We start from the raw sequence: 546375 nt of genomic DNA, 5'->3' as shown, positions 1-546375 counted from the left end.
AATTAGGTTATCGCTAGAGGCTTACACTGGGACTGCAAAGGAACACAATCTTAAAAAAAAAGCTTCAACTCTAGAAGTAGCAGGAAGATGCTGCTCGTAAGTCCCTTCTATAAGGGACATCTTAATCCTCCTGGTTGAATTTCTGTATGTTGTTTGCGCTACTGTTGTTGCAAGAAGTACGCTTTATGGAGAGCTGGGACTTTGACATCTGCCATCAAACTCTCGGGAGTAACGCAAGGCTGCTGAGGGAACTTTTGGGAGGCAGGCAAAGGGAATACTCCTTAAACTCAAAGTCCTGTTTGTAATTGCTGCTTGTACATCCCTTTTGCTAGGGGAAAGCGTAAAACTGGGGATATGTAGAAACATCATCTTGGATAAGTAATAACGTAGAATGGTTGGCAGTTGCATCATTTTAAATCTTGGCATTTAAATAAGTGTGACAAAGGGCTTAGGTGAAATACACACTTCCATAAGCAGACAAAGCAAAACTGAAGGGCTACAGCAGCATATGTTTAGGCTACAGGTACAACACTTATGGAAGTGACAAATATAATTTCCTTTGTAAGAAGAGCTATTCGTTTGCAAACTTCCACAATTAAAATTACACTTTTACCTACATACAATGAATTGCATTCATCGTATGCACTTCTTGTATTAAGCTGAAACATTTCTTATCCAGAGATTGACTTAGCAGTTTTTTCCCCATGACAGCTCTATTAGCTATGTCAAATACCTATGAACTTTAGTCCTACTAGACTTAAAAGCATGCAAAAAAAAATGTACTTGGATGAGACTGCTATATGAGAAATTTGAATTTGAGTCCCTGATAATAGTCCCTTTAATTTTATCTTATTAGTGTTACACTGACCCAGTACAATCATGCTTCAAACATACTGTTCAGTCATAGCTTACCACACTAGCCTGGCTCATTTTCAAAGAGGCTTCCCATGAGGTCATCTGACTTTTCTTGGTTTATTACAACATGTTATAATAATATGTTTGTTTTATTAAAACACGTCTGCTGTAAAATACACAAGGCCTACAAAGAGACACGACCAGGGCTAATACAATTAGCCGATGATAAATGCCACAGCTTGTATCCTATGCATAGTTTTGCCAGTGGTCAAAAGATTTTAATGAGTCTATCCAATTTAGCTGCTCTGCATGGTCCTAGCCTTTCTATAATTTCTCCAGTCAATAGTTCATACTACAACTACCTGGTGACAAATGATGACTTTTCTTTTTCCTAACCAGTTTCATTTATTTTGTTTGTTGTTCCAAGTCACACAAGAGAAAGTTAAAATTTTCGTTTTCCAGGAACTTTTTCACTCTTTAATGTCAGCATTTGACCTACTCTACAGCAACGTACACTAAGTCAACTAAGATGCAACCAACCTTCCTCACTCTGTACGCCTATCTCAAATTACAAACGGCGAATGTGCGCATCTAAGCCACGCTGAAGGTGGCTACTCCAATCTCTTCCCAAAGGCTGGGGAAGTCTCAAAGCCATTGGCTATGCCACTGTTGCCCCATGAACACTACCAGCAGAATTAAAACATAAATTGTTATATGAAGCAGCTTGTCAGAGACTAGGGTCCTTTAATCCCTTTCTTTTTGTACTAGCACACTGACAGAGCAACAAATTGTGTTTGGAAGACATCTGATGAGAAGGAATAATGCCATGATTAGAAAGGCAAAGAGCAGGAAAAAATCCTGGAGGAGTCGAGCAAGTGACTAAAAATTTCTTGTATGTTTAACCCCCAGTTATGCACAGCTAGATTATCTAGGTGGTAGCCTACTAGTGTTATGAATGAAGACAGCCCAAAACTGCCAGGGGAGACACAGCGCTGTGGAATGAGGCCAAACTAGTCCCAGGCTAGACTTGGTCTGGAAACAGCGCACTTGTGCAGTGGAATAAGCTTCGCAGAGCTAAGCTCATTTCATGCAGTCAGTCCCTGCATTTCTAAACTGAAACAGAGGTGCAGCAGTTCTGCCTTGACCACTCACGAATGGGGAGGAACTGGTTGGGCGTGTGATCATGAACGGTAGCCTTGACTGCCTTGACCAAGGATCGGCAGAGTTCAAGATGCTCCGAGGGAGTGAGGCAGATGAGCAGCAGAGTACAGTCCTGGGCCGCAGGAGAGCAGATTTCCTTTTATTCAGGGAACAGGTAGGTGAGATCCCATGGGAAGCAAAGGAGTTCAGGAAAGCTGGCAAGGGGTCTTTAAGGACAACCTCCTCCAAGCACAAAGACAGACCCTCCTGATACTGGGGAAAACAAGCAGATGCATCAGGAGATTGGTGTGGCAAACAGTGCTCCAGTGCAAAACGGTGTACCGGAGGTGCAAGCAGGGGTAGGCTGCGAAGGAGGAATGCAGCAGCATTGCTGAGGCAGGCAGGGATGGTGTTAGGAAAATCAAAGCTCATCCCGAGTGGGAACTGGCCTGGGACAGCAAGGACAGCAATAGTAGCAAAAGGGGGAACAAGGAAAACATGGCAGGGGGCTGAGCGGGGCAGGTGACCTTGTGACAGCGGACACAGACGAGGCGGAGGTGCTCAATGCCCTCTTGGCCCCAGGCTTCATCAGGAAGGTCCCCCAGCCCTCTGCGCTTGGGTAAAGGAGAAAAACGATCAGCAGCGAATGAGGATCAAGCCCAGGGTTAGCTGAGCAAACTCAACCCGTGCGAGTCCACGGGAGCAGGCTGCGCCTGAGGAGGCTGAGACAGCCGGCTGCAGTCACAGCAGGGCTCCGCCGTCTTCGGGAGGGATCGGGGGAGGGTCCTGACGACTGGAGAAAAGCAAACGTTGCCTCTGCCTTCGAAAAAGGCCAAAAGGACGAGCGGGGAGCTGCAAGGCAGTCATCCTGCCGCGGCCCCCGGGAAAACCACGGCGCCCGCCGGCCAGCCCGGCCCGGCCCCCCGCCGGCTCCGCCCCGCGCCCCGGGCTCCGGAAGGCGACGGCGCGCAGGCGCGGGGCGGCACGTGGCGGCGGAGCCATGGCGGGCGGCGAGCAGCGGCTGGAGCGCGCCCAGGTACCGCGCGGCGCGGCGCGGGGCGGGGGGCAGCGCGGCGCGGGCCGGGCCGGGCGTGACCGGCGGGTTGGTGCCGCCCTAGGTGCGGAAGGCGGTGCAGGCCCTGCTGGCGTTCGCGCGGAGCCGGGCCGAGGCGGCGGCGCGGCTGCTGGGCGAGGGCGAGAGCGTGTTCCTGGTGGTGACGGTGTGGAAGATCCCGCGGGCCGAGCGCCTCATCAAGGTGTAAGAGAGCGGGGGCGGGGGGGGGGGGGCGGCCGGCCGTGCGCCGCCGCTCGGGGAGCGGCTCGGCCCCCGCTCAGCCGCCCCCGCACTGCTGTTGCAGGCCGCTGCCGCACGGCGCCCGGCCCGACGGTGCCGAGGTGTGCCTGTTCACCAGGGACGAGCCGGACTTGTCTGCGGAGCAGACTGAAAACATGTACAAGAAACTGCTGATCCGGAGCGGGGTCACGAGCGTGAGCCAGGTAAGAGCTGCCGCGCAGCGCAGCACCGCCCTGGCTCCCCTCTTGCGCCGACCAAAGGGGAAACCGCGGGGGAGGGGGAGGTTGGTCTGTTTGATATATATGGTTCTGTATTAACAACATCTGGTCAGATTTTTCTGACAGTTCAAACTGTATTTTTTTTCTAAACGTCAGAATTTACTTTCTTCAATTCAGAACTGAGTCTTTAATAGATGTATTTGCTAAATAAAATGGTACGCTACTCAGTGTGAATAAACTAACAGTTTAAAAAATTCACAGCGTGAAACGATGTGAGTCCTTGGCTGCTCCATTGCATTGTTTCTGCTACTAGCAATAACGCTGGAAAAGTCTTGTTGTTGTTATATTTACTTCATTTAGATGTTACCATGTGCTCTAGTTCTGTTTGGTGATGTGCAGTTACTATGCAAAAGATCCATATTGTTTGACTCTTAAATAAAAAGGACGTTATCCTTCTTCTATTGGTTGTCTTCAGTGTTCAAAAATAGAGAAGACAAAATAACGTATCTTGATAGACTAGCAATTATGCAAGTTAGTTCCAGGTAGTTTTAAGAAGAATTCTAGGCCGTTTTCAGCAGCTGGGACTAAACTGTTGCTCACATTGCAGATCATCTCATACAAAACTCTCAGAAAAGAGTATAAACCATTTGAAGCAAAACGTCGTCTCCTGAACAGATTTGATCTCTTTCTGTCTGATGACCGAATCAGAAGACTCTTGCCCTCACATCTAGGAAAACACTTCTATCGAAGTAAAAAGTAGGTCTTTAACTTCTGTGTAGCTGCTCTGCAGTATCTTATAAAAGTGATTCTTCTTTGTAAAGTGTGTTCTCTCCCCCCCCCCCCCCCCCCCCCCCCCCCATTTCTTCTTTAGGGCACCTTTGTCTGTGAACCTGAAAGCCAGCAATCTTGCTAAGGAACTGCACAAACATATCCAGGGAACTGTACTCCCAGTTACCAACAAAGGTTGCTGTTAGTAAGTATAAGTCGATTAATACTTCACTTGGACTACTGTACCTTAACTGTACGAATTTAAAGCGAGTTATTTATTTTTATTCCATTAATACATATTATAAAAGAGGTTAAGGGTCACCATTCTAGATATGGGTGCTTTTGAATCATAACATCTCTAAAGAAATTAGTGATTTTACTTGATAAGAAGTCTTACTGTAGGGTATTACTTTGTTATCTCTTTTTCCTGATAGTTAAAGAATTTCTAGGCAATTGTCACTATCAAACTGTATTTCCAGTCTTAGAAATATTCTGTTAAACTAGATTAAAAACTACTTCCTAAATATTCTGTTCTTCTAAGACTTTTGCTTTGTTTGTGGATAACACCATCTAAATCTGCAGTATTGCTGAGTGATACAAGGTAGAAGTCACATATCCAAATACAGAAAGGTTAACGTAATAGAGGTAAATCCTTTCAGACTTATTACAAAAGATTTCTGCAATAGCAAGCTATCCATTAAATTAAGATAATTGCAGATAAGTAGGTTTTTTATTTCTGGGTATGCCTTAAAACAAGTATATCGATCAGAAGTAAGTGTGTGTGTGTATGTGTGTGTGTGTGTGTATATATATATATATTTTTTTCTTTTTAACCCATATATAAATATTACTCTTCTCTCCTTTCAGTACAGCACGTATAGGTCACACTGGAATGAAAGCTGACGAGATATTAGAAAATGTCATAGCTGCAGCTGAGGTGATTGCCAAGAAGTTACCAAAGGTACTGCTGACTGATTTCACTTAATCATGAATTGCCTTGGCTTCAGCTTTGTTATTTTTATATAAAATATTTTTTTGTTGTTGCAGAACTGGAAGAATGTAAAAATTCTTCACCTCAAAACAGCTAAATCAGTTGCTCTTCCGATTTATACCGCACAAATCTCCAACTTGGATGAGCTTGACAAAGAGCCATCTGTCAATAAACAGGAAGAACAGGTAACATTTCTTCAAACTAGCCATAAAACCCTACGGAACCACTTGTTCTTTGGGTACTTCTTATGCTCTATAGTATCTAATATGTTGGTTTTGAACATATTGGCAGTGGATCCCTGGCATCTATGGCTACAAATGGATTAGGAACTCCTGACTTTGGACACTTGTAATACTCAGTATCAGGGAATCATGCAAATTCCTTGAGAGGTTATAAAGCAAACTGGAAATAGAATGGTAGCAGGCCATTCTGTGAGTTACAAGTTTCTACTCTTTTAACTGTAGGGATCTGAGATTTCTTCTCATAATGTTTTGCTTGAATTTAATGTTTATTCATATTTCCCATCTGAAAATACATTCATTAATATATGCACACGTGGAGACTGCCTCCATTACTCCTCAGCTAATCAGTGGCATTTGAATAATTCACAGGCTCAAACGTTTACATCTTATTTTGGTGTTTCTTCACCTACTTTTCTTTAAAAAGAAATAGATAAATATCAGTATTCCTTTACACAAGGTTTTGTTTATGATGTTTCTGTGCCCAAAACAAATTGGGAGCATATGTGTTCAACCTAAAGGCTGTAATCTTGACATTACTGCTGTGGTATTTATAACGAACTCTTCTCACTCTGCCAGTAATGCATTTTTTTTTGTGCGTTTTACGTATGGTTGACCAGTCAGGTCTATAAAACAACAATATTTACACTGACGTTGCTAGAACGTCTTAGTTTTACCCATACTAAAACATCGCTATATATTTAGAAGTACTGTGAGTATTTGTCTGAAATAAACTTGCAATTAATTCTAGAAGGAAAAGAAAAGAAGGGAAAAGAAACCGAAGAAAGCAGGTAAAAAACTGTCTTCAAGTGAAGTTGCTGTGACAACTGAAATGAATGCTACTGCTGCTAACCAGGAGCTAGAGATGAAAGAAAAAGCAGAAGTAGTCCAAGAACCGGATGATGATGACGATGGAGAAATTCCGCAACTAGTGCCTATTCAGAAAACAACTGGCCTAGCTGAGCTGAAGGTAATTATTTATTAATATTGAGAAACTCACATTTCAGTTAAAATTAGAGTTTCTGAACCAGTTAAATTCATCATTCTTTAGAGAACAGTATGTTTCAACATACTTGAAGTGAAATGGATTTTTTTTTTTCTAAAATATCATGAAAGCAAGGATTAAGTACATGTGGGACGATACCTTGGGGACTTTTCTGTTAACCCCTCTTACACACAAAGGAAGTCGGTACTTATTGTCCCTTACTTCTGAACAGTGGCAGTTTCGTCTATCTAAAATGACAGGTCTGAAGTCAGAAGAAGGAGAAATGATTGAGAAACAGCTTGATACTTAATTAAATTATATATTTCATTTTTAAATTAAAAACTACTTGTAAAAATTAATTCTGAAGTATTTTAATATATCATCTCTTGCCTAGAGTGCAAAACTTGAAGAAAAGAATAACACATTCTGTAGCATAGTAGCATGCAGTATTAATAATTACAAGATATAAACAGAGCCAGCAGCTTGTGTGAAATATTGTACAGTTGCATTATCATCAATATTGGAGATAATGTGGATCATGTGACTAACATGCTTGCCAAACAACCAGACTGATCGCATTCACATGTTTAACAACATCCTAGCGGAAAGAAAATGGATGAATAAAACAGTAACATTTCTAGATTCAGTTTAGTTCATGACTGGAGCATATCCTTGTGCCCACTGTGCCCATTCAGGGACGTCCAGCCTACAGCTATAACTATGTGCAGCCCACCAAGAAAATTCATAGAGCTTGCTTCAAGCTGTTCTCATGTGATAGGCCTAGGTTAGTTTGTGTGATGAGATGTGAATGCCAGAGCCCTGGGATAGATACAGCTGGAGTTGGATTTTATGAATTGTTCTGTTGACAAAAGCCTGCTCTCATGGGGGCCTCTCGGGAATGTGTGTCAGTCTCTAGGGAGTATTGGGCCTAGTGCATAGATAGAGTGCAGTCAGTTTATATCTTTACAGATTGGCTCTACTTAAAGTCCAGCTCTGCTGCACCTGGTTAAGTCCAGACACGTGGCAAGAAGGGAACTGCGGTATAAACCTCTGCCAGCAGATTAGCTCAGTGACCTGGCTGGCCAAACATTTGAACATCTGTGCATCAGTTAAATCTATTTACTGTCTTACATTGTTATACACAATGTTGTTGTAACCGTTTCTCATGAACGGTGTCTTAATCCTGCAGTTCCGGCCTGAAATGTGAACACATCATTTGTGCTAGGGAATAGTGCAACTGATGGAAAGTATTTGTCATCTATGATCGTTTTCACTGATTCCTCTTCTTGGAAAAACAGTAAAGATGTTTCTTAGGTGGACGGCTAATGGCTTTTTTTGTCTCTTAAATACAGAAAATGGAACCAAATCAGAGTCCAGAAAAAGGTGACAAGCTGGGCAAGACAACTAAAACACGCCTTGGTAAGAGAAAAAAAAATCTACCTCGGGAGACTCCAAAAACGAAACATAAAGTTACTGAAGAGCGAGCAGACTTGCAGATATCTCCAAAACAAAAAAAAGTCAAGCAGTTCAGCATGCCAAAGGAGGCAATAAAGGAAAAAGAGCTGAAAAAGACTCCCCAGAAGCCTGAAGCAAAGTCTTTTGCAGCACCTAAAGCTGGCAAACTAGTACAGTCAGCCAAGAAATCTTCCAAAACACCACAATAAACACCCAAGAAAAAATGCACAGCCCACACTCAGCCTGAATGTTGTCTACTGCAACATTTTATATAGTCAGTCAATGTTGTCTTTTTTTTTTTTTAGGAAGCAAATACATTCATGAAATAATGTACATTCTTAAGAAAATCTGATCTAGGAGCTTTTTCACTGAGACCTGTAATGATTCATTTGTTTCCTTCTAATGGAGGAGTTGGAACAAATAAACACACTAACGTGGTTGGTTGTATTTCTTAACTTTTACCTTTTCCTAGTCTAAAATAAAAGCACCTAAGAATTTAAGTGTCAAAGGGCAGAGGGGGGAGTGTTTCCTATTAAAGCTGAGAAATGATGCACAGGTGACATCTTTCCTTCAGCATAACTTGGCACTAGAACAAACAGGCTAAAGCAAGTACCAGGTGCAGTCAATTTAGCTTACAATTTACAATGTTAAATCTGAAATAGCTGCTATCAGTTTTCTTGAATTGTTAAAAATAATGAGAGTAGGACGAGATTTATCCTATTGGTGGATTGGATTTATCCTATCCTATCCTTAATTTTATTCCAGGTATGTAAGTCAACAGCTTGACTACAAGCAAAGATTTATGTATTTTTTAGCTATTTTTACTTTGGTGTTTGTCTACAGATTAAAAGTATGGACAATTTAGTAGATTTGGATGCTTCTTGAAAATAAAAACTATTTTTAAACTGTCCGTTCTTGAATTCAGAGCCATGGCTCTGAGAGGGGGTAAAACGTGTTAGTATAGATTTTCTTGCACTGCAGCTTTTTTTTTTTTTTTTTTTTTTAAATTGGAATGACAAGTGGTCTCTTTTTTCAGCATTGGATAGTACAAGAAATGGGTTTTGTTTTCCTTTTTTCTTCCATCTCTGCTTTTGCGCAAGTATTCAAGAACCATACATGCTACTATCGGCAAGCATATTTTTCCCTTCTGTTCAAGCACAATGCAGTTTCAGTAGCTTGAACAGTTCCAAGCAGTACGCTTTCTGCTAAGTTTATTTTCACCTTGTGCTGAGTTCCTCTGTGACTCAGAGCCCCCTTCTCTATCAGCTGATCTCTACTGTTACTCATTCATCCATCCACTTGACCAGTTAAACTGTTTTGCTTTCTCTTGTATGATGTCTGTGCAGTTTGCCCCCAACATCCACTCTTTTCAGTCTGTCTGCTCTACTGTAGACTTCTTTTTATTTTCTTCACAATAACTATTCTAACTTGAAATTTATTTTTTGATATGACTACCGTTTTGAATTGTTCTCTTCCTTGTTCTCTTTTCACATAGCACCATGCAAGATAAATAATGCAGCTCTGCCTTAACCAATTCTCCCATCTTCCTGTGAATAGAGACATCTATTCTTCCTTAGAAGTGGAATAAAATAATAAAAAACTTCCACACATTCTTGTGTATATCTATGGAGTACTTTTCAGTTGTCTGATGTTCTTCTCCATTTCAGCTTCTGTTGCTCTAATGAAACTTCTCAACAAGATCCAGTGATCTAACACTAACAAATGATAACTTAAACCTTTTCCTGGCTTCCCCTTTCAGGAGGTCTGATAGCTGAATGTAAAATTTGTCTTCCTTCAGCTTCTATGGCAAGGAGTTTTTTTCTGTATCTTTATATACAGATTCTGCAACAGTATCCTTCATAGAATGCTATTTTATTCAATACTTTAGGTAATTTCAATCTGCAAATGTAAGTTTGCTTCTATGGTTAAAAATGTACAAACATACCCTCTACTTTAAACAAATCTTTCAGTGCAAACTAAAGCTTACACCTTCTTTTGGGGACATGTGACTTTTTGATGGATGTTCAGCTATATGGTCAAGCTCAGCTGCAGAATGGCTATGTTCGTATTTCAGATTTTTCCCTGCTACGTTTCCTCTTTTCACTTTTGGACATGGCCTTTAGCTTGCCTATTGTCTAAGACCACAATTCACGTGACCTCTTCTCTAGGACCTCACTTCCAAATTGTCTGTATTTCGTAGAGCTCGTGCGGCAGCTGAGCTGCCCAAGGACTCCCTTGTTCACTCTGCTCCAGTCATTTATGCTGAAGTCATTTATGATTTTAGCCAATGCAGTCCAACCCATTTAAAATACAAACATGAATTTACTAAACTGCAATTTTGACTATATCCTCTTCAAACCCTTGGGCTTGTCCTTCCTTTCCTATCCTACCAAATAAGGTTTCTTTACTTTGCAAGACCTGTCACTATTTCTATCCTTTTTTAGTATTTCTCATGTACTGTTAAAACGTTGGCTTTCTGTTTGGTGAGTCCGTTATATTAAATGGCAGCTTCCTGGGATTTGTCTATGCTGTCCATAACGCTTCAGAGAAAGGCAGAACTATATCTCTTTTCCCTGAACCTCAAAGGACAAAAGTTATCTTGCAAATAAAGTCAAGTTCATTAATACTGTCTCTGATCTTTGCATTCACTTGACTCATTTTTTGAAGCTACAGAATCACTGACAGAGACTATATTTGTTATCTGTTTCCACATCTAGGGGAGTAAGGTTCTGGTATAAGATAAGGGTTCCTGAACAGCACTGTAATACAAATAATAACAAACTGATTCTAATACACTTATTCTTATAAAATATTCTGAGTTTGAACACTATCTTAATATACCAAAAAAATCACAAATGCATTTACATGTAATGTTTCTTTAGCTACATTTTCATATTTTAAGTTTAGTTCTTAAGTATTCTATTATCAGAATACAACAGATACGGTTCTTATCAGTTTAAATATTTTCTAATTGTTAAACTTCAGCTATATGCTGGCTATAGAACTGAATAGTAACTTGTTAGAAGGTCAGATTGAAACAGCAGTTTAGGGAAATACCATGCAAACTATATCAAGCCCCTGTTTGTAGGCTGGGATGCAACTTAAAGCGTTCTTTACCATATATATCTCTCTAGCTCCTTCCTCCTCGTAGTCAACTATTCTTAATAACACATTTTTCAGGAAGAATGACAAGTAAAATATAAATATTTATTAATTAAAAGTGATTTTTATAATCTATTACAGTAAAAAGAGGACTCATTCCAGTAACTGGGAGAATCTGTTTAGCATGGTTTTTTTACTGCAATTTCTTGTATACTTTTTTCCTTTTCTAAAAGGATTTAAAAGTTAAAGCTGGTATGGATGAAAGCAATATATTGTGCTTGTTAGCTGATGTATGTTTTCACGTATGATAAGCAGAATGCAGTGTTCTTGTTTAAAGTCATTCACTGCAAACGTATCTTGTTAAGTAATATTTTAGCAACTATATTATAGTGACATCTTCCTTTGCCTTTTACTTACTTGCTTTGGATTGTGCTTTAAACTCAGTATGGTGTATTTTGTTTGATGAAACGAGAAAGACCGTTCCTCTGTGTTACTGAGACTTAGTAGACACAGAAACAACTTAGTGACAAAAATACCCAAAGATAAACTAATCTTGTAACTTCTGGGGAAGTTTATGCAAGTTAAGCTTATTTTAGTCACTCTCTGGGTTTTCAAAAATGTATTTTTATTTTATGAAAAGGACAGTATTAGCAGAACTGATGCAGATTTTTACTGATGACAGTAGGTATGTCTATCCTTTTAACATCTGAATTGTTGTTTGCAAATCCTCTGGGAACACAGATGCACATGTTAAGTGCTTAGCAAAATTAGAATCTCTGCAGATTCTTAAAGTGTTAGTATAATACAAATAACGGTCTTAGAAGTCATATTTGGTAAAAAAACATTCGAGAAAAGAGCAGCAGCCTCACTACAACTTTCTTGGGGTCTATGGTTTGGAGGATATTTATCTACTGTTTCCAGCAGTTGGCACAACAGTGTGTCCTAATGTTACAGAGATTATCCTTTTCTCCATTTCTTGGACGTATGTCTTTGCCTAAAGAAAGCTTCTTGTTGATCTGAAAGAACTCTTCTGACTGTATCCATGAGACATTGACAAACGTGGCTAGAAAAGGCAGTACTGCTGAATGTTGGTTGGAGCACTTAGATAAACTCTTTTAATTTTGAATATATCAGTGAAGGAAGTAACTTTCCTAAATTATTTTCAATTCTCCCTTCCTTTGGGACGTGGCCTGAACACTGAACCAAGATTCAGGAATATGGATGGAATGCGTTATTATTTATAAGCAGAGAGAAATCCAAGAGTATATATATTCCTATAAATGTGAAAATTAAGATCGTTCTTAAAAAAAAAAAAAATAGAAGAAAATAAATCATAGTCTATGCTCTCTATCTATGGAAGGAAACTAATCCCAAATCTGTTGGGGTTTTTTGATAGAAAAAACCTTCTCTGAAGCTAGTGTATTAGCCTGTTTACTTGTATCTTTGTAGGCTTTGTTATTCTTTATGACATCAAACAAGATATCCTTACCTTCACTTACAGGACCTGTTTCTGCTGCCTGAATAGTTGAGGGTATCTCTGCAAGCTGGTCACAATACAGTTGTTTCCTCCATCTGAAAAACACCAAAAGTTATATGGATTTAGCAGTGTGCAAGCTACGTGAATCAGTCCCACAGAGGCATAAAAAACATACACCGCAGAACTGAGAAATTATATATTTGAAATTTTACAAAATAAGCAAACTCCTCTTTTCAATATGATTTATTTCAGGCCCTCCTCAGAGTGAGAATAAAAGGCAGATTGTGATGTAAAACCCTAACGATAAAAACCTTTCCTAACAAAATTCTACTCAAATTCAGATAGAAAAGAGATCATAAACAAAAATGAGATTAGCCAACAGTCTGTAACCAGCCTAATTTGCTGAGTTCTGAAAAACCTATCCCATTTCCTATTTAGGACATCCTATACCAACAGATTTGCTGCCTACAAAGTACCAGAGCTAAATAAAAGGTGGTAAAAGAAACTCTAGAGAACATGAAAAGATTCTGCTTGATAGATGGTGTCAACTGTCTGTAATCCATGACCTCCCATTCCAGTCTGCCATAATCTTCTTTAATCAAGAAAAAGCAAGTTTGACTCAATAATCCCTGTTAGTTCCCTGCAGACGGAAGATACCGTCTTGACCAAAAGTAATCCTATCGCTTTCTAGTCCGGGCTGTGTATATTCCCTAATAGCGGACTAAGAGTGGATGCAGAACTCACCTTCTTACTGCAAGCATGTTCTTGTTCTAATCATTCATGCTAAAATAAAATGCTTCTTAATTTGTAGATGAGCAGAAAATTATAAAATGACGATCATAAAGTCTGTGTCAGTAATTGGTAGAGAAACATACTAGCTTGCAGGGACTGGAAAAAAAACACCCTTCACATTAGAAAAACTAACAGGAGCTGCCTTGGAACATAATGTATAATTCTCTGGCAGCTTGAGCCAGTCCATGCCAGGACTGCAGTAGTCTTGCCTCTTCTTTCATACCAGCACTGGAATTCACACAGCTAGGTGGTTAGACATGTGATCCAGCTACAAGCAAACCCATGGGGGGAAGAAATATAAGAGAAATTGCTACAGCCAAATTTGTTCTTTTTATGTTGCAGAGTACCCAGGACTCTGACAGTTAAATAAATAAGATATGGCATTACTGAGGTGATTTTCTTCTTCCTTTACTCAGTGTACTCTTTAGCTAAAAATTATTGAGAACTAAGAAAATCAATGGGAAATAATTTCACATAAGTACTGCAGATCTTCACATAGAGCCATTTGCAGTAGTCAGTCACTCCTGCTTAGAAGCAGCAAATTACCATTAATGTTACAGGGAGTTGCATTTCCCACTTTTTCAACAAACTATATACATTGAAGATCAGCGCTGAATGATGAAGGAGTTAAATTCATTTTGTTTATTCAGGAAACTATTTCTTATTAATGTTTTTCTTGCTTGTTTAAGAGAGCAGGGAAATCTTGTCAGTTTGCTAATCAAGAAAGGAGGAAATAAGAACTAACATTCATTCCAAATAAGTTGAAGCTATGCCTACTGCTGATGTGTTACAGAATCAAATCAGGTGTAAAACACAGTTGTTTTCATTTTGCTAATTCCAGCTGGCCATCTGTAAGGACCAAACTACCACTTTACTTCCTTAATATAACTGCGGATAAAACAAAGGAGAGAGTTTTCTGCGTGCTCTTTGTCAGTGGCAAGTAAGATGGAAAACACCTCCCCAAGGGCTGAGCTGTTTTAACTCTACAAGACACGTTAGTGAGTATCAAGTTCAGTCTTTAATGAACAGCTAGCATGCAATAGTCAAGTCTGAGCCTATGTAAGGACATTTCTGGGAATAGGCATCAAGAGACTAAAATAATCAGGTATGTTCGTGTGTAAATACTAATAGATATTTATAGACCAAGCATTTTTGTTCCTGTAATTCTTGTTCTGTTTTGACTGACTTTACAAATAGAATATGAAGAGTTTAATAGGCATCTGAATAATTATTTAAGGTACTGTATCTTTGACCTTACAATTTTTTTTCTTCTTTTAAAAAATGAAGGGGATGGCTAGGAGGAGCTAACTTAAACTGTGTTCATGGAACAGCTAGCAGAACTGAGTCTTGTAATAAAGCTATAGTACCATAAGTTCTCTTGGGAGTCTCACAATTCTGAATTTAAAATGGGGACTTCAGTTACATTCTTACATAAAATAATACTTTCAGTTGTACTATTGGCCCTTAACTAAATCTTTTTTTAACAGCAATGAATTCCTTCTGTTTACTATTTTCTTAATAAAGAGTAAGTATCTTCCAAAAATAAGGAGTGTCAAGGTGTATCTAAGCTCTTGAAGCATTTCAACAAATAGAACTGGTGTTTTCTTTAGAACACTTACGTCTCCTTGAAGAAAATCCTTTATGGAAATTAGGTAATAAGTGAAACATTTTTGGCTGTCATATGAACTGAAATTTACTTTATAAATACTGGAAGCGTAGCAGCCTCATGGAGGGTAGAAGGGAAGAGGAAGTCATCAAAATATCAGCATCTCCCCCCCCTTTTTTTAGTGAATGAAATGAACCATGTAACCTGTTTTGTTGTTGATATTTACTATCAAAGAAATAAACTCTTAATTTAGCTCAAGGACAAGCTTCTGCAAGGAGTCTTCTTTCTTATTTGAAAGTTTTAATAAAGATACTACTGAAATATTTCCTGTATTATCGCACAAAGCGGTTGTTCTGACTGGATCTGATTCAGCATTTCCCATTTGCTCTCCACGTTAGTTTTAGAGGGGGCATTAACCTGTGTACTAAACAGGGATAAACCAGAGTTAGGAAGGAAACGTTTCAAGACTGCCAGAGATGTTAGAAATTAAAACTAAACTGACTTTGTTTATTATTCTACTGAAGCCAAACTGCATTCTTTCCCCACAATTAGCCCTTAACTTTATCATCACTGAGAAGAATAACTGCTAATAAGAAAGTAAAGAGCTGAATATTATCAAAGAAAAATCTTTGCAGGAGGTATGCTGAGAGAAGACAGAAATTAGATCTTTGGGGACCTAGGCTTGGTGCACATAATAAGAATACCACAGGGCTAGAACTTTTTTTTTTTAATAACTCTTCCCAAATAATTTAAGACCACTAATATTGACTTCCTTAAAATTCCTTCAATGCTATCTTTTCTGTTGCAATTAGATCTGACTTTTCACCCCAACAATTAAACAAAATGGTCATGGCTATTTCTTCTAGGGTTGTATATGAGTTCCTACTGCTGCCAGGATCCTAACATTAGCTGGACTTCCTAAGTCATCCTGAGTCTAATGGACTAGAAATAATAAGAATTACACAAGCATATGAATGTCACTTGGAAACTGGTACATTTCCTTCTTTCCCTTATGCTTTTGACAGGTCAGAAGTTAGATGTTACTTAACACCGTAGTGTGAAGCAGAAATGGAACTGCATAATCATGGGTCTTTCACTGAAGCTAGGTTTAAACCTTAAAATCTGAAAGATCAATGAAATAATCAGACAATAGCAGAATAGACTTTTTTGCACTATAAGTGATTTTTAAGATAGAAGTGGTCTTATGGGTTGTTACTGCAAGTATCAAAGTGAAAGATAAATTATTGTTGAAGTAATTAGTGGGTTTTTTCTTTCTTTCAGAGGACTTCAGCTTGTGAATTCATAGGGGCGCCTTTTGTGGAATAATGTCTGTAATACAGGCAGTCCCTAATGAGGAAGTGGCTTCACCTAGTCTTGATTTTCCATCCTCTGTGAGAATAGAGATAAATGAACCGAATCCTGTGACCAGCATTGAGAGTCCATGGTGCTACTACAGTAAACCAGTTACACTCATTGTCCTTGGGGGCATGCTCATCGTCAGCGGCATCGTGATTGGCACTCTCCACTTCACCAAATACGCGGAAGTCCCATATGCTCTTGGGCCTGTCTGTCTGTCCATTGGCCTGATGTTCCTCGTTACGGGGATCGTGTGGATGCCCATCATTAACCAAACCGTCAGGTATAAAGGGCTCCTGAGGGCACGTGCAAGAAAACATACGGCTGCATACAGCTCTTGTGCCTGAGGACTTAAGTGTTAAAAGGCAGAAAGTTATGTACCACTGGGTTGATTTCCACAAGAACGGACTGAAGTGAAGTATGTATCTTGCCTTTTATATAGCTGTTTTACTTGCTGGATTTTTCATCTTTATACTTGTGTTTTCAACCAGCTTCCTTGTCAACGCGTTGTGACCACTTAAGCCACCCTCTTCAATAAGGTAGTTAAAGCTACCCTGTGTGACCTTGCAGAAGCACATTATAGTTGTCCAACACCCCTCTGCTGTCGGCTAGTAGCTGTTTTGACCGTTGGCTGGAGCGCTACAGTCGCTTTGGGGGGGTGGAGGGGGACTGGACGCCGGCAAACTGAGGCAAAAACCTTACCTCGCTTCGTCACTTGACACCTCCTCGGCGGGACACGGTCCTGCCAGGTCCGGCGGCGCCTCCGCACGCCAAAAGGGCCCCGCCGCGCTGCCGCCCGCCCCTGTGGTGCGGGGGGAGTCGCCGCCATCTGCGCCAGCGGCCCTGACGCGGCAGCAGCGGGGCCGGGGCCGGTCGGCGACGCCTCGCCGAAGGCGCGAGGCCCCGAGCGGCCTCGAGGAAGGGGGCGGCCGCGGGGCGGGCAGGGCAGGGCAAGGCAAGGCAAGCCCGAAGGTGGCGCCCGCCCTTCACCTCAGCGGCGGGAGAGGGCGGGAACGGCCCCGCCAGGCACCTGCGCCGCGGGCGGGGCCCCGGCGGGGCGGGGCCGCTCAGGTGCGGCGCTGCGCGCGCGTCCGCCGCCGCCGCCCCCCTCCCCTCAGGTGCGGCCGGCGGCGCCGCGGCTGCTGCCCGCCCGCGGCGATGGCGGCCCCCGGCGGGCTGGGCCGCTGCGTGGCCGCCTTCTGGCTGGCGCTGGCCTTCGACGCGCTGGGCCTGGCGGTGCTGCTGGCGGGGGTGTTCGCCGACGTCTTCTTCTCCGACCTGCTCATCTACGGGGGCGGCATCGGCATCTTCCTGAGCCTCGTCTGGTGGGTGTTCTGGTACGCGGGCAACCTGGAGGTGCCGCCGGAGGAGCTGCGCGACGACGTGGGGCTGGCGCCGCCCAAGGGCAGCCTGCTGCGCGGGCTGGTGCAGGGGCTCAGCCTGCGGCTCTCCTCCGCCTTCGCGGGGCCGCGCTCCCGGGCCGCCGCCGCCGCCGTCGCCGCCGTGGAGCTGCAGCCGGCTGGAGCCGGGGCCGGGGCCGCCGCCGCCAGGTGACGGGGGGACGGGACGGGACGGGACGGGGAGGGGTCGGTAGCGGGGCCACGGGGAAAACCCGTGGGTTTTGCCTAAAACCTGGCAGAAAAACCTCTCTCTCACCTGCCATTAACGATAGCTCTGTGCGTTAAACCATGCACTCACAGTAGGCACGTCTTAAAAAAAAAAAAAAAACAGAAAAAAAACCCAAAAATTTCGTGTCTGGCAGCATTAGAAATCGAGCAAGGGGAAATGCCCTGAGTTTGGTTAGGCCGTTCAGGATCTTCCCGGAGGACCTGGCCTAGCAGTGCGTGAGCCGGAAAGGCCGGGGCGAGTGGAGCGCGTGGGGCGAAGCTGGCGTGGGGGAGCCGGCGAGGACGGGCGTCCTGCCCTTCCAGACCCGTCCGGGCGTCCGCTAGGTGCCGGCGGGGGGTAACGACGTGACCTTTAACCGCTCAGGACACGAGCTCTGGTGGAGAAAGCTGCCTCTCCGGCTACCTGGAGCGCTTATTTCTTGGAGAGCAGAAAAACAGTGAAACGGTGACTTGGTTTTGCTTGGGAACAGCTAGAGCTAGTTGTTTGCAACCCGTAAATGCTCGCGAGGGTTAAACTAGCTCTCTTCGTGAGCATCAGTCCGCTGAGAAAGGCGTGCTGCTATCCCGTGAGCAAAGCAAGAGCGCGAGTCCAACTTCAAAATATCGCTGAAGATCAAAAAGTCTTTGAAGAACATGCCTAGGGTGTTCATTAATGTATTTATTTAGGGAGATGAGCATGCTGAATGCCTTGAAAAAGGCAAGGGAAAGAAAAACATGCTTGCCATTCACTATATGAAATGTTCTGAAGGAACTATAAAACCTATTTCGCTCCAACTGTCTGATAGTCCAGGACACTGAACATCTTGCAGGTCTGGGTCACTGTGTACAAGGTCAGCCTTTTCTGATGTTCCTTGAAACTACGTCTTGAAGTGGTTGGTGGCTCACAGGAAAGTTCTTGTGAAAATTGTCATAGATTTTTTTTGGTGAAAGTCACAGAACTTTCTTGAGAGGAAATTCTAACAGTAAGGAGATACTATACAGGTAACTATTGCTTAATGGAAAATCTGTTAGAGGAGGAAAAGGAGCAACAGGAAAATAGCTTTAAAAGATTAGTTACTATCATTTAGTTTCCAGTTGCTGTTAGCGTTAATAATAAAGCTGGCCGTTTATGAAGAGCCATTCTCCTCCCGTACCTCTTTTTTGCTGAAATGGGTTTGGAATTGTCAAATTAAGTTCCATATTTTCAGGATAGGAAAGACATTTGTAAATGGCTATGCCTAACTTCCTTCATCTTAAGGTTATGGCAATTATAGAAAACAAATAGATAAGGTTCTATCTGTAGATAGTCCTACTTTCAATACAAATATTCAATACAGGTGTGTATTTTGCTGCAATAAACTCCTACTACTAGTGAAAACTGTCCTTTTTTTAAATCTTTCAAATCTTGCTCGTTACTGATTTCATTTATAAATAACATTTGTGGTTTATTATTTCCTACAGAAATTGCTCTGTAATAAGTTATCGCAAGTAAACAGCATCTGCTACAATAAAGAGGCTTTGCTATAATTGCATTAGCAATTGTAATTCAGAGCAAACAAAAACAGTGTATGAGAGTCCTGTTACAACATGTAACATGAACCATATATATATATATTTTTAAAAAAACCTTCAAGATAAAATAAAAAGTAACAAATGGTTATATTTCCAAAGCTAATTCAGGGTTCTGAAAGAACCTTTGGAAATAAGTTAATTGGAAGTATTTGGTATCTTCTCCTAAATAAGTGCCTGATTTAGAACATCCTTTACTGATAGGCCAAATGTTCTCCCCATCTGGATAAATTTATGGACTCAACGAGCTGGGCTAAACTTGTTTGGACAGATGCTATGTGGAGGAAATCTTTAAATTTTAAGGAACTACAACAGCGCATATAAGCAAACTGCAAATGTTGGAAACATGAACTCTTGCCTTATTAAGAATGCTTGTTCTTCACAGAGATTATTTCTATTTTTTTGTCACTTAGATAATATGATGATTCTTGTCATTACTGATGTTTAAAGTTATTAATGGAATACTGCATGCTGTTCTGCTTTCCTATCTTAAAAAAATGCTATAACTATGATACAAGAAGGGTGAGAAGATTTATCAAGATATGGAATGAATTCTATTAAAGGAACAACAAATAGATTAGGATTCTTGAGCCTAACAAGAGTTGAAGAGTAGGAGATATGCCAGAGGTCTTAATCATAAGTGGCATGGAAAAGGTGAGCAGAGAATGATCATTTTACTACCTCTTCCAAGACAAAGCATGCACCAAAGGAAGAGTCAAAACAACAGAGATAATATTCACATGCTATGCAACTAATACGAAGAATTACTTGATATGGGATAATGTGACTTGATATGGGATAATTCAAAAAGCCAAGAGAAAAAAACAGAAGAGACGCGAAGCTCTTTAGCTCAGGAAGACCCAGGACAGTAGGTGGAAGCGAAGATAATATCCTGAGGAGATACTACTAGCTTGCCATGTCCTTATGCCCTTCTTTAGACGTCCACTCTTGATCACTGTTGGAGACGAGCTACTGACTTGATGGGTCTTTTATTTGACCCCAGCTGGCTGTTAAACTTGTGGAAAAGTACTTTTCAGGCTGACTTCAAATAATAGTTGAGAGTTTTATATGAGTATTTATTCTAAGACTATTTGGAAGTAACTTTTTTTTTTTTAATATATTATCTTCAGGATCTGCTGAAGACACGACTGTTGAAGTTACTGCCTCTAAAAGTGGGGGAAGTGTTGCAAATTGTGGAAAGAGAATAACCCACTTAATGCAATAGGATTCTTTCATTATGGAATAATCTCTGTGACCGTCATGGACTCTGTATAAAACGGACACACAGTCACGTATCTCTGCCAGATGTACCTATTTCAGTGTTGGACTGCATAGTTTTTATTGTATTTTGCAACATTTCAAAACATAAACTAAATCTTTTAAGAAGTGAGAACTAACAAGGAAACAAACCTGATTCATAGAAAAATCACTGCAACATTTAATATAGAAATACTTTTTAATATACCCAGGAATGTTTGGATGAAAAGCTCTTGCACTGTCTTACCAAGGTCTGGAGTTCAAATTCACTGTGAACTTTTATGATGCCAGTGCAATACTTCTATTTGTAAAGTGCTTTAAAAATATCTATGTAAAACTATTGAAGCAAAGTTACAAACGTAGCATAAATTGTTTATAGTGTAAATACACAATTTATTGTGACTCTTAATATATTTCGTCATCTTGGAATAACTTAGAATTTGAAATTTTGTAAGTAACAAGTAAAAATAGTGTTGTTGAGATACCGTTTTTTTTTTTCTTCATAGCAGAAAATGATGTAATATGATCGCTCTAAGAGGAGGCTTTTTAATCCATTGATGTTACAGGAATTATTTTTCTAGTGCTGAAACATTCAGAAATCTATAGATTAACAAATGCTTTGCTTTACAAAAATCTTACCAAATCTACATGCAAACGTAACTGAAATTAGAACTAGCACGTGGGAAAAGATTTATATTACAGCTAAAGACGCGAGAAATCAAACACAGGAAATTCCACTTGAACGTAAGAAAACACTTTGAGTGACTGAACAGTGGAGCAGGTTGCCCAGAGAGGTGGTGGAGTCTCCATCCTTGGAGGTATTCAAACCCGACTGGATGTAGTCCTGGGCAACCTGTTCTAGGTGACCCTGCTTGAGCGGGGGTTGGACCAGACAATCTCCAGGTGGCCCTTCCAGCCCCAATTAGTCTGTGATAATTGTGCCTAAAAATTCTGTGTAGGAGAATTTCCTAATGAGTTCCTCTGTTTCTGAACTAACGCTAAGAGTTTGAACTTACCATTAGCAAATATGGGTAGGTCTTCCACTTCTAATAGACAACTGTTTTTATGCCACACCTAACTGAATATAGAGGTGGATTTAAGGAAAACATTTAGTAGGAAAACAGTGGCTCTACTTCCTTGTGAACTCTTGAAATGTCTTCCGACTTTCTGTTCCAAATAATTTGTAACTTTCTCTTGTACCTTTCTATGCATAGTCAATTTTAAAATGTTTTCCAAATGCTTTCAATCTTTCAACAAGTTTAAATAGATGCTAGACTTGAAGGTCTGTAAAATTTCAATTTCTTCCTTAATAACTGTAGCTTTTATAAGGTATCTAAAGTTGTTTCCTTTTTCTTTTAGAGGAACTGCAATGTGACACCAATATGTTGTTACAATGTGCTGTTTAAATAATCTCCTTCCCTAAAAACCTATAGATCATTGTTTCAGGGCTGTTCACAAGAAACACGTTCATTTACTTGTTCTGAACAGAGGTAACTGCTTGTACTGATCCCCCATAGTTTTGATCTGTGAACTGAATTATGAGATGTAATATTTAGTAAGTGGAATGATGAGTAGCAGCGATAATTTAACCCAAAACTTTTGTGGGTAGCCGTTCTCCTACTTACTGTAGTGATTAATCCCGAATCCAGCATTGGATACCCAGTGATAGTTGTGTAGGATGGTAGATAGAATATTGCCTGTTGTTGCAACCCCACTCAGCAACTGTGAGGGATTCCGATGTTTGCATTTATGAGTAGTCTACTGTGCGTGTCTTAACAGTTAAATATAAGAGTTGACACCTCAGAAAAGAAAGACCCAAGTTAATCATAGAAAAACACTTAAATGTTACTAGTAGGATGTGTCTAAATAACGATAAGATACAACATACTTGCATGGGAGCAATGATAACTATTGTAAGCTATCATACTTTTATTTTTTTTGAAAATGTAAAATAGTTCCTGTTTAATGTGGTCTATTTTTTATTTCCTAAATAAGGAAGACTGCAATAGTAAATAGAAACCAGCAAGTCAAACAATGATTAACTGTTAAACATTAGCATGTATTTAACACTATTTGAGCCTCCCAGGATCCTTATCAGTTGTAGCTCAATGCAGAACGAAGTCCATTCAAAGAACTTGTATCTTGTTTATGGGAGGAAAAAAATTACTTGTTCATTGTTAGGATTGCTTGTACTTCTGTGAACTCTGAATTTTGCATATACTGTGAGAATTCTTTCTAGACTTAAAGGACTGTCCTTACTCTATGTTTAAAAACAGCCAAAATCCGAAAGAACCCAACTCTGGTTACAGAAGTTTGGTTGTACAGGAGTTTTTTTTATACCTGCTTTACGCCTTAAAGCTTAGCTGAAAAATGGCATCCTATATTCCACTTCCTTACATGATAACTAAAGGAAAAAAGCCAAACCCTGATCTTGTAACCATAAATGAGTGAATGTTTGTTAGAATCTTGTATGTGGGCTACATCTGAAGAGACTTTTAATGCAATATATGCTGTTTACTTTCCTTAAACAGAAACATCTTATGAAGGGACAAATTAGTAAAAGTTAATTTATTAGTAAATTCTGCAAAAATCTCTTCTGTTTGATTTTTGTTTGATGGGTGTATTTGGGGGGGAGGCGGGCATTTGGTGGGAGGGAGATATTTATTCCAGTAGCAGTTCGTGTCGAAAGCAATAAGCTGCAGAAGAGAACAAAGGTCAAATAATCTCATGTTGCTGTAGCTGTTTTACATGTATTGGAGCAGGAAGCATTCAGCTGGATTAAAAAAAAAGTTTTGAGCAAATTGAATGTTACTGAAGAACTAGATGGAAAATGCCTGCTTCCTATTCATATTTATCCTGGTTGCTCTGAAAGCTATTGGAGGCTTTCACGTATAATTCTTTTTGAATTATATGTGCTGCTACGACCATTAATAGTATCAGCTGGCGTCTATCAAAAACATGGCCTTTGAAATAGCAGCAGCTAATGATTTTCTCAACAGCAATTTTTATATATACATATTGTTTTGAGAGGAAAAGCAGTTGTTAGCATAGAGATAGAAAAGTCCATAGTTTATTTTATATCATTCTTCAAATGCTGTGCTAGCAGTGTGGTGCTTTAATATAGCCCTAGCTTACAGGAAGAGGATGAAAAAGCCCAGAAAGCTTCTCGAAACTCTCTGCCTGTCCCTTTGCTCTAACAAACGCTTAATTGCTTCCCAAGGTCAAAATTTTTTTTTTTTAACTGAATTTTTCAGCAATCTTTAATCTTGAGTAAAAGGGATCATTTGACAGTTTTTTTTTTCCCTTGTTCTAGGCCGTAGTAGCACAGCTTACGATAAAAAAATAAACTTGGAAAAGTCTGAATTTACTAGCTGGCTGTTGCAATCTTGGTATCGCCAGCATGGGATCTCGATGTGCTTTGGGATGTGGGGACTTGCGACGGATCTGGCCAGTTCTCAGTGCAGCAGCTCGCAGGTCATCTCGTATTTCATGTCTTCAGGTATACACATAAACAAAAAGTCACTTGGCCCCAAATCAGAGATGCAGTTCTGAATGACGGACGGTGACATTGACATGACCTTGGAATTCTCTTTCCCTAGGCAATTCTCAAGTCTAACACTGAGCTTGAGTGTTTACTCGCACTGCTCTTTAATACCTTCCAGCTGTGAGTATTAAATGTCTACGACGGTGTTTACTTACCCGCAGGTATAGAAGGGAAAACCTAAGAAAACGGGGGCAGTAGCGACAGCGTTTTGCCCGGCGGGTATCTCCCCTGTCCGCTCGCCCCGGCCCTGCCGCCCCGCCCCCTCAGTCCGCCCGCACCAGCGATGCCCAGGCCAGAGCAGCAGCGGCCCCTCCAGCCGTGCCGCTCTATGGTGCGAGGGGCGGAGCAGCCGCCCTTTCCGGGGAGGCGAGCGCCCTTTCCGCCCGGGGCCGGCATGGGGCGGCGGCAGCGGCTGGCGGCGTGCGGGGGCCGCGGCGGCCGGCGCCGCCTCCGCCGTTAGCGGGGCGCGAGGCGAGGCGGCGCCGAGGGGCGGCGGCGGCGGGGGCGACGCACGAGGAGGTGCTGCCCCGTCTCCTTCGCGACCCGGGGGGTGGGGGCCGTTGGGACGCGGCCGTTGGTGCCGGGCGCTCGTGCGGCGTCGCCTCTCCTCAGGCGCGGGCCTGTGACCATGCTGGGAGGGGACGAGTTCATCAGCTCCCCGCCGAGGAAGACGGTGCGGTTCGGGGGCACCCTGACGGATATCCTGCTGAAGTACGAGAAGGTGATTATCGCTCTCTTTTCCCCGTCGTGGATCGCGGACGTGCTTGCGCAGCTCTTCGCCGCCTTTCCGTCGCGTGTGTTGCCATCCTGTTAGTTTGCGGCACTTAATTTGGACATGAAGACTTAGTTTGTCTTACACGAGAGGGTGTCTGGTGGCGTAGGAAAAAGAAGGTAGCTGAGTGCTTTGGGCATATGCCAGACTGCGTTGTTCTCTAAGTGAAACAAATTCCCCGACGAGTCTGTCTGAGTGACGCCTTTGATGGCTGCAAAGTCTGACTGATACCAGAGGACGCCAAGTGATCGCAACTGCCTCTATAGGGAGAGGAGCAGAAACGACCTGATAGCTAAAGCTGCCCTTCAGGGAGAGCGTTCTGTTACTTCTGCTTTACTTGAGCTTTCTCAGTTATTTGTGTCGCTGCTAAACAATGTCAGCTTGTTTAGATGTGCTGATGAAGCTTAGGTTTGTATTTTCTGGCACAAGTCCATAAACATCATTTGCTCTTTTTTTTTTTTTCTCTCTCCCCCTACTAGGGTGAAACCAGTGATTTTGAGTTGTTAAAGCATCAACTGTCAGATCCAGACATAAAGGTAAGCGTTTTTGTAGTGAAGGGTCTGATGACCTAAAGCTTAGTTACAGATGTGAGTGTAATCATCGGGCAAGTGATTCTGGTGTTTAAAGCAGTTACTGTTTTATTATTATTAATGGGCTTATTGCAAGTAGATCAGTTTAGAAAAGTGCCTGTCACTTGCCTAAATACTTTCCTTTAAACATTTAGCAGCATTTAACAGCTCTTTGCTTTGTGGGAACTATCAAAATTGAAAGTCCAAACAAAAAGCCAGCAACTGTCTGTTTACACAGAGACATGCATCTTATATGCATGACCTTGATAGGTATTCAAGCGACAAAAATGTCAAAAGCGACATTTACTATTTTTGTGCTCTAGAGTGGGAAACTTTTTGCTTTGTGCCAAGGGCCTGTCGCTCTATGTATGGATTACTTTCGTAGATCAGTCTGTTGTCTTTCCTTCTGACTTTTACAGCCTCTAAGTTACATTAATGTTTACTTCCTTCAGTTCTTATTAAATGTTTAATTAATTAGGCAGTGAGATGCATGTACATTTAGCGTTTGTACCCAGAAGTATTGTTTTAAGAGCTGCTCATTACAGCCATAAGTACCCATCCTGTCTGCCATCTTTGTTTCTTTTTTTTATTAAACCACTAAACTATAAGAAGCATGTTGCAGCAAGTATAATGCCAAATTGAGTTTCTCCTCTTTTTAAAGAGGATGTTGTGTAAAATTAATTGTTTTTAGCAGACTTTTCGGAGACTACAGGCAAAATCAATGTAATATTTCTCTGTAGATCTGCTGCTGTTCCACTATCGCTCTTATTTCAAGACTTGGATGGCCTTTCTGCTTAAACTAAGAGCAACAAGAAAAGAAAAGAGAATTAACATTCTCTGAGCTCCATCTCTTTTAAATATATTCTGTTTAAGTCCGGTTTGCATCCCTTGCCCAGACTTTAAGTTAAATATTTCAGGCAGGCTGTTGCTTTGAAAGATGCTATGCATTTATTCTTGCGTTGAAGAACTTTTATTAGTAGGGAGACAAACTTAGTCTGAGAAATTCTTGTCACATTAACGTGAAAATAATTCCTATTTACAGTCTTAATCTTTGTTTTGTCATTTTAAGGTTATTTTCTAGTAATAGGTCATATTATTTATTGAAATTGTTACTTGTTTTTTTCTGTTTATTTTAAGGATGCCCAGATCATTAATTGGCTACATGAATTCCGAGCTTCTGTTGCATACTTGACCAAAGATCTTGAACAACTGGTCAACATTTTGCTGGTAAATATCTGTTTGCTATATGCAAAGATTAAGAGTTTAGTACTTAAAATATCTCTGTGTTTGACATCTTCATCTTTACTTGCTTTCAGAAGCTGCCGTGGTTGAGAAGAAGCCGAGATGTAGTTGAAGAATATTTAGGTTTTCTTGGCAATCTAGTGTCAGCACAAACTGTCCATCTTAGGCCATGCCTCCGCATGATTGTATCGCAGTTTATTCCCCGTAAGTTACTTTTTTTAATTCTTCTTTACTGGCTTATCAAAATGTCTCTTTCCTAGATTAATTCTATTAGAAAACTAATCCATGCTAGAATTAATCCAATTATCATTTTTTTTCTGTTGATTCCTTTTTTCACTTCAATGACTGAATCGGAACACAGTCCATTTTATGTACCTTAGATTTCAGAACACACATTCTAATGGCTAATACAGTCAGATACCATTTCTGAAAATGTCTTGGAGAGGGGTGAACTGTATTATGTTGTTATAATTGAAAAAACAAATGCTGAGATGAAGATCATGTCAATGTTTTAGAGAACCTTCTGGCTCTATGAATAAAACAGTTGATTGCAATAAGCTGAATAAAAAGTCAATTATAGAAAGTCATGGGGATAATTTTGATGCTTTAGTTCCAATGAAGTCTGTCATCCAGTGTACTTTGATTTGGCATCAGAACTGTTACCTATACGATTTGTATGGTTTTACAATAATAATCTCACTTTTTGCTAGCTCGGATAACTATCAGAGAGGATGATGTGGACATTTCAGATTCTGATGATGATGAAGAAAGTGAGTATAAAGGAAGCATGGGTTGTGTATACTATTGTACTACCTTTAGTAAACAAGTGTAGCGTGCATGTTGGTTCTTTTTTTACTGAATTAATTTAGCTGAGGTAAAACCTCTGTAAAGAAGCAGTACGTTCTTAAATTCCCGAGTCAGAGGATTTATTGAATTTTTTGAAATTCAGTTTCTTGAATCAATGGTGTGGTGACCTCTCTCTCCTTTTACATACTGCTATTGGTACAATATCTGTAGGGATAAGACAAATGCATAGGAGAGCGTTCCCAAGCCTCAGATTGTTTGAAAACTGAAAACAAGGAAATTAGTTCTTTGGTTTCATTTTGTTTACCTAAATAAAAGTAGCTAGTTGTGGGGATCAGGTTGATTTCTATTTAGATTCTTAGATCTTTTGTTGTTTGCCTGCAGTGAGCTCAAACCCGATTGCTAATAGGTAACAAAAATGCTGCATTATTAGTGTGTTTATGGAATAGGCCACAGGATAGCCTTTCAAAAATTTCATGTTTTTAATCTTGCATGCTGGAATAAATTTAATTTCCTTGTGATGAGTGAAGTACAATTCTGGGATTCACTGTGGGTCTGCTTGGATGAACCAAGTCCCCTTCCATGCTGTCAAAAAAAAAAAAAAAGAAAGAAAGAAAGAAATCCCCACTGCATTACTGTACTATTATAGAAGTCTGATTAGTTGTTTGTTGACTGCTGGGAAAAGGAGGCATAATCTTTCAATATATTTTGGCTAGTTTCAGACTCAGATGTAACATCTTCTAACTATTTTTGTATTGTGGACTAAATTTAGGATTTCTATATTTAACATTTAGCGTGAGGGAGTAGAGCATCAGTACCTGGTTTTGGTGGTGGCAGCAGATTCAGAGTTTACTGATTGTGATACTGTGAATTTTGTTCAGAATTACTGTTCACAATAATTTTGGTAGTAAAGCAGTCCAACTTCAAAAAACAGTTTTGGCAAATGTGATTTCCTTGGAAATCTTCAGAATGCTTAGTTGATATGAACTATTTTTGCTTGTCCCTGAATTAGTCCTCTGCATCCAACTTGATAAGAATACTTTTTCTTTTTCTAGACCTTTCTGAAAACTTTAATACGTGCCATAGAGCACTGCAAACTGTAGCAAGATATGTTCCTTCGTAAGTATATAATCTCGTAGTTTTGTATGGCCTTTCCTTGCAGATTTAGAGCTTGTGAACTGATGAATTAATTTTTTTTTGTTTTTTCCTAATATTCAGTAACTGTGGAATGTTGCATCTTACCATTTTGAAGTTTGTATAGATCTCAGTGGCTGAAAATTAATTTTAATTAGTATTAACTAATGTTAATTTTAATGGAAATAGGAAGTGGGCGGAACATCATGTTCATAGCAACCTGTTTGAAGTGGCTCCTAAGTCAACAGCGAAAGTTTGCTGCTCATCATCTGTTCTGCTATACTGCAGAAACAGATTTTGTATAATTAGTTATCTTAAAAATAAAAATTATGAAATAAGCTTATTCCAGTCTTTCTTTACAGAGCTGGAGCTTCAATACTTGCTCTCATGATAACACTTGTAACTTCTTTTTTATTGCAGAACACCACAATTTCTTATGCCAATACTTGTGGAAAACTTTCCTTTCATTAATAAATCGGAAAGAACGCTGGTAAGAACAATAAATGTATCTTTTTGGATTTTGTTTTGTTTTATTTTTTTATGTATAAAAATATTCTCTAGTATGGCAACTGGTTTGGTAATATTGAGCACAGATTTTTGGCTGTATTGTTTTAAGAATCTCCTCTGTGTGAATGCCTTAGAATAACTGCAAGGGAGCATGCATTTTGTCCTGTAGTTCACGGCACCGATGCCCAAATATACATTATATATACATGTATACATGTCTGTGGGCATCTGTTTAGCATGAAGGTTGTCCAAGCATACTTAAGTTCCTTGTGCCTAAGCATTATGATAGTCTTTAATGACATAACTGCATATCTTTTCCACAGGATTGCTTTCTTAATCAATGCACAAGATGGAACTCTTTGACGATGAATCTCAGGGTTGTATAGTAAGGCGATGGTAGGATACCTGTCTCACTTGTTTTAAAAATTGGAAAGTATGTAGCCAATGAACAGGGGATTTGATAAGCAGACAGAAAGCAATGGATGTTACAGCTGAAATCAGTCTGCCAGCAGGGTACATCTCTGCTGTGTTGCTCCTGTGTGGTGAAAAGCAAGCTGGCAGCTTTTCAGAGGTTACTGCTCTTGTGCGATCTTTGTTTTTATGCTTCCCAACTTGTTAACTGGGCACCTGCTTTACGGAAGGGCAGAGCCCTGCCGCAGCAATCTAGGTCGATTGGAGCTGTGTTTTGAACTTACCAGGTTGTGGAAAACCTCAAGATTGTTTGTATTTCTTGCTGGGTTTTTTTGTTTTACGCAAAGAACTTTAAGCATCAGATCCCTGTGAGGCTGATAATAGCTCTTACCAGGTGTTAAGAGAATAATTTGATTTAATTTTTAAAATAGTTCAGTGAGGAGCATGTTGTGAAGAATTTAATAATGGTCTTGAGAGTGAAGTTTGAATGGAGTATAATTAAAATATGATCCATGCATTCTTGTTAAATATTTTCAATTTAAAGAGTCTCATGAATTAGTTCTAGTCATCTTATACTCTAAGTGTGGCAGAGGGCCTGTGGAAAAATCATATGTATTTATGTAATTAAAGGTTGTGGTATAATGCACATTCACGAAGAGACTATGGCATACTTAAATGTGGCGCTTTACCTAATTACCTTTATCTAATATGGCTACTTTAAGCTTGACAGTTTTGCTGTATGCAAGTTGCGGCGCTCTGCTTTGTATCAATGTGTGTATAGGAACGTGCGCACTCACGTAACTTGCTTGTTAACCTCTTTGAGTTATGCGCCGAAGAACTCTGGGAAGACCTATCTGTGGAACTCAGAATTGTTTTTGAATCTGATTGTTACAATAACCTGAAATAGAGATGCATTCAGTCCCATTTTAAGTAGTTCTACTGGATCTGGGTCTAGACATAGTAAGAAATGCGCATGTGGTTTTCATTTTTTTTCTAGAGAAAGTTTAGACATAAACTCCTATGGAAATTAATATTTAACCCTTCTAAGTTTATGCTCATTCTGTCCAAAGATATTTTGAAAAACTAGCGTGGAAATAGTAGATCAAGAGTTAATGGTAACACGGCTTAACAATTGAAAGTTAGTGTTTGGATTACACATTAACTTATTGTAGATTGAATATGGTCTGTTTCCATCTATTTTTAGAACTCCCGCTAAGCAATTAAGAAGCTTATTTTCTAAAAAACCTTTGGCAGAAATGAGACTCCCAGTTAACAGTACTGTTATTCTTTCAAGATATTCTTTTAATTTTGTGTTATAGGAATGTTACGTTCATAACTTGCTGCGAATTACGGTGTACCTTCCAACGCTGAGGCTTGAAATTCTGGAACTTATTGTTGAAAGGCTGTTAAAGCTGGATGTAAGTCTATTCTGCATCACCTTTTAAGGAAGCTTGGTGTTAAAATGCACAAATTTAAACAATAAAGAGAGACTCTTCAGTGTTAAGCTCAACAGAAGTCATGTTCCAGCAGTCCTCATCATCATAAGCTGTGCAAAGTTTACGCTTCGTTGGTAGTCTTATCACGTTGCTACACCTGAGGGTAACAGTATGATGTGTGATGTTACTCGCTGCATGGAAATTCCATGCCAGAATCAAAATAATCTTTTCGTGGTGATCAGTGCTAAGTTGCAGAGAACGTACTTCTCTTTGTATGGTTGATCTATTTTTACTGTTGCCTTGAAATGAAGGGGTTTGTGTTCTTAAAAAGACAGAAGGAGAAGCATTGCAAATGATTAATGCTCTTTATTTTGGAGAACCTCAGCATATATCAGTCTGTTTTGTATAGGGGGAAAGCTTATCTTCTGGAAGTAAAGTTCTGGGCAGTCAGAGTGTGTGTTCACATGTGTGTTACATACATATCAATCCCTTATTAATGTATATTTACTCATGGATAACATCTAGCTAAAAGTTATTGGTATTATGATTTCTTGAGTAATTAATAAAGCAAGGTTTCATATTATTGCCATAGGCTTACAAAACTTAATTTCTTGTTTGCAACTGTAGGTTAGCACTCCACAGCAAGACATTGAAGATGCTGAAGAAACTGCTAATAATTCTGATAGTGAGGAAAAATCTACAGAGGAGGGACTCTTTGACATGGTTGGCTATCTTCTGCTAAAAGCTTTGTTAAAATTGTTATTTTTGAGGCGACTCTGAACTATGAAATGGGATAGCCTAGGAATATATTATAACTTTGTTGTTGCTGGACTATGAACGTATAAAACCCAGATCTTGAAACCTGAGCAGCTGATAAATGGCTAATCTGTTCTCCGGGTGCCGATTTATGTAATATCGAGCATGCAGTCACGCTGTGGAGCAATTTCCTTATGTAAAGACACAAGCAGCTGTATGTAAACCTTATTAACGAATTCACGGTAGTTGGCTTAGCTTACGGAAACTTGCTATGCTAAGCTGTATAGTTAGGTGGTGGTGTTTTTTGGTTTTGTTTGTTTGTTTCAACTTTCAATAGCATATCACTGAACACCAAAATTTTGTTTCGCTGTTCCTCTGATTGCTGTCTTTATGGTATTGTATGTATAAAAGATGCGTGACTGCCATTTTACCTACCAGGAGGAAGATGAAGAAACAAAAGGGAACAAAGTTGCCTCTTCTGGTAGTGAGAGAATGGCCCATCCACTTGCAGAGCGCCTGGACATTTTGATGACCATTCTATTTTCTTATATTAAAGATGTCTGCCATGTAGATGGTAATATCACCTGAGCTATAACTGATTTTTTTTTGTTTTGCTAACAAGTAAGAAAAACACAAGCGGAGATCTTGCTTATGCTGCTGCAAGATGGAGCTCTGACTCTTCAGTGGTCGAGTTCTGCTATCAGCAAGCTGTCGCCCAGATTCTTACCTTTGTCAAGTGTTTATTGGAGGAGGATGCAGAGGTTCATTTATGACTTTAAGGTCTATTCTTCAGTTGCAGGCATTTTGATCATATAAATATGACACTATATCCAAATTGTAACATTACAAGGGTAAATAGAGTTTTGTTTTTCCATTGCACTGCAAAATTTTTTAGCAGATTGGAAATACTTACTGATTAACCATAGTATTTGACCATTTACTTCTACTGTGTTACTTGATTTGAGCATTACAATTATGGTTTCGTTCTACATCATAAGCGCTAGAAGTAGATTAAAACACCAGCCACTCCACTCAGTTGAAAATGCAAAAAAGGCTTTATGTTACAGGAAAAATACTTTGCCTTTTTTGATGGAATAGTGGCTTTTTTTTAAGGTGCTGTACTTTTTAGAAAACACTTTATCTTCTTCACATAATTCAGGTTATGATAATTTATTGCATAGTGTCTCCTTCTGGGTCCTCTAAGTTAACACATTATTGCAAAGTTTGCATGCCTGCCAGTCTTGTACATGTGCATGCACAATGATATTTTCCAACATAACAAACATGAAAAGCCTTAGAACTGCAATCTGGGAAGGTTTTAAATGTCAGATAAGCCCAGAAGTCAGTATGACAGTGTTTCTTTAGATATCAGATATTTATAAAAGATATTTATAAATGTCATTTTCACAGCCTGAGGGCAGGAAAATCCAAACTGTTGTTTTTTTGTTGTTGTTATGTAGGCAAGCTTGATATCAACAAGACAAAAGATTTGTACCGGGATCTGGTTTCTGTTTTTGACAAGCTCATTTTACCAACGCATGCTTCGTGTCACGTACAGTATTTCATGTTTTACATCTGTAGCTTCAAACTGGTGAGTAGACCCTTTTTTAAAATGAAATGTCTTTTGTTATTTCTGATTGCTTCTCTTTGGTTTTCGTACGCAAAATAGTTGCTTTCAGCTGACATTGTAACGTTACCTTCCATTTGTCTGAAAATGGTGCATCAATACTCATTAGTCCCTTTGCTTTCTTTCCGTTTTCTCTTATTACTTTCTACAAGTTTTGCATTATATAGTTGCTCATTCCATGCAGTGCATAACCTACAAATAACTGGAATCTAGGCCAGCTTAAAGGAACTTGGTTAGTACAGCTTATTTACAAGAATCACTTGGACTTTTCAACCTGAAGCACAGTGCTCTATCAAATTCTTTCAGCATCCAAAAACTGTCTTATAGATACTGTGTTAACTCTTTAGTTTGGACATCATATTTACTGTATTCTTCTCCACTTTCCCCTCTCTCTTAAGCAAAATACTGCTGTTTCTAATACCGCATTTAAACAAGAACATCTATACTTTTTGTATAAGAACATCTGAAGATTCGATTAAGCTAACGCCCTGTCTCTTGACAGTGGTGAATAATGGATTTATTGGAAAGAATATCAAAGTGAGGCAAGCGTATTACGATGCTTTGCCAGAATACCCTCTCAGCCTCCACCGATTTGTGGTCCAGTAATTTCCTGAGCCAGAGTGATGTTCTTTTATGGTAACAGCCCATGATGGACACGTTCAAAAGGAAAATACCTCATTGCTTTTTGTACTGATAAGAATTTTTGGTATCCAGAATTTCTGTGGCAAAAAGTTGGACAAGATAACCATTTACTATGTGAAGAATGACTTTTTGTTTCCCTGAGTTCAGCTTCCTGCTATTTTTATTGGATACCCTCTACCTCTTCTGCTACAAGCTTCCTGCTTACCTTTTCCTTAATGCTCTTGATTTTAAAGACCTCTCCTGTGTCTATTCCAGGCTTTCCTAGACTTCAGGTTCCACTTACTTTTTACAACTAAACTAGAGAAAAAGACACAGAAAAGAGTACAGATTTTTAAGTGCTCTTTCCATCGTGTGTAGGAGTAGTTATTTTTTACAGTGATAGTTGGTTTTGGGGGTTCTGGGGTTGGTTGGTTATGGCAGTTGTTGGTACTGAGTATTAGGAATCTATTACTTATAGGGGCATCAACATAACAAGTAATGATTTTCATGTGTCTTGTTTCCAGGGGTTGTCTGAGGCATTTTTAGATCATCTTTGGAAAAAACTGCATGATCCAAACAATCCTTCAGTGATCAGGCAGACTGCTGGGAGTTACATTGGCAGCTTCTTGGCAAGAGCTAAATTTATTCCGGTTGTGTAAGTTGTTTTGATCTATGGGCAGAGCTAAACAATTTATAACGTTTGCCGAGGATTCTGTACAGAGGTGCACTGTTGGTCTTCTGTTTGCATAGCTTTGCCAGTAAGCCTGTATCAGTAGGCTCGTTGGTACTTTCTGCAGTATGGTTTCAGAATTTTCCTGAAGTTTCTGGGGAATTTTGGTATTTATAGGATGTAGGCTAATGTCTCCCGGGATTCAGGACTTGTTATTTAAGGCTTCACTTAACTTACCAGTGCTCAACATTTCTTGTTATGTTGGCTTCTGGCAGAGTCACGGATGCTCAGTATTTCTGATGTTCAGACCCAGATATTCTTACATGAAATGCCGAATGCAGGTGGATTGGACATCTAAGTCAAGTGTTCAAGTATTTTGATGCAGATGAATTCAAATACCTCAACACATGAGTGTTCTTTTATACACGTACCTTCTGTGTTTTTATCTGTTCAAGGTTCAGTGATTTGAATGTTGAACTTAAATAGACGCTGGAATTACTTGTTGGACGTGGGAGGCATCTGCCTCTGTGCTACTCATAGCCCAGGATTTTAAATATTTATTTAATATTTATTTAATATGTAGTTGTTATTTACTGTATGGGTCACACATAAAACATGCATTAGTGGCATCTTGTGCTTTCACTGTGTGGGGTTTTCAAAGCTGATGCATCAAATAATTTTCTGCTGAAACAAAAAAGAAAGCTTGTAACAGAATCTACTTTTTTACAGTGTGATTTTCTTACTGATGGTTTTATAACCTGAGATCTTTGAACACTTGCTAACATCTGTTCTATAACAGTTCACATGCTATTCTTACGCATTGTTTTCTCCATTATAGTACAGTAAAAGCATGCCTGGATCTTCTGGTTAACTGGTTGCACAAATACATAGATAATCAGGATACGGGGACTAATGCTTACTGTGATGTAGCTCTCCATGGGCCTTTTTATTCTACGTGTCAGGCGGTTTTCTATACGCTTATTTTCCGTCATAAGCAGCTTTTGGAAGGAAACTTAAGGAAAGGTGCGTACCTTCATACTGAAGGGAGTTTAAAAGATTTGTTTGAAGGCTTAATGGTTGATATGTCTTGTAATGGTCAATTCAGTCAAGTAACTGATGGCAACTTTATGTTGTTGTATTTTAAATGAAATAAGATGGCTTGTACACATGTTGGGCTACCAAGCTAAGTGACTTTGGCTTTTGCTATTCAAAACAAAGCAAATAAGTCCTCGACCTCAATTTCTAGCCACACTTCCTGAGCATGTTTGAATTCCAGCTGGATTGAACTAGCGTGAGCTTCAATTAGTGACCTGTCAGAGAGCCTATAATGGTTCTGTGCCTCTGTCAGTCCCTGTAACACAGGCATGTAAGTGTAGTGTCCACATTCCTAGGTAACAGTGGTGGTGGAAAGGTCCCTCATACTGTGTGACATGTTGCCATAAATTAGAATAGTTTTTCTGCTGAACAAGCTGTGAACAGCATATAGAATGTGCTTCTGTAGTTTTGCACAGAGTTTTTAGAAATTAAGTTAAGCTTCTATGACATATAATGGGTATTTGTAAATTGTTCTTATTTTGAAGGTCTGTCGTATCTGCAGAGTTTAAATTTTGAGCGCATTGTTATGTGTCAGCTAAACCCTCTGAAGATTTGTATACCCTCTGTCGTTAACTTGTTTGCTGCCATTACCAGGTACCTATTCATTTATTTCAATTTCAACTTAATACAGATTATATGAGAGTGCATATAATAATAGCACAGTAGTCAAAACTCATTTGTCCTTTTTTTTTTTTTTTTAATGTTTCATAACTGTTAGGTATAGTATGAAGTATTAGCCCAAGAGTAGTCCTATGATATTGCTCATATTCGAGGCAGGATAAGTTTATTTCTGGTTCAGATTCAATAAAATATTGCAGTACTAGAAAACTGTTTCGTTGCTTTATAGTGGTGCTAAAGTTGGTAATGTGTAATGGCGCTGACGCTCCTTGGAGTGAAGTTTTCTGAAGGGCTGAAGAAGAGAATAGACTTTAAATACGCTTCTCCTGTTCCGTGAACCCCTAATAACAGTTGCAAAGCAGTAGATAGAAGTGATGTTTGTTAAATATAACACTGTATGTTACTAACATCGGAAATCCTTGCTTTCTGTGCTCTAGGTATGCTTATCTTTTCTTAATTTTTATTACTTTTTTAAAAGGAAATACCAGCTGGTGTTCTGCTACACAATTATTGAGAGGAACAATAGGCAGTTTATACCAGTTGTTAGGAGCGGCACTGGGGGTGACTTTGTGCAGACTTGCACTAACCCACTTGACAGTTTCTTCCCCTTTGATCCATACATGCTCAAAAGGTAAAGTTTAGAAATAATCAACTCATTTCTGCCTTGTAGAAGAGAATGAACTAAAAGTTGTAAGAAACTTTCGGTGTTTCTATGGTATACTCTCTTCCCTGAGTTTAGTACCTTTCACATTGCATATTTTAGCCAGAGATTGTCAGAGGCTTAAATTGAAATTTAACCCCATTATGTTACATATAGATGGAAGAAAGAACAGGACTCGGTTAAGGACTTTCCTGTTAAGGTCCAATTAATATGTTGGTTATATTTTGTGACTTTTCTTTTGGCTTCCCTTGTTTTAAAGAGTCCTTAAAATGTCATAATGTTAGTACGTATTTTGTTGGGATTGTGGTGGTGGTAGTTTCTTGTACCCTGAGTGTAGTACTTTATGATTGGAGACTTCAGCTTATTTAAAGTAACTTGCTTTCTTAATGCATAGTGGTTTATTTGCAGCTTTTCAAATTGTCTAGGTAGCACTTTGGTGCTTTAAATACTTTTTCCTTTAATGTTAGAGAGCCACAACCCATTATGTTATGTCTTTAAAAAAAAAAAAAAAAGGCTCAACAGAACAGAGACCTTCCTTAGAAGAAGCAGAAATACTTAAAAGAAGTGGTGTATCAAATTATCTTCTGTAAATTTGGAATAAAATTATGCATAGTCTAGCTAGTGTAAAATACCCAACTAGGAATTAGGAGATCTAGATTTTGTTGTTTGCAAATCTGATTGTATCTGAACTCTTCAAGTAAAGTTTTAATTTCTACCTGTCAGCCTTTCTGTCAGCAAAATGGAGTTATTTCTTCACAAACACATTATAGGGATTAATTGGAAAGTTTGCCAAGCATTTTATATTGTATTACTAAAACAAAATGTATATGGTAATTACTTGTGACTTTTAGTGAATGCATTAATCCATACTATGCTTTCATTCCTGCTTCAGATCAAAGAAGACCATTGAACCTTTTTATCAGTTTTGGGAAGAATTGAGTGCTGAAGATCTTGAGAACCTGAAAAAACCCATTAAAAGGGTAATCTTTTTCGATCAAAATTTAGTTCCACTTTTGTCAAATCTCTGTCAGCTGCTTCTATCACAGGATTAATTTTTTTTAAAGAGTGTGAGCAGAGTTGATCTTTGTGAGAAACTGTAGTTGAAATTGGTCAGGAAGCTTTAAGGATATTGTTTTTTATTGAGCTGCTGTTATGTAGGCTGGTGAGCTGAGGTGCCAATGTCAGGGGTTAATCTCTAAATGAAGTATAACGAGACACTGATTTTGCTTTTTTCCTCACAAAATCCTGATTATACTACCTGGGAAATCCACTGTGCAGTACCTGTATTTCATAATGACAGTGTATCTAATTCTCCTACCATTTGAATGAGTTATGACAATTGTAACACAGCTTAAGTTTTGCATTGTTTCCTTCTACTGCTCCTATGCGTTCTGTTTACTTTCTCTTGTAGACTGTCAGTCCTATGTCAGCTTTTTGTTGAAATCCTTAGAACTGGGTTTTTTTCTTGACTTCCTCTGATAACACGTAAAAATATTTAATGGTGGTGTAGCTTTGTAGATGTCTTTTGTTATTTGAGAAGTTTATAATCTCTGTAGTAGTTGTTTGATTAGCGGATTTTTATTGCTGCAACGCTGAACAACTTCAGAATTTGTTTAAAAAATATCTTTCTGGGTCTCACCATTCATTACTTGTGTAACATCTTAACCGAGACCAAAGCAGAAAACTCTTAAGGGACTGGAGTTATCTCTCTGCTCTTACTGATCCTTTTAAATTTATGCAGGGTACTTCTGAAGATGAAGATGATGACTTTTTGAAAGGAGAAACTCCTCAGAATGATGGCATGGTTGGAATTGCTCCAAATTCTTATGAGTCAAATACACGGAGCCCAGTGAGCCCCACAGGCTCCCCTCTAGACTGTTATGTGCAATACCCACACTGACCTGGAGAAACAGAAGTGAAAGGGTTGAAATTGTGTGCAATTTTTTGCTCTGCAAAGAGACTTTAACTCAACTTTCGAACTGGCCAATGTTTAAGTAACTGCATTTAAGAAAAAATGTTTCTTAATCAGATTTCTACAGATATGTTATGATGAAATCATATGTTGCTAGAAAAGACTAGTGAATAAATAGGGTGGTATTTTACAAATTTCACATTGAAATGGTTTTTATGACTTCAAGGTTTTTTTATATTTTATTTTCTTGACTTTAAAAGCTTTTGTTTACTAATATTTCTCTACAGAGTTTTGTATATCGAGATGAAATTCTGGTCTATCTTCCTGTTTACTTCTGCAGGACCAGGATTCCATTGTTAGTATTTAAACTGTACTCTGATGGCTAAGTTTTTGAGTTAGTTTCCAAGGAGTGGTATGAGACTGCGATAGGGAAGCCATGAATTCTGTCTGAAGATGATTCTTTTTGCACACATCTCTTAAGCTTTTCCTATCTGTAGAATAGTGTTTGGTAAAGCCATTTGATAGTGGAAAGTGTATTCAGGTGATAAGCATTATCATGGCTTCCACTCTTGCAAGCTGCTGGTTGCTGGAGGTGTTGAAAAGGACAGAGTAGCTGAATGTATGATCTGTAGATAGTTTTCTCTGAGAGGCCTAAAAAGCACTCCCAGAGACGTATTTATGTTCAGACTTTAAAGTTCATATGTGAATGCTGAAAATAGAGGAAAAAAACTCTTCCCTTGTAGAAAGGAAGTGATGATATCGTTGGTATCGTTGTGGTGTTCATGTATCAGTGAGGAGTTGATTTGTGTAGGTGTGTTATCTTTTTTCATGATTGCTGGCTCTTAGATTTGAGGAAAGAATATAAACGGTGGAAAAAATAAATGTTATCTGTATAACATTCAGTTGAAAATGTCATGCATTTGGGGTAAAACTAACAGCTGTGCAACTCCATTCATCTGCCCTTCGTGAGAGTCTGAATTTGTAGGCTTTCAAGACAGTATTTTTATTCAGAGCCAATACAGACTGATGCATATGGTGCGAACCCTACATCTTTGAAACCAATTCTCTTTTATGATACTAGGCATCTTTCTGTGTGTAGTCTAGCTTCTCAAAGTTAGCATGTTTTTTCTGACCGACTATGAAAGTGAGTTTGGGGGCATGATATTGCAAAGTTAATCTGTGAATCTGTTCATCGTTGAATAAACTGGGACTTAGTTTTTAATTTTAGTCCTCTCTTTTGCCATTCCTGAGCTCTAAACAATGAATTCAAGTGGAAAAAAGGGCATTCTCTCCTGGCATGAAAGACCCCTTCTCACATCAACGGCAACGAAAACGTCCTTTGGAAGCTGCATTTTTCTGTGCTGTCACTTTTGTCTTTAGCAGTGTAGCCAGTCGCTTGTAAACCCAGGCTGTATAAAACTTTCCAAATTTCTAGGTCTCATTAAAAGCAAAAAAAAAAAAAATAAAGAAATAAAAAGAAGGTTGGCACACAGTACAACATTAAAAATGAGCAGACAGTGGAGTGTCTTTCCTGAAGTCGCAGTCGGCGTTAGCGCGCTGGAAGTGCCGACTTGCTGACGGCAAACTGGGCGAGGAGCTCCGCGGCCCCCGAAAGGTCTTGCGGCAGCGCCCTGGCGCCTCTAGCGCGCTCGCGGACAGCAGGGTTGGCGGGTGCTGACGCTTTGCTGAAGAGAGGCTTATTCTGTAACAGACACTGATAACACTGAGAGCAAAGCTGATTTAGCGGTGGGAATTGTGTATTTTCCCGTCGGGCCTCATGAGCAGTACCTGTAGCTAGGAGAACAGCTGCTCGGCTCAGGTGTGGGGACCCGCTCCCCGGCTGCGGCGAGCTCCGCTCCTATTAACCTGTTTTTCCTTTATGCGTTGTGGACAACGGGATGAAAATCCCTGGTCTTGCAGGACACGTTTTGTCCCTGGGGCCGCCTGGAAGCTGAGCGGGCAGCGGCTTGTGCCGTGGTTGCCGTTGTTTGGGGGGTGGAGGGGGGCGGTAATGTGGGGATTTTGGCAGGGTCGGTGGCAAAGCGGTTTGCGGTAAGCCCCTCCCCCGGCAGGGAGCGGGGGTTTATGTAACGTTCCAACGAGTCGCGCACGTCACGGGCGCGGGCATGTGCGGGCATGCTCGGTGGCGGAGCCGCTCCCGCGCGCGCCTCAGGGGGCGGGGGGAGGCCCCGGCCCCGGCCCAGCCTGCGCGGCGCCCCCTGCCCGCCTCGGCCGCCCGCTCGGCGCCGCCTCGCTCTCCCGGCGCCCCGCGCGCCTCCCGCCGCCGCCGCCGGAGGAAGAGCGGAGCCCGCCGGCCGCGGGCGCCGCCCGCCCGCCATGCCGCTGCTGATCAACGGCGAGCGCGTCGACCTGGGGCGGCCCACGGCCGACATGCTCCGCGCCTACCCGCACCTGGAGGTGAGGAGGCGGCAGGGCGGGGCGGGGCGGGGCGGGGGGGGGGGAAGAGCTGCCCTGGCCGCCCGCCCGCCCCCAGTGTGTGTGTGGGGGGGGGCGGTTGTGCTTTTCTGTACGAAGTCGGTAAAAACTGTTAGGAGAGTCCGGCTTCGGGAAGGCGTTAGGCTGAGTTTCAGCATGCCAGTGCCGTATTGCTACCGGCAGGCTGTGAGCTGGGGGCTGCAGAGGTTGGGGAGGTGTTTTTCATCGGAGAACGCTTATTTACAGAAGCGAAGTTTTGGCAGAGAATTTGATAAAACTGTGTGCGGTGTTCCTTTTTTTTTTTTTTTTTTTTAAGCCCCAGAGGTGGAAATTCGCTACCGGCCGGTGAGTTGAGCGCAGAGCGCTGCGGCTGGCCGGAGCTGAGGGAGCTGGGTTACCGCCGGCTGAGCAGGCCAGGAAGTAGCCATCTCTTGATAAGTCCTGAGTAAACGTGCTGTGCCAGGAGGAGACTGAAACTTTCCTATTTCAAAAGTTTCAAAGAAGAAGAAACCTGTTCCCTGTCACGATTAAGCATCTGAGGTCAACTCTGCTATTAATTGTCCAGTGTAGTCTCGAGCTCCAGTCGTACTGCCTTTTTCGTACTTACATTTTATCATCTCTAAAGCAGGAAAAAGTGTTTCTTTTGTTCTTTGGGGATTTTTTGTTCATTTTTTTTTTCCTTTTTGCCTGCAGTGACAGGATTTAAAGTGTCAGAAAAATGAAAAGTCCTCAAAATTGAGAACACTCCAAAATATGAACTGTGACTTGTTTTTCTGACTTGGGTCCCTTTGCTTTTCAGAGGTGATGGTTCTCTCAAGTAATGGATCCTGAGAATTCAGCCACTGTAGTCTCTATCGTTTATCTTTAGGAAAAGGCAAAGCTTCTAAGAAGTCAGCCTGCGCAAATTGTGGAACCCAGAGGTCTTCTGTACATCCAGCAGAGAGAATTTGCTGTGACTACCCCTAAAGATGGTACGTAGAAAGGCAAAGATTTTTTTTTTTCCTGCTGAAGCAGTGAGTATGACAGCAAAGTTTTTACTATGTTTCTATCTTTTAAAATAGGTTCTGTTTCCATTCTTGGCTCAGATGATGCAACTACCTGCCATTTGGTTGTACTCCGACACACAGGTACCTTAAAGGATGTTCAGAGCAAAAGCTGTACACTTGAAGTGATGGAATAGGGTCAATATTGGTTTATGCTGCATTAATAAAACGAACTGCAATTATGTTTATATAAACTTGAATCTCGAAAAGCTGCATGATGTATTAATTAAATGCCTTGTTCAGAAGTCTAGTTTATTCAGTGTCAGAAGCTCCATGTTCTGTTTGCTAAATCAGCAGATCACAAACTTAATCTCTAGTGGCCAATGGGCACTATTAGTTCTTGGCCACGTGCATGTCGGAGGTAATGTTTGGCTGTTGGGACAGGGTTTGTGTGCTTCTTCTGAAACAGCTGACTTCCCACTAGGCTGGGAGCTCTCATAGATCTCCAGCGCTACCTGCAGGGTTTGGTAATAGCAGAGGTTCAGTTTGTGGGAGGACCTCTGCTACGTTCCTGGATTTCAGACACTGGAGATGTTGTCTGATCCTGAGTAGGTGGTTATTTGTACTCCTCCACTGGTTCCTGGGTTGTGCAGAGTTTATAATGGGGCACATAAAGAAGTTGCTGCCGCCTTCAGTCGGTCCAGCTTCTGCTGGAGGTTACTTTCCTTGGCGGGGAAAGTGGAAAGGTGGCAGATCTAGTTTTGAGTTACAGCCTGTCATAAGGTGATGTTGTGTTAAATGACAGTGGTGTAACGGCCTCCAGCAACGTAGTTAAGTAACTGCCTTCTCATGCCTTCCTCAGGTAGTGGAGCTACCTGCTTGACACACTGCGATGGATCAGACACAGAAGCTGAGGTGTCACTCATCATGAGTTCAGTAAAATCTCTCTCTAACACCACAGAATATGGCAGGTCAGCTCTCCTCTTTTATTTCTTGTGTACAGTTTTTCACGAGGGTAACTGCAGTGTGTAAGATGGAGAGTTCTCAATATGATCATATGGGGCTCAGACAGAGTGATTGTACAGGAAATCTCTCTTGATCAGGGGCCATATGTGAAATAAAAATTATTTCCTTGGTGATTATTTTGAGGGTATTTTTTAGCAGTGGCTTAAAGTATGGTTCTACTTTGAATAGTGTCTCTGTAAAAATGCTATCGTGAGGTTTCATGTTTACTGTTTCTCAGTGACTTTTATTTCAGATGTGCTTAATATTCCAAACAGATACTTTTGGTTTTGTGTTTTATTTTTCCTCCCAAGCTGTTGGTCTTGTAAACGTCTTTTGGGATCTAAGAATCCATCTGGGATTTGTCTAGCTCCTGCATTAAAAAAAGAAAGAAGCAACCCCCCCTCCCCCCCCCCCAAAACAGAATCTGGTTAACAAGATTCTTCCTGGATGCGCAGGAATCTTTGCATCTGTACTTTGATAACAACAAAAACTCAATTAAATTGGATGAAGTGGCCTCTAAAAGCTCATGATTTGGGTCACCTAGTTTCAAAACACTGAACTATGGCCTGGTTGTGAGGGGGTACATGCTCGCTCTTGCTTTTTTTTCTTGTTTCTGAGACTTGCCCCCCAAAACTGATGTAGTCTCTAGTCATTCTTCTAGAAGTTTGGCCAAAAGGATCACAAACAGGACTGCCTTTACAGAGACACTTCTCAGAGAAGATCCTTGTGATCCAAGGTAGTTGTGAGGAAGCTACTGGAGCAAACTGCTTCACACTTAACTAACCCTTTGCTGGGAATTGAAAGATGATTACTAAGCTCAGGTCCAAACCTGAGATGCTGACCATCGATCGGCGGTACTGCTGGGTTAGACAGAATTGCGTGTGTATAATGCCTCTTAAAATTCTTAATTTGTGCTGTTTCCTGGCATATTCCTGAAGTGTTTGGGAAAGAATTACTGACCATAATTTGCAATATAATACAAATCAATGTGGTGCATGTGACTGTAACAAATTAAGCTTCTGGAATGATTGCTTTGCAGTTTGGGCTGGGGATTATTTTGTAAAGCTATTCACTTTGGGATGTCTTTTTAACTGCTGTTTCCTGTTATTCCATCTCTGTTAGGCTGGAAGTGCACCTAGTTGGAGGTTTCAATGATGATAGGCAGTTATCACAAAAACTTACTAATCAGCTTCTTAGTAAGTTCACATTTTTTCCACTCTCATGTCCAAAAAATAGTTCTGACTGGATTTGGGTAGAGTTTGATTGTAGTCTGAACCTCCTGTCACTTAATGGAAAGAAATCTGGATGCATTTTGGAGGGCGTTTTCTCCACCTGAGAACTTGGTCTGGAGAGGGGTTGGACTTCTGAGGCCGGGACTCAGAAGTCCAGGCTGAGGCTCTGGACTTCTGTGTGTGGGATGGAGGGTATTAATTTGGTAATTTGTTTGTGGCTTATATTTTAGAGTGCAGAATTGGAGTGCAGTCAGCTGAGCTTGATTCCTGGCTCTGCTGCTGAGATGCTGTGTGATTTTGGTCGAGTGTTTTGTTTGTCTTTATCTAAATCTATACATGTGGGTGACTCTGTTAATTACCATTCATTTCATCTCTTACTGTTTGTGATGGAATTGAATTACTCGTTGAAATTGTCTGATGAAAGATGTTATGTCTCTGAAATCTGTATTCTAGAGAAGTGATTGTGGAGCTTTATAAACAAATCGGGAATGTAGGGTATTAGCTTAGTATTAAACACTCTCCAAGTGCGGCGAGGCCTTGGCCGCCACTGGAATTGGGAAGGGGCAGGGGTACATATCAGTATTGGAGAGAGGCGGCAAAGGATGATAAACAAAGGTTGGTGGGGAAGGAAAAGGGAACCACCAGCAAAGGTCCTGAGCTGCACCCTTGTTGTCCTCTCATCTAGTGATTCCTGTTGTGTCTGTTGTATGTTGTGTGAGAGTCTTCCACAGGATAAAGTGTTTTGGTTAATAAGTTCTTTTTTCAACCTTCCAGCTTCCATGCACAAAGTTTAACATTTAAAAGAACAAGGTATTCCTATTAGAATTTTTTTTTAAGGAATTTTTTTCTCTGGTGTATGGGATGATGAGAAGGAGAATTAACCCCGTTTTCATTAAATGTATTTTTGCTCACTATGTATTTAACATTTTATGAAAATACATTTAAATAGGAGATGTTAGGTATGTAGTGAACTAATGAAGAGTTCACATCGTGCCAGAGCTACTTCAAACCGGCATCAAAAAAGAAGTAAGTGGAAGTGGCACAACACTGTATTTTTAGCATGTTTTTGCCATTACAAATGGCTTACTCTTTGTAAACCACCGTTAGGTGTAGTAGCTTCGGCTTTATTTTGTAAAAGTTAGTTTGAAACGCATCTGCAAAATACTCTTTGCTCTGTTGCCTGTTCTAGGAACAGTGCATTAGGTACTTTCTGCCCATCTATTCTGCAGTGCACAGCACTGATAATGCCCCCTCATCTATATACAGCACCTGCTTTGCCACCAGTCAGTTTTATACATTGCTGCTATCGTTGTTGCTGTAGGAGCATTTGATCTCCAACCAGATGATGTTCATTTAGTGACTTTCTGCGTCACAGGTAAGAAAACGTTTCCTTGGTTTTTGAAGTATCTTTAGCCATTGAAATCAAAGTGAAATGCCCTTTGCAGGCACAGCTTTAACTGTTCTGTAAGGAAGAGCAGTTATGATTCCTCTATAATGATTTGTCCATTTTAACTTCTTTCTGCTGGGAGTTTGTGTGTGGTGATGTCAAATAGGCAATGCAGTGGCAATGTGAGGATTCTCTCCTTACCAAGTGCTGCTGAAATTCAGTTGATAGTAGGACTACCTGTGATCGTTACCAGATTATTTCACCTCCTTTGTCCTACGGAAAGAGACTGTATGTCTATGAATATCTTCAGAGGGAACTGAGAAAGGAACCTACTGACTCTTGATGTTAGACCTGCCTCCCTGCAGTTTTGTATGAGTTTGTAGTATGTGAAGCTGCATAAAGGCAGAAATAACTTCCTTATATTGCCTTCAGGTCATGGTATTTGCACCGTCTTTGCACTTAAACACAGCTGGTAACTTGCATCTTTGAAACATGGCATCATAGAAGGTTTGCACTGTGTCCTGTCCCCTCGCCTCCCCCCCCCCCCCCCCAATTAAACTGCTTCCTCATAACGCATGACCAGAGTTGGCCCTAATGTTACTAGATGAAGAGTACTACTCCAAGTCCCAAGCGTGTTGATTCTGGCCTGTCCCTTCTTTTTCCATATCTCATTTAGGAGATGGCTAATTTTGCTAAGTAATAGCACTTGTATAACCTCATTTTTTGAGGTAGATATATACTGAGAGAATAGGAGCTACTTCATACCTTTAGCATATGTCACTCTATTGAGATGGAACCATTACTTCTGTATCCGATTTAATTTTTGTCTTCATGACTTGCAGGCTCAAATTGAAAACTTAAAATGCTTTTCATTTTCAGCCTACAGAAGACTTTCCTCAGGCTTAATTTTTTTCTTTTTTAACGCATCCTCATGTATGCTTATCTTTAATACATACAACAAAATGAATGCCTCTTGGAAAAAAAAATCCAAAATCGTATGGGTTTGTTTTGATGTGGTACTACTTTTTCTTTTCTTTCTTTTTTTTTTTTTAATTTCTTACAGAACTAAATGACAGAGAAGAAAAGGATACTCACTTTCCAATCATTTATGGAATAGGTGAGTTAAATCAAATTCAGTTTTGTGTTTTGTAATTAAGATTGCTTTTCGAATTCTGATAGTAAATGGGCTGCCTTTAATGATTAGTAAAGCAAGTCCTAAAAATTAAGGAGTGCATTTTGAGATGTATGTGGGAATAGACTAAAGTTTTTCTTTTGGTACCACAGACCCACATGCACGCATGCAAGTGTTTGTGTACAAATGCAAACAGATTGATTTTTTTTTTTTTTTCCCTATTTAACTGGCCTTATGATTTTGACCAATGTTGTTACTGCACTAACCTTTGGTTAGAATTCAACCTTCTTTTCACTGTTTATTTTTTTTCTGTTTCTTTTCTAATTACTTTTAGTATCCCTGAAAGTCTTCATCTGGAGTATTAGCATACTGTCAAAACAACACTGAAAAATAAGTAAAAATAGGCTAAGAGGTCTGGATCACTGAGAAATATAAGAATAGTATTTAATAGGTTCTAAAACTTACCATATTGCTTCTCCTTACCTGAAACATAGTAACGGTCGGGTCATGAGCTTTTTAAACAAGTGATGTGGAAGTCAATAGTGTCTGTATTTAAATTTTTCTTATTTTCTGTCAGCTGTGAATGTTAAAACAGCAGAGATTTTCCCTGCAACTTTCCCAGAGAAAGGGCCAGATGAGGATTTGCGTTCAGCCCACATCTTAACCGGAGCGGCAGTGAGTAAAAAACAAAACAAAAAAACCCGCCATATTTTTGGTGGAAGGGAAAACTAGTTAGGGGCAATGAACTGTCAAGTTTGAGGAAAAATACTTTAGTACTGTTCTGTCAGTAACAAAACAGATGAGAAACAGTGGAGTGGAAGCAAAGGATAGCGATGGAGATCAAAACACTTCTGAGCTTTCAACTGTGAAACTAACCCTTGCCTTAGAAGCGCAGAGCTCTCTCGCATGCTGTTACAACTTCAGTAGGATAACTTACTTACGTAAAGAGATTCAGGTCATGGGCATGATCTCAGCAATATCGTCTAATTCTAGGCTTCTCGTTGAGGAAGAAGTTTAATGATGTCTTGAATCCTATAAATTCAGTACTACTATTTTGTCAGAATAACTGGCTTATCCTAATGGAATGGGAATGAAGTCCAGTTGAGCTGGCACTGAGTAGGTCTAGGACAGAAGCTGCAGCTCAGGGCTTTCAGATCAAGTGGATTTGCTCTCTCCTATATAAAGAGTTGTCTAATGTTGATGTTCCCTGCAATCTGCTCTATGTCATTACAGCTGACTAACATTTATGATGCAAAGATGGAACAACTGCATATTGGACCTTATTTTTGGAGGCCTTTCCCACACGTAGACTTCTGGTTGGAACAAGATGATAAACAGATCTTACAGGTAAGTGAATCTGATTTTTTTTTTTTTTAATTTTTCTTTATTGAGTACAAAGAGGGGTATGGTCTGTCAAAACTTTTCTTAGCGTACTCCTGGGGAGGGTGCAAAATAATCTTATTAAAAGGTAGGATAAGTGAGTGAGAACCTTGTATTCCGAATCTTAAACAGCTCTCACTCCTATCTTGTTTTTCAGAACCTTTCCACATCGCCACTGGCCGAGCCACCACACTTTGTTTCCCACATTAGAGCTACATTAACGTTTTTAAAAGAACACCCCTTTCCATCTCATTCCCTATTTCCTGATAGGAAACCTCGCATCTACAAAAAAAATGAAGAAGGGTTGTGGGAACAGGTTTGTTCTGACAAGATCTAACCTGGAGATAAACACCAGCTGTTTTAGGGAAGTGTAGCCTTGCCAGAAGAAAAGTAACTTGGTGGGAAGAAAAAAAAAAATTTCTGGTAAAAATACAGCTTTTCAAAATAAAATATTTTGGCAGAAGCATTTGCCTCTTTCTGCACTACTTACCTGTCTGAATTACTACAACTGCATGAGGTGTCCCTGTTTTACTTTGGTGCTAGCAAGGTCTCCCCAGATCTTGAAATATTTTGAAATCTAGCCTGATAATTAACTTTTATTTGCTGTTTTTAACCATTTTCTCTTCCACAACTAGCTGTTGATATATAGTGATTTTTGGGATTAATTCAAGACAAATGTCTCTCAAAATCCAGAGGGTCAGCCTTAATGAATTATATTAAATCTACAGCTGTCCTGACCAGGCTATCTTCAGTTGGTATATCCAGGCACAGTAAGACACGGGACTGTATGTCACAGTTTTACTAAACAATAGAATTCTTAAATAGTAGGTAAGTTCTGAAAATAAACTTTTTGGAGGAAAAAAAAGTAGTAGTATATTTCCTTTTCATTGTTCTTAAGGTCTAGGGTCAGTCACACCAGTGCCAAGACATTCATGAGCTGTAAGTTGTTCTTTATGATTGCTTAGTAATTTGTCTAGCTTAACATAGTCTTATAATTAGTCCAGTTTTCAAAAAAAATCTGTTTTACATTGAACGGTTGTAAGAGATAGTAGACGTAAGTCTCTCTCTCCAACCCTGTGTTTTATATTTGTATTTGTCCATGCTGGTCAGTAGCATCACCTTGACTCTCAGTGAATCCCCAACTGCTACGTCATCCTCTCCGAGAAAATCACTGCCATTTATAAATGGTGTCTTCGTAGCAGGCATAGCTCAGTATTGTAACATGCCTTCATGGTGGCTGTTTGGTTGTGTTTCTGTTGCTCTAATACAATAATTGGCTTAGCATAGATCAAGAGAGGTAGCAGTGATGAGAAACTGAAGGTTGAAGTCGTTATGCTGATTTTTTTTTTCCCTTTCCTTTTAGAATTTTCCACACAAAGCAAAGAAAAAAAAGTTGCCTACACTTAACATTTACTGAGATCTAGTGAAACTTTCTTCAACAGTAATTTAATTCAAGAGTAGTAATTTGAAGAATCTTTATTGAAACATTCAGGTAGTATCTAAAGAATGAAGCTCATTCCAACAAAACTACTGGTTTAACAATTCCAAATATAAAAACATTAAAAATTAATCCTTATGGTGATAACTTTATCCCCAACAGATTACGCATATTAATATACTTCATTGCACCAAAAGAAACTGATAAGGAAGACCAGTCAACTTCATTGTTTTTGCACTTCTTCTTTATAAAAATTGCACTCTGATTAACATAAATTACCCCAATAGCAAAATTAAGCTTGCTTATACCTTTCCAGCCCCCCAGAATCTAGAAACTGAAAGTCAAGACAGGTGACAGTACAATTTAAAAAAAAAAAAAAAATTTCAGATTAGCCAAGTAAGTCCTGCTATCATTACAGCTATTATGGTGTTGATTTACATATTTTGGAGGGATTAAAACAAAAAAAAAACAACTGCACAACAACAACAGAGCAGGCTACAGGCCTGTTTTCGGTTCTGCAAGGGGTAGGACTTAGGATTTTTCCCAAAAATCAGATGCATTGGAGAAAGCAAGCTTTTCCTAAGATTTCCTTACCAGAAGGGACTATTGCGAGCTCTGAAAACTTGCAGCAAAGTGACCAAGAGGAAGATAATTAATTTAGTGAGGAAAAAAGACAGACTTTTACATGTTAGTTGTTTCTGATTTAGTCAAAGATTAGCTTGTATATTAAACAGTCCTAGAGATGATATGAACTTGTGCTGTAGTGTAAATAACCTATATAATTTTTTTTTTAAATCTGTACAAGTCCTACCATAGGTAAGTTACTATTGTTCAAAAATAAGTGTTGAACCATCACAAATGTATTGTTTTTTTTCCCCAAGCTTTACTAACAAGTATCTTTAAAAATACACAACAGAAAAAAAAGTTCCAGTTACACTATATAACTGTGTTCAATACGATTTGGTTTATAAATGGCGTGCAAAGGAAAAATAATGGTGTACTGATGATTCCTTTCAATGGTAGAAGCAAGAAGCCATTTAGGCATGCAGAGGCACTATTTCTTTCTAAAAGGCTTACAACTCAGTAACTTAGTTCCCCACTGTATCTAGGACCCTAGCTGAATGGGTCAATTCATACAACAGAAAGGAGGGGGAAAAAAAAAAAAAGTTGATGGAAAAGTACTAGTCAGTGACTCATACACAGATAGCCATCCTTAATACTCAGTGCACCACAACTGTTTGGCGATATTCTTTATAAGGGGGGAAAAAAAAGATGCAAAATAGAGCTAGTATGACTAAGTTGATTTTTGCAGTAGAGGTCAAACTGAATTTTAAATATAAAAAAGGTGAATAATTGGCAGCTTTTTTTTTTAAATATATTCACATAAAATAAGATCACTTTACAATTATTTGGTGCAACTGTATGCTTAACCTTATGTATGGCTGATCAATTTCTTAGCAACTATTATGCTTAGAATCATACAGGCGTTATGACTGCCACTTTTTTTTGACAAATGTTTACACGCAGTTAATAAATCTCACTACTACTTTGGTGATACTGACATATATAGGATTAAAGCAACTGTAACAAGTGTATAGTAAGACAAATCTCTGTCCCGTTGGGGGAAAATTTTATATTTGTGCAAAATCCCAGTTAACAAGTTACAGTAGTTGTTACTGTACTAGCGTGTGGCCCTGTTCACATTTTAAATGCATCATTAATACCCTGCCTCCCCCCAGGGCATGTCGTTTCTTTACAAAGTCTTAAAGCCAGAGTGTGGATTTTATCTTTGACTTTCTTGTTCCTCTACCTTAGTGCAGTCATTTAGTGATTTGTCACTTTGAATGGTGTCAGTTTCTTTGTTTGTTGCCTCTGCCACCTCCTTCTGCTGCTCTGTTCTTTCTGTCTCCAAAGGCCCTTGTTCTTGGCCAGGAGAGAGAGTAGGGGGTCTCTGATCCATCTTCTCCAGGTCATCACAGTGGCTGACTGAACTAGTCTCACTAAATGCATCAGAACTTCTTAAAGATCTTTTAAAAATTTTTTGACCTGTAAAAAGAATACATTTGAAGAACACCATTGAAGAATACAGTACTAGAGAAGGCAGCAACTATGAAGTGTAGTACAGACAAGTTAAAAATCTATTTCTTTGCAATTGTAAACATTCTTCAAAATTTATGTGGGTGCTAACTGGCACCCTACACATCAACGCTTGCTTACAATTACAGATAGATATGCAAGTCAGTAGCACCTACTATTTTATCCTGTGTAAAGAGATTCTGTTAAATTTCAGCTGAAAACACATTTTCTGCATGCACAGTGCAATCATTTTATGGTTTAAAAAAAAAAAAGTCACAACACGATCACTGTCCCTCAGGAAAGATTTCTGTTGGGAAACTGATAATCCCAGGCAGAACCAGACAGAAAACAAGAAGTAAGTGGTAAGTTAAAATAATACGGCTTCCCTGCCAGTCAGATCTAAATTAATTACGAATATCACTACAAAGAAAATGCCATATATTTAATACCTTTTCACCCTTGAAACTGCGTATTCTAGTTCCAGATATTACAAAACATGGAAGACCATGCTCGTCTTCCTGTGCACATAACTGGGATTTGTACTGGGGCAGAATGTTGTAGCAATTTTTAAAAATAAAGCTAAGGAGCAGAAACTTACCCGGAAGTCTTTGCTTTGCACGGCTAGACGTAGGAGTTGGCGGTGGAGTAGCGCCTGTCCCTTGGGCTTTGGATACGTATGTAGACTCTGTGGATTCTAGAGAGCCTGTGGGGGGGAAAAAAATAGTGCACAAGTAGTAAATTGAATATAACACCAACCAGTAAGTTTTCTTTTCCTCTGTATTTAAAAGGTACGTAGTAATCTTATTTTTAATACTTCTGTATTTCTAATACATACTTCTGAAACTGCATGTGCCAGCTTTGAGCTAAAACTGCCACTCTAGGGCAGTAGGTTTCTGAGCACCCAGGGACAGGGGAATTCAGACTACAAAAAATGTGAAGTCTCCCCAGCACTCACTCCACAACACTGCTATAATTCAGTATTGCTCCTTCCCCTCCTCCACTGGAGACTTGTCACAGCCTCAGCTCCAAGCTCCACAGCTACTTTGAGTCTAGCTACAACTGGAGTAAGAAATTCCCAAGGGAAACCTTGCTGTTTTCAGTCAAGGAATCAAAAATCCAAAAAGGAGGAAGATTCTAAATGCAACAGAAAGCCCTTTTTCCTGGCTTTTTTTTTTTTTTTTTTTTTACAAACATACACACTTCTAGGTCTGACAGACATTTTTCTGAGTTCAGGAATGTTTTTAAGACTATGCCCCAATTTCTACAACAAAAATTTATGACTTCAGAGAGCATTAGGCTAGTAGATCACTAAGAACGAAGTGGGAGCTATAGGTGGATCTTTTCACATCAACGCCATCGTCAGCTACAGGGGGATCCAGACAGAATAAATATTTTACCATCTTTTACACTGTAAAACATTCCACTCATTACTGTCTCCCACAAAGCCATGTTCATACAAGGCCTCATTTAGTTTTAGCCCATGCTTTTTTTTGAGACACTTCATTATTTCAGCATGCAAACTAGCCCTTAATCAATATGGCAGTAGTGAGATATCTGGATTCAGGAATTCAGGCAGAGAAACAGCACAGCCAAACATCTGAGTGCCACTTTTGCAAGCACTCTCCAAGGGACACACATGCGCAAACATGGAAGCAATGTTCTAAGACTCGAAGGCTTCCTACCCTGCCAGCTTATATATTCAAAAATGTAGCAAAAATCCCAAAGAATATACACTTTTGCAGAGTATGTATCCAAAAGTCAAAAGATTCCTCTCTTAATAAACGGCAGTGTCTAATACGGCTTTTTTAATGTGACTCAGTATGCAAGAACAAAACATAGACTAGGCAAGTGAAGTTAGAAGATTTTCTCAGTGGGTGTTAGAGAAGTGGTAAAGAGGCTGCTCTTCTGCATCCTGGCGGGGGGGGGGGGGGGGGTTGTATCAGCGCAAGCAAGTCTGTTGCAATTTTAGTATAAAACTGGAAACATTTGGAATGGCAGAGTAATATGGCTGCAGATGCACTTAGTCCTACCTGCTGTTAAATTAAACGTTCTTCCCTTTGGTGAGGCTTGGAAAGGAGAAAACCAGTTCAGCACAGAGCCTACTACAGGAATTTGTCGTAACAGGCCCTGCGGAGTACACAATTGAACACTGTCTGGTGAACAACCCCCACAAGTTATTACAAGTTACCTAAATAACTAATTTTTATAGCCTTACCTCTTCCAGAAGTCGTTCTTCATTTGCTTTCTGAAGCTGAAGTTGCGCTTCCTGTATCCCTTTTCTAACAACTTCAGTCATGTTTTCCAATAGCTTATTAAATAACAGAAATGATACATACATTATTTGGACTTGAAACTTCTTTTCAGTTCAGGTTTTGAAGATTTAAACACAGTAGCCAGATATTTTTCTAAATTAACTTTTTAAAAAATATACCTAGAGGACAGAATGTACTTTTTAACAGGGATGGCTCATATTTTTCTATTACTTGGAGAGGAGCCTGTAACCTAAATTCCTCAAAGGTCGACTTAGCACATAAACGTGCCTCAGATGCACTGAAACCGGCTGTGAAGAACTTCTAGAAACCAGACTGTACCGGATCAAGCTAGAAGTGCCGCGGACTGAACCAGCCTCACAGTCTTGTAAGCAAGTCTAAACATGTATGAGCCAGCCTAGCTGCAAGCTCAGCTCAGTTTTTCAAATTTAATATATGACTGCCAATCTGACCCTTGTGGCATAGAGAACATCAGCGACCTCAAATCCTGCAAAGAACAAGTAGCTCATTTGGAGGCTGTAGGGAGAATAAGTGGTGAAAAATAAGAGATCAAAAAACCAAGCCCATGATTTTGTCGCATACAAGACAAATGCCAGTACGTGTAATTTACAGGGGCTTTAACATCACGCAAGCCCTAGATAACAGGCACTTACTCCAAAAAGCAAAAAACGTGGACCACTGTCAGTTAATGAAAACAAGAGGGACAAAGGGGAAGCTGCTCCTTTTCTCTGCGGGCAAGGCAAGACAAGTCAGGAATTCTTGCAAGATAGGCAAGAAACTCCCGTTTCTCTAGAGGTTTGGTTGTTCTCTTCCAAATCTATCACTAACTTGGCAGAGAAGATCATCACAGCAAGCTGAACACCCCAGCTGTACTGGTTACAACGCAGGGGTGCAACAGAGCTGCAGTTAGCATACATGGAAGGACCACTGTGTTCTCCTCTTGCAGGAAGGATGCTTCTGTCCTAGATTTTCTGCCTTTTTAGTGTACTTATTAATATATCCTTAAGGACTTGCTGATTCTGGAGCAGTCTATCACTGATCTAAATGATGAAAGAATATCATTCTTACAGGTTAGTTCTGCTTCTCAATTTTTTTGGTCTGAGGTCCTCCACGACCTTTTTCCTCCCCAGAAGCTTCAGGATTTGAGACTGGCACATTTTCCAAAATTCAGCTCCTGATCTCTCAGCTACAACAGTTACAGAACTGAAGCTCCTCTACAACCAATCCATCTTTCATAATCTCACCCTCAAAACAACATAGGCAGTCAAGAGTGGGTAGAAAACAATCTCCAGAAAACACTGCCAGGAAAAAAAAAAAAAATCATTGCTGAAGCGAACATTCCCATGGGCAGAAATACACAAAGGATTTCTGAAGTTCAGTTTGTTACTTAGGTGAGGAAATTAAACGCCCAGCACTGGCGGTGTGAAAGGGCAGCTATTCGTTCCCGCTGCAGTGCTGCTCAACAGCAGGAGAAGTGCAGGTGATGTAAGAACTCTATTAGATATTAAAAAGTATAGCTATTAAAGAACACACTCTAAATCACGGAAATGCCTGTACAAAAAAGGAGTTACATCAGCATTATTACTTTAATGATTAATTTGTACATCCAGTTTCTAAGCTACTGATTTAGAAATTTCTATGCGTTAGGGCACAGTCTTATCTTGCAGCTGATAGAAACAGTCTCAAACCCACTACGTTTAGCAGTGATGAGAAATAACATCAGCTGATAATCAACACCCCTCCACACTTTTTTTTTGACAGCTTAAGCAATAGTATTAAAATGAGCCTATTTCAGTACTACTGAAGTTTGCCAATAGAATTACTGAAGACAGGAATGCGAACATAGATCAGGACGTCCTCAGAATATCATAATCCTATAACGAAAGCTCTCATTGTGTGGACACAGATTATTACTTCCACAGTAATTAACACTGTTCATTGTTGGCAAGGACAGTTTACAAAGAACAAAAGAGTGTCCTGAAGCCCCTATGAAAAAAAAAGGGATTTATTAATACATACTCGTGAATTTTCTTCAATTTCTCTGCCCGTTGCTGCAATAGTTTCAACTAACTCAGACACGTCCAAATCCTCAGTTACCATGCCGATATAAACACAGTTTTTCTCCCCTCCAAATTCCGGGCCTGTGAACATAAGAGAATTAAGTCTTTGTGAGGTAGAAAGTGCATTCTCACAATAGACACCACGTACGTGCGGGTGTGGGTGGGTGCGCATAGACGCAGAATCTCCCCCCCGCATCCCCTTCAGTAATCAAATGCACTATTGGCATATGTCTAAATTATGCAAACCATAAAAACTTGGTCCTGTGGGTCTTCACAGAGGAAAGAAAACCAACCACATCTAAACAAGAGCAGCAGTGGATATTTTATACAGGCAAGGAGTTATAGAATAAAAAGCAGTGTTAAAAAATGCTTGAAACATGACTTTTGGCATCTACCAATTACTTGGTTTTCACAATTCTAGGGCACTTGGACAACTTCTGAAAGCTGAATAGAAAGGATCAAAGTTGTGAGTAAGCAAAATTAACATTATTATTTTTTTTTTTTTTTACAGCTATCCTGTGGCGTTATACACCAGTGAAAGCGCTGCTATCTATCTATCACAGTCTATCACGCAAAGACTATCACAAAAATCACCCAAAGCTTTTAATCTAGCCACAGAACGCAGCGAACTGGCCAGCAGCTTTTCAATGAGATCTGCTAACTTAGACTCTTGGACACTAACTTAGACCCCTTTCCTGCGGGATGCATATTTTAACATGTTCAGTGCGTTTTAGGTGTGTTCCAGGCAGCACAGCATCGAGACTCACTCTTCATTAGCACTCAGCACCAAAAAGCGCTTTGGCTTTCCTTTTAGATATATGGAGATACTTCCTCTTCCTTTACAAGGGGGAGCACTGAAGCTTTTCTGCTTTCTGACAAGGGAACCCCTTTTGGATTCAGCTTCCACAAATATTTCTGAGACTACTGCACCTAGCTCATGCTGCTGAGCGCAGCTCCTGCTTTACATCACATTTCCCAACTGAAATATTGGCCAAGAGGAGACAGAGTTAGAGATGTTGTTTCTAGAGTAACTATACAGCAGTGTAACTTTACATTATATTACAACAACCTGTATACAAATAACCTGTTGTAAGATAACAAAGCTAGTAAGATGACTCTTAGCTTGAATATACTTTTAATAAAATTGTGTAGTTACCCAAAGAAAAAGACAGATCCGACTCCAGTTCATTCAGTTTTTTCAGTAGTTCTGTGTTAATTTTTTCTAATTCTTTTTCTTGTTTGTCATCGTTCTTCCCATCACTGTGATAGCTGTATCTTCAAGAGCCAGAAGATAGTAATTTCACTTTACAGAACATATGAAAACATATAAGCAGATCTGCACACCTAGCATGTTTCTACAAACTAACGTATTCTATGAAATCAAAAATTGAGAGCAACATGACAGCTTATATTATCAGCATTTCTAAGCAGAGACTGGGGGTGTGTGTTGGGGGGGTGGGATGTCCTGCTGCAAGTTTGACTGAATACAATGGATTTTTAGCTAATATATTGATTATACCCCAACTGTTTTGAATATAGAGAAGCCTTCCCAACAGGCTATATCAAACGATCAGAATAGAAACTTGACTTTTTTGGCAAATGAATGAATCCCATTGAAGTTAAAAAGGCAGGCTACGTTTGCCTAAATACAGTAGGATGCACCTGCATGTTACAATACCATTTAACAGGTCCACGGGCCGCTTCCAGTATTAGAATTGTTGCCTTAATTTTGCAAAAGCAGCTCTTCAGCTTTTTATATTGTTTACTCTTTTTTTTTTTTTTTTTTTTTTTAGGAAAGAAAACAGTTTCTCAAAAGCACTCAAAAGCTTCAACTGGGTGCAAAGAGAGATACTAACCAGCAAACAACCCATCAAAATCATTACTCGAGGGACCATGTATTTCTTTCTGCTAATGCACTTTACCTTACAACACCTAATCCTGGCCAGCTGAGATCTTCAATATACAACAGACCTACTGTTCTTTTCACTTCTTGCTCAAATTCCTCTCTCAGTTGCAGTGTACTTGTCAATACCGGTATCTTCATTTTTAAGCAGTCTACTAACTGATCAACATCTTGTATTTCAGTTCCTAAAACTGAAGAGCTGACGTGTTAGTATGTGATAGATGTGAATGGACATACCAATTATTTGTATTTAATTCACACAACTCTTTGTAAAGAAGCCACTTTACAGGCCAATCCTAATATAATTTACAAGTAGTTTTGAATTATCTTGATCTACATAAGAGTCTTTCCTTCAGTAAGCTATCCAAGGATACGTCAAAATGGTTACAGATTCCTGAAAAATAAGCTAATAAAGAGGAAGAATTTTCTCATGTTACAAACTAATAAAGACTACTCCCTTTTTTGATATGTCAACACCTGGCATCAGAAAAATCTCTCATCCCATAGCCAAACAGATAATGAATTAGGCCCTATTCTGTCCAAGAACTGACAGCATCATGAAGTAATATTGCTCTAAAATTTAATTTTCTATATACGCCACCATCTTCTCACATCAGCATCAAGGTATTTTGACAGCCTAAGCTATTCACCGCACCCAAGTTATCGCAGTTAAAAGGAGGCATCATGCATTAGCTGAGCCCCAGCAAGCTCCTCTCTGCATATGCTAAATCTACACAAAGTATGTATTTGGTGCTAGCTTAAACATCAAGTTTAAGACACTTTCCAGAAAACAGATTTTCTTCCCCCCTACATCAGTAGTTACAGAAACCCCCCAGAGCTTTAGTAAATAATTCTAGTTAATTAATTACTTATACTTGAACACAAGCTCCATTCCAGTGTCCGAACACCTGTGTAAGAGAGGTCATGCATCTTCTCCTTGGGTTAAGCAGCTGAGAGGAGGAAGGGTAAGGATGATTCATCCCTGATATTTCTTTTTATAACTGTCAAAACAAAGAGCTTCTCCCCTTGCTTTTCCTAATGAATTTAAAAATAATCAGTAAAAGTCTGACTCTGCAGATGTAGCGCGGCAGCGTCACGCAGAACTGCTGAGCTACCTCTAAGGCAACTGCTGCCAAGGCATGGCAGAATGCTGAAATTAAGACAAGTTTATTTAAAACAATTTACACTTAAGATAAGAAAAATCCTCACCATGGGAGTAAAGAGCTTCTTGAGAATATCTACTTTTATATCAGGAGATTGCGGTACATTTTTTATAACAAATCCAATTTTTTACAAGTGGCTGAATTAAGTGAACATTACCTGCAGAAGTCATTAACGGGCTGAAACGCACACACGTGCCTTCGTCTTCCAGTTCTACCACATCGACTCCGCTGGCAGGAACCAGCTGTGCCAGCTGCTCTCCTAGCTGAAGGGAATGACACAGTTAAAGAAACGTTTAGAGCACAGACCTCCGGCAGTCACTGATTAAGGTTAGACCGTTCCCACAGTTTAAATGAACCACATGCTAAGCAGTTTTCTCTGTATTTCTCAAAATTCTAGAGTTATTTCTTGCAGCAAAAGTATGCTAGCTTGCTGGTGATAAAACGAATTTGGACATACACGTGAAGTGCTCACAATTTTAGTAAGCTATGAGTGTTACAAGTCAGAAGTTTCTTCAACGCTGTCATCACACAAAGTATGCCATGATTACTACGCAATTAATCCCAAACAGTTATGCGCTCAGTTCTCTGAAAGAGCGCCTCTCTAAAATTGATTGTATTATGATCTGGAAAAGAAAGGCTCTTCATGAATACACAGACATAGTCAATGAGATATCTAGCTGAATAAAAAAAAAGTTCCAGAGTCTCCAAATACACCCGCAAGCCTCTTCCAACCCCAAATTTCTACTATCAAAAGTTTCAAGATTCAATAATAATTCCAGTAATAATTAATTTTTATTTGTAAAATAATCACAAGTGTGAAAACATCTGTGCTTCAGAGCAAATTTGTCTTTTTATCCAAAATGCCCACTAGTCTTTGCAAAGGATAACAAATCAGAAATAACTATCAAGCTAGTTTACTGAAAGGGTTGTAATTACCGATGAATCCCCAGAAACATTCAACACTCTCACTTCTTTTTTCCTAAAGAGAAAAACATCCGTTCTTACCCACTGATTCAAAGTGTCATAAACGTGTCTTTCATTGCTTATTATGGGGTGCTGAATAGTTGAAGCCTGTGCAGCATGTGAGGTTTGATCTGAATCCAAAGACACAAGAATCACAGAAGTGGATTTTTATTTAATTAAGTAAACAAAAGGCAACCTAAAATTTAGATAAAAGACAATTAAATTTCCTAATGTAAGACATCTGAACTATGTATTGGACCTCAAGAAAAATAAAGTGGGATTTTTTTTTAAAGGTATGGTGGACATAACAGATATTAGGAGTAAAAGAGTTAGATACATTAATTTTAAAAACAACTAATAAAATACTTCCCAAAATTTTGAGGTTCAAATACCCCCACAGAAACAGAAAACAGTGTTTTCACAAAAGAAGCATTCTGTAACAGCAGGCTGCAATATTTAATTTGATGTGTCAAGCTACCTTTTTATTAAGTTTTAATTATAGGTTTCTTTTTGAAACTACAAAAAATTAATTCAGGATTATAAAGCTATTATATATACACTTTAAGGGTTACTTAAGGGGTAGGGCATAACTAATTTAATTTATTATATAATTTATTATATAATAAATAATTTAAGGATTTATAAGCCCATTACATACACAAAACATGTGGCAACGGTCAAACATTTTACATGCTTTTAATTCAGGAGGGTGATTTTTTCCTTGGTAAAGTCTTATCAATAAATGCATCAATGTATAGAGCAGTTCAAATTATTTCACTGGACCCAGATGAGTAATCTTGCCTTTTAAGTGTAACCACTACTTAGACTAGCAACAAAACAACCCTTCCACACTCCCAACACAAAAAATCCAAAGACAATCAAAATCAACACTCATAATATGAAGCTTTAGAATTTTCTTAGCAGTCCTTTGCCTCATCCCAGCTGGCTATTTCCCCACGGTCAGAGTGGGGACATACAAACAGCACGACATCTCTGGCATAACTGATGGGACAAAGTCACCTTCCTGGGCCAGCACATCCAGGCAGGGATGTTCTACTCACAGAGCTACATGTGCTGCTGTACCCAGGACAGGTTTTACAGGGCCATTGCTAATGTGCTCTCCTGTTCTTAAAACCATTGCAACATTATGCAATGAAAAACAGAAATATGCAGTTCTTGCACCTAGCCACTAAAATATTAAGAGAAACAGAAAGCCTGAACAAAACTAAGGAAAAAAGTCTTCCCTCATCAGTGTACTCAAACACAGCTTGCTGCGTATGGGAGTCTTTCATCATCCTCTCCCAAGATCAAAATCATATGCAAATCTCTCCACCCAAGGAGGCGGAAAATTACTTGCTATGAAAATCGAAAACACTGCCGCTTATCTAAAAAAAGAAGTTACCATATATATGAGTTCTATCACTAGATTAGAACTTGTATTTACAACCTTTTTTAAAGGCATGTTGCACAAGAAACACGTACTACATAACACTTACCTAATCAAACTAATTTTGGAAATTAGTAGTTTCAAAAGCAAGCAGAGGCTTTCTTCTTCCCCCCTTTTCATAAATTACATACCTCTGTTCGAATGTTCCTGGAAGAACTTGAATACAACCACTGGAGAGCTCAGTTCATCTTCAACCTTAACAAAAAAAAAAAAAAAAAAAGTAGTGTGTGAAAACACATATTTGCACACTGCACATACTCTCCTAAGATTGCTGAGCAAAAGCACATCATTTTGTTTTGACAGCAATAACAATGTTCACACTATCTCAGTATTAGAAGTTAACTCATTAGGAGGGGGACTGTAAACACAGGAAAGTAAATCAGTACTCGGAGCAGAATTGCACTGATTTAAGCTATACGTAACTAAAGCTTGGGTTACGATGAATGTGCTTATGTTTCTCACTTCATAAACATACGGTAGTGAAGAAAGTGTATTTAGCTTTAATTTTTTTCAGAAATTAACATTTAAAGAAAATTCTCCCAGAGATTGCTCCAGAACCACTGGAGAATAGCAAGAAAGTTCTAACAGGTCTAACAAAATCGTAATTGATTCTGCTTTGGGGAGAGGCAGGAGAAATGGACTGGGCAACTCCTGGAGGCAACTTTTGCCAGGTTTCACAATCCTACAAGCACAAGATTTATTCATCTAGGTAGAAGGCAGAAGTGCTACAGCAATTCAAAGTCCCACAGCCTCAAATGATCTTCAAAAAAGAGTTTTTGCAAAAAAAGATTACTGTCACTCAGAGCGATCCACGGAATATTTACTGATGCACAAAACTAAGCTGAATATTTACAAAACATCAAGCACCAGTTAAAACAAGAAAAACCTCGCTGAACAGGACATCTCACAGAAAATTAATTAGAAATGAACATGCAATTTCTAAAACACTATTTCCGCTGTAAAAATCTGAGCTGGGTTAAGTATTTTGTGTACGGATTTCATTGGGTTCACAATATCATCTCCAAAGCAGGGTAAGAGGCAGTCAGAATACATTAGAGAGATTTATGGAAACTAGTTTCATTAACATATTACTGTACAAAGCAGTGTATTAAACTAGACCAACCTCTGGAAACACTTTCTGCCTGTTTTTCTGTCAGCTTGACTGAGTGACAAGAGCATGCAGCAGTGGAACACGTGCAACGTAGCGGCCAGCTGCTGTTGCACTCAACCAAGCTGCACAATTCCATTGAACGCTTCTATTTCTTTCGTTAAGAAGATACCAAGCACCTTCAAAACAACGGCTACGTTTTAGATAATTTTTTTTTATAATTTCTTATGAACCAATGTTATTCTTATCATTTAATAGCCAAGACTAAGCTGTACAATCAAGGTATTAAATGTAAACTGTACCGAAGTTTTAATGAAATCCAGGTTTTTCAAGTTTTCCAGCAACCTTTGGCTCTAAAAGATCATATTAGGGGGAAGAAAAAAAGGGGGGGGGGGGGAAGAGATAAAATACATAGTTTTAGAAGTTGAAAATTATTCTTATAAACATTATATAATCACCACTATCATTTCAATATGTTAACAATTCCCTATGAAATGTCAGTGATTCACCCAGTTCTTATTTATAAATTCAGAATATAATGGAAAAATATTTAATATTTTTAGTGGCTGGCTACAAAGTGCTTTTTGTTAAAATAAAAATCTCAGTTAATTGACTTATAACATCTGCGAAACTTTACCAACTAAGTACAGCACAGTGCGTAGCAGAACCAATAGTTAGTTTTTTCCAGAGCTACCATAGCAACTGGTTATGATAGCTTTCTAAATTATTGTCATTAGAAAATACATTCTTACAAAGCGGTCTAAGACTATTAATAGACTATAATAAAAGCAAAGATCATTCTTAGATGCCACGAAATCTTAATGACTAATGACGTTTCGTCACATTTTTAGGTCTTTCACGCCAACAGCTTCTTCACTAGTCACTGGAGAAACTTTCTGTTTCCCACAAAACAGCCTCTTTGTCGTTCTTCTAATCTTGAAGAAGTGCTGCACATTTAAGACAAAAAACGCTTTGGCGATAACCAGTGCTTTTTTTAACTAGCATATTACACCGGACCTCAACTTTTAACGAATAAGGATTCGACTTCAAAAACAGCACACCTCTGACTATATTTGAAGAACTGCTTTGAAATCCCTTGTCAGGTGTTTATAGTTAATACTCCTTAACAGTAAAATGCCTAGCAGAGTAGGAAAATAAAAAAGCATTCCTCTGAATAGCTTTCAACTAAAATAGTTAATAAGAGGAGTGACGAGGGTGGGGGGGAAGCAAGCTTACAGTTTTGAAAGGACAAAGGTTAAGTATTTCTGATGAAAAAGTAATAAAATATACAATTTAAGAGTTAAAGCACATCCTTCCCTCAAATGTTACTACTCTTTCATAATTTGTTCATAACACAATATGAACTAATATGCTAAGTCATCAATGATTTCATTATTTCCAGGTGAGTCTTCTGCAATACAGCACAATAATTAACGAAATACATTAACAGCTATTATAAAAACGTTCCTAAATACAACTGTGTTCTGTGATAGCCATCTGGATATCACTTGTACTGTCATTGCTACCTAAACTTTGTTGCTACTTGGATATTCAAGCTATTAAATCAGACGACGAAGAGAGTCTTAAGAATACCGCTCGATCCATAATCACAGAAACAAAGTATGGGTAAACAACGTGCCAACAAGCTGCTGCTTACCAGTTGTGAGGCATGCTTTATCCTCTCCACAATCCCATCGTGGCCTAGGTACTGCAAGGAGAGCCACAGTGGCAGGGCACGGAGCTTCTCTACAGGCTGACTTGACGTCAGCCCAGCTGCTAAGGACTAAAAAAGGAAAATAAACAAAAGAATCATGATTAGCTTTTTTCCCCCAATTATCATCCATTCATTCCAATTTTTACCCATTACAGAATGCATCACAATTTAAATAGGGGATTTTTTGCAAAGTATTATTTAGATGCTTTGGAAGAACAAAACACTACACCATGGTCGCAACTGCAGTTGCGAGACCTTGACAATAATGACAGAGAAGTAAAACATACCAAAGAAGGATCCTCATGCCTGTAGAGTGTCACAGCAGGTACAGCTGGGAGACCCAGCCAGGAGCCCAGAGTAAGAGTCATGCTGTCACATTTTGTAGCAGCCTTAAGTTTATTACAAAACAGAATATAAACCATATATATCTTGATTAGATCATGACCTTAAAATCTGGAGCACATCATAAGGTTTCTAGATATAGTAAAACATACCAGTACAGAAGAGGAGACATAACCCAAAGCCAAAGTTGCCAAATTCACGCTAGAAAAATAAAGAGATTTCAACGCTTATTAAATATTTATCAGGAGAGAGCACTTTAACTTTCAGTTTAAATATTTCATGCTGTTGGGTAAAGGGAGGTCATTTTTATTCATATATTTTGTATTACCTACGCAGTAGATGGCTCTGTTTAATATTCTGAGATTGAAAATTCAAAACTAAAAATTAATTTCAACCTAAAAATTTATCAGTCCAACCTTTGGGGAATTCATCTCTCCAAATCCTACCCATAGGTCAGTACCAGTTTTGTACGAGAAATATACAGCACGCAAATATAACACCATGCAATGAAACATCAAGAGAGACAGACTCTACTCCAGCTTCAAAAAAATCTAAGAGCACAGGCGTCTTTATTAACATTGTCTAAGTGGTTCCAATTCCTTTTCCTTTAGGTTTACTCCTCCTTCCAGTTATTTTGCCCACTGCACTTGTAGCAGTCTTCCTGACAAACTTCATTAAAGTGTCATCTCTTCCCATTCCATCCTCCTTTCTCCTTAACAATCACCATCCTGAATTGTCCTGTAAAGTCTTCTTTGATTCATATTCCAAGCTCTTCAAAGCAAGGGCAGATAAAACTACTACCTGAGTAAAAGTAACCTACGCTGAAATAACCACTTCAAGTAGTTACTCCTGTATATGTAAAACAATTTGTATCTTGTACGGTGACAAATTTAACAACGCTCTACTAGCTTGTTAGCTGTAAAGTTGTGCGCTATCCGTTAGTCAGACTTTATGAATATAGTTATATAAAAATAAATCTCAAGTTTCATACCCTTCTACATGGAGCCACATATTGTACTGCTCACAAAGTTCCTTCAGTCGCCCAAGCTTATCTGTGTGCCCTGCTCCTGGGGTCCCTTTGTTGAAAAGGAAAAAAGTCAGTCCGGAAGGATAAGAATGCAAACCAGGACTTTACACGAGAAGAGGATTTCTCATACTGTTGTTGAGAAAAAGTTGCACACAGGAGTAGGAAGGGGGATATTTAAAGAGCCCACTACATCTTGCTCACTGTGGACATATGAACAATTAAAACTCCAGATAAAATTAAAAGATGCCACGTTTTGTTTGACAATATAATTTTAAAATACTTAGAAAATTAAATGTCCTAGGCATTCAAAAATTCAGCAGCCTCAGTTAAGAACTGAAGAGGCTTTTAATACATTCGTTTAAAGTATGACTTCAACTAAAGAAACGGAAACCAAGGTTGTTATCATAGATATTTCGGCAAATCCAAAGCAAGTAACAGTCACGTCATTCATAGTTAAAACAATGTTATTCATGAGCAGTTTTGCTTAATTATCTAGAGGAAAAAATACAGTTTTTAAAGCTAAAATTGATGGCACGCAATAAAAATTCCAAGTGTTAATGTGAAACTAATTTTTAACAGGAGACTTGCACTCATTTAAAAACAAACACCCCTTCCCCAAACCCCATGTTTTAGTCATATTAATACATCAACTGACAAACAGATCTGTAACAGTTTAATCCGGTTTTGAATCAGTTATGTTAACATCCCTCTGGACAGCTAATTACTGCGTGGTCACTAAGATACTCCTTGACACAAAACCACTAAGCCGTGTAAGAAATATATATTTTTATTTTGGGTTTATGCATTCATTAAACGGTGTGCTTTTTTGCTATTGTTTGTTCACAGCACATACCAGCATTGGCCACAAGCAACAAAGGCAGTTTTCCGGATTCAGCATCATCTTTAATCAATCTGTCCAATAAAGCAACATCCTGTTATCAATAAGAAAAAAATATATGTATTTATAAATGCATGTGTCAAACAAAACAGAAGTATTTCTGTTGAACTGGAAAAACATATCAAGAATAGAAAAGGAGGGCATCCTTAACTTTTTAAATCCAATCCCCTGATTAAATTCTTAACATCTTTCTGTTTATGACTTGTAGTTTCTTTTTCCCAAAAACGTCAGATAAAACATTTGTGAGAAATGCAACAAAAACATCATGTACTTTGTAAACACACCCCCTACTATACATATTCTAAACAAGCTCTTGGACTAAAAAGCACTTTATGCAAGACCAAGATTGAAGCTGCTGGCATTTAAGAAGATCTCAACCTAAGATTTGTACAGTTACAACATGGAAAACTCAGAGGTTGAAAACGTGAACACTTTAATAATTCTTGCCTAACAACGTTCTTGACGTTCACTTGATGTTTCACAAAATGTAAGAGGTCTTCAGGAAGGCAAATAAACTTACCATTTGATGTTGAGATCCAAACATAGTGTTACAAGGCACACGGCACATGCAAGAAAGGGGTAACCCTAGCTGCAATAAAAATGATGGAATTTGAACAACTGAGCCATGCTTTAGGATACTCATTGCAAATATTCACAGAAATAAACAGATTAAGCAACAAAACTCAGAAAATAGAAAGCACAGTAATAAAAAGCTGGATATTACATTTTAAAGCAAGTTTCCTGCTAAAATTTATGATCAAATTATTAACGAAGAGAAGAACACAGAAAGATTGGAAAAACAATAGTCAACTGCTGCTTAGCACAGGAAGTGCATACAGTATTTCTAGTAAGAAACCTGTGACCTGTTTAACAGCCCAAATTCATGCCTACTTTCTCAGCCACGCTTCAGTTAACACATGCTATTAACAAATATGTCTTTTTGCCAAATATGTCAGGCTCCACTGGAGGTTCACAGTCACCTTACTACTGACTAGATAGCTGTCTGCCTACTTCAAGCACACTGCTCAGATGGCTGTTCATGCTAGCAGGTCTGAGGTTCTTCCTTTGCTTTGGATGCAAATGCCAGGTAACTCTTTATTAAAATGAAAGGGGGAAAAAGGAAAAAAAACAAAACAAATTCTTTCCTACATTTTAATCTTTAATCTGGAAGATCACTAGAAAACTGAAGTCTGGTTGATCATACTCCTCACTTCAAACAGAGGGTTCAGTAAACTAAGGCAGCTCTAGTCATAGATCAAGCTGTGTTTATCCTTTCATTTAACAGAAGCTGAATCAGTATCCGAATACTCTGATCCGGTCATCTCCTCTACAATATACACATAACTTCTCAAAATCTAAGCTAAAACAGCATCACTTCTAAGTTCAGTGATTACCTGACAAAGGATAGGCTACCTTATAAAGAAAAGGTAAGGCACTACCACTATTAGTAGTTAACTGCTCTACACCCAAAACACTGATTCTTGATAGTATTTCTTCTATTAAGAAATTTCAATTAAAAACCACATGCAGAACAGCTTACAAAACTTTGTACAATTAAATTTCACTACCTTTTTCCTCAAGCCTTTTTTTTGACCAAAACAAGTTCCATAATCTGTGGTACCATTTTCATTCCTCCGCAGCCCCGTTTTAAAAAGTAATGCCACCTCTACGTCCTTCACAGAAATATGCTGAAATAGCAGTGATTACTGGAAGCGTATTGAAATTCTCTCCTCTCACTGTTTCTCAGTCTTCTAGCGTTCGTCACCTGAACAATCAACGCCACTATGAACAGTTAGGATCGCAAGAGGAGCGAGGGAGAGTACAGCCGTCCGCTCACCAACGCTCCTCCTCTGTCCACTAGGGCATCCTTATTTATCCGATTTTCTTCCCATGTACTACCCAAGGGACGTTTCCAGAGCCCTTGGCCACCTTCTTCCTTCATTTATTAATTAAAACAAACAAACAAAAACTTTTACCAAAAGCATAGGCCCGATTTCAAGAAGCTACTTTTTCCTCCGAGAAGCCTATCTAATAAGAAACCTTTGCCAGGAAAGCAAAGTAACGTAACATTAATCTTCAAAATCATTTTTAATCTCCATTACTTGTACCTCCACACTCCTCCAAGGACTTGAAGAATGACGGCGCTAAGAACTTGAGCCTTCACTTCAGGCCATGGTAAGTTTAAATATGCCAGCAGCCCACTGAATGTTAGGTATACAACAGGAAAGTGCCTCAGTACACGGCCTCAATGAACTTACTGAACTCTGTAAGCATTCAGGTAGGTAAATGCTTGGAAACATTAAAAGTTTTAAACATAATTAGGAAAAAACAGCTTTCTTTAAACCAAATTTTTTTTGTTTTGTTTTGGTAATCTTACGAGTACAGTTTATTTCTCCTTAGATCATTTGCCTGTCAAAAATGATCATGCTTTGTCAGTAAGAGTTAAGAGGGACCATTCAAAACAATTTTTGCAATAACTCAGTGTTCGCAAATCTTCCACTCTGGAAAAAGTGCAATGAAATCTAGACACAATTGCCAAATCCACCCTACCTCCTCAAAAAAGAAAAAGGCTAGCAGCTAGTATATGCGCCCATTGCCCTGGAAATGCTCAGAAATTTTCCTTCCCTCCCACCTTACCATTGCTGCAAAATACAGACTGTATATGCAGCCTGAAAGTATTTTTTCCAGATAAGTGTTTTTAATTAAAATGTATGGTCTACTACAGCTACCTGGGTTACTCTCAGTTTGGACTTTAACTGTCTACACTTTGTAATTGTGTTGGGAATGCCAATTAACAAAGCAATACCAATACTGTTTAATATTTTAGCATTACTATCTCGCACATATTTGGCTTGTGTCAAAGCATGGTTTTTCCACCTAAACCAATCTCGGACTTTTACCCCTTCATTGCATTGCTGTTGTTCACATTGCTATTGTTTCTACCCTGAAGAAAAATAAGTACATTTTCAAAATCGCCATGGCAGTTCTGCTTTTCTTAAAATCAAAATAGTACTTTTTTGAGGCCCAGGCTCAGTCTGCATTCTTCACGTTGTCATGCTCTTTATCATAGTGTCTTTCAACAAGGCAGACACATCATCCTCACTCTTAGAAAACATAAATAATAGTGTAAGCTATAAAAATCTATTATGTCCACAGAAAGACAAGGAAGAGAAGAGAATGAAGGGAATCTGCTCAGGAGGAACACTGCCCAGACAACGAGCAAACGTGCGGATGGAACAGGAGTGCTGCAGAGACACCTTGCCTGGGGATACCTGCCTTCAGCTGGCTTAGCAGCACTGGCAAAAAACTGGAAGAAGCTCCACTTCTAACAGATGACCTTCCAAGCAGACACATGGGTGTAAACAAAAACCACCACCGGTCCTAGCCAATTAACAATCAATTAAGAGAGCTGCTAGTATAAAATACCAGTCTCTTCCAGGGAAAGCCTGAATAGATTTTTAAAATCTAAACTTCCAATAGGCAGTATGTAGCCAGACAGGTTCTACTTGCAGCTGAAACCTCAACTAATTCACTTTACCTGATTGCAGAGAGCTTGGCCCAATCCCATTCTAGCTGCAGAACTAATGTATATAACAGGCTGCTTAGTATATAGCACATTAAATCCTTCTACTGTATAATCTTCATAGCGTGTGTGAATAACAAGTCGACAGATTTTTAAGAGACCTTCACGATCATCTTCATGATAATAAGCTGACCCATTTTCATACCTGCAAGAAAAACTGAGTAAATATTGACCAACAAAAACAATATACAGTTTATTTTTTAAAATATCACTGACCATTTAAGGAGATCACAAGAGGGCAAAAGAAGAAGATTAAAAAAAAAATAAAAGATTTTTATTTACCCAGAATAAAGTAGAATAAAAGGAAACTTTGTTGAGACAGGCTGAGATTAACAATGAGGGAAGCCTAGTATATATTTTCATTTCAACTCAGAGATACAGTAAGAAAGAGAACATCTGTGGCCTTAAAAATTTCTTCAAAGGAGTTCAAAGCCTTTGTTTAGTAAGAGCAGGAAAAAATAATTAAAAAGACAAACTCAGTGTTTCATCTGGGTTTCATATATGTTAATTCTGGTTTACTAATTTTAAAGGAGAATGCAACATGGCATTCCTCAATTTCTAAGTTAGGAAAAACGGAATGAGAGAGAAAATATGACAGACGTGGGCAGAAACTTGCAAACTTTGTTGTGAAATCACAAATAAAGATACCTCATAACACCCAAAATTCCCAATGTCACTTCTACTTTAGGGAGTTTGAAAATAAGATTACAATTTAGTAAAATTTGTTCAATATGCTGCAAAGCAGTTCTCCAGAAATATTTATATAACTCATGTGTTTTAAAAAACTATCGTTTTCCCCAGAAATACTCTTCCCAGAAATACTTTTACTGATTTTATGCTATTTTGCCTTCAAATTGAGTTATTAAGCACACTGCTTTGGGGCTGTTGGGAAAGTTTCTGGCCCCCCCCCCCTTTTTTTTTTAATCCTCTAAACATCAAACTCAGATCAGCACGTTAACATTTACAATCAAGAAACAGGAACGATGTAACCAAAGAAGAGAAAAGGAACAATTGTTCTGTATAGGTGGCAATCTGTCAACTGTGATAACTGCAGAAAAGGAAACGGCAACAGCGAAGCTAGTAGATATGCCGATTTATTAAGTGACTTGCAAGCTAGACTTTTCTTTTAGCATTTGTGTGCAACATGTAAACAATAGTCTTGCACAATTTAAGAGTGGAGTCTAGCAACAAATTTAGATAAAGGCCCTGAAGCATATTAGATTATCACTGACTATCCAATGCACAAATACTGCTCAGTATTCCAGGGTTAACTCCAGAATGATGCATGTGCAAACATTTACTTCACCTTTATACAACAGTTGTGTGATCTAACATGGTCACCAGGAAATCTCTCTAGCATAGCTCACAGGCACAGAAAATGTCAAGGAGGAGAAGTGGCCCGCAGCATGGTCCTTGTTCAGTACCGTCTACGGGCCACAAAAATTGGGGGACCACAGTCTGATAGGTATTCATTGTTAATCGAAAAAAAATCACAGCACTATTGGATATTAGATTCAAAACAGAAATATCTCCTTTTATTAGCCACACCACTTGGAACTACCATGTACACGCTCTCTGTATTTGTGTACATCCATCAAAACAGCTGGATTATCTGCAACTTCTCGCAGATTTCATAGTCACACAGTTTCAAAATATCTAAGTCAAAGACAGATAGAGATAATCACTGAATTTACAAAATATATGACAATGAGCTTGTCAATGTAAAAAGCATCCTTTATTATCCGTAATCCTAACAATTACATTTGGGTTAAGTTTAGTTATCTTTTTTTTACTGTTTCATCTTACCTTGTGCTTAAAAACATCCCCCCCTCCCCACCCCAAACAAATAAAACCACCAAGACAAAACCAAAACTCTGACCCTCAGTAGCACTGGCAAGATTTTTTGAAAGATATGGCACCGTGAGAGGGGGAAAAAACATTTTTGCTTTGGGAATAAAAAGGAAATTCTCATCAGTAATCCCTCCCCCCAATGCCCACCTACCTACCCACAAGATTTCCGATCTTCTTCTCCTGTGGGACAGATTAAGATATCTATGTCGACTGATGAAACAGGCATTTATGAGAAATTTCACTCTACTATGAATTGCGATAGAGTTACGTACCATATCTGAAAAACGACACTAGACCCTAGAAGAGCCAATGAAAAGTTAACTGAAGACATCTTTTAAAAATATAAAGTATCACAAAACTCAGCAACATAACGTATGGCTCAAGAAACAAAAATTTAATTAAATATTCAAATACCTGCCTGCAACTGTACTTTGGCCCTTAATTCGGCCATATATTTCTTATTAAGTTATTTTTATGACAAGCATATTACTAACAACTTCCTGCCTTTCAACAGGAGAGGTTTGGCTTTTTGGCTTGTTTGGGTTTTTTTGTTTTTTTTTTTTTTTGTTTTTTTTTTTTAAATAGTGTGATGTATTTAAGACCTTTCAAAGAATCTTTGTAAGTTTATGGCATAATAGTTTATTTTCTGGATATCCTTATTTCAGGTACACGTATTTTTAAATAGTTATCACTACCCAACCATATATAAGTTATTCACAATAACCCACCTGAAGAGCCTGCAGAGCCAGAGAGTAGTGTCAGAAAGGATCCTTGTTGTAAGTTTTCTCAGTCTTTCCCTGTCCAGTACTGATATATAAGCAGCCAAGCTATGTCCCAGTAGAGCCATGTGACCCTGTTCTCCAACATTTTGTAGTCTGCAAGCCAGAACACTGTATCAGAGTAACTGCCAACTAAACACGCACAGGTCATGAACGTTACAGGAATTTTAGGTTAGCCTATTTTCACCGTAGATTGGCAGAACTTGCTGACAAGCAACCTTAAATATTTATCAGAATGAAGTACAGTACAACACAGTGACCATCCTGCTGTTGTGTATTACCATACACATACTAAAATCCCAGGGGAGACAAAGGCACTTGAATTTGATTTGGCCAAGCTACTTTTGATAACCTTTCAGCTTCTTTTTAGCTATTCAAGGGAAATCATAAAGGGAGCTGAAGGTTTTCTCTCATCAGCTAGCATGAGTTAGAACTGAGCACCTTATCTGCACTGGATTTTAATTTGCATTACACACATACCTTCTTTTCTTCATGCAGACAAAGCCCAGGAGACTATTACTACAAGGCTTTCATTAGTGTTTTTTTAGTATTCTATAAACTACTGCAAATTAGTTAGTATTATTTCCATTTGATGCAAAAATGAAAGCCAAGTTTCTTTTCTTTTCCAATCTACAGCGAGGAGGTACTAAACACTTTTTAATTGATCTTCAAAGTTTTATTTATCTCTCACAAAATTCAACCTAAAACCGCCTTCAGAAAGTAAAAAAAAAAAAAAAAAAAAAAAAACCACACATGAGTTGTCACATCAGAAATAATTCCCTAATGCATCATTCTAGTTCACCATATAAAGTAATTAAGTTGCCTTAAAAGTGGTTGCACACCATCTCTACACTTTAAAACACTTATGAATTCTATAATGATCACAAAGTATAACAAAATCGGATACCTTCCACATACAACAATTCAAAGAGGCTTTACCTGTAGGCCTGTGAAGACTCCTCCTCCTCCTCTCCATGCATTAGGTTCTGAACTAACTGAAGTATGCTCACCATATCCTGGCCACTGGCAATCCGGGGGTGACGAAACAAAACCCAAATCAAAACAAGAGGTAAGTACCAGCATCTAACGAAAAGGCCACTTAGAACATTGCCCAGTAAGACACGAAGACACGAACATTGCCCAGACTAGACTCGGTTTTAACCAAACACTGAACACAGCAACAAAAGACATTCTCAGCTCCCCAAAAAACAAACTCATAAAGACAAGGTAGCTGTATCAACCAGTTCAAAACCCTATTAATAAGTAGGGCACTTCAGTAAGTATGAACTCGGGCTCACGGGGGGGGGGGGGGGGAAATCCACTGAAATCTGAGGATTTGGTCTGAAGAGCTTGACTTGACAACATTCAACTGTTTATTACTAGACAGCAAAGTAAGATAGCTGCTAAGCATCCACGTTTCTCTTCACAGGATCCAGCTTCAACTCAAATTGAGCATATCTCTAAAACAACTATCTACAAAGATCAGTTTCTAGCAAATATGAGCTATATTTAGACTTCTCACATGATGCACTCCAACACAATATAAAATGGAAAGGACCCACAACACCTTAACTTGCATATTTCTAACTAAAATTTATAGTAGCGTAAGAACTAATACACCTAAAGTTGAAATTGCTTTTCATTCTTAGAAAAAGCCAATTTAGTGTCTCTGCTTAAAAAAAAAAAAAAAGTTCAGTTTTTGCACACAAGAGTGTCGAAAAGAGACTGTAACATTTTCTTAAGCGTCAGTTTGGACTTATCAGGAACCGCTTGCAGAGCACAGGCTATGATAAATTTAAACTTCAGTTTTCAAACACAGTGATCTGTGTCTGTTGCACAAAAGCTCCATGCAATTTTCCAAACTGCTGTGCTAAACAGGATTTCTTTTATTTTCTTTTTTTCCCCCAAGGTTGTCTACCTCATCCAAAAGGAAATATTAGTCTCAGTTATTAACTTCTTATCTGGATATTTTAATGAATCTTTATTCTGTAGCACGAGTTTATCTGTATCTACCTTATGTCTCAATCACAGCTAAATGCAGCAATGCTTCATTAGCTTGCAGTAGTACAAAATTTCAATTGCAAAGGACAAGTGATCTTTTTTCTCCTAGCATAAATATGGAAATAGTCATAAAAGTAGATTCATACCTGGTAAATGTTCGTGTTTGCATTAATACAGAAGTTGCTTGGAAAGCAAGCATTTACATGTACTTTACAGACTCTAAAAAATAAAAAATAAACAAAAAAATCCCACACCATTAGCTAAAATCACTGTTGCCTACCTGCCTTGGAGTGGTCCAGGAATATCCTTCCGTGTATACCTCTTTTCATTTTCTTCCTCTTTTCTAAATGAAAGAGGCAAGAACAAACTACATATTTAGTTTGTGTTATGTAGCATCAAATAAGTAGTTGACTTTGATTCACAGAAATGCATACTGATATGTTTTGCAACCCATGACTTCACTTAAAACAGTTTTTGATGAATAAAACAAATAAGACCAACATTAAAAATTTAGCTCAGACTGAAATAAAAAGTTCCTAAGCTTTTCTAACTCTAAGAGAAAATGTCAGACTTGGTAAATGGTCTCCTATATGAAGGAAAAGTTAACTTGTATTGCAATAGAACAGCTCTGACATCTGAAAAAGCAGACTCACTGGATTCACTCTGAATACTACAGAACACACACAGAAATGTATACATTTATTTGAAAAATCCCATCATTTGAGAAACAACGGTGATTTGTATAGGTGTAAACTTCAAATGACAATATGACCTCAAGCTACTAGGAAAATGAGTTCTATCTGCTTAATGACAATGACATTAATAACCGTCTCCACAGCACATAAAGCTATTGCTTTTGTGGTTGTTACTCTTTGCGCATACCTTTGATTGTCTTCTAGCATCTTCATTGCTTCATTCAGATTCTTTCCCATCTCTGCTAGAGTAGGGTCAACCATCTTTCAGGAAAAAAAAAAAGATAGCAACTTTTCAGAAAATACTGATAAACCACCTATCTTACTAGTGTCCCCACATCCTTGATAAAAATTCACGCATGAGGCAGATACTTTTTAATTATTCAGTACGTACTCATTTAAAACAGTATTATGTTGTATATCCTGAACTCAGAACACACAAAAACGAAAACATATAACAGAGTATGGAAAACATAATGCTACCTTAAATACAATTTCTTTCAGTGGTAAAATTCATTTAAAAGTTATCCTTTTACTCCATCTGAGAACTCATATTTCCACACTACCAAACATGATCATCTTTTCAGCTGCGTTTCCTCTCTTTGAGGCCAGACTACTCCCTGGCACATTCAGCTCTCTTAGCATACACAGACTCTCATTAAAAAAACAAAACAAAAACTCTAGCCCTTCTGCCATGGTACTAACCGGAAAAAGATACAAGAGGAAAGAGCCAGATCACTGGATAAACACAAGATTTATTCTTAGAAGTTACCTTCTAGAAAAGGAACTGTTAGGGAAGCTAGACATTAAAAATGCCTGCCACCCAGGCTGGTCTTTGAGCGTTCTGATGTAAATTCATAGGAAAATAATTGCATAAACTGGAAGTTTATTCATGTCTTCAGACTGTCAGTTCAACTGAAACGCATTCAAACACATTCAAGTATTAATTTCTATGAGAGATTTAAAAAAGCCAGTATTTCTTAACTGGGGAAAGCAAGATGTTGTTTAGGCTATTCTAGCAAACGTAGAGAGAAGACAGCAGTTTTGCAATACGGAACACAAACATGAACACAACATAGTGTCATTCAGGTTGAACTTTGTCAATAATAACTTTCAAAACAGATGGGAAACCATCTAATCTAAACAATCTTATAAATCTATTTCAAGTACCTTTAAGCCAATTTGTAATCTAAATTTGAGAGATGCCCTTTAACAAGACAAAAGGGAAAAATTGACCTGCAGCTGGCTTAAAGATGACTGACACAGCTTATTTTCAACACTTGCAGCCCTCTAGCTACACAGAATAGGTTTAAAAAAAAAAAAAAAAAAAACTGGCTTCACTGCTGAAGCCAGGCAACAACACATACCTGGTTAAGGAGCCTGTCGGGATGGAAAAGAACTTTAAAAATCATTGAACGTAGCTCCTACGAACCAGCTGACAAATCCAAAGAACAGAAGTAGTTTGTTCAAAGCAAATGCAGTTCTTCGGAAAAAATTGTATTTTAAGAACTTAAAATCAAAAAGCCTGGACCCCAAACCAAAGCATTTAGTAGTTAGCCCTTCAGGTCATTGCTAAGATTCGGGGGGGGGGGGGGGGGGGGGAGGAGAGGATGTTGCTTGTTTTTTAAAAACAAAATCCCCCCAAAGTTCCAGAGTATTTCCACTTACACTAGCCATGCTGCAGGCATACTGTGGCTTGCTTGCTAAGGCAGTTGAGAAATAGTGTTGCCCAAGGTCAGCACATGCTTCCCATCACTGGCAGTCCCAGGGCGTGCACGCAACACAGGCAGGTATGTTTGCTCATGCAGAAGTAGGCACAAAAGCAAATTTAACTGCAGAAGGGAGTGGGATTAATTTAGGTGAGGATTTTAATCAGTCCTCCCAGTGAAAATAGCATAAGGAAAAAAAAAATCAGTTGAGAGTAACCATATGTTCAAAGACTATTTTTTACCAAAATATTTAGAGATTTATCTCATATTATAGCAAGCGGTAGGTGGCTAGAAGAATCAGTAGCCAGGCATGGTCATACTAGATCAAACCAAACCGATAGCTCTGAATTCTGTTGCTTTAGAAGTGATCAGTAACAACTGTTTGGGGGGGGGGGGAGGGAGGGGGGGGAGAAAGAAGTATTTAATAATCTTTTCCCACAATAACTCCCAGCATCTAGCAATCTACAGTTTTCAAATATTCTACGTGAGATTTTTGTGTTCAATAGCTTTTACTGCTTTAAAATCCATAAAACTGTCTAATTGCTTTTTTAACCTATTTATACTTTTGGCTTCTACAAAATACTGTGCCTACAAGGTTCACAACTTATGTATGTATTGTGTGAAAAAACAATACAAATATCCAGAGTTCAAAACCTCATCACGGAGTTTAAACCTCATCACGGAGTATTTGATAGTCAGTATACAGTATATGTAACTAAAAAAAACCCCTAAATATGATCATTGATAATATTTCCATACATTTTCAGTGGTTTCTGCAGGGCTGCACCACACTAAGGAAACTTTGAAATCTTACTTAAAGTCTCCCAAAAGCAAAACTGATTTTTAAAGGGATTAATTGACCAGACATAATTTATTGATTATGGCAGTCTCTATTGCGAGATGGTTACAAAACACAAAATATAGCTAGAAGGCAGTTAATTGCTGAAATCTTTCTCAGCATTAGATGCAAAAGATTCAAACATCTGTTGCAGATGATGCCGTAAGATGCAGCAGCATTACAAAAAAGCCTCTAAGCTGCTTATATTTGTTATTAACACAAAATTCACCTGCTGGAATCACATCAGATATTAAAACTTGCATATGCTTCCCTTGCAACTCACCCAGTTTCACCTTCTAGTAACTACCATGCGTGAATCCCTTCGGCCAATAAGCTGACAGAATAAGGGCATAAAATACAGTTTAAAAGTCATTTTTCTGCCACAGAACGTTACTCTAAGTTTCATAAAGCGCTACGAAATTCAGCAAGTCTTTGAATTCTGATATAGGTTTAATTGGAAAATAAATCCTTTCTGCTTTTTTCCAACTGCTAATTGGATACACTGCAAATTATTTTCTCCCTTGAATCACAGGATGCCAAAAACCCCTATTACTGCTGCATACTGAATTTTATATATATTTTTCCTCCCCTGCTCACATTAGCAGGGGTGTGGAGGTGTAAAGCAGATCAGCTCTCTGCCTATTTTAAAAAGCTAGAAAAATAGGCAGTGGCAAAGTTTCAACGAGCCATTCCATTAAGAAAGGGTTCTGAATACACGTTCAATAACGCGCCATAATAAAAGCAGTACGTTGCTTTGGTTTAGTCTGTTAATAAACTCAAGTGTGCATAAACTCTGAGCAGTAACAAACATTTTTTAAAATAGTTCAAGAACACAAGACGACTAGCGTGTAAGCTTTTGAACACCACCTCTTGAATCACACACAGGTCAACGTACTTTTCTTTGGGCAATTGCATTACATGTAAGTGGTGTCCTGCCTGTACTGGATTTTTCATAAGGATGTAGGACAAAGTATAACCCTCAGCCTGGGAAAATAAGGTTGCCCAAGCAGTGCAATAACCATAAGGATGTAAATATTTGCCATCCAAAGCATTAGTCTTTGTTCCTTCAATGCTTTCTAGCATTTGCTGATTTAGAGGCTACAGAGCATCTTGGTGCTCTTTCTTACGCACTTCTTGAGCATTCTGCTTTTCTTCCACCTTCTCATTTGATGGATTCCTTCATTTGCCACGCGAATAGTTGCCATGCCCACTTGGGAAGGAGAAGCAAAAGCTTCATGGTACAGGAAACAAAGCAAATACAATTTTAAAGCAGGATGCACTAGCACTCTGCCCAAGTTCACGTCCCTTCAAACACGGGCTCTATCCCTGGGATTGCCTGACTCATGTTTTAATGGCCTTCTGCAGCATCCGCATCCTACACACGTGCCATCCCAATAAACTCCTCACTTTCATCTCTTTGGTTCTTTCCCCTAAGTACTGAGGTAACTTATAGAAAAGCTATGGGCCCTCTCTTTGGTTCTCCATCTAGCGCAGCAGAATTGTCATGGCTCTAAATTCTCCTTTATCTTTTGAATTTAATTTCATTAAATATGATTTAATTTATTTTTGCTTTTTCTATATAAGTTTCTGAGATTATTCATTCTGAGATTGTTTAGACCTTCAGTTCTTGAAAAACTGAGGGATAAAGAAACATATGTTTACTTTCTTTTAGGTTGTGTCCGTGTTCCAGGAGGAAACCGCTGAGACAGAAGACTAGATGTCCCTGAATTGTGAACCAGCACTCACTTAACAGACATTATCAGCTCTGATACTTCTCAGACTCCCAATACCAGCAGTAGTTCCAATTTCTATTTAATATTAATAAATAGAGTCAGATATCTATTGATGCCATTGATTTAGAAACCACTGCTAGGGTCTATTGGCTTGTGGAGAAGCAGTAACAATATGGAAAGAGAAAAAGTGAGGGAGGGGAAGGATGAATAAATGTTTTGTTCTCTTATCAGAGAGATTATATTAGGAAGTAAAAGGAATAACATGGACAGACAGAAATGAGTGGAAAAAAATACCATAAATTTGAAGAATCAACCAACTCACTCAAAGTTTGTGTCCCCGCACATTAACAAGAAAGTCAGAACTACAGTTGTTTTTTTAATGTTTTTCCTCTGCCAAAAAGAAACTAAGAACTGCAAACTGGGAAATAACTACAAAAACTGGGACACCATTTGCAGAATTACCTCAGAAACTGAAATTGCCTACACTGCCCTTAGTTTCTGCACTCGTTCCTTCCCTGGGAGTCAAAGGAATAGGCTCTGATCACAGGTAGGTTTCTCTTCCTTTGACTGGTTGAGTTACAAGACACAATGTCCTTTCAAGCTCTAGGGAGGCACCAGCCACCACTTCTTTCTGTTCAGCAACCTGCCACCTCCTGCCTCCTTCAGTCCTCCAAAAAACCTGACATCCACTAGCCTACTTGGACTTTTTTATCATAAATGTTACCTTCAAAACGTACCAATTCAACTTAATAAGGTTAACTTGCAGTAAGTCCGATGTATGTTTACTTCTGAATTGTGTACTTAATATCTTTTTTTTTTTTTTAAAGCACTTTGACCTGAAAACCATTTCTCATTTAAAGGCAGTATGTCTGACCACTGGGTCACTTGGTAATAGTGGAAAGATGAGGTGTCATCTCTAGTTATGATAAGGCTGAAGGTTAATTACAAACTTAGAAATGAGAGTATTACTTCATATACCAATGCTTTTTAATCTTAATTTTGCATTCTCAGTAGGCTATTCCTCAGATGTCAGAAAAAGACAATAGCTAACGGTATACTATCAGTCTGCAAAAGTAAACTCTTATGTGTGCAAAGAGACTCACAAGTGTAGCTCATTAAATATTTCATGAAAAGTCTCATTTTTCCACTACGCTATTTTATTTGCTTAGAAGAAACTTTTACCACCAAAACCAAAAACTGTTCTCAACAGTAAATCAGTCTCAAACAACAATCAGTTCATTCTTCAGCCAAAATAATACTATGTTTGCTCACCAAGGTAAGAAAAGTTATAGACAACAACAACAAAAAGCAGCAGCTTCATGACTGTTAGCCTTGAATGGAAAAGGCATCATATTACCATAAGGCTGTGGCTTAAAGGTATTTGCTCTCTTTATCCTTATCACTTCCCTGACCTGCAGCAGGACTGGCACACAGGTCTGCTGTCACAAGTATTCCGTAAAGTTACCAGGATGTTGGGGTAATTAATGCAGTTACAAGAGGCAAAAGTCAGAGGCTGAATAAGAAATCAGAAGCTTTTTCATGTTTAGGAAAAACAGTGCTGTGGATTCAGCAAGACGCTGCAAAAAAAGAACGTGCCCTATTTTACCAGTGCCAAAGTCATCAATTTGAAACTTAAAACGTTAAAATCCTTCAGAAGATTTGTCACTTACGTCAAAATACAAACAAAGGAAACAAAAAAAAAAAAAAAAGAAATCACAGCTCCATTAGCCAAATTTGTTCTGAAATTAACACAGGCTTCCAAAAGAACTTAAGCCTGGAGCTTAGACAAAACAGATTTCTGGATCTCATTTAAAGTTCATCCTAATTCCAGTCCTTTGCCACTTATGACACACAATATTCACACACCGAGAAAAAGGATATTGTTTATCTGATAAAACAAATAAAATCTACGAAACTAAACTACTAGAATGCTTGTGCGCACACCTGTGTGCCAGATTCCACAAGTTTCCCTCACATCATGCAGTATTTTCAGCTCCCAACAAGCTTCGCATTTAGTAAAAAAAAAAAAAAATCTATTTTTTTTAATTTGCACAAAAATAACGACTGGGGTTGTTTGATATTACTATACATTACAGTTCATAAGATGATTCTATCATTGTCTCTTCTTTATTAAGAAAAATTAATACAAAATTTTGACAAATTTTAATACAAGTTAAAAAGTACTCATCACAGATGTCCCAGTAAGTCACATGTGTAAGCAAATAAAAAGGAGAGAATCCATGGTTCAAATAAAAGACATTTTCAGATGTATTATAATAATGCTTGCACAGGCAGAGAACAAGCAGATGTGCATTCTTTGAGGATAAACATACTCCAACTGGGATGGATTTCAAATTTATTTAGGCAGAAGACTTCTTACATACCAAATAAAGCGTAGCTTTTACTGATATACAACAGTCCTTAACCAAAGACCACTTCAAGAAGACACTAAACGTTGTGGCAAGAAGACAATTATTATATTTTATTATATAGAGGACAACTTTCATCATGCAATGGTGGGGGGGGGGAGCCATGTTAAACAAGAGAGGGAGTAATACAAATAACAACCCTTTATACACATCTATTTATTTGCATATAGAGAAAACCAGACATCTAAGTCTTCACAGGCCCCTCACCACTATAGACTTACTGCTCATACAAACAGCCAAAACATGAACTTTTACTCAGTTAAGACCTTTAGGCATTTAAGCCTTACATGGTGCTTTTATGGCTTATTGTGGTGACCTAGTCAATTAAAGTTTACAAATGTTTTATCAGTGCTACAGGGCAAGCATTTGAGAGAACTCTTGTATTAGTGTGTATTCTTTAAATATTTTTGCAAGTTTTACCATTACTAATTGGCCTCAGGTAGAAAACAGATCATATTATAAACTAGCATATTCAGTTAAGTCTCACTTAACTGATCTAAAATTTTTAGAGCAAGTATCAGTTACTAATTTTTTTTAACACTAGTAGAGACCTTAACCTTTTAAAGCCTACCAAATACTCTTAACACTATACTTTTCATGGGGATTTTACTGTATCAAATTGTTCTGTTACCCAGTCATTAACCACATCAGAAAGACACCTTCTGAATTTCCTTAACGTTCATTTTACTAGAGCCCATCCTATTTAAACTTGTCTCATTGATTCCAAAGATCACAAACACCGATCACGTTGCATATAGCAAATAAGGTGGATGTAAGGCAGACGTATTAACTTCTCTTAAGCACACAAAATAAAACTATATCAAGCATACGCTATGCTTGCAGACCTGCAAAAACGGCGATAAGCTGTATGGAGCAGCCATTCCGTTCTCACTTCTAAAACAGCTCTTCTGAGGCACAGCAGGTGCCATAAAAGCCAGCAGATGTGTGTCAGGTCCTGGATTACTCTACCGGGGTCCGACTGACTCACAGTGACAAAGGCAAAACAAGTCTCGTCCGTAACTTGCGGTATTACAGAATCAATATTGGCTTTGTACAGTACATCGGACAGAAAACAGCAAACAAAGGGCTGAAGACGCCTCCAGTATAACAGGGGAAAAAAGGGCAAGCAGTATTTTCTCCACCTCCTTGCTGAAGCTTAACACTCCCAGGAAATACGCTCCACCTTGTTTTTTGGTTTTTTTAAATAAAGAAAAAAATAATTGTCCCTGCAGCGTTTCCCTCCCGGTTACCTCAGACTTCTCTGGGATGCAGGACGCAGAAAGAGCTCGCACCATTCCCCTCCCCGCCGGGCCGGGCCGGGCCGGGCCCCGGGAAGGGCCCCGCCGCGGCCCAACCGCCCGCCGGCCCCGCGGGCCGCCCGGGGCCCCCCCGCCCCCCCCCGCAGGTGCCCCGCGGCGGCCCCCGCACACCTTCTCCAGAGAGGCGTCCATAGCCGGCGGCGCCGCCGGTGCGCGCCGCTCCCCGCCGGGCGCTTCCGCCTTGGCCCCGGCCGGCTCCACGCTGGCAGCGCTGACGAGCCGCGGGGGGCGGAGGCACGCAACGCGCTCACCTAGGGAACGGCGGCGGCGCCCTCCCAGCTTCCGTAGCCGCTGCCCGGGGGCAGACCAACGCGCGAGGAGCGCGGGCAGGCGGCGGCACCCCACGGGCGGGGGCGGGGCGGGGGAGCAGAATGCGCGTGCTGCCTTCAGCGGGTCGCTCTTCTCCGCGGCCGCCTGCCGCCTCCCCCTCGCTATCTAATGGAAGATTCCTAGAAAGGGGCCGGGAGGCGACAGGTACGGGCGCATGCGCAGTGAGCGCGCCCCCGCCGGGAGGGTGGGCTGCAGCCGGGGAGCGGCGCGGCGTGACCGTGGGACCGCGGGTTCGAGGCTGCCCCGCGGAGGGACGGCCGAAGCCCGCAAAGGACACTCGCCTGTCATACCAGTTTTGTCAGTTCAGCCTACTGATTACAGCGGCCTCTGCATGCTCCCTCCTCTTCAGCGTCCCACGAGAGGATGCTGGTGCCGCCCTGGAAAAACAAGCTGTATCTTGCCCTGCGCTGGCATTAAACACGAGGGAGGTGCCCCGTACCAGGAGCCTGGGCAAGCAGGCCGCCCTTCCCGGACCGCAGAGCGGGGCCCTCCGCGCGGGGTGGCCGGAGCATGGGAACGGGCTCACGCCTGCCCTCGGGCTCCTCGGGGCAAGCTGCCCCGGGCAACCTGATGCCACTCGCGCGTTGCCCCCCGCGATGCCTGTGGCGCGGGTGCCAAGTCCTCCGCACCCCTGCACCGTGCGCAGGTGCGCTCTGGTTGCACCGCGCTACTTGCTGACGTGGGCATCCACAGCAAAGGTTTGCAAACAGCTTTACTGCTACACCCTTTTCAAAAGCATTTATGATAGGAGGGCCTCCTTACGGTAAATTCTGTAAAAAACAATAAAGGTCCCGCTCATAAAGTTGCTAGGATACAGCGTAATAGAGCAAAACCCAATTATTCCTCTTCACGGATTGGGAACGAGGCATAAGAACTCATGGGTCAGTTTTCAGAAGTGTCCAACACCTACAAATCCCATTCGAAGCAGAACGGTGGGCTCAGCTCATTCCAAGGCCAAACACCTTATTCTACAACTGCTGCAAAAATTATTCTTTCATTTTCAGCTTCTGTGGTGCAAACCGGTACGGGACAGAGAATTCAGAAGACATTTTTGCACACACGGTGTAGGAATTTTAAAGTAAGCCTGCAATAAACAATCACAATTACAGATGTTATTCCTGGTCCTGGGCATAGAAAAAGAAAAGAGAAGGACCGGGAATGTGATTTGTAGGATCATGTGGCGAAATTTTATTACATAGATTCTATTTTCCATGGATTTACTTCTGTTTTTTCAAGCTCTTGTGATTTCCTCTATGTATCTCTGCATCTGCGCAGCATTCGAACATTTAAGAAGTCCCAGTAGAGCCAAAGGTATACTGGGAAAGCTCCACTTCCCAGTAACAAAACTTCAGCGCAACTGCTGTAAGCGCAGTTTCGTTTTTGTAACCGCGTCCGCTGCGAGTTACACGTTTTATCTACGCTTTTGTGCGCGTCCAGCGCAGAGCTGGCACGAGCAGCAGCGGTAAGGGCGCAGACTGAAGGGGCGGCCTCCTCCCGCCTGGCGACGGACGGCTCCCCGTGTCCCCGGGGGGCACCGCGCCCGCCGCGGCACCCGGCGGTCCCGGGGCGGGGGGACCCCGCGCGGTACTGCTGCCCCGCAGCAGCTGCACGGCAAACCAGCCAACGTGGGAAAAACACCCGTGACCCGCTCATGTAAGCCAGGAATAATGAAAAAAATAATAAAATAAATAACAAAATATAAATAGCTAAATGCAATAAACACACGTAATGAGAGCACCACAGTAAACAACAATAAGGCAGCAGCGGCCAGCCGAGTTTTCATTCAGTCCTCAGGAAAGCAACGCTGCGGCAGCGCCGCTCGGAGCGGGGAGCCCCCGGCCCCGGAGCCCGAGCGCGCTTCGCGCTGGGGGCCTCCAGCCACGGCCCCGACCCACGACCCACGGGCGGGCCCGTGAGGCGAGGGCGGGAGGCGGGCCCGGGCGGGGCGGCGGCGGCGGGCATGGCGGCGGCGATGCTGCGCGGCGGGGTGCGGCGCTTCCCCTGGCTCTGCAACGTGCTGCTCTACGCGGGGCTCTTCGCGGCGGGCGACGCGGCGCAGCAGCTGTGGCGGCGGCGGCGGCGGCGGCGGCGGCGGGGCGGGGGGCCGGGGCCGGGGCCCGACTGGGCGCAGACGCGGCGGGTGGCGCTGGTGGCCCTCGCCTTCCACGGCAACTTCAGCTACGTGTGGCTGCGGGCGCTGGAGCGGGCGCTGCCCGGCCGCCGCCCGGCCGCCGTGGTCGCCAAGGTGCTCTGCGACCAGCTGCTCGGCGCCCCCGTCGCCGTCCTCGCCTTCTACACGGGTGAGCGAGCGGGTCCCCCCGCGGCGGCGCGGGAAGGAAGCGGGTGCTGGGAGGCGCCGCGCGCGGGGAGGGGGGGACGCCTCGCCTCCAGCGCTCAGGAGCGAGAAGAGACCGAAGAGCCGTAAACGAGCAGAGGGAAATAACTTGGGGGAGATAGCAAGAGGGACTAGCGTAAAGCAAGGCGCTCACTGAATTTAAGCTTCGCGCGGAGCAGGAGCATCCTTGGCACGGTGCTGTGGGGCCGGCGCGCTGTCACCCCGGCAGCGCAGTCGTTCCCTTTACGACTGGAGAGAAGCGGAGCGAAGGAAGAAGTCAAACATCAGACTTTTAGTCTCCGAGTCCTGACGGCCTGTGTCAGAGCGTGCGCAGAGAAGGGTCCGAGGGCCAGAAGGACTGGAAGGACCACACGACGCACAGCGGAGCTGAGATCCCCACACTGGGCAGCCGTAGGACGTGCTGGCGGACTCCCGGTGCGCCGGTTGAGAGATACTGTCAAGTTTGTGGCATGCGAATATCGGGAAGGACAGAAACCTGAGTTGGACTAAGCCACTTTGGGCCCCTGCTTTATTCGCGGATGAGTAGATTGCGATTGTGGGATGACTGGTTACAGTCGTGTCATCTAGCTCCTCTAGTCCTCTAGTCCTCTTCCAGTTAAGGTGGGTGGTCTTTGAAGAACTGCTGCATCTTTTAGAAAGACATGTGCGTAGTCTTAATTCAACACCTTAAGAGTCCCATCAGAGGCCATAGTGTTTAAAAGGGATCACTATTCTGACTTTTAGATATTTGCATTTTATTTCCCGTTTGCATGTGTCTAAAACGTAACTTCAAGTCATGCAGCTTTTGTCTTTGTCGGGCCCTGGCTGTAATGGTGGGAGCCTGCTTTGAGGCTCTGTTTTCCTAGAATCAAGTGGAGCTTGGCTCACATAGATCTTGTTGAAATTTTCAAATGCTGTGTGTGGAGTGTTAAACAAGTAGGTTTTGGAACTGCCCTACTTGTCAGTTCCAGAATTTTATGTAGTCACTTGTGATGGTAAAAAAATGGCATGTTGGTTATGGCCCAAATTCTAAAAAAAAATCAGGTGCCCTTTTCCACTGACATCAGTGGGCTGTGGGCCTCTAAGCTCCATAGAGGATCTGGGCCTCCACTGGCCATTCAGCAACATGCGAAATGCCTTGTCCTGTCTATCTTATGGATGGAAGAGGTTCTCCCCTCATGTCTGTTCCACTATCATACCACTGGTGAATTACGTGGCCTTTTTTGGTCGCCACATATGCAGTATATTCCGGTTGATCTATAGCGTCCACACTGTGAACCAAGTCAACAGATGAGGAGATGCGATTTAACAATATTAAGTAGTCAGAATGGTATTTTCTTGTTGCAATCATTCCAGCTTTTCTTTCCAAGTAATATATTTTGAGAAGAGTTTGGGCTATCACTGGAAAAATTGACATCTTCATTTTTGCAGTTTTCTGATTCTTAAATATCTTGCCACCAGGTATGAGCATCCTTCAGAAGAAAGAGGACATTTTTTCAGACTGTAGAAAGAAATTTTGGAATACATATAAGGTGAGGCAAGCAATTCCCTTATCTCCTAGTTAGGCACAAAATATATATAATTGGATAAAATATTTGAAGTATGAGACCTTCTTCCAACATCCTTCCTCTCTCTTCATGATTTGATTATATGTGGGAAACTTTAGGTACCAGCAGTCATCTGAAGTCAGGGTAATCTGGAGCAGTCACCACTGCCAGATGGGTAAAATGATGCCATTCCAAAAATGTACAATATATATACGTAACACTTGCACCTGGCTCTGTTATGTTAGAATGGGCGCCCTACAATACAACACCGATAATTGTATCGTAAGATTACATTACCGTCTATCTTGAGAAGTACCCACACACCAGTGATTAGTTAGTAATGCCATTGCCAACACTTAACATGAACACCTGTTAAAAACGTTAGAGAGACATCTTTTTTAGGAATCATTTTCAGCCTCTTCTCACGGACAGTTTTCTCACTTACAGAAACACAATCCCCTGTTTTAAGAAGACTTAGATATAAATAGTTGGTTTTAGCTAACATTTCAGTATACACCGGAAAAAATTATCTATATTATCCCAGAGCTGAGCCAATTAAGAATTGTAAAGATTTCCCAGGGCCAAGCAAAAAGACACTTTAGCAGAAAAATACAACAGAATGAGAAACTGTGATGTAATAGGCATTTCTCTTCACATGGTGTAACTACATAGGCAGGATAAAAAGGATTATTTTTATTACTGTAGAGGACGATTCTAAAAACAGTGCCCACTATATCTTATCAAATCGTAAGGCTGCTATTGACCTTATGTTCTTTGAGTAAATTATCAGATGGTTTTTGCAAAAAAACCTTACGTGCGTGAGTAACTAGAAGGAGCATTGCAAGTGTGAAATAAATAGTGTTCAGTGGTATTTTTCATTCATTGCTGAAACAAATGTTCACATATTTAAACATTTGTTCACCCATCTGGTAAATGTGCTTATGTATCTGGTGCCAGGTGACTACAAAAACTTACTGTGCTTAGAGTTTTGTATCTAAAATGAGTTAAAATAATATTTCTGAGAAACTCAGCATAGCAGCTTGTGAAGGTGGTAGCGGTTTATTACTGCAGCCTCTAACTTAAACAGCTTAGTCTACATTTGAACATCTTTTATTAACTTTGTTCAAGTACATTTTAGTCTTTGCTAAGCGTGCTAAGAAAAATGAGTCTTTGTGGTTGAAGTCCGAAAGAGTAACAATGACTCGTTTTCATTTCAGACCGGGCTGATGTACTGGCCTTTCGTGCAGGTGAGTTTCAGAGTAACTCAGTGAGCCTTTCTTTGTCATAAAACCTGATCCTGTACGTTCACGGTGTACCTACCCCAGTGAGAAGCCAGGGGACTTCTCAGTCAGTAGACTTAAGACCTGGCAATGCCTGGAGCACTAACTGCGCTCTCTCTCCTTCCAATGCAGCTGTCAAACTTCATGTTGGTCCCCGTTTACCTGAGAACAGCTTACACTGGGCTCTGTGGCTTTCTCTGGGCTACCTTCATTTGCTTTTCCCAACAGAGTGGAGATGGCACAGCAAAGTCAGCATTTGTGTGGTTCCAAGGAGAGGAGGTCAATGCAGATGAAGAACCATCAGAGAAATAAGAACTTTAGTTCTGAACCCATTCTAACTTGGTAAACCGAGTTTATGAAAGCCAGAAAACTGCACTGCAGCCCCATTGCTGTGTTTAGAATAAACAGTCGTCCCAGCATTTGTTGGTTAGTATAAGCAGTGGAACAGTTTGTCTTTGTGCCCGGTTATTTTTCATAAAAGAGGCCAATTGTATATTGGCACTTAATTATTTTCATGCTGCCAGCCCATCTCCTCTGGGAACGACTGACTGTTACAGGGCAGCGTAAGCATTTGCACATCATGTCAGCCAGCCTCGCTGGGGAGAAATATTAACTGTAATTTAATTTTCAAGCAACTTGTAATTGCTAGAAAAGGGGGAATAGAACATTAAATCATCAGTGGTCATACTTGACAATTGTTATCAGCGCGGGACTGCTTTTGCAGAAGAAAATTTAACAGACTTCTTATCTAAAAAGTGGCATTGCATCTGTATTACTCAGAGGAAAAAAGTACTCTATTTTGTAGGGGCCATTTCTCTGCAGGGACAAACTTGCTTTATTCTGCATTACAATCTATATAGAAAATAAATTACTTCATAGAATGTACATTTTTACATCTCCTAACTTAACTGGGAGAACGACGATAACTTATTTCAGCCAGTGTTCTTTGGGATTCGTTATGATGCTGCATATTCACGCTTGGGGGAAGCATTGGTCGTAAGCAGCTCTCGCAGCAGAACCTAACTAAACCCTGTGCCGTGAGCTGCTGTCATACCTGTATACTGCTTATTCCTGTGTCTCTCAAGGGACAAAGTATTAAAGAGCACATGGAAGCCTTGCCACTTTTCCATTGTTTCATTTAGTCAAGACTTCATTAAGATTTTGAAGAAAAAGAGCATGAGAAAGACAGTAATGTGAATGCCAGAATCCCTCTCAAAACAGTCCAGCTATATATAAGGAATATATAAGGATATATATATATATCTTCCACGTATATATAAGCAACATTTCTTCTTCAAGCGGCTTTTAAACATTCCTATTCATAAGAGACACTGGCTTATAGTAACTACACATAGGAAACTAGGAGGAGGTTAACTAGGCTTCGTTAAACTGAGAGTCAGGTCTGTATGCAGGTGTGCTCATCACTGTTTTTTAAATGTTTACATGTATCTCAGAACAGGAACTGTGCAAATTTCTGTAATTGCAGTAAGTTCAAAGCAGACTAATAAAGGAGCCCTTTATTTATTAGAATGGGATTTTATGCCTTGAGGTTACTAAGCTGTAAGCTTGAAACAGTATGTGATTTAACACGTCTTGACGATAACTGGAAAGGTAAGACTCAACCCTCTTTGTTATATGAATAATAAACCCCTTTGGGGAGTGTCTGAATTCCTCAGTCTTGTCTCAACAGTAAACCAAAGCCTGCTTAGGCTGTAAAAGTGCATTCCTTTTGCGGGCGGCTATACTACTTACTGTATTATTGCTTGCAACTGTTTGTCACTGCAGGAGCCTGCTGCTGCATGGCTTAGACAGGGAAAGGGATCATGCAAGCGCTGCCCAATCTACTCCAGGTAAAATCAACTTGGTTAGCCTAATGCAGAGGTCAAGAGTGGTAGCCCATATGGCTTTGACTGCAGCAGATGGGAAGAGGGTAAATTTTAGAGGCGGGGGGGTGCTGCTTCTACAGCCTGTTTTGCTGGCAGACGGGTGGAGGAGGTAGCGTCCCTCTCACGGATGACAAGTCACTGCAGTTAGTTCATCTTCAGCTGGCACAGGCAGACCTGGAAGAGGGCACCTGACTACAGTCTTAAGGTGGAATTCATTTTAATTGACTTTAGACGTGTAGTGTGGACATCTACAACGTGGATACTCAGTTTCAGCTCTCTCTATTGTTAGTGGGGGTAAATAGGCAGTTTTAGATAGCTGTTGTCGAGTGAGATGAATTATGCACTGTAAGTGCCCATTTCTTCCCATCAATAATACACCCTTGGGCGACTAGCTCCTATGTAGATAGCTTCATTGTAGTTTATTATATTTGGTCTGGTGAATCCCCTGCTTGGTGTCTATTTTAGATGTCCCCGTGGGAGTAATTCTGTGGGTGTTGCTGCTTGGATCCCCCAGTGTGAATTGGGCAGTCTTGAAGCTGGATATCCCAGCTGGACTGAAAATCCACAGAGGACCGAACTGCATTTTATCTGTCTATTTAAAAAAAGAAAAGATGAGTGAATGGATATTTTCAGGCTGCTGTAGCTGCTGAAGTGTTACTGTGTGTATATGTTTAAAGTCCTCAAGATAAAAAGGGAATGTCAGTATTTTTTTTCTGTTAATATTTTTAGAATCAGAATTATGTTCAGAGTCTGTTCTATTCAGTGAGAGTTACATTACCACACAACGTCTTACATTATACTTAAAAGTTTTAGATGAGGTGTGCTAATGATTTTCTTTAACAGCTTTTATTTTTATTTCTGCTTATGCCTTAAGCATTTAATGATTGATATAATTCATTTGGAAAAAGGAGAGTGCTATAGGGGTGTTTTGCTGCATGCTGTAAGCAGAATGCCCTGTTATACTGCAACTCAGTGGGGGGAAAAAAAAATTTCTGCATAGGTATAGGTAGTAAAACCTAAGCCCCAGGAGAATCAAGAATTTGAGTCTGTCCTCATGATCTGTATAATTCTGATGCTTTTATTCAGCAGGAGTATTTAATGAATGGAACATCCATCTTTTATTTTAAAAGGCTTAAAAGCTTATACAAGCTGTGCTTTGTTGCAGTAGGCTTTTCTGACGCTAGCTCTCTGCTTGGGAACTTGAGCTAAATCCTGCCTTGTCTTTTGCTATGGTTTCAGAGTTTGCCTCCCTGTTTCTACCTATTTCTATTATTTGAAGTACATTTCTTTCATGTAATGGGAGCATGAGCTTTTTTATTTTGGTGAACTTTAGATTCTGTATAATCTTTCATCCCCTTTGTTTCTCATCCGTAGTTACGACGTACTTGAAAGCTAAGTAACCCAGGTGCCTTTTCTTATATAAAATCTTTTTTTGTAATTACCCGTGTTGATTGTTGTGAAAATTGTAGGTGCGCATAACACAGCTTCATTGTTCTAATTCTGACACATATATAAACTGGTGCTTGCTTCTACAATGGGAGTTTAATATTCAGTAATAGAGAACATTCATCAGAAAACATGAGCTAGGGTGAGGCTTGTCCTCCTGTCTTTTTTTTCCTTCTCTGCTTCAAAAACAGTAATAGAAAATTGAGTTTTATGACCATATAACAGAATTGCACTGATCTTAATGCCAGATGAACACTGCAGACTTCAATAACCAGAATGATATGAATAGAATTAGACATCAAGTAGGTGCTCAGGAGGGAGGGAACGCTCTGCCAGTAGCCACTGGGAATGTATTCAAGTGACATTTCCATTTCATGGGACCTCACTAAGAGCAAATGGGTTGAGGAGACAAATTCCTATCAGGTACATTGCAGCTTCATGAAGGTTTGCATTGCAGCTCTGAAGATTTAAAATCTGAATTTGGTAAAATGAAAATTTAGAAATGTATTTTTCTATTGCAAATCTTCAGCGTAAATGAACCTCCTGTACTTACTGGTATCTGAAACACATACTTCTAGGCTTGGAAAATTCACCAGAAAGCCTCCATCTTTTTCACACCAGAAACAACCAATCAGGACAAATGCATAAAATAACCAGTTTCATATTGCAGCGAAGGTGAAACTGTCTGACTTTAGTTTGGTACTGTGTCTGATGGGTAACTTCTCTGTGTAGGGTATGACATCTGAAATCTATGCAGCTTCTGCATCTCTGCTCTAAGTGCCAATGCTTTTTGCTAGTGCTGCTGCCTCTACTGCTAGTGCCAGTGCAGTGAAATGTGCAAGAGATATTTGAATATTCTGAAACAGTGAATTTCAAGTTGACTGTATTTTTGAAAAGGCTTAATAAACATTAAATGTTGTTCTTTGGCTCTGTCTTCAACTAATGTATGTATAAACAAATCCATGTCCTTGTGCAAAGTTCCATAGGATCCTCATGAATCACAAACAGCAAAGAACTCGCAAAGGGCTCAATTTGATGTCACGTGAAAAAGAGGTACCTCCCACAGCATAGGCCTTAGCCCAGGAGCAGGGTAAAAGGTAAGCAGGGATTATTCACTACCTTTAGAGGTTAATGACGTACTTCAAGTCATCTGCCACTTCGGAACAAATTCAGAACAGAACTTCCATCTTTAAGGCCACTACCACTGGACTTAATTGCTCTCTTACTAAAAAGAGGTAAAACTTCAGGTTTACTATGTGTTTAGATAATTAATATAATCACAGAAGGTACTGGGAAATGCAGGTAGGAAAAATGTATAAAAGGTTTCAGGAACAGAGATTAGCAGTGGGGTCCTTATTAAAGGACTGCACTCACTGTAGTTTGAGTGTGATATTCTTGGGAAGGAAACCGTCCAGTAGGTTTAAGGCTGAAATAAGTAATGTATTCCACAACTGGAAGAGAGACAACAGCTCCATTCCCTGCTGTAAGTTCTTGTATATTTAGAACGAGGAGGAAGATTTATGGAAAGATTTCAAGTTGAAAAATTCTGTTTCATAGTCTTCATGGCCAACAGGGACAAAAATGATCGTTCAGTCTGAACCTTTGCATAATGTAGGGCAAAGAGCGTTGCCTAGTACTTACTGAATCAAGGCAATAATGTCTCATGAGTCTCATGATACCTTTCAGAAAGGTATCTGAAGGCTTCAAATAACGGAGAATCTGCCACAACCCTAAGAAATTACAACTGACTGTGTATTTTTGTTAAATTTTATCACTGTCTAGCTAATCTTACTCAACCTAGTTTTAGCATTCTGCCAGGATATTGTTATGCCTTTTCTGACTAAAGAGTTGATACGGTAGGAAGAGCCTTCTGTGTGCATGTATTAGTAAACTGTTCAAGTTTTTGTTTATTCCTCAGATAAGCTAAATAGGTTTAGCTCTGCTAGTCCTATGCTAAATCATTCTTGAAACTCTTTTGTGAAGCCTTTATTGCTGTGCAACCTCCACTTTGAAAAGTAGACAGTAATCCTGTAAAAATTAATCCCAATAACAGTTTCACACACGCCTCACAGATAATATTTCTTTCTACTTCTGCTTGGTATTGCTGTGCTTAAGCAGCCAAAGACCGTATGTTCTGTCTTAATTTCAAAATTGCTCTGAGAATTCACGTTTAATTGCCTGTCCACAATGATCAAAGTTACGGGAATCCATTTTAAGCAAGAACAAAGAATGCTGATTACATATCTGTATGATCTTTGCATACGCTATTCAACAGCATCTGCCTTGGCAAACACTACTTTCCCTTTTTTGTTTGCAGTTTATTACTTTAAACTGGCAGTGCCCAAAGGCTTGCACTGTATATCTAGATAGAAAAACAGTGACTTCACTGCGAAGAGCATGGTAAAATGCATCATTCCCCTACATACACCACTAGTAACAAGTACAGCTGTTTGTGCTGAGACATCTCAGCACCAGAGAAGAGTAATGAGTTCCGGAGCATGTTTGGAAAAGACACCGTCAAGGACAGCTCTGCCGTAACAACAGGTACACGAGAGAAGTTCAGAAGCAGAAGGATGGGCCTCTCCATGCGCTGGGTTCCAGGAAAGACAGTTGTCAAGCAGGGCTGTAAGACAACAGGTAAAAAAAGACAGCAGGTCCGAGTCTGCGCTCACCCTCAGCTGATGCTCTTTGTAAGTGAATGTAATGTTTTCTGTCTGCCAAGAGAAAACCTTAAATACAGTTTCTTGGTGCAGTCACTCTCTTCTCCATTTTGCGGTGTAGAAGTCCAGACTGATTGAATCAGAGTCCAAGAAGGAGCATGAATATGTAGCCTAATAGATAGTTCAGTCACCAGGGATATGGGGAGAGTGGAGATATGCTGTTCCCAGTTTCGTTGCTGTACTTTATGCAGTTACAATCAATGTAAGATGCATAAGCACTCAGATGGCTGTGATAAGTACAGTGCCTGGGCCATATGGACTCACAAACCATGCACACAAAGTTCTCCGCCACATGAGCTCCTTTATCTGTGGAGGAAGTGTCAGCTTTGTTCTGAATTGTGTGTCCTTTTATAGGGTATAATTTTGTGGCCGGGTAAAGTAAAACACACTTGTCTGGAATCAGTATATACTATAAGTAAGGTATGCACTAAGTGTGTGCCTATGTAAGAACAAACCCTCACTCTATTTCTTCTTGAGTGATTTGTCAGAAAAGCAGCTTCCCTCTCATTGCACCAATATTCAGAGAAGAATCTACAAGCCTTTTGACTGGAGTTCCCCATTTTCCATCCCTAGTCTTTTCCTTTTTCTTGTTCTGTTCTGACATTGAGAAAGCTACCTCTCAAAGTCTGCCTGCACATGCTGTTCTCAGCCGACCCCGTTGCCACTAACCAGCCCCCAGCCACAGCTCAACGTAAAGCTGCTGCAGAGTTCAGCGAGGAAGCCTGCAGTAGGACTACACACCAACGCCGTTTACAGGGGTTTGCAAAAGGCAGGTTAGAAATCTCTTTTTGAAGTAAAACCATGGTTATTTAACTACTAAGGCTGTTTAGCTACTTCCATATGATGCATCACATGCTTTTACATCCAAAATGTAGCAAAGGTTGTTAGCTGCAGCTGGTCTGCCAGTAAGCCAGTGACACTGAAAGGTGTTGCTCTAGTTGTATGCTTAGCTCATAATCGTCATAATACAGTAATGAATGGTTATGTGCGTGTAATAATTACACCTGATTTTATACGGCAATTACCTATACAGTGCTTTGCTTACTGTTACATATGCAATTCAATAGCGTTTATTGTCTTGTGTATTTGCAAGTCTCCTAAGAGGGCGCAGACCCCTTTACTTCACCATCTAAACGTGCTGAACGCAAGCATCTGTGCTGTGTGGCTGTGGCCACCGTCCCTGACTCCAAAGCCACCAGCACGATAACGACTCACCGGCACAACAGCCGGTTCAGTCATTGCGCTGAAGATGGCTCCGAATGCAAAAAATAAGCCTGTTGCAAGGAAGACTTCCCTACCTGTGGTATTAGTAACGTATCTGACAGATGCTGTAACAGCTTCTTCTGTAAAATTTGTAGCTTAAAAGGAGAGTGAATATAGAAATAGTTTATTAAGAAAAAAACTAAAATGGGATGGAAGAGTTTAGAGACAGAAGTTTCTGAAACCTGTGTTATGGTCACAGCTACAGCCACTGCCCCATGAAAATTGTTTCCTTTCTCTCTACCAGCCATATATGCCCTGTCTTTTTTGTTACTGCATCTCCTCCTGAGTTTATGCTGTCTCTTCTGACCATCTATCCAGAAAATTGCTGAGACAAATCGGAATAAATGGAAGGTCCTGGGCTACCCATTACTAATCTCCCAGGAACTTTTGCAAATAGGCTCAGCACAGGCGCAGGCCCAATTTTCAAACACAGGCACTTAAAAATTTGGCATACCCAAGCACAGGCCATTAACTGTTTTCATCTACAATCATTTATCAGTTCAGCTTCATTTGAAACATGTCTTGGACTAGCCAAAAGTTTTACAAGCTTCATCCACCCTGGATTGTGTTTTGGGAGCTCCATCTTGCAAGGGTCTGTCATGATACTCGGAGCAGACTGGCAGCCCCTGGTCCCCAGCCTTAGGTACCCCCCCTGGAGCAGCACCAGGCCAGGGGCAAGCTCTCGCAGCTCTTCCTCTTGCCACGGACCCCAGCAGCATAAAGCCAGAATCAAATGACAGAGCTTTGCAGACAACATTGAACACACAAGCCACAAGTATGGGGACCACTTCTTAAGCGCTTTTAAGTACTTTTAAGTGCTTTTTTGGAGCAATTAAATGCTCCTTCTACTTAGTATTATCTAAATATTTGCTATCTCAGAGCCTACTTAATTGGACAGATTTCTAAATATGGAATAAGAAAAATAGTAGCCGGACAGTCAGAAGCTGTAGCTCCAGTGCTGCCAGTTAACATTTATCACACACAGACATCAAATCATAAGCAGGAATATGAAGTGATTCAAAAAATAGTAAATTTTCCCTAGAAAAACAATTTCAAGGACACAGAGAACTTTAGCATAGTTCAACTCAGACGAGGTGAAGCATGTCACATCTAGCACATAATTAGCCGCACGTGGTTCACTAACGTTTGCCATTAAATGCTTGTCCTTTGTTTCCATAGTTCTACTAGAAATTCAGCTACAGAGAAATAGTAAGAAGTTAAATACATTGTCATTTTTTTCCGTGTGCATGCTTGATAAAACAGCTAATACTACATTAAAATCAGCGCTACACTCATATTTCATTTGGACGCATTAATTTAAAAATTTCAAAAATCAGAATAAGATGACACTAATAAACATTTAGGTAGAAATATTTATGAACATTCAAATAGTTGGATCACCGGCTTACCTCAGAGTCATGAAATTAAATTCAAGGCACCTCATTCACCTTTTAATAAGCTCTTTGGAATGCCTGCTTGCTTTTAAGCTATAGATGTACTTTTCTATCCTGCCAGGGTAGCAGTGGAAAAGGACCAACATCCTAGCTATTTAGCTGCAGCCAGTGCGAATTATTTATGAAGTTACTTTAGCCTAAAATATATTTTAAAGGAATGGTTAATGTCTGGGGAAGCTGTAAGTCTAAATAAATAAATAAATAAGTAAACAAAGGGCAGTCACTAAAGATTTTTTTTTCTAATCAGAAAAGATTTAGAAAAAAGGAAACAACGTCATAAGGACTCACATTGGCTTATGAATCGAGGCCCTCATTCTGCACAAGCTGTGCTACGGCCGATTCCCCGCACCCCAGCCGAGCCTCAGCCAAGCGCTCACCGGCAGGACCAAGGCTTCCAAGGGCACTTCCATGCTAGCACAGAACTGAAGGTGGAAACAAGCAGGAGGAAAGTATCTTCTGGTTGAAGGATCCTCCTGTAATTGTTAGCTATCCCTTTCCCTGCTATTTTCAATTTAATTAAATAATATTTCATTATAACTGTTTGAAAAGCAAATGAGATTAACTTTTGCCTAATATTGATCATTTAGGGAGAATGACAATACAAATGCCTAAGAAATAGTTAGAAAGACACAAACCTGATTTTCATACTATGATTACTTGAATTCATGATACACCAGGGTCCCATCTACTCAGACAAGCTCATGCTGTGCTACAACACAGGCTGGGGACACTAACACACGAGAACCCTTTTCCCCCTCGACGTACATCTATCTCTATAGACTGGTCATAGCGATTCAGAAAAAGGTGACATATGACGGTACAGGTTTACCACTACAACTCCCAGGACAGCGTGTTGCCCCTATAACCGCTGCTCCAGCCGTAGCCAGAGAGCTGCACAGATCCTCACCGGCAAGGAAGTGTGGGGCTGAGTAAGGCTTTGCCCACTTGCCCCTCCATGTGCCACACCAACAACATGGAGTGGGAATTTTAGCTACAGCAGTTTTAGACAATCCTTAGTCTAGGTTATGATGCATCGGACAAAGCCGAGTCTCTGAAAAAGTCATGAGTTCGCTGAACTTCAAGCGCAGATAATATTCATTCTTGCAGAGATGATTTTACGTGGCTGGTGTCCTACAAGACCACCATCCTGTTCAGGGCTTGCGTAGGTTTGCAGCCCACAGCTGCTCTGCTGCATCGAATCCTACAATGCACAGAGCATCACGAAGTTAAGTGTGTGCCTTCTAAAATGTGTCTGACTATCAGGTTTGCCAGCAGGTATGCATTTGCCTGTAACACTCTATCACAGCCTTTCACCTGCACCAGGACATTTTTGTGCCATGCACATGGCGCTCAGTAGGTGTGATCCTGAGGTGACAGAGAGCACAGTAATGCTACACAGTAACTGTGTGGAGGCTGACGCCCCTAAAGGCTCCTGTGTGTTGCTGGAACAGCTTGGGGGGATGCACAGGGTACCAGGAATAGCTGGGGAAACTGTGGGGATTCGGGACTGCAAAGAACCCTAAGAGTTGAATGCTGAAGATTCAAGAGGCAGGACGATATTTTCACAGGGAAGTAAGATTAACCTTGACATCAAATATCAAAGAATTGTGGTAGATCCTCTGATGTATAAATGTCCTGAATCAAGACTTGGTATTTAGGAAAATATAGGATAGATTCATAGGAGTCTCACAACCTGTGCTATGCTGGCAGTCAGATTACATGAGGACAGTACCCGTTCTGTCCCTATAAGGTATGGGTCTAGGAATTTATGCATACCAAATGGAATAACTACGCATAATCCACTTCATTTCATTTTATTTCATCAGTTGAGTGGCAGGTTTTTATTATAAATAAATGAAAACTCTGGGCAGAATGTTAACACTTGCTCTTATTTTTGAGTTAGAATGACTGTACTGTCTGCCAAGGAACAACAGCCCTGACTCTTACCTTCACTGTAGCCCACCCCAGACCCACGAAGAAGCTTTCAAGAATCCTCCTGGTGTACCAGATGTGCCCACAAAGGCAGGACAGCTTCAAGCTAGATGTCTCAGGTGCTTGGTAAGCTACACGAAAGCAAAGACCATTGCCCCTCAGCTGATTTACAAGCCATGCTGCCATTAGAAATTTTGCCCAAGTAAGGCATGCCCCATATATATAGTGTCATGCCTGTCGTGGGAGATCACTGCTGTATAATGGAGGCCAAAAGAGCAATAGATAGGAGAGTAGATGTGCCAACTGCAGTAGACCAGCTATAGCTCCTGATGGCAGGACCTAATTGAGAAATGGGTAAAGAACTAAGGGAACTCAAGCAGCCGGGGGAGCTGACTGCAAAAGCAAAGTGCAGAAACAGTGCTGTGTGTTTCTGCCAGGCATTATCTTCTGAGCGGTGAGAAGAGACTGGAGTATTTATATTTTCTTCCTTCACAGTGCTTTCAGTAGAAGAAAAGTAACCCTTCTGAGTAGAAGAATGTGTTTATATTGCTGAGGTGCACTGAAGGGCATCATCAGTAGGGGAGAAATTTAATTCCACTTGCAAATGCAGCACTGAAAACGCCCTCATATCACAACAGCAGAAATGTTAATCTTAGCACATTAGCAACATAATTGGTACATACTATGCCCCAGTCTTGCAAAAACTGTGCAAATAAACTCAGCGGGACTGCTCCCACATGCCTGCTCATATGTTTAACTGTCTTCAGGGCTGGGCCCTTAATGGATTTTATGACTTCTTCAAAAAGGCAGGTGAAAACTTTCTAGTTACAATAAATCATCGTATATATTCTTTGCTTTACATAAGGAAACTGTGCATCCCACCTTCTAATTAGTGGGTGTTTTTCTTCCATTCTAACCAATATAGGGCTTAAAATATGTGATCATTTCTAGCCTCCTTCTACCATCTCCTAAACAAAGCACTTCTTTGGTTATAATTACCCAGAGTACTTGAAGGGACGGACTGAAGCTAAATAGGCCCAGATCCACCAGAAATTGGCCCTTCTCCCTAATAAGTCTGTTTCCCTTAGTCCAACTCTCATCCAGATCCCAGATGGGCTCTTGTCTTCCTCCTACGCTCGTGTTCCTCACTTCTACAGTGAGTCAGTCCAGCCCACCCCAGCAGGCAGCTGCACTGTCACCCAAAATCAGCTGTGCACAGTACTGCCACCAGCTTTTCTGCTTGACTCACAGCTCTGTTTGGGCTCCATCTCTAAAGGTCAAAAGCAGCAAAGATGCAGTCAGCAAGAGCTCTTCCAGGAGGCCTGGTAGTCAAATCACAGCAAACCCCTGGGGAGCACAGCTGATAGGGAAAAATTGCAGTGCCCAGAAGACCTTCTAAGATAACGTCCAAGTCATTTTAATTTGGCAGTTGATTCCAATTCTCACACACATACAAATATAACATGGAGAGCCATTTTCAGAGTAACAGTTTTGAAATCGATATTGTCTTTCTCCCAAAATGTAAAGCAAGCCCCCTGCAAAGCAAAACAAAACTGCTCATGAACCTAGTGGCAACGTGCATCAGTCCATTTAGTAAGTATACCACTGAAAATAGTGGTAGTGCTTTTGTAGCTTTGGTGGTTAAAGAGCAAGATAAAGTTTATAGGCAAAGGCATGGGAAAAACGGACAAGCTTTCAGGCACGCAATACACATTCAGCACTGCCAGTACCCCATCACTCCTCATGAACCAGACAGGGAGTCCCAACGTCTAAAACACTGACTTGCTGTGGGGAGCTGGGCAACCGGCCTAACTCCTGCTTCATCTTCTCTACATTAGCAGTAAGGATAGCACTCACAATAAAACGCAATGGGAGTTTACAAGTAAAGGCACTCTGCAACTGTAAAATGCTGTGCAGTGGTTTCATACAAATAAAACCTTTCCTACCACAAATGAAAAGAAAAAATTAATAATGGCAACGATAATTAGTGCCACACTTGTGCTTCCTGCATAGTCACTTCCTTCTCTTCTAATCCCAGGAGGCTGCATGAACAGTGAAGCTGCATGTTTATGAAAAATACATACGGTTATGAGAAACACAAAATCACATCGTTTGTTTGGGTGCTGTCCTCTGGCTTTTGCGAACATGAAGCCAGAACGGGTGTCACACCACTCTGTGCAGGACTTTCAGGAAAGACAAAGGCTGCACGAACTGCACCAGAAACGTGTCTTAGTGCAAAAGCCAAGGGTGCCTGCGGAGCTTACTGGCGCCCCTGCGCTGCTCAGGCCAGGAGATGCGCTCAGTGCTGCCCTCGCCACAACGAGACGAGACAAGCCCGACCTCGGCGCTGTGGCAGCAGCACGCTCACTAACTCTTGCTTGCCTGCGTTGCTGCACCTATTCAACGGGAGTAAATATCCCGGGGGAAGGAAAGGGCAAAGACGAAAACAGCTAGTCGACAGTTCTGAACTGCACGGCAGCATGCCGGGGACCTTTCGAGGCCAGCCTGTCCCTCGGGGCAGAAGGGAGGGATGGGAGCCGGTTATCGTGCGGCTGGCCCACCCTGGAGAGACGAAGCAGCGCGGCTGTGCGGGCGCGGGAAGGCAGGAGCCGGGGGGGAGCCGGCGGGGGGCAGAGCTGGCGGAGAGCGCCGGGGCAGCAGCGGGCGGCGGGCGACTCCCCGCGCCCCGGGGGGGGAGGAGGAGGCGCCGCCGCCGCCGCGCTGTGCCCCGGCCTCGCCCGGCCCCGCGAGCACTGAGCATGTGCGCGCCGGCCCCCTGCCCTCCCCTCCCCTGCGCGGGCTCGGGCTCGGGTCCGTGTCCGCGCAGAGGGGCGGGAGCTCGGCGCCGCCCGCTGCCGCGCGGGCCGGCCGCAGCCGTGCGCTCCCGGCGGCATGGAGTGAGCTGCGGGCTCCGGCGCGGCCCGGCCATGGAGCTGCGGCGCTCCATCTCCGCCAGCGCGGAGGCGGAGAAGCCGCTGAGGCGCTACGGGGCGGTGGAGGAGACGGCGTGGCCGGCCGAGGCGCTGGGCAGAAGTGAGTGCGCGGGGCGGCGGGGGCGGCGGCGGGGGTGCCCCGGGGCGGGGGGCGCGGGCCGGCCGAGCCCTCGCCTTGCCCCGGGGCCGGCTGGCGGCGGAGCAGCCGCTGTCTCCCGCCGACAAAGGCGTTGGGCCGCGGCGCGCCGCGCCGCCGGTGACCGCTTCGCCCTCCGCGGCCGGCGGGGGCCGAGCCGGGTCCGCTCCCGCCGAGGGACGCGGCGCCGGGCGCTCCCGGCCTCCACCTTGCTCGGGGAAGGCGAGCGCTGAGCTGAGGAAGGATGCCGGGGACATGAGCTCCCCGCCGTCGCTTGCGAGGTGGGGTTTAGTGCAAGGCGTTTTATAAATACCGGCAGCCTTCGCTGTACTTGCCGTTGGAAAGGCACAGATGGCAGGCGCGTTCTCCCTCTTGCCCTCCCAGGCGGAGGGTGCAGGAGCGCTGCCCTGCATTCCTTCCCTCAATGGTTGTACGGTATTCAGGAGCTCAGCAAAAGCTCTTTGGGTGCAAGAGCTTTTTTTCTTGAAATCATGATTTGTCAGAAAGCAACAGTTGATGCCTCCTTTCCAAAGTGCTGGTGGAGAGAGTAGTTACAAAGATCAGTAGCTGTCAATTCAAGTTATCCATGGGACTCCGTCTTCTCTAAGGTATCAGTTACTGTTTTATTGGCAGAAGTATCTCATACCAGTTCTCATTTTCAAGTTAACCAGAAAGGCTTTTTTTCCAAGGTTTTTCAAGGAACCTTAGAAAGACATTCACAAAAAGCTCTGTACTGATACAAAGAAAAATGTGTTCTAAGTTTCCACAAGAGTTTGATCAGGCCCCGGGAAGAAAAGCTTTGTGTAATAGGCATAGTGACATCCTCACCGAGGTCGATACTGGGGTTGCTGGTATTCCTGAATCACCATCCATCTTTTGATGTACATCGTGAGGTCTCGCATGGATGCCTTGTGACATCCTGCAGCTTAGCAGCATCCTGGTAGCAGGTTTTAGCCAGTGCTCCTGCTATGTTCAGACTTTTCCAACGCTGCTGTGTTCCTCAGGCTATGTTCTGGAATCATGCTTTACCTCTGGCTTCAGTTTTTCATGCATATGTTATCACATACCATATGCTGGTGACAGAGAGGTGTAAGTCTCCCACTCTGATGGTTCAGCTGCGGTATTGGTTTTGTTGCAGTGCCTGGCATGGGTTCAGGACTGAATAACTACTCACTTTCTGAAATGGAATTGAAGACTGAAATCGCTGTTGACTGAGTTGGTTGGTTCAGCCACATGCAACAGTTTTGCAGGTTCCCTGGCTGCCTTGTGCTGTTCTTGTTCTCATAAATAAGTCTGGTTTTGTTGCAGAGTCAGCTCACAGGCTGAGTGCAGTGCAGAGCTTGTAATAATAACTGGTACCTGGAGGTGACAGAAGGGTTATATGTCTTGCAAGGTTTGGATGAAAGATCGTTTGCTTGGCAGAAGGGAACACTGAGACAGAGGGAGGACTGATCAGCTCAAAAACGTGTGCTCAACATTGAGTTTCCACCTAAATTGCAACTTGACCGGGTACCAGAAGGGGCTATTGGCAGGACTAGAGCCAAGGTGGCGAGGCTTCTGCATCTGGACTCTGCAGCTGAGTTGCCCTTCTATGCACTAGATTTAGTTTAGTGAGAATATTTGTGTGTGTGTGTGTGTGTGTGTGTGTGTGTGTGTATGTATAACAACTTAGATATAGAATAGGAAGTAATCTTGAGACCACCGTTTGTTCTTTAGTCACCTTAAAAATCTACTATAATAAGACTTTGCTGCTTGAATAGTTGATCTGTTTGCTCATAGGCTTCAACTTTCCTGAAATACTGTAGAAATGCTATTTACATTAGTTGTTTTAGATGAGTCCTGCATCTCTTACCTATTTTAATATTAACATTGACTTGTAATTGGGCTTTTGAGTTGATTAAAAATAATAGGTCTTACTATTTGCTTTAAATGCTCCTGCACAACACAGATCCTAAATTTAATGGCGCAGTGACAACAGTCTTTAGAAACTCTGGGAAGAAGCTGGAAAATCATAATTCTCTTTTTTTTCCTAATGTCATCAATTAGCCATTGTTTTAAATATGAAATGCTTAGCATTAACAGAAGCAGGTGCCCGTTACTGCATATGCGTTTGCCTTTTTTACTGTCTTTTGACTGTTCGTTGTGTCTTATCATAACTTAAATCAGGATCTTTTTGGAGGTGGAACTTGTCATGTATTTGTACAACACTCAGCACAGTAGAGTGCCATTCCCTGGCCAATGCCTGTATATTTGACTGTAGTGTAACTAGTCACATCACAGGGGAATGTGCATCCTGATTATGTCCGTTACAGAAATAACATACTGGAAGTTAGGTAGTTTCTATTTGATTTGTTAAATGGAAAGGGTACTCTGTGCTAACATCTAGATCTGTGGTACAAAAAACTTGCTGATTATTGGTCATAACAAAGATGAGTTACTTCACGGCAATGAAGTGTGCTATGGAAATTTATTTTGTGTGATGGCTTCTTTCAGCCAGATCATCTGTAGAATTATGCTGGCTCATAGTAGCTGAGGATCTGAAGCCTTACAATGTGAGGGTGCAATGATCTCCAGTGGGTTCACATGCAAAGTATGAAGCAGATTGTTTTAAGGTGTCCCTTTAACAAGACGCTGAAGGCTCTTTCTTCACATACAGAAGGGAACTTTCTAGGAGTGGAGAATATGGTAAAGATGACTTCTTACCATATACAGAACAACTCATGCATTTTCTAGTGCATGCATGTAAAAGGCAGTCAGGCTTGTGAATGGACAGACTGTAATAATAAAGGGGTTACAGCCTTCTCGGTAAATGATCTTTACAATATAGGCTTGGGGAGCCTGCTCTGAACCAGAGCACTCGAGCATTTTGGTCAGTCCTCATTACCAAGTGCACGGCTTCATTTAGAATCATCTGTCTTGCCACTGGCAGGGACTCATAACGCCCTGGTTAAGTAACTGCGTGCCAAGCCTGGGAAATAGCCACGAGGAAACAAATCAGTTTTCATTGTCCTTTTGAACATCACACTTCTCAGATATATTTCTGCTGTTCTTTTTCTTCCTCTCTCTTTTTCCCTGAGGTCTGGAACTAAATTCAAAATTCAAGGTGAATGCCCCAGTTTCAGTCAGTACAAGCAGGCAGAAATGCTGGAAAGCTGCAAAGGAAGAGTTTTGATGCCATTTAAGCTGGCAAAAGAACTACAGTATTCTGGGATGTGTTTGCTCACTAAATGTCATGAAATTTGCTCGTTGTTTTCATTTGAATGGTGACTCAGTATTGGAGGTGAGCTGCCATACCTGTTGCAAAGACCACCTTTTCAACTGTTCTTGAATCTGAAGTGGAGATTAGGCCAAAAGGGCCCCATTACAGGCCAGTGCTGGAAGACCAAGTTAGAGATTCCCAGCAGATGAGACTCAGTAGTAACATATAGCCATCACAGGCAGCTTCCCTTCCTCCCCTGTCCTGCTGGGAACGTTGTACCACAGATTATACCCAGGCAAGGTGCCATGAGATGGCAATGCACTCCAGTGAAGGTGCACACTGCGGGGATTTTATCCACATAAATTAGACCAATCCTGAGATTGCTCTGGTGTGTTCCAACACCAGAAAGACGGCACTGTTTCCCGTTTCACAGACATCTTTGGCTGATGCGTTTGGAAAGCTTATTTCACTGTATTTGGGTTAGTTTATCTTAAAAACCTTTATAAACTTCTTATTCAGAAAGAGATGCTTGTATGTATTTACATGCTCCACTGCTGAGCAGTGAGAGTGGTTCAAACACTGAAAATATGTGCTATTTAACATTTGCGTTTCTTGGCAGCATAATAAGGTGGCTGTCTCACATCTTTCTGCATCCTTTTTGGTTCAAAACCAGTTTGTTTTAGAAGTGGTGTTCTGCATGGAGATAGTTCCTCTCAGCTTGCAGAAGCTGAAGAACTAAAAAAAACCAACCATAGATGGAAATCACATAGATAGTGACCCTCTAGCTGTGCCTTCTTTGCTTTTTGGTGAGCAAAGTATGAAGTAAAGGCCTTTACAGAAGACGGATCCTCTGGTTACGGGTACTTCCTTTATCTAATCCACTTGGAGCTGCTTGTGTCATCTTTAAGGCCTGATTTCATTAATGGAACAGAAGGGCTTCAGCCTAGAACAGAGTCTAGCTGGTAAGGTTTAATGTTACTTAATAACATTTTGTAATCATTTGAAGGATGTCTGTTGCAATATTAAAAAATCAATCAAGTAGCAACACAGAAACGCATTTGTCTTGCACAGCAAAGCATGCACTGCTAGCGCCCTGTGACGTCTGTCATACTGGTCACTAAAGAGTATTTAGGATGGGTTCATGTTAATCATATGCCTTTAGATATTAGGCAAAAAAGGAGGCAAATGCCAATTTCTTCTTGGATTTTTGTATCAGCTTTTTTAAATTTAGAGGTTTAGCAGCTCTCTGTATATCTAGCACAGATAGATTGACAGCATGTTGGTTCCTGTGAGATACTGAATGTGCTCCTGTGCATTTGTGCTTAGTCCTAAGCGACTATAGAAAAGCTGGCTTATTCAGACTGACAATCAAAGGTGGACACAATTCTGTATGGGTGGAGGGACAGCTGAATGTCCTTGTTCTTCCTCCCATATTGCTTCATGAGAAGGAAGGGTGGCTCGTGTCGCCCCATGGGATGGGGAAGACTCCCAGAACTGTAGCTGGGAAGACGCAATGGTGCTTAGGCCTGTCAAGTCGGAAACTACAGAAATTACAGAGTAATGCTAGCAATTCATGAGTTTTCAGCAAGAGGTGAAGAGATCATGAGCTGGGAATGACAAGGTGCTGAAGTTTACTCCCCAGTTAAATCCAAGGCTACATCAGTTACAGGAGTTTCTATCATTTGGTAGTTAAATTTTCAAACAAACAGCTTTGGGTCTTCTCCCATAGTGTCCCATGCATCCCACAAACATCCACAAAACCACTTCAGTGCTTTGCCTAAAACCTTTTGATTACTGTAACATCTCTCCAAGCAGTCAATAATGTGCTATGGCCCTGCCTATCATGTGATGTTTTCCCACAGTCTCTTCATGTTCCCATTCTGATTTAAAAAATAACGGAGGTTTCAAAGGCACAGATCAAAGTTATAAAGCCTTGCTTCCACTGCTGTCCTTTCATAGTCATGCCCTTGTGTTACTGTTAATTTCCCCAAATTGTTAATTATATCTATTAAAGGTGGTAAGAGAGACAAAACTGATTAAGCTTTTTCAGGGGATCTGCTAGGATAAGTCGGAAAGACACTAACCCCAGGAGATACACAATCAAATTTCTTTTTATAGAAGCAGCAAGTTTGTTGGCTTTATGAAGATCTGAAAACAGGCTTTAAGCAGGGAGAGATGGTAATTAATATTCTTCCCATGTCTCCATTAAAAAAAAAAAAACAAAAACCTGTGTAACGATTTTGAAAAGAGAGTGACCAAGAAATTCAAATATAAACAGTAAAACAATAATGATGGATCCCACTGTAGTAGACATTATTTTTCTGAGCACTCTGTTTTTAGAAAACATTCACCAAAATATTGTAATCATCCACAAAGACAGCTGATTCAAAGCATGAGGCTAGTTCTACATCATTATCTTTGCTTGTTCATAATTGTTAATGTTAACATATATGGTAGTTCAAGAGGAAAGGCAGCTTTTCGTCTCATCTGTGAAACCAAGACAAAACTCTACCCCCTTGCACACTGAAAACTGGTACCCTTTCTGAAAAGGACAGAGCCTTTTTCCTCAAGTCAATAGCAAAACTCACCTGCCTCAGTGGCACTCAGATAGTCTAAAATTCTGTTACACAGCTTAGTGTTTCTACAGATCACTGGTGGTTTTGGCCGGCATTAGAAACTAATTTTTCTGACTTTTTTTTTGCATATCTGCTTTTATTTGTACCAGGCCCTGATCCTTCTCCTTCTAGAAAATATTTCTTAAATACAGAATCTACCACAATAACCTCCACTAGGTCATCCCTGCGCAACCTGTGGGTCACAAGGGAAGGGTGTATTTCAGTTTTGTTTTTCTTCATAGAAAGCCAGGAGAATGATTTACAGAGTGAGACTAATCCAGTTTCTAATATCTCCACATTGTCTCCAATTCCTCCTCCCACAGCTGGGTGCTCCGGGCAGCTGCTGAGATAGACGAAGAAGGAAAAGGGAGAACTGGAAATATTTCAGTGCTGCTGAGTACCTTCCTGCTGGAATATTGGCCAATAACTGAAGGACTGGTGACAATTAGAGCAGCTGCTTTCAGGCGCTGCTTCATTTTGGTCTTCCAGTCTGCAGAGCGCTGTAGCACAGATCTCCGTAGGGAGATACGTTCCTATCTGGTGACGGAAATAAAATCAGTCAATGGGTCACTGATCAGCCCTCACCTCCATCATCTCCCTATCACATTTCATGAGTTTTGCCCTTCCTCCTCTTTTCTGTCTAGCTGTGGCCTATGTGTCTCGTAGGCTTCTCACCAAAAAGTGCAGCAAATTTATTCCCTAATTTGGCCCATGGTTCTGAACCTAATACTTGCTGTTCTCATGAACCAACCTATCTTACAAGGCCCAACTTATTCTACAAAACGTAGACAAATGAGAAGTATGGCAAGCGTTACCACCCCAGCCTGATCAAAGCCAAAGGGCCTGGGCAGGAGGAGTCTGGCTGCTGGATACTATCAGGGCTACCTGGCAAAAAACATGTTGGTTATTATGGGCAGTAATCAAGATCTTATTGCTGCACATCTATTTGCATGTGTTGGCAAAGACATTTCTCTCTGCTGAGATATTCATAAATCAGAGGGTTAATGACTTCCAAATCTCTGTGCCCAACTCTGTGTACAGTGAGGAAATAAACATTTAAAATGTAACTCAGTGCTTATATTCAAACCAGGGCCAACCAATCACTGTTGGATATGTTATAGATGAGGCTCAAGTGTCATATTTGGAACTGCTGCTCACTAATTTTCATATTTTTAAAGGTATTTTACAGAAAAAAAATGCATTAGACCTGGAAAGCAGGGCACTTTGAACTACCCACATCATTCCTGCTACTGCTAGCCTGTGGGATTATAGACTCAGTCTTTGTAATTTTATGTTTCATAACTGATCCCTTCGTCGTATAGCTTATTTTTATCAGAGAAACAACTTGTGAGAATGTGTATGTATGTCTCTGTCTCAAGATAAAGGTGCTTTATAAAACAGGATTAAAAACATGCATTCAGGATCAAGCTCTCACTGCAAAGTACTGTGTATCATGCATGAAGTTTAGAGTTTTCTTAAAGTTACTGAGCACTGTGAAAGTTGAAACTCAGCACCCTGTAATCCTGAATCCCAAAGCACTTTTCCTCTGTAGAGGGATACATTTCATTTTAGTGAAAATCCTGGTAAAATATTCCTAGAGAATCAAGTAAATAATGCCAATTCATTTCTAGGAGACATGTTCTGCTCTCTAACTACATAGAGGGTATAGTATAAATGCATTCACAATTCAAAGACGAAAAATGCCTACTTGGAGGGCAAACTGTATGAAGAATCAGTAGGAGCACCCTTGGATAATTATGTTAGTTGCCCTTCAGGATCAGAAACGAAACATTAATTATCAAAATTTTGTCAGTACGTGTCAGGGCAAAATGTTTGAGAAAATCATTCCAAGAGGATTTTGTTATTGAATGAGGATAAATGATTTCAATGAGACAGGTGGCTTATTGCATAATTCTAGTGAATGCAAACGCTACCAACATGCAAGAGGTAAGGTGTTATTGTAAGAACAGCAGCAGTGTTTAAGGATCTTTTTATTGCCCTGAAGCCCTGCCCCTTCCCCAGCCCTTTATTAATTAGTGATTTCAAATTGTTTGACAGAGACCTTTTATTTTTATACATACATATATATATATATATATATATTTTATATGTATATTTTAAAAAATATATATATATATATATGTAGATAGATAAAATTGGAACAAAAGCTTCTCATCACAAGGTGACTTAATGGATATGTTCCATGTTCCTCTTGGAGAAAAGAACTCCAAAGCCAGAAGAGGAATCAACAGTCAATTCTACCATTTATGCCCTTTACGTGTGGCCAAAGTTGATTTTGGAATAATGCTATAGAAGCCAAATGAGCAAGACAGTGAACTGACCTCCCTGTGAAATGACAAAGATGCGTAACTGACACTTTCTTAGTTACAAAACACAGTCCAAATTTCATTGACATCAGTGGAAACGTTCTCACTGATTTCAGTGAAAGAAAAAGTGGGCTCTGTGCCTACGTCTCCTGGAGTCCTGTTCACACTCTCTTTGGAAAACTCTTTGGGAGGGAATTTGGGGCTGTAACAATATCATGAGGGAACCTAGGGAACTGTGTTGGGCTGTCCTGTGCGTTTAGCCTCCCACCCATTGCCTCTTGCTGGGCAAGCACTGCAGAGTTACTGCTGAAGTAACTGCTGTTGGACAGGCTCTAGGAAAAAAGACTGAGACATTTTCCTTCAGCCTGATACTTGTTTGTAGCAAAGACAGAGTATGTGGGATGAGATGGCATAGGCACAGCCATGGAGTTTTGAAAGCCAGCAAAATCACAGTCTGTTTGTCTCTGCCTTGATATGTATTGCAATTACCAAATTTCTCTCTAATAGTAATTTCTCATACAAGGAGAAGGCGACAGGCAGTGATCCACTCACCTCGGTGGTAGAGTTCAGGACTCTGCTGCACTGCCTTCATTTCCTCGCCTCTGAGACCTGCTCAGCGCTGCTCCACTGCCCATCAGCCCAGTGCTAGCTGTGAGGAAGAATGTATTAGCATATTTAAAGAAGACTGAATCAAAATAAAGTATGTCAAAGCAATTAACTCAGTGAAAACAGAGGTTGGTAGAGAATGACTCCACATCCTCAGATGAAAGGCAAGTGCAAACAGATTTATGTGCCAGCTGTGATCATCGTTATTTTACATGATGCGAATAAATGGGGCCTCGCGCTGTTGCTCCTGGGTATACGCTGAGGAAGAACCAGCTAGTTTTGGCTCTGTGCTGCTAATTCTGTGTTTAAGGAAGGGCTCAGCTTTTGCCTAGGGCTCCCTGGAAGCACTGTGTGCCCCTAAACTTTGGCGAGCAAGACCCTATAGATTCTTCACTGCCTGGCCTCCCCCTTTGCTGCCTGCCGGGCTGTACCCATTGTATGCCAGTGGGCTAAGGAGTAGCAGCACTCATCCCTGGAGAAATCACTAATCTTTTTGCCTATGGAACATGAAACTCCTTTTTTTCTTGGCTTCTGAGAAGGAACTTCTCAATATTTAATTACTTGCTGGAGTGAGAATCTGTTACACGAACCAATTTCTGTAGTTTCTGAAGCAGTTCTCCACAGCAGTATCACTTTGGCCTTTACTGGATTGGACTTGGATGTCTGTAGTATTTATCCAATGGTTTTAAGATTGCCTAAAATTATCCACCAGCTGCTGGGAAGATGTTTAGAGCCCTGTTAGACAACTGTGTTATTAGAGAACCACGTCACAGAGGACAAACAGAGAGAGATAAACAAGCTTTCTGGTATGCGATTGGATAATTTCAAACAAAGGAGAATATTGTGAAGACTTGAAATTTAAAAATGTCAGTGGCTATTTGATATTTTTTTCCCTTGCTACATATGCTGCTGTTTATCAATTGATGCCAGTAGGAGGTCTTACATAAAATGATATATTCCTAAAGGGGTTTTGCAAGATTTTCTAAGACTGAACATTTTGGTGATTTTTTTTTTCCTGAAAGAAAAGAAATTAATGCAGATAGAAAATGTCTTTTTAAAATATCTAAATAAGCTTTTAAAAACTGAACATTAGCTGTAGCTGACGCTGTTACAATATTCGAAACTTAAATGCTGATGCTTTGTGCTAGTGTTACAGGATCAGAAAATGACTCTAGTGAGTAATCAAATGGAAAGCCACAGGCTGTTTCCTTTGACCACTGAGCAAAACGACAGAAGTAAATGAAGAAGTAATTTGCCTTTCTTAATGTTCCCTTTTAATCCTCCATCGTGTAAGTATGGAGCATAAGTTACTTTCCTTGGAACGTGGCTTTAACCTGCTCTTGCTCCTAAATCCACACTATCCTAGATGAGACTCTGCATTGGTTTCAGTGGGAGCTCCGCATTAGGGGAGATACCAACCACAGTAACTAACTATACTAGTTTCTATTTACAGCCTTCTGATAGTGCTGAATCTCATGCAGGGACTGTGGCAGGATTGGGCACAGAAAACCCTTTCCTGAGACTTCCTGACTCCTGGCCGTCTTCCTGAGCTAGATTAAAATAGCTTCTTGCAGATAAAGGTCTAACTCAGCACCACTGAAGAAAACTGACGATGAGGGCTATTAGGTCAGACCTTCAAAGCTGATTTTTCCCTCATTGTTCATGTCTCGTTTTGGATCCACTTTCTCATAGGGAACAGCTATCAGATCAAATACGCTTAGCAAACTTTCCCACTAGGTTGCGTATAGCTGGATATTCTCTCCATTCTCTGAAGGACGAATTGCTGTTTAAAGTGCACAAGGTCATATTTTCAATTCATTAAATGATGGGAAAAAGTGAAAGGGATATGCAAAAACCAGTGGCAGCTACATTGTCAGCATCATGATTTATTTGAATGTAAAGCAGGTTTGCATCTCACATGGATTTATTTTGAAAAACAGAATATTATTTTAAGAAGTTGACCCCTCACCCAGGTATAAAGGCATTAAAGAACAGATACCGGGAACGAGGTACTTTAGGTACTAGGAACATTTGTCTCTTCTGTGCTAGCTTTAAGATAATCAAAGAGATACGAGGAAACATAGCCCTTGTTCTCATGAATCTGGCCTCTAGAGACAAGTAACTGATTCAGTTTGATTTCTGGATTTTTTTTTCTGCCTCTGTGAGATCCTGGAAGCCACTAGAGAAGGGATTAAGGAGCTGGTATTTGAAGCGGTATGAGAGGCACTGAGGTACCTGGCTGAGTGTTCTATTCATATGCTGAGAAATAAACTGATACTAAGGATTGGGACCAGGAGAGAATTATCCTCCAGGTCAGATTGGCAAGGACCACTGGGATCTTTTGCCTTCGGCAGTCTGGACCATGATCCACTTCTTAGGGAGGACTTCTATGGGAGTTCACTGAATCTTGTCTATCTATGATAGAATGTAGGGGGTTGGTAATGCCCCGATCTCTCCTGCTCTTCTTCTGTGTTGCATTAATTGCAGCTTTGCTCTTTAAACTATTTACAGGACCTTGGAAAGTGTTTTGTGATCTTTGATCCTTGTGGGCTACCCACTTATTGCCTGTGATTTTTGGAAAAAGGAATCAGTGACCTACGTGGTCCCTTTTATTTGTGCATTCATAAAGAGATAAAGATGGAGACAACAGTGAGGCCAGGACTACAACTGGGGGAAGAGAGGAATGTTAAGATCAAATCCAAAGCTTAGCTACGTTTTATGGAATTATTTTTCTAGACAACTATGAGATTCAGATGAAGGTGATTGCTAGAGCTCTGGTACTGGCTGCAGCATCATTTTCCACTGCATTAAACTCTTGCCCTTAATACACAGACATGATGCGCTACAATGAAAGAGTGGGCTTAATTCCCCAACTCTCGTTAATGCCTCCTCTCCTTCCTGCAGTTTTCTTTGCCTCGTTTCCTACGTAGGTTCATTCAAAGGAAACAACATGACTCAAACCACAGCACTCCTGCTATGCAAACTGCAGTGACTTGAGGACTGGACAGAGGAGCGTAAAATACTCGGAGCTTGAGTAATCCAAAGTGTGTCTGTTCAGTGGAGGCATAACGCAAGGGTGCTTAAACTGGGATAAATCCCAGCCAAAAGTAGAGAACACATATGAGAGCTCTTTCAGCAGGAATCATAGCCAGGCAAAGCACTCTTTAAAGCATCCTCCTAATGTATTTTGTTGCACTGATTTCATAATTGCTGATGCGGATTTTTTCCTCAGTAATTGATCAGAAATTCTATTGCGTTTACTTTTTATGTAGAACAGACTGGATATAAAATTCCTGAAGAAAATCATATAATTGTTTTAAAATTGTGTGGCTAGTCAAAACACAGCAAATCTAGTGTAACTCTTTCAACTCTGGGAATACATTACACCAATGTGTTGTAAACATAAAAAAACCTGTCCTCTTCTGTGGGTCCTAGACATACATAGGTCTTTTTAACCAAAGAAAACATTGTTCATGTAGCACACTTTCATTCATTCTGCACAAGAGAGAAGAGGCATTGTTTCTTAGAAGTTAAATTATATTTTTCCCCTTTACTGCATGTTTATAACAAGGTGGCCATCCACGGTCCTTCCCAGGAGCAAGATATACAAGGAGCAGGAAACGGAACCCTTCCTCACAGAATATCCCTTTGATTATTCCCCCAGGCTTCCCTATTCTGTTGTGATAGAAAGGAAGAATTTCCCAGCTAGATACCATTTCAGATCTGCTGGAACAGATTATCAGAATTCTCATCCATTTCTAGATACCCAGGGCATTATCAGATGCCAGCTAGTATAAAACGGGTGTTTGCTGGTGAGTCAAGTAAAGAAGAGGCAGCATGGGAGATGGTCATCGTGAGCTGTATTTTTTCCTAACTGGAAAGATCAGTGAGAGTGAGGCTCATCACCAAACTACTTATTCTTCAAGGTGATTACCTTGCATACTGACTCCTGAGGAAATAATTAAAAGATAGATATTCTTTTTTACAAGCAAATTCCCTTTCAAAGATGAGAATATATGTGTGTGTGTGTGTGTGTATATACATATATATATTACATATATATATATATATATATACACACGCATATATATACACACACACACTGAACGTAAAATTGCAAACAAGGTAAATTCATTATTTAATGGTGTAGAATTTACTTAAATCAAACTTCTGTAAGATCTATTATTAAGCTACTAATAGCAACATACATGAACAGTGGTCTGAAACAGATTATAGTGACCATGCTTTGTCTGTTCAGTCTATCTGATAGCACTTTCTGAATAGAGTCTTTTTTTTTTCTGTTTGTTGTTAGAAGTTTTTATACAGCAACAGGGGAGACATAAACGTCTAATAAAATAGGAAAATCTGACTGTAAAGCCAAAGAATAGGATAGGAAGATTACCTGAGGGGAAAGAGGAAGAAAAAAAGGAAGATTGCAATGTAGCTTAAATCATTTTTAAAAAACAACAGATTTCATGCTGCTGGCATCCCAATATTTTAGTGAGTGCCAAGCCTGTTTCCGGCTCTTCTTGAGCTTATGTTTCATTCATATATGGAATTTTCACTCTTAAGAAACACAGAAGGAGGAAGTTCTAATCATTTATAGCTAGACGAAACTATTTCAAGGGTATGCCATTGCTGTTCAAATCAATAATTGGTTAACACTCTACTTATAAACTTCATTTGGAAGTTGTTCATGTGCAGACATGACAGCAGGGGAAGGTCAGTACCAGATGCAATACAATACTGGGAAATTTGCTTTGGAAACATTTTTTTTTTTAAATGTGAAATGTGACTAAAGACTATGTGATAGCTTTGAGCCATCAGTAAGGTCTTTGTCTTCTGTCTGTGTGTTGGAGTGCAGCACCTCAGAGTCTACGCTCTTCCCCATCCTCAAACCACACGGTCGTCCCAGAGCAGGACGGAGCCCGGCCTCAATGCTCTGTGAGTCTCTCCTGTTCCCTTTCCGCAGGCTTTGGACCCTCTCTCTTTCAGGACATTGTGATCACTTGTCTACTGTGACAGAAGAGCCTTCCTAAGACTACTTTATGTTAGTAGTTGGAACTTTTTTGGTGAAAAAGTGTTTTTGAAAACAGTTCACAAACATTTTACTCTTATCTAAGGACTTGCCATCCTACTATGACTTAATCTAGGAAGGATTAATGCCTTTAGATATCCTCTAGTTCCTCTAAACAATTCATCTGCTTTCTACCCCCTCAGCAGAATTATCTTTTAAAAAATCTTTGGCTATCCAAAGCCTTTTCCTACCTAAAAGTGTGGCTTAATAATTTGGACAAGTTTCTCTGAAAACAGACCAATTTTCCAATGCTTTTTCCTCATAACGTTCTCTTATATTAAAACATACATTCACACAGTTAGTGCCCTGATAACCTAGTGAATGTATGGTACTCAAACTTCTGTTGAAACCGTTCTGTAACGAAGGTATGTTGGCATGGGATTCCCAGCTGCCTAGATGGTACAAGGTGACAGCGTTAGAAAAAATCTTTCATACTCTAAGAAGAACATTATGAATAGCTGAATGTTAAGATTCCCATGTAATAAGTCTGTGTTATATTGTAGAGTGTCTGCCTTAGAGAAGATTTCTTAATTATATACTCAGCCTGGCAGTGTGTCCTATTTCAAATGCTGCCCAGAGGACTTCTTGGTACCAAGGTAACGTGTGACCTTGTCGTCTCACACCAGGAAATGAAAGAGAATTCTCCCTGTTTTGCAGAAATGAGCTCTGTGTGGTGATATAACTATTTTGTGCAAAGTTAGGGGACTCTTCATATGAGAAGCCAACTTTCTTCAGAAGGAGGTCTTGGAAAAACAGGTAGTGTTTTAATCTGACTTCTCTTCACAAGGCTGTGTTGTGTTATGGCTGTGGCTGTGTTAAGGAGCAGCTGTTTGTTCAAGAAAGTAAGAGGCTCCCTTTCCATCCCAAAGCTGCTCAAATCTTGGGTCTAAGCTGCTTACAAGTAAGCAGAGGTAATTAGGGATGTATTTCTTCCCCAAACAGGCAGGTGGGGAAGGCTGGAGAATTGGCCTTCCCCGTTACTCTGTCCCTGTTCTCCCGTAATTTACTGCACACCTTCTGAGCAAGGAGGGAGCACAGAGCACACGGGGCCCAAAGCCCTCAGCTGATGCCTCTGTCAGAGTCTGGAGCTGGTTGGAAACCACCCCCTACACCAAAGCTGCTTGTCCTTCCTGACAAAGCTCGTGGGTGGCAGGCTGAGGCAGGCTAGCCACTACTAGTAATGACTTGTTATTCACAAACAAATGAGCTAAATTGCTGGGGTCTCTGCAAGCAGCAGTTACTTTGAGTGCTGAAACAACACCATGCCACATCAGCCAGTTTGGCTCATCTGCAGAGACCCTACATGTATGTATGTATTTATTTACCTGTGGGTAGGGAGAAAGAGAGAAGAGAGAGAAAATGGAAGAGCAGAATATCAGGAGGAACCTTTGGTTTTACGGCTACGGGGATATTGAAGGCTCCCTTCCCTCAGGTTAGGTCAGTAGGAGAACTGCTGATATGAAAAATACCCTGGTACATCTCCTAGAAAGGGGAAGAAAAATGGCCCTCCGTTATTTCAGCTACAGCATGACAAATTAGGTTACTTAGGTTCAGACTGACATGTAATGTGGTCTGGGGGAAATTGCTTTCACAGCTCATCTAAAGTTACCAGCCAAACGTGTGAAAAAACCTGTTCTCAGAGCATCTGGCAGCAAGGAATGTGGTGCTGATACCCAACAAACGAGTTCATTTAGAATTGGAAATAACAGTAGAAGGTCTGGGAAATCTTCTTGCACAATTCAGTTATCGTTCTCTGTTAAATCTGTCATAGTTCTCTGCAGACTTCATTATATGGCCAGCTCTTCTTTAAATCCCAGTCAAAACCACTTAATCCTTCTTTGTATGCAACAGGAATGGCTGGATGAACCCCCGGTTGGTTATTTTTCAAATGGACTATACTGGTCTTGAATGGAGTTTATGGCCCATGGTCACAGAGATGATGATGCCCTTCCAGTGCGCTGTAACTGCTCTGAAAAAAACTCTCCTGTATATGAGCAAGTCCTGTTTGCACTCTGTCGATACCTCTGAGACACCAGCAAAGACACTCTGTGTTGGTAGATTTTAAAAGTCTGATGAGTGACAGGAACTGCCCTGAGATGATGTTAAGCAGGCCAACCTGCCAAATACGGAAACTGGATATTTGAAGACTGTTTCAACTCAGAGATGCAATTTGTATTAAAACAGAAGATTCTGCTTCATTTGAGTGGAGAATCACAAGTGAATCCATGAATAATGTCTCTGGGGTTTCTTAATTGAGTTGAGTTTAAAAAAGATTTCATAAAAAGACATTAATTCCAAGGTCCCCTTGCTGTTTTCGTGATTTTGTTTTCCTCATTTTTATGCATTTGCCCTCTAGCAGGCCAAAGAGATGTGCACTAGCTCGTTATCACTGACCATGATGGAAACTGGCTGGGGCATGCAGATTGCCTAGACGGAGTCTTGGAAGCAGCTTCAAAGCAGCAAGGTTGAACCTTATAATTGGAAGGTCAAAGCCCCTAAGGGTTTTCAGAACTCGGTCTTTGAGTGGCATTAGGGTAATTTATGTTACTAGAAATGCTTGTCCTTGAATTTATTTACATCAGAAGCTCTTCCTGCAAATTTCATTAACATTAAAAAATCTGTGTTTTTGACTTATTAGTGAGGGACTATCAAATCAGGCCTGGGGCTGTTATTTGATTGTTTATGGGAAGACTTTCGTAGGAGATTGTCTTATGTTTTCAAATAAATATTTAGTTTATATTAAATATAAAGTTCTGACTCCTTAGGCCTTTTTTGCTGTGGGTGCTGAAATTCTGTTTTCTGAACTATACGTATATTTTATATTAGCTTTTATACTGCTGCCTGAGGAAGTACTACTGAGGAAAAGTCCTCTCCCTCCCCCTAAAATTGACTGTTTAGGGGAATATCCAGGGCATTGTGAATCACAGATCAAAGACATGGTATACACATGATATAAGACATGATCGTGATACAAGATATGATATAGACATGACATAAGATCTAATCAAGACATGATATAAAAACAGACAGAGTCTCTGTGGTAGAAAAACTACATACAAACCATCATGATGGTGCTACAAAACAGCACCGAATCATATACAGATTTACAGCTAGAAAGAAACAATTCTAGTTACAGATAATTAGCAAATTGTCCTATTGTACTGAGTCAATTCCCTGCATAAGCAAAACCCTTTAGATCCAGGCGGAAGAAGATGAAAGCAGAAATGGTGCATTATCTGGAAGTGATCGTTTAATCATTTGACAGGATGGATCCTTATGACTTTGTATATGGAGAAAGAGTCTGGAATCTTTGGGTGAGCAAAGTCTGGCTGCAGAGGACACTGCACCCCAAAAAGCTAATTCCTTCCACTGAGCAAGTATCAGTGATACCGAACGGAGCTGTTAGTTTATACCACCTGATGATCTAGGCCAGAAACCCAGGTTTACTCCAATTCTGAGGAGCTCGTAGAAAAGGACATGGGGGACCGTAGGCTCAGTAGAAAAAGGATCCTTTCTAAAGCTGGATTCTCAGTTTATCAGACACACAGGCAAACCATTTTTCTGTAACTCTCAGTTTGGAAACAGAACCTACCTTGTGCTGCAGATTCTAAAGGTAAAATATAACTCTAGGCTTCCTGTCTGTAAATAAACTTTTCAAATGCCAGCTACGTGCTGCAGTACCAATGCTGCTCAATGGAGAAGAGCTGGGGCAAAATCCTCCGCAGTGCACCAGGTGGCAAGGGCTGGCCTGAACCAAGGGGTGCGAATGGTAGCAAGCATTGCAGGTGGCATCTCCGTACCAGGCTGCGGCTTCATCATCGGAGAAGGATGAACAGCTACTGAGAAATGTGCTGGTTTTTCAGGCTATCGTTACAAGCTGGAATTAAGTCTTCTATGGCCAAGGCAGAAGTTCTTAATGAGGGAGATTTTTTTTCCTGGGGGAACTGTAACATTAAAGGGTTGCCTAATTACCCACTTAGGAAATTGGAACTGTCGTAAATTGACAGAACACGAAGCCAAGAATAATTGCTACTTATAAATTTCTCAGGGTAACAAACAAGACAATTTAATTGATATTTTTTCAAGAGACAAAAATCTTTATAGATCTTATTTTTACGGAAGTGTGTTGACACATATCTTTATATATGGAACAAGGGCAAAAATGGCCCCTAAAATAGTAAGTTGGAACCATCATTTAACCATAAAACCTCCAGTCAGCAAAATATTGAAGACAATCCTTAATTAGCAATCACTTTTACTGCATGCATGTGTATTTCTGTTTGGAAGTATGAAGTTAAACTAGAAAACTCAAAGCAGGATCTATTTCAGATTCAGATTTTAAACTAGCCTTTCTTCACTGCAGTACTACAATGATCTCTGAAAAACTGCAGCGTAGAAGATGCAAAGCAGCAAAGAATCTCATTTGGGCACTGAGCAGGTACAGGCACTTTCTTACATCAGACTTGAAAGGAGTAATCTTGTGCAAGACTTTGAGTATGATACCATAGAAACCAAAAGGACTTTGAGAGTTAGAGGAAGGAGTTAATATTCAACACTGTGAATCTGGCATTTATATTTCAAGAGAAATCTCAGTGAGACCACAGTATACGAAAGCCTGAAATGGAAAAGAATAGACTGCTGCCAAACAGGCTTTTTGCAAAGGTAAATAATGAAAAAATAAAAGGGCAAAGATTTAAGATAAGTATAAGAAAGTGCCAGATAAGCAATTCAAAGAGAATCTTTTTCTACAAGAAGCTCTTAGATATGGAACAGAGAGGGCAGTGATTCTGGAAGTGCAGTGGGCATTTGCACACAGTGTTTTTTTTATTTTCTCTGCTTATCTAATTTTAAAATTGGGTCATATTCTAGACTGTGAGCGAGACATTATTTTGCAGTGGAAATCTCAGGTTATATATGATTAGACTGTAAATCTAACCATGATGATTTAAAAAGTAGGCATTAATGGTCTGTACAAAATAAATCCAAATTTTATAATTGTGCTATTTTGCTCAGACCACAATAAACTCTGTTTGAACAGAGCCATCTCCAGTCATATCAGATGAATTTAATATGTCTTGGAAGGAGATAATATGGCAGGAAGAATGATCTCTTGTGGCTTTTAGCAATAGTTTTTCTGGTCACCACTTGCTGGTTTAAAGTTTCTTCAAATTTCTGTTGAATTGAACAAAAAGATGAATGCCAGTTTTGTCCTGCCATTTTGCTTTTTTCTGCGATTCATTTTTCTCTCACTGCTTACCAAGTGCTAGCATATCACATCCCAGCTTCACACAATCCATCAGTTTGCTAGTCAGTTTTAGACACAGAATACTGACAGATTTCTGAAAAGCCAAGTCTGAACTTCCAAGACTTTCAAGCTTATTCTTTTCCTTCAAAGGCAAAAAATAGCTGCATGCCTGGGAGGACAAGTTAAAGATGAGACATGTGAAAAAAGAAAAAAAAAATAGGCTGAAGGGAAAGACTCCCATTGACTTCAGTGAGCCTTGGATTAGGAGCAGGGATCTGCAGAGCTAATTGTCTTCACAAGATGAATTCACGCTTTCCTAGCTCCTTGAACCCAGCTGCTCTTTTCCTTACAGACTTTATATGGTGTAGGGCTTTACTGCTAAGATTGCTGCACAGAAGGAAACCCTGGTTTTGGTTTGTTTATTATTTTAGAGTTATTTACATGCTTAATGAATGCTGATCAGAGTATTCAAAGATGGCTCAAATACATATAAATTGTAACAGATTCAAGCTGTGCATAAAACTGTACATACTTATTAGAAGTCATAGTAGCCTGTTATTAGAGAACAGGAAGGAATAATTCTTTATATTAAGGAAACAGATTAGCTCTGACATTCAATGTTTAATACCAGACAAGACTGAGAGGTGGTCAAACGCTGAATGAGACGAGGCAGATGAACAGAGCAAAAGAACTAATCGTATTATCCACATATGACTTCTTCCAAAAGTTCTGGTATTTAATTCAACAAAATTTCAAAACAAAACCTTCCAACATTGGTAAATTTTTAGTGTATCATAAATATGTCTTTTTAAATTGCTCATGCCTTTCTTTGTCTTTACTAGTGCTGTTAACATGTCCACAATCACAAGATTTTCATGTTGATTACAAAAAAAAATCTGTTTCCATAAGCAAAAGCAGCTATCATCCTAAGGGGCAATAGTGATTATTTATTATTCTCTCTAGTTGCAAAATCACAATTTTTTCACTGCAGCTGATGCTATTGCAGTGCTTTTCCTACGGATTCTAACCATTACTGTGAAAGCAAGATTTCCTTTCCTCCCACAAATGGCAAGTTTAAGTGTGTGATAATTCATTTTGATTCTCTCAGAGAGATCTCATGTGTCTCTACAGGTTGTAATACAGGCTTTCTCTATAGACTTCAATATTTCTGATCTCCTGAATGAGGAGTTGCTGAATGGATTGACCCTGAAGCAGTGCACTGGAGAGCTGAGTTGGCCAGTACTCAGTATTTCATTTTTATAGGAAACATAGATGCACCCCCGTTCCCCACAAATGAGAAGTTCCTCCATCTTCTTCTTTTTCTCCTTCCCCAAATGACTGTTCAGAAGCAGGGATATGTGGTGACTGTGACATCCCTGAGATCCTGGCATTTAATCAGTTGTCAGTATGCGTTTCTGGCTCTCTCTTGCCGAGGAGGTTCCCTAGGGCTGCCAGCTTTCACAGCTGCCTGTTGCGAAGCCAAGCTGGAAGGAGAATCAACCAGCCCAGAATTCTGCCCTGAGACATGGAGCATGTGAAAAACCAGCATTAGGAACTTCTAGGTGCCCTGCTGCCTGGCAGAGATACTGGCAGATCTGATGCCCTAGGTTAAGCCAGTATTTCAGGGTGCCAAGATTACCTCCTGTGCACCTGGGAGCTGCACTGCAGTTGAAACTTCTGCTTTCAGGGCTTTCTGGCTCTGCAGGCGGGGAATTCAGCAGCTCCAGACCTGCAAGGCTCGTCTGGATCCCCATGCACTCTGATAGGAAACTAGGCCCTTTGCGCAGACAGGGTTCCCTTTGATCATCGTTAAGAACAAAGCAGAGAACTAAAAATCTTTGGCTTCCTGCCAGAAACAAAATTTAACTCTGGGTTATCACCTCTTGTGTTTGGTGCTATTCATGCAGTGGAAGTAAAGTGACTGTGAGAACACATTAGCACAGAGAATGGCAGTAGAGCATTAGTCTTTTGCTCCTCCAGTAGCAGCCTCTGCACACTACTGGCATCTTTAGAGATTATATTTTTCCCAGTGTTAAAACTGATCAGGTATGTGCGCTCCTGTTGCCCTGATGTAGTCTATTAGCTGGTTACTAAGGCCTGATACAGCCAGCAGCGTTATTACAACTTTTCTAAATTGGCTGTTCTCACTAGTCTTATCTTCAGTGCAAGAGATTCAACAGGAGGACCAATTGACAAGCAGAAGGAAGAGACTGCCTTGACGGAGATGAGGAGAGTGAAGCCTTTTCTAGACTAAAGCACTGAAATGAAGTATGGACTGTACTCTGCAGGATGGGGACTGATTCCTGGGATGTGTGTACAGGGCTGGACCAGCGGGGCCTATATCTCAGAGGCATTGGGACTCACGGGCATTATAGCAATACTCATAACGTTCATGGAAGGAGAGAAGGCGAAACAACGTTTATGTAATGCACTCAGCAGCGGGTGATATGGATGTGTGCTGCTCTCTGAGACAGATGTGCAGCGATCTGGTACAGGTTGCCACAGTCTGTATTTATATATGCAGATGCCTTTGGAAATTCTCCAGAAATCATCAAAAGTAGGCAGTGAGAAACCCTGGTGATGTGAGCCTTTGTCCAAGGTTTGCTGCAGTCATGATGAGTATTTCCACTGATGAGCAAAGGTGGAGGATCAGTGCTGAGTGCAGCAAGGACAGGCTACTCCAAAGGGAAGGTGAGCCCAGTGACACGAGTCACAGTGAGGCGGGCAGGGGCAGTGTCCTCTCCAACAAGGGTGTAGTCCCAAGCTACCAGAGCAAGGTGAGCAGAGCAGATCTGGTGACAATAACCAGGGTCAGCCACAGTCCCAATCTCCAGACAAGTCCCTACTGACAAGGCAGGTCCAAGGTCATGTGGGAGCAAGTCCAGGCCCTAGGCAGGTGACCGACAGTGAGAGTCTTGGATTGAAATCTGCTCCTGAGCAAAGGGCCAGGGAGCCTCTGCTGAGGCTTCTCAAGGCCAGACTCCACCCTGTCTAAACCAGCCCTGAGCCCAGGCAGCCAAACCACCAGGAATGGGGAGATGCGCTCAGGGCCCTGACAATCAGGTCCCTTCCACACTACTGCTGTCCTGTGCCACTTTCCTCCTTTCCCCAGTGCCCCTGTTTTAGATTACACAACATTGCCTGCCTCTTAGGGAAGCCAGAAACAAAATATACTGCAGCTGTTTGAATTGTGTTTAGCTATTAGCTATATTTTTATGGTAATTCCAGCATAAAACATCAAATAAATACCATTCCACAGACGTGCCAACTTTAATCATTGTTAGGATTCGTAACAGAATGCTGCAGCAGGCTAGATTGGGAATAAGCAATTAGATATATTTTTCTCTGCATATGTTAATTATTTGCCACCCCATTTTGCTCTGGACAGGTTAAAACAAAGAGAAAAAAAAACCCAAACCATTGTATTAGAGCCTCTGAATGCATTTCAGAGACCAGTAAAAGGTGTGCAGTGCCTGGCTACAAGGCTACTTGTTTATGCCTCATGGGGGCAAGCGAGTGAGTAACTAAATGAACCATCTGATTCTTTCACATGCACATTTTTTATCTGGAATATTCTTCATGGTATCAGTTTTTCTGCATCATGCAACTATTGCAATTTCCACCAAGTATGTTGTTTTTAAGTTGCACCATCTGGTTCTGTTTTCATCTGTCTGTAACCTGTGCCTCCTGCTTACTTCTGCTTTGGTTCATCAACTGAGAGTGATCTTGAAAGTCCTGGTTTTGGCACCTGAAGCAGCATTAAGAGTGTATTTGCTGCACTGTGAAAAGGATCAGTTTAAGAATTTGACTCAATTCTTGAGAAAGCCCCAAAAGTGCTGACCCAAATTTGAAACAAAATTTAGCCTTAGTATACTTTAACCGGGATTATCTTATTATTGGATAATCTAAGGGTGTGGAAATAGGCCTCAAACTGCTCAGTTTAAATCCAGTGTACAACAGCAGTGACTTAAAATTTTCATCTGAAGCACTGTACTTTGGGTGGGCTGAGTAGCAGGGCTGTTACTGGCTGATGTCTGGTAATCCAGCAATTGTAAGAAATGGCATGCGACCGATCTGAATGGGAATCCTTTCAAGAGCGTGCAGCAGCCATGGCTTGACTGCATGAGGATTTTTGCTGATAATTACTTTTGCCTCATACCTTTTCTTACCGATTTGTCTGAAGCTACTGACACCAGGTGCAGTGCATTCTCCCATTTCTCATTCCATCGCTTTAGTCTTCTTTTAAAGTTTTCTTGGTACTTACTAGCAAATGTTCCATTTATGGCTGCCACAGTGAGGGGGAAATGTGATACCCAGTTTAACTGATAATTTTATTTCTATATACTAATTATTATCATGTTAATATCTTTTTGTGCATACAGTAATAATATTTTACTTATTTCTTTGTCACTGAAAATTATGCTGGTGATTGTAAAGCAGACAAAATAGTTTTGCCCTGTCACTAGCTATGACTAATCTCAGTGTTGTCTGCACGTTTGCTTTAAAAATGTTGGCTCATTACCAGAGACGGAGCTTTGGTTTCTGTAATAACAATATATGCTAAAAAATAATTGACTGTTAGTTGACTAATGCATGTTTGCCCTCGTGCACACATGCAATTGCAGTAGCATTTCACATTTGCTTTAAATAAAATGAAGTCTTTCTTCTTTCTGTTATGAAAAGGCAAGAGATGTGTGTGTGAAGCTGTTTAGAATCCATGTCTCAAAGCAATAAAACTGTCATTCATCACTGGGACAGAGCTAGAGCTTTACTCAAAGGCTTAATAATGTTAACATGTTTTTCTTTCCTGAGCGTTTTACATCCTGGGAGCTCAAAGCATTTTATGAACGATAATTAATTATCGTTCAAGATGCTGCTGCCAGGTAGACTGAATGGTTAACCACCATATTAGAAGAGAAATTCGGACACAAACAGGTTGCTTATCTGAAAGGAACACAGTGGTGAAGATCTGAGGTTGGAATCCTGACCTGTGGCTTCCTCAGGGGCTCCTATTTCCCGAGTGTCCTCCTACATGTGCTCTGCTAAGTCAGAATTTCCAGGATATACTGTGTTACAGCTGTGCCCTTTCTGTCGTAGCTTGCTTTAAAGATGCATACTCTTCAGAGAAAAGAGTGGCTATAGTGGGTGGCATACTGCAACTGCTTTGAGTTTATGTGACCTAAGGACTCACCTATATAATGGCAATTGGGAGCTGTTAAAGGAGCTTATTCAGTCTTACATGTTAGGAAGGGAGGTTTAGAAAAGCTGGAAATTCATTGCAAAATTATTTAATTCCTTAACAGTGTACAAGTGAACATGCATGAAGTATGGACTATATCCTTCAGTCCCTTTTCCTTGGGAGACCATGCCTGCTCATCTAGAGTTGCCTCTTAATCTCTTCTAACACCGCAGTAACCCCATACTCAGTTCTCTATGTCCTCACCTCCAAATTTCTCCCCGTGTCAGCTGCCCCTGTCTGGTTCTTCCTCTCAAAGATGCCTTAATCCAGCTCTTCCCAATCCTCCTTCCAGTTTGAGATCGCCGTGAGGAGATCGCCTTACAACATGGTCACAGCACACATACTACTACGGAGATAAACTAAACTGTTTCTTATACCTCTTTATTGCTCTAGTTGCATCTCCACGGTTGCAGATGAATTGGGAACTAAAATCTTATGCTTTCTGTATTAATTTCCTTCCAGTTTCAACCCTGTGGTGCTTTGCTTACATTTTTTGATTCTTTTGAAATCATTGCATAAATTTGGATAGCTTTCTAAAATATTTTCTGTGGTTCAAACACATGTTGAGTGGGCTGTGAAGGAGAATGTTTGGATGTTCTGCAAGAGGTCAGGCTAGATTACTACTTGCCGCAATAATTCTTGTGTTGACTGTAAACCTGTACTCAGGGTATAAGGCTTGTTCATGATTCCCCTCCTGAACTGCTGAAATCACAATATGATAGCTGAGCTGGTCCACAGAGTAACACTGGGGCATTTACGGCTAGAGTTGCAGAGTGGAAGATAGCTAGAAATTTTTTTCTATTTTCTGAGCTCTTGAGATCTAATTTTAAAATGTGTATGTGTATATGTGTAAAAAAGTATATACACAGATATGTATTCATGCCTTATCTTTGTAATTACTAGTATTATTGGCTTTAATTCATGGTAGCATCAGAATAACGTCTCCTGCTTAATATATTTGGAAAATAAATTTGCATCAAAGCCAATTTTGCCTCAAGCAGTTAAAACAGCTCCACAGCCACCAAAAAGCTACAAGAGGCAAAATTATACTAACTGAATCTTCGTTCTAGTTTCTTTTGACTGATGTCTGATGTAACTTCCAGTGACTATTGTATTATAATTCTGTCCCTGTGTTAGCAGTATCACAACATGTAAAGTACTCTGCTACTAAGTTCAAGACTTCACTATGGTTTCTCACTCCCAAATGCAGAAGAGTGTGTGTTCGGGTTGGATATAATCCCTATGGCATTTTCATTAGGGATGAGCCCTCCTGGATATAGCATTTCCAAGGATTTTAGCTTCTATTTCAACATCTAAGTTAATGGCTAGGTTTTTCAAAAGACTCACGAGCTTCACCGTGGAGCTAGCCATAGAGACAACAGAACTGAAACAACACTTCTTAGGACACCCAGGCTATATCCCAACTACCTATACTACAACTAATACAATGATTTCTCATAGGAAAATCCATCTTCTACAGAAGCAGCAGCTGTGTGTTCAGATACACAAGGTAGTCTTACTTTATCAATCAGTTTTGCAATCTGATTTAAAAAAAACCACTGATAAATAGCTATTCTCAAATGAAAGATACTTCCAAATCTGTGCTACTTTTTGCTCATGAAACTGTTCTTTTAAACGTTTAATGTTTTTTAATATTTTCCCACTTCTTTCATTAAAAACTAAAGCCAGAAATAGCAGAAAATGCTAAACAGGATGACTCTTTTTTTCCCTTTTTTTTTTAAGATTATGGCCAAATTTATTTTCTGTACATCCTCTAATATTTCTTTAATTTGCTTCCGTTTTGGGAGAACAGATCTCTGTGAACTAAGCTCACATAGGGGCTGTGTTTGTTGGGAGTTTGGGGTTTCATTCCTATTCCAAGTTTCTGTCAGAAATTCTCAGCTGCTTGTGCCTAGTCTTTCATAAGGGACTTCAGAATTTGTCTCCTCAATACTAACTGAACAGCTTTTTTTCTGGTGCTTTTTGTTTCCTGTCTTCTACACAGTCCTGGCCAGTACATTTTGACCTCTCTGTTTTCCTTTTCCAAATGAATACAGCCGAAGCAGGCCTGCTTTCAGCAGTATGGCTGTATTCGAGTGCCAAAACATGGAGGCACTCAGCTCATTGGTCTCTGTGGAAACCTTGGCTGAAATGAAGGCCAAGTATGATGACACCTTGGAATAAAGTTGGTCCTTCCCATATCCACCTTCTATAAATTGGTTCCTCCTACCTTCTATGAGCTGGTAGCCCTATTTCTCTCTAGAGCGGAAGAGGTAACACGTCAATTTTAGAGAAATAATCATAAAAGAACCCTGGCGCTACCAGTTGCCAAGTAATCACTATAAAATGGTGTTTGTCTCTTCAATTAATTTTAATGCCCTAATGAGAAACACTCAGCCCCTCAAAGGATTAGGCCCTGCATCGTTTCTAGCCACATCTTTGACTCTTCTCTAGTGGGTCTGGGCTGTTGCTGTTGGTCATGCTGTCATGGTGGAATGCCATGAAGAGTAATAAAAAATAAAGATAGGAAACCCTCATCTGCACTTGGGCCAAGACAGGACTCTTCAGAGTACCAAACAGCTGTTTTGGGTGAGTTTTGTAGCAGTTCTATGGCTATTCTGTCAAAGTTTATATTGATACAAATTAAGGAACAGTAGCTATAGTTATGCACTGGGTTACTCAATGTTCGGATTCCTGACAGATACGATAGATTCTGACTAACTGAAATGAACGTCACGTCATCTTAAGGATTCTTTTATTTTAAAATGGCTAGAAAACATTGAAAGTAATGAGCAAAACAATAAAGAAACCCGTCAATGTAACATTCAGCTAGAATATTCTCCACTACTTGCATTAATTACCCTATGGTCAGATAGCACCGTGATTAAATTTACATTCGTAAAAAGCCCTGTTAAGACAGTTTGACTAGCTTCATTCATTTTCTCTTTTCCTTTACACGCAGGTCAACTCAACATCATTTCAATGGCTGAAACAACAATGATGCCTGAGGAAATTGAGCTAGAGATGGCAAAGATCCAGAGACTTCGGGAAGTCTTAGTCAGAAGAGAATCAGAACTCAGGTTTATGTAAGTATCAATTCTTCTGGGAAAATGCTATGCAAAATTAATCAAAATAGGAAAGCATGCTATTTAGAAGACTTTTATCTGCTTGACATTTTAAAAAGAAGAAAGATAAAGAGCATCCCAGTCAGGTGAATGCTTGCAAAATGCCACTGGGAAACGATTTCTGAGGTTGCAAGGGAAATTACATTTTTTATTCAGCATCATATGCAGAAGATGTAAAAGGAATCTATTACTTACAAAAGGAAACTTTAGCAAAGTATCTGTCTGCCGAGCATCTTTTTATACCCGAGCTCAATCCTTTGTGGGAAGACTATTTGTCTGAAGAAAGTATCAACAGATAGGTTAGACTGTGGAAGCTTTAAATCCCCTATTTCGGGCTTTATCCCTTACTTCATTAGTGATCTTAGACGTTTGTGTCACAAGAGATCACACTGTGTTCTGGACTAATAGCAGGCAAGATCTGACATTTATTAAATGGAAGCTATTAGCTTATAAGCACAAAACACATTCTGATGCATCAAATTAAATAGCATTACTACAAGAGAGATTTTCAAAACCACCAAAGAGGTCAGGCATAGGTGCCTCACTGAAGGTTAATGAATCCAGTTATCATGGTGAAGTCAACAGAGTTTGTATTCCTAAATTGCTGAATTTAGAAGGTTAAGGCTTATTAGGAGGGAATACAATATTCTGAAGTCCCACCTGTCTATGAGTACCTGAGGTCAGAAACTAACACCTTTGCTGACAGGCTAAGCAGCTCAGTAGGTCTAAACCCTGATGAACCCAGACCACTGGCTTTAATGAAGCAACAGTAGCTTACTCTGCCTGAAAAACTCTTTGCTTCCTTCTCCTTTGGAAACACAGAGACAGCACTGGTACTTTAACTCTTACTCCTGGGTGTTCGTTTCAGTGCTCTGACTTACTTGTATTGCCAAAAGTTGCAAGCCTCACCCTCAAACAGCACAGACATCTATCTATGCATATTACTACAGAAGACTTCAGCCCAGAGTATGTGCAGTCACTGCTTACAGACCTTTGGAAATAAGGTCTGGCAGCAGTTATGCTGACCTTTAATAATAATGGAGTGCTACAAATAAAGTAAACATGAATGGTTTTGTCCTACCTGCTCTTGGTAATCAAATAGCTACTTGGCTATTGGCTTGTATGTAGACTTAATCAGGAAAAAAGCCTCACTTCCCTTGACATTTTCTATATCAAACAAAGCACAGAGACAAAAATAGACTGTCCGAGTGAATGAAAGCCATGGCAGACATCTGCTTGCATCATGCTTTTGCACGCTTTTCACTTGCTCTGTTTCTTCTTGTATCCAGTCTGTTCTTTTCATTTCCCCCATGCTCACACTCATCACAGCCTGCCTCGCAAGGCACTAAGGAACGGAGCACAGAGGAGCCTGGTTATGGAAAAGGGAATATACCTAACATTCGTACTGCGCACAGTGCTCCTCCTTCATTAGCCACCATCCAAACACACGCGCTCGCCAAGAGCAGGCTGAGTGAGGAAAGCCCTTCTGAGCACCCGTATCGAAGTTTCTACTCAGGCTGGCTCCTGGTATAAGCAAAATAGGCAGATGACAAAGGCAAAAACAGCCAGAGATGGCCCCACTGCTTTGTTTGCCTGTGGAAAGCCAAGCTAGTTGCTGCTGCTGCCGCCTTCAGCAAGAGGTGCTGAGGCCTCTGCTGCAGCTACAAGCCCTCCAACTCCTTCAGCAGCCACAGGCTGGCAAGACCATTTTTCCTGGGATATTCATGCAGCTTACTAGCTCAGCTGCTCCCTTCTCTGTGGCAAAATATCCTGACTCTGCTTGCTAATCCTTGAGGCAGTAAAATTCATTTTGTTGATACTACTGAGTGAAATAGTGAGCCAGCTTCAGCCTTTGCACTGGCACTCTCCTTGCAACCCAAAAATCATTGATCATGACTTTTAAAGCCCCATGTGGGCACCCTATCTTTCTGAGTTGATTTACAACAGGCATATTCTTCATGCTGCCTCATCAAATTGGAAAGAGAAAGCAGCCTCTCTCACACAAAGGCCTCCAGAATTAGAAAGCACTTACCTTAATAGCCTTTAAAAGTCCAAAAAACTGTCTATTTGACTTTGTCTCATTTAAAAAATGTTTTTACATTTTATTCCTGACAAGTGAGAAGGACGTTGATAGTGATCCCCAAATGCTATAATTACAGCTGTTCTTTACTGCCTTTCATTCTGGATAGTTTACACTATCCATCAGAGGGGCTTGGTTGCATTTGTCTTTTAATCAAGTGCCAAATGTTAACCTCTTGCTGAGATTAAAAGCACAACTCACAGTTACCTCAGTTTCATACCTGTTTAACTAATAAACTTACTTATATAAGTCATTCGTAGACATAGCGTGGAAGATTTTATATGTGGCCATATTTATTTCTTCCAGTTGTTTTCTGAGGTAGAGGATTGCCAGTATCCCAAGACCAGAAGTCTGCATGTGGGCTATGCATTTTAGTGATTGCTTTCTCCTGCCAGAATTAGAGTTGCCTATGAATGACCTATACAACCAATTACATGAACCTGAACTGCCTCAGAAAGGTTTAAGGCTGACTCGACTTTGACAATGTAGCTGCTATCTAGCAGTACTACACCTATGCTCAGACCACTGACTTTCCAGCACTAGCTTTGATGAAAACCAGATTTCTCTTTAGTTCTGTAGCTGCTTTAGCCTTTCATTCTATGATATCAAAGGAATGAAACATGCATACAGTAATGGAGCAAAAGTGTGAGGCATGCTTGTATTCCCTTTTTCCCTCTCATGATGTTAGCACCAGAGTAGAAATTTTCTTGATTTAAACTGTGGGTTTTTTTAGTTCTTGTAAAAGCATGAACAAAATGATGAACTAATTCCATATTGCTTACACATCCAGACACAGATTACAACATCTCTAGCTACTTTTTCTTTAAATAATGGTCCACTCTTCTCACTGTCTGTCTATATTACTAATTTTTTGTATTCAAATATGGTCAGATCCTAAAGCTAGGACAGGGCATCAGTGATATTGCAGCTATGCTTAAAAAAAAAATAAAGAAAATAAGCTGGAGGGCTTGTACTCTGAGTGTGTCACCAGCCCTAATGGTGTCAGTGGCTCCCTCCCGCTAGAGGCATACAGCCTGTCAGCTTTACTATATTTTTACAATGTTCACGCTCAAGAATGAGAAATCAAAACATCCAAGCCAGACCTGCTGCTGACGGAAATCAGAACAAGCTCTACCCCTGTCAGAGCTGTGCTGGTTTAATCCATGGAAAAACTGAAATCACTGCTTTCCTTAAAGAAGGTGCACAAATAAGATTGAGATGGGACAATAATAAAACTCACTATCACTGAGGTTTGAAACAGCTCTGTAACAGCATGTGTTGTCTTTAACTGTTATGTCAACATTTTGCCCAAGTAAATGCAGTAGCCAAAAAATAAGGACATTTGGCAAAGAAAACTCCTCCAGGTTAGCATAGTAGCCAGTACAAAAATAACTAGTAAGGTCTGGCTGCTCAGCAGGCCTGGACTTGGTTTGCGTTTTCTCACTCCTCTTGTGTGTGAACCAGCAAAAAAGTTTCCTGCTGACATGTGAGATCATTGATAATGTAACAGTCCTTCAGGCAGTTTCTCAGTTGTGATCTGTATAGCATGTATTTCTCTCAAATTTTCTCAGCTCTTTTTCTCTTCAAGCAAACTTGAACTGCAGTGAAGGAATCTCTAGCAAGACATACAGACAGCGTTGCTTGCATTCAAAGTTAAGGTCCCACGGCCTTATTTTAGTTGGTATAATGCTATGAGGGCCAGCTCCCTTCCCCCACTGAACAAAAAAACACTAATGACTAATGAAGTCAGTAGGCCAGAAAAGGGATAAAATGAAATACATTGTTCCTTCGTCACTACACAAATGTTACATTACAGTATTCACAGTTGGTAACACTTTGGTATCTAAATAAAATCTTCACTAACGGTCCATCATCACTAGAAGCTTTAGAAGAGTCACCCCGAAGGGGTGAAAGAAAGAGTGGGATGGTGAAGAAATAAAAGCCAGATACTTAGTCATCATTATTATTTGAGAGCAAGTCCTAATGCATCTGAGGAAGAGAAGCAGGCAATGAGACTTAGCTCAGAAATAAAAGGATTTAATAGTTACTGAGTAGTCTTCAAAACCCATACAGCAGTGTATATGGGTGTGAATCCATGCGGGCTCTTTTGTGTCCAAGCCGTTCGCTGGTGTCCATCAAACATAACTATTTGTTAACAGAGCCAGATTTTCAGTTTTCAAAATTAAAGCGGGGAAAATTTTCAATTATATTTGAACAGATTTCACCTACCTTTTTGTGATCAAGTATTGAGTTACCAAAATATTCAAACTTGTTGTTTTAGATTTTGAATTTTCCCCCTCCTTTGCTTTAGCGTTCACCTCTTTGCCACAGTCACTTTGTAAATAAGCAAGTTGTTTCGTGCTGTACTGCATATATAAAATTTACTTACGGTCTTCGCTCTGGGCCACCAACAGGAAAACTCGTCCCCTCAGGAAGAAGGTTTCCACCTTTAGAAACAGAGTCAGGCACCAGGTCAGCAGCAGTCACTGGCACGAGGCTGGAATCAGTCACCCCATCAGAGACCTCACCCGCCTGCAGGTTCATGATGCTGCTCAAATCAGGGAAAGGGCAGTAACAATTCCTTTAATAAGGAACACAGCTTATTATTAAAGCTCGGGGGGGGGAGCGGGGTCCTTCCAGAGGTGCCCCCCCACGACAGCGAGCGGGGGAGCGCGAGAGGCACTCCGCGACTGCACAAAATGGCGGCCGGGCCTGTGGGGCCGAGCCCTCGCCCTCGCCCTCGCCCTCGCCCTCGCCCTCGCCCTCCTCGGACACCTCGCTTCTTGCGGTGGCCGCGGGCAAGTTTTTCTTCCTCACAAACCCCGCGCGGTCCCCTCCCTGAGCCGCCCGGCCCACGATATCCTATATCAGAATATATAGGTATCCTATCCAGCGATACCTGTTTACACACCCCGCAAGGCTGGGGCGGGAGCCTGGGGCCAGCGCCGCTCGCCGGCAGGTGCTCGGGGAGGCCGCCACGGCCCTGGAAACGCTGTCTTTTCCAGCCCGCCGCACCCCGAGGGGAGGCCGGAGGCGGCGGGGCCCTGGCGGGGCGTCCACGCTGGCCTCCTCCGTCTCGGGGGACACCTGGAGCCGGGGGATGGCGCACGCGTCGTCGCTGCTGCCCCCCCCCGCCGCCTTTCCCCTCGCCACCCGCCGCGGCTCGTGCCCCCCTCCGACGCCGACTTCAGCACAGGCAGCGGGGCACCAGGGCTCCCCGCAGCCGACTCTGTTGGCAGGCGCCCGCCGGCAGCATCCAGAAATGCTACCAGAAAAGCCACCACCTGGCTGGTGGACGATTCAGGCCTATGCTTTACGCCCATCAAAATAATCGTGAAATTCAGAGGACGGTCCTAAGAGGGCGTTGCGCTTTTTCGGCATCTCTGTGGCTGTATCTGTTCACAATCTGGCAGTTAATACTGTGTTTCAGCGACAGCGCAACAGAGCAGCACCAAAGTGGATTACCTGTGAGGGGTCGAAGGCCGATACAGGTTTTCCATAGTCTGCCTACAGCTGCGTTGTTAAAGAAACTTTCCCAGATTTCCACAAAAAGTGAAAATTCAGCAGGAATACTAGCGAGATATCGTTTAGCCTGTTTTAGACTGACACACCACAAATTTAAGTGAAGTCTGCAAACATCCATATGGTTTCAATCCATGTGATTTTTCTTTCTTTTGTACGGCTTTTAGTCTTGCAGATAGAAGCGAAAATTGTTACGGCTGTAATAAACATAAGGTGAGACTTTTTTCAGTATTAAAAGATAAAAGCACTTAAAGACAAAGATGCATGTAAACAGTGTGACCTGGTGACACTAATCTGCACTGAAGTGAACAAGTACAGTAAGGAAACTCCCGTAGACACCTCTGATTTTCAGATTTGTGAAGTTTTTTCACTGAGGAAAATATTGCAACACAAGGCTTTTTAATTCTGCTGAGCGAAGCTCAATAAAATTAGATATACGTTGGCAAAGTGATTATGTGCTTAGCCTGTCCTGCAAATTGTTGGCTTGAACATCAGTGGAAGCAGCTGAACGCTTTTATCTGTTTAATAGATTACATGCTATACGCCACAGTGGAATATTTCATCTTGATAGCGTATACTTCATAGGAAGCCGGTTTTCTGATGATTCCTCTTTTTCTTGCGTTTTTTTTCTTTTTTCTGCTTCTTTTTTGTTTTTTTAACTGATACAAAGAAACAGAGAAAGCACAGTGAGCTGAAACAATGAATTCAGAGGTCGTGCTCTTTCTTGGACCTTGGTGCAAAGCGCATGCCTGTAGTCAGATATCGGCCTTTGTAATCTTGTCCTTTGCTTTCCAACATGCTCTTATTTCCTCCTTAAAAAAAGGGAGGGCAGCTGAAGACAGCTGTACTCTTTCATATCCAGGAAGTCCGTATCAGTTCCAGCTGATTACCCTTTTGCTATGAAGAATTACATAAAGTTTACATAAAACAGCCACATTCAACAAATGTTCACATTATAAAATCAAGCCTTCCTCAATCAGGCAATGCCACAATTTACGTTGTGCAGCTCAGACAACCATAGTCACAGCAGAGCAGATGCCCTGTGACTTGCTCTGTAATTCCAGTCCTCTGTTTTTTCCTCAAGACTCTGCTTGACCTAGTGTCCAGGATGGGCAACGTCAAGGTTATTGTAGCAACTGTGGTTGTAGCCTCCCTCCTTCTATGCTACCGAAACTGTGAAATGTCTTTAAATTATGTGAGGAGCTTTTGGGACCACCTCCAAACCGCCCAGGAAATGAAAATATGGCTTAAGGCTATAATTTGCTATCTCCAGCTGGGCTGGGTTTAATTTCAGAAAAGCTGAGGACTCAGCCCTATTGTTATGGAGACGATTTGTACCTAAAAGCATCAGTTTATAGCTACCCAGTTTCCCTCACATCTTCTTCTCTAGGTTCTCTCACGGTATTTCTTCAAATTGTAGATTTTCCATGTATCTTTGCTGTTCAGGAAAGCAAACATACCACTTCAGAATATGCACACTTTCCCTCCCTTCCTAGTTCTTCTGCCCTACTTTCTTACTCACTTTCCTAGCAAGACAACAGACCCAGAAGCCAAGTAAACTGCATCCTCTTCATTGCACATTTAACGTGTTACTGCTGTGGATACTTGTGTCTGGCTTCAAAGACAGTCTAGGATTCAGCATTACTGGAGGGCACAGAACGCTACCATGCTGAAGGAGAGGACCATAAAAATGGATAATGCATATGTTAGCTCAGTTTATCTGACGGAGGAGACAGCCAGCAAAAGCTCAGAGCACTATGCGATATAGGAACACATCAAAACTGAAGCTCCAAATTATTTGTAGTACAAAATTCATGCATTTTAAAATATATTAGCATATTCCAATACAGTAAATATTAATAGTATAGGTGAGATCTTATCATCCAGAGTTACTGCCTATGCCTGTGAGTAGAAATGCCAGAGTTCTTATTACGAAATAGCATTCCCCATCATCATGAACTGTACTCCTTGGGAAGCCTGCCAGTACCTGATACTGCTGGCCTTCCAGATGGAAAGCAAGGCTTGAAGCCAGCTATATTGGCTTGACCTTGAGCTAAAACTCTGGAAATTACTTCCACCTGGGAAAGCTGTCCGGGGAGTGGTTATTTCTGCAATGTAGGCAATACAGAATGGCAATTCTTAATGTATAGGGCAGATAGGATTTTAAATAGTAAGACCTATTAGGTTGCTTTAGGCAATTATTGAAAATAGTCTTACTTACCTCATTAACCTTGTTTAATCTGTTTAAAAAAATTATAAATATAATGCACATAATACTTACTCAATATCTGTGTGGTTATTGCAGTGCAAAACTAATACTGTGAAAAAGCCAGAATCACCTCTATACTGACTTAGCAGAATTAAAATTGGTCATTTTCTTTTTACACTCTCCGTACACAGTGTCAGATGACTCCCTCTTCTCCAGAGCGCTCATAATATCTACAATGATCTAAATTCTCCATAGATCCATTCTAGTTTTCAGGCCATTTTGTACTATTATTTTGTACTGTTTGCTTATTCGTAATCCCAGGAACAATTACCTTTTTATCTAGATGAGTTAGCTGCAACTTGACTTTGCCCCAGTGAAAAATTCACATGAGCAGTCCCACACCTTCATGAGCTGGCCAGGGCACATAATTAGTCCCTGCTCTTCTTTTGTTGCTTCTAGTTAGGCTTACTTTTTGTTTCTTTGCCCTTTTAACCTTTATCCTTTCCTCACTTTGCAAAAAGACTGAAATCGCTATTTTGACATTGATATAGCCATCGCTAGCAGTAGAAGAGGTGGGATAGTCAGTAATGGTCACCAGTGCATAGGGCGCTGGACATACTGGTGGAACTGCAAATTGAGGGCAAATTCATGATGGACAAATTAATAATCAAATTTCCTTCTAAGGACAATAACACATCAATAGATACCAGATAGGACCTGTACGTGTTTTGCAGTATGGAGAGAACATTTACAATACAAAATGGTACGTCGGCAGCTTGCCTGACTTTATGCTACCGCTGCAAAGTGAAGCAACGTCCAGCTACACAAGAACTGGAGAAGTGACAGCTTACTTCATTTGGTGATGATTACCTTCAATAAACCCACTATGAAATCCTATCTTTTACATTAGAAATGAGTGCAGTAAATCTACTAGGCTCACACAAAATAGGAACATGAAATAGTTTCTCCCTCATTACTGGCTAAATTCAAAGAGTAATACTGTATTAAGAAGCTTGCTTAAGTGGACTATTTCCCTTCTGAAGCAAGAAAAGGCAGCAATGATCACTGTCTTTGTATAAAATGAAGTTCATTTTAAATTTTAATTAATTTTCCATCTAAATACATCTAAATCTCTGTTTCTAGTGGCTCGTTGATGTAGCATCAGCTGTGACTTTTCAGTGGCCTAATGCCATGGGTAGCAACAGTGAGACATTTTGAGTAATCCAGAGTGATCACACTGGATAAGGGCGATAGGGAGGGAGAGATGTCAAAACATACACACAAAACATGCAAGGGTTGTAAAAGTATGGACAGCGGCGGTAACGTCTTGGTTATGCATTGCTAAGCGGAATGGCTGAGCAGGTGTTCCAGCCTTTGCTCTTTCTCTGCTTGTTTTGGTTCTTTGGTAATTTTTCCTTCGATCTCATTCTTTATATACCTGTTTCTCTCCTCTTAGGTTAAGCATGGAATTTAGTTAGTGTTTTCTCATATATATAGCATCTAGTACTCAGGGTCTCCGAGTTGGGCATCTAGCTGTTACTGCCGTGCAAAGAAATAACAGCAACAAAAGCAGATCTTTTTTTTCATGAATAGAGTTGTAGTTGTTGTCTATGTTTTCTTATAAGGTCTGTCTTTTCATGGAAAGGAATAATAAATCTTTTATCCTTCATAGTGCTGTAATTTTAACAAAGCAATATAAGTTACAGTGAATTCCTTCCTTTTTTTGTCAGATTGTATCTTGCTCTAGGAACATTGGAAGCGCTGTGGGATGCTGTAGAGAAGCAGGCAGTTGTGTGATGATCTGTATTTTTTAATAAATATCTCATATGTCAGGTTGTCAGCTTAATATTGTTCCCTGTTGGACTGTATGGAGATAAATGAGAGGACGTTCTTTGGGAGAAACAAACAAGAAAAGAAACAGTGACAAAGCTAAGGTATCATTAGGGAAAATACTAAGCCTGGCTTTATGAGGGAGACCGTGTACCTGGCTCTCCCACTGGTGTAGCCTCGTGTGGCACACGTTCATTCTTCTGCATGATATAGTTCATTCATGGCTGTGACTGCTTGTCCCCATTCATCTTTCCCATCCATTGCAATGGTGTCTGACCTGAGTCTCTGAGGAATAACAGGGAAACATAAGCTGGGAATTGCCCCAACCTGGTTTCTGTAATGAAACTCGTCAGATGCTCAAAGCCTGGGGCTTCTCAGATTAGCCACGGTTCCAGTTTCTAGGGAGACTGCCATGGACTTGGGAGCCTCAAGGGGTCATTGTGCCCACGTTAGATCTGGAAACTCCTAGAAGCTCCTGCTCCAACAAGGCTTTTCCAGCTCCACAGACTGGAACCTGGAAGCCCCGACAACATGAGTTTGGGACAGAATTGGAAAGTTCTCGTCGGTGCACTTTAAGCTGAAAGTATCAATGCAAATCAGCTCATCTGGAGACAAAAAAAATGCCTTGTTCAGCTTGATCTCTCTACAGACCCATCTCCTTTGCCCAGTTTGACAGCAAACAATCCCAGAGGAAAATATGACATTAGTCTCTTAAATTTGTTGCAGCACAAGTGCTATGTTAAAATGCTCAGAAAGGAAAACCTTCTTTTAAATGTTATATAATGACTATGACAAAACAGAGGAGGCCTCCAGATAAACATATTATTAGTAAAGTATTTAACGAACAGTAGACTTAGTACCTGTTAGTCAGGATGTTGATGTCTTAAACAAGGAAACAACACAAAAGGAGGAGTTCTCATTATTACCTCTTTTGGGCAGCTGGGAAAATACTTATTTAATAGCAACTTTTCCCTAAATAGCATTTTCTATGTTGAACGTATATTGTGGCCATCACAAATTTCTCTTAATAGAAGAGGGAGCAGCTCTGGCTATCTCTAATCTTTTGCATGAGTCATTTTCAGGTAAGTAATTTAGCACTGCATTCCCAAATGTAACCTTTAGTGCCAAACTATTTTTGCCTTCCCAGTTCTCAGCTACTTGTGGACTGGTTTGCATGAGCGGAGAGTAGAATCAGTGGTTGCCCGTGAGAGCATGTATCCAAGATAATGTATTCATAATGCATCATGTACATACAGTACCACAACAATTATTGTGGCCCATCCTTTTACACAGTTATCTCCCTATAGGCAAGGATTCTCTGTAAAAGCTTATAATTCTTGACCTGTGGTATTTCAGTGGTACCTCTCCCTGCTTTCTGCTACAGATACAAGAGTCTAATCAGTTGTGGTTCAACAGTGAATTGAAAAGTCCTAAAATTGACTGACTGTCAATGTTTAATTTTATGCCAGATACCTTTATATGCTTTCCAACCTTGATACAAAAACAGTTGTTCTTGTTTTGGTTTTAAAAATAAGAAAAGATCAACTATGGAGGTAAATTAAGAAGGAAATTTATCATCAATCCTGCTAAAGTCAATGCATGGCCAAATGTAGAGGTTCCCACTTCTAACTCCTAATAACAAAGAAATATTCTCCTCCACAAGGAGGTATTTCCAGCAATGCTCCTCCTTCTCTTGTTGCTATTGAAGTTGATGGTAAAACTTCATAACTGGCAGAGGAGATGGCCCCAGCTCATGGGAATTTAGCAATGTCAGTGAGAATAAAATTCAGACAGTGAGAATAAAATTCTTCTTTAGATAGTGTTCTGTATTTCTGTGAAATATGCCTTAAATGTGACCTCCAGGGACTGGGATTTTCAAGTCCTGCCTTTTCCAGTTGCTTCAAACCACTGAGACAGCTGAACTGCACCGTTACTGCACACAGTTGCAGTCCAGTGCTTCTATCCACTGTGCCAGCATCAGAGAGTGCATTTAACAAGAAAAGATAGATCCACTTATTTTAACAGTTAAAGTTATTGCGGGACTTTTTGATTTGTAACTTGACTTCCCAAGCGGGCTAGTTAGCTATCTGTTATCTTAATTGCCAGCTCTGAGTCTTCCAGTCTGAGCAGCACCAGGTGCGGAGCCAAATAACAAGGTGATAAACACACAGCATAATGACTCAGACAACATGTACTATATTCTTTTTCATTAAATGTTGTCTGTGATTTCACAGCTTTATAATTAGAAGCTTTAAGAAACTAAGATGAGTTGACAGGGACAAAATGAAGTAAAGCAGGTCAATTGTAGAAAGAGGACATAGATAAACTGCCTGTTTCTCTCTTTCTATTCCCAAGACACTTTCATCATTCCAGTTTCCCCACAGCTTTGACAGGGCTTTAAACACCTATGATCCTCAGAGGTGGGCTCCACTGGTCTCCCTCCCCCCTACCTCTGTCCTTAGATTAACAAATCTGTAGCCTGTCTACACATCACCGTCTCTGTCTGTAGCAATTCTCTTTTATTTCTGCACAGCTCTTTACTTAGTCACCCAAATTTCTCCATCACTACTGGCTGCTCTTGGCTGGTGTTGAGTGTGTTCATTGGTCTCACCACTGAGATGATCTTCTTATCTCTATAAGTAGACTTTCTCCAGATACGCATAATCACATTAACTTGTGATTTGCATGACATCTGGTTCTTATACCCTCTCTTAGACCTCCACTACCAAAGTCTAAAGAAACTCTAACAATTATGTGCATTTTTACTTCTGGGACAGGGACATACTAGAACAGAACTAAGAACGATCTAAGTACCTTCCAACCGGCTGTAAGAGAGGGAAGAGGACCTGCAAAACTATCCTAGATTCATTTTTTAATCTGCATTGTCCTGCAAGCACTTTAAAGCGATAACAGAAAACAAAAAAATCTCAAACCCACTCCTATAGACACTCCAGAGGGAGCACAGAGCTGTTTCTAGCTTTGAAAGTCATTTGGTAAAAGTAGCAGCTCTCTAGACACACTGAACTGCTGTGCTTGTCCTGAAATCATTGAAAAAGATATCTGACACTTACACAGCTGTTATTAACAGTTCTTACTTACAAATCTTAAGCATTTGGCGCTCGCCATCAACAAACTTCTTTGGCCGTTACTTTTTCTTTAGCTGACCATTAAGGTGAGTGTTCAGTGTTTTTCCTATTGCCTTTATTATCTTTTTTGTCTTTTCCTAAAGAAGACATGTTCTAGATGGCATAACAGGGAGTTAGGTTTTCCTCCTCAGCTGGAAAAAAAAGACTGAGAAATTGTATTTAGCTGACCTGGAATTAATTTCTTTTGAAACAGAACAAAACACTCCTCCGGTATCCAGTACAGAAGGGTTCTTTTCTAATTCATCTCTGACTGCCATTATTTTCCCCTGCCACCAAGACCTGCCTGGCCACAGTTGAACGGGATGCCTCCCGTTCCCATTTCCGTGCCCTGCTCCCTCCCAGTCCAGGCTGCTTAAAGCAGAGGTGACTCAGGCTGTCTGCCTCACTTGTGATGCTTACGGGAATGACTGTGCGCAGAGCATCTTCCCCTGGTAACTGGACCAAAGAAAGACATATCAGTGGGCTGAGTCACTGTGCCAGCTTACTGCAGGCTCTTCCGACCCACTTATTTTCCTGTCATTTTGTGACATGTTTAGAAAACCTTTTGCTTGTGCTGTTTATTCATTATGAGCTATTTTTACTTATTTGGGCAAACAGAGGGTCTGCTTTTAGGTTTTGATGACATAGTTTGAAATACAAAGAGAGAAAAGAATAATACATGCTGTGTGATAACTCCAAGCATGCAGAGGGTTTCTCGCAATAAACAATTATGAAACAGAAAAGCAGAATTACAAGAAGAGTGTCAGGAATACATGAAAGTACCCTGAGAATTCATCCCTAAACCAACACTATTGCAATTATTCCAGAAATGGATTTGGGCTCTTATTAAGAGAAACGTTTTATCATATTCATAACTCAAGAGTTTAGGATTGCTGGGCAGACATTTAAAGCTCTGCTCTGAGGTTAAACTGACGTACTGTAACTGCTGTTTGCTTTACTGATGCTTTTGCTACAACATCAAAAATGATTTTCACGGGGACTGAATTCTGTCTATTCTGTAATAGACAGAATACTGTCTATTACAGGGGACACGAGGTTCAGCAGAGGTTGTTTGTGTACTGGAAATTTTATATATATGTCTTGAGTAGCTGCGTAGATAGCTTGAACAGGCTGGAGAGTGTCATTTTGCTACCCTGGGTCATGCTGTATCTACAGGGAAAAAGCCCTTGTATTCAGCACAGACCAGCAACCCAATTGTGCTGCTGTCCTCAGAGAAGAGCACCAGCTGCACAGGAGGTAGAACAATGCTCTTAAATAAGCTGAACAAGAACGTGGCTTTTCTCTGACCTGTCTTGCACTTTGATAGATGTGATTTATAGAACAAAAAGCGCTGCAGAATTAGGCTCAGAACGTCTCTCCAGCTTCCCTGTAGAAAGTTAGGGGACCCAAAGGAGTTTTTGCTCTACTCTGTAGATTCTTACTCTTTTTAGGATGCCCAAAGGCTCTTTTTTCAGACTTCTTGAAAAGTTTCACTGTAATACAAGTATGTTCTCAGTCAAACCCTACTGCCTGACCAGCTTTCAAATCCACTGCAATGTGGTTCTTTCAGAAGGAAGCTTAATATCTCCTGGGCCTCCTATAACTGCTTGGGTGCAAGACCCAGAGCACAAAGGAGAAAGAGAGGGGTTCACAGCAACAGAATCAAACGGCCTTCCAAGAGCTTTCTTTCCGAGGAGCCCCTCCTCTCTTCCTTTTCTTTGAGAACAATTAGGTGACCCTTACCCAGGACAGCAATTATTGCCCTGTGTTCGATGTTATCTTATTCACAGCAGATTTACAACATGCTTTATATTGACAAGCAGATATACCTCCTGCTTTCATTGAGTCAGATGGGTGAAGCCTTCGCTTGATTTTTATGACTATGTCCCATAGCCCTCCTTTAAAGATTTAAACATACCAAGCACTTCACTTCCCCTGTCCCCCCCCCCCCCCCGCCCCGATCACCAGCATGAAGTGGACGAAACACAAAGGCTGTCCGACACAGATGGGAGGAACAGTATTCAATGTGCTTAAAGAGACTGGTGCATGACTACAGAGCTGTGACTCTGAAGAGGTCATGACTACAGAGCTGTGACTCTGAAGAGGTCATCTGGCTTACGACTTTAGGAATTCAGAGAGTCACAGAGTTGTTACAGCCCTTAAGTGCTTGGCCATATATTTCCTCCTCTCCTGTGAGTTACGAGGCAGGAACAAAGTTGATGGCTCAGGAAAAAGTGATACTAAGAACGTGATGTATGAAAAGCAGAAGCTGTATATAGCAGCTCTGCCTTCAGATGAAAGGGAAAGAGCCAAGATAATAGGGCTATTTACACCTACTGCTGGGGAAAGTGTATGAGGCCAGTACCTTTGCCACGAGCAGGCAACTTCAACCAGAGAGGATGTAGGACTAGCAGACAGAGGTGATCTTGCTCACTGGGAATGTACTGCCAATGATACTTTAATTCCTAGAAGGAAACCTTGAAAGAACACTTGACATTAACTGTTGGGAATTCCTTGAGGAGGAGAGGGAGCCAGACTGGTACAGTGAAGTATTTTAATCAGTATCTCTCAGATCTTCTCAGATGGAGCCCAATTTATCTGACGTAGAAAAATGAATACCCTCGCTCCACGTGCCATGGGCATCGCTTTTGCTGTGAAGTTCACTGTTCTCTTCACTAGTTGAGGGTCCAGCCTACAGACATTTGAACACAGCACAATGTCAAACATTTCTTGCTCTTTTCTGTTAACTATAGTTATTTTCTTCAAATACATTAATACTCATGATATTAATATAACACTCAAACTGCATGAATATTAAAAAAGGATAAGGAGCTCTGTGGCTTGCTTGCATCTCAACACATTTTGAATACTAATTCCCCTGAAGGGATAGTATATAAGATTGCTAATTGATAAAAATAATTTCCATATGATTTAGCATGATGGATCTCAAGAGTAAAACAGGCTTTGCCTGTGATCAGCGTGAATAGTATAGGGAGTCCGAGTAAGAATAATCATCACTGTTAAGCTCTCTGCCTCCAAGTGTCCTAAGCACATACAACAGTGAACCACGGAGTAGCCCAGAGGTTAGAGGCACTAGACAGTCCTCCCCTTTGGCACAGGAAACAAAGACTTGTAGACCTGTGGAGAAGGATAGAATTGGTAGCATCCAAAATGAAGAATGAACAATTAATCATAAAGCCTTTTTTTTTTTTTTTAAACAAAAAAAACCTCTTCTTCAGAGTGTGATTTCAAAATAGAAGTCCTTGGTACAGCCCTCGAAAGCAACACCTGAGCCTTGGCTGCCAATACCACTGAGACACTAAAATAGCACATTCACCAGGAAGTTAGTGTTCGTGTTTGCTAGCTTCCAGTGGAGTACAGCAGCTCCCAGGACAGGTATCAGTTTCAACAGGAATCAAAGGCGCTTGCCAGTTTCTACTAATGTTACAATGATTTATTTAGGTAGCATCTGTGCCTTAACATTAATGGACTTTCTACACACATCCAAGATTTGAAGTACTCTCACAACACTCATGGAAGACAGTGACCCAGGGAACAAGACCTCAAAATAGTTAGATGCCAAATTACCACCATTACCAATCTTTGGCTTACGTATTTGTAAAGTCACAAAGATAGCTAGCAGTGGAATGTAGACTTTTGGTTTGGTTGGACCAAGTAATATGTCAGCTTCCGCTGCCCCTTGCTTTTGCCCTTTTCCCCAGTGAAAGCTCTGGCTAAAGCACATGTATTTTTTGTGACTAGTAGATGTACAGATGCTCATTTCAGAAGATTAGGGGTGATATTCAAGAAAGCAAAAAGCAGCTGAAGTAACAATCTGCAAATTAGGTCCCAGTAAGACAAGTAATCATGGACCAGCCCAGCCCTATGGTACAGTTTTTGCTCTCTGTTACAGTAGGTGAGTGAACAGTGCCAGTATCTCAGGGTCAAAACCCTGCATTTCAAGTGGATGTACAGGTCCCAAACAAGGGACAGTGCTGCATAGTGAAATGAGGTCCGGCTGATCCCATGAACAGAGTATGTGAGTTTGCATGTCTCTGACTGTATTTTTTCTGTTCTGCAGGATGGATGACATACAGCTGTGCAAAGACATTATGAACCTTAAGAGCGAGCTGCAGAGTTTGGTAGCAATCCCAGGTAATGGCCATCTCCAATCCAACACTAGAATAATGCTTGGGCATTGCAGGGGAGGGCATGGTGTCAAGAGCACCTCTGCCCTAAGCATAATTGGAAATCTCCCCTGAGGCTGACACCAAAAAAAAAAAACACCCAAAAAACAAAAACAAAAAAACCAATGCACACAGAGTCAAAGAACCCCAAATTTCCTCTTCATGAATCAGTACTTTTCTCTTGAAACAAGCAGTGCAAAATACCATAAAGATAACACTGTTGAGCTACTTCCTCTGTGAAAATAGTGTTTTGATTTCCTATAATCTTAAGGAAGGAAACTTAGTAAGAGATACTGGTAACAAGTCATATCATAGGAAAGAGTGGATAACACAGCCCAGAGCTAACTAGGTAGAAAGGAGAGTAGACAGTACCCCCAAGTCTGATGAGTAGGGCATGCCACTCACTCAATCTCAGCAGCTTTTCAGTGCCTCAAAGTCTCTGGTGATCTTACGTTACCAGAGGGAATAGATTTCCTCTCAGTCATAACTTGGGTTGAGAAGTTGTCAGTAGATATGAGAGTTGCCCTGAATCCTTCAAAAAGAGGAGCGGGGAGAGGGGAAAAAAAAGCTTCAGTAAAAGTTAACTTCCAGCAGAGATGAATCCTGTATTTGCATTTCACTCCACCTTAAATTAAAAGCGCAGTTAGCATTTGTATGCTGTTTAGGAGCACATCCACTGGATCGCAGAACCCAAGACCTGTATCTTCCTGTGAATTGATTTAGTAAGCTCATAACTATTTGTATGGAATGGAGCATTTCCTCACCATAGGAGTGTGCCCTGTTAAATCCCTGCTGAACTGCTAAGTGCAGTAGGGACATTTTTTTCTATTCCAGCAGGCTGCGAGCTGACAGATCATTACAGTCACAGGCCTGCAACAATTATAGTACCTTGGGGCCAGCCTTGCAATGAAGTTTCCTGAAACAATTCTGCAGCACAGTTTGTAGGAGTATATAGGAGTTAGCAAGTGGAATTGCACCTAGAAGAGACTTCAGGTTTTACAGCCAAGCAGTGCGGAGGCCTCTCCACCTCCCAACACATGCAGTTTGCTCTGGCTGTTCCAAGATAAGGAGCAAGTGAGCGGAGAGGCAAGCCACAACACCACAGATATTTTTAGTATGCTGAATATTGCTGTGGGGCATCTGTTAAGTCAGTCCCTCAAGAAATGAATATAAGAAAAGGTCTCTCAGGGGAAAAAAGCAATTCACAATACAGCTGGTCACATGCATCCCTTAAGAGACCCAGGAAAGGGCATTTACACCAGATGTCACTATATGGTCTCTAGCACCTACCAGAAATAATTTGCTGTTGCCCAGCTAGTAAGGACAGGTTTTGACTCCCTCCTTTGGCCATTCTCATCCTATCCCCATGTTTTACTGTGCAACTTAAAACAGCAGCTTCCTCCCCAGAAAGGAGAGGCATTTCAGTCATGAAACAGGAAACATATCTACATTTTTCCTCTCAGAGTCCATACAGCGGCGTTTCTTACTTGAATGAGATGTTTTCTATGTTCCTTTGCACCTAACAAGTGTGTTCATGATTTTTTCCTTTTTCTTCTTTATATACAGTTTTTAATTACTAATTAGATTCTTACATTATTGATTTAAATGGTATTGTAAAGGATTATGAATGCTAGAGGATATCCGTGAATGATTCCCCTTGCCTTACTTCTCTAGTCTGCAGCTTTCCTAGCCATAGGTTTAATTTACAGTTAGACTTAATTTTTTAAATTAACTTTTGGAAACCATTTTCCATTCACAAAGTCTTAAGCAGAGATGCACAGACAACAGCTTCTCTTTAGCACTGTGCAACTCTCAGCAATCCTAAGAACTATGAATATGCAGTTCCAGCAGCACCACCTTTTGGCAGGCTCACAGCAAACACTTTTCTCTTAATGAAGAGCCAGAAGCTGCAGGCATTCACACTGAACCGAGCGCTAACATTGAATGGGCCCATCACGGGAAAACGCTTTCCAGAAATGGGTTCATTGATAACTTATCTTAGTCAGACTTTTCTGTCAGCATACAAATTTGTATAGACACTTATTGTTCTGGATTCAGTAGATGGAGTTTAATTGACTTCAGCTGACAGGGGATCAGGTGTTAGGATACAGAGAGTAATCAGTACTTTCTTCCAATTTGAGACACATTTAGCAGCCAATTTCCTGAAGGATGGGATGGAAGAGCACGTCTCAGTCTGGGAAGAGGCTAGATGGAAGAGAAGTAGAAAGTAGCTCCCACCTTCAGTAGTGGGAGGAGGAGATCCTTTGCTCCATAGTCATAATAGGCAAAGCAAGGCAAGAGTAGTGATTTCTAAGCATTTTCATTTTTCTGCTGCAAATCCAGCATTCCTCAGAATGAGGAACATTGCAGAAGCTTTGAAATCTGTCTTAACTATGCTTGCTTTATAACCTTAAACTACAGCTCTGTAATCCCTAACATTCACGATAGTTTTAGTCAACAGCCAGAGCGGTCAGGAACTGTGGAGCAGAACTGGGTCCTTTTAGCCTGGTCTTGTTAACCTTGAAGGTCAAGGGGAGCTTCTACCAGAGATTTTCATGAAGTAGACTACATTGTTTTCTTACCAGAACTCTTAAAAAAAAAAAAATTAGGAAAATAAACTCAAAGCAGCGTCTTGTAATCTAATCTAATTAAAGGTAGGCTTGGTAGGCCCCATGAAGAGTGTCCGCGCTAGTGAGCTGATCAAACACAACAGGCAACAAATAGAAGAGAGAGACAGTGATCAGAGCTTGCCATGTATTTGATTTAGAACAGCTGTCTGATGGAAGAGACTCCCCCTCACCTCCCCCTCTTCTCCAAAACAGCAGTTTCCCTGGCTTACAGTCTGGAAGGCTCCAGTGAAATCAGCTTCCTGAGTACAGGAACGCGGGATGGGCACCGCCATGCTCTAAACGGGGATGATGAGGCACAGCACCGTTGTTCCTGTCATGCGACTTGGTGTGGGGCACAGCTAGGGCAAGTGAAGGTGGCGTAGGTCCTCCATGTGCTTGCCCCAGCGCCCTCCAGATTTGCAGCAATTAACTAATATTCTTTGTTTCTCTCCAAAGCATTTTTGATCATTTGTTCTAGAAATAGTTTTTGGAGATTTCTGATGTTATCATCCTCTTCATGATGTAAAGTGCGATTCAGGTCTAAAGAGCTGACATCATGAGCAAGCAGTTCTTAGGTATCTGCAGGTTCTCCCCCTGCTCCCTAGAACGCAAAATAACAGTCTCTTTTTTCTGTTTTTGACCAGAGAAAGAAAAAACGAAGATTGAAAAGCAAAGAGAGGATGAACTTATTCAGAAAATCCATAAACTGGTACAAAAAAGGGATTTTCTTGTAGATGATGCAGAGGTGGAGAGATTACGGTAAGAGTTAGAAGTAACCAAATTTATTCAGATATTTCACAGGTCTAATTCTACACTCACTGAAGTGAGTGACAGAGTTTGCATTAGCATTAACAGGAGAGGATTAATCCTTTAAGAGAGCTTATCAAGTTAAAAGCCTCTGCCTGGTTCCACAGGAAAAACATTAAGATTGAATTGCTGTACTTACGTCGCTCCTTAATCCCATAAACGGCCATCATCATCTCATGACTACATAGGGTTACAGTCTCTTACTTCCCACCAGAAAATGAATGGGCATCTACCATTACAAAGAGAAGGATTTTTGCTGCCTGCCTTCGCAAGGAGCCTTTTGGCATGGGTAGTAGACATGAAATAGAATTATGAGGGGCATATTTGTAGACATCTGAAATCTGCTCTTTTTATACGAAAAATAACCACATTAGTGATTCATTATTACTACTGTCATCCCACCTTTGAGACCACCTGCTCGTCTCAAAAAAAGGGAATGCAATCTTTAACACAGGTCTACCTAACCTAAAGCATAAGCAAGTTCAGAATGGTTTCATCTCAGTATCTTAGCTGATGAAAGCAAGCTGCCTACTGAGAAACCTGTGGTCTCCCAAAAGAGCTAGATTCCAGTTGTTGCACTGAGTTCTCAACACCCTACAAATAGTCAGGACTTTGCTATTACTTCCCCTACTTCTGTTTCAATATTAATACTTCAAGGCTCCATCAATCCATTTATCCTCAATGACAACAACCAACCGAAAGGGCTTAAATTCTAAGCAGGCAAAGGATGGGAGAGAAGAAAGCTTGCTGGAGTCCTGCAGCTGATCAAAGAGAGCTGCTGGAGTCAGCAGCTGGCGAAAAGCCTGAGCTAGTATCAGGATCCAGTGCTCTCAACTTCTAGCTCAAATCGCAAAGACTCAGCAGCAGCCAGACAATACAGCAGCCTAACTGTAGGTCACTCAAAATGTACTGCTATGCAGATGGGAACATATTAGTGCCAGTTCACATTTGTAATAAAACCTGGTATCTTTCTTTAAAGCTCTTGCTAATGAAATCTGGTTTTCCTCTACAAAAGTGAAATACTTTTCAATCAGTGTGCTCATTGTTAATGTTTAAATAATGAAGTAGCAAAGAAACCAACACAGGAATATCATTATTAGATACAATCAAGTTTAGAAACATGTAAGCTTTATTTTGGGCCTAATCCTGTCACCTTCATGCAATCAAGAGTGTACTTGGCTTTGGAAAAAGCTGTAACAGCAAAATATCATAAAATCCAGTCTTTTACCTAAGTGGGCCTTTAAAAATAAGTATAGTAGCCCATATGTATTGATTGCTTTGCTTTGTTACCTAGAGGGAGTGCAGTGAAGCACTTGAAAAGCCAGCTTAAAATAGGTGATACACTGTGGTTTAAAATCTGCTGACTAAGGAATATAGCAAACCCAATACTGTCTATGTCAGAGACAAGCGAAGAGCCTTGGTGAAAAATTCTCTCTGAACTCTATGAGGTTTGTTACTAAATTCATTCGGGCAAATATCTTGTGCTCTAAGGAGCAGCAAGACAAAAAGTTTAAAAAAAGGTAAAGAAATGAATTTTTTTCCTACTGATTTGATCCAAACTACTCTAGTTTTTACTCTATTTACAGAGAAAAATGTTATCTCTATCACGGATTTATTTTCCTTTTTTCTCTAGAGAGAAAGAAGAGGACAAGGAGATGGCTGAATTCCTTCGGACCAAGTTAAAACCCTTAGACAAAATAACACGATCTCCTACGAGTGAGTTCCTAAGCATTTAACCTCCCCCCCCCCACCCCCCAACCCCACCAAAAAACCCTACAGGAACAATAGGAAAACCACCTCTGAAAACAGCTGGATAAAAGAAAGGCATTTTCCAAGGCCGTGTTGGGCCAGGCACCCAGCTCCTGCCAAAGGCTAGCGTAACCTGACTATATCACACTGAAACAAGACAGACCCCGTTTCCAGCCACTTAGAATTGGGATTCCCAAATCCCCTTAATACTGAATCCAAATCATCTAGGGCTGCTTTAAAACTGCTTTGCATGTTTTGAATATGCAAAGTGTATTTGAATATGCATACTGCCACAACCTGCTTTTGTAAGTAATAGGGTTTACTGTTGCCAACCATGTTTTCCCATCTGGTTTCACCTAGAATAACTTGAAAAAGCCTCTTATGATATAGGCTAAGATGTCTGAAAGCAGGTTTGTCTGTTTCACTGCAAGCAACTGGGAAGTAGAGAAGAGACTTCAGACTTCCACAACAGCCCCCAGTTTCCTGCATCTTACCAATATAAATGGGTTTTTCAATCACCTCAACCCAAATTGCTTATAACTGACAGAACTGCAAAAGCAGTGATTTCTCAGGAACTACGCAGATTCCACAATCCCTTGAAAGCGCTTATCAACAACTTGCATGCAGAACAGGCACAGGAGGAGTTCTAACAGTTAACAGACTAATTTTGACCTGTCTCAAACTGAGGTCTTGGGCAAGGAAACAATCAAATGAGAGCAATGTCCTTCTTGGAAGGTACAGTTGTTCTACTAGCTGAAAAAGTTCATATCCAAACATACTGCCACTTTGTACAGATCTGATCTTGCTAGAGAGTTTCTAGAGGGATGTGGAATGACTGAAATTCAAGCACAAGGTTGATGGAGACATTTTAAAATGCATCACTAATTATTTATACCCTTTTAGTCACAGGGACCATGACACATCTCCCTTGTTAGTTTACTTCATGTCATTGCTTTTATACACTTATTTTAAATGCCGTATTAGTGATAAAAAAGATTCCTTTCACCCTGAAAAATACCTTTTTTTAAATCTTGTTCTACTAATTAGGACATTCAAGTTCACAAGAGTAAGCTCTAGCAATATTCTTTTTCATCTTTAACTCCTTAGTAGGTGAGGTTTAAACACAATAAGCTTTCTCCGGAAGGACCTGTTATCTAACCCTGCAGCTGTGAACTGGGGCACCTGAACTGAACAAGGTAAAAGAAGTTTACATCCCAGTAAGATGTCTGAATTCCCTAGGCTCTCGCAACTCCCTCACCTGAAGAGATAAGTCTTCCTGAGCACTTTGAATCCACACACCTTGGTTTCTACCAAACTCTTAGATATATTGTTCAAGCTGGCATTAGAAAGTTTCTAGAAGGCAGGCTTGTATTCTTGGTGTAAGCCAGATGTAAGTAGAAACAGTTTGAACTTGCCTTAGTTTTAACGGTGTCCTGGTTTGAATTTTGCAGGTACTCCAGCAGAAAAGAAGGCAGAACCTCCTCCAAGCAAGCCCACAATTGCCAAAGCAGGATTGGCTATTATTAAAGATTGCTGTGGGACCACACAATGCAGCATCATGTAGCTCTGGGCTCTCTACCCTATCTGTCTTCTTTTCAGTGTTTTCACTGAATGAAATTGTAGGGTGAGGGGATTTAACATCATCCTGATAACTGAAACAAGAGCAACTGTGATACAACAGTAACACATGGACTGTACAATGGCAGGTTCTTCACTGTTGCATGGATCACTCAATGCGCATGCCTAAAAACAAATGAAACCTATATAGTGGCTATCCAGTGACCAGAAAAGATCTGTAATAGAGATCACAAAAAAAACACCCAGCGATAAAAGAAAGTGAGAAAAGGGCACATTTCACCAAGTAAGGTGCAAAACAGCAATTTTAAGAGGTCATCACTTTGTAAGAATTTGTTATACACTTTTCCTCTTGTCAAACAGCACTCAGACATTTGCTGGAATATCCCACTTTGGCTACTTTTCAAAACAAAAGCCACAAGTAACGATGCTGTATATAATGCAACCAGTAGATGACGCAAGTTTAGAATAACTGATGTTGTATACAAAATATTTATCAAACTAGTGTGATGTTCAACTACTTTGCTGTAGAGTTTCACTTCCAATCTTCCTAAAGAATTAATATCAGAGACAAGGATGCTGCAAGCGGATATAACTTTTATGTCCCATATGACTTCTGAATTACCTAATTCAGGTAAATATTGCTTGTACTAGGGAAAATAAGTCTTTGGTAAAGCTTTAGCAAGCACAGCCACAGTAGTCTTCAAATATGCGATGCACCCCAAAGCTACAATGATATATTTCTCTTGTAGGCCTCCACCTCGCACGGAGTCAGAGGTAAACACTCAGAAAGTGTTGTCCGATATTAAAACAACACTTAAATGCTGTGTGAGACTATGTATCACTGGTAGGTTGCTGGAAGACCGGAAGAAAACATGGACACAGAAACAACAGTTAACTTAATTGTAGTGCTTAGAACAGCTATCAGTCAATCACATTTAATCACCATGAGAAATATAAGCTACCAAGCATAGAAAGACACTAACTACCCAAATTGACCACAAGACAAATATAATAAATACAAAAGTAGGTATCTGTGGTAGGGAAGAGGTCACCATCTACACAAAGTGTTTAAAATGAAAGGAAACACAGTGTTATCTGTGTTTCACTATTTAATGCATTTCTGGTCTCTATGCAGATTAAGTCTTGTCAAATCTAAATATCTTTATATTAGCTGTCAGTAGGTGGTACGTCTATGCGATGGTATTCCATATAAATGTGTTGTAATGGGTGTAAAGACTAAATAAATGAACATGATCTATTGCAAAAACAATCTCAGGCTTAGAAATAATAAACAGATAGCACAGAGTTCCTTAAAAAGTTTTCCAAGAGGAACTTCCATTTTCTGAAGGCAGCTAAGTGAAATGCGTGCTTCTATACAAAGAGACCACAGTTATTACGGGGAGGGGAAAGGAGGGGATACCAATATAAACAGTTATCCAAAAAGGATAAACAGTAATAATTTTTAAAGAGTACTTTGTTAAGGTTCAAGGAGATATACATCTCAAGTAAATCAGTACTCTTGTACAAAATGCAAATCCATAGCATTGGCCTGATCCAGTGAAGAGCATTTTCATCTCCAGAATCATTTGTTTCAGTTTTGCACACATACTTGAGAAAGGACCTGTGTCACTGCAAGTTCCTTAGGGCTCCAGGATCAAGGAGGAGAAAACGCAAAGCTTTCCACCAAGACATGACGCACTTCGGATACTCTGACCAAAGATGCAGCCTCTTCAATTTGCTGGTACTGAGTTAAGACATCAAGAATTATTAGTATCTTAAGATAAGATGCAGATGTTAGATATCATTAACAAAGGCAAAGTGAAACAGCAGTTTGGAAAAAAAAAAAAAATCAAAACTTGTGAAACACCAAACTTAAGCCTCAGGAGGATCAGCTATTATGACCATGTAGTGTGAGTTCCTATAAGTAAGGAGAGGTCTAAAGTCTCTTGGGAAGAAAAGAGACATCGGTAGAGTTTCACCAGTAGAACGTAGGCTGAGATTAAATATTTCACTAACAGAAGATGGAGATGGACATTTCTAGGATTCAGCACTCATGACTAGGCTATGCGGAGTCCTTGCTCCTAAATAAAATGGAAAAAGTACAGCAAGTATGAATATGCAACATTCAAATACAATGAGCACTGGCAGCCAGTGCCCCAAGGGGAATTGATCTACAGCAATATTAATCAGTGAGCTCTGTTTTCAGAACCTCTAGCTTGGGCTGGGCTGAAAGGGTTTTTTGTGTTTTGTTGTTAATTAGCAAACTCTTCAGTTCTGATTTATTGGGCAGGTGTGAGCAACTTGCTTGTGGTTCATCAGCAGTTCCTTTCGAAATGGAGTCAGTGACACTGCTTAGCCATAAAGCCCAGGATTTGTTAGACTGAGGTCAGATTCTCAGCTGCGTTCAATGCTGGCTTAACCTCGTCCATCCAGAACGTAGCAGGGCCCTTATGTTTTACTTCAAAAACAATAGCTGTAATTAAAGAAGTGAAACTTATGAAGGAATTAAGAAGTGTGGAAACTTTAGTCCTTTTCTTTGAAAGAGAGACCAAAATATTGAGTATTCCCAAATAGTGACAGACTTCAACTTCTCTGATCCTATGAACAACAGTAAGCAGTGTGAAGGCTAAAACCCTACCAAGAGGGCACAGTGTACAATCCTCATTTGTGAAACTGGTAAAGTCAGCAGAAAAGTCTCGGCCAAATATTTTTTAGGAGGCTACCTTGAACTGACATCATCTCAGCAGACCTGATTTTCAGATGTCTGTTACTGTCTGCAAACGGGGACAGCGGTCAACTGAAGCATTCAAAATTGCTTTTGGAAATTCTGGCTGTTAACCACTGTCTGAATCGAGCCAGAAGGCAAGGTATCAGAAAAAGAAGGAATTTTAAGGTGGATTTGAAAAACCGATTTCTCTAGGAAGTGGTTGGGATAGGTACACACAGCTATAATCGATCAAGGATCTTGGTCTCCAGAGAAAAACAAAAGCACTCACCTGCTATTTGTACTGATTGCTCACATTCTACCAGCACATAGTACCTAACTGTACCTTCCCCTAAGCCTACTGAATCTCTTCAGCAAAGTGAAGTCCAACGTATTTCCAAATAAACTAAGCTGCTGTGTTATACTAAGCATTTGGGTTTTTTTTCCTGTTACTGAAAGAAATGAGTGGTTGTGGAGTAGAGTAGGGTGCAAGTGCCTTTTGCAGCTGTAGCTGAAGTAGCTACTTTCAAAAGAGTAGCGTTATTACTTTGCAAGAAGGGAACAATTTAGTAAATTAGTGATGCTGCTACAATAAAAATGGAGCATTTTATCAATAAAAACAATTATAGAATTTCTTTAATTGCACCCCACAGAAATCAAACTAATAAAAAAAAAAGTCTCATTCTCCTACTCTGTAACCTCACTACAACCCAGAGCAGGTCAGAGATCAGAAGAGAGTTCCCAGCCCTGCATAGGGAAGATAAAGGTCCTGACATACCTGAGGGTTTATTTATTTATAAAACTAAAATCAAGATTATTCTGAGACAGGCTGACAACAAAAATCCAGCCCTGCTAAGCATCTGTTGTAATCAAGGATAAAACATGTCCAGCAGTAAGAAAAGTCGCTCTGGACTGCCTGGTCTGCACACCAGAGCGGTGCATTCAGGCGCTGCCTGTAGTGCCGGGCTCTGGAGACTCGGGAACTGCATGAGTGGCAGTCTTAAAAAATGCCCACCTGACCGGATAGAGGGAGTGAGAGAGAAGCAAAGGCACCCAGGGCCAGAGCCCACAGTGCTTCTTTGCTCTCACTGCCCCAAGCTTCCTGCTGTGGGAAACAAATATGCACCTGAAATTAAAATTTGCATTAAGAAAGTTTGGGTGTTCAGAGTGAAACAAGGAACAGCAATGGCATTCAAACCACTCAAACAGAGCTCTGCAGCCAACTGAAGAATGACAAGTCAAAAAAATCAACAACATGCAGGAGAGCGACTGCATCATCCAGACTTTGCTTGATTGTATCCAAGTGACCACAGTTACCAACATCCTGTTAACCAACAGCTCTTTCATGAAAGCCCTTCTCTGCTCCCCCTCTGCCCCCCAAGAATAGTATTTTATTTATTTTTACATATGTTCAAAGACCAGTACTGAGCCTTCCTTCTTGACTCCTGGCTGAAACGCAAGGCTGCAAAAGATAGTTAGGGGATGGCTGCATCATTTTGTGGCCCTGAAAAAAAAAAAAAAAAAAGCCTTGTGTGTGGTGGTCACAAGCTCACACGCGATTCAGGTGTTGTCGCGGTTGACGTCCTCCCACACAGAGGTAAGGGCATGTTCGTTTCTCTCCTATATTAAACAATGGAAAATTTCTTCATGCTCAAGCATATATAGTAATGTTGCCTACGCTTGGAAAATCAAGTGCCAGCAGGTCACTGGCAAACCCTCACATTGCAAGAGCGGGGTGAGGAGAGGTAAGGCAGCCCCCCCCACACACACACCCCATCTTGTCCTGAACAAGGAAAGGCCAACTCCCATTCATGCTACAGCCCTGTAGGTGTTCCCAACCAGGGCAAAGTCCGAGCCACGTTTCCAGAGCAGGCACGCGTTACCGAAATGGCCGCAGGGCTACTCTGCCCAATAAAAATGCTACTGACACTAGCAAGGTGCGTCGCGGTGCACATGCTCGTGTCACGCCTGGAACCAGCCAGGCAGGCGGACAGCATCACATCCTAACACCGCTGCTTTAACCCAAAACTCTCGCCCTTCTCTCCACGTGGATATGACACTCCACAGGGGAGCGAGAGATCATCTCAGGGCCTAGGCCTGGATCGAGACAGCCTAGGCAACAGCTCAGTCTTGGATGGAGCTAAATATGCAGAGCCTAACAGTAGCATTTTTCTTGTATTTAAGCTTGGCTCCTTTACAGCGTTACTACTTTCTTAACTAGAGGCAGTTTCCTGCAGTTATACTACATTGGGGGTTGAACTAGCTGCAGTAAGGCACCAAGAGATATTTAACAACGGATACCTAGAAAGTGAAGCTCATCAGCCACAGAAATCAGCGAATTATAATGCCAGGCTGGATGCTGTAACGGATTAGGCTTGCAAACATACCTTGCCACGATTTAGATCGATTCACACCAACAGCTAATACAACTGAATAGAGAATTGACAACTTAGGAATTCCTAGTTATAAGAATATAGATCTTGTACACTACAAAAGGCTACAAATAGTAGTAGCAAGGCACTTAGCTGTACTTCTGTCTCCACTTGCCAAAACGCCACTAAGAATTCCATTGACAGGGGATACGTGCTTTGTTTCCCAACAGAAAAACGCTAGGAATTGCACCGAATGGTCTTTTCAAACCAGTTATGCGTGACTGGATCTAAAATGCAGAACACAGTTTTTCCTCTTAATGCTAGTCCTAGTATTGCAGCTCTTGTAGGCACATCTCCATCATGTAACTATCTGCTTATGCACCTTTCACGCCAGACCCCCCTGGACAAAACCCAGCTTTTTTTCCACCAGGCAAACAATGCTGCTCTAATAAAATGCTGTGAATGCAGAAGCTCCCTAGCTACTTGACAACATAGAAGACTATAGCTATAATCTTATTTTCTGTAACTACTACACAGTAAACCTAACTGATAAAGCCTTACAGACCTCAGTCAACTTAGCTATATTAAATAAAAGCAGGTCCACAGAGGGATTATAGAGAGGGCACAAGATTATCTAATGAACTACTACTAGCACAGGAACTGTGGAGCACACGCCTCCTGAAGCATTAGACTGCAATATCTTCATTAGCAAAACCAAGGAGACAAAGCACCAAGGAGACAGCAGAGCAAGCTGTACTGAGATTTACAAATGCTTATTTTAAAACTAAGTATTAACGGAATGAAAGAGAGCTCACTAACCCCTATGAAGGTGACGGCAGACTTGAAATTATTCTTACAATCGTGCACTCGTTTTTCATGCACATTCGCGCTCATAGATGGTGATGCATATACATATCGAGAGAGTCCACATAAACACATCTTCCCAGTCAGCAAAACAAATGACAGATTTTTACCTGGAAACACCTTCCCTTTCGGGGCTGAGGTAGCATCTTGAACCTGTGGGCACCACCATCATCGATGTCAGCCCACCACTGTCTCATTAAGGAGCAGCTCAGTGTGCTCCGAGGCAGTGTGCAGCTGCCACCAGGTTCTACACCAGTTAGAATACAACATATCAATGTGTTTTGACAGGAGATTTACCCTTACAGGTCATCTATCCACCTGAAAAAGTTAAAAAGTGGCAAAGAGGGGTCCTCAGAAAGCAAGGGCAGAGTCCTAAGGGTGGGTGGGTATTCTCAACTGCACCACGCTCTGGAGGAACAGGGCTGCAACGCCTTCAGCCTGCTGTGCAAGCCTGATGGACAGCAAGTGCCACAAGGCAAAGACCGTAATGGAGTGCAACTCTCACATCCTGTCATCCTGCACGATCCAGGAGAACATATGGCGTGCCCAGGACATGAGGCAAGCACCAGTCCATTGCTGTGAGGACTGCATGGAGCTGGAAGGTTTGTGTGACCTCCATCCATTCCCACCACAGTCCTCACAGCATGCAGGGCTCCTGCACCAAGCATGCTTCGGTGCCTGCGCCTCATCTCGTGCTGCTCCCTGGGCAGTTGGGGAGGCTGCACGCCATGGACCTGCAGGGTCTATCCCAGAGCTAAGGGAACAGTTGCTGGTCTGTTGAGCACCCTAGTCTAGGGCTTACGCTTCCTCCAAAAATTCTGCATCAGGTAAATTGGAGTTATCTAAGAAAGCTCAAAGCCAGCAGAGAAGATTACAGCTAATCCTAAACTCCTTGTGAGCTAATTACCTCATCCCACCTACACCTATATATAAACAAAGTATTATTTACTGGTAGACCTCCACATGCAAAATAGGTTTCCTGGCTGCACTCTGTCTTTATATGCCTCTTGAATCCAACAGCTGTAAGGCTGGTTTGAGATTTTTGTGCCCATGATATATGGTCATGCTTTGAGAGCCATGTACCATCTAAATGCTGAAACGCCTAAAGCTTCATAGTGTTCTGTACCCCAGTGGCACTTGCACGAGGGAGGAGGCAAGTCCATACAGCGTTACTGGAAGTGCCGTATACTAAGCAGAACAGCTTTTGGCAGTTAACATTTCACCTTGAGAGCTTTGGAGCCCATGAGCAAACGTCAGTTTTAGAAAACGTTGCAAGAGCTGTTTCTCACCTTCCTTCCCTCTTGCTGAAGGGCTGCAAACTTATTTCTTGCATAAGGTCACAGCTCACAAGCTGCTTTGCTTTTGAGCTGGCAAAGGCTGCTCAACAGACTCCTGAACTGGCATATGAAGTTGGATGATAATCACCCCAAAATCCTGCCTGGAAATATTTTAAAGCTTTTGCTTAAGGATTGAAGCTCAAACAACTACGGAGAGAGTTTCCAAAGGATTCACCTCTATCCTCATGAGCAAGAGGAACACTCCAGGACTACAGCTGTTTGTAGGACTCATGACAGTCCCCTATAACACACAGTACAGCGCTAAGCACCTGAACTGCTTGTATGCCTCGTCTATGCCACCATCTGCAAGGGTAGAAAGATCCTTGTGGTACAAAAACATCTAGTTTTACTTTTTGGGTGACCAAGTGTCTTAGTGAAGGCAAGGAATTTCCATACCTGTCATCCTGCCACTGCAGAGTTACTTTTCCTACAGACATTGCCTATGCTTTGAACAAAGTATAGGATAGCTTGAAAACCCTGCAGGATATTGACCCTTCAAGGTACTGATCACAAGCTTTCAGAGACCTCATTTTTCAGGAAGTTTTTGTATTCATCCTCCAATACCTATATCATCATTTCATCTTTTTTTCATAGCTTTTTTATAACCTCTGAGAATATCCTAGAAGTTTCCACACGCTTATCATATCCCACCCTGACTCTCCCCTTTTGCTTTCTTATTTTCTCTGAGGAAAAAAAAAAGTCTCCGGTTACAGGGCTATCACACTAATTGTTCCCTACCCTCCCTTTGCACAACTTTATTGCTTTCCTCTGAATTCCCTTCATATATTAACATTTATCCTACTCTTCAGGTAGGATTAAATTATTTACCTGCAATCAGATATTGTGTCTAGGTCCCACTGCAGAATTTCTTCTTCTCTATCCCAGCTCTGTTGCTGACAACCTTGAGTCTTCATTGGAGAATCCTGGCCTAATGCTTGAGCTTAAAGGAAGTTAAGAAGTCCTCAAACACACCAACCCGCACTGAGATCCTCTCCAAAGACCCCCCCTCTAAGCACAACTGGCACTGTCATGCTTCTTCTCTCAAGTTTGTGACTGCTTATAGTCAACCTATACGATCAAATGCTTGGGGGGGTAGGGGGGAGAAAAAGCAACATTGTCAGTGGCAAATAACCAGAAGAAAAATAAAAAGCAAACAAAAAAAACACCCTGTTGCTTAGATGGGTATTCTAGATACAAGGGTGCTAGGGATAGGCTAGGAGTAGAGGAACATCTAGAAAAGGCTTTGAACTGATCTATCAGATAGAAGCATTTCTTGTCCTACAAAAAGTGCTCAGAAACCATACCTTAAAGTGGCATCTTAGAAGTTTGACAGAATGGTGTTCCCAGTTATGTGCACCAATGAAATATCACTGTTGCCTGTAGCATATGTGTAGCATTACAAAGTAATTCAACAGCCAGTTGAATTCAGAAGCATCTGTCTTTTCTACATCCATATAATATTAAATATAAACAAACCCAACAGTCCATATATCAAAAGGAATGTTACATTAAAAGTGAGGCTCTGACACGTGCTGGAAGAGTACAGACACTATCAAATTATCCTCTGAACATCATCAGCTAAATTGTGGGAAAATATCAGAAAGGTCTCTAGGTACCGCAGTTGTTCCATCACATACATCCACTGCAGGACATTTTATTACATATTCATAAAATGTTGACTTCCAAGTACATTAGCATCTGACTTTCTATAACCACACAGACTGAATAGGTATCATTAAAGTCAGGCTTTGAATGAGAAGTCACTTAAAAGCAAAGATTCCTGGTTTTCAAAAGGCACAAAAAGGATCAAGTATTCAAATTGCACAAAGGCCTGGCTGCAGAGATGCTTCCTGGATTAAAAAAAGTAACATGCAAAAAATTGCGTGATAGTTAAAAGCAGCCGTCACTCCCACACACTGATAAGCAGGTTGCACTCGGATTTTAGTTGTTCAGTTTTCTGTAAAGGGGTATCTAAGCTTAGCAAGGCCGTAAAATTTGATGATTTTTCTCCCCCTATCAAAGCCCTAGGTCTAGGGTACAAAAAGCAATGTCGTTTGTCTGCGTCCAAAACCAAAGTCAGCCTGCTATATGGAAAGATTATTTTCCGTCCCATTTCTCCATCACCACAAAAATTGGTTTTCTCCAAAGCAAGCCTCTTGTCAGCTCTTCTTTTCACCCTAAGACTCCATGCTACATGCTCAGCTCTCTCAGATAGTCATGCTTCCTATCAGCATTACCCAGCATCATACCTAAAACATTAGGTAAATAAGTCACTTTCCTGCTACTCTTCTCTATTTGCAAAACTGTCATTATGCTTAAGTCTATCCTTGTTGTGCTTTATTTTTTTAAGTTACAGTTAATTGAAACAAGAGTTAAACTATGCAGTTACACTCTATTCTGTTAGAATACCCAAGTCGGACAAAACAAACCATTTCCATTTTGAAAAATGAAGTTATCTTTATTGTGACTGTTAAATAATTTACCTAAAAAAGAGGTGACTGTTCAAAGCAAGATAATGAAAGAACAATTAAAATCAAACTCATTCAGAAGTTAATCACACATTAGGTGATACGAGGGTTTTTATTCATATGCATACCTAAAACATTCACAGCTACCAAGAGAATTACAAAGTGGTGACTGTACAGGTTTTTGTTTTTAATGCTATAGGAAGATTTTAAGAAATTGCTTGCCCCTCAGCTTAAAGCAAGTTTTTTTTAGGTAGTTACTCTGAAATTATTGACTGAACAGTCAAGCATTTTGCAAGGCCAAGTGAACACTTACCTCTGGCAGACCTGGCATCACTTATTCTAGCAGACAGTTCTACTTAACAGTTCCATTAAATGAGAACATAAGCAAGACCACAAAAAATTCATAAGTAGCTCTTCCAGCTCTTTACTTTTTTCCCATAAAGCTGTGAGATGACAGAACAGTCCAATTTAATTGCAGATTTTTAAAAAATTATCTATTATATTTAGAAGTAAAGTTCAAAGCGCTCACTAGCAAAGCTGCAAAGTAACTTGGGTACCAAACCTGTAGCTGCTGGCTAATCATCACCTTCAACAATCTTAAAAACAATGCTACCTTATCCCAAAGGTGACTGGTCAACTATATTGTACAGTAACACTCCATCCAAATTAAATCACATCAATTTTAACATTTCAAAGTGAGATTAAAACTCAAGAGGAACGCCTTTTATTTCCATTTTTTCCATTTACACCTCTTTCTCCATTGCTCTTCTCTTTAGGACAAGTAGTAGTACAGTTTCCTTCTGAAAGACACCCCAAACATGGTGTTGTATGAAGAGCAGTGAGAGATACCAATTACATCTGCTAATATCTGAGCTGCAAAAAAATTGAAGAAACCCTCACAATCTCCAGAATTGCAGGTTGCGGTTTCTTGGCTTTTCTTTTGTCTTTGTGAAATCTAAAAATTTAGCTCTCTACTCTGCCTGGATGACTAAACTTCACGCGAGTGACAGAAAAGTCAGGATTCCAGGACAGTTTTTTCAGCTCTTCAGAAAAGGACAAGAGTAATGCTTGCTTGAAAATTTTATTGACACAACTGTTTGGTCCCAACACACAAAACAGCACTTGAGCCACAAAAGAAAGTGTCCAAACAAAGTAGATAGCTAAGAAAAGATTTTTCTCCCTCTCACCCCAAGAAAAACATAGTGCATCAATTGAGGGCTTCAGTGACATTTTTTTTTTTTTTTAAACAGACATGAATCTGAAGTAGCACGTTTAATTGTTAAATTAAAGAATTTCATGGTTGCAATGCTTTTAAATCTGTAAGTCACATCATTCATTTAACCCTTTGGATAAAAAAATATATTGCAATTCAATTGGCTATTTTGTTACACTATGAACACAACTTCTCATAAGTTTTATTCTATTACTTTCAAACAGCGATTTCATCAGAATCACACATGAATCCAGAAAAGATATGCTGACCTCCAGAAATGGTATAGCCTCCACACTCACTTTGACAAATACCATTTTTTCCTCTGTAGCATCAAAAACCTGGTTTTCTTTAGTCCTCTGGATGACTTGTAACTGCAGCTCATGAAAATATAGTTTCAGGTTGGTCTTTTTTTCCAGTGCACGCTCTTTTGAAACAAAGATCTAAGTGATCAGTGTTAGCCATATCGTACTTAACTAAGGTGAAAGCAGATGATCTTACATTAACTCATTAAGCTAAGCTTACATCTATACCTCACTTTCTAAAGCAGTATGTCTGTAGAGGTTTACTAAGGACTCAAACACTGTGCCATAATGCTCAGAAAAACTTCCAAGTGTTTCTCTGCATTCATAATGGCTATAAGTTTACTACCGGTAATACTTGGCTAAATTTAAAAGATTTTATAACAAAAAAATCTGTCTAGTAAAATTCTGTCTATAGCCATTATTCAGCGGCATTTCCTGTCGTTGGCTAAGAAATTAGAGCCTACTTTCTCTTGTGTGTATTACAACAGAATCCGTCTAAAACATCCCTGTTGGCCAGTGGAAAACCTCTGGTGTAGGTTCTTTCATTGCTACGAGCATTTTATTTGCTGCCTGGCAAATACAACCCATTGTAAATGCCACGGTTACCCAAAATGGGTATAAAGTCTCATTCACTGGACGTTTCTGCTAACTAGAGTTAAGGTCCTCCACTGACTTAACCTCTCTTCCAAAGCTGGCCCTTTCAAAAGCCAACACAGGATACCACAAATTCAAAAAAGCTTCCAACACTAGAAGTAAATTTTAGAATAAAAACAGACACAGTTAAAAGACAGCACATCAAAGATTAAGCTTCCCATTTACTGAACATGCTTAAAAAATACAAAACAAGGTTAGGCAGAACAACCTTAGCATTTCCACATGCAGCTAGAACTTTCCTTACAAGTGGAAATAGCTTCAATACCTTCCGTTGAAAACATTTTTATACTACCTGCTCCATTATCCATAATTTATGCATTAAATGCATATTTTAGAAATAGTGGAATCTTCCTAACTTCATTTCTAGACACAATAAAAATGTGTGTCTGTATCTTAAACTCATGACACCAGGACAGTCGTCTTTTCCTTAACCAAATCCATGCCAGACTGGAACGAAACATAAAAGGGAAGCTTAAAACATCAATGTCCTAGAAAGCTCCTAAATGGAACTGAAAGCTACAGAAAACGTTTAAAACAAGTTTCACAAAAAAAAACCCCACATAATCTTCTACAGACATCTTTACACAAAAGAATTGACTATGCAGTTACAAGTCATCTGAAGGGGCAGAAAACAAGTTTCTCCTCTGGAGTACAGTCAACTCCCTCACTCCTGTCACTTCAGTTCAGCAAGTTAAAATTTCTCAACAGGCTTTTGAAAGACAGATCATGCATTTTATTAATACTGTCTGAACAATACCAGTAAGCAACAGCCTATAGAATATAATATGCTACATGTATGATTACACCACCAACAAGGCTTAAGGAAAATAAAATCTGTCCCATTTTAGTTGACTTTATATTTTGCTTTTACTGAACACATTTGTTTAGGAAAAAACTGTAAAATTTAAGAATAATTTAATGAATGTTGGATTCCCCCCCCCCCCCCAAAAAAAAAAAAATAGAAAAAGTTCTGCTCTGCTGACAGCTGTGTTCAGTGTAAAAGGAACAAAATCTTCACAGAATACATCTAAATACAAATTAATTCTTCTAGGCCTTTCATTAAAATATGCAGGGGCTAGCAAACAGCTTTATTTTGTGCAGAGTCCAAAGGTATTTGTCTTTCATGCTAGAAGAAAGAGTTAAAGCTTGGTTACAGGTGCAAGTGAAAAATTTGCTGCCAATTTCACCTTGTTCTTGTGTTGCTTTTTGGCTGGGCTGTCCATTGCTTCCTTGTTTAGCTGGGTTTCAGAGGACTGACAGGGAGGCACTGAAGTATTCTCTGCAGTGTTTGATACCACAGAACCAGAGGCCAATTTTTCTTGAGCTGTGGTAACAATTCTTTGTTTTTCTTCTTCTGTTAAAATCATCATCTCTAAAATAAGTAAGACAATTCAATTTATAGATGCTCTGTTCTTGGAAAAAATATTTTATTGCATATTACCAGAGAATTTTAAGAAGAATTTGTCAGTCTAATCTGAAACAGAATGAGTCACGTTCACCTCTGCAGCTGATGTGATGTTTGCTTTTGGCTATACTATCCGTATAACATAACATTTAGAAGGTTTAACTTAATTCTCACACATTAAGCTTCTCAGTGCTGAACATAAAGTACTATAAAACTTGTGGTGAAAAGGTTGCTTCAGGCTGGCAGGATGCAGGTTTAGTGGTGGATGAGGTTATACCTTTGGAGTTCACCACAGAAAAATCACTGTAGCATAAAGATTGTCAATATTCAAGAGCTTCTGATGGAGGCCATCGGCACTGCCAACACACTCCACTGTATTATAATGGAATTTTATCAAATCAACCACTTGTTTGATGCTCCGTTCTCTAGATCATACAAGTTATCATCCATAACTAGTACTATGCAGGCAAGCAAAACCTTACCAGAGAGGGGTGCAGGGCGTTCCTCAAACTGAATGAGATCAGCAGACTCAAGAACCACTGGATCAGGTCTCAGTTGTGGGGATGGTAAACAGGAAGGAACTGGCTCGCACAAGAGGTCAACAGGAGATGTATTTGTGAGGCAAAGAAGTTCTTGTTCAGTTTGGTTAGAAACTACAAAAATAAGGGAACATCTTTCAAAGCATCTGCAAGTGTGAAGGTGTCACTATTTCAGACCTAGTAAGTGCCAAGTCTTCAAACACGACTGAGGATTTATGCAGCTATGGCAGAATTAAATGATTAACGTTAAACTAGTTTAATGTTAATCTCAGATTCACAGAAGAGTTACTTTGCTCAGATCAAGAGCATCTAACCAAACTACCTACAATACAGCAAAAATAAAGCTGAACTATTTCAACCTCGGGTTGAAATACTGCTTGCCTAAATCAATATACTCTCATATTAAAACCTGGTGTTTGCCAAACTTGAGCAACAGAGGAAGAGCTGAAGGAGCATATTCTACAGGAATAGCCCTTAATAGAGAAGGGCCAATTACCAGACAGCTCCCTTATATACAAACCAAGACCTTATCAGGTATTTACCTACCAATTAACACTTTCACCTACATGTGAAAATTAAACTGAAAGTTTCAAAATAAAACAACTTGCCCTTACTAAAAAGGACAGATCTAGACTTCTGAAATAATGCCTCAAGAACCACATCACAAGTTCTCTGACCTGGAGATAACAAAAGAATTGGAGACCACAGTAAGAGACGTACTATGAGGTCACCATTTCCCAGTTATTTCTATTTGAAGACAGATTTATACTAGTTGTCATTATTTGCAAATAATTGCCAAAAAAAAAAGCAAATAGGCTATATGGTTGCACATCACACATAGTACTGTATTCTCATCAGAAGATGGAGACAAATATTCCCAGCACAATACATTATTGACCACCTTTCCTCATCAGCTTTATACATAGACTTTAGTTTCCCCTACACAATCAATGGGAAACAGTGTTCTCATGGCTATATTTATATATGTATACATACACACATGCACACACTGACAGCTGAGGACAACAAACGTCCTTTTCAAGGGCCATGTGCCTAGCTACATACCCTGGGAAAATGTGAACAGCTCTCAAGCCATGAAGCACATCTCCAGAAGTTCAGATTAACCAACTCACACAGCTTTCCCCATGCTGCTTTGCTTACTGCTTATTTCCCCAAAGATCAAATAGATTTATTATACAAATCAATTTTGCATTACCATTGCTAGGTGTTCCTAGACTTAATTCCATTGATGAAGTGGATCCTGGAATCTCCATAATATGTCCATTATGGTCAGCAAGTTGATTTCCATGATCATCCACATGATCAGCAGGGGGAAAACTGGGTGAGCTAAAACGAGCTACAAAAAGGCAAGTTCATTTGGTTCATTTACCAAAGTCTCCTCAAAAAAAGAGAAGAAAAAACCACCACAGCACTTTAAGATACTAGATCAAAATTGAACTGGCTTACTTTTCATGTCATTCTTTAGTACCACAATTCTCTTATGGCCATGTCCTTTAATCCAGACCACCTACAGAGGAGGGACGGGAAAGGATAATTAAATAACAGCACACACTAGCCTCAAAGCCTAAAGCTTATTCAGTACATTTCATCCAGCCTAGCACCGACACTCTAGAAGCTAAATCATGTTGCTAATTGGTGCTACATCGCCAATAAAGAAAGATTTGATGCCTAAACTTTTAGGGACAGACTTATTATACCTATGTTTTGTCTTTGTCTACTAACCTCATATGTTTAAACACAAAATTGCAGAATTTCATTTCGTTACTCTCCAGAAAGATTAGTTTACTAAAAAAAAAAAAAAAAAAAAAAAGCTTACAGCCATAAATTGGGTCACAGAATTATCCTAGAGTGTTTAATGCATCTGGACGGCAACAAGATGCCATAGCAAAGCTCTGCTACGTGGTGCTTCTGCCAAGGGCCCAAAGCTCCTCATTTCTGGAACCAGTCTACGCTGAACAAAGTGAAACTCTAATACTGTACAGGGTTTCTTTTCTCCAAAAAAAGAAGAAATTTGCTGCCCAACTTGATAAAAGTGCCAGGGATGTTCATGGCCTCACAAGGAACAGTTAAGTAAAATTTGACCAAAACATAAGAGGGAGAAAATATAACTTTGTTTTTGTTACTATGCAGTCTAGACTTCTCAGAAGCACGTACTAAAAATACAACTGGTATGAACCCTCCTTAGAGAGTGTAATTACTCCAGTAATTTATACTATCAGAAACTATCAGTTGTGTAACTATTTTTAATCCATGCAGAAATCTCAGCATAATTTTTCAGTAATAGAATTTTTCACACCTGTGGAATTGCTCCCAAGAGCTCCTCTAAATTATTGCACCCATATGCTTTTGGCTGCAGCACTTCTCCAGTGTATTTGCTATATGCTACTGGGAACTCATGAAGAAAAATCTGCTGATAATGGTATGTGTGAAGCAAGGACCTTACATTCTTTGCAAACATATACAGATTTGTAAGCTTCACATATTCTTCTGCTGCACTATTGGTAAAAACCTGCATTAAAAAGAAAAAAGAGCGAGAGAATGAATATGAGTTAGAGTTTATCCTCTAGTCACAATATCTTTTCAAGATATGACACACACCCAAAAGAAATACCTTGAGATAAACAAGCCTTAAGAGAAAAAAAAAACAACCCTCCTCCAAACCCCCTTAAAAAAGAGCTTTTATACCTCAACCAAATAAGGTAGACTTTTCAGGAGTTCAGTTAAGGTCATAAATCCATATTCACACGGATTAAGAGAAGTACTGTGGACTGTTTCATAATGCCTTTTAAGCTGGTCAACAGAGAGAAAGGATGTTCCATCCCAAGACATTAACAAAACTAGTAATTGAGCGGTCAGAGTCCGCAGGGACTTTCTATTTATCAGCTGAATCTGTTTGCCAGACTCTGTGTCAACAACCTAGAAAAAGGAGTTAGGAGTAGAGTTAGAGATAGGGAAGAGATTAATCTATGCATGAGCTGTGTAGCTGGGGTTGGTTTGAGCATAACTTAAAGATAAGCAGCATCTGATACTACTTAGCCCAAAGCACACAGCACAAAAGTTTATTAAACAGAAAAATTGACTTTAAATATCGTAACTGTGTGGCAGCTTTTGCTCACATGGTAGATATGATTTTACTTTATGTTCCAAGACAGCTAGGACTTAACAGAGCTCCAGCCTGGACACTTGCTAAAACAACAGAACAGAAGCGACTTGAACAGTATGCCCACGTCTATGCAAGTGTAATCAGTCTTTTCCAGTGAAGTATAAAAATCACCTATATATTTGCATTCAGAGTCAAAGCCTCAATCACAGAGCAATAAACAATATGAAAAATTAGGAGAGTGAGAATTACTATGGTTATCATGAAATGCCTAATACAACCAAAAGTCAACTGGGAAAATACAGTTTATGTTGTTAAAAAGAGTACTATAGTACAATGTTTTATGTGCAGTTTGATGAACCAGCATGAATTTTCTGAGAGTAAGTTGAAAGGTTACAGAGTAACATCACCACAGGAATACAGAAGCTACATGTAAAAATCGCCTTTGGAAAGAAAATTTTTCCAAATTAATGGAATATTGTTTCTAAAAAAATATAGCATCAAGCACACTTAGACCAGTATTTTGAGAGAGACAACACACTGATACTCCTTAACACAACACTCCGTACCTTTCAAAGGAATAAACTACAATGGTAAGAGATTACCTTTACAACATGGCAAAGTTTCTGCATTAAAGCTGGAACTGAGCTAACATCATAGTCATGAAGGCGCAGCGCGTATCCAAATGTTTTACTGTATTCTGTAAGTAAATCAGTCATCATAAGGCAGTTGTCTTTCTGAGATCGTAGCAATTTAACAAACTGGGCTGCTACTGCTTTGACTTGTTCCACCTCTGTGAGCGTGAGAATTTTCTCTTCCCCACATTCCAACACCTGCAAAGCAGAAATTATATTTTGTTAAAGTGAGTTACCCAATTCAAATGAAAAACGTGATCTGCAACTAAAATTCAGTACTTTCAGGCAACCATTAGCTATGTAAGCGTGCTTAGCTACCTCACAGGAGATCTACACTGCAAGCAAAAAATGCATTTCGAAACTAAGACATGAAGTAGGCAATCAAATTACTCAGTTATTACCTTTCTTTTGAAGCAAGATTAAGACAACTGAAATGAAGCTTAGTTCTGACATTGATAAACTGAATCTTATAAATCCAGTTTGGATAATTGGAACTTGTTAACAATAAGCTTAGCCTGCATATGCTTAAAAACCTTGGACAGTTTTCCTTGAAACGGCTGTATCAAAGTCTTTCCAAAATTCAACTGGCTAATACTACACATAGGTAGCCAGTTCACAACTCACGGTAAAGCTGATGAGAAACAGCTCCTGATTAAACAAACAGTTGTGCAGATCTTATCAGAAAAACGCTAAAATGCAGGGTTGTATTTAAGAACTTACTTGTAAGACATCTGGTATGGCTTCAAAGAGTTCAAGTAGTTTTGTAAAACCATAGTAAGCAAGTTTGCACTGACGACCAAAGTGGTGGTGATAAGAAGGAATAAATTTATTAAAGGGCATTCGAAAATGGGGTTGGTGGCGCAGTAAGTCAACTACCTCTTTGGAAAACTGTTTTGTTCTCTCAATTTCTTCTTGTGTACGTTCTAAGATTAAAAAACAAAGAGCCATTAGAGCTAAGGACCAATACATTTTAAAACACAGCAGGAAATAAAAAGAGAATATGGTGATTGAGTGCAGCTTTCTTGCATCACACCATCAAGTCACTGTTTTCTTCTGCCATTAGAGAGCTGTACTAAGCTTCCATGTTTAAAATCTAAAACTTCAAACAGCACTTTATAAGGGTTTTAAATAACCAAATACTTTGATTTATTTTTTTGCATGGAAACAACCTGACCTCTTCAACCTTTCCACAGAAAGCTTAATTACATTCAGAAGTATTAGCATTATTTCATGTGTTTCACCTGCTTGTCTATTCCTTTAGGAAAGGTGTTGACATTCTGTATTTGCTAGAATTTCATAACCCCTTTACTTACGACATTCTGATAGCATAATATGTTCACAGTAGTGAAGAACGTTCATTGTCAAGAAAAAGAAACAATCAAGTCGCTTTCATTCACTTTAATTACAGTTTAAAAATATTTAAAGAACATTTTATTTGGCAACAGTGAAAAAAGTACACAGACATACCTCTTTTGGGAATGCAAATTACCATTTCGTTATCTTGCTGTGACAAACAGATGGTTGTATCTGGAATTTCTGATATAATATCAGCCAGTTCACACACTCCATATTCAGTAACATCCCAATCCTTAGAGAAACACCTAGAAGTTTTAGAAAATTGTATAACAGAAGTTTTAATGCATGCTGTCTAGGCTAAAAATGAGAAAGTTACGAGTTTATATTGAAAAATGCTATTAGCATAAGCTAATATCTCAATGAAAAAATCCCAATGAAAACAAGCACTATTTTCATATAGCCTGTAATACTAGCATTGAGACACACAAAAGAACAAACGTATTCTTAAACCAAGTCACCTATCCATGCTAACCAGAGAAGTAAGAGTTACGCTTGATGGTTCGTATGCCACTGGAAGAAAGAAAAAGCTATATGCGCCAACCACTGGACGCCTCAAACTAGTAGCGGTAAGGGACAACATAAAACCTGAGCTTGAAAAACAATAAAGTGATTTAATTAGATTTAATTGCGTTACACATTCCCTTCATCCTATATGGCTACACTTTGTAGTCTACATTTGCTCAATAATTAAAGACAGATGGCCTTCTTAAACAATTGAGGCCTCAAGAGAAGGCAGAGACCACAACCTGGAAAACATCAGATTTTTAAAGATCCACAATATCATGTAATATATTACAAGGGATTTTACTCCCCCACCCCTTTCCCCCAGATTGACAGGCACTTCTTGGAAGTATGAATAGTTCACATTCACTTTTACTAGTGAAATTGCTAGAGCTGACTATAATGGAGATGCACATTTGGTTGATTAAGAAGCAATCAATAAAAGTATTTTGGCTAATAGTGAAACTTTAACCAAAAGTGTATATATTCAAAAAGGAGCTGTTGGCACATGTAGCGCAACAGCAGATGCACTGAAGTGCTATGGTTCTCAAAAAGCATGTAGACTGCTACTTCCTATCTTCACATTAAGAAAAGCGTCAATCTTAGGTTCCTTAAAAAAAAAATATCTGCTCCTTTTGTAATGTAAGGACAGCATGGTACTACTGGCAATAGCAAGGCTATTATTCCTCCTCCTCGTACCATCACTAGACCTGATTAAAGAAGTGAGAGTGCTTATTGGGAACAAATCTATTTAACCACTGAGATAACATTTCCCTTTAAAAAAAGGAAAAAAAAGGCCTAACAGAGTTGATCGTTCTTGTTCATATTACAAGTTTGCCATGACCTGCCTAATAAAGCCAACCTTACAGGCATGGCTTCAGATAGAATCAGTGAAACACAATAGCCCACTTCAAGTTTGAAGAGTTTTAAATTAATTTAGTACTAAAGTAAAGCAGTAGAGTCTGCCAGAAAGTTTTTAACTTTTTATTAAGAACATTAAAAGCTTAAAATTCCATATCACAATGAATAGGGAACATAATTACTATAGTTCTAAGATCTAAGGTGCTGATCCCTCTTTTAAGCCACAGTTGATGCATATGCCCTGCACATCAGTGTTTTGTCATAGTTAACTTACCAGTGATAAGCCTGTAAGAATTCCCTCACAATAACTTGCTTACTGGCCTGGGATTTGAGAAGCTTCAGTAAATCTTGAGTGAAGCGTTTCACTTGAGCCCTGTGCGTTAGGGTTAACAAACGCTTGGAGCCCATACCAAGAATCTGAAAGAAATAATTTTATTTGATCATTCACTCCTAGCACCCACAGAAAATTCTTTTACAAGATTCTTGGAAGTCAGTTCTAGTCTATATAGGCTAGAAATACAAAAACACCAGAGACAAGTGTTTGGAAATGCAGCCTTGAAGTCATACACTCTCTGTAATAAAGACTATGTGATCAAGAAATTAAGAAATGCTTCCTCCAAGAGCACTACTGCGATTGTTTGCATTGGCTATTTTAAAGTTCTACAACCAACTGGTGTTCAAAGCAGCAAGTTAGCGTGATCATAGCATTATTTATTTACTGGTAACAAAAGGCCCCAACTTATTATTTCACATGAAAAATCCTTCTCAAAGCACAAGCTACACACACTAACACAACGTTTGCCACGTTCCCATGATAAACAGCACAACTAAAGTCTTTTGCCCAAGCACCAGTCAAAGACTAAAAGCCAACTACAAACTTTATTATATTTAATCTGAGCCCCTGGACTAAAGTGTTAATTTACACAGGAGTATTTTTGGGAGGGTGGGAAGACCAAATAACAAGACAGCATTAACTTGTCTCAAAAAAGTAAGGAAAGAACTATACTTCAAGGTCCAATTAACCATCTCTCTCAAGGCTGATGAGGTAATTGCATAGCATTTATTAGAAATAATGCCAAATAATAGCAGACTCAACTCAGATGATTCAAGATACAGTTCTCCAAGATAAGAGGAACGATGCCATTCAACTCACTTGCAGTACATGAGGCACTGCTTCCAGCAGCTCCATTAACTTGGAATACCCGTAGTCAGACACACGGCATTGTTTTGCAAAGTGATGGTGGTACATTGGGATGAATTTACTGACAGGTATGATACAAGATGGTTGGCTTTTAAGTAGATCAATCACTTCTCTACTGAACTGGATAAGCTGTGGGTTACCTACAGGGCTCTTGGAACGTAGCAGCCAAGGATCTAATAAAATAAATAAATAGACATTGCTGAGATTCTACCATTAATATTCTTCCACTAATCACCCCTCATGATTGCCAATACTAAAGCACAGGAGAAAAATGAACATTCAAGCTATGTTTCCCTTGTATAAAGTTTATCAATTAGATAAGATATCTACTTTATGCAACTTGCAAAGTATTTTGGTCGAAAGAGATACTAAATTCAGAAAAAAATTGAAATAAAAATATTTACCTGTAGTAGGAGGTGGTGGTTTGTTATGTATCCATTTAATAACTTTAATGCCATTTTGGGCAGTGGCAATATTAACTCCAGGAACACAAGTAATAAGATGTTCTAAAGGAACACCACCCTTGCCTTCTGGCACCATCTCAAGATCATTGAACTCTGACACATAACAATCAGGAAAACTTTAGAAGAAAAAGGGAGGAAAAAGATAGCTTCCATTAAACACTAGAGAATCGCTTTTAAATAACTGTCTTAAATATCATGTTTGAGACACTTCCTGAGCAAGGTTTTAATAGCCTACTAACAGATACAATCCACGTTTTAAAGAGATCGGTCTCTAATTTTTTGCTAAGCAAGAATTCTGAAAGGAATAATTCCATAAGGGACTTATTAGGTATAAACAGACACTATTGTGTATCAAGATAGGATTTTTATACAAGAGGTAGCTTCAGAGCATTATAATAGATATCAAGAAGTTTAAAGCTTAACATATCAGCCTTTATACTACAAGCCTAAATTAAAGTAGTTTACCTTAGTAAAGGCACAGTACCCTCATGGGTCTGTAGAAGACTGTGAACTTGGGGGGCAAACGTCTTCAGAGACAAAATCACAAAAGGAATTCTGTAAGAATCTGGATCAAACTCATGCTCACTGTAATAACGAGAAGTTTAAGTTAATGTGCTCATTCTATATTTGGTTTGAGCAGAGCTCGCATGTGCTCACATATACACGTTCATAGCAAGCATTACACTATGCATACGCTATTCCAATACAAGGTCACCACATACAAGCACAAGCATCTTCCCTCTGCTCTTTCTCACATAAAATGAAAGCAGCTAGAGCAAACATACAGAAAATTAGCAACACTCGGAAGACCATGTTTTTAATCAAAGGAAAAAAAAAGTAGCTGGTGGGAGAAAACAAAACCACCCCAAACCCCACACAGTGGCACGCAGCAGCCAATGAACAGTGAACACCTAACAGCTGCACTAGTAGTGCACCCTGGTCACTGTTGACTAAAAACAGAAATGTAATATAGTTTCACGAAATCTTCAACCCACTATGAATCACCAGCTACTAAAGACAGCTGGAGGATAAATAAAGGAGGAAGACCAGTTTCAGCTATAATTACCTAATAAAAGTCAAGCTAGTAGAAGTATCAAGTATTTAGAACATTCCTATATAATCAGAAGATTGTAGTCTACCTTTCAGCTGCTGCTGAAAAACATTCTTGGCAGATGTGCTAGAACACATGAACCTTATCTGGCCAAATCACCAGAACTGCCCTGACAATTCACTGTGCCACCTCACTATTTTCTGCCCAATTTATTCTTGTAAACATAAACAACAACTGGAGATCGCGTTATAGATACCCTCCTCAACTTTAATATACCTATTAAATGCTGTTGTTACTAATAAAGTATTTGGTAAGATTTTATACACAGCTTACATAAAGTCTTTATTCAGGCAATGCTGCTTACAAACTGGCTCGTGATATTCCAACTCCTCAAATATTATAGGACTGCAATTTGCTGAAGACCCATCGTGAGACTGTGAAGATCCCAAAGGACTCTGTCGGGCTTGGCTGCTGGGTAAAAGACACACTAGCCGCCCACTTCCTTGGTCACGGATTGCCACAGTATCCGTTAGCTTATATAAGTCTGATACAATTAATTTATGCCCAAATCTAAAAGAAAAGGCTGAAATTAATACACATTATAAAATCCCAATTCAATTGGAGAATACATTCATCTGTACTTATGCAAAAGATGAAGTTAGAAACTATTCTATGAAAGTTGTAAAGGTACCTACAAAGCTACTTATCTTCAGGCAGAATTGTTTAAGTAAAACACTGAAAGCATAACTCCCAAGGAATGCCAGTATTACAATCATTGTCTCTGGATAAACAACATGCTGCAACATCTTACAGCAAGAATACAATACCCAACTCCATTATTTTCCATAACCTACAGTAAATGATCATACCAAAAAAAAAAAAAAAAAAATCTTTCTTTTAAGAAAACTACTAGATAAAAACAAATGCAACTGAAAACTTACTTTTTTTCATAGATTTCAGTGAACTTGAATACAGGCAGACAACAAGCAGGTGCATCCTGCAGAATGGAGATCGTTTCTGAGCTATAAATGAAATTTTTTAACATTAGTTAATTCTAATGCAAACAATTTTGTGCTAAGTAGTCCCTTGTCCAATTCAGGAGATATTTACAGATAGCTTATGAACTATAAATACTATAACAGGAACTGTGTTTCCTTCCATCCCAACACTATGAAAGCTAACACTTCTAATCAGTGGAGTGCAAGTAGTAATACGTTTCTACTAACTCATTTAGGAAACTTCTCTGAAGGAATTACATTCTTCATATGTGGCAGGAAAACTTTGAGCATCTACAGAGAGTAACATTAAAGCTATACCATTAGAAATTACCAGACTGGCCACTATAGTAAGAACTTGGAGCAGGCAGTAACTAAAAGGCAAGAGTGAAATAAAATTGTGAATTATACAATGACAAGAATTACGTAGTGGGAGAACAACCTATACTCCAAGCACTATTTTTACTGCAGCTTTCTGTGACAAAATGAAGACTTCTTTCCTAATTTTTTCTTTCAGTACGAGGCCAGTGAAACGAAGAAAACACTTTTATTCTCACAAGCGTCAGCCCTCTGCTCCTACTGTCTTCCATATAGCAAATGGAGATGAAAAAAATTCCAGTGTTTAAAACTGTGTACACCATCCTCAAAAAGAGATGATTCATATGCGCTTTCTTGGAAGGAAGAAGAAATAAACCAGCCAAGAGTAATCTTAACTTAGCTGTACAAGGTAACCTATTGATGTCTATCAGTATTATGTAAAAGAAACAGTGCAGTGGAGATGATCCAACAGAAGGACACTATTAAACAAAGATCTAATCTCACCGGAGGCAACCCAGAGTTAAATATAAGCAATGTAAAAATGCTCAACTATACTAAACTATAGTTACTAAACTATAAACTGTTAGCCTAGTAGGATTTAATGCACCTCGATCAGCTGGTCAGACAGAGATTTTACTTTATTTTCCTGTTCTTCCTTTGCTCAGGATTTTAATTCACCTCCTGCTATTAAATATATGCTGTAACAATAAAAAAAGACGACAAAGTGCTCATTACCTAAGGAGGGAGAGAGATTTATTAGCAGCTCCAGTTGCTAAGGAGACCTGTATCCTTTTGCTACCAATTTTATATCTGTGAAGACTGTTGACAGCACTGATTGCTTCTTGCAGACTTTCCATCTGAACTGTAGCCTTCAACTGGTAGTCTGTATGAGGACTGAGCTCTACACTTTTTACCTGAAAGGAAAAAACGCAGTCGTATGCGTTTATCACAAAACATTAACCCAAGTCAAGTATCACAGCCTTGCTTTGGCCAAGAGCCGAATACAACACAAGTGGGAACCGAGTATGAGGCGTGGCCAACAGGACAACGCAAACAAGGACGAAGCATAAAGAGCCTTGGCCAAAGCAGGCTACGGCATTCCTGTAATGCAGGCATCTTCCCATATAGAAAGTTACATCAGAAGAATGTCATCTAGAGCTCACTCTAGAATAGAAGTGACCTATATAGTTGCTTTTTATTACTTCGCCCCCTCCGTTCTTTTTAATCACTTTTAGTAGAGATTAAAAATAGCAACTCTGTTTTTACTGTGGAATTCAGTTTTACAGCTTACAAAGGTTATTCAGTTAAAGCCTAAATCTCTTCCCTGGACGACCAATGAGCTACTTATTATGAATTTTATACACAAAGCTTCAGAGTACTGTATCGATGAAGCTAGTGCAAGTGATGTAGTATTGTGTGTGGCATCTCAGAAGACCGTAACATTTAACAAGGTTTAAAAGTAATGTTTGGATAGTTTTCCCTTCCTGCTCAATTAAAGCTAGACCACAAACATGCCCACAAATATGCACGCAAGAACCATTTAAAAGACAAATTCTATAAAGGTATTTTAGCTTTTACCTTGCCATGTCTTGAGAAAGTTTCTTGTAAAGTTTGCTGCAACTCTTTTCTGGATAATCTGTAATCTATATTGCTGATCTGAACATCTGCACCATTTGCAAAAGGATCGGGACAGTCAGTACCACTGGTATGATTTACCACATTAAATGTGAGTGGAGATGATCTATTTGAGAGGTTTGGAGACATACTCCTAGTTAAAATAAAAACATTCATGAAATAAAACAGTTATTGCATGACTGATACATGTCAAAATAAGTTACAGACGTATCCAGTGTGCAACTACAGCATTTAAGGCATTTTTGTAGTATATATACACATACATACCATGTGCAAAACATACATACAGAGTTTTACCACATATGCAAAACATGTGAACAAGGCAAGTCTTTCCTCAGAGAGGAAAGGAAATCACTCATAACATACTGTTTTTCCAAGAGGCTCAATTTGATCAGAAGAAGACTTGGTGTCAAGTTTATATAATGCTAATGCATTTAAAAAAAAGGTCAAACTCATTCACATTATTTTAATATTTGGCAAAAGCCAGATATTTAAATCCCTAGAGGGAATTTATTCAAGCCCACTAAATTCTCTTGGGGGGGGGGGGGCAGGGGGAGGGAAGGCACTGAAGTTAGAGGAATAAGGTGTCTGTAACACCTCTAAAGATTTTCCAGAAGCTTTAAAAGAAAAAATGTAGAGGAAATAATTGCCACAGAATAAGTTTAAGAAGTGTTCACTTCATCTTATATTCATACCCACTCTCTGCTAGCCATTACACAGCACTAGTTTGCTTTTCCCTCCACATGAATCACAGGACATTACAATAATGTGTTTAGCGCATGCAATTCCATACACAGATGTCAAGAATATATACTGGAAGTAGCCTAGCACTGACCAGTCTCACTTCACCTCCCAAATACGACACAGATACTTACCGAGATGACCAGCAACTCTGAGACATGAGTAAAGGACTGAGTTGTCTTGAGGCTGTCAACTTACTGAAAGCAGAGGGATAGCTGACCTGAAATACAGTTTCATCTTTATCTTTTTTATCTACAGGGGAATTGGTAATACTCCTGGAAGCAGAGGTCTCTTTTCTATTTATATATAAAAAAAGAAAACACATTATTTTGCAGAATTCACACATTAAAGTAGCAGCCAACATTAAGGTCTTTTTATTTCTAAACATACTTCTGACTACTTTTATAGGTTGATTCTCCTGTTCCAATTTTCTTGGTTGCCAGAGACACAGAAATCGCTGCATTAGAGTTACTCTGAGGCGAAGGAATTTGTTCTCTTAAGTGGTCTTGCTGGTTTTCAGTATTTCTACTGATAGTCTTTGATTCAAGGCGGCACAGCTCCTACATGAAAGGGGAGGAGAGTCATCATAAAAGCATCAGACGTTCCTGGCCAGAAGCTTACACTCTGATGGAAATCTAACTGACAATTTAAAATTACATTTTCATTAGCACATTAGAACCAGGAATATTTGCTTTTTTTGTGACGGAAATAAACAGCAAACTGTCAAAGAGGTGAAAAGTATATTTTTGCTATGCGTGCAGCATTACCATAGCTTCCTTTACAACTAACAGATGCATGCTCTTGACACATACCTAACACCAACATAAAAGTCAGAAGTGGCCTGAGATACAAGACTCAGTAAACAGCAATATTTCCAAACTAAGAACTGACCACAATCACCCTCAAACTCACTGTCTGCTTTCAAAGGGGATGAATATTGCTCTCTCTGGTAAGTCACTATATAGTCATACATTAAATAGGATTGACAATTTTAAAATAAAGTTGTAACAGAAGTAACAGAAATAACCCATGGAAAACAAAGAAAAGCAGGAATACAAGCAAAGGAGAACAATACCTGTAAACTTTTAACATTTGTGGCTTTGATGATAGACCCATGCACCTGTAACCCTCTCCCAGCAGGGCTTTTGGTACTGGAAGACTGATCATTTGACTCTTTGCTGAGGAGGCACAGCTTTGTGTTCTTGTTAACTTTTTTGGGAGACTTCACCTTTTCAGCTCCAACGAAGCTTGAGTTTTTTGCTTCATTAAGTTCTTTGTTTTTGGGAGTAAAAGACACTACAATCCTGTTGCCAAATACATCTTCATTTTCCATTCGCTTCCGAGCCCGTTCAGCACTTTCTTGATTTAAAAAACGAAGAATTGCACTGCTTCCAGAAATACTCAGCACCTTCCCTCCACAGTTGTCTGACAAACGCCTGAGTCTGTTACTGACACTCTTACTGTCTCTGTTTGTTGGCAGATTGTAAACATATAACAGCGTATGGCATGCCTGTTTAAAGGGAACGAAAGATTTCGTTCATATCACAGTACCCAAATAGCATTCAAGAGCAACATTTTTACTTGTATTTTAGTGACACATTTTCCAAAAATCAGTATTTTTTTTGTAACATTCAATTTGTTTGGAAAAAAACGCAATAGCAAGGTAGCCCTTGAACTACCCAAGAATTCTGTATACTCTACAAATGTGTGTGAACAAACTGTTAAAGAGGTTCTTTCAAAGAACAGAAACGCTTCAAGTGCTGTGCTAAGACAGAAGAACAAATCTGGAGAGCATCAACAGGAAAAAAAAAAAAAAGAATCCAGTAGACAGTCAGCAAGCTACTCAGAAACAGCTTTTTTACATTAGGAAAGCATTACAAAACCGTCTTAATACACAAAAAAGTTCTTACCCTACTTTCTTCCTCTAAAAGAAGTGTATGTAATTTACATTATCTGATAAAACATTAAGCAGTAATGATATCATCTTACTACTGTAGTCTTCAGTTAATTATTGTTTTTTATTCTTTCAGCCTCCAAGGTAGAAAGTACAAAGTCATGTAGTAAATCAAAGACACACTGGTCAGATACGTGGATGACATAATGCCTCAGCCTCAAGTGGCATGGTTACGATACTAAGAAAAGGCATAACTTTAGCCTACTCCACCTAAACTAGAAAAAAACAAAGGGGTCTGACACATTGACATGCTTGTTGCACACGAAATAAAAGTCTTACTGGCATTTTCAGTGGTAACCTCGGTGGCAAGTCTGAAATAAATTCTTCAAAACAGATAAGCTCATGAGCATGATGTAAGAGTGCTTCTGAAGCTTGGTTTTTATGTACTAAAATTATCCGAAAACCATGTCGATGTCTCAAGTCACTGAGCTCCAAAGCAAAGTTTACATCCGCTGGGAGGAGGGGAAAAAAAAAAAAAAGATTAAACAAGAAAATGCATGCAAAAAAATTGATAAAATAAATTCACAGATTAAAAAAAGGAAAACCCCAGACCTTGTTTGACAGGCTCTATTTATCACTTAAAAGTTGCAGTGAAAGAGCACTAACAGCCACAAGCCTTCTCAACAGATGTAACTTAAGTCAGTCATTAGCATTCGGTCTCATAGGTAAGGGCTTCCTTTCAATACCAACTTTTAGCAAATTGCTGGAAAGGCATTAGAGTGGTACTTTATACTTCTGTAATAAATGTTTATTTAGTTTAAAACAGGTTATAACCTTAGGGAGAAACCCAAGGCAATACATGCTGATTAAAGAGTGGAGTGGATTGCATATTTAACTGTACAGTATGCTATTATAAAGAAAGGGGAAAAAAAAAAATCAAATACATTTTGCTCACAGCACTCCGAAAGATTCTCACAAGGAAGATTTAATGAGTTTTACTTCATTAGGCTCCTGCTGAAGCTTTCCAACATTAGACAGTTTATATAAGCATACCTAATGACACTCAGCAGGACGCATCAAGTTCCAATGCTAATTTAACAAAACAGAGGTCTGTCAACTTACTGTCTCTGTTGTTTCCTTGCTACCACTGAAATCATTCAGAATGGAGAACAGCTTTGCAGAGAAAGACCTGAGGGTCCTAGTGAAAGAGCTGAACATGGGCCAGCAATGCGCCCTTGTGGCAAAGGCGGCCAACAGTATCCTGGGCTGCATTAGGAAGAGAATTGCCAGCAGGTCAAGGGAAGTGATCCTTCCCCTCCACCATTCAGCACTAGTGAGGTCACATCTGGACTGCTGTGTCCAGTACTGGGTTCCCCAGTACAAGAAAGATATGGACATACTGGAGTGAGCCCCTTGAAGGGCACGAAGACGATTCAGGGCTTGTAGCATCTGACATACCAGAAAAGGCTGAGAGAGCTGGGATTGTTTAGCCTGAAAAAGGCTCACAGAAGAATCTTATCAATGTATATAAATATCTGATGGGAGGGTGTCAAAGGACAGGGCCAGGCTCTTCTCAGTGATGCCCAGTGACAGGACAAGCAGCAATGGGCAGAAACTGAAACACAGGAAATCACACTTGAATGTAAAGAAAATACTTCTTTACTATGTGAGGGGCTGAACACTGAAACAAGTAGCCCAGAGAAGCTGTGAAGTCTCCATTCTTGGAGATGATCAAAACTCAACTGGACATGGTCCTGGGTAACCCTGCTTGCTGACCCTGCTTCAGCAGGGGGGTCGGACCAGGTGAGCTCCAAAGATCCCTTTCAATCCCAACTATTCTTCAGATTCTGTAATTCTTACTTAAGCAATTCACCTAAGGCTGATTCTAAACACAACCCTTGGAAAAAATAATACTCTGCCATTTACAAAAGCATTATTGAAGAGAGGAACAGAACTCTACTCCCTAAACCAATGGCATGAACACTTACTTGACACAAGAACCACAGTGGCAGGTGCAGTGTGGGTATCAGCAAATCTCCTAAGACTCTGTCTGAGCTTGTCATCAGCAGCATTCTTTGCAGTAGCATTGATGTGTGCAACAGTCACCTGTGGAAAAGTAGAGATGCGCTTTGAAGGAAAGCTTGAATGTGAACTATACTAGCTTGAATCCAATTTCAAAAATTAACAAAAGTACAAGCTCACTCCTGTGGCTTCTACCAAGATAAATGCACACATTTGCAATGAAATACTGAATGTACAAGGTCCCAAACTGTTCCAATGAGCAATGACGTTCAACCCGAGTTGCTCAGCAATGTCTCAGGGATGACTTGTGATTTTTGACTAACTCGGAACAGCACAATTTTTATGCCTTGTATTCTCTAAAAGTGCATAATGTCTCTACCGTAAAAACATTCCACAAGTCCTCATTTGAGACAGAGCAGTAACAAACAAATCCATTACTTCCTATCAACTCATTTTATCTCACATAAGTAGTCAAACCATCAACCTATGATTTGCAAGTATCATATCAGACTAATACTATCCAACGACAAAGGATTTAATATCAAATCTGCAACTTCAGGAGTGGGAGGGAAATTTCTAACTTAGAATATCAACAGAGGCACAAATAAAAGAGAATGTTGGAGTAAAGGTGTCCCAATCAATACCAGTAATTTGCAAAAAAAAAAAAAAAAAAAAACCACACCCCCTAAAACGAAAAAACAAAAAACCAAACAAAGCCAAAAAACCCAAACACACACTCATTAATCAGTGTATCATTCATTAACAAATGTTTAACAAAAAACAAAAAACACACACCTGCCCTTTGAGTCCCTTTAGGTTAATGATTGTACCAGAAATGAAATAAAATGACAGAGTGAAATAAAAATTATGGAGTAATCTACAGATAGAGTAATCTTTCTAAGGATAAGTGTAATCTCCATATAACAGAACGCAGTTTCAGTTTTAAGTAGCAGCACATCAGAGATTAGTCATCTCCAGCACTAAAAAGCAAAATCCAAACCTACTTATAAAACCATAAACTACATTCAGTGGAAAAAATCCAAAAAAAACCCAGAAAAACTACACAGAAGCGAACATAAACTTTAGCGAACAGGTACTGTTAGTGCATTTGATAGAGTACAAATAATTTCAAGTAAGAACGCCAAGTAGGTGCTGTTTTCATACCTGGCAGTTGTTCAGCTCCTGAATAACTTCTTTATTCTCTTTACTAATGTCACACACACAGATGAATTCTGCCTCTCTGTGACCTTTAAAAAACTTTTCACGAATTCTCTGTACAACTGCAATAGCTGAGCGACCAGTGGGAACTGAACAATTTTCAATATCCCAGAAGACTCCAATGGGGGGCAAATTTTCCAGAACTTGGCCTGTCACTGCAACTTCCGGAGACCCTATATAGGTTTAACACCACAGCGCATAGTTTAATCCCAAAACAAGAAGAATGTTAAACTTTGCATACTATAAACATTGGCACAAAAAGAGAGAGAAGGTGGGAAGCTTCGCGTGCTAAAGACAGACAGGCAAAAGCAAATTCAGTTGTATTTTCTTAGAGAATCTATAAAAACAGTCAGATATGTTCAAAGGTGCTTCTTGAAGGAGACATTTTACAGCTCAAATCAACCTTAAACATTTAGTAACTGTTAAGTTAGGATAAAGATGTAAGACAACTTCAGTTTTTTCATTGGTTTTTGAAACTAAAACTACTAAGTAACGCATTTTAAAAATGTATTACTGAATCCCAGGGTGGCATTTGCCATAAAAATTGTCTAAAGTTCTGTTACACCAAACACTGAAGGTGCTGCATTAGCAATGGAAATGAAACATGAGAGCTGTTAACTGAACACTGTGTATTAGGTAAAGCATCTACATAAAACTGAATGAGATCACCAGTATGGTACAAACAATTATAAAAGAGTTATGCAAGAGTAGCATACAATTCAGAAGAGCCAGGTTAAAACTTTATTTGCACTTCCCAGCACGTAATAGCAAAAAGGTTTTGGTCTTTTAAAATTAGATAGACACTGAAAGTGCAGCATCAATAGCATGCACCCATTGTATCCCCACAAGAAGACTGGAAAAGAAATACATGATGAATGATACAGAATCCGCATGAGACAAAAACGGTTATGAAGTTAGTTGAGAAAATAAAATTAAGCAAGCCAGATAATTGTCATTTTTTGTCCGGGTATTGTCGCCTACTTATTTTTCTACAGATTCATTACAACTGAATTTCATAAGAACGCTTAATTGGGGTGTTGCATCTTAAGTGGCTTAAGTCTTAAAATGAGAAAGTAAAACTATCAAATTGCTCATTTTTCTACAACCCTCTGGAACAAAGGGAAGCATGACTTGTAATGTGCCATCTAGAATTTCTGCTGGTAACTAAAGTGTTACCAGGGATCAAAACTATTTCTCCAAAGTATTTCAAGGAGCATCCTTTTTTTTTTTTTTTTTTTAAATGGAATACAATTTTTGGTAGTGCTTTAATTACCAAAATCATAGCTAACATAACACTAAAAAAATCATTAAAGTAATTACTTCATACAATATTTTCCATTCAAGAACACTGGAACAAAACCAGATAACTGTAAATATTATGTTGTGCTGAAGTGAGAACAGACACTATCAGATTAAAAAAAATCCTCTTGACAGGATTATCTGAAGATAATTTCCTTATACTCCACCAGAACAAAGTAACTTGCAAATTCGTATAATTCCTTTTTCTAGTTCTCAACTGCATAGAAACATAATAATCAAAATTCTATGCAAATAATAAATTAACTAGGCATATTTTTACTGTTTAGTCTGTTATGGCATTACAGAAGTTTCCAGAGTGCAGTGCAGAAAGTAGAGTTTAAGAGAACTTTTTACATTCAACAACATTAAAGTAGTGCATCCACTAAGTGCAATTTTCAAACAAACGTGGTTTACCATATTTCTGTGGTGGTTTGCCAAGGCTGCTTGCCAGTAACAAACTCTTCTCGTTTCCTGTTCCTTTGGTTCCACAGCCATTACATATTGGGATAGAAACAGGTGCAGTCTGTGCACTTGGAGGAGGAATATTTGGCCAGATTTTAGCAGCATCAACTAGGCTATTTCTGGTTGGCTGTTGGGACAATTTTTCAAAACACATGTTCACTTCATATACAATATAAACACATACTACCCGGGCTAGAAACGTTCACTGTAAACCAACCCCATCCGCCACAAATAAGCCCGAGTTCAAACGCGCACTAGCAAATTAATTCACAGCAGTATAACTGCAGGAAGGGTGCTTCTATCCCAGAGTCTCTTCCCTAGCATACTTAGCTTTCGACTTCCAAATGCAAGGGAGGATTCTGGATATTTAACTCTGCACATCAAGATACAGTTTAAGAAGTACTAGCATCTATTCTCCGAAAGGAAGACTTGGCATGTGAAAGCAGCACACTTAAAGAGTACGAGGTTGAATCATCTCCCTTCCCTCCTAAAAATAACAGCTATATTTCCAAACACACTCACCTTACTATTTAGTTTATTTACATGAATATTTTATATTGGAAACTCAAGATCGGAAGTTAACTTGAATACTCAGCTTTACGAGAGGTGTATTATTTCACTTCTGATCTCCTATTAAAATTCAAGCACTGCTTTAATTTGTTTCTTTAAGTCAAGTGTACCAAAGTAGTATTGATTGAAATATAAATTACAAACTTGGGAAGACTGAACAAAGACAAAACAAACCAAAATAAAACCAAAATACTCTTGCAGCATCAGACATTGCATCTGAGTTACAAGATGGATCTTTACGGATCAGCTGCCTATGGGTACACATTAAGTGTTATCTAACCTTTTCTCAGAGCCACTGCTATGGAACATTTTATTTGGAGCTGTCAAGAAAAGATAACCGCGTCTTTCAAAACCGGTCAAAATTCTATCTATCTGAGCACATTACAGATCCATTCTCAGCCAAACACTGTGACAGGTTGTTTTGCCTTCCTGTTGAACTGAATGTTACCTCAACAAAGAGGTCACCTTCAAAACAAAGGATATCTGCTGCATTTGAGCTATGCATCACCAACTAGGAGGATTCAACCTGCATGCCATCCAAAAACTGGTGTTTTGCTCAATTAACATCTATTATTTCAACATTAACCATATACCACGCTTAATGAATGAGAAATGTGATGTGTACAAACCTTGCTCAAGCAGTCATTGCAGTAGTGAGAGCCCTTTAAACAAACTGAAGGTGCCATGTTTAGGTGCAAAGGGTTGGCGCACACACGTGATGCTAACTCCGGTTGTGCAATATGTTCATCCAAGTGGCCTGTAGCCCCACTTGTGAATTCAGAACAAGGAAAATAGCCAGATGATGAGCAGCTCTGAAGGGCTGGAAACTGATGCAGTTTGTGCACGTTACCATGACAGGACTGGAAATGGAGTTTTCCACAACAGGGCAGATGTTGACAGGAAGATACACTGTTTTCTACGCACATACCAGGGAACTCACTCGCAATGCCTGCCAAATTGCTTCTAGCTGGAGGGTTCTTCAGTGAAGATGCAGACTGATAAGCAAATCCTGACCCTACTTGACAAGTAATTGTCCCAGTGCTTTTCGAGTCTAATATTGTGCCAGGGTGAATTAAGTTACCACCACCACCACCACAATGCATTTGTGGAGTACAAGAAGAGTCAGAGCCATGAGCACAGCAGCTTACTTTCGAGCCAGGTGAAAGCTGTATTTGCTGTTGCTGAAGAGGATGAACATCAGGAAGTGGTACTGCTGGAAACAACTTAGAGCCAGCGTTATGAGGAGACGAAGCATCCTTCAATTCCACAGCAGCTTTCTTGTTCTCCATGTAATCTTTCTGGAAAACGAAGGCTCAAAGTTACACCCAGAATAAACCAGCAACTTATACTATAAGCACATGTATTTTTAAATGGTCACAATTTCAATAGCAGTAGAAAATTTAAAAATTGTCGTCTTTATGACTACTATTACCTCATTGAACATGTAAACATATTAAAATAAATACTGTGCCAGTTGTATGCGTCAACGTGAGGAACACTGCTACCATGAGATTTTAGAAGCAACAACCTTCACCTCAACAAACAACCCCACACAATAATAAACTAACTAAGAATGGTTCTGTAAAAACAAAATTGCAGATGCATGGAAGAGCTAAGCCAAGACTAAGAGATACTCCATAATGGTAAAGCAAAAGATAACTTTTTTTTTTAAATGAGCAAATCCAGATGGCTGAGATGTAAAGTAAAAAACATTTAAGAGGTAAATATATATGATCCTCATTGGCTTTCAATAAAGTCTCAAAAGTGTGTACTAACATTTTAGAATAAAGTGAAAGGTTAATGCTACAAAAAAGTAGAAATGGTATTAGGGAGGTGAAGTAACAGAAGACAGAGAAGGCTAAATTCTCACAGTGATAATATAAGTACTTGTTACCTGCTACTTCTTCATTGCATTATACTCCGATTTAAGATATCAAAGCAAAACACCAATAGACACAGAAAAGGGCATAAATAAAAGTACCTTTAAAAATAGTATAAGCAAAAACTAAGTGAGGCTATGACAAGCTCCAGAACAGTCAAGGTCAGCAGTGCAAAGCTGCTTACAACTCACTGCTCCACAGCTTCAAGCCCAAAGCAACTTTTATTTTCTGAACCATATTTAATGCATTTCCTATTACATAGGGATGAGTAATTGATTACCCAAGTACAAAACAGTTACTTTTTATCTGTTTCCACCTCTTATGAATGCGCTAGGCCAATAACCAGTCCGGAACTAGTTTAAGTTTAATTCCAGAACTGATGGTAACTCTCTTCCTAACCCCTAGGAAGGGAAGGCCAACACAACAGGATACCTGTTCATCTATTTTCCCTGTGTCTGTCATTGAAAGTCAGACTGACGATGTACGAATGAAGAAAGTTACTTATGGCTGAAGCTTGCTGGCTCAAGCAAGTCATCGTGTTGCACACTGTTCAGGGTTAAAAGAAATAGTACATTTTAAATGTACGCAACAGTATACAGTTGTGGAACAGGAACATTTAAAGCAATGAAAACAAGGAATAATTAGGCATTTTTGAAGAACAGTATCCTGCAATCACCATAACATATACCTAATTCATGACATTATAATTTTGTCTCCAGACTAAGTTATTAAAATCTGATACTTCCATATTCCACAGCAATAGCTTCACGGAGCTTTCTAAAATGTATCTTAAACACTTTTTAAAGTGATTGGTTATATCATTCTGAACACGCAGGTCAAGAGAGTAAAACCTGTCAAGCAAAGCAACTCATACACTTTCACCAAGACTGACAAGAGCGGAGAACAGAACTAAAGACCTTAATTTTCCAAGTGAAATTTATGCTTACCATGATAAGCACCTTCTTTCTCCCCTCCCTCAATCAGCTATAGCCACTGTAGTTACCTATAGTGTTCTGTAACAGTATTTCAACTATGCTTTTAGTAAAGCAGAGAATTACCGTTTTTGCACTGCAAGGCAAAGTTTTTTCAGCAGCAGAAAAGCAATTAGAAAGTTTCCAGAGCCATGGCTTAGCATCATTCTCTTCTCGCTGAAGCCATCCAAAAGATCTATTGCAGAGGTTCTCTGTCCTGTTCCCTTCCATCATACAGCCAAACAAAATGGTTCAACATTCTTTTATCCCCCCTTCCTTTCATTCTTCCAACCTGCTTAAAAAAGAGGAAGGAGAAAAAAAAGGATAAATAACCGTTAAGATAAATAAAATAAACGCATTTCAAATGCATTATTTACAAATTCCACCATTGCCAGCTCACTGAACCTGCGTTATTTATGTTTAATTTAAATACGCATTTCAGACACTGCCTTGACTACTCCTGCAGTAAGTGTTACAGTATTCCTTATGACCTGCAGTACTGGTAAGGTAACCTGAGGAAAGCGTTGTTTATGTTTCTTGCAGCATGTACAAAGTCCCAGAAATACATTGCTGATGATGTGACATGATTCACAACAATTTTCAGTGCGTTCTCCTACAAAGAGGAACCAGGAAGTAGATTTTTCAAGAAGAGCTCAAGCAGTGAATACAGAATAAGAGCAACTGCACTCAGCTGAACGAATCAGAGACTGCGTATTCATTGCTTTTCATTGTCTAACATAAAACTACATACTCACATCAAACGCATAGCGTTTAGCATTTTAAGTTTTAAATAATTAAGTAATTCACAAATACTCTTACTACATTTTCAATCTGCCCCAAGGCACACCACGTCAATTTGGCTTTACAGAACCACAAAGAAGCAAACAACTTGTTCAAAGCCCAGCCACACTGTAACAGAAAAACTATGATCAGTAACGAAGTTTTCTTGACCTCCAACTACATGCTGTATTCATTAACTGTATTCCTTCAGCTTCTCATGTTTTACGTTGAGCATAACAACTACCAAACGCATTCCATAATATTAGGTTTGTCTCTAACGTTACTTTTGAACAGTAAAATAACAGCTTGCCTCTTATCTTTTTTAAGATTAGAAAAGTTGATTTATGTAAACTCTAAATATTCCTACATTATGTTACAGAAAACGTTAAGTTAATCAACTTCTACAACTCTGGAATACGCGACTTTTCAAAATAACCGATAACATCTAACCTGATTACTTTGCTAGGAATTAAACCCATAACTGAAGACATAACAAGGAAGTTAACGACGTGATTTCACGCGTTACCCGCGGCGCTCCGCGACCAGCAGCTGCCCGGGAGCCCCCCAGCGCGGCCCGCAGCCCGCGGACGGCGGCGGGGCCCGACTCCCCCCCCCGCAAACGGCCCCGAGGCGCCGCCGGGCAAACGGCCGCTCCAGCCCGCTGGGAGCCGCCGCGCCCCGCGGGGAAGCGCCGCGGCCGCCGGGGGCCCCGGCCCCACCGCCAGGCCCCGGCCCCGCCGCCGCCTCAGCAGGGCCTGCCCCTGCCCCGGCCCCGCGGGCGGCCGAGGGCCGCGGCCCGCCCGCCCGTCGGCCGCCGCGCCGCGCCAGGCCGGGCCGGGCCGGCCGGACCCCACCGCGCCGCCACTCACCGAGCCGCCGCCGCCGCCACCGGCGCCGCCGCCGCTCACATGCCGCCGCCGCGGCCCCTCACGCCCCTTTGTTTTCCTCCCTCCTCCCTCTCCGCTCCTTCCGCCGTCAAGCTGCGCCGAACGCCGGAAACGGCCCCGCTGTCGCAAAGGCGGCTGTCGTGACGCAGCGCCCCGCTCCCGCCTCCTCGACGGGCCGGGGCCGGGGTCGGGGTCGGGGTCGGGGTCGGGGTCGGGCTGGGCGGCGGCGGCACGTTTTAAGGCTCCGTCGGGCCCTGGGCTCCCGGCGCCCCCGGCCTGCGGCCGCGCCCGGGCCCGGAGCCCGCAGGGGGGGAGGCGCCCCGGGCCCTTCGCTGCGGGGAGGGCGGCGCCCGGGGCAGGCCCCGGCCTGGGGCCGCCTCCCAGGGGACGAGGCGCCCCGGGGGGGGGCGGGAAGGGGCCTGGCGGCAGCCGGGGCTCCGGGGCCGGGGCGGTGCGGGGCCCCGGCGCACCGGGGCTGAGCAGCCGTGCTCGGGTGCGCTGCAGGCGGCGGGGAAGGTGCCCCGGAGTTGAGCTGGGCCCTCGCAGGTGATAACTCCCCCTTCGGACACCTCACGCAGGATTTAAGCTTTTACTTAGAGCTAAGGAGAAAAACAAAACATAACAAAACCTCCTGGATGTGTTGCAAAGGCCGGGCGGTTTTAACTAGCCCTAAGAGCCTGTTCCCCTGAAGGCAGTGTATAGTCGTAAGCCCAAGGATGGGCTGAGTGTCAGTGCCGCTCAGTAATTCACTGTTCGCTTGTTTTAGCAGGGGCATCTGGCCACTCCTTGTTGTCCTTTGTTGGGTCACTTTGAGCAACTTTAACTCTGTACAAAGAAATGCTACGTGCAGAAAATATACAGCTTGAAAATGTACAGCAATTATTTACAAGTTCACAAAAAATAACAAGGTTTTAACAAATTGCTAGACTAGGCCTTAGTGCGTTCTCCACCCCGGACAAGACACTGAAAGTGTCCTATCTATCTGTTACCTCAGCTTTGATAAGTTGCCATCAGCTGCTGAATCTGTTGACATGGGTGACACAACCAATCGAAGATAACTTTTAGTTATTTCATGACTTTCCATGGTGGCATTTTTTCCACTTGAATTCTTGAGCTACTAGCAGCCTTCATCTCAGCAAACCTGCCTCTAATTTTACTGCTCTCACTTTTTTACAGACACAGCGCTGTCTCATAGTTTCGCAGCGCCCCAGAAGCCGGGGCCGTGATTGTGCAGCCAGGCCATGTCGTGGAGGCTGGGCCTCGGCTCCTCGGCGTACAGGTAGCTGAGGCCCTTCTGGGGGATGGGGCAGTTACAGAGCAGGGCAGAGGTTCCCCTCTCTGATCGCTCCTTATCTTTTGCTCGTAGGTGATGTCACCCTGCTCAACATTAGGCAAGAACTTAACTTTACCTTCACCTCTGCCTAACGGTCAGTGCTGCTCAGTAGTCGCAGCCACCAGCAGCTTGAGTTGTCTTAGTGACAATGCTCATATCTAAAGAGAGTCCTGCCCCTGTTACCATGGTTCCTTCAGGAACCTAATGCTTTGAGCTGCGATGTGTTTTGCTATACTTAACTTTTGCTTTTAATGAGCAGTGGACAGTTTCATGAAAAGTTGTTAGTTTGAGATACCAAAACGGAGTTGAAGTAGTGATAATGTATTTATAGCTTAAGCATATGCAAATCTAATTTTAAATATACAGACTGTAAAGAATTATGTAATATCTTTAGATACACAGAAATAGGTTTAATTCATGTTAAGTACTTGCTCTGCAGTGATAGCAATATTTGTATATAATGTTTTAATGCATATGTTTGTCATATCTTGCTATGGGTATCAGTAACCCCTGAAAACAACAGTAGCTTGTAATGCCAGTTTGTAGAACAAGTTGTTCTGTGATAAGTTATTTAATTCTTGCAGTAAAGCAAATCTTTTCCTCTAACTTTTATTGACTAATGTGCCAGCTAATAAGCTACTGTTTATCATGTGATTAATTGAAGGTGCTGTTATTCGATTTTTGATCCTCTGCTTGTGTTCATTGTCCATTTGATAAGCATCGAGTCCATCCATTCCTTTTAGCAAACAAGCTTTATCATAAATAAGCAATTCTTTCATCAGCAAGCTCAGAAGAACTGTCAACAACATCAGGTATTCTTGGCGCCGTCCGTCTTATTGCCAAGGACTGTTGACAATGGCTTCTCAGTGCTTTATCTTTGGAGTATTCTACTTTGTTAGTTGTGGATGTCTTTACCACTTTTTTTCACTCTAATGGAGATGTTGGGTTTACTCTGATTTAAGCTCAAATTTAATCGATTAAAGCTGTGCATCGTGGGGTTAAATTTTAAAGTATTAACCACAGTGGTTAAGCTTTGGTTGCTAAGCTGGAGGGTTAGAGAGAGCCTAAGTCCTAGGCTATAGGACAAGCAGGATATATCCTGAGAATGACCTGGCCAATTAATTTCGTATTGGTTTAACTAACTGAACGTAAAGCAATATTGAAAGATTGAAACCGACATGAGATGAATATAGAGAGATTTATGTTATATTAATGTCAGATCACTTTAAAAACCAAACCTGTTTCACATGCATCGTCAGAATAACGAAACATGTCATGGTACTGTGACTTTCTTCTCCCAGAATGATCATACCTGCCTATTTTGAAATGCGAGTTTCCGCATAAGAAGCTTATTGCCAAAAGATAAGGTACTTCAACCTTATCAGCACTTATGATGTATATCATTTTCCTAACTCTGCTTTCATAGAAGAATCAAGAGTAGCATTCTCATTAAAATAACCGGTATGTGATCCTTAGCACAACAAAAACTGCTGCTTATTAATTATTCATCAGCAAAATAAAAATAAATGCATTTTAAAACCTAAATGATCTTAAAACAGACAAATGCTCTCATACTCCTTGCAAGCAAGGCAATGATAGTAATTATAGTAACCTTTGTATTAATATTTATTGCTTTTGTATAGTAGTGCCTCTGAGCCTCTGTCATTTCTCAAGGCAGTATTAATACTATTTGGGATTAGGTGAGAGCCTAAACAGCTTCCTCTGGAATATAATAAACCTTGCTGTATAAAAATTATTTCAAGAAGAGAAATGTTAAAAATGTTAAAGTTCATGCTCACGCTATCCTCCCAAGATTCAAAGAATCGAAGTAAAATGTCCTTAAGCCCAAATCTGTAAACAATGTATAAATTTTTGAATTATGAGGACATACACTGACGGCATATGCCTTATTTTTTGTACCTTATTTGAGAAGATAAACATTCTTGAGTAATGGCAGAACTACAAATTGCTATTGACCCAATTTTTTAAAATACCTTAGTTTTCTATTTAGAGTTGTATAATAGCTTGTCCCCGTTTATTCCGCTGAACATCTGACCTCAAATTATAATTATTCTGCTGAACATCTGACCTCAAAATATAATTATTTTCCTCATTTTTTTCACATAAAGTTATCTTAGCTACAGATACAGTTCTCTTAATAGAATATTTTCTGCTAGAAGAGAATCCATCATCTTTATTACAGTCAAAGCCTTGTTCTACAAAGTCTTTAGGGAGAGGCGCGTTCCCGATTTAGACAGTTAAAGCTTTGCAGGATTAGACTCTGCCCCAAGTGCTAATTCAGGGTCGGGTATTGCATCACCGACGTAAATGAAACTGGGATCAGGCCCCTGTACGCGGATGCTTCTCATCCAGCAGTTATAAAACTCTCTGCAAGAGTGTAAAGTGATACTTGGTGATATGCGTGACAGGCGGTCGTACCTATGTGGGGTGGAGCATCTCTCTATAAATGTTGTAATTTGTGTTTTTGTTTTAACTCAGGAAACAAATACCTGACACGCCTAATGAGCAAGCGTTTGTGTACACTGCTGGGAAGGAACACGCCTCTGCCCTTGGGAAAGCACCTGCATGCCTTAGTCCTCTCCCTATCGATCCTGAGTGGTGAAGGCATGGCAGATAATTTCCTGGCTGCTTTGAGCTTTAACTCTGTCACTCGGTTTTTGGCTCGCTTGTTCCTGCTGCGGGCGCTTGAGGCTTGTGAGCACGTTGTCCGGAATGAGGACGTCGCGGGGGGGGGGGGGGGGGGGGCTGCAGACGCCCACTGTTTTCTGATGCTTCACAAAATGCTTCGTCTTTGCAACAGTGAATGCAGCGATAGCTTGACTAGACACAGAATCATGTTGTTTGGTAATAAAAAAGGGACTTTAAGGCAAAGTTGCCGTTATGGTAAATAGTTGAGATCACCTATTCACGGCTCTTTCAGAAGAGAGCAGCGCGCCCAGCCGCCAGCCGCGCTGGAAGCGGCAGCGAGCCTCGGCCGTGCGCGCCGTCACGGAGGGCGCCGGCGCCGGGGGGGGGGGGGGGGGGGAGGCGGCCCGCGCCCCTTTTGAAAGTAACACAAAAGTTTCCAAACGTTCCAGGAGCGGCGTTCTGGCGGCGCTGATTGGCGGAGCCCCCCCCGGGGCACGTGACCGGCAGCCAATGGGGTGGCGCGCAGGGCCGGTTGTGATGGTTCGGAGGGGCCCGGGGCGCGGCGGCCGGCAGCGCGGGGCGGCGCGGGGCGGCGCGGAGCGGCCCATCCTGCCGAGGCGGTGAGCTCGGAGTTCTTGCTGGATCCCCAGGCAGTTGGGAGGCTCTCGCAGTCTTCCTGCCCTCCGCCCCCGTCGCGAGCGCAGCCGCCGCGCGTGGAGGCGGCGGGGGCGATTCCCACGCGGCGGGACCCCGGCCCTGCCCCTGCTTCGGGGGAGTCGGGGAGGCAGCTGTGAGACCAGGTGAGGAGCCTGCCTCTCTTCGGCCACCCGCCCCTTCCCCCGCATCTTTCATTGCAAACCTGCCTCTGTTTCTGGAGTTGCTCTTACGGTCGCTGCTGGGGAGGGCAGAGGGAGAGGGGCGTGGGAATTGTTCCCGTGGGCTTCGTTCCCTTCCTGGGTTTGTACTGCACACTGGAATCGGAGGCCCAAAAGAGCTGCTGCCTTTTCACCTTTGGGGTTATAGCTAGAAGCATCAAGGTCAGGCATTTCAGGAGACCTTGGTGGAGTTTCCTTAACAATCACTTGACACTCGAAAATATTGCAGCTTGGCTGGCATCTGAAAAGAATAGCGCTTTTCTGAATAAGGCTTTCCGGGCGAGAAGACCCCTGCAGACATAACTGCTGAGGAACGCAGCATTCAGCAGCAATGCTGGCGCTCTCTCTGATAACCTCTTCCTTTTCTTTCTCTCTTGTGGTGATTTTCTTTTGTATTGAGTAAACAAAAGAAAATAGGCCCTTATGTGACAGGAAGACCCTTGTAAGGGAACTGTTTTAAGAAGACATAGTTTTTATAAGTTTGGGAAATTACTTTTCAGGAGGGTCTGTTTTTTTTTTTTCCTTTACAATTAGGGAGAAGAATCCAGTAGGAGCTTCATTCTCTGTGCCATGGCTAAGACCAGATTTTAGGGTACTAATTTGCTCTTATCTTTCCGTAGTCATTTTCCTATCTTCCCTTTTAATATTCTGTTAAAATATTAAAATAGGAATTGCTCTGAATCAGGCTATGATATAAAGATAGGGCAACATTGTACACTAAGTTAAAATGTTCCTTTGTTTAAAAAAAAAAGTATTTGATAGACAAGGGTTGCTTTCTACCCTTTATGTTAGGGCTAAAAAAGAATCTGAGTTGGTGTCCTTATGAATTTGGTGAACTCAGACCCTGATCAGAGTTTAACTGATCAGAGTTTAACTCTGATTATAGCATTCTTGTTCCCAAATTAAAATTCCTTCAATAGTGTTATATGTGTGGCTTTTCTTAACTTTTTTCCTGAAGTATTCTTTTCTGCTGTCACTTCTATGAAGTTGTATCTTGGAACAAATATGCAGACGGTGTTTTTCTTTTTGCAGAAGTCCGTTCCCCACCCATGAACACTTCCACTTCCTGTATGATGTAGAGATTTTGTAATGTCTGTGACCAGCGCTTGTACTGCTTACACACAGGAAGTCTGGCCAGATGTATCTTCTGGCTTTTATGTGTGCAAAAGCATTTAAGGTACAGCCAAAGTATGCATGCTGTAAACTGTGGCTTCTTCTCCTTTTTTTTTTTTTTTAATCCTTTTATTTTCATTTCACATTTAGCTCCATTTAAAAAAAAAAAAAACCCCTAAAACGCCCTTCACAATTCCCTCTGCTGTTTTGTACTGATCCTAGAAAATGAAAAGTTCCTAATTGTTTTTCTTAATTACTTTCCAGTAATTTTGCATACTAGTTCCAAAGTAATTAAAGGTCAAGTGGTGAATGCAGTAGGAAATTACAAAATAAAATCAAAGCCTTACCATTTCTACTGGTATGTCAGGAAAAATTATTTGAGATTTTGCTTTTATGACATTTGGTCAAAAATGAGCTTTAATACTTTGTCCAAAACTTAAAGTTTTTCTTTACAGTTCTTATCTTGCATCTTTGGCTAGTTTGAAAATCCTTGTGAGCTGTGGTCATACATCTTGTGTGCCTTCCGTTTCATTAGTCCTTTCTGATGTAGACAGCAGTAAGATGCAGTGCAGGTGTATAGGAAACCTAATAAAGGCACTTTCTTGCACGTTGTGGGCAAAAAGCATGTGCCTATGACATGGAACAGTAGTGAAACGATCTGTGTCATGTTATGTTGTCCCTATGGAATAATATAGGTCCACATTCCTCCCTGTATTCACAGTTTAACAATTGATTTTAAAATTATAAGTACTACTTAGTAAGGGTAACCATGAAGCAGATGTGTATTCTTAATGGATAACACCCTGAGTGGGTCTGGGTGCTTTTCTAGTCTTGTGTTTACAAAGACACTTAGCAACAGAAATGGACAGCATCTTTATGCTTCTCAGAAAGCTATCAGGATTCTGTGGGCCCCCTTTTAAATTTATAGCCCAGTTAGCAAACGTCCTTTTGGACACAACCCATACAATCTTAGAAGAATGTAGATCTATCAGCTCCATTTAATCCTTTCAAAGTGCAGTGTGAAAGGACAAGTGAGACCCAGCTATAAGCATATTCAAGCCTTGGAGGCCAACAGGAGCTGTACCTGTTAATCGCAGCTCTTTTGAGTGCAGACAGTTTTTTTGAGAACTTTCAGGAGCAAGATGTCTTGTACTCCTTCATCGTTTTTATCATGTCTGTTGGCTATCTGAACAAGATATCATGAGATTTATTATAATGCCTGCATCAGACAGAAGAATTGCCTTTTGGAGACTTCTGAGGTCTATTTTAATTTGCGTAACACGACTGGGCATATGCTGGGTGGAATCTCTGTTTTGAAAGAAATACAGAAATTTCCTGTTGTCTGAGTGGTGGGAAATAACTGTCTAAGGGATACACTGGCTTGCTTTTCTCTGGAGTGGTTTGCCCACAGTAACGGAAGTTGGTCCTTCTTGGTTTCTCATTGCAACTGTGTCGCTTCTTTGCACTTGACCCCCCCCCCCCCCTTATCTGTAAAAGAGAGAAAATTGTCTTCATCATAAGCATTCTGCACGGATTGGTGAATGTGTTCACAGGACCTTAAGGATAAGATGTGCCTATTAACATCAAAGGCACTTTCAGTTTACTTAAAAGTAGTGGAGTAGATGTGTAGTAATCTCTCCAATGTCAGGAATGTTAATTGTGCTTGGTCTTGCTTTTCTTATTTAACTGGTAAGGGTATTGTTTGGAAAATTAGTGCTTCTTGCTCGGTCCCCTTTTTCCACTCTTTATTCCCAGGATATGTTTCTGAAAATATGTGCAGACAGCGGCAGCTTTGAGACTTCTTTTTGGAAGCATATCAAGATGTCAAATGCATCAGTTTTGTCTGCTATCAGAAAAGAGACGTAGCTTTGTCTAAGCAATGTTTTATGTCAAGAAAGTGAATTATAAATCTAAAATCAGTTTTCCTTTCCCCTTCCAGCTCCCCTTTAAATGAGAATATAACTTTCATAAATGCGTAACTGATACTGTGTATCAAGGGTACTGGGCACAGTCCTACAGATGTGTGGGCGCAGCCCAGGTAGCTGTGACAGCCACTTGCTCTTTGATGGGTTACGTCCTGAAAGTCACCTAGGCTGAGAAAAATATGTTTTGCAGCACTGCTTGGATCTTTCGAGATTGGACTTTAGATTCCCAGAGCTCTTTGGGTTCTTGATATCATTGTCTTCAGGAGAGGTAAGAATTTCTTATGTTTGCCTCGGGAGAGTTGTCAGATAGATGGCTGTTAATCCTGTTTTAACCAGGGGGATTTCAGGAAAGGAAAGTGTGAACACTGGCAATTAATCCTTTCCTTTCATTGTTTATAGTATGTACGGATGCACATTTTCCTTAGCTATGACATGCTGATGAGAAGGTCTACTCCAGCATTTCCTGAACATTCAAAATAAGAATTTGAAGTAGAAGTGGAAGGCAGGACTGATATCTAAAGGGTCTTGGAGACTTTGACTATGTTTTCTCTTTACCCTATTAGGATTACCTCTGGGGACTGTTTTGCTCATTTTGCTTCCTTTTTGTAGATCTAGAGCTGAGACTTAATATTTGGACTGTGTTCCCTCAACCCTTAGAGTCTTGTAATTTAGGCTTCTGACAACTGCCACTGTAATGAGGTGTTTGACTCCGCCTTTATTTATTGTACTTGATCTGTCAAGGTTTCTATTACATTGATAATGTCTATGTGGAATTGTTGCCTTGCCTGGGGTTGCACAGGGCAGATTATCCAGAGCATTAAGTACGATATTTCTCCATTGCCAAGACTAACTCATATCAAATGATATTTGCTAGTGACGTGCTTATTAGACTACATCATGCCCATCAGAGGGCATTTGTTTAATTGTCATGTCTAGATACTTAGGCCTTCAAGTAGGAGTGACCAACTTAAGGTTCTTGACTTCCATGTGGCTCTTTTTCATGTGTCATTTGCACCTGGAATTGTGTCCTATGGCTGGGTTTATGCTGGCACAGGGATAGCTAGAAAGCCTGAATTGCCCACTGAGTTGCTGGTCTCATATCTAGTCCTGTCTGCCTATCTAGTCCAACTAGGTGATATCTCGCAACGGAGCAGTAAACCTCTATGGAGCTGTTACCCCCTCTTCCCTGGGAACTTCTGGAGCGCCCATCTCCCATGGCTCTCTGAGGTATTCAGGTGTCTGGTAGCTCTCAGCCATACACAGATTGTGATATTTGAGGTTTAACGTTAGGTAGTTTTGTTTTCCTTGACTTAGGGAAAAATTTTTCACATCTGTCCAGCAGTTATGCCCATAAATAACTTAGGTGTTCTTGGAAATGTTAACATGGGAAATTAACTTCTTGACTACTTACTCCATGTCTCTTTGAAATTTCTCTTTAATTTCAGGGTAAGTGTCTTTAGGGCTGTTGAAATCAAACTTAATTGCACTGTCTTTGGAGCTGAAAGCGTGTCTCTTTCTGAGATATCTTTTCTCAGCTGTATTCTGCATGCATCTGTACAGCTGTGGCTAATGCTTGAGGCTTGGTGTTCTGTGCTGTGCAGTCAGAAGATGGGAAAGATACTGTTGGGGGTGTGGTGCAAGCACGCAGTAGCCTTAGGAGAACTGGGAGGAAAGAATTTCTATTGAGTAGTTGAGTCCTTCACTTTTTATGGCATATCGGAAAGGGCCTTGTCAAGGCTGGTCTTTCATTTGGTCACCAGGCATCCGGTGACTTACTGCAAGGAGGGGTGCACCATTCTGCAGAAAAAAAGCACAGAGAGAGTTCACTACAGAATATTAGCTCTTATGTTTGACCCTTTAATTTCCAGGGGGAAAAATGAAATGGTTCTAACTTCACTTGGGGGCTCGCCATGGACGACTCAGAAGGACATCACTTCAGCTCAGTGGAAGAGGAATCTAGATACTGGAAAGAGCTGGCTATGAAGTATAAGCAGTGGTAAGGCAATGACTTCGTTCCTTTAAGTTGTTCAATAGGATGTGTGCCCACTACGTGCAAAGACATAGATAGCACCACATGGGGAGATAAACTCCAGATAGCTGAGCTATCTTGAGCGGTAGCAGTAGCAATGCAGCGGCACTGGCTTCTGCGTAAACTACGCCAGCCCAGAGTTCTTTGTGCTTTTTGAGCAGTGAATCTTGCTGCTGTGGCACTGCTGCTTTTGATCCCTGCTCTGGTTTGAGTCAGACTGTGTTTGTGCTGAAACTATACTTTTGACTGCAATTGTTGGATGGCCTGGGGAAATGTAAATGTAACACATTGCAGAACCTTGCTGGGGGTGGATAACCCAGGCCATCACAACAGAGAGATGCTACTGTTTACCCTTGATATATCCATGTGGATCAAGGATGGTTTGGCAGCACCTAGATGGGCAAAGAGCCCTGGCTGAGACAGAGCAGGCTTTGCTCTTTCCGTTAGTTCAGTATGTCACTCTAAAGGCAGTAGAGCCTGAAAAATTCCAAACTCCTCCGGTGCTGATATTGGTGGATCCTTTCTTAGACGAGGTGTTCAGACCCTTCAGGGCTGCTTGTTCAGATTGTTGTAGGATTTTTTTTTAATGCAATTACTTGATTAGAAAATAAGAACAGGCTTTCCTTTCCTTCTTTTTCCTCTTTTTTTCCTTTATTTTATTGCTCATGGAAAATGTCTTCATTCGTATTTCCCAAAGAATAATTAAATAGTTTAATAGATTAAATATGTAGATGGAGGGTAGACTGTGTACAGGCTTAAGAGGCTCCATACGGCCTGGGCACTGTTAGCGTAAAGACAGACTTTGAGGGGAGGAGCTGGGGGGAGGTTGTTTAACAATTTGTTATGGGATGGGTTTCTGTGTTTAAAGGGGAAGCATTTGCAGACAGTCCTCTTTTCCTTTTGAATATATATGTTGGGAGAGAAGGGTAGAGAGTCTTTTATGTTAAAGAGCAGTACATATAGATAAATGTATTTATTTATTTCTCAAGTATACAAGAGAGAGTGTCTTGGTTCATTGTGGTAAGTTCTGTTGTTGGAATTGCTCTTTAGTGCTGAAAATACACAGGAGGAAATGCGTGAGTTCCAGGAAGGGAGTCGAGAGTATGAAGCTGAACTGGAGACTCAGCTGCAACAGACAGAGTCCAGAAACAGAGACCTTCTGTCAGAAAACAATCGTCTGCGAATGGAACTGGAGTCAGTTAAGGTAAGAAAGGATGATGCATACAGTGCCCGCATCCTTAGAGTGAAGGTGAGTGAGATTCAACTTGCGTTGTGGACAGGGAGCTTCAGCATTACAAAGAAATTGAACCGCAAACTGAGAAGTTATGAAAAATAAAGAAATGTTTGTCTGTTGTCCACTGTGGAAGTGATTAAAAACCTCAGTTAATGTTACTGAACCCCTGTTTGCAGGTTGTGGCTGCATTTCAGGATGAGTTTGAGACAGGAGAAAATTGTTGTCAGTAGAGAGGAGACTAAACATGAACCTACCAGTGCTGCTGTTCTGTTCCTTCTTCCATCTACTTGGTGCTTTTTGTTTGTGGCTTTCTTATTGTTTGCATTGTGCAGACCCAGATAATTATGTGGACGTTCAAAATGCAACAACACAGCTGGAATGTTTGAATTACACAAAAAAGATTAGTTGTTTTAAACCCTTTTTACATAGTTATGTGTAATTATTATCTAGTACATTCCAGAAAACCTAGGAAGCAGCTAGGTTGGTGTCTGTGGAAGCAGAGATGAATTGAATTACGTTTCTACTCAACTGGATGCAATAGTGAGCTAATGGGAGTGAAGATGTATAAGTGATTAACCCAGGTTTACCTTTTTTTTTTTTTTTTTGTCTAAGTAGTTATATTTGACTGTCCAGATAACTGTCCTAAGGAATTACTCTTCAGTTCGAGACAGATGTCCTGTTTCCCCCCACTTCCCTCTGCCCCCCAACTTGGTGATTTATTTATTTATTTTTCATGTTGATAGCAACAACTTTGCACCTTGCTTCATTGTATTTATTACTTTTGGCATTCTTGTTGTGTCAACCCCTTTGCAGTGTTAATGTTCTGCATGTTGTGTGGAGTAGTTGTCTGCTCTGTTCCATGTAGCTGCATATACCTGTGGAAGCTAATGGGTTTGGGGAGAAGCCATAATGGTTCAACAAAAATGAAACCTGCAGTCCATTTACATAAGGAGAGAGTGGACTGTTTTCTTTCTCAAGAAGAGCTGAAATGGGAGGAGTGGACCTTAATGCAACAGTTGGGAATGAAATAGGATCAACATAAAACTTCAGAAAGGGGAGAATAAACATACTTTTAAAACCTTAATTATTTTTCACAGTAGATGACTTTATAAAAACATAGTCTGCTTGAAATGAGCCCTGTAACAATTGGTTATTCATGCAGCCTGAAAACTGCAGTAACAGCCTGCAGTAAAGAAACAGAGACTCCATTGATGGTGAGATCAGCTGACAGTTTATTACAATTGGCTAAAAACAGAGACACAAACCTTGCAGTTCTGGTCTTTTATCTGAATCAATTCAAGAGCAAAACATTAAACTCATGAAGCTATTGAGCAGCAGCGTTAACTGAGTCCATCAAGGGCTGGTGTCTACATCTAGGTCAACATTACTAAAGTTTGCCAGGCCCACACAGCTTGTTGCTTTGAGCTCAACAGCCTGTTGTGTATGCTTGCTCCCTTGGAAACCACAGAGTTCATACTACTTAGGAATAAATGGAAATAATGCTTTGGAGGGCTTGTTTAGTGAGTCTTGAAAAGCTAGCTGAAAGTATTTCTCCTCTTAGAGCTCAGGGGCTCTTAAATTCTGCATGCACCTATGCTTCAGAGAGGAGGAGTTATGGCAATGTGTCACCATCCTGTAATCAAGTAGGAATTTCTTAGTTCAGAATGGGTATCTTTCTCCCCCCGCACCCCGACTCCACATCACATGCTGTGAAACAGCTCTCTAAATTGTTAGTCATGCTAGACCGCACACCCTGGTTTTCAAATTCCTGTGTGTGGATTTGTTTTCAGTGACTTCAAGTGTGTTGTACTCGCAGGCTGGACTGAGAAGCACTTCAGGAATGCTAGTTATACAGCAGTCTGGGAGCTTCAAAAAAAGTCTCCGGCATGTTGAAGTGATCAGATACCAAGGTGGTGGGGATAAAGTGTTGCAGCAGATGATGTGCTGTGAGGCTTTTCATGTGATGTAGAGCTAGCTGCATATGGAGGTGGTAGAAGGAGGGAGAGGATGTTGGATGGAGAAGCTAAGCCTTCTTTCCCCTAGTGCCTCTCCCAGATATACCCTTGTGTATGTACCCTAAAGGGAGATGGAGATTGTTTTAAAATAGTGTCCCAATCATGTTACATAATTACACCTACAACATTTTAGGATCTAGAGCTCTGAACCTACTTTGGGCTAATAAAACCACAAGGCAGTGAAGAATTTTGCAGGTTCCCCAGGGGTATGTAACAGGCTCTGGCATGTTGAGACATTTTTGTTGTTGTCATTTGGGCTCCTAAGTACTACTTGACTTTCTCTTGTAGTTGAAAGTAAGTGGCTTCTTTCACATCCTGCTTTGTGCATTGCTGGAGTCCTTCGGGTTCAAAAATTGCACTGAATCTTGCTCAGGAACGCACACAGATTCACTTTGCCCCAGGAAACGAGTAGATATTCTTCCCATTACAGAAGTGGGTCATGACGGGGGGTGGCAGACTTACAGCCTTTGGCAGGCAACCCCATTGTAGCGTACTTGCCTGGTGAGTCCTCTAAATTCTCTCCGTGGCACTGCTGGGTGTTTTTTGTAAAATGGGATTCTGGTTGTTGAGCCCTTGCACTGTGAGTGTCATCTGTACCTTACAGCAGCAGGGTAGGATTTACCCATCCACTCGCATCCTTTTTTTTCCTTTCCACCCAGGTTGCGTGGTATGGTGCGGTGCGGGAGCTCTAGAGTCCTGTGCCTGTTGCATGCTGAGCCACCTACTTGTGCTGGATAGGACTTGGGCATGCTCTTTTTTCATTTTGCCTTTGACAGAGGAATTGCACATGTGAGCAAACCAGCAGCTGCTGTTTAAGCCTTTCCCCTGGAGAAAGGCTGAAAGCTCTCTGCATGCAGCAGGATGTGCTTCTTGTGCCTTGGCAAGCAGAGGAAAGATGAGAGAGCGCAAGGGAGAACTGTCTGGAAGAGCAGGGAACGGCCCTGTGCTGTGGAGGTTGGGAGCTGCGCATATCCTTATCTAATGATAAGGAGTGACAGAAAGAACTTGCCTCCTGGCAGTCCAAATGGAAATATGGGAACAACTGGCTTTGTTGAGAAACATCACCTTATAAATAGCAAAATGTTAAAAATCTCAGAGGATCCGCCTCTCCCTTTAAGGGGGCTGAGTCAGTGCCAAAGAAAGGAGGGAATGTGCATTGCTAAGTCCCTGATACACTGTTTGATTTGCCTTTGGTTAGGAAAAGATTGAAATGCAGCATTCAGAAGGGTACAGGCAAATCTCTGCGCTGGAAGATGACCTGGCACAGACAAAAGCTATTAAAGATCAACTTCAGAAATATATTCGAGAACTTGAGCAAGCCAACGATGACTTGGAAAGAGCAAAAAGGTGACCCATCTTCTATGTTTTCTTCTTTCCAGCTCTGTCCTGTCTTGTGAGCATGGTGGCCCTGAGCTGTTTGTGGTGTGGCGCTCGTTAGCACTGCCATTCTGAGCTAACCACTCTAGGTGATGATTTTGATGATGACCTTTGCGGCAGATGGGAAATGTGACCACGTTTGGGAAATGTGACTCACTCCTCCCCCGCTACCTTCACCCACATTTCATATCTTACAAGCGAAAATAGACCCCGCTTTCTCTTGCGGGACAGGGGGTTCCTGTATGTGCCTGAAGGATCTGGTAGTGACCTCTTGTGCACTCTCTTTCAGAGCCACGATAATGTCTTTGGAGGATTTTGAACAGCGTTTAAACCAAGCTATTGAAAGAAATGCTTTTCTGGAGAGTGAACTGGATGAGAAGGAGAACCTTCTGGAGTCTGTGCAGCGCCTGAAAGATGAAGCTAGAGGTTACGTAGTGGATTACTCATCTCTCTCACTTTCTCTCCTTCCAACTTGTAGCTGTACAGTCCTCCCAATGTATTTTAGAGCTTGGCTTTTAAGTTTTCCTCTTCTCAACCTGCCACCTGAAATGTAGAAGCAAATGAGGAAACTTCAGGACTGTCCATCCCACTCCCTTCTGACCTCGTTCCAGAGCAGCTCACAGGAGCAAAAGTCTGCGAGCCTTCTGATCTGTGGTGATGCTTCAGGGCCTTATGTGATCAAGAAGAGCCAGCCAAGCTGGTGCATGTGGCTAGTGTAACTTCTTGTAACCTGCCAAGAACAGTGTTAATAACCATTAACCTCTGTTTCCTGGCCTGTGAGAAAGTCAATGAGACACCAATGAGACAGTGAAATGGGAGGACCATGACTGATTTCCAGTTGCTTCTGAATAGCTTCCCATGCTACCTTCCTGATACCTGTTGGTAAGACTGGGTGAGAAGAAGAGAGCCATGTAACTATGGAACTGTAAAAACCTATTTTTGGCTCTGCTCAGACTCTGTGCCCTTGGGCAGTTTCCCTAAGCTACAGCCAGGCTGTGGAACACGAGTGCTCCATCCCTTGGTTACATAATGGCACAGCTTCCTCCTGGCCTCAGCTCACATTTCCTTTGTGTGGAAACCAGTGTGAAAGGGAAAAGGGTGCAACAGATAGAATTGCCCGGATGTCAACCTGACAGGGAACTGGGACATGTGCCAAGTTGCAAAAACTCTGTCTTGATGTACCTCTGCACAGTCTGTAGCATTTGGCAGGAAGGTAATTCCTTGCCTCAAAAGAAACCTTTTGAAAGGATACAAAGCTTACAGCCAGATTAGATAGTAGTAGCCAGATTAGATAGTAGTAGCCAGATAGATAGTAATGGCAGTAATTAATACTGCAAAAACATCTTGTGCCAAAGTCCCAGCAAAGCCTTGAGTAATCACCTAGGTTTTGAGCATATGCCTGGAGTAATCTCTAGAAAGATAAATGACTTTATTCCCCTTGTTGAGATGAAGTAATCTTTTGAGTAAAACAGACTTTCTCATGTGTGTTCATCTTGGTGATTACATATACCAAAGGCTTTGTTTCTGTTGCTTCTCTCATAGATCTACGACAAGAGCTTGCGGTGCAGAAGAAACAGGAGAAACCCAAAACACCGATGCGAACCACCCTGGAAACAGAAAGGACAGACACTGCGGTGCAAGCGTCTTTATCTGTGCCTTCAACCCCTTCAGTACACCGGGCACCCAACATGAACTTATCCACCCCTGGGACATTTAGGAGAGGTGATTGCCTGGGGACCAACATAAACATGATATTTGATAACGCTTGTTTTTACCACGCTTTCCAGCTGCAGGAAGAGTGAGAAAAAGGGAATTGAGATGAATGTTTCAATCACCATGGTCTTGGTATTCACAGACTGTGATTTTGGGGATTTATTTGCAGGCCCTTCATTTCCACTGGGGTGAACTGTCTAGTAATAATAATTGTGAGGGGCAAGATGAGCTGTTGAGATTTTTAATATCAGTTCACAACTATCCCAGAGACATTGGACTAATTTAGGAGAAGAGTTTTTAAAACTTCAGGCCACACTTGAGGCCACGCTTCTGTTATGGATTGGCTTCTCAGTGGAGTAGGTAGTCTTTGAGAGAGGCTTTTTTTTTTTTTTTTTTTCTTTTTTTAAAACTCTGAAACCAGCAGGATAAGTCATTCTAGCTGCCTATATTAAATTACTTTCTTTCTGCTTTCATGCCAATAGTATCAGTTACTTACCTTTTTATGATTATGGATTACTTAAACATTCCACACCTCCAACACTAGCTCTCCATCTTCTCCTTTACCTGAAAAGCCAGAAATTTGACTCTAGAAAGATGAGTAACTATGCCCATGTGTATGGGGAGGGTAAATGCGGAGAGTTTCTTGTACTGTCATGCACTGATGATTTGATATTACAGCTCTAGTTACTAACAAAGTCTGATTTTGGGCTTAGGTACTCTCAGCCTAAAATTATATTTCACTTAATCATGCTTCTATAGAAGAGAGAGGATTCAGAAATTCTGGAAAAATAGGTGATGAGGGTCTTTTCTCAAAACACATCTCTGTGGTCTCACTGCAGTAAAAGAGAAGCAGGGTGGGCTGCTAGCACACATCTCTAAAAAACCTAAGCCACAGCATATCTGGAGACTTCAGCTGAGGACAGTGTAACTTGAACTGTATCAGCGAGGCAGAGCTTCGTACTCTTAATGGACATGGAAGATCTGAAGGTCAGATGGAAAAAGATGAAGATACTGATGTTTCCTCTGCTCCATATGTTAGGCTCTCTTCTGACCTCCAGTGTCAAAGTTTTTTTCACAGTGGGTAATGTGTCATTCTTTAACCTGTCCTGCAGGTTTTGAGGACAGTTGCAGTGCAACCCCTCTCACACCTGCTGCCAGAATATCTGCACTTAACATCGTGGGAGACTTGCTGCGGAAAGTGGGGGTGAGTGATTAGCTGTTAGCCAGTGCCCTGGGAAAGGTAGAGCTGTCTGAGAGAGCAGCCAGAGCGGACCTTCTGCCCTGTTGCCTAAGGGAGACCAGAAAGTGTAGCTCAGCCCCAATGTTGGCCAAACAGGGCCTTGAAATTTGGCCTGGGCTTTGTATTTCTGACTACCCCCAAATAAAGATGAGGTCAAGGTTTTTGTTTTGAGATCTTAACCACATGCAGAGTCCTGGCCTTTCTTCCTCTCCAAGTCCCTGAAAAAGCATGTGAAGGAAGAACAGACTGATGAGAATAAACGAGAAGGGAACCTGCTCCCATGGAGAACATTGATGTGCTCTTGTGAAGGGCAGAGAAGAAAGTGGGTGCCCAGGAGGGTTCTGATGGAGTCTGCCCAGTAGTGTTTTGAGCAGGGCCTAACGCCATGTTAGGCTGTAGCTTGACATTTAACGCAGTGCTGCTGAAAACATTACCCATATCTTCTTTCTGTCTTCTCCCCCATGCCCCAGCGCTTTTTTTGGCCCAAGCATTTGTATATCTTTTTGATGGGCTGAACTGCAGAGCTGGTACAGCTGAAAGATAAGCCAGCATCAAAGATGGAGTGATCTAGGGTGGGAACATATGGTAGAGAACAGGGCATCTGTGGCTCAGTTTCCTCAGACATACTACCTAATACCTACAACCTAATATGCCTCTGGCCAGGGAAGCAGAGAACTCAAATGAACATTCAGTTATCTAAAAAGTGATGCCTGTAAGAAGGGTGTCAAAATCTCCCTGAGGAAGCTGAGGCATTTGTGTTGTTTCTGCTGATGAACATCAGCATCAACTCCTTAATCTCCCCTACCGGAACAGATTCAGCTTCAGTGGGACACTTGAGATGACTAGCAGCTTCATCCCCTCAAAAATTCAGAACTTGTGAATTCTGAATTGGGGTCAGGAGCCAGCAAGGTTCCTCTACTGGACAGCTTGTCTTAAAAACAAACAAAAAGCCAATGCCATAGATGCTGTTTTGGTGTCTTGTGAAGGAGAAAGATGCTGTCTAACGCTTACTTCATCTGTGTTTGCTTTAGGCTTTGGAGTCCAAACTTGCATCTTGCAGAAACTTTGTGTATGACCAGTCCCCAAACAGAACCATGGTGTCCATGTATATGAACAGAGATGTCCTTGAAACACGCCTGAGTCCTCACCAGCCTCTGTGTGATACAGGGTTAGTGCTGATCTGCTGTTGCTTCTTAGCGAGAACTCTGTGGCTGGTACTGTTCCATTTAGTATTAAATCTTAATTTCAGTAAAGTTTTGTTTTGAAAAGGTCTGAAATGTAGTTATTCAAGATTCTATTTTTATGTTTCATATTAGTTTAAAATTTGAAATCACTAGCTGGTAAAATTCAAAGATGGGCTGGGAGCAAGTTTTGCAAAATGCAAACTCAAAGCAAGTATAATACATTTATTTTATTATAAAGCCAGTGTTTATATGGGAAAAAGTGCAACAGAGTGAGCTGCTGTTCATTGGCTCAGTTTGTTTTATGCTTTATATTCTTGTGCAAGTGATGTCTCGGGAACGTGTGGGGCATGTGGGGACTTCCCTTATCACAGTTTAGATTCTTGTTTATGGGAGAACTGAAGAAAGCAAACAGAATCGGTCCAATCTGAATGTCTTACAGTTGTTAAGATGCTTTCCCAGAGAGCAGATGACCAAAGAAATTACCTGATTCAACTTGCAAATTTTTCTGGACGCTTGAATTGGTTATCTTTTAACAAAAGAAGAAATATCAGCAAAGATATTACAAGTTGCAATTCGATGTCTGCTTAAATATGCCCGTCTTTAGATTCTCTGTAAATTAGGCACCTACAGTAGAGTTCATTCCACATTGAATTATTCAGCCAGACCCTTGCTCCTGCGATACTGGTTTGTGCTGTTACCTCAGCATCCAGAGTTGTCCTGTGGAAGGAGTGCTCCATCTTGTACTTGCCTTATTCTAGCCTGGGGAGGAACCTCGTGAAAGCTCCTACATGAAAGTTTCCAGGACCATGCGTTTGCACGTTCTCACAGCTGATTAGCACTTCTACTGCTGTAATGCTAGAACTGAAATTCCAACACCTGTTTTAAAAAAAAAAAAAAAAATACACTTCTCACTACTCAGAGGGAAAAGGAGCTCTGTTTTACAGTGGAAACTCAACCCAGTTAAGTAACAGGCTCACTTAGCGTTCAAAGTGGTATTCTTTTATCTGTTGATTTCTCATTGTGAGTGGTATTCTTTGGAAGTGACCAGTTACTCTGATAAAGATGGTAAAACTGAACAGCAAATGCACTAATTGCTCTGTTTTGTATTTGCAGGTTAGTGAAACGCCTAGAGTTTGGAACACGGCCTTCGAATATTTCAGGGCCTATGGGCCATCCCTCACAAGGTGTTGTCAAGATGCTGCTCTGAAAAGATTGGCTGGCTTCGGAAAAGGGGAAAAAAAACTATATATATATATGTATATATATATATATTTTTTTTAAAACGTTAGTTTTAAAGAGAATGCTAATGGGCAACGAGGCATCAGCCTAAGGGTAGGTAAGAACTGAACAAGAAGCTGCAGTTGGCAGTGGCCTCCTGTGGTCTTGCCCAGCGTGGCCTCTCAGCTGAGCTGTGTGACTAGTGTGAAGAAGCAGCGCTGCCTGCCAGCACATTACTTCAAATTGCTTCCTACATCAGTTGCTGTAAATAGCACCTTGAAAGTTGCTTCTTTCACGCTGTCAAAGCCAGTGCCCCTCTACCTATGGTAGAGGCAGTATTCCTTGTGCAGCTCCTCAGGCTTTTGCTTTTGGTTTTAATACAGCACCGTAGTGTTCTAGCATGAATTCTAGTTGTGCTGGCTTTCTGGCTTGAGTGTTGTGTGCCTCAGTCACCGAGATTAGAGGAGTTTTTTTAGATGAAGCCTGACATATTTCTGTGGGGAAGCTGCTCAGCTCTTTGCAGGATGTTTGTTGTCAGAATCCTGCAGCAAAGATGCCTACCTTCATAGCGTTAAGATGGTTTTGTAAGCAATGATTTGCTGTTAAGAATAGGTCACAGTTAAAGGTGAGGAATGTCTAATGCTTGGAGTACTTGGGAGATTCCAGGAATACAGCAGAGTAGGAGACTGTGCACTGGCTTAGCATACAGACACATTTCCTGCCATTTTGCAGCATATAAAGTCTGGCTGCTGTAGGAAGCAAGAGACCTGATTAATTTGCTAGTTCTAACATCTTAATAGGTGGGTGTTATTGCTTTCCAAGCCTCCCTTTGTTAATGTGTCTTGGTTGTTTGAGAGGCTTTTTAGTTATATTTTTGTTGTTTTTTCTGTAAGAATATGTACTTTCAGTTGTTACTAATTTAGAAATGGCTTTTTAACCTGAAAAGTCCTTTCTGCTGACTAAGGGTGTCAGAATATTGAATTCTTTTAAAATTAGAGTTCTTCCCTACCAAACAGTACTGCATTTTCCCCCCCTTTATCTTCTGTAAATGGAGTGGGTTCACTCCAGTATTAATATATATTACAGAAGCTGATACTTGCAATAATCTTGGCCAAATGTTTTTTTTTATTTTGAGAAGGAGTTTACACAACAGAAGAATGCATAAATAGGTTTGTTTTTTTTTGTTTTGTTTTGTTTTTAAGAAAATGCTGTGAAAACAGCCACTGATGTATCTATTTCTCTGGAAGAGGAAATAACCACAGATCATTCCCATTCTTCATGCCATCTACAAAGTTGGCTTCCCTGGGAAGGAGAATAAAGCTTATTTTCAATGCAGGTTGTTGATTCATTTTGAATTTGTTTTTTGAAAGTTGTCATTATGGTTTATGCACAGATGTTTGTCACCAGCATCTCAGCTGTTCTACATCTCTTTCTTGCTCTCATGGTTTCCTACCCTGAGGAATGTAAATACTGCCATAGCTAAAGATGCCTTTGGGATTTATGTACTGCCTAGCGTTGGCATTATGCTTTCTTAAAATCTTGAACTCTGGCTCAGGATGCTGTAATTTGTTTTAACATGACTTTATCCTCCCCTCTCACATAGGGAATTGACACTTTTCTTATCCATGAGGAACTGAAGCGCACGGGCTGCTTTCTCATTTGTGCTGACACATGGACTCCAATTCAGTGCACTCTGTAGCCTGGAGGATTGCTCATCCTGAGTTGCATTTTCCTTATAATATTGCCAGAATTTGCCTGCTTGGTGTGAAAGCCAGCTTGCAGCAAGATTGAGAGTCAGCACTGAGATAAGGTAGAGAGTTGGGGGTCGTGCTAGAGCCCCAGTTTTCAATTTAAAGTGACTACTACAGAGATTAGATATACTATTAATACATTATAGAGATATATTATTAATGTGACTACAGATATATCCAGATGGACTATGGGCTGATATGCCATTGAGAATTTTCAAAATGATTTAGTCCAGAATAATCACCTCTGTAGCAGGACATCTTTTGGGAGAGGAACTTTGGCTTGGCTACTACTGCAGAAAGATGCTTTCCGTAGTAGTTCTACTAAAGAAGCTCTCTCAGACTCCTTATTCTGTCACAAGCTTTGCAGAACAGGGACTGGAGTCTGAGTTTCTCAAGTGCTGGGACGCTGCTGTAACTATTGGACCAATCTCTGCCTCTATGTGTGTGCATGTGAATTTTTCAGATGCGGTCATGTTGGAAGGGCTCCATGTTTAGCTTGCTGGTTCTACTGCAAGCCTTGGTATTTAAGACCATTCTGTTTGAAGTCTGACTTCCTCCATCTCATTTCCACACATGCAGGCTCACCAGCTGTGTGTTTAACAGCCAGCTCTTGAGCACGTTGACAGAGCTGGGCTGTGTGGCTGATGAAGCAATGAACTCAACCAAGCGTGCTCTTCTGATAACTCCTAACGTGCCACCTCTGCAGATTGTCAACTTAATGGCTTTAAATGAATTCTTACTTAAACTCTTCCTTTGCTCTTTTATGAGTAGACAGAATTCCTTGGGCTCTGATTCTTCTGGCTAAGTGGTACCTAATTTGAAGTTCAAATTCATTGCCTTCTGGGACAAAGTATAGATTTAGCAGGTGATCACATTAGCCGTCAAGGTGGATGCTTCAGGGAGAGTGAACCATACTGTACTTATACTGCTTAAAGTTGGCCTGTATTACAATCTAAGACATTTAGTACGCTCTTACTACAGCTACTTGAGTAGCTCAATTCAGAATAGCTTCACACCTGGCTTTGCTGTGTATGGTTCTCTACTGCCCCTGTGTGACCACAAAGCCAGCTGCTATCTGGAAATACCAGAGCTGCCAGAATCTTGGAAGGTCTTGATAGTTCTCAGGAATGGACTGCAGTCCTGTCAGAGTGCTCCAAAAATAGAAGTATCACTGTGCTGATCTCCTAATACAGAATAGCTTGGCTTGGATCACTGCATTCAGTGTGTGTTGTTGTTTCTAATTGTCTCTACCCTGCCTTAAAGGCTTGAGTTGGAACTATCTCTACAGATCAGACTTCAAGGGTGGGTTAAATTGCTTAAACGGGCCATTAAGGCCCTGCTTGCTTTCTGGCTGCTGCACCAGAAGAGCACAGGTTTCTTGCAGGTCCTGTATGATGTCTGCCAGCCCTTGGATACACCCTAGGATACCTCGGATAGCACTGTGTCCCCGTGAGATAGGCAAACCTGTCCGAAGTGCTTCATATCACTTTGTGTTCAGCTGAGTGTACATATGTTTTTTCTTTCTTTTTCTTTTTTTAATTCCTTCAAAATTTGTTGCTTAAGAAAAATCCAATTTTTCATTCTGGTGACTACAGTTCACCTTTTGTAAAAGCTATTTGAGTTGTAAAGAAGTACCACTGCATCTCCCCTTTGCTTCTAGCATGTTCTATTGCACCCAAGCGATGCCTGCACAGAAGAAAACTCGAGTGGTTTTTATAGCCTTTTATTAGTGTGTAAGCACATCCATGGTGCATATAAAACTGTAACAGTTGACTTAATTTGAACAAATGATATTTTATTTTTCAGTAAGTGATTTAAAAAGGCACTTCCACCTTGTGAATGGTGCATCAGGGGTGTAGTAACCAGGAAAAAAAGCCCATATATTAATCAAATACTCAAGACAAAATGAAGGGTAGACAAGTTTAAGAAAAGCTGGCTAATGCCTTTTTTTCCTGCAGGAGTCTCACAAATTCTGTGTAAACTGCAGTTCACTGGGATTTAAGTTGAGCTAATAGAACTTGCTTTGTGGAAAATTCTCAAAGTGAATTATTCTGAATTAAAAAAAACCTTTTCAGGTACTTTCCATGGTAAAATAAGTTTTGCGGTACTTTAAACTTTAATCTATACATTGGAGAGAAGGCAGTTGTGCTTTTATCATCATCACAGGAGTGGGTGTATGTGACCTTGACACTAAGAGTAGACTTATACAGTGCTAAATACCATCCTCCCTCCCCTTGCTGCAGTGCAATTTTTAAGCGTGTTGTTTATTCACTGGCTTTTGTTCCATTGAAATCTCCATCTCTTGCATCAACTTCTTCAGATCCTTCTGTTGCATTCTCAATTACTCTTCTGCCTCCAGATCGACGGGGTGGGGCAAAAGATGTAGGCTCATTTCCCCTCCTGCATTAAGAAAAAAATCAGGCTTTAGATCCTTTGTAGTCCTCACAACTAAGCATGGAGTTTTGTAACTAGCTGTGGGCCTGAGGTTTTCAAATGCAAAACGCCCAGGAGCGGTGGGGCCCTAGTACAACTCTGATCTCTAGCATACAAGACTAATCTGTGGACGCGTTGAACCTCACAGTCGCTTGGGAGAGTGACGGGATTTCCTGTTGCTCTGCTTAAGTTCTTTTCCAAGTAGTCTCATCTGCCCTAGACACCCTACTCTGCCCTTCCTTCATGTCACTGTGTTGCCTAATGGGGACTGCAACTGGTTATCCTGGGAAGGGGCTGCAAGGGTGGCTGCTTGTATCCTTGTCAGTAGGGAAGTATCCCTCCTGTCCTCTTAGAAGAGCAAGGAGAGGCAGAGAGCTTGTGTGGGGTAACAGCTCATCTGAATAAGCCCACCACTTACTGAAGGCCTGTGAGGCTGGGGCTGGAGGGGTGCTGCAGGAATGAGCAGGCATTTGGGGCCCATGCCCCTCTCTGGGAAGGCTGCCTTGCTTGGAGTACCACAGGTGCTGCGACATGTATTTAGCCTCGGCTGTGAGTAGCTCTAAGCTCTTCTGTAGCGGAGAGGGGAAGCCACTGGCCACTGTGTTTTGAAACTGTATCATAGCTCATGTGCTGACACTTAACAGAGCAAGTGCCTCGGAGAGAATGCTTTCTCCCCATCTTGTCCCCTTTTCCTCTCCCCTCCCCCCATATATTTCATAGCCACAGCCCAAGCCAGAGGTGCTTTTGTCCTCAGGTTAATTTTTTGGGGAGGTATGAACAAGTGAGACAGAAGATGAATTTCTCTCTTCTTGGCCACTGTTGCTACTGGGCTACAAAACACTCAGGTTCTGTAACGTGGCCTCTCACTTGTCCCTCATAAGCAAACCTTTGTAAAGGCTTGAGACTACAGACATAAGCAATAAAATAAATTCATGATCACTGAATGTTGTGCCAAAATTACTAATTTGGTGTTAAATACATCCAACTCCACACTTTTGGGTACAGCAATCGTGCATAAATATTTAAAGGCTTGTCTTGTCCTTGCAAAAGACTAAGCCAGTGTTGTCCTTTCTGAAGCAGCTATTCGGTTCCAAAGTTCAATCTTCTGTACAAGAGATGTGGGCAAGAACATTGGCTGGACTAACTTATTTCAGAGGCACAAACCTGTGTTTCTAAGGTGGAACTTCTTTTGGTATGTAATCTACTATTTTCCCCTATTCTACCCTTAAACTTCTGTGTGACAAAGCAATTATCTGGACCACAAAACTTGCTCTAAGATCTATTGTTAGCTGTCCTTAGTTCTTCTGGTGTGGAGGGCATGCAGTGAACACAAGGGTATGTCATTTCTACTGTATCATGTGCTTGGCAGAGTCAGACAGCAGTGTCTGATACTTTATGACAACAGGTATTTGCTACTGCTGTTTAACAAGAAAGTTTTGTTAGGTCAGTAAGTTCATTGATTCCTGCCAATAAAGTTTTTTCAGACCTCACCAGGAAGAGCTCCTTAGCCCCTTGCACTGCTGCTGTCTGGACTGTTATCTGCGAGTCATTTGTCATGTGCCTGTTTATGCTGCTGCGGTAGTTCTCTAAGTACTACAAGGGAACGGGGACTGGTGGGAAATAACAGTTCCTGACCATAGAAGGAAGCATCTAACCAAGCCTTGCAGTACAGTTCTGGCCACAAAGAAGTGAACTTGCTGTGATAGACCAAGCCCTTGTTAACATAAACTGTTGCAATATGTGTAAACTTAAAACTTACTTAAACTGGTACAGACCTGTGGATAAACACTTTTAGTTTAAATCTGCTCCTTTAAAACAGGTTTATGGCTTTGATAATATTCACGTAGTCATTTGCATCACTGCCTTTAGATTAATGTGTACAGTTGAAACAAGCCCTAAGCATTATTGTTTGGCTTAGCATCCCTCTATTTAATCCACCTTTGAATAGGTACTACAGGAGTAGTGCTTGAATAACAGTCTGACTGGAAATATTAAGCTGACTAAAAGGCACATGCAAGGACAAGACATCCTCTTTAAATATTTGTGTATTCACAGCAAAATCCAGCATATGTAAAAGAAAAGATATACAAATATTACAAGGCAGTAGCTCTTCAGTTTTTGTGAAATAGATGTTATTTCTATCTCCAGAGAGTGCGATAAAGTATAATAAGATGCTGTGCTAGGTTACAGCGTCAATGTTAATTTTTGTGTCTATGCTTTACATTATAATGACAGTAGACAAGCACCGTAATTCTACAAATAGCTCTAAAAGCCTAAGTAATAGCTATTTGTAAGCAATACAAGCACAAAATGCTGTGTAATGAAAGGCAAGATTTTCCTCTTTTGTCTGTGATTGGATGACATGAATGGGTAATAAATCACATGCAGGTAAGGTCTTCTCAAATTTCCTGTGAATTAGATAAGATCTTACCTTAGAGTCAGTATTACAATATGCATAAGAAATACCGTGAAGTTCTAACAACATGCTGTGGTGCTTCCATTCATATTCATTAGTGCTTTTAATCGGTTTTACTAGTCAGCAGTATATTTGGTTTGCAACATTTTCATCTTTGATTGTGGCTGTAGAGAGGTGTAAGAAAGTTCTCATGCATAAAAAAATCAGAGTAGTTTATTAGGTACTCTGTTGATAGAGCTTATGAGAAGTGACAATGCAACATTGGTAAGTCTACATCAGTACGTAACCTAGTTGTAAGAAAGATGAGTCACTGATGAACAGCTGATGATAGCTAGATTATTGTAATATTTGTCTCTTTTGATAAAACAGATTAATGCCAAGATATCCAAGCCTTCACAGTTTGCAGAAACCTCACATAAATTTTACTTGGGCCAAAGAAAATGGAAATTTGTACAACACAAGCTAGCTGCAAAGTTGAAGGCATGGTACCTGCTTAGTCATTGCGAAGGTTCCTGTGTCCCTCTGAAACAGAGATAGAGAGTCCTGGGCAGTTATACTAAGTACATGGTCATTACCAGAGGTAGGTAGATTACTTTTAAATAAACAAAGTACATTACAGCCAATTACATTACATTCAGATCAAACAAAAAGTCAACTTTATGCTACAGTGCATAAAAAGGGCTGGCTGCAGCCAGCCACTCCTTTCTAAGGCAACCAGGAACACACACCACCCAAGATGGTGCTAATGCGAAAGGCTACCACATCCCTAATGTTCTACCTTCAAGTAAATCCACACCTGAAGATTCATGGACATTACTGGCAAACACGTTATTAACCTGAACAAGAGTTGTAAGAACTTAACTAGGTAGAACATAACTTTGAGAGTTATGAGAGTTGTAAGAACATAGCTTTGTTTTCATCTGAGATACTCTTGTTTTTAGGTGGAAACTGAAGTTTCACAGTATGATGATGTAGACACAGCAATTTCCTCATAATTCAAGTCAGCCTCTTTATTTCTTTGATTTGATGTTTTCAGGCCCAGCGAGTACAGGAGTACTCAGGTATTTAGCTGGCTGACTACTACTTTATCTTTTCCCCAGTCAGCTCTAACAAGAAAATGCAAAGGGAGGTTTTGATCTTTTTCTTGGTCTGATGACACCGAATCTCTATATGGCAAAGCCCAAAGAGACTTTTGTGGTAAGAGTCACGTAATGTGCTTTGCCTTTTGCTGCCTGTGATGTTGTCTAAGACTGGCTACAGTCACTGTGTGCAAGTTGGGCGTTTGTGAAAGTGTGAAAAGCATGAGCGCTCCTACCCATTTTTAACTTATGTACAAATTAGTATATACAGCCATTACTACAAGGAGTATTTTCAAAAGCAGCCAGCCTAATTCAATTCCTATTTAAGCCAATAGGCATTTCAGTCAGAAAAAGCCTAAGGCCTGTGCCGTGTTATCACAGTTGTTCCCCTCAGCTGAAAGCCTGAGAATGCTGCAGCCCATGAAACTCACTTCACCCTCCTAATCTGACCTTTTGTTGATTCTGCCAAGCGTGTAACTTCTCAGTATCTTCAGAGTGTCTGGTCTTGAATAGATTTTTTTCATTTCTGTAGTTTAACTCAGAATTTGAAGGCTCTCACTAAGTGGGAAGAGCTATGCCAAACAAGCACTCTACCTGAGCTTGCTCTTCAGCGCCGCAACCTCCCGGCCCAGGGCTTCGTTACTCTCAGTAGCTTCATCCAGCTCTCTCTGCAGCTTCCTGCGGTTCGCGTTGATACGCTGGGACTCTTCCTCAGCCTCCTCCAGCTGCCTTTTCAGTTGCTTGAGTCGTGTGTTGCCCTTCTCGGCCTAGAAGGAAATTGGAGAACGATGCTTTAAGCTGAAGGAGATTTGAAAGCTTTACATTCCTCATGTCAATTTCATATTTCTGTTGAGAGAACTTTACTAAAACATGGCCTGAATCAAAGGTGGAAGCTTAAAATCTAGAAAAATTAAAAACAGCTTTACTTTGTGGAAGTTCATTTTGCTGATAGATGCTGTATTCAGACACTACTTCAGTGTTTCTTTTGCTGCACTTCTGGTTTGCAGGTTTGTGTGCATTATGTAAAGCTAAGTTTTTTCAGCGTTGGACAAAAGGTGATCATCTCTGTTCATGTACCAGTAGGGACGTTGGGCATAGTCCCGTTTAATCCCTGTGCACAGTCAGACTGTTGCAGCTGGCTGACTGACAAGGACTAGGACTTTGGCACTTGCCTCAGGATGGAAGGAGAATCATATTGTTGAGGCTGAGTTTAGCAGGGGGCCATCTAGCTTTCCTAGCACAAAAGCCAAGCAGACAGGCTGCTTTCTAGAATGAAGAGCCTCCTTCTCCCAGTAGCTGTATGTCTGGCCGTTCTTGGGATATTTCTTTGAGACAGAGCAGGGAATCTTCTTTTCGTGGGGGTAAAACCTGGAAGTCCCTTTGCCCCAAACTAAGACCTTCATGACACAGCCTTATACCTGCTCTTTGTACTGCTCCGCTTGCTTTCTTTCATCCTCCACCTGCAGCAATGCATCCTTCAGCTTCTTGTCCTTCTGGCGCAACGTCTTGGCTGCAACCTGCTTCTCTCTGCAAATGACAGTATAACATGTGGTGATCTGGAAATATGTAGCCGCAAGCATGTTGCTTGTGAAACTGGCACCAAGGATCCATACATTAAAGGCCTTATTGAAGTTAGCAGATGAATCCCGAGCAAAACTTAAGTGTCAGAGTCTCCTTCTGATCAAAACAAATTTGTATTTGTTCTTACTGGATGCTAGAGGGGCTCCAGAGATAAGGAGATCTGCTCTAAAACACAAGGTGATTTTCTCAAGAAAGAGTCCTATAGATGGCACAAAGTGTAGTGGAGATTAAGCTGGTAAGGTTACCCTAAACGTGCAGGGAAGCAGATCCTTGCCTTTGATGCCTGTAGAACTTTCCAGTAATAAACTGTTCCTTACTCAGAACCTATAATAATTCCAATTACTGGCCATGTCTCTAAGAAATGTTAAGTGGGAGGGAGGCTTTACCAAACTCCAATGGCACTTGAGAGCCTGATGACACAAATCCTATACGCCTTTGTTTACTTGTGTTTCTCAGTAACTGGATCAATAAGTAGATGGCTGTGCCCTCTGGGAGTCCAGTACCTAGCTTCCTGTTCCAATTGCTCTTCAAGAGAAGCAATTTTGGCCTCCAGAGCAGCAATTGTAGCTTTGAATTTGGACTTGACAGCTCCCTCCATCTCCTGCAGTTTACTCTTCAGCTCTTTGTTTTGCCTCTCCAGTTGCTGCCGAGCACTTTCGTTCTTCTGTGCAGTGGAGCGCTCCGTTGCCAGCTCGTTGTTCAGCTGCTCTGCCTGCAAGGGTGAGAGTGGATGCTGTCAAAAGCGTTGCCGGCTTTTGGAGAAACGACAGGAAACACTCTTTGTGGCAACTCTCCAAATATTTATTCAGAACTACAAACAGCTTTAGCTGGATTACAAACAGAAAGTGACACGCACACAAGTTGAAATGAACTCTACCTGCTGTACTGCTTTTCTCATGCGATCGCCCATTGCCTCCATGTTGCTTTGTTCCTCTTCTAGCTCTTCCTCCAGTTGTGCAATTCTTGCCTCCAGGCGCCGTTTCTCATCCTGGAGGCTTGTCCTGTAAGTTTAAATTTAGGAAGTGTGTAGTTAGGCTCTGACCAGTTGAATGCATCTCAAACTGTTAGGATCTGCCCCTATTTCATAAAGAAAACTGAACTAGATATTTTAGTGAAACAAGTCATATCTGTGCATGTTGTGTTGTTGTCAAGGCTAGATCCCCACGGGATCATACCTTCTCTTGGCAAACATGCTGCTGAACGCCTCATGACTATAGCCTTGCAGGTAATCCAGTCTATTCCTACCTTCCAGAAGTAGCACTTGCAAGTTCCTCTGCCATCTCTTCTTTCTCCAGATCAGCTTGTTTGCGAGCTCTCTCTGCAGCAGCCAGATCCTAGGAGAAAGGAAAAAGCAGCATGGTAAAGAAACAAGCCAGAGTTCAGACGAAGTTAGTTGTAGCATGATATGCAAGACTGTGATCTTTCTAAAACCAGTGTAAGCTGGGATGTCTTGTTAACAGAATAAATTCTTATTATGCTCTAAGTCCTAGGGAAGTACAACAAAATACGCAGCTGGTTTCTATTTTATTGTTTTTAATCACAAAGATTTCCATTTAATACGCCTAGGAGTTCTAGCACTAACAAGACTTTGGGAATTTGTGACTATTGAAAACAATTTTGGATCAATTTTGTATTGGATCATACAGTTCATTTCCCCTTAAATCTGGGGAGCTGTGCCTTTCTCTGAGGTAATTTTTTCAACTTAATCTAGGAATGCTCAGATGTAGTTCTCAGAACTTCAGTGGAGTGCACAGAAGACATGGGACTTGTTACAAGGAGTTCTGCTTATTGCTTTCCATTCCTGATAGCTATTGTATTGTTTCAGTTCTTAAAAGTGCAAGTTCTATTTTGCTACTGAAGATCATGTGTAGTTCACAGTAGCTCATGTGCTTCATATTGCTCTAAATTATTCCCACTTTACCTCTTGAAGCTGGATGAGTTCTGCTTCCAGGCTCTTGGCTTTCTTCTCATTTTCTCTGGCTGTAGCAAATATTTCTTCTCTGGCAGCCCGTGCATCATCCAGCTCCCGTTGGTAGTCTTTCATCTGAGCCTAGTTGGAAAGAATAACAAAGATTTACTTTTGCCTGGCTTTATCACAACTTTAGTAAAAAGAAGTTTGGACAGATCAGAACACATACAAATTTACATAGTCATAATGCCTGCTTTAAGGATATTTTCTTTAACAGTCAGCTAGCACATGTTAGAAAGGTCTGAAATGCCATTCCAAGAAGAGAGAGGCTTTCACTTGCATGCTGCAGCTTTTGCAATGCCTGTTGTCCTTGTTTTCTCTGAATATTTAAGTACATGTGGGATCTTAAGCATTCAGAATATATCCATTGTCATTGCTTAGCTGTCAGCATATGATAGAACAGTTGATACGGAGATTTATAGTATAAATAGGAAAATGCTATTTCAGAAACAGCATGATTTCTGAATGGTATTTCTAGCATTTGAGTCAGTGTTAGGACCAGGACTGAAGTCCCATAGTAAATCTGATCTGATGGGCCTTTCTGTATATTGGAATCTATGTTTTCCTTTGTGTGGGTAAGCACATGAGTGCTGGCCACACAATTTTGGAAGTTCTTGGCATTGGTGAGGTTTAAGATTTGCATGATTTGCTATCTGAAGTTTTTCATTGTCACTCAAATTGGGCATCACAGGCGCTTGGCTATGGGAGTTTAGTTAAAACTGCCCCTTTAACTAGTGTCGTCTAACTTTCATATTGTGGCTGCATGAAAGATAGCAGTGGAAAAAGTGAGATTCGTGGGCTTACGTACTTGTAATTTGCGAAGTTGTTTAATGGCTTCTTCCCGAGCTTTATTAGCAGAATCAGCTTGACCTTCTAGATCTTTAACATCAATCTCCAGCTTCTTTTTGGCTGCAGCTGCCAGAGCACGTTGCTTCCGCTCATCTTCCAGTTCTGTTTCATGTTCATGGAGCTGATCATTGAAGAAGATGACTTAAGTTTAGCAAAGTCCTTGAGCACTTTTAAATGCTCTTTATGTATGTCTCGGTAGTATTCATCCCCCTATTGCTCTATTAATTGTGGTATTCAACGGCAGTTAAGGCACATTTTCATTTTGTTTGGATACTGAAGGTTCTTGAAAGAAGTTAGCAATTTGAGTTCTGTCCTCATGGAAATATGCATATTACAGGATGATGAATACAATATTTATCCATGCTGTCACAACACTACTATGCAAATAGGCTCTGTCCTGTCCATTTTCCTTTCCAGTGCTTTTGGATCCATTTACTGTGTCTTGGAAAGACAGATATATTAGAAGCTGTCTTTTTTCACTTGCACTGAGAACATAGGCATATTTCTCCTTATTGTGTCAGAAATAACAGTTCCTATGTTATATAGGATATTAATTGCAGTGTTCAATTGCTAAATCTGTTGACAATTTTGCACCTGCTACTAAGGAAAAAATATAACACTGTAATGCAGTTCTGTGCCTTTTTTAGTATAACCACCTAGGTATTTTTTAATTCACTAAGTGAATAGAATGTTTCCTTCTCACAGGTAAAGTGCTTTAGTGACAGCATGAGGCTGTGGACTTTCAGCTGTTTTCATGAGACATTTACAGAGGCAACAATGGGGAATGATACCTGTTTAAGGAGTTGCCTTCTCTTCTCCTCATTCTGTTCATCTCTGGCTTGTAAGTCTCTCTCAAACTGTACTTTCATGGCTTGCATGTTAACCTCCAACCTGAGTTTGGCATCTTCAGTAGCCTGTAATTCATCTTCCAGCTCTTCTAATTGTGTCTTCATCTCTTCTACTTGCTGCTCAAAGGCACGTTTAGACTTCTCCAATTCGTGGACCTTTAAAGCAATAAGGAATTAATAGAATTGTTATAAGAAATAAAAAATAATTAGAGCTAAAACAGAGTCTGTCTGCAATATAAGCCATATTTGAATGTGGACAGTGAATGAATTAATTTGCAAGAGCACCTGAAGTGGTAAACTAGCATTTTTTGTACACTTACAAATCTGTCTTAAAATAAAAGACCTTATAACCTGAGATTCTGTATGTCCCACACTTCCATTTTTAATCTAGTCAAGTATCCTAGAATTCAGTTAGTATTAGAAGTGATATTACCATGTCACTGTAATAAAAAAGTGATTGGCAAGGCATCAGTGAAAATTTCTTGTAGCTATATGAATGGTTGGTGCTACATGTAGCTACATGAATGGTTGATGGGACAGTCAAATAGAATTAGTAAAATCAGACCTGCAGAGTTTACAGCTTCAAAGCTGCTTAATAAACTAGCACATGGTTCAGAATCTCTTTAATTTGTTCTTTGTGTCTTAGAAATCAATAAGAGTCTTCTTCAAGCTTGAAGTCATGTTAAGAATAAAGATGCTTACAGTTACTTTGCCAAGTCTCTTGAAGGTTTGGGCACAAATGGAATAACCTTTGAATTCTACATGAAATATCTGATATTGCTGAATGGATTTGTGTCCTGCAGAGAACTTCCCACACTGAAAACAGTGATTTTCTTATTAACTGTTATTTTAAGTTATTATTGTGGAAATAGTTCTGAGCCAGAAACTTACATTCTTGCCAACGTCATCTTTGGAGCTAACAAGATCTTCCATTTCAGCTTTCAACATTTTGTTTGTTCTCTCCAGTTCTTCTTTGGCTTCCAAAGCCTCTTCAAGTGCCCGAGCCAATGACAAAGCCTTTGTTTCTTTTTCTCTAGCTTCAGCTTCTGCTCTGTCCCTTTCATCTGCATATTTGGAAGAAATGTTTTTCTCCTCAGCTAGCATCTGTAAAAAGGTAAATTAATACAGAGAGTCATTAGCAATTGGGTTTTTCTGTTGCAACTGTTTTGTCAGTTGTTAATGACAGAAAAATTCTGCATTTTCATAAATGTATACAAATAGAAAATTAACTATGTTATGAGTAATGCAGTTTTAATTTATTTTCTGACCCTTCTTCTTATCTTTTACTACAGATAAAAAACCACTACTGGTTTACCACTGGTTAGTGGTGTCTCTGTGAGTTTCAGGAAAGTTAGGTGATAACACAGCAAGGGGGTTAATCTTAAATCCATACCTGATCAAACTTCTTCTGCTTCTTTTCCAGATTAGAGACCAGCTGACGTTGGTTGTCTAAGTCCACCACCAGGTCATCCAGCTCCTGCTGGAGTCTGTTCTTGGTTTTTTCCAGTTTGTCATAAGAAGCAGCCTTTTCCTCAAACTGTTGTGTGAGACCCTCAATTTCTTTCTGGAATTTCTTTTTGCCTTCTTCTAATGTTTCTACTGTGCTGACATATTCTTGTAGTTTCTTCTTAGAGTCAGACAGCTGAAATTTGAATTCAGAGAATGAAATGAATCTTAAGGCAGAAACAGCAAAGCTTGGCAGAGAAGGTGGCCATAAGACAACTGGGACCCATAAATCTTTTTTAATTTGACCCATGTGAACCTAGTGGCAGTTACCAGTCACCCATCCTTCATAAAACGAAGCAGACTACAGGCCTAGTAGGCCCATACAGGCCTAGTGTGCAAGACTCTTGGAAGCTCTCTTGCATTTATACCTATCTGGTGTTTGTACCTATTCTAGAAATCACACTGTAAAGAAGAGGGAGACTGCTGGCTCCATTGTAGTGCTTCACTGATGCTGTCTGGGCTAGCAGCTAGTTCCCTGAAGGTCCACCTGCTATGCCAGAATTGTTCTACAGATCTGAAACCTCTGGAATTAGTGACAAAACTCTCGGTGATGGAGCTAGTGGTGTCGCTATGGCACTGATACCTGTATTGTCAGTGTTGAAATATGTCTCTCCAGATTTTGTTTTGCTTCTACTTCTTCATCCAACTGCTCCTGCAAGCTGTTCTTCTCATCCTCCAACTGACGAAGCTTAGTAGATACATTTAGCTTCTGCCGCGTTTCTTCCTGAAGCAGCTCCTGTAGCCATCACAGCAAGCAGCAATATGGTCATTAGTTTAGGTCTTTTTATAGTGCATTTTATATATTTTGTAGGTGAGCTGTACTGGATGCAAGTTTACCTGTGTGTCTTGTAGCTGAGATCCTAAGGTTGCAACATCTTTGGTCAATTTGATTGTCTTGCTTTCTGCTTCATTGAGCAAACCAGTAACATTTTCAACCTCAACCTATGAGAGACCACAATGAATATACTCAGGTTTTTTGCACAACTTCAGTATCTTCCTCCAACTTTAGTTTGCTCTAGGCTGAAATCCTAACTTCAGACAGGATCTAAATTTGCTTCTATACTTCTGGGTCACCTCGAGCAACAAAGGGATTTCCAGCTAACTGGAAATCACAGGAGAGCTGTAAATTTTGTCCTAATTTATCTGACCAATAAGTGGGATTTAACTCCTGTTAAACTAAATCCTGCACACAAGATCTGCAATGCCCACAGGTATCCTCCTTGTGATCTGTGTATTAAGTTCCAAAGATCTATAAATGCCATTTTTGTCTAGAATTTACCTTAGTATTTTATTATGATATATCATTGCTTACTCATATTCATAACACAATACTAGTAATATTATATGTGCCACAATAACAGACAGTATTTTCAGGGATACAGCTGTGGGAAGTACTGCTGTTCAGGTAAATAACAGTTGATGCTGAAGATACTGCTCCCAATTTTTCCTTCTCTTTTCAAAGAATTGCCAAGGGGGAGGGATTTCTGTGGATTTTCCTTCCTCTTCCCAAGTTTGAAAGAAGTTGATGCATTTTAATTATATTTTTTTATTTATCCACTAACTTAAAATAAGCAAAAAAAAAATCTTACTGCTACCATGAAAACAGTAGTAACAATAAGTTTGATTAGTGTTGCTGGACATGGCAAATCTACCAACGAACTGTATTAAACTATCTTTAGTTATTCTTAGTTAGAAACTAGATCATAAATAAATTAGCATTCTCCTTCAGTTGTCATTTTTCTGGACACGTCTTATGTATTCAGTACCTGTTTAACCCATTTCCAGAAGCCGCATTCCTGTCGATGTCCCTGACCACCCAACAATGAATGAAGAAAAAACAACTCTATAAAATATGCAACACAGTCACTGAACAGACCACGTTGGTCTGTTCATTGTATGTGGTATTACAGACCACAACATATATAGAGGGACCATAAGGCTGAAACCTTTCGCTTCCATGACGCAGTGTGGTCATAATCATTTAATTGTGTTGATAACCACAGCAGGAGTTCAAGGTAGGCTCCCAAGGGGTGACAAAAAAGGGAACATTCCATCTGAACAGGGCGAGGATTTTCCCAGCTGTGCCCTAATAGAGCACAGCCTAACTGGTCTTCTCAGGTTTACTCAACAGTAAAAGGTAACACTCTCTCTTACATGTAATTTATGAACTTTTTCATTGAGTTCTGTCCGAACACGCTCTCCTTCAGTATATTTGGACTGTAAATCTTGCAGCTGTACTTCCAGCTTCTTCTTTTTGTGCTCCACATCTTGTTTGGCCTGACTCAGGCTCCTGACTTCATTAGCCAGCTCAGCTTTGTCTTTCTCCAGCGTCTGTTTGGTCTTGTCCAAGTTTGCTTTAGCCTGAAAGCATTAAGTGAAGAAAGGTGATCTATAGAAGGAAGCCATGTTATCCTGTGGATAGTTTTCAAGAGGTGGGGTTACTGTTTACCCGCTTAATTTGTTCCAGCTGTTCTGTTAGCTCTTCCACAGCTTGAGTGTGCTTTTGCCTCATCTCCTGGACCTGGGCTTCATGAGTTCGAGTCTCCTCCTCCAGAGCTCTCTTCAGCACTGTGACCTCCTGTTCACGCTTTGCTCTGGAAGGTAACACACACAAATGGAACAGCAGCAGATAAGGGTGTTCCAGTCACAAGGGTAACAGCACTACTGCACAGTTGTACCATGCTCCGACACAGCTGAAAGCCGTGTGAGAGGAAATGCTAAGTCCTGGTAGGGCAGAATGAAAGCAAACTGGATGTCAGTCAAGTTGTATTTCATGCTGATAGTTAACACAAAGGAAAGAGAAACACCAGGAGGTGGTTATCATAGTACATATGACAAACAGGATCAGAGAAAGTTGTGTTGAGATCAATGAAAAGCATTGCAATCCTAAAATATGAAACACTAGGAGAAAAAATCAGATTTAGAACTATTATCTAATTAAGTACAGGACTGAATGATTTAGGTGCCTAAGATAGGCAGAGCTGTGACTGAAAATTAGATACCTGGTTCCAGAAAAATAATCTAGATAACCTAAATTTGACTAATTTGACTGTCTAGATCTTGGAGAACAGCACTGTCAAAGTCTAGGAAAATAACCTTCCCACCAACCTTGCTAACTTCTCACTTTCAAATGCACAAATATTTCTTTGCTCCATATGAATCACTAGACAGTTTTTACTGAGCATGGTGATATTTATTTTTGGCCTGTATGGTAGGCCTCCATACCTGAGCTCTTGCTGGGTGGCTGTGGTATCCAAAGTATCCTCAAGCTCTGTCTTAAGAGCCTCTAGCTCTTCACCAAGGTCTCTCTTCTGTTTTTCTGCTTTGTTTCTTGCAGCTCTCTCAGACTCCAGGTCTTCCTGGAGATCAGAGATGTGAGCTTCCAACTCACGGATCTTCTTGAGGGCGTTGTTTTTCTGACCAGTTTCATCTTCAAGCCTGAAAGGAAAATATTTTATTTTATATATTAAAAAAAAAAATTCAGTTTGAGAAAATCTTGCAGAAATTGTAATTTTAAGGTGTAATTTTAATCTTAACAAACCGGAAGTATTTGGTTTTATGTTATCACTTTGGTAGGACACGTGGTTAATCTACCTAATGCTGTATCTACCTGTATTTAAGATGGCTTGTGATACTGTGTATTTGAACTATGTATTTAATGCTTTGGTATTCCAGAGTTCTCAGTAGTACTTAGTGTGATTGGTAATTGTGAGCAGAAAGGTATGTCAGAAAGTTTTGGAAGTCCTGTATTAGGTCTATATGTACCTACCTGACAAAAGTAGATTCAGCTCATTGTGCAGAGTGTCCTAACCAATGAACAGAAAAACTAAAGCTTTCATCTCCCATATGATATATAGTGTTAAGAGGATCATAGGCTTCATCAGCTGTTTCACATGTAAGGTGCTGGCTCCCAGTGCAAGAAAGTGCTAAAGAAAGAGGGGGAATAGAGGCAAAAGGGATCTTACAGCAGGACTTTGTCAGGACACGATACCTGGAGATGCTGAATCAGCTGATTCAGCAAAAGGTTTGGTTGAGTGTTGTCCCACTTAAGTCTACACAGAAAAACCCACAGTGACTGGAATGGATCAGGGTCAGACTTTTAAAGTAATTTATGCCCAAAAGCCAAAACCTATGAACTACGATATTACTGTCCATTCTCTACTTGGCAGCACTGCCAAGGCCATTGGGAAGAAGAGTTTTCACTGACATCTGTAGGGAAGATTAGGTGTGTGTATGAGCAAGCGGTAGTGTAATTTTTGTTAGCCCAATGGCAGTTTGGAGGTAGGGAAGCAAGCAGAGAGGATGAAACTGAGAGATGAGGTTTGAGAGCAGCAGCATCCTTGTGTCTGGGAAGGGGAGATATGTTCCAGCCAAAGAATTTCAATGTGCATGCAGATTCAGGAGTGGATACCTGGCTAGAGCAGCTTGCAGCTCTTCCTCCTTCTTGGCCAGTTGCATCTTTAGCTCAGCAATCTGTGCCTGGAGGTCTGCGATTTGCTCATGCAGATCACTTGACTCCCCTTCCAACTTCCGCTTCATTTTCTCCAGTTCTTGTCTGCTCTTCTCTTCTTTCTTCAGTCGCACTGAAAACATAAGGATTTTGGTCAGGGGAGTGGGTTAGTCCAAGGACTCCTTAACATGATTCTGAACTTAGGCACATAAATGTTTTGGCCTCCAGTTTTTTAACTACAAGTCACTATGTGTCTGAAGCAGCATGCAATACCTTGCTGCCCTCACTTCCAGCCACCCAAAAAAATTAGATATTTCTCTTCCTCCAGAAGGAGCACTAGCTTTTCCCTGTCCTTTCCTCTTCTGTATGAAAAAAAAAAATTAGGTATCTATAGTTTATGTGTTGTTCTGACCCTAGAGTTTTGGTGATTCTCATTCACACTTTCTTGTTTTGGAATAAAATGGCTTCAGCATATGGAATCTGGAAGACCACACACAGTTTTGAAAAGTTCTCTCCAGATTCTGTTTGTGTTTTTTCAATATGTGCCAAGTCAAACAACTGACATAAAACACTTTTGTTCATGTTACCTTCCAGTTCTGAAATCATAGATTCATGTTTGTTTTTCAGTTTTGTAAGATTTTTGGCTTTTTCTTCTTCTTCTGCAAGATTTGTTGTTAGATCACTTATTCTTTCCTCAAGGAGTTTTCTTTCCTTAAGAAAAATAAAATACTTTTATTATCTGAAGTGTCTATTGTTGGTGATCAGGAAATATCTTATGCCAACAAAAAAATGTCCAAGATACTGTCTTTTTAATGCTGTATATCCTGAAATTGCAGTGACACATCCCAATCTGTAAATACCAGAGGAGATGAAAACTTGTATCTAGTACTTCCGTATTCTCAAATCCACTGCTATTAGAATCTTCTACACACTCTAATGGCTTGTAAGTACAGGGCCCAGTTCACATGAGCATCTTCTTTCAAAAAGTATTCAAATACATGCTTACTTTCAGTTTAAATCAGGAAGTTTGGTTAAAATTAGTGTTGACATCTGCCTGAAAGGCTCTTGGAAACGTATAGAGAACTATATGAATAATACAGTTTTGGAGGATTGGATGAGCCACTCTTATCCAGGTAGAACCCAGTTAGTAAGCTGTTTAGCTGGCACAGACACATGGAGATGCCATCAAACAGTAGCATTTAAGTGGAAGTCAGATAATGATAAATACTTTATCAAATCAAAGAAAACCACTTTTGTGCACCAAGAGAATGGTTCAGTCTTCCTGGGACCAAGATGAGAGGTTTTCCACTGATTGTGCTTGACTGCCGTGGGGAATATTTTTGAAGATACTATCACCACAACAGACGTCAAAGCGGATATTTTTATACCGTTTTGAGTGTTTAAGCAAGCACGGCAAAATTGCCAGAGATTTGTTCCGTACAGGCTGGATTCATCAGTCCATCGTCTGGTGAGTCTGAATAACCATGAGACTATGTAGTCAAAAGCGTTCCTGTTCTTTTAGCCAAAGATTTTCTCTCATCTTGCACTGTTTTCACAAGATAAAAAAATGGACCCAAGCACTCACCTTGGTTAGTTTGTTATTCTGGTCTTCCATTATGAGAATATCATCTTCCATTTTCTTTATTTTGCCATCTGCTGTTACTTTTTCAAGCTGCAACTTTTGCCTTGCCGCTTCTTCTTCTTCCAGCTGTTCCTCAAGGTCCTTTATGGGGAGAAAGAAACACATAGAACGTGAATTCTGGAAAGCAGATACTGCTTGGATTATGGGAAATGTTTAATGTGTGTCAGTCCTTGTGGGGTATGTTGCAGGTTTTGTTTTTGCTAAGAAACCTGTACTGGCCTTGGTGATTTAGAAGGAAAGGTTTGTTAAAATAGTTCTTTAGAAAAGAGATGGTTTTAAGTTGAGAAGGAGAAAGAATGTTTATGAAGAACTGTGTGCAGGAAAGAAACTCAACTGATCATTCTTTCTTCAGTGAGATAAACACATATTCTGCAGAGTGCTGCACAGCAAACATTTTAATAGCATCTAAAGTTTGCCAGTCTCTAATTTTTCCTCTACTACCTGTTGTCTGTATTTGTGGCTTATGTCTCCTTACCAGCATTTGTTGTTGCATCTTTTTCTTTTCTGCTTGCAGCTGTTGGCTTCGCTCCTCCTCTTCCTCAATTCTGGCTTCCATTTCATGCAGAATCTCTTCCAGCTCTTGTTTCTTAGCAGCTAAACGGACTCTCATCTCTTCAGCTTCAGCATATAGTTCAGTTTCTGCCTGAAGCTGCTCTTGAAGTAGGTTCTTCTCTTCACAAAGCTACACAGATCAAATGGTAGGAAGTTAAAATTTAGGCTGCAAGCGGCCCCACAATGTCTTGTTGTTAGGTAGTCCTAGTGTACAGGTCAGTAGCTGTACCGCAGGTCTTGTGCAAGGAAGTTAGGCCTCCCTGAAGTAGTTGGGAGTTTGCCTGCACTGAACTTTCATTCTGGTCTATTGTTATGAATAGAAGTGAGAGTATAAGTTAAAAAGACACCTTTATTTTAATAGCTTCTGGAAATGGAGAAAAAGCGACTAGCATTTCCCAGAGGCTCAGCACTGTAAATCACCTGGGTGTGCTTCTGTTCCAGCTCCTTCAATTCACTCTCTGCTTTTTGTTGTCTTTCCTTAGTTCTCTGTAGTTCTTCATCCTTGGCCTGCATTTCTTCCTCTTGGCGGGTGACTTGCAGCAGTGGTTTCACCTGGAGCGGGGGGAAAGTTTTTTTTATGAATGTTTCCTTTCAGTATTTATGTTACTGAATGCAGTATGTAAAAGTGCCAGGTCAACTGGTACTACTAGTAGCACTGTTGTTGCATGGGTAGTGGGCAGATACTGTCTAACCAAGTTTGGTGTGAGCATCTTTAAATCAGCAAGCCTCAGCACTACTGTTCTTAACCACATCTGCATCAATTTTTTGAGCCTTGTCAGCTCCTCTACCTTCAACAGTGTCACTTTTTTGCAGGGCTCTGAGCCTGGCTTCATGCATTTAGGATGTATGAAAGCTACATCTGCTACACAGAAAGGCAGCAAGCATGCTTGGGAGTGTTGTCTGCTTCTGCTTGAAGATGAGGTTGCTGTCTATGCAAGTAGGAACAGTTTTCCATATTCAAAGTGAAGGCCATTCTTGAGAAAACGGGCCTTCTTCAATAGGAAAGTAGACTTCATTTGCTTGGCTGCCTAGCAGAAAAATGTTTGGCATCTCAGTGAGGGAAAGCTTGAGCTATTGAGTTCCCCATAGATATGTATCTCTGTATTCACAAAATTCAGTGTTACTTTCTCTTCTCATTGCCCACCTATGTGAACTTGTTTCATTTTTGACAATTAAAAAAAAGTCTCCAAACATGCTAAATCTTGTATGAATCTCTGCTTAAGGAGCACAGTTTTCACCCTAAGCTAGAACTACCTTTAATGTTAATAGCGTTGTATAAATATATCTAGTGTATCTCTAATTCAGAGTGTTTCTGACATGACATGAGCTGGTATTATGTGCAATCCATTTCTTTTGGAAAGCTGTGGAGAGATTCACTGATAATAGTCACCCACTTTAGTGAACAGTCTCCACCACTGCCAGTTCCTCAGCTTCAGGTAAGCAGCACAATTTCTCTGGATGACCTTCATTGCAGTTAGCTGTTGCTGTCTCTTGGCAAAGGCTCTGTGATTAAAAACACAAAGCAAATTTGTTGTCTGAGAACACATGGTGTCTGTAAGATACACACATTAAGCAAAGAAACTCTGGCATGGGAGTCTGCTGATTTGCCTCATAGTTTGGGAAGTCTGGCACAAATTCTTTTATCACTTAAAAAGTGCCTGTGCTTTGTTTAGCTTTTCAGGATTTTATTTAGTCTTCTATCTTTTTCGCCATTTATACTCAAACCACAAAGGTGGTCACAAACCACAAAGTATGGATCTAGTTCTGGATGTGAGCATCTTTTCAGAGTACGTGGGCATTCATAACTAGTATTGATGATCATTCTTTAGCCTACTAAATTTAAATTAGTTTGCTTAGAAACTTGAAAGCCTTGGTAGTGTGATGAAAAAGGGCATTACTGTTAATAGTTTTGTGATGTAGATTGACTAAGATCATGCCAGATGACTCAGGAGTCCAGTGCTTCATGCCCAAGCTGTGTAAGAAATTATTTAATATTTTATAAATGCCAGTGGTGCTGCTATTTGTATTACAATAGCGCTTAAGACTCCAGTCATAGGCAAGGATGCTCCTTGTGCTACTTGTACAAACACATGTTTAAATGATGAGCCATTGCCTCAGAGAGCTTGCTTACTGTATAGAGAGTGTAAGTAGTCTTACAATGTAACTGATTCTCTGTAATTAGTCTAACTGGACATTGGACACAAGCTGAGTGCTGATGCAATACAAATAATGAGTAATGGTAATTATAAAACATCTTAATATCTTCAGTTTGTTATGCAGATAACTGAAGGCTACTGTCAATGCTTTGTTGCCAAAGACATTCTATTTCTTAGAACATAGTCTTACTTTCTTGCCAGGTAGCCTCGGCACTGAGCCTGGAAGGCAATAATAATGTCTGTGATCTTCAGGTCTCTCTCTTCTTCCAGATGAGCCAGAACACCAGTTCTGAAGAAGATTTTACTCTGTCCAATTCTGTACAGGTTGGGATCAAGTTCTAATGCTTTGATCTGGAAGAAAACAGGGATATTTATTAACTCCAGCGCTGAGGTTTAGGGTATTAAAAACTACTTTTCATTTGCGTTCGCTCCCAGCAGCTTTTATATAAGAAGTATAGACTTGATTAGCAATAGAATCAAAAATGCTTTGCTCACCATTAGTATACAAGCCTGCTTCCCGTCCATGAATCCTTTAGGAATAGCATTTGCAGCAAGAATTTCGTATCTACCAAAAGATGTAGATGATGGGGAAATGCATCAGATTATTTTGCACAGGCAAACACATATTACAGTATTTTCAGCCCCTGAGTTAGGACAGAGCAAGGGATTCCTACCGCTGGCGGAACTCCTGGAAGACAATTCTGTTGGGGAAGCCCTGCCGGCAGATACGAATACCTTCCAGGACACCATTGCAGCGCAACTGCTCCAGTACTAAATGGGCATCGAGTTTGCCAGCCTGAAAAGGGAACATACAGTATTTTTAGCACAGCAGAAATTTGCAGAAATGTTACTGGCTGCATATCTATGTCTGAAGACATCCAGTGCTGCAACGTGCTGTTACAGCAAGTAGCACTCTACAAGAGCAATGTGTCAGGATTCTGAAAACTGAACGTTTGAAATTTACCCTTTTTTCATGATTTGGAATGATACAGCGAACAAAGTTGGGATTGGTATTCCTTAGGGTGGTCATCAGTTTGGTCAGCTGCTCTTTATAGAGTTGGCCAACAGTACGGAACATGCCTTTCTTGGTTTTTGAAGAACTAGGGAGTGAACTTTCAGTCATCTTGGCCATCTGGTCCAGCCCAACTATACGGTCCACTGAAATGTAAAAGAAAGTGTGAATGGAACTGCTTATGTGAACTATCTTCACCTCACATCACACCTGCTGTTGTTAAAATGTGACTTCTCAAAGAGGCACAATATACTTACGGTGCCATAGAAGCATGCTAACAAAAGCGCTAGAAGATCTTTTTAAGTAAATAGATACACAAGTCTACTTCTGTCAAAACTGAAAATGCAGATCTTACTAACTAGTGACAGAATGGAATGACTGAATGCACAGCTATTTATCTGGAACATATATTATTTTATTTTTACTCTGCAAAGGATAGTCCTTCTGCAAAATACCCACATCGGTAGGTTGGTATCAGAACCAGAAATAACACTGTCTCTTGACTCCCATCTGTGTATGGTTCTCAAAGTCTAGCTAATAATCCCCCTCAGTTATCTGATAATTCAGAACCGCCTCCTCTTCCAGGGAGGCTAGTGTTTCTCCTGTTTATTTTTGTGCATGTATTAAATATGTATAGTGTAATATATGTGTTCCAGATCCATACAAATTTTTTAAAACTAAGTGTTTTGTATGCACACAGACATTCTTCTAATGGATTTTAGCTGACGTTATATGTCACTGGAGAGAACTGTGCAAGACTTCTGGGAGAGGAGCATGTGAGGTACGGACTGCCCACATTCATGAAAAGCAGCGATAACCTATATTAGATGAATGGTACAATATCACATTTTCAGCAGTATTATAACAGTGTAATGAATATTTTTACTGTGTTACTGAATAATATTAAGGAAAATATTTGATAGCGCTTAAAACTATCCAATGACACTTCCCTAAACATGTATTTAAAACAGGATATTACTGCTTTTTAGTTGAATCTCTTCCATACTTATCATTTTCATACTTCTTTCCTGCTAGTGAGGGGAGACCATCAGAACACTTCTGGCAGGAGAAGTTTCTCCCTTTAGATCACATTACTGATTTAGAGTTGTGATTCATACCGTCTTTCCAAAGGTCTGCCACGAATTTGTCTGAAGACTGGTTCAGCAGAGAAGTCACATTATCATTTAGTGGATCCATGTTCTTTGTTAGCCAGGCAGTTGCGTTATAGTTAACCTACAGAAACAGCGCTAGGTTAAAAATCTGTTCCTGATAGAGAATTCCAGAGTGGCCAAGAACACCGGAACTGTATTAACATAAAATAGTACAAAATAATAATAATGTGAAAAGCTTTCTATAGATGAGAGCTGATGAGTATTTGACTCTTACATGTACTTGAAGCTAAAGGGCTTTTTTTGCAGACATATCCACAGGGATCTGCTCTGCCTTTAAAAATCTTTCTGCAAGAGATGAATCCAAATTATATGGATTTTCAAAAGCCCTGGTGCTGGTTATTTTTGTTTTCATGTAAGCTTAGCACAGCTGTGGCTGTGCTAAGCAAATGGCAAATGGCAAATCCTATTCCTTGTGTTATATAATTAAAGCACTTAATGTATACATTACATAATTAAAGCTGTTCCATGTCAATTGAGATACTTGAACTGTTTCTTGTTCACTGTTTGGGCATCAAAGCATAAAGATTCCTAAGTCAAAGTAGCTCAGTCTGTCCAGTACCTTTCCTGCATAGTGGATTATGGAGAACTCAGTTTTATCCTTGAGTTGCTTGGTCTTCTGGAATTTGGGATGGTTGCCTTGTTCTTGACCTAGTTTATCCACGAAAGATGTGTCAGTGGCTTTGGGGAACCAGCATTCTTCATCCAGCAGAGCCAGAACACCAGGAGGGTTGGTCTGCAGTGTGAGCAATACCAGATCAGGATCATCACAGCCAGAGTCAAAGAAAGAGCACCACCTTCTTCTTCCTCTATGATATTAATCCCCCCCCAGGCAACAAAGGATCTGAAATATCTTAAATGGCTCTCTTATTGTACTAATATATAACTGACCCTGATGAAACCTATGTAGTATCCCACCTATAGAGATACAATCTTACTGGTCTTTCAATCAGCTCAATGCAAGGTTGCAGGTCAAGGCCAAAGTCAATGAAATTCCATTCAATGCCCTCACGCTGATATTCCTCTTGCTCCAATATAAACATTGTGTGGTTGAAAAGCTGCTGAAGTTTCTCATTAGTGTAATTGATGCACAGCTGCTCAAAGGAGTTGATCTGTAGAGAAGACAGAAGAGAATTCTTAATGTTAAAAAGACACCTGCAAGGAGGAACTTACAAGACGAGATGAAATTAAATATCTTGTATTTCTTTTCAAAGAGCACTGTAATTCAAATATAAGGATACAGATTTTTCTAATGTAAGGTCTTGAAAGCTTACAGTAAGTTTTCACATGTTAAATCTCTGCACTGGGACCTACTCAATAAGCCATAAAGAGCAGGCCCTTGCTCTAAGCACTGAACCCCACAGAAGCACCATAGGAGAATGCTGCCAGCCCCCAGCCCTTCTTGCCTGGGCAACTGAAGGCTCCTTCTCTGAGGGAAAGGCAAGCAGCCAGATTTAACAGTCCTGTGGGCTGGGTTGGCCATGGGCTGCGAGCCAACCTAAAGAACTAAATTGTTTTTCCAGCTCTGAATTTAATTTTTTTGGGTAATATTATGTGGAACTCTTCACTAAAAAAATAAAAGGATTTGGAGTCCACTAAAGGTCTGTGCATCCAAATGATTGGTTTGCAGACTCATTGGAAAAATGGTTTTCAGTGTCCAGATGTAATGGAAGTATTAAGGCAACTATGTTCTCCAAAGTCCCAACCACAGCTCAACCACAGAGTAAAACAATCCACAGCATGACAAAAAGGAATTTTAGCCACCTTCTGCCTCACAGTCCATACCTCAAAAATCTCAAATCCAGCAATGTCAAGGATCCCCAAGAAGGAAGCACCTTGTCTTTTTGTTTTATCTAGAGCTTTGTTTACACGAGTTAGAATCCAGCGGAACAGACGTTCATATTTTGCCTTGGCCAAAGCCTCTACGGCAAAGTCAGCCTGAAAAAAGAAGACTATTGTAAGTTTAAGAAGAAACCCAATTAGCTGCTAATTTCCATATAGATAATGAATAGGGAAACAGAAAACGGACATTTCCCTTTAGACAAGCTGTAACAAAGAAAAGAAGAAAGAAAATTAATTTGAGGAGAGCTGAACAGACTGCAAGTACATACCTGCTCTTTAGTCTGAGCTTTCTGAACAACATCTCGTCCTACTTTGATCCTTGGGGTTAGAATAGCCCTCGTGAAATCTGTCACATTAATCCCCATCAGGTGACACACTTTTTGTGCGGCTAGAATAGAAGAGTGATACCGTATTTCAGAATGAATTTTCTCTTAGTAGATCAGTAAATGTGAATACAAGCAGTTCAACAAGTGTGTGAAATCATTTTATTTTCCGTAAGAGCTCCTCTATTATACACACAAGAGATGCAACTTGCCACGAAAGTATTATTCATGCTACCAGCAACAAATACACTATTCTTCAATTTATGGATTAAAGATTACCAGAAAAGGTAATGTTAATTGTACTGATTTTAAGTATAGAATATCTTTTAGAGTCATTGAAGTATGTATGCAATAACATGAAATTAAATACACATAATGAACTTTAAATAAATGAACATTAAATAAACATAATTAAATTAAAAGTACTGATAAATATTGTTTACTCAGCAAATATTTTGTTAATTTCTTAATGTTGCTTAAATTTTTAAAGTGACAAGTCATACCAGTATTGTCGGGCATAGAGGCTTGATCAGTGTTTCTCTCCTTCTTGAAGACAATATTACCCAGCTGTAGGACAGATGAAACGACCCTCAATATAGCTGTAAAATAAACAGATAATATAAATGAGGAACAGAATGTGCATATTTTGAAACCTCTATTCTCAGCTATAAGGAGGGCTCATTGTATTGCCTGAGGTAGTTCATACCTCTAGGGAAATATCTATGTTTATATCTATGTTTACTTTAAAAGACTGTGCTATAAACTGCAGAAGTTTGAGAGCTGAATGAAGAGCAGCTCAGATAATCCATGCCATGGAGTAAACAGGCCAGTCTGGGAACACCAGCACCTCCACACTAAGCTGTTCTCATTCCTCAGTCAGACCGAGTCTCAGGGGGAGTCTTGATTCATCTCCCACTCAGAGTGGCCTGTATGTAGCATCTTCCCTGCTTGGTCACTTCACAATCTGCAACTCTGTCTTTAAAATCAACTATATCTATGAATTACCAGCAGCTTGAAAAAGTGTGTGGCACGTCTAAGACTCCAGTTATGCAGAGACATGTGGACATTCACTCATGCAACTAAAATTAAATGTGTTCAAACGATTAGAGGATTAGTGCAAAATTTTTTTGTATAGAAAAGTAATCAGTTAATGTTTGATTACTAAAACATATATGAATGTGATACTGCATTACTTCAGGTAGTAAAATCTACTGTGTTACAGATGGGATTGTATTAATTTAGGGAGTTAATTCTTTTTATTAATTTGGTAGCTTACACAGGATAATAATCCTGTCTTAATAGGCTTATATTTTAGAGTGTAAAATGAAAGGTATTCAGACAGTAATGTGAAGACTTCTATTGATGTCAAGGAGAATGCTGCTGTCAACGCCAACATACATGCCATGGCAGGAGAAGGAACCAGTCTTCATTAGTAACATCATTTGACTTTACCAAGGCTGTGATTTGCACCGCTGTCCTGCAAGGCAAGACATTCTTTCTTGGCACCCTCAGTTACTACTGCAGGGATGGGAGGTAAACTCCCTGCTGCCTCCCTTGGTCCAAGGTTCAAGTTGTGGGTTGCTGCTGTTTTAGCCACCAGGTGTCACTTGGGGCATGGGTGCTGCAGCCATGGGCAATGCACACTGGCATGCACCAATCTCAAACCCAGCACACTCTGGGAACAGGGAGTTGTAAATGTTACTTGGCTTGAAGTCTGACAGGCACACATTTTCAAGATAGTTTAGTTTGTTCATGCTGCTTATTTTTATTTCCCTTTTCTCTGAATCAGTGGATACAAATATTAACTGTTCAAAGCTGACCCATTTCTTTCAAAATTAAATCAGAATATTTTCCAACTTTTTTCATGCTAGTCATTATTGAAAAGTTCCAAAAAGATGACTTTAAATGGTCATTAGCATTGTTAGAGCTAGCTTGGGTGTGCATGGAGTTCTGCTAGTGAGATACCTGAAGTCTGTCCTTTCACAGATACAAATTACACTTCAAAACACCACATCTTATAACACTTCTGCATGCTGAGAACTTTACTGATGGAATGCAACTGGGTCAAGAGTGCCTGTCATGTTCCTTCTACAAGAAGGTCTCCTCAATTCATAAGATTTGTAAGAAAAAACCATCCTTGCAGTTCTTCATCAAAATGGACAGCAAAATATTGTGGCAATTATTTTATTTGATCCACAATTAAATTACTGTATTGAGCTGTTATGTATTTCACCAATTGTTCTGTGCCTCACAGAAATAATAAGTTATCTTTGATGAAATATATCTCTATTTTCTAATAGAAACAGTAATTCTTCTGTATTTCTTTCACTGTATTTTCAGCAAGTGCTGCCAGTTTAAACCTTTGAAGGAGGTGTTTTGCAAAGAGTCTTCACTGTTGGCTTCATCTGCTCCCATCAGTACCCACTGCAGCAATGGGAAAAGGTAGGCCACTGTAGCCATTTTTAAAGTAGCTCTTTTCGACTAACAACCTAAAAGCAGGGAGATCCTAATTAGGTCTCCTTACAAGGCAAGAACGACAGACACCCTAATACAAGACTTCCTGAAGCATCACCCTGCTTAACACAAAGATGGCAATGATTCCAAAGAGGCTGGCAATGTTTTCTGTAGGTCATGGATTTATGAAAGTGGTTTCTAACCTTTTTGCAGGTGGCCTCACTGTCTTCGTTCCCTTAGCTCCTTCTGCCCTCCCCTCCCTGGACCATTGCTACTGATTTATATGGATTTCTAGAGTTGTCTTCAGGCACTGTGGTGTCACCAGTTTAGTTCTTGTAGATCCTGGCTCTGACTATGCCACTTGTAGTATGTGATCTTGAAGGTGTTCCACCAGACCATAGAGGGAGTCAATATTGGCTCGGGAACTTCAGCTAATCCTGCTCTGGTGCATGCTGTGATGTCCAGAGAAGACTGCAAAGTGCACCGCAAAATGCAGCTCTCCTTTAATGTTGTCCCTTCTCCATCTGAGTAATGTCTATCCTGATCACATGGATCAGGATTTTCAAGGCAGGGAGAAACAAGTCTGTACTTGAGAAGTTTTTCCCTATGAGAAGCCCTTAATTCTCTTTTCATGGGACATTTATGGTTCAGTTCATCTAATAACACCTGGGAAGGGGAGAAGGAGGGAAATCTAGGGACACTAATTCATGGTGCACTTTTTAGAAACAATGGCTAGGTAACAGTTGTGGTTGGCAATAGTTTTACAAACAGGAAATAAGAAGCAAAGAGGTTAAACAACTTGGGTATGTTTAGAGTCCTGTAGTTTCTGCTTCATGCAAGATCATACTTCTCCAGAGAAACACGGATGTTAAATCTAAATAGCCTTAATTTTCTTAAATGAATGCAGTATCTACTTCACCTGCATATTTTGCAAAGTGACATCCTGGACAGAACTCTCCACTGTGCATTTGTATCCTGTATATTGTTATTTACAGGGGTACACCTCAAATACAACCTTACTAACAATTCTTACCTGTCTGTTCCTCATCACTAAAGCCCATAATTCTCATGGCTTCCAAGGTCTCCTGGAACATCTCATCATCTTGTTGTGCAGGGATAGGCACATGCCCATTAGATAGAAAGGTGTAATTGTTGAAGTTTTCTATCAGTAGATCATCTAAAAGGCAAATAAGAAAAGCTTGACTTAAGTACATCAATTAAAGTACATCAACTTAATGCTCTTGGTTAATGAATTCTCCCAACACAGAAACACAACAGAAAAAATTCAGTGTTTTTTCCAAAGGAGGATTCTCCTTGTATGAGGATCTTAGGATTTTGTGGTGGACAAATATTTCAGAGTAACTCCTCATTTAGCAAGTCTGATGATTGTCTTGAGTTCCCACTTTTCAGTAGTAACTGGGGAGTATCTCTGCCCCTCAGTGGAATTTAGCACCCCATGGACTCAAATCTGAGCCTTTTCTCTATAAGTCTTTCATTTAGTTCCACATGTAACCTGGTCAGAATTTTACATCTCTACTTGGTCTTCTAGACCTGGGGATTCATATCAGATAACATAGTGGGGCACACCAAAAGACTCTTCAGACCCATACTGTGGCCAGCAACAGATTCTTAAGGAAGGAGCATAAAAAACAGGGCAAATACAGAGTTATCCCTTCCTTTATACGTTCTCTAATAACCGGCAATTTAGGGAAAGATGTTGTATTTGAACCATGATGTTCTAACCCCTTTTTGGACCTAATTATACTTTAGACCTTCTTGAGATCCTGAAGCAATGGGTTTCGCAATGTAATTAGGTGCTGTAAGAAAGACATTATCTTAGTTTATTTTAAAATAATAAAAATAATAAAAAATAATTTTAAAATAATTTAGCCAATTATTTTATTGAGAACCTCAAACTCTTTTGTTTTGTTGTTGTTGAATACCTCTTCCCTATTCATCTTCTTGATATCATTCAAGATGGTGTTTGAATGGGTTTACGTGCCCTGTGAATTGAAGTGTCCTGTAAACTGCAAGCCACCTGGTGCAAACAGATGCATATCAGTTGAGGCTTTTTTAAAATTCACTTGATAGCATTGTTTTATATAGCTAAAGAATTGTTTATTTATAGAAAGGATTGAATGAGAAACAATTAAAGAAATTAAGATAGATTCCTTGAGAAAGCCATTGCTCACTGTTCAATGAGAGGTAAGAATCGTTAGCAAGTAACTTACTTTTCATTTGTTCTGAAGCTCCAGCAATCAAATAGTAAAACATATGAAATGTTCGCTCATCTTTAGCCTGACGAATAGCACGGGATTTTTCAAGCAAATCTGTTTGTCAAGTATGTTAAAAAAAATCAATAACATATTTCAGTCCTTCCTTAATTATGCTGTCAGCCTCAGAACTATCAATCAGTAGCATTGTTCAAATATTCGCCACAAGCGTGGCTAACATGAACATCGGTCTAATTCTGCAATCATTTTCTACTACACAAAGTGCTTACTGTTGATGTCGTTTCTGCTGTCTGTGGCAGGAGCGCTAATATTGGTTTAAGTCTCACCGCAATGAGTAGATCAATTTCCTACCTCTTACTGTACCACAAATGCTGGTAATCATGGTAGTAAGAACTACAATAGACATAAATGTTTCCAAAATCAGATATATAAAAATAATATTCATGATATCATTCCCACCACCTTTTAAGATGAAATACCAATGATTATTTCAGCATAAGGTGGGGCTGCTAGAAATAGAGCTTTTGAGGCCAGTATTGTAGTTATACAAGCAATAAAAGCAAACTATTTATTGTCCATTTTTGTGACAATCCAAGCTGCTAAAAATGAAATTGGCAATAATGTAAGTATTTCAGCATTAGTCAATAATGAGTGCTTGTCCCCTTGCTTAATCTGGCAGTAGAGGCATCAGTAGAAAAGATAAAACTTCAATTAAGACAAAAAAACCCTAAAATCAGGTTTTTCTCAAGATCACTCATCAGAATAAGAACAGAAGGACAGAATGCTTGCTATTGATTCTACACCCAAGGAATAAATTTTTTCTTTATAGCTGCATCTTTCTTTTTCCTCATCTCTTGGAGTGAGCCGTTCCTTCTCTATGCAAAGATAAGCAATATAGCAACTGAGGAATCTGGCTATGTATTCATTTGTTCATTAAAACACACTATCTCATAAACATAACCAAAGAAAGAGGCAACAATACTTGGCGAGCAAAGTTAAGCTAAGCTGAATTTCTCTGAAATGTTTATACTTGGTTCCTGAAAAAAATACATTGAGGATATTGATATATACGCTGCTCTGGGTGTGCCCTCTGAAATAGCAGGGCAGTATCTAGTATCCAGAGCAGAAAAGTTCTTTGGAAATATCCAGCATTTGATGTAGTCTGGGGCATCAGCACCAGTAAAATATTTGCTCCAGTTCAATTGTATAAGCTCTCAGGACGAGTAATTTCTGGCCATGGTGATTTAACAACATATGCGAAGATCAAGGCAATTTCAGGGAAAATCGCCCCTCAATTTGACAAAAGGAGAGGAACTGTAAGGACTCTAAGACAGTTCTTCTTTGGCTTTTCCTGTCTCTTTTTTCCTTATTACTATAAAGACTGCAGGGAGGTGGAGGAGTAAGGTATATTACTTCTATTAAGATGGCCCTTCAGTCCTTCAGAAATGAGCTAGAAACCTGTCATACTAGATGTCATGTAGACGTCTCCCCTAACAGGTTATTCTCAATGCCATTGTGGAATCCGTCTCTCTCCATACATATGTGACTTTGCAGGCACGTACCTAAACAAGGAGGCACGTGTGGCCACAGGCTTGACCGCTCAGCCTGGAAGGCCCAGGGCCTTGGGGTTTCTTCCAGTACACAAGCCAGTGTGCATGGGGCTGAGAGTGAGGCTGTACTGCAAACCTGGGCTTCATCCCAACACGCAGGCAGGACTGGGCCAGAGTGCCAACCCTGGACTGGAAAACTGGAAATCACTTCCCAATCTCTTAAGTAAAATATAATGACAATATCGTGCATTCAATATGTTTTTTCTAACTGTCAGTCACAGCACCACTGAGAAGCAAGGAAGATTCCAACCTATTTATACAGTTGGAAAACTAGAGTGCAGGGAAGCAGAGTGACCTGTGCAGGATCACACTGAAGCAGAATGAAGTGACTGCAGATCTCTCAAGACCATGTGCAATCTTAACAATCTTCTCACCCTATTGTGTTATTGGGACTCTGCTTTTAAAGTCCCCTCCAGTTGGCTTAGGTACGTTGTTTCAATTTTCTGAAGCTGTGTATGGGGCATAGCACACTTTCCTATAGCTGAGAAAACCGACCTGAAAATGTAAACATGAGAGTAAGACAAACTGAGAAGCTGGTATCAGTGTAAATGGAGCCACTGCCTTCCATCTTTGTTTATACCAGCCTCAGCGATATTTGCCTTTCTTAGACATGCAATGGAGCTTGTTTATCTTACTTCCTTCTGCTCACCCTAGTTAGCTTCCAGTGCAGCTCACGGAAAAGGATACAAGTCTCTATGTTTGCTCCAACAATGTAGCCTGTCACATCAAAGTTGATGCGGATGAATTTACCCTGTGAATGAAATGAAGACCTCGATTGAGCTATTCTTTCACTCTTTATGCTGGATTTTACATTAGTGTTCAGCCTGTTTAGTGAGACATATACATGATCCTTTTAAGAATAACATCCTTGGTTCCCTCCTGCTGGGACAAACTCATGGGAAAAGGCTGAAAGGAAGTGAACTTCTTTGACATTCGCTCTGCAGAGATTTGCCCCACATTTTGTTCAGGTGCTTAGAGAAAAGGAGTCCCTCCCTACTGGAGCAGCTTGTGGAAGCTGGGGATACGCTAACATCTTTTTTTCTACTTTGATTTCCACAAGGTCAGAGAGGGAATGGAGCTGGATTTGCCTAACTCCTCCTGCCCAGTTTCGTTTGCATGGATCCCTGAACTCTGTAGGGGAACAGCAGAGCTGGGAGAGGAGGTCCTGCAAGGGAGAGGAAGCATCTGCCAGGACTCCCAGCAAAAGTGTCATCACTGACATCCCCCAGTTCATATCATTCCATCTTGAATCTTTCTGAATCTCTCTTGTAGTTAATCATTTCATATATTAACCACTCTTGCTACATAACAGTCACACCTGACTGCAAGATATATATTCAACATCTGTGGAAAGAAAAAGAAAGAACAGATTTTTGTTTGCAAATATTCTGGAGGTGGATATGTTCTGGAGTTGGAGTTGACTCTGGAAGGCCACACATGGGCAGCTAAATTATGAGAGGACAGAGGCACTGTCAAGTTTGAGCTTGATTTTTAATCTCCTGAAAGGCCAAATTCTTATTTCAGAGAGGAATTCTAAACACTATTTTGAAGGGATTAGTTTGAAGAAGCTCTTTAGACAGCAGCACTGATGATAAGAGGGCCACTGTCTATACACTCTGTTTTAAAAGATGCTGTACCTCCCCCTACATAGGCCAGGCTGGTATTCTCCTACTTACGAATCTGGAGGAGTTGTCGTTCTTCACAGTTTTGGCATTTCCAAAAGCTTCAAGAATAGGGTTTGCCTGTAGAAGCTGTTTTTCCAGCTCACCCTAAAATTCATTCAGACTCAGTTAACCATGTACTCCATATTTACTTAATTAAAAACAGCATATGTACACTGGAGGAAAAAGTGAAAGATAATTTAAGCCTCTAAACTTTTTTTGCTGAATACTGCACTTCACGTGGATTTGTTTTCGTTCTCTGTTAATCTTTGTGTTTATATATTTGTGCAGTCGACTGCTGTCTGTATACATGACCCTTTTCCAGCTCTGTTGCTTGTGACAGCTCAAAATGTATTAATCTGTTTAGCATCATGACTGGTCTTTCTTAATAAAAAGGGTCATTCAATGTCAAATATACATACATATTTTTCAGTTTACTATTATTTTTTAAGAAGAGATGTTCTTAAAGGAACCTTTTGCAAGTCTTTTTCAAGTTAGTGTATTGAGATCCTTTGCTAGCAAATGATGATGTAATTAGAATAACTTGCCGAGAATCATTTTAATGTAATGCAGCACAAAGCTACAAAGCAGATATCACAAAGTCTATTAATAATGATCCATGCAAGGCTATTTAGGTTAAATATGGAAATGCATTAATTTATTTCAAACTAGGATAATGAATTCTCATGCAAACACACAAACTTTGTATTATATTGTTAATTGTGATTGGTAATTGCTAATGAAACAAATCATGCAATGAACTGAGCGTGCATTTAATACTCCTATTTCTAAACAAACCAATGAAGTTGAAAAAATACTTTGTTTATGAAAACGGTTTTTTTCAACTTCTTATTCAGCTCTGTGCTATGAAGTCCCTCAACTTTCACATTTGCTTCTTGTTATCCTATTCTGCATCCTATCCTACTCTGCAGTAATGTGCATCATTTCAGACAATTTGTGCTGAATAACAGCAGAAACCTTCCTTGATAGATAATATAAAATAATTTAAGGAGGGAATAGTGAGGGAATATTTGGGTTGGATCTAGAGGAAATAATTTGAGAAATGAGTTCTCCACAATCAGTGTAGAAAATTGGTATCCTTTTTCTATATGCCATTCTTGAATGTCTTGTAACTCGGGTGGCAATGATGAGACCTGCCTCAAAAATCTAGTTACAAGGCAACAGATTGTTAACTGATGGCTAAATTTATCAGAATGGTAATGAGAGGGTAGGAAGAGCAGCTTCCTAGAGCATAGATCAGTTGGGAGCTAAGGGCTGAAGTAAAATTGCACTGAAAAAAAACACCAACCCCAAAACTAACTAGCTGATGAGTTGGAAGAAGAGGGGAGAGAGATTTCAACAAGCTAATACAGGAAGTAATGACTTCCTGAAAGTTCCCTGAAGTTTCTCTGTACTGGGCAATTATTTCCACTTACAATCTGTAGATTTAAAGACTGTACTGTGAGCATAGATTGTTGCTGAAATCAGATGGTGACAGCTGAAGAAGAACCTTGGCCACTAGAATTAGATGGGCCATACCCATCCACTCCTAGTGAGAACTAAACTATGCTGTAAATGTGGAGGTGTGGAACTGTGGCTCCAAGTTAACAGCACTGTATGCAGCTGTAACTCCACTGAACTCCACAGGGTTGCCTGTGCCAGCCATGAATTTATTTATTTACAGAGAGAAGCAAAATAAAAAAAATTAGAGCTTGTCAGGTAAACTAAGGGGCAACGCATCAGGTATTACAATTGTATTGCCTTTTGTTCTTGCCAAAGTCTGAGAGGCAGCAATCAGAACGGGGAAAAAAGGCCCACTACAAAAAAAAAATCCCATTTGCTTGGCATACAAACAAAAAGAACGTGCCAGCAAACCTGCCTCCATTCCCAGTGCTGGCGTGCTGCTACGGCACAGCACAGAGGGCCCACGAAGGCCTGTAAGGATCTGCTGTAATGCACTTGCAGACACACGCTGCAATGGTAATTGCTCTGTTATTTATCATAGCAGCAAGCTAGGAACATGCTAACTTTTGCAGATGTGAACAATTCTCAACGGTTACATGAAAATGTAAAATTGAAAGCAATATCAAATGGAAAGCATGCAGCCAAAGTAACAAATCAATCACACACCGTGAGGTTTAGGAATTATTTCACAACAGTCCTAAAAAGTTCAACCTGAAGCACAGAAAGCATTGGAGTATTTTCATTCAGAAATCACATTGCTCAATTTCAGGCTGATTGGCTCTTTCAGGATCGTGGGAAAATTCATTCAAACTACGGCAATTTGAACACACGCGTATAGAACAGAGTGATATTTGAAAGATAACCCCGCCTGTGTCACACCTCATTCTTTGTCATGGAGCCTGACACAGTTAGGGTTGATTTGTGAGAGCATTTGGTGCTATTGTTGCTTTTCATATCATACAACATATTTCAACAAAGTCTCTCTTAAATTTTTGAGGTGCAACAATAGCATGCAGATCTACACTCAGTGCCTTAAACACACATCAAACAGTCTAAGTTACTCACGTAAGCAAAAGATGGACCTTGCTGTATTGAATAATGTGGTATAAAACAAGTGTCAGTATCATTTCCATTACACAGACATTTTTATTGCTTTTCCTGTATTAAAATAACCAATATACAGTTTCCATGCAAATAAACCAGAAATACAATAAAAACAACACATTGCAGACATACCAAGAGTACAAATACAGTTAACCTACACAGAGCATTTTAACTGAAGAAAAAAAAAAAAAGAACCAAAGGGATGAGGTTTGGATCTGGTCCCAAGTTAATCTCCCAGGACCAGACAAGGATGCTGCATAAAAAAAATATTAGGATACTGATAAAAGAAAATATTTTTATGGTAAATCCCATATTTTTTTCTGGTGCAACTGAATCATTTTGCTATTCTTCACTGTTTTTAAATGACTGTAATTGCAGCGCCAATAGTCCCAGCCACTGAATTACTATTTGCCAGCACGAGACAGAACAACTTGGACTTCCTCTCAGCCCTCATCTGGTGGATATTTGCCTGCAGGTCTGTCTCAGAGCTAGTTGGATCCTGGATTTCATGAAATTCCCCATGCAAAAAGAGGAATCGGCAGCAACCACAGTTATTTGCCCATTAGGAATGGCCCTGAAAGCACAAGTTCATTCCCCTGCCACTGAACAGGACTCCGTGGGAAGAAATATTTTTTTTGCATTAACATTCAACACAGGCAAACTATGCCTTTAGTCTTGGTTTCCATCTAAGTTAAAAGGGGCATCTACTTCCTCCTCTGCCCTAAAATCGAAGCTGCAGTCCCTAAACAACAATTACTTATGGTGGAAGAGGCCAGTCTGCACACCCTGTACTGTGGAGCCCTCTTATCTGCTGAGATTCAGGACAAACAAGGCGGGGAGCTGCAAGATCCGGGACAGGTCTGATCATGAGATGTTTGCCTGGTGTTAGTACAGTATAAATCACAGGCTGAACAGCCATGGTTACAGCTCCTTGTCACCTTGGGTCCTTGGCCGAGGCCTTGGGTTTCAATCTAAGCTGGATTTTAACTGACAGCCCAAAGAAAGTAAGTTTTTCATTTCCCATCACCCTACTAATTACTCATTTTGGGCCCAGTCCTGCATTCAGAACACACTGAGATCTCTTCCTGAACTAAGCCTGTTTTGCCATAAAAGTGAATTTCTACATCTTTTTACAGAAGATCTTGAGGAACATTCAAAAGGCTCTAAATGACTTAGGAACTGGAGTTGCACCTTTGAAAATAAGAAGGGTGGATAGGAGCCTCAGCCACACCAGTGGTCACAGGGAACCGGGAAGGTATAAGCTCATATTATAGTTCATAGCAAGACAAGGAACTTTAGTCACTAAGACAGAATTATTACAAATTTTGAGGCAACAAGCTATTTGTAAAGAATAGTGCCTTTCAAAATTATTCTTTCTTTATCAGGGGAGTAAAAAGAAACCACAAAACTGGAAAGGTTTTATATTGGGACTCTTTGCTATGTAATAAGAAAGTATGCCTACTAATGAAGCCAATCAAAACTTTGGAAGTTTAAATGTTGGCATGTATTTTTGTGATGCAGCCAGCCAATGTGTTAGTTAAAGGTTTTCCCAAACTTCTTAGTTGCCAGGGGCTGAAGGTAAAATAAGGACCCAAAACCTTGCAGACCCCAAGGCCTTCATGTTAGGATATAAATAGATAGTATACCTATGGAAAGCTATGAATAATTCTCTTCTAGCAAAGTACATTCTGATTTGGTGCCTAAAGGGATGTCAAACAAAGGTTTTTTTCCATAAACATAGAGCTGTGACATAATTGTGTACTCTTAATATGTCGACTATTTGGCAAGCCATGAACGTTGACTTGCTGTTAGCACAGTCAGCTCAGTATAGTCCTAATGAGCCTGAAGGAGAACTGAATATGGAGGAGCTCACTTACTGTGATGCTGGTGTCCTTTTTGCCCTTATGTGATGAAGCGACGTAAGCCAGATACTGAATGACCTTTTTGGTATTTTCTGTCTTGCCAGCACCAGATTCACCTCTAAGGGGAACAAAAAAACCCACAAAATAAGGTATGTAACTAGTGAACTCCTTCCACCATGTGAAGTATTTAGAGTACAAAAACAAGCCTGGAAAATGCCCGGCTGGCTCAGTTAGTATTTACCCCAGAACACCATCTCTCCAATTCCACCTGACTTCAGCATGCAAGGAACGCAGTATCGGAGCTGTTGCTCTGTCCCATTAGTATTTGGACTGGACATTGGGCCATTTAAGGCAATCCTAAAACATGATGCATTTTTGAACAGCAGTTCATCTTGCTTTGGCAGCATCTGAACGTTTATGAGAAGTGGGGCTGGCAGGGAGTCTGCTCATATTTTAAGACCAAAAAATGTAACATTAACTATGGTGTGGTACAGCAGTAAGAAAAACCATCAGCAGTAATACAGTAGTCATTTCTTCTCTGAAATTTTGGCATTAAAATAGACTAAGCGTTTGTACCTATCCTAGAGATTAAGGGATTGATGCTGCCTCCTTTGAGCTCCGTATTCAAACTCCCGTTGAATTCAGTGAGTCCAGAGCTGGGACTGCCTGAGCAGGTATTGGTATGAACCAGGTCATTTCGGACCTCTCGTGTGGGGAGATTTCTAGCCAGCAGAGGCAGCGTCCCAGCAGTGCTCTGTGTGGTGTCTCTTGGGAAGCAGGAAGGCAATGTAAACCTTCCCCTTCCCAGAAGACTTCCAAGGGTAAGTTTATTTACAACGATTAAGTCCTCTCTTAAAGTAAAATACTGATTTTCAAAGTACAGGTACAAGGCCTGATTTGTGTGGTCATTTCTCAGAAGTAAAAACATTTCTAGCCCAACTTCTATCCTCTCTAGGTGTCACATTACATTGTCTCAGTTCTTTTAGATTCCTTTGGCTCAGATGATTATTTAGGCTAAAATGTTTTTCTGTTGCCCTGGCTCAGCAATGAAAGGGGGCATTTAAGTGCGTGCAGGTGTAATTTAAACTCAAGCTAATTCTTTTGACTCTATCAAACTAGTGCTGTGAGGAAGGCAGTAGTCTAAATAGAAGTCGGACCTCTGTGTCTTTGGATTTAAATTAAAATGGATTTAAAAATGAAAAGAACAATGCATTCACAAATCCCATGGATATTTGTCAGCCTTTTTGAAGCTGAAACTATTTAGCTGGATCCATTGCAGTTCTACTCCGTTTCCTAATTAGGAAATACAGGAGTTAATTTTCCCTACCAAGGGACCAGTGATAAATGGGCATAAAAAATATGAGTAAGTGCTGGGCAGAACTTTTAAGATGGGATGACATTGATGTAAACCTTTGGAAACGAGAAACAATTCCTGCCTGAGGTACGAGTTAATGAGAAGTATTTCTTCTGGCTTTTAGAGTTTTAACAAGAAATAATTGAGATGAATATATTCCTTTTCCAGAGACCTGGGTTAATTTGCACAATTTAGAGGCTGGATTCATCCACGCTTGGTCTTCAGTGCTGAAACATTTCCATGTTTTATTGATAAAAATTAAGTGTCCTGGGAGCAATTCCAAACTAAGCACACCGATTTGAAGACGTGTACGGAGTTTTCAAATAAATCTACCTTACAACTTTGCTTCTTTGCAAAAAAATAAACACTTTCTTCAAACAAACCCTAGGCTTTGAACTATTCCATTTTATCAAAGGTTATTTGTAGTTCATCGCTACATGAATTGCATTTCCTTTCTCCCACGGCAACAGTGCCCATCATTTGGCTTTCCCCTGAATCCCTGTAAGTATTACCATATATGGCATCATTTTACTTGTAATTATCCTACCATACTGTAATGCTTAAGTTACTTAACATTTTGTTCTGTGCTTTCTTTCTCTAACTCTTTGCTCCTACACAGCCTGATAGTTTTTCTTTTTTCTCAAGATACACTTTGAGGCTTTAACTTCATTATGAAGTGGACAGGAAAAAATTCTATGCTTTAACATGGAATGGAAAACAGACAGACAGGATCTCAACAGCTACAAAGGGAAGAAAAGCCTCTAAGGTAATTCACTAAGGAAAGGTATTGCCCATAGCTGAAGGATACATCTAATTTTTTGATAGATCAGATCATTTTTAAAAGTCAGTAAGTTTTAGATAGACAGGTCTGACATACAAGTATCCATTAGACAACATTAGTAACCTTCATAATCTGAAAGATCCATCGTAGCTGTATGACAACTACTAGACTTCATCTCAGTGATAAAATATCACGTGTATGAAAACTATCTGAAGGAGAGGAATGGCTAGATCAGATTCAGTACCTCTAAACATCAAGAAACTTACACGAGAAAAGACGTAGGAGGAGAAGAGCACGTGAATCTTAGTTCACTTCAGATTTGGATGATATTCTTCCTAGAACTATTGAGCTGCAGCAGAACTTGTCATGCTGGGGTTTTTTCTGTATCTGTGACTCCAAGTACCATCATTTCTAGGATGGCAGAAACAACTTCTGTTGTGGTACAGCTTCTAGGTGGTATCCAGAGAAAAGCACTCCTCTCCCCTGTCTTTACGATCTACATAGTTTCTACCCTTAATCTCAGTGATTGAATTTTTTCAGGTAGGTCTCCTTCTTGCAAGCATCTTTTAGTGGTTTAGGCATGCACCATTCACAACGGGACTCATCCCAGGAGGCATCTGCTCCTCTCTTCTGAGTGCCTATTTTCCTCAGTATGTATCCCCAAATCATGTTCCAAAGTGGGAGTTCGTCATACAAACTCAGTTACCACTGTCCTAATCATGATCTTGTAGGAGTAGACTAATCATTTGTCTAATTGAAGTATCTCAAATCATCCTTGTTGCCTGCCATACATAGAGGCAGCACAATTATTGCCAGCACAGTTCCTTGCGCTCAGCTCAGGTGGGCAATACAAACAAAGCAAAAGCAGTTCCCAGCTCATGTTTCTCATGATTACAGCTGCAGTACGTCCCATACATGTTCTCCTCTTAAAAAAATTTCTCATTTTCCCAGAGTGAAGAGGTTCACTGAGTTTAGTGGCTAGCCCTGTTAGAAACACCATTCTCTTATTGTGTGGCATAGTTTAAGTTTATTCCTTCCTCATTTCTTGCCAGGTTGCCAGGCTTTGTTTTAGGAACTCAGTATAGGATTTAAAGCACATAAGCTCACATATACAGTGCTCAGCTATAACAGCGCTTCTGTGCCATGCTAGCTACTAAATCCTTCATGACTCCATTGCCTCCACCTTAGCTGGAAGAGATCCCAGTGGTAATGGGTTGCCAAATTAGGAGAGGGTGAGCATAACAAGTTGGCCCTGCGGGTGAAGAGTGAGCTAGCGGTGTAGTGACGCACTTTTGAGTATAACTGGGCAAAAAAATCTAGTAAAGAGTGGATTTTTTGTTGAAAACTTGAAAGCTTTCTGTATTAAAATTGTGGTATAAAACTTAATTCAACTTAATTCCACTTCTGGAAAAGTCTGAAAAGTAGCAGCAGTATTTATTTTCAGCATTTGTTTTGGTAAGCAATCAACCACAAAAATTGACCATTCACACATCTCTTAACCTGGCTATGCTGGCACTGCGGGAAGCTTCTCTACACAGAGCAGTCAATGAGGTGCTCTAAATCATATTAGGGCTTTGGCAGGCTCCATTCTGCAATAGGAGATGTGCAGAGATAATGAAAAGCTTTGTCCCAAACCAGCTGTGCCCCCTGAGAGACGTGGCTCAGAATCCAGCCTGCTGATTCTACTCGTTTATATACAAGAAAATTCCCAAAAGAGACCGAGCTGGTTCGGCACCAAGCTCCACCCCAGATCTAAAGCTAAACAAGATATCTATGTGGGAGAAGGGCCAGGCAGCGAAGTTTGCCAGCTCCAGCCTTTGAAATTTAGTTGGCTGGGAAAGAAATGAGTTTTGCTCTCTTGTGGAGGAGTCTTTTAACTAATGGGGCTTTGCAATTTAGAGGATGTTCTGGATAACTCTGATTCTTGACATGTGTCAAGGGAGAAAGCAGGCTGAGGTCATTTGGCCGTGTGAGGCTCTGGAGCGTTTGCCCACTGGGAGAGAGGGGAAGGGAGGAGAAAAGGGCAGGATGGTCGCTGCCTCCCCAATATTTTGTCTGTTACTGTATCAAATTAAATGGAAATAGCATCCTGCTACCATATGTTTTGATAGAATGTATTCAAACTAAATGAATCGATAAAAGAATAAAAACATAATGAAAAAACTTGATTTAGAGTACAAGTCTTATGTTTAATAATCATTTGTTTTTGCAGGGTACACATTTCCCCAATCATTCAGATTTCTAATCAGATTTTTTTTCATTCATTGAAGGTGGCTGTTTGTTTAGCTGAAGCTCAGCCTTTTTAGCCACATCTGCTTTCTAGAAAAAACATATATCCTACCCCCTCTTTTCAGGAAGTGACTGAAATACGGTAACCCCAAGATCAGGCAGCTATAAGGCTAGATTTTAAAGGACTCCTGTGCTTAGATATGCAATAAGCCCCTGTGGGACTTTTAGTAAAAAGACCTTCTGAAAACTCCACGAGGCATCCGCTTGTCTTAATGTAACTTGTCTTAATGAGATACTTACAGGTCAGAAGTCCCTTTTGAGGACCGGTGCCTTTTCTTACATTAATTATTATTATATAAAATCACAAGTCTGTTCACTGGACGTTGCTTAGTACAATTCACTCCAAGTTGCTGTTGCACTGAGGCTGCTCAGTGCACTGAGTAACTGGACAGATCTCCTGGGATTTTTCCTTCAGCAACATCTAATGTGCCGGTTAACAGCACCCAGGCCCTCAGTGTGGTCTTTGCAAGAGCGAGCGCAGGGAGCAGCATATTCCACAGCCAACTCGGACATCAAAGATGAGAGACTACAGGGGGGATGCCTAAGTGCAGGCAGGAATTTCCGGGAATCCTAGTAGCTAGGGAGAGGGGGGGAGGCTGCGTGGGACATACAGGGACCAAAACACAAGGATGAAAAAAATCTTGACTGCCTTAATTTCCAGACACGTAAAATAATAATATTTCATACTCTTAGTGCAGCAAGAACACCCACACTTAAATGAGACAGTAAGCAGAGCCAAGGTACAAAGTTCCTTCTGCTGCAGAGGGGCAGTCTGTAAGTGTGCTGGTTTGGATGCAGGTATTCGGGCTGGCTGTTACCAATAGAGGGCAACTGGCAGAGGATGGAATGAGAACATTCAGCGATGCTGCCCATGGCACTGAACCAACATGGGAATGTATGTGTGCAGAGGGGAGTAGATCAAGGGCAGCATATATGTACTGATTAATAAGATGTAGAGAGAAATAACAGCCTCGCAAACACAGGGAGTTCTGGGGGAGCATCAGAACCCGTTACAGCATTAAAGACGGATGGAGCAATTTAAACATACCACAGTTAATCACACAAAGGGTAGGGGTTGGAAAAGAATGTGATCAATATTTAGCAACTCAAGGGCAGGTTCATTGAGCTGAGGGTGAACTCCTGAGATTGGGGGATCACTCCCCAGTTCTCAGACCTACGTGCAAACACATACCCCGGGCTGCAGCACAGCCCGTGTCAGGTGAGTCCGGGGTGCTTCGCATCCCCACCAGGCCTTTGGTTTCCAGGGGAGCTGTACTAACAGTGACATAACTTTGCAGGAGAAGTAGTAGAAACCACACAGCATGAGGCCTTTAAAAATCAGGTACACAATTTCTGCCTGCATTTCTGCACCTATTTTTTGGCTATCCTGCTGAATTCCCATAAAGTAAATAACAAAAAATTATTTGTGAGAGACAAGGTAGCATTAAGTGGAAGAACGAGAGTCTACATTGCAGCATCACTAAGTATCAATGAATTCTTGGCAGCATCTAGAACCATTTACATAAGAATACTTATAGCTGCATTCTTGTTTTACAATTTAGGTACTAGGCCTTGGAAAGTTTGAGTCTGTAGTTGTTTAAAGAAAAGATTCCAGCTGATCAATGCCATGAACTCTTCCGTTATTGTTACAAATTGTAGACAAAAATATAATTTCTTAGAATTTTTAGCAATTATAAAACAGTGCTTGTGCTTGAGGGCTGCCTAGCTAAAAGCCAAGTGAACGTTCTTGTTTCTGTACAGCCAAAAAAGGCCAAGGGTGATAAAGCAGTAGTGGTTAAAGCTGTGTAAATTGATTTTAACTTGCCTAATCTTTTTGACTTAAAAGACAGGTGAGAAGGCCAGTTTAAACTATGGGTCATGATGCCCATCCAATATATAGCAGTTGTTCTGAACATCGAGATGAATCACATACTGTAGCTGTTTTCAAAATGGGAAAGACATTTTATTCTCTCTGTTTTATGTATTACTGGTATGAAATGATTTGATTAAGTTTCCCAGTTTAGCTGGCCACATAAGAAAAAAACATTTATTTATTTTCATATTCGGTATATATTGTAGCTATCAGAAGTGGAACCTTTAAAGGATTTTAATGAACAAAAAAGCATAGATTTGCAAAAGGAAGGTCCTTTCCTAAAAATTGTAATATTCCAAAGTTAAAAGAGGATCTGAAGAATGGAAAAATAAACTAAAGTACAGGAATAGAAGGAGGAAATGCATATCATAAATTAGTCTTCATTACCATGACAAGTTTCAGCCTGGGAAGATAGTGATAGTCAATTTTTATTTCATCAGTGCATCAATTTTAGAGTTGTTTCTGGTTTTAATGCATTTTTGTGGCAGATTCTTAGTTGATATACATGTATATAACGGAATCTGGTTAGAACAGAGGTCAGAGCTATGCTAGCCTTTATGGGGTTTGGATCCAGTCTACAATTTTTAGTTTTTCTTAGATGATAAATTTGTTCCAGTCAGCAGTGGCATTCTCAAATATCTATATTGTTGGCGATCAGTAGCATTATTTTTTAAAAACTATGATATAGGTATATATTCACTCATTTAGTAAGCACGTTTGGATGGATGACCTCCCAAAAACAGTTCACTTCAGGACTATGCATATTCATAGTATTTAACAGACCACAGCTTCACTGTATGGAGCTGATATAAACGATACGTGTGCCACCTTCTGCAAACAACGATAACTCACATTTACACAGAATCAAATCCCACCTTTGATCAGGAAAACTGGAAGATGCACCGAACACAAAATTAATTCAAAAGCATTCTCAATGGCGTTCAAGTACATAAAACCAACTGAAAGGCAATGGTGTGATGAAGGAACAGAGAAATGGTGAAAAAACAGTCTGAGTGTTTTGCGAAGTGGACAGGAATGATAAACCAAAGGACTTTGGGGAGCAATATGTTCTGCCAGGAAAACTCATTGCACTCATATCAGGGCCTGACCCAATACAACAGCTCAGTCCCTCAGTCTGATGATAGCTGAGCACCATCAGGTTAGCGCTCAAAGAGGAGGCCTTAAGTAAGCCAAGACTCAGAAAATGGGAGCTTTCAGCACCGGGCTGGCTTAGTCGGCGTCTCACCCTGCCCAAAGAGGTTGAGCCAAGCGTGCAGGCCTGGGAGGTGCAGCACCGCCGAGCCTGCGCCGGCAGGGTGCCCGTGCCTCCTGCATAGACCCTGGGGAGCCGACCAGCTCACAGGGCACGTGTTACCGAGCCAAAGCGGGTGGTGTAGGCAGTACTAGCACAACAGTAGCCACTGTATGTGCAAACAGCCCAAAATAACAACAAGGACGTGGAAGAGCGCACTTTTCTGTAATGACAATTGATTTAGGATGTGATGGTGAGGTACCAACAGCAAAAAATGAGTTGCTCAGTTTCTTTTAGGGTGCTCTTAAGATCCCTTTTTCCTTCTGCACACAGAGTTTTCAGCCAGATTCCCCAAGCACCCCTTGTAAATTCTAGATCCTTTGCATTCAGAAAGTCAGTTTAAAGCAAAAGGCTCATGCATTACAGACTTCCTAAGGCCCTGCTACCTCCTTCATATTTGATCAACAGGTAAATCTCCTAGTGGGACTGGACTTCAAGCCTGCTGAAGGCCAGAGGAATAGACCAGGTCTATCCGGATATGAGTCAACTTCGAATAAGGAAAAACATCATCATGTAGAAATATGCTTAAACAGCTGATTCTACTTACGTGCACAGAATAGACTGGTCTTCTCGATCTGTGAATAAAGAAAAAAAATGCATTAATTAGGAAAAATGGGTATGTCCTGACAGAACCACTTATATTTATAAGGATTTACATTAAACGAACTGTCTAGACCTTCCAAAATCTGACAAATCGCAGTTAGTTAAAAGTACTGGGTTCAGATCTTACTTAATTTGCCCTAGCATTTAAATAAGCATCTCCAATGGAAATATTTTGTACCAAAATTGAACAAAAGGTTAAGAGTTCAAAAATATTTTTTTGTAAATTCCTTTAGAGATAAACTGTAATGAGGACAGCAAAAAGATCAGGCTCTCTATAAGAAGATTATAATTGAAAATTTCAAGATTGAAACTGAAGTTTTTACTGTGCTTACAAAGTATGGCCAGAAGCCCACTTAAAATGAAGTCTGGATAGTTAAGGTATCAAAAGCTAAAATGTTTTAACCTGGTCAGGCAGGATTTTCAAAGCAGAGACCTGAATACCTGAATAATGTACTCTCTCCATTTCCTTTCAGATTTAGATAGGATTTCTATCAAGAGGATAAATATGTTCTCTAAGGTCCGCCAAAGAATAAGCCAAAACAAGATACTTCACCTATTTTACAAGAGATGTTAACCTAACTATTCTGCATGGTTTTTACTCTGAACAGATCCATCAAACACATATTGGATTGAAGTTTGTAAGAAGGTGAGCCAAAACCCTCGGGGGACGATTTCTACTATGTAAGGGATGCGAGAGGATTCTGAGTGTGGCAAGCGAGGTTCAGGATTGCATCTAGAGCCCGTAACCTGCTCTTGCCATATCCCTCCTTGTTTGTGCATTTGAGGTCAGGAGCTCTCTTTACCTCAAAATACAGAGAATTTTCTACTACAAGGTTGATCTCAAACTAAGGCTGTGATACACAATTAACACACACTGAAGTTTCATAATATGCCCAGCAACACTAGAGTATTTTTCCAGGCTCCACTGAAACGAGATTTCCTGAAAAGTCTGTGATAACAGGAGGCTATAAAATTTGCCCTCTGTGTGAACATGCCTGACTACCCTGCTTGCTGTGATTATCTCTGAAATAGAAAAAATTGTTCACTGTGAGGATAGTCAGGCATGGGAACAGGTGGTGTCTCCACCCTTGGAGATACTCAGCATACCCTGTACATGGCCCTGAGCGACTGGGTCTGCTGTCAAAGTTGGCCCTTCTTTGAGCAAGGCTGTCAGAAATGGCCTTGCACAGACTGCAGAAAGCCTGATTACTTAGGAAAATAAATTCCTAGGCAGGTGAAATACGTTTTTGAAATATGTGCATAATTTACTGATCTCAGACTTGAAGCAGTCTGTTAATTAAAGCAGAAGTAAGGGTTTTTGTATGTTTTCATATTAACTATGAGATGTAGAGCTCGCATTAGACCTGTGGGGCCTCTGGGCAGAGGTAAGGCATGAACCACTTCTTCTTTTATTCAGCGTGTTGGTGACTTGCAGGGCTATCCATCTGATTGCTTGCCCCCAAAACTGACCCTGTATGTAAAAAATATCGTATAACTACCTACAATAAACAAACTTTCTGTCCTGTGTAAAGATAATGGAGATAAATTTGACCTATTAAGCTTGCAGCTTTTAATTGCTGCCTGGACAACAGCCAGGCCAGGAAAAGCAGTAGTGGATTCTGTTTTGCCATGGAATGATATTAAACAACTGTTTTTATTCCCAGTTCCTCAATAGCATTCAAGGAGATCCTATAATATTAACTGCTTTGTGGAACATTCAAACAGTACACAGCACCATTTAACTGCTCTAGTTGGTAAATTGGTGCAGAATGAATCATTACATTTCTACTGGAGATATTTATCAGCAATCAGTGCAGCAGGACTCTCCCACATAAACATTTTGGATGAGAGGAGCTGTGAGCCATGTTTATTTTCACTGCAGGATATGGAGCTAGATTATCTTTTAAGTTAAAAAAAGTGAGAACACGGTAGAATTTTTTCTAAAAATACACTGTTGTGTAAATAGAAACCATGGACATATATTGATATTACATCACAAGCCCATAAATACCATAAAGAAAATAAAAGCTGTTCCTTGATACAGAGTTGCCAGTGGAATTTTTGAGCTCAGGGGACATTAGAAAAAGTAGGTCTCTTCCAAGGCAACTGGTTTCTCACCACTCGTCTTCTCTCCCCATTGCTGCCCTTCTTTTTCTCCCCAGTATTTTCTCTGTTTAGGAGCTCCAGCCACTAAATCTTCCTTTCAGTGGCAGCTTGCATTCAGCACGGCATCCTTCCCTTGCCGTTGCGTTGTTCAGCCCTCTGATGCCTCCCAGCCAGCACTGACTACCCTGAGAGCTTTCTCCACTGCCATGGCATTGGTCCCCAAAGGTTGCCTGCCTGCCTGCCTCTCTTCTAGGGGATCATCATGAGTCACTCAGAGAGCACAAGAGATCTGGGATCACAAAGCAAGTGAGACATCCCTGTTGAAGGTATCTCATAAACTGGCCCACCGCAGGCGTTTGCATGGGTGCATATGAGCACCTTTGCTAAAATGTAAGAGAAGAAGGAATACTGGGAAAGTCAGCAGTTGCACCAAGTGCCCTGTGGGATAGTGAACAAACTGTACAAGCCAAGTGTGGGTTGGTGAATTTATCTGGACTAGAGCAGCTCAGCTTCTCATGCTGGTACAAGGGACAAACCCTTCTGAACTGGTAATAAGCAGAGGAAAGGGTGGGTCAAACTGGAGTCCAGGACTACTGGGTGATTACTGGCTCCCTGAGAAGGAAAGGAAGCCTCTGCTGAAGCAGCACTTCAGGATCTTCATAACAATTTGCTCGAGGGCCTGACCTGTTGGTGCTTCTTGGAGGGAAAAGCACAAGTATTATTTTTTTCAGCTTTCTCTTGTAATCCTGAAAGGCTTCCAGGATTGGACCTGTGCTTTGTGTGTTGTCTGTAGGTGAGCAACCCCATGGCATTCTTGCAGAAGCCTGTTTGTGAGGGAGCAGTGAGAGAAGGCTCCTCTCTCCATCCCTGGATTTATTCCCTTCCAACCTCCCTTGCCTTTGGCAGCTACGGGGGAGTCCTGAAGCTTTCAGCTCCACGTTGCTGAGCTGTGCAGCCAGTCCCGCTAAACCTCACACTGCCAAACTGACCTGTGCACACGCAGGGAGAGACAATCTCAGAAGCTGGCCTGTTCCCTTCTGCAGTTTTAAGAAATAGCAAAAGTAAGGATGAAAGGTGTCAGGAAAGCCAGTCCTATTCTGTTATGCCCTGGCCTGCAGATACTTGTCTCATTTACTTTCAAAGGCTCTCCACTTTGATTGCTCCTATTTCTGTTCCAAAATATTTTATTCTATATATGAAGGATTGTGCCCTATTTTAGGAGTCTGCAACTTTATGCAGATAGATGAATCAGAAGAGAACGATTTGCACAAATGAAGTTCCTAAACATAATTCCTGTAGTTTACAAGGTAACAAAATATGTCTTCTAGCTCCAAAAATGTCTTTGGTTAAAGCCTTTTTTTTTTTTTTTAATTTGACACTACCTCAAAAAACATCATATCCACCCCCTATATGTCTGTTTTAGACATTTTGGAAATTTTTGCATTCCCCTCTGATTGTCAGTATACAGCCCTACTTTTTACATTACAGTATACAGCCATTCTTTTACAATCACCTGCCTACTTATACATGCAATTGACTTTTGTCTGGAATCTGTTGATAGCTGTTTCATCAATACACCTTCAGTTTGCTTGTAAGAATCATATGCCGTTCTGTTCTCAATAGACCAGCTAGTTCTGCTTAATCACAAACAAAATCAGATGGTTTATCACAATGAAGCAGCAAGTTGGCAGCTTTACCATAAAAGGAAAAAACAGACTGAAGCCATGTTCCAACACTCGCTTACTGCTGCTTTACATTTGTTAATAACTACACTGCCTAAAGGGGACATTTCTGTGCAGTCCTGCTAAGGACACAGTAAACAGATGGCTTTTTGCAGCAGCCTCCTTTTCTCAGCTCTTGGGAGCTGTGTTTCCCTCCCATACCTCCCAGTGACTACAAGGTTGTTTGTTTTTCCATCTTCAGCTCCAGCTTGCATACAAAGCACTTGCATAAAGCTATTTTTTGCAAAAAACAACTAAGCTCCCTGAATCTACTGAAAGCTGTGAAATATCTTTCCCATAAACATCTTTTGCCAGAGCACTTAATAAAAGCCTAATCATCCATGTGAAAACTTTATTATTACTGCTACGTAACCTGACTTTTCATATTTGTATTGTTTATCAGTCATCTGCTGTTTGCTGTGAGCGGGGAAGATGGCAGAAGGCAGCAGAATTACTCATCCTCCCTGGGCTGGTGTCTTAGAGTGATGATCCCTGGAAGCTGGCAGTGCTGCAGCGAGAAGCAGTCCACCCGCTCCAGCTCCTCTTCCCTGTCCTGCACTGCCCTCTCCTTCCGGCTGCTCCAGGCGTCCGGGCAGCCAGGCTGCCCGCCAGGCTGCGGAGCTGATCCGCTTTAAACCAGCCCAGCAAAAAGGAAGGGGAGGTGTTAACCCGCATCAGTTTTGCATCATAACAGCATGAAGACTGGTGCTGGCAGCACAGGAGTTGGAATGAGGGGGCAGAGCGCTTCATATGGTGGCTGTGCCGCCAGGAAACTATTTCATCAGTAGCATGGGAGTGATGGGTAGGTGTGGAAGCATAAGGTGATTTTTTTATGATCACGATCTCTAAGCGTAGCGCTAGTCAGCTAGCTTGTCTACAAAAGGAATTAGTGTGGCTCAGTTCATGAAGTGTGGTAGCTCCCGGGAGGAGACAGACATACAGAATGCCCTTCTCTTGGACTTTTAGATTTAAAAAAAAAAAAAAAAAAGTGGATAAAGTTTACTCCTGTTCTGGCGAGAAATGAGCGTCACACAGTGATCGTGCCAGGGCCATAATCGTACTAGATGAGTGGCATGTGGTAATCAGCAGATTCAACAAGACATCCAGCAACCGGGCATCGTGGGGCATCGTGGCTGAGATTTGTAAAAGGGTGTTAAGTGCTCAGAACCACTTGAAATAAGTGGAAATTTTATCTATGCCCAGCCAGTATCCCTGTTAATTCCTTGCTTCTGTAAGAATTCAGCTTTTCTGCATATCTGGAAGAAAGTCCAAATATCTGATTTCTGTTAACTGTGGCTAAGTGTTATTACCAGAACAACTTTGGTGGGACTCAGATGTCATCCCAGATGATTACATTAACCGACTAAGCGGCTAAAACAAAGGCGTGCAATGTGCACAGCTTAGGTTTTCTGCTGGAATTTTTGTGCCGACAGAGGAGAGGGCGAGAATGTGCAGGGCCGTGATTCCCGGCTGATGCACCAGCAATAGGACCTTTCTGGAGATCCAACAGCTTACAGACACTGAGGCTTGATTCACCCCTGGATAAAAGTTCCCTGGGACATCCCTGGGACATGAAGTACTTGAATATAATTCTTCAGTCTCATGAACCTAAGATGTATTTTATTTTGGCAAGCAGGAATTGTGCAAATTTCTCAGAGAAGATGCAATACTAAAATTTCACAAGGAAAACATTCAGTGCCCCGATCCATGTTTATGAGTATGAATTTCTGTTTATGCTCTGTTGGCAAACCTGCTTACAAAAATCTATGAAACCCTATACATGTTGCCCTCACACACGCGCACACACACACGCTCATGTTGACGTCCACTTTCACCACTCCTACATGAATACAATTTGGCTGAACAACTGGAGTTATTTTGAGGTTTGGTTTAGTTTTCTGCACAAAACACGAGTACGTTTTTACAAACAAAAGCACAGTTTTAAAAGCAGCTGGGGCCCTCTTGAGAGATGGAGAAGCTCCAAAATGGCATGTGCAAGTAAATGAGCAAGCAGAGCGTGGGTGTCCTGGGCCTGTGACGTAAGCTCTTGTGGGACCGCTCCGTGGCTGCCATGCCAGCTGCGCGTGGTTGGGGTGGGAGGCGCTGCAGGAGCATTGTGTTAAAGGTTCAAATTATGCTCTATTCCCTCCTCCTTTCTTACCCTTCCCTTCCTGCTTGCTTCCCCCCCCCCCCGCCAGCAATCGGAAAATATTTCTTTCAAAGGGGACCAGGCAATCACGAGGCATGGAGGTTCCCGGAGAGCAAAGCGTTGCTGGGAAATGTTGGAGTGCCAGAAAAGCAAAGGGGGAGAACAGGAAGTAACCTGCCCCCAGCTGCCTCCTGCTCCGGTGCCCAGCGCAGGGCTGGCAGCGGGAGCCCAGCTGAGCTGGGTGCACCTGATGAGCACAGCTGAGGGCAAGCCAGCCCCGCAGCCTCGCTGCGGCACGCCAGGGCAGGCTGGGAGGGACAGGAGAGCATCGGAGAGAGCAGTGAGGAGGCCTTGTGCTGCTAGGATCAGGCAGGGAACTGATTTCGTGCTAAGCAGAAACCCCTTGTCCTTTTCAGCGTAGGTTGTACTATGTTATTTTCTCTTTCCTGCAGGTAGCTTGTGGCCCTTTCCTGGCTTTTTTTTGCCCCATCCCATTTTTAGGGGCAAACAGCAGTATTTGGCATCGCTGAACAAGGAGGTAACCGCTGCTAGCTGCTGGCAAGCCGTGGAGCTCCCCTGCGAGGCTGACTGCTTACTACGTTCATTGGGGTGAGGAAGGAGGACTGCTCCCCCTGCCCTCGGGGCCCGGGCAGAGCCCTAGACGTTGCTGCGTACAGAGTGCGCGAGGTGATCTAGAGGACAGATACGTGACTTAGTGGGATGGGCTTGTGCCAGGTAAGTTTCTGCGGGGCTCTGTGAGAAGTGAGATTTACTGAATCATGTTATTCTAAAAGCTGGCACCTGCCCACTCAGCTCTAAACATATTTTATACGCGTTCGTTTATGAATAACTGCTGTAACAGAAAGGCCTGTTTTCAGGACATCTTTTATCAGTACTGTAACACTGCTCCTACTTCTCTGTTTGCATGGTAGTTCTGCCTCCTGGGATGCACTCAGGTAAAGAAGGTGATATGGCTCCAGACAGAAGAAATGTCACATAAGCCATAGGAAGAAGAAAGGTTAATATATAGTACAGCAGATACCTAGTTCTCTGGGCTTTAAGTTGAATTAATTATATTTCGAATCATTGCATGTCTAGAAGTATAAGATTCTAAAGCTGGGGAGCCAAGCTATGGATAGGCAATGAACTCAAGCGATGCAGTAAACAGTCTGCAGGAGTTTAATCCTCAGAAGTTCTCAGTATTTTGTTACCATTGTAGTTGGGACATGAGTACTCGGGACTTGTCTGTGTGTGTGTGGTGGTGGGGGGGAACCTTCTGTTTTGGTGCCATTTTTATCTGTCTCCATTGGCATATATGCATTGTGCTTGTACCAAAATGACAGAGATTTGATTGGTGTTTGCAGTCAGTCTGGGGTCAGGCAGTTTGGGCTGCCAGAAGAGTCTGTATCATGCTGCAGGTGCTCCTCAGCCTATCATGTATAAGATGATCTTTGTTTATAGTGGGGAGTGACTTTATCTTGTACAAGTCTTGATTTAGACAACAGTAGTTCTCTATGATATGCCAAACTGACTACTCATGACTTCTAGTAAACTTATCCAGCTCATATTTCAAGAGGGACAAATACAGGAGTGCTGGAATCATTGCTCTTGCAATGTGTTGTGGGCCTAGAGAAATACTGGGTCATCTTAGTTGCACAGTCAGATAAAGCCCAAAGGGGTTTGGAACAGATAGTTTCGCAGTAACCATCGCTTTTCCATGTACGTATATAAATATTACAAGAAATCAAGATTGGGTACTAATCTAGCTGTTGAACTGAAATTTCCAAGTGTTCTTTATTATTTTTCCCCAGTCAGACCTGAAACCCATAAGCCGTTATACTTAAATCCTTAAGCTCCAAACTAGGAAGCCCTAAACTTTAGGGCCTAGTCTGGAGACCTTGCTGAGACATAGTTGCAGGCCATAATTTCTGCAGGATTGGGTGCCTGACGGGTGCATTTAAATTTCACAACTAATGCCAAAGCATGCAGCAGCACCCTGGTTTCCTGGAGCATCCAGGGCTCGTTCTGAGACTGCGAACAGTTGTGTCCCCTAGTGTAGGTGTGCAGTGTCATACGTTCAGCACTAGAGCTTTCTTGTCCCCAAACAAATGATTTTTCCTTAGAGCAAAAAGCCCTTAGTCTGTCAGCAGTCCCCACATAAGGAAGAGGGCACTGTGAATTTCTAAGGTTTGGTTCATGCTGTTCTGGGCCTGACTGAATTTCCATTGCTGCTGGTTGCCATCACTGTCAGAAAACAGAGCACATCTTGGTTCAGGAGCCCGAAACGTAAGACTGCAACCAAGGTAGCCCCAAACTGTGATTTGCATTTGCTCTGCTGGTGGAGGCAGAAGCAATGTTGACAGAGCTTCAGCAGCACTCGCAGCTAACTTTGGAGCTGGTAGAAAGGGAGCATTTTCCATGCCCGTATTTGCCAAAACTATTTGCTTGACTTTGAAACCTTCCCACATGCCTCTACACAGATGGGTGAAAGGATTGTTTTTCCTTTTTGAGTCACAGTGTTTGTGGGCTGCCGTTCCTGCCAAAGAATTCCTAGGAAACTTCCCGAAAGCCTGGGTAGCTCTCCGCAAAAGAGCTTTTCTGCCTGTGCTTCTCCTCCTTGCAGGGGCAAGTATGGGAGTGACAAGGTGTTTTCTACCATGTTTCAGTTATTGCTCGGTGATTTCTAAGAACTGACATGTGGTTAAACTTGCCTACCTTGCAGCATGCTCCTGTAGGCTGTGTCTGCAATAGCGTAGATGTGGGGTGGCATCTCGTGCCTCTTCTTTCCTTTGTACATGTCAATAATCTTCTCTGAATAAATGGGTAGCTGTTTGTATGGGTTTATCACAACACAGAAGAGACCTGAATAAGTCTGCAAGAAAATTCAGATAAAAAACGGGATTAGTATCTTGTGTTGCATCTAGTCTGGGAAACACAGACCTCTGCTGCATTGAACTCGCAGGATTTTAGCAAATAACACTTTCTTTTGTATTCTGCCTGTGTAACAAACGAAGTAGTGACTTCTGAATGCACATGTGTAGGTGAAGCTTCCTAGTGCACAAATAATAATTTGTAATAATCAAACTGCTAGAAAGTATGTGAATTTAGCTCCCTGTAGATACATCGTGCTTTGATCTCGCTGTGCCCAGATCTCTTACAGCATCTTGACTTCAGTTATTTCAGTACATGAAGTGAATCACCCTTATTTGGGATTACATAACATACATAATATTTTATATATATATATATATATATATATATGTGTGTATTTTCAGCATACTGGAATACATCCTCTGCCCCAGTAGATACCAAATTTCGTAAGCTGAAATTTTAGGTAACAAGCTTGGATTGGTGTTAAAAGGTTTTTTAAAAATAAGATATGTACCTTACATAACAATAGTGCTTGTCAGAGTCTTCAAAAAAGTTATTCTAGTTCCGAGTAGGTGTCCCATCAGAATGGTCATGTGCCTTCCCTACATGACTATTTCCTTAATAAATTTAGGAAAAAATGTTTTCTGTTTACAGTTTTAATTTAAAAAGTAGTTTAAGTAATTTAGTAGTTAAAAAGTAACTTAGTTTACAGTATTAATTTAAAAATATACACGTAGGCAAACAAGAATATTGCCTTTGAGTTAATAGTTGCTCATCTGTTTTTTGAATGTGTGTGTGTTTTTTTTAAATTCTTTTTTATTTCAGAAAGCTCCAGCTATTGAACTAGGAGCAGAAATAATAGCACATGACAATAGCTGATGAGCCATATTTCAGAATTTCCCAGAGTAAGCAATTTGCAAGGGTTTCCCATTTAAAAAAAAAAAAAAAAAAGCCTCCAAACCAAGAAAAACCCTATGAATTTGTGAGATCATAATTGCAGGGGTATTTTGGCCAGCCTGTGCCTATTGGCTTTAAAACCATGCCAATTCCAGAAAAAAACTAAATAATGAATTTGTTCTTTATGACTTAGCCATAAGTCTGGCAGTTGCCCCCTGTGTATGAATCACAGTTTCGTGGTGCGCAGCTGCTATCCGGTGTGCCCTTGCCTTGCTCTCAGGGCTATGGCTAGGGATGGCTCAAGCTGCCTAGGTCCCCTCATAGGAAGCACTGGAGCCCAGGACTGTAAAATGGCATCTCGCAGACTTGGATCAGCCAGGGCCTTGGGCACAGGGATTTCCCTTTCCTGACCATATTAGGAAATGGCACAACCCGGTCTCAGCACAGCCTGAGCGCTTTATATGGTATTCAGCAAACAGGGAGAGAGCATCCATCAGCTCATGGCCCAGAGGAGCAGGTTGGGCACTCCGCACCGTGCGGGAGAGCGTCTTGGGTCCTCTTGGTGTTAATGAGTATCATCTCTGTTACCTTCGCGGATTGCTACTGCATTTCTATGGTCTCAAGTGAGATGTCAGAAATTAAGCTGAAGATCTTCACCAGTTCTCAGTATCCCCAAGCTAAAACCTTTGATGTGGAAAGTGAATAATTACAAAGCCATATTTTCCTTGACATTGTAATTTAGAATGAAACTCCGTATTAATCATGTTGCAATGAACTTCAGTGCTGCGGGGACTATACATTTGAAAAGGGTGAGATTTTTTTCATACTGGAATGACCTCCAGGGCTCTTAAGGAAAGGATAACAGGGCCTTTTTTTCAGTAGAAATAGACTTACTATATGCGTTCAACTAATCATTCCCAACTAAGTAAGTAAAATAATAGGCGAATAAGTTTCCAACTCAGGAAATTATTTAGGCCTCACTTCCTTTATAGGATGGATAGGCATGTGCCTGACTTCAGCAAGCAGGGATCCCAGTGGGCCTCAGCAGGGCTGCCTGTGTGCTTAGGCAAGTGCTAACATACCTTCCCAAGTGCAAACTTGGAGGCACAGGAGACGGCTTATTAAGGCAGGGAAAAAGCTTGCGCTGACAAAGTTCAGAAATCCCCAGTTCTAACTGGACTGTGACGGGTGCCTTAGCTCAGCTCAGGAAAGTTGACCAGGACCTCTTCGTTCGATGGGTTGCAATTCTAGGTATCTGCTTTGCAAGCACTAATTGAAAACTGATTAATATACGTAGCCAAGCGAGCCAATTGGCTAAGCGTGAGATTAAAAAAGAGGAACTTGATTTCTGTGTGCCTTAGATTATTCTCCCTGAGGATACAGTCTCTCTAGAAAGCTGGGTCCAGCAGTTGTATCTGGAGGCAGCTCGTGCAGGCCAGGAGATGGTTTGAGGAAGTACCTTAGGGAGAGCTTCCAGACAGAAGTGCTGAGCTTGTGTATCCCTTGGGCAGTCACTGCTGGTGGGCGTTCAAGAGAGACTAGTGCAAATACACGCGCCTGTGTTTTTAAATGCCTAAATTTGGGCAGAGGAATGCCATCTCTTGTTCCACTATGCATATTTAGTTTCTCATATATAAGAAAGCATTTAACACTGTTGGGCAAAGACTGGATATATATCACTTGTGAATACAAGCACGAGAAACTTGAATCTACTCTCAAATCAACTGAAGTTATGTCGTCGTTTTGTTGATATTTATATCATCATTTTGGGTCTAATTGTGTGTTGACAAGGCAGATTCTGAGCAATGCAAAACATAAGTTAGTGGCAAGGCAATTTTTGCCCCTCTTTCTGAATTATCTGTAGTGAAGGGAAAGAGCAGGGAGTTTTTCCTGTGTACAATCACACTTTCAGTTCACATTCTACATTGAATGCTTTTGTATGATAATATTTACTTTAAATTCATGGGGCAGATGATTTTTTTTCCCCAGGAAGGCTGACTCTTTTTATATGGCAGAATTTGGAATCCCCAGGTGAAGCAGTGATAGTCTAAAGGAAAAACAAATTAGGGTTACAATTTCTTTGTATATGTGGAACTCCAAGAAAGTCAATGTAGGCCTCGCATAGCAAAGCGGAGAGACAACTGTTAATTAGTGTCAGAAGTGGATGACAGCAAAGCCAAAAATTCTGTTTAGATGCCCCCTGTTTTTATTTCAGAAGGTACGACGGGATCTAGTAGGATAGCACTGTGTAAGGCCTGGGCGGTTTTTAGATGTCTGGAAATAGTAATGACTTGTTGTAATACAAGTCAGAATAGTTTTAACTGTAAATTTACCATCATCTTAAAATCTAGTCTCATGAGAAAGAAAGCTTAATTTCAGATACACTTGCTTTTTTGGTCTCCATGACAAATTCTTTGACTTTCAATTGCATTATCCACTTTTTCTAAAATCATAAGAAAAATTAATGTCAAGTGAGAGTCCTACAAAAATCCACAGAGTAAACATATGTTGCAAACCCTGGAATAGTATTGCTGAGAATAAAAAAATGTTTTATCCCGCTATTCCTCTAGTAATTCTTGTTAGATCTTGCAACAATGCAAAACACTTTCAGACAAAATCCCTTTTAATAATTCCTGCTGGATAGGCCCATATGTTCACCTGCAAAATTAGAATCCAGTAAACTCAAATACTCAAACTTGAAAAATCTAGTTTCTTTCAGGATTCTTAATGTTAATTTTAATGCATTCCTGAAGGAAAGATCCTGAGCTTTAGCTCTTTTAAGTTATGCATAATATGCATAACTGGTTCCTTTGTTGTGCTATATGTAACTATCTGATTTTCTGCTTCATTTCCTACCATCCAATTTAGCATTCCTCGCATTAATAATGAGAACTCTACGCCTGCTTCTGAAACCATGTTACTGAAGTTCTACGCTCATCAGTGGTCTGTCATGGAAATAAAATTTTCATAGATTGAAATTGTAGATTACTTCTCCACAGCATAGCAGAGGGATCCTTCAAGTAAAATCAAAGATAGTAGCTAAGTTCCATGGGAACTTTCTGAGCTTTCTTAGTGAACGGTTTGATAACTGCTAATGAAGATAGATTACGGAGCTGCTAATGTCAACATATGCTTGTGTTAATACACTTGTGTGGGCTGGAAGACAGAAAAATCTTGACACCACTCCACATGAACATAGGGGAGATTCCAATTTGCCCAGACTTGCCAATCTGTAAATCAACCAACAAGGAAAAAAACACATGATTTAGTGGATGCATGAGTTTCATCCAGTAACACTGAAGCATATGAATAGTCTCACTTGGCTTTCAGTAGGATTATTCATTTATTCAAACAGAAGGTTTTACTCGAGCACCTACCAAACCAGAACCTGTCAGCTGCCTTTCAGTGGGAGTTTTGCCTGAGAAAAGACTACATGATTTGGCTTTTCCGTATGTTCTTTTTGCAAGTTACAGTTGTGGTACATGCACTGGAAACTTGTTCAAGTTTCCACTGGAGTCATTGGAAAGCCCCTATTGTAAAAGCAGCAGGACTGCAGTGTTGTGTAGCTATCAGAAGGTATTTTCCAAAGCTAATAATATTCTTTCAGGACTTGCAAGCTTTGGAGAAGGAACTTTTCATGTGTTTCAACTTAATTATGTAAAGCAATTAAATAAAAAATCAAAAAAATCTTGGAGAAGAAGGTGAACTAAATACATTTTGATTAGGGATCCCATTGCTGAGGAATGAGGACTTGCCTGGCAGATTTAAATATGAGGACGGTGTCTCTGACAGTGGGTGGAATCCAACTGGCTAGTGACTGCACGTGGTAGCACGTGACAGGAAATGCCATGCGAGTGTTCGGTTCTACTTACATAAATTAAACCTGAGAAGTATCTCTCACGTAGATTGTGCAGCACTGAAGCTTCATTGAGGCAAGTCAGCTCCGCCATGTCCTCCACTTTGGAGAACTTCGGAGGGTTCATCTTCTGGATGTCATCCTTGCTCAGTGTCACTTTCTTTCCATTTTCTGACAGCTCAACTGTCACCTCATCCCCTTTCTCTTCCTTGATACTTGCAGCTTCAAATCCATGTTTCTCTGATGGAACCCAAACCAGTTTCTTTGCTGACCAGTCAGCCTGGGCGAGTGGGTTGTTAATGAAGTTTTTGTCCACAAAGAGGAATTTCTCATCATCGCTGAGAGGCTTTTGAGCCATTTTGACTCAGTAGTCACCTGTTAAGGAAGAAAAATATTCTGTTTTAAAGGGAGAAAAATGCGGAGAAATTCCAGCCCAAACACGCCTGTCAGATCTGCTCTATGCAGTAGTTTCAAAACGTGGCTGTTGCTGTCGGGGACGTATAGCATCGGTGCTGCCACCGGGGCTGCCCTCCTCTGCGTTCATCTGTAAAGGCAGGGCAAAGTCATGTCTCTGGGGCTCTTACAGATTTGTTACTCCAAGCTGGCTGCGAAATCACGCAGGTGAAGGGTGACAAGTAGTCTTGCAGAGAGAGTTTAGCGGTTGAACTGTTAATCCCCCAGCTACCGGAGACTGCTAGGCGTTTCTGTGTACAGGCGAGCTGCCAGCAGCGCCCGCTCCCGTCAGATGGGTCAAATCGCTTAGGGGGACAGGAGGTACGAGTCCTAAATAGAGTTGGTCTTGACACCGTTAGGGAACGGACGTTCACGTCCGCGACGGCAGTGCTGCTCGCAGGAGGCACGCCGCTGGGGTCTGCTCCTCCCCCCTGCATCATTTTTAGGGCGCTTTGGAATTAATGGGAGTCAATCCATTTGCTTGAAGGGCTGGTTAGTTTGGTAGAGCGCTGGGGGAAGGTAGTTTTTAACCTGGGCTATCAGTAAAAAACTAAGGACAGATTCATTGTCATTCTGAGCTATTAATTTGCCTGAATTTGGGTGTTCACTGCCCTTTTAGTTACTGCAGTGTCTTCTGCCTGGCCACCAGCTACCACTTCAGAGTGGTTCAGGTCTTCAGTATGTCCTGTGCCGTATCTGACATCCTCCATGCAGATGTCCTTGAGTGCCAGCTTAGATACCTTAGAGTGTCTGTGTTTGGGCCGCTTAGTCCCTTTCCTTTGTTACCATGTCTGAAATGTCCTAAATCAAAAGCTTCATGGCAGTAAAACAAATGAGGGCCCTGAGCTTATTGCCGACGCTTTGTTGGCATTGTACCGCAGATGAGGCAGAAAAGTAACACACAATTAATATCTGTGCATCTAGACTGTCAGGGCTGCGCTAAGACGGCTAGTCAACCAACTTCCTGCATCCTCATCTCTTGCCCATCACAGAGTTAATTGAATTCAGAAACATGCAGAATTTCTCATCGCCCAAATACTTTTGGGTGCAGACTGAAATACCAGTGCAATAATGAAACAATTAGTAGAAGAACAGTTTCCAGGCTGTATTCCAGAAAGGACAGAAACAAACTTTACTTGCTGAGGACTATTTCCAATCACTCTAATGACAATTCATTTGGAGATCAATAAGATTAAGAAAAGGTCAAAAGAAAAAGCTTACAGCTTGACAGCAGACTCAGAAAAAAACATTGTTATCAGTATTGCTGGTGAAGGAGAACTAATTTAGTGTTGTCCTCTTTCCGTGGTTCAGACAGAGCTCATCATCTGTGAAGGATAAATGTGCATCCGAGGAGAGAAAGGGAGGAGAAATAAAATAAGCCTGGAAATTAGGTCAGCTATTAGATGCTTGTACCATGATGCTTAAATCAGGAGGATAACGTATCTGCATCGTGCAGTTGCACATAGATAAAGCAGCTGGATATATTTCTGCTTCTTAGGTGAGAGCAATGGAAGGGTTTTGGCTGCCTTGCACCATCTTTGGGAGGGAGGAGGCAGCTGCTGTCCTGCTCTGGGCAGAGGAAGGTAGGAAGTAGCTGCACAAGCTGTGCTGGTAATGCCTGCAGCTTTTCTAAGTGTCTGCTCTGTCCTATGGGACGTGCAACTCCAAATGAGAAAACAGGTAAAAAGAGGACTCCTTGTGGAGCACAGGGCCAGGAAAGGGTGGTGCTGGTCAAAGAGCCTGCCACAGTGGCAAAACAGAGGGGAGCTGGGGAGGAGCTGCAGTGGGGAGCAGGGAAGAGCGGGAAGGACTGAGAAAAACATCGCTGGGAGACAGAGGCTGTTTCATTTCCTTACTGAGAATGGATTTAGTATTTACAGCATTCAAATGAACATGAATCTTGAGGGAGTTCAGAAAACTGACTGCTAAAGTTCAGCTGTCAGCAATCAACCCATAAGCAGAATGATATTTTTAAGACTGGGCTCTGTGGTAGGAAGCCAAATGGACACCCTGTGCTCTGGGAGTATCAGAGATCGGCTTCCAAAGGTTTTTTTTCCCAAAAGCCATTCTACAAACTAATTTTTTTTTTTTTTGCAAAGCTAATACAAGGTAACATAAAGCTTAAAAAACAAAACTAGGATTTTAGAGGTGCCTCAGGGCATTAGATGAGAGCTCATTGAAATTCAGTGGAAACTGGATGCCCCAGTTTCTTAAACTCCCTTGACAATTCTGTCACCTAAACAACCCCAACTTTCCTCTAAGTATCTTCATTCGAGAGCCATCAGCCTTGTCTGGAAAATCCCAGCAGGAAAATTCCCCCGGGGCATGTGTGTGCCTGCTGCGTCCGTTGTGGCGTGGCAAACGGGAGGGAGATGGTGACCGGTGGATTCTGCGGGTTGCCGCTTCCCCGCGCGGTGTCCGCGGCCGGTGAGCCTCCGCGAGGGAGCTCTGGTAGGATGCGGTCCTTAGCTAGCTCCCCGGGAATTCTTGGAAGAGAGCTGCAAGAGGAAACTATTTGACCTCTGTGTGGATTAAGGCAGAAAATGTTTCCGTGTTGCCAAGAAGGCTGGTGGAGCTGCGCAGCTCCAATAATGGAGATGGTATTCTCTCCGGCCGTGTTTTCCAGCTGGCAGCCCACAGGGTGAATCCAGCTGGACTCCGTGTTGTCCAGCGGGATAGGGAAGCACACGGAGCGTTTCCCCACCGCCTGCCCTGCTGGGGAAAGCAGAATGTGTGGCAACAGTGGCAAAAGGAGCAGGGGAAGCCCCTGGGCGCTGCTTGACACCTCCTTGCAGAGCTGCAGCAGCCCCTTGGCCTTCCAGCTTGCAGCCTGGTGAGCAGCACTGTTTGCCAGCTGTGGCCCCGGGAGAAGGGGCTGCTGCCCCTGTCCTCCGGTGGCAACGGGCAGGGTATGTACTCTGCTCTGCTGCCCCGGCCGCATGGAAGGATTTCACTCGGTCGTGGGCCCAAAAGAGAGAGCTGTGTAGGTGCCCCAAAGCATCAGAGAGGTTGGAACGTGTTGCCCCTGGCTAAGTGCTGGGTGGCAGCACCTTTAAATCAGTAGGAATTTGCTCTTGCTGTCAAACAACCAGAAATTAAACTGAACTGGGTTTCATAGAATCAAATTCTGCTACTTTGAGGTTGCCCCAAAATGATGATGGTGGAAATCAAAATGCCAAATTGCCAAGACAATTTACCTCAGAAGCCCAGCCTAAGGTTAAACTGTTGGCTACATGCTACAAAGCATGTTACTAGCTTTTGGACAAACCAAAAAGTTCTTTGCTGTTTTATTACCCTTTAAAGTCCAAGGAGATGTTCCTTTCCCCATTACATACTATGTAAAACACAAAGCATTGGAAGAATTTACAAACATCTTCCACAGAGATGCAGAGCAATACAGAGAGCTAGTCTGTCAGTAAGCTCTTGTGTTCGCCTACTTCTTCCTGCATGTAGAAATTCTTTCACCTTGTTATGGTTAAATTCTGTCTTTTTGAGAGTGAGGTGAGGTCAGAAGGTCTAAAAGATGGAAAGCACTGTAGAGCTTGGAAATAGGAGGCTTTTTCCCTAGATCGAAGCACTACGTTTGACTGCTGAATGTACCATATGATCCTGTGAATGCTAGTTTAAACGTGCTAAGATCGTACCCTTTACAAGAAGTAGGGGATAGGCAGTCTGAATTGGCTTACCAAACTTGTCTCAAGCATAGGCAATGAGTGGAAAACTGGCGTTTGTTCTGAAAAGAGGTTTTCGTGAATGGTCTTGTGGAATTAGAGGGTGAGGTCTGAGTGGCAGCTGTGTATGACAGTAGTAACAGAAGAAATGCGGGTATGAAATCTGGATTATTAATCTAGTAACTAAGGGAAAATTTCTAAATGGAAAGGATAGAAGGTGAGCACCAAGAACTCAATTAGACTTGTCCTAGTGAGGTACGGTGCATTTAATGACCTGCTAAAGCTTTCTGACTAACAATTGGTAATAATCCTCTTGGTCCGTCTCTGATACAGATTGTACTGCTCTGATCCAGCACATGATTGATACTGGGGAAATGGGCTGGCGGGAAAGATGCATAACAGTCTGAGAACCTTCCCTGAGAAGCAGTAATTGAACCCTTAGCCAGTCCTTGGGTTTTATCCATAGTGCTGCCTAGAGAAATGGGGACTATTATCTGTGCAAACTCATGGTAAGAGGTTCTTATCCCTTTGCTTAAGTAGATGGTAGCCCAAATCACGTAGAAGATTCAGTCCTCTTTCGTATTTATATGTGAGCTATCCAGAGAAAAGGAGGAGGAAAAGGGAGGAGAGGCAATGATAGTAGTACAACTGACATGAAGTTTCTTGCCTTAAAAATGTGCCAAATTACACCGAGATCTGCATATATCTATTATAGCTGTCTAAACCCTGAGCGAGCATGTAGGCGTGGGCATGCATACTTCCCTGCGTTTCCAGGGAGGATACTTTGCTATTCCCCTTCTGCTGCCCCACTGCAGATACATCCTGCTGATCTTCACTGTTCTTTCCCTTATCAGGTCAGTGACAAAAGTTGAATGCTGTCTTACAATCAGTTTATCCTGAGTATATTATTCCAAGGAGAAAGTATAAATATATCCAGGAAGTGCACTTAATTAAAAGGTTATTGGCCAAGCAGAATTGCCTCCTGGGTCATAGCTTAAAGGGATTGCTTTTCTCCTAATGAGAAGACAAAGGATACTTCTTCCCTCCTCTGCAGGATGTGCGTGTCACTGTGAGAGCTTATCACAGCCGTACAGGGAAGAATTTTTAGAACAGAGGCAACATATCTCCGAGTCTGTGAATTATTTCCAGAAATGAAGTCCTGCTCATGTAAGTGCTTTCTGATGGAAGGATGTAGCAGTAACCTGCTGTTTGACTCAAACTGCGTTTCTTGGGCTACAGTAGTTCTTTACTAAGATCTTCCCAGGTTGCTGCTTTTTTACTTCTCCAGTACTTAACTGAATTACCCCACTGAGTTTTACTTGAAGTAAAAAAAACCCTGGCTGAATCCCTGTCTTGTGACCTTCGTTGGGGAACTGGTTCCCTAGCACGGCTGGCTCTGTCGGGAGCACTGCTGTGGATCCTTCTTGGCCTTTGGCCTCTCCTAGGTGGTCACTGGGATCACCCTCAAAGGCTTGCTCTCATCACAGACATTTCCATCTGGACCTGAAGGTGTCATGGGTATTAGATTATTAAAGTTTTTCAACAAAAGAAGAGGGGAAGTCTGTATTTTAAGGGACAACATTCTCAGTAATTTCACTGTCTTTTTAATAAATTCTCAAGGTATTCAGTCAAATTTGCTGTAAATGTCTTGGTCCTCCTATCAGGTTTTCTAACCTGATAATGCAGTTTGTTAATGCAAGTTATAACTCTGCAAGTTATTACATAACTCTGATTAGACACTTGATAGCTCTTTTAATACTGCATCAAAAATGTCCCTAGTTATTACCTATGTTATAAACTGTAAAAAAAAGAAAAAAGAAGGGAAACAAATTTGGGTTCTGTTATCTGGGATAAATTCCCTTTATCTGGGAAATACTAGATATTTCAAATACTCCAAAATGTCCTTCTATTAAGTAGAGCAGATTCTGTATGTTCATTAGAATTCATACATAATCCATACTTTAGCTGGACTATGCACAAGTTGGAAAGCTGTCTCTTGCTCTTTGCTTCTTCTAAAATTAACATACTTAAAAGAAAAGCCAACAGATTTGCAACTAATAAGCCTCAGTGAATTATAAAGAGTCTGGATCCTCTGCATACATCTATGCATGCTACCATATATGGCGATGTTCTTCTCAATACTAGCTGTTCCGCAAAAATGTAATGATAACAAATTCAAAACAAATACCTTTTAGGGACTAGTGTGTCAATTGCAAATGAGATAATAAAAATCATTGTTTACATCTACGCGAACGCAGCCAGAAGAGTATCATGCACTAAACTCAAGTGACTGCTTAATGAAGGGCTTAGCTTTCCAGGGGTTCATCATTTTAGCCTCTGGGTTAGTGGCTTCAAAGAGCTGTGAACTTTGGGAGTCGAGGAAGTCAGCCCAGGCACAGCATCTTGTTAACAGCTGCCCCGCGGGGGGACATCTTCAGTGAAAGAACAGATTGGCTTGTTTTCAAACAAGTGCGTTTTAGAAAGATTTGATTGAGAAATAGATATTGGGTAATATATTAAGGATGCAATATCTTCTGATTTCCATGATATCTAAAATATCTCATATTGCTTATTTTATTCACACCCATACACCTCTCGTGCATTTCTGTGTGCGTGTCTGTATATACACACACATACGTAAATATACATACATACATATATATATATATATATATATGTGCGTGTGTGTGTGCGCCTGTGCGAAAGAAGCCAGTGAACTTCTGGGATAACACTGAAGCGGCTTTCTATACTGCCATCTACTGTCTTCTTAATTTAATTGCAGTATTTTCTTAGAAGTTTGTTGCTTTATTTTCTCTTTAAAATAAAAAAGCATGTCTTTTATACTTTAAATTACCGGAATTAGTGCAGTGCAGTGAATTATCTAATTAGTTTTGCCTTAAACTTTATTCCCAGCGTACTAAAATACATCTATCTAATAGCAAGGTGCTCTTGTATAAAATGTTTCCACTTTTTTCTCCTAATTTTTAAGCATTTTTACTATTTAAAGAACGAGTGACTGACAAGCTAATTATTTTATTTGGTTATGGTCTCATTAAACAGCACGTGAAGCGTACCAATTCCCTTTATTAGCACTGAAAATGCAGCAATATTTGAACGAGCTCGGCGGCCAGGTCCCCGCCGGCGGCGGCTTGCGCGGGTACCTGCCGCCCTCCAGGGCCCCCGCCGGGCTCCTGCTCCGCAGCCGGCTGTGAGACCCGCACAGGGTTCATGCTGGATCATCAGCACACGCCAAAAAATGTACCCCGCTTCAAATTCATGTTAAACAGAATTCAATTAGTAGCGTGCAAATCAGGGTAAGTCCTTGGAGCCCGTCTGTTAGCGCTTCTGAAGGAAATCAGTCACTGCTGGTGTTCGTTAGTGAACTCTCTTCAGGTAATTTACTAAACGCGTTTGCAAAATGGTGTAATATTTAGCTTGCCAAACTACTCCATCCACAAGAGCTGCTGGCTCCCAGCCCCTTCCCCAGCCGGGATCCCCTGGGCCCCCGTGGTACTTACAGGCGTCCAATTAGGGAAGCAGAGAGTGAATTGGAGAGTCGGGAACCTGTGCAGCCAAGAGCCGGGACAGTCCAAATCCTCGCTGCCTTCGCAGCCTCCCTATATAGAGGAGGAGAAGCTTGTCAGTGGGGAGGGGCCCTGGAAACCACGTCCTGCTGGAAAATCCTCTCCGTACCTGGCTTAAACAAGACAGACTCAGCCAAGGCCCTCGTGCACAGGAGGGCCTAACTGCGGGCTGCCCCCTCTTCCCGGGGCCGCTCTTTAGCGAGCAGGCTGGTGCGCACCGGCGCTGGCTTTCCGTGCTCTCTCGCAGTGGTTCGTGTGTTGCAGGAAGGCACAAAAGAGGTGCCCCAAGCTCACAAGTTGAGAGTTTTTCCTTTTTCTTAGAATGAAACGATTTGGCCAAGCAAATGGACCTTTAACCCCTTCCTGCCTTGGCAGCATCCTCACCCGTTACGGCCCCCAGCCCAGGAGAAGGACAAAGGCCAGACCGTGGTCCCAAGTCGCTTGGGAGGTTCTGCGTTTACGTGGGCTTAGCTGAGTGCAGGGGTTGCTTAGGAGAGGGGGGTTATCGCTAACGCAGCAGGGACGTGGGGGTGGAGGTTACGCCAGGTCCCCTTGCGTTTACGCAACACGTAGAGCCCGAGGCTGTTTTGCGCCTTGTTTGCCCCTGGGAATAGAGGGTTGTTTCCCAGCTCCCCGCCAGATTGGCCAAAGTTTCTCTTGCGATGCGGTGCTCAACTCAGTTCCTGAGAAAGGACTGTAAATAGTTTTTCATTTAAAAGAAATACCTCCCTCTGTCCATAAAAGGAAGAAGATAACTGATAGATAGCTGAAGGGAAGCAGTCCCTGGGATGCCACAGAAAGAGCAGGAGGCAGCACCGTCTGCTGGGGCGGGGGGAAAGGAGGACATGGTGCTTGGAGCCAGACCGGGGAGGCTAGGGAGTGATCTGGTCCTCGTCAAACCTCCCTTGCGCCCCCGAAACCTTCAGTCCCCAGCTGTCCTCCCTGCTCCCCCCCACCAGCAGTCAACAGCCTTGTGCAGCGAGACCTGTGGATGGAGACATCCCAAAAAGGGAAAGCTAGGATCCTCTAGGAATTCCCATCGACATGCCAAATACGAAATAGCGAAACAACCCCCACTCAGCAACAGGCTAAATATGGTGTATACCCAAAGGATCAGAGCACAGTCCTGGGTGAAATAATTTCTCTTGACATCAACAGTCCTGTCCTCTGTGGAAAATAAGCCCTCCTGGGGAAGATGGATGAGACTCAAATTGCTCTCAGCATCGTAAAAAAATACCTCTGAAAGGAGGCTGGGCTGCCAACCCCTGGTGTCACCTGGTTTAAGTGCCGGCGTTTGCAGGTGGGGGGGACCGGCAGACCCTGGGTCTGGCTCTGCCCGGCGGTGCACAAAGCTGGACAAATAGCAGGGAAGGGAAGAGAATGGGAATTCCTTCCCTGACACGTTCTAAAAATATCATGTACAGACATGAGCTTTTCAATCATATCCAGGCCTTAGCTGGAAGAGACTAGCCTCCCCAACGCAGCCAGACTTTCCAGTGGCTGCACCTGGGAGTTTCGGATGCAGGTTCGCATCTGCTGCCTTGCAAGTTGTCCGGCGGCTGCAGTGCCATGCAGAGCCCTCCCGGGATCAGGAAGGAGCGGGGGCATATCACATTCATGCGTGTGTGATTGTGTTGGAACAAAGCCGGGGGAAACGATATCCAAGATGTAAAGCCGAGAAGCTGACCCTCGTTAGCAGAAAGTTCCTCACCGAGTACTTTGTCTTATTTTTTCTGCCTTTTCTCTGTTGCAGGCTTAGCTTTTAAGCAGGAGTATAATGAAATGCAGGGGGATCCTCTGAAAAGCATGATCAGATTAGCGGTCATAAAACTTATCCTGAGAAGTTCCTTATAAACCCATACAGCTGTTTCACAAAGCCAGATGCATTTTAATAGTAGCTTAAAAAGGAGTGGAAATTATTCCTCCGGGTTTGCAAACCACTGCATGTGCACACGCAGGCTTGCTGTCTGGGTAGTATGTTTAACAGAGTCAGTGGTAGAGGGTGATATATGATGTGACTTTAAACTGAACTGGAAAGTCTAAAAAATATTACTGCTAGGAATGTAACAGTGGCACTCCTGAGCCATGTGGGGTGGGAACTGTTAAGCGTGTGGCTTCCAGCCTTGGCTTAAAAGTTAACATAAGAATATACTAATAAAATAGCCTGTTTGGGATTTCCTAAATGTTGAGGTGCTTTTTTTAAAAACAAAGTTGCCTCAAAATGAAGGAGGTTGATTCCCAGTGGATGATGCCTTTGTGATTAAAACAGGGCCCCCAAATCTAGGAACAACAAAATAAGCTTAATTTAAAAAAAAAAAACCAAAAAAACTAATATTTTTTTCAGTATTTTTCTAGAAAAAATAAAGTATTGGGCAGTCTGCACTTAAATATCTTCTTACTGAATTTGCACTGAAAATATCGTACTTGAAAAGAAAGAGGACTTGAGAAGGAAAGAAAGGGACTTCCAGCTCTCTTACCACTGTTTAACCACAGTACAATGGAGGAAAAGCAAAGCGTTACAGGTGATGAGTTAGATTATTAAATAATATGCTTAGTACAGGTAAAGAAATGGTTTAAAAATGATTTTACCAAAGTTTACCCAACCATATTTCTTTAAGCTGACAAATGTAATTGGAAGCTGACAAATGTAAGCGGTGGATTATTGGAAGCTAACAACTGTGCTTGGCAGATTAATACCTATGTAAAGATGTGTACTTGCAACATGAGGGACAGCCGGCCCCCAAACCAGCAGGACAGTTAAGCACGAGGGGAGTCTGACAAGGCCAAATAGTCAGAAACTGCTTCTCTCTCTGCCTAACGTTACACCTTATGCTTAATGCTGGACGCAGGTCAGAAGCCTCAGCCACTTCAAGAATTGAATTTGTATTGACCTAATAAACTCAGACTATATGAAGCATCAGGTCAGCTCTAAACCAGTTGGAAACCAACTGCTAACAAAAGAATGTCTTTTAAAGTGTGAACAAATATATTTTTGGTTTTCTCTTCCTAAACATAATCACAAAATGACAATCAGTTGTCCGGAAAAGTGATCAGCTGACACCAAGATGCAGCTTGATACAAAGGGTGCTCAGGAAGGAAAGTGTAACCGACTCCGTGGAGCGTGTTGATAAAGTTTAGAAAAATTCTTCTGTGTACATGACAGAAACTAATACTTCTGAAATAACACTGATGTTCTACATTCTAGAAACAGTTTCCTCTGGTTTTGGGGGGGGGGGGGGGGGGGCGCAAAAATTTGGTTTTAAAGACATTTTTTAAACTTGTGTGTTAAGTTCTTCCAATGTGCTTTCCAGATCTGATATCCCCACAAAACTGCACTGCCTCCTTGTCACCTTCATTTGTGGTATCACACTTGGACAAAGAACAGCCTCTTTTAAAATTGGCTCCTGTCCCTAACAATCTGTTTTACAATATTCTGTCTCCAAAAAAATTTAGAATTGCATTTTCCTCATTAAAACCCCCAAACTTCTTCTACATGCTCATATCTTCTTCTCATTTTCTGTGCCTGTAGAAAGAATACAGGCAGTTAATGCAAGACTTCAGAGTCTATAATTAAGCTAGATAGAGCATCTTAAATTATTTGAGAAAATGATTTTTGTGTGTGTACTTACCGGGATAGAGATTTTGTCCACAATCTGAATCTGTGCCTCAAGAGCTGTGAAATATTTTCATCTAAATCCTGAACTAGCTTAGTTTAAACTTTCAAGGGATGATTTTTTTTTAAAAGTGCTCCCTTATAGTTTAGGATTTGCACTTCCTCTTCATACTTTTAACAAAGAAAGCAATCTGACACTCATAGGATTTGCTACGTGTCTGAATTTGAACGATGCTCTCATGTTTCATTTACTCTCAGGATAAATGCTAAACCATTTAGAATGTGATTACACAAGTATATTTTCATAGATATATTTCAAAGCTTTGTTGTATAAATAAATATTACTGAAAGTATACTTATTTGCTTGTACAATAGACTCTCATGTTCTGAAAAACCAAAATCTTTACTGTGAAAGTATTACAGAATTAGATGAAACTAATGTTGCACGGAGAGCAAAGAGGCCAGCTCCTACCCTCTGTGTCAGTACAGGACCTTGCACTGAAAACTTTTTCCTCTACTGCCCGTCCCAAAGAAAATAGTCCCGAAATTCCCTTCAGTCTAAAATGGATTTCTACTGATTTCAGATATGCACCTTCACTTCAAAACTCAGTGAGGCACATAACTTCTAACAGACTCTGCTTTCGTGGTTGTGGAGACCATGATCATGCTGAGCTGTGTTCTTGGGAGAGGATGAGCACCAAACTTCCTTTCACCTTCTTCTATTAAAACAGAAATACTACTTCATTTCTACCACTGAAGATCTATTTCCTGAGGAGCTCTGTGACAACTGGGGGGCTTCTGTATGACCTACGCCGGGAAGACCCAAAGCAGAAGTTTAGTTAGGCTTTAGTTACACTGGCAGATTTGCATAGCACTGAAAGTTACTGCTTCTGTGTTTTCCAGCAGAGCCTTTTTCTTTGCCCTTGAAAAGACAATTCAGATTCTGAGTATACATATTAATTTGACTCACTTGGTTATGGAGAAAGTGGCATCTAGAATTTAACCTCTGAAGAAAACCACAAAGTTAAAAATTCAGGGTTTTGTGCGGCCAGAGCAATCACATCTGCATTCTTCAAAAGTTCGTTTTTGCAGCTTACCATAGAGGCATTGTTAGCTCATTGCAAAATGAAGATTTTTAAATAATAGCTTAGAAGACAAGTTTTCTGCTGTACTTTTACAGAGAGAACTGATGAAGAGATAGATAGGTGGTTTTGTGAATGAGTATTTCTGTTAATGTGGCAGGAAAGAACTGTAATAATGGGGCAGACTCCCCTGATGCTAGCTTTTACGTGGATCTTCAGCTCTGCAGTTGGATTTCATGGTAGCGTTAACATAGAGCAAACAGACAGTGTATACATAGGGATGAATTGGCTTGCTTAACCCAACAGTCAATTACAATTGATGCAAAGCTACAAAATGCCTTAAAGATGGACTTCAATGAGATAAATTTGCACACACGTTCCCCCCCCCCCCCCCCCCCCACAGGACCAGTCCTGAGAGACTTGTCAATCAGCAAATGCAGCATGGCCAGTAACAGGGAGGGGGTGAGCTCACTGCTGATCTTTGAAACGGGTAAATGCAGCTTCCCCTTTCATTATTCCCATAATCGTTCTCGGTAATTTCACATCACAGTAGAGTCTAGGCTGCTTAGTGAAATAAAAAATACCTATAAAGCTAAGTGGGTCTAATCATGATTAAGGCAAAACTTTGCAGAGACTATCCAGCACAGGATCCCCTTACTAAAATTCAAAAACTGCACGTTCTCTTCCACTCATTTTTGAGTACAGATAACAAACCTGCATTATTTTTGATGTACCCCTAGAAGTTTTGCTTTAAAATAAATTACCATCTCAAAAATGTAAATAGGGCAGCTAAAAAAAAATTCTGGGAATCAGTAATCTATGATCAATTTATTTTTAGTTTCCCCTGACTTTGACCTTCATGTCCTTTGGGAAAAAACAAAAGTCCCTCCCCCTCCCATATACTTAGTTTTACACCATACAATTTATAGCAACTCCAGATGGAAAAGACTTGCCCTCATTTGTGTGCCGGCATGAAGATAAATATAGTCCTGGTTTCCGGAGAATGACAAAAAACTATTCTTTAAACCATTTTAATTTTCTTTTCAAATTTATGTTTCCATACTTACCTGAAAGTAGCAACAGCCTCAAAACCACTTTTTAACAAAGAATGATTAAAATATTTATTTTGAACCCTTTCAAAACACCGCACAGAATAAAACAGAATATTTTTATTCTAAAACGCAGGAAAAAAATACTCAAAGACAGAACATCACAAGGAAAGTGTCGGAATGGCAATTTTTCTGATAGATTTTTATTTTTATAAAATAAACCCAGTATTGTTAGGCCCAATTCTAGACACAGGCTTGACTAATCTGACTTCATATACAGTTTTCCTTCTATCAGCACTAGAGGAAGATGTCCTTTGCTAACATTTTTTTATTGGCAATAAATATGACCCCGTCTTCCTGTCTGATGGGTAGCTTTTACAAACTGAAGCGGTCCCACGGGACACGATGGAACAACTTACAAGAAGAATAATTTCTTTAATTAACTCCCAAAGAACTTTATATGAGAAATTAACCTATGAAAGATCATCTGTTTACACTCGGTAAAACAAGGGGCTCTTCAATGCTAATGCCAGCCATCCTTCCTGGTTCTGGAATTCTATCTGAAAATGAAGCACAGACAAGTGTTTCACAGGTATTTGCATGCATCTGCAGATCCAAAGATATAACTGTTACTTTCTGCTAATATGAACCCTGATACAGATCACTGTAGGAAACTTAGGCAATTTTACAGTTATAAAGTATTCTGTCCATGCAACGGTATGAAATAAGAGATTATTAAATAAATTACTAAAGATTAGATCTAAGACAACTTCAGCTCAGATATAGTGAAGGAACTAACAGAACCACCAGGTTTTACACTTTGTATCAGGATCCGCTATCTGTTTTCTTATATCCCAGAAAGTTTATTGAAACACTCATCCAACAACATAAGCAAGACAATTCCTACTGTGAAAAGCGAGTTACATGTTAAATGCAAGACCTAAAAGTTGAGTTTATGAACGCGCTTTATCACGTTAATGCGCAGCCTAATTAAAATAGCTAGGTAATTGGTATTTTAAACCCACTGCCTTTAGGTCTCCACTGACATATTCCAGAAACACAAGCAGAAAGTAATCTCAGGCTACAGTTACTTTAAGGTTAAAAGCCTTAAAGCTTTACTTTTTTTGCTTTAGTTCAAAAAGCAACAAGCAGTAACATCTGATAACTAAACTTGAGTCTTGTGGTTGACTCTAAACAATTAAATCCCTAAGTGAAATTCTACTGGAGTGAGTCTCCAGGGCCAGGTGACCTGCACAGAGTCAATTTCAAAACTGAGGTACAAAGTTATACGTTTAAAAAATTATTCAGTAGCACTTAATTTAGTATTTAAAAAAGGGGAAATTTCTGTCAGGAATAAGAGTTTTCTAAGGGAGAGACTAGTTACAGCACAGTTTTGGTAGTGAGATTTTACTTCTTTGGCACCCCCTTCTGGCAGAAGAGGAACAGTATTGTCTCAGTGGATCTAGTTATTAAAAAGGGTGCTTATTCAGTACTTCTCTCACACTTTTTAAATTTCGTAAGACTATCTCAGTCCTCAGGTTTTTCAAATTTTATAGATACAAAAAAAATAGTCAATAGTACTATTAGTAATAACATGATCGTACTAAACAGTCCAAATCCCCACAGAGTAGAAAGCAATATGCCAGGCAGACTCTTCAAAGGGAAAAGCTGGACCAATGATCCCTTTCATTCTGTAGCTTAGGCAGTATTAATAGTAACCAGTCAAAGAGCATACCAGAAGAGGAAAACAAGATTTAGCAGTGTTCTACTTTATAGCAGTGAACTCGGAGCTTAAGCTGCTGAAGTCAATGGGATTTGAAATGTCCTCAAAAAAGAGTTTAGGCCTGTATACAGAATGAACAGCGGAAGAATTAATTCTTTCTATAAAAATTAAGTCAGCATAGATGAGAAAGAAAAAGATATGCCCGCTATTGAATATATTTCACTGAACATTTAGGTTAAATTCCTGTATTAAATTGCCAATGTAGTCACAACTGTCTTCAGTTGACCAATTCTAGACCGGTAATGGTATAATGGAGTACAATTTGGCCAGTTTAACTTTTAGGCAGATAGGACAGCAATTTGTTGGATGACCTTTCTGATACTGATACTTTCTGATATTATTATTTTCTGGCCTTTACCAGTAACTGCAGCAGTACCTCTTTGTTTCTAAAACCCTAGCATAAATGGCATGACAGATTTTCTTCCATCTACTAATTAGAACAGTACATCTGTCCAGTTTAAATGTTTTCAGTATTTTACAGTCCAAAAGCCTTAACAGAATAAAGACAAACAATTGCTTCCTCCCCCCTCTTCTGTCTAGTAGCTAACAAGGAGCTACAGCTACCATAAGATCTACAGGAACTTCACAATACCTTGCACTGTTGAAAAATTATATAAATTTGGCTCTCTGCAATTTTTAAAAATGCCCTCTTTCTAAATAAAACACATACCCATTTCAGAGGGAAATTTCTACTACTGACACATCTGAAGGCCAGTCAAGCAGTTCTGAGGATAATTAGTTTTGTACGGCATTTATGCTGTCTCATCAGCATAATAGTAGAAAAGAAGCAGGCCTTAGAGCTTTTGCAAGTTGGTCACCTATTAAACAAAGGAATATATACAGGTAGTTTCACAGCTCACAGGCGCATCTTTCATGAACTGGATACAATAGGACATTTCTTAAAAGACTAGATGAGTAACAGGCGTGTTCAAGTCAAGCAGCTTACTGGTATTTTTGAGGTATAAACAATGTTCTATTGAAGAATTTTTCTTACAAAAACGTCAGTTCAAAACATTCCTTGCATAGAGAAGAAGGCACACTGTGTCCATCTCCATGTTCGTGTGGTTATAAGCATAAGTATTATACAGAAAAACTAGTCACAAACAAAACTTCTGCAAAAATGACCACACACACCTTTTTGATTTCTCTCAACAGATGACTTGCCGAGATTCTGCCTTGGATAGTTCAGTAAAGGCACTTTTGGAAGAGTACTTGGGGTTCTTTCTTCTTTACCACCATGTAAGAAATGAGCTATGATTCCATACAAGAGAGGTCTGCTTAAGAGAGAAAACGACAAAAGCAGTCTATGAAGTCTATGCAGTCTATGAAATACTGAGCATTAAAAAAAAAAAAAATCTTTCTAAGAAATTCTTAGACCTTAAAGTTTACTCCTAGAACATGTACAGATGTAGTTACAATAATTAAAATACACTATGTTGAGTACAAGCAACCACAAACCTAAGCTCATCCTGAAGACCAACGCTGTCTCAAAATTCCCGCACCTAGAGACGCTCTCAGCTAAACTCCAGATCCCTTTTAAGCAAAGAACCGGGGCATGCTTAGCACATGAATACAGACCCACATTTTCACTCATGCAGTATTAAGTATGGGACTTAAGCAAGCTAGTCACCACCAGACTTCCCAGACTTGATTCTTCCTAATCACAGTACAGATGGTTTGAGCTCAAATTACAGAGACCGCTGAGCATTATCTGCACAAACTTGTTTCAGTGCTGCATCTCAAGGACCACGTCATATCATATTGTGAATTTATATCTAATGTCAGAGTACAATAATCTTTTTATTGCTCTACAAAAACTGAGAGATATGCAAAGAACATATCTGTTCTCTACCTCTGACTGTAGGGAAGACTTTACTGGTAAGACTTGTGTTTCTGTGTGCAAATACACTATTTGGAGAGTGCTACAGAGTTGGCAGAATTACATTTGAGTTTTGAATTTTGGATGTGTTTGAAAATGGGCCCATGTTTCCTATCAGAAGTTTCAGTCTTGCGTGTTAGACTAGATATGAGATCTAGTCACATTACCAATTGGGGAGGTAACATTTAAATGTGATTTCTAATAATACTAAAGAGAAGTGAATGTTATTGACAGCCCAAAGAATGTTATATGCAAAACAGAATATACTAGGCTTTCCAAAAACATTCCTTACATTGATTTTCCATTTGCATCTTCGACTACATTCAGCTCTTTGACAAGAAATTCTCTATCCAAGGGCACTTCAGGTTGGCCAGACTCTGAAAAAGAAATTTCCACATAATTCTTAAGACTGGTATGAAAAATATCACCAACCTACCTTTTTAAGTCTGAGAATCAGAGTGCACACCTTACTTTTAGACTGGAAATATCTAACTTTATATTGTAATTCTTGGAAATGCACTTAAACAGAAGTGTTTCATAGTAATACAATTTGCAATAGCATATTATGATGTTTATCTTCACTCTAAAGGAATCTAAGAAAAATATTAAAGAAATCTTATAGTACTATGATGAATTAATCAGGCAAACTATTTCTTCTCTAGAAAAGTACTGTTATGAAACAGACTGCACACATTAACTACAACATAGACTACACCTCTGTTTCCTCTCTCCCGTGATATGAACGTGTGTCTGTAGTTTTAACAGAATGAAAACTACTAACATATCAAATTATTATACAGCCAATGTAATATCTTGCACAAATTGCAGAACTTTGCATTTCAAGTACGAGTTAGCAATAGCTGTAAACAGCAAAAAAAATGCATGCAGTAAATGCATGCATGTGGTATATAAACCACAGCTACCTTTTAGAGGATGTTGTAGTCTAAACAGCTCTCAAATACTGATAACTTAGACTAGCCAACAACAGTAACGTATAACTTGTTCAAAACCATGAATGTTCTTCATATATTTTAAACACAGAATGTATAACTCAGTTTCTGATGTAATTCATATGCATGAATTGCCAGGATTGTTATAAGCAGACTATCAGCTACTTTATGTACATTTACTTTAGATTATTTCTCAAAGAATTCTGTTCCTTCATTTGTAGGATTGCCATTATTTATTTTACCCACATGCTAGTAAGAAAAAAGTGTGGTATATGCTTTAAAAATATCGTTAACCATTTTCCAAAACAAAAGTGGACTTTCCAAGAAAGGTATTTTGATTTTGCAGGCTGCTGGAAAGTTTTCTTCCCCATGCATTAATTCCTCTGTCAAAGCATTCGCCTTATGGAAAAACAGCAAAGAATAAGTTTTCTTGGGAATTAATGGTATCATTTAGCCTAATACTGCAAATAAGGCCGTATAGAGAGAACACGTTTGTGCCTTATTTATTTCCATTGGAAGACAAGATGGTGTAGCTTGGTCACAATTATTAATGTCATAACCCCAGCTGAATTACTCAGCTGAACACTGAATATCTCTTAAGACAGTGATGACAATAAAAATCAGTTGAAAATCGTATATCTGCCTCAATACCTGCAGTTAAAACAGATGCTGCATATTTATATTTGTTATATTCCAGGTATTCACGAATGAGTTCATTGATTAGGAGATTTTCATGGGACAGTGGCGGCCGTGGTTCGCTTTGGTCATCCAGTGCATTAAAAACTTCCGCTCGAATCCTTGCTTTTATTTGCCCAAGCGCACCCCTTTTCTCCAGTGTGTCCTTTAAAACTATTACCATAAAAAAAAGGACTGTTAACACAAAGCCATGTGTATTCAGTGACACTGTCAGCACTATAAACATAGTTTCTTCATTTTCACAGGAAAAATGATATAGAATATACGCATCTGGGGGTATGCCAGCAACACCCTACAGATTAAAGAAGTCACAGCGTAATTTTTTTTTTTTTTGGAATAGCAAATATTGGCTTTGCCGATTTCAGAAGGGCGCGTGATGCCACTGCAGACTGGACGATGCCTTCAGCAAGTAGAAGGCAGACGCAGCCGGGGGAGGGAGGCCGCGGCTCCCGCGCTCCCCAACGGCCCGCGTGAACAGCCGCGGGCCCGCCAGCGCCTCAGGGCGACTCCGAGGCACAACCGGCCGCTGGCTCCGTGAAGAGAGGCCGGGCGGCTGGGCGGCTTCCCGCCCGCCCTCGGAGCTCCCCCACCCCGCCAACGCCCAGCCCCCGCAACCTGCTTTCAGCTCCGCTACAGTCGCCATGGCCCAACGGCTCCCCAGCTCCCGGATGACAACATCCTCCCGGCGGCCGGCCGGCCGGCACCGCGCAGGCGCAGGGCGGTGGCGGCGGCGGGCGGGGCCGGCCGGCGGCACCGCCTCTCCGCGCGCGCCAGCCAATGGGGCGGCGCGGTGCGGCGGCCTGCGCGTGGCGTTTGAGCGGGGCTCGGCGCGCGGCCGGCGGGTGGGGCCGGGGTCGGTTGGGGCCGCGCGCGCGGCCTGAGGCGGGGCGAGGCGGGGGCGGTGCTCTCCGATAAACACACACAGGCATATATATACTATCTATCTATCTATCTATATATATACATTGCGCGCAGCTGCCCTTTGCCGTCCTGCGTGCGCTGCGGGTGCCTCCGTGTAGTTCAGTCTGTGAGTTGGGCCTGGGGGGAGGCTCATTTCGGGTGGCTGCGTTTTTTTTCCTGCCATTTCGAAGGGCGCCGGCGTCCGTTAGCGAAAAAAGGCGGCGCGGAGGATGCGCGTGTCCCCGCGGGGGGCTGGCGGCAGGGCCCGCCGACACCTGACCGTGCGCGGCGCGCTGCGCGAGGCTGTTACCGGGGCTGGTGGGGGCGCTTCGGCCGAGGTACGCGTGCGTGCTTCGCGCTGCTGCGACGAGGCCGCGGTGTTTGTTTTGTGAGCGTGCTGGATATTTCCCAAAGGTAATGCAGTCAGCGTGGATGAGCAAACTGGATTTGTCATGGTCCGGATGGAACTGCCCGCTTCGGGCTCGAAGGAAAACGTGTCGTCTTAAGCAATAAATCACTCGTGACCTTGGGACAAGTTTTTTGTTTTTTAACATTTCCTCTCAAAACAAATATTTACATACTGAGTTTCCAAAGTAAATATCTGGCAAGGAGGAATAAAAATCAGAAGGGGGAAAAAAAAGACTTCCTTGGTAATGGCAAAATTAGTTGATCTCGTCCTTTAACATAGTGGTAACCTTGAGTGAATTTGCATCACCTAAGTGAGGCTTTGTGCATTGTGCGTATGTGATGTGCAGATCCCTAGTGCAGCCCTGGGGAGGGAAAGCCCTTGCCTTCAGCACATCTGGCATTTCCACAGACAGGACTTTTTTCCTCTGCTTCTTTCCAAATTTCTCCATGCTTTTGTGGGTGGTTGTTCCATTACATGTAATTTCCAGCCAATAAACTGTTACTGTTTTCCACCCTCTGTTCCCTCTCCAACTTTGTTTCCTCTACAGAAAAGTCCAGAGTCCAAAATAAAATTTCTTTTCTTTTCTAATTACAAGAGAATACCTTTTTTAATATGGCTGCAGTTTGTATTTTATGTGGTTTAAAAGGTGCTGTTGATAGCTATGGTTTGTGAAACCCATGTTCACTGGCTTGTAGTCTGGGATCTTGCTTCTCTATCTCTGCGCAGGTTTGTGCTTTTGTCAGTTGCTTGCTTGCTTTTTTATTTTTTCCTCCTCCACAATAAACAGTGTATTATGAATCTTATATTTTGCTTCTGAAGTCTTCTGCTTCCCTTCACATTTAATTACCTACTCTGTTTCTTGTGTGCACTGTGGTTCAATTTGTTTGTTTAGGGTTTCGGAGAGAAAGATGCCCAGGAACTAAATGGAGGTGCAGATCCAAGATAGATATTGGAAGCAGCATTAGCCTGGTACATCACCATTGGTACAGGGACTGCCTGAGCCTGAACGAAAGTGATTATCTTAAAATACTTGGAAACTTTGAATCCTGAAACTCTAACTCAAATTTTGTTAGTCTTTTAGCACGTGGTAATATCCAGAGAAAAACATGGGTGGGGAAAAATAAACTTGTCCTGACCCTCCTCACTTCATGTCTGGTTATTGTTTTCTTGTTTGGAACAACACCCTACTTAACGATCTCTAGGTCCTAAATCATTTTCTACGGTATCATTTCAGCTATAAGTTTTCTATTGCCATACCTAGAATATGCGTTAAAGTGTAAGCTCTTACAAAAAAGGCTGCCATCCTTTCGGCATTTTTTCTGGTTTGCTATGCTATTAATAGTGCTATTAAAAAAGAAAAGCTCTTCCAGCTTAAGCTACTGGATAGCTTTATTAAGGTTTATACACTTTGCAGAACAGCCAGGAGGAAAATTGTATTCGTCACAGCAGAGAGCAGTAGGATACCTACAGATTGGGGTCAATTACATAATTTTTTCAGCAGGAGTCACAGTGAGCATGAAGGCATCAAAAAAACAGCCTACCGATATATTTAGTAGATGAATGTAGAATAATAAGATGAATGTTTAAGATGAACATAGTGCTCTAAACAAGAGAGAAATATTCTTAATAAAAAGATTAAGATGGGGAATCAGGCTTTCATATTTAGATGCTTTCTTGCAATACTGTAAGCGAAAGACTTTAACGTCATTGCATGAACTGAGGTGAACCTGATAGGAACTCACATAGCTTCTGACACCCAATTTTTTGGTTTGATCTTTCTGTGATAATTCTGCTCAGATTGCTGAGGACTAGGTGACCTCAGCATAGGCTGGAGCCGCTGCTGCATCCTGAGGCGAGATGGGGCGAGGCAGATGCCTGCTGCCTGGACCCGAAACGCTGCAGTTGGACGGCCAGGCTGGGCAGTGCCAGGCACAGCCGAGGACAGCTTAGAAACTTCAGGGGAAAAGAGCCTCACGGGTGTAGGTGAGTAGAGACGTGATGCCCACTACATTTTTGCTACATGTCATGCTTACTTTTTAGATATAAGCGAATGGGAGTTGTCTGTATTGTGACAACTTTTTTCATTATAATTGTTCTAGATGCACCATTTTAAATGGAGACTCTTTATGTAATTTGTGTGATAAAGCTTTCAAATGTTACTAAAGCTCTGTGTAGGGCAGTTACATACTGCCCACGTACCATGCTCCTTCCTCCAATGTATTACGCCATTACTTAGGTATTTGCAGTCCGTAAGCTAGCTGGTCTGTTCTAGCACACTGCTAGTCAGTGGAGCAGAGATCCTGTCTGTGAAGGTTTAACTGAACAGATGCAATTTAAATTGGATGTAAAGAGTGCATACTGAGACACAACCAGATAACCACAGCATCTATGCAGTTATTTCAACCAGTACATGTTTTGGCGCAAACTCAGTAGTGGATGGAGTCGTTCTGGTTCCGTTTCAGTTCATGCTAGTAACAGACCGAACTAGTTCAGGCTTCTGAAACCAGTTTGACTGGTTCCTGTGGAAAATGAACCAGCGGAAGAGGAGACCGGGCTTTCGCTGCGGGCCTGCCCGGGTGGTGCCCGGGGGCCGCGTCTCGCCGCGCGCTGCGGGGAGCAGGCTGCCGCCGGGCGAGGGCCAGCGGGGCGGCCAGGTCGCGCCCCGCCGGCAGCCGCGGGGGCGGCGCCCTAGTGCCCGCTGGGGGCGCCGGGCCGCGCTGCGCCGCCTCCCCCGGGGCGCGGCGAGGCGGGGCCGGGCGGCGCCGCCGCCAATCAGGGCGCCGGGCAGGCACCGCCCCCGCCCGCTGCCGCCGCCGCCGCCCCCGCCCGCGCCCGCGCCGCCGCCGCCCGGCCCCGGAGCGCGCGCCGGGGCATCCCAGCGCCCGCGCCGCCGCCGCCGCCGCCGCCGCGCCCCATGGGGATCGAGAGCTTCTGCAGCGCCGACGCCTCCGAGCCCTTCTGGGTGAGCCGCGGGGCCCGGCGCGACGGGGATGGGCGCGAGGGGCCCGCGCCGGCCCGCCCGAGCCCCCGGGGTCGCGTCGGGCGGCGGCGGCAGCCTCCTGGCCCGGCGGTCGCCTAGGGCACAGCCGCCAGCCCGGCTTGCCGCGGGGGGCGAGGCGGTGCCCGCCGGGGCCGGCGCGCCCCTTGGCCGCCTCTCCGGCAGGGCGAGGCGCGGAGGGGACGCGGCAGCTTGGGCGCTGCCCGGGGCGCTGGAAGCGGCTCCGCGGGAGAGCCGGGGCGGCCTGCGCTGGGCAGGAGCAGCGACGGGTCCTGCGGCGCAGCCTGCCGCCCTGCAGAAGAGGCCCGGGACGCGCCGTGTGCAGCCTGGCAGCTGCGCCGCGCCTCTGCGTAGCGGCGTTTTCCCTCCGGCAGCCTGAGGAGTGAGTGCAGCCCCCTCGGGGGAGCTGCCCGAAACCCGGCTCAGCCGGGCAGCCTGCGGGAGATCCGTCCCGGGAGCAAACGGGTTAAACGGTACAAGTGTCTTGGGGGGGCGGGGGGGGGACGGACAAGGCACTGGAGATGATGTGATGTGAAAAGAAAATCATATGTGGATTTTCTTGCACCGTTCAAAGAACTTCTCGGGTGTTTATCCGGTGTTTGCCAAACAGGATTGCGCTAACGAGCTAGCTTGCTAGTTCGGAGAAAAAGAACCGCGCTGCTCAGCGGATACACTTGTACTGTCTGTCTCGATAACTGTTAAAATATTACTCAGCAAATATTTCAAAAATTATTAAAAACTTGTTAGATTGACTGGAAAAGCCGGGTGTATTACTTTTCGAAGTTTGCCCTCAATCCACTGCAGAAGGAAATCTATGTGTCTTTTACTGAAAAAAGCGGTGACCTGGCTTCATGTAGGGACTTGGTTCCTGCATCTGTTATACTTGATCTGTAAGTAAATCTTTCTGTTTTGGAGCCTGAATCCATTAGGAACAGATCCATATGGGCAGTACGTGTTTTATTCCTTCCGCCTGCTGTTTTTTCCTGTAACTTAATACATCACAAATACAAAAAGAAAACCTATTGTACTCTTCTAATACTGTTAGGTGCTCGGTTAAGCCACTTTTACATTGCTTGTGTTCATATCCCTTCCAGCTGGCTTTCTGGACTCTCAAGGCTGGCTGAATCATGAGCTATCAAAATTTTTTTTTCCCCTGTCCTAGGAAGGGCGAGTTTTTTTTATTTGCAGAGCTTTAGGCAATACTTACTTGAGAATTATGTTCATGGAAAGACTGACTTGAGAGAATAGTAATTTTGAGAAAAAGATTAAGCTGCCAGTGTAATGACTTGGAGAGTTGTAACATCAGGTAGAAGCAAGAACTAGACTTATGGCATTTGAAGCTACTACTTTGTCAACTGTTTCTGATGATAGGTTCTTTTATTACCAAAGCACTTAAAATTATTGTGTATAACATGACCATTTCTGATACATGCAGTGCTAAGCATATACCACAACACTTTTTTCCACAGTTGCATTGTTTTCCAATAACGTAGATGGTTTTGTGATCTGTTATCCTTCTCCAAACCATGTGCAGTCTGCCTTTCATTTCTTCCAGGAAAAGATCCTGTGGGTGTGGTTGTTTGATTTCTGGATTTTCCTAGTCCTACAGGAGAAAGTTCTGAATTCCAGTTGGTGCAAGGCATGTCTGGAAAAGTCTTTTCCCTGCTGAACTTGTCCTCATTAATGTGTCCTCTTCTCGGTTATCTGCTTTATTATTGCATCGCTTCCAGTGGCGGTATGGCTAGCAATGTTAGATTTGCTTGTTGGAATCACCTGTGTGTGTGCTGCTGTCCTTCCCGTTTTGTGGACTGCTTTCTCTGCTTTCAGAGCTGGCTGGAGCCTGGATACCAGTGGAATGTGTAAACGCATTCTTGTGGTGAACTGCAGTCAGGTTTGGTTGGAGCTTGGCCTTTGCTAGGGCAGGAGTGGGGTTTCCCAGCACTGGCAAACCCAGTTAGCCTGTTAGCTTCAAGGAGAGAGGTGTTTTCTTTCAAGCGTGTGCCAGGTTTGGGACAACTCAGTTTTAAATGTTGGGGGAAATTTTGCAGGTTGAAAAGACTAAACGCACCCTTAAAACTGTATGCTAATCTTCTTAAACTCTGAATAAGATTTTTCTTCGAGGGAATGTTATTGTTGAAAGGTCTTGTCTGAGAATTAAACAAACGGGTTTTATTTAATACCCGTTCTGAAAGTTCAAACAGCCCAGGTCAGTTTGCTGTTTTTTTCTTCACGCTTCCCTGTTTCCCCCCCCCCCCCCCCCAAATTTGTTTAACCAGTTTCTCTGCCCTCACCCAGCATATTAACTTTCCCTGCAGTCAGATTTGCTTACAGAGCTGTTTCTCGCATCCCTTTGAACCAAACTCCCTTTTGGAAGTGTAGTATTTCGTCCTTGCTCTGCCCAGCATCGCTGAGTATCTCAGAATAAGTATTCCATCCAAAATACAAGTGTACAGCTGTGTAAGATAATGTTGCTGTTAACTAACAGCTTTAAAAAACTAGGGAGTTTTGGGTAACGTTTTGCACTACTTGCATTTCAGTTCAGTGACTTTTAACAGCTTGCCTAAACTGGAAAACTTTCTCGTGACCTGAAAGTGTTGAGATACTCCCAGCCAAAGCTGTCACTAGTATATGAGTGCAGTTAACCTTGCTTCAATACCAATGCAAGAAAAAAAAAAAAGTGGGATGAGGAACTCTTTCATATACCAAGATAAAAGTCAAGGCAGATCTAGAACTTGCTATACGTTTTGACCTGCTGACCTAGCTGTATGGATGTATGCACTCACACAATCCGTGGTTTTTCTGTCTGGTGAATACAATTCTGGGGTATTTTCAAGTTTTCAAAGTGTGGAAGCTACGGAATATCGCATTTAAAAAGGTCTTTTTACATTTGAAGTTGCTAAAGGGCGAGGATTGAGAATTTTTGTCTTGCTTAGAGTTGTCAAGGCTTAACTCGCAATAGGGCTTTTATGAAAAAGAAGTAGCTAAGTAGCCATTATGAAAATAAATAGCCAAGTCAAACTATGCAGTTCTTCCCAGCTCAGTGTTCTTTCAGGTTTTAGTTGGAGTCTCAGTTATTCATTATAAAATGTTTGTAAGTCAAATAGAATCTGAAACTTTGAGGTTCTTGTTTGTACTCAAGGGAATGTGAAGGAACTAGTTTATATTTATATGGGTTCTTATTGTGACCTTCACTGGCAAAGGCATTGCATTCTTTTCATTAAAAATTAATTTAGATGGAAGTAATTTCTCATTCTTTATTTTTGTGGGAACTTCTTGGAAACTCAAGATTCTTATTCACATTTTGTGAGTTGGGCTTTTGGTTGTTACAGAAAGATTGAAAGCAACTGACTTCATCTCCTTCTGGGAGAAAAGCATGTTTCGTCTCCTCTGTTCTGCTTGAAAAGCAGAGTCCCATAACGAATCAAGCTCTGTTTGCCAGTGTAAGTCCAGGTCTATTTCTTTCCTGTTCATGCAGAAAGCTTTTGTGGAGTAAAGAAAATGAATCCAAAGACAGTTCTGGATTTAATGCTTAGCTTCTTCATGAGGAACCAAACTTCAGGAGACAGATAAACTGGAGGGGAAAAGGTGAGGCAGAGCCTCGCACGTAAGAGCCAGGGATGAACTCGGAACGAGTGGATTCTGCTCTCCTTGTGTGGAGTTCTGTCTGATGTCCTCAGATATGTTTTATCTTTCTTGGTAAATGGGTTTTCTTGAATGTTTGACCGCATACATCATGTTAGTACTTGGGTTGGCACTGCTGTAGTGAGGGCAGATCCACCAACCCCTCTCAGCTGATTGTAGACAGGTTAGTATCTTTTGAGACTATAACGTAGTCACATTATAGGTAGGATTTTATGAAGAGAAAAAATGTGTTTTATGTTCTTTAATTAATTATAATGATTAGCTGACACTTGCAAAGTGATCTTGTGTGAGGTATACAGGTATTATGTTTATAGGGACTCTGATAATTTCCTGAAATAGACTTCCGAAGGAAAAACAGACCTTTCATGTAAGGAGTAATTTAATTTTCTGGACTTTGTGGCTCATACTCTCATGCGTTAGGTAAGCAACAAATTAGAACGTATCGTGGAACCCTGCAGCTTTTTGCGCTGTAACATGTGTTTAGCGCCTATACTTAAATATAAAATGACTTACTGAATAACTTATTAAAAATAACCCTATCTGCTTTATCAGATAATATACTTTTATAAGCATAGCAATAGCTGATAATAATAAGTACAGCAAGTGTGTGCCATATGCAGTTATTGATGTTACACTACCAAATGCCAATTTATTGGGTTTTAAACTGCTATGTAAATACCATTATGGGCAGGGTAACAGAAAGATAGGCTAGGGGGCTTGAATCAAGTGTGAGCCTGGTACCTAACTGGGTTCATATGCTTTTAGTCTGTGTGTTTATTCCCTCCTTCCAAAGGCTTAGAAATCGATGGGAGGTCAATAGTGTGTCTGCGGCAAACAACAAACGTTTTACAGAAGGTTAAAGAAGTTTAAGACAAAGAATAGCTAGAGTAAAGCAGTGTAGCAGAAGTATTACACAAGTGAGTCTGCAAACCGGAGAAGGCAGAAATGTTGTTTCATTTAACTGGAGTCAGTCAGTTTCTGCAAAATGGTGTTTCAAGATTTTGCTTAATTTAGGTAGTAATACAGGACTTCTTGGGTTTTTTGGTTTTTTTTTAATACCTATTATCATCACTCTCTGCCTATTCTTATGTGGGCTTTTCTTAGTAACATTAAAAGACAATCTATGTCTTTAAGGAATTATTGTCTAGTTTTCATTTGAGGTTGATTGACTCTTCCAGTGGGGTTGTGAGAGCTAGGTAGGTAGTTTCTGCTGCTGTGAGTGTTTGGTACATAATATAAGCGAGGCTCTTACTTTCTTTAGCTGTAATGGTAACAAGTTTGTGAATGTGTTTGTGATAAGCTGGGTATTAAGAGTTTTAATTAGCATGTGGACCGTAAATCTTTTTATTTACTTACCTGGGAAGGTGGCATGCAGACAGAATTTGGCAGAGGATTAAACAGAAAAATCGTTACAGAAGACAGCGCCTTTAATATAATTATCAATTGATAGCTGCGTTCCTGTGACTTGGTGGTGGTTGTGGTGGTGTGTGTGCGTGCTAAAAGCCCGAGGCTGCAGGATTTGCGTGGGATTGAAGCAGGCTACTCCTCAACTTTCTCTCATTTAAACCTGTATAGCGTCTTTTTGTTAGTGGTCATGCAAACAGAGTTTTGAATTTGCATAGAGATTAAACTATCTTATCCCTGTTTATTCAGAAGTAGATCAGGTTAGGGAAAGTGTGAGAAGATGAAGCCTTATTTTCTCTTGTTGGTAAGAGTTTTCTTAACAGACGACTGGTAGTTTTAGAGCTATCAGTCCTGAGCAGCCTTGAGACATTCACGTTGAAAATTTAAACTAATAAATGGAGGAAAAAAAAAAAGCCTAAATAATTTGTACTGTCCCATGTAATTACGATGCAGTTTGCATTGAAACCCTGTGCTATACTCGGACTATGTGAAGGTCAGCCTGGGTTGCACGGAAGTCATTCTGGGTCACATCTCTAAAAAGCCTGGTGCAGGAGACTGACCTTTTGCTTACTTTTAATAGAGTCAGAATTCCTTGCATTACTTTTTTCCCCTCCCTATTTGCATCTCTGATAGCTTCAGATACAGTTTATCCCAACTTAAACTGTTATCTTAGTCTCTTTGTTGGACTTTTACACGTGTATGTTCAACCTTGCCACAGTGATTTGAAACTTGATATGTTAGCTGTTGCATTATTAAGCAAAAATACTGTTTTCGGTGCAGAAAAGGAGATTAAAGCAGGAATCTTTTTTCTGTATCCTTTTAAATAACAATGATTTCGGATAAAAAAATTTATGGAAGGGTAAAAGCTATCCTTTTGGTTCTAAAAATATAGATGTTATATGATACTCTGTCACGTAGCCAAATGTTGTTTCATGGTACTTGTAGACACAGCAGGGTGTGGAAATCTTACCACTACAGAAAGAGGCTAAAAAGTTTCATTGGTGCTTGCAAAATTAAAATATTACTATATGCTTCTCTGACATAAAAAATTTGCCCTAGCTGAGAGGCTTTTAGCCTCTTGGATTACAAAGATCAGCTCTTGTGAATTCCATTAACTGCAGGTGCTCCTTTCTCTGGTAGCTTTATTGGCATCAGCTTCTCATCTTAGGCTAAAGGGAAGCAAAGACAAGACATGCTTTTTCTTGCCATGTTACGTTTTTGCTCTCAGCTGCGGCAGTGCTATCTGTAATGGAGGGGGGTCAAGTCTTTTTGTTAACGCTCAGAAGACTGACGTTTGGGATTTTGGCAAAGAAGGGCAGACATCTGATTAAAGTTTGGGGCCAGGTATTGGAAGGTAGAGGCTTTATTCCTGGATGTTTATTGATGAGGCAAATGTGTTATGTAAGTCATTGCTGCTGAGAACTTTGTCTTGCGAAAATGACCTCTAGTAGAAAAACTGTGAGAAATTAAGGGCATTTCCCTGTAGCTAGAAAAGCTTGTTGGTATTTTTTTCACTAAATCTTATATAAATGATTTAAGATTCTTTAGTATCACTGTTTCCTTTATAATGTGATTTCTAAATGTTCCCCTTTTTCTCTGAGAGTCTTGTCCTGTGACAACACTGAGAGACTGCGGGAATTAGGCTTAGGCTTCAGAATTACTTTGAAACAAAGGAGGAAGAGGAGGCTTGGTCTCTTCTTCCAAGTGAAGTCTGGATCTGAACGTAACTCTTTGGGAGACTGTTGGGGCTAGAAGGCTTGCTTGTGAATGATTTAAAGCTTGTTATTTGGGCACAAGACTTCTTAGGCTGCAATTGCAGCGTTACAATGTTCTAGGTTTTATTAAACAATATTATTTACTCCTTGCCTCCCTGACTACTGTTGAGCATCTTAACCAATGAACTTTAACTTAAATAGCAGTATTTTTGTTCCATTCCTGACTTTACAAAGAAAATTATTTTGAGTTCTCACTGTTTGGGAAAACAACAACACTCTTACATCAAGTAAGAAAAAACACTCAATCAAATAGTAGGTTTAGTTCTCCTCTAGTAAAAACGTGTTTTTTCTGTGGGTGAAGACATAATCTCTGTGAGAGAGTGAGATCTGAATCTAATTCCCACCTGCTGATTCTGTAGTTAACCTTGATGTTTCTCATTTCACTCCTGCGGCAGTAGAAGAACAAAAAGGCAGAAACATATTAAGCTAATTGGGCTGTGACTGACCTGAAGAAGTGTCTGAAAACTTTGTGGTAATATGACTACCTGCTCTCAGATGTGACCATGAAGAGAAATTCTAAAGTTTCTTCTCAAATCAGTGGCCTAGCATGCCACAAGTTCGTTCGTTCCACTGCTTATGATAAGTGGTGTACTTCTGTGTATAGAATCACACAGAATGGCCAAAGTTGGAAGGGACCTCTGGAGATCATCTAGCCCAACCTCCCTGCTCAGGCAGGGTCATCTAGAGCACATTGCACAGGATCATGTCCAGGCGGGTTCTGAATCTCTCCAGGGAAGGAGACTCCACGACCTCTCTGGGCAACCTGTTCCAGTGCTCAGTCGCCCTCTCAGTAAAGAAGTTTTTCCTCATGTTCAGATGGAACTTCCTGTGTTTCAGTTTCTGCCCGTTGCCTCTTGTCCTGTCGCTGGGCACCACGGAGAAGACTCTGGACCCATCGTCTTGACACCCTCCCTTCAGATACTTGTAGACACTGATGAGATCGCCTCTCAGTCTTCTCTTCTCCAGGCTAAGCAGGCCCAGCTCTCTCAGCCTTTCTTTCTTCAGAGGAGAGGTGCTCCAGTCCCCTCATCATCTTGGTAGCCCTCCGCTGGACTCTCTCCAGGAGTGTCGTCATGTCTCTCTTGTACTGGGGAGCCCTCAACTGGACACAGTACTCCAGATGTGGCCTCACCAGAGCTGAGTTGTACAGTTGTGTCACTTCTCCCTGTAGAAGTAGTATTTGGAGTTTGTGGAGGTCTGGGAATAAGGTCAAGTATTTGGTTGTGTGGCTTTCATTTTTTACTAGAGTCCTGTTCTCGAATGTTTCACAAATCGAATCACTCCTGACTTACTTTCATTATGCATAGGGAGTAGCTGTTAAGAAGGTATTACTGTAAAATCTGCACAAGTATTTTAAAATTTCCTTATACTTCCCTATTTGCAGACTACACCCTAAACTTGAATGACACAGTAAACTAGTAAATCATTAATTCCATATAGTTAGCTTTCAATATACTCCCAGTTTCTCTAGAGAGCTTTGCTTTCTTTAAATGCAACATGAGGTAATTTTTTGTGCATCATAGCAGAGGTAGCATTTTATCTGTGCATTCTGCATTAACGTGACAGATAATTGGCCAATTTGGCAACAACATAAATTTCTTAATTCCTTGAATTTCAATTTACCTGAAAACAATCTGTAATTAAGGGTCCCCTTTTATTTGGTATGTAAAGTCATTGATTTCAGCTTTTTCTAGAGTTGAGGGTTTTTCAGTTGCAAGAAGGATACCCATATCACATTTCACAGCAGAAATCAGTGCATGGTGGGTAACTGTATTTACCCAAAAAAAAAAAATCCAAAAACCTAGAGGAAATAAATGCTGGGTAAGGTGGAAAGAAGCATTTGACCTTGTTTATTACTGCTTCAGCTGCTCTGATTCTAGTGCCCTTGGATCCTCTAATGCTAGTAGTGCTTTTTTCCAAGATTAGTTCAATATGAATGTGTGTAGTATTTTTGAAGGATTTTTCAACATGTAAATAGAGGGAAGTTTGTGAGGGTTGTTTGGAGTGTTCTGTGCCCCATTGTAGTGCCTTGTTTGCAGCTCTTAGGGGCAATTGTTGTTTTTTGCTCCTTATTTATTATGAATGTTGCTGAGCATACAGGAGAGCAGCATTTGCAATTTCAGTGTTAGGAGTGGGTGTTTCTGCTGCTTTTTGTGGGAGTTCTGGAGTATTGATAGTACAAGGATTTGTTGCCTGTTTCATCAACCCGTCACGTCTTGTGATTTAGCCTAAATAGTAAGCACAGCAGAGCAATGTTATGTTGGTACAGATCTTGTGTGGTGGCACTTATTCTGTGCTCCACTCAGAATACACTCTCTTAGAGGAATGTTGAAATTCAGTATATGTTTTGTGAGCTGAGTTCAAAGTGTGAATGACAGAATAAAGATGCTGTTTTTATAGTGCTTTGAGAACATTATGTCAGTCTTTCTTCAAAACTTAAGTTTATTAAAACTTATCTGACAATCCAGGTAACCTTGAGGAGCTCTTTAAAGTTCATCACTATTGCAAAATCCAGAATTTGGATCACTTGAGTTTGTTCTTTTCCCGTATTTTCACTGTAGTCGACGGTAAGCGTCACCATTTATAATCTATTTTTACTATTAGTTTTGCTGGAGAGTGGTTGTGTCAGATAAGATCTGCATTTTCAGAGTTTCTGTAAACTGACCTTAAAGGGAACTGTTCCTCACCCCCTGTTGTCCATTGATGTGAAATGTTTTGACACTGTAGGCTCTGACAAATCAGGAAAATCTTGTATCTGGGGAGAAGCAGGCAGTAAATTTGCTGTCCCAGATGGTGCAGGCTGAAGGCTGATGCCCCAGTGACAGACTGAGGAAGGATGGTTGCGGCAGGATTGTATAGGTACTGCTTTGGGGGGCTTCTTGGTATAGTATTTAGATCTTTCGTTTTGTGAGACTTGCTGTTTCAGTAAGAAAGTGGTGATATTATTACAATGAAAGTTGTCAGCAGATATAACAGTGTTAGTGCTAGAAAGAGCTAATTACTTGCATTCTGCTAAATAGAAGCATTGCCTTAAATGAAAAATGGTTTTTATTGCTGTATGAAAGATAAGATTGAGACAACCTATCTTGATAGTACAAAAGAGGTGTTCTTTCTGTAGGAGATATAGAAGTAGTGAGTATACACTAATGTCGGTGTCAGGCTCCGTTGCAGGAGTAAGCGTTGACCTTAAGATTCCAGCGTGGCTTTGTAACTGTTTTTTTTATGTAGGTGTGTAGTAACGTTTAAGTCATTTTTCAGTCTGAGCTGATTCATACAGGTGGATTCAGCGGCATAGTTGGCAGCGTGCGTTTCTACCATGCTTGTGCACAGCAGGCATGAAACTGAGAGATTTTTGGTCTCTCCACTTCTGCTAGGGAGAATTTTAAAATGTGCTGTGGATCAAGTAGGATTATTGATATGAGAACAGGCAGCCAGTTGCTGCTCGCTTAGCAGCCCTTATTGCTTGCTGGGCTGGAGGCTGCCAGCAACAAAGGCCCACCCAGTGTCAAATACTGTTGTTCCTGAAATTAGGTACGCTGAAGGTGTATAGCTTTCCTGTCATCTTTCTTCCCTTGATAGAGACAGAATAATTGACCTTTTACGTTGTAACTCTTTGTCTTGCAGAGTTGCTGCCAATGTTTTTCTTAATGGTTCCTGAAGTTTTAGATGGGAAGGAATATAATTTGTTCTTGATTTTCTTAGGGCTTATGCACTGTTAAATAAGTGGTTTACCTGTGAATAGATCCACGTGATCCTGAGAACACCAAGCATTTCTTTTGTTGGTTTTGGAGGTAGAGGGTTTTACCTCAAAGACGATAGGAGGCCTTTTTGTGCCGGGGGAGAACCGTGTCATTGGGCACAGAAGCTGTCATTTGTCTGCTTGGAGACTACTCAACCTTGCTAAAAGCTTGGAGTGGTATTTTTGCAACCGCAGCACTGGAAATGAAAATGAAAACTTTCTAGAACAAAAATTGAGAAATTAGTTAGACAACTGTAAAAATTCCCATTTGTTGTTCTGGGAAACTTTAAAGTTGCCCAGGGATCAAAAAAAAGAAAACCCCAAGAAAAAAAACAACGAACTATATGACATCTCACAAACGGCCCTCCTAGACTACAGTAAGGATTTTAGGACAGAGTAAAACCAAGCCAATAGCAGATATCTTCCGTCCCCACGTCTGCTGAGAAGGAACAACGATGACTCAGTGATTCTGCTCCTTATTCGTGTGCGTTCTTGCAGTCATGCTTTAAACTACAGGCTGCTTCCAGAGCATACTGTCTAAAAGCTCTAGACCGAACTTCCAAAATTTATCCCTCTTCTCTTTTTTGTTTAAATCTTCTTATACATCTGACATTCACAGAAAAACTCCGTGCAGAATGCAGTTTCTGCAAGGTTCTTCCTACCAAACCGGAGTCCTTACTATCCAAACAAGACCAGTAAGCAATATAAGTCCATTTTTTTGGACTGCTGCATGGTGGGAGGCTGCTAGTTTGTGCAGTCTTTCAATGAATTTTGGGATCTCTGTCACTTGATTCGCTCTTGAAACATGGAAGCGTTAGGTGCATCCATCAGAGTGAAAAGTTAAGCGTTGCTGGTATTTGAGATGTAAATATGGGTCAGATTATTGTTTTAATAGAACATGCTAAAACGGTGTTTCCAATACTTGAGTCAGAACAATGAGGTTCGCTAATTTTGCAAATTAATGCCTATTAAACGTAAAGGTCTGCTTCAGTGACTGTTTCTGCATTGACTTTTAAAGAAAGTGTATTTGTGTTGGAAAAAATACAACTATGAAAGTGGGATTATGTAAAGCAAAAGTGAAGCATGTCTTATAACGGCAGAACTGGTCTAGACTTGTGTAGCTGAGTGTTGCAATTTGAGCGTGATTACGCGTTGGTTTCTCGGTGAGATTGGCGCGTTATAGTGCTGGGATTGAACCTTATAAAGCAGCGGTACGCACAGTGGCAGAGTGCGGGATATGCCTTTCCGTTTAACAGATCCCCGCGTGGGAGGCCTTCCTGACTTGGTGCACGGGGGGTGCTCCTGTTTCAGTCGGCAGCAGGAGCCGCTCCTGCGGCGGCGCTCCTCGCGGCGCCCGGCCTGTGCCGCCCTTCGCGCCGAGCTGCCTCCCTGCGGGCAGCCCGGAGCTGGGAGACGAGCTGTGGCGGGTGGCCTGCTCGCTCCCCGGGGGCACCCAGCACTCGACACCCCCCCACCTCACACCCACCCACCCAGTGCAGACGTGGCGTCTGCGGCGGCCCGCGGCTCTGCGCCGCTGCTGCGCGGAGGCACGGCCTGAGAGAGCTGCTCCTAGGGAGTCGCAAGGGAACAGTACGGCATGAACGTCGTGTCTGTCTTTCCATGCACGCTTTTCCCAAACTGTTGTCACCTGAAACGAATGTAACACGGAGCAGGCTTCTGCTCCTCAGCTGTGTGTGGCCCTTTCCCTGTCTGCGCAGGGGGGAAATAACGTATTTAAGATGAGCAGAAAACTCATACTCGATAGCAGCAGCCTCTGGATCAAACCCTGGAGAAGCGCAGAAGAAAGTACGCTGACGTTGCTGCAGCTGCTAAATGCTAGCAGCCATCTTACTTGCCTAACCTGCCCAGTTGTTCTGACTTTGCTGTTAATCCTGAAATAGCGTTGCCTCATCTCCTACTGCAAGTTATTTGGCAGTGTCTCGGTGTGAAGGACGAGCGAACTGAAGATAGCACACGCTTTCAGAACACCCTGCCGCCGCAGGCGCGCGCGCGCGGCGCCTCTTCCTTTCGGTTATGGCGCAGCTGTGACGCCGGCACCAGCGCCTCGCTCCTTGCCCCCAGCTGGCTGAGTCGTTTTGCAGCAAGTGTTTAAAAACGACAACAGAAGCGAGGTGGTAACTTTCTTAAGCAGCGTGTAGATCTCCAAAATTATTTAGTAAATAAGAGGATATCAAAGCTCGCGCATGCGCTCGCTCTCGTTCTCTTTTTTTTTTTTTCTTTAAGCTGATTAAATCCTGTCAGTTTGTTTATATAATCATATTAACAGTTTGAATCTGTGAATTGTAAACTGTTCTGCAGAGTCATGAGACTTTTTTCTTGCCTGTTGTGCTGCACGGAGCAGCTGCGATTTGATAGCCCAACACATGCCCGGGTGGTGGCTCAACGTAAGGATGACTCAGCTGAAACGCGTGTTGGACGGCAGGCGCGCTGCCTTCTCCCGGGGACCTCACTCGACCCCTGCGTAGATCCTCTGCGTACGTAATCAGGGATTTTTATGCCCCACTAGTGTAGGGTTTTTTTTTTTTATTTACTTCAGTGCAAATCCCTAGAAAAATTTGGGTTTACTGATTGACTTGAATTGGTTGTATTGACTTCAGAGAGGAGTTTTCTTTTTTTCTTGAAGCTAACAAATTAAAAAGAAGAATTTTTAGAGCGCTCTAGAATTGTAGGACGCAAACATCATCTGTGCGCACCCTGCGCGTTGCCTGTTTTCTCTAGAAAGAAGGCCTAAAGAAGACACAAACACAGATTGTGACAGAAAATAAGGGGAAAGTGGGGAAGGAAAACATTTTATGTTTTCCACAGAAGGATTTTTGTCTGTTTGTTTTCAGGTTAGACATTATCACCTTAATTTAAAAAATAAGGTCAAGTTTAAGGGGGAAACCAGCTCGGTGATAAAGTAACTGGTCAGTGCCAAGTTGAAATTTTAGCAAGCTGTCTCTGCCATTTTTTGTTGCTCTTTGTTTAGCTACGTTTTCCTCTCCTTATAGTTGTGTTTGAAGCTTTCTATTTAATCAGTGGGAGCTGGGGATGAACGAGGAGAGACGCCTGAGGACCCCGCAGGCAGCGCTCCGCTTCCAGCCCTGGCATCGCGGCTGGGGGGCAGATCTGGCTCCCTCCGCTCCTTTTGTCCCTGTTTCCTCGTCTGTAAAATGTGGATAGTGGCACTCGTTTTTGTGACCGGCTCAGGCGTTTGTCGACAAGCAGGATTAGCGGATGCCATTACGTGGCAGTAGCGGCACTGGTGGTGTGGGTGGCTGCAAGCTGGGTGACCCTCTGAAAAAAGCGCTTTGCAGCTGAGACAAAACTAATTAACACGCCGTCAAGCATGTGACTTCTTATCTGGGCTGTGTGACTCTTAACCAGACGCCTCGGATCTGCGCTTCAGCCGTCGACTGCCGCAGCCCCTTTGCGGCAGCAATTTCTGTGTATTGCATCATGGTGTTCGGTGCTGGAAAGGCAGAAGTGCACAGCATGTGAGAGGAAGTGCCCTCTGTGATAATCTCACAGCAAAGGCAGTAACTTGCTAGCACAATATTCAGTTATTTTACAAAAGGAATTGACAAATAGGTGAAACTTCCAAGACCGTATTTCCATAATTCCAGGCAATCATGAGTACGGTGTGGTATAGGGTATGGGCTGACAGTTCGTTTTACTAAATAGCCTGTCAAAAATAGCCCTTGTACCAGTAATGGAAATGGTGATCACATTTCGATTACTGTAAATGTCAGTTTTGTTTTCAAATGCATGGTGGCTTTTCTTGTTCTGAGAATCATGTTGAGAGAAGTAGGGAAACAGTGACTTATATTAGCTTAGATCTTCCTGTTGAGTAGGAAACAAGCTGCAAGGGCAAGCCTCTTCTGCTTAGCTCTGCACGCTCTTCTGATGAATTACTGGAAAGTCTCAGCTGGGTTTGCTGCAGAAAATGTCAGTGCTCTGAAGCTACTTTACATACAGTGCAGTGATGTCTCATGCAGTTCGTTTTTACTGTGTGCCGGATAACACTTCCACGCTTTAATTTGGAGAGGGGCTATATCTGGGCATTTTTATATGTACATACACACAGTGATTTTATTGGGAAGTGCTTAGTGCTGTTGCCTTAGTTCTCTGCAATGGTAACGTGAAAATCCTTGGTTAATACTGTTAAAGATCCCAATGCTTCATTCGAGTGAGCTGTCTGTAATGGTGGCTGTTGTATAACCAAGACAAGCAACACTCATGCCGTCTTGTGAAGGTTTAAAACTTGAGCTATGCAAAATGCAATAAAGTTAGATACGTAATAGTACAGAGTCACTTTAATACAAGTATAAATCAATAAACAGTAAGGTACAGAGTAAGACGGTGACCATTTCTTTTCTAAATACTCAAGTACTGTGTTTGTTTTTGTTTTTTTTCTTCAACTCGCTCCATTTTCTCTCCCCAGGATTGGAATCTGACATGGCACACGGAAAACCCAGACTTTACCCCGTGCTTTCAGAACACAGTCCTGGTCTGGATTCCTTGCATTTACCTGTGGGCCTGCTTCCCAGTCTACTTCCTGTACCTTCGTCGTCATGACAGGGGGTACATCCAGATGTCACACCTCAACAAAGCCAAAACGGTCTGTGACTTCTTAAAATCATAACCTATTAAGTGTATTCGGGGGGTTTGATTCTATTTTCAGCTATGTTTTAGTGCAGCTGTTTTTGTTAAACTCCATCAAAACTAAGATTGTGCAGTTCAGCTGTAAGCTGCTTGTTCAATTTGTGTGAATTTTTTTTTTTCCAAGTCTTGTGTGTTTCTGTTGCCCTTATAGTAGTAGGCTTTCTGAAGTTTATTCTGGCATGTCAAAAAAGCATGCAAATCCTTTGTAACACAGTTGGAGAGGAGCAATTTGAGTCAACTCAATCTTGAGGCCTTTGTATCAGTAACAAGAAGACTTCATTATCCTGTCAACTTCCTGAAATACACAGCGCAGGCTTTTGGAGCCGATGCAGATGTTCTATTCCGTTTCTGTTGTGAAACTAGTAATCAGTGAGTTCGTAATATTTGTTTTTCTGTGGAATAAGTGGAAAGTTTTAAGAAGGAATATAGTATTTAGCTTGGTGTATTGAAGAGTTTGTCTTTTTAATCTTCTATTCAGGAGTGAAATTCACCAGTTACCTGCTTCATAATACACTTAATTATATAGTACTAAGGATTAATATGATTTTTTTTTTTCCTTCTAATGGGGATCTACTAGGTAAAACAAAAATACTGTTATTTCCAGTATGTTGCTACTAAGTAGCCTTGCCAAAAAGAGGTGGTCTGATTATGACTGCTCTTACACTAACACACTACGTTTAGTGTTTGTGTAGGTATTATGCTGCCTAATTGGCCTTTTCAGACTGCGTGAACTGATGTATAAAACATACTTTTATATTCTAGGCTTTGGGCTTAATACTGTGGATAGTCTGCTGGGCAGACCTTTTCTACTCTTTCTGGGAAAGAAGTCAAAATGTTTTTCAAGCTCCATTTTTTCTCGTTAGTCCTACAGTATTGGGTATTACAATGGTAAGTTCTATTACAGATTTTGATGATGCAAAGCTTTAAAACAACGTGCGTCTGACTCTTATCCACAGAGTTGTAATTCTCTAAGCTACAGTCTCTATTTACAGACTTAATTCGCAGTTGAACTGGGAAGTGTTGACTTTTGATGTCTGCTGTTTTTATTTTTTTATGTATTAAAGAGGAAAAAAACCCAAACTGAGCTTGACTCAATATGTTGCATGTCAGCACGTAAGTCGATGCTAGTTATCCTGCTTCATTTTGGCAGACGGTCATTTAAGAAGTTGATTCAAGCATTGGGTGGAGGAGTCAAATCAGAGAAACTGATTAAGCCTAGATAATACAAATCATACTTACTGAATTTCATTAAGAGACTGTTGAAGGCTTATTATGTATCTCGTTACAAATTTGTATTGCATGTGACGCATCTTTAGCGCGTGTTTTCTTCCAAGTTGTTTGATAGCATGGTGGGAAGTGTTAAATGCAGCATGAGGCACCTAGGGGTCCCCAGCTAACTCTTTCTGCTTAAATCTGTAGATGTAGTCTACTTCCACATTAGTATCATTGCAACCTCTGTTTCAAGGAAAAAGACTTACAATTCATTTATTGGCAGTTGTCTTAGATTTATTACGGACTTGGAACAGTAGCAGTAAAACACAGTTCAAAAAACAAAAACCAAACAGAACCTGAAACATACAGACAATGCGAGTTCTCTTCATTAATTTGTGATCGTTTAGTGATGCAAGTGTGAAGCTTTTATCAGACTGATTAAAAATGCACGTTGCAGTGGTCAAATGAGATTACTACGTTGTACCACTTTCCTGAACGACTCTGAAAACACTCAAAATACAGTATTAGAATAACGTTTGGTCAGTATTGGTAGAGGTTCTGGCTCCTTGTGTGGTAGGAAGATTGTTTGTTTTAAAAGGAGTAGTCAGGAAATACTTAGGATAAAATGTCATGATAATTACATACTGATTTGTGATTTACATTTTTAAAAGATTGGGGGGAAAAAAAAAGCTTTTCACGGCCTTTTTGTCTATGTGGTGATTTGCTTTTATGTGATAGATATCCCTTTTCCTTTTCCCATCCGCTTCCAATTCTTGACCGTTCCAGAGAATTTGCGAATTAAAGTTGCTTTTGAATTACACTTTTACAAGATGAGATGCACTGAAAATATGCGTGTGTTAGTGTACTTGAGAGGTACTGGATTTGAAATGCTAAAATAATACACTTTAACATAGTACCTTGTATGCGTGTATAATATATGTCATTGTGAATACATTTCTATCTTATTTGTCCACAGTTGCTTGCCACATTTTTAATACAATATGAAAGAATAAAAGGAGTCCAGTCTTCAGGTGTAATGATGATTTTCTGGTTCATCTCATTGTCATGTGCCACAATAATTTTTAGATCCAAAATAATACATGCCTTAAATACGGTAAGTGATTGTTAGCCTCCTTCAGTTGAAAATAATCCCAAATACTGCAATAATAGAGTAGATGCTTGCTAATTATGCCAGCTGTCAATGTATGAGATGCCAAGTCAGTTAATGATCCATTCGGTGTACCTTCGTTCCTTGGGTTATAAAAGCAAAACTTAATGGCCCTTGTTTTTCAGGTTTTGAAATGCTAATGAAATTCATAATGATCTTACTGTAGCAACAGTTGCCAAGAAAGTTTAGCTAGATGTTCCAGAAAGGGGGTATTTCTGCTTGAACACAATAAAAGTTAATAATGTTTGATATGAAGCTGTTTTGGGAGATTACGTCGTCTTCCTGTTGATTATACAGTGGATTTCCTGAAACGCTAGTTTTGATAGTAATTTGGTCTCATGTGTCTGCTGAGACGAAATGAAAGTGCACAGGTGAAGTGTTTTTTGAGCCAGTCAGTTTTATAGTAAAGCTACTTCAAATACCAGTTCAGTTGTGGAGCTGCCTGAAAATAACGTATCACTTTTTTTGAAACCTTTTAAGTCATGTTGTGAGTTTTCGAGAACTTCTTGCCAACGTGTTTTTTTTTTTTTTTTAAATTTAAATCTGTTAAGGATAGATACACTTTTTAGACTGCTCTGTGTGTATGTTTGTCCCTGTGCCTTGGTTTCTGTGAGCTAAGCTTTATGTATCAGTCCCAGTCTAAACAATGGAGCAACATCTGGAGATAGACCACAGCAAACTGTAACCGAAGTTCTGCTCCTCTGATTCTTATTTTCTGTGAACATGCTAACTAACTACTTTGTATCGGAAGCTCTTTGCTATCCAGCGTATAAATGACTTGCTCTTGTGCAGCTCACCTTGATTTCAAATTGGGGCGTATTGTGTTGGTACAAACCACGTCCCGCAGAAAAGCGTTAAGACAGGCTTATGTGTCTGTATGCATGGAATGACTGACAAAAAAAACAAAGTCGGGGGCTCCATTTGTGATATTTTTCATCATCTTCACCCTCTCTTCTCCCTCCCTTTACAAGAATAGGCATTGACCTTAATTTGTGTAATGGTGGACAGTGCGCTTTGCTGAAGAAGCCAGGTGTTTTCTTAAGGGCTGCTTGCTAGTGCATGCTTCAGTTTAACCAGCAGCTCAGAATCCACCTGTCAATAGGTTTGCTGTAATATTTACATACGATGTAGAGTTTAAATTAAGGATCTGTTTTATGGTTAATAATAACATGCTATTTCGAAGAAATTCCTCAGGCCTTCTAATCAGAACATTACCTTCCTTCGTAGGATGCTGAAGTGGATGCATTTCGCTATGTGACCTTCTGTAGCTACTTCATCTTGTTACTTGTACAGCTCATGCTGTGCTGCTTTCCGGAACGACCACCTTTGTTTTCTGAAACAGTAAATGATCCTGTAAGTGCTCAGCCTATACTGAATGTCAAGTATCATACCTGAATTGTTCCATACAATGAAATACAGGGCCCTGTTCTCCCAGGTGCCATATAATTCAGATCTTGCTGACTTGAGTTTGCAATAGTGTTCTTTCTGCTCTTTAATTGGTGGAGCAGGGGATGAAGCCTGTAACATGCAAAGCAGGGTGGCCTGTCTTTCGGAGACGGAAAATACGGTTCCAGACATTCTTGAGTAGCATTCCTGAAGGCAATTTCATACATTTATATTTGGTAGTGCTTCTGGCAATTGGTGGGAAAGACTGATTTGAAACACTCTCCGTTCTCCCCTCGCCCTTCATCTGGTACCATCACGTAGGCAGTAAACTCATAATGATGTTTGTTCCCTTCCTGCGGAAGGTGGGGCAGAGTCTGCATCTGGAAAACCTGTGAATCTAGATGGCTGCACTTGACTTTCCATATGTACCTCTTGTGCTAAGCAACAGTTTAGCTGGTTGATTTGAAGGAGCGCTATCAACCACAGAAATAGCAGTTACAGAGTGGTCTGGGTGTAGAATTTTTTTTTTTTAACCTAGATCATTCTGTGCATGTTTCTAATTATACGTGCCTGCTATACAGCCTGGATCTAAAGTGACCCAAGGGATGGAGGATGTTTATTCTGCTTGTTCACCCATGGTTGCCTCTTCTGAGTCACAGTGGAGTGACTGTGGTCACTGCCTGGAGCGTGGTGGATGTGCCAAGCTTAGAGACCTCAGTTCTGCCTTTTTTTTTAGAAAGGGTAGTCCTGGTCTCACAGATGTTAGCTGGCACTGACTGATGAAGGAAATCTGAAATGTATGAGGGGGACATAGATGTCTTTGTGACTGTGGCAAAGGATCGTAACCAGTTAAACTTAACTGATTCCACAGTTGCCTTCCTCTTCAGTACCCAATGTGCCAGTGATGCTGTGCATTACCGCTGCAGACTGTCTGCGCATGTATTCCTGGAGAGAAGAAAGTATACTGCTGAGTCTTTGGATTCTTTTCATCTTTGGGTTCTTTTCGTCTCATTCAGGGATGAAACGTTTTTGGATGGATACTGTGGGTTTATGGAAACCTTCTTTTCTGCTTTGATCACGATTACAATAATTGCAAGATGCTTTGAGCATACACTGGTTTGTGTTCTGAGTGCACTTTTAAGAGCGTCTCTGTGAAACAGGGCAGAGTTAAAATATAAATTATTTTTTGTGAGTGATGTATCTGATTATTTTAATAGAAAATACACAAAACAAAAACCTTTGTAAGTCTCAAAGTCTTTATCTTTTAGCTTAAGTAAACGCACAGGTCTCAGTGAAATTTCTGAGCTGTAGATAATGCTGTTTATATAAATCAATTAATAGGTGTTATCTCTTGTTTTTACTTTGCTTGCATCATGCAAGTCCAGGCTTTTGTTACAGCTTCAGTTGTAACACTTGTGTTCAGCTGAACAGTCTTCGTTCTCTCTGGCGTGAATGTCAGGATTAATAGTTCTTTAGTATTTTAAAATAATCCTCTTTTTGATGAAGTGAAACATGTAGTTGTTACACTGTCAATTTTACACAAACAATATAACACCTTTTTAAACAAATGGTCCAGTTCTTGGACTAGTCCAAGAACTAGTTGACTGTTTAATCCAGAGTTTCCACCTAAAAAAAGTAAACAGAGAAAAAATGCACTTTATAAAAAGTTCAGTCTGTCTTGAAATTTTCCTGAAGTGGAAGGAAGGTGTTCCCTGTATTTGCTGAAGTAGAAATTTGTCTGTGGTAGGAATGCTGAAGTGGCTACAGGCTAAAAATAGGCTATTTGTTTATTTATTTAATTTGTGGCCTCCCCGAGTTGCTTTAGAAACATTTCTTTATTTGTTAGGCCGATATGTTTCAGTTTCTTGCAATTGCTTTGCTACAAGTGTTTAAGTACTTTGGAAATGTTGAATTTTTAGCCCTTTCCAAAAAATTGGCTGTCTCATGCACGTTCTCGTTTTCCCTACAAAGGTCAAAAAGAATTTTCATGCGAAGAGGAGGGGAAATGTTTCATGTAGCTTGATTACAGCACACTTCAAAATACAGCTTAACGAAAAAGCTGAGTTACACAAACATGCACTGAAAAATGCAAATCTAGGAAAAACTTGACTCTGGCTGTTTTCACTCCAGTAATCTAATTATGTTTAGTGACTTTTGTAGATGGAAATACCTATGTTGCTCCTATTATAGTTTGCGATAAAAACAGTGGTTTATGTGCCAAAGAAGTGGTTGTTTTTTGCATTCTTTAAACGCTGATCAGAGCAGTGAAAGAGGGAGAGAGAAGTCTCTGCAGGAATTTTGCAAATACATCACCCTTAGTGCCTAGAAATTCTTCCAATGTTCCTTTCAGTATTGTAGTCCGACTTGAAAATAGCATAGAGAAACAAATAGGGAAAAAAATCAGCAGTCGTCATCTTGGGTTTTCATTTGATTGCAGAGTAGAGCCAAGCATAAATCCAGCTTTAGTAACTCTCCTGTGACTTCATGGTTTTTTTAAATTTTGTTTTAATACATACATTTCTTTCTTTAATTTTGATTTTATTTCATTTGTCAGTCCCTATTGTATTGCGATAAAGGCAATATATTCATTTATTTATGGTTCTAAGAAGTTATTCAATTTGTGCTTTTGTAGGAATAACAAAGCAGCCTGGTATTTATACAGTCAGGTAATTTACACGGGAAATAAAATAGCCTCAGTCTGATGACTGCTTTTTTCTGTTGGGAGAAGAGTTGGGAGAGGATGATACCCAGAAGAGTGGTTGTTTCAGATGCAGAACATCAGCTAGGTGCCTACCTTGGTGTAGGCCTGGGTACTTAAATTTCCCATGCTTATCGATGAATGAGGGACTGGTGGTGGTTGTTTTGGGATGGTTTTTTGGATGATTTTTATGGAGTGTATGAATGTGTTTTGTCTTTTATGTGCGTGTTTTGGTGGCATGGTAGCACTTAACTAGCAGAACAGCAGAGCTGAATTCTTCATGTGTGTTTCTAACTCTGCCAATTACTATATTTAAGCTCTCACATGATAGCATATCTTGCATGGATAGGTAGGCACTGACTGACGTTTTGAGAGATTGTCTGGGGCGCCATGTCTTACAAAGCTTCTCTCAATTATTTGTTAAATTACTGAAAAGGAGCGCTGCTCTCTCTGCGTCCCAGTGGGCTAGTCTGATGACAGCCCTAAAGCTGTGCTTGTACCTTTGTTTTCTGCACAAGTTCTCTATATAACAACAAGAGCTAGTTTAATAACGTGAAAAAATGTAAACAAAAAGAATTTCAAAAGCATCTTTTCTGTTTGATTTTGTTTCTTTCGTCCCTGTATCTGTCAGGCTGTATGTAGGCTGACTTCTTTTTCTCTTCCTTAGAATCCGTGTCCAGAGTCCAGTGCTTCTTTCCTCTCCAGAATCACGTTCTGGTGGATCACTGGGTAAGAACAAGACGCTACATAGAGACAGTTAAAATCAGATAGCGTTTTAGAATTCCACTTTGTGAATTAAACTAGCAGTAATCATTTTGGTTTTTTTGTAAATAGTTTAATTTAAAAATTAATCTTTATTTCGTTTGCAATTTTGAATTTTGCTAAGGGTGTATGTTTAGTATGTTTGCTAATGTAATCAAAAAGTATCATTTTGACTAGGAAGTAAAAGAAGGTAGAAATTAAGGTATTTGAAACTGATAGCTCTTTTTGTTCAGTATGTTCTTTTGTTTCATTAACTTATCTTTAATTATGCCATGACTTGATCACAACGCGAGTGTTGTGAATTAAAACATACAAACCTATGAAATAGTATTGGTCATACTGTTGTGGTTGATACTTGGCCAGAGTTTCAATAGAAAGCTAGATGAAGGGAATTGCTTTGTGAAATTAAAGGCTAGTAAAGATTCTGCAGCTTGCTAAGCATGGGAATATTAATTGCCGGGCTGACTTTCAAATACAATCACTTCATCCTTTCTTATATTCTCACCAAAATTTAAATGCAGTGATTCAGAATCCTTGATGGCTAATTCTCACAGTAAAGGGCAGGAGGATGCGCATGCCTAAGTATCTGTTCGGCCTCCAGACCTGTGTTGCTACAGGTACTAGTTCTTGCACGGGTTTTTGCGAAGAGCTGGCTCTGTTTTGGGAGTGGGTTTAAGGACCGCTGTCTTACAGCATGTGAATCTCTGGTATTCTTAAATATACAGTGCTAATTCTTTCTAATACAGGTTGATGATTCAGGGTTATCGGAGACCTTTGGAAGCCAAGGATTTGTGGTCATTAAATAAAGAGGACATGTCTGAGGAGGTAGTGCCAGGTTTGGCTAGGAACTGGGCAAAAGAGTGTGCAAAGACAAAGAGGTAAGTTCAGTTTTCCTGTCAATGATAAATTTAAAGTTTCACTTAATAGAAATGAAAACTATGTAGTCAAAAGCCCTTTTGTTTAGATACTTGAATTTTTATCTGTATTCGTAAAATGGCAAGAAAGAGGAAACAGCTGTGCGTATGTGTGCTGTGAAGCACTAGGGAAGCTGAAGCTGGCTGGTACTTTGGTCCCGTCAGCTCAGTGCCTCTGTGTAGCTCTGGACTCTGCATGGGGCGCTGCAGAAGCCCCGCACAGCGAAATGTAAAGGCTGTGGGGCAGTGTGGCTGACAGTGCCTCGGAGATGTTGAGGTTCAAAAGCCGAAGTTACTCAGCCTCCATTTAGAGGTGTCTGTCATGTGTTATCAAACTTACCTCTGTAGGGCCCAAGCAGCAGGTCTGAATTTCTCCTTAAGTGCGTTGAGAATAGGAACGAATGGCATGTGCGTGTTTTTTTTATGAAGAACTGCATCAATTCTCCCTTAGTCTTGGTCCAGAGCAGATTATTGTAATTTTTGGTGTGTGGCTTGTTAGCCAAGGATGAGGAGTGAGTCTTTTCAAACAGATGAACTGCAGCCAGATAATTTAAGAGCTTGGGCTCCCTCTACAGTAAGTGGAGCCTCTGTTGAAGCAGCAGTTCAGGATGTAAAAGTGAGGAGTTTCTTTCTTTCCTTTGACTGTTTTGGGAGTCTGGACACCTAAGCCAGATGACTGAAATTAGGACTGCATGCCTGCAGTTGCCGTCCTGCTTTCATTATCCTGTATTGCAGCAAACAGAAATACCTTTTCATTGATGGAAGAATGCTTTCTTGCTTACACAGTGTGTTGTGTTTTTTTTTTTTTTTTTTTTTTTTTAAAACACGTGACTTGTCCTCAGAAGTTGGGAAGTTTGGCATAAACCAGATGTGCGAAATGGATGTGTTCAGCTCATTAGGGATAACTTGACATAAGCCTGGCTGGAAACTTTTTGAATCCTGTGGTACAGTGACACTGTGATTTTGATAAAGGCTCAGCATACTGGGTAGTAGAATCATTAACATCCTTTTTCTGTTGAGTTTAACACAAGTGAATACCCTGTTCCTCATTCACCTGTTCAGAGCTATAGGAGACGTTCTCCAAGAATACTATCTATCTGTACAAAGACGACTGTTTTTGAAGGGCCAGTTTGGCTAGCTATGATTTTATGATTAAAAGATGGTGGTTGATTAACAGTAAAATCCTGAGTTAAACCATTAAGGACAGTAGATTGCCATCCCTGTTGCTAGGACACTTGCAGTTGCTAAAACGAGGGATATCAGAGGTACAGTCCGTTGTGTTGGCTAACATCAGAAATTGTTAACCACTTTCTAGCTAGAGATGAAGTAAACGTCCCATTTGGATATTATGCATTCTTCCGGGTGATTTTATGCCTGAATAAAGATTATCTTATATACTTACAGTATATTTTAATTCTTATTTCAGGCAACCGTTAAACATGCTGTACTTGCCAAAAAAGCAGCAAAAAACAAACGACTCAAATGGTGATGTGACGGAAGAGGTCGAAGCTTTGATTATAAAACCATCTCAGAGGAACTCTGAGGCATCTTTATTCAAGGTGTTATATAAAACTTTTGGACCGTATTTCCTCATGAGCTTCCTGTTTAAAGCTGCACATGATCTCTTGATGTTTGCAGGCCCAGAAATTCTGAAGTAAGACATATACACTTTATTATTCAATTAGAAAGGACCTGGACAGATTATTACCTACATTGGTATTGCAGTCAGTCACCAAGCTGCTTGGCCTCTAGCTCTATCGCTTGGGAGGAGCTCTCTTGCAAGTGAGAGAGCATGCGCACAAATGATTTTAATACATTGGTTTTCAAATTATAACAATCATGCATTAAATGTTTAATTTATTTTTCTTTCCAACACTGAGAAAGCCAGGCAGTATAGTAAGAGAATACTGTAAATATAAGGTACATGATACTTTTTATAGGTTTTATAGCATTAAGTTGTTAGGAGGAGGGAAGCATATGTGCTGGTATAAAAGGATCTCCAGTTTCTGAGGAGTTTTTCTTGAGTATTTTGTTTAAGTTTGGGATAATCTGCGGTTATAACCTTGAAAATTTTCTTGCTTTGCATATATCAAGACAGCTAATTCCTCTCTTCACAGATTGCTGCTCAACTTTGTGAACGACAAAGGTGCCCCAAATTGGCAAGGCTACTTTTATACAGGGCTACTCTTTGTTTGTGCCTGTCTTCAGACACTGATTCTGCACCAGTATTTTCATATTTGCTTTGTCACTGGAATGAGGCTCAAAACAGCTATTGTTGGTGTAATCTATCAAAAGGTAGGTGTTTCTTTAAAGAAAGAAAAGAAAAAAAAAGGCCAAACAAAGACTTTCTTGTCATTTTTAGCTATTAGTTTAACCCCAACCACTTCCTTCAAACTATGCTGTATTGTGTGTTTTGTGTTCTGTAAGATATACAGCGTAACTGGAATCTGATGCATGAAAGCATGGCTTGTAATTTTAAAGATGAAACTCTGTGAAGCAATTTCAATTTAGTGGACAAAATGCAAACCAGTAAGGTGGTTTTTTTATTTTTAATTTTAATGCTGTTTTACTTTTAATCCACACCTAGGCACTAGTTATCACAAATTCTGCCAGAAGGACTTCTACTGTGGGTGAGATTGTGAATCTAATGTCTGTGGATGCTCAGAGATTCATGGACTTGGTTACCTATATAAACATGATTTGGTCTGCACCTCTCCAGGTGATATTAGCACTGTACTTACTGTGGCAAGTGAGTATCATATGTGTGGTGTTTCCTGTTTTGAATTGCTGCTTCCTGGGGTCATGACTTCAGAGAGCAGTTACTTAGACCACTGGAGGGTTTACAGCAGTGAAGAGTGAATATGCTGTTTGTTCAGAAGCCATTTAGAGCTACTTTTGTCATTGTCATCAAGAAGGAAGGCAGGAGGCTCTCAGTTTGCAAGTCCAGGCTCCATACAGGGTATATCGCTTCTGCACAGAAATGAACTTGTATTTTGATACACGTTTCTCCCCCCCCCCCCCCCCCCAGTGCCAGTTCAGGCAGTTCCCCCCGTTCCTTGTCCTTACACCATTCTCTTGATTGTGCTGGTGCAACAATTTGTAGTGCTGCATGGGGAACTGGATGGAAGACACGATTTTAGTTTTAAAATAACTTACTGTTTAACCCAAGTCACTTCTGTGAACAGCTGCACTGGCACATCTGAGTGCATATGGGGGAAGGTGCAGGTGGGGGCTGCTATAGTAGGTGCTGCAGACACCCAAAGTTACCTCCTTTGCCACTTAACTTAAAGAAAAGTGGTCCTGCTGATTCCACGCTCCAGGATCCCTAATATGGCAGAGATGCGTGCTGTTTCTAGTCCAGACAGCCACCAGGCTGACTCTTCCTGGTCCTCGCTTTCAGTCAGGGATTGCAGTTCCCCAAGAAGTTGGTCATTCCCTGCATGGATCTCTATTCCAGAAGGAAAAACTAGCAAAAACTCAGAAAAGTTCTAAGATCTTGATCTTTGTATATGCGTATCTATAGATACATATATGTGGATGTGGATCTCTCTATAACTCTCTGTATGGAGATTACGTATGTGTCTAAGTTTCAAAAATCAAAGCACATAAACCCAAGTTCCTATTTGACCTTTATCTTCTTCCCTGCAGCTGTCCTTGAAAAGGGAAGAGGGGATTGAAAAGCTATTTCAGAATGCTTTTCTGAAGGATGTGCATGTGCTTGACCAGGATCTTAAAAAAAGGAGTTTGGGTGTTTGTGTGGATACAAGTTTTACAACCAGGTATTTTTCTTCAGAATTTAGGTCCATCTGTGCTGGCAGGTGTGGCTGTCATGATCCTTCTGGTTCCAGTAAATGCTGTGATGGCAATGAAGACAAAAACCTATCAGGTAAGAAGCTTTATATTTGTGATGCAGGGTTTTTGAGAAAAGTATACTCCTCTGTGACCTGTTCAGCTCTGAAGTGCTAAAGCATTTCCCCCCCCCTCCCCCCACCAAATTTGTCCTCACTTTTCCTACTTAAAAAGTGAAGGAAAAGAAACGCTGGAGGCATTGCATATGCAAAATAACCTGAACTAGCATATTTTTCAGCCTTACAGCATCTCTACACATAATGATAGAAACGGTTTGCGGTAGTAGCACTAAGGTAGCAATCTAGCCAGCTTCATGTAATGCCTGATGATGGAATGGAAATAGTTTAGTATTTAACTCACTGCTTAAGAACTTGAGTGCAAACCTGGGCTATTGTCTGCCTAGTGAGCCTTAAAATGAATGAAATATTTAACGTTTCCAGGATAGCGTTTGCAGTGTTGGCAGGTTGCTGTTTTTCTTTCTGGTGGGAGGAAGAGGGAAGGATCTTCAGTTGCTGACTTTTCTTGGTCCTGAGTGGGTTTTGTTGAGAGGGGGATCAGTTTGTTACTAAGGGAGCACATATATAAACCTAGGCTCGAACTCCCAAGTGCTGTGTTACAAAAACTGCCTTCACAACCCCACCGCATGCTGTCTGGTACAGACTTTCACTGAGAGCTGAACTGTCATAGCCCTGTCAAAGAAGGGTTTAGTTGGTTGTTGGTTCATTCATTTTTTTTGTTTGTTTGTTTCTGTGGAGTTTTTTTGTAGCAGAAAGACTGAAGCCTTTTAGATCTAGTTGTTCATCAGACTATTTGGCAGCATTTGGCTCCTACCCAGGAGAATAAGGAATAGCCAGCCTGTCACAGCTACGCTGCCTCCTGTACCAGCTGCCTGGGATGGCTGTACTGGTTAGCAGACTGCCCTGTCTTGTGCTGACTCTGAACGTCCTTTCACCTTTACACAGCCCGCATTAAGATGCTTTCTTCAAAAGTTCCCTTCTTCACAGTGGACTCTCTTCTTACTGCTGAATAGAAAGCTTTGCCTTAGGCTACCATCAGAAAGCCACTGATGGTGCTGGATGTTAAGCAAAAACAAGTTTGATCTAGGGTTAGACTTAAACTGCATGTCACTGAAACTGGATTACAGTAGCTTACTTTTTACTGTGTTTTGTACTTAAGAGGAGCCTGAGTCCTGAGGCTTTCTGGTGCCGGGTTAATCACACACCAGAGCGACAATTATTTTGATCTTGGTTCAAATTTTAACTTGTATGAAGCATTCTTTTAAATTGGTTTAAAACATCTTGTTAATTCTGTGTATTTGTTTGTTCAGATAGCACCTCAGCTTTCCTGCTTTAGGAAACTAGTAAGCTTTTGATAATAATGAGGTAAACTTTGCTATTGCAAAATACAAAGCCGAGAACTTTGTGGGTCTGCCAAGTATTGTGCTCTGCTAAATGTTTATTGCAACATTTCTTCTAGGTGGCTCAAATGAAGAGCAAAGACAATAGAATTAAGCTGATGAATGAAATTCTTAATGGAATTAAAGTGCTGAAACTTTATGCCTGGGAATTAGCCTTCAGAGAGAAGGTACTGAAGATCAGGCAGGAAGAGCTGAAAGTCCTAAAAAAATCTGCTTACCTTGCTGCAATGGCTACCTTTACCTGGGTCTGTGCTCCTTTTCTGGTGAGTCAAACAAATTTGGAAGCCTGTCATCCTGTTTGGGACCATGCTTTCCAAAGTAACGCTTAACAACTTGTTTTGTTTTTGTTTTTTAATTAGTGGAAAAGTCTGTACTGTGAGCAGCACAGCAATGGGAAATAGAGCATTTGCATTTTCAGTGCTCTGTAAAAGAGCACTTCTGTTTTCTCTGGATCTTAGTAACGTCCAAATTGGATGTATCCTAGAAATTAATGACTTGAAGGGGGAGGGGGAATAAAACAACCCCTAAAACCCAAAACTCTGTTTTTGCCGGTGTACTTGAGAGTCCTTGGATTAAACGTACTATCGGAACATTAAGAAGAGGTTATAATGCACAAAGTGCCCTCCAGACGGTATCTGTGGCTGACAGCAGAGTAAAAGATACCTTACTATATCTGCATCTCTGTGAAAGAAGCAGACTCTTGGACAAGAATCCCTGATCGAATGGAACATTGTGCGCCAGGCATGCCTCAGGTCTTGGCTTCTCCCCACGTCTGTTTATGAACAATATGGAGGGGTAAAGCCATTGTGTGACCTGAGATTATTTTAAATTCCTATTTGAAACAAAAATTCTTAATATGTGAAACATCTCTGCTGTGTTTGTGGTTAGCTTATATTTAAACCAATAAAAGGGAGAGAGGCGTGAGATCACATTAAAATTGTTTTTGACCCTGTTAGAAGAAGGGGGCAATTGCTCTTGTCTGCAGAAGCAAATAAAAACTATGACTACATTAGGATAAAATATGTGCTGTTCTAGTTAGAGATGTTTAAGTGTACTTTCCAGTCTCAGATTCTTTCCTTCCATATGCTGTTAGTGTTTACATTACATTTTGGGCATGATGAAAGGCAGAAGATCAGTGCCCTGCATAGGAGACATCAACTGCATTCTTAAGCAAATGTTGTTGTAAAAGAAGTCCAAGATGATTTTAACGTAAGTACATTATTAAAAACTCTGCGGGTAGACTCTTCAGTGCTGTTCTGCAGAGACTGAGAAGATGGAGCGCTTGTAATAAGTAGCTCCGTTTCAGCATGCAGTGGTCCTGCGCCTTAGGAGGTTTGCTGCTGGAACAGAATCAGTATAGCCCGAAGGGCATGGCTGTGGTTCAACATCTCGTTTCCCAGATTTTTATTCTTTAGTACCTACTCTTCTATGCTTCTGATTAAAGAATTATTGCAGGTGCCTACCTGAAAACTTTTTTGACATACACGGTTCCTTATTTCTTCTCCTCCTTTTCCTGTTTGTTTCCAAACAGGAAACAAACTCTTTAAAACGTTGTTTATTAATGCTATTTGGAAGCTATTAATTGTGCAGTACCTCCTCTACTGCTATATGTACTGATAGGAGTGTATTCCAGACTAATTGTTGGTAAGACAAGAGTGCAGACATGCTGCTTCTGAGGTTTTTTTTGGACTCTTTCTTGTTTTTCATCTCTGTGGGAGGGCTTTTCTCCCTGGGATAGAGTTGTCCAAATAAAGGATTGTACAAACGAGCTACTGTACTAGGCACAGCTGAGTCAGCAGCCGTAAGAACAACAATGTATGCCTTCACAGCAGTCAGATAGGTTTTTAACAGAAATGCCGATGTCTTCAATGAATACTGTGCTTAGGTGAGACTGTGCTTTCGGCACTTGAGCTGATTGTTTCAAGTCTTGGGGGAAGGGGAATGAGAATTCTCACCCCACCTTGGCTTACTGTAAGTGGCAATTTCTGGGAAAGAGTTACTGGACCTTGTGATACACTAAGGTATGAGTGATGTAACCATGGAAGAAAACACTGTGGAGGGAATGGACAGACTGCGAAGGACAGATTAATCAACAAATTCTGTACGCTTTTTAAATTGTAGAAAGCTTTTTTTTTGTGTGTTTTTGTACATTATAATTGTTGACAACAACAGTTCAACGTCATTCGTTTGTTTAGAAAATGACTCTTAAGCTTCTCTGTTATGAACTGTTTGGGCACTATGAAACTTCATTTTCATAATGCAGTAATGTTTCAAATTTCTTAGAAAACAATTTGCCTATGATGAAGGGCATTGTGCTCTGAAACTCAGGATTGTGATAGTCCCTACAAAATGTAAAGTGGGCCAGCACCGGACTGTTGATAGCTCTTCAGTCTGCCTATCTTTGTTACTGATCCAATATCTGATACAGTGGAGTGACTTGTAACTGAAGGAGAGCAGAGAGAAAAGATCAGTGATCATTCCTTTCCTCCCCTTCCTGACAGTGTGACCACGCGTAGCCTGGGACTCTGGTGGCTTCACCCTTGCCATAGGAAGAAAGCAAGCATGTGCCACTTCCTCAAAGTTTTCCAAGAGGCGCCATCAACTTCTTTTTACAACAGTACAGTTTAAATCAAATGTTTGTTTTGCAAGAAGTGTTATCAGAAACAAAGAAGTTATCAGAACGTTCCTGTTTCGTTGATTGATTTGGAGACCTCTCATTCCAGTTCTCAGACTGTACGGCTCCTGAGTTAGTGTTTTTTAAAAAAGCTTACCCTAACTGAGCATTATACTTTGTATTTCAGGTTGCCTTGTCCACGTTTGCCGTATATGTAACGATAGACAAGAACAACATCTTGGATGCTCAGAAGGCATTTGTATCGCTAGCGTTATTCAACATCCTCAGGTTTCCATTGAACATTCTTCCTATGGTTATCAGCAGCATAGTAGAAGTAAGACTTCTGTCATTAACAGACTTTTTTGGCACTAGATGAAACAGGCACTAGATGAAAACACTGCATTCCTGTGCTTAGAGAATGTCCATGGGTCAAATTCAGCCACCTCAGAAAAGCAGCTTTGTGTTTCCTGTGTGTGAAGTGCTGTACAAGCAAAATTATCGATCCCAGTTACGGTGGATGGATGTTCCTGAAATCAGTCCTGTTTTTGTCATTGGCATTTTGAAATGCCAATTTGGTGACTATCCAAGAAACTGCATGCTAGCTTTAAGGAGGGCTTGGGAGTGCATAATAATAATATAATGCATATGTGGTGTAAAAAGAGAAACTCTTAATTATAGTGAGCAAAGATAGTTTTCCATCCCTTTCCCATGTAGGCCAGCGTCTCGTTGAAGCGCCTCAGAGTGTTCCTCTCTCATGAAGAGTTAGATCCCAACAGCGTAATCAGGGGCCACGTCAAAGACGGTGAGTTTCTTTTGGTGTTGAAAATTAACATAAGCAAGTTTAAGGTGTCTGCAGTGTTTCTTTCGCTTTCTGTAGCAAATTACTGTGTTTTGTTAGATTTGACCGATTCCTTTCGGCTAGACAGCAGCAAGGGAATTTGTAAAATGAGAATTTTGTATTTCTGCCTCCTTCTTGGGTAATTTTTCTCCTTTCTCGAGCTCCTGTGTCCAAACTATAGAATGGTTGCATCTAGATATGGGTGGCCACTTAAAAAATAGCTTCTTGAACTGTTTTAAGTGTTCCCAGGAGAAATTTGTAGATGGTTAAATAGCTTTCCACGTAGCAGTGGAAGCCAGAGGATAACTAATGCTGTGCCAAAACCCAGCGCTTTGGGGAAGAAAGATCATGTAACGCTTCAGCACCCCTGAAAGAAAAAGGATAAGTCTCAGTGTCGGCAAGTGACTCCACTTTCTGCTTTATGCAGAGAACCTCATTTCTGGTTATACTGAGCGTAATGTTGCCAGTCTGGTTAGACAGAGCCCTTCAGGGTAGATGAGCATCTAAGTTTTACAGTGCAGCTGAATATCTTCCCAGTGCAGGGTTTACTGAAAAGCTAATGCCCCTTCCTTGCAGAACAAAACTTGGCTTTCCTTTAACTACTTCAGTTACTTCTAAATGATTTTTTCTTACTTGCTCTTAATAAAGATAGTAAAATCCCTGTCCCTTCCTCTCATGCAGTTAGTTGAGCTCTGGGTCATTTCAGTCACTTGGCTCTCCTGTTAGCGGGTCACTTCTGTTCTCTCTTTCCTCCCCCCATCTTCCTTTTGAGAACATCTCTTCCCCTTTCTCAGCTGGTAACCATGAGTAGTTGACTCACAAATCTTCAGTGGGGTTTTTGAAAATAGATTTTGTTCAAAACGGCAAGTACTTAACATGTTAATGTAAAAATTTACCAAGGCTAATTATTTATCACCTACTTGGTTGTATTAGGAGTGGCATATTTTGAATTGTCCTTGTAAAACTCAAAAGATGTTAGTACCATACGACATTTCACTGAACTGCATTTCTGGTCAAAGTTGTTTTATCTGATTTTTGTCCTGCCCTTGTTGTGATAACTCAGCTTTGCACATGAAAGTGGCAGTTTAGCTGGTGCTTGACTTGAATCACGTGTCAGATTAAGGCTGCTGGCTTCTTGAGCTGACTTTGCAGCACTTCAGGGTCGTTGGTGGATAAAGGAGGGGGGCAGCTAAATAAGTCAGTATCTCTGTGTCCTTGATAACGCACATACCTCCTAGTAACTGAATAAGTTTAATCTCAGAACCTCTACAGTTTTTGTAAATTCAAAGCAGAGCACAAGCTGCTAGTAAGCAGCAGGTTGTTGGAGTTCTCTTACAAAAATAGCTTTATACGCGTGCCTCTGCGTGCTTAAATTTACTTCTGTGACATGATCCAGAAAATACAGTTTCGCTGCTTATGTTGGCACCTGTATAAGTATGGCTTTTCTGTTTGCCAGTGGAAGGAAGCATTATTGTAAAGAATGCAACATTTAGCTGGTCCAAAAATGATCCTCCTTCACTGAACAGGTAAGAATTGGTACCCTGTGTTCCAGCCTTGTAATCTTGCTGCATCATAAATGATCTATATTTAAATTATAAAGTCTATATGCTGAAGAGCTTGTTGCCGTAAAGGAGTAGGAGAACAAATACATTTGCCCTATATATATTTTTTAAACCAGGGGTTTCATGAACCAGAGGAATTTAGAAAACATGTTACATTTGGAAGGTGGAGTGGCAAGAGGTATAATGGGAGGAGGGAAAGTTTCAACAATTTCAGGCTCTTGCTCCAGGCTGCAGATGGGATGAGCTCCATCTAGAGGACGCAGCCAGATTGGCCTCTCCTGGTTATCCTCAGTCCTTCATGCTTGCACCATATCCTCAGTTTTCCCTTTAAAATCCATCTTCTCAGACCTGTAGCTCTCCTTAGTTCCAGTACTGGGTAAAAACAGTGAAGAACCCTCATAAAACCTCCAAATGCACACAATATTAATAATAAAGGAACTGGGGTGATTTGGCTAGGAACTGTGTCTTCCCTGTGACCTGTCATCTCCCTTAATTTTGGCTGCTGTTTGCTGGATCTTAAATTGCAGGTCCTTTAGGACAAGGAGGCTGTTTGGGAAGCATCCATATGTATTTTCAGTGCTGTGTAAGCACTCGCTGTGCTGGTGGTGAGGTGTGTGTGTATGATGTTGTGTGTTGTTTTTAAGATGCTCTTCCCTAAGTATAAGTAGATAAGTAGAGGTCAGTGCTTTCTGAACAAGGGGTTGGCATTTTTCAAGCGTCTTTTTTTAAAAATAAAAAATAAAAAAAAAAAAAGAAATTTCTATGCTATTATCAGCATTTGCAATGGGTGTTCACATTGCATCTGGCCTTTATACGGGCTGTTCCAGGTAGACTGTTTGGCTCCTGGGATGTGCCAGCAAGCAAAATGGAATTATGTGCACTGTATTTCAGCATTAACTTCACCGTTCCTGAAGGCTCCCTAATAGCTGTTGTTGGTCAAGTTGGCTGTGGAAAGTCGTCACTGTTGTCTGCGCTACTGGGGGAGATGGACAAAAAGGAAGGCTGCGTGATTGTCAAGGTGTGAAGTGCCTGGAGAATTGTTCAGCCACTTGGGGGTATTTCCGAAGGGATTGGGGACTTGCAGGTGGTGTGGAGAGGGGAAGAGACAACCTTCCAGATGAACTCATTTTTAACCTGTTTTCCTCGTAAACTATGTTTATGCCTCAGCCCGCTCTCTGCGTGATTGTGTCTGTTCAGCCTTGACCTGATAACTTCTAAATCTCTTGGTTTCAGATTTAGCCAAAATGGACAGAATGATGGGGGTCTCAAAAATAAGCCTTCTGATGAGTCTTGTAGGCAGCCAGCTATGGGATAGAGAGACCCTATAATATATACCCTGGCATGAAGAAATGCGGAATTAGTTCGTAGCCTCGTAGATGTCAGAGACTTGCAAGGGGAGAGGGAACACACCAGTGCCCAAACATGGGGAAAGTTGCTGTTGTAGCTTATACTGTCTTGGACACCAAAGTTGAACAGAGCTTGCAGTTCAAAAGCGGCCTGGAAAGAAAGGAAAAAATTATTTGAGTTTTGCTGCTGCTTTAACATATGGGAAGAGAATTGTTTTAAGAACAAAACAAATTAACATATTGCATAGAAAAAAATGCACATTTGTTCACCTCCATAATTGTTCTGGAAAAAATAAGTGATGAGAACTGAAGCACTAATTGTTTGTGCAGAAGTGGGAGAGTTAGAACCTTTCTTCAGAGCCAAATACTTTGCAGGAACCCAGTGCCTTCCTTTGAAGGGACTTGTTACATAAGAGCTACTTCCCCTGCTTCCTGTAGAAACCTCTTGGCAGGGATGTGGTTTTTTTAAACACACTTGCATTCCAGATTAAATTGTTTTACACAGAACATAATTTATAGCTATATGAAAGAGCAAAGCCTTAATGACTCTTGACGTTCAGTAATTGTGCAAACATATTCACTAAACAAATGTTCCCTCCAAGTTTGTTAGAGAAATTGTTTGAAGTCTTTTATTTTCCACCAGCCTGCTTTGTTATATTCCCTTGTAGAGGGGGGAGTATAACTAACATATTGGAGGAGGCAGTACCCCAAGAGCATGCTTTGTCCGTGTGGTTTAGAAGTGACCACAGGCAATTTGTAAGGTGCTTAGCACTAGCTGCTTCATAAAGCCTTGCCATGCTTTGGCTTCCTGTGCGGTTAGGCTAGAGTACTGAATGGGTGACTTAATTTTTCTTGCAGGGCTCAGTAGCCTACGTTCCTCAGCAAGCCTGGGTCCAAAATGCAACTCTGCAAGACAACATTATCTTTGGAAGGGAGATGAATGAGAGCCGATATAAGTGTGTGATTGAGGCTTGTGCGCTTCTGCCTGATATAGAGATTCTTCCTTCGGGAGACAGAACAGAAATAGGAGAAAAGGTATTTAAATACCCACTGTACTGTCGCAGTGCTATTGCTTGTAGCTAAAAGCACGTCTTCCATTCTACTTTCTCTTACAGGTGTCATTAATTGAAAACGTTCAGAGTAGAAATCTTCTAGTGTAAGAGGCAAATTTGAACAGTATGTGTTGCCCTCGTCTTAAACTCAGAGGGGAGGAAACCTGACCTCAATTATAAATGCCAAAACATTTTTCAATTGCTGTTTTTAAGTGGCTCAGAGCTGCTGTGGCCATAGAGCAGAAAATTGCATGGAAACAGAGAAGCATCTTTTGAACGCTTCGTTTTTATTTTAAAAAATAGCGGCTCCTCGTTGCAAAAACACGTACAGTGCGGAATTTAGAAACTAGCATAAAAGTTATATTGTGCTGCTATATGAGCAGGACCGGGTGTCCCCAACCACGTGGCCTGCAGTGTATGTCTATGTAACCTGCTTGGCGTTCTGCTGAGCCGATGTTCTCCAGAGTCACCAGTATCAGCGGCCTCTGAGGCCTGACTGCACTTACTTCTGCGTTGTCCAAGGCAGTTCTTACCCAGCCAGAGTCAATTATGCAAAAGAGGAGAATGTGAACTGCTTAAACAAGCTGCTCACCATCAGTGCCTGTAAAATAAGAAAGCTCAAGAGAGTGGAAGCTCCTGTGTGCTCTGTAAGGTACCCCAGAACATCTCCCACGGGTGCTGAGTGTTTTTAAGCTGGAGTTAGTGTAGAAGAGACGTGGTTCAGCACGCTCGGGTCCAGTCTTGTGCAGGACATGTGAAGTTTCTTGTCAGCTTTCCAGGGAGCTTAAGTAGGTGCCAAACCACGGAAAGTGTTTTCGTAGCTGTTCTGTGCTTCTGGCTTTGCATAATGTCAAAATTAATCAGTTCTGATCTAACTGACAGAGTTACAGTAAATGAATTTCAGACATGTCATAAGAAAAATGTGTCATTTTCAACACACAAGAGTTTTTATATGAAGTCTACTTCCTCTTTTGTCTGTATTTGACACAACCCTATGTTGCTCCCTAACATAGAAAGTCAGCGTTATTTAAGATACTTCCGTAATGCTGTCTCATACTGAAATGTTCATTTTGTTCACAAGGCTGCCACTGATGACTTGGGAAAACCAGAGGGAAATCAGTTGCAGGATATGTGGTACAAGTCTTTAAATACAAAGCAGCTTTTGTTCCAGATATTCTAAAGTTTGCAAGCATAGGTGGAGGTTGTTACTGAAAACTTCACGTTGTACCTGTTTAATTGATTGTGAAGGCGCGATTGTGTGTCTCACTGCTGCTTGTAGAATAGGAACATTGTGCTGTGGTGTGAATTACAAATTCATAATGCTTTACTAAGTGTGGGGCTGGACTTTTTTAACTTCTAATTTGTTGAGGGATTTTTTTTTTGTTTTGTTTTGTTCATCTGTTAAGTAATTTCATATTTCTTCTTCTTTGGAATGCCAGAGCCTGTTAGGGGATGAAGACCCACGCTGGCCGCCAAGTTGATGGTGGCAATTCTGCTTCCAAGTGGAATTATGTAATGCTTTGGAAAGTTTTATATAGCTATCTCTAACCAAGGAACAGGTACAAAAATAGGTGGTTTGTTCTGTTAATTGCTAGAATTAAGAACACTATTAGGACAAAGGGATATGTGTTTCGCCTGCTGACTAGTTAGATGCTCTAGATGAGGTATAGCTGCCGAGTGACAGTCCCAGGTCCAGATTCAGTCAACAGTGCAGGAAGCAGGCCAACCAAACTGGAGAGGAGTATGCGGAGTAGGTCAGAGGCAGCACTGCAGAAATATGACTGGGAATTAAAATGTATAATATACATATAATATATAAAATGTATAAATGTATGTATTGAATGTATAAAATCTCTGATCTGGATTAATTGCTTTTCAAGACTAGTAAACTGAATGCACTTTTCAAACTAACCCTTCATTGACAGCAAGAGCTTAATATGCTTGCTTCCAAGAAAGGATTTTGACCATGATTGTTCGTGCTCTTGAGGTAGTAAAATAATTCCTGGTACAGATCTATTTCTCATTGTGCTGCGGCTTCTCTAACTTGTGTTAGTCTCCTATGACTTGTCTTTCACAAACTATAGCAAGACACCTCGCTTTAGCTGTAAATAAATGATCTTATTTTCTTGTCTCCTCAGGGTGTGAATTTGTCTGGAGGACAGAAACAGCGAGTTAGTCTTGCTCGGGCGGTTTACTGCAATGCAGACGTCTATCTATTTGATGATCCTTTATCAGCTGTTGATGCACATGTTGGGAAGCATATTTTTGAAAAAGTTATTGGACCAAAAGGGATCCTGAAAAATAAAGTATGTAATAGTGAGGGTACATGTCGCTGGGAAAATACATTTTTCGTTTGCTGATTTCAAATGATTCCATGTTTGACGAGTTGCATCTCCAGACTTCTAAAAAAGTCATTAAAAAAATGAAGCGATCCTTCTGAGACTTCAAGAGGGCTTCTACAAAACTCTGGAGTTTCTGTAGTGAAATATACCCTGGATTCTGTAATTCAGAATTCTGTGAAGGAAAAATCAAAAGACACGGGCAGGCTTTTTTTTTTTTTTTCCCCTTAAAAATGCTTCATGCCTATCTATGCTTATTAATATATTATGCACATAATTCAAGCAGTGAGAGCAGTAGCTTAACCATTAGATTTAGTAGTTTGAAATGTTGAGATGTTACAGTAATTTTTTTTTTCCTTTTGATATTTAGACACGGGTTTTGGTAACCCATGCAGTCAACTATCTACCTCAAATGGATACAATTCTGGTGATGACTGATGGAGAAATATCTGAGATGGGCTCCTACCAGGAGCTGCTGAAACAAGATGGGGCTTTTGCTGAGTTTCTTCGTACATATGCTAATGCTGAACAGAGCATGGAGAACAGTGGTAAGCGTACAAATAAATCTTCTTGGGGTAGGCTGATATGTGGCATGTTAGGGCAGTTAGGTTAAAGTATTAGTAGTGGAAGGAAAATTAGTTAAACGAAACTGGTGTTGCTTGTGTTAGACCTGTAGGTAGAGGTGTTTATTTCTGAAGGCGCTGAAAGTTGTTGAGAGATTAAACACACATTCTTTCCTAAAATTTAGCAGAACGTAGAGGAGTTCTGTAGTGGAATTCCTCTCACTTAGAGAGAACTAAGACAGCTGCAGGGTCAAGTAAGAGTCAGCTGGGGGTTGCAGACCATTTCCTTTGCTTTTTGGGATGTGGCTCCTTTATGCAGATAATATGTTAGGGGATGTAGGATAGGAACAGGAGCCCTTTTTTCGAGCTGACATCCACAACTCCTCCTCCTGCTTTTACAAACAGCTGTAGAGCTGTACTGAGGTGGGAATACACTTTAGAATTTTCTCTAAATTTTTGTTTTCCTGCAGACAGGTGTGCTATTAGATCTTAATAGAGGACTTTAGTCTCTTACCTCCAGCCCGTTTTCTTTCACGGCCTGCCTGTGGTGTGTTCCTGACGATTCCACGTGATGTTTACGAGCTGAGCCTCAAGGTCTGGGTGTCCCTGCTGTAAGCCAGCGGTTCTCTTGGAAAGGTCACTTGATATGTCTCAGTTGTCTCTCTGCAGACTGGGATGCTGGTTCGTGTGGACATTGGTTGACAGTGAATGCTGTACGAGTGTTGTCTTCGACTGAGAAGCAGTGTAGAAAAAGATTTTATGGAAGCAGAATCTGGCTAACTTCTGTATATTTTCTGTAGGTACTTGTATAGCTGCTTCTGGCGTTGTCAGACTTGTTGTAAACATCAGCACATGAGACTTTTGGAGACAAATTAACTAGCCGTTCTGCTTTTCCCCTTGGAGAGTTAATTTGTACAAAAGATTTGTCTCCTTTAATTAATTGCCTTGTTCTTTTAGCCTTTATCTCTTCTTTCCAAGGACTTGGTAGTTTTTGAAGTCCTTTACATTTAAGTAATTTACAGCATTTAAATACTGAATCTTGTCTTGGGAAGAGAGTCAGTGCTTTATATTGTACCGTGCTTGTCTGCAGCAATCTTACAGAAAGTGCTTCTAACCCCAGGATAACCCTGGTGGTTCACAGATGGCTGCTGTGTCACAGGGCTGGCCTGTTTGCAGCAGATTTGTTTCTTGGCTTTGGTCGAGTGATCTTCTGCTAAAGGGTAAGAAGTGAAAAATAAGGACGTTATCTGTCTAGTTCACAGGGACAATATTAATATTTATTGGATGGATTGGATTTAAAGGATCACTAAATATTATTAAAAATCACAAGTTCTTGGATAAACGCAGAGTGATCTCTGAAGGAGTCAGCCAGAGCTAGCAAGAACGCTCAAGGCCCCCCTATGTCTGAAGCTACATGTTGGTCGACTGAAAACATTAAGCTGGAGCAAAATATAAAATTTGGGATTGGCGCTGTCCCACTTCTACAGCGGTGGGAAAGGCTCCCCTCCTGCCCGGCCTCCGTGAGGGCTGGCTGTGGGTCTGCCCCCCGCTAGCACCCAGCCCCTGCCTCCCTTTGCCGTTGCTGAGGCTGCCTGCTCTGGGTGTCGTGCTGCCTTTCCCATCCTGAGCTTCACCTCTGTATCGAAGGGGAAACCTCCAGGCTACTTCAAGACTACCTTTCTTACCACCGTTTTCACCCTTCTCCAATGCAAATTAACCAAGGTAGCAGATGCTGACTTTTGTTTCAACGATATGTGTGTGGGGGTTGAGGTTTTTATTTGTTTGAGGTTTTTTGTTTTGTTTTTTTTTGGTGTGTGGGTTTTTTTTTTCTTTCTTTCTTTCTTTCTTTAGGATTGGTTCAGCAACTGCAGGGTTTTTCCTTGCAAAGCCTAGACCAATTGTTGCTGTGTTTATGTGGAGTAAAAGCAGCTAGAACTTACCTGGAGTGCACCATAAGATTGAAAGGCTTTTTAACAGTGTGATTCAACTTTGGTCTTGCCCACAGTGCCTGGAAGATAGACGTGTACAGTACAGTTAAGATTTCCACATCTATTACATTATGTGGACTGCACTTCAGGTGGAGCAATCCGAGTAGTCTTTCTTCCCAGCATTTGGCTATGTGACTCTGGAGCAGCCAAGTAGAAAGCTGGAAGACTTTGTAATGGCTACGCAGTTGATTTATTTTATTTTTTTTAAGATGAGGATTGTCAGCACAAAATGCCCGCTCAGTTTTAGGGTGGAGAAGAAGGTAGGTAAAAATACTGGTAGCGACTAAAAGACTGAGCTGTGGGGGCGCAGTTTAACAAACTGCATATCTTGAAAGCAAGGAAGCTTCCTGATCTGTCGCTTGTAGCCATTTGATTTGAATGTCTGTTTTTTTTTCTTAAATTTTATGGGCTTAATACCCCAAATTCCAGCTGCTGTGCTGCACGAAGCAGAAATCTGCTTTCTGGAAAAGAGATAGTATGGTACAGGATTAAGATGCACAGAGCCTTGCTTGGCCTCTGTAAAACGTAAGTCACAATGTTTTACCTATTCCTGAAATTGAGAAGCAATCTGTAAACTATTACAGTTGAACTGAAGATATGTTCCTTGCTCAGTAGCTTGGTATACATACACTGGTATGTATTTCATAATAAAAATGACCACAACTGTATTATGGGCTGGGGTTTCACATCTGCTAGGAAAAGCGTTGGGCTCTGTGATGAGCTCTGTCTTGGAGGGAGTGGAGCCTGGCAGCCCCCTGTGTGTTGCGCTCGCCCTTCTTTCTAGCCGGAAGTGCGGGGCTGAGCTTAATGGGAGTATTTGTGATATCTAGGACAGCTTGCGCGGTGCTCGAAGGGGTGCTTGGCGGCTGCTTCTCTCCACTCTGACTCCTTGGAAGGCAAGAGTTAAATAGTGTGAGATGTGTTGGCGCTTCTGCAAATACTGCTATGGGGTTTGGACCTGGGTGGTAATTCAGGAACCACCTGCCTGGGTCAGGAAATAATCTGACTTCCTCTTAAATTTATTTTGCTTATCTTCTAGCAAAATTCAAGTTTCCTCCTCTCATAAAGTAAAAGCTGTCTGCAGCCTCTGCCGCAAATGACAGAAGCAAATACCGGTTTGAGATGAGCGCCGTTAAGAGTACCAGCCTGTCCCTTGAGGCGCTGGCTCGGGGCTGCGTGCTGAAGGGGCCGAGGGAAGCCTGTGCTGGCACAGCTCCTGCCGCCGTTGCAGCGCCTGCCTCGGGCCGGGGGGGCAGGGGACCGGGGACCCTGCTGACAAAAGCAGCCCCTCATTAAACGTTGCCCTCAGTCGCTAATGTTAACATGAAGGAGCCTCTCAAGTTTCCCGCATGAGGCCTCTTTCACCATCGGGGAAGATGCGTATGGTAGTTCTGTGTAAATTCGGGTGGTTTTGTGTGGTTGTCAGTGAGAGGTCACCTCAGAGTCACTGTTTTGATTCTTTCTGGTAGTGGATGTCTTGAAGGAAAGGAAGTTTCTTGATTTGTCATTCATAGCCATTTCCTTTGAATTTCTTTGCTTTATTATTTTTTCAATAGTGAACCTTGGGATTGGAAAAAAGAAAGGCTATTTCAACAAATGTGATCCTGCTGTGGGCATTTACATGTTTTTGTGGTTTAGGTTGTGCTACTTGGATGCTTTTGTGCTTGTAGAGATTGAAAATGGTTGACAATGCTGTAACAGATGTGAAAGCATGTTCTGCCAAAAATAGCTAATGATATATGCTTTTAGACGCAGATCCTTCATTAGAAGGAACAGTTCAACTGCTGGAAACAGGTAACTGCTTTTTTTGCCGTGTAGCTTTGTATTGGTGCTTGTGTGGAGCAATAGAAATAGCTGCATTTCATTTACAAGAGAGAGAGAGTCATTATTAAAGGAAGTTCAGCTGCATGATAAAAGGCATCTGCTTGATTTGCCCCTTTTTTTTAAATGTGACGCACTAAAACAGCGACTGTAACAGTTGGTGTGTCAGCATGTAGATACAGCACCATGCAGCAGCGATTGTTAGCTCAGACGTTTTAAAGTTTAAACGAAGCCTCTTCCTGAAGATGCAGCTCCCGCCCTGGACTCGGGAGCGTAGCGAGGGTACCCTGGAGAGGGAGAGCTCGGGATCGCGTCCGGAGGGCCCGTTCTGTTCTTGCGTGTCTGCTTGGTATTTTGTGACTGTTCTTTTTGTTTCTGTGGAAGTCTTCATCACCTGTGCCAGGCTTACTATGGTCATCTTGAAAAAACTTCTTATTCTAAAGAGGTAAATGCAGTATATGCAGGAAGTCTTTGTAGCCTACCAAAGGAAATAAAAATTTAAAGAGCTGTTAAAAAGGGATGATTTATTTTCAGTTGTGTTTTGTTAGAGTGGGTTTAGAGCTTCAGTGAGACCTGAAATGATGGGAATTTTGAATGCTTACTGTTCTTCATATGGGAGCTTTTCAAAATAAATGATGTCAAGTGATTAAAACAACCTATGTTCCCATACTTGTTTGCTCTCAGTCATTATTAAAAATAAGAACTAAATCATTGAAACTTTCATTTTTTTGCCATTGTTTCTACTCTCTTTTCTCTCCCTCCCCCCCTTGCTTTTGGACCACACTGAGCAGTTTGCTTTGGGGCTTTAGGATAACGAACCAATGTTCAGTTTGCAAACACAGGAGGGAACAGCTTCAAGTTCACACAGTCCACGTTTTGTGTATTGATGAGCTATTTCATGTGTGCGTTTTGCTTTAGATTAAAAACATGAAAACTTCAAATTCTAGATCTGCACAAGTTGTCCTATATATCTTTTCAATTGATGCAGATGGGCTTTTTTGACTGTATAGAGTATACATAGATCCTTTCAAATGCAAAATTCTTGTTTCAAATTCTGGATAATCTTTCATACATGACAATAGTGTTCCATTTAAATGAAACTTTTTTTTTAGTGGTCAAGGTCATTTGATTTGTATTAGGAAAACGATGACATAGGACAACTGGACCCTGGAAGTTTTACTCATGGCACTGTATCACACTGAATTAAGTTGCTCATAGAGAGCTTTCATTTCATGCTTCAAGCTAACAGGTTTTGTAAAGTGCTTTAGGCAATTGTCTTGTGTGTGCTGCATCTTGTTAATATGTTATGGGATAGCAAAAGCTGCTTTTAACAGAGGCTGTGGCCTCTTATTGCTTAAGTGAATCCAGTTCCCGTTGCTGCCTTAAAAGCATCAAGTTGTGGCGTGTTCCTTCAGACTTTTGAAGGAAGGCAGGCTCCAAGTCAGTGGCATGCGCCTTCTGTTCCTATAGCTTCCTTCCATCGCTTACTAGAATGTCTTCCCATCGGGCTCTAAAATGAAAATAATTTGTAGCTGACTTTATAAAAAGATGTGGTTTGAAAAGCAGAAGATGCTTGGAGTGTTCTCTAGTGTGTGAGGTATAGCATGACTTGGTATTGCGCACTTTAACATCAAGCAGGTCCTTGTAGATACTTTAGGTTATTACTACTGACCTATATCTGATAGGAAAATAGAAAAATAAATGTTCCTTTCTTGGCAACTAATCCTCTTGGGGATAGAACTAAATTGCTCTGTTCATCTGGTCAGTTGTCTGTTAGCACATGTAAATACTCACTTGTCTTCTCCCCTTGGTTTGCACACCAGGTCTGCACCTGGCGTTTGATTTGAAAGTAGACCTTTGTATCTCTTTGCTACCTTTTTCATGTTTACATTTTTCTTACAGATACAAATAGTCCAACTGGAAAGGAAGGAAAACCTATAGAAAATGGTATCCTTGTAAATGAAGCCCCTGGAAAACGGATGCATAGGTGTGTAGTCTCTCTTTCCCACTCCTCCCCTTTTTACTCACCTGTGGACAAACAGTACCTTGGTGCTCATGGTATTAATTCATTGGGAGGAATATTTATGTACAGTTGCAGTAATAAAGCCCTGTTCCCTTTTAGTACATCAGTTTGTCACTTTTCTGCTTCGTCCTTGATATTTTGTACTCATGATTCTTGGCTGACCTCGAGCTCCCCAGTGTCAACCAGTTACTGTGTGCTAAGCAGCTTATATCCTAGTTTGAGCACAGTGTGGGGTATTGACAATGCCTGTCAAATAGTCTTTAAATTTGCCTGTTCTGAGCTCAGACAGGCCTTTCACCTTCGCGCTTCCAAGACCAGTACTTAGCACAGGTAATGTCCATGTGTCAGAGAAGTATTTATGCCTTGGGACGCTCCAAGCCTGTTGCTCTGTTGTGCACTAAGTTGTGCACGGTTCAGTGTGGGTGGCAGTTTAATTAAGGTATTCCATTCCCAGCTCTGTTAGCATGGCTTTATCTGGTGTATAAAGCTAATCTTAAGGATGAATACAGGGGGAAATATGCTTCTTCCCTCTATCATGGTGACTTCCTCTCCTGCTCCTCATCTTCTCGTGTGTAGAAGCAGCTGTGTTGCAGCCAGGTGCCGTGCGTTTGGCTCCTATAAAAGGGGGAATATCGTATTGGCTGGTCCCGTTCCTGTACCCTTTCCTAAGGCTTCTGCGCTTGATGGTGTCAAATGGGATGCAGGGCTAGATGGAGCTGTGGTCTGAGCTAGTACAACTGCTTGAGAGAGGCCAAAGGCAATCATTCTGATTGTACCTTCGTAAAACCACCTCTTAGTCTATGCCTTATTCTTATGGTGCTCTAGAGGGACTGTATTTCTGGGAGCTAGTGACTGCTTGGGAGTAAATATTCCCACCAGCATCAAAATGGGCAAACGATATTTGGTATTTGATGGCTGCACTGTATATAGTGGTAGCATTTGTAAAGGCTACTATTGGTCTTCACCAGGGAATATTTGTTCCTGGAGTCTTCGATTGCTCGGCCCGGACTGCTTTGGGTGGCTAGCCTGTCAACTGGTATCTGAAGACAGGTACTTGAGAACTGAACGTAATCAAGGCAGATTAGGAATGGGCAGTGTGGGGGGGGGCGGCGGGGAGGGAAGCGATGGTAACTGCTTGCCAGGCAATGGCTCATTAGGACACCGGTTATCACCAGAGTAGTGTAAGTCGGCATCCTGACGTGTTGGCATGTGCTGTTGAAGTCTGTTTATGAAGCAAGCACCAGGCCCATATTGTGCTAAGACTGAAAAATAAATATCTTTAAACAGGCAACTCAGTAACTCCTCAACATACAGCAGTGAGACAGGGAAGTCGCAGCCCCAGAGCAGCACAGCAGAGCTGCAGAAGCCGCTCACAGAAAAGAATTCCTGGAAGCTGACGGAGGCGGACACGGCACAGACCGGGAGGGTAAGGCTCCCCTTTCCACCTCTTGCACCCCCTTTCAGCTTTCAAGAAACCCACAGGGCTGAGAACAGTATGATTTGGAAGACCATGAAACTGCACTGAGGAACTGCTAAGTGGATTCTTGGACTTGCTGCTTAAAATGTGGCACTTCATGGAAGTGTTGCTGACACTCCTGTTCCCAAAGTTGAGGTCCAGATTTGCTTGCAGAAAGTATGCTAACATCAACACTTTTGTTTCAGATTATGGGCCCACCCACATCCAAGTTTAAAAGAAGACATGAAAACCTTGTGGCTCTTTCTTGAAAGAGGTTGCAAAGTTGTGACAAATTAAGTGACCTAATGAAATCTGTCCTTCAGTGTAAGGAGCTGGAGTTGAGTCAGTTGAAGTTAAGCCAGGTTTCCACTGTAGATGCAAACATCTAATCCCAGGATGCCCCGAGCTGCTTCTGAGAAACCTGAGTGAGATGTCTGGGAAAATGGCAGTTATATCTCCTAAGAATGTTGCTTGAATCCCCTATTTAAAGATAGATCAGAGAATACAAGTCATTTGGAGCAAGAGTGTTCGTATAGGCTATGTAATCTTGTGGTAAAAGGAGAGCGCTGAAAGCTGGAGCTCCTGTTTTTAACTCTGCCACTGATGCTCTGCGTTACTTCAGGCAACCTTCTTTCTCTTCCCTTCAGTCCTCTGAAAGATGAAGAGAGAGTGTGTGCCTGCCCTGGAGAGATGCCGCATTTGGCATGCCTTCATACAGCGCTTTGCAACTTCTATTACTAGGCACTGGCTTTCTAGTGTACAACTGCCATGTATTTTTATGGCCTGATAGAGGAAATGCTGACTGTAAATAGTGGTTGAAGAAAGGGGAGTTGCTGGGTGTGAAGCTTGCTTTGCAATGTGAGTGTTTTTTTTTCCCCTTCTATCTTCAGGTAAAGGCAACAGTGTACTGGGACTACATGAAAGCTATCGGACTCTTTATCTCTTTTCTGAGCATCTTCCTCTTTATGTGTAACCACATAGCCTCCCTGGCTTCCAACTACTGGCTAAGTTTATGGACAGACGACCCCGTTATCAATGGAACCCAGCAGTACACGAATGTCAGACTGGGAGTTTATGGAGCTTTGGGAATTTCTCAAGGTTTGCTTGGACTTACCTATTTTAGGATGAGCTGGTTCAGATTGCTGCTAATGCTCTGTGATAACCTTGCATCTCTAGAACTAAAGCAAAAGTTTGCTAAGGAGTGTCTGGTTGGGGGGGGGGGAGATGTGTTTTGGTTTTTTTTTTTGTTTGTTTGTTTATTTTAATTAGAAAATGAATACTTAAAAAAATGAACCAATTTGTAAAACTGTTCAGTTAGTGAATTTGATTTTCCTTTTTTCATATGGAAATCTAACCAGAACAAATGCGGTTGCAGGGTCTAATGAGCCATGAGTCCAGGTAATACAAAGTTTGTCCCAAGAAATGGCTCTTTAGTCTATTGACAAACCTGAGTTAGCCCCATTCCCAGGGTCAGTATGTGACAGGAAGCCGCTGCTGCAGTACCCGCCTTGGAGCCCGGTCGGCTCTCCTGGAAGCGCGGCCGTGGCCTGGCTCCGCTGCATAGGCTGGTATGGCCTCAGGTTATTTGAGGGCCCATACTGGTCAGCGTGGGGAGGCCAGCTGCTTTTTGTTACATGTCTTTTTTTTGTGGTCAAAGTTTGTTTGACATAAAACCTAACAGCTCAAGTATCCCACTTCAGAACTGTTGCAATAAATCCTGCAATAAGAAATCAAAAAAATTATCTTAAAACTGAGTGGTATTTACTCAAGGAATGTGCTCAAATATTTCACAAAACTTTATAATGGAAAAACAAAATATTCCATGACAGAAGTGTGGTATTTTCACTGAAAAATATTTTGAATTACTTGGGACATGTGGTTCACTAAGTGTAGCTGTAGTGAACTCAAATTCCTGGGATTATTGTGCTAGAAATATCTGCTAATGCTAAATGGATGACGCAATGAGGGAAAACATTTTGTGTGAGGGGTGAGAGCAGGAAAAAAAGGATGCATTTTTGTTGTTGTTTGTTTTCTTTCCTCCTTTCTTCCCCCTTCTCTGCAGGTATTGCTGTGTTTGGCTACTCGATGGTTGTGTCAATCGGAGGAATATTTGCTTCACGACACTTGCACCTTAACCTGCTGCACAATGTCCTCAGGTCTCCAATGAGTTTCTTTGAACGGACACCTAGTGGAAATCTGGTGAATCGTTTCTCGAAGGAAATGGATACCATTGACTCTGCCATTCCACCAATCATCAAGATGTTCATGGGCTCAACGTTTAATGTCATTGGGGCTTGTATCATCATTCTGCTGGCCACACCAATAGCTGCTGTCATTATTCCACCTCTGGGACTTGTCTACTTGTTTGTGCAGGTAGGGAGTGCTAGCCAGGGGCACGTGGGCCAGTACTCCCTCTCTCCTCCTCTGTTATTTAAGACTGTTCTTTCCTGACTCTGCAGTAGGATGGATGTGTGTGTTTGACGGATGGGTGTGTTTGACTTGAGAGTCTGTGTTTGACTGATGGTACATGGCTTATTAATTAGCTGAATTTAGCAGAGCATTTCCTACCATTGTCAAGTGTAGAAGCCTGACTTCTGTGCAGAAGGTAAACCTTGAATACCTAAGCAGACTTTTTTTCGGAGTGCCATTAAGATTTTGAGGCAAATTCTGTATAGCTTTTTGCTCACAGCCCAAATATGGAAAACGTACGGGCTTTTCTAAAGCTTTCTTCCAAACAAGAGAGGCGTGCATGCATGCCTGCCAATGTGCACATGTGGTCAGAAAAGTGTTTACAAAGTAAGAGAAATGATGGCAACCTTTCACTCCTGTCCTGTGTAGGCAAGGTGCACTTGCTTTGCTTTATTCAGTAGAACGAGTACAGATCTGAGAGAAGAAGCTGGTTTCTGTTTTTGACCCCTGAATTAGTGAATCTATCTATCAGGCTCCAGTAGTAGGTCGTAGGCTCCTTAGTAGGCGACAAGTTGTGCCTTTTCAGGCACAAGTTGGACATTCCCACAATCTGGTTCTTTGATTTGCAGAGATTTTACGTGGCCACTTCTCGCCAGCTCAAACGCCTGGAGTCTGTCAGTCGCTCTCCAGTGTATTCTCACTTCAATGAGACCCTCCTGGGAGTGAGCGTCATTCGAGCCTTTGAGGAGCAGAAGCGTTTCATACAGCAGAATGACATGAAAGTGGATGAAAATCAGAAAGCTTATTATCCAAGCATTGTTGCAAACAGGTAACAATGGGAAAGAAATATTGAAAGTTATTTATATACGGAGGACATGGTTCTCCTGTGTTCTTGCAGTCACAGTTCTCTGTATACTTGTCCAAGGTAAGGATGCCTTTGTGGCTGTATCTGTTTCACAGATGCTTTGCTTAAGCTTGTGTGAAGGAATTAAGATTACTTCTGAGTTTCCTTTTTTTCCCCAGGAGTTCCTGCCCTACTTGTGGATAATATTTTTTTACAAGTCTTGATTCATTGATCCTAATGTAACCGCAGCTGCTTTCTAAACTGAAACAGGAATTCGTACCCCTGAAAGGTTGATTATTTTTGTACACATCTAGGTTTGCATGCTGCTAGAGCAGAGCCTTAAATACTTTCAATTCTTGTGTCTCTGGCAGTATTATAATCCTTTAAAAAAACCAGATGTGTGGCAGAGCGTTGGTCAGTCTCTGTTTCTGATTCTCTGTGGGTGAGTTACTAAAAAGGTGCATTATGTTTTTTCTGTTTTGCCAGGTGGCTGGCAGTCCGTCTGGAGTGTGTGGGGAACTGTATAGTCCTCTTTGCAGCATTGTTTGCAGTGATTGCACGTAACAGGCTTAGTGCAGGACTGGTTGGCCTCTCGGTGTCCTACTCATTGCAGGTATGAAAAAAATCTCTGAATTGGGCTGCATTGGATGGTCAGAACCTTGCTCAGGCCTTGGAGGGAAAACTAAAGTAAGGAACATGACAAAGAGAAAAGCGATAACAAATAAAATCTGGAAAGACGTTGGAAACTACTGTGTCCTGCCTGCGTGAAGGGTTGTAGTTCAGAAGACTCATCCCATGCCTGTAAAAGACGTTTTTTTCTGTTTTCCCAGCACTGATTAATAAAGACCATATACGTTCAGTGAACTCTTCAGTGCTTTGGTGGTTTGATTTCAGTATTGCAGGGAACATATGTTAAATGTAAACTACATGTCCGTTTCTTTTCTTCTTGCAGATTACAGCATACCTAAACTGGCTGGTTCGTATGTCATCTGAGCTGGAAACCAACATTGTTGCAGTGGAAAGAGTCAAAGAATATGCTGAAATGGAGAAAGAGGTACAGTGAGTTGTCCCCCACATCTAGTGATTGGCGGATGTTTCATTGAACTCGTAGTCATACCATTTGACTTGAGGTTGCATGCAGCCTCCCTGGTGGTATGAACAGGAGCGTAAGGAAGCTACAGCTTCCTTTGTCACCTAGAACATCTTCAGCTGCTACTGAAATCCTTTTCCTGTGTGTTAACGCCTCACTAGACAAGCTTATGGTACACAGAAAGCATCCTGATGGGGGAAGCAAACAGTCTTCCTCTTCATTAACTCTGGGTCAGTTTTTATTTGGAAGTGATGCCCTGAGGCAGGCCTCTGCTCTGAGTCACCTTGGGTTCCCGTGCTCCCATCAGCTCACGGGCATTGCTCAGGAGTGCCAGCGTCTGCCTCGGCTCTGAGCTCAGCTGTGGAAAGAGACCAAAACTGGCAGTCTCCTGGGAATGCCCGCGGAGCCGGGATACCGATCTCTCCTTTGAGTCTCTGACATGACTAAGTGGCTGCGCACTGCCTTGTGTATGATGATCAGCAGAGAGCTCACTCAGCTGAGGCAACGGCAGCTTTCCAGATGGGAGGTCTTTTCCTGCTTGCCAGATATTTCCTTTCACCCTCCCCAGTGCCTTTGGCTCAGTACTCTCTTGCAGTTTGTCCTGTATAAACGTCAGAGCCTTGTTCTGCAGCCTCACCCGTACCCTGGCTGGCTGGGCTGGAAAGTGCAGATGGACATGTTCTCTGAGCTTTCCAAAAGCAGGGATTTGATAGAGCTGAGTGCTGTGAGTGCTTTCTAGGGACAGACTGTAACTTAGGGGTTACTAAGTTCCCATGGGGTGCTTTTGAGGTGTGTCTGCCAATCTTTTTACCTTTTTGTATAAGAAATATGGTATTCTGCCCTGGCTAAGCAGTGGAGCTGTGCAAATATAGTTTAGGTTTCTTAAATGCCTAGATTTTTTTTTTCATATGTATGTCTTTACTCTCAATGTGGGGAGGAAACAGGATTTACTTCTGTTTTGATTCAAATAAGTTCATGACTCATTTCATCTGCGGTTGTGTGCCCCTTTTTGGCTACGGAACAGAGTTTCCCCATGGCTCCTCTCTGCCATGCCTGTTAGTTCAGAACCTGACCTGAGTCACTCTTTTGGCAACCGAACCTTATGATGCCCTTTTCTAGAACTTTTTCTCAGGTCTTAGTAGCAGACTGATGATGATAAGGTTAAAAGCCTTTTGTCTGGCACTGGCAGTGTATTCACTGGGGTGTACTCTCTCCTCTCCCACCTCTAGGGGAGACTGAGGCAGCAGCTGTTTACTTCATCACCTTGTAAATCTTCTAGTGCTCATGTCTCAGTCAAGCTGCTTCTAGTTGCATGTCTGGTTTCCCCTGATGGCTTCCTCACTGTGTGGTGGTTGTATAAGTGGGCTATCTGAATACATGGTCCCTCTGTGATTCTGCCATTTATAATAAAAGGAAGATTTGTCCAGCCAGTGGGTCTTGTGATAACAAATCCCTTGGCTACATATACCATTTAATCTGCCTCAGGGTCCCTTTTTCCCTCCATCACCACCCCGGTTCTTTTTGCTATGGATTTTTCTTAATTGCTTTCCTCAAGTCCTCTTGCAAATAGTGAGCCCGTGTCCTGTTGAAGGATAAAATGATCAAATATGCTTGTGTGTCGTTCTTTCAGGCTCAGTGGAGTATTGAACAAACTGCCCCAGCAAGCACCTGGCCCCAGGAGGGGAAGATTGAGTTTCGAGACTATGGTTTACGTTACCGGGAAGATTTGGATTTGGTTCTGAAAAACATAAATGTTACCATAAATGGGGGTGAGAAGGTAGTGAATCTGCATTTGTACCAGAGGATGGTTGTTTATAAATATGCACGTATATGCCAGAGAGGTCTAACCCTGTTCTGTAGTGATACTTGAGTCCTCGGGAGCTAAAAGAGCTTCTACAGAATGAAAGTCTTGTTAGAACTGGCAACTGTAGTGGGCCCTTACCGCTTATAAGGGGCATCCTGCATCTGCACGATGTTAAGAAAGTATACGTTCTTCCTTTACATGCATTAATACATTTTATTTGTACAGAAAATTGGAGTATGCATGAATAAAAAGGTAGAAATTCATGTCTAACGCAAATTCATGTCTAACATATAGTATGAAAGTGAGTGCTTATGTTATAATTTTATCATAAATTCAAAGAAGATCAAAAGGTCAAGTCAGCAGTTAACTGCAAACATGAACCAAACAAAATGTTAAGGAATTTTTGGCCTTTTCTATGTGATTCCATATGCCTTTGCAGGAGAATTGAAAGCTGCTGTGAGTGGATTGCTGTTTTTGCCGTGTGTGTGTGTGTGTGTGTTTGCTTTTTTTTTTTTTTGGTTGGTGTTTTTTTTTTCTTCATATTCAGTGATTTTTTTTTTTCTTGCTGTTTGATAAACCTCAGTTGGCTATGCTGTTTAGGGGTTTGATAGCACAACACATATAACAACCTTTTGAAATGGATCTATTTCAGGTAGATTCCTGGAAATGCTTTAACTCTTCCCCACTTCCTGTATGTCTTCCCAACAGATAGGAATAGTTGGAAGAACAGGAGCGGGGAAATCCTCCCTTACTTTAGGTTTGTTTCGGATTAATGAAGCAGCTGAAGGAGAAATTGTTATTGATGGAATTAATATTGCAAAGATAGGACTCCATGACTTGCGGTTCAGGATCACCATCATCCCTCAGGTAGGCGTGAAATACTGCTGTTACCTGAGCTAGCTTTGTAGCGATACTGTTCCTGTAATGAACTGTGGAGAACGTTTGTTCCTTTTCTGATCCATAGCTGTGAAAAGGAGACATCTTACCATGCTCTTTTGAGAACTTGGAACCGTTTTTTTTTCTAGCCTGGTGTGAGTTACTTGAGCTGCATAACAAGTGACAGACAGTTGCTCAGCTGTGACAGGGCTGAGTGTTGCAGAAGCAAAGTCTTGGCCTTCAGACTCAGGGGCTCTGTTAGCCCCCCACATTGTCCCTTAGATGCTCTGGATCCTCAGCCTGAGAGGGGAGGTCCAGTCCCAGCTGAATACCTGCTCAGGGGTCCCTTAGTAAGCTGGGACCGGTTACTCTTTCAGCTAGCAGAGGGGAAATAAAGTCTGAGTAGTGCCACTTGCAGAGAGCCCTCAGTGGAGTTATTCTAGAGATCAGTTTCCCCTATGATTTTAGGTGGTTCCGTCTTTCTAGAAACTGAATGAAGTTATTGTGTAGCCCAGTTCTGAGGGACTGGGATCCTGAGTTAATGTTTCAGGCTTGATACATGCTCTGTACAAGTGATTCTGACCTCGAGAGAGTCTCGTGAGTGAGGAGTGCAGTAACCTTCACTCAGAAACCTGCACATAACCATCCCGGTTTAGCCCAGCAACTGTGTTCAACATTTCAAAACATTTGGAAACGTAGCTCTTCGACTATGTGGCCCACAGCCTCTTGCCTTGTCATTCTTATTGTGTAGCCTTTATTGTATTGCCTGCCTGCTCTGATTCGAAATAAGACCCTAAAATGTGTCTGCATAAATCACAGTTGCAGCATGCTGGTAAAAACAGGTGACTGTGCTGTAAGAGGTTTTGTGCACTGCTTCTCTCCCAAATTCGTGGGGTGACTTTACTTTCTCCTTTTGATAACTTGGCATTAGTTTGACTCTGCTATGTCAAAACTATTTCCAGAGTAATATTTCTCCAAGTCCAAGAAAAAAGCATTGATTTTGTTAATACTGTACTGGGGAGGGAACGCCTGTTCTTTCACTCAGTAGCTCAGCTGGCTGGTCTCCTTCTGGATTTGTGAATTACTGGCTCATGGAAAGGTCTGGAGTGCCAGCATCTGCAGAAGGCAGAGGTCAGGCCCCTAGGGGCGTAAGGAATAAGGGTGAGGAAAAATAACTTGCTGTTATTGTGGGGAAAAAAATGATGTCTCACTCCTAAATTGAGTAATTTGGGTTGCTTATAACTGCAGCTGGCCATGTTTTCCTTTCACTGTCTGGAAAATATTTTTGGAGCGTTTGCCATGTTCTCTGTGTGTTGTTGATTACCTCTTTCTGGGAGTAGGATCCGGTATTGTTTTCTGGGTCTCTGCGTATGAATCTTGATCCTTTTGACCAACACTCTGATGAAGACATTTGGAGGTCTTTGGAATTGGCTCACCTGAAAAATTTTGTATCATCTCTTCCTGATAAACTTAATCATGAGTGTGCTGAAGGCGGAGAGAACCTCAGGTATGTAGACGAAGTTTGCTTGTGAAAATTACCTTAAGAACTAAATAAGATTTGAGATACGTGTCTTCCCTGTGCCCTCTCCCATCCGCAACTATTCCAGGCTCCAGTTTAGATTTTACTTGCAGAGTTACGTGTATTGTGCAATAACTAGATTTCTTGCTGCCAGGAACATTAGAACCCACTGTGGGCAATAGGAACATACTTTAAACTCCTAAGTTAGTGGATTTAAAATAATTTAAGAAATAGTCAAGAATGCTGCTAGGTTTAGTTTCCCAGCTGAGGCAATCTTGGAAAGGTTTTTAGTAACAGCAGCCTGCTATTTATAGCAGATGCTCTGAACTTAACTGTGGCTCTTGCCCAACAGATGCAGTTTTCCTACCGGAGTTGTTAGCTTGCTTTTTGCACCGTAAGAGGGATGTGTGTTCAGTCTGCAGAACCCATTTAAAGTCCAGTCTTCAGCACTCTGCACTGATTCAGTGCTCCAGTTTGATGTGGTCATGCCGGAGCCATTTGTAACACGTTTCCCTTTATTACCTTGTAAACTTCTGATAATCTTCTTTTCTTTTTTATCCTTCTATCCCATCTGCATAGTGTGGGACAGCGCCAGCTGGTGTGCCTGGCTCGGGCTCTGCTCAGAAAATCTAAAATCCTGGTTCTAGATGAGGCCACAGCTGCTGTTGATCTTGAGACAGATAACCTTATACAGTCAACAATAAAGTCTCAGTTTGAAGAGTGTACTGTTTTAACTATAGCGCATCGTCTAAACACAATCATGGACTACACAAGGTAAACGAATACCATTTCTGTTTAAGACTAGCACGTGTGATCCATCTTGTGCTCTGCTTAAATAAGCATCTTTGTTTGGTAACTGTGGACCACTGCGTTTTTACCCACTGGATGGGTAGTGTGTATTTGCTGTGGCTCACAGTGGCTGTGCTTGGCCCTGGGGGCCGCCCTCATCCCTCTGTCATGCTGCTGTCATGCTGGTCCTACCCAGACAGACCAGAAAGGGGAGGGGGGGCAGGAGGACAGCAGGAGACTATTCCTGGGTCTTCTCCAGTATGGATTTTAGGCACAGCTGGAAAAGGCACCAGAGCTTCAGGGAGCCTATACGCTAAACTAGGTACAGGCAGTGTAAGGAGACAGAGGGGCAAGTCCTGCCCTTGTCTGAGGCTTATATGACCTTTTTTCTTTCCCTCATGTTTGGTTATAGTTCATATGACCTCCTTCATTCACAGCAGCCTTGCTCAGGTGTGGTTCAAGGCAGAATTTTTTTTTTCCTTGTAATTTCAGTTTCAGGCTATCTTGTCCTTTTAATCACAGAATGGCATAGAGAAAAGTGACCAACAATAAAATTTGTCTGCTTTTGTAGACCTCTGTTTATGCTATCAGTGGTGAAAGATGAGAGAGAAGCGTGCCTGCACCAGACCCTGGGAGTCCTTTCATCAGATTAATGCCCAGTTAAACACATCAGCCAGTAGCACTATGCAGCAGCACCTGCGAAGGGGCTTTGCCGGCATCTCTGCAGTGCCTAGTTAGTTGGTGGAGGTAGCTGAAGGCAGCGTTTTAACTGCGAACTGACTTTCGTGACTTGTTTTTTCAACCTTCCTGATTACAATTGCATGGTTGTTTTGCATAAGCTATATCTACGTATTTGTCAGCGGGTGCTGTATAACCGCAGTTAGTGTGGTGCAAAACTGAGGGAGCGTTATCTCAAATTTCATAAAGTCTCAGGGGCTCTCACTTAGCTTAATGGTAAGCGCTGCCCATAGTTTATGGTTGGCTCAGAGCACAGTCAAAACAGTCTCATGTCTGCCTGCAAATGGTTGAGTAAACACACGCTACTTAAAAAACAGACCAGGCAGGCTATCTGCAATGAGATCAGCAAGGAGGGAGGTGAAGCCCTCTGTTCATTCATGCAGTCTGGTCTGCCTTTCCTTGCGTACAAGGGCTGTGCTGCAGTCGGTTTCTGTGTATACATATAAATCTGTGGTCACTGGCATTCTGGACTGATCTTATGAACTTTTTTTTTCTCCCTTGTTTTGCAGAGTTTTAGTCCTTGATAGAGGCGAAGTTGTGGAGTGTGGTAGCCCAGAGAACCTGCTTCAGAAAAAAGGCATTTTCTATAGTATGGCCAAAGATTCAGGCTTGGTGTAGCGTTTGAACTTGGTTTGTTTGCCTGGGGAAGAAGAAGGTGATACATTCAGAGAACTGTAACTTTGACTGGGCTGGTGTGAACCATGCTGTTCAGTCTCAGACCTCCTGAGGTCAGCCAGACCACGAAAATGGAAGTAACATAAAAATGCAATGTCTTTTTCTTGTTTGTTTGTTTGTTTGTTTGTTTTTTCTCCTTAGTATTGATTTATCAAGCCTGCTTTAGGAGAGGCACATACTGGCCAAAACACTTCAGAGACTTATGTTAATTTTTGCCTGAAATTTGTCATACTATGCTTAAATGTAAGTTGGGAGTGATTCATCAGAGAAGTTCAGGAAAGCTTTTTCCTTTTCATCTGCTCTTATGTTCTGAAGCCCTGTTTTTTGTTTAAAATGCTTCTGCGAAGGCTAGTTATTTGCTTGTTTGCTGATTCCTCATTTAACGAGCTGCCTGTTGTGGGATGCATTTGGAACATTTTGTGGCATATAGTACTATAATCCAAAGACTTTTTTCTTGTGAAATAATGTGTGTGCCAGATTTTCTCATTATGGCATTTACTGTACATGGTTAATGCTTTTATGCATTCTCCTAAAGGTTTCATACGTGTTTACAGGACATAGCAGCAAGTTCACTGTAAAGTGTCAGTAGTGCTGAGGTGAAAAAGCACGGTCAGCTTCAAAACAGTGTGCGCGCACGTCTGGAACGACAATCCCTCCGAAACCAAATGCTTGCAGCAGCTGGCATGTTGCAGTATGAAGTACCTAATTTTACACCTGCTTCACTCAGGGATTCAGACTTGGGTGGAGAATCCCGGTTACGCCTATGGGGACTAGGCTTAGAAGCAAGGCTTGGTCTGAGCAAAGGTTGCGAACTGAGTTACAGGGTAAATATTGATTGTAACATCCTTGACTCTGGCAGTTTTGTACTTTAATAGCAGCTCTGCCACATCAAGGACCATTAGCCTTATAACAAAGAAACATGCCCTTCATGCTGCTGCTGCTGACTCTTAAATCTTGTGGGAAAATGTTCTGTTACAGTTTAAAAAAAAAAAAACAACAAAAAACCCCTTTGTTTTACTGTTTTTAAAGTTGTGTGTCAGAGGTCCAAAAATTCAATTAACAATGGAGTCTGGTTTGCAGGATCTTTTTGTTGAATGTTCATTTTTCTATTGGAAGGAAAAAAGCAGTTGCATTTCTCATGTTCTAAAGAGTCTTATTTTAAAAGAAATTGTTGGAAGAAGGCAAACTGAGTTAGATGGATCCAAATATTTAGCACTCTGAGCATGTGGACTTCTGTAAATAATGTTGCTGACCTTAATACTAGACAATTGTCCTCTCTTTAGAGTAAAGCTATTTATTTTTTGTAAGTTATAACTCTGAAATTGAATAGACTGAAATTTTCTTTGGTATTTTTTGTAATGACTATATTGGAAATACAAATATTTGCAAAGAACTTAGAGTAAAAAAACAAATGGTTTGAATGATAACATGATGTGTCGTTTTTTGTCTGACAAAGTCATAGCTTCTGCAGTCGAGGTTTTTGCCTTGAAAACAGAAATTATTGGAGGAGTTACCTCAGGAGAATTATTGAAACTAGCCAGACTGCCAGGCTTGATGTCTGGGAGAAACCTTGAGGGCAAATAAGTGTGTGCTGTGGGAGGGGTGGACCACATCTCACGGTTTATCCTGCCGCTTGAGTCCTGTAGCTTGCTGAGGGGGCAGACAATGAAGATGGCCACGGTGGTGCTGCGGAGAGGATCCTTTGCCATCCCGTGGTGTTCAGGTCCTGTCTGCCCGCCCTGCTGCTTAGGTGGCTTGCTGTTAAGTTACTGCAGGAAAATGAAATGGGAAAGGGGTGGTTTGGGAGTGGGGGGAGAAGTGGTTGGTTTTGTGGGTGGGTTCCCTCCCCCCCCCCCCCCCCCCCCAAAAAAAAAATCACATAGCACTTGTGCAGTGCTGTGGTGGAAAGACTGGAGCAAATGCTTGGTAAGGAACAGAGTACGGAGCAGAAAACGAAACGAGTTTCAGACTAGTAAGGTGCGTGGCTGTTATCACTCTACCCAGCTGCATTAAAATGGAGACTCAGATCTATCTGCAGAGGAGACCAAGAGGAGGAGCAAAGATGCCAGCGCGAGACATTTCCAACCTGGGGACAAGCATCCTGTTGGTTGTTAAATTGCAGCTATGTCTGAAGAACCAGGACGCCTTTGCGATCTCTGCCCTTCCAGCTGCTCCTAGGAGAGCCTTGGGAAGGGAAGGGAAGAGAGGAGAGGCTGCTGACATTGCCCTACCAACCAGCAAAGCAGAGATTATGGTGTGGTAAAAGATACCTGTTTCAGAATTACCCAGTGACACAGGCACTTCTCTTGCTCTTTGACCTCAGTTAAAAAAAAAAAAACCTCTGATTTTTAAACACAGTTTAAAGCATGATTTTGAGATTCATTAATGAATTTTTAAGATGCTCATAATTTATATCTGTTCTTTGAATTTTTTTTTCTCTCCTGTAAGTAAGGTACTTTTTTCAACCACAACAAACGTTTAGGAGAAAAGCAGAAAAAACCTTTTTCCTAGTATTTTAGCACAAGTAGGGCAGCAGGTATTGGACTTCAAGATCTTAGGCACTTGTCCACTAGAAACTGTTAACTGCTCTTCAACATGGGTGAAGAAGCTACTGAACAGCTGGCAGAAAAGAAGCTGCTGGTTTGTCTGGTCTGGGTTGACACTTGCCAGTTTGAGTTCTCCCATCCCCTCCACCATTGCTCTTTTTTTATATTATAAGTTTTCTTTAACTTATTGAAGAGAGCTATTTTAATACTTTATTCTGCTTTAATTTCAGCCACCCAGAAAATGAAGTGCTGTAACACAAGTCACGATTAACGTCAGTGTCTCGCAGTGTGATTCGTTTGTCGCGTTTTCTTGTTGCGTTTCTGAGGTGGGACGTCGGGACAGCTCTGAGGGCAGATTCCCAGTGCTGTGCAGAGGCTTTGCTTTAGGGGGCCTTTTCAGTTTGTTACCTGCACCAAGTCAGAGGCTCTGCTGTGCCAGGGCAGCGTGTAAACAAGGTAGATTTGTGCTCTCTGCTGACAAGAGAAAATTTGGGAGGGGAAACGAGTGTGACGAGGTCCGTACCTTGCCTGACGTTACGCAGCAGTTCAAGGAGAAAGCTGGGAACGAACCGGGTGAGTCCTGCTACTTCACCATCTGCTGAGCTGTCATGCTGCAGGAGGTACGCTGGATCACGGGAGGGTGCTTTCCACCAGGCAAATTCCTTGCGACAAAATCGGTTTGGAAATGCTGGGTGCTGGAGTTCAGACCAGGTGGGCTGTGACCATGGTGTGACCACGTGGCCTTCACAGCAGCCTTCACTGCTCCAAGTGCTCCAGCAGGATGAACAATGTCCAGCTGCACATACATGCCTGGCTCAAGTTATTTCCTCCTGCGACAATAAGCCAATGTCTACGCTGGCTCTCTTCCTCCCAAGCAGTTTGTCAGCCTTCCGCACGGCATGGTTCGCGCAGGGCCTGTCCAAAGCTGATGGAGATGAGATGGGTTCATTGCCAGCTGTGACAGGCAGCCCACAGGCAACAGAGTCCCTACGTGCTCATGCTTACTGGCATCGCACTTGCTTTTCCCTGCTCCCCCAGAGCTTCTGTGCTTCGGATGACTAGATACCGCTGCTGCCTTGCACTCCATCTTATCTGCGTAAAGACTGCTCACCTGAGCACTGTTTGTAAGACATTCGCAAAAGACTGAATGTGTTCTCCCTCGAATTTAGGGCAAGCTGTAAACAGTTAAGTTTGCTTCTTACTAATTAATTTCTTGTTCATTGTCCATAAAACCTCTTTGGCACTTATAAATATTCTGTATAATCCTGAAGTATGGTAGTGTAGTTGGGCTCCATTTATAGTAGAAATCAGATAGATGCGTGGAGTTTTTTGTTCTTGTTTTGTTTTTTTAACATAAAAGCAGCAAGGCATCCATGCATTTAAGTTCAAGGTTCTGACTGGCTCATTTTCAACAGAAGAGTGAATTTTTGGTATCTGGAAAGATAATGAATATGGAATCTCTAGGTTTCCTAAGGAAACAGTATGTGTGTCCCAAGTCATCTCCTTTCATCTACCCCATGCAGCTATGGCTCAAGCGCAATTTGGTTGAGTATCGGGCGTTTTAGAATGAAACAAAGGTAACAGCTCAATTAAGAGATCAATTATTCCTGGTAACAGTGATATCACGATATGCTCCGTAGGTGAGTCAGGCAAGGCCCGATTCTTCCACCAGTCTGTAGAATGCTCCCTTTTGAGCTATTAATTTTTCCGGAGTATCAAATTCCGCTATCTGACCATTTTCCAAGACTAAAATCCTGTGAATGTTAAAACAGAAATGTAAGCCTGGAGATGCACCAACAACTGTAATAAGCTCAACGTTACTTCTACTTATTTCTAAAATAAATCTCAATATTAGCCTGTCATCCAACCAAGCTTCCAACAGCTTTTCAACTGGGAAGCAGCTGTGGGATAGAAATAGTACTTGAACAGTCACTCATCAGAAACCTGAGTGTGTGGGAGGAGAGGCTCTTGGCAGCTGTGACTGGAGCAAACTTTGTGAGCGTGTATTTTGGCTTCGTGATTTTAAGATGAAGCAAAGAGCCGTAGCCATGGTTTAGCTGTCAGTGGGCAAAAAGGGGAAAGACACAGCATTAAACGCATCACATGGAATGAACAATCTTTGCTTAGCCTCTTGGTGTCTAGCTCATGTAAGATAGCTCCTAGGACGTAAAGCAAAGTTTTGCAGGTTAAACAAAGGAAGGACAGAAGTGGAATTGCTGTTCGTTAACACTGTGTGGCTTGTCTAGTTCATGCAAGCTGCCTCTGCCTTCCTTCCTCAGGAAAGTGGCGGAAGATGTGTTTACCTGTCGCAGTCCATGATGGTGTTTATGCGGTGAGCTATAGTTAACACTGTGCTCTCTTTGAACTGAGTCCTCAGGGTGGACTGAATTTGAAGATCAGTTTCTAGATCTACAGCTGATGTGGCCTCATCTAGAACCAGGATTTTTGCTTTCTGGAGAAGTGCTCTGGCCAGGCAAACCAGCTGCTTCTGACCAGTGCTGCAAATGAGAAGAGGAGTGGTAAATTGAGATCGGCAGTCACTTTTCTCTGGGGTTATAATTTGTGATTATTTTGAAAACAGTGTGAAGTGGTGATTGTTCCATTTTCCTGAAAGGGTGATTGAGGCTGGGTGGCGCCACAGATGAAAGCGTGAAACAATCTAAGAAAATGAAGGATGTCTATTACTGTAGCACCCAGGAGATTCGCATTTTGAGTGGGATTCCAGTGAGTGAAGCACTGCAGAAACACGAGCCACCACAATGATTCAGTCTGAAGGGTCTTTCAGTAGTGTCTTTTGATATAGTTTTATGCTGCTAAATAGGACAATCATGCAGTGACTTGCTCTCTTGATAAATTAGATTCCTTGTCCTGCTACTTATATGCCCTCCTAGCCCAGGGGCTGGCACTTTGTCCTTCTACAAATAAGGTACCTTAGGTTTTCCCCTTGGTCAGCGCATTTATATTCCAATTGATCTGGCAAATCCGCAATGAAGTTCTTAAGCTGAGTCAATTCCAAAGCTGTCCAGATGTCTGCATCAGTGTATTGGTTTAGTGGGTCAAGATTTGTTCTTAGAGAGCCAGAAAACAAAACTGGATCCTGAGTACAGAAAGCACAAACAACTCTTGAAATTAATCACAGAAACGAGCTTTCTGATTCTGCTGGGTGCAAGCCTGTGGGTAATGTTATACTGAAAGGGAGACCAGCAGAGCATAGAAGTTATCTAGAGATTTGAAATTTCGCATGTCCTTCATCTCACAGTGACTTTCTAAACTTTTCTTACGTGTTGAGACTTGTAGCACTGCTTAAACATTCTGGAAATTAATTTCATACCTGGGGGATCACAGTTATCTTGGTTCTAAGGTCATGGAGACCTACTCGAGCAATATCTAGCCCATCAATTAGGATCTCTCCTTCTGCAGCTTCCACTAATCGCAGCAATCCAACAGCAAGAGTAGACTTGCCAGCTCCAGTTCTCCCAGTTATACCAATCTGCAAGTACAGTGGAAAGCTTTGTTATTGATGTTGATCCTTTTTTGACAGTTGTACAGACCTGTCATGCAGTTCTTGGCTGATGTAAGGACTTTGAAAAGAGACAGCATGACATGGTTCAAATCTTGAGGGCTGTTCAAGACTCACGTTGCCTAGGGATATATTCTTAAAGGGAATCATTTACAGTTTGTAATGGTTTTATATGAAGGAGAAATCATGAAAGCCTTTGATGAAAAGAAGAACTGGAATACTTGCCAACTAGAACGAAACCTTGATGTGGCACTAGATGTAAAAAAAAATGAAATTCCTTTACAGAAGCTCTGCTAACCCTCTGAAATGAAAATTCTCTCAGGAGAACATCTAATGTATACAGGAAACTCTGCCTTGCTCTAGAGGAGAGATGTGCAGGGTGATGGATGGAAAAGGGCTCATCCCGTACCGTAGCTTTCATGCTTATAAGCTATTACCTTGGTGTAGGGCGGGGACTGTACTTGCCCAGATCCGATCATTGCAAAGCACTGCTCACACTTGTAGCTCTTATGAAGCAAATGGCTTTGCTTACCTTCTCTTGCCCATTGATTGTTACACTGACATGCTTCAGTGCTAACTCCAAATTTGGCCTGTATCGCAAACTATAGTTTCTGAATTCAATTCTTCCTTCAGTGAGCCAAACCTGATCTTGAGGTTTGCCATTCAGACTCCAGGGTGCCTAGATAGATGCAAATAAACAGCAGTGTTTATTTAATAACAGCAGTGTTAACAGGTCTGATTTAAGCTACCAGAACAAGTGGCCAAACTGAAATGAGAGACTTATGAAGATACCTGTGCAAAATTCCTCCTTTTTTTTTTTTTTTTTTTTTACTGTTTCCAAAAGAAGAAAAAGTCTATAGCTTTCATAATCCAAATTTTGACTTTGTTACTTTGTGCAAAGGTCCAGATCATCTTAACTGAAAATGGGGATTGGCATTTGTTTGGATGTCATAGTCCTGATATTATAAATGTTTCAATAAAAAAGATTTATACACCCCTGTAAATGGGACTGTGAGTGTCAGTGTTAGTAGGATTTCAGGTCAGTATATGGAGAAATAATTTTAATGATTACAGAACATAAAAGTGATTGTACTGGAGATTCTTAGTGGCTAAAAGGCTATCTAGCAGCCATCAGTTATCACAGAGTTGCATCTGAACTGGCACAATAAATACATACTCCAAATATGGATAGAAAATACAGCTCATTCCATGGGTGTTACCAAGTGAAGCTATTTTAATGACAGTCTAAAGCTTAACTAGCTTAAGGAAATATGATGATCAGAGGTTATAAAACAAACCTAGTTAGCTGGATTTTAAAAAAATGCTGCAGTTCTTTAAAGGAAACATAACTGGCCTTTCAGAAGGGAAAAACTAGGGGGAGGTTGTCTAGATGGAACAGCAGAGTTACTCATTTGGTTTGTAGAGATGTTCACCTCCCCCGGTAAGAGCAATAGCTGGTTAGCTACCTCTTTAGGAGTCCTCAAGTATTCCCTCACTCTCTCCACAGAAACAATGTTGTTTTCTATTTCTGTCCAGGAGCGCACCATCCAATTCAAAACACCAGTTATCTAGCAGAAAGAAACAGAAGCATTAGGGCAGAGAAAATGAGTGTTGACCTCTGCTCACAAGGCACCTGGTACTTTGTCATGGTATTTATAAAGACCTTCTCATCAGCTAATTAACTGAGAAATCATCTCTTAAAAGGCTAAGAAATAATTACAGGCTCTTGTGAAAGTTTGTAAAGCTGTGTTGAAAAAGCCTGGCCAGCTCCCCCTGTAGCTTCTTCTAAGCAAGTTTATAGAGAATGAAAAGTTAATACCTGACTCAGGCACTTAAACTATTGCGTAGCTAGTCTATAAGCACGTAAGATAGACGCTGAAGACCACACTTCGTACAGTAAGCTCTGAAGAAGTGAACTTAAGTATGAGTTCACATGCAGGAGGAAAAAGACAGCTGCTGCATGGATTTATTGGGCTCATTCTCTCTAATGGGCCATGTTGTCAGGAGTCTCTGTATTTCAACAATGATAGCAGGGTTTGGTAGGAGAAGGCATCTAGAAAGTCATATAAATAGTTCATTATTTTTTAGAAATTAAAACTGAAGTTGCGTGCCAAAAAAAAGAAATTTTTGACCCAAATGTTGGACAGCTGTCGGTATCGGGCAACACGGAAGTATGAGGCTGCCAAAACAGTTAAGGGTCTTTTGTCAGACACACGAGTCTATTAGTGAAAATGAAATTAAGTTCTTCAAACTTAAGAAGAGTTATTCACTAGAATAGAGAAGAGTAGAAGAGTATTCATGCTTTGTGGCCTGGTCTTCTGCCCCTTTAGTATTACTTAGAAGAATAAAGGCAATTACATCCACCCTTAGAAGGTGGTTTCAGTCCTACAAAGAAGGAAAAAAAACCTCCAAAACTCTAAAACATGACTACAGTTATAACTTTACAGTTGCTTTTTGCACAGGGCAGCATGGTGTTACTGCAACGTTGAGTTACCTGAAGAGCGTATGAAATAGAAAAACCAGCAGTTCCTGGACTAAGACGTGTTCTGCCAATTGCTGCAAATAGTGCTGCAAACAGCACAATGCCATTGCCTAGAAATTCCAGGTTTGTAGCAAGCCACCTGTAAGAGGACAGTAGAGAGTTGTTGCTGAGTGCCCTCCTCTTTCCTCCTCACAGCATCTGTGATTACTTTGTAAAAACACTTGTAGAGCTGCAGGGGTACAGGGTGCTCAACAAAGTTGTTACCACCCTGTGGCTGCTTATCCAGCCACCCTGTAGCTCCTAGAGGGCTCCAGTCTGTCCAAAGATGCTGGCCTGTGGTCTCCATTAGGCTTTTTCCCACAGGCCTGTGGGATGGGGACAGCCAGCACACGGTGGCTTGGATGACCTGGTCTAACATCTCTCACTCCTCCTGGTATTCCTCACCTCTTTTGTGACTGACAACTGGTTATTCCATGCTCTGATGGCTTTGCTGCAGGCCTCATGCCCTCTATCTGTCACACGAAGATGGGCTTCACCAGGTGTGTACCAGATTCCTGCATTTTGGGCACAGGATCATACCTCTTGCTTTGTGGCAGGACATACGTATGTTTGCGCGTGCGTGTATACACCCAGCCACACAGTAGAGATTAGAGTATATTGGTTGTATGCTGGGCGCAATGCCAGAGATGGGTGCAGTGTGAGAGATACTGTAAGAGGCTTTCCTATCACTAAAACACTGTGCACCGCTGTCTCATCTTCCGTATATCTCTATCAAAGCCTCAAAAGCAGCTACTTTCCACTCACCAGGGCCATGAGATTAAACCACGGTTTCCTCTACGCTGCAGATTTGTACCTGTCAGCAACAGCTCCAGGGAGGCACGTTCTCTGATTCTCATCCACTCGGAAATTGCTTTTCAAAATAAATCTCTCCTGGTCCTTATAAGCACGGATCACGCTGCTCCCTTGAAAGGTTTCTGAAAAGTGGGAATAGATGGGTGACCGGCTGGCAGCCTCCAGGCGTCTCAGCTGGCAGGAGGTGATGACGTAGAAGTGCTAGCACAAATGGAAATGGAAGAGGAAGTGACTATTAGGTTTATGCCTCCATGGAGATACTCCACAGAAAATTTCAACAGGGCTCAACAAGTGCAACAATACATATTATCCTAATGTTACAAAAGCTAACTTGCAGGCAGGAGATGCCCTTAAAAGGTGATTGCAGTGTTTCTGCCTGCTATGTGCTGTTTGACCTTCATTAAGAATACCATGATTGGTTAACGCAGGGAAGCCAGGGTACTGTAAATTCTCAAAGCTTCTAAACTTGCACTTATCCTTTGCTGGATGGAGAATGGAGGAGTACTTTCACCCTTTAGTTGCCCTTCCCTTGTGTTCAGTCTTACCCAGCAAAGCACGTGGGGTTTCAGAGCCTAATGGGAGAGCTGCTTGACATACGTGTTTATAGTAAAAAGTAACATAGGAATTCTGGGGGAAAGGGAGAGCGCTTTTGGTCTTGACATGAATTAATTTACATTAATGGGAACAAGGAGCATAGCTCCAGGTGGAATCTGAGCTGGACATCAGAAAAACACAAGCCTCTTTGTGAGGTCTCTGGGATGCTTTGGAGGGCTGAGGTGATGTGGGAAGAGTCACTGATGTTCTTTTTGTTCACATGCAACTGGAGATGATGAAACTAGTTTTTGCACACCTCCGTCCCTAAGGAATGGGAGCAAGCTTTCTGCAGGGACATGGCTATGCTGTTTCAGCCTCTTCTTTCTGTGTATCTCTACGAATTCCTACCTGGAATACAGCATACAGCACGGTCAAGGGCACTATAGCTATTGCTGCCAGTGGTGTAGCCACTATAATCACAAGGTAGATCTCCAGCAAGTTGAACAAGAATCCAAGCAAGGACTTCAGCTTGTCTGGGATGACAGAATCAATAGCGTCGATTTCTTTGGAGAAGCGGTTCAGCAAGTTTCCAATGGGCGTCTGCTCAAAGAAGATCATTGGGGATCTAGCGACGCTCCTCAGCAATTGCAGAAACAGCTTGTGCGATGCTAACGCGCCACCTAGAAGAGCTGCTGCTGTGGAGACAAATCTGCCAAGGGCTGTAATTTTAAAAATAATAATTACTGGGTCTGAACAAACTCAGCTTGGAGTTCCCCTTTGTCAGAAATGACAATTTTCAATGGTGAAAGGAAGTAACTTAGTACAGTGGTAGCAGTTAAGCCTTAGAGCTGCACGTTCTCTTTCTGTAGGGTAGTTACAGAGGGGCATAAAGACCCTGAAAGCAAGACTGATAGGGGCCAGGGAGTCAACAACTTGCACTTCACAGAATGAGCTAGACTAGAATTACTTTGAGTTACTCTAAGTCTTCAAGGTGGATGGTACCTTAGGTCTCCTACCTACAGATTCACTGTTAGCATGAGGAGGGTACTAAAACCATTCCACTCTTTTCAACTTGTTCAAAGCTTTCTCAAACTTTTGTCACTTGGGCTGATATTTTTCCAGCTTCGACTTCGGTCCTAAAACAGGTAATTTTTAAAGTGTGACCAAAAGAATTGCAGCTACTTTTATTTTCAAGGGAAAGCTTTAAAGAAATGTAAAATTCCCCAACTTTCTTTCTTTACATCCGGAAGACCTAAACCACGATGTAATTCAGCATGCAGAAGAGCCACTGTTGCCACTTCAATATGATTCATTTATATTGGAGGAATGGAATGGGATAAGAGGAAAAAAGATCAGCAGTAGTGGATACAAGGGGGCAGGATGCAAAACCAAGGACATTGTAGTTCTTCCACTGGTGGATTTTTCTAGGGTCTCAGCCATATACCTTGAATAGGTAGAAGTGCAGAGGAAGACACTGTTCATCATGGTCTACTGAAATGCACAGAACATTTGTAGCATACCACAAAGTGGAGCTTTGGGCAGTAACACTGGAAATATTGTTCAGATCCCTTAGAAATCCTCTCTGTGCGTCAGAGCCTGTAGTTTTAGGTCCCATGCCAAACCCGTAGGGCGGGTGCCAAGAGACCAGTAGGCTAAGAGCCCTTGGGCATGCACTTGTTTACATTCTGAGAAAACATCCTGGATATGGGAAAGGGAGATGCAAACACACGGAAAAATTAAGTGAGCAAGTTCAACAAACCTTGAATGACTCCTAGTGCACCAAAGACTCCAACCCTGAGCTCTGTGTGCTGCTGTGTTCCATTGTGAGCGACGTCGTCTGTCCACATGCTGAGCCAATAACCACGAGAAAATGACACAGTTTGCTGACATGTGAACAACAGAACGATGTACAAACACAGCAAGGAACCTGTCGCCCTCAGGTAGGCCACATAAATTGAAATATTAACCTGGAATGAAACAATTAAGTGAATAAAGGAGATAGAAGGAGGGATGGGAAGGATCAAGCTTGTTAGCAAAGAACAGCAGCTCTGAAACAAGAGATGATTTATTATGGCAGATCTACTCTGTTGTGGGCCTTAGCAACTGTATTAATTCTCTCTTCATTCTCCTGTTGGATGAATAATGAAGCTGTATTTGAATAAATCCATGGTGCTAACCAGTGATCATAATCAACAGCTGAATGCTGGTTCCATTAGGCTTGTGTTACTGCTGGAAAGAACATAAGGCTTTCCTTAAGCTGGGCAGTCATTTACATTCATCGTCAATGTGAGTGATGACTTACATGTATCCCAGTAACTGTTTTTGTGAGTAACTGCTGACCAGTAGAGGCGAGAGGACCCTAGTCTCATGAATAACGTACTTCCCTAGGGGAAGAGCAGCCCCCTTATCTCTTTGGGATGTTAGACGTTCTATTCTCACCTCTTCTCTGTTGCAGTGTACAGTCTTAGCTATTCTTTTCCACCCCGCGTTTTAATCACTGCCACGATGTGTCCTGTGTCCACAGCTCATCCATGCGTAACTCCTCTTAGCTGGAATCCTGCCTCTGCTTCTTTGTCTTCCATAATACCCTCCTTGCCTCAGCCTTTTCAGGTCTCTCCTTGGACGAGACAAGAACACTGATGCGCCCCTTCGCCCCTTCCCAGCATCCTCAAGGGTTTGTAGAAAGATCCAGCGTTGCAAGTCCCTCTCTTCCCCACCTCTGTCCCTCACTACTACCTCACCCTGACTACCTCAGTGTGTCTTCCCTCTTCAGCTCAGCTCTTGAATCAGTATCTCTCTTCTCAAGTAATCATAAATCATTCTTTCCTCCCTCACTTCCATAATGTGCTCTCTGCAATGTATCTGCCTTATTCCTGTTTTGTAACTACTACTTCGACTGGGACACAGCAGGAGGTATACTTGCATGGAAGGTGCTATATAAAACAATGATGGAATGACTTTGCCTTAGTTATAGGGCAAACTTGTACAGCTCAGCTGCCTTCCCTGGAGTTGCACTAGTTTACCTCAGGCAGAGAGTTGACCCATCTACCATGAGTGGGTCAGTAATAAGCCCACGATGCATGTCTTCACCCTTATAGGGAAGTGCTGCACTTACCCTGCCATGTTGAGCTTTCTCTCCCTTGGTTAATCTTCCTTTGGCAGCTGCAGCAGCGGCACCGTCTTGACTTACAGGAATGGACTCCCTTTCCATAGCAGAAGACTTGTCTGAACTGCCACTTCATAAAGCAAATAAAAAATCCTTTTGACTTTTAGCCAAGGCAATGAGGATTTTAAAGCCTTTTTAGATCCAAAGACTCCCACTGCCACATGTGTGTGTCTGAGGAGGGAGGGTAAAGCTGAACTGCTCTTTCTTCTCCCTGAGAGCATGTGAGAACACTTCTCATATTGGGAATGTGGTATTCCCAGAGTCAAAAGGGGTGTGGGAACTGGTGAGGCTGGACAACCTTACCCATCTACTCCTATAGGCATCCCTATTTTTGGAACTGCAGTTTTTGGCATCCTTCAGAGTGACCCAGAGCATTGTCTGTGTTTATCACTGGCACTGGGATCTGTGAAGTATAGCTATTAACAGATGGAGGCTCTGAGCGTTCACTAGCTGTGGCTGACATGAAATGAGTCAGACCTTGCAGCCCCGCTGGGAAATGAAGAGCATGCAAATACACCAATATGTCTCGTACCTGAGTTTTGGGATGAATTACAGCTCCTTGTGAAATACAAAGCAAATGTTATTCTGCACCCATATTCAAGAGCAGTTCTGTGCCGTCTTGTGTTTTGCTTGTGGGCTTATTTACAGCCGGATCCCAAACCTGTCTCATACTCAGTAACTGTCTTCACAGAGTGTTGTATGGGCTTTTGGAGCAAGTCCTTTGGTGTCTGAGACAGCTTCAAGCTTACCTACAGAGCTTCTCCCGCGATGGATCATCCCTAGAGGTGATGGTTCCTTTGGTGTCTCCTATAGCTGTGAAATAAGTGCACTTTTTCTCTCTAAATGCTTTACATTCCCATTTTGTCCTGTACAGCCATGAGAGATGTAACACGAAGGAAAGATTCATTACAAATAATTGTTTCTAAAGGGAGCAATAATATCTGTGGGGCTTTAAGAATGGCACATATAGTGGATATTTATGTTAACAGTGTTAACAGCATGGTTGTTTCCACTAAGATGGAACTGTTTATGGAAGAACCAGTTTTGGAATGCTGAGTCAGCTAATTTGACAGGGATATTTTTTTTTTTTCCATGCAAAATGATAGCTTACTGTGATGGAATCTCTGCTTTAAATGTCCTTAATAGAACAAATCTAAGACCGGCTTTTCTAGTTTTGTTCTATTTTTCCTTCTTCCTAACTGAACAGTAGCAAACCTCCAGTTCCTTAATGTTAAGTATAACATTAAAGAAGGAAAACAAGTGACTGATCAGACTGGGAAGAATGATTCCAATTCATTTGGGTTACCTGATAAACCAGAGCCTGCTTTCTCTTCTGCAGTGATGTGTGAATGAAGAAATTCTGCAAAAGCCCCATTTCTCTGTAGAAGTTCTTGGTAAGAACCAACTTCTGAGATCGTTCCATCCACCAGCACAACAATGCTATCCACTTGGGGCAAAATGTTGATTGTGTGAGTCACCAGCACACGGGTCTACTTGAATCAAGAGAGAACAGTTACAATTGCTCTGGCATTCCACTGCTCGCTCGAGCTGTTGCAGTCAGCTGTCTTCTGAAGAAAGACACATACTCAGCGTGAGCTACAATTTCCGCTACCATAGGGATGTAGTTGTTATCTGTTCTTATCACTTCTGAACATCTCTTTGATGAACTTTATCTTCACAGCACCGTAGCATGGCTTTGTGCCCATTTTGAAAGTGCAGACAGAACTCAGGAGCAGACGGGTGAACCAGCTTGCTGTGTGTCACACAGCATAAAAAAGCAAGCACAGGAACTGAAGTCTGAAGTCCCAGGCTACCACTCTGTGTGCGTGGAAGAAGCTTTTGCCAGCTCACTAACTAGTTCCACATTGTTGATTCCACCCAGACTGAAGCTCTTGACTAGATTCATGTTAATCAGAGATTGTGTCACGTTTATTGTCACCATTGTCAATATTTCAGAGCCAAATCTGAGCCTCACAATTTCATCAGCCTACATGGAGTTACACTGAAGTTCCTTTCCCGCTAAATTTTCAAGCATATTTGCACAGATACTTACATGTAGGTAAGAATATAAGAAAAATATTTTTCCTCAGATAAGAAATGGGCATGTTCTATATTTCTAATATATTACCGCTCTTTGAGTACACGTTAAGTCTGATACCTGCTCTTTGCCAGTCTTTCCATATGTCAATATAATGATTACATTCTGATGCTTGTAACCAATCTATATGTGAAGAGAAAGATATTTGTAATCACAGAAGTTTCTGTTTTGATTGCGCTTTCTAATGAAAAAAAAAATACCTCAAATGAAGTATTTATAGGATCCCTTCTGCTTGGGCACAGATTAGATTTATGGTTTCTTTTTTTCTAAACCAACTACTACCGCCTAGCCTCTTGAAACAAGTAAAGCACAGACTAGAAATGAGAAGCTGCACGCAAACTCCTGCCTTTAATGCAATACCCTGGCAATTTATGTCAAGAAACAAACAGAGCTGGCCTATCTTTCTATCTTCCCATGCACGCACAGTTACGATTCAGATTGCTTGACAGCAGAGAAATACCAAGGAATATCAAAAAGCAAAGCTGCAAAGAAGAAAGGAAGAGAAGAATTTAAGACGGATTTCAAGACCAGAGTTTAAGTGATGAACGTTTGGGTGAGGAAAATTGTGAAGGCCCCACTGAAGTATTCAAAAGTGATGGGACAATTATGATGAGACACGATGAGCTGGAAGAGATCACACAGCTCTTCCTAATAACGCTGACAGAAGAACAAAGAGCTCTAAACTTGCTGTAGAAATAAGGCTGGAACTAGGCATGTGGTTTGAGTGAGGATGCAAGCAGCGTTTCAGCAGAACCTATCTTTCCCGTCTTCCTCTTCTCTAGGTGAGATTCACTGCATGACTTCCATGGGGTGTGTGCCTTGCAGAGGTTACCCATTCCACTGCCGTTGTTGCTAATGGTAGTACCTGCTGCCACTAGCAAAAAAAATAACTTGGAAACCTTGGGTATCCCACCTCACAACAAGCATTTAAGGAGACCTGATGGTTAGGATACATTTAAGGATACAGCTTTACTATCTTTTATCATTTAGAGTTTGACATACCTTGTCCTTTAGTAGGCCATTGGGTCCAAGAACACGTTCAAAAATGTGCTGTCTAACATGGGCGTCAACAGCTGAGAGAGGGTCATCCAATAGGTAAATGGAAGCCTTCTGGTATATGGCACGAGCGAGGTTCACTCTTTGTTTCTGCCCTCCAGATATATTAATCCCCTGTAAAAATGCATTGACACTGTTTATTCCAAAGTTACATCATCTTTGCTAACCCTTGCCTGCATTTTACACTGAGGTTTTTATGGCTTCCTTAAAAGGCTTCCTGAGATACTGAGGCAGTAGCAGCTTCACTTGCAACTCCCCTGACCTGCAAAAGAAGACCCAAGAGTTTCATCTTAACCGTCTCTCATCTCTCTGGCTACCTTAACTGTCAGGTGGTAAGCTTCAGACCCTGTTAAGTCAGGAGTTTTCAGAAATTCTCGAGTACCTCTAGCCTGCAAATTTAGTCCCTTCAACAGGTGTTTGGAGCAGGACACGGACAGTTTTAGCACCTCCTAGAAAAACTGGCCAAAATATAAAACTGGGCCAGCACCTTCTCTCCTATTTCACTTTTCCGCCCTGCAGGGAAGCTCTCCAAATCAGCTTGAAGTGCACAAGCATCAATCACTCTGTCGAACCATATTTCATCCATCTCTTTCCCAAAGAGAATATTATCTTCCACTGAAGCATTTTGTATCCAAGCTTGCTGAGGGACATAAGCGACTGTGCCCTGTAAAAACAGAAATGGAAGAATGTTACCAATATCCTTCTCATATGCTAAACTTGAAGATGAAAAGTTTCTTACATACAGCGGGAATGTGTCTTTGAGGAAAAGACCTCCCAATTAGCTTTACAGAAATTCGGTATGATAAACGAGACTGAGGAATGACCGTCACCACTGACAGCTCTCAGAGTGCGTTGCAAAGTCAGAGGGCTACACCTCTCCTCTTCTATATAGTAGAGGAAATGAGGTACAAACAGGTGAAGTACCTTACCAGGATACCGTTTCAGCTTGGTGTCAGCATGGGAAATGGGACTGGATCTCCAAAGGTTTATTCCAGATCCCATTCCCAAGGGCCAGGCTCCCCCAAGAGGTCTTAAGCACCTTCAGATGAATAAATGCAGGCTGCTACATTATAGCCTTTGCCAAAGTTCAGCAGTAAACTAAACAGCTTTCCATCAAGGAGGTGATGCCTTAGGTGATACCTCATTGTTCCTGAAGACTGCCTACTCACAAGCAAATGCTCAGGGGAAGATTTACCTTCATGGTCACGTAGCCATCTGTATTTTCCATCTCACCAAGTAATGCTGACAGCAAGGAGGATTTTCCAGCACCCACCTGGCCAACTACAGCAAGCAGGCAGCCTTGGGGCACAGTGAGATCTATCCTACAAAGAAAACAGCCCCCCCCACGGCCCAGTTAGTCTCTTAGCAGCTTTCAGATGTGCTTTCTGAAAAGAAAATAAGCAAAATTCTTGCTACTGTGTTCTTACAATAAAAATGTACCAACCAAACCCCTTAATTTCACGCTTTAGGCCTCGGTTATACAGCGTTTCTCTTTCTGTCATGCTGATTTTTTTTGCAGCAGCTCAGGAGTTATCCCTTCAAAGGCATCTTCAACTAGAAATCCGTCAGCCACATCCCCATCTTCTTGCTTTTTCCTAATGGGTTTCAAACCCAGATCCTAGGCCAAGGTCTCCATTCTGGAGATAGGCAAAGCACTGGATGCAGAACATTCCTGAACATCAGTGCTTTGCAACAATTTTTCTTTTCTGAAACTGCTTTTGAGATAAGCATGTAGTGATGTCATATATAATATTTGTATACAACTGCTTCTGCTTTTTGACTTAAATTACTGTAATTTCATATTTGGACAAGAAAATTCTGTAAAGAAAAATCAAAAGTCTCCAGATATTCCCCATTTATAAGTTTTCACTTATGGCCTTGAAGGATCGTTTCCTTCAGCATCCACCCAAGCCTTCAGAAGTGGGATGATTAAGGGTAATTCTGTACCTTCTAAGACAAGGAGAAGTTTCCTTGCTCCAGCTGAAAGTTCCATTCCTTATGGTGATGCTTGCCTGTACTAAAACATGACAAGTAGTAGAATTCATGTATATTCAAAGGTAGGCACAAAAATGTTCCTATTTATGTGACTTTACATTTCAGTGTGTACTTATACATATAAATAAGATGAACCTTATGTCCCAGAAGAAGGGGTTAATTATCAGGGCACTGATAGTTAAAAATTAATAGGCCTGAGAGAGAAAATGATGGTAAGTGGCAAATGGTTTTCGCTCTTGACTATGTAGGCACTCTAAGAGTAGAAGCTGAACAATGAAAGCTACACCTCCATAAGACAATAATGCTAATGCAAAAAGCTCACCACAGTCCGAAGTGTTTCTGCTTGAACTCTCAGGATTCAGTTCTTCCAGATTCAGAAAAGCTGCTAAGCGATTTAAAGAAACTTTGGCCTGAAATAAAGAAACACAGGAAATAATAGGACTTAGAATTAGAAAGATAACTAGAACTCAGCGTAAAGACTCAATCTGAAGACCCACTTAGACTGTTGACTAGGTGCTATGTTGCAGATGCTGTAAGCTTAGCTGGATAAATGCAGCTCTTCCCTACACTAATTGCTTTTTTTTTTCCACCTAGCTCAGCAAAAAAACATGTTCTTCCATGTGTTTTCTCTTTTGTTTAGGTGCTTGAAATTGGTGCTTTTTCCCCCAAATTCATTTAGCAAAACTTTCCAGTGGTTGTTTCTGTTAAGGAAGAGTCACGACAGTCCTCTTGGGGAGCAAGAGGGAAGTGCAATTTCCCAATTTCTTCACAAGCGTTTTTGCTTTTCTCTCTGGCCTGGGCTAGCAGGGTTTCCTTTGAAACTTGTTCTGATTTCTGTGATAAAAAACGGAGCTGGAAGCACTTCTGAGACGTAATGCTGCTGATATAGGACTAAGAAGGAATTAATGCTTTTAAAAGACAGCTGAAGCCCAGACGCTGCCCAATGAAAAGAGCATTAGCCCCAGCCTCACAACATAGGACATGAATATGGCCCCAAAAGACTGAAGAGTTGCTATGAGTGACTATTTTGTTAATATATGGAGCCTTTCTGAAAAACAGTATTCCAAAGTACCTGTGCAGCTGCAAGTCCTTGCCGTTCACTGTTTCCTGACAGCAATTAAATAGCTGGCCTGAGGTTGAATATCATAAGAAATACCTACCTTTACTTTTTAATGGTAATATGTAATAAAACAATTATGGCCAAAGAAAGAGGAACATAGCCTGCAATTAACCTGAACTGCAGCATTTATGGAGAACGGCAGGAAGGAGTGTGCAGTGTTGAGGATGTTGATCAGTGTTAAAGATACAAAAGCCTTCTGAGCATCCAGGATGTGTGTGTTATCTGCCAGGGTGTAGACAGCAAACATGACAAATGCAATCTGCAAGGAAGCAAAGAAAAAGCAAATCGTTCGCTTCAGACAGGGAAGAGAATGCTTCAAGGGTGCCAGGTCCCTTCCTAAAGACTCTGGAACCCATTTAGTCGAAGCTAGGCTATCAGCCACATACATGATGCCGCTGTCCTGCAAATATCAGAGGTAAAGGTCTTGCATGCTGGTGACAAAACCAACAATCTGATCACTTGACATTTGTTCTGCTTTAAGGAAGTTTCGGTGCTGCAACCACAGCAAGGTCATTGGCACAACTAATTCTCCACTGAGCTGCAAGAACATCAAGTGCAAAAGTGACTTGTGCAGATTCTGACAGTGCCATAAACTCGGTGCAGCTGGTGGTCTCCAGGTGGTTCATGCAAAGCAGGGTCAGTCTGCCTGAAGCATACCACCAGACCAAGTGACTGCCCACCGAACTGTTAGGACAGTGTAAATGTCTGTATGGCCGATTCCACTGGGACTCAGCTCCCCTTGAGAGAGCACCAATCTTCTGGGCAGACATTATCTATAGCTGTCCAATGGGAAAAACCTGTCCAGACAGCACCACAAAGAGAAGTAGAAATAAGAGCAGCATGTGTTTTATGTCACAAGTTGAACCACTCACCAGGAAAGTTGATGAATGGAAGGAAGCTAGAGATGCTGAGAGGAGAATCTGAGATCTTTTTAGGGCCTGAAGTTCTTGCTTCCGGATATCAAGCACTTTCTCCATGAAGATGTTCTCCCAGCCATAGAGTTTGATTACTTTAATGTCGCTGAGAATGGCATTGGTGAGTTTGGCTCGCTCATCTTTATATTTCATCTGGGCCTCCTGTAATAAGTGTTCATGAACATCGTTTAATTGGGTGAGTGTATAACTGTGCAATTATTCTGAAAAAACACCTTAATCTTGCCTATGAATTCTAAACAAATTTCCCTGCAGTTGAGCTGTGTATACTCTTTTGCTTACCAGTCTTCCAGGCTGGCAGATATTTGGCTTTTCATCTTCAGAGTTTAATTTTTACTAGAAGTTTTCTTTTTTTTAAAAAAAAACAAAAACAGAAAAGGGGGGCAGACACAAAGTAAAAGATTGAACATGAAGAAGAGCTTACTCTAAACCTCAAGAAACTTTGCAGGCTTTGAATCCTACTACTGACGGTCCTTCTGACAGTCATGGTCAGTATGGGTAACAAATATCAAGCCATCACGTGTTAGTGATGCACTTCAGTATAATACTTTTTGTTACAACATGCCTACTGTAATCATCAGGTTTTTTTCTGCTTTGTAGTCTTGGGTTCCACCTGATCGTTTCCTAGGAGAGCACAGCAGACCTTAGCTTTTGAATCCCTGCATATTTCAGTAAAACACTTTTCATTTCTGTGAAGCAAAATATACCTGAAATTGACTCCTTTTCTTTGTGATCACAAAATTCAGTGGCAAGAGAAGAAGAAATACAGCAATCGAAGTCAAGGCAGATGGCCCAAGAAGCTGCCAGGAGAGAAAAGGAAAGAGAAGAACTATTGGTGATAGCTAGAAACAACTTTGTCTTCTACGCCCTCTTGCTCACCTTCCTTCTCACTTGAAGCTTATGCCTGACATTCCTCATGCCTAAGGCTTTCCTCTAGTGTGCCCTTTGCCATTCTTGGGAGTTGTGCTCCCTAATCACTGAGAATTGTTAACTCTCCAGGCAGGGTAGCTCCTGTCATTGTGCTCCGCTGAATTTATTTGCTTCCTTTTTAGGAACAAGATTAGGGCTGAAAGAGATCCAGAAACACTCCGGAGATTCAGAAGTCGTTTCTGTTTCTTCTCTCCCATTCTTGGATGCGTTAAGGAGGACATCTTGTGGCTGGCGTAAATAAGTCACCCAAACTGGGTTTTGTTTAAAACAAAAGCAAGCCCTCAGCAAACTATTCTTGCAGCATAAATAACCTAGCTTGCCTGAATTTACATCAATGAGTGGCATGAAATGGCAGCATTTTACTGTGACATGTACACTTGGACAGCTCTTGGATACCGGGTTTGCAATGATTATGTTTGTGGGCCAATATAAAGAGCTTGGTTTTCCTGGTTTAGTTGCGACCCTTGGCAGACTACTACAGTTTGGGAGAGAGATGAGTGCCAGTATACGCAGATAAACAAAGGTATTCACTACACAGAAGGTCTGTAGACACTAGCAAACAAAGTATTAATTATTCCTAAACAAGAAGGAGAGAGATATAAAGCAATCTGTAAGTTACTACTGAAAAAAATCTCATGTAGCTCCAACTACATGTAACAGCATTCAGCTTGTCACCACCACTAGAAAGGGATGATGAACTTTCTACAGTCTATACCATAGCTACTAATCTACTTTCCAAGGCTGTAGGATCCTGACAGGTCATAGCTGATCCTAGTTAACAAAGGAAGGTCTCAAAGGCCTCTGGCAAGCGACTGTCTCTTTAGCGCTCATACTTCCATTGGCGTGCAATCAACAAAAAACAGGGACTGAGAAATAGGGCTCTGTCCTGCTGAGAAAATGCCAAGGAACTAAGTAAACTAAGGGAAAAGATGAATCTTTTAGACTAGCAGCCTTTATTCCAATTTAGGTTTTGCTGTCTCCTTGCTAAACTCCTTGACACCTATGAAATGTAATGTTTCCCATACTCTTTTTTCAATATCATATAACCTTGCTTCAAACTGTTTCATTGATCTTGTGGTAAGCAGACTTCAGGATGAAGTCCCTCAAGTTGTCATTTCAGACCATTCTCATTTACGCTTTTTAACTCTGATGATGAGCTGGAACTGGACTTGCAACCTGCAGTGGGCCACCCCGTTTTGATTGAAAAGAGAGCTGAGAAAAGAAGACCTGATGGCAGAAGTTTATCAGTAAGCTCAGAACAATCACACTTGCTGTCTTTGCCTAAAAGAGACGGAATGCTGAATGCACAGGTAAAAGGCTGAAGCGAAGCATCATGAAACACTTCTATACTAATAAAAATATCTTCTAATAATACAAGTGAATCTACAATGCTGTAGAGCTAAGAAAAATATGACAATTTCAAGTTGTTCAGATCAGCAAAACTCTAAGCAGAATTTTGAAAACTCCTCTTTCTTTTGATGTCAAGAATAGAAAGGCATTGATAGGTACTCTTGTCATATTTTACCTGCCACAAGAAGACGAAGCAGATGATAATCCGAATAGGAGCAAGCCAGGTCCCATTAAAATAGATAACAAGATCCATTAGCTTTTGGACATCAACAGATACCAGATTAACAATTTCACCTACTGTTGCTGCTTTCCTTGATGCGTTTGACATTACTAGAATCTAGACAGGGTGGAGAAGAAAGGAAAGACATAGTCAAACAACAGGTTTTGATCTGAGAATCAAACAACTTTCTTTTCCTTATAAAGAAAGGAAAAGATGGGAAAAAAGTCAAATCCTAGGTACTGAAAGCATGCTATTGCCTAGGATATACGACTTCTCTTTAGGATGAAGATTTTATTTCTTCTGACAATGAATGAAAAGCCCCAACCACAATCTACAGCATAAGAAAGCTTAAGTTGCTTTTTGCTGCTTTCTTTTCTTCTTTTTCCCTTCAGAGGTAGGATTTGAAAAAAAGAAAAAGTAAAATACCTCCCACATGCTGTTCAGAGATTAATAAGAGCACAGAGCTATACGCTAAAAGTAGTTCTCTAATAACATTTTCCATGATATTGTTAAGAATCGGTACCAACAATGTTATAACGATTAATGTAGGGCCTAGAAAAAAATGAAGCTGAAAAGGAAGCTGCAGACTCACCTTCCTGTACACAAGCCCTGTTACTGCGGTTTTCAGTCTCAGTCCCAGAACAAGACACATGTACATATATCGCTGTTCAAAGAGAGTCTGGAGACAAGTTAATAGGAACATAGTGAAGGCATAGAAATAACCATGCCAGTTAGGGGCCTCTTGGTCTTCAATGAACTCCAGGAAAAGGCTGCAAGACAGGAGCAAGGTGTCGATGAACCCATGTAGTACTGATGAAATATCAGACACACAGAAATGCAGAAATAACAGGGATTTTTCTGTATTCTCTCTGGCTGAACTTTGTCAGTAAAAGAGCAGAAGAGTGGGACAAACTGCTAAGTATCCCATGTCTACAACATCTTGATTTTTGACATTTAGCTATTCCTGGTTCTGGAGCAATCTCTGATCTCAGCATCTTCCCCTCAGGGAAGACCTTGTTTTCAATGTTAAGGATGGCTCCTGAATAGTATGAATTTGTCAGAAATACACACATTGGGAGCCATAATCTAAGGAAGCCATTGGCATTCTAGAACTTCACTTAACCTTAATGACCGACAAGTGATTCTGGCCTTGAACATATACTGTCATGTGTTGTACCAATGCAGCCCACAAAGCAGAAAGTCAGCTGACTAAAGAAGCTGTTTGAGATGTATAGGATGCACAACTGTGCTCTTTATAATCAGTCAGAGATCACGGAGCCTTAAGAGTACAGCAAGTGGCTGACATATCGATGTGATACGTAAAACGATCCAAGAACTGACACTCCTGTTCTAGTCAAGTTGCCAAAAGACTTGGAGCAATGGACCTTCTCCACTGTCAGAACAGAGCAGTGAGGAAAGTGTGCGCAGCTTTGGCCAGTGATGGCTTTTTCTCATTGCATTGGCTGTGGGTTTAGTACAAATGATAATCGAGCTCCTTGCATCAGCACTACGAAATTTCTAATTTAAGTGTCTGTTTGTCAGTCTCTGTGGGTGCTGTCATACACATCTCTCATGCAAACAGCAATCTTATATGTATGGTATTTGTCTTTGGAAATAAATTCCAAATTTGCACGTACCTCAGTAACTTTGGGATGGAGAACAAGAAGACATCACAGATAACTAAGCTGAGGGTGCCAAGAAGGAAATAGGTTCCAAACATGCTCCAGAATGCTTTCAGTAAGGGCCCACTCTGACTCTGCTGTGATTGCAGTAGAATCTGGGTCTCTTCAGTTTCTGCTAAGCCAGTTTCACTCTTCTGACCCTTTTTAAATGTAATGGACTCCATTTTTCTGAAGAAAAAAATAATAAGGCGGCTAGCTGCAGCCAGAGAAAGCTTGAGGATCTTGTGCTTTCAACAGCATTGCTAAATATCCCACACTGAATGTTGTGTCCAGTATAAATGCACATGAAGAAATGATCCCTTTCACAAAGAACTTAAGGCTCCGACTTCCAGGAATTAAAGCATGTTCTCCAGCACATTTCAGTACTTAATATCTGATGTGCAACTCACTTACTGCGGGCTAATGTTTTCATAGCAGAGAGTTACTCAGATTACTTTACATAGACTCTCCTTTTCTTTTCCTTGTTCAATTGACAAATAATTCAGTGGGAATAAACCTTTCAACAAATCTCTCGTCCAGATAGGAAACACCTAGAAGATGTGAAGTTCACACCTGCGTATGTGCTGAAGCAGTCTGTGTGGCACTCTGAGGGGATGAAAGCGTCTGTTCTGAGATGGCATGTCAGCACCTGTGAATCTTATTTGTTCCACATCATCTAGAGGATGTCCAAAAGTCATCTAGAGGAGAGAGAAAAACTGCCCACTTGAGTCCCTGACATGCTCTCTAGACCAAGTACTTACTGCTCGGTTCCGCTACGATACTTTTTCCATTCTCTTTCAATCTGGGCAACGATTGCTTCTGAGGAGTTCTCTTCCCTCATTGACCACAGGTCATCCACCCCCAAGGACTGCCGATAGCCTTTGCAGACAAGCCTGCAGAACACAGAGACTGCCGTAACCTAAGCGCAGAAGCATTTGTGCACGCAACGTATTGAAAGCAGATGGGCTTTAAGTTAGTGTTCCATAGTGGGTCGAGAGAGTCACTTACATAAAACATTATTCAGGAATATACTTTCCCAGAATAAACATGAATATTCAGGAACAGCAGTTTTGTTTCAAACCCATATGCTATCTTCTGCCAAACCCATATGCTATCTTCTGCCAATGTAATTGTCATTTGGAAGTAAGCCCTAATTCTATTTTACTTTGTACTGAGATTTGGGGTGTGGGCAGCGGGAGACAAAGTTTTCTTTGACTGATTTGGTGGCTTGGTGAAACATAGGCTAGGCCTTATCGTTGCTGACAATCAATCAGGCCCAAAGTACGTAATCATTTTCCTTCTGAATGTGAAGCGGCAGAGTAGGCCCATGTCCCCCTCTGACATTTCCTTTCTGCCCAGCTTTTGTTACAGGAAGGTCTGGCTGGCAGGCAGGCAGGGCTGTGGGTGGTGTACAGTGATCATTTTAGATTACTGAGGTATTACTTTCAGGATTGGGAGGGCGCTGGAGGGGTAGCTGGAAGTGCAGAGAGAATTATCCAGAATTGCAAAGTCAGCTTTCAAATTTGTGCTTTAAACTATTTTGAAAAAAATAATTGAATTTGTATAACTGTATCTTTTGGGAATTCCTCAGGTCTCCAGAGAAAGAATTTACCTCCTCACCAGGCAAGCTAAGTTTTGGGCTGAGATATTTGCTGCTGGCTCTCATCTACACCCTCTTTTACCCTAACTGTTTTTATCTGATATTCTAGAAAAAAAAAAGTTGTTTTCTTACCCAGAGAACCACCAGTATGTGATTTTGGAAAGAAAAGAGGCGTTGGCTTCTGGACACTGATTCTGATGGGAGGAAAAACATGGATGATATTTATATCTAGAAATGGGTACGTGTCAGATAAACACAATCCCCTTCTGCACTTCCACAGGAAAAGCAATCTAAAAGCTATGCAACCCCCATTCATTGCCCCAGACGCTGTAAACGTATTGTGAAGGATCAGCGTGACCAGGAGAGTTTGGTGAATTAGACTTTGAATAATGCCTAAGATGGAGGAGGGAAGTCTCAGTCTTCACACACGCAGACATTTATTTTCTGAAGCACAGAGCTCTGCCCTACTCATATCTCATAGAAAATAACAAACATCGGTGCTTTTGTGCTTGCTTTGTGCCTAGTCTACTCAGGAGTGAACCAGAAGGGGTTTATTAACCCTGTTAGTTTTGCTAGTGCCAGTAGAAGTGGGAAAACTGGAGAAACAGGGAAAAGCTGTGGCTCATGAAAAAGTGGCAAACTGGGATGGGGAGTGTTAGGTAACAAAAAAGTTGGGAAATAGATTGGTCTAGGGCATTCCCAGGAGGGCCAAGAACCTGCCTCTTCATTACATTAATGGCAAGTACAGGTGTTCTGAAAATAAACTGGTTCAATCCAAAACTGAGCCGGTTCAACTTATAAAAATGTTGTCCTTCATGCAAAATGATGCATTTTCCCTCTCCCAGATAATCATGTTCCTGCATATTTGCAGAAATTTGAATTTCTGTTTGGACAATGAAGCAATGCATTATGAGAAGCCATTATACTTACAGGGTTGTTGACAGTTTTGGAGAAGAAGGGAGGGTGATCAGCTAAGCAGAACAACACAAGTTGTCCTAGCACCAGGCTAACATAAAGGTAAGTTGTAACATGGTGGAAAGGGTCTTCCAGGAAGCCCTAAGAAACAGAGTACTCTTGAGATTGAGGTAAAGACCCTACACGTGAAATCAGTGGAGAAAGTGAACATCTCATATTCTATAAGCCATAAACTCTGAGTTTTGGTTCGAAGCATGAGGCGTATTTTCTTACAGTTGCATTTATTTAAATTGTAGTTATGTAGCGCTACTGAAATGGAAAACTAAACGGAAAATTACCCAAATAATACTGAGTAAGTAATACTTAGTATTATTACCCAAATAATATGATGTATAATATACCAAGATATGTATGCTGATACAAAATCTGGGATGAGGCCAGTTTTTAGTGACAGCATTTACATTCCTTTTGCATTTATTCACATGTGAAGTCAGCCGAGCTCTCAGAAAACAACGCTCTATCTATATTGAGATGGATAACATGGCTGGAGATGACCAAGAATCATCAACCATTCCTCTCAGCAAGTATCTTAAGAGAGGAATTTAGTTGTCCACCTCATGATCAATGAGGCAAAAAGAGCCATACTGTTTAGAGACTTCATACCCCTTCATGTTAGAAATTCACGTTTTCACTTACTCTTTCTAGAGCATGTTGGATTTTGGAACTAAGCATCACAGCTGCAGACAGGAACGTGAGCAGCCAGTAAATCAGCAAGATGCCTGAAGACTGGGTGCCCACCATTCTTTCCGCCTGGGTAAGGAACATTGCAAGCATCTGAGAGGAAGTGAGAAGTATGTCCAAATAAATAGCTAGTAATGAAAAGCCAAACATTATTATCAAATTAATGGATACAGAGAGTAAAATCAATTAGTTTCTTGCCCAAACATTTCAAAATGCTCAGAGCTGAAGTATTGTTCCTAAAAGGCTAAAACTGAAAGGCATGTGCCATTTTGCCCTCAAGAATGTAGGTACTGAAAGAGCAAGCAATACAACTACAACCAGGCCAAGAGGTTGGGAGGATAAGAGCTATGAAGACGCAATGACAGAAGGGGAGAAGAGGCACTTAGAGGAACAGGAATCCCATTTCATTCACTGAGATACCAACCACACTGCATCACATACTGTGGCTGAGAGAAACTGGACCCTGTCCTCTTGTTGTGAGATCTCTTTCTAATCACTACTGCTGCCTCAGCTCCTGTGAGGAGTACTCTACCCAAAGAGCTGTATATAACATAGCTGTAGAGCCACTGGTCCTGCCCCAGCTCCAACCCATTGCCACTTCATACTGCAGAAAGTCACAAAGCGTGGCTCCAGCCTGCAAAGGCTTCACAGCAGCTTCTATTCCCCATCAGCCATCTTTGCGCTCAAAAGATACCGAGAAACATAAGACATACAAGCAAGACCTGTCCCAGGAGGGCTAAACGGGGCCACATACAGACAAAACAAAGGAATAATTACCATTGTAATCCCCAGCACTGCAGGACTAATGAAGATTGCCGGAGCCCATGAGATTCCTTGGCTTATTTTCCACAGCATGAAGAAGATATCAGAAAAGCACAGTATTACAAGAATGAATCCAAGGACCTGGGGCAGAGACAGCAAACACATGTTGGAATGGACTGAAATGGTGATAGGATGATCTACCAAACCGAATGCTCTGAGCAGCCTGAGCTGTAAGACTGGAGAGGTGGAAGGGCAGGTTGGGGATTAATGCTGAGGCAAACACAGATGGATTGCCAGGAAAGAGCTGATTATTTAGAACAATTAAATTCTGTATCAAAGTTGCCAGAATGCTAGGTTCAAACCCCAGCTTCTGCCCTTACCATTTTAGTTTTGAAGATGTGGGACATCCTAATGTAGCCTTTGTTTTTGTGTCGAAGATACAAGTAGTAGAATGGAAAACAGATCCAAAGATAGGCACAGGGGATCCAAGGAATGACTGTGTTCTCGAAGCACCAGGTCAATCTGGGGGTGTTTGTATACCATGTCTGGTTCCAGTCCTGCCACAGAATCAACACAGAAGTGAAACAGTAAAGCTAAAGAACGCACAGTTTCACCAGCTAATATATGTTGCTAATGCTATGCTGAGATCTCCTGCAACGTTAGAGGAACTTGATTTAGGGTTTTAAATGTAAAAAGCACTTGGCCATAGAGAAGAACAGCAAGGTGCTGCTGGAAGAACAGCAAGGTGTCATAAGTGAGGGAAGGAGGGCTCAGCAATAGCATTTTGGAGGGAGTAGAAGTGGAAGAAGAGAGAGAAAAAAGGTTGGAAAAGTCTTAGAGTCTAAAGAAAAGACATCCAGTGCTAGAAACAGAGAGAAAAGAAAGAGATTACATTTAGTAAAATATTGAATGTGGAATGAGAAAAAGTAATTACGGAGTCAGAAGGATTATGGGCAGCTGGGAACAATCAGAGTGGTCAGTAAGGAATGAGTGGTGAAGGACAGACATTAGGAGGAAAGCAGTGTCCTAGTGCATAAACTGCATCACAACTGCATTTCCTCAGTTGTTTTTATAATCCATTTATAATCTTTTTGACTTATCCAAACAAGCAGTTTAAATACTACCAACTAACAAAAAAAAAGCTATAGATGAACAGGTGAGAGGAAAGACTCAAGGTACATGGCTTAACTAAATTTCAAAATAGCAAAGGCTCCATCCAGGCAGATCTAGGGAGCCAAATAATCTCCAAAGACTGTGAGGGACCTGTGTGAGAACCAAGGACTTCGGTTGGGTCAGTGTCACTCAGCTACGATAATCAGGCTCTGCTTTACTTGCTAACACTCACAGGCTTTGGTATTGTGAAACTATAAGGTCCAAAGATGGAAAGAGCTACAAGGCAGAATAACATGGCCTAAATCTTCAGACTTGTTTTGCCAGAGGAATATTCCTAGATGATGTGTTGGCATCCAAGTAACAATGACCTGTTTTTTCAGAGGTACTGCCTGTGTCTACAGCTCTCCCTGACTCCAAAGCAACTTGCATCTACACTGTGTTTCTGAAAAGCACGTATCTTTTTCTCAGGTGCTCCAAAAGTAATCTGAAGCCAGTGTTTAAGCAGCCAGCTGGGAAAATCTTGGCCTACACTCCTCAATTCTGACTGCTGAAGAAGGCGGGACTGGGCTGGATAAAAACGGTTCAGCAGATTTTTCTTCTGGGTTATGGCATATAGCAGAAATAGTTATGGCAGACTCCAAGCAAGTACTGGACTGATAGAGGTTATAAAGTTGGTGCCTTACTAAATATATAGATCCAGGCCTAACTCTGGGATAAACTGTCCAATAAGTGTCTGCAGTGCATATTCAGATAGCTTCCCTGGCTTGGTCCTTGATCCTGCAGGTAAATTTGTTCTAGCTTTGAGTAAAAGAGGATTTTTTTTTTTCTTTGGCAGCTCGCTGAGGTCGTTTTGAGTCCTTAAATCCATTTGGAGGATATCGAGAACAGGACGCGATGCAAAGCAAGGCCAGGCGATAGGACCTCCTTGACGAAAAGCAGCAGCAGATAACGGCTCACAATTATGGGAGTTTATTAATCTTGAGGAAGAAGCTCCACGTGGGTCTGGACTGATCACTCATTTCAGCCCTTTTAAAGGTAATTCTGTATCAGGCCATTCAGCAGCCATTCTCTGAAGACAATAAAAGGCCTAAAGCGTATTTCAGTATCCTCGGGCTGCGCAGTCCCACACAACCCACATCGAATTTGGAAAAGAATTCAGCTGTCCTGTACTTGGGTGAAAATTTTGTCCCACGGAGGTAAATTTTGTAACACTAGTTGGCTTGAATGGAAATAAATACACGTTTACAGTGTGGCAGTAACAAAACGTTGACAACGACTGCTCGGCTTTGCTTCCACGCCGGAGGCGGTGGTACGCGGATGGACGCCAGCACCGGCAGGGCCCTGCTCGGGCAGGGCGACGGTGTCGCGCCGCTGCCACGTTACGGTCCCGCGCAGGCGGCGCCCGCGGCCGGCTGCGAAGACCTTCGCCCCACGCAGGGCTGCGCGCACCGGGCCCAGGCCCAGGGCCCGGGCCAAGCCACGGCCGCTACCTTCGTGCGTAGCCCGGGCGCGAGCGCAGAGGCGAGGCCGGAGGTGCCGGTGAGGGGGCTGCGCTCCCCCACAGCCAGGGCTGCCCCGCGGCGGGTCCAGGCCCGGGCTCCGGGGTCCGGGCAAGGCGGCCGAGGAGCCGCTCGGGGTGGGCGCTGCACGGCCCGGCGAGCGCCGAGCCCGGCCGGGTCCGAGCGGGGTCGGGGGGAAGGTCCCGGTGGCGCTCACTCACCCAGAGCCCCGCGGAGCCGGCCCGGGAGCCGCAGAGCCCGCCGCCCGCCGCCATGCCGCCGCCGCCTGCGGGCGCCTGCAGGGCCTCGGCGGGGGGCGGCGCGGCCACAGCCGTCGCCCTTCGCCCCCGCTGACCGCCCGGGCTTGGCCGGCGGCCGGGCTTCCCTGGCCGCCTGGGGGGAGGCGATGGACGCCGAGGCGGGTGGGCTCGCTGGGAAACGGCCGCCAGCCGCGTTCCCGCCCGGCGCGTGGCAAACGCCAGGCCGTAAAGAGGCAGGAGCCCCCCGCCGCTCCTGCACGGCGGCCCTGGCTGGGGGGGCTGGTGCCCGGGGTCAGGCGCCGTCTCTTCGCGCCGAAAGGTCCGCCGGGGACACGGAGGCAAAGGGCAGCGGAGCTCAGAGGCGGCTGGAAGGGCCGGGCGGGTGAATGATTGTCCCTGGGCTGGCAGCAGGGAGGGAAGGGCACGGTGAGGGCAGGGAGTTACGGCACGGCCGGCCGCGGGCTGGGAGGTGTTTTTCTGCGAAGCGTTTGGATTTGTTTTGTCATGCTGGAATACCAGCGCACTGAGGCTCAACTCCCTCCTGGCCGGGGGTTGCTTTCAGCGTTATGTCCCAGCTGCAAAACAAACCAGCCCTCCCGAAGGTCCCGAAACAGCACGCTGTCGGGTGGGACCGGAGGCTGTGTGTGTGTGGGGGGGGAGCTCTGTACTGCTTATTAACCTATATATCCTATATCCTAGGATATATCCCAGGTGGCAACTGGGAAAGGAGGGATTTGCCTTTCTGTGCGGGAACTATAATGCCAAACGCTGCCAGAGCCGAGCGGCGGAGCCTGTCCAGGGTTCCCGCTTCTCAGCGTGAGCTTCACGTTTTTCAGGCTTGAAAGCCTCAGGAAAGGCGGCTCCCTCCGCGGCAGCGCTTCTCCCCGTGCAGCTTGTGGCAGCGCTGCCCGTGTCGGGGGGGGGCCGGGGGCCGCCGAGGCGGCAGGGGGCAGCAGCGGCGCGGCCGGGGGAGGGGGGGCGGCGCTGAGTCAGCGCGGCGGCGGCGGCGGCGGCGATGGGGGCCTGGGCGGCGGCGGCGCTGCTGGCGCTGGGCTGCGCGCTGTGCTGCGCCCGGGCGCGCGGCTCCGAGGACATCGTGGTGGGCTGCGGCGGCTTCGTCAAGTCCGACGTGGAGATCAACTACTCCCTCATCGAGGTGGGCGGTGGGCTCGGCCGCGCCGCCCGCCAAGGCGCTCGCATCCTTCCGCTCTGAGCGCCGTGGAGGCCGAGGCGGCCGCCGCCGCCGCCCCTCGCGCTGGCGTTTCCCCTGCAGGCCCCCCCGCCCTCCCCGCGCCCCAGGCTTCGCTCTGCCGGCGCCAGCCCGGCCGGCCGCCTCCCTCCTTGCCCTGTGAGCGCCTGCCCGCTGCCGCGCCTGCCCTGCCGCCAGCACCCCTCCTGCCTGCTTTCCTCGCCCTTCTTAAAAAAAACCGTAACTTTCTCTCTTCTCTCTCTCTCTTTTTTTTTTTTTTTGTTTCTTGTAGATTAAATTATACACCAAGCATGGTACTCTGAAATACCAAACCGACTGCGCCCCAAACAACGGGTATTTCATGATTCCCCTCTATGACAAGGTAGGAAGAGGAGGGCGCTGGGCCCGCCGTGCGGCGGGGCGGCGAGCTGCTCTCCTGCCGGGGTGCGGTGTCCCTCGAGCAGCGCGCCCCGCAGACCTTTGATTCAGTGCATCCTGTAGTGCTGCATCAAACTTACCGCTGCTGCTTTTTGTAGTGCCAGTGTTTTATTTCTTAGTGCTGACTGTTACCATGAGAAGGGACAGGTAGCTTTAGCTGTGTCTTTGTGCTATTTATGTGCACAGCTGCAGCGCTGGGAGCGTTAGTTACTGGCAACAACTGTGTTGTGCTTGCTAGCAGCTGTACAAACACTGAACGAAAAAGTACGGGTTCTCACAGACTGTGTACATGCAAAGCTTTCCGTTTTCTACCTATAGAAATGAAAGTAAATCTGCTGTATAAGGGTATGTTTTTGTTATGAGCGAAATGAAAATAATTGAACAACCGACTGCAGCTATTAAAACGTCTCAAAACATGAAAATAATGAAATAGGAAGCTCAGAATATCTCAGAAGTTTCTCGGCTGTTTATACTAGAAAAAACACTTCTCTTCAAATTAAATAGAAACTGGCCTCAGAGGGCCCACATCTTTTGTTCTTTTAAAGAGCTGTTTAATTTACGGAAAAGAAATAACTCCTTCCCTTCCAAATCTGAGAACGTAGGACGCTTTCTGATCGCAGTGGTTTCATTCTTAGGTCTTTGAGTCTCCTCATGGATGAACTTCGGAATGTGTGTGGGGCCACTGATTCAGAGAGGATCTCTGTGTAGCCTGATGCCCTTTTGGTGCAGAGCTTTTGAAAGAACTGAAATTTTCGTATCTCATATTTGGGCGGAGTGGTTGAGTAAGACCCCCTATGAAAATACTAAAGGCTTATTTCAGGCACTTCTCCTGGGGCAGGAGTTTGGTCTGGAAGCTGTGTAAGCATGGTGCTGATCAATACTTGCTCTTAGCTGGCTGGACATGAGCCCAGCATCCCAGCCTGTCTGGGCGGACATTGCTGCTTCTTTGAACAGAGTATCCTAGGTAGGAGGAGAGGAGAATGGGACACTTGACTCTTGTGTTATTCTCTGCAGCGTGATGCTTGCATTCTGTTGTGTTTTGGTTTTTTTTTCATCTTTTAGTTAAATTGCTTTGAGATCAGTGAAGATGGTTATTGCTTTTTTATTTTTAGGGGGACTTCATTCTTAAGATTGAGCCTCCCCTAGGGTGGAGTTTCGGTAAGTGGTCATATCTTTTTTTTACAGTAGGGTCATATCTTTTTTTTTACAGTAGGGCAGTTTATCGGCAATGTGAGGCTTCAACTATGCCTAGCTTGCAGTTGGGAGGGAAAATCAAGTGCTTTTCAAAAGAGATAAGCCCTCCTGTATGGTTTTAAGTAACTAAAAGGTACTTATTGTACAGGAGGAAAATAAAGCTGTGAGATAGACTTTGAGAGGGTGACTCCTGAACTGCGTTAAGGGAACGTGGGATTTTGACAAACATTGCTGTAACGGGAGGCAGAAAGAGCATTTTCAACATTTGCATTTATGGTGGTGAACTTTGGCGAGAAAAGACTTCCAGAGCAGAACTGGGATGCTTGAGTTAGTGTATTTCTGTGAAAGTTTTGTAAAGCTCAAGTAGAAACGCACCGTGATTCCTCCATCCCTAACTACCATGCTGTTTCATTGTTTTTCACCTGCAGAACCAACCAGTGTAGACATCCATGTGGATGGCATTAATGACATTTGCACAAAGGGAGGCGATATTAACTTTGTGTTTACTGGGTTTTCTGTGAATGGAAAGGTTAGAGTCCTTTATTTTTTTTTATTCCATCCTGTGTTAATTCTGCCTTCACAGAAACATTCTTCTTTGGCTCTGCCAGTTGCTTTTATCTGTTTATACTTTGGTTTCTCTTCATTTTGACAGGTTCTCAGCAAAGGTCAGGCGTTAGGTCCTGCTGGAGTCCAGGTTGTACTGAGAAATGCTGGCAGTGACATAAACATACAAGCAACTGTTACCCATCCTGGAGGAAAGTGAGTGTGGGAGTATGCATGGGTGCGCGCACTTTATTCATCTGTTTATTTACAGAGCAGGCTTTCAGTTCTGCTAAGTCGGTTGGGATTATAGTAGTTCTGAAATTTTTTTCCTAACGTATGCAGACAGTATGAGTTGTTTTTATGTAAACAAATGTTTATGACTATTTCTAAAGGAACGTAACCCTTTTCTTGTCGTACAGGTTTGCTTTCTTTAAAGTGCTTCCTGGCGAATATGAAATCTTTGCATCTCATCCTACCTGGACGTTGAAAGAGGTTAGAGCCTATGAGAGTTCGTGTTTAGTGAAGGTGGATCAACTAGACTTTGTCTTGATTGTCCCAAGTGAGGGCTTGCGCAAGTGGACAGGTTTAATGAGGTTTTCCTAAATTTCATTTAGGAAGGCAAGAAATTAGGGAGACCTAGCTTGGAGAGTGTGGAGCCAGCCAGGGAAGGACTGGCAAGCGAGCTCTTGCCTTAGGTCTTCTAATCTAGTACGTTCTGCAGGAGCTTGGAGATTAGTAGCAGTGCTCTAATCCTTCCCTCTCGGACTGCTTGCTTTCTGAGGAGCTCTGACAATCCTGACCGATTTCTACAGTAAAAAAACTGTTTTACAGAAGTATCTTTGATTTAGTCTCTCTTTTTCTTTTGACTAGCCCATGGTCCCTCTTTGAATGCTGCTGCTCTGGCTTGTATTTCTGCTGTTGAATATAGTAGTATCTGATAGTTATTTAGGTGCTGTAAATAAGGTTGAACACCTGCTTTTCATGAACATGTATATGTTTCTGTATTTCAGTCGAATACAGTGGTACGGGTGACCAGTTCTAATGCTTATGCTGCTAGCCCTCTTATCGTTGCTGGCTACAATGTTTCTGGGTCAGTAAGGAGTGATGGAGAACCCATGAAAGGAGTGATGTTTCTTCTTTTCTCTTCCTCAGTCTCCAAAGAGGTAATAGCATATCAGAACCTTTTCAGTAGGTGTATGGACATGAATGAGAAACAGCTAAATAGCTGCTGGACCCACAGTACCCTGCATCTCGTCTCTGCCTTTCGTTCTAATACAGCCTAAAATACTGATACTGTAAATGAACCAAAAGATCCTCTTTGTATGCCGTGAGCTTGGTTTATAGGATACCTGAGCTGTGCAACCCCTTAAGCTGTTCAACAAGTCCCTTGTTCTACACCATTTGTGTACGTGCTTAGTTTTCACATGACTTCTGTAGAATACTCAGATGTGTAACACAGTGCCTGTGTGTTTAAATACTGGAAAAACTGAGGCAGAAGGCCTACATAAAATTGTCTTTATACATATGCTTCAGACAGAAGAAATTAGAAGATTCTTTTAATTGCAACTCTTTTCGTCCTTTTTTTTTTTTTTTTTTTTTTTGAACAACCAGGCTCCTCAAAACCCAGGCTGTTCAGGGGCATAGAAAACTAAGACACGAGCTGAAGTGGATGAGTGCAAATATAATATTGTTCAATGCATATTACCGATGTGTACGTTCCTTGTGGGTCAGCAGAGTTATGGGCTACAGTTTTAAGACAATGTTTTTGCGTGCTAAACGTTGGTTAGTAAGCATGTTCCTGCATCAGGATGATGCTCTGCCAGGGTGAAAGACCACCTTCTGGCGCATGATGAAAGATGTTGCCAGACAAACACTGAATTTCATTGTAGAATGGATGCAGTTTGTCTTCAGCATGAGTTCTTAATTGCTCTTTGCCCTTTCAATGCGAAGACAAAGTTCTCAAAGTTCAGCAGCTGCTATTGCTAACTTAAAAATATGTTATGAAATGAGTGTGGAATGTTTGGTCATGTACTGCGATTCGATATGCAGAGTAGACCTTTGTTCTGTAATATTAACCTTGTCCTCAGAACTGAAGTTAGTTAATGTTGAGATATGCCATGCTGCTCGGGGGGTGCTGGTGAGTGTTGAATTTTTGAGTTTTATGCCCTTGTTACCCTAATGTTCATTTATTTATTTATTTATCCCCCCCCCCCCACACACACACCCAATGCCTATACATGAACTGTAAGCCACGTTACCAAGGTTAGGCTTCCAAAATAACTTGTATTTCCGTCCTTCATTCTCAGCATAACATTCCGGAAAAAAAAACCCCAAATTATTTCCTCCCTGTTCTCTCAGGAGCAAAAAAAAAAAAAGTGGTAACGCATCTATTTACACAGGATGTCATGGGCTGTAATATTTCTCCAGTGGATGGATTTCAATCAAGAGATGAGTCTCTATCCTATTTGTGCAATGTTGTATCAAAAGAAGATGGATCTTTCACCTTTCTTTCTCTGCCAAGTGGGAAATACACTGTGGTAAGTAGCTAGAAAGTTCATTGCTTATTTGCCATTGGGTCATTAACTTTTGTTTTCTAAACTAGATAATGTGTAATTTTGTAGCTGTTAAAGCGGAAGTAGTTGAAGCATTTTGAAATGGATGAAATAGTCAAAAAGGACAATCCAACGTAAAATGTTTGACCCTGAAGTTGCTGATTTGGAAGAGCTCTGTGGTGAGGTTTCTGAGTCAGGACGTATTTGCAAATCACTCTGAATTAACTGAATACATTGGCCAGTCACAGAACCACGCTTAGGCTGATACCAGACTGAAAGCTTCAGTTGGCTGCTGCCATCTCATGTCCTTCAAGTTCTGTTTTCTTTTTTTGCCTGTTCTTTTTCATCGTTAACTCTAGGCGTATTCACACGTAGCTGGAGAGGGAAAAGCTGTTTAACTCTTCTAACTAGATCTCCTATTTAGGCTGTGAACACTTTGAACAATTTTGCACTGCAGTCTGGAAGCTCTCTGTACTTTCAGCCTCACGTTTTCTTCTGGTGCTTCAAAGATGCCCCCAGTGGTGGCTGCAGTAATGCGGAGGAACACTTCCTCTCAGGGTAGAAAGCAACACAGGTGAAGCAGCTGCACAGCTGTTTTTAATCCCGCAGGTGATATTAATGGCTCTGAAAACTTCTATCCATCTCTGACATACCCATTTTACACTTCAAAATCTTTTGGCTCAAATGCCAACTTTAATCCCAGAAGAACAGAGTTTAAAGTAGTCAGCAGTAATTCTGCTGGTTTTAATGGTGGGACAGCACTCTGGACATCCTACTTGGCATGTTTGAGTTCTGTGACTTTTTGAATAAAGCTCAGGTTCTCTGGTTTACAGTCTTTGCTGGTATGATGGGATATAAATTTCCTGAGCCAAACAGCTTGTTTTCCTGGAGTAACAGAAAATGAAAGGATAGAAAAATGAATGACTTGCATACGTCTCTGTTTTCATATGCTTCATTTCTTCTCTGGGAAGATGATGAAACTGCAAGAGCAGACAGAGATTTTAAATATTACAAAGAGAATTACAGTATTGAAATGGGAGACCTGAATCAACTGGAGTGGGAGAGCTGTGGAAAGGAGAAAAGTATGGACGCTAAGGTGTATATTCACAGGAAGTGCTGTGGAGGGTCATGAGCCACTTGTGATCTAGAATTACGTGGATACTATACTGAAATAGAGGTATGGCTTCTGGACCAAAGCCAGTTATGTCCAGGAAATGTGGAAGTGTGGTTGTCCGTACCCTTCCTAGAGCGGTGGTCTTGCATTCTTAATCTGCATGGTCTAGAAGAGGAACCCAAATTTTCCTCATTTCTTTAGTCCCTCTAGTGATCATATATTTTCTTACATTCTGTTATCTGTAAACTCTCACACATCCAATTACCTTTGCTGTATTTTGAGTACAGGGTTACCGTTCTGTCTCTTTCTGTAATCTGAAATGGTTCATCAAACGTTTCTGAAAGATCACCTTTGTTCATGTCTCCATCCCTCTGAGTTATTTTTCTAGTAAGTTTGCAGCCCCTTGGAAACTTTCTGCTTCGTAGAGATGTCTGATGGTAGTAAGAATGAGGAGGTAATAAATAACATTTCTGACATCAGAGCTCCTTAGGAGTCAAAGCAACATGTCTTCTTTCAGATACCATTCTACAGGGGGGAGAGAATTACCTTTGATGTTGCACCATCTAGATTGGACTTCTTGGTAGAACATGACAGTTTACAAATTGAGGTAAGGCATGCAGAGAAATAAAGTTGTTTGTGCTGTTCTTTTCTTTAAAAACATGGTTGATTTTAGTAGAAAGCAGGCGTGCTATGCAAAAATAGGCTTTTATAAGCAGCCTAGAAGACGTTTGTTACCCATACTCACTCGCACAGCGTGTAGACCGCGGTATCTGGCATCCTGCTGTGTTTCTGCACTTCAGTCCCTTTTGCTAGATAGAAACAAAATAGGGAAAAGCTCTTTACTAAGTTCACTTTTCACGTCCGTGTTGCAAGCAGTCAGTGACCTTTCAGGTTGCTTGAATTACTCATTCAGTTTGGGTTCTCTGAAGAAGGGCCTGTAAATTTGTGTGGTTTTGTAGAGTGTCTTGTATAACAGCATTATGATCTGTGTTTTGGGCCTGCTGAACCATAACGATGCAAATAAATTGCAAATTGTTTCTGTACTTGTTGAGACTCCGTTCCTCCGTTCCTGGATCCAGAATTTTGTTGCGATTATCCCAGGGATTTTTTTCTAAAGGGGGAAATAAATTCCCTTTGTGTGAGGGGAAAGAAAACAAAACGTGTTCTTTGCTACAGATGTCTGAATGCTTTTACTGGGTAAAGATTAAAGTTAACTTTTTTCCCCCCATTTTAGCCTGTTTTCCATGTGATGGGTTTCTCTGTCACAGGCAGAGTGTTGAATGGTCCTGAAGGAGAAGGAGTTGCTGATGCCACTGTGACTCTAAACAATCAGATTAAAGGTATGCAGTGGTCTTGGTCTGTGTTGCTGTAGGGAAGTCTTTAAGCCCAAGTACAGAACTAGGGTATGAGATGGTATTAAACCTTCAGGATAGTACACTATTTCTGTTGTGAATTCTTTGAAGTATTAAAGTGATTTTCATTCAGTTGATTAAGTTTCCATTTTCTGACTTTAGAAGAGAGCATTAGGTATTCATCCGTTTTGATTTAGAAAGCTTTGCCGTAATTTTTGTCATACATATGCCAAATTGAAAATGGTACTGTAAAATACAGAAACAAAAGTTGGTCTAGTAAGAAAGCAAAATACCGTTTCTTTGCTATGCATTGTGAATTAAAAATAGGCTGAAGCAGTGCATGCACTCAGTGGTTCTGTTAACACACGAGGATAGGGTTTTTTGGATTTTTTCAGGGTTTTTTTGTTTTTTTTTTTTTTTAAATTCTTGACTTTATTTGTTACAGTAAAGACTAAAGCTGATGGCTCTTTCCGCCTTGAGAACATAACAACAGGTACATACACAATTCAGGCCCAGAAAGAGCACCTCTTCTTTGATACTATTACTGTGAAAATTGCACCAAATACACCTCAGTTAGCAGACATCATAGCAACTGGGTAAGTACTGGTGTCATGATGAAAGTGGAAACTGATATGTGGGCAAGGTCTTGAAAACGGGTGGTCCTTTCCTGTATTATGCCCAGACTTGCGTCCTTTTGCCTGGAGCTGAACACTGCTTGAGAAATTCAAGGAATATTGGGCAATGTGACTGGACGACAGTGTTTTACCCACAGCGTTTTGCTCAGCAGTTGTTAAACCTTAGAGCACCCTTGTAATAACCGTTCTCTTGCAAATGAAGTCTCTAAGACATGGGGTTATTAAGCAATTATAGAAGAGTATGTGGCAGAACCAAGAAAAGAACAGAGGCTTTCTGCTACTGATGCAGCACTTCAGATTTGACTCTCCTTCTCTATAGGCATGGAATTACATAACTGTCTAGTAGGTTGTTGTACCACACTGGTACATTTTATTACTTATCACTGTTAGGATCATAACTGTCTTACATGAATTTTTTTTTTTTTTTCCCCTTGTGGTTCTGTGGCTGCTGAGCCTGTTCATTGGTGACAGGATGGTTTTGGCAGTGTAAGGCTGCACGGTGGTGGGAGGCATGGTGTGAACTGAGCAAGACAAAAGGGGCAAGGTTCTGTCCCCAGGAGCGCCTCCTTAGGAGGAAATAGTGGCAACCTTCAACAATAGGAGCAAAGGCAACGAATGAAAACTAGGAAATTACTAAGACAAGTGGCAAGTAACTCATGTGGACTTGGCTAGCTAATTTAAAAAAAATAAATTACTGTTGAACGATCAATTACAGTTGATTTTCAGTCACTGAATATGTTGTACTGTTGAAAGGGAAAAGTAAAACTTAACAGCTTCGAATTGGCCTTCTTATCTTGTATTTTCACAGAACGTAGTCCAGTGTACTACCTATTTGAAATCTTTGACGCACCAGACTAGTTAAAACCTGAGGATTGCCAATATTAAGTCAATTGTCGTCCTAGTCAAAAAAAGGAGGAAAAAAAAAAAGGTGTGGGGGGGAATAGGATAAAGTAATTGGTTTAGAAAAAGATTCTCAAATAACGAAGCAGGTTGCCTGCAAAAAAACAAGTAACATCATGGTGACTCCATTGTTCAAAAACAAAACAAACCAACCAACCAAACATTACACAAGAATTTGCATTTACTCTGCTGCTCGTTTGTAATATCACTTTGGCATAAATGCTGCTTAAGGGAGAATTAATTCTAATTCCTGTGTTATTTCCTCATTATAATGAGGTTTGCTTTTGAAGAAATTTTAAGACAAGTATTTTGTATGTGTTTTGTCAAATCAAGGTATTTATTCTAATGTCTGACATTTATTTTACAGATTCAGTGTGTGTGGCCGCATCTCAGTAACTCGTTTCCCCGACACAGTCAAACAGATCAATAAATACAAGGTAACCATGATGCCTCAGGACAAGGACAAAACATCACTGGTTACAACAGAAACTGACCCTCACGGAACATTTTGTTTTAGGGCAAAACTGGGTACATACAACATTCAGGTAAGAATGAGCTACCATTACTCCACTGTAGGACGGTCAAGAGCTTTTATAAGATTTTGAAAAGTTTCTCTCTAAAGTTTGAGAAGTTGAAAATAGGTTTCTGTGGTGCTTTTCACCTGCTTGCAGTATTTAAACAATGACAGTTATTTCCCTTTTTTCTTCATAAGCTGGAATTCCCATACTACTTTCCTTTTATACTTATTAAAAGGAAATTGGGCTATTGAGATCAAAGATTTTTATCTCTCTTTTCACTAGTTGAGTTCTCCCCTAGATTGCTTCTTATCTTAATATATTATCGTGTGAATGAGACATGTAATGTGTACCTTTATCCGGTATCTAAGTGGTTCCCTAGATTATAGGTCACAGCAGAATCTATAGCACAACCACCATGTGTTATGCGTTGTGGGAAATAGCGCAGACCGGAGGAAGAGTGTAGTGACAAGGCCTCTGACTGTCCTTACAGATAATGAGAGAGCCTAACGTAGAAGCAGGAGTAGTTCCCAAAGCAAAAACTCCTTCAGGCTTTTGAGCCATGAGGAGGATTTTCAGCTCGGGCCTTTTGCAATTTTTGGAAGGACTTTTAATATCAGCCGCAGAATTTTCGAAAGCATCTTTGAGAGACTGATTTTGCTTTGTCTGAGACTTAGAGTAAATTTCCATTTGTATCATTTCTGGTGAGTTGAACTCAGTGCAGTGAGTGTATTGGGACCGGTATTTAAAAGCTGGTGATACGTTGATATTATGTGCTCTTCAGGTAATTGTTCCAGAGGCTGAAACCAGAGCGGGACTGGCTTTGAAACCCAAAGTGTTCCCTGTTACTGTTAGAGACAGACCAGTAATGGATGTGACCTTCTCTCAGTTTCTGGCCTCAGTCTCAGGAAAAATCTCTTGTTTAGGTAAGCCAGTTTTGAAAGTGAAGGGAAAATGGGAAAGGAAAACTCTAGCACTGTGTGTGTGAATGAGTACTGTTTGGATCAAAGCAGTTGCTGGGGATAGCCCCATCAGCAGATAAGTAGGTTAACTTCCCGCACGTAGATGCAAACAGTCCTGGTTCTGAAGACCTTGCAGTCTAATAAAGTACCGTAGTAAACTTTGGAGCTATCTATTTTAGTAACGTTATGTACCCATTTTAAATACTTGCTGGGGGAAGTTCTGACTCTTGGCTTTGCTTGGAAGATGGCTGAGTTCTGGAAGGAAATGCTACTGGCTGATAAAAGGGATGCTGCACTTTAGAGAAGTACTGGAAGGGAAAAAACCATTAAAAATGCAATGGATGTAAACATGTAGAAGCTTGTAGGCTCAAGCTGTTGACACAAGGTTGTAGTCTCCCTTCTCGTTCTTATGCTTTTCTCTTTATTTCGGTTGACGGTTCATTTCTTCTCCTGTTTTCCTTGAATGCCCACTAGTTTCAGCAGCAGGTGACTCAGGTTTGACTTTTGTCATTTTTGCCCCTTACTTGTGCTTTCTGAGCCTTCTCTGCACTTGGTGTGCTGTTCTGTTTTGTCCCTGTAGTCTCTGCAGCGAGATATTAGCCCAAGAATTTAGTGTTGAGCTTCTGGTTGTTACTTGCCATTGGATGCAATAACGTGGTTAATAAGCGTAAATTCACTAAAGAGTGCAGCAAAGTGCTGGAGAATGTGTGCTTAAGAAATAAGAGTAATAGTTTTGATTGGAAATGTAATCATTTTACTCTTAATACACATGAAGCCTGGAGTGGGGGGTTTTGGAGGCTGAGGTGGGAAGCCAGAATGCAATGTAATTTTCTGCTGTCCTTCCTGCACAGATGCTTGTGGTGATCTGATGGTGACATTACAGTCTGTGAGCCGCCAGGGTGAAAAACGCAATCTTCAGCTCTCTGGAAACATGGACTCAGTGGCCTTCACATTTGAAAATGTGCTACCTGGCAAATACAAAAGTAGGATTATAGGGAATTGCTTGAAGCATTAGCTCAGTATCTAAATTTGTGACTTAATCTCTCTACCTCTCTTATTAAGAATACTATTTAACCTGTGTGTCACATGCCCAACATGTGAACTGGTTCTGAAACTTGAGAGAAGCTGGAAAATACAATACCTCAGTGCATCATGTTTCCTTAATCTTGTACGTTTAACCCTGTGACAACAGATAACTGCTCTCCTAAGTTTTAGGAACTACGTGCTGGCCTCATGGATTCGCTGGTGTAAACTGAAAGAGAATTATCATGAACCAACTTGTCCCAAACATGAGAGCAGGAGCATGTCCTAGTTCTTCTGCTTCCACAGTAACTAGCCTCTCCTAAGAGCAAAAATAGGTGTTTTGGCCAGCCTGGCTTAGCCTACTATTAAAAGAAATTGCATTCTTGGGGAAGGCATGGAAGGGGCATGTACGGATTGCTCTTTCTATATGGAAATCAGAACATCATCCCACAAGGTGAAATTGGAGTTGGGCTCTGAAATCCTCAAGGCTACTTTGGCTACCACAGGGGTAATGTATATTGCAGAACTTCCCCGACTTTATTGTTCTGTTTTGTAATAGCTTTTCTATTACAAGATGTGCTGGATTCCTGGTGATACTGCAGTGCTTTGAGCCAGGTCTGTTGCCACAGCTGTTCTCTGGACTGACATTCAGTGCATCTGAACTGGAAGATTTTTGTTAGGGAACAGTTAGCATGTTATGAGTTATCCAGTTATGTTATCTAGGTGTTTTTTTTTTTTTTTTTTACATGACAATAACTGCCCCTTTTCACAAAACTTTCTTACTAAAATGCTTTGTGTGGTGTGTATTCTAGTGAGCATTGTACATGAAGACTGGTGTTGGAAGAATAAGTCTTTGGAGCTAGAAGTCATGGAGGAAGATGTTGCAGGAGTAGAATTCAGACAGACTGGATATATGCTGAGATGTTCTCTTTCCCATGCAATTACACTGGTACGTAGGTAACAAACACACTCTTTTATTTATATATATGTGTGTGTGTGTGTATATATATATAAAATATATATTATATGTTATATTATATATATAAATTATATATATAAATAATATATTATATATATATATAATTTTTTTTTTTTTAAATAAACCTGTGTAGGATTATGCTTTGAATCAAGGCTTTCTCATGTCTCTAGGGAGTCCTAAAACACAGCAACACTAATGGTTAGAGTGCTTTGAAATTTGTCTCTTGAGATTGGTAAAATGATCGTTTGTTGTTAGCTGCTAGAAAGGAGAAGCATTAATATACCTTTAGGCAAATATTGTTTTTATTTTGTTATTTGGTAGTAGCTAATAGTGAATTGTATTGTGGCTTCACAGGAATTTTACCAGGATGGAAATGGACCAGAAAATGTTGGCATTTATAACCTCTCCAAAGGAGTTAATAGATTCTGTCTTTCAAAGCCAGGTAACAGTTCTAAAATGTTAGTTTAAAAAAGGAAAAAACAGCCTGTCAGTTAATACTGCTAACAATTAAAAAAAAAAATCTGTTGTGCTTTCTGAGATTCTTGAGAGGCATTATTTTACTTACATCTGTATACAAGAGCTCTGTTATAATATTTTTTAGAACTCTGTTACTATATAGTCTTTTAACTAAATATATGTTCAGAAGCAAAAGAAATTTGTTTTTTGATTAGATGAAGGGCATTGATCTTTGATCAACAAAGAACATACTAAAATAATTTTGTTGTCATATGAGTTCTATAACTGGAATGTGACTGACAAATAGAAGTTTTATTTCGATCCAGTATCCTTGAAGGAAAGCTGCTTAAAAGTTCCAGTGTTGGAAAAAGTAATTTTTAAAGTTTGAAATTTTTTTTTTTTTTAATAAGTCTTGGAGCTAATTGTCTGTTATGGCCTGTTAGCAAAAGCATTTGGTTTTGATTCAGTTTTCAGCTTTGATCAGTTCATTCTACTGAAACACAGGAAGTTCCATCTGAACATGAGGAAAAACTTCTTGACTGTGAGGGTGACTGAGCACTGGAACAGGTTGCCCAGAGAGGTCGTGGAGTCTCCTTCTCTGGAGATATTCAAAGCCTGCCTGGACGTGATTCTGGGCAGTGTGCTCTAGATGACCCTGCTTGAGCAGGGAGGTTGGACTAGATGATCTCCAGAGGTCCCTTCCAACCTCAACTGTTCTGTGATTCTTAAAGCCAGTGGTCTCATTCTCAGTACAGTTGCAAGACTGGCTGTATAATCAATCAGAAGGGCACCAGATATGGGACCCTAATAGGCTACTCTCAACCTTGTTAAGTTTGTTGTTTGTAATTGTGTTTGTAATTATGTTTACCTGTGCCTGTCTGTTGTGATGCCTAATTGTGTTTTGTAATCAGTGTACCTTAGTAACTCTGAGCAGAATCCAGCAGCGATCAATGACTCAGGAGAGATGGATCAATTTACAAGTGTCTGTGCCAAAGATGGTAGAGATGTAGGCAAATTTTGTAATTGTGTTTATACCTCAGGTCTCATGTGGTCTTTAGAATTCAGCCGAATGCCAACACAGTGAGCTTGAATTTTTTTCAGAGGATCTCTCTTTCACTTAATGTTTACAGGTGTATATGAAGTGACCCCACGTTCCTGCCACCGGTTTGAACATGAATATTACACTTACGATACGTAAGAACAAAATAATGCTCTCATTTTGATCTTTTGCCTGTCAGTATGCTTTCATAAAGCGTCCTTCTGTTGCTTTCTTTCAGCATGTCAGGATGTGTGGCTATGGCTTGCTTTAACCAATAGAGGGAAGCTTTAGCAAGGCGGATGTGTCCTCTTGCTCTTCGCAGCGCTTAAAAAAGAAAAATTCATCTAATGAGAGACTTTAAAGATGTTTCTGCTATTTTAAATGGATGTTTCTGGCTGCCTTCTGTCTGTGCTTAATGTATTTTTGCTTTGTAACAAAGCAGAGGCATTTCAGCAGAAATTATTGGTCACTCGTGAAGGCTAAAATGCAAAAGATAGGATAATAAGTTTACTAGAAGACACATGCGACTTTGCATGCATCTCTGGTACCAAGACAGTCTGTGGAGACTTGATTCTGCTCACCCCAGTTTTTGCAAACTGAACAAATACTCACTGTAATCATCAGTGAGCAGTACTGATCTTCTCAGTCAGCCACGTTTTATTAGTTATTGCTAGGTTATGGTTCAGCAAGGTGCTTAATGGCTCCTTGGGTCCAGAAAGAGAGTTTCTGCTCCCCGAGGGCAACAAACTAATGCAGCATTAAAAGCTGGTTGTTTTCTGCTGTGTTAGTGAATTAAAAGCACTTCAGAGAGAAGTGTGATAACCATCAGAGCCAGCACAAAGCAAGTAAGCGTACAGAAGCCGGAACCCCCTTTTGGCAGCAAAGAGCAGTTAGACTTGCAGGATCTTGAACCACGTTAAATATGGCGAAACTGGTGAGTATCCCTCTTCTGTGTGTAAAGGGACTGTACATAGGAAATCAATCAAAGCAACTTTGGCTTGAGAGGAAGCAGGAGGCGTGAAGCAAGGAAGTAATTTGGCCGATGTCATGCAGTAGTTTGGAGTTTGGAGCTGAGTAATTGCTCCCTTTCCAGTATGTTGTCATCTCAGCCATATAGCTTTGCCTGTGTAATTTGTATATCGTCTTCTCTAAAGCACATTAAATTTAGGGATGGGAGCATAAACTCAGCTAAATGAGATTTGATTACTTTCTCTAAGAGGCAGACCTTCAGTTCATCTCTTTTGTTACTTTGATTTACAGGTCCTCTCCTAGTATACTGACGCTCACTGCAATTCGACACCATGTCCTTGGCACGATTGCAACAGATAAACTAATGGATGTGACTGTTACCATTAAGTAAGAACAAAGAAATCTTGGGCTTATAAAAAGTGGGGGGAAGAAAGGCGTCTGGCTCAAAAGGTTTTATTCTGGTTTTAATACCACAGTGGCTGCTTTCTAAGGGGATGGGGTCCCCTTATCTAGTGGGGTGTTCACAAATCAGTATAAAAGTTCACAAATCAGTATAAAAGTGGGGTGTTTTTTGTTTTTAATGCTAAGCTGTACTTTGAGTACTTTGTAGATGGATAAATAATTCCCAGTCATCACTTTGAACATTGTCACTTCATTTCAAAATGGCCCATTTCTATTTGTGTGTTATAGTAAAAAGGAATAATTTTCTGCGTGTTTATGCATTTTAGTGAACTGAAATTTCAGAATTCAGAGGATGTTGTTTTAGCCTTTTCTGAGCTCCTTAGCACTGGGATCTATTTTGCCTTTTTTATTACTTCAAGAAGAGAATCTGCTGCTTAGAGCATTGTTACTGGCGTGAAGAGGGCTATAAAAGGAAAACCGTGCAGAGTGATTACACACTAATGCGCCAGTTTATGTTTAGCTGAACACACAGCTCACTGGGGACCACTGATTTGTGAACAGCTTTAATTGCACGAGGTGCCAGATCTGCCTGGAAGACGCTGATAATGATGAGTGCTTTATTAGTGTTTTACTGATGTGCACTTGTTCTAGACTAGGGGATCTCGAACTTTTTTTTGAGCCTAGAAAATTTCTTAACAGAGAGTGAATTTTGGGCAGCGCATTGCCTCATCCCTGAGTTTAGTGAACTTAAAACTACAACTAATGTGTGACTACAGCAGCTGGAAAAGGAATACTGAGACAGTAAAGAGCCGTTAGGATTTAAAAAAAAAAAAATTAGTGAGGAGGTGAGTATCCTACCAGTCTTCCAGCTTAGTTGGGGTTGTTTTGAGACTATTGGCAAGACGGTTGCCACAGACTGTCTCTGTTCAAGCCTGCCTGAATCTTTTTAGCCAAAGTCCCTTTTGTGAAGTGCTATCAGTATAAAGGGAACAGCTTTGGAATTAAAAGCTGGACAGTTGTTTTTTAAAAGGTTTGTGCTTGTGTTCCGGATCTGTGGCAGTAACCTGTTACCTTTCAGTTAATTAAACAAAAACACAGTTCTTAGCAGTTTCTGATGATAGTTTGCTATGTACACTTCTCTGTTTGAAAAATGAGACTAGAATGATTAAATGAGTAATATGGTGAGCATGTGTGTGTGTCTGTCTGGGTTTTTAATAGGCTTTGAGGCAAAAAAAATGTTTGATGCATTTCGGGATTGTCTCTGGACTGCAGAGAAAAAGTTTAGAGCCTTGATTAAAATTTAGTGTGATAGAGCAATAGTATATGTTTGCCTCAAAAAAGGAGGAGTTGAATACCTGTGAATATTGAAGTAGGAGACAGCACTATCCTGATAAAGTGATTGTAGAAAAAGTAATCATGATCTTTTCAGTTCACTCCTCCTAGAGAATTTCGCAATATTCCTTACCAGTTTTTCAGACTATTGTAGAAGAGACAAGATACGATACAAAGGATGGTTGTAGACTAGAAGAAATTGGTAGGGAAGGGAAGATGTAAGATCAGGGAGGGTAAAATGAGATACATTGTTCTAAGCTGATTACAAGAACCTGCCTAAGCTTACCTAGAAATCTGTTAAGTAGACAGTGACAAGACAGCTGGGTGGTTCAAATATCTGGGGCAGATAGGGCAGAACTCAGAGCTTTTCCTGGAAATTACCAGCTATTGGAAGTATTTATTGGTGACAAAATTATTTTCTCCTTTATACTGTTATCCCTGAGAGGTGTATTCTGAGGGAAGGTAGCACTGGGAAAAGAAAATTGAGTTACTAGTCTTTTTTTGTTTTGTATAACTCATCCTTTCTGTGTTAAGCTAGTACTCAGTTTTGACGTTCCAGTCTTTCTCTTGTTGTAGATTAGGGCTTTGTTAAATGTACTCTTGCAAACTGTGTTGCTTGGGCTTAAAAATTTACCATTCCCACTGGCTCCTCAGTGCTTCTATGGGAGACTCTTGCCCCTATGGGAGAGCTAGTGTCTGCGATTTTGTGCAAAATCAAGACACTCTACTGTCCACCAAAAACAAAGTTAAGCTAAGATGCCAGACTCTGCGAAGCGGTTGAGACATAAGAATGTTTTGTTTTGTTTTGTTTTCCTGGTGGCTCTGCAGTGGGATGCTGAGGGGTAGCAGAGGGAGGAAGAGGCAGCAAGGCTGTGACTTCTTGACTGGTTATAACATAATGAGGCAGTATTTTTGTCTGTGAGCGCTGCAGGTAGGTCCTTTTCTGCTAGGCTAAGTTGCAGTAGGTTATCTGTAGCCCCTGTGAACGAGCCTTTCTAGTAGTAACTAGTTCATATGGAGGTTGGAAAGTTTTAGGTACGTTTGGAATAAATAGCAGAATTAAAAAGGAATGGTTTAAAAAAAAAAAAAAAAACACCTGGAATTTTTTCCCTGGGGTATAAAGGGTGTAGTCAAGAGATATAACAAGCTCCTCTCCCGTCGTGCCAGAGGAGGTTATTTTATTTTCTCCTTCACATTTTCAGATCATCCATTGACAGTGAACCTGCCTTAGTGTTAGGGCCCCTGAAATCTGTACAGGAGTTGCGAAGGGAGCAGCAGCTGGCAGAAATTGAGGCCCGCCGACAGGAGAGAGAAAAGAAGGGTCAAGAGGAGGAAGGAACAACGCCACCGGTGCAAGAAATGGTGGAGGAACTCCAAGGACCATTCCTATATGAATTTTCATACTGGGCAAGGTACGACAGAGCTCCAGCGTACAGGGTATATTCTTTCTACTACTATCTGGTGTTGTCACCAATCGAACACTGACATATTCCGTAATGGAAAGAGCAGCTTTACAGAACCTGTGTTTGCTCTTGCTGCGTGCCAGCTAAAGGGAAACTGGTACCAGATAACGCGAATCTAGCTCAAGTAATTGTTGATTTCCTCCCCCTCCCCCTTTAGGTATGTAGATGGGTCCTCTAGTTGATATGCAGTGCTGTCTACTGCAAGAGAGCTGCTAACTAGTTCCATCTTATCTTCTAATTGTATCTTATTTGAGTTTTATAGGTCTGGAGAGAAAATTACTGTGACGCCTTCATCAAAAGAGCTTCTTTTTTACCCACCTTATGTGGAAGCGGTTGTTAGTGGAGGTAAATATAAACAAACTTTTTTCTTAAAGCAGATTTTAAGGCAGAAACGTATCCCTGCAGATGAAACTTTGAATAGCTCTTCAAAGGTAATATTAGAAAGGCAATTTCAATTGCAGAAATTTCTTTGTGGACTAATTTCACTCTGTGGAACTTGGGATCATGGCTATTTGGTAGAGAATACAAATACTGCTTTTTATCAGCAGAATATCCTTGTAAGTGTGGATTGACCCCTTGGCAATTCTGAGAATTATTCATGTCACGCTTGTTGTGTAGAAGAATAGATGTAAAAAAAAGCAATATGTTTGTATTTTGAAACTGTTGCCAAATTCAAGCTTCTGTCAAGTTTGCTATGTAGTAAATTGCAATAATAAAAACATTCATAAAATAAGTAAACTTTGAAGTTGTCAGGGCTATCAGCAGTCAGTTTATGCTACCTGTTCAGTCAGTGTCCATCTAGCCCTCAGGTTCCTAAAGTGAACACTTTTTGTTATTAGTCATTAATAGAAAATGTTAGGTGCCTCTCTGCTGTCCACGTTCTAAATACATAGGTAAATATAATTTTTTTTACATAATGTCTTAGAGCATGGCACATGCTGACCTCAATGTGACCTCAACAAATTTTAATCAAAGCTTATGATATCAGTTAAAGGAGAATATTGTTGGGTTTTTCTCTGTCTGGCTCTAGGACGCGGGACTTTATGAATCCCCATAGCACCAAGCAAATACAAAATGTTTGTATTGGAGAGGTGCTTATAGCTTTCAAGCTCACTTACTGATTTGGTGAATGTTCAGAGGTTGTAAGCTATACGGTTTCGTGGGTTGATCTCTTATTCTAAGCCAAAAGAACATCAACTGATCACTTTGGAAGTAGTTAAACTGTTGCTGTGAGACAGAATGGTGACTGAATTTTTTACTTTCTCCTTGCCTTAAATCCCTTTTTTAATGACCAAGAGAGCTGTCCTGGAAAGCTGATAGAGATTCATGGAAAAGCAGGCTTATTTCTGGAAGGGCAGATTCATCCTGAATTGGAGGGTGTGGAGATTGTCATCGGTGAAAAAGGATCAACTTCTGCACTCATCACAGTTTTCACTGATGGAAAAGGTGCTTACAGGTGATTAGCAGATTTGTTATGCTCCTTTGGGTTCTTTAGTTTAAGTGCTGTGTGACTTTACAGCACATATGAGATATCCAGATGTTTCTTGGCAGTTTTTTTTTGTTTGTTTTGAAACAAATTCTTCTTTCCTTTATTTAAAGTGTTGGGCCACTCCACAGTGACTTGGAATATACCATTACTGCTCAGAAAGAAGGGTTTGTTTTGACTGCGGTAGAAGGAACAGTTGGGGACTTCAAAGCTTTTGCTCTTGCTGGGGTGACATTCGAGGTAACGTTCTAACGCTTTGGGTGCTGAATGAATAGTGTGTAGTTTAGGGCCTCACAGGCAAAAAAGTTAACCCACTTCTCCCAGCCAACCACAAATGGGTGTGGGATGTGGGGATCAGATAATTTTGTGGTAGGGGAAACAAATCATCTCTTACTGCTTTTATCCTACAGAGTGATTTTCTTTGTGTACCGGCTGATCCAACTGATACCTAGCTCTAGTCTGGGGGATTCTTCATTCTGGCTCCCACTGTTTCCTTTGAGAGCATGGAGAGTGGCTATCCTGGTGGCTCGTGCTCTGTGCGCCTTTGTTGCCCAGATGTTGGGAGCACAAGCTGTTGCAGCCCTGCAGTGTGACAGGAGAGGATATGCTGCGGGTGTGGCTATTTTTTTTTCTGTTTGTAGCTGAGTGCTCAGAGACAGCAATCTGCGCACTCTGCAAGGGGCTTCTGTGTTGAATATTTCTTCATAAAGCAACCATAGCTTTTACTTACAACTCTTGTTTATTCAAAACCAGATCAAATCTGAGGATGACCAAGCTCTTGCTGGAGTTCTCCTGTCTCTCAGTGGTGGGGTGTTCCGGTCCAACCTCCTTACACAGGATAACGGCATGCTGACCTTTTCCAATCTGGTAAAGTTGAAATTGATTCTTCTGAATGTGGCAATGCTATGTTGCTCTAAAATCAGGATGTTATCAGTGCTTCCCATTGTTTTATCTTGTGGGATTGTAACTCACAATGAGAGACGTAGATTCCTTAGAGGGGCCAGGTGTTAGTTTTCCTAACAGCACTTAAAATCTTAGAAGTGAAACATGTGAAATCTAACCTGGAAAGCGAATTGTCCCCGAAAGGTAGCAGATGATGTTGATTTCAATTACTAACGTGCAGACTGCAAACATGAAACAAGCCAACTTGTTAATGGTCATTTTAGAATCTTTAGAAGAAAGAAGTCTAATTAGATTATTGATCTGTACATGTGTGTAGGCATGCCAGAACTAAGTTTGCAGATGCAGACGTCTTTCTCTCCTGGTTACTTTCCTGTCCTTGCGCTCTTGTGCTAAAGTATTGGGGCCACAGTTTTCCTTTTCAGACTTTGTTTCGTGGTAGTGCTCCATTCGTTTATTGTCCAATATGTTTCTGTTCTTAAGCGTTCATGTTTTCTGACCAGTTTAGCCAATGGTTGGGAAAGGGAAATTCAGCTCTTCAGCAGGGAGCTCCTGCCCAGACATGATTGTTTGGAGTCAGTGAATCTTTGTATCACTATTAATAAACAAATTGCTTGATACCGTTCTGCAGAGCCCAGGGCAGTATTATTTTAAACCCATGATGAAAGAGTTTCGCTTTGAACCCTCATCGCAAATGATTGAAGTTCAGGAAGGACAGAATCTTAAAATCCGAATAACTGGTTACAGAACAGCTTACAGGTGAGTAGAGCTGAAATGCTGTGCAGAATGCTACATACTGTGTCTGGATACAAACATGCATCATGGAAAACGCACAGTTCGCATCATGCAAACTGATTCTCTTTGTCCTGATGTCCCTCTCTGCTAGAGGTTGAGGATTTTGTTATTCTGTGTACGAGTATGTTATTTTAGCCTATTCTCACAGACAGGAGTTTATAGCTGAGCCCAGATGATAGGACTTTAAGGAGAAACGTTTGCTATGAAAGCACTGTGTCGGTGGCACTGGAAGTGACTTGTGCCGTGTCCAGTGGGAGCGGGGAGGTCTGTGTGTGGGCTGGTAGACTGCTTCAGGTGTCTAACTTCTCCCTTTCTCTGCCCTCAGAGCTGTATGCCCCTGTTTAGCCGTGGAGGATAGGAACTCAGGTTCCTGAAACTGTGCCCTGAATTGCAGCTAATTTAAATACCTGTAAATTCCCCTTTTCTTCTCCATGCTATGCTAAATGTACTAAGTACTTCTCCTATCAGTTCTAACAATAAAATGTCTTTAAAATATGCATTAAAACAGCATCTGCACATCTGTGGCAATTGATTCTCTTTCTACTTCTAGTTGTTATGGCACAGTTTCCTCTTTAAATGGAGAGCCTGAGCAGGGAGTCTCAGTAGAAGCTGTGGGGCAAAAAGAGTGTAGCATCTATGGAGAAGACACGATAACTGATGAAGAAGGCAAATTCAGGCTACGTGGCCTCCTGGTAAGGATTGGAATACTCTGTTATTTGCTTTTATGTTAGTGTGATCATGGAGTAATAAAATGCGTTTTATTAATTAGCTACAGATTTCTGTTTTCCCATCATATTTGCTAGCTCAGATTCCCTTGAGTCTTTCTGTGGTAGGAAACGTTTTCATGTAGTGGTCATCCCTTTTAGTAAAGGGGAAAAAATGTGTTAGTGTAAGTCTGTGGAAGTTTCTGCCAACATATGCGGTGGCCTTCAGGCAAACCTGAACAGTTCTCATGTTGTGATACAAGAACTCCCAGTCAAGGCACTGAGTGTGTCTAACAGGTAAGCAAGTAAAAGCATAGGTGTTATGGTAGGGAGTTCTCTTGAGCAAGAGAGTTTGGGGAAGCTTTTACTTTCTCTTGTGAAAATGTTGCTACAGTGTATTTTAGCAGGCAGTTGGGTGTATGGTTGATTGTACAGCATGTGTCTGAGGTAAGCCATTCTGCAGGAAACGTGGAAGCTGAATTTCTGGAACCTCTATGTGGAATAAGCAGTTATGTTGAAGTAGAAAGGAGTATTTAATCTGTTTTTAATTCTGCTTAATAGGTTTTTTTTTTTCCAGCTGAAACATTCCTCAGATGACTTCTTCTAATAACGTAATGTAACGAACTAGTGAAAATTCTATGATAGCCCTTTTGTATTTGCTGGAAGTGAACACCCTAAATTACTCAGATAAATTTTCTGTTCAGGATAAGGAAAATTGTGGTTGGAAATATTTGGGTGCTGTATTTTAGATGGAATATTAGAAAATTGTCTGACCATCTTAATGCATCTAATGATAAAGCATGTATTATTGAGTGATGAATTTTATCATTTGAATGTTGCTTTTAGCCTGGTTGTGTGTATCATGTCCAACTCAAAGCTGAAGGCAATGATCATATTGAAAGAGCTTTACCGCAGCATCGAACGGTTGAGGTAATTTTTTTTTTTTTTTTTTGTCCAACCGCTGTATGTGAAATGTGTGTCTTGAATCTGCCTAGGCGTTGTGTGTATTCTATCAGCAGCAAAGTAGCTGAATGCAGTCTGTTTAGACAAGTGGCTTTCAGCAGCTTAGCTTTCTAAATAACAGATCTCCTATTTTGTGTCAGCACTGTAGCTTAAAATTGAGATAAAATCAGGCCCAAAGAGGAAACAAGTGGAAAGAACTCTTTCACAGTCACAAACACCATGCGTCAGAAAGCAAGATAATAAAAATATAGGATAGCTTTCAGCGTTCCTTTATGATGTGGAACTATCAACTTGAGGGGGTCATGAATTGTCATATGGTCCTATCTTATATTTAATTATTAATTGATAGATATCTGTTACTACGCTCTATTTGGTCTAAATCCTGCAGTATTGTGGTAGATAAAGTTACCATTCAGACTTGTGAATCTTTTTAAAACGTAAAAATAATTTTTTGAATTTAAAACTAAGCAAATCTTCTAAAGTATTCCTCCATCCTTACAGATTTGGGTTGGCTGCCCCTCACTTGTCTCTTGACATCCAGCAAAGGTTAATTGAGCTTCATTAGTTGTCCAGAACTTTTCAGTGGGAGACGGTCATTATTCGGACTCGAACAGGCACCTGGCCAGGATGCCCTCCTTTGCAGCAGAGCAGCGGGGCAGAATTCTTTCAAGTTCTTAGTGACTTCCTGCTAAGACTACTTGTTTATTGGGAAGGGAAGAACAGTGGCCACCCAAATTCCAGAAAATCAAATGAAACTTAGATATTGCAAGTGATAGCTGTATACAGTAATTTGTACTAATTCTGTCGTAACTAGTCTGCCATTTTCTGCAGGGGAGAAATAACATGTAAGAGATACTACTGGAAAAAATGTACAACCCTAGTGGTGCCAGGCTGTTTCTGTGGCACCTGGCCTAACTGTAACCTCTTTGGTGGTATAGTTGTTTTAAAAAGTGTCTCTCCTGATCAGCATTCAGGTTTAGAAATACAAATATTTTAAACAAATTTTGAAACATGTCGAGTTATGTATTTTTGCAGTAGGTTGTATTATGATATGAAGCATATCCCTTATTAATCAGCTCCATAAACATCCTAGCTCAGTAATATACATCTTTCAGCACGGAAGCAAAACACTGGGACTGACGTTCAGACTTCAGGCAGTTCTATGTATGTAACTCAGCTCTTTACTTCCAAAATAATGCATGTTTTTGATACTTCTTCCATTTTTAGTTTAAATAAATCAATGCCATCAGCCTTGTGCTGATAATGCACAAGTCTAATTGCGAGTTCTACGCTCTGGAGGAAAAGTAATTGCAATTGGAAAGACTTCAAGTTTCCATGTGGTTTTTATAGAATGAAACTCATTTCTTTTGTTTAAAATTTTGAGCAATGTTTGTGTTCTGTTAACTCTTTGTAGAAAAACATGACTGCGTTGTGTCTTGCAGATTGGGAATAGTGACATTGACGATGTTAATATTATAGCATTCCGGCAAATTAATCAATTTGATTTAAGTGGAAATGTGATTACATCTTCAGAATATCTCTCCACGTTATGTGTAAGTTCAGCCCCTTGATCTTTGTCAAGCATATTTGCCATTGGTTCCCCAATGATATTGTGCAGGGTCACTAGAAATTGTTCAGTAGCCAGAGCACACATTGAATTCAAATTACAGCTAATTGTTTGATGAAGGTGAATTTGAATTACAGGTAGAGTTAAGATTCCAGTATTGCTGACAGTGTTTCTGTGTCTGCTCCCTTGAGAGATGCACTCATTGTAGGGAGGGAAAGACACCAGAGGTGAAATGAGTTATTTGCATCACAGAATGGCATTTATCCTTGAAATAATTATTGAGATACATGTCTGCTAGCAAGAAGATACTGTGTGAATACAAATATACCGTAGGACACATGAATATAAGAGTGCATTTGTGTAAGAGCGTATGGAACAAGTAGTATAGTTGAAATGCTCAAAACTTGAGAAAACTGCACTGTGGTCCGAAAAGATTTGCGAAGCCCTTGTGATCCTTTCAGCTTAGGGTACAAATGCAGAAAGTATCTATAAGAGATGTTAGTGTGGTAGGAGTTGTACCATTTCTGAAATTCTTCCTCTGGAATGTTATCTGCAAATATAAATGCAATGCCTCAGTTTCTTTTTGACTAGTCTGTTAGGCATCTCACTTGCCAAGGTCTTATTGCCAAGATGTCGGGCTTTTTGGGAAATGTTCAAAGCATCCAGCACTCAGAGCAGATGTGAAGAGAAAATGTATCGCCTCGTTGAAGAGCACCGTATTAGAACAGTTTCAAGTGTTCTTAGTTGACTTTGGCATCTTTCTGTTTTTAAGGTGCATGATGAGTTTTGAAATGCCTTTATCCTTAAAGTTGTGGGGTGTCTAAAATATTTATTGTATTACAGACACAAATGCCTGTTTTTGTGCTTTCTCCTTTCTCTCACAGGTGAAGCTCTACAAAAGTGAAAACCTTGACAACCCAATTCATACAGTCAACTTAGGCCAATCTCTTTTTTTCCATTTCCCACCACTGCTCCGGGATGGAGAGGTAAGGGTATTGCTGAATGATTAGCTTAGCTTGTTTTAATTTTTTTTTCCCTAAAGACACCAAATTGTTATTTCTGGTGTGCCTGCAGTATGCTCGTGCTGGAGTGGCCAGCGTCTCAGAAGATTTGAAGCCTCTTAAACTGACTTTTGTCTTTAAATCTAATTTTGTCTCAGACTGTTACCATCACTGTAGATTGAATTTGTTTTTAACCCACAGAATTATGTGGTGCTTCTGGATTCTACATTGTCTAAATCACAGTATGATTACACCCTACCTCAAGTTTCGTTCACTGCTATTGGATACCATAAACATGTTACGTTGATCTTTAGTCCCTCTGTAAGTAGAAAATGTTTTAACTTTCGTTTCAAGTGTTGACCTTGAGAACAGTGTCCGGATAGTGTGGCCTGCATGTATTTTGTGGGTTTGGCCTAACTTTCTATTTATGTAATATGAAGAGTTTTATGGGAGGCATTGAAGTGATAGTGATTTTGGTTTGGGCCATATTTAAGGCTTTGTACAGCGATGTAGTCATCTGGTATATTGTGGAAGGCAAGTAGGGATTTAAGGAAACAGTTGTAGCCATGATACTAATTGAAAGAAGTACACTAATGGGCCTGAAGGAGAAAGACAGGATTGTTGCAGAAATTCTTTTAAGGACCTTTTCCTATAGGAAAGAAGTGTCACCAGGCCAAAAAGACTTTTTTAATTATAGGAGCCAAGATAGAAGGGTAAAGCAGAGGAGAAGTAATGTGAGGAGAAAACTTCTCCCTTGAGAGAGGGAACGTCTTTTTGCACTTCCAAGCTAAACAGCGCAATCAGTTTAGTGAAATGTTCATTCCTGTAATACTTAAATGATCTATTTCTTTTCTACATCACTGCACGTTCAGATGCCAGTGAAACATGAGGGAAACATGCAATGGCAGTTATAAATGAAAGATGCAGCTATGCCTGAATGATTTTGTGCTGGTGTCGTTGCTGTATTGTTATCCCTGGGATCAGAGAGATCGGAGCAGCATGTGACAAGTAAATCAAAGCACACCAGGCTGATTGGAAAGTGATGACTGGCCATCACTGAATTAGTTTTAAAAAAAGAAAAAAAGAACAAAACAAGAACAAAAAACCCCAACAATGTACAAAAAAGGTAGCAGATGTATAAATCTGATCAAGGGGACTGCTTTGAATCTGAAGGTAGATTAAATCTCGAGTGGTGCTTGGATGGGAAGGGCTGAACATGCCACTCGAACCTATTGCTGAAGTCGCTTAAAGCGGACAGTTTTCGACGTTGAAATGAGCATTTAAAACAGTCCACGGTCCCCACTTTTTTCAGAGAAAGTTGCCTGAACAAGATATTGCCCAAGGCTCTTACATTGCATTGCCACTGACGCTGCTTCTGTTGTTGGCTGGCTACAACCATGATAAGGTAAGTTATGAGGGTTTTTTTGTCCTTATCCAAATATTATTGTCCTATCCGTGAATATTCTGTACTGTGTAAAATGAGAGTTTGTTGAGGTGTATATCTAGCCAGAAATGCAGTCAACAGTCACATGTGACACATTTCAACAAAAGAAAACAATGTAGCTAAGTTTCTGGACGATTACCTTCCTTTTAAAAATGCTAGTGTGAAGTTGAGTTCCTGTGATATTTCTGAATTTTGTCATCTCATTTGACGACTCTGCAAAAGACAGTACAACAGCATTCACATTCAGATAACCATATTCTGATAATAGGAACAAAAAATAACTGGCTTCAGCAACAGCAGACTGGAAAAAAAACTATGCAAATCATCAAGCCTGGTCTCTTTTGCTCTATGCCCTCCCTGGTATAAAACACTCAAGGAATATGAAGAGCTACCAGATTATCCCCTCTGTCTTTGTTAACAAGCCGTGCTCTTCTAGTTTCCTCTGATATGACTGGATTTCAGTTTTGCTGTTAAGAGAAAATAAATTTGTCTGCACAGTTTGATTTCCTCCCTCAAATGTGGGTAGACAGAATAGACCATGGGATTCTCCAGGATTTTCTGCAGCGGCACTGATGACTCTCTGCCTCCCCTGAAAATAGTGGTGGTTTTCCAGTCTCAGTACTTAAAATCCCGTTCTTAGGTAGATTACTGCAGGAAAAAGGTGATGTGACAACCATTTTAATTTTTGATCAGAAATTTCCAGAAGGTTAGGATTTGACTCCCCAAGAATTGGCTGCTGTTTTCTGACATATTTGTAGATGTGCTGTTTAAGCAATAGATTCTGTTTCACAGAATCGCAGACCAGTTGCAGTTGGAAGGGACCTCTGGAGATCCCATAGTCCAACTCCCTTACTCAAGCAGGGCATGGAGAAGTGGATCTATAAAAACATTATCATTCAGACCTTATATGCCATTGTAATCACATGCTGTTCCCTGCCCCCCACTTTTTTTTTGCCCAGCTTATTCCCTTGTTGCTGCAGCTAACAACTCGACTGCAAGGAGTACGTGCCCTTGGACAGGCAGGTTCTGACACAGGTGGCCCAGAGGATGCAAAGAGACAAACGAAAAAACAGAAGACGAGACGGACGTGAGATAGAAGGGGTGATTGCATGAAACGATGCTCCCTCAAACTGGAGCATGAGGAAGCAAAGCCACTAAGATGTATTTTTGATAAATTTGTGGACTTTACATTTTCATTGTTGCTGCATGAGTTCCATTTGTCACACTAGCTCCATTTTGGTTGTAAATTTTCTATGGATTCTACAGATTTCCTTGTTATAAAATAGTGAAATGAATGCCTTTGTTGTCACTGTGAGTGCGTCTCCCATACTTGAAGACAATGAATTTTTTTCTCTTCAGTGGAACGGGTCATGCTGTCTTCATTAATCATTTGTAAAGGCAGTGGTAATAAACTTTTTGATTTAAAGTTCAGTCTTTTGGGGGAATCGTTTATCCTTACCTTTCCAAATACCCAGTTTAAAGAAGCAGCACCACAGGAGTTCTGCGAAATCAGTAGTGCTTCAAACAACAAAGTTTTGGGAGACGTAGGTCAGCTGGTGAATTAGAGCTTTGGCGCTTACAGTGCAGCAACTTTATTTTACCATCTGCACAGCCAGATTTCAGTTCTTATCCAATGGTTATGTTATCTTTGATTAAAATCAAGTATTTGCTTGATGGAAACAATGAGCTTATGTTAGTGTTAATGTCAGATAAATTCTGGTGATCCTATTGCAAAAATGACATTTGAATTTCAAGTTTATATACATTGTGGTATGTTTAGACCTCCACTATTCCTGAAGTTCCTCCCGCTAGTTGTGCTTTCTTTCCAAGGCTGTGTTGTCTGTGATAACCCTTTGCCTATATGTTTGTTACATCTCCCATTTAGGCCACAGGTGGCCCTTTTGCTAGGTGGTGGAATGACTTTTTTACTTTTTTTTTTTTTTAAAAAGAAGTTTGAACTGTTGGAAATCTTCAACACGTACAGACCCAGCGTAGACTGTAATAAATAACTGTTTCTCACTGGGTATCTTCTGATTCTTGTTTGAAATAGACAGTTAGACATACACAGTTTAAATATTAATGGGGCTTTTTATTGACAAATAGTATAAAGGTTAATAGAGCTTTTGGAAGATGCACATAAATGCCTACGAATACTGCATAGACATTCGTATTGCCAGTAAGTGGCAATGTTTCTCTTTTATAGGACTGAAATACATTCCTTTTATGTTTAAATATTTGAGCTTACACACTCCACCATTAGAAACTTGGATGCTAAAGGTTTTATGCTATTTTTGTTGGTATTCTTGCATTAATTTGGGCCTAAATAATTAAAAGTTCTTTCCATTCAGTGATCATTTTTTTTTGAACTTACGTCATTACAGCACAATCTCCGAGGGAAACTTTATCAGGAAAATAGTTAACGATGAAGCATGTTGGAAAAGCAAGTATGTATAGAGTTTGCGATGGAACTCTAATAAACTATCATGTTCTCTATTTAATGACCTTGAATTTTACGTTGCTGTGATGAAATGGGGAAAAATAAGGACTTCTAGAACTTAAAATAGAAGAACTTAAAATAAGAAATTCTAGGGTTTTTTTAAATACACCTTTATTTTAGGATGGTGAATACTGATAGAACAATAACTATTTTGGAGGAATGCATGAGGAAAAAAATGCACACTTACATGTGACTTGAGGGACTACTGGATAGGCTGATTTGTGAACTGTTGGACTTGCTGATGATTGATTTTTAAACATTGGAAATACTGTTACTAAAGAAGGCTTTAATACTTGCTGTTTTATTGAAGGAAGCAATTTGGTTTAAGTGACACCCATTTCCCCTAACTCGGGGGGATCAGCTTTTGTAAATAGTTCAGCTGATCAGCGGACTCGGGGTCAGCTTTTGTGCGCAGTTTTTGTGGCCTTCCATTGACAGCACCAGTGAGCTGGGAGATGCTTGTGGATACAGAAAATGGGTTTGTATCAAGACTTCTTTGCAAGACAAGAGTCATAATTATTTTATTCTGATACTGATATATCTAGAAAAATTGTAAAAGCAGGTCTGATGAATGGGCCTGAGAAGGGTGAGGGCAGGTGGAACAGCAGCTGTGCTGTGGGAGCGCAGAACCGCCGGGGCAGGCACGGAGCAGGGAGCGCAGGGACCACTGTGGTGCTGAGTGGGGAGCAGCTCGAAAGAGGCTTCATCGGAGTGAGCACGTGCCTGTCCTGTGTGGACAGCTTCACTTCCAAACCTGGGATCTGCCTGATGTCCCTTGATCAAAATTTTCCCTTCTGCAGCACGCTGATGGCACTACGTGCTTCCAGCTCCATGTTTCTGAGAATTATTCTGTTACTGAAGTGTTTATTTCTAACAACAAGTATAGCTTGCAGTTTTTCACTTTGTGGAAAAGTCAGAGTGCTCTTTGAGATAATTTTTTTTAAAGCAGAACTGAGGTACTAAATGCTTTAAAAAAAAAAAAAAAAAAAAGCAAGCAAGCTAAGATAGGTTGCAACAAGCTTACGCTATAGCACCAAGCAATCTGACAGGGCACCAGAAGGAGCTATTGGTATGAATATGGCAGTTTGCATGGACAAACCTTTTCTGCCTCTGGAGAGCTGCTCAGTCGAGGCACTGAGTGCCTGTGGGCTCCGCAAAGCAGATTGCTGTACATGCAGACCTGGGAGTGCAACACGTCTGCTTTGCCTAGATGCAGACCAGGTGGCCGTCCAGGATCTCCTTTATACTGTGTGGCTGTTACAGTCCTTTTCAGTGCAGAACTGGTGGATTCAGTGGAGTACGTAGATAGCATTGGCCATGCATGTCCAAGGTATGCAGTTGATCTTGTGCTCCTAAAAACAAGGCTTCAGCACCAGTTGGACTGGACTTTGCAGTATTTCCCCTGAAAATCATCAGTTACAGCAGGTTTGGTTTTCTTTGTTGCATCTTTAATTCATTTATGTTAACACAGAGAATTAAATGCAAAATAGGGAATAACACTTTCGATGTTGACTCTTACTTGAAAACATCTGAGATTCAGTGTTTGCTATTCTTTTTTGCAGGCACAGTAGTGAAAGAATGATTAATTCATTTGTCTGGTGAGCTAAATATGGCAAAGGTCTGAATCTTCTTGAAAATGAGAGTAAGGCCCTCCAGATAAAGATGGCGTTGAATGTTATTTGCTTTTCTTTCAAAAGTAAAAATGAATATTACATTTTGGTCAGCTCATCAGTGATGCACAGAATTCTGTAGCTTAGGAACAAAATGGATCATTAATACTGAATTTCACAATTTGTTTATAGGAGGCGATTCAGCGTAATTTCTAAAGCACCCTCTTTATTAGATGGCTCTCAGATCAAGTCAAGTTCCAAGAACAAGTATTTTAGCTGCATTAGCAACGACATTGGTAAGTAAAGATGTAGTAATCGTTTAAAAAACAAATGTGCTTAAAAGCAAGGAAACAAATACTTAAAATGGAGAAATGAGCATTCTCAGCAAGGGTGAAGAAGCACAAGTTTCCTCACAGTCATAAATTTCAATATTTTCTGAGTTGTGCTATTTAATAGAAGATATATGGTTGTCAACAAACAGATTCTTGGGGCTGTTTTCATTTGCTTTTCTCAAGTATAACGTTTGTAGGGATGAAATAATAATTTATATCGAGATTGGGTCTGCAGATCTCTTTGAAGCTGAACAGAGGGTGAAGTGCCTGATGTGGCAGCCAGCTGAGCAAGAGCTACTGCTATATGCACCCCTGTCCTGACTGCCCGCTCCCTCCTGGGATCCAGGTAGGATCCTTGCAAACTTCTCTGACTCACCAAAGAAAGAAAGAAAAGAAAAAGGAAACGAGTCAACTCTGTGGTGTTATCCTTAGATATTTTGATTTCTAGCAACAAGGAAAACAATGCTGTGGGCCCTCAGCATCACTCACCCCATGCCTATTATCTGAGACTCCAGTTTGGTTCCTGTTGCTGTTCTTTCTCCCTATGTGAATTTTGATCTTTGGATATTAAAAGTGCAAATATAGAAACAACTGTCTTAAAAAGTAATGAGCACCCTCCTCAACCCCATGCTAGAGAAACGTGGACTAAGCACTGAGGATTTTGAAGGTAAGAAACTAGACGTTCAAATAACTGACTTGTCTGAGAAAACGGAGGCTGAATGTGGAATTGAACCCTGAGAAGACTGATGACTGATTTTGCCTCCTGTTCAGTATTCGTGGTGTGTACTATATCTATATGTATTTTTTTCTAATCTGAAAGTAATTTAACTTGGGCACAACATAAAGGTAGCAATTGCAATAAAAATCACTTATTTGCAATAAAATCAATAGTATGGAGGAAGTCTAATGGAGATCAAACTTCCTGACTTATGCACAACAGTGCTAGCCCACGTCGTGCCAAGGGATGGGTTCATGTTATGCGTGTAAGTCCTGTTTGTCTTACAGATACATTGGTGGCTTCAGAAAATCTCAAAAAGTCTCTGAAAATTCAGTAAATCTATTTCTGGGGTGTTATAAGCTGATGCCAGAACTCTGTGATTTTTACTTTTAAAAGAACACCAATGAGCTTATTCTCTGCTGTTCACTCATTTAAACCTGGAACAGGCCTGTATGTCCTTGTTCAAATGAAGAGCAGCTCTACACTAATTAGCATTCCCTGAGCCTTCATGGATTACTATTAGCAAGAGCAACTTTTTCCCCTTGAATGTTTTACAAAGCTTTTGTGAGCTTTTTACATCAGCTAGCTTGTCCTCTCAATTTTCTATTATACCTTTTGTAATTGCTTTCTGTCTATATTTGATATGTTGTTGCCTTACTCCAGTGACTTCCATTATCACTTAAAACTGCTATTTCTGGGAGCAACATGATTGTATTATTTACTCTGTTTGCTTTAAATACCACCTCTTTTCCCTTGTTCTCTCTTCTCTCGTCCCCCAGCATCTTTCTGGGAATATTTGAGCTTAACAACTTGGTGTTGTTTCAAATCTTATTTTAAATAGTTCATATGTTGTAACCTTCATAGCCTAAGACCATGATTAGTTTCAGTCCGATGACATGTTATCATAAAGCACTAAACATTCACCAGACCACTATTGAATTTACATATGTAGGAGCTCAATAAGCACTGAAAGATAAACCTGTTTTTGCTGCAGAAGGCAGCATGTTGATTCCTTCTCTAATTCTTCCTCTTGTTGATACTAGAATAATTAAATCCCCATCATGAAGACTCTGGTTTCTTCAAGGTTTCCAATCACAGTGAGTCTAGCTATTTTTTTTTTTTTTTTTGTGTAAGATTTTTGGTAAACCACCAAATTCCCAGTGCAAGCCTTCCTATTATCAGGTGCAAAATAAAATAATAGGTGCTTCAGTAAGAAATATGAAAATCAACAATTTTTTTCCTATAGTCTCTGTAATCATTGCTGTGTTACAGTGCTTTCTACAGAGATGAGCTGATATTTTTCCTGTGTCTGTTGCCATAACGGCACCAGATAGTCCAGACTCCCATTTCCAGGCTACAAGCATGATCTCTCCAAAAGATCCAGGCTTTGCCTCAGGAAAAGGTTTGTTGCGTAGATCCAAGCTCAGCTATTGACTTGTTTATAAATAGGGCTCCAGTCTTTAGGTATGTTTCTGTAGCACCTGAGCTGTGTAGACAGATCCACAGCAAAAAATGCAAAATAATGAGAAAGTTCGGCTTTTCTCGAAACAAAAGACAGCCTATACAATTAGAAGGTTTCCTCTTTTTATAGTCTTTAGTCATTTAAGTATCAGCTGAGTAAACAGAGAAGCGAGATGGCAAGGTAGTTAAAAGGCAGAGGGTACAAATGTATTTGGCTGTTTAGCTTTTATTCCTCATTTTGCTGTGTAACGTTTCTCTTCTCTACTAAACTAATTAGTGAAAAACTCCGTCCATAAAGCATTGCTTGAGCTTATTGCTCGGTCAATGAGCCTGTGCTCTTTCTGGTAGTGAATGCTGTCTGTGATTATTGCATTCATTAATTTTTATATAGGAAATAATACCTCTGCCTTGATCTATATAAACACACAGATTTCTGTTCCAAATCAAACTTCCTCCATATTGGGTAGTGTTGCTAGGAGGGAAACAGAGAGCTAATACAGTGTCAAATCAACTTAAGGAATGAAATCTTATAAAAATAATCAATAGTAGTTAGCGCTTGTTATATTATACAAGGTAAACCGTGGGAAACAAGTCGCACTGGTTACATTTTGGGTGTGACTTGTAACTCTACAAGCAAAACATTCAGTATGTCCTGCTTACAGACACAGACGCGTCCCTACACAACCGGACTCTATTCTACATGTTTAAGACACAGCATTAGATAACACTGGGCAATGATTTGCATCAGCCAGTCATGACCTGATTGTTCAGATCACTGCAGGTTCTCCTCATAGTGGTGATGATGGTAACCTGGAGGAGGAAAACTCGGTGTGAATGTTGCAATGCAGAGCACGAGGTAAAACTAAGGGTGATTCTGAGAGAACTCCTCTCTGGCCAGCACAAAGACTACGGCTCCAGAACTGGGAAGAGTTAGCTGCTGGCATAAATGGAGCCAACCTAGTTTTGACTACGAATCTGGCTGTAGGGAGAGGGGTGCTGATGTGAGGAGATTCTCTCCAAATCAAGCTGAGCAATTACCGTAAAAACAACACTGTTGGTCTGCACCCTCCTTCCTTTGAAGCACTCCATCAAGAGGCCACGAAACTCAGCAAATCCATCTTTTTCAGTTGTAGTCCTCCAAAGACTGAGAGCGCATGTGGAACAGAGAAATGGCAGCACTGACCAAAGTGAGAGGCATATCTCCTCCTGTCTTAGAAAAAGTACTTTTACCACTTCCCATCTGCTGATCCTGTGCCCCCAGTGCAGAACTGTCTTGTGAATGATGAACTCATTCAATGCCTGTGTTTTCTTTAGCATGTTTTATGCTCGAATGTTAGACAATTTACAGATTAGATTTTACTCCTACATGGAGAGAGTAGAAGAGCCTAGTTCTACTGCTGTCTTTCACTTTCTTGTCTCATCAAGTTCGTTTTGTTCGGCCGTTAGACAGATCTCTGAGCTGTTACCTGTGAACTGTGGCCTCTAACTCTTTTGTGCATTTGCTCAGAATTCTGCAGAACCTTTCTGCTCACCCTTGTTTTGTGTGCGCCTCTTTTTTTTTTTTTTTTTTTTTTTAAAAGTCTGTCTCTCATCTACCAAAAATCCTGCTCTAGTTCTGGTGCAAGATCTGCATCTAAAAAAAAAAAAAATCATTCTTGGCTTAGCAAAACTCATTAAGTAAATTCTAATTCCTTGTGTCATATTAATCTTATTCCCTGTAATATTTTCTTTAATATTTAGATTAAATGTCAGAATCTACAGTTGACATGCAGTAAGTGGTTTCACACATTCTTCATGCCTCAAGAGCCACTCATATTCACTTGCTCCTTAGAGGCTCACACCTGTAGGTATGTAACAGTCTCCGCTTCCAAGCTTCTTTGGTATCGCCACTTTTAAGAAAAAGGACTAGTCAAGAACAGGGAATTTTTTAATCTCTATTTTTCAAGGACATCCTGGAAATTTGTGATTTTTTTAGTGCTGAATGGCATGGACATGGCCCCAAATACTTAGTTATTTTTATTTACTGAGTAGTAGTGTGGAGACTTCTTGAAAGCCCAGTTGAAATGCTAATGCTCCATCATTCTAGCCACCTAGCCTACTTAGGTAAGAAAATGTCCCTACACAAAGCTGAAAGACCTTACAGTCTAAATGAATCAGATACAAGATGAGAGCAAAATCAAGTGTAAGTTGTCTATATGATGGCCACTGAGATCCAAATAGGTCGAGACCCACACTGCAGTCACTGAACATTGCAATGCCCACTCCCGAGGTACCTTCTGTGGCAGGCTCCACACCCCTACAGCACTTAGACTCCCAGGGGACAAAGTCTTTGGATGTAACTTTGAGAAGATGGCATGCTGGATGGAATTTGGGAAGAAGGAACTACAAGAAAGCACATATTGACACAGAAATTGATAGTTTTGCATCTTATCCTTAAGGTAGGGGCTTGAAGTTTATTGACTGAAGATGAACCAGAGATAGCTGCTCCTTTTAAAAACGTGGTGATACGGCTCTCCTGACTGTTTGACAACTTACTTCCTTAATATAAATTGTAAATATTTTCCTTTTCCCCTTTCATGATCCCGTTTTAGGCATGTTGTATCAGCTTTGTTCTCCGTATCACAAGAGAAGAGCAACAGATGTGCTTCTCCATTTTCTTCAGGGTCTTGCAACTCTTGTCTAGGCATATTTGTTAGTTTCTGGTTTCTTCTAATTTCCTTCTGCTTGAAAGAATAAGGTGTAATAGGAACAAGCCATCTGCATGTTTGAACCTCTCAGATGAGGTTTATTTCATTTGCAAGGAGCTTAATGGAATTCTGAAGAACCAGATTTGTTTTATCATTTTAGGGAATGATCCAACATTTCTGCTTAAAAAATAATTACTAGCAGACAGTACATTTGTGAGACTTTGCCTAGGTTGAGAGAAGAAATGCATTATCCTGAGAGCTATTAGTCCTCTTGTCATTTATAAAATTGACTGTAAAATGATGACTTTAGTGATTAAGGACTGAGAGAGAGGTCTTGAAATTACCAATGCAGTCTCCAGCATATGTTAATATATTCTGTTTGGAAAGGTTACTTCCATTTATATTCCATATGAAAATTTTTCTGACTTTGTGGCATTTTTCTACAGAAGCTAAAAACTCAGGTTAACACTGGAAATAAGAATCTAAAAAATTTGTGACAGATTAAATTCATGAGGAAGTGTTGATTTCAATAAAAATATATTTTAGAAGATTGGGAATAAAGAAGCATATTGATAGAGTCAAGGCGGATCATTTATACTTTTATGTAAATAACTTTTTTCATTTTATTATACTATGTCATTTAAAATTAATTTCATACGGTAATGATAAAAGTCAAAATTGGAGCAAGAATTTTTAATTTAATGAAAACATGTTTGTATTGGTCCAAATAATTTCTGGAAATTTCATTTCACTGGATTTTTATGTTTTTTATCTTTTCATTTGGTTTAGTAACAAAACTAAATGTCAAATTGCCATGTCTTTCTCCTGGAAAGGAAATCTAGGGATTCAAATGGCTCAAATTAGAGCATCCAGAATGTTTTGCAGAGAGCCAAACCATTTCTTGGAAGCTCACACTTATGCAGGACAGCTGTCTAATCTGAGAGGTTAGGGTGGATATGTGATACACCTGGTACTCTGGCAGGCAGTGAAGTCCTTCATCTATGTCTTTGCCATTATCTGAAACAAACAGAAATTTGCTGCCTCATTCTTAATCCTCTCCAGGGGAAATCTATCAGTAAGGTAAATTAGGTCTGGGTAGGAAAGAGTTTTCCAGATCTCTAAGTGGTTTGGATGCCTGGAAATTTTTTTCTTCCTATTTCAGATTGGGACATAAGTAAGACCTTGCTCAGCAGGAACAATTTATCTTCCCTGCTTTTAAAAAAGCTTCACTGATTATTGACAAGTATCTCAGCAAACCATCGCCTGTGTTCTCTTCTTCCCCACTTTTTTAATAGCCTGGCTTACCTAGCTCTACTGCTTAAATCTATGCTGTACCAGCCAGCAACTGTTCAGTGCCTGTCACCAAATTTGTCAGACAGCTGCAGCCCGGGCAAGAGGCTCGAGGGAAACCTTTGTTGTTAGTGGGCTGACACTGGGCTGTGGGCTGCTATAAAAGGCCCAGCCCACACATAGGTGGAGCCCCAGCTTTAGGGGCAGTGTGAGGGCCTGTAGCTGTGCGGGAGCCTGGATATGGCTGAACTCCCAGAGGAACAGGAAGTTGGGGGAAAAGCTCTCAAGTCTGAACCCCAAAAATGTAAAACCAGCAGATGTAAAGCTTGTGAGTTAAGAAGGTTTTTCCTGTCTGGGCTTCCTGAAGAAAGACCAGCTTGGATGAGAAAAGTGCTAGCTGAACTGGTAGAGGAGGGCATTGTGAAGAGGCAAGCCCCTCTCCTGCAGAATGAGGTAGGTTCTCCCACCAGGTACTCTCTCATGTCTGGGGCCAGGTAGTGCTACGGTGCTTCTGCACGTGGGAGCAGAGGTAGCTGAGATCATTGGGCTAGTAACAGAAGTGTTGGCTCCCAGTTCTTGCTGTTGCAATATTGCTCATGGGTATTGTGAACTTTATCTTACAGAAAAGATTTTTATTTAGAAGATATTTTTATTTCCCTTGACAGGGCCTAATGTGTTCTGCAAAAGCTTAACAGAAGGACACTCTTGCCTGTTGTGCTGGAGTCGCTTCAGGAGTCTGCTGTGTCTGGATGAAAATGAGTTACTGTTGAAGAGTCTGTAGTATGCTTCTGGGCTTTGGAGGAGTGAGGGAATTTGTTCACTGCAGATGTTCTGAGTCTTCCTTATGTCTACTCTGAGCAATGGCTGGTTAGTTTTAGCTCTTCAGATGTTGTTGTGCACCATGCTGCAATTACTATAAAGGACCACTACTTTGAATGCCATTTTCTTGAGTAGGGATTTAATTATTATTTAAATGAAGATGCACTTGCAAAGCTAAGTGCTTGTGCTTGCAGACTATTTTGGAGTTAATTTTGAAAAGTCTCTTTTCTGCTGGCGTTTTCTTGTTTAATATTCTTCTTGTCCTGCTTCAAGTCTTGCTGTTCCTGGGAGGAGTGAGGAATAGATTGGTTCTGCTACTGTCACTTCAGAGTGGGGGCAGGAGATCGTAACAGTCCAATTTCATGCTTTCATGACTTGCCATGTGTTGATGGCATTTGCCATCCAGCAGGAAGTATTGCCAAATGGCTCTCAACTTGTGTAGAGCCATATTGCCGTTCTCAAAACTTTGTCCATTTTGCACGATGTACACAACCTGGTGACCTTTGTAAATTATTCACAATTCACATGCAGTACGTTGTTTGTTAAAGCAGAACAATAACACAGACCCTGCAAATGGAGAAGAAAACAAGGGTTGCTTAATAGCATGGTGGAATTTTGGTAGGCTGTAACTAGGGACAAATCCCAGGCAGCACATGGGACTTAATGTAACTTCTAAAATAGCAAAAGGAAAGCTAGTATTTGATCTTAACCCACTGTGATCTAAAGTAAAGATCCTCTTCTGTGCACTACTTACAACCTAGTGCAGCTGTTCTCTTTTGTTGCCTTTTTTTAATCCTCAGCGTGCATATTTTCTTTCTCAGGATTGCGATATGAGATGGTGTGGCTGTATGCCAAACAGTATCTTCAGTGCTGAGTGCTTTTAAGAAAGGAGAGTAAAGCCTTGCTGATACAATAAGAACCAAAGTATCAAAACACATCTGATCTTTCTTGAAGGGGTAAAAGGAACTGTACAATACTTGAATGCAACCATCCTAGAGCGTAGACTGCTGCTGTACAGATTTTTGATTTTTGATTTGGTGTGAATGTGTTTAGATTAGAAAGCTGAAGAGCTTTCTATTGAGTGAGAGCTCAATAGAAAGGTGAGTGTAGTGATCTCCAATGAAGAGCCAAAGGATGGAAGAACTTGGTGGTGAAACCAAAAAGCTCATATTAGTATTAATGTTTGGAATATGAGATGCAACAGTAACATCTCTGCAGGCAGCACTGAATAAAGCGTGATTTACAAGCATGGAATCTTTCATGTGACTTCCTGGTATGTGACATGTGAAACAATCATCATAGGATGACCCACAGTGTGTCCTGGGAATAGGCCAAAGATTTTTTTTCTGACTTTGGTTTGTATTAAGCAAAAAAAAAAAAAAAATCTCATAAATCAATGTGGAGAAGAATAATTTCTACTCTTTGGGCTGCTCATCAGATCTGAATATGATAAACATTAAATGACAGCAATTTCAATATAAAGTCAATTATCTATGTGTAGCAAATTAAAATTAGCCACATTCTTTAGTCTGGAAATTTATTCTAACAGAGAAGGCAATTTGCCTCCTATCAGAGAGTAGTGCTTCTTTTTTGGGTATAGCATCAGTGCTCATCACTTCAGGAGAAGTATTGATTTGACAGGCATGGGAAGCCACTGACTTCTCCCCAAATCCAGCTGGAGAACTTTTGCAGAAGTGGGATAGCAAGATTTCACTATTCAGAACGTTGTTTGAAAGCTGTGAGCCTTTAGAGGACGATGACTGTGGTGGGTGTGTGTGGTTGGTTGGGGGGGGGGGGAGGGTGGTGGTTGTGGGTGGGTGTGTAGTGTTTTGTTTTTGTGAAACCAAACAAGAATAGAGTTCAGAAGTGGAGTCAGGGAAACTAAAAGACAATGAACTATGTCTCCTGGAGGTATGTTTGAAAAATTCCTGTACTTTAATTTCTCAAATTGTTCAGAATACCATTTTCCTCTAAAACAGGAGGAGTGTGCTGGTGGTAATGGCTTGAAAGAAAAAGAGGTAGTTATATTGAGAGTTTAGACTAAGTCACAGGACTTGAAAGATTCATGCTCTTATTTCTTCTCTCCCATATAGCCTGCATTGGCACTTTCATTTCTGTTTGTTTTCCCTTCCCATTTCTTACCTTTCCCTGGAGTTTAGTCTCACTATATCATATGCTGTTCCTTCTATTTGAATTTTTTTGGTAATCTGAGGTACTTGAATGCTTCAGTCACATTATGCTAATGATGGAAGACAGTTATTGAGTAAGATGCCTCAATTAAAAAAAAAAGTGAAAAGAAATATTAATTGTGAGAGAAATTGATGAGAAATCTGAAAATAGTTCCTCCCCCGCCATAGTTATGGTCCTCATGCTCCTATGGAAACACTGTATGAGCCATTTGAGGATGGAGTGAAACTTCACCCCCTGCTTTGTGGTAGAAGGAGCAGATTTACTCTGGAGTTTGCTGTGCAGGGCTGTGTGCCACACTGCTGTGTGAACTGCCCTCTTGTACATGCTTTGTGGAGTATATTTAAGCTAGCTTTAACTTCTGGTAGTCCAAATCTCAGCATGGGCTGTAGAACAGTTTAATAGCTACCCATGGAGTGAGATTCACTCACCAGGAAGGTGCTGAAGGGCTGTCCTGCTGATGCATGGCTGTGCCGTTCCTCTCCCGCTCACGCAGGAAGCCTGCTGCTATCCCTGCATCTGAGGGATTGAGCCAGCTTCCCACACGCTTCTTGTTGCTTATCTGCTTGTAGCAGTGAGCTGCATCGAGCTTTGGTACTTCCAGGGGTCTCTGAGGCATCCAGGCAGGACTAATGCTATCCACTTGATAATCTCACTTAATGCAGAGAAGGACTTTTAGCAGATAGGCCCTTGCTGCCAGATGCCTTCACAGTTGCAGTCTTCAGGGTCCAGCTGAAGAAAGTTCTTCAGCGTGCGCTCAAATTTAGGTAAGTGTCTGTGGGCTTTGGATGAGAATGGACTTCAAGGAAACAAGAAAGGAATTTAAGTGCTTAGATGGGGCCATGGAGTTACTTGCTAGACCTCTGTCTGCTGATTATCTTCCTCTTAGAATAGGATTGTTCCACTATCTTGCTTTAAAATAAGTAGACTTGTGTATATTTTTTTTCTCTTTCCTCTGGAGTAGTCAGTATTAATCATACTAGGCGTAGGCACAGATCTGTTAACCAGAACCCAAACTATTGCAGTGTGCTGGAGAAACGTAGGACTATGAGACTTACTCTTCTTATGTTTGTATTCAAATTAGGATCACTTCCCAGCTGATGGGAAAGACAGCTACAGACGAACCACCCGCTGTTTCCAAGCCAGAGAGCTTTGTGAGCATTTATATTTGCTGTGCGAGAGAGCTCCTTTAGATCAAGGAAAGTAAATTTCTGTAAGTGGCTGTAAGTCACGTATTTTCAGATGAGTGGGGAGGCGTCTGTTGGTGTGGTGCTGGATCTGACCTAATAAAGGGTGTCAGTCCTGGTCCGGAGCTGCCTCCCGTGCCCCGTACCTGCCCTGCAGCAGTGCGTGGGCAGCGCTTCCTTCATACAGCCAACAAGTCACGTTTCTTGGGAAGCGGATAACATTTGTCTTGTGCAAAGGATCTGGAGTTAATGTGTAAAATTAATGTATTAGGTCACTGATGGATTTGCCTCTGCAAAATGAATAATTGGAAACCTAATACCCAATTTGTTTAATGGCAATATGGGCAGAAGGTAAATCTTGAAGTGGGATCTTAATGACTACAGGAGGGCTGTAATTAATGATTTAATCTAAAGCCAGCATAAGGAGGTACCATCCAAAAGACTTTTGCTAACCTAACTACTCTGGCTTGAAGGCTGCCTGGTTCCAGTCTTGGGAATTTACAGGGTATTTTTTGAAAGTCCCAATATCATACGGATGTACAGAAACAAGAAAAGAGCCGGCGTCGGGGGAAGCTGGTACGGAGGGCAAGGAGCCGCTTGCGTATTCGCCCGGCGGCTCGGGCAAAACGCTCTCGAGTTGGGGAAGTTTACTTGACATACTGCTGGTCACCACAGACTTCTGATCGCTCCCTCAGAGGAGGAGGAGAAAGTAACGCCAACAGTTGAACACAAACGTCTGCCCTGTCCCCTCCGTGGTGTCGACTTCCCGCCTTTCTGCAGTGGGCGTCGCGACTCCTCTGCCGGAGCAGTGGGCAGCACTGGGGCGGCGCGCGCCATGTTTTCTGTCACCGTACACCTTTTTTTTTTCTTTTCTTCCTCTCCTGCTGCTTTAGGCTTACTGGTTTTCTTCTGACCTCTCCCTTCGCATCCCTGCCACGGCACGGGCCGGCTGCCATGCCCCTGGGGGCGCGTATCCCGCTTCTGGTGCGCAGTGCCTGCCCCAGAGCGTGCCCAGCCCTTGCAGCTGCCCCTTTCTTAAGTATATTTGAGCCGGGCCGCTGTGTGCCTCTAGGACTGGGTGAGGTTTTGCTGCGCGATGGGAGGGTTGTGGTGCCCAGTGGGTTTCCCCCTGGTTCTTCCCGCGGGTCGCGGACCGGCCGGAACCGGTTCTGACCGGCCGGTGGCGGTTGCTGACGGCCGCCACACGGGTCGCAGGCGGCTGCAGCTGCCCCCTGGACCTGCCCCTTGCGCCGGCTGCAGCCAGGTGGGCAGGTCTCAGCCCGAAGGGGCTCGGGCAGGTGCTCCCCGGGGAGGCTGCGGGGCGGGACGAGCGCAGCCCCCCCGGGCACGGGGCGCAGCGCGGCCCTGGCCTGCGCGGGGAGGCTGGGGCGCCTTCCCTCCGGTGCTCTGAGCCCTGGGGCCTCGCGTCAGGACGGCCGCTCCTCCCCGCGCCGGGAAGGGGCGCGCGGCGCTGTTAGCAGCAGCCAGCACCCTGTGCGGGTGAGCGTTTCCCCTTCCTGCCTCAGCCTGGCCGTGGGTGGACAAGATGGCTGTGGCGTTACCTCAGCTTGGGAGCGAGCGCGCCTCGTAGGACGGGGGGGGCTGAACGCCGGTCCTGTTGGTCCCTGTGGGTCAGTGCGCTGTAGCGCTGTGTGTGTATGCACAGGCCATAATATCAGAGTGACTAATCTGCTTTTTCTGCCCGAATTCCAGCTTGGCTAATAGCAAAGCAAGGTCTGTAGGGAGAGGTAATATCTCTTACTAGACCAGCAGATGTAGTTGGAAAACCAGGCAAGCTTTAGGATATGCAAGTTGCTGCTGTTGTTGTGTGTGGTTTTTTTTTTTTTTTTTTCTTCACAAAAGCGCTATGGCAGCAGTCGGTGACTGGCTTTCCTGAGGTTTCTGTGCCCTCTGCAGAGGGGGGATTTCTCCTCTTGTCCGAAATAGTTGTGAGGTGATCTAGTACACGGCTGCACAGTGCCTGCTGCTGTCTTTGGGTAAACAAGGTTTCCAGCCCTTCCTGCACTCATATGTCAGTTGGTTAAAGCATTCTGTGATCCTTTGAGCTTTGCGGAAAAGGCTGTTGGGTGATACTTCCTTTTACTCCTTGTGAACATGTGCTTTCCAGGCTCCTTTCCGTAGTCCTCAGTTTAGCTTGAGGGATGCCTTGAAAGCAAGTCCTGCACAGGCTACGCTTTGCCTGTGGCAGCTCAGAACTTGTTCATGATTTTGATGAGGGTCTGGATCTATCCGTCTCCGTCCGCAGCTTGGCTTTTACCAGACATCTGTGATGAAGGGCCGTTCCTGGCACTGGTGTGTAGCTGCTAGCTTGGAGCTTCCTCAAGGCGTACCTTCAGGTATTGTCAGGACTTGCAGAGCGTTTGCTGGAGGGAGAGGAAAATTCCCCCCCCCCCCCCCCCCCCAAAAAAAAAAAAAAAAACTAAGTGAGTGCAGGTGTTCAAATACATGGTATTGTTGACAGGGAAGTCCAAAGGTACGTTTGTATATGCTACCTTTAGTCTGACTACTTGTGGCTCTTTTTAAAACTGGAAATGTCCAAGTTGTTTCAGAATACCTGTCTTCCCTGACAGGGATGTTACTCTGTGACATCCACTGTATCATGACAGTAGACTGCAAATAGTTACTAGTTGTATCACTTTGCTCTCTATGAGTTCAGTAAGGCTGTTTAGCTGAGGAAGAAATACTTGCAAGAGTACGATTTTCTAGATCAGGGCCCTGTCTCCTGAACTGTGTCTAAGAGGGGCTGTCCTGCTGGTTGGGAATGTATTTGTATGGTTCCTCCCCCCCAATTGATACAGGGCAAACGCTTGCACTCTGGCAGACTTCTTGTGATGGCTCTTCAGAGATGCTCTAACCTTGGCCTTGATTTCAAGTGAAGCCTAAGCAAGTTTTCCACAGCCCATAACTCACTCATGCAACCTCTCAGGCTAGGTGGGGAAAAGAAGGGTGATTCAGATTATGGCATCTCCTATTGCCCGAGTTCCTGAGAAGGTCAGTAGGAAAGGATGCTGAGCAAGGAAAACCCTCACTTCTGGTATACGCTGGCCCTTCCGGATGGTGGGCAGGGGAGTAGCAGGGCTGTCTAGTCCCATGTTGCAGCTAAGCTTTCTGTGCTTAGTCACCAAACCTACTCGTTATCAAGCAAAACCACGTGGCAAGTATTTGGTATTTCTCGCTGTTGTACAGGAAAAAAAAAACTCCTTTAGCAGCTGAATCTAGGAAGTTTGTGTTTGAAAAATTCCCTAAGCCATTAGTTCAAAGGGTACTTGAATAAGATCGTGTCTCCTTTGTCATAGAACAACTCTGGGAGAAAGAATGCTACTTAAAATCAAAACAGTTCCTATTTATGTAAGTCTGCTTTACTGTTGCACATCAAGGAAGCAGTTAACCTTAAGTTGTCTATATATTTGAATAAATACTTCTTTATTAAGCTTTTTGACTTGAGAATTCTTAGAAGTTTTAAGCACATATTTACAAGTTTTTTTTTTTTTTTCTTCATGAGAAAGGCAAGCAACCTGCCAGTCATCTGACTGATGGGGAGCTGTCACTAAATGGCACTTCCTCTTTGAGGGAGTAAGAAAATGCATTGCAGACATCTAGCAAAGCCCTCATCCTCCTTGAAGTGATCCTGCCAGTCGGCAATAACTGTATTCCAGAAATGGAAGACTTTGGCAGTGAGCAGACTGAGCTGTGGTTATTGAAAAATAGGCTGAAGTAGCAGCAGCTGGCAGCTTGAAGAATTTCTGACAGTGTGATGATAACCTGTCTAGTACTGTCATCCTGCTAGCATGGTGGGAACAGAAGAATATTGGTGTCCTAGGGAGGGTGTGGAAAACTTTCCTTAAAGGAATCAAAAAGTAATCACTTATTTGTGGCATGAAGGATTGTTTTAGCCTCTATAGGATTAAAGCCACAGCATTTTGTCTGGCCACTAAGGACAGCCTGAATTAAGTGTTACAGTATAGTGAAAAAATGAAATCATATGCTCAAATATCATGTCTCTTTCAGAAATATTATTCCTACAGCAAATACCTGTCTCTGTAAGGGAAAGGAGTTGAAGTTTCCTTGTGTTCTGTTTAATGCATGGATTTGGCAGTGCTCTGAGGGCAGTTAGTTTCAGCTCGGTGAAGTGAGTAGATGAACTGTAGCGTAACTGGAAAACGATCAGATGAAATCCTAACTCAGAGCTGGTTAATTCCTGCATGCAGCAGCAGGTGATGTCCGTAAGTGATTTGGAGCTCTGGAACTGGTGAGGTTCTACAGCTGGGGTCAGCAGTGATACCGGCTCCCATCACATGACAGGCCAGAATTCCGTAAACACTGTTAAGCATATCCCCTGCAGGGTGCATAACTGCTACTTAAATTAATATCTAAGCTTCACTGCCTTGAAGAAGCCAGTGTCCTAAGCTGGATAGGATGCCTTTTAGCTTGCTGATGGTAGTGTTTGGCTGGCATCTTGGAGAGTAGCATTATTGATTGTCCAAGTGAGTTATTCCATGCAGCCAGGCTGAAGTTAAACAGCCTCCACTTGTGATGTGGAATGTGTGTCAAAACAAGGGCTGCTGTGGCAGCCACTAAGAGAGGAAGATGCCAGGCAAACTCATTTCAGTGTTTTGTGTGCAGATAAGACACCAGTTCATGTTTAGGTCTTGGAGAGGAATGAATTGAGTCTCACTCTTGAAGAGGCACACCAAGGAGATCTATATAGAACATATGTATAACAGTTAGCATTGCAGTTGCAAACAACTTATGTACAATTTAAGTACAGAACTGATAGGTTTCTGGGGCTAATCCCAAGCATGGGATATTGCCCTGCCAATGGGTCAGGACTGATGTGTGTTTCAAAGCTGCTGTATATGGGGAAGCTTGCCCATCTGCATTAGGTATGGATCTGAATCAAATTTTTGGGGGTGGAAAACTCCTTATAGGAGTAGGTTCCTGAATTTAAGAACTACCTCCAACTGCTGTGTTAGGCTTAGTCCAATGTTTTGCTTGGACAAACATTCTTTCTCATCAGTAGCTTCCTAAGAAGGCTGTGAAAACTGTCTTATGTGAGTATAATAGAGTAAAATATGTAGTCTGAGTATTTATAGTGCCAGGTGTTAATTAACATGGTAGATACCAGCAACTGACCAAACTCTTTGCAGCTAATTTTTTTAAATAAGTATTTTTAAATCCTTTTTAATATCCATAATTATTTGTTTTTTTTTTTTCTCCCTAGCATTTCCTTGAAATGCTTTCAGGTTTATACCTGGCATTTAGCTCATCTGTGTTGTAAAAGAAACAATGGAGGCTGAGCTCTAGGTTTCTAACCTCAAGTTAAGCCTCCAAGTACTTCAGTTAAAAGGAGTTACTGTTAAGGGATGAGAGCATGGAGACACTCACCAGGGGCCTTTTTGTGTGTGTAAGTCTTTGGAGCTAGGGATGGAGGCCAGTATTTTCAAAGAAAATTGGAATCCTGTTTGAAGGTGTGCATCAGACTCCTCGGAGCCTTTGAAAATCCCAGCTGAAGTCTCTCTGCTTCAAATTGTTTTTAGCTAGACTTGATGTTCCAGTGACATGCTTGATTAAAATTTGCATGATGGAATGAATGAGTTCTTAGCTGCATGATGAAAACAGTGATTACATCTAAGGCTGTGGTTATGGTACAATACACACTTGAGCTACAAGTTTGAGATGCTGTGGCATATGAGCCAGTTTGACATTGAATTATGTTTTCAAATGACACAATTCCTTTCCTAGCGCCCCCCCCCCCCCCAAAAAAAAAAAATCTTCAGAAGGATGGATAGAAGGCTGCACTGAGTGCTTTATCAGCCAACTGGCATTTTCTGAATGGTGGCTGATAACAGTGTGATGACCTTGCAGTGATAAGAGTTGCAAAAGGGAAAAAAAAAAGCGAAGATGATGATTTACACTTGCAAGGACAAGGACAAAATATACAAATCATATTAGAGATAAAGAATTCCTCAGGCTTATGATGGCAGTGTGTTTGTTGTAGATGATATTATCACAAGATACTGTAGCTAGTTTATCTTGCAGTCTAATACACAGAGTAGACATGCTGGTTTAAAATACAATCCTAAATCAAAAGAGCTGCAGGGAATTAATTTTGCAATACACTCAGTTCTTCTCTTGAACGAAGATACCAATGAGGGCTGAAACGCAGAGTAGTGAATACGCTATGTAGTCTATTGGCAACTGGTGCCTTGCTCTTTGTGCTTGTTTTCTTTGCTGATGCACAAGCAGGATTAGATCAGAAGGCAAAAAGCGCAAGGTTGCTGCTGCAGAGCTGGAGTCTCAGCTGATATGAACTGAAACAAGTGGAGCATCAGCATTTTACACAGACTCACAATTTTACATATGCATTGGTTTACCTCGTGTTAAATCAGTTCATATTGATCTTCTAGTGGCTTTGAACTACCATACCCTGATAGAATAGCATTTTGGTCCTCAGAGATCTTCTATAAGTGGCTCTGGTTTTGTGCTTTTGAGTTGGCTGAGCACTGAAAGTAAACCACAAGTCTCGAAGTTAGTTACTTTCATTCCAAGTTTCAAATGGTTACAAGCTATATATGATGCATGATGCCTTTAAAGGTATGTAGCTTTACAGATGCACATGTAGTCACTTCCATATATGTTAATCTCCTACTAAGCTGCAACTTAATTTTGGAATAGCAGCCTATTAATCTAATGAGTGAATAGGAGAGGATTTAACAAAAAAAAAAACTACAAAAAACCTTAGTTTTGTTCTTAAGTGAAAGTTTCATTAATTGGAAAAAACATAACTAAGAAGTTTGTCAGTGTAGACAAAATTAATATTCATCCTATTAAGTGTGTTTTCATTTCTAATAATTATAGGGGAAAAAACTGACGTTCTAGGAATTGCTTTTCCACTTACTATATTATTTGAGAATTTTTACTAATGACTGAATATAATGAATATTATTATTCACTCTCTTGATTTTTTTTTTTCCTTAAATGGAGTTTGCTAAAGGCACTTCAAATCTACCCTATTACTGTACATAGTTATTGTAAACCCAGTAATTAGGCCTGATGCTTTTTTTTGCTCTACATTACAAAGCTTGCTTTGTTAATATTGTATGATTTCCCTAGTCACCTTTTCCAGTGACTAATATTTATTACCAGAAATATAGTTAATTATGTAGCAGCAAAGTTAAAGGATAGAATTCTGTTCTGCAGGGGGCTGCTAGCAAAGCCTTGAATGCAATAGTTGGCTGATGTACAAAGTGCTCTTCTTATCTTTTATTCCCTGTGATTACAACCAAGCATTGTGCTGAGTGAGGATTGTCGATTTTATTAGCTATGTGTTAAAGGCAGTGAGGCTGGAGCAGAGTTGCATGTTTTCTTGCAGCAGCCTGGCCCTTAAGGGATTCTCCTTTGGCTCCTTTTTGAGCACTATGGTTATTGTTCCCTGTAACCTCACTGCAGTTTTTACTGTATGATGTAGCCTGAGCTCCCACTGCTACTTGAAATAGCTGTCTGTTAAGTTTTGATGAAGCATTGCTTTAACTGCCACGTGAGCAGTGCATTGCTCATTCTGTATGCAGTTTGAACATGATACCTGCTGGGGGGTGATATGTCATTGCAGAATGAAAAGTTAATCACCATTAGGGAGCAAAGAGACAACTAGATTGCAGGGAGCTTGAGACAGTGTCATTTCTAGCTATCCACCCAGTAGACTGTGCAGACATAAAGCATTGTGACTTAGTTTGTGTTCTGTCTTATGTTACTGGAAAATTAGGACTGCAAGCTTAAAGACTTTTCTTCTGAATACACTTGCTTGGTCAAGGAGGTAGGATGGACTGCTTTACATCTCCTTAGATGATTTATATGTAGGCTGAATAGGTGTGAGAATTACTAAGTCGGGAACAAAGCCATTAACAGTGCTACTTAACGTCTGAGGTATGAGAGGTTTCTGGATGCATAGGGCTGCAAACTCTTCTGGTATCGGCCACCCCAGCTCTGCTGAACCTGTGTGCGGAGGGCTGGCCCAAGGCCTCTGCCAAGCTAGGTGGAAGGACGTTAGGCAGCAGGCTCCAGAGGAAGCGGAGTGCTCTTCTGCAAGCTGCATACTCTTCCTGACAGCTTGGTTTTAACTTGAATGGAATAGCTAATAAAACCTGTTTCCATATTGCTGAATATTATTAGGGATGCAGTATACCTGAACAGCTGTGAAGAATTAGTAATGGTAAAATAGAGTTATAGGTAAAATCAAAGGGGAATTTACAGATTGCTTTGGCAAGGGTTGACTTTAGGGTAAAACAAAACCCTGAAGGCAAATCCATAAAATATATTAATGGTGTCTGGTAGTGGATAGTAATTTAAATGAAATTAGTCTAACAACCTAAAATACTTAGAATAATAAGCATCTCTATCCACAAGAGGCTTGTTTTGCCTGATTCAGAAATATTAGGCACTCTGTAAAATGATATTTGAACGTAAGATGAAAAATGCATGTGGAAATGAGAATGCTACATTTGCTAAGTCTGCTGAATTGTAGATATTAGGTATTAGTGTATACTTCTGACTTTATTTTTCTCTCTAAATATTGCAGCCTTTTGCCATCTTCAGCTGAAGATTATATTGAACACAAAATGGAGTAGGACACTTGCTCAAGTTTACCAATAATAAAAGCAAGAGATGTGATAAGGCAGAGATGCAGGTAATGAACTAGAGTACAACAGACTCCTCTCTGTTGTTCACCCATAACCCTGGGTCTGGCTATTGGTGGCAAAGTGCTGCCCGCTCTCTATGGGATGTAATGCAAAGAAACCAAACGGCACATATTGAGTGTAATTGGACGTGGGGTTGTGTGAAGAGAAAAAGCTTTGCGAATGACTTGTTACTACCTTTACAGTTATCTTTAGCTACTTGGCACAGGAAAATTAATGTCTGATGGTTCACACAGCAAGCTCTTTATAGTTGGTAGGCTAATTTTCCTGAAAAGTTTTGGTAAGTGTGTGGTGACATCCAAGTTGTTTCTGTGCACAGTCTATGATACCGGAAGGATGCTATTCCAATAGAAGGACTGGCCTGGGTTATTCAGTCATTAGATCCAGCAATTCTTTTTTTAATAGTATAAAAGCTAGAAAAGCCATTTATTCTGGACTTGTAAAAGAAGTAGCACTAACACTCCTTCTTATCTTTAGTGCCTTTATATTAACAACTTTTCTCTTTGCATATATATGGTGCTTAGGGCATTAGGCCCTGAATTTTACTGGAGCCTTTAAAAACTACAGACAAATTATTTACTGTTCCCAATCAGCTCTGTTATGACGCTTGCAGTAGTGAAACTATCCAGCGCGTAAAGCTAGAGGGTAGCAAAATCTTCCCGATTCACTGATCGTTATGGTGCCAGTCCCAAGAGGCGGTATTATTATGTGAAAGAGGGGTTTGATTTCCCAGTATTCCCATTGATAGAGGTGAACAAACTCTTAGTTGTTTAAAACAGCCATGACATTAGTTACAGGGCAAATCATCAACTGACAACACTGGTATTACTGCTTCCTCAGCTGCTTGGAGGCTGTCTCTTTTACCACACTTCTACTCTTTTGGGGACTCCACGATGAAAAGCTAGAGACTCACATTTAAAGAAAAGCCTAAAAAAGAGAGTGAACGGTCGGGGTTTTTCTTGTGTGTTGATGTTTCAATTCAGAACAACAGTGGTTTTTTTTTTTTTTTTTTAAATGATCCACCAGTCATCCCTACTTACTATATGTTGGCTTTTTTTAGAGCAATTTTGGTGCATGTGATTGAGTTTAGTTTTCTCCAGAATAAGGTAAGAAGGTGCTGTAGGTGCTCTCCAACTGCTGATAGAAATGATCTTTGAACCAAAACTGGTCCTTCAGAACATCCTCAAAACATGGGGATAGTGGGAACAAACAATGTAGGGGACCAGAGTAAATCTAGCCCAAAGTAAAAACCTCTGGATTTTACCTAGTGTTGAAATAGGGGCCTTAGCATCAGGTGCTGCAGTTACTGTTTCTCTCCTATCACCCTGAATTTATTGATAATGTGGACATAGCCAGTGTGACCTCATTCTTGCTGTTTATCCACCGTTGTGGGTAGAAGACTTGGTCACTCCATATCCTGAAATTCCTGATTGCATTGGATTTGAGGGAAGCTGGAGTGAAGCAAAATAGGAGAACATGCAATTTTATAATTTCATCCTCTTTTAATTTTTTTGGTCAGCAAATAGTGCGTTAGCAGTTAAAAATAGACCTGAATTGAAATCTGGCTTCTCCCAAAAATCCTGTGTCCTTGTCACTAGCCTACAGACCCTCCTGTTTGGTGGTGATGGATTCAATATTGAGTCTGCATCCACTGGAACAGGGTTGGGGCTCTGAAATCAACTGGATTAAGGGATTACCTGAATGCTAGACAATATGTAAAAACTTAGCTGCACTGAAGTTACTAGCAACATTTGATTGGTTAAAGTGTGTCTGGGATTTTGCTCATTGTTAATAATCAGTTACAAAGAGGAATGTGTTACTGCTGTTTCAGATATGATGTCAGATGCAGTACTCAGACCTGCTGGTGGGGGTGATGCTGCATTTTACTGAGGAATTTGAGTCCTAAACCGTCATACAGACGTGGCCTATTAACAGGTTTAACCTGAAACATCCCAAATAATTAGATTGTTGCTAGCACTCAATAAATGCATGCTACTTAGCAAGCAATCTGATCCTTCAGTAAATAATAAACAAATCAGTTCAAAATAGTTTTATTGTATTAATCTGTCTCAAACAGTTACAGGTTACCCTAGCAGAAGTTTATGCAATGACTAAAAATGAGAGCTGTGAACGCAGAGGAGGGCTGTTAAGAAAAGTAATTAGCATTATTGAAAATAGAATTTGTTCCTGTGAGGTGGGAGTACTGACTGAGCGCATGAGCTCCACTTACGTTTTGTTGTGCAGTAGATCTCTTTCCTTTAATAACACCTTAGGCAAATTGTGATAGAAAAAAGTCACTGAAGTGGAGAGTTTTTTTCAATTTTTTTTTTTATATGTAAGTTTAAGAAGGGTGCAGAGTGGGTTCTGCATAAAATAGCTAATTTGCAGTACACTTATGAAGTTATCAAAGAAAAATTTCCAAGGACCCTAAACTCACGTTCAAATTAAATAATGTGTCTGCTTGATGTTCGATATTTCAAAAATGTCGTGTTATAAACTTAGACTAATGTCTTGGGCTTTGATATCTGAACTTTATTATTAAATTGGCTTTTTCCAGCTGACAAAATAAATTTTTACTTTAAATGGAGACAAATATTTATACTTAAAGCTTAGAAATACATTTTTCTTAAGTACCCTTTTGAGCCCTGGAAAGTACTCAAGCACATGCTGTATAATGTATACTGTAATGCTTTTGCCTATTTCTACTAAACCTAATATTTTTAAAGGCTAGTGGAGGAGTAGGATGAGACAGCTTTGTACTCCTGTACAAGGAGTATTTGCTACTCCTGTGGGGAGGGAGAGAGCCTGGGACATAGCTAGGAGTGGGATCCAGAGACCCAGCTGGTAATGGGGCATTCCTGGGAGGTTGAGCTGCAGGGGGACAGAACAGACACCAAGAAAGGGGTGCAGTGGTAGGGAAAGGAGCTGTTGAAAAGGTATTTTAGCCATTGGTTCAAAAATCGGCTGTGATTTTTAACAGCTATTTGTACTGAAGCATCCCCAGCACAGCCTTACTATTGGTCACTGGTTTGTGGATGCTGAACTGCATCCCTTGAGCCTTCTGATAACTAGTTGTTTCCATACCTCTGACAGCATTGTTCCTCTTGGAAGTTTATGTGACTTCCATAGTTAAGCTTGTTCTCTGGCTAAAGCCAGCTAGCAGAAGGCCAGAGCTTTCTAGCCTACCTGTACCTGATCATGCTCTAGGTCTCAGTGGCAGGAAGCTGTCCTAAGGTGTATAGCTGAAGATATGTCCTGCTGATATGCCTGGGTCTTTTGCAGGCAGGATGGAGTGCAGCAGTCAGCTTTCTGGGAAGCCAGCTTGTTTCTGCTGAGCATCTCGGGCCCTCAGGCTTGCAGTAATACTCCCTTAAATTGCTGATACCCACCAGGATATCCTTAATGTCTTAGTTCTGATCTTGGAAGAATCAACAGATGGGACCCCTGAACACTTGAAAACCACTGAAGTGGTATGATAAGTAGTGTGGTTGGCTGAGATAATTTTTGCCCAGTATGGAGTTTTCACTGTGTAAATACAATTGTGCTGTAGGTATAACATCCTTGGATCAGTCCAAGTATGTGAAATAAACTCCTAATAGGAAATAAGAGGTTCAGTGCTAGTCTAAAAGGAGAGGGTAGTGAGGAGTGAATCACAAGAGGCGAATTTGTGTGCTCTTCTGGAAGAAGAGAGTGACTGACTGAAACAGATGTCAAGTCTAAACCGGAACTGGCACTGTTTCTCTGCTGTTGTCTGCATCTCACCAAGGGTAGAACTTCCCTGTTGCAGATAGCAGGAAAAGATTAAGCCTGGGCTCTTGTACTGAATTGGGCCCAGCTGAACTCCAGGAAGACAGTTGTGGCTTCAGGGATGAATTTAGCCCAGTGAATGTCACATTTAGAGCACAAAATGCCCTTTCTGAAATTTTCTTTTTAATGACAAATGAGATATTAGAGTATGAACATAAATACATTACTCCTCTTCTGCAGAGACATAAAAAATTTGGAATAATATTAGTGGGATGGCATTTACAAGGGAACTAGCCCAGTGATTTAAACACAAGGAAGCTGATGGTGAAGTGACTCCCATAGAAAGATCTCCTGAAACTCACTTGTCTGCATTTGATTCATCTGGGCTCAGATTTGTTCATACTGGATGCGCACCAAATGGTTCTTCTGCTTTACCAGGATTTTCATGATGAAGGCACAGTCTGATGTTGTGTTTTCAATGTGTGCATAATTCGGAGGATCAAATCATCATGTGGGATTTGTGTCCCTAATGCTGATTGAGAGAATTCCACCATTTGTCTTTTCACACTAATAGTGGAGCGTTCAATCTCATCAGGTATTAATACTGATGAGGATGGGGTTTCATAACCTACACTACTACATGATACATACTGTGCACTGACTATACATATGCTATGCACTAACTCTTCTTTCTCCCACCGACCTGTTTCTCTCACTGATATACAGTCCTTAAGGGTGCCAGACGTGATGGAGTTTGCTGTAACTGTATAACAGGTCTACAGCCTGGCTGATGCTCTCAGGTCGCTGTTGCAGGTAAAGATGTTCTGGCAGAACCTGCGTGGTCTTATTCCTTTTCTTCTTACAGAAGTTGAATTTCTTTCATCTGTTCTTCATCCCAACGCAACATGGGACTGGCAGCTGCTCCAGAGAGGTAGCAGATATGTTTGGTTCAGAGGTTAGATGGGAAGTAAGTTGTGAGGGAATATGTGAGAGGCAACTGAATGATTGGGGCTGGTACCTGACACTACCAGTTTTCTATCCCCACCAACTGCTGCTTTGCAGTCACCTCTTCCAGTGCAGTCTCATTTGGATGCCGAAGGCTGTTCACATATCCTACAGCTTAGCTTCCTGAAGTGTCTTTAGTTTGTAAACAAGATGTGAGCATGTATTTACAATTGTAGTATAAAAATGGCATCTGAGACTCTCCACTCATTCTTTGTCCTAGTATTTTGGATAATGTCAATTTGTTATGGACTCCAATATTCCTGCCAAATCAGCAGCTGGAGCAGTTGTTCACACAAATGCTGATAGTTTTCAGAAATAGTACAATTTTCTATGGTATGGGGTAAGTGTGATTGCAGCAGTCCGCTGTTCTAAGCCCTCCATCACGTGGCCATATGTGCTGTGGCTCCTCACTGCTTGAGCACCTTTGTTTCCTTCCAGAGAAAGATAGGATTGGGGGGGAGTGTGGTGCTCCCCGGTCTTTCATCCTGGCATGAAGTCAGGATGTGCAATAGGGTCTAAGGATTGTGAAGCCACCCATGCTGCATTGTAGATGCAACCATGTGCGTGAACCTAGACACAACAGGGACAGTCTGATCTCCTCCCCTTAGAGTGAGAATAGTTAACATAGTCAATTCAGTTGGAGAATACTGATAGTTGCCAGCAAGCATGTCTTTGCTCTGTGGGCAGTTGCAATCAGAGTTGGTGTTACCAGAAGAAAGAGAAGATGAGGAGAGACTCTGAGTATGTACAGAGGAGGACAAAAGCTGTGAATAGTGATGACGTGGAAGTCGAGCTGTGAAACGATAAACAAGTAACCTCCTGCAGCTGGATCTTCCTGTGTTCAGAGAAACAGTATTCTGGGGTACCATCTTAATTACTCATGAAGAATGGACAGACAAAAGCCTCCTATGTATTATCAATCTCTTCCTCTGACAGAAGCAAATAGTGAGATCCCTGAAATAGTGCTTAATTGCTCAGACTGACAGGGCAACAGCTTCTTGTTGAGGGTGGACTGGGCACCCTGGGACTATCTTCAGGATTGTTTCTCTAGCAATTACAAAGTGTTAAGAACTCTAGACAGAGTTACTGGAGTTAGCTTCTGGGGCTACCTGTCAGAGGATACTAATTGAAATGGAAATTTGTCTGTACAAACTCCTGAGGCAGCTTTGATAATCTCAGTCCTGACTTCCAGAGCAAAGTACCAACAGGTCCTTCTCACCTGAGTGAGACCTAAGGGTGACCTTTCAGAGGTGATGAACACTTGCCTTTTCCCTCAAATTCCTTTTAATATCTCATTCATACAATAAGTTTTTAAATTATGGTAATGAATGCTAATAGGTGTGCAGAGGGAGAGGCGGTGGGCAGACTTCATTAGTCATTTATTAAAACTTTATGTGTACTTCTGAAGGAATTATGTACTGCAGTGCCTGTAGAGTGTCAGGAAGTGACCACTGGGGAACCAGTAAACATGAGAATACAGTTAATGTTTAAGGGGCAAGAATGAATGAATGAATCCTCAAGGGTCCTGACCCCTGTGTTACAGCCTCAGCTCAAGCTGGGGAGATAAGTCTGCACTGCATAGTGCAGCACTATGTTAAATAAACTCAAGCTTGTTGGCGCAGCTGTTCTAGCTCTGGTCCTGCATGCAATGCAACCACAATATTGTGGTCCTACGCATTGGCTGATTAGCTGCATCTATGCAGTGCTCCACTTCAGTTAAGTGGTTTAGATTTTGCAGCTGGCCTATGTGAAGATAGTTAGAAGCTATCTAGATAGCTTCTGTATTACATGGTAGAGCTATCCCTGGAGAGAACACTTAGAGGCCAACTGTAATCTCCCCAGAGCTTGTACAAGAGACAGGTCAGAATCATTCAGATGAGCTGGAGCCAAGTTTCCTTGAGGTTTACAAATGTTTGAATCTGTGACATCTGTGATTATTTCTAACAACACTGAAGTTGAAAGGATTGAGTAGAATTAAATTGGGACTAGACGGTACCATATGAAGGAAGAAGAGAATGCCGTCCCAGGCATAGTTAAACATAGTTAGATTGCATTTTTGACATGATATTCTTTTGACTATTCGATTTTGTTCCCCTCCTCCCTCTCCCCCCACCCAACTGAGTGATGTTTACAGAGTGGGGAACTGTCGTTCCCATCTCTGACTCGCGCTTGCTGTGTGAGCTTGGGCAAGGCATTTGAACGTGCTGTATGTTAGCAAGTCATTTGAATGTGTTCTCTCCTCTGCAATGGGCCTTGGCTCAGGGAGAGGACAGAAAACGGTCACGGAGCAAATCCTGAGTGGAAGGAGACTGTTTCTGAGTGTTGACAGACAGGCACTGGTGTTTGATGTAGACAAGATAGAGTTCTTTGCTGCTATTAACGGGGCTGAGTTGATGTGGCAGAAAATGGTGTTGATTCTGAAATCTTGATGGCCAAATTCCTGTCTGGAAATGGGTGCTGCCAGCCTACATCTATTTCACTGGGACTAAATGAATGTCAGTTTTAAATAGTCACTGACATTTGATACTTCATTTCCTGGGTGACTTGAGTGAGGAACACAGGAGTTCACCATCCAGGAATGAAGGAACTGTCAAAAGATGTTAGGATGTGGATTGCTGGGTGAGGAATAGACCCTCGCAGAATCACAGACCCTGGAAATGTAGGCCTTTTTATCTCTGTTTGACTCATTTGAACATCTGTTCTTCAAGAATCTGTAATTAAGTCTATAACTATAACGGCACGACCGTTAGCTGTTTTTGGGTCCTCTGGCCAACAGTGTGCATGTCACCCAGGCCTCCATCCTCTAAAGGCTTGAGTATTCGTCTTGGATCTTGATCCTACTTTGGCAAGTTTTACAGCAAGTGGGTGTTACTGGACAGAACAGGGCTGCCCCAGCTCAGAACCAAGTAGTGTTAGAGCCTGGAAGTTTCAACCAGGAATAATTTTGCAGTTGGTTCAGCTGATGGTTTCTAGCAGCCCTACTGGACTTGTCAAACACTCGCTTTGATCTTTGTCTCTGGAAGCTGATGTTTCACCAGCATGCTTTCCAACTTTTCTCTCTGTTTTTAATTTTATCTGTGTTTACTTTTTATTAATCATTGACCATGCCAATTTTATCTATTAATATTTTAAAATGTATGCAGAAAATTCTTGAACTGCAGTGTGACAGGAGTCCTATTGGTTGAAGAATATCTTCAACAAGAAGTGAATAGTGATATTCCCCTGGGATCTGATGACCTTTTTTCTTTATTTATAGTGCGGGCGGTGGAAATAGGCTTGTTACTTCTGCACCAAGAGGCCTCTACTCAAATCCAGCTCTACCTATAAATCATTCACTTGCTATTTAACATACCAAGTCTATGTAAACTTGAAAGTAAGGATTGGAGTGTAAATAAACCCTATGGCAATTTGATGATAAAATAGTTAATGTGGCAGTTGAGATTGTGCAATTTTAAACAAACAAAAAGCTATGAACAGAAGGTGAATCTCTTTAAAATGGCAGTGCCAAGGCTCTTAGCTATTAAATTGCTGTAACCCTCTTTGCAAGAGAGGAAAAAGTACGATAGATGTGCTGGGAGGGCAGGGGGAACAGAGGCAAAAGCTGCTTATGACCCTGTGCAGAGGGACTGGAGCTCTGTGGCTGTTCCTCTTCTAGCCTTGCTGCTGCAGAGGAAGATATCAATCCAAGTCAGCAAAGGTTTAAAAACCTTACTACAGCGAGGGAGCCGGGACATGGGCATGCACAATGCCCATTACTTAGAGCAAAGACATGCAATTCCTGCTTTTTTCTGACAGGTGTCTGTGAATAGCTGTTAGCCTACGGTACCACAATACGCTGGCACAGGGCAGTCTGCTCTTTTGTCACAGCACACTTTCCTGCAGTGGTGAGCCAGACAACAGAACTGATCTGGCTTTTAAAATTCCTTCTCCTTTCTCTAACTGTCACTTTTAACCCGTATCACTGCAGTTACTACACTTTGATGTAACCAGGGACTGTATCATAAATGGCTGTGCTTGTGTTGTAAATAAAGTATAGAACAGGTGGGATGCTGCACAGGGGAGCAGAAGTAGGCATGCTGGGGAAGAAAAGAAGGGTAGGAGGAGACAGAATAGGCCAGAAACTCTTTAAGCTGGCACTGCTGTTGAAGCCAGTAATTCAGGAAATTAAGGCCTTAGATAGTAGGTTGATCCATAATCAGATAGGTCACTTTCTCAGTCTGGAACAGGGTTAATACAGTTTAGCTAGCGCATCCTAGTGCTCTTATTTCTAAAGCGTTTTGGAATGCTTGGAAATATTTGAGAGATGATTGCAGTCATAGCACAGGAAGGAGACTGCAAAAAAGAATTGATACCATGCCATGTCCTCTAATCACTGAAACTTGTGCAAAACGGCCTCTCTTTACTCTATGCCCTATTCATCATTCTGCACTGGTACCTGACCCCAATTATGGGATGCTGAGCATCACACTCCAGTGATCTCTGGCTTCTGAATAGTGCTGTTTGGAGCAGCTGTTATTAGGAAGTCTGTTCAGCCTCAGTTTACTGCTAAATTTTGCCAAGGAACCAAAGTATGATTGAATGAGGAGGCATAGTGGTTAACTATCTCTGTGGCCCAGAAAGTGTGAAGTAGGTATAAAATGGTGCCTATTTAAAATGGAGGTAACTCGAACTCTTTTGCCTCCCTGGGGCAAAAGAGTTAAAGACTGTAGAATCAAACGCTAGATGTTAAAATCTGGACTGTGTATCTACTTTTCACAACAAACGTCATGTCCTCCCTTTGTAAGGGTGTCTACACAGACTGAGGTTGTTCCCTCATTGGCCTGCCATAATCTAATCAAATCTTCTTGACAGGCAGCTGAATTGGAGGTGGTCATGGCTAGATACCCTTAATTTGGAAGACTTAGACTTCTAGACTTTGCTCTTGCCATGGTTCATCATGCTTTTCCTTGTAACTATGAAATCACTGGAGAGCCAGCAAACCTTGTAGAACACTTGGGATTAGACTTGAAAAGATCTGTGAGTCTTTCTAGACATAGCTGAACACTGAGACGTTTCAGCTGAAGGTACTTACCAAGAAAGATCATACTCCATATGGAGTGGACATCATTTTAGCTTTTCCTTTATTTAAAAACAATGCCAGTGAGCTTTACTTATCTGACGGTTGCCTTGGTAGCGTGGTAGGAACCTGAGAGCTCATATAATTTTTAGCAAATGCTGAATATGTTCTGTGGTTGGTCTTGATCTGGAATGTACAGCTGTATGCTGGAAGTTGGTATCAAGGAGACAGCCACAAACCCTGTCTGTACCAGAGCCTGAACATCACTAGCTTCTTCCATGCCGTAAGCCTCCACGCTTTCTACGTTCCTAAAGCGTGCCTGACAAAACTGAAGGAAACCACTTGTCATCTGTTATGTGCTCTGTGAATTTATTTGAACCTCAGTGTAACTGCGCGTGCAGCTCATGCGCTTTCCTGTAGAAATCTAGCCTACTCAGTGCAGCCTTTGCTTCACACAAACTGTCCTTTTGCCTTTATCCACTTTTCAGGAACTGTTGACAGTGACCTCTGGGACTGTATTCATGAGCATATTTCTGACAAAAGGTGTGAATGCTTAACAGACTTTCCTAAATAATTATGTGGTAATCAAGGTACTGATCTAGTACATGGAGCTCAAACAGGTAAAGTACCACTTCTAAGCACTGTCTATATACTTAACTTTTTGTTTCACTTCAGTTTTTCACTGTGCCCAGCGAGCTTTTTAGCCTCGTGTTAGAGTAGAGGGATCTAAATGCCTGATGAACTGTTTTCCAAGATATTGAGTGTCTAGAAAGCTTCAGAAAACTGGCATTTCTGTAAGAATTAATAGCTACCAGTTGAAGTATTTAATGGTGGGAGAATTACGAAGTTGTGAAAGTTGAGGCTGTTTGAATGCCAGAAGCTGCTAGTATTTGGAATGAATACGAGTTGTTAAAAGCGTGCTCTGTGATGTCCCTCTAGCTAAAGAGGAGAACGTTTTGCAGGTTTAGAGTAATCTATCAGACATACCTAGCTGTCTTATGTCTGATTCCGGATCTCTGATTTGGCAGGAGTAAAAGAGCTTATGTGAATGGTTTTGACCCATAGTTAAGCATAAGCCTGAACTAGATCTGTACGTCACAACTCTTCAGTCCTGTGCATGGGGAAGGATAGTTCTTAAATTTGATTTTTCTCAGTTCAGAACCCAGCCTTAATTGTAATGCTCTAGCTGCCTTGCAGTGCTCTGTTTGTACATGCTCAAGGACTGGTCCATACCTCCTGCTGAAGGATTTTGAGGTTATTATAGGAGGCTGGAATGGCCAGTCTAAGGAGAGATGAATCAAAGCAGTCTGTCAACCAGTAAGTCCCCGGGTGAGTAAGAGTATCATTTTGACTTGCTGGCACTTTCAAGGACCTGATTCTGTCCTTGTATTAGCTCTTGTGAGGCTACATGCCACGCCAAAGCACTGGGAATGTGTCCCTCCAGTATCAGTGGCCGCAACAGTCCCGTCAACAGCTGTTCTCCAAATTCTAAACCTGTTGTCAAGGTTGAAGTCTGAAATATGAAGGAAAGAAAAGATGCATCTGTTCTTAGCATTATCTTCTGTGACTGTCGTAGTGGTAGTGTGTATGTACACATATGTGTATGTATCTCTGTGTGAAGTACTAGACTTAATATCTCAATGAAAAATTCTAAATCCAGAAAGTGAAACTTTCAAAAGCATCAACAGTCATTTGACTTTTGATCCAGAGATTTGCTAACAGTGAATGCTTTGGAAGTAGCTGGAAATGTATTTGCTTTTAGCCCAGCTGTAGGTTCAGCCAAGCTTTGCCAGCCATTGTTTCTTTCTGCAGGAACGTGAACAGACGAGGATGCTCACTGAGAGAGCGTTTAATCAGAATCTAAGGGATTACTTCACAAAAATAAAAATAAGTGTACTAATAAAAGGCAGAAGTGTTTGCAAACAAATGAACGAATCTCAAAGCTTCTCATAAGCATATCATTGAAGCAGCAAGAATAATGAAGGTTTTCCTTTGAAATTTGTACTTGTTAATAGCACCAGGGTGTTATTTTTTTCCTTACAAGAAGCTTAGCAGTCAGTAGGCAGCTGGTGTGCGGATGCTGTTTGTGATGCAGGGCAGCATTGCCTTGCTGCGTGCTCACCCCCCCCCCCCCCATCCTCACTGTGTCCATGGCTAGCTGCTCTCTGCTGTTCTGGTCAGGCTGCTAAGCTCTCTGGGGCTTAGTTTATGTTCGTACAGCACCTGGCACAGTGTTGTTTCAGTTTAGGGGCTCTGAGCTGAGCGCAGCAGGAGCATGACCAGTCGCAGAGAAAAGGCATGTCCCTGCAGAAAGCTCCAGCTTTGTTCGTTGGCTTTCTCTTCATTCTTCGTTTCTCTTTCTGTTCATTGGCCGTGGCAGGTGCGCAGCAAGTCTTACCTTAGGCTGTGAGTTGTTAAACATTTTTGGAACAGCCCTTTTAAAACTAAGGGGTCTTGTAAGCCTTGCAGTTGTAGGTGCAAACTTAGAAGCAGGAGTGAATGATGTGGAATGGGGCTAAGAGGCTTAGTATCAGGGAACAGAGATGCAAATTCTTTGAGATACGATTTTTAAGTTGTTCTTATAGGTATCATGCACAATTTCTGAATTGTGCCACAACAGTTTGTCCCATCAGCAGTCCCATAGCTTATTCCCAATAGGAATGAGAAAAGATAATATGTACCTTGATTCCAGCTATTAGATGTGTATTGGGTGGGAGAATTGTGTAGGATTTTCTTTGAGGATTTGTGTACATGCATTGCTGGGTGCTTCTTGCTCTTTTGCTAACAAAATTCCCATCCCTTCAGAGGGGCAGGACTGGGTCCAGTGCATAGCAACACAAGATAAAGGTTATCTCTTAGCAGTAAATGGTTGGTGTTCCCTGAGCAGCAGAGCTCCCTTTAAACTTGAGTGAATAAGGTGTCTAAGAGGAAAGTGGTACATGAAGGGGAAGATGGTGATTTTTTTCAAAGTGAAGTAATCTCTTTTGTGGTCGTTCACTTTCAGTTACAATCTTTTTTTTTTCTTAAGATTTCATTCCTACTTTAGAGCTACTTTCTTTTTCCCTCCCTTTGGAAACCTCCTTCCTCCCCTCTAAAACTTTCTTGTAAAACAAGCCAGCAACAAGATAACATGCAGTATCGATGGCAGGGCTGAACTCACATCCAAATATGTGCAAGTCCTCATGCTAAACCTAAACCAATCATGAAGTAAAAATATTATTCACTATAGACTTTAAATGTTAATCCCACTTAAATGTTTGTGCTTATCGCAATAGTAATAGAAGGGGCACAGTGCTGGACTGAACGGAGTCTGTAGGAGTTGAACCAATTTCAGGGTGTGCAGCTGAGTTGACCCAAGAAATACTGCAGTATTTTTTAGTTCAGTTCTGCTTTAGTAGGCAGAGGAATTATAGATTATCCACTCTCAGAATGTCAAAAACTTCAAGTGTGCTCAAATCTGAGCCCCATTATTGCTGCCAAAACCAACAAATCATGCAGCTAAAACCTTTGCCCACCTCAGCCTTTTCTAGTGCAACAATACTGAAGTTTATATATGGCAGGTATGTGGTAACTTTGCTATCATCATCTTTAACTTCCAGGACTGGGTCACATGAAAACAATGTTTGCTAGGTCGCAGTGGTGGTAAACTTTCTCAAAGATGAGGCGAAGCCTCCAACACCTTGCAAAAGGTGTAAAGGCTGTACACAGATACAAGTACTTACTTTAGACCACTTATTTTTAGCTAAGAGCTAATCCCTGAGCCTTTGGCCGAGTTGAAGTTTTCCTTCACTGCAGCAAGGAATTAGAAAAGACATCCGTGAGGAACATCCAGTTACTATGCATGAACTTGTAGCTTTACACTTAGAAGTGGACTGTCAGAAGATGAGTTGATGAGTTCAACAATATGTAGCATAGCTCCTGCATTTTATAAGACCAATAAAACACCTTTCACACAAAATGTTTTCCTGTGGCTGTTTTGTGTGTGTGTGTGGTGTGTGTGTGTTTTTTTTTTTTTTTTTAAGCATGTGATGTGGCTGGCTTGTGAGGATATGGACTGTTACATATGCTAGTGGAGCTAAGTCACTAATTCAGTGTGTGGTTTTTTTTTTTTTTTTCTTGTGAGATCTTCTTGCTGAGAAGCTGCTGCTGGTGGCCTGTCATGAATGATCTCTTCTCTAATGGCCAGGCACAGTCTTGCTTCTCAGCTCTAGTTTCCCAAGTGAGGAGTTGTTCAGTGGGGAGATGGTTGGTCAGACACATAAAATGGACTGCTAATACCTGCCTGTGAATTTAAAAAAAAACAAAAAAACAAAAAAAACCAAACCCCACCACCCTCTCCAATTCCATCACTTTATAAAAACAATGTATTTTGGAGGAAAACATGTTGGCTGCTTGTTCAGGAAAATTCATTAAAGCAGTTAATTCCCAAGAACCTTAGCAAGCCTGTTAATCACTGTATATGCCCAGGTGTTCTTCCTTCACTTCTCAAGATGGTTTCCAAGATTTATCCTGCAACAGATGTTCAACTTTCTGCTCTTTAGTTTTCTGGTGTCTCCTGGCCCTTTTCTAAATAATAGAGGCTTTCTGCTGTCTTTCTATGCTGTTTAAAAAGATCAAAAGGCAAAGCGGAAAACCAGTACTGGAAGTTCAACAGCTGTCATAACACTGGAAAGACTGTCATCTTGTCACATTCTTTTTGAAACAGTCTGAGTATTAAAGTGTATTCCCACGTACCTTGTCTTTTGAAATTCTTAAATATTGAAGGAATGAATAAGTTTAATCACTAAACACGATCTCATTTTTTTTCAGAAGCTGCTTTGTCACCCTTGTATAGTCTACCACAGTTTATTGCCATTATTTACAGAGGACCTGGGAAAAGCCTTAGTGGCAGAATTACAGCTGGTGCTCCTTTAGGGGTGGGGATGAGAGAAGAGAGTGGGAGAGAAAGGTAATTATGAGCAAAAAGTGGGATGTTGGCATTACATTAATAGGCCCTAGATTGAAACTTCAGTGTGGTATGACTTGCCTGTGGAAGTGCTGTGAGTTATTGTGTGCTTTCTCTTGATAAGTCATGCAAATATTTATTACAAACCTTAAATAATAAATGGAACAGTTTGTGCATTTGTAAATCTGTCATGCTTTGTTTCAGCTGGGATTTCTCATGGGTTAGGTGTGCAGTTCATCCTGCTGCCTCTGCCTTCCAGAGGGGCAGAGCACACCAGAAGTGTTCACAGGCTACTGGCACTCAGCACAACTGCCTTATACCTAGGAGTACTGTCTGAGCTATCAACATAGAACAAAACTGTTTATTTAAAGAGCTTTTTTTAGTACTTTATTCCTGATCTATTGCAATTTGTCCTTCAAAATTCCAATATTCTTCTTGAAGCAGTTCAGTTTAATTTGGTCAAAGGTTTATTCTCATTTTTTTATTTAAATCCTAGTAAATATTTGCTCTGATTTCCCAAGCCACCTTTCCTCTTGTTTCTAGCTAGACATGATGCTTTTTTAATCTCCTTTTCCTATCCTATCTCAAGGTAAAAAAGGTTTTCTTTACTCTTTAAAAATGGTTCAGCTGGGAAACTAGCTGCTTACTAGTGTGAGACAGATTGTTGTTTGACTTCTGCCTTATGAATATTGTAAGGGATATCCCTGTAACAGTACTTGGAGAGCAAATTGCACTCAACAGTATCACCTGGAAGGCACACCCTAACTCACTTAGGTTTGCAAGGCTCTTCGTGGCAGAAGGGACTAATCAACATGTGTAATGGTGGCAGAGTAATTTCTAGCAGAGATTAATATGACAGTCAGAAAAAGGTTTGCTTCAGAGTCAGAATGGGTTGTCTGACCTATCTTTATATCATTGTTTGTCAAACACCAATAGCAATATGGAAGTGAAACTCAGGAAATGAAAGTGTTTTCATAAGTAAACAGAAAAGTGTCCTTGTTGTTAATATGACATACTTCTGGCCCAATGCCACTTTTTGAAAATCTGACTTCTGTGGTTATCCTCAGATAGATGCCTAGTACTGTAGTGTATGAATCAAGAGGTTCCTCCTGACTTCCCTGCCTCATTTTCCCCATCAGCAAAATAGGAACTAATGTCTATCTGCACTGGAGGTGTGAATTGTGCAGTTAGGGATTTAAATCCCTGAGGCTTTTGTTTCAGTTTGAAAAATTTAACCACAATAACTACTTCACCTCTCCCAGGACTGGCTCATTTCAATCCCATGCTTACTGATGGGGAAAATAGGGCAGGGAAATAAAGGATACTTTTAAAAACTGTTTGAGTGGGTTTTTGAAAGTCTCCACACAGCAGCCTCCTTAATATTTGTAACAGTGTGCACTCATAAAACATCTTATTAAACAGCAAGTGTTATAGACACTTTCTGCCCTTGACAAATGCACAAGCACTTGTGCGTGTGCATAGTATAAACAAACCTTTTTCTTTTTTTCTGAAAAGTATATGGAGTCTTCTCCCGATTGTGTTCTTGCTGCTCCTGGCTGGCTTTATGTGAATGTGGCTGCATGCATGCATGCATGCATACCCATTTCCTCCCCTGCTTCCCAGGGCGGTGGCACTCTGTGCATTCATTAAAGTCAAGGTAACTGGCAGAACGGAATGGACCTGGTGGGTTTTTTGAAACTTTTCTCTGTGAGTGCATGCAGAGGTATGATGAACTAGGGAGAACATGTTCCTTTCTTTTTGCTCGAATGAAACGCACTGGAATTTCTCTGTAAATCCAGAGCAAGCATAGCTACCTTTGGATTGGAGCTGCACTGAGGTTACACACTGAGATGAAAGAAACAGTAGATATTTTTCTGGTTAAAACATGGAACTTCTGATAGCTGATGTTTTTCTTTGTTTCAAAGCTATGCTTTTGTAACCCTGCTAGTAGCTGGATACCACTGGGGATTAGAAAAATAATGAATATACCTCAACAGTTTTCAAAGTGTTTAGTTTTGTTATGGTGCTGTATGAATGTTTATGAAAGGAGGTTATTAATAGCACTAAGTTCGGCTAGTGCGTGGCATGCTGCATACAGATAGGGAGCAGGGTTTTTGCGCAATCTGACTTTTCAATCTTGACTTGAAGGAGCTCTTTATTCAAGCCTTAATTTCACCTAAGCAGAGAATCAGATGAGAGGATAATTGTAAGTGGTGGGCTATAACTTTGAGTCCTCAGAGTTGTAGCAATTTTGTGAATTTACAGCCTAGCCTGGATTTTACCAGGCTGAACAGAACCCACTGACGTGTCAGATGGGAGTAACTGGTGACAAAATGAACTCCCCAGGTGAATGCAAGAACGGCGAGAACTAGGATGGCTTTGGAATATTAGAGTTTTTGCTGGGTAACCTATATTCTCTTGCTCCCCTAGCTCTAGTGAGCATAATAGGATTACAGTTTTCAGAACAGAACAGGCTTTTCAGCCAGCAAGTGCTGTTTTAATGGAAATGACTTATCTTGATGCTTTGTCAACATATCTGAAAATTGTTTTGAGTTCCTTCATTCTGCTGCTTTTGGAAGACACAAACAGTTGATAGAAATCGTTTTGATCTAGTCAGAAGGAAGTAGTTGGGCATGGCTGGGAAAAAAGGTGAAACTTTGGTTAGAAATTTCAAATTTCTTTGAACAAAAAAAAGACTTGGAAACATTTTTAATGTCCTTGGAACATTAATTAAGTTTAACACTACTAGAATTTCAGCTGAGTAGTAAATTAAAAATCGGGATAATCTAACTAGACTTCTAAGACCTGTCACATTGTACACAATATCTAGAAAGGAGAACTTAGCCTAGTGGTTTCATTTAAATTTGTCTTCATCAAATATAACATAGTATTTCATAAAATACATTCTCATGAATGCACACAATATTAATCAGTCACTGTACAACTAACTGCATATCTATGCTATGACAGATGGCTGTGAAGAATCTTACAGGGAAGCAACATGCTAAAGACAGAATTTGTAGGAGGCATGAAGTCTTAATAAATTTAACGTTTTGACTTGAGGTTATAATCAAGCTGAGGAAGCAGAGCAATAACAATTGGCTGCGTTTACTGAAACACCTCATGAGTTTCAGCGGAGGTATATTTTATGTGAGCTGGGTGAATCGTTCCTTTGGCTTGTCAAAGGCTAGATCGAATACAGGAGTTTGCAGTCTCTGTGCAGGCCAAGATTAGAGATGCTGAATCCAGATTGATTCTGTACTGTTTGCTGTGTTACTGTCCTAGTTGAAACCTAACAGAAATCCCTTCAGAGATGTATAAAGCAACCAAACACCAATGAGAGGCAAAGATCCATGCATTTTAAGTATAATGCGCTGTCATCAAGGAAAGTAGCATGCTAATATACCTGGGGATGTCATTTTAAAGTTATAGCAGAACTTCTGTTGAGTTTCTTAGTTTCTCAAAGGGAAACTTTTTAACAGCAGCTCTTCAGAAACAAGTATTAATGGTATAATGCCCAGATCAACCAGATCAGGATTGTAAATTATAATGGGAAAGCACGGGGAGACACCTGCAACTTGTTGATTCCAGAAACTTTAAGGGTGCTAAGCAGGAGGGTTAGCAGTATTAGTATCCATAGGAGCAACACTGTTAGAGTTGAATAACTGCTCCACTAAGTAATCTTTAACTCCTGGTTACCCTCTTATTATACGGCATTGAAGATATTACGTTAACCGTAACTGAGACCTTACTTTAAATGGTAGCTTTCTTTGGAACATCAAGTACAGGGAGTCATCTTGCAGTTAATGGTGCAAACACATAAAAGGTTAGTGTTTAGATTCAACACCCTCTGGAGCAGAGATTCTGCCAAGACTAGAGATTCCACAAACAATTTATTAAGCACTCTTGCTGTTTTTAGCATTAGATTTTTTTTTTTTGCTTGTTTTTTTTTCCTTATGTCTAACCTGAACTCCCTGCGCTATGGTTAAGCCCATTACTGCCTGCCTGTGCGCTATGGACCTGGAAATGAATGTCCTTCCTCCCTGCAGCAGTCGTATGTATTTAAAGGCTGTTATGTCTTCTCAATCTTTCTTCTTTGTTAAAAGCAATATATTAAGTTTTCCTTATAGAAGAAGTTTTCTAAATCGCTGATTACTGCAGTTATCAAGTTAACTGCTGATTACTTCCTGGGCTTTCCACTGGCCATTCATGGTGAGTCCCAGGCTCACCATGGGGTTGAGCCCCAGGCTCAACACAGCCTTCCACCTAAAGCCTTTTTGGTAGTATAAGATGTGATTCTGTCACGTGCATCCCAGCATCGTTGGTGTCCTCTTTACCACAGCTTGGTGCTGACTCGTTTCTAAGTGGCCCCAAAAATGGAGGTTCTTATGTAAGTTTTCATCAAAATGATTCAATAAAATCAGGACACACATTGAGAACAGACTTTACTACTGAACTAGGGAAGCTGGATTCTCTTGGTATCGTAAAGGCACAGGCAACATGTTTTCAAGGAGTTAGGGGCTGTCCGATAAGATGGAGTAGGAGAAGCAGCATAGGGCTAATACTGTGTTTCCCCACTGAGCACTCCAGCCGGTCCTTCAGTCCACAGCATGAAGCGGTGATTCGCTGTGCAGTGAAGAAGGACTCCAAAGGCTTCAGCAAGCAAGCTGAAAGGTTGATCAGGCAGCTCAGGATCCAGTGCTGGCCAAAACAGGAGATACCCACCACGTCATGTGAAGAAATTGTCCCCTGCAAACAGTCATGGCAGGGTGTCCATCGGGAGTGCTATAATGCTGTTTATTGTCGCTGTATGTATACCTACAGTTATAAAAATATTATAGGTCAGGATGTAACTAGCTATTATAAATTGGTATTTACTAGCCACACACAGCCTTTCCTGTTTTCTTGTAAATTACTCTGGCACACCTCCAATGTGGAGATTGGGCTGGTGCAAAGGCTGATGAACAGAATAAATCATTCCTAAGGCCTTTTCAAGGTTTTACGCAAGCAGTAATGCTATGCATCTAATTCAGTCAGTGATGCATACTTTACAGTGTCAGACTTTAGTGACTGTATATCATTGGATTAATCTTTCCCTACAACAAATTCATTAAAATATGTGAAGTCTCTACATCTATGTTGCTGTCACCTCCTGGCTCTGTGGAGATTGACACATAAATGTTAATGCCTTGAAAAGATACAGAGATTAGATAGAGCGTATTGCTATAACCTACAGGGAAGGTGACTCATGAAAACTTGATTGTTTTACCCAGTCCTGTCAAAATGCCTCCTAATGTAAAGTAGGAATGTAGTTAGAGATTTTTGCCATGTCAATCTCTTCCTTTTTACATTATCCTTGTCTTTTCATATAGTACTTGAGATAACAATTAACCCATCTGGTTTTGGCTTTGAGATGTTTACACTGACATCACTGCATTTTGATTTTAATCTGATGAGTGCTTGTGTGTATAAAATAACGGTAGTCCCTTTAAGAGGTGACTTGTTATTTTTCTTAAATATCTCTAATATCTGCATGAGCATGAGGCTTTCAAAGCTCTCAACTGTAACAACTCTTGCCTTCTCAATTTTTACTGCCACCAGAGATCTTGGTAGTGTCTTAAAAATCATGTTTTTTTTTCTTTCTTGCTAAACGTTGAAGGCTGCATGTTTGTCTCTTGTCATATGAGATTTTTAGAATAAAGAAAGCTCAGCCTCTTGTGTTGCCTCGTCATGCTAGCTGCTGGAGATCAGAAAAGTTAGGAAGTTTAAATACTTTTCTCCTTATTCTCAGGTAGCAATGCTAAAACTGCACCTTTGTTCCTGCTGACCTAGAGGGGCTGATCAGAAGCTATGAGCGCTATCTGTCCTATCCAGACCAAGCAGACTGTGGCAAATACAGAACGGGCGTAGATCATTTGGCCATATCCTGCAGAAATTCAAAAGTGGCATGCAGGCTTGGATTACCTTTAAGGCAGCACTAAATTGTAGCTCAGCCTCAACTATTAGCAGGGGAAAAGCTGCTTTAGGTATTCCATCCTTCAAGACCTGCGTGGCTCACTAGAGAACAAGAGAGTGGCTGCAGTTGTGCATGTTGGAAAGCAAACCAGGTGATTTTCACCACTTCTGTGGGTTCATACTGATGGCAAACTGTTGGCTAAATGTGAATGGTTTGTTGCGGAGCCAGGTTGTTGCTTGAAAGTTGGTCTGGAAGAGAAGATTGCCAGTGTTTGTATACTTTGGCATTGCCGTTATCTCCACTAAGACTGTGTTCTGGATTGTTGAGACAAGCAAAAAATGAGACATAAAATGCCAGTGATTCACTTGGTACCTTGTGGCCGTCTTAGAGGAACAGGATCTGCCATATAGCCATGAGATAGTGCTCTCACTGTTCTGTGTAGCGTCGCTTTGAAAGGTGTTGCAAATGTCGTAACTAAATGAGATTTAAATACATTAAGCAATGGGCAGCTTTTTCCACTTATCCCACTGTTCCTTTGTTCCATGTGAAGCCACATTAATTTTTTTTTTTCTTATTGGAGGAGTTCTTAGCCTTTAATGTGTGGCTTGCCCGATAAATTTGCTCTACTAGTAACTGTAAATAGCCTCTGCTTCTCTGTCTGCAGCTGAGTAGGACAAGGGTTTGTTGTCCGGAGAGCTCTTTGAAAGCAGCATATACCATGTAATAAACTCTTATTGTCTACAGAAATTGTGACTTAACTATTGTGTTATCAGCAACGCTTAAGGAAGCATGACTTGGTGTTTGATCAACTTTGGCAGAGGTGGCTTTATCCTGTAAGGGATGTCTAAATTCTACTTACATGAAATAAGAGGGTGGGAATCCTGGGGAATTCACGTCGGGAAACATTGCCCGGTGACCAAGAACACTGCCTAAATAGTTTAGGTTTCAGTGTTGAAATTATATTATTTGGCTTTCTGTTAAAGTGTTGTAGAACAAAGCACTGTGAATGGTGTGGTTCTGGTGGTAAAATGAAACTTCTTTATAAGAACAAAGACACTTAATGAATGAAGGCTGCTAAAAGTACTAGCTCAGCAATCCCAAACTCTTTGTCCCTGTATAACCTGAAAAAGTGTTACAGTGTGTATTGGCAAAACATCAAGTCAGTGCATCAAAGCATAGGAGTCTGAGCTGTGTTTGAGGGTTAGAAATGAGTGGTCTAGATCACTCTCCCTCCTTCCCCCAAAAGTTTGTGGCTCTTTGAAGCAGCTGGCTTTCAATTTTCTTCTGCATTAATTTTTTTGTCATTTAAAATGTACTGTCTTAAATCTCTGGTTTACAAAAATGGTAGCAGATGGTGACAAATACTGTTTTTGCTTTTAAAATTCTTCATATAATACCAGAACTGCTACGTTACTTCAATTCATCTCAGTATCATCTGTATTAAAAAACCTATGTGTTATTACAAGATTCCTTCGTGGTATCACAGAATTGGTAAACTGCTAAGATTACCTGGAAGACTTCTATCTTGTTGCACATCAGGCACAAAGAATAAGAAATTCAATGCGATGTAGCTACTGTTAGAAAATAGTACTGTAAGCAGGGGAGATATGACTAGCATTGTAAATCAGAAAATCTGGGAAGTATATTCATATATTTACATTGTCTTCCTGCTTTAAATTTAGCCTGGAAGGTATTTTAGTAATAGTTGCAGAACTGAAGAAAAAGCACTTTAAGTTTTGCAGGATAAGTTTTTAATAAGCATCAAATCGGTGTGTCCCCTGCCCCTTCCCCCATGTTATCAGGTGTGCAGCCTCTCTTTGACAAACCCGTTTTCCCCTTAGTGGTTACACTGCTGACTTCCTAGGAGGTCTGTATCTCTAATACATCCCAAATGATCAAATTCTGCGTAACTTTAGTTTTCTGCAATTCTAACAAAAGGTGAAGGGAGCTGCTTCCTCTGAACTCCAGAAAGCGTGAGAGAGGGAGCTCAGATGTGGTCTCGTTTCCCTGGCATGGTGCCTGTTCTCTGCATTATCAAATCCTGCTTTATCCTAAAAGCAGGATTAAAACATCCCATGTCTAGAGAGAGAGTGATAGGAACTGGAGGATGACATACACCTACCTCTCAGTTTATCTGAGTGATATCTGAGCCAGTTATTCCATCTTCAACCATGAATAGATACTTCCCCCCCCTCCCCTCCCAGTAAGAAAAGAATCTAGCTCCCCAGTCCCCTCTCCCTTCTCTGGGAGTTGATGGTATAGTGACTTCCCTATTTGGCAGTTGCAGACCTGATGTCATGATTCATGTCATCCTGATGAGCCCTCTGAATTCATCTAAGCTCTTGAACTCACTTACACGTTTTGACCTATGCAATGGCCAGTAGCTACAAATTTACTACGTGTTATTCAGCTAGAGAGGGGTGAAAAGGAAAGGAGTACTATCTGAATTTATAGTTAATTCCAAAGAGATTAAAAGGTGGGACACAAGCCATAGCAAGTAGAAGGCATTGCAAGGAGGAACAGAAAGTCTTTGAGGAAACGATAGGAAAATTAAGTGTCCGATAGGCAATTTTGTTTGAAGTTTTATATTAAAAAAACCAAACCAAACCAAAAACACTCCTCTGGGGGCTGGGGGGGATGAACTGAGGGGTTTTTCCACAAGCGTTTTGCTTGGCTGTTGACTGACAGATGAAGGGATATTCACCAAGAGGGAAGATTCAGCAATTTAAACTGGTTTACCCAACACATAGGTAGCGATGGCTAGTGTAATACCATTTATCAGGGCTTCCACGATAAAAGCAGCGTACAGATAAGGATAAATAGTTTTGAGGGTTTTTTTTGGTGGTAGGGAATCTGGATGAATGAGTATGATTGGCAAGGCTGTAGCTGTTACTAGTGGGGATATGTGGAGGCTGCAGGAGCTCTAAAGCACTTTCAGTCTGGGATTATGTAAGCTGCTTTTAGGTAAAGTGAACAGCAGTAGCCTTTACCTCCTGAAAACAGATGCCAACAGTGTTTAGAGCAGACAAAAATTTAGAAATGTGAAACAAATCTGGGGCACAAGAACATATTTTTGTGCGAGTCAGACTGTCCTGTAAAAACAAAAAAGTGAAGTCTAAAGAGAGAAGAGCCACATCACGAATGGTATTATTTGAATTTGGGCTGAAATTCAAGTTCACTTATAAGTAGTTTAAATGCTGCCGGCGTTCTGCGTCTCCATGCTGAACCCCTTTTTACTTTTTGGTTCTAGTGTCTTGAATTTCTTTCACTCTTTGACCAGTTGAACAATGAAATATTGTGTGAGGTTGCTTAGGTATCTGCTGTTCCACTGTGGCTGGGGGGGGCAGAGGCCAAGAGTATTTTCTGTTCCTAAAATAATTCAAGAGCGTTGCCTTTAGATAATCACCTTCTACCACTGTTTTGAGGAAACTTTTGAGAGATGCATTTACGTGAAACTTTAACCTAGAGAGGTTTAATGTATTTTGCACAGAAATGATATTGGCTGTTTAGACTGCAAGTGTCCTGGGACTGTGTTTTAGCTGTATGGTGGTACAACATATTGTGATGTAAAAATAGAAGAATGCGATGTAAATCAGGTCCTCTGTTACCTGTGTCACTCGGGTCTTGTTTTCCAATAGTATACCCAAACAAGTAAATAAACCAGATCCCTAAGAAAACATAAACCATAAATACATCTAAAAGAAAAGATATGGGCAGAAAAAAAACGCTCATCATATGGATGAGATTAGCTGGTAATTAAAAAGCCAACCAATTTGAGTTAAGAGGAGGTGGATTAATTAGATAAAACATTAAGAAATCTAATTTACTCAGCAATTTATTCTTAATCCAAGTCAAGATTTTTTTTTTTTAATCATTGGTTCTATGAAGCTTGTAGGAACCAAGTCAGATTTAATTATACTCTTGTGTAATGACCTATATCTCTTCAGTTTTATTTTTACTTGTTATAAGTATACATCTTTTCATAAATAAAATAAAATAAAGATCTAATGAGTATCAAGACCACTTGATAAGCAGTTTAGATGCATTAATATTGAAACTGTAGAGGGAGACAGTTTTATGTCTTATCCTTGAAATACAGCTGGTGGCCTGAGGTTCTGAATATTCCTAATTACCCCTCATGTATCAAAATACGTGTGTGTGTGTGTACATACATATCTTGTGGTGTTAGAACTATTCTTTTTACTACTGGGCACCTAATCCTTCATGAAAAGGGGACAGATGGTACATCCTCTCTGTACAGGAGAGCAAGTGTTGGAGGCTAATAGTTGTTTTAAACACTTTCCTTAATGGAGGCTGTAGTCAGAAAATGCACGTACCCAAAACTAAAATTGCATAAACTGAACCTGGATACTAGTGAGCACTGTGCACTTAAACACAATTGCACAGAATTAAAAAAATGGAACTTTGCAAATAAGTAGGAGCTTTGCTTCGTGGGTGCACAGGAACGGTTTTGAGTGTCCCCACATAACTTGAAATGGGTTGTTTAAACTTCATTAGAGGCCTGTGCAAACAGTTTAATCTAGTAGTCATTCAGTTTTACCTTGATTTATGGCAGTTCATGAAGACAAAGCATCTGAAGGCTTGTGGCAGGGTCGCAGGATTTTCCAGAGTGGATGAAGAGGGGTGCATTCACCTCTCCCCATATATCCTATGGCAGGGCACATACCTGGGGTCACAAGTCAGGTCTGATCGATCTATTTATCTATATATTTATATAATTATTATATTTTTTAAACAATGTGCTTACATCTGGGGAAAAAGCTGCAGACAAATTTATTAGAGTTGTTGGTTTAAACTCTGAAATGGACGTTTTCAAACAATTTGCTCTTAGAACAAACAAACCTGCAGTCCCAAAATTCAAAACAAATTTCAGTGTAAAGCTAGAGACTGACCTAAAAAGTGAATTTTTAGGGTTTTTTGTTTTTCCACTAAAACAACTTCATATTCTATTTTTTGCATGAACTGAATGAACTTTCAGTACATGTTTTTTACTTTCACTTCTAAACTGATTTATTCATTACTTGTATAGATCTGCACCTACAGTTAATTAGAAGGAGAATCCAGAATAACATCAGAGGCATTCACAGTAGCATATGAGGTGAGTCGGGCAGCACTAATAACGTCTTACTGTTCTGCTTGTGAAGGTGCATATATCCTAGAAATGACTTGCATGATACCAAAGAAGAAACTGTCATAACTGGGCATTAAAATTGGGAATTTCTGTTCTTTCGGAGATCTTGCTTTTGTGGCTCTGATTTCAGTAGAGGCTGCCACTATGAACTAGATCTGCTTAGGTGCAGTAGAGAGATCCCAAACAAGATATGTCTGGGATAATGTTCTCCAACGAAAATGTTTCATATCCATGAATAGAATAAATGTGACTAGAGTCTTCATAGGCCCCAGAAACTAAACTGATGTTTGTATTAATACTAATAAAGTAATGGAAAACCCTCGCAACAAACAAAAGACCTTTCCCCTTTACAAAAAAATTCATTTTGTTGTAAGTGTTTTATAACCCTTTTGATAAATCAGGGACTAAATGTGGAGGCTATAACCTTTTTATAAGTCGGTAATTCTTTTCCCTGATGATTTAAGATTTTTCCAGTTCCTATATGCGTTAATGTCGTCTTTCCAGTGAAAGAGTGTGTAGCTTGGTGCTGCTTCTGTTTGAAGAGTGTTTGGCTGGCCAAATTGTGTGTTCCAGCTGCTTGATACTTCCCAGCTTCTTCGTAATTCAGTAACCACAAAGAAGTGCAAAGAAGCCAAGGTGGCTCCTGAGGAGCGCAGGTTTTACTCAGAGAGGTTGGATGGAAATGCCAGATTGGGCACTGCAGCAGATAAAGGAGATGTGCCGCCAACAGAGAAGAGTGCTGTAGAGGTAATGTCTTGCATAACTGAACACAGATCAGGTCCTGCCCGCTTGACAGCGATATAAATTGGAAAGAACTTTTCTTGAATAGCGATGCAGTAGCGTTAGATGCATCTGTCTTCTGATCTTCCCACTGACAGTTACCTTAAAAGTACAACTGATATATACTGGTGCCACAGTCTGACAGTCTTGCTTTTCTAGATCTTTTTTTTTCTCCTCCTTCTGAAGCAGTTGGCCAAAAGCTGTATGTAAATGTGTTCTGTAAGTGACAGAGCATACTGCTTGCTTAAAGATGCATCTTGGACCATGGACGTAAATAGTAATGGATGTTTATCCTTGTTTCCAACTAATCTCTGTAAAGGGGTACTTCTGTCCCTATAAATCAGCCTTAATCTATTTTCATAGCGTTTTTGGCCTATTGTAAATTCAATATTTCTTCTTTGCTCAGTAGTTCGTAACAGTTTTCCTCTCTGTTTTTTTAACTGTGTTATGTGAGACTCTGGTAAATGCAGCTGTATTTGAAGACCTCAGTGTTTTATTTCTAGCTGAATTTCAGCCTTTACCTACTGGATCTGTGGTGTGTGGGCAGTTCATTGTTTTCCAAATTACAGGGTGTATTTTAAGTAAAAAAGAGAGAAGCTATAGGCACCAGTACTGTTTTTTGTCCTGCCATCCCACCAGTATACTTCCTTCTCATCTATAGTGCTATTCTGTGTTTGAGGGCTAAAGGAGGAAAGATTGGGAGCTGGCTGATGAATATGCATGTTTATGGAGTTTAGCTTGTTTGGCAAAACTACCAGCCAAGGGAACTTGGAATAAAGGCATTAAAAATGAAACTCTGTACCCATAAGATCAATTTTGAAAACTATCACTGCACATTCTGTAATTAGTGTGCACAATGTATGTGATATGTTCTGCTTCAAGATCTAAGACTAGTGATTTAAAAGTGTAAATCATCCCCAGGCTGAGGAAAAATAGCAACATTGATTAGAAAGAAAATTTTGAAATTGGAAGTTCCCAAAGAAAAGTTCGTTGTGGAAGCAAAATGTCAAGATAGATGATGGCAACGACTAGAAAACTGTTCTTATTAAATGGTGAGGTGAATCCAGCTATTGCAGACAGGAAAAACAGGCTAACAAGGGAAGCAGTAAATAAGTGATCCATGTAAATGAAAGTTAGAAGATTAGAAGTATAAAAGCTGTTTTAAAAAAAATTCAAAGGGGAAATTGAAGACATTGAAGAGAAAATAGAAGCAGTGTGTGTGGTGGGAGGGGGGGAAAAAGGTCCTTGAGTGACAAGGAAAAAGCAATGAGTTTTAGGTTTCTAGGAACAGAACAGTTGTAAGCAGAATTTCTGCAATTTGTATAATTTTAATACGATGCAAAAAAGTTAGAAGCTCTTGGGAAATATCTTTTCTATAAGTAAAAGAATTTAATGTCCGTTTAGATGGCTTTGTAGAAAATAACCCTAGGTAAGCAAACCTAGAGCCTTGTTTGGGGGAGTTAAATTAATGCACCTATATCTCAAACTACTTAAAGACCTTTGATTTAGAAGTGCACGGTGCTTTGATTCTTTTTTTTCTTAACCGTGTGGATGAGGAATGGGCAAAATGACTGATGTCAAAGGTAGCTGTCATAGGACATCATCATTCACTTGGCTTAGGGTTCTGTGGGGCTTACTTGCAGGCTATTAAAGCCTTCCTAGCAATGTTTGGAGATGGCATGTAAGTTGAGGGAGCGCTAAATAAAGAAGAAAAAGTTGTGCTGAGTAATTCACATCTCTGTAGAACTGGGATCTTTCCAGGATTTTAATGTAGCAAAATGAGAAATTACATTTTTGAAACATGGAATCCTGGCTGTTGCTACAGTATGGAGTTTATATCTAAACTCATTATCTACACCACAAGGATGAAGTAAGCAGGCTTTTTATTGGCAACTCTTCCTAAATACACTCTATTCTTGGCAGCACAGAAAGTGCAAAAAAGCAGAATCTGAGTCGCATTCTGCCTGGTCTCATCCCTGAACTGGGGTAGGTGATGAATGAAGCACACACCCTGGCAAAAACAATTCCAGGGGCACTTGCCTGAGGGAACACAGTGACAATCGACAAAGGTATGCTACCATAGCAAAAGGTTGTGGTCGCAAATGTAACTGTGGGCTGTGTAAATGGGCAATAATGAGCAGGGCTATGAGGAGAGTAGAGAGGCACACATCTCTCTTGCATAGTCCTGGAGGTGATGTTTTAAAATGGAGGCTGCAAAATTAGAGGGTAAGGAAAAGTGCTATAAAAATGCTGCAAAGCCTTCAGAAAATGTACTTCACTGAGAGACTGAAGGAGTTCAGTCTGCTTAGCACATGAAAAAGACTACTGAAAAATTGTTTGATTAGAAGGCCTTCCTGGGGATAAAATCGTAGCGTTACAGAGCTCTGGAAACTACTGCAGAGAAGCACAATAACAGCATTCGTAATTCAGTGCAGAAAGGGAGCCGAAGCCGTATAAATACACGTTAGAAAGGAGGAAAGGAAAACATACTTGTATCAGTGAATGAGACACCATAGAAGAAACAGCCTAGGGCAGCAATATATGTTCTGTTACTCATGATGCTGAAGCAGGGCTGAATAGCCTTTCTGGAAGAGATGCATTAACTGAACGTGAGTTCTGGTTAGGCTAATGCAAATAGGTTGGCTGCTTCCTTTATGAAAGGAATGGGATCCACCGCATACTGGGTTCAAATGTGTAAGTGATGGTTATGTGCTCTCCAGGGTCAGCAGTGGCTGCCGAATCAATAAACCCTGTCTTTGCCATTCTTTCCACATCTTTTTGTCTTTATCTGAGGTAGTAAATAGCTGTCAGCTGTTGATCTAATCAGATATATCTAGTTAGGATTAGGCACCTTTACTGGTACAGCATGTCTAAAATGTCTTCCAGTCTGTTGCTGTGTGTTATGCTTGTCATTTGAGATGGAATCAAGGTTTCATTCTTGAGGGGAATCTTTCCCACTGTTGCTTTCTGTGTGCTTGTGATGTCCTTCCAGAAGAGATGGGAGTTTTTTTCCGGTATTAGTTTGTATTGTGTCTCCTTTCATTAGGATCAGCCCAGGACTTTGAGGGAATTTTTCCCTTCTAATGCCCTAGCTTGCCCTGCTGTGCTGCAAGACAGTTCCATTGCAGAACAAGGGAACTCGGTAGATCTGGCCATGGCATCGTTGCCAGACTGCCCTTTCCAAGGAGGAGGTACCTTTTAGATACCTCATCCAGGGACTTCCTCCGTGTAATACTTTTTATGGAATTACCTTTCATGTACTAGAGAAATGTGTGCCAGATTAATTAAAGTTTGTGCAAATTTCTCCCAATTTTCCCAAATAAACGTTGCCACTGTTTTCCATAACAGTGGAATACCTCACTGGCTTAAAAATGTAGTGATAGGTAGTTTGTGGGACTCCTTCCTGCTCTATGCTGTCCAACATCAGTTTCCTTTGGAAATTCCTATTTAAAATGTTCAGATTTTTCCTCTTTCAGCAGGCTAGTTTATCTGCAGCATTTGGAGATTAATTTCCATGCCTCTTAGCTTCTAACTAGATGTTAGCTTGCTGCTGTTGATTGAAATCCTGCCTAGGTTGACCTTAAGGCCTCTCCCCCTCTCTGGGAGTTACCTGTTGTCTCTCTATTTGAAGCTGTGCGACTTGCCTGGTCAATATTTCTAGCGCTGTCTGCAGACTTTTAATTGCATTGTTGATCCCTTAGTCTTCTCTGCTGGGCCACTGTGTGCTGCAGCTCAGATCTTTGCTGTTGTGCCCTCATACTCTTGAAACTCATCAGTTTGCTCCAGTTCACTGGCCTCAGTATATGGCTTCATCACGTATCTGTAGCTGAGTCCTTGGTAGTGATATCCAGACATTCTTCTCTTGAATCAGCAATGAAGTGTTTGGGTTGAATGATATTTTATAACTTCATTTACAGCTTCTGTGCAGAACTTTGTAGGGTTTTTTTCCTCACGTGAGTTTTAGTAGAGAACTTTAGTCTTTCTTCCTACAATCCAGACTCCCATATCTAAGAATAGGTCTGTATCTTTACAGAATTAATACCACATACTGTGGATACTGGAATTAAGGTGTTAAACATTCACCTCATTTCCCCCCCACCCCAAGCCAGCTGCTGGTAAGCCTGAACTTGTCATTAGTTTATTGCAGTGATTCTTCACTTAACTAATTTACAGTGCTTCTGCAAAACAGTATTTGTGATGGGTATTTCTGTGGCCAAGCTAGGAAGTAGTGCTCAGGAGCCCATCTTCTGAAATGATGTAATGACAGCAAGATCTCTGCTTTTCTAGGGCTTGGAAAGGCAACTAGATCATAGCTAGTGCAACCTAACCCTACGGAAAGCCTGAAGTGACTGCTTTGGGGTGGCTCTCACTGTAGCTCTCTTCCTTAGAGAGGCCAGCCTAGGCCAATGGTGTAGACTGCAGTGGGGGACAGAGCAAAGAGCAGCCTGACCAGTTCATACCTACTGGGGGAAGGCTTGCTGCTTACTGGAGGAGAAAGGAGTAATGCTGTCACTGAGGTTTTCATTTACTATTGCTTCTGCCTTCTATTGAACATATAGAAAGTAAAGGGCTGCTAAGGAGAGTAAGTCTGTGCTCTCTGATTCACAGCAGAGCTTGGTGTAAGCCAACTTACAGTGCTTAAAGAAAATATGGAAGTTCAGCACTTATATATCTGCATTAAAAATTAACCCCTTCCCCTGAGAAAGAGCCTCAGCTTATTTTTTCTTTTGTATCCGTATTTAGAAAAGAAATACGAAAGTTAATTTCCCTCAGAATTAGGAGTGTTCATTCCTGCATATGTAACTATGAGGGGATTTCATCCCTGTATTTTTATCAGGATCTAATATTAGAATTTTACATAGCAAGAATAGGTGCTCTGGATATTTTTAGGGGATCTCATTTTGCTAGTAAAGTAGCTATAATAAATCTCTTCAACAAAACCTGCCAAGCCAGAACAACAACAACAACAAACCCCACCCACAACTGAGGAGGAGTGCTTGCCATGCTATTAAGCTGACTTGATGCTGTTTTGATTCTCCCCTACTTTATACTACTTTCATATCAAATGAAAGGAATTGCATCCATTTAGGGAAACCAACTATGTTTTCCATATTATCCTGTGGGACGAATGAATAATTTGCTCTGAGCAGAGAGAATGCTTTAAAGTTCTACGCAGCCCTACACTAAGAGTTTAGAATGGCTTTGTTCCTCTATCCTATTTCCATCTGAGTGCTGATTTTAGATTCACGTGGTTGTAATTGAAATTTGATGTTGTTTGTTCATATTAAAATATTGTTGATATGCAAAATGGCACACACGAACTGTATTTGATTTGCAAACTGCTTCTTTAAAATGGATGATCTTGAATATTAATGAAGCAGGCTTTCAAACAAATTGCCTTTTTCTTTCCCTCCTCCTTTCCCCTTTTCTTGATGTGAGTGCAAAGGGTTTGACAGTATGGAAATTATAAAAATAAGCAAATTCATTTTATCAAGTGCACCATTAATTATTCATTAGCTATTTGAAAGGCAACATCTCAGCTCTTCATATATGTATAAAATGTGTCATTCACAATTTACTCTATATAGTGTCATCTGCGTTTTTACAAACAAGTTCCAAGTGTCATGTCATTAGATGCATTTGAAAATCAATAGTGTCCGAGCAAGTGATGTTGAAATATTATTAGCAAACAAATTTTATCTACTCAGTTGCACAATGGAGATCGAATACACTGTGCTAATCAGATGGAGGGAGGCTATAGTGGCAGAAGTCATGCAGCTTCAAACAGAGAACGACAGATGCCCAAAGACAAAGTCGATAATAAAATCGGAAACATCCAGCCTATGTAATTTATTCAGTTTACTAGGCTCTTATCCAATTTGCCATATGCTGTGGGGTATAACTTTTGTGTATGTGTGTTCTCTATTATACTCTGATCAATACACAAAAATACTGAAAGGTTCATTAGGAGAATGCTAAGGCTCTGGGGAGAGCAAGGACAATTCAGAGCAGTTCCTGCTTTGATTATACCATAGTCCATTGAACTTGCGTTTGGCAATTTATGAAGGTAGTATATTATGAGGACTATACTGGGCCTAGAATTTGCCAATAAACTGCACTCTCTAGGCCTGATAGCAGCAAGGGAAGAGGGGGCTGGGATCTAAAATCGCCTTTTTCTTTTCCTGGTGAAAGCTCCAGTTAGAATAGAGGGGATGAAATGCTGACTTTCACTGTTCTCATTTGAGATTGACTTCTTGCAGTTATGCACTGGTCCTGTAGAGCCCTAGCACTGTAATTTGCTGTAGTGAGGAGGCAGCAGATGTGATGCACCCACTAGGCTCTGTAGTAAAGTTTATGACTATTTGTGCCTTCTTGTCGGAAGGAACACGGAATCATTTGCGTGATAGAATATTTTTACAGTATCCTCATCAGCCAGCCCAAGTTAGCCAGCACTCACTGGGCTACTACTGATCTGTGCCGCAATCCTGGGGTTGCGTGCCTGTCTTCAGTGCCAGGGACACTTGTACCTGATGATCTGCTCTGCAAATAAATATTTCTAGATTCTATAATTCCCAAATACTAACTGGTTGAGGACAGCAGAGTCGATCTGCATTTTGTTTCCTGTAGGGTCCTGCCTATCACTTTTCTCTTTTCTGAATATATGAGAACTATGTCAGAAGTAACAGGGAGCTAGAAGCCAATAGTAAAACATTTATTTTCAAAGAGCAACAGAACATGCAAAGGCAGACAACATGAGGACATGTTCAGAATGCATAATTTAGCAAACATTAAGGAATAAGACTTGAAATATGAAGGAACAAAGCCTGCAGTTAAATTAAATATCCAATTAAGCTATCTGCTTGGCTGCAAAATATCTTCTTGACAGACAATTGGTTCTGGGCAAGTCAAACATTTCAGCTATGAATTCATATAGGGCAATTAAAGAAACTAATCTATATTTGATGTGAAGAAGTAATAAATGGGAAAGCTTCAGAATGAATATGTTTAGCCTGTATGGACTTCCCTGCAGTCAAGCCATTGCATTGGGAAGGAAGTGGTGATTTTTCTAGACGACCCTTTCTTCTCTTTAGAATGTCTCCAGTGAGATAGCATTATTGATTTCTGATGAATAGTGAGGATGCCAACTGCCAATTACATTTTAATAGCTAGACACAAAAGCAGAGTGCACAAGACTAAAGATAATTCACAAAATAGTTTCAGCAAGACAATTTGAAAAACTGAATAGCAACCATTTTCTCTTGACTCAAAGCTTTGCTTTGCTGCTGGAACCCAGAAACCTGGTCCCATCCTAGACTCTAGGGTCTCCTCTTCCTCTTAGATGCACAGGTCAGCAGGTGACCGGCCTTCGTGGACTGTCAGTATATAGTACTGCTGAAATTACCAGCACCATCTTTCTTTCTGCAAACTGATCCAGTGTGGCGCTTTTCAGAAGTGCAGGGCAGGTCAGATTTTGCTGTCTCAAGGTTGATCAGCTGGGGCTGGCCCAGGACTGGGCTGTCTTAGCCCAGACAAGAGAAGAGGGAAGGGAAAAGGATGGTGCGAGAGAAGGTACCCCAAGATTGACTTTATAGCTCCAACTGCTTCAGGGAGAGTGGAGAAGAGAGAAGTGCCGCTGTCTGTTTCTGTAAAACTTACCTCATCTCAAAAATTTGGACTATATTAAACCCAGCCTGAATGCTCATATTGCTGCACCTCACTTGACCACCAACAGTTACAGAATGCCCCTTTTAATTTCCTCTTGGAAAAACTTTGGTGGCTGTTAATTTATGTGAAGTAAAATCACCTGGGTTACTATTAGTGATGTAGAGCTGAAATTTTCTCAGTGCTTTATTTCATCTTTTTTTTTTTTCTGTCATCTGTTTCTATTTTAACTTGTTTAAGGAATTGCATTTGATCCTCTCTTCCTCATCTCCTAAACTTCTAGTGAATAAAAGTTTTAGGTACAGACAGAATTCAGGGGGTGCCCTCCTGGTGCATGCTGTAAAATACATAGCTTTTCTCCTAGTGCATAATTAGCAGGGCACTTTTTTCCCAACCTCTGGCCCCACGTGCTTTTCTTTAACCTGCATGTCTAAGGATCTAATCTGTTCCTTATTACTGCAATGTTAGTGAGACTGAGAGAAAAGCTGGGAAAACTGTTCTTTTTTATTTTTATTTTTTAAAAAGGCACTTTTTTTGTAGCTGAAGCATCTCTTGGCTAATCATTCACTTGTGTTTTTTGGAAGCAAACCTCCCTTTACCCAAATAGTATTTGAATTATGTCTTTATCTTAAAAAGGGGTTTAAGCTGTTCTAGGTAGGGAAAACTGCACCTATGCTGTTGATATGCCAAGCTCTAGTTTAATGCAAACTAGAATAGCCAAGTTGCATCAAGTCCTTGAAAAGCAGTTTACAGTGGAAGTGGCAACTGACCATTAACTATAGTGGTGCTATTCAAGCACCACTATAACACATTGTTTTAACTTTATGAAATGCTGACATAGAGACAGCACATCTGGTTTTAGAGCATAATTAGCCCATTATTCTACTTTCTGAATTCTGCTTTATTACACTTTCTCCTAAAATAAATTTTAATACAAGCATGAGTGCATTAAGCCATAACAAAGTCTGTCCCATGGGCAAGTGTAAAAATGGAACAAATAGCAATTATGTTTTCTGATTGTTTTGTTTTTTAACTCACCAAATTACTGTTGTTTGTGTGGAGTTCCATCCACTGTTTTTTCTTTGTCAAGTAGCCTATTCGATCATTCATTTTGGGAAGATGCAGAACTGAGGACCTGAACTTCTTTGCAACTGTTCTTGTAAATAAAAGACGGTCGTGCTTTTCTTCTTCTCCTATGCACTCGGCACTTTGCAGGTTGAAGTCCATAACACTATTTCTAGTTTAATAGCGCTGTCTCCTTTGTTCAGGTGGAATTAGGCATCTGGTTTGGGAGGGAGTGAACAAGTAAATCTAAGCAGATACTCAGCATCCAGATGTGTGTGTGTTGTCAGTGGATAAACCCCGCAATGTAAAGACACACATCTGTATTTTGTTTTGTTGTATCTTCAAACAAGCACATTACTTGAGGAAATATTTTTCTGTTCCCGAGTACCTTACAGCAGAAAAATTGCCCTTTTTGACAATGCCCATAATTTTTCTTACTTATCTAGTCACCATGAATCTTCATTTGCTTTCCCCCTTTATTTTGTGTTTTTTCCCTAATTCTTTACCAGATATAACTTAATATCTGAAGATGCCAGTAAGGATTGGGACCCTGTTGTGCTTGGGGATGTGCCATTATAGAAGAGAATGCTTTATGGCTTGTCATATGTTTTATTTATTCACTTCTGACGTGTTGAAATATTCTCTCTGTGGATCGAGCTGATTTTAAAGGAATGAAGATGGGCAATAATTTGATTGGAAGGCATAACCCAGTAATGCCCATCCAAGCAAGGAATGACAGGCAAGAATAACAAGGCTCTGCTTCAGTGAGACGCTGAAGCTCCTGATTAGCCTTACGATGCGAGAGTTCTTAAGTGAACTAACACCCACATCCTACCCTTGGCAACCTCTTTCTGGGAAGGAGCATACTTGCCATTAGATTGACTGCTGGACCCGAGTGTTGCATGCTTCATTTGCTTTTGTGCATAGAAAGGCATTAAGTATTCCTGTTTCTCTTCAAAGCTCTACCTAGGGAAAGAATCAGTGTTAGGTGTCATTTTGCAGCAGGCAGCACAAAGTCTCCCAAGGCTCAGGAATAGAGGGGCAGAGAAGTTGCATCTTTAGAGACACAGCTTAATCTTTACAGGGACTGAAACAGTGAAATCAGTACAGGTTATGCTGCAAGAAATAAAGGCATGAAGTAGAAAGCAGTGGTAACAACTCAGTTATTTATACAAAGCATGACTGAATAAATGAGGGGGGGAAATTATTCCAGACAGGCTTACAGAAGAATACAGATTTTCTGAAAAAGAATATACTAACCTGCCGCTGTTTATGTTCGCCTGAGGATAGTGAATGTTGGCAGAGTTTAAGGCCAGAGGTGATGTTTGTGATGACCTCTTCTGGCCTTTGATATGACATGAACTCTAAGGTTTACCTGAATATTTGGCCTATTCTCCCAGTTCTTGCATGGAGAACTCCTACTGGAAATGATTGCCTTTGGAGCGTTTGCCCAAGGTACTATTAAATTAGATACCTCTATTTACTGCCTAGTTACAGATTGGGAACAAAGCATAGCTGGAGCAGTAGCAGTTAGGTTATGTTTTTGCCACACCAGGTAATGAATTAAAACATTCTTGGCACCACTGAACGCTGGAGTTCTTTTTTTATTTACACATGTAATACCCAAGAAGAGGGTTTGACTCAAAGTTTTCTGTTGGATTGGTTCCTTTGCGGTAGGGAGAGAAAAGGAAAAAAGACAATAAAATAAACCTAAGAGCAGATGCATAAGTCAGGCAAGATGCTACTAAGCTCTATTTACCTTTTGTTACCTTAGCATGATGCTAATAGACCATGGCTCAGTTTGCCCAGCCCTTTAGATTCCCAAGTGGGAACAAGAGAGAGAAAGCTGTAATTCAGCACAGGTAGCTGCTGATGTCCATTTAATAATGTTTGTTACTTGGAGAAGGGATTCAGTGTTTTGGCCTCTGTTAATGTCTTTGGGGAATGACTGCGTAATTGCAGGCAGTCTTGTTATGCACAGGTTCTGTCAAACGACTGCTCCTAAGGACTAGTCTTCTCCTCATTGCCAGTCCATGGACTTTCCTTTATAAAGGAGTGACAGAAATATCTGTGGCTCATCCAGGGCTCAGATTCCCCCAAAACTTCTTCCCTAGACCTCTCTTTCCATGCTTTCCTGGCTGCACATGTAAACGTGGATGTCCTTTCCTCATAAACAACCCTTCCACATGCTGCATGTCCTAAATCATGGTTGTAGATCTGGAAAGAGTTTCTTCAGTCTCTGCAATGACTTTCCCATATCATGGTGAGTGAAATAGTGCAGAGCAAATCTCTGGTGCCTATAATGTTACCGGTATGCATCCATTCATATTTATTAGACAAAATGATGAAGAGCAGGTAGAAGGAAGGAAAGAAGCATCAGTGATGCTAGCAGTCTCCTGAGTGCGAAGGAACATACTTCATACCAGCATGCTCCTCTCTCCCTGATCTCCAAAGTTATCAATTAAGAGACAATCCACAGACAGCTTCTGTACAGCACCATCTACAAAAATAACTTAAGCTCATGAAAAATATTTATTCACTGTTCTAGCGATTACAGATTCATGGTATGATTAATTCTGTGCTTCTGAAAAGGAACAGAATTATACCAATATTAAGTGTGATCTGTATATTTAATGCTGTTATTAATAATATGCAGTAAAATCTTTGTAACCTGTAGAAAAATAATTAAAGGAAAGCACTTAGAAGCTATAGAACATATATCGCCTGTAGCAGAAAAAACTTACTTCTGTATTTTCTATAAATAGAACCTACTTAAAGCTGGTTTGCTTAACTTAATATATTTTTAAGATGACAGGGGCTAACAGGTCAGTATGTGGACCACTTTATAAGACAAATACATTATTCATAGGGAAATATTGATTTCTGTACTACACTTTGTGTGTTATGCCTCAAATTTGGAAAGCCATCATTTATCTCCATAGTCTGACACTTTCTAAATCTTGCTGAGCACCGTACTTCTTGTTTACCTGCTCTCAATGGGATTTTGCTGGGTATTTGACCTTGCCAGCATTCCTGACTATTTTTATCAGGAAGATTGTGTTTGAAAGGGGTAATCTGTAATAGGTGTCCTCTAACGATTAATGTAATAGAAAAAAATAATGGAAGGTTCTGGAGAATACATTCAGCATTTTCAAATAGAGAACTGCTTGAATTTTAATTATCAGAAAGTTAGTCGATTAGGTATTATTATCCCTTTTAAAGATGTTAGGTTTCCCTTCCTCTACTCCCTGTTTTCAGAGAATGTTAATTTAAGGGTTATATGTATATATATATTTTTTCCCTAGGAATTAATTAAAATATAGAAAACGAATGTACCACAGACAACATTCTCATTTCACAGATTTGGTAAGGTGAGATCAGTCAGTTCCCAGCTTGGAACTGCCTTGCACAGCTCATGTGGATGGTGCAATCTGTTTCCGTGACAATAGCTTTGTGAAGCAGGCAGCCCATTGTGGAAAGGCAAGATGGAGATGGAACGTCTCATGCCGAATCCCTTCCCCTCTGCCCCAAACCAAGCAAAAGGTTATTTCAGCGTAGTCCTGCAGTAATCCTGGATGCCCTAGGTGAATGTGAGCTGGGACACGCTTAGGAGATGTTCCTCACAGTCCGTATCTCTCCTTGTCTGGAAAGACAAAGTCTTTCATTTAGAAGCCTGAAGTTTCATTTGGACCTAGGGGGAACTTCACTGGAGGAAGGTACAGCTATCGCCAGGACCCCAAACTGAATCACGTAGGTGGTTCTCGGTAGGAGATAAGGAGGGGGAAGAGGCAGTTCTTTGTTGTTGTTATCTAAATCTTTCTGCTCTAAGCAGTCTGTTCTGTGCATTTTTGTGACTTCAGAGAAGAATGAAGCTACCTGTTGTCCTTGCAAGGACAGAATATAATAAGGGTGATTTTAAAAAGCATAGTTTTTACTGTCTATGTTCATCTCCTATAGAAAACATTCATCTATTTGTGGTTTTTTTTCCTGTTATGCATTGTCTGGGGCAGGAGCTGGGGAAGATGGCATTTTGTCCCCTTTTTTGTAGGACTTTTTTTGAAGAAAGAGCGTTTTTTTTGGCTTAAGTTATTTTCCAGCTCTCAGGGTTTCAGTGGGTGAGGTGAATTCTGCAGACTCGTACATAATTTTCTTTGCTAGGTAGTATCAAGTTGCTTTTCCGAATCCCATGGATAGAAGTAGGAAGCCTTTAGACTTCATTCACAGTCAGCATGAGTGATAAAGGACTTGCTGTTCCTTTAGGACAAAGGAAAAAAACACACAATATCTTTGCCTCAGTGGTTAGTAACTTCTGCTATAGAATCAGTCTCTTCCCATCAATCGTAATGGGAAGTCAGAGATAAACATGTTGGGGAGATGAAAATCTGGATGTAGAGAAAAATGGGGGGGGGGTAAAAAAAAAAAAACAAAAACAAAAACAAAAACCCAACCCTTTCAGTTTCCTTCACCTTTCATAAGGACTTAATGTCACTTCTTACCATTGGAAATGCTGATGTAAGAAATAAAATCATTTAAGATGATCCTTTTTTTATACTTGCATTTGCACACATGAAAAAGATTTTGAATTAGGCTCCTCTGTTTTCTTTCCTGAGTCTTTATATTTAAGCTTGAACTAGAAACATTTGTTTGATACACACTTGGAAGCAAAATACTGCTTGTTTTTTTTTTCCTATTTTTTTTTGTAAGGGGAAAAGTATGTCAAGATGATCTATTGTGGGCAGCTAAGTAAATCTAGCTCCAGTTTGTATTCTGCACTCTTAGCAGTAGAACATTTCCCATAATCTTAATAGGGCAACTTAAAAATATGTAAACTATTGTCAGGTTCCATGAAAAAGAACAAAAAGATCACTGAATAATTCAAAGTGAAGCCCTAGTGGTGGGTCTGTCTTCAGCTCTGTCCTTTTTTTTATCGTGGTGAATTAATGATTGACCAGCTGCCTTCTGTCCAAGTCTTAGATGTTGCCCTTCCTGTAACGACGAAGATATTCCTTACTCATTTGACAGCAATCTTTTCAATGCGATCGTTTCCATGCCATACAATATTAATAGAGTGACAATAAATAATAAACGCTTCCCAGGGCAGTCTACTTGTTTAAATGAGATCAGGGGATTTCCCAGGAGCGGCTGCCATGTTTTGTCAGGTGTGATGAAGATGCTCATGCTGGCAGGTACAGGCTGATGCTTTAAGAAAAGGGAATTGGCTTTGCTCGGATGACTTTGGGCACAGGATATTGCGTGGAAAATAGTAAAGGATTCATAAATTGAAGCTCTTCATGCGAATGTATATATATATGGGCTTAGAACAGAGATTTTTAGCAGACCAAAGATGTATGGAATGTAGCTGAACAACAATATTAGCATTTGTGCAAGGGTAATTTGAACCTAAACCTCTAGAATGTGTAAAAATGAATAAACATTAAGTTATTCTTTTGACATTTTACTTCTGTTGAGTGGTCATTTTAGTAGATATGACTCATTTGCAATTTTAGATGATCTGGAACCAAGAGGATCTGTAAAGCTTCTTCAGTTATTAAAAGGGACTTTTAAAAAGACTTTTGCAAGGGGATATAAAACCAAAAATGTTTCTGCCTTTTTTTAAAAATATTTTGGGGGAAGAGAGAAAAGAGAAACACGTTTACGGCAAGGGTCAAAAGTAGAAATGCATTCAGATTAGACTTAATTCATATGCTGCTTTGACTTTATGAGTAGTGTAGAGGATTAGATGCATATTAATATAAATTTCCTATTACGGATCCTACTGCTTTCTGTGAGGAAGTGTTATTGTTTCATTGCTGGATTGGGTATGCCTCTGTGTAGGACATAGCCTACTAGGCGTTTCCTCGAGACCTGTCTGGAGACTTTGTGTTTCTAGGCAGCTTGCCCATCCCAGCACTCCTGCGGCCTGCTGCTGCAGTGATGTCAGGGTTGCAGGTGTGGGTGAGGCGTTGCACATTACTAAGCACCCTCTTTTAACTGAAGTCAGGAGGCACTCAGGGCAGAATAGCATCCATCAGTTTAGACTGTGCAAACAAAAAATGACATGGCTCTGCTCCAAAAATAAGTAGTAGTCATGTCTGGAAGTATGTCTATCTTCCAGTCTTTTGTCTGTAGAAAGGAATTACTTGTAACTTTTTCATGAATGTAGGGGTAGGGCAGAAGAAGGTGGAAAACCTGAGTATCCTTGTTATATATAAATTTCATATTTCCATACTAGTTTTTATTTTGCTTTTATGCTATCCCTTGTTATTGTGGGTTTTCTGCTCCCCCCCCCCCCCTTTGCTATTAAACAATGCCTAATTGGGGAAAAAATTCCCACTAGTTTCAGTAGTTGAGTCTATGGCCATTTGTAACTCCTTTAGCTGGTTATAAAATCTGACAAACCATATTAGGTATAACATTTAACATGAAGTTCCTCTGTCTGTTGCTGGGAGTTGAAGCAGCATGTATTAAAAATACCTGCTGCACGATTCCTGTATTTCCTGGATTTCAAAACCCGTCTGGATGTGATCCTGGGCAATATGCTCTAGAGGACCCTGCTTGAGCAGGGAGGTTGGACTAGATGATCTCCAGAGGTCCCTGCCAACCTAAACCGTTCTGTGATTCTCACAGGGCAAAAAAGCAATGCTGTTTCTCCTTCTGTGCAGAGGGACAAAAGCCTTGCTTTTATAGCTTTGTGTAGGGTTTTATGCTTGGCAATAACCTGAATTTGTTTTCACTGAGAAACTATGTTTGAAAAACATCACGTTCTCCAGTATATCTTACCTAAATATGTCTGCTTGCTAACTCCCCCATGGGCTGCCCTGAGCGGGGAGAGAATCTGTTTGCTGATATATTAATCACAATATCTTAGTGAATGGGGAAAAAAAAATTCTCCAGAAATTTTCTTGCAAAGTCAGTATTTGTATTACTTATGCCTCTGTGTGGAGGTTGTTTAGTTTCCTCATGTTCCAGTCAGGAAGCTGCTTATGTGCTGTAGGATGAGAAAGAGCTGTGGGAATGGGGCTGAGGCAGGGGAAGATGGCACAGGCTGGTGTTTGAGTTCATCTGTGCAGCTAGACCCTTCCTGAAGCTTAATTAAATCAAACACCACATCTTCCAGCTAAGAGCCATTTTACCCATCTGAGCAGGAAATAAACCCCAGTGTATGTGGCTGGACTTTCTTCTCCCACCAGCATAACCCTGTTGATGTATAGGTACTGGTGTCAGTGGAAGGAATTTAGCTGGGCAGAAGTTTTGTTTGTACAAAGGCACTGCAAAAAATGCTTGCAAGCAAGAAGAGCTTGCTTAATGGCTTTCCAGTGAGCAGAACTAGAACTGATCAGACTGCATGTGTTTAAGCTGCCTGTATAGAAGGAATAAAAAAACCAAAGCAAGTTAGCTCCGGATGAGGATGCAGTGGTGTTTCTAAATTACGGTTGGTACTGTGGCTGGGGGCGGGGTTATACATGGCTGGGGAATCTTTGCTCTGGAAATTGTAGTTCTGGTCCTTTTCCCCATCCCTGATGTCTGGACCAGGATAGCACTGCTTCCACTGACTTACAGTAGTGGAAATTACAAACTCACTGATATTATAGGGTTGCAGCTTCTAAACCACACAACTTTTAATCCATTCTGCTTTACCTCCAGTAGATAATGCGTTACATTAGTACTTTTTATTGATAAGATTACAGGAATTGTGCAATTCTGCTATAGTTCACTCAGATAAAGGAGAAAAAAGGATCTCTTGGTGTTTTTATGCTAAACTTCTGACACTTTTATTTCATTTCCATTGTCTCAGGAGGCACGTTCTAGTTTGCGAGTAATTGATGCTTGCTCATTTTTTTCCCAAAGATCTATTAAAAAGAAAGTTAAGCACAGTTTTACAAAACTGTAAAGAGTACAGAGACCGTCTCAAGCTGAGATATTCTAAAACGGGACTGTACTTCCTTAAATAAGAGGCCATGTTTTAAAATTGGCCATTCAGACTTTTTCCCTGTAGTGCTTTCAGACAACCGGTGGATAATGGCAATCTCTAGTTGTTAATTGGTAATCCTTTCACAGCATGAATTTTGAATGAGGAGTGGGTTAAAGAAAATATGTTGTATCACCGTTCAACATGACTGGTAAGGACAAGAAATGCTTCAATATTCTCCATCAGTCATTTTCCTGGCATCCTTCCTTGAGATTGAGTATCAGAGCTCCACAGTGAAATGTTTTCAGCATGGGTTCCCTTTGGGCTTGGTGGGAAGCAGGCAGTGCAGCCCCTGAGCGTGTAGCTTGTTGCTGATGTTCATGGGTGAGGCAGACCCTGCTGCGGGACATTCTGGGGAAGAAGGTAGCAGTTGTTAACTGTTGACTGGGCAGGGACCTCATTTGATCCCCGACTCAAGGCACTTCCAAAGCACACTTCCACCACTGGGTGGAGGTAATTAACTGGCAGTGCTCCTCTCTGCATTCCCTTCCTTAGTGACCTCGGCCCACGCTTTCTGAAAAGCTTACATCCTTGTGGAAACCTCCCTGAGGTCTTAGGAGGAATGAAAATGGTAGTGGAGGTAAAGGTGCAGGGGGAGCCAGCACATGAGACAGCCATGTCTGAGGGAGAGCCACCTGGCTTGCTGCTTCTCCAGGGCCCTGTGCTACGTCTATACAAACTTCTGGGTGAGGAGGGGGATGACTTGGCCCAAGTTTTCATGTGCCTTTGCTTCTTGTTTCCCACAATGCTGGCAGCTAAACTATGTTTTGAGAATGCATTCTACACTCCCTGAATTTTTGTAAGCCTTAAACGTGAGCGTACTGAAGTGTTTTGCACTGCTTTACAGCATCTGTCCTCCATTCCATTACATCCTGAATGCTGCTTCTGCATGATAGCTTAATTGCTTAATGTCTTCTTCAATGTTCACTCTTGAGCTTGAAAACCTGAACAAGTGTTTTAACTGTGAATGTATGAGCATAGATGGATTGTGAATGCATGAATTTTTCCCTGGAGCAAGGCTGCCAGATCCTGTTCCTTTAGCTGTTGACTGTTCTGGTGTTTGCTGGTCTAAGAAGTTTTTGTATGGGTGGTAGGACAGGATCAGGATATCATGTAATATCATATCTTTGATAATATTATGTCATTGTCATATAATGCAGCTGTAATATATGTGATAGTATCATATATTATCATATCATTACAGATATGATTCTGATAGCCGCCAAGTCAAAGCAAACCGAACAGCTTTGGAAACATCCCGAAAGCAATGAAGACCTGTAGACTAGACATCTCATGTGGCCAGGGCTCTGCTTTTATCAAAGGACAGAACATGGATGACTAAGTTCATCCTCAGTGTATGTGATGTGTATGCTTTATGCAATGGCTGTAGGCTGAGCACCAAAGTAATCCCAAAGGATCCAAGGGTCCACAGGTATAATGGAGGACTATTTTTGGCATGGAACGTCCAATTCAGTGACATCAGAACTGAAGCTGTTGGCGTAATAGGTTATTTCCCTCCGGAAGGGTGTCCCTAGTAAATTTGTGGTAAATATTCAGAGATACATTTAAAACATAAGTATTTTGCCTTTGTCTATTTCCTTTCCTCTTCTCCCCACACATACTTTCTTATGACTCATTTTGCTTTTCTTTCGTGCGGCTTTCCCAAATTCACTTTAGCCTGTTTAAGTTTGCTAGCATTAACTGAAAGTGATGATGCAGCTTTTCAGAAAGAAAAAAGGGAATGGCAAGCTTGTTTGTAAGGCTGATTTGAACCAACCAACCTGGTATCGCTGTAATGAAAAAAATGAAATGGATTTAATTATGTTGCGTATAGTAATTAGGCAGTGAAATGATTCCGAAGAAAAAGCTACTCCCAAAATACCACTGAGCCAAAAACAGGTAATGAAGAAAGAAGATTAAAAATGGTGATTATTGGAATTATTTTCAGCTTGTGCATGAATAAAACGAAGTTATGAAATATAGATATACAAGCAGATGAAGGCATTTCATAGCATCTTTAGGTATACATCAAGCAGTCTTTCCATCATAAATTTTACAGCACCTTTTGGCATTCTGGGTATTTAACTTGCAGATGAATTACTTCTTGCTTGCATCAAATGCATCATTTGTGGATATATTTATGCAAATCACAAGCTTTTCTCCATGAGTTTATTTTATGGTTAGATATTTGAAATAATATCTTTGTACCAGTTTGATTTTTCTAGCTTTGATTTTACACTGTTCTTCTAGGGGGATAGGGTGTTGGATGCATTTTGATAAACAATGCTGAAATGACAGATTTGGGCTTTAAATGACATTGTGTTCCATAAACTGTGAAACAAAGAGTCGTAACTTACCCTCAGCTACATACATTTCAGGGAAAATTATCTTTCATGCTTTGATCTACACTGTATCATTTTACTGAGTGGCCTCATGTGCAATATCAATCAAATTCACTGGAGATGTGAGAGAATATCATTTGAAATCGGAGAATACAAATCATAGATTCATCTGCCTGGTGGGAAAGAAAATGTTCCATAAGTCCCAGTTTCTCTGATTATAACTGCATTATTATTGTAAAACTCTAGAGAAGAAACTTCTGTAGTTTTGGTTCTCATTGATTTATTTATTTGGATTGACCAAACGTGAGGGACTTGGCCCAAGACTGTTCAAGAGCCCTAAGGGAGTTGGGCACCCAGCTCTCTTCCAAAGTCCTTCCCACTCCTGTTTGTGCTTTTCAGAAAGGTCAGAGACTGGGAAAACCAGAGTGACGAGGTTTCAGCTTCCATTAGGGTAGTTATTTGAATAACCCTTTCCAAGGGATGGTTACCATGCAGGGTACCCACACTACCTCACTTTAGTCCTCAGATTTTGCTTTAGTCTCCTGGGATATCACAGAGTTTTTTGCCAGGAACCTACCTGACAAATTCGTTTACTCCTGCCCTGGTCAAGGGCTGGATTCAGTGACAAGAGTGGGAAGGGTAGCAGGCAAGGGAAGGATGGTGTGGTGTCCTGTAGCTGTTAACACCTTCCTATCCATTCTCAAATGCTTTTAGGCAGCGCTGGGCAGTGAGTTCACACTGAGCCCTGCCATCAAGGTGAAGGGCTATTCTCATGGGCTGGCCACAGAGGATCTCCTGAGAAAACTGTTTCAGGCTGCCAGTCCCCAAATTGCACCGCATCTGCTGTGCGCAAGGCAAAGAAAACAGTGGGAAGAAATCTGTTCTCTAAATGTTTTTTAGAGTTGGAGTGGCAGTGACTGTGTGTCAGATGGGGAATCTTTATGCAGGGCACTGCTTCTCTCTAAATACAGTTCTGCTTTCCAGTCATAGCTTATTGTCTCTTGCTTGATTTTTGTAGCTCTATCAGTGTGTTGCTAGGGAAATAAGGCTTCCGATGTGCTAGAACGTCAGTCCAAGACGAATGAGATCGGAGATTAGAGACAGGAAACCTTTTAAAATTATCTTTATTTTTTTTAATGACAACAGGAGAGTTAATGAGCAAAAGTAGGAGGGGAGTTTATCTCAAGTGGTTGAAATCTGTCAAGTAGGAGGCCTTGCAGAGCTTGTGAGACTCCACAAGCTTTTTATCGTTTTATTTCTTCAGATGGAAAAAAAATCTTTTAATGAGTCTCCAGAAAGGAGAGTTTCTCTGGAAGATTCCCTTCTGTTGTACTAGCCACATTCATTAATGAAAAGAAATAAAAAATGTATCTGTGATTTCCTATTCACCCAAGCACTGGTTTCCCAGAGTGACTTCCAGCAGGGCTCCTGTGTGCTGGGCAAGAAAGGTGATGTTTGCCTTCTGACCCGTCTGGTAGGCACTGAGCACTTATGTGCTGCAATAAACTGATGATGATTAAAAATATAACATGATTTTTTTTAATTTAAAGAAAATAAAAAATCACATCTCATCCAGGGTTTAGAGGTCCATGCCCTTACACCCACTTTTGGCTGGTATGAGAATTGCTAAAGAAAGATTTAGCTTATTAAAGCCCCTCTGTGTACAGCTGCTCTGCTTATGATCACCTACTGAGAAGATCCTCCAGGAGCTTTTCCAGGCTTATACCTCTAGCAACTGAAGCGTTTAATCTGTATCACTTAGAGCCTCTTCCAGCATTCTTTAACCCCTCCTTTACTTTTTCTCCAGTTTTCTGGCCATTCCTGACATTGCAAGAGGAAAGGATTATGAAAGATGTTGAGAAATGTTGTGATCAATATGAAGTCATCTGTACTTTCTACTTTTGTATGTTTGGCTTTTTATATTTTTTAACAAACTGGGTGCTGTTCTCCACAGAACATATGTTTTATGACTATAAAACAGCAAGCAAGCTGGTCACAGGATGCTAGTGCCTGGGATTTTGTAGGCAAGAGTGAGTTGTACCAGTCTTTCTATGGGATTCCCTGTAGAAAAGGTGCCATATTTTTTCTTTTCACTTCAGTACCATTGCTTCCCTTACGTTGGTTAGCTTGACTTGAGCAGGCTAAAGTTTTCTTCCTTAGGCAAGAGACAAACAAGGAGAGGAATGACTTCCCTTCACGTGAACTCCTTCACCAGTTTGCTTCTAGTCCTGTTTCTGTCTCTCATCTGCTCCCAGAGGGAACCAAATGGGACAGTTTGGTCCAGACTGCTTGTTTTAGGATGCTATAGAAAATCCAACTTGCATTACAGGATACTCATTCTTCATTCCTGTACTTCCCCTTATGAATGTTCCCTTGTACATTCCTATTTCTGACAGATTTGTAGTAGCTTTTCTCCTCTATGTTTCTGTCTTGATGTCTTGCCTACCTCCTACTCTGACCATGGCTGCTGCAATGTTTGGAAGCTGATAAGGAAATCACCGCGCTCTTTTGGATTTTCCTGTCTCCAAGCTGTGCTGCTTGGTCTCCACTCATTGCTTGTCTTTAAATAATATTATTCCTGGTTAATGTTACTGCAGGTAAATTGGACCCTAGAACTGGGAAGCTGACAAATGCTGTTTGCTTTGCTTGGTATACTCTCCCTGTTTGGCTTGGCTGTTTGACATGCCTGGGATTGGGAAGGTCTGCGGCTTCAGGGAGACTATGCGGGTGACAGATGCCCTGCGGGATAAAGTGGTTGCTTGGAAGGAGACTGTGATGGCCCTCTGATGCTGCCCCCAACTCACGATGGAGTTGTTTTAGGGGAAACCTGGGAGGCTGTCATTTGACATGCTTTTTAGCAGTTCTTTGCTTTGAGCTGATTTTGATTTGAAGAGAAGGATTGGAGAGGTTTTCACCTTTCCCCTTTTCCTCTCCTGCCCTTGATTTTGAACACTGAGGAAGAAGCATTTTTTTTTCTTCTGTTGACCCATACTGCAAACTATCATTGTTCTCCTTCACTTGGAGCGTAAGAGCAGGAAAGGATAGACTGCTTGCTGCTGCATTTGCTGCATGTTATTAAGTAGCAACGACTGATAATAGCATGAACTAACACTTCAGTTAGCGATCGGAAACCTGAAAGAAAGTGTCCCCTTTCCCCATGAAAATCCACTGTCAGTTGCCAACCTTTTAACCCTCTTGTCCGTTTATCCTGGAAGCTCCCTGAGGCAGATGAGAGACTATGATGCTTAGAGCAAGGAGACCCTGATCTCTGAGACTTTTTGGCATTTTCAGAATATAGATAATAAATAGCAATAAACTCCAGAACTGTTAGCCTGTAAGATAACTAATTTAACAGTTCCACTTTAATGACACTTTCCAGTGTCATCCATAAAAGCTGGGATGCAACATACCCTGCTCTGTAGCATGGAGGGAACCTTCTGCAATTAATTATACAAGTGAATGCAAAAGGCCTCTCCTCTTCAGTTCCTGGCTGTTTGTGCAGGTATCATGAAATGTGCTAACGGCCGGTATCTTATCAGCTGCCTGCATTTTGATATGAGAATGTGGAGATTTCAGAACTGACAAGGAAGTACAGTTTTAAACATGCTGGGAGGGGAACATCTGTGAATGACTTCTAACATCTGTTCCTCTAGAAGGAAATTGCTGATATTCTCATTTTATAACAGATAAATCTTTGTATGCTGCAATGTTTACATATTTAAATGCAAACTTGAAATGGAAGAAGTGACTAATTAATTTAGTTTGGGCTCTTAATATTTGCATTATTTTTAATTTTATTTGAATATTTTGTTCACAGGGTTAGTAAATTTTATCACAGATCAGACTCTGCCTTTAAGCAACTTTATGCCTAGGAGGGAGAGAAAGAAGAGACTGCATGGAAAAGCGAAATGCATGGGATTGTTGCAAGGAATCTGGAAACAAGGTTCTGATGTTACGCCAGTGTATCTTCTCTGCATTTCAAAGGGCTTGCTTTTGATTCCCTTCACACAAATTGCGGCCAGAATTAGATCTATCATATAGCTCTCAATTCAGCTGAGGATAAACTTCAGTATCATGGCTGTGAGCTGATGATCTCTGGGTGAGAGAAGTCTAGGAATTTGCTTTTCTAAAATTAATAGCATTGCAAAAGCAAGAGAGGACAAACAGCTAACATCTGCCCTGTGAGACTGGTCCAAGCTACATAGTTTGGGGATGGTGATGGACAGGTAGGAAGTATTGTATCTACAGCTTGTCTGGAAAAAACACTTTTACAAATTTGCTATACCACCTCTAAATCTCATTGCCTATATAGCTTTCTCCTCTTTTCTCTATTTCTTTTTTCATTAAATATTTTTCTTCCTAATTCTGCCCATCTAATGTGTTCTGTAGCAGAAGCCCTTTTGCATTGGTATTTGAGCATCATGAAGCACTGTAAACAGTTCCTCTCCTCATTTCTTTACTCTGGTGTTTACACTTTAAAAATATTTCCATTCATTGCAGTTACTATTTGTCAGACCACAGACACAGCCCCCCCTCCCTGTAGGCTAATCTCTTTCTCCAACCCTTTAAATCCTGTGTCTCCTCTTCCTTCCTCCTCTCACCCCCAGTCCAGTTTTCTAGCACACTTGCAGCTACACACTATCAAGCATGAATGGAAGTGAGGTTGTTCCTGGCTGTTGCACTGGTGCTTATTGTGACAGAAAGGATGTCAGAATCATCCTGTTGCCTGTCACAGGTTTTAGTAGTCTAATGCAGAGGGTGAGGGCAGTGGGTATGAGGTTAATAACCATTTTCTCTTCTTTCTCCATAATGACAAGATTTCTACCCTGATGTCAGTGCCATCTGACATTGGACTGCAGATATGTAAACCAGCTGCAAAAAAGAAGGCAGAAAAGGTCAGTGTAGAGCCAAATGCACTAGAAATTTGTAAAACTAGAATTGCATGGAAAGGACACTTCTTTTCCTCTGCTCTTGTCTCTTTTAAAGTGTAAATTTTTTGTGGCTTGGGCTGTCTCTCACAGTGTAAAAGACTATGCATTTGGATCATAATCAACATTAGTGTGTAATTTGGGCCTATAGGTAACAAAGCAATATGAATAATGACACTTCTAGAAGGATTAAGCCGATGATAGAAGTCTACAGGAAGTGAGTCTGCAGGCCAGCCTACACTCCGACATAACAGACAATTCGTGTTTTGTAAATCATGACTTGGCTCATGTTTTAGCTTCTTTTTCTTCTTTCTGTAGCTAATAGGTAGGCAATGGTAATTCTGTCTTGTACAAACATCTGGAAATAAGCTATGAGAATCTCCTAGGGAAGCAAAAACATCCCTCTAGAAAAAGCTGCACTCTGAGTCAACTTTCCTATCTAAAGCAGTCTGTAACAGTTATTTTGAAATATTGGAGACATCTGGCTCGAATAATACCTAATACTCTTCCTGCTTGTGGAACTGTTATTTGTGCAGATGAATTTCAGACTTTTGAAAGCATTGAAAATGGTTACTACAGTATGTAACAGCAGATTTTTCACCTGCTCCCAGTTTTGCTAGCTAGAGATTATCTTTTTTTTTTTCCCTTCTTTCACTTGCAGCAAAGTCAAAGAAAGAATTTGTTTAAAAACTAAATAAAATGAAACAAAAAAGCCTTCCTAAACTGCATGGATTGTGGCAGTTGTCCTTAATTTCACCCTAATGAGCATAAAAAATGGCCAGGATACAGCATGTGTCACTAAAAATTGAGGTGTACATTGAGGAAAATGAGGAAACTATGCCAACATCATAACTATCATGAGATGATGGGATAAAGTAAATAGCTATTTACACTAACGATGTAGACTCTAACAGCACTAGGGAAGCTGAACTTAGCTGTAGAATATAGCAAGTATGGAGAAAAAAAAGTTGACAGATTCACGTAATGATCAAAGCCAACATCATTTCTGCTTGAGCAGACAATTTTGACTTAAAGGTAAATCTGCCTGTGGTATACTTTTCACCAGCTGTCAATCAGGGGAGACAAGGGACTCCAGAGAACCTGCTTCGGTACATTGGCTATCACCTTTTCATCAGGCAGTTCAGTCTGTTCTGTATTTCTTGTGCTCCTAAAATCCCTCTGGGATTTTTGCAATGGGGTTTGAGAAAACTTTAAAATCTCGCTACAGGAAGATAAACAGAGGAGACAGAACAGCAGTCCTATGTGAGAAAAACATTTCGTAGCATTTGCTTCTAATTTTAGGCCCTTGAAGATAATTGCCACAATGATTGTGTATTAATGTGCGGAGCAACATGCTCTCCTGGTGCCAATTTAAAGCTAAAATGTATCCGAAGATCCAGCTTGTATGTGTCTTGCTGGCACTTATTTACTTTATTTATGCTAGCAATAGCATGCTGCGCTGCATTGTGACATAGTGTATCATTACAGGAGGATCTGACAAAACATGTCACTATCAAATGCAGGCAACAGATTTCACACACACAAAAAGAGATGCAAATTAAATGACTTATTTTATGGAAGGATACTTGGTGAGTGCTGAAGAATTGCACATACATTCCTACCAGTGTTCTTTGTGCACTTCCGTGAGGAATTAGTCCTCCACTTGTATCCTTCAGTATCATACGTATGTGGACGAAGGACATCTATTTTTCATCTCAGCAGTGACTGCAGATGAGTTCCTTGGATGCTTGTTCAATATCTAGGACTGGAGAGCTATGTGTTTTTTAAACTTAAAAAAAAATTAGAACAAGTGTTTGTTATTTCATGCTGTTTAGTAAGCTCATCTTTCCTTTCATGCTCCCTTCTCTATTTCTCTCCAAATTGAAGTGAATTACCCTCCCTGCTTTTTTTCTTCTCCTATCACAGCCCATTAGGGGGCTACAAAATTTACCCTTCTCCAAATTCACAAGCTGCCTCAGGCCAACTGCTTATCTCTTGGTCTTTGTATCTATTGTACCGCTCATCAAAGTTTTAAGATCAACAGAGAGAAAACAGAAGTATGTTTCCATATTTTTGTAACATGTTCTTGTTTCTATTCTAAAATATTTATGCTTCGTAAGAGAAAAAGAGAACTGAGAAAAAGATGATTGAATAGAAGGAAGGTTGTGTTGTAAACGTTAATGATGTGGTGTCTTTACAGGTGTTAAAATATGAAGAGACTGTTAACATGTTTTAGTTTGACACCAGTCCTAACTTTCAGCCTGTAATTGCTGCTGCTAATTGTGGTTGAACTGGTGCAATGTTGTAGGAGCCACTCTGTCCTCTTTTTAACTGCACTTACTCATGACTTCATATTCCAACCTTAGTTGTGACTGGTTTATAGAAAAGCTGTAAAGTATCAAATTGGCTGGCAGAGGCTTGAGTACAGGGGATGAAAAGGGTCCCTGGTGATTGTCCATGCTCTTGCCTGCTTTCCACCATCTCTTCAGCATTTTCAGCTATGGGTTTCAGATCACTTGTGACTTCTGTGTGCTTGAGAGCTGCACTGTGCCCTGCACCCCAGTCTATCAATTTCCCCCTGGAAGATATTGCCGGAGAGGAAGACTGTCAAGGGGATATCAGACGGCAAATAAAGTTTGGTTTTGTGGAATAGCTGAGGAACAGTAATCTGTATAGAAAAATGGTATTTGTGTGGAAGAATCCAATTCAACTTTTGACATAAACCTTAATTAATAAGTTATATCAGAAACAGGTTTCAGTACACAAATACAGAAAGTTCCCTCATTGAGAGGGTTACACGTTTACAATTTGAAGTGGATATGGGAGTGTGTGTTATGTATGTTATTCTGCAGAAGCAAAACTTCCAGGATCTCAGTGGAAGCGCAGACTGTAGCAGACCTTATTCATGGTGGCTGTTATCTGCATATTCCCTGAACTGGTTGTAAGGACTGGATCTGTTGATTTTACTGCCTTCCAGCTTCTGCTTTGAGTGGATTGCATTTTGACCTGAACTATTATGCTGGAATGATCTCTTGAATCAACAGCGAGAAATCACTTAGGCTTACAAACAATCATTGGAGATGTACAGCGTAACAATTTCGAACCGGAAACACATTTTTCTGTTACTCCATAAAGTGTGGTACTTCTGCATGCAGTTTTGCAAGTGGTAGCTTTAGAGGTTTGCTTTACTTTCCTCACTACTGAAAGCTCTTGCTCTTTTTTATGAAATCTTATCTGATTACAGCAGCATCAGTCTGTACTTCAGAAGAAATATTTGCTGGCAGGAACTAATGTAATTATTAGAATTATATTCTGTTCTACATCTGGGAAAGTAGGTGGTGACAAGGACATCTGTGCTCCTTATGGCAAATGTTAGTGGTCTTATTAGCTCTTGAAAGATGAAAAGTCATCTATTCTATCTTCTTTTTATTACAGCGCAGTAACTTTCTCAGTATTTCTATTCTTAATTTTAATCTCTGGCAGTTCAGGCAGACTGATGTCCCCAGTAAGTCTGGTGAAACTCCCAGTATCACTGCTTTTCCCGCTTTCACTGTAGAGGCTAAAGTCTACTGCATGTTGCATATATATAATAATTGCTTGAGATAGGGGAAAAAATGACTTTTGTTCATTGCTAGTCCTTCAGAGCTACCAGTTTAGAAATATATGAATGGAATTCATATATTCCTTGAATTCCTTGCTTTGGTCCTTTGTTAGTTACAGGAGAGGAATACTTCAGGGGTAAGAAAGCTTTTTTTTTTTTTTAAAGAAAAAAGCATGACTGAATTTATTATTTAATCTACTATATGAATGCAAAATTCCTATAATTCATTGCTATTTTTAATATTAAAAACCATTTCATTTTTCTGATATTTTATAGCACTTGCTTTTAGCAGTTGATGTAATTTAGCTCTATCTATTTTCATTAGAGGGTGCTCAGGGATGCCTTTCTCAGGGAGCTTTGCAAATGTGAATGAATAATTGATTCAGATGAAGGATGTCACTGAGCACCTTACAGCCTGTCTCTTTTAACAGCTTTGAGAGACATATGCACACACTCTCTATCTGTCTTCTGCTTAATGCTAAAGATTTCAGAACAGTCAAACCACCCAAGTTACAGAATACCCATGTCTGTGACAGGGTAAGCTGTCTGCTGCAGCAGACTGTGCTACAGCAAAACTGTATCATTCTCTTAAAAGTTGACTCAAAACTTGTTTGCTTGTTTCCTTCATTTCCTGAACAGAAGAGCGATTCCCATGCAGTATCATCTCTCTTTCTTCTTTCCCAAGTGTTCTGAGCATTGGACGTTCTGCCAGCCATAAAGATCATCAGTTATTGAAATCTAGAGCAGAATCAATCCAAAAAAATGTTTTTCCTTTTCTTGGAATCACAGAATGGTTTAGGTTGGAAGGCACCTCTGGAGAAATCATCTAGTCCAACCTCCCTGCTCAAGCAGGGTCCTCTAGAGCATATTGCCCAGGATCACATCCAGACGGGTTTTGAATCTCTCCAGCGAAGGAGACTCCACTACCTCTCTGGGCAACCTGTTCCAGTGCTCTGTCACCCTCACAGTCAAGAAGTTTTTTCTCAGGTTTAGGTGGAACTTCCTGTGGTTAAGTTTCTGCCCGTTGCCTCTTGTCCTGTCGCTGGGCACCACGGAGAAGAAACTGGCCTCATCCTCTTGACACTCCCCCTTCAGATACTTGTACACGTTGATGACATCGCCTCTCAGTCTTCTCTTCTCCAGGCTGAACAGGCCCAGCTCTTGCAGACTTTCTTCATAGGAGAGATGCTCCAGTCCCCTCATCATCTTGGTAGCCTTCCGCTGGACTCTCTCCAGTAGTGCCATGCCTCTCTTGTACTGGGGAGCCCAGAACTGGACACAGTCCTCCAGGTGAGGCCTCCCCAGGGCTGAGTAGAGGGGCAGGATCACCTCCCTCGTCCTGCTGGCAACACTCTGCCTAATGCACCCCAGAAGACCATTGGCCTTCTTGGCCACAAGGGCACACTGCTGGCTCATAGTCAACTTGTTGTCCACCAGGACTCCCAGGTCCCTCTTGGCAGAGCTACTTTGCAGCAGGTCAACCCCCAGCCTGTCCTGGTGCAGGGGATTATTCCTCCCCAGGTGCAGGACCCTGCACTTGCCTGTGTTGAACTTCATGAGGTTCCTCTCCGCCCACCTCTCCAGCCTGTCCAGGTCCCTCTGAATGGCAGCACAGTCTTCTGGTGTGTTAGCCTCTCCCCCCAGTTTAGGATCCTCAGCAAACTTGCTGAGGGTGCACTCTGTGCCTTCCTCCAGGTCACTGATGAATACATTGAACAAGACTGGACCCAGGACTGACCCCTGGGGGACACCACTAGTTACAGGCCTCCAACTTGACTCTGCGCCATTCACCACAACCCTCTGAGCTCGGCCATCCAGCCAGTTCTCAAGCCACCTCACCGTCCACTCATCCAACCCACACTTCCTGAGTTTGCCTACGAGGATGTGATGGGAGACAGTGTCCAAAGCCTTGCTGAAGTCCAGGCAGACAACATCCACTGCTCTGCCCTCATCTGCCCAGCCAGTCATTCCATCATAGAAGGCTATCAGATTGGTCAAGCATGATTTCCCTTTGGTGAATCCATGCTGACTCCTCCTGATCACCTTCTTGTCCTTAGTGATGACCTCCAGGAGGAGCTGTTCCATCACCTTGCCAGGGATGGAGGTGAGGCTGACAGGCCTGTAGTTTCCTGGCTCCTCCCCCTTGCCCTTTTTGAAGACTGGGGTGACATTGGCTTTCTTCCAGTCCTCGGGCACCTCTCCTGATCTCCAGGACCTTTCCAAGATGATGGAGAGTGGCCTAGCAATAACCTCCGCCAGCTCTCTCAGCACTCGCGGATGCATCCCGTCGGGGCCTGTGGATTTATGGATGTCAAGTTTGGACAAAAGATCTCTAACCTGATCCTCCTCAACCGAGGGAGGGTCTTCCTTTCTCCAAACTTTCTCTCTTGTCCCCAGGGTCTAGAATTCCTGAGGACTGGCCTTAGCAGTAAAGACTGAAGCAAAAAAGGCATTCAGTAACTCTGCCTTCTCTATATTCTTTGTCACCAGGGCACCCGCCCCATTCAGCAGCGGGCCCACGTTTTCCCTAGTCTTCCTTTTGCTATTGATGTATTTGAAGAAGGCCTTCTTGTTGTCCTTGACATCCCTTGCCAGATTTAATTCCAACTGGGCCTTAGCCTTCCTTGTCGCATCCCTGCACGCTCTGACAACCTCCCTGTATTCGTCCCAAGTGGCCTGTCCCCCTTTCCACATTCTGTGTACTTCCTTCTTCTGCTGGAGTTTTGCCAGGAGTTCCTTGCTCATCCATGCAGGTCTCCTGTCCACTTTGTTGGACTTCTTCCTCAGAGGGATGCACCGCTCTTGAGCCTGGAGGAGGTGATGCTTGAATATTAACAGCTGTCTTGGACCCCCCTTCCTTCTAGGGCCCTACCCCAGGAGATTCCCCTAAGTAGGTCCCTGAAGAGGCCAGAGTTAGCTCTCCTCAAGTCCAGCGTTGCAATCCTACTCATTGCCCTGCTCCCTCCTCGTAGGATCCTGAGCTCCACCATCTCATGGTCACTGCAGCCAAAGCTGCCCCCAACCTTCGCATCTCCAACTAGACCTTCTTGGTTTGTTAGTACAAGGTCTAGCAGTGCACCTCTCCTCGTTGGTGTCTCCACCACCTGGGTCAAGAAATTATCATCAATCCTCTGCAGGAACCTCTTTGACTGTTTGTGCCTAGCTGTGCTGTCTTCCCAACAGATGTCAGGGTGATTGAAGTCTCCCATGAGAACCAGGGCCTGTGATTGTGAGGCTACTTCCAGCTGTCTGTAGAAGGCCTCATCGACGACTTCCTCCTGGTCAGGTGGCCTGTAGTAAACCCCCACAACAGCGTCACCCATGTTAGCCTGCCCTGTAATCCTTACCCATAGGCTCTCAACTTCCTCTTCATCCACCCTGAGGCAGAGCTCTCGCATAAAGAGCAACTCCACCACCTCGCCTTCCTGGCCTGTCTTTCCTAAAAAGCACATAGCCATCCATGACAGCATCCCAGTCATGTGAACTATCCCACCATGTCTCTGTAACCGCAATGAGATCACGGCCCTGCGACCGCACACGGATCTCTAACTCTTCCTGTTTATTCCCCATGCTGCACGCATTGGTGTACAGGCATTTCAGAGAGCCAGTCAAGCATGCAAGCTTCCCAGGAGAGGTGCAAGAGGATCCTCCATAGCCATGTTCCATGCTGTCTCCCCCGGCTGTATGCACCCGCTGGAGGCATCCTGAATTGAGTGGATGTGTACTGTGTCACTATACCACTCCCCTTCCCCCATCTTGCCTAGTTTAAAGCCCTCCTTACCAGGCTGGCCAATCTGTTGGCAAAGACGCGCGTGCCCCGCTTGGTAAGGTGGAACCCATCGCTCCCCATCAGCTGTCGGTCTTCAAACAGGGTTCCATGGTCATAGAAACCAAAACTCTGCTGCTGGAAATTTTAAACAAACCAAAAAATGAAACTAGATTTTAGGCACAGAAATGGTTTGTGGGTGAAAAACCTGTGAACAGCATCCTAGTATAAGTCCAACCACCACTTAAAGGCAATTTTATGAGTCTGACTGATGGATACAGCTTCTTGGTGCATTTACCTGTGGTATATCAGTTGACTCTGATGTCTTATTTTCATCAATAGAAAGCTAACTTCAGTTTGCTGCAGGAAATCCAGCTGGACTGTATACTGTCATGTAGAACAGAGACTCCTATATGCTTTTGTTTGCTTATTTCCCCTTTGGTGGAGAGGTCAGCTTCTCCTTAGTAGAGCTATTGGTTTTATATAGTTGTAGAGTTGGACCACTGTATTTTTCAGTTATTTGCATTGTTATCAAAATCATTGCTCCCTTTGTTTCTTTTCTGAAATCACCAGTACTTTAAAAAAGGACGTCTTTAGGGTTCTTTTCACAAAGCTCATCTAATATATATTTGATACGGATTTATTTGGTTCTGGTTCATTAAGAAAACTTTTTAATGGGAATGGGACATTTCCCCCCTGCCCACCCTATAAATGCTCTTGAATGATCTTGAATTTTCTTGTTGTTTTGCTACAAAGACATCACCTATCGAATTTCCGAACACACAAAAAAAGCTAAACTGATCAGTGTAGGGTGCAGAGATGGTCTGGTTCTGTCTGATGCAATGTACCATAGCAGGCTGTCATCAGTCACTTTAAATTATTCTGGCCAGTGTAATTCTGTACCTGTCAGCTGCTTTATGTATAAGATCATGCCGAGCAAAAAACTGAATGCTTATCAAAAGGTCTGGATGGTTTAATTTGGGAGGGAATTTGTCCACCATTCTTAATAGAGGTTCATAGATTTTGGTACCAGCATCCTATTTGAAATCTAATCCTTCTAGCTCTGAAGTGAAAAGAGAAAAAGGGAAAAGTTGAAATGCTTACCATCCTGTTTTGCTCTTGATGTAGTCGTATTTTTTTTAATCCAGGTGAAGAGATTAAAAGTATCTTGCTGTTTACTGTTGTACTGGAGGGTGAAGGGGAAGTAAGGGAGAACAAGAGATAACATCATCAGGAAGAGCTCTCATAGTCTTGGTGCCTAGATACGTGGTTTTTCAGCTCTTATTACTTTTAATATCACCACTATTTAAATAGTTCTTTGCAGTCATTGTGCTCTTTGAAGATACCTTCTGTGCTCTGTGAAGATACCTAGCCATGACCTGTATTTCGCTGGAAAAATCTAAGCAGCACTCTCGTCTGGTGAATTCAAGCATTGACTAGATATATGATAGCCTAACAGTAACCTCTTATAAGACACTAACCTCAAATTGTAATGGGAAGCAGCACTAACGCTACAGAATAACGTTAAACCATTTTCATTATTTTCAAAATGAGCCTTTAACTGATACTTGCAAATTTTGCATGTTTGTGTCTTTTCAGCTGGATAATGACTGTTCTGCACAAACAAAAATAGGGCTGTGTATTCCACCATATAGGTGGGGATTTCAGGGCTCATTTCTGAAAGTCAGGCCCTCAGGAATGCTACAGCTGCTTTTCTCTGCAGCTCACCTACCACGTCTCTTCATCTCTTCACGGTAGAGCTCTCTACAGTAGACTTACTAATGGCAGCAAATGTAAAAAGTAAAAAAAAAGTATATGTATGTATGACATATTCTAATATAATTGAGCCTACAGCAAACAATCGCTAGATGAAATGTTTTAATTCCAAAATGCAATCACAGTACCTCGTAAGACAAATATCTGAAGCATTATAGTTTTCCTATGGACCAAATCAATCTCTAGATTTTTATCTCCCATATTTCATTGTGCTCTTTGCTCTTGTTGAGGAAAGAGCAGACATAATGGCAGTGGAGTTAATGCAAAGTGAAAAGTGGGCTGTTGAAGAGAAAAGTGTCTTGGAACTGAATGCCAGTTGCAGGTCAGAATAGCTTGGGTTTGGGTATTAAATTTCTTGATTGGGGAGGAAAAAGGCAAAACAGAAGACTTAAATCAGAAGCGTTATGGAATTGTATAGTTAGAAACTCAGATTTCCATTAAGCTTCTTTTTAATTTGTTAGCAGTCTGTAGCCAAAATCCTTCCCAGAATATTCCAAGGTGATTTGGAATTGGGTCGTTACAGAGCAAAACACTGTGCTGCTTTAATTCTATCCTATATTTTTAAGCAGAATACATGTATGGGGTACACACATTGCATGGCTATTGGTACATTTGGTGGCAGACATAGATTGCTGTGAAGTGACATGGTGCCATGCTTGGCTTTATATATGTGAAGTACAGTATATAGTTGAAATGATATATTTAATCCTCTTCTATCTTTGCTTGTAACTGTAAATTCCAGTTATCTTACAAACATGCTATTCTTAATTTAGTTTATGTTGCCAGATGTAGAGACATGCAAAAATGCCACTCTTTGAGGAAACTGAGCAAAAACTGCCTTTTTCTTGCAAACCACTTCCACTTCCCAGTATCATGCTGCCCTCATTAGAAAAGAGGTACTGATGAAGGTCAAAGCCTGTGATACTCGATTTCTCTCAGTCTGAATGTAACCCAAAAGAGTTACCAGCTTCTGTTGTCACGAAGAGACACTTCAGTAGAGGAGGCAGAGTTCTCGCTTTCAAAGTGTGTGAGGAAGGAGTTGGAAAGAAAACGTGTATCACTTTTCCCTGAGATACTGTGTGATCATGGCCCGAGCTTTGAAATCTTCATTCTTAAGTGCAGAATTTCTTGGCTTTAAAGTGTTCTTTCTATGTGTATGTGTGTTTTTAATAAGTGATTTTTATTTTGTGTGTGTTCCGTAGTAAGAGTGCTCATTAGAGATAAGCAAACAGATTCATGCTGAAGTTTGCATGATACTGTATTTGGATTGTTTTCAGGGAAGATGTTAACCTTCTCCTGCCCAATTTGGATCTAGGAAAATTATTTGCAGCATAATTAGATGTAGAAGTGGAGAGCAGAAATTTAAAGGTAATGGTGTGAAGACCTTGGAATGAGGAAACTAGAGTACTGCTGTTTGTGCAGCTTCTCTGAAAGTATGGGGAATTTTGCCTTCAGCTACAGGGTTAGTCTGGCACAAACACTGAGGACCATAGCCAAAATCTGTGCAAAATGGATGAGGGCTTTATATGGCATAAATTAATGTAGCTCAACTAAAGGCAGCTCTGTGTGTAGCTGATGTAATTGGCTGTTTGGTCCATTGATATTTCTCTCTCACTGTGGCAAAACTGTTACTCTAAAGTGACTCTACGTTATCCCAGCGATAATTTCAACCTTATAATAGAAGTATTTGTGATACTTGTATAATGTATGATTTTTATATATTTATATGTCTTTGTTCCAGCTGGCTAAATCTGTGCCTTCTGTCTGTCCACGTAAAAACTAAAAAGCATTTCTCAGAACAGGGCAAAGCAACTGGCTGCCCCGTTCCCTTCCCTGAATTTTAGCAGGAGAAAATGGGATGTCTGACAATAACGTGTTGTGTCGGGGTTGAGCGTTCTCTCTTTTGTTAAGAGTGATTGTTTACCTGACTATTGTTAACTTCTATGTTTCTTTGGAATCTTGCATGATCTGATACTAGGTTTGTAAAGGCAATGATGTTTCCAATAAATGGCTTTTTACTTTATAGCTAATGCACCTTTGGGATACTTTTTTAGGCTGTTTGGGCCACCTTTAAATTTTTTTTCATGGTTGCACTAGGTATGCTGTAAGCTTTGGGTTATATTTTGTAACAGTTCTGAATCTAGTTTCATTGACAACAGATACCTCCTCTGAGGGTAAATTTATGCTCTATTGTTAGCATCTCTCCTATTTCTGATTAAATCTTTCTTTTCCTTACCTCTTGTCAAGCAAAAAGAAGTTTCCAGTGGTGTTGCATGATTCCCAGCCTAACCTTTACCAAAAACAGCAATCTCAGCAACTCAGGTTGGTAGGATCAGAAGAGAGTTATCGTCAGTCTGAGGTGACATGCCCATTCATGTGTGCCCAGGAAACTCTTCCTAATGCCAATATGAGAAGCAATCTAGTGCTATTTGGTTGTAGGAAAGTAAAGTAACTTAATATGAATTAATTTCTGGTTCTGTAGCAAGCTGACTGCCTTCTAGCCTGTAAAATGAGCGACTTAGCTAATACTTAGAGGAGAGACCACATAAACATCTCTTGGGTTACGTGTATCCTCGGTGTGACTCTACTGATTTTTATTAGTGTTTTATTGTCATTAATGTTTTAGCCAGAGAGAGTTTACCTACTGTTCTTTCCTTTGCATTTATGGCCTGCCTGTCAGATTGCATCATTTAAAATAGAAGTTATTGCACGGAACAGAGTTAATATGTAGTATTTTAAAGAGCATCTATTGTTAAACCAGTAAGAACTTTGCATTTAAAAAAAGTCTACATATAGGACTAGAATATCCTTTTGAAAGAGGTAAGTTTGATTTAGATAGAAAGCTTGCTTTTGGTTATGAACTTCAGCACTTGTAATGAATTAAACTAATTAATTAGATTTAAATTTTTTTCCTATGAAAAGTTGTTTCCTCAACTTTTCCTTTTACACTTTTCTCCCAGATATCTTTGCATTTTTTGGAGTTTCTCTTAGAGGGAAGTTTCTTTTGCAAAATACATCTTTTCAGTACTCTCCCAATCATTTGGCATATATCTCTTCTACTGTGAAAAACCCCAATGACTTAATGTATATATCAGTCTTATTTGTCTACAGTCATATATGTATGCAGGCCAACTCATTTTCAGCAGTATAACTTTGACCTTGAAAAAATGGTTTTATTTTTTTACATCTACTTTTGCATTTCTGTTGGAAACATTACAACTATTTTGGCTCTCTGACTATGGCTAAAATAGCAGTTAAAACATGTCAGCATAAGGTGTCTACTTTAAAAGTATGAAATGACCCTGCTTACATAGGAGAAGAATTTCATAAGGAGTCTGTTACAATACCTTGTTGCAAAACTTATAGGTGAAGTTTTTCAAGTACCATCAAAGTACCTTCACCTCTAGTGTTCTGGCTTTATTGGAAAGGTATAAATATCCCTTGATAGCTACTATTCCATTATATGCACAGAACCACAGGCTAATATACAAACATCCCATTTATACACATGGATCTACTAGGGCTTTTTTTCTCAAGATGTCTTTTAATCTTACTAGTAAATACCCATAAAATGTGTACTGCTGTTTATTGTCTTGTCAGTGACGAAATTCTCACAGTCTTAATGTTAATAAAATGTATAACACAGAACGATATCAGCATTATCAGTAGCTTTAGCATCCTGGCACACATTTGAAGTAGGCATATTGTATATGAGAGATATAAACTTCATATAAATATATTTGTATTTAAAATCTCCTTAGAAGGTAACCTTTGGGAAGCAAGCTGTTCATGCAGTGGTTGAGAAGCAGCCTGACTTTATCACAATGACTCTTTACAAAATTATTTTTTACACAACACAGTGAACAAAAAACTAATTTCGGCTGTTTTATGATGCATAAAGATGAGCTGGAAGGGTTTGTTTATTTCCTTTCCTGGTTCTTGACCATGGGTATATCTGGAGCAGTTGATCTTCCTTAGTTTTGCTGCAGATGTCCTTTGAAGAAGGAAAAGCTTTTTAATGTCATCTTTTTCTGATTCTACTTAAAAGAGTGGGTTGAGGGTGGATGTTCACTTTTAATAAATAAGCCTTTTTTTCCAAAGCATTTGTCATTCTTTGGCAGAAACTGGTGCTGATGAAACTAATAAGTAAACCAGAATTACAAACTGTTGTCTAAAACTTCCTTCTTACTTAATTGTGTACATGTTTGTTCTCTAGCTTTATGTACGTTTATTGATGTCCTAATCCTCTATTTGCATTTTCTTAGTAAGATCCGATAATTGAACAGCTTTCAGATTTAAAAATTCCCCTTTAAAATGTTGATTTTCTTCATGCCTTAACATCATAAAGAAGTAAAGTATCTTAAATCATTTTTCAAGTTGTACTTTTTCTGTTTCTTCTTGTCTGTCTGTCGTGTTTGTTAGATGTAATTGGACAAACTGAGTCCAAACATGGAACATTTCTGGATGCAAGTGCCTTCATACTTCAGTCGTTACCTATATCATCATGAATAAAACTTTAAAAATGTTATTTCACTGCTACATACTAATCTGGCATCAAGCTGGAGATGTTATAATTAAGGTAGTGGCAGGATTTCCATTACTGACTATTTCCTTCAGGAGAAGGAACGGTCTGTGCCTCTCAGCAAAGGAAATAAATTATGATGTCGACTGCTCAGTGCAGCCATCAATTCAGTCTTCTGTGTAGCTGACCTCCAGTCACCCTCTCCTGAGATCCTCCTTGAAACGCAGCACACGGGTAGGGAATGCTGATTAATTATTCAAAGTATTATAAGGAGTGTAAATGTTATTGATGACAGTGCACATAGGGCCTGGTAAGTTACTCTGCCCAGACTCCTCTCAGTGTCTCTGAACTTTGGCCTTGTTATGTTAGGGATCAGCTGAGGTATTAGGGGCACTGCGTCCTATGTGTAGGACAAGTTGTTTTTGTAGTAAGTGTTTTATTCAGCCAATTAAATCCAGCCCTTCAATGAAACAGCCTTGCAGTATTTAAAGGAAATGAATAGAGGACAAATTTTAACAGCTGCAAAAGAAATGAGTGATGCTTGTTTTACAAGCGTGACATCCACCTTCAGTATAGTGAGATTATAGTTATATATTACCTTAACAAATCATCTCAGTCGGTACTGTTTGCTTGTTCCAAGTTAAGCAGATGAGTGACTCGGATGTATTGGTGAGTGACTTTTTGTCCACTGCATTAGCCAAGAGTGATGATCGTTGTTTGGAGCATCTTTCTTTAGCCTCTCTTTTTTTTTTTTTTTTTTTTTTTGGTGTTTTCGCTTGCTCAGTCTCAGTCCTTTGGGAGGCCCACAGCACATATAGGATATCTTATTCTTGGAGAATGATCTATCTGAGCTATGTATGGTCCAGCAGATAGTACCAAAAGGGAGAGCACATCTGCATTTGGCATGAGGTGAATGTTTTTTAAGAGCAACATGCAGTGGTCAAAGCAGGGTCCCAAAAGGGTCCTGTCTCTTGGTGCCATGAGCTTGCAGAACATCTGACCTCTATCACATAAGGAAGGAGGGCTTTGCCCTTCCATACCCTATCCTGCACAGTACATCCATGCACCATTAGCAAACAGGTTTGAACCATAGCCTGTAGCATCTTTTGACATTCAAAAAAAATTTTACCATGTAAAATCTGTATGGAGGATGATAGCTCACTCTCTCCGTTCCTGAGCTTGATTTTTTTTTTCCCCTAAATTCTTCTCCCATGCCTTTACATGCTTTGTGTTCCTGTCTTTCCTTTCTCTCTTAAAATTCCATATGTTCTTTTTGTCTTTGATGCAATGAGAAACCAGTGATCGAAGGTGAGATTGTATGTACTTTACAAAAAAAGTAAAAAGCAAAATCTAAATTTGAGGCCATTGATATGGTGGAAAAAGAAAGGAACTTCTATTCCTTTATAGTTATTACAAGGTTATTACAAGGTTCTTTATAGTTATTACAAGGTTATTACAAGGACAATTTCTCGTCCTCCCTGAGGAGCTGTGTTCAGGGGTTATGTTCAGTCTGATACAAACACAGATGCGTGTTTGAGAGACTGTGGGAAGAGCTCTTAATTTAAATGAAGATGTTTAGTGGAGATGATCAAGCCAGAGGAGCTTTCATCTGGATCTTAGGTTAGCCAGAAGATGGATGTGTTCTCACTTTCTTTTGCACACCTTCTGTCAGGCCATTCCCACTCTGCAGCAATCCGTACATGGAACAAGACTGTACGTACCAATTTATGATATTTTTCAACTGAGGAGAATGATTTTATGCCACTATCTTGTGGGCTTTTTCACTTTCCAAGGCCTGATCTCCCTACTGGCATTCTGGTTTCCTGCTTTGGTACAGCCATGGCATAGTTCTCTGGAAGACAGTGTTAAGAGCCCATATTCCATGATAAAAAAATAGCTAATTCTGACTCAACCTGTAACCATTTTCTTTTTGAGTACAATGCTTATACTTTCTGGCAAGTTGCTGTCCTACAAACTAGTACAGAAGCTGACAAGTCATTTCTGATGAATCCTTCACTATACAGATGGTTGGGAACATATATGGCAATTGTACCAATTCTTGAAGACTGATGGGTGATATTTACAGTCTCATAATTTACACTTGTGTGGTAATTGAATTTTTCTTAATTAAGGAAAGTAGGTGGACAGTTTTGTCACTTAGCAAAGTCCTTACCAATGAAAAGGATAATAACTTTCCTTACAGACCCTTGAGATGTAATATACACAGAATAGATACCTGAACTGGAGTAGGTGCAGAGGGGAATGCTTTATCTGAAATGTTTGCAGCAGATGAAAGATAGCCTTTGAAACCGTGGCTAGTTTCAGCTGGCAGCAAGCCAACAAATGCCTTTTTGCATTGTACTTGCTTTTTTTTTGTTTTGTTTGTTTTAATGGAGAAATTAAATGTAGTGCAGAGAGCCAGCCCAAAACCCTCAAACCTCACCTAAAACCCTACTTGATGTGTTTAAATGGTATTAAAAAAGGCATAATCTTTGTATTGTCTCTACTGCACCACCATCAGTTTTACTTTGTAAGACATGGTGCAGGTGACCCTGGGTTATCAGTGACTGCAGTCTATGTAGATGTTCTGCAGCCAGCTTTAAACCAACTAGGCCTGGCTGTGATGGCATGAGGCCCGAGTGAGCTAATCATCTGAGTATTGATTCAAGGCTGTGGCTGCAGACAGATGGAGCGCCATATAGGCGTAAACCTAAGATACATGGTGAGCTAGACAGCAGCAAAGCAGCAGTGGTCCCCTTAGCCCTTCCTCCCGTCTGTGGGCTGGAGGTGCTGGCTGCCCAGGAAGGGCCTGGTGTCTCACTGCCCATGTAGTGCTATACTTTAGGAGGCCAGTGCCCTTATGATGCTCAAAGCCTTGTGGTTGCTGAACCCTGGTTCAGTGAAAAGTGAATTCCCAGAGTTGTGCTGTGCTTTCTCCCTATTGTATATAATTTAAATGATTGAATTATTTTTACATAAAAAGAAGAGTGATATATAAACAACAACACAAGCTACCTGTTATTATTAATAGTTTGTCATTAAGTGACTTTCATCCTGAAAGATCAGAAAGTACTTTACAGACAATATGCAGTGATGACTTACATGCTGCGGAAATGAAACGACCTCCATATTGAAATGCAGAAGTGCATCTACTGCTGTGGTAGCAGTTTTACTTATATTAAAAAAAAAAAAAAAAACAAAAATAAACACAAAGTGAAAAACAGTTTATCTGAGAGGTTTTGAGGGAAATCTTGAAATGTCCCTCTGTCTGCAGAACAGAGGAGCACTGGCGAGAAGGAATAGCTTCAGGGAAATATTAGGATAACAGCTAAGAGCTTTGAAGGTAAATGACCACACTTCTTCTAGGTGGGCCTGAAGAGGTACATCCTGATGAATGGTGTCTAATGACTGATGTGGACAGGTGACAAAGAGACTGGGGACTGTGTGGAAGAGATGGAGACCTGAACTGAATATGGGCTGTTGAGGATGTTAGCATCATTTGAAAATCCATCTGATTTTAATTAGAGATTGCTGAGACTTTCCCTCCCTTCCTCCCCCATGGCATGGAACCTTCCTCTGGAAGGTGAGAATGCACCAAGGCTATGTCCCCTTATAGTGGATTGAGCTATGTTTTCAGATAGCTGTAGAAAACCAACAGATCCTGAAATGCTGAATTACCTCCTGCAGCTCCTTCCTGCAAAGCAATTCTTTGGTGCAAGTACTGACCAGGGTGCTCAGGATTTAGCTTAAAAGCAAGATTTCAGGCGGATGTGCTAAAATTACATTTTAACCCTATGAGAAGCTAATGGATCTTATGTAAAGTCTGCAAGTTTTAGAAGAAGTAAACTTGATGGAAAATAATATCAAGCAAAGAGGGGCTTTGCACCCCATCTTTTGGATGGTCTCTGCTGGGAACTGCTGTCCACATGGCTAAGAGGTTGGCTTTCTAACTGAGCTGTTTCTGTACTGTGCAGGTAAAATACTTGGTAATTTTTGACCAGATGTCTGGAGAGAAGTTCATTAATTGGCTAGTTCCTCATCAGTTCTTGCCAATGATTTTTGGCTAATAAATGCAGACTTCCCTTTGGCAGATGGATACGATAACGTCATGATCTGGAAATAATTAATGTACAGGTTGATCTTGCTTATAGGCATATTTATTCATATATGTAAATTTGCTTGCTATGGCCAGATTTTCAGCCTACCGAAGGGGGTGTGGAGCTCCTTTTGCCTGGTGTATATGGAGCAGTTGGGTTCCTGCTTCACATTACCAGCCAGACATTAGATATGGCAAGAATCCCAGCCCTGGTCCTGCTGCTAGGAGGAACCTGTGTTCCTGTAGGTGAGATGAGAAATGTGTGAGTAGAAAGCCACGATGCAGCAACCTTGATTCCTGCTAGAGTCCTTAGCAGCTGCAGCAGTTTCAAGCATAGTTTGTAGGCTAGACCTAGCAACCAAATTCTCTGTTAAGTTACCCTAGTGACTGAAACCAGACCATTTTCTGTGGCAAGCAATAACTGTTCTAGCCGGCTGTGAGTAGGAACTACAGGATTGTCTCATTTTCTGCTCTTTGACATTTTTAAAACTTCTAGTGCGTTCAGAGTGGGTTCTAAATGACTTTCCTCAATAAAACAAGAACCCTTCTAATCTGCACCCTTTTTTTTTCCAGGTTAGTAGAGATGAAATCCTGTGCAAGCTGGAGTTTTGAAACTGTTTTTAAAGAAAAGTTAGTGAGTTGTTGCAGAATTTTACAACTAGAGCTCAACATGGTTAAGGAGTAGTACAAATGGCAGAACAGAGAAGGGGCTGTGGGGTGCTGGGACTAAGTTGGTAAGAAAATAACTAAGATGTTGGAGTTAAAATACAGTCTGGAAACGGTTAAGGGTATGATCATAAGCCTGTAATTTGCGAGACGGTGAGCAGGAAAACTGAGAAATATTTGTGCATTTATGGAGACTCATTAGAAGTCTCCTTAGAAGTCATATGGAGTCTCCATAAATGCACATAAAGGTACTGATCACAGAGGTTTTCAATTACCTTGAGTTTGACTGGAATAAGAATTGTTTAATGCCTGAGGAAAGATGCACATGGTAGTGTAAGATTGTTTTCTCTTGTAATTTATACAAGCAAGTAAAAAAAATCTCAGTGGATACTTTGGACGTAGTCCCAGGAAACGGAGCAAGACCTGTATGATAAATAAGATAGAAACTGGTGAGCTTATAAGGTTGAGTGATCGTAAAGCTATTGGATTTGAAATATTCATGAGGCTACAATATGCACAAAGAGTAGTGGCACAAAAATATTAAACTTCGAAAAGTCAGTATTCGAAGAAGTGTGTAAACAATTGAAGAAAATTGATGGGGATGCACCTATTGTCCCCAAAAAAGTGTTGTAGGAGAATGAAGGAAATGTTTTAGGAGCACATAAGAAAGATGCAATCTACATTCTTTCCAATGAAATATAAATCTCAAATATGTCATCAGTCGTCTCAAGGCAACATTTTTGCAGTGAAATAGGAGACTGCAAGAAGGATTAAAAAGAAGGATCTGTCTTGGTAAATTATATGAAAAAGAAAATAGCATAGGAGCAAAAATAATACATGGAGGAAACAAAGAGAAACTTGCAGTACCATAGAAAATAGCATTGCAATTATGCACTGAAAATGAAACTTTCTTTCACCTGAAACAGATTAGGCAGATTAAAACTGAGAGAAGTTCAGTTCAAAAAAAGCCTATCTGTGCCTGCTGCTTTATGGTGTTCTTAATCCTTTTTTTATTATTTTTTATTTTACTTACCTACCTCAGTTCTTGCTCTTCAGAATGATAGTTTGTATGTTTTTGCTCACTTACATTTCTGATTATGGTGATCTCTAATGATGATCCTGTTTGACTTTTGCATTTATTATTCCTGTGCAAATTCCCAGTTAATTCCTAGTCTGCTGCCTGTCTTTTCACTTTATTGGTATCATCCAGTCTTTATCAATGTTTTAAGGCTAGATTGTAATTGTGATTGACTCTCTGTGCTTGAATAAGAGCTAAGTGGAAATAAGAACCCCTGCTCCACAGGCCGACCTGCATTACTTGGGCATTGGGTGTGAAGGTATAGGCTTACGCAGTGGGTCTTAGCTGCTTATTACTGAAGTAAGAATAAGCCTGGACTCTAATGACACTAGTCCTAAGACTATAAGAGGTTCCTATGGGGTCAGATTAGTGATTCCTCTAACCTGGTGTCCTTGCTTTGATAATAACCAGAAGGTGTTATTTTGATGGAAATAACTTAGGACAAAAAACAATTTCTGCAGGCTTTTATCACAATCTACAGAGCAAGGACAAAGCATGGGGAAGGTTATCGCCAAATATAATCTTTCCTGTTTCTGTTTTTTTATAGCAAAGTGGGCTTCCAGGCTAGGTGACTGTTACTCCTTTAAGGTGTTAGAGGTGTTAGGAAAGAAAAGCATGCTCTAAAGAACGAAATGCTCATTGTTTGCTCACAGTCACTGTTTTCTATTGAAAGCATCAAGAGGGATGAAAATGATACTGTTACAGAATTAATAAGAGAAGGGGAGGCGATAACATTAAATTCCTTACTGCTTGGTTGATTGTTGGCACTGCTTGATTGGGTTAGCTCATGTCCTACATGCACAGAAGGAGCTAATGGAAGTCCACGGAGTTATGCCAGACTTGAGTCTACTTCGAAATCTCTATGCGCTAGCAGAATAGACCTTTCCCAGTACTACCTACAGTAGTTTCTCCTTAATTAGCTGGTGTTCTCCATTCCTTTTCTGCAATAGTTGCCACGTTCTTTCCTCCTCAGTGTTCTGAATGATGCCTTGATTTGTAGCAAACATCTCTTCTGTCCTTATGCGTGATGTTAATTGCGTGTTTGTCGGTGGTGAAGACCTTGTGGGATGTGATGGCCCAGCTGTGTAAATGACCTAGATTCTTTACTTGAACCTCATTTACTTTTTCCTTATGATTTACTCCATACCAGGAGGAATAATTACATATTTATGCAAGACCAGAGGTTCCTGTTTGTTTCACTGTTATTGTAAAGATTAACTCACATCTTTGTGCCCAGTTAGGGAGACCGGCAGATTTGGAACAAAAATTAACTCAAGACCTTCCTTGCACAAAAAAGGCTTTTAAACAAATATTATTGTAGCTGGCAGCATTAAAATTTGTAATTGCAAAGTGATCTTCCAGACTCTGTCAAGGAGACCTTGTATCTTCTACGTGATTGCAATGCACCATTATATTGATTATTGTATTAAGGTTTTTTTTAATGTAACAGATTAAAAAGTGACTTAATATATGCTATTATTATAGTAAATACTAAGTTTAAGTAAACTAATAAAGTGGGAGGAAGATATCCATGGCTGAGAATTGGCTGTATTGTGTAAAAAAAAAAAAAAAAAAAAAAAAAAAAAAAAACCTTAAAATAGATCAGTTAATGCTAACCTTAATTTTATACAGAAACCTGTAGGGATTGGTTCTTGTCCCTGAACCAGAGTGAAACTGAAGTGACTTCATTGTTACCACTTGCTTTGGATTTACTCCCATGTAAAAACAGAGAGCAGCATTTGGTATTAGATCTAAATCTTCAGGTTATCTATGCTCTCAGCTCTAAAGCAATTAAAAACAAAAGGCAGTTTCTTCCTTTCTGGTCTTCCTTGTGGAGCTCTGTTGCACATCCTGCACTTGTTATGCAGACTATAGCTGTAGATGTTTGCAAAATACATTTTTTTTATGCATCTGTTCATTTTTCCCATACTTATGACTGTGATTATATCGCCAGGATAGGAGCGACAAGGTAGATGGCCCCAGACATGTTGCGCTCGCTTTATTGACAGAGCAATGATGTGCAATGTATTTGCTTATGATCATCCAGCAGTGTGTTGTTCATCTAGATTTAGAGAGGTAGCATCTGGGGAAGGGGTCTTTTGGCCTCCAGCACTACTGTTTTAGATCTTAAGTTGTTACTTTTATTACTGGAAAGCTGTAATATATTCCATAAATTGCTGCCATTCTGATTAACCCCAACAATTCATGTGTATTCTGATCAAAAAATCAGCATTTGGACATAAGAATTGTCCAGGTTTTGTGTTTCAGTCTCATGTCTGAAATGCTCGTGTCTGTCCGGTCAAAGAAAGACTAGGCGTTTGTGTTCAGGAAATCCTACCTATCAAATTGAAAGAGAACCACAAGAAACAAAAAGACGAGCAGAAAGCAAATGATGAAAATGAAGTTTGGAGAGCTAATGTCTCCCATGATCAAAGCAGGCAAACACATAGTGGGCCTCAACTGTTTTAGGTCTTTCCTACTTCTTGACTTGATTTCTGTGGTTGTGGATCTGAGGTTGCTTACAAAGAGCTCAGCTGTGGCTCTCATACTCTGCGGAGCGTATTATACTTTAAAGGCATCCATCTGTGAAATAGGATTTGGAAAAGAGATCGGTTGCAAGTTAAAGCCTTCAAGGCCTGTCTTTACCTTCTGTTTCCTTCCACTTTCAGCAGTATCCCTACAAGGTAGGAGACTTTTCAGGTAGAACTCATTCCACAAGACTAGAGAGAAGTATTCAAAAGCAGTCGCTTTGTTGTTGATTTGGTTAACTTCATCCCGAATTTACATCTATGGAATGTTTTTGGAAATAATAAAGATCAAAGGAGCCTTCTCCACTTATTTTAAATATTCCAGTGGAGCTGTTTCACCAAAGTCTTAGAATATCCTGATATCAGTACTGAAGGCATGGTCTTCAGTGGAGTCTCAGGGGTCAGTCACGTTTGGGATTAGTCCCAAACCATGGTGATGAGATCCTCTGCCCCTGCTAGCCTGCCCGAGTGGACAGACAGATCAGACCCCTGTGGAAACTTCCTCCTTTGACAGCCACAGCCATTCTCTGGCTGGATAACTGGGCTTATAAACAAACTATAAAAGGAGTAGGTCAGCAATTCCTGCCTCTTGTTTGTAGAGGTGGCTGCATTCTGCATTCAGTCCTTCTTTTAATCACAGCCAAACGGTCTAGACAGCATCAGCATCAGCTTAGGTATCGTTGATGCTTTCTGACTTCACATTACATTGTTCTTATACATCCACGTCAATCAAAAAAACTATAGGCAGCTGTGCTTCACTAGTGCCTTCTTAGGAGAAAGAATTGTCAAAGCTCCCAGGAGTTAGATCTCCAGCCAGAAGAGCAGATACACGGAGCAAGGATGAAGTATGGCAGTAAATAGTGTATAATGAAGTATATATGGCTCCTGACTTACCAAATCCCTGCTCTCTCTGGAGCCGTGTATACATGTGGAATGTGTTTCACAGGCCATCTTGTTCTTTAGTCCTGTGGCTAAGCCTTAGTCACAGAAATGCTCTGGCCTTGATCCAATTAAACAGTTAAGTTGTGCCCGGGTTTAATGTCGAGGAGAGGTGCTGCATGCTTCAAGGAGGTTAGGGGATGGACCCATCTATGTGGGTGCAAGAACACATCCTTCACAAGGGTTCCTAGGAACTCCATTAGTATAGTTAAGTCTATGATTTCCCTTGATGCCCTGCCTTTTTTTTTTTTTTTCCCTTCTCCACACAGCATTATATGGGATCTGGAGTGTAAATACTCTTCTCTGAGTGAGTTTTATAAATTCTTTTCCCAACCTCTTCTCTTTTATTTCGCCTGGCAGCACATACTGTACTCTTTGAGAACGTGTACCCCCTGGCTTTCAGTTCTCTATTTTCTTTTTCTTCCCTGCATTTTTACTTTCTTTCTCCTATTAGCAAGATGATCTAGAGTGACCTGGAATATTATTTTTCTTAATTTATCACTGTTGTATAACATTTCAGTAGAGCTTCTTGCCTGCCAGCACAGCCCTGCAAGAACTACCTTGTGGCAGTAGGTGTGTGCTGTACAGAACAGTTATTGCAAGCACTGCACATGGCACGACTTCTCTCCCTGTTTGACCTCTCCTGGATCTTCATTATTTTGTCAATGCTTTGCTCAACGGGTGCTTTTTCTTTCCTTTTTCCCCCTCTCCCTTCTCTTCTTACATTGAGGAAAAATCATTGTGTCCCTACTGTTTACAAAATTGAATTCTCCTGCTCAGCTGACCTTAGAGCATCCATTGTTCAGTGACTGATTTAGTATGTTTGCTTACATCCTTGATAACGGCATAAATGTCATGCCTATGAACCCATCTATCTTCAATTGCTGAAGGGAATGCAGAATGCATCAGAATTGGAAGCTGCTTCTCATGAGTCTACTCTAGGATAGTCATAGTTATAAAAATGTCTGGTAGTTTCTTCTTTGTTAATCAGAATTTTCAGCTGGTGTCGTAAGCCTTCCAGTGAAGTTGACAGACTTGCACCTGTTCATACCACACAATGAGATATGTCTCGCCACATCACTTGTTTCAAGATAAAACTGTCCTACTTTTGCTGTGATGTGAAATTGCTGCAGTGTTTGGTTGATGCACAATATAACCTTTGTGCTTTAAGAACATGAAAAATGTAGGGAGCTGATTCTTCTTCCTGTAATTCGGGAGACAAGGCTGGGAAGAGAATGCTCTTACATTTCCTCTGTGGTAATAAGTGGTTTTCTGCGCTCACATAGCATCTCTTTAAGTATTTAAATGTGGACTCAGTAATGCAGAACAAGGATATGTCTAGGAGGTAGGCCTACTTCTGAATTCTTCTACCTCTTTACCTGGAATATTCTTTTCCCAACAAAGAAACTTGCCATCCTGTTCAAGTCAAGGCCCGTGCAAAGTCTCATCCTTCTGTGAAGAGGACCTTGTGATTCAAATTCACTTTTCAAAGGAGAACAGTTTCACTGCTATTTCAATGGAAATGATACTTTGAGCCTTCTACCTATTCTCCCCCCTGCCCCTTCTTTTGGAGCGTACAGTAACAGTATAGTTTTAGGTCAATTAATTCAGGGGGTGAGTAAATAATATGCATAGCCTAACAGTTCCTTCCTCTTGGCTTTCAGATGTCTGTCGATTTTGATCCTTAATTACAGTCAGGGGGAAACTTTGTAGCACTGAAAATGTTTTGAATATATTGCCAATAAATAATAAATAAAATTATGTATTGTGAAGAATAGTGACCATAATTGGTGGATAAACATCTCAAAGCTGCTTTCAAAAGATTAAAATTGAAAGATATGCAATTACAAGCTAGGCTGTGCTTTTCTATCAGTGTATATAGAAACACGGACATCAAAAGAACCTTCTTTAATTGAAGTAGTTCTGAAATTAAATCTCTCCAGTATCAATATTTGTCAGAATGAGGATTGCATTTCATCCCGTTTATACCTCTGATAATGAAACCTAAGACTTTGCTGCCTGTAGGAGTGTTGGGAGGACAGAAAGATTTGATTGTCTTTCTCGAGACCATGCTATGTTAATTTTTCTGCCTAGACTATGGAAGCACAAAAAGCAATAACTCATTTATATGAGGACAAAATTCTTTGGGTTGTTGTCATAGAAACGAAGTGGAAGCAGCTCCTTTTGCTTGGATAAATTGAATAGCCAGGCTAACAAAGATTGAACACGCAGCTCATGCACACTCTCACTGAATGGCCCTGATAAGGGCAGCAACTTGTATGTACCCAGACCTGCAAAACTCTGCCTGTGTGTTTGCAGTAGATCCCATAATGGGCATAAGGCTCAATCTTTTGCTTGAGAGCTTGAGAAATGGCCACGGGCTTGATATAGTGGGTGTTGGAGCATGAGACAAGGTCAGTATTAATCTGCTTGGATGCATGTAGGTACATTACAAGATGGAGCTCTTCGTATCTGTGTTTTATGATAACTTGATTCAAAGTTAAAGTCTATTAACCTTGGTAGATTTTGGCTCCTGCTCTGAATCAGACTTCAGGAGCTGTTCTGTTGATTTGTATAAACCTTAATTGTACTTACAAAGCTGGGTGATTATATTTGAGAAATCAATGAGAAGCAAACCTAGGAGAGCTCCATGGTGTTTTTTTTTCCTGTACCCTAGAAGGTGTCTCAGCAAACAAAGAGCTTGCTTTTTCCATAGAGAAAAAAGCCATTAGCTTTGCATCCTTTAGGCAGACTTTTGCTCTTGGAATATGGTGCTTCAGTTCTAATTAGTTATCAGAATTCAGCTTCTTCTTAGCGTTTAAATACCTGCAGAATGAGTTTTGGCTCTGTTTAGGGGGAAGAGTTTGCTGATGTGTTTCAGTCTGGACAGCTACAGTAGAGTAGGAAGTAGAAGAAAGAACTTGGAGGACAATGGATGATGAGAATTATTTTCTTATTTTAGAGAGCTCTTTGTGATTTGATACTATTAACCTTTTGAGCCTGAGCCAAAGCGTATTTGAAGTCAATGGAAAGGCTCCTGCATAAGTTTCAGTGGGCTTTTGGATGAGACTTTTCCATCATCATCAAACTGTATGGTTCTTCAATAATGCGACATTGATCATGTTTCCTGCCCCAAACAGCTACTCTAGGAACTACTCTAACAAAATATGAAATGTCTGTGAATATCTTGAAATAAGCTGTGGAACCGGTCCTCATCTAAGCCAGCATACCTGTTGACAGGCCTTCAAACGTGAGAGGCTTTGGTGCATTGATACTGGAAAACGTTAGAGGAGAATTGAGATGGTTAAACTGAAAGTATAGTATGGAATTGTGCCACCTGAAAGCCTATTTTGTTCTTCCTTCCAAATGGATTAGTGCATAGCCTGTACACTTCATCTGGTCTTGTCTTGCCTTAGTGTTCCTTCGCTACTCTTTTTCACATTATTAAATGTGAGAAGGGCAAGATTACCCTTGTAAACTCTCATGCAGATTGATTTTTGGCTTGTATAGGAATTTCACATTTGAGCAGCTTGACAACAGATACACTTTGTCAGCGCTGCAACGCGTAGTCAGTGCTTGTAAATCCCATGGAATAGCAGGCAGTATTATCAAAGTTTGTTATTAGAGCAGCCGTAGCAGAGTTTGGTTGTTTATTTTATTTTGTTAATCTCAGTCATGAGATACATGTTATCAGAGATTCACCTTTTCTGCTGGCTATGATGGGAAGCCTGGGAAATGATACATGATCAAAAATGCTCCATATTGCTGTTTGTATCTAATATGTTATTCATTGAGTTACCTTGTAACACAATGCACACCAGTACAAGCCAGTACAGCTGCAAAGCCGTTTCGTGTCCTGGGAGTATTCCCTTTAAATTTAAGGACAACTGCAAGACCAAATCCCTAATTCAATTAAGACAAAAAATCACAGAAATTTTCTTCTGTTTAAACTTTTCTTCTTTTTTTAAAATTTTTTTGGTGGTTAAATTGTTGAGGGAATATGCCAGTAAACTACTCATGTTAGGTCTGAAAGTTGCAACCAGTAACGTTGAAGCTTTAAAATATACCAATTCCTGATCTTGCAAACATTTAAGCATGTGAATAGTTTGGCTCATATATAGAATCCACATTGACATCAGTTCATTCAGACGCAGGTGGGTAACTGTGTGAAGAATCCAAATTTTAAATGTGCTTGGCTGATGCTGTTTGGTGTCCATATGGCAGACATTCCTGCTTAGCTTGTGCTTTTTTTCTGTCATTAGTCTATTTTGTTAAATTAAAAAAGAAAAAAGTAAGGACATATATTTGTGTTTCTTGCTCCTGCTTCTTTTAATTAATTTTGTGACTATTGATCTGATCTTACTCTGGAATTAGTGGGAAAGTTTCCCATTGCCCTCCCAAGGAGGTGATCTGCACTGCAGGCATCTCTCCTCATGTCACATTGAAAGAAAGTTGTCTTTGCTCACTACATAAGACTAAGTTCCTGATCTCCCTTCATACCACCTTCTGTATCTCCATGTTGCAAAGGTAAATCCAAATATTAGAGCAGAACGGAACAACCTCCTTTGCTACAGAAATGTGAACAGTTGCACACAAAAGAATATAAATGTTTTGCCAAGTTAATCTCGTATGATTTACTGCCTATGCCTAATCTGCTTGGAAGCAGCTATGAATATTCTAATACCTTTTCGAAATTACTGATTAGGATGACAGCAGCTGAGAAAAGCTGCGAGGGCTGTAGGCTGGCTGCCTGTGGGACACACACCTGCCTGCCTGCCTGCCTGCAGCAGCTGCAAGCAGGCTCTTGGAACAATGAAAATTCATTGTTCTTTGTTGCACCAATAAAAATAATGCTGTCTGCCTTCCCAGTAACTTCTGGAGCAGTCAGCAAATATGTGGATGACATCTGCAACCTGTTAAGCAAATTTATAGGTTGCTTTTGGGGAGTTAGTGCTGGCAAGAAAGGTGAGCCAGAAATCCCCCAGGGAGGTCTGCCCCAGCCCTAATAACTGGCGGCAGCCACAGCTTTCCCATAAACAGGAATTCTCCGCTGTCCTCCTGTGGGGGGAGGATGCACGCTGCAGCCATGGGAGAAACAGGGCATTGCACACGGTTCTATTCATGCACCTTCCTTAAGCTCACTGCTCTCATGAAGTCCCTAAAACTAATAAAGGGTACCACTTAAAAATACAGTGGAGACACGAGAAACCATAGTTTTTATTTCTATTAAAAAAAAAATTTAGCAACTTTTGACAGAGAACAGTTATCTTCCTGTAGAATTGCTGACCCAATCTCCAGTTACATCTGACTTGTGAGTGTCTGCGTAAGGCCGCCTAATTTCTTTAAAATCCTGTTGGTTACATTTTAGGAGACTATTCTTGATTGTATTTTTCCTCTTTGAAGGAACAGTAAAACAAAATACAAAATGCTGCATAGAAACAAGCTAACTCTGAATAGCTATGTAGAGGAAGGGTATGAAACATAGATGGCATAGTTATATATTGTGTTAAATTTGCAGTTAGTTTGTTGGTGCTGTATCACTGTCTATTTAAAAAATTGAGAAAATATATGCACAACAGTGAGGGAAAGTTAAATATCTTCAAATGTGCTTGTGTGCTTAGACATGTGTGATTTCCCCACTCCCAGTACTGGGGTTGCAGTGCATGATGAAAAACTAGTGATGTACCCAGGAGGGCAAGGGCCAAGCAGCAGCCTGCCTGTGCCCTCGCAGGCCGCTCCTGCGAAACATGCCCGCCAGCAGCTGGAGGAAGGAAGGGAGAAGGGCGGCGCTGAGGGCCCAGCCTGCTGCCCGGAGCCGCGGGGGTGTTCGTGAAGGTTTTAACTTGGAAGCGTTGTGTGTTTGGACGTAACATGAACCACTAGACTGTAGATTTTGGTGTTGCAAGGAAATAACAGAGACTGCAAGACTGCTCATTGTTTATCAATTTTACTTTAAAATGCACAACTTTCATGTATTTTCTGAGTTAGTCTGGGCAGGCCTTAAGCTTTTTTGTGTTTCTGGTGACTGAACTGTTGCACGTTCCTTTATCTTTAGGCATAAGGTGCCTGACTGAATTCTGAACAGGTTTTTCGCCCTGTCTAGTCTGTGCTACAGATCACTATGGCTACAGTGAATAACTTGCTCAGTACATCAGCATCTGTTAGTTCAGTGTGAGGTTAGATTTGCATTAGGCATTTGGTGCAAAGAAATTGTTCACTGTGACAGAGCACTGTCACGTGGAAATAATGACCTGACTGAACATTTATGCCAGACACTGAACTAAGGAAACCGAGAACACAGTTCTGCAACAGAACGTGCATACGTGGAAAGTTACTTAACCAAAACGACTGCTAGATCTTGACCTCTTATAAAAAGATTCTTCAGATTTTATGAAGACTGGCCCTTTTTATAATAATAAATAATAATAATTTTATAAATATTTAAGCACATGCTTAATTTTTTATCTGGTGAGAAGTTCCCTTGATTTTTAATGGTTTTGCTCATCCTGTATCCAGTTCAGCGTGTGTCCGGCCCGTTGTGCAAGACCTACTGTGAGAGCTGTGGTGCAGTTATCTATCGATTTACTCCCACCGATGTAAGCGGGAGAGCTGAGTGAAGGCTGTAGAATCAGGTTCATAGTATGGCCACAACTGGAAGATCCTCCACTTCAGCCAGTTGTGCCTGGTAACGGTGCTTAAACTCGGAGGAGAATTTTGCTGTACTCCAGAGATGTTTGAATCCAGGATTTTGAATGCTTGAGCCTGGTTCAAAGCCCTCGGAAGTCACATTTTTGATTTCAGTTGTCTCTAGATCTGACCTAGTATAAAGCAAATGCTACAAAAAGCATAAAAGGAAAGGAATAACTTCTCTCTTTTTTTTTTTTTTTTTGTAATTTAGCTAGAAGACTGTGAGATAGAGCTTAATTATATTTAAAAATTCATTTGCCTTATGTATTCATGGTATATTATAAATGAATCTTACTCTTCCCAGTAATCATTGAATGCTGTTAAGGGTATTGACTTGTTTAACAATGCTGATAATTTATGGTAGTAATTCTAAACACAGGTGATTCATACATTGCCCGGAGAAAGTAAATATTCTTCCTATTTCATCTTAGTTTAACTGCTAGAATAGTCTACAGAAGAACTCATAAAACTTTGCTAATGCATTTGTTAAACTCCATGCTTTATCTATTTCTTTTGATGTCATTACTGTTTACAAGTTTAATGTCATTTTGAAAAAAATGACATTTGTGGAAATGGCACTATTTAATTTTTTAATTGAGACTTACCTTGGTGAAATCTTCAGTTCAAATTGACTTGCACCACAGTGACAAATGATAGATGTTTATAAATGCAAACTAGTGCACATTGGAGGGAAAAAGTAAATTACTCAAGACACCATACTGAGATCTAAATTATCTGTATCAATCTAGGAGAGAGTGATGTGTCACTGTGGGCCACTCAATGTGCAGCAGCGATCAAAAAGCAAGAGAGATTCTCAAGTGCATGAGGAATCTGGCCAATAATGGCACAGCTAGTATGCAGTTGCAGAACTCAGCGGAGCTGAATTTGCTATAGGACTGAGGAATATTCAGAGAAGTGAGCGGAGAACAGTTATTTCAGAAGAAGTTTAAAAACCTAATTTGATTATGTTAGTTGATAAGGTGATGTGATCACAACATTTCATATATAAAACCTTTGCTTCTCTCTCTTTTCACCTTTTAATGTCACGGAATGTTGCTTTCGTGGTATTTATTAAATTCTAAAACGGTAAAAGGAATTGATTCTCGCACTATAGAACTCATTGCCACAAGAGTTGAGCGGAACCAAAAAAATTTGCAAAGTTCAGAGTGGCATTATCTACATGGGTAACAAGACTAATTTAATCTACTAAAACCTTTGGAAAAGGTGATAAGCTCATATTCCAGAGTTTAAGCCAATCTTTAACTACCACAAATTAGGACCTGTTATGGAGCTGATGATCTGTTTCCACACCCTCCCTGGAGGGTCTGGTAGGCTTCAGTCAGAGCCGCGTGCTGCACCAAGCAGTACTGGTACTGTACCTGGTCAACAAATAGTTTACTTGCCTGATGTTCTGCAAAATCCTCTCTGCAGCAATGAAGAGGGCCTTAGTGAAAGGGGAAGGATCATTTCATGACAAGTGATGACCTGAGCCTCTGGTTGTCTGAGCTGCCTTCCTCGCTGTACTGTATTTTTCTTGGGTGAATATGGGAAAGTCGTTTGGGCGTGGTTCTAGTAGATACTGTTGAGCTTGGCTTGGGTTAAACCATAAAACTTTTAACTTTTTTATATGAATTACCTTCAGGCTAAAGCAATGGTTTGTCTATATTGAGCAACAGAGGGCAATTAGGCTCCTGAAGCAGCCACTTCAGTTAATTGCCAAAGGCATTTTGAAAGATGGATCAGAGCCTAACATAATATAAAAAGAGAATGACCACAGATTGAGCTAAATCAGCTTAGCTGAGATCAGTGCATCCTCTGGCTTGTAGAGGGCTGGACAAGACAGTAATTTGAGCTTGCTTTGTTTTGGTGCTTGTCTCTCCCAGAAAGAGTATCAGGTAAAGTCTAGGCTCTTTATTTTTCAGGGGGAAGCTAATAATGGAAAAAGAAACTGGCCCAGTGTTGCTTTTCCCTTGTGCAGATCTTCTCAAATAATCTTCTCGCGGTGCTTATGTAGTCTGGAGGTTCAGCAGAAAAATAAAATACTTTTATCAGTAGTGACTTATATTAGTCAAATTCTCATTAAGCCTCATGTACTTTGAAGAGGACAGGAAGGTAGGAAGGACCTTGAGCTTGAGCTCTCTGCGCTAGTATCCTTGGCAAATGCAGTGTCCCTTGCGTTTGTAGGCGCTTATAGGTTTTAATACTGAAATTTGCATTTCAGTTTGAAGTGTGAGGTGTTGGGCTGGGAAAAAATCTAGCTTTAGACATAACTATAAATGGTGATAACACTTGTCCTCCATTTCGCTAGTCACTCTTGTACTGTTCTGGCATCAGTTACAGCAGTCAGCTGGAGTAATTCAGAATCTTTCCTGTTAAATCCCATTAAATCACTGGCTTTGTCCTGGCTTGCATTTGCTACAGATATGTCTGTTTACAGAGTGGCTGAATGTGTCTGGGGGTGGGGGGGGAAGAATTAATTTCAGAGAGACTCATATCACGGCTATGGAAATACTCTGTTTGATTTGAAACTGGAAACTGAGTTCAGCAAGTGGGAATCTCTGTATAATTACGATAGATTTTTGCACTCATAAACGCAATCTATTGCAAGTGCACAATTCATAAACAAATGAATGCGAAAGAGGGTTTTCTTTCCCATCCTGTAAAGACCATCAGAAATCTGCATGTTTTTCAATCAGCAATGAGACGAAAGATCTTTCAGAAGTTTTTGAAGGGGCGTAGGGAAGGAGAGGTGGGCGCTTGGCAGGCAGGGCAGGGAGAGGCAGACTGCCAGCCAAGCTCTGCCAGAGTGTCACCCCAAACCCGCTGCTCCGCATCGTCCCTGGGCCTCCTAAGAGCTCAGCTGAATGTGGTACTGGGAGGGGATCCACGTTAATATTTGTATACTTCTGTGAAAACTTTTGCTTTGGTCATATCGGTGTTTTTTAGAGAAAGACATGTTCCGTTGTAAAACTCCTGGTGCAGCTGGTCTTTTACCTCAGGTAGAATAATTCTGAGCTAGTAGAAAAGGCCACAGGACAGGGTGGGAGGAAAGCATGGTTTTTCCTAGTTCTGCCTCTGGCCTGTGTGACTGGGCAAAGCCTCTGTCCCGTTTGCAGGGCAAGACCTGCGTCTGTGGAGGATCTGCTGGCCCCTGCCTCCCCTCCGCGGGGACAAGCGGGAGCAGCCGGTGTCTCTCTGAACAGTAATGCTGCAGGACTGTATTTAAGCTTCAGTATAGATCAGAATAGTTCCCTGAAAAATAAATAATAAAAAGTTAAAAATGAGACTACAAAAATGAATTGCTCTGAGGCAACAGAGACTTGCATTCAGTTGTCAGGTAGTTTTAGGGATGGCCAGTAACAAGTTCTTCCTTCAACAAATCCTGCTTTGGCACTTGAGGTTATTTATTACAGAGTTTTTTGGTTATACGAAATAGAGGCAATTATTCAGAAACTATTCTGTTAGCAGCAATGTCTGCCGTGCATACTAACTTCTCATTTGGCCTGTCCTGTACCTTCACACCATGATCTTTGGCTGCTCTGAGTCAGCTCTGTGGTGCTATCTGCATCACTTACAGACATACTTGGTGATCATGGGATGCAGGGATCTGCTTAAGTAACTTTGGAAGAAACTATTGTAAAGTCTTGGGTATGACCTATTAATAGCATCAGTGTCCTCATAACATGTTAACGTTGTAACAAAGATAACTTCTCATTTCAAACTAGGCTGAAAGTGCCTTCCTTCTTAGGGTGTATTTTGAGATGCCAGACTGCCACCTGTTCAAAAATCAGGTTATCAACGTGTGCCACAATTTAGGCACTCTAGGACACTGTAGCATGTGAAAGTTTAACTCGGTTTATTTTAACCTAGCCTCAGGATCTTAAAGAGCAGAGGTTATTTGGAGTGTTATAGTATTACCTCCCTAAGATGCCTTTTGAACCTCATTCCATTCCCCCAAAGTAATGACTGCTGCCACAGTAGTACTGCTGCCTCAGGAAACGCTGAGGTGTAGTGATATGCCTAGAGATCGTGCATTTATTCTATACTTCTGATTTTTTTCAATGTTTTCATTCTTGCATGTCTCGTGTGTATATAATTGATGTTTTAGCACTTTTCATGGCCTGTATGTATTCATCTCTTTGTTAGTAAGACAAGCGCTGCTAGACTCATAAAAAAAAAAAAAACAGCTGACATGAGCTAAATTGGGATGTTCTGACTAAAGACCTTAAGTAAATAAGCAAACTCTAATACGGGCAAGTAATGCTAACTGTAATTACCTGGGGCTGTGTGCCATGGAAATGGAACAAAATTCCAAACAAGCTAATTTAATTATTTTAATGGAAGTCTGCATCCCATTCATTAGACTGACATATGACTAGTCATTAGTAACAGTTCGTTTCAAAAGCTATGGTGGATAAAGGTTGATTAAAAAATTAATGAGGCCCAGCCCCATTGCGTTGCCACAGTGTCAGGTTTGAACTCATTGGTGTTTAAGTCTGTGGAGCTAAAAGAAAAGCAAGCTTTAAATACTCTCTGGGGTTTTTCTATTTTGTATGATTTATATATTTTTGCTCTGTGCCATGGAAAAACAAGAACTTGTGAATAGCTTATCTTGCTATAGATATCAGCAATAAATTGCACAGTTAAATCAGTTATTGACAAAACAGATTGCCATGTCATGCTGATGTTTCTGTCATGCATTTTTAGCAAAAATATTTTGCTGATAATCCAGTAAACGTGGGACTTCATTAACTGAAGCTCTCATTGCTCTCGATTCCCTGGGAATTCAGTTGCATTTGAGTGGCACCTATTATGTCAATTGATCATGTCTTGAGTTGCCTGCTCAGTTGCTGGCATCACTGCTTAGGTTTTGTTTTGGGAACATGGCTCCGCTGCTAGAAGACCAGAATGATTAAGTATGAGAATGTGGATAATTTAATGGGAAGTGGTAATTGGAAGAGTGAACGTAAATGCTGTCAGTTGAGGTCAGACTGATTTCTAATGGTACATGGTTGAGGCCATTTATTGAAGCTGGAAGCTAAGTTCTAAATTCCTTCGATATTTGTTTAAATACTTGCAAAGATGCAATGCTATTAATTCTAAATTGCTATTTTTCCTTGGTATAAAGAGATGGGTATTTGTAAGGGGAGAGGAGAGATTAGAGGGGAAGCTTTTCTCAAGCAGAAAAACAAAAAAGAACAAAAAAAATCCCATGAAATCAGAATGGAAATCTGTCAAAAGAGGTAGACATGAGCTGTTTAATAGTAGCCAAGACCCAGAATTAGGTTTTGGTTACAAAAATCTTGACACAACAGCCCCTCTGCATAGCTATACTCATTCCTTGTCATGTAGTGGTCTAATAGTAGTCGAGGAAGATTGCAGGGCCCAGGCTGATGGCAAAGTTAGGACGTTTTTGATATATTTTAAGACCTGCAACAGCTGAACTTAAGCATTCCTAACTTATTCCTGTTCTAGGAACTGTGCTCCATATGGTAAAGTGAGATCACTGTAGTGGCTTTTTCTGGTATGAACAGTGACAAACCTGTGAACTACAAGAACTTGGAAGTGTGTTAGGAAAAGGTCTAAGAAGTTTTGTGCCAATTCCATCATTTTCTGTTGCAGCAGGGCATTAGGTGCTCCATGACTGTTGCCTTTCTCGTGAGTTTTTTGCTACCTGAATGGCTGTAGGGCAAGCTGTACAATGAGCAATGCTGTTCAATTAGTCATGACCCTGATCCCAAAATATTCCCACATCCACGAGAATCAAAATGCAACTACATTATATGGAGCTGTGATCAAAGGAGACTTCAGAGAGTTGTCTTTCGAGGAAAAGATGGAATCTCTTGTTGAACTCCAAATTCCCAAATGATCTAACTTGTCTTGAAAACTGCATCTGTACCTGGATGACTTTACTCCATTGTGAAGCAGTGGCTTAAGAGAGGGTGCTGGCACCCTTCCTCCTCCTCCTCTTCTCTGCACCAAAAGGCATATTGTGGCAGAGAGGGCGGTACAAGTCTAATGTCAGCAATAGTGTGACAGTATCAGCACTTAAAAATTTTAATAACTGTACATATAGAATCATAATACTACCACAGTATTATCTTTTCCCCATCATTACAAGCTTTAACAAAATGCAGTGACTTTTCCTCTCAGTAAATGCTACTGAGCACATAATGAATACTAGTCTGCAGCTGACTTCTGAAGGCAGCACAGGATGCTTTAAGATTTATAAAGCTTTAAATACTTATCTAGGTGCCCCTCTTCTGTGTTGTCGGCAGCCATGGTGGGTCACCATTTTTTTTTTTTAAACAAGTATTGACTGAAATAGCAGTCTTCACTTCTTTTGTAATTTTACAGCCCCCGCTAACGTATCTTTGCTGCTTATCATTTTATCTTCAGTGTGTTTAACTTCAATGTAAATGTTCTGTGAAATAGTTGAACTTAAACCGGAAGATAGTCAGAGAAATCTGAAGTGACCATATGGTGTTATAAAATTACAAAAATATGGGAGAGGGTTGAGCCAATTCCAATTGCCAAACTTGCTACTTGCTTCTAATAAACACTGAACTGTCTGGCATCTGCTATCCCTCAGGTAATACCATCAAGAGTGGAAGTAAATGTTTCCTTTTAATTGCATTGTTTATGTCTCAGAGGGTCCGGGGAGATCATGTGATGTTTATCTAGGTTTTCCATGAATACCAAATCAGCCATTTCAGGGAGAATTTCGGTATTCTCTCCAATTTTCACTTTAACTGGAGTGAAGTTTCACTTATAATCTTTCAGAGTCACATTCTGTACGTCTTCACAACTGAATGTCCAACCAGTTATTTTCAGTATTGTTTTGGATAGGATTTTTCTTCTATTTTCTGTGTGTGGTGTTTTTTTTATTTTTATTTTTATTTTTTTTTGTCCTATGCTTTCAAGACAAACCTCAGATGAAAGTGGAGAATGCCACAGATTTAGGGCTCCTTGGGTAGGTGAGGAGCTTGGGAATCACATTTTATTGCTTGAACTAAAAGGGAGATGGGATTTAATAGAGAAATGGTTAAAGGGGATTTCTGTAGAAAAGTCCTATTGAGTGCAATTGTCCAATAATCAGTAGGAATCTATTAAAAGTGGAGAAAATTGTATACACAGTTCATGGGATTTTGTGCAGTTGTACAAAATATTCTATACAAACAAACAGGAAATGATACTTTTTCACCACTGGTCATGCTTTCATGCAAATTTTATCTTAACTATTGGGATAGAAGGGATCTGTATTTGAGTAATTTCTGCTGGGATTTATTAGAAGAAGCAACATCCTTAAACAGCTCTACATTATTATAGATGCATTATTTCTATATCATGTTGACAAATAATGGCTGCTTGGACTTGAGCCTTTACAGTGCCAGTTCTAAAACACTGGGTGGCACAAAATAGATCTGACTGGATGTTGCACCTAAAAAAGCCTCAGCAGAGGGTGAGAAATTGATATAATTTCTGAATAAGAGTGAATATGTATTTGCCTGGGCCAGATGTGATACTTTGATATATTGTATCACTATCAGTTCATAGCATAAGCTATATTACACATAGATTTGTTTGCTACCTGTACAGTTGTTAATCATTGGTGGGTAATTATGGTATTAATGTGTTCTTAGTCTACACAAAAAAAGGCGCTGGATTTTGAAAGAATGCCTGAATGTTATGCTGTACACAATAAGATGTCCACGGGCAGATGCACTGGCTTCTGAAAAAAAACGGTGGGCCACAACTACTGGATATAATGATAAAACTATGCAAGTAGTAACTAGACACATTCTGCTGATGTTAAAGCTCTTTCACTATAACCTCTCCTTTTCAGTTCTCACTTTTATTGCAACCCTAGCTTTAGGAGCCGCTGGCTTGAAAGTATATAAGCTGAAATATCAGACTTTGGAAAGGTGGTTTATATCCTTAGGCCTGCTCCTCATGCTTTGTGTAGTGGATGATTAGGATCAATTGTGCTTATCCTTTCCGGTATGGCCTTTCTGTGAATAAAGGGTAATCTTGTAAACAGGACATTTCCTAGCAATGATCTTGGACAGATATGAATTGTTGCTTTTAACAGCATTAGGAAACATCTGGGACCTGCTCTCGATCAAACTGGGAAGTGACCCAAGAGCACAAGGACTTACATAGCATAGGGCAGGATATGCTGTGTCAGTGGTGGCATCCTTTGGTTCTTGCACGAAGACTGGGATTCAGTTCAGCGAAAGGGAGTGACTGCGGGAGGTAGCAGCACTGGAACGTGCACTGAAAAAGCAACTGTGAAAAAGAGGAAACCTGTCAGCTTGACAAATGCTGCTGTACAGTTCATGTCACCCAGAAGCAGTAATTCCCTATGGGGAATGCATGTCTGACTGGCAAGGCCTCGAGATAAGTTTTCCTCGTGACTAAGGCCCTGCCTAGGGGCACTGGTGTGAGCCGTCCCAACCTCCTCCCAGGATTCGCTCTCCTGAATGTGTGCTTAGTTGACACAAATTGTCAGAATTCTTATGATTTTTTTTTTTTTTAGTTTTAGCTCAAGAGAGGAATGTATGGCATTAGAAATATTTAGAGTGAGATACTGAAGAGCACAGTGACATTTGATGGGGGAGGAATACCATATTTTGAAGTATCTGTTTTTGGCCACTTGTTCTTGAGATAGCTTGTCACTGAGGAAAGAATATGTACATAAACAAAACAGAGTTGCCAACCTGTTTATTTGTCAGGATGTAATTATCAGAGAGGTAGTCTTTATTTGTTATGTGTAAACATGAAATAGGAAAGATATGCCTGAGCCCAAAGCGCAAGGCTTTTTCTGTGTCCTGAAGGCATGGAAAGTAAGGAGCCCTCTGCTTCCATCTGTTGATGAATAAAGGGGTGAACTGTCGGTTCAATCTCCTCCTTCCCTGGGAATGGCGCACTAATAACTGAAGTGCATGGTGCAAATGGAGGGCTTTGCTGCAGCGTCACTGGGCAGGGTTTGCCACCTGACGGTGCTGGCGGTGTACAGATGGCTCTGTGACTGGGGAACAAGGCATGAGGGTCTTTTGCTAACAGCAGGCACCCAAACTAAGTGAACTTATGAAATTCCCTTAAAACAAGGGCCAAGGCCAGAGCACGATGGGGCTGCATAGGGGATGGGCCTGGCTCCATGCCCTCAATTGCACTGAGCCTGTGCTTCCCGCTAAGGCCACCTCACGTAGGTAGTGCTGATGAGACTGGGAGATTTATCTAATGAGTTTTTGCACTGTGTGGAGAACTGAGGCTGCACACTGCTGCCAAAGTTGTCACAAAGGGAGGTTTATCATTATTAAGATGCATCACACTAGGTTTCCCAGCTCTGTATAAATTCTTCCTTTTGCTGTAGTGAAATTTTCCTTGTTGGATTCAGGCTCATTGCTGCAAGTAGGAAAGTATCACCAATTGAAGTCTGCCTAGGAAGGTATCCAGTGCGTCCATAAACTTGGGGCGCATGGGAATTGTTAGTTTTGGGGGGTATCTTCTAGTCATTTGAACCCGATCTTTGTTGGTGCTGACAGTACTTGGCAGGTGTGTTCATCCTTTTATGTGCAAGTAATGAGGTTTCTACTCCTTTATCACCGCTTGCTTTTGTGCCAAACTACAGGGCTTTCAAAAAAGTGATGGCAGACTTAATATGTGAACTAGAGAAGAGAGATAATAGAGAGCACGTATTGCTGGGGGAGTTGTCTATTTGTAGTGGTTCGGTCATAAATAATTCATTGTGAGGCATCAATGAAAAAGAAGATTCATTATTTCTTTGAGCTTGTAAATACCCAAATGTCACACTCAAAAATCAATTAAAAGCCATTTATACCAATCATATCCTTTAGCACATTTTGCTTAATCTGACCATGTAGAGCTGCCCGTGTATTCAGGCTTGCATTTCACCTTAGAAAATCACAGGATTTTTATAAATGTTATATATACACACATGCTGTAGATCATGGAGGAGATAAGTGGTTGAACAGAGTTGTGTTTTATTTGTGCTGTAATAAATGAACTGAACAATAAACCTCTATATCTGTATAGAGAGAATTTTTCTAACGCCAAAAGATAAAGGGGAGTAGGAAGTCCGTTAACAGGGACCGCAGCAGTCACCCATGAACAGCCCAGTGCCTGGGGCTGGGGATGATTTGGGTAGCAGAGACTTGGCAGCCTGTACTATATTATGTTGGTTAGTTGTGTGGCAGTAAGAGGGCTATAAAGGTGCATGCTCTGGCGCGCGTGTCGGGGGAAGCTGACGTCTTGACTAGGCGCCTCCAGGGAGCTGCGCTGTCGGGTGAAGCCTGTGACTCCACCACCTCGGCCCCTGCCAGTGCAGGGGGAAGACAGTGGTCACCACCCACAGTGCCAAATCTGAGGAGGAAAAATCTCCAGTGTATCACCGATTTTAAAAAAATACATATTTTAAAAACAGTGATTTTAACACTGAATATCAACACTATTTTCATAAATACAGTAATATTTTTCCTCTTGACTAGTGATAACTTCCTATCTTGAGGAGGCTGGCGATGTTTGCAGCCAGCAGCAGCTGTCATTCTTTGTGGTGGGAATTAAATAAATATAGGTGCCTTTATTAAAGGAGAAAGGAGGCCAATTTTTGAAGAGAATAAAAGGGTTGCCCTGGTGTGACACAATCACCAGGGGCCACTAGAGCTGGTTATAAATAAAACTAAGACCATGAAGATCTCTGCTATGAAATCTTTGTATTTCATAGAATTAGAATCAACAAGTGTGTGTTTTTTTTCCCACACAGGTGGTTTATTTTACTTCTCTCTTTTTGTCTTTTTTTGCAACTGAATGCAATAAAAAAAAATTCCCTTTTTTCCCCATTCCTCTTTTCCTCTCACAATTAGATCCTTCTTCTGTCCATTTTCTCCTTTTATCACTGTAGTTTTCTCTAGTTCAGAACAGATGCAAGAATGGCAAATTGGAAAACGTAACTCTGATTCTGGTATTTTGCCCCTTTGATTTTGAAAGTTAAACTTAGAAAGGAAAAATGTGTTGGGGAGAGATCATGCTTGGAACTGCAGAAATCTTTAAAAATGAGAATTGATTAGAAGAAAAAAGTAGCAAAAGGGAATTGCAAAGATGAAATAAAATTAACGTTTTTGTTTAGGTTTGATTTTATAAAACATTAAAACTTGCAGCTTTCCCGGTGAATTCATTAGGCCTGGATTTCATCCAGTTCTCTTCCTAAGCTGGTTAACTACAGGTGACTAGCGCAAGTGGAAGAAAGAACTAGCCCCTCTTTGTGGATGCATAGCTAGCGATAATTTTTGGCAATTTTTCTCATTAAGATGAGGCTTGAAATGGACTTGGACAGTGCATTCATGGTGTCTTTTGTGATGGCTGAACAGTGCAATATTGTTCAGATCAAGTGCCTCTTTTCATCAAGTGCCACTTTCTTGTCTGATATAAAGTGTGAGGGGAGACCACTGGTGTGTTCTCTCCTGCTATTACAGACAGCTCGGTGCTCAGGGGAGCAGCTAATAAGGGTCTCAAATAATCTTTTAATTCTAATTAGTATAAATTGAATAATTAGAAGAATAAAATGAGAGCAAAAGCATAATACATGGAGCGATTTCTGGTTGCTTTGTGATGGCAAAAATGGAGCATTTGAGAAACCTAAGCTTGTTCTAACAATTCCCTTTCACCCTCCTGCCCACAACTCCAAGAGGAGTATTTGATTATCTAGAACAGACAATGTATTTCTTGTAAATACCTATCTCGGATTTTATAAATAGTAGTGAGACCCAATAGTGCGCTGGAGCTGTAGTGTTTGTTTGTTTAATTAGGAAGCTGAGCTGAGCTGAATCCTACGGCAGATGTTGCCATGTGTAATATAATAAATAAAAGTCTTTATGGGACTCAGCAGGCAGCAGAGCTTTCGGTTAGCAGATGGCAAAATATTAAACTGGCAGTGCAGTAATTTAGCTGACTGAGTCAGCTGGACCATACCCAGCTTTAGCACAAACATGAATCAACTTCACATAGGAGGTGTCAGCCAGCCCCCTGTTTCTGCAATGGGTGTTAATATTATTTTTAATATGCTATGTGATAAAAGAAGGCTTTTCATCTAGCAAGATGCTGTTGCCATATAAGTCAGTCTAGGCTTAACATGATCTCTGCTGTGCAAGACAGCAAAAGATCTTTTACAACAGAAAAACAGCTATTAAACAGAACAGACGTGCTACTCAATCCAAAATAAATGGTGGTACTGGAACAGGAGTCAGCAAACCTGTTACCACTAACCCCTCTTGAGCCCAGCAGGTGAGAGAGCGCCTTTTCTTTCCAAGGACTTGGTGTTGCATTGGGTGTTCGGCATCAGTTGCCTAGTGCAATCCTTGAGTGGGTTTGGGAGGGGGCTCATGGAAGAGAAATCCCTGCCCAGCTGGAGCTAACCTGTCCATTGGCTCCAGGGACCCTAGGCTTGGAGGCTACAAGGACATCTGCCATTCTTTCCTACACAGGCTGGTTACCCTTTTCACCTGAATTTACCCATTTGTTCTCCTTTAAGCACCCAAATAAATGTACACACACACCCCTGTGCACAAGTGCAAATACATAACTTCAGGCGTTACTTCAGTGCCCCAAGCTGGGAGCTGGTCTCCTGAGGTTCCCTGCACAGCACAGGAGCTTCTCCAGGGGCAGTTTGGAGAGCGTGTGCAGCCTGTATTTTCCCCCTGGCCTGTCTGTCTCCTGACTCTCAGGCGATGTGTCCCCTGACCAATGCACCTCAATGAAAAGACCAAGTTCAGACAGTGCTAATTCCTGTCTCCGTCTCCCCCATCACCTCTCCTCCTTCCAGATACACATGAGTTAAGAAGCCACGTAAGGCATTTTTCCTGGGGTCAGCCCAGGCTCTGGGTTAAGGCTCTCCTGGTTTTAGTCTGTCTTAAATGCAATTGTCAGAACAGCAGGTGTTTATGACAGGGTAAAACAGGATGGATTCCAAAACAACTGGAAAGGCAAAATTTTTTGCATGACCTTCAGAATTCAGCATGAAGCAGTTAATCACCCACTCCCTACTGTGGCTTACACATGCATATGGTGAATTTAATGTAGCTTTGTGAAATAAGTGAGGGTTTTCAGTAGTCAACTGTTTTCTTGATTTTTTAGAGAGGGCCATAAAGGGTTGATAGTGAAGCTGGGGGGTTTTGCCTGTCCTGTTTCATTCTTTACCCTCTTTGTGTCACTCCTCTGTAGGCAGGCAATTCACAGTACCTTCTGAACAAGCTAGAAGATTAGAAAGGTTTTAAAATTGGTTTGAAAAAGCAAACGAGTGGTTAAAATAGTTAAATCTTGAAAATGCAGTCCACGTGAAATGCAGCTTGTAAAATGGCAAGTTGTTTAAGTAAGACAATATGTCATTTGGTATTTTGGTTATGTGCATTTAACTGGAAAAGATGGCTCTAAAATTTCCATGCCTCTGAGAAACAAAACAGACTTGCTTTCAAAACAGCTATTTATCTTGAGAAAACAGCTGACCAGCTTTACCATGAGTAAATATTTATTCCTTACCAAAAAAAAAAAAAAAAAAAAAGAAGTTACCAGATCTTGGAAGATGGGATCATTGGGTTGAGGCTGAGAGGCCTTATATCCTCCCAGAGTTGTTGTTCTGCAGTAAATCTCTGCTCAGACCATGTTGCATCAAAACCTTATAGGAACAACATACCTGTTCCCCTAGAAAATGCTTTCCAAGATTGTGGGGACCTATGAAATTTTTGTATCACTTAAGATACGTAGAAGAGATAATCAACAAACTAAGTTTTATTTTCTCCCATGTGTAACGAAGGCCCAAAACTCTGGATGTGTTTGAGGGGCTGGCGGGGAAGGTAGCTTTGCACCATCTTTGATTTTTTTTTTTTTTTTTTTTTCCTCCCCTGCATTATGAGACTAACCAGGATTGTTCTGGCTGCTGCAGTCCAAAGGCTGTTCTAGCAGCTGAGTCTACACATATTGTCAACTGCTGAAGTAGACTTTCTGACTATACCACGCGTTGCACCAGCAGTACTGAAAAAATCAGTAGCTGTTTCTTGTCAACTGAAAACAGTGGGGTTTTGCTATGGAAGAATCCTGTGGGAGAAGACAGGTAAGTCTCAAGTGTAAAGCAAATGGCAGTGCACGAAGAGCTCGCTTCCTCCTTATCTTTGCCTTCTTACTTGAAAAAGTGTCATTGCAATAGTTGCCACAGTTTGTAGGCTTTGGCATGTTTGTATTAAATTAGGAAAAACATTGAATCTGGAGGGACTAGTTGGTCATTGCATCCAGATGTATCCACTAGAGAACTAGTTCAGAAGCGTCCACCAGACACCAGCTCCATTCACTACTTCAAGAAAATAATGTCTTGGCAAGAAAGGATGATCAGCAAGATCACCTGCAAATAGTTGGTCTTTTTTGGGATGCAAGAAGCTAATCATGTTGATGAGAATATACAAAATTCTTGAAGGTAGATGTGAGGAACACTGAATCATATCAAAAGCATCCAGAATGAGAATCATGTCAGAAATAATAAAATATAAACACTTTGAGTGTCAGAGTACTTCAGAACCAATTTATTGCCACACTTGCACTACAAGTCTGGAAAGCAATCGATTTTTGATTGGTACCTAAGGATCAGCCCACACTCTTCCGAGTATCATTTATTCAGATTTAGCCAGATGAGAAAGTGTCACCCTATTGGAACATCTGTCAACAGGTTTTGAAAGCATGTGCATCCACTGCTGGGCCTGAGGGCAGGGAAGAAATCTAGACCACCTACCTTGCATTCCTTTAATCCTTATCTTTTGAGATAGCCCTTAGGGCTGTCTTAAATTCAATAAGAGTTTAAGTATTGATTCCCAAAGGCTGCTCTAAGCTGTACCAGGATTAGCATGAAGTTATACTCACAGTCAGGACCTGTAAGCACCTCTCTTCCCTGTGTCCTGATGCTGTGCCAGACCTGGAAGTTGAAGGTTTAAAATCAGGCAGTGCTGAATTACTTTTTATACTGTACTTTTCCTGATACCAGTCTAGACACAATTGTTAGAACTTCACTATTGCCAACTGCTGGCAGAAACCTGCTCCTGCTGCATGATAGAAGTGCTCAATTTCAGGGGAAGTAATTGAGGTTTGGAAAGTCTCACCCTAAAATTCAGCTGTTGAGTGCTGATACTTCAAAGCCTCTTATTAGTATTAAATTCAATTAACATTAGTTTTAGTCTGAATATTTGCACAGGAAATCCTTCAAATAGAAAATTTTAAGTCTGCTTTGGTTTATACAGCGCATGTTCAATTCAAGTCAGTACAATAGCCCCAGTGATGGTTAACGTTGATCATTTGTCTCCTAAAGGATTGTGGAAATTATGTTCTTTGTAAGAATTCACAAAACAACAGATGTGTCAAGGCAGTAATTTAGACCATGAATCTGCTCTTGCTTAAAGATGAACTTTTTTTTTGGAGGAAAATGAATAAAATGCTAGTGACAGATGAGCAGAACCCCTGGATAAGTGCATCAATTTTTGCTACTGGCAGATCTTGTGCTTTTAATAAAATTGAAGTGCTGAGGTCAGCATCAGAGTGAAACCACACTTATTTTCACAAACATATTTATGTGACAGTAATAATACCTATTAACAGGGTTGACGTAGCTATCTGCCAAACAGAAAAATGTGTTCTTCTGCATCACAAGATGAGCAAAGTAGGGGGAACAATAAATCATAAAATTAGTTGAGACATCGTTTATCTTTCATGGCTTTCCTTCGTTGCAGCTTAGAGCACTTTAGGACTTAAAATCATTTATTGTGTTTTACTGTTATGAGCACGTACTGGTGATGATAGGCTGTGGGAAGTTAGGTAAGCAGAGGCAGTAATACGTGCTGTTAATTAAACAAGGATTTGCATGGTTCCATTCAAAATGTGGTCAGTTTGCTCTAGCCTATTCTATTATTCTTCTTGCTCTGAGTGCTTTAGGATATATGTCAAGATTTTGAAATAAGAGCAACTTTTATTGAAAATTTGGTTAACGTTGGTGCTAGTGAATGGATGGCAGCCTGCATTAACAGTTAAACACAAACAAGATGAGGCTATGCCCTCTTTAGCTACTCACCTCTATGCGTAGCTTTTGTGTAGGTAATCTAGATTTTTCGTTTTTAATTTATGGCTCTGTCAACATGAAGAACTAGTGCTATTTAAATATTTTATTGGGTATATTTCTGTCCTGTGTTGGTCCCAAAGTATTTCACAGTTTGGTATCAGAGGATTGCTTCACTTGCCCCTGGGATGCATGTACCATTTCTCTGGCATTGCTTCAAGGCACACGCTGCCATTGCACAGTATTTTAGGAGAGCAAGAGAGTGAGATGCATGTGTTGATCTGAAACTCTAGAGAGGAAAAAGGGTAGAGTTCTGTCATTTTGGACCTCACGCACTGCTGCTCCCACCAGACAATTTCATCAGAGGGTTAGCTCCTATGTGCTCAGTATGGGGCTATTTACAATAAAGGAAATGCTTTGAAGAGTGAAACAAAAGTAATTGTGTAATACAAAGATTCATACTTTAAGCCCCAGCTTCAGCTTTGCTTCTAAACAGCAGGGATGTAAAGTCTGTCTTCGAACCCTAGAATGAATGCACCCACAGAATTAATGCTAACTCTTCTGCCAAAGAAATTACTGAACTGTTCATCCTCCAGTGAAGTTTTTGTGACAAGTGCTGTGCAAAAGTCATACAGAAGCCGGGAAAAGGTGCATGGTGCAAAGATGGAGAGAAAAAGAGAATGAATTTTAACCTTTTTTTCCTTTTCTCCAAAGGAAAAGGAACAGGGTTAGTGCCTAAAGTGTGAAAGAACTTTGACCATATGTTCCTTTCCTTAAACAGATAAATAAATATATATTTAAATGGCTTTAGTGCGAAAGATAACCCAAGGATTTTGAAGTAAACCTTCCTGTTATCTTATTTACTCCCGCTCCTATAGCCCATTTCTCTCAAGGGCTTTCCTTTCTGAGTGGACTATTTTCAGCACTGGCTTTTAAAGGGCCTCAGCTCTGGAGTGTTACCACTATTGCCTTAGAGAAACTTGTGTCCCAGTTCAAGTGTGCCCTGCGTCATTGGAGAGACTTAGCTCTCAGCTAGAGACGCTCAGTGCCATTGCAAGCTACTTTTAACTGTAGGACTATAGTTCGCTGACATGACTATTAATTACCTATTCCCAGAGAAACAGTGAAGATTCAAACTATCCCTATAGGCTGACCTTTAAGGCATGAACATATAATGATTCAAAAAGACATTCATTACAAAATACTAGCTGAACAGTTTGCTAATCCCAGTAGGGAATAAAAAGGATACCAGATAGGATAGAGCACTTAGAGCACTTTTTTTTTTTTTTTTTTAAACTGAGTGTCATCACTGAGTAGTCGTCAGGAGGAACAGATGTCCTTTTCTACTCATTTCTGCTCCTCTTGCCATTTTCTCATCTTTATTTTCCTTCTTTCAGGTTGTTAAAGGAAAAATCACTTTTCCTTTTCTCGTGCTAGGAACAATGAAAGTCTGATTTAAGCGTTACTTAAGTTTATCCTTAAATCCATCTTTATTTCACAGTGGTTAAAGCATATGCTTCCCTGCTTCCAAGTTCAATTGCTTGGGCTCAAAGTCTACAAAGAAATGCAGTTGTCACTGCTAAATTACCTCTAAAACTTTGAAGAATGGCAACTTATTCAGTACTTTGCTGTTCAGCTCAGTAGGCACCATGCGGCTTGTGTGCGCCTGGGATGTTAGTGCACCTGCTCCCCTGGAGAACATGACTCTTCTGGAGCTTTGTGATACATGTGCATATAGGTCATGTGTAAGAGCTGATTTCTTTAGCATATGTTTTTGCAAGCTGACAGTAAGTGTTTGTTGTCCTCCTTTCAAGTCATTGCATCCACAAAGGAATGTTTGCACAGGTGAACTTTTTAAACTTAAAAGCTTAATAGAAGCAGAGTATGTGGAAATCATTTTAAGTGTCTGTCTGGGTCCTGGGTCTTCTGACCTCGGCGACAGCAGAGGATTATTCATGTGAAGTTTACATTGGCAGCTTGAGCATTTTTCAGAAGTGTTAAGCAGTCACACTCCATCTGAAGCCCCCAGGGAGAGAGTGGGCAGGAGATGGAGGGTTTCTGCACTGCCTGAATGTGCTCAGCAGTGCCAGGAATTCAGAGCAGTTTTCTGCGTGGGCACAATGCCATTCTGAGACACCCGCTAATGCGGATGGGGAGGAGAGAAGGTGCTCCTGCAAGCAGGGAGGTACCAAAAAGGTCCATATTGTACAATAATACTTCTTTAAAGGTCTTGCCAGGTTTTTATGAAAAACGCTGGAGGACTGGTAAACCTTGCTGGGAGATGAAGGGTGATAGAGAGTGTTTTCTGCAGAGAGGATTGAAAGTGCAGGTTGTTGGTAAAACGAACTCACTTTTAGCTTTTGCTCTCCACATACAGTATTTAGAGCAGAGATCAGAGGATTTTCTTCGGGTTCTTTCTGTTCTTTTCCTGCTGAACACCTCTTGTTATTTAATTTTCCATCAGAATTTTAGCATCAGTAGCAAGTGATGTATCAGTTCTATGACACCACTGACTTTCCATCTGTCCTAGGAGCTAAACTGTTCAAAAATTGCTACTAGCACAGTGCTATATCATGTGTTGAGTTTCTGGAATGACAAAACTATTTTGTTTCTTTAATATGCAGGTCAGGTAGCATACAGCACAAAGCACAGAGTCACTGTTGTGGTCAGCAGGTTCCCAGGTCATATGAAGATTCATTTACACATACTCACAGATGGTTTTGGAGAAGACTGAACAAAGGCATAAAGGGTATATCTTGCATATGTGGGAACGGAAAGGGAAGGGTGTATTTTGGCTTTTTAAATACCTTCATGTTTTCTTTGAGTCCTAAATGAGAAGGTATTTAAGCATAGATTTTTTCCCTTTGTACTCCCTTGCTAAGGATATTTGCAAAGGTACTTTTCACCTGTGCAGCCTAGGCAAGGATAGTCAGCTGTAGGTCAGCATGGACTTTGTTTTAGGCTATTGTTATTCCTTCCTCTTCTTTCACACCTCCATCCCCACTTAAAGCTGTTTTTGCATGCAGCAGATGTATGCATTCATGGAATGTACTCCTAATGGGAAATAAGCCAGTCTTCTCTTTGGAGACTAAAAGCCTCATCAGGGGGTACCTCTGGGCTTAAGTTAGTTGTGACTGTGGTTTGTCTGAACCCTACATCTGCATGTTACTAGAGGATATGTCTTTGAGTACTTGTGGGTGGTGCTGGTATCTCCTGCTGGCCACTAGAAGAAACCCTGCTGTTATTGCTTTCTAATTGCCTATTGAAGCGGGCATCTACTGTATGCTCAGCACGTAAGAGCAGAGCTGGTTGGAAATCTTTCAACAGCGGAGGATTTTATGTTCGTGTGGGGAGAACACCAACTGATTGAAATCACAACATTTGGCAAGAGCTTGTCTGGTTGAATGAAAACTTTGTCAGGGAGGTTTTAAGGCCAGGGTGAAGCTGAAAATGGGTGGGAAAAGTAGTTCAATGTAGTGACCAGCATGGGAGTAGGCCCTCTTCCGGGATGAGGAAGGCACAGGTCTTCCTACCACAGATTAGGCAGAACAGGGATTTTCTGAGCCAAGACTAAAATCTAGTGGGGTTTTTGGAAGGCAGAAATAAAGGAGAGAGGTTCTTCCTTTCCAGACAGCCCTGCTTAGCAGTGCTTTAGAAAGCAAGTATCAGGGCTCTGCCTTCTTTTTGGGCTATGCACAGAACTGTTTAAACACCTCATCTGGAGTATGCCCAAAGTGATTTGGAAAACAGAACTGCTAAATTTTGTGCTCATTTATTTGGAAAAACTTGACCCTTCCCTGAAACAGGCAGGTTTCCTCTAGAAGTTTTGTATGACTGTTCAGGCAAAAATAAATATATCTTTTCACTGGGAAATGCCCAGCCAGCTCTGAGAACATAAGATGTGAGTATTCTTCCAGGAAGCAAAGCTGTCTGCAGACAGCAATAGCAGTAATGAGCAGATATATAACTAAGGCAAGTCGCATGCTTTCACACCTGCTTTAAATGGAGCCCTACCACAGGAGGAAGTAGGGATTAAAGTTATGAAATGGAGGGAAGAGGGAGCTCCAGAGAGGTTGTGGTCAGTGGTTTCTAGTGGCTACTCAGGGGCCACAGGTTGTAGAACAGGTGTGTAACCTGGAATAGCAAGGCAGATCCTGGAGAGCTAAAGAAAAGCAATAGGATCAAGGGAGATGAAAGACAGAGGCAGCTCCATCATACTTAAAAGGGGTAATGTCCTCTTTGAGCTCTTCTGGAGACACACTTTTAGAATCCCAGTGCAAACAGAGGCTGCATTCTCTCCCCAGTAGACATCCACCTTTTTTGCAAAAGACTGACCTCCTGAAATAAGAGATGTAGGTCAGGTGTAGGAACCAGCTAGACAGGCCTCACACTGCATCCCTGGAAAGCACAGGCAGGAAATGGAGCTTGCAGGAAGGTGCGAGGAGGTGTGCTACCTCAACTGTTCATTTGCCATGAGCTCTTATGGCAGAAAAAGAGAAATGTGGAGAGTAGTAAAAGAGGCTCTTTGCAGTAGTGCTTCTTTGGAAGAGGAGGTTGCTTCCATAAAAGTGGTTCTTTCTTTAGGTGCCTACCTAGTTAGGAGCAAGGAGGAAATGGCCAAGTGGATGAGCTGTTTTGAGGATGCATGGGATGCGTTTGTTATCCTCGTCATGCTTTTCCTCTTCTCTTTTTTGTATACTGCCAAATATATCGTTGGCATTTAAGGGCAGCAAGTAGCAATTTAGCGGCTCAGGAAAGAAAGTCAGCAGTGTAATCGGGAAAACAGATATGTTTTAAACTCACTAGAAATGTTAATACATACCTTTTCTTTTCCCTCCCAACCTTTGTGGTGATACGACTTGATCTCTTCCCAACAAGTGCACGCTCCCTGCCTTGGCAATGCTGATGCTCAGGCTCTGTTCCCTGTGCTTTCCATGCACACAGCTGTGCTGCCTTTGCACTGATGGAGCTTAATCCCAACTGTGCACCTTCACACACCCATTGTATGTGTAATAAGGAGGTTTGATCCTTACAGCATATGCAAACACCCTTGCTTTTGCTTTTTGATCCTCCTCCTTTCCTCTGCTACTCTCAACACTCCCGGCCACGTTCACTTGTGTATATCTGTCCACCCCACTTTTCTTTGCAGTCAGGGGAGACCATGGGTAGCTGGCTATTGGTTTTAGTAGGCTTTTAGATCAGGTGTGCGCAAGTCGCTGGGCTTTGAAGGCTTTACTAGCTGACTGAGATGAATATTGTACATCTGTGTAATGCACAGCAAATAACACAGCAAATCCATATTCTCTGTGCATTGGGCAGAATTTCTCACTTCATACATCATTCTCAGCTTGCTGCAGCAATTTCACAAAGTCAATCCATATCCATTAACACACAGGAAAAGCAGCAGAGAAATATACACGTGTGGTACAGGATTTTATTAATTTATTTATTTTGAGAAGGTTTTCTAAGCATATTAGACACAGGCTTTATCCAGCTGCGGTATTGTGAGCTGCACCAAATCCTTCGGCGTCAAACCTTCTTTAGGCTAAGTAACTAAAAAATAAGTTTTTTACTTTTTGTTGTGTTCTGTGCAGGAGCTAACTTACCTGCCCATCATGCTGTATTGATCACAGGCTTGACTGTTAAAGTCATGTCATTAATTTTTCTGTGGTTGACCACCGCAGCATAGTCAGGCCATTTTCCCTGACCCTCCTTGAATAATTTTTCTGATCCTCTGCTTTTTTGTAGCTTTTACCCTAACTTTCCAGCATGAGCTTTTTCTTCTCAGCCAACCTCCAACTAATCCAACTGCTGAAATGATGATTTTTCACTGTAAGAAGGGATCTTGGAGACCTCCTGACTGCTTCACTTCATTCTTAATGACTGAGTTTGCTCCTGTTCAGGAGGTAGAGATGGTATCTGAACTAGAGGTAGAGTAACTCGAGCACACAGTGCCAGTGCACCTCCTTTTAGCATCGTCAGTCTATCTCCTTTCCAGAGGCCTTGGACTGGAGTCGTACTTCCTCATAGAAATGATGTTGCAGATGGGGCCCCATTGTGTTTATGAGGGATTTGATATTGTTGAGTGGCTCAGTTGAGCAAAAGCAATTTTAGTCAGAAAAGCCATGCGCTGGAGCAGGTGAGTGGAGTTGCTGGAGCAGGAAGAAGCTGCTTGGCCTCTGCAGCCCTCATATGTTCTAACAAGTTGGAACAGAATTTGTGTAGGAATTGAAGGCTGGCATCAACCAACATGCTTCCAGCCTCTCGGGCTTGGGAAGGGAAAGTCCCCTATAGGATTAGAGCAGATGGAGAGCATGGCACTCAGCACCCTGGATGCAGGCACTTCTCCTGTACTGATACCAGAGCTGGCAGGCTTGAAAGGTGAGAGCCCCACTGCCATAGAAGCAGGTAACGCAGAGCCAAGTGCTTCTTGGAGCACCTATACGGAGGCAGTCTGTCTTATGGATCTGCTCTCAGAGCTGCCCCACTGAAGGACAGTCTGTGGCTCCTGACTTAGTCCTGTTATGTATTTCCCTCTCTCCAAGCAGCTGCGATGATTGGCGTCAGGGAAGGAGGGGTTGTTCTCCCACAACCACTCACGAAAATTGCTCCTAAGAAAGAGCAACTCGGCAGCAGCTCCCTGGAATCTGCGATTCTGGCAAGCTGTTAATGGTAGGGAGTGGGGAAGGGATGTGAATGCATTATTCCCTCCCCATGTGTTTTTTCCCTGTGGGGGATCCAGGCATTGTCTTGCCCCTCCTGAGGTTACCTTGCTTTCTTTTCTTTTCTTTTCTTTTCTTTTCTTTTCTTTTCTTTTCTTTTCTTTTCTTTTCTTTTCTTTTCTTTTCTTTTCTTTTCTTTTCTTTTCTTTTCTTTTCTTTTCTTTTCTTTTCTTTTTCTTTAAGCTGTGGAGCATGCAGACAAGGCCCTAAATACCACGTAAAAACATGCCTATCATGGAGACCTTGTCATACTGGGCCCTTGTGGAGCATCTCTGTCTAGAGACCTTTTTTTCCTGATGCGTAGAGTGATGTGGCACTTACTGTGCAGATGTGGGACTGCCTTTGTCTGTTTCTAGTAAAGCTGATGGAAAAAATATGAGGAAAGAAAGTAGGAACAAGCATAATTAGAAGTGGAAGGAGAACAGGGCAGCAACAGCAGAGCGCTACAGCAAACTGGAGAAATATAGCTTCTCCAGGCACCCAAATTGTGTAGAGCAAAATAAGCAAAGATGTACCTATTTTCTGCTCTTTGTAATGAGATTTGCAGTCAGAAAAAGCAGTCATTTCAGCACTGTTGGTTCCAGCATTAACAGGTCATGTATGAAGCTCCCCCCAAAATCCTTAAAGGTGCTTGTTATTTTCCCTCTAGTATTTGAGACTAAGCTTTTCATTGTAATTAGAAATTTACTTCTTTTTTTTAAAAAAAAGTATGACTCAGTCATATGTTTCGTGGTGTTGGGATTTCAGAGAGATTGCCAGGTCTTTGGGAAGCTGGGATTCCCAAACTGTAGGAGCTGGCAGCACTGCATGTTGCCCCATCCCCCTGTCCCTAGCAGATAGATATTTTTTTAAAGAGTGTTGATTTTCTGCCAAGCCTAGCATAATAAGTGCTGCAGGGAATAAAAGAAGAAGCGAGGGGCAAGACACAGTCCGCAGAGACGGAGCAACGTCTGTGCACTTGAAATGGGGCGAAGGGGATATTTGTTGACTTCCTCTGAACAATAACGTCTCCCTGTGCATGTGTGGTGGCCCCTCCAAATTTCATAGTAGAAAAGAGAAGGGAGAGAGATCTTTCTAAAGAGAAAACAGTTATGTTACTGATGCAGCCCTGGTGTTTGGTGAGCTACAACCATCATGAGGTCGGACCAGGGACCTTGAACCCGCAGCGCAGCAATTGGTGCATGAAAACGCCCGGCCTGGCGGCACGGTGTGTGCATGTAGATGGCGCCCTCACAACACGCATTTGCTGCGCTGCCAAGCTCTGCGGAGGCTGCAGCAACGTTCAGCAGAAAAGGAAATGCTAAAGGCAAGTGCTTATTTCTTGGTAAACAACCTAATCTTTTATCAAATAATTTATTTTATGTTAAGGAAGGATTTTAGTTTGCAAAGCTAATCTGCCTTGTCTAAACCCTCATTTTTATCTTTGAAGCCTAAGTGTCCAATTTATAGTATTTAGTAGATAGGATTTGGGATTCTTATCGACCTGGCAATCTCGGTTTTGGACTTTCTGGTCACGTTTCTATGAAATAAATCTGCTCAAGAAACTGACATTTTGACAGTGCCTTTGCTCTGTGTGTGTGTGTGTGTGTGTTTTTTTTTTCTTGAATGCCTAAAACATTTCTGCTTGGGAAGTATATGTATTACAATTATCAGAAGGTTATAACAGTGTTCCAAGATTTTCCTCAGAGTAAATGACTGTAAAAGCCCCAAGCAACTGAAGTTTCTTATTTTTCTGGCTTCACTATTGACAGATAAAATGCTCCACAAGAGCCTGGAGCAACTAACTTTATCAGGGGGTGAATATCAATGGCAAAAGAGGAAGGAGTTTAACTGGAGCTGCCATTTTCACTTTGAGACATGCCAACAAGTTTTTACTTGTAATCGTTCCTGAGATTTGTGTCTTGGGATTCTGGAGCTGGTGGGCAAGAAGTCCCATTTTCAAAGGTGCTCAGCACTTGCTGCTTCCATTGATCCCATTCAAGCCTGCAGGGCTCAGTACTTCAGCAGAGCAAATCCAAAGTCACCTCTGCCCAAATGTCACTACCCCTTCCTGAGTCTTCTGGTGCTACAAGCTGTGTTATTGCAGTACCAGAGCAGGAGGGTAAAGACAAGGATGGAGTTAATCTAGTTAGCCCGTCCTTCCCCAGTCATGGTCGAGGGACTACAGGTAAACCAGTCTCCTCTCTTGGTGAGCTGCCGTTCTCCAGAACGGTCACAAAGAGACCAGTGCCGCCGCTTGTGTGAGTGAACAGCTAATGGACTGGCCCTATGTAAAAATACTATTTCCAAGGAAATCATTAAAATTAATGTTGAAATGTCTACATGCCTGTTATTTCAGTTATTGCCTAATGCAGTGTGGCATTACTTGTGTAGTAGCATTCCCCATTGTGGCCCGTGCTGCGACAGGAACTGCTCATGTCCGTGTGTGCATCTCTCCCAGCTGTACCCAGCGGACTGTGCGATGGGAGCAGGCTGGTACCGCAGGTGGGAGCTGAGGCCTAGACAAGAGTTGCATTTTGTACAGAGATGCTATGTTGGCCGTACTTCTCTTGGGACCAAGGCTGACCCCTTGATCACCCGAGCATTCACCCTGGTTGTGTTAATGTTTTTTAACGTATGTGTATCTTGCCATGGCAGACACAAAACACCAGCATTAATTTCACGAAACAGATTTACTCTAAGTAGCACTCCCAGGGGAAAATCATGCTGTTACGTTCCTGTCACGGACTTGTTCGTATTCTGCCTTCCCCTTCTCTCTCCGTTCTCCCTCAAATGTCTCGGGTGTTACTTAAGCAACTACAGATTAAGGGACGAAGGGTAGAAATCCCTTCAAGAGCACGATGCCACTTGCAGTGTTTAGTGACACTTTATCTTTAGGAAACTCTTGCTGTCCTGTTGGCTCTTTTGGTGAATTAGTGTCTGCTCCTGCTTTTATCAGTAGAGGCAGTTGTGAGCCGGGGCACCCCAGTGGAGGCGGCCGAAGCTCGCTTCCAGCTGACGCGATGCATGCTGGGGCGGGCTCTCTCATCATGGCCGAGGGCTGTGTAAAACGTCTGTCAGCGTTAAGATTGATGCTCTTCCTCCATATGTTTACGGAAAAATGCCTGTGGCCACATTTGAAATTACCACACACCGGCACGTGGCTGAGGAGGCCTATCAGTATGCCAGTGCACGCTGCCGTCGTTCGGATCGCCTGGCTTGGTTCCTTTCTCATACTGATTTTACCCCAGTGAGTTCCTCCGGCTTCAGTGAAATTACTCAGTCCGATCCACCCTGATATAAGCGTGGAGAATGTCTGTCTTTCTGGAGACTGGGCTGCATAATGTAGTTTATCTATCCTGCTGGATGGATCCATAGGGAAGAATGGCACAAGAAAGCTTCGGGCACAGATTTGGGTTACGGCAGACATATGATCAGATCCAGTTTGTAACCTCTTCAAATCCAGACTTCAAGGTAATACGATGCATTCCACAATACACAGTTTAAGCTAATGTTTGCTCTTTGTTGTACTGACCATATCACTGCAGCATTCAGCAGGCAGTCTGGGTGAGGACCCTATGGTGCTAGGGGCTGCACAAACATGTCCAGCATCCTGGAGTGCTAAAATAACACCAGGTCTTCACTTGCTGACCTCCACCTGGTACAGCTCGTATCTGACTGCTGTGGTTTTTTTTTTTTCTGTCTCAGCCTGCTTGAGTGTTGCGCTCCAGCAGCCTGATCCTGAACTCTGGAAATATGTTTGCTTGCCAGACCGTGTCATCCTTTGCATTTGTCCTCAAGCTTGTGTGGGCAGATACTAGGGCAGTTAGACCTGGAAGCAGCAAAGCACCTGTCTTCTCACATGAAATCTGTGCCTTCAATGCTGTTTCCATTTTGTGATGAAAAAGTAAGGAGCCCTTTTCTGGTTGCAGAGCTTGGGCTGATGGATATCTGGTGGAGCTCTTCTCTGTAGTTATGGGCTCATCCTGAGGAATTGACCAGTATATGGGACCAGATACGGGACCAGAAATGGCTTTGTTTATTAAACTGGATGATGAGTGGTAGATGGCTTTGTCTTGTTCTGCCTTCCTATAGATTGGAGAGTGACTGGTAGAAGTTGTGTAGGGATTTGTGTAAGGACTCCTAATTATATCGATTACGCTGGAATGTGGCACTTGGAAATAAGCGTCTACTGACGCTGGCAAGTAGGTGCTGTTAGTCTGTCTGCTTCTGGATAAGAGGATATTTATCCAGACAAATTGTTGGATAAAAAAGTCTAATTAAAATGGCTGTTAATAACAGGCTAATTTGTAGTTTATCTACAGAGAGTGTTTTATTCTGTTCTTTCAGACCTCTTTAGTTTCCAAATATAGCTAATTTCCTCATGTAGCCCTGCCAGCCACAGTTCTGATGTGTAAATCCTTTACTTTTTGGTCTAGGGTCCCTTCAGGAACAGAAAGCTAAATCATGTCTGATTTTACTGGATTAGATGGGATTTGACATGGACAATGAAGGTGACTTACACTATTTTCACTAAAACAAAAGGGTAAAAAGCAGTGTTTATTACTTTGAGGCCTAGAGACAGGTCCGAGCTCCTTTTGAAGTCAACAGGTCTGTCTTACTGGATTTCTTTAAGTTCTTTTTCTTAGTGGACCTAAAATAACTTTTCTTCTGCTTCAGTCCATCAGGGACGTTGTGTCCTTTGGAATTTCAGAGGTGCCAAACTGTCCTCTATAGAATTAATATTTTCAAATGAACCAGCAATTCAATTACAGCTCGAAAGCAGGGGTTATCATCACAGGGAACTAAGATAAACTTTGAGGCCTTTTTGTTGTGAAAGTGGCTATCTTTGAAGAGGAACATAAACCTCCAGAAGTGATGCTAATTCAACTATCTGTTATGCTACCCAGCTTTGGCCACTGGTAATTCAGTGGAGCTGAAGCACGTACCTTAAAGATAAAGTGCCTGTTGTTATTTTGTTTTAGAAGAATAGTGGGGTTTAGTTTAGTGTTGTAGCCCAAGATAGAAGAAGAGGTTTTTCATTAAGGAGACTGAGAGGTTTGGAAGCAATAGACCTATTGAAGATATGAAAAAAGACTTGTTAACCGAAAGTCTACTCTCCCCCCACCACCCCGAGTGTCCTGGTGATTTTAATTAGAAAAAGAAAAAGGCCACCCTCCCTAAAAACCTTATCTTTCCATCATTGTGTTTCTGTAAGCTTGGGAATGAAGTGTTAAACACAGCTCATAAAATTTTACATCATGTAAAATACATTTTTAGGTTAAAAACATTTCTATTTGTAGAAATATTTTCTGAATCGTATTCAAAGATTATGGTTTCACCTTCTGCAGTCAGCAAATCATAGCCAAAATAGGGAAAATTATTAACAAAAGATCTTAAAAATAAATTGCATTGGTGACTCTTTTTTATCTCCTCCCCCCCTCAATGGTGCTCGTGACTACTAGAACCTTGGCACATTTTAGTGGGCAATAGAGTAGCTGCCTACCTAAATATTATATGCTTTGGAATAAAAAAAAATAATAATTAAAAAAAAATATATATATAAACCTAACTGCCACTGCAGTTTCTGGATGAGTGTTACCCTCAATACCCATCCTTATGGCACATCACCATTGGCCTTTAAAATCTTTTCTCCTTCTGTGGATCAGGTGGCTCGAGTACGGATTGGCAAAGGTCTGTGTCCT

General features: G+C 41.1%; 14 protein-coding genes and 2 long non-coding RNA genes across 47 annotated transcripts; 10 read left to right on the top strand and 6 right to left on the bottom strand.

Moving 5' to 3' along the window:
- The first annotated feature begins 2955 nt into the window (after window positions 1–2955).
- On the top strand, window positions 2956–8445 carry RSL1D1 (ribosomal L1 domain containing 1). The gene is made up of 9 exons (XM_068909087.1): window positions 2956–3031; window positions 3114–3253; window positions 3354–3492; window positions 4115–4263; window positions 4379–4480; window positions 5143–5236; window positions 5323–5451; window positions 6257–6475; window positions 7843–8445. Exons 1-9 carry the CDS (start codon window positions 2996–2998, stop codon window positions 8152–8154), a joined length of 1320 nt encoding a protein of 439 aa, XP_068765188.1. The 5' UTR covers window positions 2956–2995; the 3' UTR covers window positions 8155–8445.
- Window positions 8446–17386: 8941 nt separating this feature from the next.
- LOC138061067 (transmembrane protein 238-like) lies at window positions 17387–24144 on the top strand. Of its 2 annotated transcripts, none has more exons than XM_068908373.1 (2): window positions 17387–17828; window positions 20585–23303. In XM_068908373.1, the coding sequence occupies exons 1-2, from the start codon at window positions 17437–17439 to the stop codon at window positions 20592–20594; spliced, it is 402 nt and encodes a 133-aa protein (XP_068764474.1). In that variant the 5' UTR covers window positions 17387–17436; the 3' UTR covers window positions 20595–23303. The 2 variants fall into 2 exon arrangements, with proteins under 2 accessions (XP_068764474.1, XP_068764475.1); XM_068908374.1 differs by lacking the exon at window positions 20585–23303 and adding an exon at window positions 24025–24144 and having other exon boundaries at window positions 17398–17828.
- Window positions 24145–24679: 535 nt separating this feature from the next.
- On the top strand, window positions 24680–40312 carry RRN3 (RRN3 homolog, RNA polymerase I transcription factor). 2 transcript variants are annotated; one of them, XM_068908371.1, is made up of 17 exons: window positions 24680–24976; window positions 25507–25563; window positions 26734–26823; window positions 26913–27042; window positions 27549–27608; window positions 28698–28761; window positions 29197–29266; window positions 31014–31112; window positions 31758–31853; window positions 32325–32460; window positions 33347–33477; window positions 34659–34789; window positions 35643–35827; window positions 36385–36493; window positions 36996–37148; window positions 38071–38158; window positions 38920–40312. In XM_068908371.1, exons 1-17 carry the CDS (start codon window positions 24884–24886, stop codon window positions 39076–39078), a joined length of 1851 nt encoding a protein of 616 aa, XP_068764472.1. In that variant the 5' UTR covers window positions 24680–24883; the 3' UTR covers window positions 39079–40312. The 2 variants fall into 2 exon arrangements, with proteins under 2 accessions (XP_068764472.1, XP_068764473.1); XM_068908372.1 differs by lacking the exon at window positions 36996–37148 and having other exon boundaries at window positions 24724–24976.
- A 1012-nt stretch (window positions 40313–41324) lies between these two features.
- On the top strand, window positions 41325–57647 carry NTAN1 (N-terminal asparagine amidase). 2 transcript variants are annotated; one of them, XM_068907826.1, is made up of 10 exons: window positions 41325–41508; window positions 42395–42497; window positions 42588–42653; window positions 43372–43480; window positions 44637–44710; window positions 46068–46121; window positions 47197–47250; window positions 47843–47940; window positions 48499–48612; window positions 48803–50092. In XM_068907826.1, the coding sequence occupies exons 1-10, from the start codon at window positions 41428–41430 to the stop codon at window positions 48980–48982; spliced, it is 933 nt and encodes a 310-aa protein (XP_068763927.1). In that variant the 5' UTR covers window positions 41325–41427; the 3' UTR covers window positions 48983–50092. The 2 variants fall into 2 exon arrangements, with proteins under 2 accessions (XP_068763927.1, XP_068763928.1); XM_068907827.1 differs by lacking the exon at window positions 48803–50092 and adding an exon at window positions 57001–57647 and having other exon boundaries at window positions 41364–41508.
- PDXDC1 (pyridoxal dependent decarboxylase domain containing 1) lies at window positions 50106–84390 on the bottom strand. 3 transcript variants are annotated; one of them, XM_068907825.1, is made up of 24 exons: window positions 84100–84216; window positions 77629–77792; window positions 76151–76224; window positions 75549–75611; window positions 74207–74290; window positions 73217–73363; window positions 70593–70782; window positions 67575–67643; window positions 67010–67088; window positions 66121–66205; window positions 65282–65330; window positions 65075–65176; window positions 64731–64856; window positions 63376–63426; window positions 62097–62160; window positions 60561–60649; window positions 59713–59818; window positions 58412–58583; window positions 57646–57764; window positions 56449–56570; window positions 54375–54467; window positions 54190–54286; window positions 52758–52862; window positions 50106–52129 (listed from the first exon to the last, which is right to left on the bottom strand). In XM_068907825.1, the coding sequence occupies exons 2-24, from the start codon at window positions 77635–77637 to the stop codon at window positions 51867–51869; spliced, it is 2358 nt and encodes a 785-aa protein (XP_068763926.1). In that variant the 5' UTR covers window positions 77638–77792; window positions 84100–84216; the 3' UTR covers window positions 50106–51866. The 3 variants fall into 3 exon arrangements, with proteins under 3 accessions (XP_068763926.1, XP_068763924.1, XP_068763923.1); XM_068907823.1 differs by lacking the exon at window positions 77629–77792 and having other exon boundaries at window positions 84100–84390; XM_068907822.1 differs by lacking the exons at window positions 77629–77792; window positions 84100–84216 and adding an exon at window positions 83515–83978.
- A 1888-nt stretch (window positions 84391–86278) lies between these two features.
- MPV17L (MPV17 mitochondrial inner membrane protein like) lies at window positions 86279–93738 on the top strand. Of its 2 annotated transcripts, none has more exons than XM_068908126.1 (4): window positions 86279–86618; window positions 88115–88185; window positions 89418–89447; window positions 89613–93738. In XM_068908126.1, the coding sequence occupies exons 1-4, from the start codon at window positions 86279–86281 to the stop codon at window positions 89790–89792; spliced, it is 621 nt and encodes a 206-aa protein (XP_068764227.1). In that variant the 3' UTR covers window positions 89793–93738. The 2 variants fall into 2 exon arrangements, with proteins under 2 accessions (XP_068764227.1, XP_068764228.1); XM_068908127.1 differs by having other exon boundaries at window positions 86282–86618; window positions 89709–93738.
- Window positions 93739–102935: 9197 nt separating this feature from the next.
- On the top strand, window positions 102936–157511 carry BMERB1 (bMERB domain containing 1). Its single transcript, XM_068908125.1, has 6 exons — window positions 102936–103214; window positions 130521–130644; window positions 147531–147604; window positions 150890–151004; window positions 152686–152768; window positions 154253–157511. The coding sequence occupies exons 1-6, from the start codon at window positions 102941–102943 to the stop codon at window positions 154363–154365; spliced, it is 783 nt and encodes a 260-aa protein (XP_068764226.1). The 5' UTR covers window positions 102936–102940; the 3' UTR covers window positions 154366–157511.
- LOC138061045 (uncharacterized) lies at window positions 109481–135296 on the bottom strand. The gene is made up of 3 exons (XR_011134647.1): window positions 135153–135296; window positions 111944–112040; window positions 109481–109601 (listed from the first exon to the last, which is right to left on the bottom strand). It is a non-coding gene; the product is annotated as an uncharacterized lncRNA (long non-coding RNA).
- Window positions 157512–167227: 9716 nt separating the features above from the next.
- MARF1 (meiosis regulator and mRNA stability factor 1) lies at window positions 167228–193372 on the bottom strand. Of its 4 annotated transcripts, none has more exons than XM_068908355.1 (27): window positions 193082–193372; window positions 191520–191724; window positions 189211–189879; window positions 187964–188138; window positions 186197–186423; window positions 184999–185116; window positions 183350–183522; window positions 182192–182626; window positions 181507–181676; window positions 181251–181412; window positions 180319–180508; window positions 179476–179654; window positions 178369–178449; window positions 177761–177997; window positions 176842–176961; window positions 176317–176492; window positions 175865–176085; window positions 174986–175128; window positions 173461–173594; window positions 172714–172916; window positions 171964–172191; window positions 170944–171174; window positions 170555–170767; window positions 169705–169765; window positions 169454–169594; window positions 168181–168351; window positions 167228–167665 (listed from the first exon to the last, which is right to left on the bottom strand). In XM_068908355.1, exons 2-27 carry the CDS (start codon window positions 191664–191666, stop codon window positions 167433–167435), a joined length of 5238 nt encoding a protein of 1745 aa, XP_068764456.1. In that variant the 5' UTR covers window positions 191667–191724; window positions 193082–193372; the 3' UTR covers window positions 167228–167432. The 4 variants fall into 4 exon arrangements, with proteins under 4 accessions (XP_068764456.1, XP_068764455.1, XP_068764457.1 ...); XM_068908354.1 differs by having other exon boundaries at window positions 191520–191727; window positions 193082–193198; XM_068908356.1 differs by lacking the exon at window positions 169454–169594 and having other exon boundaries at window positions 193082–193211.
- Window positions 193373–193528: 156 nt separating this feature from the next.
- On the top strand, window positions 193529–197166 carry LOC138061063 (uncharacterized). Of its 2 annotated transcripts, XR_011134684.1 has the most exons (4): window positions 193529–193645; window positions 194276–194378; window positions 194466–195799; window positions 196932–197166. It is a non-coding gene; the product is annotated as an uncharacterized lncRNA (long non-coding RNA). The 2 variants fall into 2 exon arrangements; XR_011134683.1 differs by lacking the exon at window positions 196932–197166 and having other exon boundaries at window positions 194466–195977.
- Window positions 197167–197629: 463 nt separating this feature from the next.
- Window positions 197630–213139, top strand: NDE1 (nudE neurodevelopment protein 1). 7 transcript variants are annotated; one of them, XM_068908284.1, is made up of 11 exons: window positions 197756–197881; window positions 201185–201262; window positions 202118–202221; window positions 202863–202990; window positions 204074–204227; window positions 207471–207619; window positions 207939–208075; window positions 209192–209371; window positions 210475–210566; window positions 211634–211770; window positions 212900–213139. In XM_068908284.1, exons 4-11 carry the CDS (start codon window positions 202905–202907, stop codon window positions 212991–212993), a joined length of 1029 nt encoding a protein of 342 aa, XP_068764385.1. In that variant the 5' UTR covers window positions 197756–197881; window positions 201185–201262; window positions 202118–202221; window positions 202863–202904; the 3' UTR covers window positions 212994–213139. The 7 variants fall into 7 exon arrangements, with proteins under 7 accessions (XP_009681744.1, XP_068764384.1, XP_068764389.1 ...); XM_068908285.1 differs by lacking the exon at window positions 197756–197881 and adding an exon at window positions 199077–199133; XM_068908283.1 differs by lacking the exons at window positions 201185–201262; window positions 202118–202221 and adding an exon at window positions 198989–199133 and having other exon boundaries at window positions 197637–197881.
- A 3323-nt stretch (window positions 213140–216462) lies between these two features.
- MYH11 (myosin heavy chain 11) lies at window positions 216463–283012 on the bottom strand. 6 transcript variants are annotated; one of them, XM_068908273.1, is made up of 44 exons: window positions 282601–282943; window positions 282426–282524; window positions 274800–275158; window positions 269875–270031; window positions 261128–261155; window positions 252987–253089; window positions 251071–251091; window positions 248557–248649; window positions 247568–247631; window positions 245268–245366; window positions 244070–244213; window positions 241086–241181; window positions 240529–240647; window positions 240203–240355; window positions 239356–239529; window positions 238980–239153; window positions 238367–238481; window positions 237201–237394; window positions 236911–237032; window positions 236732–236801; window positions 236427–236587; window positions 235475–235583; window positions 234501–234632; window positions 234004–234210; window positions 233472–233609; window positions 232474–232597; window positions 231848–232019; window positions 230662–230874; window positions 229886–230030; window positions 229591–229797; window positions 228274–228378; window positions 228020–228172; window positions 227324–227572; window positions 226822–227034; window positions 225874–226086; window positions 225042–225203; window positions 224186–224314; window positions 223510–223598; window positions 223142–223265; window positions 222768–222976; window positions 222102–222210; window positions 221278–221450; window positions 220094–220126; window positions 216463–217155 (listed from the first exon to the last, which is right to left on the bottom strand). In XM_068908273.1, exons 3-43 carry the CDS (start codon window positions 275139–275141, stop codon window positions 220102–220104), a joined length of 5829 nt encoding a protein of 1942 aa, XP_068764374.1. In that variant the 5' UTR covers window positions 275142–275158; window positions 282426–282524; window positions 282601–282943; the 3' UTR covers window positions 216463–217155; window positions 220094–220101. The 6 variants fall into 6 exon arrangements, with proteins under 6 accessions (XP_068764374.1, XP_068764370.1, XP_068764369.1 ...); XM_068908274.1 differs by having other exon boundaries at window positions 217021–217155; window positions 220098–220126; XM_068908269.1 differs by lacking the exon at window positions 220094–220126 and having other exon boundaries at window positions 282876–283012.
- On the top strand, window positions 267865–356254 carry LOC104149687 (multidrug resistance-associated protein 1). 6 transcript variants are annotated; one of them, XM_068908278.1, is made up of 33 exons: window positions 294430–294570; window positions 295745–295864; window positions 296650–296835; window positions 312855–313031; window positions 313838–313963; window positions 315264–315401; window positions 316683–316808; window positions 320207–320268; window positions 321048–321179; window positions 322642–322869; window positions 323333–323510; window positions 323803–323964; window positions 325009–325101; window positions 326541–326744; window positions 329283–329429; window positions 329810–329897; window positions 331390–331459; window positions 332387–332513; window positions 333700–333876; window positions 336032–336199; window positions 336603–336780; window positions 342507–342591; window positions 343915–344053; window positions 344974–345181; window positions 346146–346456; window positions 347122–347321; window positions 347823–347949; window positions 348289–348390; window positions 350057–350203; window positions 350939–351097; window positions 352447–352613; window positions 353205–353399; window positions 354662–356254. In XM_068908278.1, exons 4-33 carry the CDS (start codon window positions 313005–313007, stop codon window positions 354768–354770), a joined length of 4380 nt encoding a protein of 1459 aa, XP_068764379.1. In that variant the 5' UTR covers window positions 294430–294570; window positions 295745–295864; window positions 296650–296835; window positions 312855–313004; the 3' UTR covers window positions 354771–356254. The 6 variants fall into 6 exon arrangements, with proteins under 6 accessions (XP_009681742.2, XP_068764378.1, XP_068764379.1 ...); XM_068908277.1 differs by lacking the exon at window positions 295745–295864 and having other exon boundaries at window positions 294428–294570; XM_009683447.2 differs by lacking the exons at window positions 294430–294570; window positions 295745–295864; window positions 296650–296835 and adding an exon at window positions 267865–267894.
- On the bottom strand, window positions 288413–294320 carry CEP20 (centrosomal protein 20). 4 transcript variants are annotated; one of them, XM_068908290.1, is made up of 5 exons: window positions 294159–294320; window positions 293499–293696; window positions 292190–292274; window positions 291153–291292; window positions 288413–288795 (listed from the first exon to the last, which is right to left on the bottom strand). In XM_068908290.1, the coding sequence occupies exons 1-5, from the start codon at window positions 294184–294186 to the stop codon at window positions 288719–288721; spliced, it is 528 nt and encodes a 175-aa protein (XP_068764391.1). In that variant the 5' UTR covers window positions 294187–294320; the 3' UTR covers window positions 288413–288718. The 4 variants fall into 4 exon arrangements, with proteins under 4 accessions (XP_068764391.1, XP_068764390.1, XP_068764393.1 ...); XM_068908289.1 differs by having other exon boundaries at window positions 291153–291295; window positions 294159–294277; XM_068908292.1 differs by having other exon boundaries at window positions 288413–290836; window positions 294159–294277.
- Window positions 356255–357565: 1311 nt separating the features above from the next.
- Window positions 357566–386237, bottom strand: ABCC6 (ATP binding cassette subfamily C member 6). Of its 2 annotated transcripts, none has more exons than XM_068908280.1 (31): window positions 386141–386237; window positions 383688–383864; window positions 383323–383448; window positions 382501–382638; window positions 381820–381945; window positions 381022–381083; window positions 380051–380182; window positions 379266–379478; window positions 378221–378398; window positions 377584–377745; window positions 375836–375928; window positions 375069–375272; window positions 374309–374455; window positions 373399–373486; window positions 373029–373098; window positions 372277–372403; window positions 371569–371745; window positions 371028–371195; window positions 369234–369417; window positions 368677–368740; window positions 367877–367997; window positions 366521–366728; window positions 365170–365480; window positions 364229–364428; window positions 363388–363514; window positions 362360–362461; window positions 361426–361572; window positions 360705–360863; window positions 360304–360470; window positions 359677–359871; window positions 357566–359127 (listed from the first exon to the last, which is right to left on the bottom strand). In XM_068908280.1, exons 1-31 carry the CDS (start codon window positions 386192–386194, stop codon window positions 359019–359021), a joined length of 4536 nt encoding a protein of 1511 aa, XP_068764381.1. In that variant the 5' UTR covers window positions 386195–386237; the 3' UTR covers window positions 357566–359018. The 2 variants fall into 2 exon arrangements, with proteins under 2 accessions (XP_068764381.1, XP_068764383.1); XM_068908282.1 differs by having other exon boundaries at window positions 379863–380182; window positions 386141–386221.
- A 911-nt stretch (window positions 386238–387148) lies between these two features.
- Window positions 387149–415527, top strand: LOC104149761 (BOS complex subunit NOMO1). 2 transcript variants are annotated; one of them, XM_068908266.1, is made up of 31 exons: window positions 387149–387335; window positions 387661–387750; window positions 388919–388964; window positions 389429–389529; window positions 389653–389759; window positions 389963–390035; window positions 390554–390706; window positions 391943–392080; window positions 393727–393816; window positions 394444–394549; window positions 395007–395157; window positions 396464–396641; window positions 397396–397537; window positions 398425–398556; window positions 399409–399545; window positions 399930–400017; window positions 401162–401225; window positions 402331–402426; window positions 404976–405185; window positions 405499–405581; window positions 406533–406692; window positions 406836–406962; window positions 407476–407589; window positions 408254–408381; window positions 408968–409109; window positions 409968–410051; window positions 411527–411637; window positions 412536–412637; window positions 412854–412973; window positions 413965–414057; window positions 415056–415527. In XM_068908266.1, exons 1-31 carry the CDS (start codon window positions 387195–387197, stop codon window positions 415185–415187), a joined length of 3639 nt encoding a protein of 1212 aa, XP_068764367.1. In that variant the 5' UTR covers window positions 387149–387194; the 3' UTR covers window positions 415188–415527. The 2 variants fall into 2 exon arrangements, with proteins under 2 accessions (XP_068764367.1, XP_068764368.1); XM_068908267.1 differs by lacking the exon at window positions 387149–387335 and adding an exon at window positions 387385–387527.
- The last annotated feature ends 130848 nt before the right edge of the window (window positions 415528–546375 follow it).

This window comes from Struthio camelus, chromosome 15, assembly GCF_040807025.1.
Source record: "Struthio camelus isolate bStrCam1 chromosome 15, bStrCam1.hap1, whole genome shotgun sequence".
In the NCBI taxonomy this organism is placed as follows: Eukaryota; Metazoa; Chordata; class Aves; order Struthioniformes; family Struthionidae; genus Struthio; species Struthio camelus.
Note: the sequence above shows the minus strand (reverse complement) of the source record. Positions and strands in the feature narration are given on the sequence as shown.

What these genes read in the sequence shown, in the direction of transcription:
- RSL1D1 (XM_068909087.1), top strand. Translation starts at nt 2,996, where the DNA reads ATGGCGGGCGGCGAGCAGCGGCTGGAGCGCGCCCAG. An exon ending in GGGTCACGAGCGTGAGCCAG is followed by an intron (nt 3,493 to 4,114) that starts GTAAGAGCTGCC and finishes CTCACATTGCAG; the next exon opens with ATCATCTCATACAAAACTCT. An exon ending in CACTTCTATCGAAGTAAAAA is followed by an intron (nt 4,264 to 4,378) that starts GTAGGTCTTTAA and finishes TTTCTTCTTTAG; the next exon opens with GGCACCTTTGTCTGTGAACC.
- LOC138061067 (XM_068908373.1), top strand. Translation starts at nt 17,437, where the DNA reads ATGGCGGCCCCCGGCGGGCTGGGCCGCTGCGTGGCCGCCTTCTGGCTG.
- RRN3 (XM_068908371.1), top strand. Translation starts at nt 24,884, where the DNA reads ATGCTGGGAGGGGACGAGTTCATCAGCTCCCCGCCGAGGAAGACGGTG. An exon ending in AGGAGGGACTCTTTGACATG is followed by an intron (nt 31,854 to 32,324) that starts GTTGGCTATCTT and finishes TTTACCTACCAG; the next exon opens with GAGGAAGATGAAGAAACAAA. An exon ending in GCTAAATTTATTCCGGTTGT is followed by an intron (nt 34,790 to 35,642) that starts GTAAGTTGTTTT and finishes TCTCCATTATAG; the next exon opens with TACAGTAAAAGCATGCCTGG.
- NTAN1 (XM_068907826.1), top strand. Translation starts at nt 41,428, where the DNA reads ATGCCGCTGCTGATCAACGGCGAGCGCGTCGACCTGGGGCGGCCCACG. An exon ending in TGTGACTACCCCTAAAGATG is followed by an intron (nt 42,498 to 42,587) that starts GTACGTAGAAAG and finishes CTTTTAAAATAG; the next exon opens with GTTCTGTTTCCATTCTTGGC. An exon ending in AGTGACTTTCTGCGTCACAG is followed by an intron (nt 46,122 to 47,196) that starts GTAAGAAAACGT and finishes AATTTCTTACAG; the next exon opens with AACTAAATGACAGAGAAGAA.
- PDXDC1 (XM_068907822.1), bottom strand. Translation starts at nt 83,598, where the DNA reads ATGGCACCTGCTGTGCCTCAGAAGAGCTGTTTTAGAAGTGAGAACGGA. An exon ending in TGGCTCTGCAGGCTCTTCAG is followed by an intron (nt 70,783 to 73,216) that starts GTGGGTTATTGT and finishes TTTTTCTTGCAG; the next exon opens with GTATGAAAATGGGTCAGCTT. An exon ending in AAGAACGACTTCTGGAAGAG is followed by an intron (nt 54,287 to 54,374) that starts GTAAGGCTATAA and finishes TGTACTCCGCAG; the next exon opens with GGCCTGTTACGACAAATTCC.
- MPV17L (XM_068908126.1), top strand. Translation starts at nt 86,279, where the DNA reads ATGGCGGCGGCGATGCTGCGCGGCGGGGTGCGGCGCTTCCCCTGGCTC. An exon ending in CGTCCTCGCCTTCTACACGG is followed by an intron (nt 86,619 to 88,114) that starts GTGAGCGAGCGG and finishes TCTTGCCACCAG; the next exon opens with GTATGAGCATCCTTCAGAAG. An exon ending in AATTTTGGAATACATATAAG is followed by an intron (nt 88,186 to 89,417) that starts GTGAGGCAAGCA and finishes TTTTCATTTCAG; the next exon opens with ACCGGGCTGATGTACTGGCC.
- BMERB1 (XM_068908125.1), top strand. Translation starts at nt 102,941, where the DNA reads ATGTGCGCGCCGGCCCCCTGCCCTCCCCTCCCCTGCGCGGGCTCGGGC. An exon ending in GAATCAGAACTCAGGTTTAT is followed by an intron (nt 130,645 to 147,530) that starts GTAAGTATCAAT and finishes TCTGTTCTGCAG; the next exon opens with GATGGATGACATACAGCTGT. An exon ending in AATAACACGATCTCCTACGA is followed by an intron (nt 152,769 to 154,252) that starts GTGAGTTCCTAA and finishes TGAATTTTGCAG; the next exon opens with GTACTCCAGCAGAAAAGAAG.
- MARF1 (XM_068908355.1), bottom strand. Translation starts at nt 191,666, where the DNA reads ATGATGGAAGGGAACAGGACAGAGAACCTCTGCAATAGATCTTTTGGA. An exon ending in GCAATGACTGCTTGAGCAAG is followed by an intron (nt 188,139 to 189,210) that starts GTTTGTACACAT and finishes TTGTCCCAACAG; the next exon opens with CCAACCAGAAATAGCCTAGT. An exon ending in TCTTGGGAGCAATTCCACAG is followed by an intron (nt 169,766 to 170,554) that starts GTGTGAAAAATT and finishes CCTCCTCTGTAG; the next exon opens with GTGGTCTGGATTAAAGGACA.
- NDE1 (XM_009683449.2), top strand. Translation starts at nt 202,905, where the DNA reads ATGGACGACTCAGAAGGACATCACTTCAGCTCAGTGGAAGAGGAATCT. An exon ending in GCTATGAAGTATAAGCAGTG is followed by an intron (nt 202,991 to 204,073) that starts GTAAGGCAATGA and finishes ATTGCTCTTTAG; the next exon opens with TGCTGAAAATACACAGGAGG. An exon ending in CCTGAAAGATGAAGCTAGAG is followed by an intron (nt 208,076 to 209,191) that starts GTTACGTAGTGG and finishes CTTCTCTCATAG; the next exon opens with ATCTACGACAAGAGCTTGCG.
- MYH11 (XM_068908269.1), bottom strand. Translation starts at nt 275,141, where the DNA reads ATGGCTCAAAAGCCTCTCAGCGATGATGAGAAATTCCTCTTTGTGGAC. An exon ending in TATGATTTCAGAACTGGAAG is followed by an intron (nt 232,020 to 232,473) that starts GTAACATGAACA and finishes TTATGTTTTCAG; the next exon opens with TGCGACTGAAGAAAGAAGAG. An exon ending in CTCAGCTACAAGACACACAG is followed by an intron (nt 228,173 to 228,273) that starts GTAAACTTGCAT and finishes TGATGGCTACAG; the next exon opens with GAGCTGCTTCAGGAAGAAAC.
- CEP20 (XM_068908289.1), bottom strand. Translation starts at nt 294,186, where the DNA reads ATGGCGACTGTAGCGGAGCTGAAAGCAG. An exon ending in AGCATCTGTTTTAACTGCAG is followed by an intron (nt 292,275 to 293,498) that starts GTATTGAGGCAG and finishes TTTCTTTTTCAG; the next exon opens with AGTCTGGCCAACCTGAAGTG. An exon ending in TGTTGAGAGAAATCAAAAAG is followed by an intron (nt 288,796 to 291,152) that starts GTGTGTGTGGTC and finishes CTTCATTTTCAG; the next exon opens with ATAGAATTCCAGAACCAGGA.
- LOC104149687 (XM_068908275.1), top strand. Translation starts at nt 297,767, where the DNA reads ATGGGGATCGAGAGCTTCTGCAGCGCCGACGCCTCCGAGCCCTTCTGG. An exon ending in ACGTTCTGGTGGATCACTGG is followed by an intron (nt 320,269 to 321,047) that starts GTAAGAACAAGA and finishes TTTCTAATACAG; the next exon opens with GTTGATGATTCAGGGTTATC. An exon ending in TGAAGACAAAAACCTATCAG is followed by an intron (nt 325,102 to 326,540) that starts GTAAGAAGCTTT and finishes CATTTCTTCTAG; the next exon opens with GTGGCTCAAATGAAGAGCAA.
- ABCC6 (XM_068908280.1), bottom strand. Translation starts at nt 386,194, where the DNA reads ATGGCGGCGGGCGGCGGGCTCTGCGGCTCCCGGGCCGGCTCCGCGGGG. An exon ending in AGAAAAGGAGTCAATTTCAG is followed by an intron (nt 375,273 to 375,835) that starts GTATATTTTGCT and finishes CACTTATTACAG; the next exon opens with GAGGCCCAGATGAAATATAA. An exon ending in ACTTGAGGACTCCTAAAGAG is followed by an intron (nt 361,573 to 362,359) that starts GTAGCTAACCAG and finishes GCATCTATCTAG; the next exon opens with GCACCCTGGAGTCTGAATGG.
- LOC104149761 (XM_068908266.1), top strand. Translation starts at nt 387,195, where the DNA reads ATGGGGGCCTGGGCGGCGGCGGCGCTGCTGGCGCTGGGCTGCGCGCTG. An exon ending in CTTCCTCAGTCTCCAAAGAG is followed by an intron (nt 390,707 to 391,942) that starts GTAATAGCATAT and finishes CTATTTACACAG; the next exon opens with GATGTCATGGGCTGTAATAT. An exon ending in GATGTGACTGTTACCATTAA is followed by an intron (nt 402,427 to 404,975) that starts GTAAGAACAAAG and finishes TCACATTTTCAG; the next exon opens with ATCATCCATTGACAGTGAAC.